The following is a 456987-nucleotide window of genomic DNA, read 5'->3' on the forward strand; positions in this document are numbered from 1 at the left end:
AATAGAAACTCTTTATTAGCTGCCCAGCAACTATACTTGGTGTTTGGAATCCCAGTATAGCACTGAGCCTTTCTCAGGGTGAGCTTTTAAGCACAAAAACCATGTTTTGGGTTAACATACTTCAGTCAACAAGAACAGTTAGCCAGAAGCCGAACTACAGAAGTCAAAAAAAGCAAGGTTAGTACCCTTAGAGACTTTCCCAGAACTATAGACTTTAAAAGATTAGGTCTTTGTTTTCATTTTGGCAGATGGTACCGTCTACATGCTGAGTTTTACAACCTGAATGGTACTTCCATCCTGGAGTCTGTTGTGCTGAGGTCTGGGGCCCTGTTACAGAACTGTCAAAGAATTAATTTTTAAAATAAATAAAAATTTGAGATAAAATCAGTTATTCCTGTCATCTGTCTTATTTTCATCTGGAAAAACTAGAGATCAATCCAAAGAAACTGGAGGCAGAAGACCCAAGTAGATGCACTCTAAACGCATGGCTGACAGCTTGAAAGTATCTCTTCCCTTGTCAATTTCACTCCTTTGGATGAACGATGTCATGATGAGACTCAAAATCCCTGACTCCAGAGATATGTTAGTGTAACACCACTTATGTTTTACAGGGAGACCATAACCTCAGAAAGCAGACATGATCAGAAAAAACAACATTGCCACACAGCAGCAGAATGGTGTGTCACGCTTCAAATGTCTAAGTGGTAAACCAACTGTGTATTTGAGAAATAGGAAGACAGACACCAAAGGATGGTGAAGTATCTCTTTAACAAAATGCTTCCCTGGCATTTGTGAGGATCTGGGTTCAGTCTTCAGCACAGACAATAAATAAACAGAATCTAGAAGTCATAACAGGTTGCTTCGTGCACTGAAGTCAATGTTTGAGAAAATATCTTGAGATCATTATTACTTCTGTGAGGACCAGCCTCCAGCAGCTCAGGATTTGAGGGGGAGCCTATGGAAGACTATCCCTCAACTTGACTTTTCTATCTGAGGGAGTAGAACTTAATTCTCAGGGGCTGGTGAGGGGGACTAAACTTAACTCTCTGGGGCCAGTGAAAAAGGGAAAAGACACATACACACACTCTTAGGGTCTTTCTCTGGTCTCTCTCGGTGTTCTTTATTTCTTTTCCTACCTCTACCAAGATGTATCCCTTCTATCTCTCCTGATGTCTTCCTTATAACTTTTCCTTGATGTCTTCCTTCTACATTTTTCGTGGTGTTTTCCTTCTCTTGTGTCTTTATTTTTTTTTCCCTTACAGCTTATAAATCCCAGTAGAATCTTCCAAGCAATATAAAAATTACAATGTGGTTACAGTCTCCTTTTCAAGTGAATGATTACAATAAATACAAGCTTAAAAAAAAGCATGTTTTCCACATGCCTTACATGATTAAACATTTTATGTATTACAGGTGAAAAACAAGTTGTTCCAAGAACTCACATTCATTACCAAACAACTTATTATAGATTAACGGAGTATAAGCAAGCAAGGTTTTTTTTTTTTAATCCATTTGTTTTACTGGCAGGCTGCATTTTGCAGTTACAAAGAAAAGACCAATTACTTTACTAGTTATCTTAAAAGGTAATCTTCTAAGGAATCTTAAAAGAATCACAAACCTAAACTTTTATGTATGAAAAACAATCAGTCAGCTCTACTTTAAATCCTCAGGGTGCATACCCATTCATCAACAGTTTTTTATATCAGGCACAAGGAATTAATCATCATCCCAACATAGCAAGAAAGGTACATCAGCCATCGATAGGCAGGTTGGCATTGTTCTTGTTTCTTGACCTCAATGAGTCCCTCACTCATCTATGAAAAGTATGCCTTTAAATTGTTTTCCTCCGGGCAGTGGTGGTGCACACCTTTAATCTCAGCACTCGGAGGCAGAGGCAAGTGGATCTCTGTGAGTTTGAGGCCAGCCTGGTCTACAGAGTGAATTCCAGGACAGGTTCCAAAGCTATACAGAGAAACCCTGCCTCAGGCTGGAGAGATGGCTCAGAGGTTAAGGTCACTGACTGTTCTTCCAGTGGTCCTGAGTTCAATTCCCAGCACCCACATGGTGGCTCACAACCATCTGTAATGAGATCTGGTGCCCTCTTTGGTGTACATAGTAAATAAATAAATTTAAAAAAAAAGAAAGAAAAGAAAAAGAAAAAGAAACCCTGTCTCAAAAAACCAAAAAATAAAAATAAAATAAAAATAAATAGTTTTCTAAGATTTTTTTCTCAAAGCCATTAATAAAAACATCATAACCTAAACTTAAGTCATATTTAAAGCTTTGTTTTAGCTATGATGCACACCAAAACCTGTGAACACATCTCTAAACATTAAAATTAAAAGAACTTGAGCTAACTTAGCTTCTGGGACACAATTGTTTTTCTTAATCATTAACCTAAGTCGCAGTCTATGGCCCCTCAATAGAAACTCATGTGTTCTAGCTGTGTGACACTTCCTTGTTTTATTTTTTTATCCTCTGCAGCCTCTGCTTTATCAGAGGCAGGGGCAATATTTTATCCTACCTTTATCTATGTTAATTTTTCCACTAAACTAATTCTCAATCATCAAAATCCTATTTAAACTAACACTATTATTGTATAAAATCATTGCTTCAGTTAAACAGTACATCTTAGGAGGAAATCATCGTCATAATAATCCATAGGTAAAATACCCAGTAGAATGAGATCTTTCCATGAGATAATCATACTACATTAAAGGCAGAGGGGATCCCCCACATCCATTCACATCATGCCAGATACCAGAAAAGAAAATGGCAGCAGCAAACACGTAAAGGCACAGCAGTAGCAAGAGACATTCTGGGGCCAAGGCTCTCAGGGCCTTTCCTGTCTGAGATTCACCCAGCAGAGCTTTGCTTCCTAGTGGACTGATCACCTAAAGTCAGTTGCTACCTGCTGCTCCTCTGACATGGCCACTGACAGATAGATCATCTACAAACTCATCGAAAAAGTATGCCTACTTTCATATGTACAAATGCCAAGCTAGTCAATCAATGAAGCAAATGATTTTTGTATTGCAGTGTTATTAATAAGAACTTAGTCTCAATATAAGAAAGCAGTGAGGGCCAGTGACCTGGCTCAGATGGTAAAGGTGCTTGCCACTAAGCCTGATGATCTGAGTTCAATCCCTAGACCGATATGATGGAAAGAGAAAACCAACTTCCACAAGCTGTTCTCTGCCATCTCCAAGCATACTGTGACATGCGAGGAGCACACATGTACCTGCACAGCACACACACACACACAAACACACACACACACACACGCACGCACGCACGCACGCACACACGCACATAAATTATTAGTGTTTTTTAAATTTTTTTAAGAAAATAAATGAGTTAAGTCAGCTGGTCACAGGAGTATATGCCTATTTTCCCAGCTCTTGGGAATCAAGTAGGAGGAATCAAGTAGGAGGATCACTACTATGTGTGTAAGGTCAGCCTGGACCATACAATGAGACTTTGTCTCAAAAAAAAAAAAAAAAGAAAGAAAGAAAGAAAAGAAGGGGGAAAAGGAAGGAAGTCTAAAATACCACTTCATCTCCCACAGCTCCTTCCTTCTTCTTCCTTTATTCCACCCACTTTAAGATAATTTACATTCATCTAAAAGAACTATAATAATATATACTAAATATGGAGGGTTGGTGGATCACTTGATGTCCTGCAGTATTTGACCACCAAGGAAGCTTTGCTTCAGCAACCTCACATCTTAGTGAAGCAACCCCATTACCTGAATTTGAGAGAAAAAAGGTACAATTTCTAGAGTTTATTAACAGATACTTGATTTTGTCACCAGCTAGCTGTGTGTCCTTGGGCAGATTAGCTGGGGGGGGGGTTGTTTGTTTGTTTGTTTGTTTGTTTTATTTTTCTGAGTCTTGGTTGCTTTATACACTAAGTATTAATGCCACTGTTAAGAGCCACTTGAGTGAAATAACTAATATTCAGTATCTAAAATATTGATGACATTTAGTAAGTGGTGGCTGTCTTAGGGTTTCTACTGCACTGAAGAGACATCATGACTAAGGAAAACATTTCATTGGGGCTGGCTTATAATTTCGGAGGTTTAGTCCATTATCATCATGCAGAACATGGCAACATGCAGGCAGACATAGTGCTGGAAAAGGAGCTGAGAGTCCTACATCTTGATGAGCAGGCAACAAGAAGTGAACTGAGACACTGAGCACATCTTGAGCACAGAAGACCTCAAAGCCCACCCTGACAGTGACACACTTCCTCCAGCAAGGCCATAACTACTCCAACAAAGCCACACTTCCTAACAGTGCCATTCCTATGAGCTTATGGGGGCCAATTACATTCAAGCTACCACATTCCACTCCCTGGCCCCCATAAGCTTGTTACAATAAGATAATGCAAAATACATTTAATCCAACTTCAAAAGTCCCCATACTCTATCATAGTCTCAATGATGTTATAAAGTCCAAAGTTCAAAGTGTCTTCTAAGATTCATGCAATCTCTTAACTCTAATACTCTCTAAAATCAAGATCAAGAAACAAATCACATACTTACAGTATATAATGGCACAGGGTATACATTACCATTCTAAAACATAGGAAAGAGAGCATAGTGAGGAAATACTGGACCAAAGCAAGACTGAAAACCTCTTGAGCCAAGCCCCCACAGTTCAAATCTCCTATGTTGCTACTAGTATGGCACATTAAACAGTGCTTAAAGCATTGCACTGCTTTCCTTACCCAAAGTAGCCAAGTTCAATTCTTTCAAACAAAATCATGGTCAGGCCTATCACAACAATACCACAGTCCCTGGTACCAACTTCTGTCATAGTTAGGGTTTCTATTGCTATGAAGAGACACCATGACCATGGCAACTCTTATAAAGGAAAACATTTAACTGAGTGGCTATAGTAATTTGAATGTAACTGGCCCCCGTAAACCCAAAGGAAGTGGCACTATTCAAAGGTGTGGCCTTGTTGAAGTGGTGTGGCCTTCTTGGCAGAAGTGTGTCACTGTAGGAGCGGGCTTTGAGGTCTCTTTTGCTCAAGCATCCCTTAGTATGACTTTCAGACCATTTTCTGTTGCTGCAAGATGTAGGACTTTTTGGCTACTTCACCAGCACCATATCTGCCTACACATTGCCAAGTCTTGGGGGATGGTAGGAAGAGGGAAGAGAGGGGGATCTGTGGTTGGTATGTAAAATGAATAAAAAATAAAAAATTAATTTAAAAAATAACAAAATAAGTGCAATAAGAAGGCACAAATTAGGACATTTTAAAATCTTTTACCCAGTTTTTTTTTTTAAGAAAAAGAACAACAAATGCTGGCAAGAATGGAGGAAAAGAGGAACCCTTACTCACTGCTGATGGGGATGGAGGGTCCTGAAAGTACTAATCATAGAACTACCATTATGGCCCAGCTATCTTACTGCCAACCATGTCTAATTACTGCTGTGTTTACAATTTCCAGGAAATATGGCCAGACTGTCTCAAGAAAACAAAAGCAAACAAAACTACTGGCAAAGAGACAGTAAAAAGAGAGCCCTTGTTCACTGGGAATGTAAATGAACACAGCATTGTAGAAAACAGAATTGAGATTCTTAAAATAAATAAATAAATAAATAATAAATAAATAATAAATAATAATAAATAAATAAACTGAAATAAGTTTTGGGTGTGTATCCAAAGGAAACTAAATCAGCATCCCAAGGAGGTATGTGCAGCACTGTTCACAGTAGCCAAGATGCTGAATTAGCCAAAAAGTTCAACAGCAGAAGGGATAGAGAAGTTGCGTGGGGGATCAAGACGTGGCTCAGTTGATAGAGTGCTTGCCTAGCATGAAGGAGGCTCTGGGTTTGATCCCCAGCATAGTATAAACTGTATTTTGTGGTAGACATCCCTAATATCATTTCTCCTAAAAGAGGCTGGAGGATCAGTTGAGGCTCATCTTCAGCTACAGAGGGAGTTTAAGGACATCCCTGGGATTCATGAGACAAGAAAAAGAAAGATGGAGAGGGGTGTTGAGAGATGGCTCAGCAGTTAAGGGCACTTGTTGCTGTTGCAGAGGACCCAGGTTCAGTTTTCAGTACCCACATGGTAGTTTACAACTATCCATAAGTCCAGTTCCAAGACATCTGATACACTCTTCAGATCTCAGTAGGCACCAGGCACACACATGGCACACATACATATATGCAGGCAAAACACTCACACGTAAAATGAGTAAATTTAACAATTTTTTTAAAGAAAAGAAGGAAAGGGGGCAGAGAGATGGCTCACTGCTTAAGAGCACATTGTGCTCTACATAGAGGACCCAGGTTTAGTTCCCAGTGCTCACATGGCAGCTCACAAACTGTCTTAGTTAGGGTTTCTATTGCTGTATAGAGACACCATGACCACAGGAACTCTTATAAAGGAAAACATTTAATTGGAGTGGCTTGCTTACATTTCAGAGGTTCCGTCCATATCACCATGGTAGAACATGGCGAAATACAAGTAGACATGGTGCTGGAGCTAGAGCTGAGAGTTCTATGTCTTGCAGGAAAAAAGAAGTGGTCTCAGACATTGGGCAGTATCCTGAGCATAAGAAACCTCAAAGCCCGCCCCCACATTGACACACTTCCTCCAATAAGGCCATACCCACCCCAACAAAGCCACACTTCATAATAATACCACTCCCTATGATATTATACAGGCCAATTACATTCAAACTACCACACAAACACAGCGTTCAAACATAACCCTAGTTCTAGGACATCCAGTGCCCTCTTCTGACCTCCATGGGCACCAATCACTCACATAGCATACATAGAAATATGCAGACAAAACACTCCTATATAAAAAATATAATAGCCAGGCATGGTGGCTCACATCTTTAATCCCAGCACTCTGGAGGCAGAGGCAGGAAGATCTCTGTGAGTTCAAAACCACCTTGGTCTACAGAACAAGTTCCAGGACAACCAGGGCTACACAGAGAAACCCTTGTTTTTGTGTTTGTTTGTTTGTTATTTAGTTTTTTTGTTTAGGGTTTTTTTTTCACTCTTTACTCTTTGGGGAGCAACCACCCAGCTCCCAAATTAATACAGGAAGACTTATTCTTTCTTATGAACTCCTGGTCTTAGCTTGACTTGTTTCTAGCCAGATTTTCTTAACTTAAATTATCCCATCTACCTTTTGCCTCTGGGCTTTTACTTTTCTCTATTTTATTTACCTTTCTTTACTTCTTACTCTGTAGCTGGCAGAGTAGCTGGGTGGCTGGGTGGCTGTCCCCTGGAGGACTCCTCTCTTCTCCTTTTCTTGCTCCTCCCTCTTCTCTCTTCTCCTACTTATTCTCTTCGCCTGGTAGCCCTGCCTAGCCCTCTCCTGTCTAGCTATTAGACCATTACATGTTTCAGACAGGCAAAGTTACACAGCTTTACAAAGTTAAACAAATGAATGCAACACATCTTTGCATCATTAAACAAATATTTCACAGCATAAAAAATTGTAACACATCTTAAAATAATATTCTATAACATCTCAAACCTGATCCCTCTTGCTCCCATCACCCACTGTCCCCAGTGCACCCAAAAAAAAATCTATTCTAGTTCCATTCCCAGGAATATCCATGCATCCCCCCCCCCAAAAAAAAAACCCTTTGTTATTTAACCTCTCTGGGTCTGAATTGTAGCGTGATTATCCTTTGTAGCTGGAGTTTTCCTGTGTACACCCGTCTCCTGCAGCCACTCAGACCCAAGTAAACACACAGAGACTTACATTACTTATAAACTGTATGGCCATGGCAAGCTTCTTGTTAGCTAGATCTTACATCTTAAATTAACCCATTTCTATTAATCTATAAGTTGCCATGTGGCTTGTGGCTTACCAGTACTTTTACATCTTGCTTCCTCTGTGTCCGGCTGACAACTCCTGACTCAGCCTTCCTGTTCCCAGAATTCTCCTCTCTGCTTGTCCCGCCTATACTATACTTCCTGCCTGGCTACTGGCCAATCAACATTTTATTTATCAACCAAATCAGAGCAACACATTCACAGTATATAGAGCAATACCCACAACAATCCTTTACTTAACAGTTAATATCCACTTATAAATGAGTACATACCATGTTTGTCTTTTTGGGTCTCAGTTTGATTTTTTCTAGTTCCATCCATTTGCCTGCAAATTTCATGACGCCATTGTTTTTAACAGTTCAGTTATGCTCCATTGTGTAAATGTACCACATTTCCTTTATCAATTCTTCAGTTGAAGAACATCTAGGTTGTTTCTAGTTTTGGCCTATTATGAATAAAGCTGCAAAGAACACTGTTAAACAAGTGTCCTTGTGGTAGGAGGAATCATCCTTTGGGTATATGCACAAGATTGACATAGCTGGGTCTTGAGGTAGATCGATTCCCAGTTTTCTGAGGAACTGCCATATTGATTTCCATAGTGACTGTACAAGTCTGCATTCCCACCAGCAATGAAGGAGTATTCCCCTTGCTCCACATCCTCTCCTGCATAAGCTGTTATTTGGGGTTTTGATCTTAGCCTTCTGACTGGTGTAAGATGGTATCTCAAAGGAGTTTTATTTGCATTTTTCTGCATGTTGAAGAATGTTGAACATTTCTTTAAGTGTTTCTCAGCCACTTCAGATTCCTCTGTTGAGAATTCTCTGTTTAGATCTGTACCCATTCTTTAATTAGATTATTTGGTTTGTTTAAGTCTGGTTTCTTGAGTTCTTTATATATTTTTTGATATTAGCCCTCTGTTGGATATGGAGCTGGTGAAAATATTTTCCCATTTTTGTCCTATTGACTGTGTCCTTTGCCTTACAGAAGCTTTTTAATCTGATGAGGTCCCATTTATTGATTGTTGTTCTTACTGCCCATACTGTTATTATGCTGTTCAGGAAGCAACTGCTTTGTTTTTATAAAGAACTAGAAGAAAGGGTTCAGAAGTTCCCAACACAAAATAATGCTGGAGTTTCAGAGAGGAAAACCTGCTCTGACCATTACACATTTTATGCATGTATGGTATTGACACTATTCCCCATAAATATGTAAAATTATGCATCAGCTAAAAAATACAGGGACTGGCTCAGCCAATAAGAGTACTTATTGTACTTGGAGAGGACCAGAGTTCAATTCCCATCACCCACATTAGGCAACTCATAAACATTTGTAACTCCATCTCTAGAGCATCCAATACCTCTGGTTTTGAGGACACCTGAACTCCTATGCACATGCCCCCACATACAGACACAAAAAAAACACATAATTTAAAATAATTTTAAAATATTTAAAAATACAATATGGGACAATGTAGCTAAAGTTTTCCTGCCTGGCCCACAGTCAGAACAAATCTCTCTCACTTGCCAGTCCCACAGCCACTCAAACCCGACCAAGTAAACACAGAGACTTATATTGGTTACAAACTGTATAGCCGTGGCAGGCTTCTTGCTAACTGTTCTTACAGCTTAAATTAATCCATTTCCATTAATCTATACCTTGCCACATGGCTCGTGGCTTACCGGCATCTTCACATGCTGTTTCTCATCATGGCGGCTGGCAGTGTCTCTCTGACTCAGCCTTCCACTTCCCAGCTTTATTCTCCTCCTTGTCCTGCCTATACTTCCTGCCTAGCCACTGGCCAATCAGTGATTTATTTATTGACCAATCAGCAACACACTTGACATACAGACCATCCCACAGCAGGACAACATGATAGCTCAAAGCTGCTATGGCCAAGCCTGACAAGCTGAACTTACTCACACAGTAGGAGGGGAGAGCTGACCCCCACAAATCTATTCTGACCTTCATACATACTCAACAACACATATACCACCTCAGAAGATAAGTGTAATAATAAAAATATTAATACAATACAGATATCTATAAAGCACGGCTCTGTACCATTTCCCAGTTCCCATGGCATAAATGCTGCTACTGACTCAGTTCCAAGTTCTAAACCCTGCACATAGAGCTTGTGAGAGATGTGTAACCACAGAGCATGCCTACTACAGACAAGACTAAAAAAGACAATAAAATAACTGAGAGTGGTGAGTGGTGAACAGTATTGCATTTGTTTAAGGTGCCTTACTTAATTAAAATATATTTTAATTGCAAACTGGCACTTTAATTTCTACATTGTCTTGGCATGATGGCTGGCTCACACCTGTAATTCCAGACTCAGGAGGCTGAGGCAGAAGCATTACCATGAGTTTAAGGCCAGTCTAGACTACAGAGTGAAACTCTGCCGCAGCCGCAACAAATATTAATAGAGCCATCCAAGACTATTTTAAACTGGAGGTTGCTGAATTTACTCAACCAACCTGAATTTCTGGAAGGGAGGGGTTGTTGTTTTGTTTGGGATTTTGTTCTTGTTTGTTTTCTCTCGGTATTTAGAGAAGTGGGGAGAAGGGAGGAAGATTGGTCCCACTATTGAAAATCAATCGAAGTGTCGATACACTTCTGAGTGAATGTGGGAGAATGCAGTAAAACACAACACAACAAAGAAGAGGATCACAGAAATGGAAGCTCATCTAAACTGGTTACATTGCTCTTTACAATTCACTTTCCAAATGTGTAGAAATTATTCTTGCCTGCTGCCAAAACAAGAAGTAATGAGGACCTGGGAGGTAGAGTTCTCACTGGGGAAATGTTTCAGGGTGGAACTCCCAAGAGGCAGAGGGTTTGGTTTTGTTGGTTTTTTTTTTTTTTCTCAAATCTCTTGATGGTGTTTTCTAATCAAAGAGATCCAGCTAATAACTAACCACCTTTAGGACGGAGCAGAGAAGCCACATTGTATAAAGAGCCTCCCGGAACAGACCTCATAAGCCTTAAGTCGGCCATTGTCTGCCCCTGGAAGGTTTTAATTGCCTTCCAAAGCAAGGGCTAGCTGGCACACTGAGGCATTTTCCTCAAGGCCACCCAACCTGGGGAAGAGACCAAGGTCCTCCAAGACTGTGCATCTGAGGAAAAGGTGTTCTTAATACCGGAACAGCTCACAATAGTAGCAAATTCATTCCAGGACATAGATTTTTTTAGCAATTCGATCAAAAACAATATTTACTTTTTAAAAAATCTTCCTCAGTCTATCTGAAGTTAATACATTAGGCATATTGATTTTACATTAAAGTGGCCTTTTCCAGATTCAGGAACTTTTTCTACTTATTGTTTGTCTCTTTAGAAGATGATAAAGCAGTAGATGATTCCAGATTCCACTTCACTATGTGAGCACAGTAAGAGGTAAGGTCCTTAACCTTCTCTTTCCAGTGTTGAGACACTTAGTCTACTTCAAGCCAAAAGTGTCTTGTTTCAGGTGCCCTTCCTAAAGAATATTCTTTTCCTTTTAACTTAGAATCCAAGGACACTGATAGAATAATCAGATTGAAATAATGTGGCTTCTGTCTCCCCACACTGGGCAAACTCTCCTCAGTCTCCTTCCTCTACCTCTCATCTCAAGCTGCTAATGGCCTGAAAGGGCTGTCGTCTGAAAGTGGCTTTAAAAGCAGACCTGAGCTAGAACTCCATGCTTCATTCCAAGTCTTAAGTGATTCATATCTGCTCATACAAAAGTGTCCTACGCAAAATCAGCCTTGGTGCAGACAAGCTGAAGAGGCCAAGCTCAGTGCATAAGTACAAAAAAAAAAAAAAAAAAAAAAAAAAAAAAAAAAAAAAAAGCCAACTGCCTTTGCTAAATCTGATGTTGTGAAAGGCAGGAAGAGATACCACACAAAGAGTTCAAAGAAAATCAGCTTCCCAGTGAAGAGTCATATCAAATGGTCCAGCCTATGATTCAGAGGGTTTTGCCCACATTAGGGGAAAATGAAGACAGAGAGTAATGGAATGATAATCTAATTGTGATATCTTATTAAATGACTACTCATATAATAACTACTCATTGTTGTAGTCATATAATAACAGTGAATCATATTGTAGTCATATAAAAACTGTGTAGTCTTAGTCTATGGGAACTGAAGAGCGAAAGCAAACTTGAACTCATCCCTTAAAAGTTTTGATTTGGGGGAAAAGAGGATGTGCTTTGACTTATACTACTAACCTGAACCACATTGCTTATTGTTTTAAATGTTGATTGCCATCTTATTTGTTTTGATCTTATGTTTTTAATATTAAATTATAGCTATTGTATAAGATGACATTAAATAAACTAAACATTATGTAAAACAAGAAATTTTAGAATGTATATTTTAGCCAAGATATGTAAACTTTTAATGCATACTACTATACTTCATGTCATATACTTTAATCCATCTAGAATATACTAGTATTATTATTTCATTTGTGCATGTGCTATGTATGTTCATGTGGATGTGTGTATGTAGAGACTAGAGGCCAATGCTGACTTTTCCAACAGCTTCCCACATATTTTTTCAATTTATTAATTTATTGTATGTGTATTGGTGTTTTACATGCATTTATGTCTGTGCATGACAGACAGAATGTCTGGTACCCAGAATGTCTGGCAGCCAGTGCTCTTAACTGCTGAGCCAACTCTCCAGCCCCTCACCATATTACATTTTGAAACAAGGTCTCTTGCTGAACTTGAGCTCATCAATTGGCTATGCAGGCTGATCAATGAGTTCTGGGGGCCCTCCTCACCTCCACCCTACCTGCACCCAACCCAGTGCTAGAGTTACAAATATGTGCCAGTTTGTGCAGCTTTTATATGAGTGCTGGGAATCCAAGCACAAGTTCTTATGTTTGCACCACAGGCACTTTACCAACTAAACTGTCTGCCTCTCCCCGATATTTAAATCTTTTCAGTGATGAGTCCAAGCTTGCTTTCACTCTTCAGTTCCCACAGACTAAGACTACATAGTTTCAAACAATCAGTAGTCATATAATAAAATATCACAGGTTAACATTCAATTACTCTTGGTTTTCTTCTTTTGTCTATAAAAAACAATTAAGACTCCACCCACTCCTAAAACTGATCTCTCTTGAGGACCCCATCCTGCACCACACTCTCTCCAGGTAGAACACAGCCACTTCCAGGAACCCTCTCCCCGTTACCTCCCTGGTCAACCTTTTTCTGGGACCCCGGAGCACACACCCAACTCAAAACCTCCATTTTGTGCTATTTTTACCCAGAAAAGGAGCCTGTCCCTTGGGCCCACCACACAGTAAGCACCCTCCATTTCCCTACCATCTGAGTTTCTCAGGGCCAGACAACGAGGAAAGGGTTAGAAGGATCCCTCTCCCCGCAAAGCACTTGGGAAAGTACACTAGAGTTTCCTGTCTCAGGTTGAAGAAACACATGTTTTATTGTACACAAGGATTCCTAACACATTTAATACCCAAGCAACTCATATTTCTTATAAGAATTATATAATTGTAGTATGGCCGAGTTATCACAAAATATTTAGAACACTTCATTTCTAAATGTGCTGAGACTGCACCATCTCTTGCTCTTTCTCTTCCAGCCAAATGAAGAGCCACCCATCCTTCCAAAGGAAATTAAGGGACCCTCTCCTAAAGATAAGGTAATTGAAATCTAACTTAATCTCTTTGTGGACAAACCCTGAAATTAGCACTTCTGTGAACCCTATAAAGTAGGCTACATTCATCATTAATAATTATTAAAATGTTACTGTATACACTAATCCTTTTTCAGTAATAGTATGGATAAAATGTGTTTGAGATTTGTGTTTATAAAGAAGAATGTTCTAATGGCATCTCTATGGTCCCATCTGTTAATGCTAGAATCTCCATATAATTAATTCTTTGTTTGTTCATTTGTTTGTTTGGTTTTGGTTTGGGTTTTAGATAGGGTCTCTGTATTAAGTAGCTCTGACTGTCCTGGAACTTGCTATATACACCAGCCTGGCTTTGAACTCCCAGAGATCCACCTGCCTCTGCCTCTCAAGTGCTGGGATTAAAGACATATACCACCATGCCAAGCTTATAATTAACTCTTATTAGTTTAATTTTTGTCATATCTTAAAGTACAGAAATATAGAAGTCAGTAGACTTGTAGGATGCACAATTCTAGAACTTGGTGGTTATTCCTGATTGTGTTCACTTCAACAATGTGTGTAGATGTGAACTGTTCTCTCTGCAGGAAAGGACAACTGTGTGGGGTAATGGGCATATTAACTTACTGGAGTACAGTGATCATTGTGCCTCATAAAATCATATTGTATACCTGAAATATACTGCAGGGGGCTGTGGGAATGTACAGCAGTGACAACGGATGTTTAACAGGTTGGCCCACCAGATGCATGATGCCCTGTTGGGGGGCCCCAATTGGCAAAGCTGTGGGGTTATTGACAGTAAATGACTGGTTGTTTTCTGTCTGTAACTTTCTCGGGGACCACTGCTATGCCTCCCTAATAAGAACAGCTATGGGATTCTTTCCACAACCCTTCCATGACATGTTTTACACTTATTGGGCACACAGATAGCTGTGGATGTTCAGGAAGATGATTTCTGTTTAGGCTGTATAATTTGAATGTATAGAAATAATAGGCTATTTTACATTACTCAGACTGACATAGGATTCTCAGTCACAAAGACAGCCCTTTACACAGACAGCTAATTTTGGACTTCAGAGCAGATTCAGAACAGACTAGCTGCCCCTGTAGAAAGTACGCAAAGACTAATTCCCAGGTGTTGTTTATTGCTAAAGCAAGGCCAGACTGTTTACATTGAAACACAGCTCCCTGCAGTAGTTCTCTTTCTGCACATACCCTGACTGCTCAAGGTTCAGCCAATTGTTTACGGTCTGGGATCTCTCACCAATTTAGAGCTACGTGCATGGGTCAATGTCACATTACTAGCCTAAGAGAAACTATGCGACTTATCTTGTGTTATGAAAATGGGTACGGCCCTGAAAATGTAACTTAACAATTGTCCAGAGTTTGGCTGACAGGCAACAGCAGCAGTACAGAGAGAGACAGCTATGTAGAGCTGTGTGAACAAAGTATGTGTGTGTGCTGAGTGAGAGATGAGGGCAGCGGCAGTACGGAGAAGGAAGCTATACAGAGTGTGAGTGAAGTGTATTTGTGCTGAGTGAGAGACAAAGAAGAAGAAGTGTTAGGGAAGGTGAGAGAATTAATGAGGGCAAATGATGGGAAGGAATGGTCTAAGAGCTGGGCAGAGGGTAAGAGTGAACGTGTGAGTGTGTGTAGGTGTGCACGCTAAGTAAGAGATGTAGCTGACTGGGCAGAGAGAAAATGTAACATATAACTGTCCAACGTTGGGCAGAGAAGAAGTGTGAGAGTAAGATGAGAGAATGAATGAATGAATGAATGAATGAATGAATGAATGAATGAAAGGATGAGTGAGTAAAGAGTGAATAAATGGTGTAATAATATATGAAGGAATGTAACAAAATAGATAGAAGAAATATGTAGATGTAACTGAGCAAAAGAGGTACGTGGCTATGTAGAAAATTTGTGGAGAATATAACAGTGTGAAATGTAACTTGGCTGTATGGAGAATGTAACAATGTGGAATGTATTTATGTGAAGATAGAGAGATTTCCAGAGAGAGAGATTTTTCTAGATGAAGTAAAAGAGTAAGTGGCCATCAGAAAGCATGTGTGTTTGCTTATGTTACCCCTCAGATAGGCAGAAACTTATTTCTAAATACCCTCAGATAGAAAAAGTCTAGCCTCTAGATAGAAAAGAAAGTGTTCCTAATCCCTAGCTACTCTGAGGTCTTCTATTCATAACCCTGGAGCAGTTCGGGGGAGGTAGCCTCCCCTGATCTGCAATAATATACAAAATAAATTATTTATTAGTTAGGTGTGCTGATCCATGCCTGTAATCACAACACTTGGAAGACTAAGGCAAGACAATCACAAGTTCCAGATGAGTCTGGGCTAGATAATGGGACTCAGTCTCAAAGAACCAAAAATTACTTAAAACACTATCATGACCAAAAAGAAAGAAAAAAACCTCTTCACCAAGAAAATGTGGGCACACACCATAAATAACTCCAAAGATTTTATTAAAAAAAATTTTTTGTTGTTGCAAGTAGTAACAGGGCATGGTGACATATTCCTGTAGCCCCAGCTATTCCAGAGACCAAACTAGGAAAACAACTTGAGCCCAGGAGTTTGGGACCACCTTTGGCACTATAACAAGACCACCACCCCCTCCAAAAGGCAGAGGGGTCCAGGGGTACAGCTCAGTGGTAAAGCTCTTGCTGGACACTTGCCTAATTTCAAAGCCCTGGGCCCAATATACAGCACCACAAATGTGAAATAAAGAAACAGAGAGTGGAAGTGAAAGAGGAAGGAGGGGAAGAAGAAGGAAGGAGGGACAAATGGACAGAAAGGCAAACTATAATGGTTACCTTAATTGTCGGCCCAATGAAACCTAGGATAATCCAGGCACACCTGTGAAGGATTGTCTTTTTATTATTACTATTATTCGTTTTACATAGCCTAAAGAAGGTGGCAGCCAATGTGAATATTGAGGAATGAAGATGTGTTAGAAGGGATCCAAGTACTCATGGGGCCAAAAGGAAGTTGAGCATGATGCTCTGAGAACCCTGAAGAAGTCTAGAAATACCCAGGACCACATCACAAAAGTCCTGGTAGAGTCCTCACTGAAGAGACATTGTCTTAGCAGAGTTTCTATTGCTGCAACGAAACACCATGACCAAAAGCAAGTTGGGGAGGAAAATGGTTCATTTGACTTACACTTCTGTATCATCAACCAGCATTGAAGGAAATCAGGACAAGAACTCAAACAGGACTGGAATCTGGAGGCAGCAGCTGATGCAGAGGCCATGGAGGGGTGCTGCTTACTGGTCTGCTTCTCGTGGCTTGCTCAACCTACTTTCTTATGGAACCCAGGACCACCAGCCTAGGGATGGCACTGCCCACAATGGGCTGGGCCCTCCCCTATCAACCATTAGTTAAGAAAATGCCCTACAGGCTTGCCCACAGTCGGATCTCATGGAGGCATTTTCTCAATTGAAGCTCCATCCTCTCTTATGTCTCTAATTTGTATCAAGTTGACACAAAACTAGCCAGGTAGACACTGTGAAGCAATTAATCAGAAATGAATAAGACAGATGGAAATTGTGGAGTGATTGCTCCACACTACTCCAAACGACTCAAATTCACCTCTCTCTGGTTCCTATTTGGGACACAGTCCCATTGTATGGTTTTATCAGATTATTGAAGTATTCTGTTACTTCATTTCCAATATTCTATGTAGCATCTCCCACCAATGAAACAAGTCTTGGGGTGTTGTCTTGCAAATTAGTTTTAACTATCAGCTTGACACAATCTCGAATCACCTGAAAAAGAATTTCAACTGAGTTGTTGTCTAGATCAGGTTGGCCTGGGCATGTCCGAAGGAGATTATCTTGATAGCGAATTGTATAGGAATACCCAACCCACTGTGAGAGGCACAATTCCCTACAGGGCCATGAACTGTATAAAAGTGAAGCAAGCTAGCACAATGGGTGCATTTGTTTCCCTGAACTTGACAGCATATGTGATGTGTCTAGCTGCTTGAGTTCCCACCTTGACTTTCTCAAAATGATTGACTGTAACCCGAAATTGTAAATCGAAAGAAGCCCTTGTCCCCTACTTGCTTGTTGCCAGGGTGTTTGACAAAGTAACAGAAATTAAATTAGGCAAATGCTTTCCTTCAAATTATACAAGGTCTCTGTTTAACTCCTAACCTCCCATCCCAGATATAAGCATTGTCTTACTTCCTCCCCCTATTGCATTCTCCTTGTCTAACTTCATGATTTGTCTTAACAGACTAAGACATGAGGAGAAATAGAAACACATCGCTGGACACTGTGGTGACAGATTTCATTCTCCTCGGCTTGGCTCACCCCCCAAGTCTAAGAACCTTCCTCTTCCTGGTCTTCTTCCTCATTTACATCCTGACACAGCTGGGTAACCTGCTCATCCTGCTCACTGTGTGGGCTGACCCCAAGTTGCATGCCCGTCCTATGTACATTCTTCTAGGTGTGCTCTCATTCCTGGACATGTGGCTCTCCTCGGTTATTGTTCCTCGAATTATATTAAATTTCACTCCTGCCAGCAAGGTGATCCCATTTGGTGGCTGTGTAGCTCAGCTGTATTTTTTCCACTTCCTAGGCAGCACTCAGTGCTTCCTCTACACTTTGATGGCCTATGACAGGTACCTGGCAATATGCCAGCCTCTTCGCTACCCTGTGCTCATGAATGGAAAGTTATGTACAATCTTAGTGGCTGGAGCTTGGGTAGCTGGCTCCATCCATGGGTCTATTCAAACCACTCTGACTTTCCGATTGCCCTACTGTGGACCCAAGCAAGTAGATTACTTCTTCTGTGACATTCCTGCAGTGTTGAGACTGGCCTGTGCTGACACAACAGCCAATGAACTTGTGACCTTTGTGGACATTGGGGTGGTGGCCGCCAGTTGCTTCATGCTGATCCTGCTCTCCTATGCCAATATAGTTCACGCCATCTTGAAGATCCGCACTGCTGACGGCAGGCGGCGTGCCTTCTCCACCTGTGGCTCCCATCTCACTGTGGTCACGGTCTACTATGTCCCCTGTATCTTCATCTACCTTCGGGCAGGCTCCAAGAGTCCCTTGGATGGAGCAGTTGCTGTATTTTACACGGTCGTCACTCCGCTACTGAACCCCCTCATCTACACCCTGAGAAACCAGGAAGTGAAGTCTGCTCTGAAGAGGCTAAGGTCAGGGAGAGGGAATGTGGATGGAGACAAGTAGCCACTGGCTCAGGGACCCCACACATCATCATCACTGCTCTACTTTAGCTACTGTTCATGTGACAAATATTTAATACACAGATAATACTTCAGGATGAACTAAATACAATTCTACTATAACAAATGCTCCTGATGCTCTACAAAATCTCAATAATTTGCCCAGTTGTTTTACATGTTTCTGACCCATTCCTCAGAAGAACATGTATTTTACACAAATGTTGATGGGAGAGAGTGAATATCTAAGCAGGTTTGGGGAAACATTGTAATAGAACTCCATTTCCTGCCATCCATTTGCTGCAACCTTAACTCCCTGAGCTCTCAGCATTCAGGGTCACTTTGGGTAAGTGGAGACAAATGTATCCTCTCAGGCATTCACTTGGAAACTCTTCAGAGCCTTCAAGTGTCCATCCAGTCTCTTCTTCTTCCCCAAATAGTAATTCACCAAGTTCTGTCCACTCTGCCCCCAGGAAGGTCCCTCAGACTCCTCATCACTCCATCCTTCACCATAGCACTGCAAGAAGTTATTTTCTGGAATTGAAGGCTAAATACTTCATGTTTCTCCTTCTGAATATTCACGGCTTCCCACTGGATAAGACAAAGATGAGCTTTTGGAGTAGAATTCAAAGTCCTGCACATCCAATCCCACCGTTCTTCACCTCTCACAATATCTCTACCACCTCACCTCGCTCATCCCCATGAATTTGCCTGCCAGTCCCTAAACATTCTCTTTGCTTTCCCACATCTGAGACTTTGCTTTAGTCCCATATCTAAATATGCTTCCTCCTCCATGTTGGTTAGTTGATGTTTTATCCTTCATTCAAGACCTGGAGAAAAATCTCTAATCCTAAAGAAGTTTTTTCTAACTCTCCTGGCCATAAACTCTATCTTCTTCTCAGTATGACTACAGTTCTTTGAACACTAAAACAGCACTTTTCCTTAGTAACCTATATTATCACTTAGGTAGGAACCCTGAAGAACAGAAAGCATGCTTCAAGGCTGTTTGTGCTACAGCTTTACCAAATAGCTTTTCTATATGCAAATGACAAAAACACTGGGAAACAATGGCCATCCTACCAAAAGCAATCTGCAAATTCAGTGCAATCCCCATTAAAATTCCAACACAATTCTTCATAGAAATTGAAAAACCATTTTCAACTTCATATGGAAACACAAAACCAGAATAGCTAAAAACAATCCTGAATAATAAAAGAACTGCTGGCGGTATCACTATCCCCTTTCTCAAACTATCTACAGTTATGGGAATAGAAACCGCATGGTACTGGCACAAAAACAGACACATTAATTAATGGGATCAAATTGAAGACCCAAACATGAATCCACAGACCTATAGATACCTGATTCTTTTCTAAGAAAACTGGAAATACACATGAAAAAAAGAAAGCATCTTCAACAAACGGTGCTGGTCTAGCTGGATGTCTTCATGTAGAAGATTGCAAATAGACCCACACTTGTCAGCCTACACAAAACTCAACTCCAGATGGATCAAGGACTTCAGCATAAGGGCAGATACACTGAACCTAATAGGAGATAAAGTAGAGGTTAACCTTGAAATCATTGGCACAGAATAAGAATTTCTGATCCGAACACTGTTAGCATAGGCACTAAGATCAACAATTAATAAACTCACGACACTGAGTTTCTGCATGGCAAAGAATACTGCCATTCAGATAAAGTGGCAGCCTACAGAATGGAAAAGATTTTTTACCAACTGCACATCTGATAGAGGACTAATATCCAAAATATATAAAGAACTCAAAAAACTAGACATCAAGAAAGCAAGTAACACAATTTAAAATTGGGGTACAGATCTAAACAGAGAATTCTCAAAAGAGGAAACTCAAATGGCTGAGAAACACTTAAATGTTCAATATCCTTAGCAATCAGAGAAAAGCAAATCAAAATTTCTTTGAGATTTCATCTTATACGTGTCAGAATGGCTAAGATCAATAAAACAAGCAACAGTTCATGCTGGCAATGATAGAGAGCAAGGGAAACACTCCTCCATTGCTGGTGGAACTGTAAATGTGCACAGCCACTACAAAAATCAGTGTGGTAGTTCCTCAGGAAGATGAGAATCAATTTACCTCAAGATTTAGATATACCACTCTTGGACATACACCCAAAAGATGCTTTATCCTACCACAGAGACATTTGGTCAACCATGTTCATTGATGCCCTATTCATAATAGCCAGAAATTGAAAACAGCCCAGATGTCCCTCAGCCGAAGAATAGACAAAAAACTGTGGTATATTTACACAATGGAGTGTTACTCAGCCATTAAAAAAATGAAATCATGAAATTTGCAGGTAAATGCATAGAACTAGAAAATATCATCCTGAGTGAGGTAATCCAGACCCAGAAAGACAAATACAATAAGTATTCACTTATATATGGATATTAGTTGTTAAAAAAATAACCAAGCTACAATCTGAGAATCACAGAGGTTAGGTATAGAGTAAGGGACTAGATGGTACAACTAGATCTCCTTAGGAAACAGAGATAGAATAGATAGTTATGTATGAATGGTGGGGGCAGAATGGGAAGATCAAGTGGAGAGGGGAAGAGGAGAGTAGGACTGGGGAGGGAATACAGGGAGAAACAGCTTAAATTAAGGACCATTTGAGGGGTAGTGTGGAAACCTAATACAGTAGAAGCTTCCTAAAATATATACATATATGAAGGAGATCTAAATGAAATCACCAAATAATGGGGGAGTCAGAGTTCCAAATGGCCTTCTCTTGTCACCAATGAAGCCTCTGGTGGGAGGGGTTTCATCTAATTGACTTATTAGCCAAAGGAATCCTGTGGGAATCCCCAAGCAGCCCAGGTTATTGCCAAGACTATAAGTTGCTCTCCACAAACAGATGGCAAATCCCCATTGCTGAAGAAAACACCTGCACAACTTATTGAACATGGAGAAATCAAACTGGTGCCTACAAAGAGCCTTCACCCCTATGTTCTAGCATCTTTGGCACAGGAAGCTACTCTGAATGCTACCAAAAGGAAACATAAACACCAAGCCAGCCACAAGCCCATTATTTACAATGATGTCCTTCCTGAAAGATATGCTAGGGCAATGGTGTTACAGAGCTTATGGGAGTAACCAATTAATATCTAGATTTGACTTAAGGGCACTCCATGAGATAGAACCCATATCTGACACTGCTTGAGTGACCAAGAACCTAAGACTAGATACCCCAGGGACTTAGGATAAAACCTAATAACACTGGTCTAAAAAAAGGAAAATAAAATATAGTGATAAAATGACTCCTAATGATATTCTGCTATACTCATAGATCAGTGCCTTACTAAGCCATCATCAGGGAAGCTTCCTCCTGCAACAGATAGGAACAAATACAGAGACCCACAACCAGACATTATACAAAGAGTGAGAGATCTTGGAACACTCAGCCCTAAATGGAATGTCTCTATCAAACCCTCCCCTCGGAGCTCAGAGAACCCCATGGAAGAGGAGGAAGAAAGAGAGCAAGAGCCAGAGGGATGGAAGACACCAAGGAAACAGTGTCTTCCAGACACGACAGGACTGGTGCACATATGAGCTCGAGACTGGGGCAGCATATACGGGGCCTGCACAGATCTATGTAAGATGGGGTCTCAGAGCTGAGAGGGGAAGCGGACACAAGCTGCCATCCCTAACCTAGACCCTGTCTCTTACTGAAAACTGCTCACAAAAGAAAAATAGTTTCCTCCAACCTAGTCTCACTGGGTAAACAAACCACACTAGATATTTACCCAAAGGACTTGAAGTCAGCATATTACAGAGACACTTGAGCATCAATATTTATTCCAAAACAATTCATGGCAACTAAGTCAAGGGGTAGATGATAAAGAAGCCATAGTATGGGTAAACTGTAGTTGAAAGTTTCCTGTCCCAACCACCTGCTCCCAAATAACCATCAGCCACTTCCCAAATAACTGACTCAGAGACTTACTATAAATTATGCTCAGCCAATAGCTCAGGCTTGTTACTACCTAACTCTTAGATTTAAATTAACCCGTATTTTTGTTCTATGCCTTGCCACATGGCTCATGGCTTGTTGCCTCATCTTCTACACTTCCTGCTTCCTCAGCTGCTGGCTGGTGTCTCCTCTGACTCTACCCTTCTTCATCTTATCATTCTTAGTTTGGCTTCCCCACCTAACTTTATGCTGTTCAGCCAGTCAACTTGTTTATTAAACCAATCATCGTGACATATATTTACACAGTGTACAGAAAGATTATTCCACAGCAGTAAACAATGAAATTTACAGTCATAAAGAAGAAAGTTACATCAAATGTAAGAAAGTGGATGAGACTATAAATCATCACATTAAAAGAATTAAGCCAGTCTCAGGAAGACAAATATGTTATGTTTTTTCTTATTTATGGTTCCTTGGTTGCATAAAGATACAATGTGTGAGCTAGACAGTAGTGATACATGCCTTTAATCCCTGCACTTGGGAGGCAGAAGCAGGTGGATCTCTGTGAGTTTGAGGCCAGCTCTGGTCTACACAGTGAGTTCCAGGACAGTCAGGGTTACACAGAGAAACCCTATCTTGGAAAAAAACAAAACAAAACAAAAACAAAAGCAAGAAAGATAACAATGCATGAACTCAAGGAGATTAAACAGCTCATTACTGAAGGATGAATGGATCAAAAGAAGAAATCAAGAAAGAAATAAAAAAGTTACTGAAACTAAATGATAATGAAAAAATAATACAACAAAACCTCTGGGACAAATTAAAAGAAGGTCTACCAAGGAAATTTATAGCTCAAGTGTCTATATTTAAAAATTGCTGCAAGCATAACAGAGCTGACTGTAGAGACCCACAGAGGTTTCCTAGTGAGATCTGAGCTTGCTTTACCCAGCAGGGCTGCATTTGATAATGACTTGGCCATGTGCATGGTTACTAGGTGAAGCACTTGGCTGTGCTAGGGGGAGGTCTTTTGCTCTGCCCCTTGGGGTTCCTATATAATAGCCCTTTAGAAGAGACAGAAGGGCCAGTGGATATTGATCCAAGCCCTCCCAAAGCTATCCTGTGCTTCTGTCTGCCTTCTCTCCCCACTCTCTTTCTACCTAATAATTCTTATCCCTCTCTCTTCAAGAGTACCCTGGGTAAAAGTAGGAGCTGACCTCCCACAGCTGACCCTATTGTCAGGGGTGCAAGTGGGCCAGCCCTGAAGGCATAAGAGCAGAACAACTGACCCCACCCTCCCCCTTGTATGCCACCTACAGTAATTAGGAGAGAGGACCCTGCACCTTGTCTGGGCAAAACAGTAGAGCTGGCCCTGTCGATATGAGTGAGGGGGACCCAGATCTAAGGGCCCAACAGGAGGAGAACTGGCCCTGCTCCTTGCCATAGGCTGCATTGGGTGAGTTAGCCAAGGCAGTGCTGGAGAGCTCTCCCAGGTACTGATGAGAAAAGGCTAATGAGCTGACCAACCCAGCTACCATCTAGGCCCAGAACCAGAACTATGAGTTGCCCCATCCCAACATCCCAACATCCCACCTCGTCTGTGAACTGTTGGAGCGTGTGAAGGGGACAAACCTACAGATCCAAAACAGCAGGATCTCCAGGACACAGGACGACACAGGATATCTAAGAGGAGCCCCACTGAGAGCCCATTATTGTGGTGTAGCAGAAACCAGAGGTCTTGAATCAGACCAATGACTCACAGCAATGAACACTTGCAAGTAAAGATGAATGGACTAAAGGGCAGACTGTGAGACTCAGTGGGCCACACCACAGCTTCCACAACAAGATTCTTCTTTGTTTCTGTTTTTGTTTTTAATTTTGTTTTTGTTTGATTTGGTTTTTGGTTTTGTTTTGTTTTTGTTTTTTTAATTTGGTTTTGATTTAGGGGGAGGTCACAAGGGCAGAGGGCAGATTCAGGGAGACAGGGAGATGGGAATTCATGATGTAAAATCCACAAAGAAGCAATAAAAGGAGAAATAAAAATAAAAATTGCTGCAAGCACCTTCCTGAACCCTCCAGATCTAGCCAGGTCCCACATCCAGGACCCAGCCTAGACTGGCCACACCTGCATATGCTACAGCCTTCCTCTAGGATCCCACCAGGACCCACTCTACCCAACACACAGGCCCCTCCACACCACATTAACCTCTACTCAGCCAGATCCTCCACATCCTTCTCCAGGGTCTAGCCTAGAAATGAATGGAACTAGGAAAGACTGTATTGAGTAAGGTAACACAAGCCCAGAAAGACAAAAATCACATGTTCTCTTTCATCAGGAGTGCTTAGCTCCAAATCCTCAGAAGTGAATACATATCCTGAAGTAACTAAACAAATCAAGGAAGTAGAAAGGGACCATTATTGGGATGGGAGAATGGGGAAACAATAGAGAGGGGAATGACAGGGTACAATTGTCTGATCAGGGAAGTAGAAAGGAAGGGCTCTAGTTAGGGAGTGGGGATAACTACAAGAAAGAGGAGAGAGGATGGTAAGATAACAGTGGGGATCTCCGATAAGTCATAGGAATCATACTATTAACTATCTACCTTTAAAAGTTATAATAAATATAACTCTGTATATAAATGTAAATGTACATTCATAGTTTAAATAAAATTTTATCAACTGGGCTGACAATGTTCCCTCCAAGAGCCATAGACTATCTAACAAAAACCCCAACACCAGATATGAGAAGTCCTCTTTTGAGTTGTTGGTCAGAGATGTCCAAGAGACTTTCAGAACATTACAGGTGATTGCTGTTACCCTTTGTTGTCACTAGATGTGGAAGATAAGTCCCTATTGCTGAAGACAACCATGCATATTGGACACAGGACCCATAGGTCCCTGAGCTAGAAGGTGCCACGCAAGCTTCCAAATGAAGGAGGAAGCCAACAGTCCTATCCAGCTATGAATTCTATAAACTACAACAATGACCAGCATGACACCATGACCTTAAGCATGCAGTAGTAGTGCACATACCTTGGCAGTACCAACAAAGAACTATAGGCAGCTAAGGAATGCTGAGAACTGGAGAAAAAGTCTTTCCCAAGAAAGAACATACCAAATGTTTATCCAAAATACCAAATGGTTAGCCCTGAAAACATCACACAAATAGCATTGTACAGACTGAGCCGGTTCTATCTAGGAATGTGGTAGAGATGGTGGTGGTGGTGGTGGGTGGTGGTGGTGGTGGTGGGTGGTGGTGGTGGTGGTGGTGGTGGTTGGTGGTGGTGGTGGTGGTGGTGGTGGTGGTGGTGGGTGATGGTGGTGGTGATGGTGGTGGTTGTTGGTGGTGGTGGTGGTGGTTTAAATAGGAATGACCCCATAGGCTCATAGATTTGAATGCTTGGTCATTAGGAAATAGTGCTACTTGACAGGGATTAGGAGGTGTGGCCTTGGAGGAAGTATGTTGCTGGGGGTGGCTTTGGGGTTTCAAAAGCGCAAGTCAGGACCAGTGTCTCTCTTCTTCTTCCTGCTGCCTGTGGATCTGGATATAGAACTCCTCCAGCACCATGTCTGCCTCATGCCACCATGCTTCCTGCCATGCTGATAATGGTCTAAGCTTCTGAAACTGAAAGCAAGCCTCAGTTAAATGTTTTCCTTTATAAGAGTTGCCATGGTTATAGTGTCTCTTCACAGCAATAGAACATTGACTAAAACAGAACGCAACAATTAATGAAAAAAGAAGTCACAAATTTGAAAGAGAACCAGGAAGGAGGGGGGCATGTATGGGAGGGTTTGGAGGGAAGAAAGGAAAGAAGGAAATGATGTCATTACATTATAATCTCAAAAAGTAAACAAATATTGTTTTTCATATTATAAAAGTGTTTAAAAAAGAAAGACGGGCCAGGTGTGGTGGCATACGTTTTTAGTCTCAGCACTCAGGAGGCAGAGGCAAATGGAACTCTGTGAGTGTGAGGCCAGCCTGGTCTACAGAGCAAGTTCCAGTACAGCCAGGGATACACAGAGAAACCCTGTCTCAAAAGAAATAAAAATAAAAAAGAAAGAGAAGAAAAGAAAAGAAAAACAAAGGACACAAAGTTGGGAGGGCAGGGAGGAAGGACAGATCTGGGAAGAGCCGGGGAAGCAAGGTGAATGTGATCAAAACAAATTGTACAAAACTAGAAACCCTCAAATAACTAATAAAAATAAATTTAATAAACTAATAAGTATTAAATAAAAATATTGTGCGTGTGAATAGTAGAAGTAAATTTGTCTAGAAGACAAAAGAAATTTTTGAAAGTGGGAATCAGGAAAGGGAGGTTAGAAGATGTGCGGAAATGTGTTCAAATTTCTGTATACTTGCAAAAAACTGAATAGATAAATACATTTAATGAAATAAACAAAGATAGTGAATCTCATAGATCGAAATATTGTACATAGGGCCAGCAAGATAGCTTAGGCAGTAATGGCACTTGCCACCAAGTCTAATAACCTGACTTTGTTTCCTAGAACCCACTGTGTAGAAGGAGAAAATCCACTCCCAGAAGCTGTCCTCTGAACTAAACAGGAACATCTAAATATCTGCTCCATACCATACATGTACACAGACATAAAGTAAATATATGTAAAAATGTGTAAATACATTTCACATGATAGATGAATCAGAGGACTTATAACAATGCCGGGGTGGTGACCACAACTATAAGCCTGGCTACCTGGGAGGTAGAGGCAGGAGGATCAGGAGTTCAAAATTAGTTTCAACTACATGAGACCCAGTAGCAAAGACAAAATAAACTATAAAATAAATATCTTAAATAGCCTGGCGACCCTGAGAGTCAGGTCATGTTTCTCTTGGTCTATGAAGATCTACCATAGTACCTTAGTCATTCAAAGAAAGCTTAATTATGGTATGTGAATGTGCTAATGAAAACATTCTTCACCTTTAATAGCCGTACCCCTCTCTCCTTGGCCTCTTCCTCTTCCCCCTTCCTCTTCCCCCTTCCTTGGCCTCCACCTACTCCCACTCCTCACCACCTCCTCCTTCCCCTATTCTTCCTCCACCTTCAAAATCTGTTCTGAAAGCAGAAGGAAATAGAAGTTTCTGCACCCCATAAGCCTCTCAACCGACACAGCAATCCAAATCAGACCAAATCAAACGCTCCCAGATGATTTTCTACCCATCTCAGAAAGCCTGCCAAACATGGCTACTCCCTCAGAGATGCTCAAGACCACTCCCACAGGGTATTTAAACTGTCCCCCAGAAAACAGACATTTTTTTTTTTTTTTTTTTTTTTTTTTTTTGGTCTCTGGGAGCATCTCTGGGGTAGGAGCCATGTTTGGCCAGATTTCTGAGATGAGACAGGGTTTGAGGAGAGAAATATGGGGGAGGGGATTGAGGTGGAGTTGCCACCAGAACATTCCAGACTCTTTGGGTACATGGATGCTGGGGGGGTGGGAGGCAGCGCCCTGAGGTGGAGCTTCCATCAGAAGAGAAACCATTGATATGAAGTCATCAAGTCCTGATAAAGCCCACAGACCTTGTTCCACCTGGTATTACCACACTGGAGAAAGCTAGAAAGGAAGGAAGTCTCCCAGGAGACAGATTACAGACAGGAAGCTGCCTTCTCACTGGGGTGCTGTTACAACAGTCCCCACACTAAAGATCTCACACACATGAGTGCCTCTGGGGGAAAACAAAGCAAAAACAGACCACAGCTGGAACCACCTTCAGTAACAGCCTCAATCTTCCCCAGTCCACAAGGAAATAGGAGGAGAAGATCCACAAAAAATAAATAATTAGAGTTTCAGTCAGGCAATCCATTATTTTGATCCAGCCAGAACCAAGTCTTCTCCCATCAGCTCCTTACACTAGCTAGTGCTGACCCTGTGGGATGTAGAATTCTCCCCAGCAAGAGTGTATCCCATCTCTCAGACTGCAAAAGGACCTTCTTCAGTGGATGCTGGCACCTCCTGATGAGTCCCTCACCCTTCCACCTCAGCACGGTATGAGTTGCATCTTCCAGAGTCATCTGGAGGCTTGATGGCTAATGCAGAGGGGTGCTAAAGAGACAGGACAATGTACCCAGATACCTAAGTTCCAGATACAGGCGAAGGTTGGGACAGAGCCATAAGGCATGTCTCCACTCTGTCACCTCTCAGTTTGTTCTGCAGTTATTGGGCATAATTTTATTTCTGCTCTCCAACAGTGTTTCCTTCTATTCTGTTAAATCATGTGACACTACCTCTCCAGGTGTTCACTGCTACATCTTTCTTTAAAGCAACAGTTCACTGACTGCCTTTAGTGTGAGCTAGGGAGGTTGAGAATGTTTTGGTGTCAGTATGGTTTCTACCTGTGATCCTGTGTAGTCCTCTAGTCACTTCCCCCAGCTCTAAGACAAGTTCTCTACCCAGAATTTGAAAGTTAGATTAAGCAAGTTGGAATCTGGTGGTTGTGTTAGTGAATATTTTAAAGGGACCATCCAAACTTTTACTAAAGGCTTCATATTCTTCTTTTCTTGTTTTGTTTGTTTGTTGTTGTTGCTATTGTTTGTTTTGGTTTTTGGTTTTTTAATTGAGTGTCTCACTATATATCCCTACCTGACTTGTAACTCATTCTGTAGACCAGGCTGGCCTCAGAATCATAGAGATCCACCTGCCTCTGCCTCCTGAGAGCTGGGGTTAAAGGCCTGCACCACCACAACCAGCCCTCAGCTTGTTATTCTTCTTGGAATTTGTTAGTCTCTTGTCTCAGATTTCATTACAACACTTTCTCATTATACACACACACACACACACACACACACACACACACACACACTACATTTTAATGTAGTTCACCTTCAGATTATTTTTTGTTTAAAAGCTTTATTGTAAAATTCAGAAAAAGGACAAGAGATGAGACATGTAAGTAGAGTTAGGAACAAATAAAAGAAATCCTTGCAAATTAAAGATGATAAAACATACAAACCAAATGTAAAACTGCATCAATGGTATTTGCTAGTGAGAGGGATTCAAATTTGCCACTCCAAAATATGTAACTCTGAATCTATGAATGGCAACAGGCATGTGTAATCCCAGTGCCTGCTCCCAAGAGACAGGTGAACAGAAGCTCAAGGCTAGACAAGGCTACATGTGACCCTGTCTCAAAAAAAAAAAATTAAAACAAACAATTAATGTCACTTTGGCACAAAGATTATTTTGAGTCGAGGGCAATTAAGACACCACAGGTTTAAAATGAGCTCTCTCCTTTCTCCTTTCCTCCAAAAGTACAGCTTAAGTTTTCCCTCGTAACTGTAACACAAACCAGTATGTAAACATTAAATTGCCATGAAAGTTTTCCCACATGTGGCTATTTCTATTTCCCTGACCAAGAAGAGAAGACAGCTCATCACTGTAAGCAACATCAACTGGAGTCTGCAGAGGTTACACAGTTGCTGCGAAGTTCCCGTTCCATTAGACTCCCCCATGTTCTTGTCTTCTGTCAGTTCCCCTAAAAGCCCAAACTCCTTTCCTTTATTTAATCACTTTTCTACCACTGCCTTTTGTGGTAGAAATGATATATATATATATTCCCAGACCAAACCTTCTTTGGCACTTCCTTTTTTTCTGTGAAGTCTCATTGTCAAATAAACATACTCTCTATTTTAATAAATAAATGATAATGAAGGAAACACTGATGATAAAACAATAGGTGATGAAAAAGTATGGGTAATTTTGTAGATTCACAGCAATGAACCTTGACTCTTAGATGACTGTACATCTTGCACATAAGTTGAGGGTGTGGCTCGGTTGGTAGAGGGACCTGGTGGGTTTCCCACACTATGTACACCGGGCAGGATAGCAATACACTTATAGTGTGAGCACACAGGTGGAGGTGGGAAGATCAGAGGCTCAGCCCTCACCAGACACATGAGCCCAAGACCAACCTAGACTACAAGACACACCTCAAAAGGGGGCATTTCGAGGCTGGAGAGATGGCTCAGTGGTTAAGAGCACTGACTGCTCTTCCAGAGGACCTGGATTCAATTCCTAGCATCCACATGGCAGCTTCAACTGTTTGTAACTCCAGTTCTAGGGGACCCAACATCCTCACACAGACATACAGGCAGGCAAAACACTAACATAAAATAAAATGAAATAAAAAAAATTTAGAAGATGCATTACACTACATCTAGGTGTGTTTTGTATTTGGAGATTTTGTCTTTTTTTTTGCGTGCGTGCGTGTGTGTGTGTGTGTGTGTGTGTGTGTGTGTGTGTGTGTGTGCGCGTGTTTTGGCAATCTTCTCTTCTCACCTTCAGCCATGCTCTGTACTCCAGGTAGCTCCTCAGGAGCTTCTGGGCCATTCTCTTATCTCCTGCCCCCAACTCACCACTCTTACCCCTGCCTCCCCTCTCACCAGTCGAGGAAAGCTGAGGTTACAACTATGCACCAGCTTGTCAGGCTTTTTGACTTGGTTTCTGGGAAATGAACTCAGGTCATCAGGCCACATGAATACCAGTTCTGTCCATGGAGTCATCTAGGTTTTGAAACAGGATACTAACACCAAGGTAGATTCGTTGACTCTTTAAACACAATATGCAAACTGATGCTTTACTAAATTGTTTCAGATTGGTATTTGTGTAAAATACCAGTAAAACAGAAAACTTCCGGACAGGCAACCACAAGACATGGTTGGAAGTCACACGTCATTATTCAGCTATGAGGGTTCTCTGTCATTTAACCTCTGGGGATCACGAGAACCCTACCTGGATGCAAATGACATTATTACACTATAAACTGTTTCATTTTGCTTTGTTTTTATTTTATTTTATTTTATTTTCAACACTAAAATATTTGCCCATTCCTCTCTCACCTCTCCAGCCATTCCCATGACCTCCCTAAAATGCATGGCCTCTTGTTCTTAAATTCTTCTTACATACGTAAGCATATAAAACTCTAGTCTCTGATTTTTACTACGGTACTCCAGGGAGGGAGAGGCCACAGTGTCGGCCCTGTCTCCGTGCTGCGCTGAAGCCAGTGTATTGCATATGCTCCTGTCCAGTGCTCTCCATGGAGCTCATCTCCACCCAAATGAGGTTTCACCAGTTCTAGGTTTCCTTCCCTTTCGGCCATGCTTCTTCCTTCCTCTCTCTCCTCGAGGCTCCAGTCTTTCCTCCTTCATCTCCCCATCTCTGTCCTTGGAAGGCATTGTCTCAGAGCCATGTCTGTGGATATTAATAAATCAAAACTACGTCATAGAGAGTGGTTGTTCTGTAGATACCAACCTTCAGGCTTAAAAAAAAATCTATAACAATGGCCATGACCCAGAGGGAACGGTGTTGACAGTCAGAGGGGAGGGGAAGTCTACCTATTCACACTTATAATGAACTGAGAGGAAAAGAAAATGACAGGAAAGTTTTGCACCTAGAATGACTTCACATCAAATAGACATTCGGTGTTACAAACAGGACTGTGTCCTCCATTCCTCCTACTAAAAGGCCCTGCATCCAAGGACGGGCTGAGGAAATGCTGTTCTTTCCAGCTCAGACTGGGTGGACTGCAATTCACACTGCGAATGACTGCAACCCACTAGCAATAGGAACTTCTGCAAAAGAAGTCACTCTTGCTGGCTAGTAATTAGAGAACATTTGAGCTGGGGGGAAGCTCAGTGTAGACACTTGCTTTCAATACCCTAGGGCCTTGATTCAATTCTCAGTGCTGGGGTTAGAAGGAGGAAGAGGGGAAGAGGATAGGGAGGAGGGGGAAGATCAAGAAAAGGTAGAAGAGGAGGAAAAGAAGAAGTGGAGGAGGCAAAGGAAGAAGAGGAAGAAAATAACATTCCTTAATATATACAACAAAATAGTATGAAAAGTAAGAATTTAGGGAAATATGTAGCAGGAGAGTGAAGGCAGTCTACTCTGAGAGAGACACAGGCTCGGGAAGAAAATGGAATGAAACCCCATCAATATATCCTCACTACTACCTAAAGGTAAAGACCGTGCATCTGAAGTGAGCATGGAAGTGTCCCTTGGATAAAGATCCTCAGAATTGGAACAGCCCAGGTTAAATATGCTGTGTCAAATTCCCTTTGCTCCCCAGCCAGGCCATAGTGGCACACACCTTTAACCACAGAACTCGGGAGGCAGAGGCAGGCAGATCTCTGTGAGTTCGAGGCCAGCCAGGGCTACAGAGTGAGTTCCAAGACAGTCAAAGCTGCAACACAGAGAAACCCTGTCTCTAAAAGACAAAACAAAAAAAATCCCTTTGTTCCCATTCAAAATGAAGAAATATACATACAGTTCCTAATTTGATTTCTAATAATGACCAAGTAAGTGCTCTGGAAGTAGACTCGCCATCTCAACCATCGGAATATGCTATCTTACCATGAACTGATAAACTGTTTCTTTGGTTTATCATTCTCTTGAGTTCTTGAATGGTATCAAATGATTTACCAGTCTTAAACAGGGGAAGACATGACTAAGTCTTCTAGTGGTAAACACATAAACACTATGATTCAGGAGCCCCAGAAAGCTAGAAGACCAGTGACACCCAGACCAGAGCTGTCACCTGAGCACACTTAGCCAAACTGTGCTGAAGGCCTAATCAGGAATGTGCCACAGAACTCAGACAGGAGCATAGGCCATGCTTGGCTCTTAGAGGTTGGAGAGCAAGTGGAGGGGCCAGAATCTGTAACTCACATCTGGAACGGCAAGGTGTTCCCTTTCTGAAGTACAGCTGCCACTGTTTACCTGTGTTCGTTGGCTGGCTTTCTTTTCTTTTTTTCTCAGATAGCTCAGGCTAGCTCAGACTCATTATGTGCCTGAGGATGATCTTCAACTCCTCATCCTCCTGCCTCTACCATTCAAGTGCTGGAAATAAAGGTAAACATGAACTATCACTCCTGGCTTTTAAATGTTTTTAGATGTGTGTGGCTTTTTAATAAAGATTCACTGCCACCATTTGTTCACTGGAAGAGAACAAAATGAAAATAAAGATATAGTTCAGCAGTAATGTGATTGCTGGCATGCGTGAGTACTCAATATTGTAAAAGGAGAGAGAGTGAGCACAGCTCTGTGCCCAGGAGCTTCTGGTTACAACACTCCTAGCAGAGAACACAGGCCCTCCATGTGGATCACATCTCCACAGAACTTCCCCACCACCGCCCCAGGCTCCCATAGTCTCCTTCCTCAGTCCCCTTCACTTTCATGTCGTCTATGCTAACCCCTGCTTGTCCATTCCCTAGGTAACATATCTCCCTAAGATGGAAAGACTCAACTACACACTCTTGACTGAGTTCATCCTGACAGGAGTTCCCCACCCTCCCAGGCTAAGGACCTTCCTCTTTGTGTTCTTTTTGCTAATCTACATCCTGACTCAGCTGGGGAACCTGCTCATCCTGATCACTGTCTGTGCAGACACACAGCTCCATGCACGCCCCATGTACATCTTCCTTGGTGCTCTCTCCATCATCGACATGGGCATCTCCACCATTATTGTCCCCCGCCTCATGATGAACTTCACTCCAGGTGTGAAGCCCATCCCATTTGGGGGCTGTGTGGCTCAGCTTTATTTCTATCACTTTTTAGGAAGCTCCCAGTGTTTCCTCTACACCACAATGGCCTATGACAGGTACCTGGCAATATGTCAACCTCTGCGTTACCCAGTACTCATGTCTGCTAAGCTGAGTACCTTGCTGGTGGCTGGGGCTTGGGTGGCTGGCTCAATCCATGGAGCAATCCAGGCCATTCTAACCTTCCGTTTGCCCTACTGTGGTCCCAACCAGGTAGATTACTTCTTCTGTGACATCCCTGCAGTTCTGAAGCTAGCCTGTGCAGATACCACAGTCAATGAGTTGGTGACCTTTGTAGACATTGGAGTGGTGGTTGCCAGTTGTTTCTCCCTGATCCTCCTCTCCTACATCTATATCATTCGGGCCATCCTGAGAATCCGCACAGCTGATGGGCGGCGAAGGGCCTTTTCCACATGTGGAGCCCATGTGACTATTGTTACCGTGTACTATGTGCCCTGTGCCTTCATCTACCTGAGACCTGACAGCCACAGCGTCCTGGATGGGGCAGCTGCTCTCTTCCCCACAGCCATCACTCCTTTCCTCAATCCCCTCATCTACACTCTGAGGAACCAGGAGGTGAAGTCGGCCTTGAGGAGAATGATAGGAGGCCAGAGGGCTAAGAGTAAGGTGTGAAGACCCCTCCTCTACTGAGGAGACACCCAGGTTTCAGCCTAGTCTTGTGTTTGGGTTTTATGAGGCTTCCTTCTTGGGTTTTCTCATCTGTGTATACACACAGATTCACACAATGAGATGGAACATGGATGAAGGGAAAACACATTTCTAGCAGTTTCTTAGTTTCCCCTCCAGATGAACAGATGTCACAGTAGATGGTAACACTGAATCACCCAACCAGGTTGGCACACTTGGCATTCTAAAAGCATCCAGTGAGCCTTTCGTGTCCCGGCCATCATCGGTCAAGCCCCTCTATAATAGCCACCACCTCGTGTTAGACACGGAACTATGGATGCCTGCTGGGTTCCTAACAGGCCAGACTGGGGATCCCTATGGGCACCCCAGGTAGGTGAATAGGTGAAGAGGGATTGTTGTTTGCTAAAGGAATAAACTTTATCTTAAAATGGTGGTGGTTTTTTTTTTTTCAGATTAAACAATCAAGAAAAAAGAGTACAATGTGGTCTTCTCAAATATTTCAAGAATTCTCACAGGGCAGCACTCGGAAGGTAGAGGCAGGCAGATCTCTGAGTTCAAGGCCAACCTGGTCTACAGAGGGAGTTCTAGGACACCCAGGGCTACACAGATCAACTTTGCCTTGAAAAACCAAGTGGGTGTGTGTGTGTGTGTGTGTGTGTGTGTGTGTGTGTGTGTGTGTGTGTGTATTTCAATGATATATTTCTTTTTTTTTTTTTTTTTTTTTTTTTTTTTTTTTTTTTTTTTTTTTTTGGTTTTTCGAGACAGGGTTTCTCTGTGTAGCTTTGCGCCTTTCCTGGAATTCGCTTTGGAGACCAGGCTGGCCTTGAACTCACAGAGATCCGCCTGGCTCTGCCTCCCGAGTGCTGGGATTAAAGGCGTGCGCCACCACCGCCCGGCTGATATATTTCTTGATGCCCAAAGGTAAAGCACATTGTGAAATTTTACATGGAAAGAAAACTAGGAAGTGGACCAGAGCACCAGCGTAATTAGTCCAAAGGAGCACTTCCTGGTCTGTGTTTGTGAGATGAACAAGCTTTCACTGAGCTGCCAGGGCCTAAAAGTGTGAGCAAATTTCATGGGACCTTTGACTTGGGCCCATTAGCTCCTCTGTTTTCTGCTGTGTTTCTGCTTTGTCCTCCAGCATTTCAAGGTGGATAGTCCCTCTATCCGCATGGTGAAGTCTCGGCGCCTATGCTGCCACGTCTCTCAGTCAAGCTTGGTCCTGTGAATGTTCATCCCCAAGAGACTCCTCACTAGTTCATCTAACTCTGCAAAGAGACAGAAACCACCCTTCCCCCTGGATGAAGGTGGCCCTCGGTGTTTTCCTCAGCAAACAGGCAGTCCACCAAGCATCAGAGTCCTCTCACCATAACGTCCCTTCTGATGTCTCCTTTAATGTCTCTTTAAATCTTTACGATAATGGCTGAACAATAAATTATAAAAATAAGTTTAAGTTTGTAGTTAGTAAGACAAAAATTTATCCAAAAAATGAAAATTGTCCCTCTTTTTCCTCTTTTCCGACCAGTCAACTTAACTGCTATTGTCACTGTGACTTTAACAATTAATAAATCATCATTACAATGATCCATAGACCTGTAATACAATACACATCAAAATCTGCAGATCTTCACCACACTGCTCCTCCAAATTTAATCCCCCCTTGTCTTAGTTTGGATTTTTATTGCTGTGAAGAGACACCATGACCATGACAACTCCTACAAAGAAAACATTTAATTGGGGTGAGTCGCTTACAGTTTCGGAGGTTCAGTCCATTATCATCATGATGAGGAAGCATGGCTTACAGGCAGATGTGGTGCTGGAACTAAGAATCCTACATCTTTCAGGCAACAGGAAGTGAACTAACTGTCACACTGAGGGAAACTTGAGCAAAAGAGACCTCAAAGCCTGCCCCCACAGTGACATACTTCCTTCATCAAGGCCACATCTCCTAATAGTGCCACTTCCTATGGGGGCCATTTTCTTTCACTTTTTTTTTAAGATTTATTTATGTATACAGTGTTCTATCTGTGTTGCTGGAGTTTTCCTGCCTGGCCCACAGTCAGGATAAATCTCTCTCACCTGCCAGTCCCACAGCCGCTCAGACCTGACCAAGTAAACACAGAGACTTATACTGCTTACAAACTGTATGGCCGTGGCAGGCTTCTTGCTAACTGTTCTTACAGCTTAAATTAATCCATTTCCATTCATCTATACCTTGCCACATGGCTCATGGCTTACCGGCATCTTCACATGCTGTTTCTCATCGTGGTGGCTGGCAGTGTCTCTCTGACTCAGCCTTCCACTTCCCAGCTTTATTCTCCTCCTTGTCCTGCCTACACTTCCTGCCTAGCCAATGGCCAATCAGTGTTTTATTTATTGACTAATTAGCAACACATTTGCCATACAGAACATCCCACAGCATTTCCCCCTTTTTTTTTCAAAAAGGAAGGTTTTAACCTTAACAAAGTAAAATTACATATAATTTGGGACTTTGGGCGTAGCTTCTCTTACTACTTCCTGCTGGAGGGGGGCGCTGTATCTTATGGGGAAACAAAGAAAATTTTAGGATTATGGAATAGTCCATGAGGCTGTATCGTCTGAGCCAGATGCCTTCAAACCGTTCTGGATGTTGGATCATCTGGGCCATGGTGTCATCGGAAACCTTTCAGGGGGTCTTGGCTGGTCAAACCTGATGTATCTTAATCTTGAACAAATCCATAGCCTCTGACTTTCTGTGGAAACAAAAGAGACTCTTTTCCAAAGCAACATATCCTTATATCCAAATTTTGAAGTCAAGGTATCTTTAAAATATACATTTTGGCATAACTCAACAGCTTTTACAATCAAATGTTTTTCTGCAGTTAAAAATCCCAAAGACAACACAATCCAGATTCTCTGTGTAATATTCATCTTCACGTGGCTTACTTTTTATATTAATTTTACTGTCTCTTTAAAGACTTTATTTTTTAAAACTATGTATTTGTTTCTGTAACTGTATATATCACCTTTTTTGTCTCTTTCAAGCCTACGTATATTTTACACACATTGTAAACTATTACATCTGAATCTGTCTTATTGTGAATCTATTGCTTTAAACTGCAGCAGCTGTGGCTGCTGGCTCCGCCCACCTCAGCTTCCCAACATGGCTATGTTTACCACCAGCTCTGGGAGCTATCGTGGGTCTATGCTTTTATCCAAGCAGTGTGTAGTCCAGAAACCTCTTTTTTTGTTTTGTACCAGCAAAGGCTAAATCCACCATGCAGCTTAATGTGCCACTTGCAGAGGCCTCATTCCCGCCAAACTGCAGGTCGAGCGCGCACACCAGAAACCCACAAAGAGCTCAAACCAGCAGCTGCCGCTCATTTGAGAGAGACAATTAGGAACTGTTTTTAGCTCCGTTTTAGAATCTTTTTTCTCAGTTTTTAGGTGGAAACTCTTGCCACCACGTTGGACGCCATTTGTTGCTGGAGTTTTCCTGCCTGGCCCACAGTCAGGATAAATCTCTCTCACCTGCCAGTCCCACAGCCGCTCAGACCCGACCAAGTAAACACAGAGACTTATACTGCTTACAAACTGTATGGCCGTGGCAGGCTTCTTGCTAACTTTTCAGTGGAGACCCTAAAAGCTAGAAGAGCCTGACAGATGTGCTGCAGGCTCTGAGAGACAACAGATGCCAGGCCAGACTACTATATCCAGCAAAACTTTCAGTTACAATAGATAGAGAAAATAAGATATTCCGTTATGAAACCAAATTTAAAAAATTATCTACAAATCCAGCCCTACAGAAGGTGCTAGAATATAAACTCCAACCTAAAGATGTTTTGGTGGTTTGAATGAAAATGGCCTTCATAAGCCCATAGGGAGGGGCACTATTGGGAAGTTTGGCCTTGTTGGAATAGGTGTGGACTTTTTGGAGGAAGTGTGTCACTATGGGTGAGATTTGAGGTTTCAGATGCTCAAGACATGCCCAGTGTCACTCTTTTCCTGCTGCCTGTCCATCCAAATATAGAACTTTCAGCTACTTCTACAGCATCATGTCTACCTGCATGCCTCCATGTTTCTCACCATGACAATAATGGACTAACCCTCTGAACTGTAAGCCAGCCCCATCATAAGTCTAAGCTTTATAAGAGTTGCTGTGGTCAGAGCTGGAGAGATGGCTCAGCAGTTAAGAGCACTGACTGCTCTCCCAAAGGCCCTGAATTCAATTCCCAGCAACCATGTGGTGGCTCACAACTATCTATAATGGGATCTGACATTTTCTTCTGGAAGGCAGGTATACGTGCAGACAGGGCACTCATACATAAAAAAATAAATAAATAAATAATACTTCAAAAAGTTGCTGTGATCATGGTGTCTCTTTTCAGCAATGGAAATCCTAAAATAGGTTAACTACATACAAGAAAAGTCGGGGAATAAATAATCCCAGACCAGCAAATCAAAAGAGAAGAAACATATACAATAACAACAAAATAATAGGAATCAACAAACACTGTTCATTTATATCTCTCAGTATCAATGATCTCAATTCCCCCAATAAAAAGACACAGACTAACAGACAGGATAGAAAAACAGGATCCATCTTTCTGCTGCATCTAACAGACACACATTAACATCAAGGATGGGCAACACCTCAGGGTAAAAGGATGGAAAAAGATATTCCAAGCAATTTTCCTAAGAAGCAAGCTGGTGTAGCCATTTTAATATTTGACAAAATAGACTTCAAACCAAAATGAATCAGAAGAGATGGGGAGGACACTACATACTCAACAAAGGAATACTTCACTAAGAGGACATTGCGATTCATAATATCTATGCACCAAATACAAGGGCACTAAAGTTCATAAAAGAAGCACTAATATAGATAAAATCACATATTGACCCTCACATACTGACAGTGGGAAACTTCAATATCCCACTTTCAACCAACAGACAGGTCATCCAGACAAAAACGAAACAGAAATCCTGGAGCTAACTGGCGTTATAGTCCAAATGGACCTAACAGATATTTACAGAACATTCCACCCAAACACAAAGATTATACCTTTTTCTTGGCACCTCATGGAACTTTCTCCAAAAATAACCACATACTCAGATGCAACGCAAGTCTCAACAGGTATAAGAAAATTGAAATAACACCCTGTATCCTATTGAACACCATGCATTAAAACTAGATATCAGGGGGCTGGAGAGGTGGCTCAGAGGTTAAGAGCACTGCTTGCTCTTCCAAAGGTCCTGAGTTCAATTCCCAGCAACCACATGGTGGCTCACAACCATCTGTAATGAGATCTGGTGCCCTCTTCTGGCCTGCAGAGATATGTGCAGACAGAATACTGTATACATAATAAATAAATAAATCTTAAAAAAAAAAAAAACTAGATATCAACAACAATGGAAACAACAAAAAAACGAAAAACTCATGGAAACTGAACAACTCATTATTGAACAGAAAATGGGTCAAGAAGAACTGAATAAAAATGAATGCAGAGCATGCCCAAACTTATGGGACACAATGAACATGGTTCTAAGAGGCAAGTTCATAACACAAACTGCCTACATAAAAAAAATTAGAGCGATTGCACACTAGTAACTGAACAGTGCACATGAAAGCCCTAGAACAAAAAGAAGAACTCACACACAAAAGGAATAGATGGTAAGAAACAAGCCCCAGACTGAAATCAATATGACAGAAACAATGACAACAACAAGAAATACAAAGAATTAATGAAATGGAGTTGATTCTTTAAGAAAATCAACAAAATAAACAAACTCTTATCCAAATTAACTAGAAGACTGAGAGAGAAGATTCAAATTAACAAAATTAGAAATGAAAAGGGGGACATAACAACAGACACCAAGGAAATCCAGAGACTCCTAAGGACATGCTTTAAAAAACCATACTCTACCAAATTGAAAAACCTTAAAAAAAAGATAATTTCTCCATACACACCACTTACCAAAGTTAAATTAAGACCAAATAAGCAATTTAAACATAAATATAAACCCCAGTGAATTAGAAGCAGTTACTAAGTCTTCCAACCAAAAAAAAAATCTCAGGGTCAGATGGTTTTAGCACAGAATTCTACCAGACTTTCAAAGAAGAGTTAATGCTAATATTCCTCAAATTATTTCACAAAATAGAAACAAAAGAAACACTTCCCAATTCATTTTATGAGACCACAGTTACCCTGATACCCAAACCACATAAAGACCCAATAATGAAAAAGAATTCAGAACAATTTCCCTTATGAACATATATGCAAAAATTCTCAATAAAATACTTGTGAACAAAATCCAATAACATATCAAAAAGATCACCAACCATGATCAGGTTGTTTCATCCCAGAGATAGAAGAATGGTTCAACATACATAATTTGGTAAATGTAGTCTACTAAACAAATGTAGTCTACTAAACAAACTGAAAGACAAATCTACATGATCATCTCATTAGATGCAGAAATGACCTTTGACACAGTCCAACGCCCCTTTATAATAAACATTCTGGAGAGACTAGGGATACAAGGGACATACCTCAACTTACTAGAGGCAATTTACAGCAAGAATACAGACATCAACCTAAACTGAGAGAAACCAAAACATTTCCACTATAATCAGGAACAAGACAAGAATGTCTACTCTCTCCATAGTACTTGAAGTCTTAACTTGAGCAATTGGACAACTGAAGGAGATCAAGGGCCTACAAATAGGAAAGATGTAAAAATATCTATATTTGAAGATGAGATGATATCATACATAAATGACCCTAAAAACTACACCAAGAAACTTCTACAGCCATTAAACAATTTCAGTAAAATAGCCAGATACAAAATTAACATGCAAAAATCAGTAACCTTCTTATATACAAATGACAAACACACCAAGAAATAAACCATGGAAACAATACCTTTCACAATAGCCTCTTTCACCACAAATAAATAAAAGAAAAGAAAGTATCTTAGGGTAATTCTAACAGAGCAAGTGAATAAGACATGTATAATGAAAACTTGAAGACACTGAAGAAAATATCAGAAGATGCTCATGGATTGGTAGGATTAATAGTAAAAATGGCCATCCTAGCAAAATCAATCTACAAATTAAATGCAATCCCCATTAAAATTCCAACACAAGACCGGGCAGTGGTGGTGCACGCCTTTAATCCCAGCACTCAGGAAGCAGAGCCAGGCGGATCTCTGTGAGTTCGAGGCCAGCCTGGGCTACCAAGTGAGTCCCAGGAAAGGCGCAAAACTACACAGAGAAACCCTGTCTCGAAAAACCAAAAAAAAAAAAAAAATTCCAACACAATTCTTCACAGAAACTGAAAGAACAATTTTCAACTTTATATGGAAACTAAATAGCTAAAACAATCCTGAATAATAAAAGAACTACTTGAGATACCTATCCCAATTTCAAGTTGAATAATAAAAGAACTACTGGAGATACACTATCCCAATTTCAAGTTGTACTACAGAGCTAAAGTAATAGAAACTGCATGATATTGGCACAAAAACAGACACATTGATCAATGGAATAAAACTGAAGACCCAGACATGTTGCATTTATCTAATTATTCTTTATCAATAAAAAATCGGGAGTCAGATATCAGGGTAAGAACACGAATGATCAGAGAAGTGGAAGAGAAGCAGTAACCTATTTCTTCTGTTCCTTCATCCAAAAGAACTGAGATCCTCTCTAAGCCCCACCCTACTACTTCCTGCCTCTCTGTCCTCAGTCCTCCAAAACCTCTATGGTTAATGTTGGTCAGCTAGTAGCTAGCTCCACCCTCTGATTCAAAGCAAGCTTTATTGTCAGAATGCCATCAAATATCACACAATACAGACATGAATCCACACACTTACAGACACCTGATTTTTAATAAAGAAGCGAGAAACACGGTTGGGGAGGGGGGACGGGGATGAGTGCAGCACAGCATCTTCAACAAATGGTGCCGATCAAACTGAGTGACTGCATGTAGAAGAATGTAAATAGATCCATACTTATCATCCTGTACAAAACTCAACTCCAAGATCAAAGACCCCATCATAAGGGCAGATACACTAAACCTCATAGAAGAGAAATGGGGACTAGCCTTAAATCATTGGCACAGGAAAAGACTTCCTGATCAGAACACTGTTAGTACATGCACTAAGATCAAAAATTAATTAATGGAACCTCAGGACATTGAGAAGTTTCTGCTTGGCAGAGGGGAAAAGTGGCAGTCTACAGAATGGGAAAAGATTTTTGCCAACTGCACTTCTGATAGAGGACTAATATCCAAAATATATAAAGAACTCCAAAAACTAGATAGCAAGAAAACAAATAACCCAATTTAAAATGGGGGTACAGACACTTAAAGAAATGTTCAACATCCTTAGCCATCAGGGAGATGCAAATCAAAACTCCTTTGAGATTTCATTTTATACCTGTCAGAAAGGCTAAGATCAATAAAACAAGTGACAGCTCATGCTGGCAAGATGTAGAGCAAGAGGAGCACTCCTCCATTGCTGGTGGAACTGCAAATGTGCACAGCCACTACAAAATCAGTGTGGTAGTTGTTAAAAAAAAATAACCAAGCTACAATCTGAGAATCACAAAGGTTAGGTATAGAGTAAGGGACTAGGTGGTACAACTAGATCTCCTTAGGAAATAGAGATAGAATAGTTATGGATGGATGGTGGGGGCAGAATGGGAGAGGGAAAATGGAGAGGGAGACAGAGGAGAGACTATGGGAAGAGATGGCTAAAATTAAGGGCCATTTGAGAGGTAGTGTGGAAACCAATACAGTGGAAGCTTCCTAAAACATATACACATATGAAGGAGATCTAAATGAAATCACCAAATATTGAGGAGACAGTCCAAACTGTCCATTTCTGGTCACCAGTGAAGCTTCCAGTACCATGACTAGGGTATATTTAATTGAGTTGTTGGCCAAAGGGGTCCAGGAGGAATTCCCAAACAAACCAAGGATATTGCCAAGACTATAAGTTGCTCCCCACAAATTGATGGCAAGGATCCGTTGCTGAAGACAGCACCTGCACAACTTATTGAACATGGAGAAGTCAAGCTGGTGCCTACAAAGAGCCTTCACCCCTATGTTCTAGCATCTTTGGCACAGGAAGCTACTCTGAATGCTACCAAAAAAAGAAACATAAACACCAAGCCAGCCACAAACCCATTATTTACAGTGGTGTCCTTAATGGTGTTGTAAAGCTTATGGGAGTAACCAACCAATATCAAGATTTGACACGGCCCACTCTACAAGATGAAACCCATCTCTGACACTGCTTCGGTGACCAAAAACCTAAGATTAGATAGCCCAGGGACCTAGCATAAATCCAAATAATGCTTGTCTAAAAAGAAGAGAGATGTAGTGATAAAATGACTCCTAATGACATTCTGTTACATTCATAGATCAGTGTCTTGCTCAGTAATCATCAAAGAAGCATCCTTCTGCTGCAAATGGGAACATCCCGAGACCCACAGTCAGACATCATACAGAGTGAGAGACCTTGGAACACTCAGCCCTAAATGGGATGACTCTATCAAATCAAATTTGAACACTCAGGGCTCAAAAAACCCCATGGAAGAGGAGACAGAGTATCAGAGCCAGAGGGGATGGAGAACACCAAGAAAACAAGGTCCTCCTAGTCAACATGATCAAAGCACAAATGAACTCACAAAGACTGAGGCAGTGTGTGCAGGGCCTGAATGGGTCTGCATCGGGTCCTCTGTGTATATACTATAGCTTCTAGTTTTATATTATCATGGAACTCCTGTAAGCAAGTAGATCTCTGACTCTTGTGCCTACACTTGGGTCTTCCCTTCTGTTTGTCTTGTCCAACTCCAATGTGTTCATTTTTAGTTTATCTTATATTTTATTTTAATATATTATATTTAATTTTATTATTATCCATTAAAGCCCTTTTGTTTTATAATGACAGACAGGGAGTAGGTACAGATAGAAGAGGAGGTAGAGAAGAATTTGAAGGAGTAGAGAGAGGAGAAACTGTAATCAGGATATATTATGTAAGGAAAAAAGGCTATTTCCAAAAAAGGGGGGAAAGAATTTGGAAAAACAAAAACAAACCAATGCCAAACCCAGTAGATGACAATAAATAATGAAAATTAAAGCAGAAATTAATGAAATAAAAAAAAGGAATCAGTGACTCTGGTTCTTTGAGAAGATAAACAAGATCGACTGACTTTTGGCTCAACCAACAAAAAGAAAAAAAGAGGTAACCCAAATTAATAGAAATGAACAGGGAACTTTTCCTTTCCGATCCTCCATCTGTGGTGGAACCGCCGCCAAGATGCAGATTTTCACGAAGACCCTTACGGGGGAAAACGATCACGCTCGAGGTTGAACCCTCGGACACTATGGAAAATGTAAAGGCCAAGATCCAGGACAAGGAAGGAATTCCTCCTGATCAGCAGAGGCTGATCTTCGCTGGTAAGCAGCTGGAAGATGGCGGTCCTTTGTCTGAATACAATATTCAAAAGGAGTCCACCCTTCATCTTGTGTTGAGACTTCGTGGTGGTGCTAAGGAAAGGAAGAAGTCTTACACCACTCCCAAGAAGAATAAGCATCAGAGGAAGAAGGTTAAGTTGGCTGTACTAAAGTACTATAAGGTGGATGAAAATGGCAAAATTAGTCGTCTTCGTTGAGAGTGTCCTTCTGATGAGTGTGGTGCTGAAGTTTTCATAGCTAGCCACTTGGACAGACATTACTGTGGCAAGTGTTGTCTGACTTACTGCTTCAACAAACCAGAAGACAAGTAGTTGTGTATGGATAAATAAAAAGACAGGAACTGGAAAAAAAAAAAAAGAAATGAACAGGAAAACATATGGCCAACACCAAAGAAACACAGAATAATATAAGGAAATACTTTAAAAACCTGAACTACAATAAGCTAGGAAATATAAAGGAAATGAATGAATTCTTCAATTCATCCAAACTACCAAAGTGAAACCAAAAAGAAATCAACAACCTAAACAGGCACCTAACAAAGGAGGAGACTGAAACAATAATAAAAATGCTGAGGCCCAAATGTACTCACAGCAGAATTCTGTCAGACTTGAAAAGAAGACCTGTAACCAATACAACTTAAATTATTTAAAAAAAAAAAAAAAAAAAAAAAAAACAGAAAGACAAAGAGAGCTCCCTAGTTCATTCTATGAGGCCAGTATTACTTTAATACCCAAGCCAGGTAAAAACACACACACACACAAACACACACAAAAACTACACACCAATACTCCTGATGAACATAGATGCAAAATTCCTTAATAATGTACTTTCAAACCAAATATAGATCATCCACCACAATCAAGTAGACTCTATCCTGGAGATTCAAGGATGGTTCAACCTATCTTAGGGTCTTAGGGTTTCTATTGTTGTGAAGAGACACTATGACCACAGGAACTCTTATAAAGGAAAACATTTAATTGTGACCTGTAGCTAAAGTTTTCCTGCCTGGCCCATAGTCAGAACAAATCTCTATCTCCTGCCAGTCCCACAGCCGCTCAAACCCGACCAAGTAAACACAGAGACTTATATTGGTTACAAACTGTATGGCTGTGGCAGGCTTCTTGCTAACTGTTCTTACAGCTTAAATTAATCCATTTCCATTAATCTATACCTTGCCACATGGCTCGTGGCTTACCAGCATCTTCACATGCTGTTTCTCATCATGGCGGCTGGCAATGTCTCTCTGCCTCAGCCTTCCACTTCCCAGCTCTATTCTCCTCCTTGTCCCGCCTATACTTTCTGCCTAGCCAATGGCCAATCAGTGTTTTATTTATTGACCAATCAGCAACACATTTGCCATACAGAACATCCCACAGCAGTGACCACAGCAACTCTTACAAAGGAAAACATTTAATTGTGGCTTACACTTCAGAAGTTCAGTCCATTACCGTCATGGTGGCACATGGAGGCGTGAAGGTAGACATCATGCTGAAGAGGAAACTGAGAATTCTTACATTTTGACTCACAGGCAACAGGAAGTGGTCTATCTTACTAGGCGTGGCTTGAGCATACATGAGAATTCAAAGCCCACCTCCATACTGACACACTTCCTCCAACAAGATCACACCTACTCCAACAAGGCCACACCTCCTAACAGGGCCACTCCTTCTAGGATCCATTTTCTTTCAAACTACAACACCATGTAAATCATATAAAAGGACTTAAAAACAAAAATCACATGATCATCTCAGTACATACAGAAAAGGCCTTTGACAAAACCAACATGGTCGTGATAAAAGCCCTTAGATAAAGTAGGACTGGAGGGAATATACCTAAACATATTAAAAGTTATATATGACAAGCCCACAGCCAACATCGCCATAAATGGAGAAAAATTCGAAGCAATCCTATTAAAATCAGATACAAAGCAAGGCTGCCCACTACCTAGCTTCTTTTCAATACAGTGCTGTAAATACTAGCTGGAGCAATAAGTCAAGATAAGGAAATTAAAGTGATATAAATGGGGAAAGAATGAGTCAAATTATCCCTATTTGAAAATAAGTAGATATTATATGTAGGAGATTCCAAAAATTCTACCAGAAAACTTCTAGAAACAATCAACAATTTCAGCAAAGTGGCAGAATGCAAAATCAACTTAGAAAGTGCAGTAACCTTTCTATGCACCAACAAACACACTGAGCAGGAGATCATGGACACACTCCCATTTACAATAGCATCAAAGATAATAAAATGTCTTGGAATAAACCTATCCAAACAAGTGTCATACTTCTACAATGAAATTTTCAAATCTGAAAAAAGAGATTGAGAAAGACACTAGAAAATGGAAAAACATCCCATGTTCATGGATTGGTAGAACTAATATTGTGAAAATGATCATCTTACTAAAAACAATTTACAGATTCAACACAATCCTAATCAAAATATAACAACATTCTTCACAAAAATAAGGGGAGGGGGAGAAATTATCCTAAAATTCATGTAGAATCAGAAAAGATCTCAGATAACCAATGCAATCCTGGACTAAAAGAATAATACTAGGGCGGTGGTGGCGCACGCCTTTAATCCCAGCACTCAGGAGGTAGAGGCAGGCATATCTCTGTGAGTTCGAGGCCAGCCTGGTCTACAGATCAAGTTCCAGGACAGGCTCCAAAGCTACACAGAGAGAAACCCTGTCTCGGAAAATAATAATAATAATAATAATAATACTAGAAAGATTGCCATGTAAGACTTTAGATATATAATAAAGTCAGGCACAGTGGTACAAGCTTTTAATCCTAGCATTCCAGAGGCAAAGATGAATAAGATCTCTTCTAAGTATGAGGTCATCCTTGTCTATATAGTGAGTTCCAAGCCAGCCAAGGCTATTTAGTGAGACTGTCTCAAAAAAGCAAAACACTGGCCCTGCTCCTCATTTGCCGTGTAGTGGTGTGGGGGAGGGAGAGATGTCCTCCCCACCACATCCCCCACCTACAGCAGGTGGGAGAGCTGGTCTTGCCCCTCATTAGCTGCAGCACTAGGGAGAGCGGGCCCTGTTGGTGGGGGTACAGATGAGCTGGCCCTCACCCCTCCCCCTTGTCTGCCATGTGGTGATGTGGGTGAGGGAAAGATGCCTTCCCCCTACCACCACCTCCAGCAGGTGAGAAAACTGGCCTTGGGAGCATGAGAGCAGAAGAGCTGGTTCTGCCCCTCACCAGCTGCAGCACCTGGGAGAGTGGGCCCTGCACCTTGCCTGGGCAGCACAGTAGAGCTGGCCCTGGTGATATGGGCGCAGGAGAGCCAGACCAAGGACATGACAGCAGGAGAACTGACCCCACCCCTTGCTGCCTGTAGCATTGGGTGAGCTAGTCAGGGCAGTGCTGGAGAGTTTGCCCTGGTGGTGAGGATGTGGGAGAACTGGCAAGCTGACCAACTCAGCTACCACCCAGGTCCAAGGCTATGAGTTGGCCCACTCCAACATCTACCCCATCTATGAACTGATGGGGAGCACCTGAAAGGGGTGGTCTTGTTGGTCCAAAGCTACAGGATCTCTATGACACAGGGCAACAGCAGGATATCCAAGAGGAGTCCCAGTGAAGATCCAGTATTGATAGTGTAGCAGAAGCCAGAGGCCTTGAACCAGACTAATGACTCATTGCAATGAACATTTGCAAGTAAAGATGTATGGACTAAAGAGTGTACTGTGTAACTCACTGTGTCACACTACAGCTTCCACAATGAGATTTTTTTGTCCTTGTTTGTAGATGTAACAGTCTTATTAAATAAGAAACACAGAGCCAAATGCTGGTTAAGCTTTTAGGCTTTTGAGCAGCACAGTTCAGCTGAGATCCATTTGGATGAGGACTCAGAAGCTTCCAGTCTGAGGAAACAAGATCAGTTGGGGAACTGGCAAGGTGAGGTGACCGTGGCTTGTTCTGCTTCTCTGATCTTCCAGCATTCACCCCAATACCCAACCTGGATTTGTTTTTATTAATAAGACCTGTTAAGATTCGTGCTACTATTGTTTTTAATCTTTTTTTTATTTTACTTTATTTGGGGGGGGAGTTTGCGAGGGCAGAGGGCTGATAGGAAGGGATGAGGAGATGAGTGGGATTGGGGTACATGATATGAAGTCCACAAAGAATCAATAAAAAGTTTTTTAAAAAAAAAAAAAAGCAAACCAAAAACAATGTGGTACTGTTGTAAAAATGGATGAAGAGCAATGGAATTAAACAGGAGACTCAAACATGGGTACCTAAAACAGCAATCATCTGATTTTTAACAAAGAGGCTAAAACATACAATGAAAAGACAGCATCTTCAACAAATAATGCTGTGAGACTTGCATAATTTGGAAGAATGAAATTAGACCCTTATTATCTCTCTGCACAAAAAGTAGCTCCAAGTGGATTGAAGACTTTAATTTGAAACATGAAATACTAGAACTTCTAGAAAACACAGGCAATACCATACAAGATACATGTATAGGAAAGGACTCACTAAACTGGACTATACTTGCCTGGGAATTAAGGCCAACAACTTGCTCACCCTACTCATAATAGCTAGGAAATGAAAACGATCCAAATGCCCTTCAGCAGAAGAATGGACAATGATAATGTGGTACATACACACTATGGAATACTATTCAACTTAAAGAAAAATGAAACTTTCAGCTAAATAGTTTGACCTAGAAAAGATCCTATTGAGTGAGGACACTCAAACCCAGAAAGACAAACACAGCCACACTTTCTCTCTCATCTGCAGTTCCTAGCTCCAAATCTGCAGATTCAGGTATAAAACATAAAGTAACAGCAAAAACCAGGGAAGTAAAAAGTGGTCATAGGAGTGGGAATTAAGGGGAGAATAGCAGGATATAGGTGATAGCAAGGGATAAACAGAAAAAAAAAAATGGAAGGGAAGCGCCATCTGGAGAGAGGAAGGGGAGGTCAATACAGAAGGAGAAGGAGAGTAGACAAATACCACCAAAACTGTTTGATAAAGCTTCAAGGAATCATATTATTTTATATTTACCTTAAAAATATATACAATGCTCATAAGTATATGTATATATGAATGGACATATCTTAAAGTTATGCCACTTGGTCTGACAACACTCCCCACAAGAACCATGGACTAATAAAAACCACAGTACTAGTCACTTGAAAGAAACCCTCTTTCACGGTGTTTATCAGGGTAGGTCAAGTGACTCCCAAAACAATATAAACTATGGCTGTTTCCCTTGGCTGCCTCTCAGAGGTTGAAGGTAAGCTCCTATTGCTGAAGACACTAAATACATAGGATACAAGATTATAACTTGTGTACAAGTTATTCCAGCTGCACCTACCTTGAAAGCTTCCTTCCCGTAGTCTAGCTTCCAAAGTGCCAGAAAGTACTATAAAAGCTGCCAAAGGAGGGAAGCAATTAATAGTCCTACCCAGCTGTGACACCTATGAGCCACAGCAATGACCAATATGGCAAGATATCCAGAAAGTGCAGTAAGAGGCACTAAAACGATGGTGATAACCAACGCTGTCTAGTTGGAGACAGGAGGGAAATCATGCCTGCTACTGAGAACCTAGCCAACTTTCCAGGAATAGTGAGGTCAAGGACCTTAAAAAAGAATCTACTACCCCCACTTCGCTAGACCAACGTAATTCCTAACCTCATTCTAAATCTTATCCTTTTACCCAAAGGAAATTGTAGCTACCACCCCTCATCCAAGAAACCTCTCTCTACAGCAAATGGAGACCATCACAGAAAACCACAACTGGACACAATGCAAAGATCGATGGATTGTGGGGAGCTCAGCCCCCATGGATACATATGCAACACAGTTCCGGCATCTATGCATCCGGCAACACTACAGGAAAGGGGGCAAAAAGATTGTAAGAGCCAGAATACCAGAGAGTCTGCTGTGAGACTGTCTCCCTTAAAAAGGGAGACCTGAACAATGTGAACAATGACAATATCAACAGACATGCTAACTCTGAGGGGAGAACATCTCAAGGGATCCCCACCCTTAGACAAAGAACTACAGGCAAAAATGACTGCTGAGAGAGAGAGAATTAGCATCTCCGAGGGCTGGGACCCAGATAGGTTATCCACTACCAAGTGGTCAGCCCTCAAACTATTTGCATACAAACAACAGAAATGGACTCAGCACGTTGTATTTATACATTTGTCCATATGTGTATGTGTGTGTGTGTGTGTGTGTGTGTGTGTGTGTGTGTGTGTGTGTGTGTGTGTGATATGTATGTAGCAGTAATAATCAGAGAAAAAGAGGCTATTGATTTGAAAGTGGGGTTGGGAGGGAACATGGAGAGGGTTGACGGTGGAAAAGGGAAAGCAAGTGATGTAATTATATTTTAATTAAAACTATAAAAATAATTAATAAATCAACAAAAATGAAATGCCTTGAATAACCTGGTGACACAAAGTCAGGCATGCTGGTTTGAATGGGAATGGCCTCCATAGGCTCATATGTTTGAATACTTGGTCCCCTGTTAGTGGAACTGTTTGGGGAGGTTTAGAAAATGTGGCCTTGTTGGAGGAGGTTTGTCACTGGGGGTGAATCTCGAGGTTTCAGAAGACTCAGGCCATTCCCAGTTTTCTCTCTCTGCCTCATGGCTGCATCTCAAGATGTGAGCTCTCAGCTGAGGCTCCAGTGCAATGACTGCATGCCTGTCGCCATTTTCCCAACGTGGTGGTCATGGTGTCTACCATAGAAAAGTTACAAAGAAAGAATATTCTGGTTACACAAAGTCAGGTTTATGTTTCTCTTAGTCTATGAGGATCTACCTTAGCATGGTAGTGAATCAAAGAAAGTTTAATTTTTTTAATATATGAGTGTGTGACAATAAAAAAAATTAAAAGCAAAAAATCTCTTGAAGCCAGACATAGTGGCACACAACATTTAGTCCAACGCTAGGGAGGTGAAGGTAGGTGGATCTCTGAGTTTGAGATCAGCCTGGTCTACACAGTTAGTTCCAGGACAACCAGGGCTACACAGAGAAACCCTGTCTCGAAAATTCGCATAAAATTTTTTAAAGTTATTCTTTACATTCAATAACTATGCTTCTGTCTCCTCCTCTTTGTTCTTCTCATCATCATTCTCATCCTCTTCCTCCTCATCCTCCTCACCCTTTGCCTTATCCTTCCTGTCCATCTTCTTCTACCAAATCTGTTTTGAGAGCAAAAAGGAACAACAGAAATGGTGTCATCAAGTCCTGATAAAGCCCACAGACCTTGTTCCACCTGGTATTACCACACTGGAGAAAGCTAGAAAGGAAGGAAGTCTCCCAGGAGACAGATTACAGACATGAAGCTGCCTTCTCACTGGGGTGCTGTTACAACAGTCCCCACACTAAAGATCTCACACACATGAGTGCCTCTGGGGGAAAACAAAGCAAAAACAGACCACAGCTGGGACCACCTTCAGTAACAGCCTCAATCTTCCCCAGTCCACAAGGAAATAGGAGGAGAAGATCCACAAAAAATAAATAATTAGAGTTTCAGTCAGGCAATCCATTATTTTGATCCAGCCAGAACCAAGTCTTCTCCCATCAGCTCCTTACACTAGCTAGTGCAGACCCTGTGGGATGTAGAACTCTCCCCAGCAAGAGTGTATCCCATCTCTCAGACTGCAAAAGGACCTTCTTCAGTGGATACTGGCACCTCCTGATGAGTCCCTCACCCTTCCACCTCAGCACGGTATGAGTCCCATCTTCCAGAGTCATCTGGAGGCTTGATGGCTAATGCAGAGGGGTGCTAAAGAGACAGGACAATGTTCCCAGATACCTAAGTTCCAGATACAGGCGAAGGTTGGGACAGAGCCATAAGGCATGTCTCCACTCTGTCACCTCTCAGTTTGTTCTGCAATTATTGGGCATAATTTTATTTCTGCTCTCCAACAGTGTTTTCTTCTATTCTGTTAAATCATGTGACACTACCTCTCCAGGTGTTCACTGCTACATCTTTCTCCAAAGCAACAGTTCACTGACTGCCTTTAGTGTGAGCTAGCGAAGGTGAGAGTGTCTTGGTGTCAGTATGGTTTCTACCTGTGATCCTGTGTGGTCCTCTAGTCACTTCCCCCAGCTCTAAGAAGAGTTCTCTACCCAGAGTTCAAAGGTTAGATTAAGCAAGTTGGAGTGTGGTTGTGTTAGTGAATATTTTAAAGGGACCATCCAAACTCATTACTAAGGGTTTCATATTTTTGTTTTAGACTTATTTTATGTATGCATGTTTTCTTTGAAAATATGTCTGTGTACCACATGAATGAATGTCTGGTGTCCAAGGAAGTCAGAAGGCTTTGAATCCCTGGGAACTAGACTTAAGAACTGTTGTGAGTTGCCATATGGGTGCTGGGAATCGAAATGGAGACCTCCAAAAGAACAAGTGCTCTTAACCATTGAGCTACCTCTCCAGCCCCCAGGGCTTCATATATTCTTATGGAAACTCCTAGTCTCATGTATCAGATTTCATTACACATTTTCTGTTTATATATTTATGTATTCACTTTACTGTAGTTCATCTTTAGATTATTTTCAGTTTAAAGGCCTTATAAAATTCAGAAAATGACAAAAAGATTATACTAGTCTTGTAAATATAAAGAAAAAAGAAGTGCTTTGAGTTGATTTTCAGAAAATGGACTTTTTAAAAGTTTTCTTCATTTAAGCCAGGCGTGGCATCACATGCCTTTGATCCTAGAACTTGGGAAGCAGAGGCAGGTGGATGTCTGTGTGTTTGAGTGTAGCCTGGTCTACAGAAAGAATTCTAGGCAGTCAGGGCTACACAGAGAAACCCTGTCTCAAAAAAAAAGTATTCTTCCTTTGAGAGATAAATGACTAACTAGAGTTAGCAACGCAGTTTGAGTCAGGAAATAGACAAAAAAAACACCTGCCAAAATGCTTGTGTGTCTTTTACCTCTGTAGAAAGCATCTTATGCCCTTGACACTACTAATGTGTGTGTGTGTGTGTGTGTGTGTGTCAGAGAGAGAAAGAGAGAGAGAGAGAGAGAGAGAGAGAGAGAGAGAGAGAGAGAGAGAGAGAGAGAGAGAGAGAATCTGTATATATTTTGGGTTTGTTTTGTTTTTTGTTTTTCCATGGGAGAAACTCTAGGGCCTTGAACCTGCCAAGCCTGCTCCCTACCACTGAGCTGCATCCCCAGCCTACTTTAATCACCAAAACCATAGATCTACATTTTAGCTCATGGGACAGGAATGAGTCTCATTCTTTTCCAATGTGCTTTTGCTACATGACCTTTCTTAGTATTTTCTATCAGATCAGAATTCAAAACCACACTGCACGCACACCTCACAATCCACATGTGTGAGTGGTAACACGGCAAGACCCAGACCTTTCCAAGAAGTACTCGGTCCCACGGACTCTGGGACCCACCCCTCCCATCCTAGGCTTGGAGACTTGCTGGTGCATCACCTTGTGGTCGAGCAAGGTATGGCGACAGCTCATGCAGAGACTGGTCTCTGGGCCCCTGCCATGCACTTTGTCTGGGAAGTGAGCGCCAGTATTGGCAATACGTGATGTCTTGGTGTATCATATTATTTTACCTATTCAAAGAATGCAGTTTCTCTTCTACATCCCACACCCAGCCTTCTAATAATGAGGAAGTAGGGTTGGTTGGGCCATCTAGACTTGGCTCCTCAGTTCACTATACAGAACAAGAGTTCTTTCTCCCGTCTTTAAGATTTAATTTTTATTTTTGCCGAGCATAATGGCACATGCCTTTAGTCCCAAAACTTGGGAAACAGAAGCAGGTGGATCTCTGTGAGTTCAAGGCCAGCCTTGTAGACACAGTACATTCCAGGACAGCCAGTGCTACAAAGTGGGACCCTGTCTTGAAGAAAAAAAATATTTTGTATTTTTTTTTCATTATGAATGGGTGTGTGTGTGTGTGTGTGTGTGTGTGTGTGTGTGTGTGTGTGTGTGTGTGTGTGTACCACAGTGTACGCTCATGAGGAAGTCAGAGGATAGCTTTCAGGAGTCAGTTCTTGCCCTTCCACCCTGTTGAGGTGCTGTGCTATGTCCTGACCCTGAAGCTTTTAGGCAATTCTCCTGAGAAGTGCTGCAAACACAAATGCACAGTACTGCACCAGGCTTCTGAATGTGGCTTCTGGGAATAGTACTCAGGTCCCCAGGATTGTGCAGGTAGTGCTTTAATCCAATAAGTCATCTCACTGAACTGCACATCTAGGTTTAAGACAGGATAGTAACACCAACTTGGACTCTTTGAGAGCTGAGAGTCAGCCCAGCGGCTAGAGATCAGCCTCCATATCACATACTCTACTAAGTTACTTAGGGTTGTTATTTGTGGAAAGGGAAGATGGGTAAAACAGAAAACTGCTGGACAGGAAACCATGAGGCACGGTTAGAAGCCACATCCCAACATTCAAAGGAGAAGCCGCATGTGCTGGAACAATACTGATAGTTTTACAAGTTATTGAAAGTTTCCAGCGTACAAAGCCTTGATTACAAACTTCTTCTAAACGTCAGGAAAGTCAACAGTGTAGATTTTGCAGGACATAGCAACTCCTTTTGACTACCGCCATAGTATCAAAGTAGCTGCAGAAGAGTGAGTGAGGACAGCTTTGTGCCCAGGAGCTTCTGGTTACAACACTCCTAGCAGAGAACACAGGCCCTCCATGTGGATCACATCTCCACAGAACTTCCCCACCACCGCCCCAGGCTCCCATAGTCTCCTTCCTCAGTCCCCTTCACTTTCATGTCATCTATGCTAACCCCTGCTTGTCCATTCCCTAGGTAACATATCTCCCTAAGATGGAAAGACTCAACTACACACACTTGAATGAGTTCATCCTGACAGGAGTTCCCCACCCTCCCAGGCTAAGGACCTTCCTCTTTGTGTTCTTTTTGCTAATCTACATCCTGACTCAGCTGGGGAACCTGCTCATCCTGATCACTGTCTGTGCAGACACACAGCTCCATGCACGCCCCATGTACATCTTCCTTGGGACTCTCTCCATCATCGACATGGGCATCTCCACCATTATCGTCCCCCGCCTCATGATGAACTTCACTCCAGGTGTGAAGCCCATCCCATTTGGGGGCTGTGTGGCTCAGCTTTATTTCTATCACTTTTTGGGCAGTACTGTCTGTTATCTCTACACCACAATGGCCTATGACAGGTACCTGGCAATATGTCAACCTCTGCGTTACCCAGTACTCATGTCTGCTAAGCTGAGTACCTTGCTGGTGGCTGGAGCTTGGGTGGCTGGTTTAATCCATGGAGCAATCCAGGCCATTCTAACTTTCCACTTGCCCTACTGTGGTCCCAACCAGGTAGATTACTTCTTCTGTGACATCCCTGCAGTTCTGAAGCTAGCCTGTGCAGATACCACAGTCAATGAGTTGGTGACCTTTGTAGACATTGGAGTGGTGGTTGCCAGTTGTTTCTCCCTGATCCTCCTCTCCTACATCTATATCATTCGGGCCATTCTGAGAATCCGCACAGCTGATGGGCGGCGAAGGGCCTTCTCCACATGTGGAGCCCATGTAACCATGGTTACCGTGTACTATGTGCCCTGTGCCTTCATCTACCTGAGACCTGACAGCCACAGCGTCCTGGATGGGGCAGCTGCTCTCTTCCCCACAGCCATCACTCCTTTCCTCAATCCCCTCATCTACACTCTGAGGAACCAGGAGGTGAAGTCGGCCTTGAGGAGAATGATAGGAGGCCAGAGGGCTAAGAGTGAGGTGTGAAGACCCCTCTTCTACTGAGGAGACACCCAGGTTTCAGCTTATTCTTGTGTTTGGGTTTCATGAGGCTTCCTTCTTGGGATTTCTCATCTATGTATACACAGATTCACACAATGAGATGGAACATGGATGAAGGGAAAACACATTTCTAGCAGTTTCTTAGTTTCCCCTCCAGATGAACAGATGTCACAGTAGATGGTAACACTGAATCACCCAACCAGGTTGGCACACTTGGCATTCTAAAAGCATTCAATGAGCCTTTCATGTCCTGGTCATCATCGGTCAAGCCCCTCTACAATAGTCTACAGTTCCCAGTTCAATATATACCTCAACACCTCATGTTAGACAAGGAACTATGGATGCTTGCTGGGTTCCTAGCAGACCTGACTTGGGACTCCCTAAGACCACCCCAGGTAAGTGAAGAGGAACTCTTGCCTGATAAAGGAATAAACCTTTTCTTAAAACAGTACTTTTTCAAATTAAATGACCCAGAAGAAAGAGTACAATATGGTCTTTTCAAATATTTCAAGAATATATTTCCCAATGCCCAAAGGTAAAGCACAATGTGAAATTTTACATGGAAAGAAAACTAGGAAGTGGACCAGAGCACCAGCATAATTAGTCCAAAGGAGCACTTCCTGGTCTGTATTTGTGAGATGAACAAGCTTTCACTGAGCTGCCAGGGCCTAAAAGTGTGAGCAAATTTCATGGGACCTTTGACTTGGGCCCATTAGCTCCTCCGTTTTCTGCTGTGTTTCTGCTTTGTCCTCCAGCGTTTCAAGGTGGATAGTCCCTCTATCCGCATGGTGAAGTCTCGGCGCCTATGCTGCCACGTCTCTCAGTCAAGCTTGGTCCTGTGAATGTTCATCCCCAAGGGACTCCTCACTAGTTCATCTAACTCTGCAAAGAGACAGAAACCACCCTTCCCCCTGGATGAAGGTGGCCCTCGGTGTTTTCCTCAGAAAACAGGCGGTCCACCAAGCATCAGAGTCCTCTCTGCTATGGGATAATGCTCTTGTACACTGTAAAGATTTGTCACTCCAATTGGTTTAATAAAATGCTGATTGGTGCCTTTAATCCCAGCACTCGGGAGGCAGAGCCAGGCGGATCTCTGTGAGTTCGAGGCCAGCCTGGGCTACCAAGTGAGTTCCAGGAAAGGCGCAAAGCTACACAGAGAAACCCTGTCTCAAAAACCAAAAAAAAAAAAAAAAAAAAAAAGAAGAAGAAAAAATGCTGATTGGCCAGTAAGTAGCCAGGCAGGAAGTATAGGCAGGGCAACCAGACTAGAAGAATTCTGAGAAGAGGAAGGGAGAAGAAGGAGTTGCCAGACAGATGCAGAGGAAGCAAGATGAGAATGTTGTATTCAGAAAAGATACCAAGCCATGTGGCTAAACATAGATAAGAATTATGGGTTAATTCAAATGTAAGAGCTAGTCAGTAATAAGCCTGAGCTACTGGCCGAGAACTTAAAAGTAATATTAAGCCTCCAAGTCAATTATTTGGGAAGCAGCTGCTGGGTATTTGGGAACAGACAGGTGGGAGAAAACTTCCACTAATACTTCTCACCATAATGTCCCTTATATAGTCTCCTTTAAATATTTACTTTAATGGTTGAATAATTAATTATAAAAGCAAGTTTAAGTTTGTAGTTAACCCAAAAGTTTATCCAAAGAATGAAAATTATACCTATTTTTCCTCTTTTCTGACTGGTCAGCATAACTGCTATTGTCACTGTGACTTTAACAACTAATAAATCATCATTACAATGATCCATAGACCTGTAATAAAATACACATCAAAATGGAATGATTCTGAAGACATTGTCAGTGCTTGGAATATAGTTCAGTTGTATCATATTTGTTTAATATGCTGTAAGCCCTGGGTTTGATCCACCAATATCACAAAAAAGCTGGAAAACAACATGTTCTGTCAAATATGTAAAGAACTGGACCACATGCACAGTGTTGTTGAGAATGTACAATGGTGCATTATAGAAAACAATATGGAGGTTCTTCAGAGAACTGAAAAATAGATTTGAAATATAACTCATGATTTTCATTCCTGCATACCAACTCAAGATGACTGAACAAATGATCTCTAAGATATATATAGATATATAGATATATATATATATAGATAGATAGATAGATAGATAGATATATATAATCACAGGAACATTATTCAGAAGTACCAAAAGATGGAAGCAAGCCAAGTTCCTTAGATAAATGAGCATAAGTGGGCAATCAAAATGCAGTATATCCATTCTGTTGTGGGATATCTGTACACTGTGTGAAGATGTATTGCTGTGATTGGTGTGATAAAAAGCTGAATGGCCAATAGCTAGGCAGGAGGTGTAAGTGGGACTTCTGGGCAAAGAGAGAACTCTGGGAAGAATAAAGGTGAAGTTGCCAGCCAGACATGGAGAGGTGCAAAATGGAAGAGAAGTAATGCCATGTGGCAGAATGTAAATTAATATGAATGGGTTAATTTAAGTTATAAGAGCTAATTGAGACAAGCCTAAGCTAAAGGCTAAAGTTTCATAATTAATAATAAATCTCCATGTTGTTATTTATGGGCTGGCAGTCCCAATGAAAAAGTACTACTGCACCATATAGTGAAATATTACTCATTCTCAAAAAGTAGGAGCTTCTTCACACACACTACACTAAATACTATTAATTTAATACTAAATTAAAGGAGCCAGGAGTGTTGGCTCATACCTTTAATCTCATCACTTACAGAATGTGGATAAGAAAGTGGGCATGATAGAGTATGCTTATTATCCCAGCACTCTGGAAGCCTAGGCAGGAGCATTGTCACAAGTTCAAGAATAGCTTAGACAGCAAATCCCTCTTGGAGAGAGAAAGAGGAGAGTCTTAATAGAGATAAAAAGACCAGTCATATTATATTCATGAAAATGGGTTAATAAACAGTGCTGCGGAACAATCCTTTTCTATACTATGAATATGTATTATTCTCATTGGTTACTAAAAAACTGATAGGCCATAGCTAGGCAGGAAGTTAGGCAGGAAAGCCAAATTGAGAATGATGGGAAGAAGGACAGAGTCAGGGAAGATATCAGCCAGTGGCTCAGGAAGCAAGACATGCTAGAAGACAGGTACAGCCACAGGCCATGTGGCAATATATAGGTTAATAGAAATGAGTTAATTTAAATGTAAGAGTTAGCTAGTAACAAGCCTAAGCTATTGGCCAATCATTTGCAATTAATATAAGCTTCTGTGTGTTTATTTGGGACAGGGCAGTTGGGACAGGAAACTCTTGCTTACAAAACAGAACTCATAGCCTCGCAGTGATGGCCCACACCTTTAATCCCAGCACTCGGGAAACAGAGGAGGCAGATCTCTGTGAGTTCAAGGTCAGCCTGGTCTACAGAGTGAGTTCCAGGATAGCCAAGGTTACACAGAGAAACCCTGTCTCAAAACAAAAACAAAAACAAAAACACTCACTTTACAATTCACTCATGTAGTCTTGAAATTTTCCATAATGCAGTGTTTGTTGTTGTTGTTGTTGTTGTTGTTGTTGTTGCTATTGTTTCTAAGATATAGCTATAAAATTCCCAGGGATAAAGCTTTCACACCTCCAAAACAAGTACCACATGAATAGCAGTGACAGTATGGCTGCCAGCTTAGAATGGACCTGACCCATTGGACCACAGTTGCATCAGCTTTTGTATGCAATTCATTTCTAAGATCAAAAAACCCTTAGGTTTTCATTCACAAGTTGTAGCTTGAGCTGGGTGGAGTCTTGCCCTGATGCCACCTTTCCCAATGTTCCATTCAGTGAAGAGCAGAAAGTTTCTAATTCATGATGCTAACATCTTTTTACAAATACAACCTCTTTTTCAGCATATGACTTTACTGCAGTCTTAAGCTTTCTAGTGCTCTCTTCCTCTCTAAATTACTCATTTTTTTAAAGACAGGGTTTCTCTGTGTAGCCCTAGCTGACCTGGAACTCATTCTATAGATCAGGCTGGCCTCAAACTCACAGTGATCTGCCTGCTTCTACCTCCCGAGTGCTGAGATTAAAGGCTTGTGCCACCACCATCTTACTAAATTACATTTTTTTATTTCTTTCTGTACTATTTGTTGCTGTTTCATCATAGGTATATAAGAGAGCAATCATCCATAATGACCACTCCACAAGCTCAAGGCTCTGCCTGCTCTCTTGAAATCTCCTTCAAAGAAATTGATTCATTGCTTTTTCTTTAGCCTCAGGCAAGCTCTCAGGACAGAGGCAGAAAGTAGCCATATTCTTTACCAAAATATCACATGAATATCTTCTATCTCCATTGCTAATAGAGTCCTTATCCCATCTGAAACCTCACAAGCCAGGTCCCCACTATCCACATTACTCTCAGCATCACTGTCTTCCAGACTCCATCTAGAATGGCCCATTCAAGTTCAAACTTCCCAACTCTTCCAAATTTTTCTAAAATAATAACATCGCCAGAATCACAATAACCCCATTTTGTGATACCAATTTCTGTCTTAGTTACTATAGGTTCAAATCTGACCCCAGATATATCAGTGCTGGTAACAATGTCCTAAACAGAAGGACTCTGATTGGGTAAACAGAAGAATTGTTATTGAGTGAACCAAGGCCTAAACTGAGCATTCTTCAGGAATCTCTGAAAGCAGGTTTCTCTTTACCAGGAAAGCCACTACTTCCCTTACCCACCCCAATGATCAACTATCTCAGGCAAAGGCGTCTAGTTCCCAAACAGCCTGCTCTGGATCAAAGGCCCTCATACTAAACCCTGGGCTGCTCTGGCTTGCATCTCTCCTCCCACAGCTACCTGTCCCCTTAAAACTGATGATGCTTTTCCCATCACCCACTGTTCTCTGCACCCTGAGAGACAGCCCAGCAATTTGTCTTTCTACCCATGGAGTGGTTTAGTGTACTGATTACACTGTGCCTTGCTTACAGTTTCTTTTTGTTCCTGTGATAAAATACCATGACCAGGCTGGGCATGGTGGCACATGCTTTTAATCCCAGCACTCAGGAGGCAGAGGTAGGCAGGTCTTTGCAAGTTCAAGGCCAGCCTGGTCTACAAAGTGAGTTCCAGGACAGCCAGGGCTACACAAAGAAACCCTGTCTCAAAAAAAAAAAAAAAATGACAGAAAGCAACTTGAGGTAGAGATTTTTGGCTTATAGTTCCAGAGGGCTGGAGCCCATAATGGCAGGGGAGGCATGACAGCCAAAGCAGGAAGCTGAGAGAACATCTCAACTGCACATAGAAGCCGGGAGAGCAAACTAGAGGTGGGGCAGGACTATAAACACTCAGAGCCCACCACCAATGAGTGACCTACTTCTCACCAGCAAGGCTCCATATTCTAAGGGTTTTATCAGTTCTACAGACACCAACAACAACCAGGGACCAAGTATCCAAACACATGAGCCTTTAGAAAACGTTTTTGATTCAAACCACTACAATGTGTTTGAAAGGAGACTAGTTAGAAGACAGGACCTGAGGAACAGACAGATGGTCATGTTGCAGGTACAGGCAAGGGTCAGATTGTGTAACACCTCAGAAACTACATGCAATGCTTTCGCTTATTTTAACATGATAGGCCGTGTCTTTGTTTTCTGTTCTTGCCTCACAAACTACTACAGATTCAGCTGTTTATCATAGCAAATATTTGTTAGTTCACCGTTGTACAGGTCAAGCCAAGCATGACTTGGTTCTCTGCACAGAGCCTTACAAGGCTGAAATCAAGACCTCTCCAAGCTACACTCACATCTGGACCAGAGCATCCTTCCCAAGCTCACACAGTTATGGTGGAATTCAGTTCTTTCAATGGTATTGCAATATGCCCCTGCTCTCCTACCAGCTGTCAACTCTGAGCCATTCAATTCCTGCTTCAGTCTCACACACACACACACCCTCCTCAGAACAAGTGTCACATCACACACACACACACACACACACACACACACACACACACAAATGTATGTATGTATGTGTGTGTGTGTATATGTAGGATCTGTTTCTCAGCCCTAACACCGCTCTCAAAAACACTTGAGTTATCTGAGCAATAGGAATGGCAGAAGCATTTTTTGTTCAAATAACTGATCTTCAGCACTGCTTTTGATCCCCAGCATCACATTAAAAAATAAGGTGTGGTGGCAGACACCTGTAATCCCATCACTCATGAGGTGGAGGCAGGAGGATCAGAGAACAAAGTCATGCTCGGCTACTGTCTTAGTTAGGGTTTCTATTGCTGTGAAGAGACACCATGACCATGGCAACTCTTAAAAAGAAAATGTTTAATTGGGGTGGCTTGCTTTCCGTTTCAGAGGTTAAATCCATTATCAAGATGGCAGGGCACAGGTCGGCATGCAGGCAGACATGGTGCTGCTACATCTCGGCTTGCAGGGAACAGGAAGTCAACAGACACTGGGCGGTATCCTAAGCATAGGAAACCTCAAAACTCATCCTCACAGTGACACACTTCCTCCAACAAGGCCATACAATCTCCAACAAGGCCACACTTCCTAATAGTGCCACTCCCTCTGAGATTATGGAAGCCAATAACATTCAAACTGCCACAGCTACATACTGAGTTTAAGACCAGCCTGTTAAACTATTATTATATATATAGTATATAATAATAACAAAATAAAACAAGGGGCTGGAGAGATGGCTCAGTGCTTAAGAGCACTGGCTGCTCTTCCAGAGGTCCTAAATTCAATCCCCAGCAACCACATGGTGACTCACAACCATCTGTAATGAGATCTGGTGCCCTCTTCCAGTGTGCAGGCATACATGCAGGCAGAACACTGTATACATAATAAATAAATCTTAAAAAATAAAATAAATAATGAAACAAATACATGTCTGAAGCTAGGCATGGAGGCTCATACCTGTAACCCCAGCAATCAAGAGGGAAGAGGATCATCATGTATTTGAGGGCAGCCTAGATCCTTTCTCAAAGAAAAAAAAATCCGTACACACAGGCCAGTGAGATGGCTCAGAAGGTGAAGACACTTGCCGTCAAGCTTGACAACTGAAGTTTGAACACTGAGACACACATGGAAAGAGAAAACAAATTCCCATAAGTTGTCCTCTGGCCTCCGTATTGGCAACTTAGAAGTTTAATGAGTATTTCAAAGAAATTAAGGAAGCTACATATGTGCACCATGACTCAGGCACACACACACACACACACACACACACACACACACACATACACACACACACACACACACACACACACGTGCACGCACACACACACATGCGCACACACGCACATGCACACACTAAACAAATGTAATGCAAACAAATTAACAAAGAAAAGTATGTGTCACCTCAGCTTTGAAATTTTTTATAATATCCTTGACCATTTCTTCCCTTCTGTGGCCTTTGTTCTCCCTAAAACACCTATTAATCAAATATTGGATTTAGAGATTCAGACTCGGGATCTATTTTTTTATTGTACATGATATTTTTTTTCTTTTCTTTTTTGCGTTTTGTTTTATTTTGTTTTGTTGAGACAGGGTCTCTCTATGTAGCCATGGCTAGACTGGAATTTCCTATGTAGACTAGGCTGGTATTGAACTCACAGAGACCCACCTGCCTCTTCCTCTGCCTCCTCTGCCTCTGCCTTCTCTGCCTCTGCCTCCTCTGCCTCTGCCTTCTCTGCCTCTGCCTCCTCTTCCTCTGCCTCTGCCTCTGCCCCTGCCCCTGCCCCTGCCCCTGCCCCTGCCCCTGCCTCTGCCTCTGCCTCTGCTTCTGCCTCCCAGGTGCTAGGATTAACACCGTGGTGTCACCACACCTGACCCATCTTTGATTTATTTTATTCTGTGTCCTAGAATATTTATTTGCGTTCATCTTTCTTCTCTGTTGAAATTTTCATTTCAGCAATCTCTTGGCCCTCCCAGCTTTTCACCACATGGTGGCTCACAACCATCTGTAATAAGATCTGCTGCCCTCTCCTGGCCTGCAGGCATACATGCAGGCAGAACACTGTATACACAACAAATAAATAAATCTTTTTTAAAAAAAGAGAGAAAGACGTGCAATATTTGTTTTTGTGAGTCTTTATTTTGTCTAACAATGATCTCCAGTTTCATCCATTTTCCTGCAAATGTCATAATTTCATTTTTTCATTATAGCTGAATAAAATTCCATTGTATATATCTACCACATGTTTGTTTGTTTGTTTGTTTGTTTGTTGAAACAGGATCTCTTTATGTAGGTCTGGCTGTCCTGGAACTCACTATGTAGACTAGACTGGCCTTGAACTCACAGAGATCCACCTGCCTCTGCTTCTCGGGTGCTGGGATGCAAGGCGTGCGCCACCACAGCCAGCTCTCCACTTTCTTTATCCGTTCTTCTGTGGATGGATACCTAGGCTGGTTCCATATCATAGATACTGTGAACAATGCAGCACCAGCTCTATCTGCACTTTTTATTTTTAATCAGGTTTCTCATTAAGTTGCTGATTGGCCTTGACTCACTATGCAGCACAGGCTGGCCTCGGACTTACAACCTCCTGCCTTAACCTCTCTAATAGTTGTTATTATAGACCTGTGCCACAAGGCCATATACTCATTTTTCTAATACCTCAGAATAGCTGGGCATGGAGGCAGAAACAGGTGGATCTCTGTGAGTTCAAGGTCAGCCTGTGCTATATAGTGAGTTGCACTATAGCCACAAAATAAAATAAAATAAATACAACAGCATAGATTTTTGTAATTTGTTAGTCATTCATCTTCGATGGATATCTAGTCTATTTGCAGTTTATTCCTGAGCCCTGGGGCAGGGATGTCCAGATGTTAGATGTCTTGCTTGTGTCTGAGTACTACACAGTCATTTATCCTCCGGACATCGATAACTTGTGAGTTTCTCCATTAGTCACTGTTCACCACACAAAGAAACTTCCCTGATGAGGTCTGCGAGCTGCACTAATCTATGAGTACAGACTAGTGTACTGATACAAATTTAGAGGGCAGTTTGATACTGTGTCTATTTAGCAAAATAATAGTAGTATTTCACCCCTGCAGCCTACGAGCTTCCAACCACAGGTTCTGAGCCAGATTTGAAGTCCCAGATAAGCGTGTTTCCTTTTTCACGATTTATGGAGTCCTAAATTGTCTTGTAACATTTTTATGGTTTGGTTTGGTTTATTTATGTCTTTATGCCATTTGAAATTTACTTTTTTTTTTTTTTAACCAGTGATCAAGTCAATTTATTTAGTTGACTTAGGCATCCTCAATAGTGATTTCAACCTCTACTCCTGGCTCAATACTGATGGAAGTAATCTGTTTAACAATCTCGGAAGGACTGTGTAAGTCAATGAGTCGCTTGTGGATTCTCATTTGGAAACGATCCCACGTCTTGGAACCTTCACCACAAGGTGTTTTTCTTGTAGTGATTCTCAGTGTCTTGGTAGGCATGCGCACCGGTCCTTTCACCTTCAGATTCTTTTCCTTTGCGCCTCTGATCAAGTCGGCACACACCTTCTCCAGCGACTTCACGTTGCGGCTGGTGAGCGTGATTCGAATTCGGTGAATCGCCACCTCGGGCTCCACGGGCGTCTTTCCGGTATCTTTAAAAGCCATGGCTGCTGCGGCGCAGCTTCCTGACCGACTTGTTCCTCAGCAGGAGCGAACAGCAGTGAGTCAGGACGGGAGCAGGCCGGACGGAGCTCCGCGGCACTCATCACCACGCCTCCGAAATTTACTTTTTAAGATTTTTTTTTTAATTTTATATGTATATGTGTATGCCTGCATACATATAGGTGCACCAGAAGCATGCAGCAGCCCACAGAAGTCAGAGGAGTCATTGGCTCCCCTAGAACTGGAGTTGCAGGTAATTGTATGCTGTCACATAGATGCTGGGAATCAAAGCCCAGGTCTTCTAAGAACACTAAGTGATTTTTAACCACTAAACCATCTTAAAAGCAGAGGCCAGGCATGGTGGTACAGCCTTTAATACCAGCACTTGGGAGGCAGAGGCAGGTGGATCTCCGAGTTCAAGGCCAGCCTGGTTTTACAGAGCGAGTTCCAGGACAGCCAAAGATACACAGAGAAACCCTGTCTTAAAGCCTCAGTTTCTCCTCTAATATGAATGACTATCTCGTAGGAGTGACAACATGGATACAATGAATACGCACACTGTAAAGACCAGCATGAGAGGTTGCGGGGAGAACAGTAAACTCTGGAGGAGACTGAGATCGGAAAGCTGCTAGACATGAGGAGGTGGAGCAGTAGGAACTGCTAGAGCAGTAGGAACTGCTGTGACATCAAGGGAAGCAGGGTCCAGAGGGCGCAGTGAGAGGTCAGGTCCTTTAGTAAGGGGACAGCCAAAGGAATAAGAGGCCTCAGGAACTCAGGACAGGTTTATCTGAATGGAGCGGCAATTGTGGGTCACTGGAAGGTCTAGAATCAAAAGAGCATAGTTAATAAACAGTTGGTAGAGGGCTAAGGACATAGCTCCGTGAATGGACTATGTGCATGACACCATGAATTTGATTCATCATGTAACATTTGATGTGGTGGCACGCGCCTGGCAGCACTTGGGAGGTGGAGGCAGGAAGGTCCCACAGTTCAAGACCAGCCTCAGCTAGATAGAGTTGGCGGTCAGCCTGAGCTACATAAGACCCTATCTCAAATTAATTTATTTAAATAAATAGGTATTTGATAGAAGCTGAGAGTATAGTTCATTGACAAAGGGCATTCACATGTATAAGGCCCTGAGTTCCAATCCCCAGCACCAGAAAAGGGGAAAAACAGTTATTTGTAGGTTACAGACAGAATGAAGGTGTGCAAGGTAGTGTGGCTGTAAGAAAATAAGAGTCAGGGGTCTGGGAAGACATCTCAGTGTTTTAAGTAGCAAATGGAGTTCATGAATCATCTGGAATTCCAGTGCTCAGAAGGCAGACACAGGAGAAGCCAGACTGCCCTTATTGGAGAGTTCCAGGTTCAACTGAGAGACCCTCCCTCTGTGAATAAGATGGAGTGTGATGAAGGAAAACTTCTGGGTGCAGTGGTTAAGAGCACTTATTGCTCATGCAGAAGACCCAGGTTCAATTCCCAGCACCCATACGGTGGCTTACAACCATCCATAACTCCAGTTCCAGGGGATGCAACATCTTCTGGCCTCCAAGGCACTGCATGCATGTGGTGCACAGCCAGACATGCACACAAAACACCACCCACATACAAAATAATAAAATTTTTAAAAAGGAAGACTTCTGACATTGGTCTCTGGCCTCTATGTCCATACACACACAAATACCTGCACACACATGCAACCATACATGTGAACATGCATACATTCATGAAACCACACACATATGAACATGCATACATGCATGCAACCATAACACAGAGAAAGAGAGAGAGAGAGAGAGAGAGAGAGAGAGAGAGAGAGAGAGAGAGATGGGTGGGGGGAGAAGGGTGGTTGTGTGATATTTTGTTTGTGTTTCAACAAATAAAGCTCTTGCTTGGAGTCAGAGGGCAGAGCTAGCCACTAGTTAACCATAGAGGTCTGGAGATCTGTACAGAGAGGAAACAGGAAGTGATAAGATGGGACACAGAGAGAATCTAGGCCCTTTTGGTCAGAGGAACCAAAGAAGTAGGAAGTGACTGTGGCTGCTCCTCTGCTTATCTGATCTTTCTGGTTTTTATCCCAATATCTGACTCCTGATTTTTATTGATAAGATTAATTAGATTTCTGTATTGTCTGGTATCCCATGTTGGGCACCATACCAAGATAAGATAGATAATTAATTGTTTTCTCTAATTTTGCCAAATGCAAATGGATTGGATATTGTTACTCTAATTCTTAATAACTGTTCTGTTTTATATATATATATATGATTTTACTATATTAAAAACAAAACCTTCGATTGGAAAGATGGCTCAGAGGTTAAGAGCACTGGCTGCTCGTCCAGAGGTCCTGAGTTCAATTCTCAACAACCACATGGTGGCTCACAACCATCTATAAAAAGATCTGGTGCCCTCTTCTGTCATGCAGGCATACATGCAGGCAGAGCACTGTGTACACAATAAATAAATAAATCTAAAAAAAACAAAAACAAAAAACAAAACAAAAACAAGCTGGGTGTTAGTGGCACACGCCTTTAATCCCAGCACTCAGGAGGCAGAGCCAAGTGGATCTCTGTGAGTTCAAGACCAGCCTGGTCTACAGAGTGAGATCCAGGACAGGCACCAAAACTACACAGAGAAACCCTGTCTCAAAAAAATCTTCCTTTTTAATTATACAATAAGGGTTGTGAAATAATCCTTCTGTACACTGTGAATATGTATTGCTCTCATTGGATAATAAAAAGCTGACAGGCAGGAAGTATAGGCAGGACAGCCAGACACAGAGAACTCTGGGAGGAGGAAGGGCAGAGTCAGAGAAGTCATGAGGGAGAAGCAGAGGGAGCAGGAAATGAACATGCCATGCTAATAAAGGTACCGCTACATGACAGAGCGTAAATAAGGAATATGGGTTAACTTAAAATGTAAGAGCTAGTTAGTAATAAGCTTAAGCTATTGGCCAAGCATTTATTTATTTATTTATTCATTCATTCATTCATTTATTTATTTATTTATTTACTTATTTTAGTTTTACGAAACAGGGTTTCTCTGTGCAGCTTTGGTGCCTGTCCTGGATCTTGCTCTGTAGACCAGGCTGACCTCGAACTCACAGAGATCTGCCTGGCTCTGCCTCCCGAGTGCTGGGATTAAAGGCATGTGCCACCACCACCTGGCACCTTTTATAATTTATATTAAGCCTCTGAGTGATTCTTTGGGAGCAGGTTGTCGGGAAACATCTGTTTACAGGTGGTTCTAACTTATCCTCAGGGTGAAGTGGCAAAATTCTAATGTGGAGAACATCATGAAAGGAGAGGCAGAAAGACTGTAAGAGGCAGAGGACCAGGAAGACGGCTGTGAAACAGTCTCCCCTAGAAATGGCAGCATAAGCAAGACAGGAATGATGGCAATATCGATAGACATGTGCTAATATAGAAGGAGGACATCTTTTCCAAGTCCCACTCCTAGACAGAGAACTATAGCCATCTAGTGACTGCTGGGAGAGAGGAAATTAACCTCTCCCTGGGATAAGCCCCCTCATTAGTTATCCAGTACGAAGTGGTCAGCCCTGGAACCGTATACACAGAAACAACGAAAACAACTCAGCAGGCTGTATTTACACATTTGTGCATACATATGCATGCATACAAACCAATAATAATCAAAGAAAACAAGGCTATCGATTTGAAAATGGGGGGTAGAAGCCATGGGAGGGTTAGAGGACAGAGGGAGGAGCTAAGGAGGAAAAAGAAGGGAAAAGTGATGTAATTCTATTTTCTTTTAAATAAATTAAAAATATTATAAATGTTTTACAACTCAAAAAAATAAATTTGTGTTGAGGCTGGTACCCTCCACGACAGGGAGTCTGATACTAAGGCTAGGAGTGAGACATCAAGCCCTCTGAGATCTCCTGGATGCAAGGACCAGCACTTTGCTGATGGAGAAAAGGTATAAGTAAAACAGATTCTGTGTTGATCTTACTAACTCACGATCACAGTAAAATAACTCTAGGAGATGTGGCTGTTAGTCAATCAGCTCCTACAGGGGCCAGCAAGCTTTCAGCTCTCACTGATGCAGGATGAGATTAAGGAGCTCCCTTGAGAATCGAGGGCCTTGGTCACTCCACTGTCAATCAGCAGCAGGAGTGCCCACGGGGACATTCCTTTTTGTGAAGACCTAAGACTTGAGTTTCCTTCCCTTAAACAGTGAAAGGGAAAACTCAGGTGAGGGCTGGAGAGATGGCTCAGAGGTTAAAAGCACTGACTGCTCTTCCAGAGGTCCTGAGTTCAATTCCCAGCAACCACATGGTGGCTCACAACCATCTGTAATGAGATCTGGTGCCCTCTTCTGGACTGCTGTCAAACATGCTGTATACATAATAAATAAATAAATCTTTAAAAAAAAAAACAACCTCAGGTGAGCTAGGACTTGATTTTGTTTGTTTGTGAGATCAGTGTTGGATGTTGAACTCATGACCTCAAGCATTCTAGGCACTCCATCCCTGGCCATCGAACTTGAATGTGTACCTCTTCTACACTATTAAGTCCTTCCTGAAGTTTTCTAACTTAACAGTACAGAACATCTGTTGCGGCTCCCCTGGCGTGCTTGCCTGGGTAGGCTGAGGAGAAAGACTCACCTTTCCGTGTCCTCTTCGCTCCTGCCAAAAGATAAGCTACCTGTGGCAATGACTGTAGCTGGGGGGATTGAAGACACAGTAACCCACTGCAGCAAAAAAATTCAACCCTGGAGGAACCAAAGAAACTACATCAAAAAGGCATCTTTCATCTGCACACTGGCAAAGGCTGCTTCCCAAAGAGAAGTGGAGGGAAGACAGACCGTGCTGCATGGCTCTTGGGTCTCACTGCATTTGTGACAGCAAGACATTCAGATAGGCGATTCTGATGTAATGGGGGTACAGCTCAGTGATAGTATAGCTCTATGAGAGTGCGTGCTCTGCAAACATAAGGCTCTTGGTGGGATCCCCAGCATTACTACACACCCCCAAAAAGATCACCCCATTTTTGGATTAGAAAAGAAGTCATCGGGCCAGGCAGTGGTGGTCCATACCTTTAATCCCAGTACTTAGGAGGCTGAGGCAGGTGGATCTCTGTGAGTTCGAGGCCAGCCTGGTCTGCAGAGTGAGTTCCAGGACAGCCAGGAATGTTACATAGAGAAACCCTGTCTCAAAAAAAAAAAAAAAGAGTCATCGATATATTTTCATTGTATGCTTGTGTGTGCGCTTGTAAAGGTATGTGCGTTAGTGGAGGTGCCCATGGAAGCCAGAGGCTTTAGATCTCCAGAAGCTGAGGGTGCTCGGAGCAGAATTCAGGTCCTCTGCAAGAGCTCATCATCTTAACCTCGAAGTCATCTCTCCAGCCCTTAATACAATGTTTAAATCCTAGAATAATTTATGCTGAGGAGAATGGGTTAAATGTATCAGCTTCTCTTTCCTAGGAGAGATCTTAGCACTAATTAGGTCTTCTCTGGGTGGTAGTTTGACATTTTTACCACCAGGTGGCAGTGTCTCACTGCCTTCCATCTACTCACTGGGAATTCCGGAGAAGTCTGGTTAGCCCCTTCTAAATACACATGAACACTCGGTCAAAAGTGAAAAATAATGCGGAGCAAACTTAAGAAATCAAGCAGTGCGCCGGGCGTTGATGGCGCACGCCTTTAATCCCAGCTCTTGGGAGGCAGAGGCAAGACGGGTCTCAGTGAGTTCGAGGTCAGCCTGGTCTACAAATCAAGTTCCAGGACAGCCACACAGAGAAACCCTGTCTCGAAAAACCAAAAAAGGAAGGAGGGGAGGGAGGGAGGGAGGGAGGGAGGGAGGGAGGGAGGGAGGGAGGGAGGGAGGGAGGGAGGGAGGGAGGGAGGGAGGGAGAGAGAGAGAGAGAGAGAGAGAGAGAGAGAGAGAGAGAGAGAGAGAGAGATCAGCAGCAACTCAGAATCCTGTTGTGCTCCTCCCGGCTTCTGAGCAACAGCAGAAATAGCAATCGTTGAAAACTGGAGAGAATGGTAAATTTGAACCGACACAGAAGGCGTAGTGGGGAGGGCTGCACTGCACAGAGAGCTGTAATAATGCTCTTTAGAAGGCGCGGGGGGGGGGGGGGCGGCGCAGGGGACGACACTTATTTTTTGGCTTAATTTTGTTGGGGGTTGGTTCAATTGTTCAGATTTTTTTTTTTTTTTTTTTTTTTTTTTTTTTTTTTTTTTGGAATAGTTTTGGTCTTTTGCTCTCATGGCCAGCCACTAAAGTACCTAGTAAGGAAGAGACTCTTGGTCAATGGTAAATTTCATCTTTTGAAACAGAATAGGAAGAACATTTTATCGGGTACACTCGGGGTTTCGGAGTACGTATAGAGCTTTCGGGGCTGGAGAGAGGGCTCAGAGGTTAAGAGCGCTGACTGCTCTTCCAGGGGTCCTGAGTTCAACTCGTGGCCCATGGAGGACAGCAAAGTGAGGTTAAGCTATCACACGCAGTGAATCTGGAAAACTGCCAGGCACTAGGCCGAAGGCTTTCCCTGAATTCTGCTAAATCACCACCACAGTCCTAATAGCCTGAGTTTGCATAGGAAGAAACTAAGGCCCTAAGGAGTGAGATAAAATGCCTAAGGTCATGCAGGGGGTAAGTGGAGGCAATTTAAATTTAAATCTAAACCAAGCTGCAGAATATTCATTGTATCTAGAGGAGACCTAGTTGTAAATAAATGTGTTAGAGTTTCAGTTCCATAATTTATGGCTTAGTACTATAGGCCAATGTATATAGGAGGATGGTGAATATCTGTAGAGATAAAGATAAGCAATGGGGTAAAACAAAACAAAACTTCTCTTGAATAACATACCTATTTTCCCAGGGTCCTTTCTTCATCCTCTTTCAGACTTGAACTAATTCACACACGCACACGCACACACACACATACACACACACACACACAACATAACATATTCAACCAAAAAATGGTGAAAGTAATTGACCAAGATGGGGGGGGGGTGCTAAACCTCATAGACACATAATCAGGTCATTGACTCCCTCCCATGTCATGTCCAGTCTCTGCTCCAAAATTCACTGCCCTCTCCTCACCTCTGTCTACTTCCCCATGTACCAGCCACCCTGTCCACAAGTGCTATCAAAGCCAGGCCTGTTGGCTCACTCCAGTAATCCCAGCACTTAAGAAACTGAGGCAGGGAGATTGCTGTTTGGTTCAAGACCAACCTGGGCTACACTGTGAGTTCCAGGCCAGCCTGGGTTAAAGAGTCATCCAGGTCCTTATAAAGCACTCTTCTACCAACTGCCACTGCCTCCAGAATTTCTATGGTGTCACCCACTCCCTTCTTGTCTTGCCCGTTGTGATACCTCAAAAAGTATTTTATACCTGCTTACAAGGCCGGTACCCCTGGTTTCTCAGAAGTATATATGCAAATATCACTGAGAAAGTGCTGGTGGTTGGGCTGGAGAGATGCCTCAGAGGTTAAGAGCACTGACTGCTCTTCCAGAGGTCCTGAGTTCAATTCTCAGCAGCCACATGGTGATTCACAGACATCTGTAATGAGATCTGGTGCCCTCTTCTGGTGTGCAGGCATACATGCAGGCAGAACACTGTATAACAGATAGATAGATAGATAGATAGATAGATAGATAGATAGATAGATAAACTGAAGTCTGAACAATTACAAAATAGTTACATAAGGCTAGGAGAGAAGCTCAATGGTAGAGTATATAATACCAACACTGAGGAAAAAGTTAGAAATGTTTAAAAACTACACAATAGTCAAAAGAACAAAACCTGTTTTATATTGTTATGTATTTACTAGTTACCACTATCAAAAAAACAAAACCCTTCATCCATGTTCCTTAAGTACCCTAATTAAACTCACTGGGACACACTCACACACACACTCACACATCAGAAAGTCGGACTATTTGGGAAGAGGAAGGAGATCAGCAGGAAGGGAGGGCACAAGAAAGGGTAGGGGATATGTGATGGTGATTCTCGGTTGTCAACTTGACTACATCTGGAATTCACTAAAACCCAAGCAGCCGGGTATACCTGTGAGGGCTTTTGCTTGATTGAATCATTTGAAGTGGGAAGAGCCATGCTAAATCTGTATCTTTTGAAGCAGAAAGATCCACCTTAAATCTGGACCACATCTTCTGGCAGCAGACTATAAAAAGGACAAGGAGAGAAGGGAGTCACTGCTCTTGGCCTGCTTGCCCTCACTCTCCCTGTAAAATCCATTCCTTCACTATGTTAGAGCCTACTTCTTCAGGATTCCAGAATTACTGAAGACCAGCTGAGACATCCATCCTCAAGGACCAAACAGCTATTGGATTCTTAGATTTAGGAGACAGCCATTGTTGGAATAGAGTGGCTTACAACAGCCTGTAAGCCACTCTAATATATCCCATGTATATATTAGATATCATCAAAATATTCTCAGTACCTAGGAACTGGGGCATACTTCAGTGGTAGAATGTGGGCTTAGCAGGTAACTAAAGCCTCAATCTAAAGCACAAAAAGAGAAGGGGATTTTTTTTTTTAGTACTTAAATAGTCACCAAGGGCTTCCTTTCCTAGGAGTGGTCTCTAAAATGGAATGAATTATTATCTGACAGTTTAATGAATGAACAATGGCTTAACTAATCAGCTGCTGAGATGTTACTATTACCCCCACAATGTTGAAGAAAAAGGGCAAATTCTAGAAAGCACCAAGAAATTACGTTACGACCTGCTTTGCTTTCTACTTGTTCCTGTTTCTGGGGTGTATGTGGGGCGGGGTGTGTTTTGCGTAAGTATATGTTTATGTGCCTGTAGAAGCTAGAGGTTAGCATGGAGTATTTTCTCAGTTCACTCCATCTTATTTTTAACATTTTAATTATATGTATATGTGTATATCTGTGTGTGGGTATGTGCATAGGAATGGCCCTCGGAAGCCAGAAGAGGGATCAGGTCTCCTGGAAATGGAGTTGCAGGTAGTTATCCTATGTAGGTGCTGGGAACTGAACACAGTCCTCTGCAAGAGCAGTTAGTGCTCTTTAACAGCTGAGCCACCTCTCCAGCCCCTCCGTCTGATGGGAGCTCTCCAAATGGCTAGACTAGCTGGCCATCAAGGCTCCCAGTATCTGCCTATCTTGGCCTCTCAGCTCTGGGACCATAGGCAAGGTTTTTTTATATTGGTTCTCATGTTTACACAGCAAACATTTCACACACTGAACATCTCCCCCATTTCCTTGCCTTGTTTCTGCTCTGGGTTGTAGTAAAGTGGGAAGAAGTTGTTCCTAAGATAAACCCCGCTTCCTGGAAGTCTCTTAAGAAAGTCATTTAATCTCCATGGGTTCCAGTTTCCTCATCTGAAAAGTTCAATTTAGAGATGGTCTCTAAGACCCTTTCTAGCTCCAAATCCTGGAACCACATTTCTAAATTAAAATGACTCATCATCGTTTCTTTTTTTTTTTCTTTTTTTTTTATAATTTCTTTATTTTTATTTTATGTGCATTGGTGGTTTTGCCTGAATGCATGTCTCTGTATGAGGGTGCGGTATCTTGGAGTTACAGACAGTTGTGAGCTGCCGTGTGGGTGCTGGGCATTGAACCCTGTTCCTCTGGAAGAACAGTCAGTGCTCTTAACCACTGAACCTTCTCTCCAGCCCCTCTTTTCTTTTCTTTTCTTTTTTTAAAGACAGGGTTTCTCTATATAGCCCTGGCTCTCCTAAAACCCAAACAGTAGACCAGGCTGGCCTCAAACTCAGCGATCTGCCTGCCTCTGCTGGGATTAAAGGCGTGTGCCACCACATCCAGGTGAAATGACGCATAATTTCTAACATTCTGCAGTATATGTCCTAGTTGCTCCAAAAACTTGCCTCTGAAACTTGACCCTTCTTTGTCTTTCTGGTTCGTTCGTTCTCTGTTCTGAAGGCTTTGTTAGGGGCTTGGGTTTCTCACAGCCCTCTTGTTCCTGTTTCTTACTAATGGGCAACCTTAGGATCCCCGGAACTTTAACAAACAGTTCTTATAATTTCACACACACACACACACACACACACACACACACACACACACACACACACACACACACACTCTGCACTCTCATCCTAACCTTCTCAGCCCTTCCCCCACACCCTCCCTTTCCTGTCCCATTACCTTTCTCCTCTTTACAAACTCCAGTTTCTCTGGTATTTAAAGGAAAGCCAAGAGTGAGCCCTGTCCTCCCTCTCTGGAATGTTTAAATTCCTGCCATCCCTAAGGGAATGCACTCTGAAAAGGAATACCAGCCCAGACTCTGAATGACCCTCCTTGCTCTTCACTCCCTCCCTCTTCCCCTGAAGCACCATGGCAACTGCCACCTGAAAGAGAGGCTAGGGCAGCCATCTAGCCAGACTGTTTGCAGAGGCTCTTCTCCTCCAGCAGCTCTCCCGGGGCACTCCCCTCCCCTCCGCTCGGCACTGCTGTGTCCTTTTGCTAACAGGACAACCAACAGGACAGTACACATAATGCTAAGAGCCAGGGTGCCCTGTACACATTTCCTCATAGATGTTCAATATCTATTTGTTTTGTTTTTCCAGACAGGGTTTCCCTTGTGTAATCCTGGCTGTCCTGGAACTGGCTCTGTAGACCAGGCTGGTCTCAAACTCGGAGATCCACCTGCCTCCGTCTCCCGAGTACTGAGATTAAAGGTGTGCGCTTCCACTACCAGGTTCAATATCTGTTTTTTGTTGTTTTGTTTTGTTTTAATCTTGAAGTTCAAGCCATTTTTCAGTTCTGTAGCAAGAAAGTGGGGCTCATGAATTAGGCAGAAATCAGCAGGACTGCAGGCAACAGTGTCGCGCTGGGGTAAAGAAAAAGCTGTCCAGTCAAGCACTGCTAACACTCCTTTCCAGCTCTCCAGTGACCAGCTTGGAGACTTTGAGCAGGAAGCTGTTTTCCCTCTCTACCACCCAGTTTCCCTACTTATGTACCAAGATGTGCTGCATGAGCAAGGAAAGCAAAATGCATGAGGCCTACCTTTTATGAGATGAGATTCTGCAACTAAATCTACGTATATCATACACCCTTTGAAAAGCTACTTTAATGCTAAAATAAGATAATGCACTCAAAGGCCCCAAAGTGAAGATTATTGTCACAAGTAGAAATCTCACATGTATTTCCGGATTCCTGATTCAGTCCCCTCCCGACTAAGTCAAGTCATAGAGCCGTAATATTCCAGGTCTTCAGAAGGTAGAAAAACGGCTCCGATAAAATGCCTGTGTTTCTGTGAGCAAACTAGAAAAAGAACAGAGCTGTGTCCTGAGAAAAGAGTCCTCAAATGAAATGCCAAAAGGTTTCTTGGACCTCCAGGTGACTATAATTTTACTTTTAGGACAAATCCCTCTTTGAGTTTGATATCACAATTAGATGGCTAAAGGCGCGTACATCTTAACACCACTGACAAGCGCTGGTCAAGAGTTGTATGTACACTTGAGAAGCATGTTATCCACTCGTCGAGGAGGGTGCTTGATCACTCATCTGCATGCCTCCACCTGTCTGCAGGCTGGGGGTCAGAAGCCAGCCATCAAGGGAGTGTCTCAAACTTCACTCTGCGAAAACCATCTAAGAGACTGTTTAAACTTGGAGTTTTACCTCCATCGATTCTGATCGAGTACTGGGGCAGAGTGCAGGCATGTGAACTCTCCATAAATTCTTCATGCGATTGCAATACTTGGGAATCACCAAATGGCTTCTCATTTTTCTCCTCTTAGAGTCTCATCCTGGTCACCTTCTCCTTTCTCTCACTGTTCTGGCGTCTGTAACAGTGATGTTCTACTCAAATGACATCGTCGCATGCAAGAAGGAAAACCTCTGGCTTCGGGGTGGCCGCAGACACCCACATTCATGCGCACACATACACACTTACATCAATAAATATACACAAAACACATCCTTAAAAAGCAATTTGCATCTAGGCACTCTGCATATACGTTAGCCGTTACACGTGTGTTATATGTAAGGCATGGTCCTCTTGTGGGACTCTTAACAGTGGGAGCAGGGGATGTCTCTTTTATGGGCTTTTGGGACCCTACTCCTCATCCTGGGTCACCTTGCCCAGCCTTAATACAAGGGGAGGTGCTTAGTCTTACTGCAACTTGATATGCCATGTTTTGTTGATACTCAAAGGAAACCTGCCCGCCCTTTCCTAAACAGAAACAGAGGAGGAGTGAATTGGGAGGTGGGGACAGAAGAGGTGGGGGGGGAGGGACTGGGAGGAGAGGGAGGGGAAACTGCAGCCTGGATGTAAAATAAATAATAAATAAATTTATTAAAAATTAAAATTAAGCTGGGCCGTGGTGGCACATGCCTTTAATCCCAGCACTCGGGAGGCAGAGGCAGGGGGATCTCTGTGAGTTCAAGGCCAGCCTGGTCTAACAAGGGAGTTCCAAGATAGGCTCCAAAGTTACACAGTGAAACCCTGCCTCAAAAAATTTTTTAAAAATTTTAAAAATTTTAAAAAAAAAAATTTTTTAAGCGATTTACCCAGCCTGGTCTACAAATTGAGTTCCAGGACAGCTAGGGCTATTCCACAGAGAAACCTTATCTCAAAAAACCAAAAAATAAAAAATAAAAACAGCAATTTGCTGGGGTTGGAGAGATAGCCCAGTAGTTGAGAGCACCAGCTGCTCTTCCAAAGACCCCGGGTTCAATTCCCAGCACTCACATGGCAGCTCCAACCGTCTGTAACTCCAGTTCCAGAGGTTCTGGCACCCTCAGAGAGATATATATGCAGGCAAAAAAAAAAAAAAAAAAAAAAAAAAATCAATGCATGTAAAAATAATTTTTTTTTTTTAAAGGCAAGCCTAGAACTCCTTATATAGTCCAGAATGGTCTCCAATTCACTATCCTCCTGCCTCATCTTTCTTTCTTTTTATTTTTTATTATTTATTTATTTATTTATTTATTTATTTATTTTTTGGTTTTTCGAGACAGGGTTCCTCTGTGTAGCTTTGGAGCCTTTCTTGGAACTCACTTGGTAACCCAGGCTGGCCTTGAATTAACAGAGATCCGCCTGGCTCTGCCTCCCAAGTGCTGGAATTAAAGGCGTGCGCCGCCGCCGCCGCCGCCGCCGCCGCCGCCGCCGCCGCCGCCGCCGCCGCCACCGCCACCACCCGGCCCTGTCTCAGCTTTCTAAGTACAGTGTTCACAAGTGTGAGCTACTTATCCTAGCCTTAAAATGAGTTAGTTTTGACACCAAATTAGCTTCATGCTCATGTTTTGGTTTTATTTTATTTTATTTTAGTCTTTTGAGACAAGATCTCACTATTATGTAGACCAGGCTGTCCTGGGATTCACAGAGATCTGCCTGCCTCCGTCTCCCAAGTGCTGGGATTAAAGGTGTGCCCTACCATGCCTGGCTCCTTTTTTTTTAAAAAAAAAAAGATTTATTTCTATTATTTTTAATTGGGGGTTGGGGGGAGGCACTGTGCAGATGAGTACAAGTGTTTGATCCCGTGGAACTGAAGTTACATATGTCTGTGAGATACCTGCCGTGGGTGCTGAGAACCAAACTTGTACCCTCTGGGAGAGCAACAAGTGTTCCAAACAGCTGAGCCACCACATCAGGTCAATCAGCCCTTTGTTTTAGTTTTATTGTGGTACTGGGGCTAGAACCTAGGGTCTTACAGAACCTGAGCAGGGGCAGGTCCTGTACAGCTGAGACCCCTCCACTTCCTCTAGGTTTTTGTTTTCTTCCATCTCTTTTTTTTTTCCCTTTAAATATTTATTTATTTATTATGTACACAGAAGAGGGCACCAGATCTCATTACAGATGGTTGTGAGCCACCATGTAGGTGCTGGGAATTGAACTCAGGACCTCTGGAAGAGTAGTCGGTGCTCTTAACCACTGAGCCATCTCTCCAGCCCCCTTCTTCCATTTCTTTTTTTTTTTTTTTTTTTTTTGGTTTTTCGAGACAGGGTTTCTCTGTGTAGCTTTGCGCCTTTCCTGGAACTCACTTGGTAGCCCAGGCTGGCCTCGAACTCACAGAGATCCGCCGGCCTCTGCCTCCCGAGTGCTGGGATTAAAGGCGTGCGCCACCACCGCCCGGCCCATTTCTTGATATACAGTCTCATCCAACTCGGACTGGCCTCAGATTTGCTACGTCACCAAGGATGACCTAAAACTCATGATCCTCCTGCCTCTACCCCTCAAATACTAGGATAATAGACATGGGGCACCACACCTGATTGATTTTATGTCGTGCTGGGATCAAACCTAGCGCCTCCCGCATACGAGGCAAGCGCTCTACCAACCGACCTACTATGTCCCCAGCCGATCGGTATTTTAATGACCACATTTAAGAAGAAAATGAGCCGGGCGGTGGTGGCACACACCTTTAATCCTAGCACTTGGGAGGCAGAACCAGGTTCGAGGCCAGCCTGATCTACAAAGCGAGTTCCAGGAAAGGCGCAAAGCTACACAGAGAAACCCTGTCTCGAAAAAAACCAAAAAAAAAAGAAGAGGAAAATGAGCTACACCAGGCATAGTGACTCATACCTGTAGCTTGAGTTTTTTTGCCTGGCCCACAGTCAGGACAAATCTCTCTCACCCGCCAGTCCCAAGCCGCTCAAACCTGATCAAGTAAACACAGAGACTTATACTGGTTACAAACTGTATGGCCGTGGCAGGCTTCTTGTTAACTGTTCTTACAGCTTAAATTAATCCATTTCTATTAATCTATACCTTGCCACGTGGCTTGTGGCTTACCGGTACTTTACATGTGGCTTGTCATCATGGCGGCTGGCAATGTCTCTCTGACTCAGCCTTCCACTTCCCCGCTCTATTCTCCTCCTTGTCCCGCCTATACTTTCTGCCTGGCCACGGGCCAACCAGTGATTTATTTCTTGACCAATCAGCAACACATTTGACATACAGACCATCCCACAGCACTTCCCCTTTTCTTTTCTTTTTTTTTTTTTTTGGTTTTTCGAGACAGGGTTTCTCTGTGTAGCTTTACGCCTTTCCTGGATCTCGCTCTGTAGACCAGGCTGGCCTCGAACTCACAAAGATCCGCCTGCCTCTGCCTCCCGAGTGCTGGGATTAAAGGCGTGCGCCACCACCGCCCGGCCCCCTTTTCTTTTCTTAAAAAGGAAGGTTTTAACCTTTACACATCTCCAAAGTCAGCTTGGTATATTTGGGAATTTGGGCGTAGCTTCTCTTACTACTTCCTGCTGGAGGGGGGCGCTGTATCTTCTGGGGAAACAAAGAGAATTTTAGGATCATGGAGTAGTCCGTGAGGCTGTATCATCTGAGCCAGTTGCCTTGAAACGGTTCTGGATGTTGGATCATCTGGGCCATGGTGTCATTGGAGACCTTTCAGGTGGTCTTGGCTGGTCAAACCTGATGTGTCTTAATCTGGAACAAATCCATAGCCTCTGGCTTTCTGTGGAAACAAAAGCAGAGTCTCCTTTCCAAAGTAACATATCCTTATATCCAAATTTTGAAGTCAAGGTACCTTTAAAATATGCATATTGGTTTAACTTAGTTTCCTTTACAATCAAATATCTCTCTGTAGTTAAGAATCCCAAAGACAACACAATCCAGATTCTCTGTGTGATATCCATCTTTACGGGGCTTATTTTTTATATTAATTTTACTGTCTCTTTAAAGACTTTATTTTTTTAAAACTATGTATTTGTTTCTATACTGTATATATCACCTTTTTTTTCTTTTAAGCCTACGTATATTTTACATACATTCTAAACTATTACATCTGAATCTGTCTTATTGTGAGTCTATTGCTTTAAGCTGCAGCAGCTGTGGCTGCTGGCTCCGCCCACCTCAGCTTCCCAACATGGCGGCGGTATGCTTACCGCCAGCTCTGGGAGCTATCGTGGGTCTATGCTTTTATCCAAGCAGCATGTAGCCCAGAAACCTCTTTTTTTGTTTTGTACTAGCAAAGGCTAAATCCACCAAGCAGCTTAATGTGCCACTTGCAGAGGCCTCATTCCCGCCATACCGCAGGTCAAGCGCGCATGATAGGAACTCACCAGTAGCTCAAACCAGCAGCTGCCGCTCATTTGAGAGAGACAATTAGGAACTGTTTTTAGCTCCGTTTTAGAATCTTTTTTCTCAGTTTTTAGGTGGAAACTCTTGCCACCACATTGGGCGCCATTTGTAGCTTGAGTTTTCCTGCCTGGCCCACAGTCAGGACAAATCTCTCTCACCCGCCAGTCCCAAGCCGCTCAAACCCCACCAAGTAAACACAGAGACTTATATTGGTTACAAACTGTATGGCCGTGGCAGGCTTCTTGTTAACTGTTCTTACAGCTTAAATTAATCCATTTCCATTAATCTATACCTTGCCACATGGCTCGTGGCTTACCGGCATCTTCACATGCTGTTTGTCATCATGGCGGCTGGCAGTGTCTCTCTGACTCAGCCTTCCACTTCCCCGCTCTATTCTCCTCCTTGTCCCGCCTACACTTCCTGCCTGGCCACGGGCCAATCAGTGATTTATTTCTTGACCAATCAGCAACACATTTGACATACAGACCATCCCACAGCACATACCTTTAACCCAGCACTTAGGAGGTAGAGGCATGCTGATCTCTGTGAGTTCGAGGCCAGCCTGGTCTACATAGTGAGTTCCAGGACAGCCAAGAAGACATAGTGAGACCCAGTGTAAAAACAACAACAACAAACAAACAAAAACAAAGGAAGGAGGGGGGAGGGTAAAGAGATTTGGAGACTCTGGGAAACTAAAATGGTCTGGAAATCATGATGCGGGTTCTCCATGTTCAGATCAGCCTGGAAAAGGCAAGATCAGCCGGCAGGAATGTCTGGTTGCCAGGAAGCAACAGGGGATTTAGTCTGCGTAGTTTCAGAAAAGAGGACTGTGGAAGAAGTGACAAGTAAGCACAATGCTCCACAAAGAAGGGGCCAGACCCACTTTGCTATTATTCCTTATGTTTGCGTGTCTGTCTGTGTGTATGACGTATAAGTGTATTGTGTATACATGTGTGTTTGGGGGGGCGGGGGTGTGCCTGATGTGTGTGTACTGTGATGAGTGTATTGGTGTATATGTATATGTGCTTGTGTGTGAACATATGTGCTTGTGTGTGTATATGTATGATATATGAGTGAGTGTGAGTGGGTGCCACAGCATGCATGTGAAGGTAAGAACAACATATGAGAGTCAGCTCTCTCCTACTATCGGTCCCAGGGACTGAACTCGGGTCCTTAGACTTACACGACACGTGTGTTTTACTCTATGAACTATTTTTCTGGCCCCTTAGCATACATTTGAGCAAAGCCAGAAACAACCTCTCTACCCAAATGAGGGAATTGGCTGACGCCCACGTGGTCTGGCTTTGTGAACTAAAGACTTTAACGACACTACAAGTCATTCGTAGGACTTATTAGACCAATGGGCGGTAAGGAAACCCAAGCTGGAGATACTGATAAACATTAGAAAACACCATAAAGAATCTCAAAGTCACCAGCTTTTCCATCTAGACTATTCCCCCAGAGCCTCGGGCTCTCAGTAGGGATGGAGCAGTGATGATGATGAAGGAAATAAGTCCCCTTTTCCTGTTGTATCATCTCCAGTGTCCTTTGGGTCTTGAGAACTAAGTCCTTAGTTAATTTTCCAAGAATTAGATCACAGATGGGGGGGGTGCTACTTTCATATTTTCTTGTCACGGGGGGGGGGGGGGTGTCTCTTCCCTTTGCATTTCTGTCTCCCCTTTTCACTCTCTTAGCCTTCTCTCCTGTCCTGTCCTTTTTTTGTCCCCTTCTCCCTCCCTCTCTCTCCTTCCCCTCCCCTCTCCACTTCACCACACACAGAAATCCCTTTTGAAAGGGGCTTTTTTTCCAATTCAGTGAAGTAAAGTCTTTGCCCCTTTGTGGGGAAGGCTCATTAACATTCCCACAGCAGCATCCCTTCAAGGATTCTACTTTTGTAACTCCATAGGGAGGTCAAGAGGCCACAATGCAGAGGTAAAAAGAAAAAAAAAAGTGTGGTAAAGAGGAGGAGGTGGAAGAATGGAGAGGAGGGAAAGAGCCCTTCCTTTCATAATAAGGCCAGTCAGAAGAGGGAAAAATAGGAAAAAATGAAGATGGCCAAGACTCAGAAAAAAGGCAAATATGGGTCCCCAAGTCTGCCCCCTTACAGGTTGCACAGCTATCTGAGAAAAAGGAGAGTGCTGTGTTCCTGTTCTTCTTTCTCTTCCTCACAGAGGAAATAAAGGGTGGGAAGAGGGAAACAGGACACAGTCCGCTGCACTGAAGAAACAGAACCTTTCCTGCCTCAGTGTCCCCATTTCTCATACATCAGTCTAGTGACAATTGATAATCATTAAAATATGCATTGAACTGTGAGGTGCAGGAGTTTCAAAAATAGAGGATGAGACGGCCACTCGGGATCCTGACCCCAAACATCTGGTAAAATGGTAGAGATTCTGGGAAGTCCAAAAGCCACGAAGAACGGCTTGCCAAAGCTCTCCACAAGCTGTGCCTTCCTTGCCCTCCCCAGCGTCCCTTCTATCTATTGTCTTCTTTCCAAACGAGCCAGGACTTGTCAAGACAAGAGTGCAAAACCTCGAGCCAGGCTTTGCTGCTCCGAAGACCTTGCCCACAGAGCTTTGCATCACTAAGCACAAAAGGAAATAATGCTTTTCCAGTTGATGGTGTTTCAGACACTCCCCTGCCTGAGTCCGAAAAGTAAAGGCACACAAGGTTAAAAGAAGGGAATTCAGACATATGACTAGAAGATAGGACAGGGCTGGGATATTCTAGACCCAATATTACTCACTCGGGTAGGACACCATCATTAGAAGTCAAAGAACAACATAGTAGATGACTAGAGACATATTCATCTTTTTGAAAATTAGGGTGTGGGGGGTTATGCCTATAATCCCAGTACTCTAATGGCTGAGGCAGGAGGACTGCTATGAGTTCCAGGTCAGTCTGGACTATATGGTGAGTTTTAGGCTAGCCTGGACTATAGAGTAAAAATAAATAGATAATAAATAAGCAAATAAATAAATAAATAGTGTTGCTTTTTTTTTTTTCTGACTAACCATTTCTATGTGCAGCCCGTGTTGGCCCTAAACTTATGATAATCCTGTCTCAGTTTCCTGAGTATTTGGAATGCAGGTAGGTAGCAGCATGCCCAGCTGGATAAATGTCTTTTGTGTTTTCCCCCCCCTTGGTGATGGGGATTAAACCAGAGCCATTCACCATCCTAGGCAAGTGCCCTGCTAGTAAACTGCTGCACATCCCACCTGCTAAATTATTAGAGGTCTAATTTGACACTCACAATAAAGTCCTTTACACAGAATCCCTCACAGTTATTTTCTTCTTTTTTTGCGGGGGCGAGGGGTTGGGGAGGTGGGATTCGAGACAGGGTTTCTCTGTGTAGCCCTGACTTTCCTAGTACTAGCTCTGTAGACCAGGCTGGCCTGGAACTCACAGATACCTCTGCCTCCTGACTGCTGGGATTAAAGGTGTGAGCCACCACTGCCCAGCCAGTTATTTTGTACCTGGGAACACATTACGGAAAACTCACAGATTCGCTAGAGTCTCCTTACAGTTTTTACTCTGAAGTGCAGAAGGAAATCTGTGGTCTTCTCAGAGCATCCCTTCCACTGAGAGACCTCGACAGGACTAGGAGAGGCAGCCACCAGTGTTTGCTATTTTAAATAAAATTCCTTCAGATGTGTCACTTTTTTTTGTTCATACTAGCTGTCTGGTGGCACACTGCATTGTTCCCAACATAAAATATGCCCTGGGCTTCTTGTATAATCTTGGGCAAATTACCTAACTTCCACACACCTTCTGATTGATCTGTAATCAGGATCTCCTGTATATAGTAGCATTATAAAACCTGATGTGGCCGGGCGGTGGTGGCACACGCCTTTAATCCCAGCACTCGGGAGGCAGAGCCAGGCGGATCTCTGTGAGTTCGAGGCCAGCCTGGTCTCCAAAGCGAGTTCCAGGAAAGGCACAAAGCTACACAGAGAAACCCTGTCTCGAAAAACCCAAAAAAAAAAAAAACCTGATGTGAATGTAGTGTGTGGTGGCACATGCCTGCAATCCTGGCACTTAGGAGGCAGGGGCAGGCAGATCGCCTTAAGTTTGAGGCCATCCTGTCTACACAGTGAGTTCCAGGCCAGCCAGAGATACAATGTAAGGTGTGTGGGGGGGGGGGGAGACAATAAAAACGGCTGTAGGATGACACAATGGTTCAGCCCTTGCTGGTCAAGTCTGAGTTACTGGTCAAGCAGAGCTGGATTCCCCAAATCCACATACAGGTGTAAGGAGAAAACTGACTCCACAAAGTTGTCCTTTGATCTCTACATCCATGCCATATCAGGGATGATCATACATACATGTATCATGTACACATACACAATAATTTTTTTTTCAAAACAGGATTTCTCTTTGTAACAGCCCTGGCTGTCCTGAAACACTCTTTGTAGACCAGACTGGCCTTGAACTCACAGAGATCTGCCTGCCTCTGCCTCCCAAGTGCTGGGATTAAAGGCATGCACTGCCACCATCGGGCTCAATAATAACTTTTTAATTAAAAATTTAAAAAGAAAATCCACTGAGATAATCTCAAGAGTTGTAACACTAAAACACATCATATAAATGAAGATCTGTATAAATTACCAAAGCTACATCTACACGATTATTATAATGTCTATTTTTACCCAGTCTACCAATCTTTTATATTCCCATTTTCACCTGGCAGTCACTGACTTCTTGACCTAAAAATCAAAATATATGAGAAAGTTTGTGTTGAAGTTTATAACCCAGAAGCTGAGCATCACCAAACACAGGGGCACAGTTATGGGGAAATCAAAAAGCCCTTGAAAAGATCTTGGGAGAAAAGTTAGAAAAACAAGCCAGGGGCAGCCCCAGTGAGGCCGGCAGAGTCCTGGCAGGGAGGAGAGGGTTAAATCCTTTCCTCCGCAGTACAAAAGAAAAGAGTGTGCGGAAAGATTAGGATTTTTGCTTTTACAATAGGAGCTGCAGGAGCGTTGAGAAGAAGCCGAAGGGGAAAAGAGGGGGCGTCTCTTCTTTAAAGACTTGAGAGATTGAGAGAGAAAGGGAGTCGGGAAGGAGTCTCACTGGTCGGCCGGTCTCTGGGAAGGGAGAATTCCTCTGCTTCACAGTGGGTTTGCACTGGGGGACAGACAGTCGTTGGCCTCAGACCAGAGAGGGTGATCCGACCAGGTCACCCAGTTAAAACTCAGTGCTTGGTGTTCTTCCTCTTCTATCGCTCCCTACTCGGGAATGTCTCGGCGAAAGCAGCGGAGACCCCAACAGTTAATCTCGGACTGCGAAGGTCCCAGCGCATCTGAGAACGGTGGGTGCTGGGGGCGGAGGGGGGCATGGGGGTGGTGAGTCAAAACCTGCATGGTCCAGGCTAGGGCAATGGAGGGCACCTCGGCCATGAGCCAAACCTGAGCAGGATTTGGTCACTGGGGATGTGAAGGACTGCAGACCTCAGGATGTGAGGAGATGACTTGTACAAGGCAGGTGCCCCCCTTGGTATCCGTTTGTGTTTTCCTTGCTTTTCTCTGGATGAAATGGAGTTTTCAAACTGGCTCTGTCTCCCTACCCAAGAGTTTTCTCTCCAAGTCCTTCTTTGCTCACTGGTCTTTGTGCCGTTGCTAAGTAACGTCCTCAGACCTGAAGACCCGTCTCTTAGGGATGGGATTTCCCCTCTTCTTTCTGGAGAGTTGGGTTGCAAGAGAATGAATTGGATAAACGTGAAGGTTCCCCTGAGGGAGAAGAGAATAAAGTTTCTCATTGTTGGGCCGAGCTGAGAACAGACCACAGCTCCCAGAGGGAGAAAGCTAATGTCGGTCAGAATGCAGGCTAGCTAGAGGGTGTGCTCCTCCTCATCCGGAGGGGAGAATGGAACACAGCCCCGGACTCAGGTTTGTGTTTTAAGGGAAGCAAAGATAATACATATTTGCAAGTTAGCATACCTGTTAGTATATGATCACTGTATAAGGATCTTGCTATTTACTACTTTTGATTTTTGAGATGATCTCCTCATATAGCTCAGACTAGCCCTGAAGTCACTATAGAGAGGCCAGGCTGGCCTGGAACTTTAGGCAATTCTCCTGAACAAATGTGTACCATCATGCTAAATCGATGTTTTGTTTTGTTTTTTAAACCAACAAATTTCCTCTGGGAGAAGAGAACCAGTTAGATAGCCAAGCTAGCCTTAAACTCCTGAGCCTCCTGCCTCTGCCTTCTGTGTGCTGATTAAAGGCGTGCACTAGCACAGCTGGATGGAAAAGTCTGTTTACTCTTAAAATACTCCAGCATGTGGAAGGCCACGGTAGAACAAGGATGTATTAGGAACTGATTGTTCAGTGTCTCCCAGACAACCAAAGTCAGAGTCAGCACAAAACCTTAGTTATCCAGGGACTTGACCTTACCTAAGGCTGGTGGTACTCACTCTCTAGGGCAGAACTAGGTCTAAGAACAGGTGTCTGCGTCCAGGTGATGGTTAGACTCAAGCCAGTTTTGAACTAAATAGTATGGCTATACGTGCTCACAAGATGGAAGTCTGAAAGTTTAACTTCTGGGGCCAATCATTTGCTTAGCAAACATTTGATGTGCCCAAAAAACGTATGCTAAGATTAGTCATAAGGGTTCTGAAGCTGTATTTTTTAGGACAAACCTTGATCCCCACCCCCCCTTTGGCTACCTATGCAAGTTTGGTTGGCTTACTTTGCTTCTCTATGCCTCAGTTTCCTTATCTGTTAAACAGAGTATAATAGTTACCTTATTGACTTGTATAAGCCCTTTGGGGGAAGTAAGTGGCATAAATAGTGTTTCTTAGTGACATATTTACCTAAGTACTTAATGGGAAGGAATATCACTATTATCATATGTGAGGGCAGTGACCACTCAGGAAGGAACCACTGGGCAACATTAGTATTTCTTTATGAGACATGAGAGGCTTGAGGACAATGTATTTGTAGTGACTAGAACTAATCACGGATTGAACTTGTCTTTCCACTTGTACAAAAATGACTAAGTCAAGTCAGCACCACGTACAATGAAACTTAACAAACAAGTTAAGTTTGGGGAAGGACACATCTTCCCCAAGCCATTGCTTGGCTAAGATCCCACTGTGCCCATATTTAGAGGTTCTTTGGTGATGGCATCCTTCCCTCCTGAGACACATTAAGCCTCCTTAATGCTGCTATAGGCCGGATGTTTCCTCCTTGTGCTCTATGGGAGATTTCCCCTAGAGCCTCAGAGTTGCCTCACAGTCCCGCTTCCCTGCTGGTTCAATTGTGGAACTCTGCTGAACACCACCCCCAACCCTCAAGAGGCATTTTCTTCTCTTCTTCTTCCCATCTGCTCACCCATTCCCCACACCATGACTGAGGGGAAGGTTTTTCTGCAAGAGTCAAAAGATATCTATAGCTGCTGAGAAGGGAGGATTCTCAAGCCTTTTAGGGTACTTGGGGCTCTGAATACCTGGAAGTGTAGTGATATTGCTGTAAGTCTGTTCCTATAGAAACCATAAAGGTTTACACCCAGTAGAAGCAAGAAAGTTTAGGTAAACTTTGCATTTGAGTTATGAAAGGCAAAAACTAATAGGTCTCAGAAAGCATTAAGTGGGAGGAGAGCCCTGACTTCACCACACTCTCCATTGACAGTGGTTATCAACCTTCCTAATGCTGTGACCCTTCAATATCGTTCCTTATGTTGTGGTGACCCCAACCATACAATTTTTTTTTTTTTTTTTTTTTTTTTTTTTGGTTTTTCGAGACAGGGTTTCTCTGTATAGCTTTGTGCCTTTCCTGGAACTCACTTGGTAGCCCAGGCTGGCCTCGAACTCACAGAGATCCTCCTGGCTCTGCCTCCCGAGTGCTGGGATTAAAGGCATGCGCCACCACTGCCCGGCTATACAATTATTTTTGTTGCTACTTCATAACTGTGATTTTTCTAGTGTTACAAATCATAATGTAAATATGTGTTTTCTAATGGTATTAAGTGGTCCTTTGAGAGGTCACGACTCACAGGTTGAGAACTACTGGTCCATGGCATGGATGCACACACAAATACTACTAATAATATTAATACTAATAGTAAATAAATAAAGTTTTCGGTTTTAAGATTTGCTTTAATGGGGCTGGAGAGATGACTCAGAGGTTAAGAGCACTGACATCTTTTCCAGAGGTCCCGAGTTCAATTCCCATCAACCACATGGTGGCTCACAACCATCTGTAATGAGATCTAGTGCCCTCTTCTGGCCTACAGTCATACATGCTGTATACATAATAAATAAATAAATCTTTAAAAAAAAAAAAAGATTTGCTTTAATGCATAAGAACACTAATTGCTCTCCCAGAGGACCCAGATTAGACTCACAGTCCCAATATGTCAGCTCACAGCCATCTGCAATTCTAGTGCCAGGGGACCCAATGCCCTCTTCTGGCTTCCATGGCCACCAGGCAAAAAAGTGGTGCATATAAATAGATGCAGGCAAACCACATCTATATATAAAATACAAATAAAAAAAAATCTTTAAAAAAAAATCTGGGTTGGGGATTTAGCTCAGTGGTAGAGAGCTTGCCTAGCAAGTGCAAGGCCCTGGGTTCAATCCTCAGCTTAAAAAAAAAAAAAAATCTATCTTAAGAATTCCTAAAGGGCTGGCCATGATGGTACTCAACTTTAATCTCAGCACTCAGGAGGTAGAGACAGGCAGATCTCTGTGAGTTTGAGACCATCCAGGGCTACATAGGGAGACTTTGTCTCAACAACAACAAAAGATGACAGAAAGGAACTCCTAAGGGTTTTCATATCAGAACTCCTTAGACGCTTTCTCATTTTGTCTACTTCCGTGACCTGAACGGAGGTTTGTTGGGTCTTGCCTGCAGTTTGACATGGCTAGCTGAAATTCTCTCCTGCTCTTATCTATTCTCCACTTTCTTCTTGTATAGTTCCCTGACTAGGAACACCAAAACCTAACAGAATACTTACTGCACATAACTGATGGGCAGGAAATAGTCGATTTACTTAAAAACTCTAGAGAAAGAAAAAAAAAAATCTTCCCCTACAGAGTCTAGATCTCTGAATTAGAGAACATAAGGGATGTTAACTGGTCCATCTGGGAAATGAAGGAAATGATCAGAAGCCCAGATATTTAGTGAGGAGAAACCAGGACAACAGCCAAGCCGACCTGGAGGGAGAGAAGGGATTGGCAGACAGCAAGAACAGCAAAGAAGGCAAAACCAGGTCACCCCACACGAGGAAGTGCAGAGTAACCCCTGAGGCTTCAGTTTAGGTGCCCACAGAGGCGGGGGTGGGGGTGGGTGGAGTGGGGAGAGATCAGCAAAAATGTATCTCTAAGTGAACAGAAGGTAATTTAGAAGTCTGTATTGTGGCTGAAGCAGGATGACCATGAGTTCAACACCGGCCTGAGCAACTCTAGACTGTCAAAGAATGGGTGTGGGGGTGGCACAGTGGTGAGGCAGAGACAGACTGACTGACTGACTGACTGACTGAGGATTGGCTACAGCATGAGATAAGGAAGAAGAAAACCTGGTTTTCTTTCTTTCTTTTTTTTCGTTTTTTCTTTCTTTTTTTGTTTTTTTCTTTTTGTTTTTTTTTGTTTTGTTTTGTTTTGTTTTTGTTTTTTTTTGTTTTCCGAGACAAGGTTTCTCTGTTAAACAGTCCTGGCTGTCCTGGAACTCGCTCTGTAGACCACGTTACATGACTTTGTAACCCTGGACAAATCCTTTACTTCCTAAGGTTTCAAGGTAGAGAAACCTCCCCCTTGTCTTGTTTTGTGTTTTGGTTGTTTTGTTTTGGTGACAGCATCATGTGGCTCAAACTAGCTAATGCTTGAATTTCTAATCCTTCTGCCTCAACCTCCCCAGCCCTGGGATCAGAGGTCTGTCTGTTCCACCATCCCCACCTAGATCTCAGCTTTTGGCTGTGACGTAGCCAGGTGCTGCACTTGCCCATTCTTGCACTTGTTACCTTTCATTCCTCCTAACTCCTCTATCATTACCTCCCTTGTCTTTGTTTATTTATTTACTTTTTTTTTTTTTTCTGAGACAGGGTCTTAGTATGTAGCCCTGGCTAGTCTTGAACTCACAGATATCTGTCTGCCTCTGCCACCCAAATGCTGGCATGAAAGATGTGCACTACCACATCCAGCTGCCGCCTTCATTTCGCTATTACTATTATTAGACATGTATTTATTTTATTTATGTGTATGGGTGTTTTGTCTGCACGTATGTCAGTGTACCGTGTGTGTGCTTGGTGCTCATAGACACCAGAAGAGGATGTCAGATCCTGTAGAACTGGAGTTACAGACAGTTGTGAGCTGTATGGGAATGCTGGAAACCAAACCCTGGTTCTCTGCAAGAACAGCAAGTGCTCTTGTCTGATGAGCCATCACTATAGCCCCGGTACTCCTTACTTTCATTTTCAAAAAAAAGAGAAGTCACAGCCTTAGATGAAGAGGCTTTTCCCAAGCCAGGTGAGGTGGTGCATGCCTTTCATCCCAGCACTCAGGACACAGAGGCAGCCTGGTCTACAGAGCTAGTTCCAGGACAGCCAGGGCTACTCAGAAACCTTGTCTCAAAAGAAAAGGAAAAAAGAAAAAGAAAGAAAGCAGCTTTAATCCCTGCACTCAGGAGAAAAGAGCAAGGGGATCTCTGTGAATTCCAGGGTAGCCTATTCTTCATAGTGAGTTTCAGGCCAGCCAGGGCTACATAGTGAGACCCTGTTTCAAGACAGAAAGAAATTCTCCTCAAATTGAAAAGAGGAGAAAGAGCCGGGTGGTGGTGGCACACGCCTTTACTCCCAGTACTCGGGAGGCAGAGGCAAGAGGATCTCTGTGAGTTCAAGTCCAGCCTGGTCTATAGAACCAGTTCTAGGACAGCCAAAGCTACACAGAGAATCCCTGTCTCAACACCCCTCCCCCTCCAAAAAAAGAATAGAAAGACCAAATCTGGGACTTTAATTATTTGTGCTCAGTGAAGGGTCAGATCTATAAAATGCCTTTGAGCTCCAAAATAGTGTTTGGATTCCATATTGTGTTGTATTCTTTGATTTCAGAAAAGTGTCCATTGATACTTGTTTGGAGTTTTGATGATGTTCATGTTGTGATACAAATGTGTTTCTCACTTGGTACTTAGTGTCTAAGTCTATCTTGCCTCCGTCTACCATTTGGAACAGGCCATGGGTGCATCTGTAGGTTTCAGTATAGTAGTTTAGTTTAGCAAAGAATTACGTATATGAGCTTAATAGAGAAGACTGAGAAAGAGAAGATGGGACATTCTCTAAAAAGTGATCTTTTTAGTGAAACAGTTTCAAAATCTATTTATATTTCTGAAGGCTGCCAATTAGTAATGATTTAATCCAAGCAAGATTTGTGAGGAATAGTGGTAACGTTTGAAGCGAAGGACAGTCCTCTCCAGCTCTATTATTGGAGTACTTGTCTTTTGTTGTGTGTTGTGGGCAGGGATTATATGTGCATGCTGGAGACTGAACACAAGGCCTGTGGGCTGATAATGCTCTGCCACCGAACATCATCATCATCAGACCTTAGTTTCAACATACAATTTTGTATCTATAATGTATAGCAAGGTCTCACTATGTAGTGCAGAAATTAGATAGTGGTATGGCCAAATGCTGGAATGATGGGCATATGCCAAAATGCCCACTTTGTGTGTGTGTGTGTGTGTGTGTGTGTGTACACGCGCACACATGCATGTGTTCGCTGGGACTAAACCTAGAGCCTCAATTTGTGATAGGTAAGTGTTCTACCACTGAAAGCTACATTTCCAACCTGTTGCTGAACAGTGGAATAAGTGAGGTGCTTCATAAAAATACTAATACTTAAACTGGGCATCGTGGTGCACACCTTTAATCTCAGCACCTAGGAAGTCAGAACAGACTGATTTCTGTGAGTTTGAGGCCAGTCTGGCCTACATAGCAAGTTCCAGACCAGCCAGAGTTACATAGTGAGACTCTGTATCAAAATAATAATGATAATAGCGATAATAGGACCCTACCCTTAGAGATTTTGAATTTATTTTATTTTAGCCTTGAGATTGCTTTCCTTTTTCTTTTTTCCAGTTGTTTGTGATTAAACTCAGGGTCTCATGAGGTCTAGGTATGTGCTCTACTATTGAGTTATAGCCCCAGCCCAAGACATTAGTACATCCTAAAGCTCTAAAGGTAATCCTAATATTAGTAAAGGCTGAGAGCCACTGTTTAGATACACCACCCTGCTGCTCAGGCCCTATGTGGTTTTGGCTGTGTTCTTCCCAGCCATTCTCTCCCAAGCCTGAAGCAGTTTATCAGGGCACCAGGATTTTTGTTTATTTTTCCTATGGTGTCTTTTATAGTTCAGGCTAGCCATCAACTTGTGATGGGGTCAATGAAGATATCTTGCTAGGATTACAGGTGTGTGCTTGGTTTATGCTGGGGATTGAACTCAGGGTTTTGTGCCTGAAGTACACTTACCTGCCAACTGAAGTACACCTCCAGTCCCTAGGCACTAGGTTTAAATGAAAAGCTATCTGGTCTTTTGTTGTTGTTTGCTTTGTTTTATTTTGTGGGTTTATTTTTACTTATTTATTTTCAAATTTTTTTTTTTAAGATTTATTTATTATGTATACAGCATGTATGCCCACAGGCCAGAAGAGGGCACCAGATCTCGTTACAGATAGTTGTGAGCCACCATGTGGTTGCTGGGAATTGAACTCAGGACCTCTGGAAGAGCAGTCAGTGCTCTTAACCTCTGAGCCATCTCTCCAACTCCCTATTTTCAAATTTTATTTTATTTATTTTTGGGTTTTTTAGAGACCAGGTTTCTCTGTGAAGCCCTGGCTATCCTGGAACTCATTCAACAGACCAGGGTGGCCTCAAACTCAGATATCTGCCTGCCTCTGCCTCCCAAGTGCTGGGATTAGAGGGATGCACCACATCCAGCACTGATTTTATTTATTTATTTATTTATTTATTTATTTGTCATTTAAGCTCTTTGTAAATTTGAACAAGCATGTGCAGGTCTATACCCATCACAGACTATGCCTGTGATCTAGGACAGCTGATTTCACATTTTCTGCCATCCAGGTATATCGTTACCAGCTCAGCATGTTCCTGTGTTTTGTGACTTTAGCTTTGTTTGCATAAGAATCTTGCTCCCTTTTTCAGGCTAGGCATCAAGTGTAAAAGGCACTGAGAAGCAGATAGTTCCTCTTACAGGTGGCTGCTGATACATCACCTTTCACCAGGGACTAAATTTACCTTAAAGAGCGCAGATCAAATGACACATCAGAAAGCACATTTCATTAAAAAGCAAGAAAGGGGACACTGTTTCCCAGGAGGAGAAGAAAAGAAAAGGATTTCTTTTCTTGTCCAAGGACTTGACAGGACAGCAACTGGATATCAAATGTTCAGTGCTAATTAACAAATGCTAGGTAGAAAGTCTCCACCTGATTCCTTCTCTCTGACCTGAGGGCAAAGAACAAATGGCAGGGAGGAGCCACCCAGGCCTCTTTCTCTAGCGTTAGGATGTGCTTAGGGAGCCAATGTGCTTGGGGAGCCCTGGCCAGGAGCCAAAGGCCTGAATGCTGCTCCGCTGAATTACTCTGTGAACTTGGAAACGTCACTTAACCTCTGGGAGCTTCAGTTTCCTTATCTGTAAAACTAAAGCATTCTGCACTTACCTGTGTCTAGGACTAACTGAAACAGACTCCTTCTCCATTTGCAAAGGCCAGGTCTAAAAAGAACAGAGCCCATCCCCATCCGTTCCAGTGCTCTGCTTCACAAGGCTAAAATCATTGAGATTATCTAAAGTTTTAAAACATAACACTGTAAGTTGTTTTCAATGTATAAAGATAGTAGTTTTGTTTTGTTTTGTTTTTAGACAGGGTCTCACTGTATAACCCCAGCTGGTCTGGAGCTCCCTATGTAGACCAGGTTGGCCTCTAACAGAGATCAGTCTGCTTCTGCCTCTTGAGTGCTGAGGTTAAAGGTGTGCACCAGCGTTGTCAACTATTTACTGAAATTTTGACTAGACTGGGTCACCTGACCCTCCCACCCCTACCTCACCCCCGAAAAAGACTCTATCCTAGACATGTCAATGATATTGCAGAGAAATTAACAAGATTGAGGGATGAGGGGTAAGGATGTAGCTCAGTGGTAGAGCTGTTGCCTAGCATTCATGGGGTCCTGGGTTCAAGTCCCACAATGGTGCAGGAGTGCAGTGGGACAAAGCCAGCCTTAGCTACAAGAGACCCTATGTAAAAAAACCAACCAACCAACCAACAAAAAGATGTTATTATAGCGTGTGTTTATTTTAGGTTATCTTATTATTAAAAATGTAAATTCTCTATTCCATAATATTTTTTTTTTTTTTTTTTTTTTTTTGGTTTTTCGAGACAGGGTTTCTCTGTGTAGCTTTGCGCCTTTCCTGGAACTCACTTGGTAGTCCAGGCTGGCCTCGAACTCACAGAGATCCGCCTGGCTCTGCCTCCCGAGTGCTGGGATTAAAGGCGTGCGCCACCACCGCCCGGCTTATTCCATAATATTTAAGGCTCTTCAAATTTAAGTTTCTCGTTTATATTCTTTTTTGGGGGGAAAGTCCCACATATGTTAATACTACTTTCTAGCATTTTCTAGTGGGCATACAGCTCAGTGGTGGGACACTTGGTACAAGGTTTGTCTCCAGTACCACAAAAAGAGAGAGAAAAAAAAAAAGACAACAACAAAAAACGGTTTTCAAATTTTCAAAATATTTCTCTGATAAAGATAGTGTATGTAAAATAGTGCATCTTTATAAAAAGGGAGATGGTGGCATCTTTGGTGGCTCACGCCTTTAACCTCAGCACTTAGTGCTAGGGAGCGGCTGGGCATTTGAGGAAGAGACAGGAAGGCTGGGAGCTTACTACTAGACTGGGCTACACAGCCAGCCTGGGAGAGGTGAGAGCAGGTCTCAAAAACAAACAATAATGAGAAAGCCAGTCACGGGGAAGGTGGGGAGCACGTACTTATAGGCCTACTGTTTGGGAAGCTGAAATGAGGAGGGGGAGTTGCTGAGTTCAAAGTCAGCCTGAGCAACATAGGAGGATCTCGTTTCAAAAAGTTTAAAATAAATAAAAGGACAATATGAGTTTATTGATGACCACCACCAAACCACAAATCCGAGACCTGAGATCACTTTTTAACACGTAAAAATAAAGGATTTTAGGAAGTGAAAAGCCCCTTAAATCTCATTTCGAGGAAGAAAAGGAATGCAGAGTACCTGGTTTGAGGCACCGTATCCCCACTTTCTCTTACTAGAAGGCAGGCCCCGGTGGAGGTGAGCAGGTGTCAGTCTTGTCTAGGAATTCAGATCTGGTTGGGGCTGTTAGGGGCTTTGGACTCTGAGCCGAAGACTGTGAAAGCCCATTCGGCATCTTCCCATTGTTTCAGGAGGAGCTCCCCTCCCCCAAGGTTGGAGCTGGGAGGACCTCCTTAGGCCTTTGAAAGCTAATGTCTTTAATTGTCCGTATTAGGAACAGTGGGGGGCGGGGGAGTGGGCAGTAGCGAAGCGGGTACCAAGCAGGAGAGGGGTTTCTTTTAAGGACGAACTCTACGCATTTGGTATAGGGCCGGTAGCCTCTAGACTAGCTTGTGTTGAGCTGTTGTTCTTGGTGACGGGCTTAGTGTTCCTCAAGAAGGGGTCCTCAAATGACTTTCTTGGGAATTCTATCTTGCAATCGCCCCCCCTGAGAAACTTCTTTTATGAAGAAGGATGAGGGTAGGATGGGAGTACCGGTGAAGACAAAACTTGAGATCATTCTGTGATGTGCGAGCTGGTAAGGGGGTGGGTGTTTGGGGTGGCTCCTCCCACTCTTGTCCTCCGACCTCGGAGGCGGGCAGACCACCCTTTGGAATCCACATTTTCCAAGCTCAGCAGATCCTTTATCCGAAGAAAAATTACTGAAGCCTATCGCCTTAATCTATTGAGCGGGCCATGTTTCCCACTGAGCGCTTGGGGCTGACCTGGTGGGAGCAGCTAGGATAAAGACATCTAGGGTGGGGAGCTGGCAGAGGATAGGGCACAGTGGGCCCCCAAGGTGCCTCACCGCACCTGCCCCAGAGCCAGGGTAAAGCTTCCTAGGCTTGCCCCCCGCACGCACTCTCCGTTCTTGCCTCCTCAAGCTTTCGTCTCCCTCCCTGGCAGCTCCTTCCCCACCCTCTCCTCCTCCCCCCCATCTCCCCTCTACCAGCTTTCGCGCTCCGGCTCCTCCCCTCCTCCGCGCCTTCTCGCTCCCCTCCCCCTCCGCCGCTATTCCCTGCCCCCGCCACCGCCGATCTCCTCCGCAGTCTGGGCCGCTGGGTGCAGAGACTGCCGCAGCGCCGGCGGCCACCGACGCCTCCCCAGACCGGATACCCATTGTGTCCTACCCCATCCCGCCTTCCACTTCCCCACGGCCATGGCGCAGGAAACCGGGAGCAGCTCTCGACTCGGGGGGCCCTGCGGGGAGCCTGCGGAGCGCGGAGGTGCGGTAGGGCCAGGCTTGGGCAGAGATGGGGGCAGAGGGGACGCTCGCGGAGAAGGACTTTAAGCGGACGGATAAAATGTGTGATTCTACACATAGGCCCCAGCTCTCACATCCATTCCCACTCTTCCTGGGCCAGAGGAGGGGGAGGGGTGCCGGAGGAGGCTCCGAGTGTGCGTGCCCTGTCCCCCTCCTCCTTTTGCTGGGTATCCGGGAGCCACGCGGGTCGCGTCCGGTGTGAGCACTAGCTAGCTTCATGCAGGATCTGACTGTAACCGTATCTTCCCACCCCAACCCGCGGTCCCTGGGTTGCCTGTTCTTTAGAGCTTCCGTTACCCAACAAAACCGCATTACCCACACTCTCTCCTTGTCTTCTCCCCAGGTGATGCTAGCGAGGAGGACCACCCCCAAGTCTGTGCCAAATGCTGCGCACAATTCTCTGACCCGACCGAATTCCTCGCTCACCAGAACGCATGTTGTACTGACCCACCCGTAATGGTGATAATTGGGGGCCAGGAGAACCCCAGCAACTCTTCAGCCTCCTCTGCACCCCGGCCAGAGGGCCACAGTAGGCCCCAGGTCATGGATACAGATCACAGCAATCCCCCAGATTCTGGGTCTTCTGGGCCCCCTGATCCTACCTGGGGGGCAGAGCGGAGAGGAGAGGAGTCTTCAGGGCATTTCCTGGTCGCTGCCACAGGTACAGCGGCTGGGGGAGGCGGGGGCCTGATCTTGGCCAGTCCCAAGCTGGGAGCAACCCCATTACCTCCAGAATCTACCCCTGCACCCCCTCCTCCACCACCTCCCCCTCCACCCCCAGGTGTAGGTAGTGGCCACTTGAACATTCCTCTGATCTTGGAAGAGCTGCGGGTGCTGCAGCAGCGCCAGATCCACCAGATGCAGATGACTGAGCAAATCTGCCGCCAGGTGCTGCTCCTTGGCTCCTTAGGGCAGACGGTGGGTGCCCCTGCCAGTCCCTCAGAGCTACCTGGGACAGGGACAGCCTCCTCCTCCTCCAAGCCCCTACTGCCTCTCTTCAGTCCCATCAAGCCTGTCCAAACTGGCAAGACGCTGGCACCATCCTCTTCCTCCTCTTCCTCCTCCTCAGGGGCAGAACCGCCCAAGCAGGCTTTCTTCCATCTCTACCACCCACTGGGATCGCAGCATCCCTTCTCTGTTGGAGGGGTTGGGCGAAGCCACAAACCCACTCCTGCCCCCTCCCCGGCCCTGCCAGGCAGCACAGATCAGCTGATTGCCTCCCCTCATCTGGCATTCCCAGGCACCACAGGACTCCTGGCAGCTCAGTGTCTTGGGGCAGCAAGGGGCCTTGAGGCTGCTGCCTCCCCAGGGCTCCTGAAGCCAAAGAATGGAAGCGGCGAGCTGGGCTATGGGGAAGTGATCAGTTCCTTGGAAAAGCCTGGTGGAAGGCACAAATGCCGCTTTTGTGCCAAAGTCTTTGGCAGTGACAGCGCTCTGCAGATCCACCTTCGTTCCCACACCGGTGAGAGACCCTATAAGTGTAACGTCTGTGGTAACCGCTTCACTACTCGGGGCAACCTCAAAGTACATTTCCACCGGCATCGCGAGAAGTACCCACACGTGCAAATGAATCCACACCCAGTACCAGAGCACCTAGACTACGTCATCACCAGCAGTGGGCTGCCCTATGGAATGTCTGTGCCGCCGGAGAAAGCGGAAGAGGAGGCAGCCACACCGGGTGGAGGTGTTGAACGCAAACCTCTAGTGGCCTCCACCACAGCACTCAGTGCCACAGAGAGCCTGACACTACTCTCCACTGGTACAAGTACAGCCGTGGCTCCTGGTCTCCCTGCTTTCAACAAGTTTGTGCTCATGAAAGCCGTGGAGCCCAAGAGTAAAGCTGATGAAAATACTCCCCCGGGGAGTGAGGGATCAGCCATTACTGGAGTAGCGGACAGTGGCGCAGCAACCCGAATGCAGCTAAGTAAGCTGGTGACGTCCCTGCCGAGTTGGGCACTGCTTACTAATCACTTGAAGTCAACTGGAAGTTTCCCCTTCCCCTATGTGCTAGAACCCTTGGGGGCCTCACCTTCTGAGACCTCAAAGCTACAGCAGCTGGTAGAAAAGATTGACCGTCAAGGAGCTGTGGCAGTGGCCTCTACTGCCTCAGGAGCTCCCACCACATCTGCCCCTGCACCTTCATCCTCCTCCTCCTCGGGACCTAACCAGTGTGTCATCTGTCTCCGGGTGCTGAGCTGCCCTCGGGCTCTACGCCTGCATTATGGCCAACACGGAGGTGAGCGGCCCTTCAAGTGTAAAGTGTGTGGCAGAGCTTTCTCCACCAGGGGCAATTTGCGTGCACATTTTGTGGGCCACAAGACCAGTCCAGCTGCCCGGGCCCAGAACTCCTGCCCCATCTGCCAGAAGAAGTTCACTAACGCTGTCACTCTGCAGCAACATGTTCGGATGCACCTGGGGGGCCAAATCCCCAATGGTGGTTCCACGCTCCCTGAAGGTGGGGGAACTGCCCAGGAGAATAGCTCTGAGCAATCTACAGTCTCTGGACCAGGGAGCTTCCCCCAGCAGCCATCCCAGCAGCCATCACCGGAAGAGGAGTTGTCTGAGGAAGAGGATGAGGATGAGGAAGAGGAAGATGTGACAGATGAAGATTCCCTAGCAGGAAGAGGCTCAGAGAGCGGGGGTGAGAAGGCCATATCAGTGCGAGGTGACTCAGAAGAGGTGTCTGGGGCAGAGGAGGAAGTGGGAACAGTGGTCACAGCACCCACCGTTGGGAAGGAGACTGATAGTAATGAGAAAGCCACTCAGCCATCTTCTCTGCCACCACCTCCACCTGACAACCTGGATCACCCCCAACCCATGGAGCAGGGAATCAGTGATGTTTCTGGAGGCGCAGAAGAAGAGGCCAAACTGGAGGGGACCTCAAGCCCCATTGCAGCACTCACCCAAGAAGGGGAGGGCACCAGCACCCCTTTGGTGGAGGAGCTGAACTTACCGGAAGCCGTGAAGAAGGAGCCAGGAGAGGGCAGCAGCAGAAATGCCTGTGAAGTGTGTGGCCAGACCTTTCCTACCCAAACAGCTCTGGAAGAGCATCAGAAGACCCATCCTAAGGAAGGGCCACTCTTCACTTGTGTTTTCTGCAGGCAGGGCTTCCTTGACCGTCCTACCCTCAAGAAGCACATGCTGTTGGCTCACCACCAGGTACCACCCTTTGCACCCCATGGCCCTCAGAATATTGCTACTCTTTCCTTGGTCCCTGGCTGTCCTTCCATCACTTCTCCAGGGCTCTCCCCATTCCCACGGAAAGATGATCCCGCCATCCCATGAGCCTGTTTTCTGTACCCAGTCCCCTATGACCATATGCTCCATAGGAGGACCTTCAAGATTTACTCAACCTTCTCAAGTTTTGACATGATGTTTCTAGTGGCTTCTATCTAGACCCTGAGCTTAAAAGTTGCATTTAAAAGGGAATGCCCTCTAAGAAATTTGTATCACCTTTTTGTTCTTTGTAACTAAGGAAAACAGATTCTCTAGCTTTCACATTCTCAAGGGGAGCCCTCTCCTCTTCTCCCTTTCCCGTTGACAGGTACACCAGAACCCCCATCTTTGGAAATGGCAGCCTTGCTCAAAGGGGCTGGCAGCTGTCTGTGGAGGGAGGGCCCTGTGCTACTCCTTGGTGACCTTGACCAAGTCACCCTGCAAGACTTCTTGTGCCAGGACCTTCTTGAGAAGCTTGTGCTGGGTGGGTTTCTTACCTTTCTGCAAGCAGTACAGTTTTTCCTGTCAGGTGGCCTCGTCCCCAAGCCCTGGAGCTCTAGACCCACCTGTGTTGCCACTTCAACCCTCACACCATCATTGCTATTCAGCCCGGGAACTGTGCTTGAGGTGACTCCAACAACATGATCCAGAGAGGCAGAGGACATAGCCTCTCTCCTATTTCTGCCTCCTGTATCCAAGCTGGTACCTACCAAGCACACCAGAGAAAAGAAGTAACAAACTACAGCTTCTTTCTCCTCCCCCACCGCCCCACCCCCGCTCCAGAAGGTGCAGGCAATGAAGATACTCTAGTATTGGTGGCTCGACCCTAGAAGGTAGGGAAGAATGAAGGATTGGGGTGCTTTTTCAGTATGTCCCTTGACTTGTTACATCAAGGCAAAGATATTGACTGGTCAAGGTGCAAGGACTCCTTCAACTTCTCATTTATCATGGCCTCCTAACTAAGAAGCAAATTTCTTGCCAAGAGGTCTCCCATGGGATATTTTAGGAAGTATGAAGTCTATAACTTTAAAGAGCCTTATTGGTGAGGGTGGTTAATGAAGTAAGGATGAATTGAGCGTTGCTAAAACAGGGATTTCTGGGAACCTATTTGATGAAGAATGGGGTGTGATGTAAGAGAGAGGAACTTCAGCTCTTGTGAATATGAACATTCTCGTGGATGTTCCTTTGGGCTAATGGTGATATGGCGTTGCAGCACCAGGGGTCAGGGGGACTTCCTGGCACTAGAATGCTTTTAGTTTTAGATGACTCCCTGTTTTATTCCCTTTCCCCTTATATATCCCTCATCTTCTTCTCAAAGCCCCCTTTCCTCCCCAATTTTGCCTGATCATGGACCAGAGCTTATGTCTTAATTTTTTTGTCTGCTTCTAAGAGTCCCAGACATTGAGAGACAAGCTTCAAGTGGTTCCTCCCTGTCTCTGTCTTGTAGTGAGATGTAGTATTTACTCTTAACATAGGATCCTGGGAACCAGGAGTTCTGAGGAGGAGACTGGATTTTGCTGTTAGTTGATGTCAATGATGATTCTAAAGTAGTGGCTCCAGAGCTCCCTAACACAGTGAAATGTGTAAGAGCAGAGAGGGGAGATATTAGTGTCTTTCCCTTCCTCATTAAAAGTGTTTTGGCCAAGTATTTGTGTGTTTCTCCTTATTTTGTGACTAAATAGCCAGATGGGGTGTGATATTGGCATTCCCTAGAATGGAGACTCCCTCCCACCTTCTTCTCCTGCCAAAGCTGAACATATGGCATAGAAAGCCTTAACTTACTCAGCTTTGTCCTAAAACAACCTCCAGTGAGTGGGATTTCACTGTGGGGGAAAAAGCTTTTTTAATGGAGATTCTATCTTCTGAATGTCTAGGTTTTTCCCTTTAGGAGTTTCTACGAAACCACAACTTTGTGTTGTTTTGTTTGAGTTATGAAGCTGTTCACCAGTCTTCCCCAATTCTCAAGCAGCCCGCTGGCATCAGTGAATCTACAGAACACGATAACTGACATTTTATGATTTTTGAGATCCAATATTGCAATCAGAAAGGGAGAAATTCTACTAATAAAGGAAGTTCTTATAATTAAGACTGCAGACAAAGGGCCTGGAGAGATAGGTCAGCAGCTAAGAGCATTGGCTCACTGGCTGCGCTTCCAAAGGACCCAGGTTCAATTCCCAATACCTACATAGTTACTCATAACTACGTTAACTCCGGTTCCAGAAGATCTGACACCCTCTTCTGGCCTCTTCAGGTACCAGGCACACATGTGGTGCAAATACACATATGCAAGCAAAACACTCAAACACATGAAATAAAATAATTTTTTAAAACCATAACTTGGGGCTGGAGAGATGGCTCAGAGGTTAGGAGCACTGGCTGTTCTTCCAGAGGTCCTGAGTTCGATTCCTAGCAACCACATGGTGGCTCACAACCATCTGTAATGAGATCTGGTGCCCTCTTCTGGCCTGCAGGCATACACACAGGCAGATCATTGCATACGTAATAAATAAATAAATCTTAAAAAGAAAATAGATTCTTTAAAAAAAATAAATAAATAACTCAAGCCAGCTGGTAGTGGTGCACACCTTTTATCCCAGGCAGAAGCAGGTGGATCTCTGAGTTTGAGGCCAGCTTGGTCTACAAGGGCTAGTTCCAGGATAGCCAGAGCTACATAAAGAAACACCACCCGCCCCCGTCTAGAAATAAATAAATGATGACAAAGTGAAAGAGCTAGGAGTGTAGCTCAGTTGGTAGAGCTTGCTTAGTATGCATGAAACAAGTTAGCATCATTCTCAACTACACAGTGAGACTAACCTTGGATACATGAGAACCTTGTGTTTTTTAATATTTGAGATGGGGTTCTCAGCCAGGCGGCGGCGGTGGTGGCTCACGCCTTTAATCCCAGCACTCGGGAGGCAGAGCCAGGCGGATCTCTGTGAGTTCAAGGACAGCCTGGGCTACAGAGTGAGTTTCAGGAAAGGCACAAAGCTACACAGAGAAACCCTGTCTCGAAAAACCAGAAAAAAAAAAAAAATGGGGTTCTCTACATAGCTTTGGCTGTCTTGGAACTCACTGTGTAGACTAAACTGGCCTCAAACTCACAAAAATCTGCCTGCCTCTGCCTCCCAAGTGCTAGGATTAAAGTCCTGCTACATACCCAGCAAAAACATTGTGTGTGTATGTATGTGTGTGTGTATATATATATATGTGTGTGTGTGTGTGTGTGTGTGTGTGTGTGTATATATATATATATATATATATATACACATACACACACACATTATGGCAGATGGCATGAAGTGAGCATGTATTATAATTTCTTTTTTAACTTTGTGTTTCCACAACATAGTAAAGTTCAGAATTTTCTCTTAAGACTTGGCTTTTCCTAAAGAATTGACTTCCTAGAAATGAAGGTGTAGCTCACCAGTACAGCATATGGGAAGCCCAGAATTCAAGTCCAGGAATCCTTCCCACCTGCCCCAACCACCACCACCACACACACACACACAAACAAAAACCCCTTAATTCTCCAGATTTTTTCCCCTTATAAGATGATAATGTCACTAAACCTTCATGCTGAAGGAATGATTCAGACAGACACACTGGCACACTTGTGATCCTAGCACTTGGGGCACAAGTTGGAGGCTCAAGAATCTAAGGTCATCCTTGGCTGTATAGGGGGTTAATGACCAATCCTGGGCTGTATGAGACTATCTCAAAACAACAACCCCAAAAGAAATGAAGCAACTTAAAGAACCAGGTCCCGTAGGGTGGGGTGATGGAGAACTGTAATCCTGATACAGGTGTGTGTGTGCAGGAGTATCGCAAGTGGAAGGCTAGCCTGGAATACATAATACTCTTTTAAAAAAAAAAGAAAAAGAAAGGAAGGAAGGAAGGAAAAGAAAAGAAAAACTAGGTGGGAGATTCCCAGTCTAGTGCTACTTTCAGGGGCCAGATGCTGGCTTCCTGCTACATTGACACTACTGTGACAGCAGACTCCCTGCAAGACAGAGGTGAGTAAATCTATTCTTCACTCTGCTTAGAATAAAGAACTATTTGATTCTGGAGGTCCCTACCAGAGCAGTGGAGGAGGCCCTCTTTAACACCTGGGAAGTTGGGGGGTTAAGGAGGGAGAAACAGCTCCTTTGTTTTGAATTCCTGGAAGCTTTGTAAATGCGTTTTCCCAGCTTTCAGCCTGTGGAGGAAGGCAAGTGACTGATTCTCCCATTCCTTTAACCTCCTTCATCCCCACTGGACAGAGATAATGCCGTTTCCCTAATTACACCAGACTGGCCTGCTAGTCCCGTGTCGGTTCTCATTATGGGAACAGCTGTCAGGGAGGTTTCTTTGACACAAAGCCTGCCTCTCTACACTCTTTCCTCCGGGCTCTTTTCCATCTCCTTCTCGTCCTTTTCCTGTTTCTACTTCTCTTGATTTCGTGTTTGCTTTCTCTTCACTGCTAATTCCTTTTTCTGGGTGCCGTTGATTTCCTCCTCCTTGGCAGAACCCCATCCTTGCCCTCCTTCTCCACTAGATCTCTCTTTTGGAAGCTGAGTGAATGTTAACCTGCTAGAATGAGTAGGTGTAAATGCAGCTTGCAGAACATGGACTTGACACAAACAAGAGACTCGAGTCCAGACCTGGAGGAATAAATGTACGGATGAGAAGCGCGAGCGAGCTGCTTTTCTCGCTTCCTTTCTGAGGGCTTACTTCATTCATTTCATAGGCCAAGCGCTCCTTCGGTGAGAACGTAAATAAAGACACAGCAGCACTTCATCAGCCTATTCTAGGAGGGAGAATTATGGAAACAGATTCTTTTATATGGTGATAGGTAAGAAAAATGTCCTGTGGGATCCTAGAGATAACAAACTCAAATCCAACACTAGAAATGGGGCATGCCTATAAAATAACCATTCTTAAACACAGTAACTGATTCAATCCACTCAACAATCTAGATGCCATTTTACAAACCTGTATATGATCCGTCAAACTCCCCTTGGCATCCAGAGGTGTTGCTTTTGGGCTGCCCCTGTAAGAACGGCAATCATCAAGGAGTCCGGTGAAGTAACAACCTTTGACTCTCTGATTCTTCTACCTCTGGCCAAAAACTGAAGAAATACAAGATACAAAGTAGCACCCAGGCCTCTAATGAGTAGTCCGCTCTGGGAGCCTCCATGGCAAAGGGGGAGCCTTAGACCTGCATCTTTCTCCTTCCTTCAGCTCTTAGCATGTGCTTCTCGGAGAATTCTACCAGTCACCCACATTCTTTTTTTCCTTCTTAGTGTCAAGCCTCACTGACAAAGACAAGGTTTCTCTGAGTAGCCCTTGTAGACCAGGCTGGCCTCCAACTCAGAGATCCACCTCCCTCTGCCTACCTAGTGCTAGGATTAAAGACGTGCCCCATCCCTTTCACCTCATCCCTCCCCCCTTACCTCTGGGCCATTGGCATGTTTTTATCGCTCACAAACTCTTGTATCTGGGGCATTAGTTACCATTCCTAGCACTTAACTAATAAACAATACCTTCTGATTCCCAAATCATTGCACGAGTCCCATTCCCAGTGAGGCCCAACTTTGACCTCCCTTTACTTCTGCTTGTCTTTTCACACCTTTCATAACAGTAAACTGATAAATCCTAGTGGACATTTAGGTTTTGGTCAAGTAGTAAGGAGGTGACTAGGCTGGCTAGTGGCAGGGGGCTGTAATCTCAGCTCCTGGAGAGTTGGAAAGGATGACTGTAAGCTCAAGACATGCCTGGGTTACAGAGTAAGTTCAAAGACTGCCCAAGAACAGAAAAAGGCTGAGGATACTGCTCAAAATGTGAGAGATGGGGGCTGGAGAGATGGCTCAGAGGTTAAGAGCACTGACTGCTCTTCCAGAGGTCCTGAGTTCAATTCCCAGCAACCACATGGTGGCTCACAGCCATCTGCAATGAGATCTGGTGCCCTCTTCTGGCCTGCAGTCATACATGCTGTATACATAATAAGTACATAAATCTTAAAAAAAAAAAAAAATGTGAGAGATGAGGGTATATGAGGCCCTGGTCAACCCCTAGTGCCACAAAAGGAGAAAATAAAAGTATGAGTAGGACTTAAATACCAAAATTGGTGGGTGGAGCTGAAGTTTTCTCCAGTCCTGCCCAGCACCATGGACCCTGCAACCGCTTATAAAATAATCACTCAGAAGCTTATATTAATTAAACTGCGCGGCCATTAGCTCAGGCCTACACTGACTAGCTCTTACACTTAAACTCAGCCCATTTCTGTTAATCTATATGTCGCCACATGTTCCGTGGCTTTACCTGCTGCCTTTACATGCTGCTCCCTGGACGGCAGTCTCCTGACTCAGCCTTCCTGTTCCTAGAATTCTCTTCTCTGCTTGTCCTGCCTGTACGTCCTGCCTGGCGACTGGCCAATCAGCATTTTATTTATACAGAGCGATATCCACAGCAGGTGGGTTCTGTGAGTGTTGTAGTAAATTGATAGGAAGAATAGAAAAGTCATATATCCCACATAAAAACATGAACTGGAGATGTGCCAACTGTGGAACCGACTCCCACCGTGCAGGAGGCTGAGTGTGAGGAGTGCAATGTCTCTGCTCATAATTGGGCTCACACTCTGATTTTGCTCTGCTGCCCTGGAGTTTCTGGCTTTGCGCATGCTGGGTACCTGCTCCAGTACTGAACTGTAGATAAGACCTTGCATGTTTAATACAGCCTGTTACCTCTGCACCAATGAAAAACAGTAGTTTCACATTTTTAGAACAATATGTTTGTAAATTGCTATACAATTGTATACTACCAAATTAACCCAGTAAACTGTGACACTTTTACCACAGTTGACAGCACAGCTAAAGCTCAACAGTTCAAATTATAGCCAGATGTGGTGACATACACTTTTAATATCAGCACTTGGAGGGCAGAGCAGGTGGCTCTCTGTGAATCTGAGGGTTTCAGGCCAGTCAACGCTACATATCTCAAAACAACAAATTCAAATTGTGTGTGTGGGTACATACATAATATGTGTGTGTGTACCAATTATAGCATATGCTATATGTCAATAGCAACAACAGATTTTCCAGGAAGTGAGGAAGGTTGCATCCAGTTATGGATGGTGAGCCACCATTCAGGTGCTAGGAACTGAACCTGGGTGCTCTGGAAGAATAGCAAGTACTATAGAGACATCTCTCCAGCTCCTAAGGACTACTGTCTTTAAGACGGAATCCAAATCTCTCATCTTCTACCGTACTGCAAGACTCTATCTAGTACTGTGGTTCTTGGACTGGATAGCCCAGCGGTAGAGCATTTTCACAGCATGCACAAGGCCAGGGCATGCAGGGAAGTGCTGTCATGCCTCATCTCTATCACCACACACAACATACATTTTACATAAAAAAATATTTAACTATAATTTATATATTTCACAAGGTCCACATGTTAAGGACCTTAAAAGAGCAGTGATCTCTGAGCTGCGGGATACGGCTTAGTGGTAGAGTACCTGCTTAGCATTCCTGAGGCCCGAGGTTCAACCTCCAGCATCATGAACACAAACAAGTGATGTTATAAACAGAAGAAGGTACGTTTGTGAATGATTAGCTTCAGCAGTGCTCTCATACCCCAACAAGGGAGATCTTTTGCTTTCGCTCCTGTTTCTGGCTACGTTTGCCAGCCAGCCAGCCCCAGGGATCTACTGGTCTCCACCTTTCCAACACTGAGATTACAGCTACCTAACAACAGGCTGAAGAGATGGTTCAGGGGGCTGGAGAGATGGTTCAGAGGTTCATGGCTGCTCTTCCAGAGATCCTGAGTTCAATTCCCAGCAACCACCTAGTGGCTCACAACCATCTACAATGAGATCTGGTGCCCTCTTCTGGCCTGAAGGGATATATGCAGGCAGAACACTGCACATGAGAGAGAGGGAGATGGGAGAGGGGAGAGGGGAGAAGGGAGAGGGGAGAGGGGAGAGGGAGAGAGATGGTTCATCAGCTAAGAGCACAGGCTGCTCTTTTGGAGGACCCAGGTTCAATTCCCAGGGCCCACATCACAGATCACAATTGTCTGTAACTCCAGTTCACAAAGATGACTCCCTCTTCTGGTCTTCAAGGGCACTAGGCACACATGTGGTATACATACATGCAAGCAAACACTCATACACAAAAAGTAAGTCTTTTTCAAAAGTAAACTTTAAAAAAAAAAAGTCTGCCATTACACACAGCTCTTCCTTGAATTTCTATGGGTTCTGGGAATCTCAGAACCTCATGCTTGCACAGCAGGCATTTTACTGAGCTATCTCCACATTTCCTGTACATTTTTAAAAGACTATGTTTCTCCATGCTGCAAAGATGGCTCTCTATTAAGCTGTTTGTCTTAGAACATGCCTGAAATCCCAGAACTCAGGATATTGAGGCAGGAGGATTGCTAGTTCAAGACTGGGTAGAGAGTCACATAGTGAAACTCATGTCTTTCCACATATATAAAAGGAAAGAAGAAACCAATAATAACCTTTAATTTAGAAAATCTGGGTGACTGGAGAATTGGCTCAGTAGTGAAGAGCACTTGTTCTTGTGAAGGACCTGGGTTCAATTCCCAAGTTCCCACATGGAGGCTCACCACCTCAGGTACTAGGTATGTATCTGGTGCACAGAGAGACATTCAGGCAAAGCACTCATATGAATAAGACAAATCTAAAAAAAAAAAAAATTAAAAAAAAAAAAAAGATCAACACCCAATCTCTACCATAAACCAAGGCTGATTTGAGTTTTTGCCAGATCTCTGTGAGTTCAAGGCCAGTCTGGTCTATAAAGTGAGCTACAGAACTGTTACACAGGGAAACCCTGTCTTGAAAAACCAAGAAGAAAAAAAAAAAGAAAGAAAGAAAGAAAAAAAATGAAAAAGAAAATCCGGGGCCTGAAGGGTACAAATCTGTGGTATACTGATTGCTAGCATGTGCAAGCACCTGGGTTTACAATCAACTAGACTAACAATCTGTGCACCCCATCCCGCCCATCTATCTCTCAACCAATAACATCCATCCGTCACCCACCCACGCGTGTTCTATTCCCGCTAATTTAATGTGTGATCAGTAAGGGAGGACTGAAAGAATCAATATGGCCGCTCTGCCAGCAACCGACATGGCAAACACAGCCTCACTGCTCCCGGAAGCACGAGAGAGAACAGTCGTAAGGATTACATCCGCTGTTTCGCCAACACCTAAAGCTTGCGCTCGCGAAACCGGAAGTGGCTTTTCATCTTGGCTCTTTATCCGGCTGGCCTTCAGGCGTCCGCGTGAGAATTGGATGTGTCGTCGTTCTAGGCTTGGGAGGTGCTAGTTCGCCTCGCCTGATTCGAGCGGGGTCGGTGCTGGGAACTAGGATGTCGGACACGTGGAGCTCTATCCAGGCCCATAAGAAACAGCTGGATTCGCTTCGTGAGCGGCTGCAGCGGAGGCGGAAGCAGGACTCTGGGCACTTGGGTGAGGTGCGGGGTGGCTGGGGCGGGCCGTGGAGGGGCGAGCGACCCCAGGAGAGAAAGACAGCTCGGGCTCTGCGCCCTTTCCGCAGTGACCATTTATTGGACGCCTCGAACGTTGGTAGCCCGCCTTTCCCCCTGAGTAGCGGAAACCTATGTCCACCTGCAGGAAGCCTGTGCCGCCTCCCCTGGGAAGCCTCTCAGTACCCTATTCTGAGGGGCAGCAAGGCCCTTTTTGTTGTTCTTGGTTGTAGCGATTGCTCAGTCACTGTGTCATTTCTTTAACACTGTGGGCAGGGATTACACCTGTATGTCCCCAGTTTATCAGCCACAACAAGGTCCTCACTAGGTGGTGCAAAAGGAGTAGGGAAAAGTGTTTACAAAATTTAGGGAGAATCTGAAAACACCTGGGTTTGGTCTTTAAACATTTTTTCCCCCTCTCCCTTGTATGACAAACTCGGAAAACTTGGAGGAACTTTAAAAGATTTTGAGTCCTACCCTAACATTCTTCCCCAGCACAAGGTCAATTATTTAAGGTAAATCAGTAGTTGCAAAGCTCTGCAAGAATACTGAATCCATACCACGTGCGTGGCTAGCTTGTGACAATGCTTGTTAGTATTCTCAACTCCCCCATCAGCAGATCTTGACGAAATTAAGTTCATGTGCTCATTTTCCGGACCTGGATGCTCAGGCAAGATTCTCACCATAACTAGTAAGCATTTGTTGCATATCTACACGATTCATGAGTCGTGACAAAAATAAAACATTGTTCTTACCTTAAAGGAGCTTAAAATCTAGGAAGTTAGGAGAAAAGGCCCGGGAGAAAGCCTGGCATGGTGGTGCATGCCTTAATCCCAGCATTCTGGAGACAGAGACAGGAGGATATCTATTAGTTTGAGGTCAGCCTGGTCTTCACAGGGAGTTGTGAGTTCCAGGACAGCCAGGACTAGTTAGAGACAGACCCTGGTCTCAAAAAGCAGTAGGAAATAGTAAATAAATAAATAGATCCACAGTCAATAGAATGATGAACAAGAATTGGCGTCCTCGGTGGGGTCCTCCTGCTGGAGTTGCCACTTGAATTGGCCCTGATTTTTAAATCTTTTTTTTTTTTTTTTTAATTTATTTTGTGTACATTGGTGTGAAGGTGTCAGATCCTCTGGAACAGGAGTTACAGACAGTTTCGAGCTGCCATGTGGGTGCTAGGAATTGAACCTGGGTCCTCTGTAAGAGCAGCCAGTGCTCTTAACCCCTGAGCCATCTCTCCAGCCCTGGCCTTGATTTTTAAATTTTATTAGCCAATGTAAAATTTGTCAGATTACACCACTTTTAAAAACAAGGCAGTATGGTAAACAAAGTGCAAAACCTAGGAATCAGGGAATAATTAGGAAACAAGATTTGGAGAATTTTTTTCCCCCTCACCATTCAAACTAACCTCTCTGCCTGGTAAGTTTGGTTTTCTTATTTTTCCCGTTTATGTTTTATGTGTATGGTGTATGTGTATTTTGCCTGTATGTATGCCTGTGATGTCTGTGTACCATGAATGTGTACCATGCATGTGGTGCCCATGGGGACCAGAAAAGGATTCCCTCCACCCTTCCATTCCCCTGCAACTGGGTTGTGAGCCACCATATGGGTGGTAGAAATCTAGGCTTGAACTAGGTCCTCTGCAAGTACAGTCAGTGTTCTTAACTGCTGAGCCATTTCTCCAGCTGCTGCTGCTTTTGGTATATCAATTTTATGTAGGAAACATAATTACATATCTATCATAGACAGATGACTAAACTGGCTTTTTCTTTCTTTCTTTCTTTCTTTTTTTCTAGACAGGGTTTCTCTGTGTAGCTTTGCACCTTTCCTGGAACTCACTCTGTAGCCCAGGCTGGCCTTGAACTCACAGAGATCCGCCTGCCTCTGCCTCCCGAGTGCTGGGATTAAAGGCGTGCACGACCACCGCCCGGCTAAAACTGGTTTTTAACCAACTTACCAAAGACTCCAGTTCCTGGACTTAAGTGTCTTTATTACCTTTTATTACCTTTTTGAAAACAGTCATTTAGGGGATGTGCATTTGCTGCACAGGCTTGAGGGCCAGAGTTCAAATCCCCAGCATGGTCTTGTAACCCCGAACACTGTCAGCAGCTGAGATGAGGAAGGGAATAAGGCAGAGAGAGAGTTACAGAGGCTGCCACTTGCAACACACACACAAGTGCAAAAACATGTATTTATATGGGTGTTTCTGAAAAATCTCAATTTATGTAAAAATATTGAAAATTGTAGATCTAGCTGAGTGTGGTAGCATACACCTATAATCTTGAACTTGAAAGACAAGAGGATTTTGAGTTCAGGGTCATCCTCAGGGATATAGCTATCCACGGCCTCCTCATGTGTACAGTTGGTGGGTAAGAACATACAGTGGAAATGTGCTGTAACCCTCATTTGCTGACCAGGCCTTCAGCCAAGTATTCCAAAGGCCTAATGTTTTTAAGTGTGAAACACATTCTTGATGGCCATTGGCCTTGATTCACTAAAAATTCAAAATCTGACAGGCGGTGGTGGCACACACCTTTAATCCCAACACTCTGAGTTTGAAGCCAGACTGGTCTACAAAGTTCCAGAACAGCCAGGGCTTACACAGAGAAACCATGTCTTGAAAAAAAAAATTCAAAATCCATCCCTGGAAGATATCTGATTCTCAGTTTTGATTATTAAAAAATATACATTTATTTTAAATTAAAATATGGGTTGATTGTATCATTAAGAGAAGAAAAGAGTGGCAGAGCCCTGTAAGTGTACCATGCTGTTTTACTTCTTTTGAGGCAGTGAGGACAGAGAATTAGGAAAAAACTTCCCAACAGAGAAAACATGCGTAGTTCTCAGTAAAATCCAGGATTATTTTGGCAAAACAGCAAATGCTTCTGTGTATCTGAAAGGTGATCCATTGCTAATGCTGGTCGGAGAACTTGCTTGAAATGAACGATGTGTGTGCTAGGAATGCTGGAGAGTTTGGCCTTGAGGAATGTCAAGATTACCAGCATTGACTCTCTTCACTTTATTTTTCTCTTTTAGATTTAAGGAATCCAGAAGCAGCACTGTCCCCAACCTTCCGTAGTGATAGCCCAGTGCCAACTGCACCTCCCTCTAGTGGCCCTAAGCCCAGCACCACTTCTGTGGTTCCTGAGTTAGCTACAGACCCTGAGTTGGAGAAGAAGTTGCTCCACCACCTCTCAGATCTGGCCTTAACCTTGCCCACTGATGCTGTTTCCATCCGTCTTGCCATCTCTACGGTAATAACCTGATAAAATTAGAATTGATCACATATTTGCTGTCGGTCGTGGTAGTGTCTCATGCTCATCCCCTTTCTCTAGCCAGATGCACCTGCCACTCAAGATGGGGTCGAAAGCCTTCTACAGAAATTTGCAGCTCAGGAGTTGATTGAGGTAAAGCGAGGTCTCCTACAAGATGATGCACATCCCACTCTTGTAACTTACGCTGACCACTCCAAGCTCTCTGCCATGATGGGTGCTGTGGCAGACAAGAAAGGCCTTGGAGAAGCAGCAGGGTCTATCACAGGGCAGAAACGGCGTGCAGAACAGGACTCGACTACTGTGGCTGCCTTTGCCAGCTCTTTAGCATCTGGTTTGACCTCTTCAGCATCAGAACCAGCTAAGGAGCCGCCTAAGAAATCAAGGAAACATGCTGCCTCAGATGTTGACCTGGAGATAGAAAGTCTTTTGAACCAACAGTCTACTAAAGAACAACAGAGCAAGAAGGTAGGGGTCATATGGAAATGCTCACATTATGCTTTGAATTACAGTTTTGATGTGTTACCTTTTGACAAGAAGTATTTCTCAGAATTAAGACATGGAGCAGTGGTTTTCAGCTGGAGGTGGTTTTCCTCTACCTTCACCTCCACCGGAAGTTTGTCCGTGTCCGGCTACATTGTTGTCACAGCACCAGAGAGTGCTGTTGGCATTGAGTAGATACAGGATCTAGAAGGTGGGGGCCAAAATTTGCTAACCATGCTACAGTGCATCGTAGGACACCTCCCCCACAATAAAACTGTCTAGCCCAAAATATCAGTAATCACATTGTTAGGAAGTCCTGATTTACTGAATCTATTTGGAAGAATCCTCAGAAGAGGATTCAGAGAAAAGAAAAATTCAAATAAATATAGGGAGACCGGAGTACTAAATGATATTCATTTCGACCAGGTTATGGAAATCAATGAAATTATCAATGGTTCTGATTAGAACTACATTGAATTCTCATCTGTTTATGACTTCTAGTTTAGTTTTAAAAAGTTAGAGCCGGGCGGTGGTGGCGCACGCCTTTAATCCCAGCACTCGGGAGGCAGAGCCAGGCGGATCTCTGTGAGTTCGAGGCCAGCCTGGGCTACCAAGTGAGTTCCAGGAAAAGGCGCAAAGCTACACAGAGAAACCCTGTCTCGAAAAAACAAAAAACAAAAAACAACAAAAAAAAAAAGTTAGTTTGGGGGCTGGAGAGATGGCTCAGTGGTTAAGAGCACTGGCTGCTCTCTCAGAGGTCCTGGGTTCAATTCCCAGCAACCACATGGTGGTTCACAACCATCTGTAATGAGATCTGGTGCTCTTTTCTGGTGTGCAGGCATACATGCAGGCAGAACACTGCATACATAATAAATAAATCTTTAAAAAACAAAAAAGTTAGTTTGGCTTTCTATGAGGATAACCAGTGTTTTCCCTTATTGAGTTATTGAATATACTGAGGTAAGCAACAGAATACTAGCATTGTGCCTTTCTCAGTACCATATCAATGCAGATTGGCCTGAGGGAAGCTATACTCCTAGGGAGGCAAGATGAGCTTAATGTTCAGTTGTAGAAACCAGGCTTTTTGTATTTTACTTCCTTTCTAAAGCCATTCTCCTATACTGTTAGCTCATTGATCTCTTATCAGACATTACTGTGAGGTAGACTTGTGGAGGTGGTTTAAGGGCTAATTGATCTACAAACTCTTAAGACCAAGGCTACTTCTGTCACAGGTCAGTCAGGAGATCCTAGAGCTATTAAATACCACAACAGCCAAGGAACAATCCATTGTTGAAAAGTTCCGCTCTCGAGGTCGGGCCCAGGTGCAAGAATTTTGTGACTATGGGACCAAGGAAGAGTGCATGAAAGCCAGTGATGCTGACCGTCCTTGTCGCAAGCTGCACTTCAGGTCTCTTGGGAGGGAATGAGGTGGGGAGGGTCTTCCAGAAACAGTAATTCCTTTTCAGCATATTCCATCTGTCTTTGGGATGGCCAATGTATGAGAAAGAATATAGGTCCACTTGTAAATAAAAGGAACTAAACTCTAGTCAGGCATCTGTATCTCTGACCAATAATGAAAGTTAAAGTTCTCTGGAAAGGAGGATAGTCCTAGAGAAACTACCTGGGCTTAGGCCAGTGTTTTATTCTGATGTAACGGCCAGGGTCTTTCCTATAGTAAGAGGAGAAAGTCTGTATTTTGATGTTTTTGAGACACAGGTTTTGTAGCTCAGGCTGGCCATGATGAAGATGACCTTTCTAACCTTAGGGCTCTACCTACCAGTACTGATATTATAGGCCTAAGCCACTGCACCCAGATCAAGTCTTTATTCAAGAGAACGAGTTCTTAAGTTTAACAATACAGAAAATTGGGGGAGAATAAGAAATCTTGCATTTGAATGTATGTATGATCTACTTCTGAAGTACCATCTTGATTCTGATCCCCCTTTTTTATTTTCCCAGACGAATTATCAATAAGCACACTGATGAGTCTTTAGGTGACTGCTCCTTCCTTAACACATGTTTCCACATGGATACCTGCAAATATGTTCACTATGAAATTGATGCTTGCATGGATTCGGAGGGTCCTAGCAGCAAGGAGCATACGCCAAGCCAGGAGCTTGCTCTTACGCAGAGTGTTGGTGGCGACTCCAGTGCAGATCGACTCTTTCCACCTCAGGTACCTACATGTCTGGAGAGCCTGGGAAAACCCCTTTCAACCTATAGACTTAAACTGAATGGGGTATCTGTACATGTAGAAAAATAGGGAATAATTAAGCAATCTGGCTCACTGATGGGAATGGAATGGGATAGAAATACTTGAGTTAGAGGGTTTGGGACCATGAATCTGTGAAGGAAGGAAAGATGACCAAATACTACCTCATGCAGTGGATCTGTTGTGATATCCGCTACCTGGACGTCAGTATCTTGGGCAAATTTGCAGTTGTGATGGCTGACCCACCTTGGGATATTCACATGGAGCTACCATATGGGACCTTAACAGATGATGAGATGCGCAGGCTCAATATACCAGTACTGCAGGATGATGGCTTTCTTTTCCTCTGGGTCACAGGCAGGTAATATAATCCACAGATATGTAGGTATGGGCAAATATAGTACAGAGTGAAAACTGGGTGGGAAATAAAATCCTGGGTTTTCTTAGGCATTCGATTAAATGTGTTACTGATTAAGGATTCCGCCCCTTCCCATGGGGCTGGGGTTTCTCAGACCTGTGATTAAAAGTGTCACTGATTTAGGATGCCAACCCCCTTCCATGAGACTTACTATTTATAGCACAAATACTTGGGATTCTTGATTTTAGAAAAATAGTCATTAAGATTAGATGCTGTTTCATCTTTTCATTCTTAGATTTACTCGGTTGCCTCGATGGTGTTTTCCATGTAAATGTTTCTAAGACATGAGATATTTTGAAGGGAAAAATACGGGCAAATTGTTTAACCTTTACTTCTTTCTAGGGCCATGGAATTGGGCAGAGAGTGTCTGAACCTCTGGGGGTAAGTAGAAATTGTGTTGCATTTTTTTTTTAAAGATTTATTTGTTATGTATACAGTGTTCATTCTGCCTGCATATTTTGCCTGCCCACCAGAAGAGGGCACCAGATCTCATTGCAGATGGTTGTGAGCCACCATGTGGTTGCTGGGAATTGAACTCAGGACCTCTGGAAGAGCAGTCAGTGCTTTTAACCTCTGAGCCATCTCTCCAGCCCCAAGTGTTGCATTTTTTGAGGGAGATTTAGTTGTAAGAGGTGCACGTCCCCTTCTCTGAGTATCCCCATGAGCCTGTGCCTCTGTGTCTAACACTGTGTCTCAACCGTGAAGCTGAGGTTGTAGTTCGTTCTCTCATGCTCCATAGCTATGAACGGGTGGATGAGATCATCTGGGTGAAGACTAATCAACTGCAGCGCATCATCAGGACAGGCCGCACAGGCCACTGGCTGAACCACGGAAAGGAACACTGCTTGGTGAGTAACAATAGGCCCAACTTAGGAGGAGGAACTATGTAAAAGTCCAAAAGCTATGGTTTATAAAGTAACAGTGTTCTCTGTGATGAGCAGGTTGGTGTCAAAGGAAATCCCCAAGGCTTCAACCAGGGTCTGGATTGTGATGTGATTGTAGCTGAGGTATGTGCTCCCCCAGTCATCTAAAGCTTTCATATTTTCAATACAATTTCTCTTGTCAGGTATAGTTTCCAACTTTTTATTCATTTGGATAACTTAACAGACAGGGCTAGAATTGCAATCTTGAGAAAAACTTTTTAAAAAAATTTATTTTTACTTCATGTGCATTGGTGTTTTGCCTGCATATAATTCTTTGTGAAGGTGTTGGATCCCTTGGAACTGGAGTCACAGATACTTCTGAGCTGCCATGTGGGTCCTGGGAGTTGAACCAGGGTCCTCTGGAAGAGCAGTCAGTGATCTTAACTGCTGAGCCATCTCTCCAGCCCTGCAATCTTGAATAACTTTAAGTAGCTTGGTTTTTATTTTCTAGGTTCGTTCCACCAGTCATAAACCAGATGAAATATATGGCATGATTGAGAGATTGTCCCCTGGGACCCGCAAGATTGAGTTATTTGGACGACCACACAATGTGCAACCCAACTGGTAACTTTACTAGAGAACAGGGCAAAACTTTATAGCTAAGGACAGAAGTCAATGAGTTGTACATATCCTGGTAGTCTACAGATAGGCTTTAAAGAGCTCAGATGCCAGATGGCTTAAGCTTATGTTTAAATCATTTTATTGGAATCTACAACATTCACTAGAATCCAAAGGGCTGGTCTCAAAGTTATAATAGCCTAAGGATCCTCACCTATTCTGTGGGATATATTAATGCCCCCTAGTGGCTACTAAGCATTTATTTAATCTGTCAATTTTAATGCTTTAACTCCTATGGCTGGCATTTTAATATCAAAAGATTATTCATTGGCAATGACTATGAATGAAATAGGCCTGGCTAACATCAGTTACTAATCCTTAGCTATATAGATCAAGCTGGATCCTGTGACATGAGTCTGAGGCAGAAGGATTATAAGCTTAAGGCTTCCCTAGGCTACATAACAAAATTAATTTAGTGAGAGCTGTATCAAAAGGGAGGGGGGCTGTTGACTGATGTAGCTCAGTGTTAGAGCATACATGCAAGACCCCTATATGAAATCCCCAGTACCACCACCACCACTACCAAAGAAATAAAAATGCAGACAGTTTTAATATCTGCACCTATATCAGCTCCTAAGTGATCAACTGCCATATACTTTATTCTGATCTTTTTAAAATCTGACATGGGCTGGGCATAGTGGAGCACACCTTTAGCCCCAGCAGAAGGCAGCAGGCAGATCTGTATGAGTTCAAGGTTAGTATGGTCTACATAGAGAGTTTCAGGACAGCCTGAGACCTAAAGAAACAAAACCTTAGCAGTGCTAAGCCCTTACAGGACTTTTTGGTTTGTCTCCTTTTCCCCTTGTTTTAGGATTACTCTCGGAAACCAACTGGATGGGATACACCTACTAGACCCAGATGTGGTTGCCCGGTTTAAGCAAAGGTATCCGGATGGTATCATCTCTAAACCTAAGAATTTATAGAAGCACTTCCTTATGAAGCTAACCATGCATAGCCATGGCTCTATTGACCACACCTTAAGAGTGTTTATATAGTAGTGCTCCCCACCCCGTATTTAAATAAAAGTTTGTATTGTAGTTAGAATTTCTGAAGTGAAATTCTGACTTTGCCACTCAGCATGTGTTCTTGTGCAACTCTTTTCTCAGTATAAGTCATGGAATGTTAGCTACCTACTTCATTAGCTGTAAATGTTCAAATTAAATGGATACATGGAATAGCATTAATATGTTGATCATTTTAAAACAGGACTATACAGGTTCACAGCGCTTAGCAATTAGTATACCATGAATAGGGTTAATTTGAATTTCACTTAGTTTTACCAGGCATATGTTTTGCTTATTCTATGTGGTTTTGCTGGTTTATTATTCTGTAGCTTATTTGTAAGAAAAATAGATCATCTTCAGTTAAAGAAGAACCTAGAATGTGAAAGGATTGGTTTATAAATCATGTAAATGAAAGCACATTTAAAAGATATTTCATCAAACACAACTTCTTTACTTTGTAAAACCTCTCATTAAGGGTATAGAGTTCTGCCTCTTACATGCAAAACTGGTAATCAAGTTAGGTAAAGAAAGTTTTGACTGCAGAAATACTTGTAGGGAAAAAATGATAGTCCTGAATGATGTCATTTCCCCTCCAGCCCAATGTGCTGAGAGAGAGGTGTGTGTGTCAGGAATGGGGAGGGGACCTTAAGACAGGATCTCACTATGTAACCCTAGCTAGCTTCAAACTCAGAGATCCAACCTGCCCCTACCTCCCAAGAGCTAGGATTAAAGGAGAGTGCCACCATACCCAGCCTTTGTTTTTTGAACAAGGTCTATGTAGGTTCAGATTGGCTTTTAACTCGTAGAAAACTCTCCTCTGTCCACCTCCAAAATACTGGGATTAAAGTCATGGGCCACCATGCTCTGCAAAACCTTTGTTCTACCTTTGCCTCATGTAGCCTAGCTTGGCCTCAAACTCACTGGTGGCCAGTTATGACCTTGAACTCCTGACCTTTCTGCCTGGGTACTGAACTCAGAGCTTTGTTAGTGCTAGGCCATAACCCTAGCCACACAAACCTTCGTTCTTAAAGCACTGTGTAGATTAATAGTAGTTCCCTTTTTAAAGGGTGTTTTCACTTTACCACTGAGCTGTAACCCCAAGCCTCCTATCTCAGTGCTGTTTCCTCCTAGGAGCAGAGCTAAGCACTTTCCCAATAACATTTTAGGCAAGGCCTCTGACAATTTTTGACACATTTCTTCAAATAACCCCCTATGATTTGTTTCCATATTCCCTTCACCCTTCCCTGTGCTATTAACCTGGTAATTTTGCTTGTAGTTAGAGTGAAAAGCAATTCCAAACGACAGTAAATTCACTGGCCTGCTAAAGAAAGAAAAGGTGGGGGTATGAAGGGCTGGGTGTAAAGGTCAGGCACTACCAGAAGAAGCCCAGCTTGTCTTTCAAAAACAGGCTTGTGTTTTGTCTCCTGGACTTGTGTCCGGCAGATAAATCTTCAAGGCTTGAAGAAGAAAGGCTACTTCACAAACACCACAGAATTTGGATTTCTAGAGGCTACCCAGGCCAAGAATACATCCCTAAGAGAAGGAAAGATAACACAAACTTATTATAGCCTGGAGATGAATATATATATATTCTTGAACTATCTTTTATCTTTTCAATAAAAAACATACCCAAATAATTCCCTATATCTCCAAAATATAACATTATCATCTTAGTAAATATAGGAACAAAGGAACCTAAAAGTCAGAAGTAGTGACAGTGCTGATCTATCTCTTAGCGGTCTGGGGCTAGAACACATGTGCTCTGTTTCCATGGATACAGGTAATTCCCTGGAATATTTTGGTAGAAGGGCAAAGCTTTCACTTGCTACTTGCCCCTTACCTATCCCTCACCAATTTCTTTGGCACTGGTAACTTAATCAGGCCCTTACTCATGCCAGGCCAGCTATCTTCAATTGAGCTACAGCCCATCCCTAAGCGACTGAACCAAGCTTTTTTTCTAGTAGCATCCCTAATCAGATATATCCATCTACCTATCTACCTAGGTCAAGCTGCTCTACCTAAGGTAATCTGATTATTTCCCAACAGTCCGCCTGACTACCACTTCAGTCTGCAGAACTACTGCGCTCACCTGCAGTGCTTCACCACACACTCACTGCTGCAGTACTCGTTGTCCCAGTCCTTACTGATAACAGGAGGGTTCTCACAACCAGACCTCACACATCGAGGCTGAGGTGACAGTGTTACAGGAGATCCGCTCACCAATTCAACATCCATCTGAGAAGGAGACTCCACCTTAGAACAGGGAGCAAACAAGGATGGATTAGAGTGCTACCTACCTAGTCAAAACATCTCACATTCCAGTAGAGAAATAGGTACCATACCCCTGCATAGAAGGAGTTTCAGAAAAAGGTAAGTTCTTGGTCTTCTCCTTTATAACCAAGCTTTAGAGTTCTGCTAAGCAGGATGACATGTAGATTCCAACTAAGAATTTTATTTTAAAGTAAGTTGTTATAAATTAAAACTGGCATGCAGAGGCAGGAGAATCAGATTCAAGGCTATCTTTGGCTACAGTGAGTCTATGTATGCTGCCTACATGAGACCGTATCTCAAACAAACAAAAAACTGGCAGAATTGGGTTTTTTTAAGGAAACAATACAGGCTTACCTCAGGAACTACATCCGTGATCATTTCACAGATTGTCTCAGGAGAGGTTGCCTCTGCTGGGTGGGCCTCAGGGCTGCAGTTCAGAGGCTGCTCAGGGCTGCTTTCTACAGCTGGAGGGATCAGGGCAGTCTGCATTTTCAGAGTGGGTGGAGGCACAACCTTGCTCTGCAGCGGTGGTGGCTGCTGTTGTAAATTGATTCTGACTTTCTGAGGTGGAGGCTGTTGCATGGCCTGAAGAGGAGGAGGCTGCTGCAGAATGGTGACTTGCTGTTGAGTTGGGGGCTGAGGCATCTGTTGCAATGGAGGAGGCTGTAGTCGGGGTGGAGGCAGTTGCATAGAAGCAGCAGCTGCTGCTGCTGCCTGCAACACTGACCGAGTGACAATCTGGGCCTGCTGGCTGGGCTGAATAGTAGCTGTACTTGTTTGGCCTAATTGGAGCCCACGGGAGGTAACCACTGTGGCTGGGATAACAGTAACCATTCCTCCTTGAGACATGGTAATAGAAGAGGGCAACATCTGTTTGGTAATAATCAACTTGGTAATATTGGGCTGACCTCCAGCCCCTGAGGCTGCCTGGTTTGTCACATAAGATGAGAGCGTGGAATTAACTACAATGCAAGGGGACAAAGCAGGCGACTCCGTTGAGGCTGGTGCTGGAGATGCAGGGTCAGCAGTAGTCACAGGAGGTGGTGAAGGAGTCTGCGACTGTGGGACAGGATCTAATTCCACTGTTTCCACAGTAGCCTAAAAGAAGACCAAAATAAAAAAGCAACAAGTAGTTTACTCTCCACTGCAGCACACATTCTTTCTCATTACATTTCAAGAAAAGATATGTAATAGATAGAAAAATAAATACTTTCTTAAGTAAACACTGAAAATAATGGATAAACTCAAAGACTACTTTGCAAGGCTTATGAAATACTTGGGAAGCCTTAAATCAATTTTAACATTATGTAATAATAGGTTCCACAGGGTTTTTTTTTTTTCATTTTTATGCGTATGTGTGTCTATCTGCACATACGTGCACAATATATGCATGCTTTGGGAGGTCAGAAGAGTGCACTGGATCTTCAGAAACTGGAGTTACACATGGTCCTAAGCCACCATGTCAGTGCTGGGAACTCAGGTCCTTTGCAAGTACAGCCAGTACTCTAACATGTGCCCCTCCATTTTTGAGAGGGTGTGTGTGTGTGTGTATATGAGAGAGATTTACCTATAACAAAATGAATTTTAAAAAATGAATTGGTTTGAGATACCCATTTGTTGTCATCTTACCTGACACTCCTGGTTGTCTTTATAAGCAGCTAGCGCCTTGAGATACTCTTTCTTAGCAGCTTCAGTTTTCCGCTTATACACCTATGAGAAAGACACTGTTTCAAATGAACCATACCCCTAGGAGAAACTGACAATCTATTATAGTCCATCAAGAACTCAGTCCAACCTCAGACCACTCCTTTCAGTGAAACCATTTTTGAGCAAGCAATAACGACAACCTTTATGGCAAATTCACTCTACTGTCTTACTAAGAGTATCTACACTTCTAAAGTGAATAGCAATCCATGTTCATTGCTGTATCAAAAACAAAACCACCTCCAAATTGTAAGGTCAGTAGTCTACATAGTGCTTAAAACATGAGAAGCTACATGAAGGAGCAACAACATACCAACTAAGAGATGGTAGTAGCTGCCAGCCACAGCCACCATAGCCTACCATATTGTTACAACAGTAAGAAATCCAGGCAAGAACAGCAGAAACACCAAACTAATCCATGAGGATGAGAATTAAAGCAGCAATAAGTAACTAAAATAAATTATAATAAATTCAGCCTTTTGTTTTAGATACCGAGGATTTGCTTTGACAGGCATGTGGGGTAATGATAGTTACAGCTATCTTCAGTTTACAGGTGATGATTAATATCCCTCCACCCACACTTCCTGCAGCACACACCTTCTTCAAGCTAGCCTTTGAAATCCATGATCCTCTGCCTCTACCTCCTAAGTGCTGGAAGTACATACCACTATTACCAATTGATTTTTTTTTTAAATTCAGTTTAAATTTAGGGAGATTAACTATGGTTTTTCAAGTTTACATTTCATGAGAAGACTGTTAATGAAACTGTACCTGAAGAGGGATAGTTTTAACATGCAACTTAACAAGAAAGAGCTTAACTTTACAAATAGGAAAATATGAGGCTTTAGGAAGTTTACCTAAAAACTAAACAGCTGAAGACACAGAGGGATTAGGCACTATTAGTGGATGTCATATGGAATGTTGAAATAAGGAAACTAGACTATCCTAACCTTATCATTTAGAAGCTGTATGACCTTAACTGGGCAGTGAACCTCAGAGTCCCATCTTTAGTTTTTTTGGGACAAGATTTCTCTGTGTAACCCTGGCTGTCCTGGAACTCACTTTGTAGACCAGGCTGGCCTTGAACTCACAGAGATCCACCTGCCTCTGCCTCCCCAGTGCTGGGAGTAAAGGCATGTACCACCACACCTGGTAGAGTCCATCTTTAGTAAAGAGAGGATGGTTATTTAACAGTTTAGGAAGGATGCAGTGTTTTTATAATGAATTTTTATCAATTGCATGTGTGTACATGTGTATGTTTCTGGAAATGTGTGTAGAGATTAGAGGTCAGCTTGTTCTTCCCTTCCACCATGAGGGATGTGGGGCTCAAACCCAATGAGCCATCTTGCAGTCCTACTTATAGTTTGGCAATGAATTTTCTGGGCTAGAGATTTAGCTCAGTAAGAAAGCATACATGTATAAAATAGGACAGCTGAGGCATATATAAAGCCTTGGGTTTGCTATCCAGTCACAAAAATAAATTAAAATGATTTTTTCTGTAACTTCTAAGATAAAGGATGTGCGACTGCCATTAACAAGTAAAGACCTGTGGTGGTGTGAGTAAGAATGGTCCCCATAGGTTCACATATTTGAGTGCTTAGTCATTAGGAGTGTCACTGTTTGAGAAGGATTAGGGGTGTGGCCTTGTTGGAGGGAGTGTCACTAGAGGTGGGCTTTGAGGTTTCAAAAGCCCAAGCCAGGCCCAGTATTGCCCTCTTTCTGCTGCCTGCAGATCTTGATGTAGAACTCTCAGCTACTTCTCCAGCACCATGTCTACCCATGTGCTGCCATGCTCCCCACCATGATGAATGGACTAAACCTCTGAAACTGTAAGCAAGCCCCAATTAAATGCTTTCCTTGTAAGAGTTTCTGTGGTCATGGTGTCTATTCACAGCAATAGAACACTAAGATTCTGTCCAATTAAAACCTTAGAAAATGTTTACTACCCACTATTCACCTGTTTTTGCTCTTCTCCAAGACTGTCCCACATGGAAGCCACTATCTTCGAAACCTCACCAAAGGTAGCATTGGGGTTCTGTCCCTTGATGGCAGCCTGAGTATCACGAAAGAATAATGCATATGCAGAGACTGGCTTCTGAGGTTCATTAGGGTCTTTCTTTTTTCTCTTCTTGGGAGCCTTTTGCTTTTTCCCTGTTTCTACCACCACTGTCTTCTGGCTGGGAAGTTGCTGTCAGGGAGAAAAACAGAATTAAGAGAGGGTTTGATAGGAACAAAACTAGGCAGGAGAGATGGCTCAGCAGGTAAGGAGGGAAAGCAGCCACAGCCATGGCATTTAAGCTAAAAACAGAAGCAATGGTTTGGAAACCACATGTGAGGATCACTAAGAACAGAGATTGAGGAGAGCATTGTAACAAAATGAAGAGGTAGGAACCCACACCCAGAACCAAGTAAAGATGATTAAGCTTTATATGACAAGCATTTTACCCTAGAATAGCAGTAGAATTAATTTTGGCAGGGAATGCCTCACCCTCCGGAAATCATCAACACCATCCTCATGAAGTGAATTGGTAGGTGAAGGAGTAGTTGAAAGACGATCCTCAGGTGACTGGGCAGGTGGCAAGATGGTGCTACCTCCTAAGCTCAAACCAAGTTGAGAACTCAGTTCTGACTGATCAATAGTGGTCAACTGGCTATGTCCCATTAAGCCAGATGTCATGTCTGTCATTGGTACATCAATTGTAACAGGTGGATTGGCACTATACTGAGTTCCTATAGAATGGTCCAGGTCCTGAGAGAAGCAGAAGGACTAATTAAAACACTAAACATTAAAATACCATGTCCCCCTCCTTATAAATCCCTGGCTTATATAGACTATCATCATTTAAATCCTACAGAACATCAGATAATTTGTCTACATAAAAAACATGTTGGGAGGCCAGACATGGTGGCACCTGCCCTTAATTCCAACACTCAGGAGATAAAAGGAAGGGGGTGAAATCTCTGTCAGTTTAAGGCCAGCCTGATCTCCTTATCTGAGTTCTAAATCAGTCAGGGCTTTATAGTGAGACCCTATCTCAAAAACAAACAGAAAAGGACAAATAATTCATTTAGTATAATCTGTGGGTAATGACAATATACAAGCTAAACCCACTAGTATCTCCCGGAATAATAGTATTTAAAGTTGTAATACACAGGCAATGAGAGCGGAGAAGCTGAAGTGGAGACAGATGCCTGTCATCAAACACATGAGATGGAGATGTGATACTAATGATATGCTTGGAAATGCTAAACACTTATAACATCTGAGTCTATAATTAGCACTTTATTTGGTTCAGCCCATTTTTTAAATAAATCACTCAAATATACATTTGAATTCCAGAATAGGAAAGCTATTACAAAAAACCCTTTTAAAAAATATGAATCATTTTCATTTCAAAATGTCCAAGTTAACATTGGCTATTTTACAACTTAAAATTATTTTTTAAGACAATCTCATTTATTCAGGTAAAATAAAGTTTTTGTTGTTGAGTCTTAAGCTTATATAAGAATAAGAAACCAGTACTAGCCATGTTTAATATGGACTAGAGATTAACTTTTGTCCTTCTAAACCCATTCCTATGAGCTTGGGTGAACCCGCCGTGTGTCACTCCTTACCATAGTCAAGCCCCCACTCAGGAGCCCCCCGCCCTGCTCCATCAAGCCATGGGTCATGCCCACAGGCATGTCCAATGTCTGAACTCCATACTGAGCTGCAAAGCTGCCATCCTGTGAAGAAGAGGGGTCTGCCAGGTCATCAAAGTGGCCGACCACATCTGAGACAGCCAAGGAGGGATCGGAATCCAAGGAGATAGGTGGGATTTCAAATTCCTCATCACCCAAGCTTGGTGTATGGAATGTCTGTATGGGAAAGGAGGAAAAATTAGTAAGAAGAGGAAAAACGGCATATCGCCTGTTCTAATAAGTCTTTAAACACAAGTAAATAAGGAAACAGCCGATGATGCTAAACATCCCACTACAGATACTAATATACACCAGTTATCTCACAATATTATACTTGAATTTTCAGACCACAAAAATGAACTGTTCACCAGCCAATCACACTTTGTTGTTTCGGGTTCCTCTGGATCAAATCCTAAAAAATATTGCCATAGAAAACTTACCTACCTCCTTTGCACTTAACGAGTTTCTTAAGGCATCTTAAGTATACATGGTGGCACACACCTTTAATCCCGGCACTCGGGAGGCAGAGGCAGTGGGATCTCTGTGAGTTCAAGGCCAGCTAGTCTATATAGCAAGTTCCAGGACAGCCAGAGCTACACAGAGAAACCCTGTCTCGAGAGAAAAAAAAAAAAAAAAATCCTCATGGTTTTCTGTTTTAGAAATTCCATTTTCCATTTTAGAAATTTCAGTGTTAGCAAATAAGATTCTCACTTGTATAGGATTTGGGGGCCCAAGAAAAAGGATAATAGCTACAAAGTAAATTTGAGGCTGGCCTCCTTACATAGCAAAGCTTGTCTAAAAAATAAAAAGTAAACAAAAGGAGAAAAGATTAGAGCACCTGGCTCAGTCATCCCCTCTTAAGTCTGATTAATAATAATCAGTCTTCTGGTCTGTTTTGGGTCTTTCCCCCCACTTTCTTTCCTTCCTTCAAGACCTAGTCTCAAATGGCAAGCCTCCTGGCCACTGTAATTAAAAGCGTGTACCAGCACACTCAACTTCACTCCTATTTGGAATGGGACCACTCACACAGAACTAACAGCAATGTCTAACTAAGGTGTGTCTGACAGTTTCCTTGTGGCACTAAAAACTAAAACAGAAGGATTTGTAGCAATAAAGTAATACAAGTAATAAGCAAGTGGCTTTGTAGTAGGCTCATCTATGGCTCATCTCAGCTCATGACCTTGGGCAGGTTTTCCTTATCTATAAAAACAGAGATTATAGCCTGGCACAGTGGTACACACTTGTAATCCCAGCATGCAAGAGACTGAGCCAGGAAGATTACCATGAGTATCAGACCAGGCTGGGCTATATAGTTAGTACCAGGCCATCTAGTAAAAGACCCTATCTCAAGAAAACAAAAATAAGCTGCATGTGGCAACATATACCTTTAATCCTAGCATTCCATAGGCAGAGAAAATTCACTCAGTCTAAACTGTTCCCAAGCTCTGGGCTTTTTAAAAAATTTTTTTTGAGGGAAAGATCAGTTTGGGGGTTATGTTTATAAGAAGGATGCTCAGGAGCTAGTGAGATGGCTCAGTGGGTAAATAAAGGTGCATGCTACCAAGTCTGACTAACAACTTGAGTTCAATCCCTGGGCTCCACACGGTAGAGAGAAAACCTATTCCCCACCACCAACCCCCTTTAGGGGGTACAAGCACATGAGAGAGAGAGAGAGAGAGAGAGAGAGAGAGAGAGAGAGAGAGAGAGAGAAAATGAGAATACACATAGTAAATAGATGTAATGCAATTAAAATATGGGGGGAGGGGCTGGAGAGATGGCTCTGAGGTTAAGAGCACTGACTGCTCTTCCAAAGGACTCAGGTTCAATTCTCAGCACCCACACGGCAGTTCACAACTGTCTGTAATTTCAGTTCCAGGGGATCTGACACCCTCACACAGACATGCATGCAGGCTAAACACCAATGAACAAAAAATAAATAAGAACCACTGACTTAAAAGCCAAACAATGCAACTGAAAAGAAAAATCTGATAGAACGAATTTTAGACAGGACCTCATTATGTAGTCCCAGCTGGTCTGGAACTTGGAGAACTGCCGCCTCTGCCTCCTGAGTGCTGGGATTGAAGTTGTGGTCAAACACAAAACACCATGTACCAGCCAACTCACTGAGAGAAATAGAAGACTGAATCCTCACATCACACAGCTTCCTACCTGAAGCAGTGCAATAATACTGCACCTTCCTCTCTGACACTCATTCTTTTAAATGGCAAATTTTTCATATACCTCGTGGCAATTTGGATGGACTCTTTGTTAACTGACGGTTTAAAACTTCTGTTCATTTTCAAACTGTATTAGTACTTGGTATATTCTAAATATGAGTTACATGTGTGTATTATAAATAGCTTCTCTTCTTGAGTTCCTATTTGTTAATGCTATCATTTTAAATTTTTTCAGAATTTCATAAATGAAATTCTGTACATGTATGTACAATGTATTTGTAAATACAAATTTCATACATGTATTTACAATTATGTCTTTTTGTTTTTTTGTTTTTCCCCCTCAAGACAAAGTTTCTCTGTGTAACAGTCCTGGAACTCATTTTGTAGACCAGGCTGGCCTTGAACTCACAGAGATCTGCCTGGCTCTGCCTCCCAAGTGCTGGGATTAAAGCCGTGCGCCATCACACCTTTTAAGATTTATATGTATGAGTATTTTGCCTGCATGTATGTATCAGCACCACATGCGTGCCTAGCGCTCACAGAGGCTAGAAAAGGAATCAGAACCCCTGGACCTGAAGTTATGGATGGTTGTGAGCCACCACATGTATGCTGGAAATTAAACCTGGGTCCTCTGCAAGAACAACAAATGCTTTAAATCTCTAAGACATCTCTCTAGCCTCAATGTCTTTAAAAAAAAACAACAACAACAACAACTTATTTTTACTTATATGTATGAATGTTTTGCTGGCATGTATGCCTGTGTTATTGTGTGTGCAGTGCCTATAGGCCAGAAGAGGGTGTGGAAACTAGAGTTACAGGCCCTTGTGACCTGTCCTGTGGGTGCTGGGAACTGAATCCAGGTCCTCTGCAACTGCAGTCAGTGCTCTTAACCACTGATTCATCTCTGCAGCCCTTATAGTGATGTCTTTTGATATAAAGAAGTTCCTAACTTGAACATAGTCTAATTTTCCAGTTATTTTATGGTTAGTATTCTATATAGACAGCTATTGTGGACTTTCTCAAGACCCTTCAGATTATAACATCACATAGCATTATGGGAACTGAAACAAAAAATAAACAAACAAAAACTTGAAAAAAGGGTTGCTTAAAAAAAAAGTCGGGCCGGGCGGTGGTGGCGCACGCCTTTAATCCCAGCACTCGGGAGGCAGAGCCAGGTGGATCTCTGTGAGTTCGAGGCCAGCCTGGGCTACCAAGCGAGTCCCAGGAAAGGCGCAAAGCTACACAGAGAAACCCTGTCTCGAAAAACGGGGGGGGGGGGGGGGGGGGAGTCACCCACTTTACGTTATCTGTGAGGTTCAAAATAAGACTGAAGACAACAAAACTCATACACCAATTAACATAAAGATTAAAAGCCAGGCATGGCAGTACACACACACTTTTAATCTCAGCACTCAGGGATCAGAGGCAGATGAAAGCCAGCCTGGTCATATAGCAAGTTTGCCTCCAGCCAAGACTGCATAGTGAAACTATCCCCCAAAAACAAAAACCATAAAGGTTAAAAATTCACCACCAAGAGGGGAAGAAATAAGGAGGTGTGAAGGTTGTAAATAACAGGCCAGGCAGTGTTTGCACACATCTTTAATCCCAGCACTCTGGAGGCAGAGGCAGGCAGATCTCCGTGAGTTCGAGGCCAGCCTGAACTACAGAATGAGTTCCAGGAAATGAGCAAAGCTACACAGAGAAACCCTGTCTCGAAACCCCCCCCCCCAAAAAAAAAGAATGGTCACTACTTCCAAGTGGAGGCTGCAGGTACAGTAGCAAAAAAAAAAAAATTTAGCTGTGTCCCCTCTTCTCACTAAAAATATCATAAGCCATAAAAAGGAAAAAGAAGGGCAGATGCAAGCCTGGAAACTTTTTTTTTCTGTCAGTTCTGGAAATCAAGGGTCTGGAATCTGCAGGCAAGAGCTCCATTACCATAGTCCCTGGATGTAAAAGGTGCCTTCTCTCATGGAACCACCTTTTCATTGTTCAACTTCATAAAAGGGGCTGGTGGGATAAATTTGAAAACTATTTGTATTTACTTTTTTTTTAGACCTCAAAACTAAAGGCCAGCCTGGTCTACATGGTGAGTTCCAGGACAGCCAGGGCTACTCAGAGAAACCCGTCTCAGAAAACATACAAAAAAACAACGCCCCTCCCCCCCCAAAAAAAAACTAGCAGCAGGGCGTTGTGGCATATGCCTTTAATCCCAGCACTCTGAAAGGGAAAGGTAGAGGCAGGCAGCTCTGTAAATTCAAGGACAGCCAGGGCTACATAGAGAGACTCTTAAAACAAAAACAAAAAACTAGCAACTACTCACTGTCAATCTCAACCATGAAAATGTTAGTATTTATTATAGGATAAACCCACAAAACAACAATCGACAACATTTGGTGCAAAAAAAAAAAAAAAAAAAAGAAAAAGAAATGCAAATGATTCACATCGCTGGGGGTGGGAGGGAGTATATAATCCTCAAAAGGAGGTCCAAGGTTCAAGTTCTCAAAAAAGGGAAATTAGCACACACTGCATCTTGTACTTTGGTTTTGCCTAAAGAAGTGTTATAGTAGTAAAATCTGTCAACCACGTTTTCTGGAATATCTTAGAGCAGTGGTTCTCAACCTTCCTAATGCTGCCACTCTTTAATACAGTTCCTCATGCTGTGGTGACCCCCCCACCACAAAATTATTTTATTGCTACTTTATAACTATAATTCTGCTACTGTTATGAATCATAATGTAAATATCTGACATGCGACTCCCAAGGGGTCGCGACCCGCGGGTTGAAAATCGCTGTCTTAGCCGGGCGGTGGTGGCGCACTTTAATGCCAGCACTTGGGAGGCAGAGCCAGGCGGATCTCTGTGAGTTCCAGGACAGGCTCCAAAGCTACACAGAGAAACCCTGTCTCGAAAAACCAAAAAAAAAAAAAGGAAAAAGAAAAGAAAATCGCTGTCTTACAGGCTCCAACAACCATTGTTTCTACTTCACACCATATTTAAAAAGCAAAACAAAACTAACAAACCCTATTGTTATAGTTTTTTGACAACTGTGATCCAAAAGTGAAGTCATCTGGTCAAAGTTTATAATCACTGGCAAACAGGTGTACTCCACTCCTTTTATGTTCTCTAGCAGCCATTTCCTTCCTCTGTCCTTCCTTAGCAAAGCAAGCAGAAACCACGTTGGTAAAATTAACCACTTCTATCAGAAATTTCAAAGAATTAACACCTGTCCGAGGTTAACCCTTGCTAGATAAACGACTTTCTTATCTCGATTTCTTTACTGAAAAAAAAAACAAAACAAAACAACTTCTTCCTTGCTATCTTGTTGCAACTATTTCACCCTGATCAATGCAGACAACCCCTTCGTTCTCCACACTCAGAACCGGACTCCTTCCTTAAACAGGCAGTCTCCTCAACATCCTGGTTTTCGGATGACAGCGGCTTCCCGACCGTCAGTCCTCAGAGGCTCTCGAAGCCTCGGCCACTGTCCTCCCCAGCTCCCGTCCGCCCCCGCGCTCTCCCCCACCGTCCTGCCCCAACCGCTGCCTGGGCCCTCCCGCGCCCCAGCGTCGGCAGCTTTTGCTCACCTCGGCCCCCGACAGGAAGGGATGCGAGGGCCCAGTGATCGTCAGGTAATTGTCATTTCCTCCGGGAAACTGTAAACCAAAAAAAGCCACGGGGATAAGTGAGGGGAGCAGGGGTGCGCTGAAACCCCGGCGGCCCCCAGCACTCCCGAGCCCCCCTCGCTCCTCCCTGGCCCGGCTTCCAGTTTCTGCTTCCACCTAGTCGGCCGCGCTGCTCGCCAACCCTCCAGACCCAGCGCCTACCTCCATCTTCACAGCACCCCTACCAGCCTCTCCGCGTCCGCATCGCTCCCACCGGCCCCACTGGGTTCCGAACGCGTCACTTCCTCAAGGAGGAGCGTCGCTCTCCGCTGATTGGACGGGGTCCTGGCCGAACGAGTCGCGATCCGAGCTGCCCGAAGGCTCGCTGTCGCCCCCTGGAGCTTGGTGGGATGATGGCATGTAGAAGAGCGCGGGGCGGCCCTAGAGGCGGCGTCGGGTACTCAGGATCCAGCGAGAATTTCTGGGGAGAGCAATAGAGACGCGGCCTGAGCTAGAAGGGCTGGAGCGGAGGCAAATAAGGAGATCGGTAGTTTGGGTGGCTAGAGAGGTCGGAGGTACGTGGCTGTAGAAATCAAGCGGACCCGGAACACAGGCGCCTCGGGACCATGACTTATGCTTATCTCTTCAAGTACATCATCATCGGAGACACAGGTAAGCCGCCGGTGGACCGCCTGCGGGGCTGGGGCGGGGATCCCACCTCCAAAATCGGGCCTGGGGGCGGGGCGGGGCGAGTGGGCCGGGCGAGCGGAGTTGAGCGGAGGGGGCGGGGCGAGCTCCGGGGGCGGGGCTCTGTTCTTCCCGTGCACCCTGTGCCCCGCCGGGGAGCCCGCGGCTTCCCGGGTGGCGTGTCTAGTGCACACCGTCCTTTTTCAGGTGTGGGGAAGTCATGTCTCCTCCTGCAGTTCACCGATAAGCGGTTCCAGCCTGTGCACGACCTCACAATAGGTAAGCACACCCCCTCGTTCTAGAACAGATAAAAAGCTGGCAGGCTGAACTGCTGAAGGAGAAAGTTAACAGTCTCAGTATTCTAAGTAAAAAGTTACGCCTCCCCACCTTAGTCCGATTCCATGGTATATGAAAAAATGATAAAAGCTGGTTAAATAGAGGGTAAATATTTGAAAGGTAACTTTAGAGATGGATGTGAGAGAAACGCTAGTTGCCATAGGAATTTTTTCTTCAAATGCAACTTGTATGTTTATGGAAAATCCCACGGAAACACAACCGCGTACTCAAAAACTCATCTGTAGTTTGTGGTTCACTACCAACCTCACATGTTTTTCGAAGTAAACACCGACATACGATTCTTTTTGTGTTGGAGAGGAAAAAGCCAATTTCAGAGCCACCCCAGTCCTTCCTCCTCCTCTTCCTCCTCTTCACTTCTCATTCTCTTCCTTTTTGAGACGAGTTCTGGCTATGTAGTCCAGGCTAGCCTCAGATTCACTCTGTAATCCACACTGGCCATGAATTCGCAGAGATCCTCCTTCCTCAACCTCCAAGTGCTGTGATTACAGCCATACACCAGACTGGCTTTGAACTCCATGTGTAACCTGAAGACATCTTGATCTTACTGCCTCCACCACAGAGGAAAACTCCAGCTACATCCACCTCCTAAATGCTGAGATTAGATGTGCTCAGCCTGGTTGTTTTTTTTATTTTGTTGTTCTTGTTTTAGTTTCTTGCTCATTGAATTTACATTCTTAACTGTTCTGAAAGAAAGAAAAAAATTAACAGTGAGGTTTTTTTTTCTCCCAAAAAGTACCATTTGACTTTTGTTGAGGTAACAGGTGGAAGTAATTTTATATCTTTCTTATAGACTGTAGCACCTTAAAGCAGAAATAATCTATATATAGAGAGGATATCTACATAGAATGACTGAATTGGTATTATAGCATTCCTGAAGGTAAACTAAATTTAATAATCTTGAAAATCTGAGTTCCTTGTGCTATGTCCAAACTACTGCATGAAAATAGAAAGGGAATTGTCTGACTTACAATGCAATGTTTGTAACATGACTGTTTTTGAAATATTGCCCTTGAGATGAATTTTGCCTTGAAATAGAAGAATGCCAAAAGCCTTATCAGTTTGCTAGTTTCCATACTGCTTTGAGAGAGGATATTTCTGGTGAACTCTGGGAATTACTGGTGGTTGAAGATATTTTGTCCTTGAAGACCTGTTTCTTAGGCAGTTTTCTTTCTTCTTTCCTCCCTTCCTTCCTTTCTTTTTTCTTTCTTTCTTTTCTTTTCTTTTTTTTGTGTTTTTTTTTAAGACTAGATTTCTCTTTGAGGTCCCAGAACTTGCCCTGTAGACCAGACTGTCCTTGAACTCACAGAGATCCTGCCTCTAGGCAACTTTCTTAATTGCAAATGAAAATAATTTCAGAATTGCAGTAAAGAAGTGCTGCTTCATCACAGAACTATGAAGACACTGTCAAATTCTTTCCAGGGTCTGGAGAGATGACTCAGCACTTAAGAACACTGGCTGCTCTTCCAGAGGACCAGAGTTCAGTTGCCATCACCTGCATGGCAGCTCATAACCATCTGTCACTCTAGTCCCAGAGGACCCACTGCCCTCTTGTGGTCTCCACGAGTACTAAGCACACATACAGCATATATACTTACATGCAGGCAAAACACTTATACGAATAAAAATTTAAAAGCCTGAAAAAGAAAAAAAAAGAAAGAAATGCTTTCAGTTTAGAAAATTTAGAATTAGAATTTAGTTGAGAAATTACAGAATTAAATATTATCTAGTCAGATTTTAATATAAGCTACCATTCCTAGGAATTTATCCACTTCTTGGGGGCACAACCATTTATAATGAGATGTACCTGCATGCATGTCTCTGTGAGGGTGTCCAGTCCTCTGGAACTGGAGTTTCAGACAGTTGTGAACTGCACATGGGTGCAAAGAATTGAGTCCCAGTCCCCTGAAAGAGCAGCCAGTGCTCTTCACCGCTGAGCCGTCTCTCCAGCCTCAAATCAACCTTTAAAAAAAAAAAAGGAAGAAAAAAAATTTATCTACTCTTAGTTTTATTTTTCCTAGAGTTGTAAATTTTTTAGATTTTTTTCTATGAATTGTAGCTTTACAGCTTTACAATTCATTTAATGGGAACTGGTTATCACAAAACTTTGTACAGTGGCTACACATTCTCTCTTGTTTTTCAACGAGATGGGGTTTTTCTGTGTAGCCCTAGCCGTCCTGGAACTTGCTTTGTAGTGGGTACAGGTTCTTCAGACATTAGTTGTAAATTGTTACAGTAACTGCTCTGGGTTTTTTGTTTGTTTGTTTGTTTGTTACTTTTTTTTGTTTTTTGAAACAGAGTTTCTCTGTGTAGCCCTGGCTTTCCTGCTCTGTAGACCAGTCTGGCCTCAGTGCTGGGATTATAGGCATGTGCCACCATCTGTCACTTTTCTTAAAGACTAACAAAAGATAATCTAAAATCTTAGTCATTGTAAGGTCTTATAATAAATCAATTGTCTAATTGATTTGTCTAATAAACCAAGCCTGGTTTATTACCAGAATTTGTAGAACTAGCCCTGGGGACACATACGTGGTCTTTTTTTCCTCTTTCAGATTTTTTTTTTTTTTTAGTTTTTATTTGTATGTATATGCCTGTCTATTTGAACATGTGTGTACAAGTGTCTGCAGGGTCCAGAAATTGTTGAGTGCCCTGGAGCTGGAGTTACAGGTGGTTGTGAGCTACCAGACATGGGTGTTGGGAACCAAACTGGTCGTCTCTATGAGCAACAAGTGCTCTTAACCACTGAGTCATATCTCCAACCCCCAGGGTCTTTTTTTTTTTTTTTTAAAGATTTACTTATTTATTTTATATGCATTGGTGTTTTGCCTGCATGTGTGTCTGTGTGAGGGTGTCGGATCCCCTGGAAGTGGAGTTACAGACAGTTGTGAGCTGGGAGTTGAACCCGGGTCATCTGAAACAGCAGCCAGTGCTCTTAACCATTGACCTATCTCTCCAGCCCTGCTCACCCCCCAGGGTTTTATTTTTATTTTTTTAATTAATTAATTTGTTTATTATGTATACAGTGTTCCGTCTGAATATATGCCTGCAGGCCAGAAGAGGGCGCCAGATCTCATTACAGATGGTTGTGAGCCACCATGTGGTTGCTGGGAATTGAATTCAGGACCTCTGGAAGAGCCTCTAATACTCTTAGCCAGTGAGCCATCTCTCCAGCCACCCCCGCCCCCCAGGGTTTTAATAGAGTAAATTTTGTCCTGATTTTAAAATCAGAACAGTGAGAATATTTTTATTTATTTGATTTTAATTAGCTTTATTCCCTTATCTACATTTGGATATATTATCACTTAGAATCCACTTATTTATTTTTGGTGCAAGGGATTAAACCAAGAGACTTGTGTCTTTTGCAGTTGCACTATCGCAGAGTTATATATCCAGCGGTAGGATATGATTTTTATTTGACCTGTGTGGCCTCAGGTCAGCCTTGCATTGGCTATATAAAAAGTGATGGTGACCTTTCACTTCTGAGCCTCATGCTCCTGCCTCCACCTCTCGAGAGCTGGGATCACAGGCGTGCACTGTCATGCCCAGTGAAGGGGTTTTGCGGGGAGTGTGTGTGTACACCGTGCGCAAGTTCAAGTGAGCATGCAGATGTCCATGAGTTACAGGCAGTTATAAGCTATCTGATGAGGGTGTTGGAAACCAAATTCTGGTCCTCTACAAGAGCAGCACATGCTTTGCCTTTACTGCTGAGCCATCTCTCCAACCCCATGCTCAATTTTATTTGGCTCTAGGAATTGAATCCAGGGCCTCATGTATGCTAGGCAAGTACTTTATCAAGTGAGCTACAGCCCCCAGTCCATGGGTTTTTAATTCTAGGAAAGAAACCAAAAGGAGCACAAATTTAATTGAGCCATAAGCAGCAGTAATGAACTGAATGTCAGTGAGTGATGACAAAGGATTCATTATAACACTTTGGGGAAAAGTATGAGCCTCCAGATCAACATGTATGTGTTCGTGACAGTCACATCCATTCTCTTGGCCTTCACTGACAGGTGTGGAGTTTGGAGCCCGGATGGTCAACATTGATGGGAAACAAATCAAACTGCAAATCTGGGATACGGTAAGAGAGGGCAAAATGGTTTCACACCAGACCAAAACCCAGTTATAACAATGAAAGCTAATGTAGCCGTGTGTAGATGAGGCAAGAAGCGGAAGAAAGGTCAAGCCAGGAGGGGTTACATACTGAGATACTCAGGTCAAAAAAAGTCATACCTTTTTATTTTAAATGACTCAGTTTTGTGGGGCAGTGGTGGTGCGTGCATTTAATCCCAAATGGCAGAGGCAGGTGGATCTCTGTGAATTCGAGGCCAGCCTCGTCTACAGAGCAAGTTCCAGGACAGCCAGGGCTACACAGAGAAACCCTGTCTTGAAAAACCAATTCACCCCCGCAAAAAAAAAAAAAAAAAAAAGAGAGAGAGAGAGACTCAACTAATATAGCAAAAATAAATAAATAAATGAAAATAAACGTAGCAAAAAGTGAATGTCCCTTTATATCAGACCCTTTTCTATCTCACATTGTTGTCATTCTGCCAGAGGAGTGCAGTGTTAATGATCCAGTGTATATGATTTCAGACCATTTAAACTATAAATAATAGACATTTTGTGTTGGAGGCCAGACCGACCTACATAATGAGTTCTCGGCCAGCCAGGTACAGAGCGGGACCTGTCTAAATAAAACAAATAAATACATATAAATAAGTAAGTACAAGGATATGGTGGAGGTTTTTTTTGAAGACTTTTAAAAACTTCTTTAGTGTATGTGTGTGTGTGTGTGTGTGTGTGTGTGTGTGTGTGTGTGTGTGTGTGTGGCAGTGTGTGGCAGTGTGTGCATGCAACCTGGTGCGTGTGGGAATGACACGACTGTTTTGTGCAGAGCTTCTCTTCCACCTTCTCAGGGGCTCCAGGGACCAAACTCGAGTTGTCAGGCTTGCATGCCAAGAGCTTCGCCCGCCGAGCCATCTCACCAGCCCGAGATGTTGGTTTGCGTTGGTCTTTACGTGTAGAGGAGTGTGACAAGAGCAGGCAGAGCTGTGCTTTTTGTACAGTGGTTTCCATAATTCCCCAGACTCTTCCATATCAGTAAATACAGGTCTGCCTCACTTCTTTTCACAGTTGCATAGTCACAGAAGTGTGTATGCACTGATGGGTGTTTCGGTTGTTTCTCGTTTTCAACCATTGCATAGCTTCATTTAAACGTTCTTATTTATTACAATTTTAGGCAAATATTTGAGAATTTCTGTGGGCTGTCTTCCCAGAAATGAAATTTCTAAGGCAAAAGTTGCTTATATTTTAAAATGTAGTCAATGAAGTTTTATCAAAGTTTGACTTGATTTAACATAATTTTGCCTTAATTTAGAGAAATTACTTTTGTGTTCAATATTTCACTTATGCTATTCTTTCCCCAAAGGAAAATATTGTAGTCTCTATTCTAGTTAAAGAGAACTAGAAAATAGTTCATAATATTTAGCTAAAATCTCTTCTTGTTTTTGTTTAGTTCTCATTATTTGATCATTTTTTCTCAGCACTAAGAGCCAAAACCATCATATCTACAAGGCATGCACAGGTTATTTTCACTTTCTCTTTTTCTCCTATTTTATTCTTTCTTCTCTGTTGCAACTCCTGCCAACCTGATCACATCCAGCTGTCCCTGGGCCACTTGGGGCAGAGCCCTTTTCTAGCAGTCTTCCAATTTATTGCTACTTTTGGATGCATTATTAATCAGGTGCTTTAAACTTCGTATTCTGTATGTCTGTTGGCTGTTTCCTTTGATTGGAGGTTGTATTTCCTTCTGATCAGATTTTTTTTTTTTTTTTTTGGTTTTTCGAGACAGGGTTTCTCTGTGTAGCTTTGCGCCTTTCCTGGAACTCACTTGGTAGTCCAGGCTGGCCTCGAACTCACAGAGATCCGCCTGGCTCTGCCTCCCGAGTGCTGGGATTAAAGGCGTGCGCCACCACCGCCCGGCTCTGATCAGATTTTTTATCTCACCCTTTTGGGTTGCCCTAATTGTAAGACTATGAATCACTTCATCTCTTTTAACAATGCCTAACTCCAGACGGGTAGCTATGACTTTAAGACTTGCCTGGTTTGGCCAGTGTTTGTTTTTAACACCCTACCCCCATAAAGCCTAAGAAATGTTACTTTATTGTCCAGGTTCACTCCCTGTGTTTCAGGCAGTTGCCACATACTCCCTTCTTTCACTGTTTTGAGTTCATTGTCATTATTTACCCCAACTAGATATTGCAATTCAGGTTTTATTATCTTTTAATTTTTATATTTCCAATAACAGGAATCCCCCCCCCCCATACACAAGAGGTCAAGATATAAATTCTTACAAACTAGCAAAGGGTGAAGCCAGTGGGTATAAAGACCAGTATAAGTTAACTTCTACCTCTTTGACTTAAATCAGTGTCATTTAATTTTTTCTTTTTAAAGACAGGACTTCAGATAACCCAGGTAGCTATGTAGCTAAGGATGACCTTGACTCCTTATCCTCCTGCCTCCAATCCCAAATCTTGGGATTACAGATGTGTGCTGCCATATCTGTATTTAAAAAACAAATAGATGTTTTAGTGCCAAGAATAAAATCTAGCAGATGCCAGTTTGTCATATGGTCAGGGCCATGTGCTTGCCTTGGCCTTGAACTCTCATAGATCCACCTGCCTCTGCCTCCCTAAAGGGCTTTTTTTTTTTTTTTTTTTTTTTTTTTTTCTTAAATGCTGACATGAGAAATGGTTGGGTCATGAAGAAAGTTTAGAGCCACAATTGTATGTTATGTGGATGGGATCTTTAAGAACTATATGGCAGGGCTGGAGAGATGGCTCAGTGGTTAAGGACAAGAGTTTAATTCCAAAGGACAAGGGTTTAATTCCCAGCACTCGCATGGCAGCTCACAACTGTCTGTAACTGTAGTTCCAGGGGATCTGGCACACTCAAATAGACATCTATGCAGGCAAAACACTAATACACATAAAATAAAAAGAAATAAATCATTGAAAATAAAAAAAAAAAAAAGAATTGCATGACAAGCTTGGCATGGTGATGCATGCCATTCCACACTCAGGAGACAGAGGTAGGTGGGTTCCTGAAAATTCAAGGCCAGCATGGTCTACATAGAGTTCCAACTAACCAACACAGTGAGATAAAAAAACAAAAATAAGAACAAAAAACCCCAACAACAAAACAAAACAAAAGCCAGCATTGGACTTATGGCTGATATTTCAAATTCTATATCTTGCCTCACTTGGGAGAAATTAAAAAGCTGTAGATTCTCTTCATCAAAGATCCACTTTCCACTTGATGTGATAGCTTACCTACACCTATGTCTTAATTATTGTTCTATTGCTGTGAGAAGACATCATGACCAAGACATTTCTTTTAAAGAAAGTATTTAGTTGGGGGCTTGCTCACAGTTGTGGAGGGTTATTCAATGATCATCATAGTGGAGAGCAAAGAGGCCAGGCACTGGAGTAGTAGCTGAGAGCTTTACATCCTTATCTGCAGGCATCCGTCAGAGGGAGAAACACTGAGCTTGGCCTGGGCTTTTGAAACCTCAAAGCCCACCCCCAGTGACACACCTCCTTCAAGAAGGCCATGCCTCCTAATCCTTCCCAAGCAGTTCTACTAACTGGGGACCAAACATTCAAGCATAGGAGCCTATGGGGGCCATTCTCATTCAAACAAGCACCTTGAATTCAAGGCTTGCTGAGCTACATCATGAGTTGTAGGCTAGTCAAGGCTACAGAGTGAGACTCAGTTTCACAAAATAAAACCCAGAACAAGAAAACTCCATGTTAGTTGTTTGCTGCTTCAGCCGTTTTTTAGCTGAGCATGGACAAGGATATTTGAAACTGATACAGACCCACCTAAGTTGAACTACATAGTCTTTCCAGCATCCTGGCTCCAAAGTTGCTGAACTTGACTGAGATGAAAAGTAGGGGTTTGATGTTAAGAAGTTTCCTGGTTGTCCACGGGAAGTCAGACTATAACTGTCTTCTTTCTCTGTGTCATTCACTCCTCCACCCACCTTGCTGTTTTGAAGCAGGCTCTCACTGTGGAGCTTAGGCTGGGTAGGCATTCTCGTTTTTCCTCTCTCCTCCTCCTATGTGTGTGCCAGCTCCCCTGTAAGGAATAAGGAGGAAGATTTTCAAGTAGAGTAGAAGAAAACAAGAGGTAAGAGAAGAGCCGAGCGTGCTGGTGCACGCCTTTAATTCCAGCACTTGGGAGGCAGAGCCAGGCAGATCTTTGTGAGTTTGAGGTCAGCCTAAGCTACAAAGTAAGTTATGGGACAGTCAAGGCTATATTTATACAGAGAAATCCTGTCTTGAAAAACAAAAAAACAAAAACAAAAACAAAAAAACAACAAAAAAGAGCAAAACAGGACCCCAAAAGAGCTAGGGCATACTATGACAGAATAAATAAATAAATATAAAATTCTGCGGAATTACTAGTAAAAAGCTAAGGAATTGTATGATGCTTACAGAGGTTGTGATCTGAGGAGACAATCACTATAAGTTAGCAGACTCTCTCTTCTCACCCAATTTAGATTGTAATGCTTCTGTACTCTGGAGTGCTACTGCTCTGTGTTTATATTACAGCACTGCTGTGTGGTTTTTGGCCCGTTCTTTAACTTGCCCCTCTGAGCTTTATTTTCCCTATTTTCAAAGGAGAATAATGGCAGTCTGCTTTAGGGGTACTAGGAGAATTATATGAGATGACGTATGTGGTTGTCTCTTATGGTTTCTGATACACTGCTAGGCAAAAAAAAAAAAAAGTTTAAAATGTTATTGTAGGGGCTGGAGAGATGATTCAGTGGTAAGAGCACTTGTTGCTCTTGCAAAGGACTTGGGTTCAATTCCCAGGACCATATGGTAGCTCATAACCATCCATTGCTTCAGGTCCAGGGGATCTAGTGCCTTCTTCTGACCACCATAGGTACCAGACAGGCACATGGTGTACATACATACATGCAGGCAAAACACTCATACACATAAAATTAAATAAATTTCAAAGAAAAACTTTAATGTTATTGTAGTATCACTACTATTACCAGTTGGTGTTATACCATAAAAACCCATTTATGTTCCCATGTTTCCATCATAGTTTTCTAGTGATAGAATATGGATAATAACTCTTATTTCCTGGGTTTTATAAGGAGAAATTATTCCAAAAATGTGAAAACTTTTCTAACAGGATTGATTCAACACAACAGATATTTTGTGTAGTTGGTTTGTTTTGTTTTTTGAGACAGGGTCTTACTGTGTAGTCCAGTCTGGCCTCATACTCAGGGTTCTTTTGCTTCAGTCTCCTGAGTCCTAAGATACAGGATGAGTACTAATGTTAGAAGCAGATACCAGCACACCAGGCTGCTTCTATTTATGGGTGTATATGAGCACATATGTGTTATGTGCTCACACAGGCCAGAAAGGGGTACTGGATCCTTTGGAACTGGAGTTACAGGTGTTTGTGAGCTGCTCAGTGTGGGTTCTGGGGTCTGAACTTCCATCCTCTTACAGAGCAGTAAGCACTCTTAATCACTGAGCCATCTCACCAGCCCAGTGTTTTTATTCAAAGTCAAATAAAGGAACTATTAGGTTAAGAAAGCAAAAGTATCTAGAGTGTGGGAGGAATTAATTGCTCAGTTATGAATAAGGCAATATTTTGGTCCCATCAGAAATGAGATAAGATTGTGAACAGGATTCTTTTTGTTTGTTTGTGTTTTTCAAGACAGGGTTTTTCTCTGTGTAGCCCTGGCTGTCCTGGAACCTGCTCTGTAGACCAGGCTGGCCTTGAACTCACAAAGATCCACCTGCTTCTGCCTCCAAGTGCTGGAATTAAAGGCATGTGCCACCACCACCCAGCTGGCTGAACAAGATTCTTTGAAGGAAAACTGTCCTAGGTCCTGGACATCATTCTCTAATCCTTATTCCTATTTTCTACCACAGAATCTTAGCAAAGAACTTCCCGGTAGTCTGGCTGTTATGAGGGAAACCGAAGGGCTACTTAGCATAAACTCAGTTGCTCATATCTGACTTTCTGCATTGTTGCATTGGTATATGCCTCCCATTGGGCAGGGTGTTGACATTCTAAGGTAATTTTCCTTTTTTACAGATAAGTTAATAAGAACAGAAAAAGTAAAGTAGCGTGTTCAACATCACATTTGGGATTGAGTCTCCAGCCCTATTTCCAGTTTTACTGTAGGGGATATTGGGAAACATATATGAAGGTTGTTGGTGTCATGCTATTGGCATTGAGTTCTGAGGCCTAAGGATTAGAATACCTTGTAGTTTGATGGACAGTCTCACAAGGAGTAGTAACTGACCTACCTGAAATCTCAATCACACTTTTATTGAAAAATAGCTCACCTGTGCTCCTGCCTGGACAGGCACATTTCTTTTCCCTAATTTATTATTATTTTTAATCTAGCACAGATTCTTTCTTTAGTTAAATTCTTTGTTTTAGGGTGGCATGTGAGCAAGTCACTTTCTCTGGAAATAACCTAGTTTTACTGGGATTTTTTGTTGCCATGTTGATGGTAAAGGCTGGGCAAGAGTCCTTCCGTTCTATCACCCGTTCCTACTACAGGGGAGCAGCTGGAGCACTGCTGGTGTATGACATCACAAGGTGAGTGAGCCGGCTGGAGTAGGATTGGGGGGGCTTGCCTGAATTCCCTGAAGCTGTCCTCTGTCCCTGGCTTCTACCAAAGACTCGGGGTCGGCATGGCTGCTTTTTTGCACACATGTAACTTCCCTTCTCATGAATTCGGAGCAACTTTGGCTTTTTGAAACAGGCTCCTGACCACCATTCTAAATTGTTCTGCTGTAGACGTGAAACCTTCAACCACCTGACCTCATGGTTAGAGGATGCCCGCCAGCACTCGAGCTCGAACATGGTGATAATGCTGATTGGAAATAAGAGGTAAAAATTTTATCTTACAAATACTAGTTACCAGGAGGATCAAACTTCCTCTATGGATATTGGATTTCTTTGTGTTCTGTTTTGTTTTGTTTTGATTTAGAGACAGGGTCTCTCTGAAGTAGCACTGGATGGCCTAGAACTCACTTGGTAGCCCAGACTAGCCTAAAACCCTCCTGCCTTTACCTCTCAAAGGCTGGGACTGTAGGCATGTGCCATCTGACATTGAATTTCTTGATACCCAGACTTTCTTAATATATCATCTTAGTAAGACAATGTTGGCCGGGCGGTGGTGGCGCACGCCTTTAATCCCAGCACTTGGGAGGCAGAGCCAGGCGGATCTCTGTGAGTTCGAGGACAGCCTGGGCTACCAAGTGAGTTCCAGGAAAGGCGCAAAGCTACACAGAGAAACCCTGTCTCGAAAAACCAAAAAAAAAAAAAAAAGACAATGTTACTGTGGTAAGATATACATGAATTTACCATTTTAACTACTTCTAGGAGTATTCTGTAGTCCTAAACATATTAGAATTGTTCTGCGAACCTCACCATTATCCAGCTTCAAGACTGTCATTTTCTCAGACTTTGGAACCACTGAATTCTGCCACCTGCCTTGCCCTGAGTGGTTTCCTCACCGTCTGGCAACCACCATTCTACATTTTGCTGGTGTTGTTGTTGTTGAAGAAACGGGGCCTGTGTTGCTTAGGCTGGCCTCAGTCTCACTCGATAGCCTAGACCTGACTGCTGGGGTTACAGGAGTGTGCCATCACACCGACCCTCTGCATTCTTTCTTTATAAATACAAGTACTTGGGATGGAGATGCATGATGTGCAAGACAGAAACAATAAATAAATACATACATACAAGTACTCTGGGCAACTCATAAATAGAATTGCATAATACTTGTGCTTTTTTAAATTTTTTAATTTATTTATTTATTTTTTTTAAATTTGTTTTTGTTTTTGGTGTTTCTAGACTGGGTTTCTCTGTGTAGCTTTGCGCCTTTCCTGGAACTCACTTGGTAGCCCAGGCTGGCCTCGAACTCATAGAGATCCTCCTGGCTCTGCCTCCCGAGTGCTGGGATTAAAGGCGTGCACCACCACCACCACCACCACCACCACCACCACTTGGACAATACTTGTGCTTTTATAAGTGGCTTATTTTATCTAGCATAATGTCCTCAAGTGCTGTCCATATTTTAGCATGTTTCAGAACTTCCTTTTTCAGGAGTGTAGTATTTATTATTGCCACATTTCATTTACTATCTTTCTGCGGACACTTGGGCTGCTGCCACTTTTGGGCTATGGTGACTGATGTTGTCATGAACATGGGAAAAAGATGTATCTTTTCAAATTCCTACTTTGAGTTCTTTTGGCTACATAACCAGTAAGATTGCTGAATCATATGGTATTTCTGTGTTAATATTTGAGGAACTACCACTATAACAGCACCATTTTGCATTCCTACCAGCAATTCACAAGGGTTCTAATTTACATTTTTTGGCGAGACTTTGTATTCCCAGTTTAAATTTTTAAAAAATTTAAAAATTTTTTAGTTTTAAAATACAGTTAAAAAAAATTGTATCCATAGGCCAAAAGAAATACCTGGCTGAGTTAGATCTAAGCCAGGTGTAATGGTCCATATCTATTTGCACTGTGAGACAGAGGCAGGAAATTCACAAGTTTGGGACCAGTCTGGGCTATATAGCAAGTTCTAGGCCAGCCTGACCTTTATATCATAATCCTGTCTCAAAAATTAGATCAGGGTCAGTGAGATGGTTTGGTGGGTGGAGGTGCCTGCCACCAACCATGACAACCTGAGTTCAGTTCCTGGGCCCCATATGGTAAAATTAGATTCCTGACTGCTGTGGGTTGTTCTGTTGCTTTCATGTGTACACAGTTTGAGTGTACACACATACAGACATACAAACACATAAATAAATTGATAAATTAATAAATAAATGTAGTAAAAAAAAATCAAAGCCAGACAACAATAGAGTACACCTTTAATTCCAGGAGGCACAGGCAGGCACGGATCTCTGAGTTCGAGGCCGGCCTGGTCTACAGAGTTAAGTTCCAGGACAGCCAAGGGTATATAGAGAAACCCCTGTGTCAAACAAAACAAAACAAACAAAAGGCATAGAGTACCTGGAGTGACTGAGCTTTGCTCACTTCTTTGTAACAGAGAACAGTGTTATCTTCAGCCATGCTGAAACCGTTACAAAAGTCAATATGCCTGTACAGGATTATTTTGTAGGATTTACACCTTTCAAGCATTGTAAAAATTGGCAGTTTTAAACTATGGTGGGATCCTTTTAGCACTGTGGATACCCACTTCTCTTCACTCTTTAAAGTTTTCTCCCTAATTAATGTCTTGCAGTGATCTAGAATCCCGAAGGGATGTGAAAAGAGAGGAAGGAGAGGCCTTTGCTCGGGAGCATGGCCTTATATTCATGGAAACGTCAGCCAAGACAGCCTGCAATGTTGAAGAGGTATCACTACAGAGAAGTGGGGACAGAGGCTCGGAGGTTGTACTGTTGTTGGATTCGTCAGCATCCTCTTCTCCAGGGGACATGAGTAAACAAAGAGTGTATTGTGTCAGAGTGACCGGATGTCTCCTTCCAGGGGAATTGTCCTGTTTTCTTTCACCCTGATTCCTAAGGTTTTACTTTTGCCTTGGATAACATTGTTGGTACATGAAGATTAGATACCACTGTTATTTATAAATCACTTCAGTTGGGAATCTGACAGACACTGTCCTCATTATGATGCCAGGTGGTGACTGTATTCCTCGCTGAGCGTATTTGTTTTATTTGCACTGACTGCTAACCTCTCACCTAGGAGCATCAGTACCTGAATACAGTAGGATCAACTGTGCTTAAATGTGTTTTGTTGTGGCCATGCTTTTGCTTCTTTTTTGTTTTGTTTTTTGTTTTTCTAGACAGGGTTTCTCTGGGTAACAGTCCTCACTATCCTGGAACTCACTCTGTAGATCAAGCTGGCCTCAAACTCACAGAGATCCGCCTGCCTCAGCCTCCCGGGTGCTGGGATTAGAGGTGTACGCCACCGCCACCCGGCAGTACTTTTATTTCTTTAGATATGGTTATGCTATATAGCCCAAACTACCCCAAAACTTGCTGTGTAGCTCAGGCTGGCCTCAAATTTGCAATCTTCCTGCTTTAGTCCCTGTAGTATTGGGATGACAGGTGTGCATTACCATATCTAGTCAATGGCTTTTACAAGGACATTTTTGGAGAATATTTTTTATTTGTTTGTTTTTGAGACAGGGTTTCTCTGTGTGGCCCTGGTTATCCTGGAACTCATTCAGTAGGCCAGGCTAGCCTTGAACTCAGAGATATGCCTGCCTCTGCCTCTGCCTCCTGAGTGCTGGGAGCAAAGGTGTGCGCCACCATTGCCTGGCTAAGATTGTTTGTTTTGTGTTTTGAGACAGGATCTATGTAACCTTGGCTGGCCTAGAACTTCATATGTAGACCAGGCTGGCCTCAAAATCATAGAGATCCACCTACCTTCTGCCTCCATAGTGCTGGGATTAAAGGTGTATACCACCGCCATGCTTAGCTGAAATTTTCTGTATTACTCCTTTCTACTGTTTCTCAATTATTCTCTGGGTAGCTCTGGCTGATCTGGAACTTACTGTGTAGACCAGGCTAGCCTCAGACTTGTGTGATCTTCTTACCTCTGTCTCCTCAGTGATGAGGTTACAGCTCAGATTCTTAATTCACCTAAAGAATTCAGATAAGGATATTTGTATTTCTCTCATCTCTTTACTTAAATTTAAGACTGATAAATGATTTATGTCTCCCTCAGGCCTTCATTAACACAGCCAAAGAAATATATAGGAAGATCCAGCAGGGTTTATTTGACGTCCACAATGAGGTGAGAAAGGTTGGGGCTGGAATGGGCAGTCACCTTGATAGAAGCTCCCTGGAATGTCTGCATCCCTGCCCGGCGATGGCACCCTAACCACAGCTGTCCACCCAAGCTTTTTTTTTTTTTTTCTCGAGACAGGGTGTCTCTGTGTAGCTTTGGTGCCTGTCCTGGATCTTGCTCTGTAGCCCAGGCTGGCCTCGAACTCACAGATATCAGCCTGCCTCTGCCTCCTGGAGTGCTGGGATTAAAGATGTACGCCACCACCACCCAGCCAATCCAAGCTTTTTTTGTTTTTAAGTGCAGATGTCTTAGAACCCATCTTCAGTTTCTGTTTTCTCTTAAATCTGAGCCCCATAATGCTGAAAGAGATACATTGGTGGTCTACAGACTTACATAATAAGCATTTTTTTCTTCTTAACTTCAGTTTCTACCTATCTCAAAATATGAGAGAGAGATAATTTTTTTTTAAAGATTTATTTATTTATTATGTACACAGTGCTCTATCTGCACGTATGCCTGCAGGCCAGAAGAGGGCACCAGATCTCATCACAGATGGTTGTGAGCCACCATGTGGTTGCTGGGAATTGAACTCAGGACCTCTGGAAGAACAAGCAGTGCTCTTAACCGCTGAGCCATCTCTTCAGCCTGAGAAAGATAATTCTTAATTGCTTAGGAGGGAAAGCTCTGGGAGAATAAAAGGGAATCGTATGCAGACACAGCCCTTCTACTCCTTCGCTTCACTTACTCTTTAAAAAAAGTGGTTTTGGTATACGTGTGTGTATGTGGTGTGCACGTGTATATATATATGCATGTTCACATGTGTGTAGGCAAAAGTGTGGGTGTTCATGTGGAGGCCTAAGGTTGACAACAGGTACCCTCACCATCGCTGTTCACCTTACGTATTGAGGCAGGGTCTCTCACGGAACCCAGAGCTCTATATTTAGACTAGGCTGGCTAGCCAGTTGGCTCTGGGGATTCCATAGCTCTGCCTCCTGAGAACTGGGATTGAAGGTGTGCTGGCATGCCCATCTGGCCCTTATGGTTTCTAAGGATCTACACGTTTACACGGCAGTACCTTCCCCGCTCAGCTGTGTCTTTGGCCCCCTTAGTTCTCCTGTTCTCACCCAATCACATTTTAATTCTCCACATAGCTATGAAATTTGTGCAGCAGTGCACCTTGAAAACAGGGACAAAGCCACCCTAGTCACCGCCCATCCCCAGTCATTCTTCCACAACCATTTGGCTGGAGAACGTGATTCTTAGAATTTAGCTGAAGACGTCTCCCTTCTTCCTGTCCTTTCTCTCATTCACCTCAGCACTGATGTAGGAAATGTTGCCTTTTTTCTTTTGCAGGCAAATGGCATCAAGATTGGGCCCCAACAGTCAATTCCAGTATCAGCGGGACCAAATTCTTCTCCACGGAACTCTTGTGACGTAGGGTCTGATTCTGGCTGCTGCTGAACATCTGGCCCGAACTCTTTTTTTTTCCCCCCTCCTGGAACAGCTTCAGATCATTCAGCTTAAAGAAAGATCTTTCTTGCTTTGGCTGAGAGCAGCCTCTTTTCAATGTGTGATGTTTCACCCTTCGCTTAAAACACCAGGAGACAGTGGGGCCCTTACTAACCTGTCCTCCGTTAGGGACATGAGTATTCCATATAGATCACGGCTCCTTTTATCCTCTGGTGTTAGGATCAAAGTTGATTGTCACAGTAGTTAAAGAAATAAACAACTTACTAAATACCTACATCTGTTTGCTAGGTGTGGTGGCACATACCTATAATTCTAGCACTCAGGATTTTTGGCAGGAGGATTGCCAGGAGCTTTGAAATCAGTCTGGGCTACATAAGTATTACCAGGCTGTCCATGGCTACATAGTACAATCCTGTCTCAGAAAGCCAAAAAGAAAAAAGAGAGAAAGGAAAAAAATACATATGCTGTTCCTCACCTAACTTGTAGTAGCTTGGGTGAAGGATATTCTGATTGAACATTTAGGACTTAGGATCTGGATAACTTGGATGACACCTCTGTACATAATAATTTCACTGAGTTTCTTACCTTGCCTTGGAAACCTGCTTGTTTTTCATAGGAGTTCCTATAGAAGCTGGGTGCCTCTGTGCGATTTCATTCCGAGTTTTTTTTATTTATTGTATGCCTACACAACCTTAAATATCATTCCTCAGGAGCCCACCACATTGGTTTTTAAGACAGCATCTCTTACAGGAACATGGCACTCCATGGTTAGTTGAGGTTAGCTGGCCTTTCTCATAGCTAGTTCCTGTTTCTTAACTACAGAACTTCGAGAGTAGCAGAGTTGGTACTGGACCTGTGGCCACATCGTTTACCTAAGAAAATGTTAATTTTTCATTTTGTTTAGGGAACCAGTTCTAGCATTACAGTTTCTTTCACCAAATTGATCTCTACTGTCTCATCATTTTTTCTTTCGCCTCATTTTTTTGTTTTGGCGTGTGTGTGTGTGTGTGTGTGTGTGTGTGTGTGTGTGTGTGTGTGTGTGTGTGTTTGGGGGTGTGTGCTAGAGATCAAATGCAGGTTCTTAAACATGCTAGATAAGTGCTGTATCACTGAGCTATGCCCTCAGGAGCCTTCTCTTTTACTTTTTGTTTGGAAGCAAGTTGCCTAGGCTAGTCTTGAATTTGCAGGCCTTAAACTTGGGATCCCGATGCCTCAGATTTCCAGGTAGCTGAGCATACTCCTAACCAGATCTATTAGACTTTTACTCTAATCAAGCTAATTGGCTTACTGAATATGACATATTTATTCCAACTTCTATACCTTTGCACATCCTCTACTAACATCATACTGACTTTTTTCCTTTAGGAAACCCTCAGTGACTGACCTAGGGAGTTCTAAGAAATTATTAACACAGTATCTCTTAGCATTCCTATCTTGGTTATTCATATGTGTATTTGTATGTATTTTACTTTGTAAATACGTTTTGTAGTTTTTTTTGGGGGGGGCGGGGAGGAGGTTCTGTCTCATATAGGATGTAAGCTCTATGAGAGCAGGGTCCATGTCATTCCCAATCCATCACACCATTCTTTACTGTACCCTGCACAAGTCATGATCTTGAATTTGAGTGACATACTTTAAAACTTAAGGCTTTAGACTTTAGAAGAAACAAAAGGCCTTAGAATTGTATCTTTATAATTGTGTCTCAGCTTTCCCCATCTGCTTATCCTGGGTTCTCTATTGCTCTTCTCTCCTGCCCCACTGTAACTTACTGCCCTCATTCTGTGCAGCATACAGTATGAATGCCTGCTACCAAGACTCAGATAAGTAGATACTTCTTCGCCTGCTCCTTAGAGTGGATAGTACCAGTTTGCCTCCGCTTCCCATGTCATGCCACCTCCTGGGATAGTTGCTCTTTTTTACTTGTCTCATTTTCTTTCACAGCACTGAGGTCTTATCAAATTTTCTAATTTTTATTGTTAATGACTGTTTTACTATTAAATATATGCATGATCCAAGCTGCTTCTATTTCATGTGTCATTTCTGATTATACCCTAAGTGTAAGTAGATAATATCCTCCTAGAGTATTGCATCAAAGATACCTTCTTCTTAGAATTGGTTTATACTGAATTCTACCCCTGGTAGTAGCAGTAAAGTCAACATTACATCATAGGAACTTAGAAGACATGTGGGCATTGAAGTAATTATGCTTTTGGTGTTTTGTTTTTTAACCTTATTTATTCGAAAAAGGTTTGTCCGTTGTTAAATTTGCATTTAGCCTGTTTCCTTACCAGGCACAAAACTAAAGTATATAATGTAATACTTTTCTTTTTTCCTTCTTCTCTCCCTCTCTTCTTTTCTTTCTTCCTTTCTTTTTAAGTCAGACTACGTAGCCCAGGCTGTCCTAGAACTCCTGATCCTCCGGTAATAGCCTTCTGAGTGCTGAATGTGCCAGCACATCCATCAATTTGTAGTTTCTATTAAAAAGTTTTCTTTACTGTTCAAAATTTTTTTTTAGCAATTCACAAGGATTAGAGAATTGGCTGAAGACAGTGTTTTGCCTACAGCTGTTATTCTCAGTGTGATGAAAGGGAACCTTTCTGATATTATTGATGCATTAGAAAGGGGGGGCGAACCTAATTCCAACATCCAATTCTATTTTATTTTATAACCTTCTATGCTAAGTATTTTTGCCATTTTGAAAGGAAACAGAAAAAGTGTGGCTATAAATTCATGGCCTGAGTCAAGTGGTCATGAATGAATACAGAAACATCTCCCACCCCCATGTACTGAATGGTAATTATGAGACATTCTGGGTGTTAATTGGCTTTTGAAACCATGAACACTAGAAATCATGTAATTTATAGCAACAAATCAGTCTAATTAGTAGAAATCATTGAATCAGACACTTTCTCCCTTTCTATGATGCTTATAATGACTTCCTTTGTTGGTGGGTCTTGTATTCTGTACCAGAAAATAACTAGATGGGTAATAGGCTCTTATTATAGAAACCATATAATTAAGATTATACCTCTTGCCGGGCGGTGGTGGCGCACGCCTTTAATCCCAGCACTTGGGAGGCAGAGGCAGGCAGATCTCTGTGAGTTCTAGGCCAGCCTGGTCTACAAAGTGAGTTCTGGGAAAGGCACAAAGCTACACAGAGAAACCCTGTCTTGGAAAAAAAAACAAAAACCAAAAAACCCCAAACAAACAAACAAGATTATACCTCTTTGCATTTGCACAAACACTATTATACAAACATTATTCTCATAAATCCTAATACCTCAAATTTATACAGTGTTATTTAGATCTAGGAAAGAATTTGACAAACATTCAGTATACAAGGAAAATTAATGATCAAGTCTTATTTTCTTATAAAATATTACATGATTTTTTTTTCAAGACAGGGTTTCTCTGTATAGTTTTGGCTGCCCTAGAACTTGATCTGTAGCCCAGCCTGGCCTTGAACTCAGAGATCCGCCTGTCTCTGCCTCCCAAGTGATGGGATTAAAGGCGTTGCTCTATCATTGCCCAGCTTGATATGATTTCTTAACTGTATGACCCTGCAACTATGTTAATGTTTGGAAAATTCCTTTAATAATTTAAAAGACTCCACCATGACTCCTGAAAAAAATATAAAGATTTTTGAGGGACTAGAGAGATGGCTCAGCTGTTGAGCATGTACTCTTTCAAAGGACTAGAGTTCAGGTCTTTGTCATGTGAGCTTTCCAATACTGGTATTTACACAAGCCCATGGAAATGTAGTCGGCAAAACTTTAGAAAACACAGGAACACCTTTCTCAGTTCAGTTTCACCTATGATGAAATTTTGCTGCTTTGCAGTAAAATGACTGTCAATGGTCCCTCTACTAAGACTTAGTTGGCCTGTGTGTATTCTTGAATAGTTTGGAACTATTAGTGAACTTAATTAAGGTCTTTGGGGTTTTGGTGTGTGTTTGTTTCGTTTTTTGAGACAGTGTTTCTCTTTGTAGCCTGGAACTCACTTTGTTAACCAGGCTGGCCTCAAACTCACAGAGATCTATCTGCTTCTGCCTCCCAAGTGTTGGGATTAAAGGCATGCACCACCACTGCCTTGTTTAGGTCTTTTGTTTTCTAAGTGAAATTTCGCACTCCTATTATTACTAAATGACTCAGTATTTTGAGTTGCTAAAATCAGAACAGGGGGCTGGGTGGTGGTGGCACATGTCTTAAATTCCAGTACTCAGCAGGAAGAGGCAGGCAGATCTCTGGTTTTGAGGCCAGCCTAGTCTACATAGCGAGTTCCAGACCAGCCAGGGCCGTACTCTGAGACCCTGTCTCAAAAAAAACAACACTGGAAAATCTGTAATAGATGCAATAGATAAGCTTGTAGAATGGCTATATAACCTGTGTCTATTGTGTGTTGATAATCCTGCTTATAAAGGATTATCCCAGGAACTGGTCACAGATGGGTTATTCGAAAAACTTGGTTGTTGACTTCTCTAATATAGCACCATCATTCCTACATTTAAGTGAGGATAGTGGGGCTTGCTTCCAATCACGTTCAACATTATTCCCAGACTTCCTCACCCTGACCAATAGGTGTCCTGAGTATGTGAAGGGACAGTTATGTTGGGGCTGGACCGAAACGGACCAACAGACTCCCAAAAGGGCTTCAAATTCCTGTAAGTAATAGTAGATGTTCACCGAGCCAGCATGTCCTTCTGTGACAGGTAGCAGGTGGTGTACTGGTTTGGAGCGCCCCCAGTGGTTGGGGTCAGAGGCCGGTCCTGCCAGCCCGCGGCCAGTTTCTATTTCCAATCAGGCATATCTGCGGTTGCCTACGTACCCTTCTCAGCCTCAGGACCTCCCACCCTTCAGAGACTTCCTGGATGGCACCCCGTTCCGGCCTTCCCATTGGTGGGTGGAGGACAGTGGGCGGGCCCAGGGGCATGGAGGACTAGCAAGCTTGCTTGCAGCGAGGGCTGGCCGAGCTCCGCCGGAAGGCGCCTTGTTCTCCCGGACGGTGGGTTGCAACTCCGCCGGGGAAAGGAAGCTGCAGGACTAACTCAGGTGAGCCTGCGGCATGCGCGCCTCCACCAAGCCTCGGCGCAGCCTGGGCCGGGAGTGGGTGGGGTAACACGTCCACGCACGCACCCAGGCGGGTGCACTTGTGAGCGATCAGGTGCGGGGATGCTGGGGACTGAACCACTCTCCTTTGTGAGAGGCCGGCGCTGGGGACAGTGCGGGCCGCGGGGACGTGCTGGGACGGGCCGCGAGGGAGCTGCTGGGGCCATCGTGGCGTTTCGGAGCTTGTCATTGCCCTGCTGGGCGAGGCGCACATTCGAGGCAGCTGCCTTGTTCTCCTTCCTCCTTCACAGGAAGAAAAACTCCCCTGCTCGGTTTGGTTACTCCATACTTTGGACTCAGAAGTGTGAGACCAAGGTTTTATTTTGTTTGGCTGTTTTTTTCCCCCCCCCCCTCCCATCTTTTCTGTATTTTAGTAAATGTAGATAGAAAAGCATGGGGTGAGCGTGTGCAGATCTGTTATGTACCCAGTTACTGTGGGGGCTGTTGCAAAGTGGAGATGATGGGGAAACAGCCCAAGTCTTGGGTCTTCCGTGACAGGTCTGCAGGTTTTCTGACACATTATGTAAACTCTTCACTGAGAAGACCTTCTCCTCCTGTCTCTTAGCGTATACAGTTTTTTGTTTGTTTGGTTTTTGTTTTTGTTTTTTTAATTTACCTGTCTCTGATGTCTCAAAAAAGTGTGCCTGCCATTTGCTGCAGCTGTGCATACGCAGCAGCGCCTCTTTTAGGGGCAGTCGTTAAAGGCTTCCCAGAAGAGGTACGTAGTGGACCAGTCTTTGCAGTGAGTGAGCAAAGTGAGCCAGAACTCAGCTCGTGATTTTCTTTTAAAGGACAGACGTAATGGGACAGCTCAGGTACAAGCGAGGAGGCTGCTCTATCATTGTCCGCTGTCATGACATCGCTGGCCACCTGATCTCTGCTCTGAGTTTGTAAACTCAGAGAGTCTCTCACTGGCTTATCCTCGTGGCAGCAGACACAAAGAAGGTGAACTTGTAATTTGGATGTTTCCTCCGCCCCCTTTTAAAACAGAATTTCCGGCTGTCCTGGAACTGGTTTTGTAGACCAGGCTGGCCGCGAACTCACAAAGATCATGCTGCCTCTGCCTTCCCAGTGCAGGATCAAAGGTGTGCGCCACCGGACATGACTGGGATATTGTCTTTTTTTAAAAAAAAAAAAAAAAAAAACCATTTTTATGTTGGCTATGTAATTGGCAACTTTTTTTTTCTTTTTTTTTTTGAGACAGGGTTTCTGTGTGTAGTTTTGGTGCCTGTCCTGGATCTCGCTCTATAGACCAGGCTGCCCTTGAACTCACAGAGATCCGCCTGGCTCTGCCTCCTGAATGCTAGGATAAAAGGTGTGCGCCACCACGGCCCGGCTATAATTGGCAACTTTTTATAATTTATTTTTATTTTATTGCATTGGGTTTTTTTTTTTTTTTTTTTTTTTTTTTTTTTTTTTTGGCCTTCTTGTATGTCTGTGTGAGGGTTTCTGATCCTCTGAAACTGGAGTCACAAACAGTTGTAGCTGCCATGTGGGTGCTAGGAATTGAATCTGGGTCCTCTGGAAGAGCAGTCAGTGTTCTTAACCGCTGAGCCACCTCTCCAGCCTCAGTATTGTCTTCTTAATTACAGAAAAACTTCTGCCTAGAGTTTCTTTTTGTGGTCACCCAACAGAGTCCACAACAAGAAGTGGGCAACCTCTTTTTTGTTAGTTTTGCCTGTCCTGAATCTCCCTCTGTAGCCCAGGCTGGCCTCGAACTCACAGAGATCCGCCTGCCTCTGCCTCCCGAGTGCTGGGATTAAAGGCGTGCGGCCACCACCAACGGCTTTATTTTTGTTTTTGTATTTCAAGACAGAGTTTTTCTGTGTGTCACTCTGGCTGACCTGGAACTCACTCTGTAGACCAGGCTGGCCTCAAACTCACAGAGATCCACCTGCTTCTGCCTCCCGAGTGCTGGGATTAAAGGTGTGCGCCACCACCGCCCCTCATTTTATTTATTTTGATTTTTGAGACAGTCTCATGTATCCCAGGTTGGCATCCAACTCACTGTTTGTGGAGAATGACCTTGAAGTCTTGGTCCTTCTGCCTCTACTTCCCAAGCTCTTGGATTATACAAAATTCACTACTACCAAAATCTTGAAAGTAGGAAACATTCTTTAAACTATTTTAGAGTTATTCCAACTGTTAATAAAAATTGTGATGCAGTATAATTCTACTTAAGACCTGTTGCAAGTGGGAGTGGGGTATGGCAAAGACTCTGTGTGTGTGTGTGTGTGTGTGTGTGTGTGTGTGTGCGTGCGCGCGCGCGCGCGCGCGCGTGTATGTACAGGAGTAGGGGCAAGCTGGGATGTAGCTTTATAGTAGAGCCAGTACCTAGCATGCAGTATTTAGCTTGTGCAGGGCCCTGGCTTCAGTCCTCAGCACCATCCCCACACCAAATAAAGAGAGAGAGAGAGAGAGAGAAAGATAGGCTCGGGAAGATTTAAAACTAAAATAACAAAAGAGTAGGAATAAAGGATTTGGTGGAGGAATGTATAGGTTCTCGAATAGTCCGAATCTTCTCTGTGTTTGATCTGTCATATGCGTCTGGCCTTTTGATTTTTTTCAATTCTCAAACTGGCCACATCCTTTTAGGTGTGGATGGAGAATATATCTGCTAAGCTGATTTTGTATTACCAGGAAACATGAATCTAGTATTTCCTTTTTTGTAGGACTCCTGGATTCCACCAGGGCAGAATTTTTGTGGTAAAAATGACATTTTGTGTGAGACAGCAGCTTCTGTTAGTAAGGGGGTACTGAGGGTGTTCTTTGAAGGAAATCTTTACATATGTCACCTCTGAAAAGAGAATTTTTAGCTGGATGGTGGTGGCACATGCCTTTAATCCCAGCACTTCGGGAGGCAGAGATAGTTGGATCTCTGTGAGTTCGAGGCCAGCCTGGTCTACAGAGTGAGTTCCAGGACAGCTAAGGCTACACAGAGAAACCTTGTCTCACCCTCCTCCCACCAAAAAAAGAAAAGAGAATTCCTTGAAGCAGTACTGTGACTGAAGATTACCCATGAAGAACTACAACATCCACATGAATGTTAAATGGTTTTGTGAAATTATTTATCCACAGCCCTGAAATCTATTTTCTGAGCTTAAATTCAGCCTAATACTTGGGAGAAAAACTTAAACTTTCCCTGAAACCGCTAGCCCACCAGTAGAAGTCACTACTTCTCTGCTTGCCTTTTAGATCTTGACTCTGACCTCAGGTCCTCGAATGACCTCCCCCAGCACTTCTGTGCCTGTTCTGGCATTTACTGCCTATTTCTTTGGCATTTGATTCATTGCTAGGTGCTCGTGTTTCCTGTGTCACACAGTTATGTGTTACCTCTCCTCCAGAGTGAATTTTGTAGCATTGATGGTCTTCTTATTAGGATTTTATTCACTTTACCTTTTGTCTTAATACATTGATCCTGTGATTTGATGGATGGCCAGTACCTAAGTGACAGCTGTATTTTTTTTTTTTAAGATTGATTTATTATGTGTACAGTGTTCTGCCTGCATGTTTGCCTGCAGGCCAGAAGAGGGCACCAGATCTCATTACAGATGGCTGTGAGCCACCATGTGGTTGCTGGGAATTGAACTCAGAACCTCCGGAAGAACAGTCAATGCTCTTAAACACTGAGCCATCTCTCCAACCCCCAGACAGCTGAATTTTTATGTTACAAACTGCAGCTGTTTTTCTAGTGCCTAAAATGTTTATCTCACTATTTACTACATTCTAGATGTTGTCCTAGATAACACCCCTCCCCTTTTTAACCTCACAGTTTTGTTTTATGTGTGTGTTTATGAAGTCTCTTTGTAGATGTAACCAACCGTCTTATTAAATAAGAAACACAGAGCCGATTCAGAGAAGAAAGCCAAGAGATCAGAGCTAAGAGCCTTACCCTTCCTGCTTCAGCCAAGAGAGCTCTCCCAAAGGGACCTACTTCCTGTGTGTATGTCTTTTTATAGTCTTTCTGTTCTGCCTTCTCATTGGTTGTAAACCCAAACACGTGACTGCCTCGTCAGTGCCTGTATGTACAGCCCTCTAGGTCCTCTATGGTATTGAGATTAAAGGCGTGTGTCTCCAGTGTTGGCTGTATCCTTGAACACACAGAGATCTACCTAGCTCTGTCTACCAAGTGCTGGGAATAAGGCGTGCGCCACCACCGCCATGCTCTTGCTATGGCTCTAATAGCTCTGACCCCCGGGCAACTTTATTTATTAACATACAATTAAAATCACATTTCAGTACAAATAAAATACCACCATGTCTCTTTTTGGGTTTTCTTGCTGCACTTTATATTTTAAATTTTTCATTGTAAGAAGTGAAGGATATAACTTGGTAGAGTGCTTGCCGAGCATGTACACAACTATGGCTTAAATTTCCAGTATGCCTACCTCCTTGCAATTATGAATGTTTACATTTAGGCCACAGACCATATTAGTACCTAATGTTTCTTTTTAAGCTATTCTGTAGGTAATTTTTTTTCTCTTTCTCTCTTTTAATTTTGTTTTTAATAATTTCATACATGAACACTGTTTATATAATTTCCATCCTTCTCGCCCAGTTCTTTCCATGACCCCCTTGCTCTCTCACATTATTGACCTCCTCTTTTTTTTTTTTTTTTTTTTTTTTTTTTGGTTTTTCGAGACAGGGTTTCTCTGTGCAGCTTTGCGCCTTTCCTGGAACTCACTTGGTAGCCCAGGCTGGCCTCGAACTCACAGAGATCCACCGGCCTCTGCCTCCCGAGTGCTGGGATTAAAGGCGTGCGCCACCACCGCCCGGCTATTGACCTCCTCTTTAATTATTATTGTTGTGTGTACATGTGTGTGCTCACGCATTTAAAAACTACTGAGTCCATCCAGCGTTGCCTGTATGTATATGGACTTAGGACCGACCTTTTAGGATTGGCTGACCTATGGAGGGCCCATCTTTAGACAGGACTGATTCTTACTCATTTAACAACCATTAATTGCCTATAACTCTTCATCAAGGAGTAGTGGGGTCTTGACTTTGGTAGAGGTTTTGATTTTTGTTGTTTGTTTTTTTGTTTTGAGACAAGTCTCATGTAGGTTAGGCTGGCCTTGAACTCCTAATCTATCTTCCTGAATGTCCTCAAATGTTGGCAGAACAGGTCTATACAACCATACCCAGCCCGCCTTTTCTTTTTCTTACTTTTTTGTATTTTCTATTACTTTCTATCCTTCAGTGGGATCCCTGGGTTGTTGAATGTCACACTTAAATTACCTTATATTTTGCCTTCAGATTGTAGCAAGTCTTAAAAAAAAAAAACAAAAAAAAAAACTTGAAACACTTAAATTCTGTTCACTTATGATATGTTACACAGTTACCAAAGGTCCAGTAAGAGGGACTTGAATGTAACACTTGCCTAGTATATACAAGGTCCTGAGTCCTGTCTACAGCACCACCAAAAATTTTTTTCTTTGAAAATCAGAAAACTCAGTAGGCATAGATAGCCATGAACCTGGCATGGGTAACCCCTTCACGTTCATCTCAGGCAGGAATAGATCTGAGCCTAGAACAGTTTAGGGGACTTAGAATTCTGCCCTCCTCAAATTTCAGTTATCATTGTATAGTTTATTTGAAAATATTTCCAAACATAATTATTTATTAGTTCTCTTTATTGTTGAAAGATTTATTTGAAAATATTTCCAAACATAATTATTTATTAGTTCTCTTTATTGTTGAAAGAATAAGTATTCTTGATTTTATTTCTTCTGCATATCTCCAGAGAAATTTGTATATAAGCTCATTTTATTTCAAAATGATAGTTCAGTGGCCCTCTCCTGAAATTACTTGACAGTAATTTCCAGAATTGTATCCTCCCCATATGTCAGCACCTAACATGTGGTAGTGATGAAATTTTGTTAATTCCTTAACAGTCTAGTGAAATAATTCCAAAGTGACCTTTTGTTCTGAGAATCTATAACTTATTTTTTTAAACTTTCATTTTTGTAACGATTTTATTTTATTATCATTTGTTTTGTTTTGTTTTGAGACAGAGTCTCTCTACATAGTTGTTTTTTTAACTCACTATGTAAACCAGGCTGTCCTTGAACCCACAAAGATCACTTGCCCCTGCCTCCTGCGTGCTGGGATTTAAGGCCTGCGCCACTGTGCATGGCATGGCTAGGGTTTTTTGTTTTTGTTTTTGTTTTCTGCTGCAAGCCGCAAAAATACACAAAGTAGGATTTCAGCTGATTATGACAAAGCTAATACCTGAAAGTAGCCAAGGGCCTTCCAGAGGTCAAGCTAAGGTTCAAGGAGCCTTGGTGATATTTGGCTTTTGATTGTTAGCTGTTTCCTGCTATGAGTTTCTTGTGTGCTATTGTAGCTTTTCCATCATTTATTGGGCACATTATCCCCTCTACTAAAGAAATATTTAGATAACCTGCGCTGACAGCTATGCACAGCCAGAACCCCAGTTCAAGCCTCCCTGTAATTATTGTCATTGGCAGCATCTGGCCACGTCCATTCCCAGATGGAGGGAAGTACCTTATCAGAGATACCTCTGTACTCTCTAAGAACAGACTTAAGCATCCAGGCTACCTGTTTGAGTCGCCTGGCGGTTGTGCCAATTAAGCTTTACTTCCTTCTTTCCCAAACCTTACCTCTAGTTCCAGATCTCCCTTTAACTATCACCAGAGGCATCTAGCTGTACACAAGTTGCCTAGCGACCGAGCATACCTACCCCGACTCTGCAGAAAAAACAGCAGATAGCTGGGACAGATAGGAGCCACAGGAAAAAAGAAGACAGTTTTATTTTCTCCCATTGACCTAGCAACTTATAGATTCTTAATCTTTTCTACCAATCATGTTTAAGACTATAATTGAGCACATAAGATCCCTCTTCTTAGATATTACCCAAATTTAGCTTTAGTTAATTCATTTCCCCATTGGTCACTTCCCTTTGGGGTTGCAAATGGTAATTAACAGTTATTGCCCCTCTGTGTGATTCTTATCACGCCTCCATTTGACCTTGGAAGCCTGGCTTTGCACTGCCAAGGGATTACTCCTTGTAAGTGTATATATACCAGGACTTCCAGGGCACGAGAGGACAGAGAAGAGAAAAGAGAATGGAAGAACTAGATGGGTAAGAACTTGAGAGGAACAAACTGAGATGAGGGGAGAGAAGGAGATGGGAGAGGAGATGATATGGGAAAGAACAAGATGGATAAGAACCTAGAAGGGGCAGAACTAGATGAAGGAATTAAGATAGAACCTAGAGGGGACCGCAGGTAAGTGTAGAGAGAAATCAGACAAGAAAGGAGCTAAATATGAGAGCAGAATATAAGCTTGTAACTGACACAGAATAATAAAGTATATGGACTAAGGAGTTTCGTGTACATAGATTCATTTCTTTTCATCATCAGATTAATTATCAGCTGGTTGTAGATTCTTCCCGAACCCTGGGAGGGGACTATCGAGGGGCTGGACCCCCGTAGTCCCCGATAGTTTTCAGTAGGGTCTAACAAACTACATGAAAACAGAATTTCAGTGTTTTATTCTTGTTTCTCTCCTATACTAATCCTTTTTTTTTTCTTAAAAGATTTATTTTAACTTATGTGTGTGTAGGTGTGTACACAGAGTGCAGGTGTCTAAAGAAGCCAGTCGTTACATCCTTTGAAGATGGAGTTATAGATGGTTCTGAGCCATCCCTTATGCATGCTGGGAACCAATCTTCCTTGCTTGCTTTTTTTTTTTTTTTTTTTTTTTTGAGACAGGGTTTCTCTTTGTAGCCTTCGCTGTCCTGGAACTCACCCTGTAGACCAGGCTGGCCTCGAACTCAGAGATCCTCCTGCCTCTACCTCCCAAGTGCTGGGATTAAAGGCATGCACCACCACTGCCCAGCGCAGTTTATGTTCTTAAACTGCTGAACCATCTCTTCAGCCCCCTAATCTTTTTTTTTTAAATAATTTATTCTTATTTTTTTGTGCATTGGTGTTTTACCAGCATGTATGTCTATGTGAGGGTTTCAGATCTTAGAGTTACAAACAGCTGTGAGCTGCCATGTTTGTGCTGAGAATTGAACCCAGATCCTCTGAAAGACCAGTCAGTGCTCTTAACTGCTGAGCCATCTCTCCAGCCCCCTAGCCCCCTAATCCTTAAGAAAAAAAATTTAAGACCCCTTCTTTCTAGTGGGACATATCAGGTCAGCTCTTTATTTACACATGGGTTCTGTAAAATGCAGAATTTTTACCTCTTTTGTATCCTGTTAGGGAACTTTTTTGTTTTGTTTTTCAAGACAGGGTTTCACTGTTTTATGTAGCCCTGGCTGTCTTGGATCTCTCTCTGTAGCAGGCTAGCCTTGAACTCACAGAGATCTCCTGAGTGCTGGGATTAAAGGTGTTTGCCACCACCGCCCCACTAGGGAACTTTTTTAAACCAGGCATTTAAATATCTGTACAGGGTTTGGTCATTTCCTTTCACTTCTCTCATGAAAGTTGGCAGAGGCTAAGTCTGCTGGAGATGGGCCTGAGAATAACCAAGGAAAAGCCTAATCAATTGAGGAATTATAAGTTCCCACAGAAGGTTTTGTGAAGTAAATGGAAGAGTTACAGAACAGGTGCTGGGATATTCCTGTAGACGTTTGAAATGATGAGTTGAACTCCTTCCTCATCGTTGCCCTAGATACTAGTGCTAGCTGAGATTTGTTGAGGGCTGCACTGCTCCTTCTGCATATTAATGCCAGAGTCCCTCGGCCCTGCTGCTCCAGCTGTGAAACCCATTTGTGTATTTCTGTTTCCCATCTTTCTGCTTAGCAGATCAGCTTTGTTAAGTCTCTAATGAGTAATTTTGTCTGAGATAAACTTTTAGTGGTGCTGTTTTAAAACATTGGCTAAGGAATAAATTCCTCTTTATTTGCCTACTATGTGTCAATCATTACATACTATCTTTTACTCTTTAGGATTACTTTGAAATGCATGGGCTATTAGCTTTATAGCATGTAGTTAAGTAAACATTTACATTTTCTCTCAGAGCAAATGTATGAAAATGGCTTACTTAAAACAGGGAAAGCTAGGTTGCATGGAGGTGGAGACCAGGACTGTTACCTAAATAGAGTACATTGTTGTTTACATTGTATGCCCAAAGGTAGTAAGTAGTATCAGTAGCTATATTGGTCAAGCTAGATTTCTCCTCTGGAACTCACGTAATAGTTGTTTGGGTTTGTTTGTTTGTTTGTTTGTTTGTTTTGTTCATCATCATTATTATTGTGTGAGTGTTTATATCATGGGTATGTGTGCCTATGCACGTGTCTGATGTGTATAGCAGGCAGCAGACACCCTTGTGGAGTCAGTTCTCTCCTTCCTTCTGTACATGTGTTCCAGGACTTGAACTCAAATTTTTATCCTGGAGTGGTAATCTCCCTTTCCTACTGAGCATCAAACCTGCCCTCGGCATATTATTTTTCCCTTCTATAACCATGAACCAGTGATGATCTTCAGATTCAGCCTGAGTAACTTTAAGGGCAAGGGTCTTTAAAAACTTAAAGATTGCACTTTTATTTTCTGTCTTCAGGCTTAGGCCAAAACACTATAGAGTTTTAACTGTAGTTAAAAAAACAAAAACAAAAACCTCTGCAATGAGGTTGACTTAAAAAGGAATCCACACCCTGTGTTCTGAGTCCTATGTGTGTATAGACTGCCATCCATTTGCTTTTTGCCACCACCTTAAATTATCACCACTGAGGAGTCATTATTCTAAACCTAAAAGGGGTCACTGAAATTTCATTTCTGCCAATAGTGATTATACCGTGTAGAAAAATCTTTTGTATGTATATATGCCCCCCCCCTTTGTTTTTAATTGTATGTGTATGGGTTTTGCCTGCATGTATGTCTGCACCATTTGCCTGTTTAGTGCTTATGAAGGTCAGAAAAGGGTGTTGGATCCCCTGGAACTAGAGTTACAGATGGTTGTGAGCTGCCATGTGTATGTTGAGAATTGAACATGGTTTCTCTGGAAAGCAGCCATGCTCTTAACTCCTGAGCTATCTCTCTCTAGTCCTATATGGCTTCTTTTGCTCTATGTAAAATTGTGTCTGCAATTAATTCTGAAAAGTGAAGATGATTTTGATTTTATGATGCCTCTTCTGAATGTTCCTGGAGGGAAGCATGTCCCTGCTCATTTGTTGTTAGTGTTCAGTAAGGAAAGACATTGCCCTCTGCTTAGAAACCTCCCCATTACTCTTTGAAGCTTCACTCATACACGCCTTTGGCTGTAGGTTTAATACATTCAACAAAAGTACATTGAATGCCCATTACCACCAAGACAGGCTATAAATAGTCTTTGCCCTTGAGGAACTTACATTCTAACAGGGGAGGGAAAGACATAAAAAACTATGTAATTGCTTATCCAGTCTCCATTTAAAAGGAGGAAGTATTGGCTGTTAAAGAGACTTTATTGATTATTAGTTTGTTTTTGATTTTTTGAGATAGGGTCTTCCTCCATAACCCTGATTTGTCTGGAACTCCACTTGTGGCCCAGGCTAGCCTTAGACTCATAAATGATCATCCCATCCACCAGAGTGCTAGGATTATATCCATGAACTATCATGCCTGGCTGAGAGAATCTATAGTAGGGTTATATACCTTAAGATATAGTATAGTAGGGTAGTTGAAGTTATATTGCCTGAATTTGAATCTGACACTGCTTTTTACTAGCTGTAGGATATTGGACAAGTTAATGATCTCTCTATGCCTCATTTTCCTCAAGATAAGTATTTCAGGCTTGTTAAGAAAATTAGGGTTGGGTAGAGTTCAGTAGTAGAGCAGTCCCTAGGTTCAATTCCTTAATACCATATGAAGTTGGAGGGGAGCAAACGAAAAGAAAAGGATTAAATAGATAAGAAAAGAATCAGTTGTAAGACAATCACAGTAGCCCAGTTGTAGTCTGAGCCAATAGAGCAAAAGTAGATGATACATTTGAGGACATTTAGAAGATGGGATTTTTTTTTTTTTTTTTTTTTTTTGGTTTTTTGAGACAGGGTTTCTCTGTGCAGTTTTGGTACCTGTCCTGGATCTCGCTCTGTAGACCAGGCTGGCCTCAAACTCACAGAGATCCACCTGGCTCTGCCTTCCGAGTGCTGGGATTAAAGGCGTGTGCCACCTCCGCCTGACTAGAAGATGTGATTTTTAAATGTTGAATGTGGGAGGTAAAGAAGAGGATGTCTGTTTCTGGCAGTGATTGGACAGGAGGTTACTGGAAGGTGGTCATGTGTGGTGGTGGAAGACTGGAGAGGCCACCAAGAAGGAATGTTGAGCAAGCCGGTAGCTAGAGCAGCAGGTTCAGAGGTGATACCTTGCTCAGAGGTAGAAATGAAAGACATGAGGGCATGTAGATCATTCATTGGAGAAAAGAATGAGTAGTAATTGAGGCTGTATATTTGAGTTAGACATCCTTGAGAAGAAAGTATAGCATGAAAAGAAAAGAGCTGGGGAGCCTAAGGGAAACTCAGTATCCCAGGATCAGCAGAGCAGAGAAAATAGCAGAGAAGTGGCTACAGAGACTGTGAAAACCCAACTATGGAGCCTTGAAGATGGGGAAGATGTGTAAGGACAGGGTGGTTTTCTGCAGTCACATGTGTGCCTGGTACCTTCAGGGGCCAAAAGAAGGCATCGAATCCCCTGGAACTAGAATTGGATAGTTGTGAGCTGCCACGTGGGTGCTGGGAACTGAGTGTTTTTGACTACTGTGCCCTCTCTCCATCCCCTCCAGTAGATATTTTTCCTTTGATTTAATTGACTGTCCTTCATCCTACATATCTCTGCTGTCCTTGCTTCTGTGACATTATGCTGGCTTCCTTATCTCTAGCTCTGTTTTTTAAGTTGACATAGCTCATTCTGTTCCTTGAATTCTAATGTCCCTCCCCCTTTTCTTGTTTGTTTGTTTGTGTTTTTCGAGACAGGGTTTCACTGTGTAGCCCAGGCTGGCCTGGAACTCACTTTGAAGACCAGGCTGACCTGGAACTCAGAGATCCACCTGCCTCTGCTGGAATTAAAGGCATGCACCACCACTGCCCAGCCTAACGTCCTCTTTTTATTAGCTCTTGCCTTCTATTCCAAGCTGCTTTTGGCCTCCAGCTAACTGTTTTGTTTAGTCTGCTTACTATTAAATTAGTTGTCTACAGTTAAAGGTAGAGATTTTACATACAACTCTACATTTCTAACTTTGGAGAAATCAAAATTTCTATCTTCATCTTGGATATATATTTCTTATAGTAGCTACTTTGTTTAAAATGGACCTAGGGGGCTGGAGAGATGGCTCAGAGGTTAAGAGCACCAACTGCTCTTCCAGAGGTCCTGAGTTCAATTCCTAGCACCCACATGGTGGCTCACAACCATCTGTAATGAGATCTGGCACCCTCTTCTGTGTACATAATAAATAAATAAATCTTTAAAAAAAAAATGGACCTAGGGAGGCCAGGTGTGGTGGACTTTTTTAATCCCTGATCCACAGTTTTAACTCCTGAGGCAGAGGCAGGTGAATCTCTGTGAGTTCCAGGCTAGCCAGGACTACGTAGTGAAATCCTGGTTTCTCCAATTCCTCACAGACACCAACATCTTCTAGTCTCTCAAGGATATTAGAGTAGATTTTCTTATACTTGGCCTATTGCTCACATTTCATAGTCTCCACTTTTAAACCAACCACCTAGTTATGAAAATTCTCTCAATCTGTCACCAAAGTACACTTTTGTACAGCCAGTCGATTGAATGTCACAAATTAACATGCTGTAAACAACTCATTCAGTATAGCTAAATTCCATATTCTACTGATTTTTATCTCGTATATTTGTGGGTCCTGTTCCTTCCTCCCATCATATTTTGAATCATATTGCTATAGTTCAGACTTTAATTATCTTGTTAGGTAGGATTCAGAAAGGGAATTTATTGGAAGGTTACCAGATGGCTCACAAAATTAAGGTTTAAAAGATGGTCTGAAAGCAAGAGAGGCATGCCCCCAGAGACCAGAGTCATAATGCTGAGTAGTGGGGCTCTGTGGCTAGAGTTTACCATTCAAGGTCTCCTGCATAATTATCTCATAGTATATATGCCTTTGATTGCTGAACAGAAAAAACACATTAGTCAATCTCCAGTATCTACCTCTTTTCCGGACCCAGGCACCCTCCTGACTGACCCCGTCTTCTGTTCTTCCATCCCTCGAAGCCAGTTCTAAAGTTAGTTCTGATCATGTCATTCCATGTGTTTCTGTAGATTGCTATCTACCTGTAAGAAAATGGCTCTCGAATGTCTGACCCTTGCCTACCCTTCAGATTTACCTGTCCAGTTTCCTGTGACTTATATGTTGGTAGGATTGCACCACAGAATTATGTGTCACATACTGCTTTTCTTTTTCATGCTTCTGTTTTTGCCTTCCCTCTTGCTGTCTCTGCAGCTTGAATATTCCTTTCTTTTTTTTTTTTTTTTTTTTTTTGGTTTTTCGAGACAGGGTTTCTCTGTGTAGCTTTGCGCCTTTCCTGGAACTCACTTGGTAGTCCAGGCTGGCCTCGAACTCACAGAGATCCGCCTGGCTCTGCCTCCCGAGTGCTGGGATTAAAGGCGTGCGCCACCACCGCCCGGCTGAATATTCCTTTCTTAACCTATCTCCTAGCATTTAAGAAACTACTTCCTGGTGTTTTTTCCTCCTAAATTAATTACCTTCTCCTTATGTCCCTGTAATGACCCCTGCTGGTTGTACTACTCCCACCTTGTGTTACCATCTTGCATTATAACTGTTTATACTTGCCCACTTGTTAGTTTTCTCATGGTGCCCACTGTTTACCTTTTCCCCACATATACACACATCTAATAGGAGTAGGGATTATATCTTTCTCTCTCTCCTGCCCTCTGTCTTGTTTTTTGTTGTTTGTTTTTGTTTTTGTTTAAACAGGGTCCCATTTAACTCAAGCTGGCCTTGAATTCGTGATCTTCCTGTCTCCACCTTTCAAGTGCTAGAATCACAGGCATAGACTATCGTGCCTGGTGGGTAGGGTTATTTTATTTTTTTTTTGGGGGGGGAACCTCCTAATATTATCAAATTACTTAGTAGTATACTGTCTGCTCCGTAAATGTTCAGATAACTGGGCATGATAATCCTGAAATATGGCTGTCCAGCACTGAGGAAACTGAGGCAGGAGAATCACCATGAATTTGTGGCAAGCTTGGGCTACATAGTGAGTTCCAAGGCAATCTGGACTATGTATTGTGAGACCTTGTCTCAGACAACAAGAATTGAAGTAATGAATGAAGAAATGTAGATCTTAGAACATAAGATTTTGAATCAAGGGTAGTATACAATTTGAATGCAGCAGTATTGACTAGACCAAATCTGAGAAAAAATATAGCAATAGTAACTTGACTTTTAGCATGTAAATGTTTATGCCAAATAATGGTGGAAACTAGTACAAATAGGGCAAGGCATGCTAATAAATTTTGTTTTCGCCTGCCTTAGCCTCCTGAGTGCTGAGGTTGCAGACATGCCCTACACAGTTACAAGAGTAACAGGATGTCTTTGAAAGTTCTTAGGCATGAAGTTCATTTGGTTACATTATATATTAGAATATTAATGTGTAGCAGGATGAATTAGGAGGGACAAAAAGATCACTTATGAGACTTTTACTAACAACTGCATAAGTAAGCGAGACGGCAACAGAGTTACAAGTCCTGACTTTGCTACTTAGTTTCTTAGTTGAATTCTTCAGCCGCGCCATTTTCTCATCTATACAAAGTGGTTGACTTAGCGCAATGCGGGCTCTGAAGTCTGTTCTAATACATTGCAGTAGTGTCAGTAGGACTTGGCAGTTAATTGGATGCTAAGTACGGAGGAGGTTTCAGAGCCAGCGTGAATAGGAAGCCTTAATAATACTACAATCTAACTGGGTGTTCCTGGCCTGTCTAGTGGTAGGTAACACTGAAGTCTTTAAAAGTAGGAAGTCTAAGTTCAAGTTGATATTTTTTTTCCTGTTCTGAGCCCAGAGTACAAAAAAATAAGATTTCCGTGTTAAGGATATTTTTCAGAGTAAACAGTGGTCCTGAGTAAAACAGCTGTTTGCAGTTTTACTTTGGGGGGACTCAAGCTTGCATACCCTCACTATGGCGCTAGACTGCTCAGGGACACTGGGAATAGACAGTGACGTGACAGCTAAGTCAAATGGACTGTTTGGAGAGAAAGAGGATGGGGGCCGAGCCTGGGGGTAGGGTTGGGTGTGTATTTTGGAGGGCACCGGGTCACAGAATTGTTAGAGGCGCCTAAGTTAACTTTGTGGAAGCCTAAGTGTCAAGCATGCAAGCCAGTTAGCTTCCTGGGTTGTAGCATGGAATATTTTATCTTGGAAGAGCGAAAGACTGTGTGCCCAGCAACTGTTCTGCCTCCTGGTATCTCCTGGGCACCTTGTGGTGGGGAGTGGGAGGGAGTGACAGAGCTGCCGGAAGGCAGGGGTTCCAGAGGGAGGCGGAGCTGGCCTAGTGCAGAACACCTTCCCAGAGCTCCACTCGGCTGTGTGAGCGGTGTGGGTGCTAAGAATCAACCCTCAGGATTGCTCTCCCGCACCTTCGTTTTCAAGCAAGCTGCAGGCTTGGTCTTGGCCCTAGAAACCGGATAGGCCTCGCTGTGTACTCTCAACCTAACCTGCGGGGGAAGGGAGCTGTCTCTAGTCCCGCCCTTGCGCTGTTTTGCGTCTCTGCGCCTTTGTTTGAGTGGCAGTGGGATTCAGCCAATGAGAGTGTGGGGCGGGCAAGCGCATCAAGTTAGGTTGCGCAGAAGGAGGGGAACTGGTGCTGGAGAGACAGCGAGAAGCGAACCGGCCCCACGGCCACCGCAGGTAAAGCCACCTTTGCCTCCCATCGGGGTGAGGTGCAGGGCCTTTTCTCCCTCGGGGCTTGCTAGGCCTCTCAGCCTGCAGCTTGCGTCCTAACGTTGCTTCTTCCCTAGGCATCACACCCCCACCCCCACCCCCCCGCATCTTCCTATCTTGACCATCCCCACCTCGGAGGGTGCCCCGGATAGCTCCTTTGCTCAAGTGCATGTACTTCAACTCCATTTGGGGGATCTAGTTGCCTGAAGTCTCCCGCCCGTGCCTGTGCCTGCCTCTGCCGTATGGGCCTTACTGGCACCAACCCCGGCAGTAAGAGCAGGTAATGTACCCGACCCCCCTTCCTACCCCCACTTCCAGTAGCGTTTTCCTCTCCATCAATTCTACTTCCTTCCCTTTCCCCGTATGAGTAACATTAATTTCTATAGTTTCCCTCTTGGCCTCTGAAAAATACATGCCTTTAGGTTTCATGGTTGGCTATTTAGCTTTCCCTGTTTTTAACGAAGTGCTCTCTGTTACCAGCCATATTTGCCCCCAAATGTCTACACCCTTAAAATTTTGGGTATTTTTTTTCCTACAGTGATTAGAAAACAGAAACAGAGTTGCCACTCATTTGACAGAATGATGAAGACAGAGAATATGGCCTAGGCTCTCGATTTATTTGAGGAAGCCTGAGTGGCTCCAAGTTATTAGCTTCATTTCTTGTGTTCTGTGTCCTTCCATCCTTATCATTCTCTGACCCCCAGCTTGTGATTTCTTTCACTTTGGATGTCTATTTCTCGTTTATCTTTAAGGTTTGAGACTCTCTGGTCTCACACATGTTTCTATAACATAGTTTCTTAGTGCTCCCTTACTATAAATTATATTGGGCTTTTTGTTTTGTTTCTTTTTTAACTTTCATAATTATTTTATTTTCAAGGTATTTCTTGTTTAAATTAAACTTCACTTATTCATCCTGTGTCTTAATATCTGGAGTTCATGCCTGTCTCTAGCTCATCCTCCGGAAAATGATACAATTTCCAACAAGGCTTATACTTTGAAGTAAAAAAGTTTATTTTCGCTGGGCGGTGGTGGCGCATGCTTTTAATCCCAGCACTCGGGAGGCAGAGCCAGGTGGATCTCTGTGAGTTCGAGGCCAACCTGGTCTACAGAGTGAGATCCAGGACAGGCACCAAAACAATAGAGAGAAACCCTGTCTCAAACAAAACAAAACAAAACAAAAAAAGTTTATTTTCTGAATCTTTGAGCATAGAGGTTAGGTGGGCATGAGCAGTACTCTCTAAAACTATACTACAGAAAAGGATCAGTATTGCTCAATATGGCTTTTGTTCATTGTCCTTTAAGGATGTATAGTATAGAGAAATCTATAAATGGAGAATCCATGTCTGTAGTTCAGTTTATATAACTTCATCTTTTAGATGATGAAATGATGTCTTTGTAGTATTTCTCTTTCAATGTAAATGATAAACTATGATAAATGCCCTTTGGGAATAATGTGAGAACTCTTACCCCAGCCCAGAGATACTAGTAACTTTTTTCATGCTGTTTTCTTTCTACTGACATCAGCTCCCTGGCCCATTGTTTTTTACTGGCACTTGTACTGACAATAATAGGAAGTGTAAAACTACAAATACAGAACCGTAATGCTGGTGCACATTTAAAAACTACACTCCCCACCCTGTCCTAAGCCATAAGCCTTTTCTCAGCATACATACCTTCCATCCATTTGTAGTCACTGTTTTGTTGAAAGGCATGAAGACTTTAGGGTAGATGAATGCAATAGATTAAATCTATTTAATAAGACACACAAGTAATAGAAATGAGCAAGGTTGAGGCAAAACACGAGGATCGGAGAGTTGGAGCACTGAGACACCCCCCCCCCCCCAAGTAGAGGAACTGTGTCAGAAGTGGTGAGGCTGTAGAACACCAATTTGGATTGACTTCTGAGAAGACAACAGATGATACTTTTATGGCAATATCTTTTTTATTTAGAGCTTGTAGATAGGTGACCTTGAATTTCAACTACACTTCTGTTTTGTTTTTTTCTTCTCCACTTTCAACCCTCAGGATTTGTGTCATGAGTCTGTATATTTATTTTGATTATGGAAAGTGATTAAGTACAGCCACTAAATCCTGACTTTCCTTTAGGGTATATGCATGTGCTTATCTTTGGGGCAGTGGTAGGTCAAGACTGCATTTTCACTCTTAGTAAGACAAAAGTCTGATATCACTTTATTATCTAGATTGTTGCTTTACCTTAAACCCAGCAGACCATCCATTCATTTGTTTGACCAGGGTTTGAGCTGTAGACAGAGACTTGATGAAACATCTAAGCTGGTAAACTAAGCTGTATATTGATGCAGGCAGGATGGTCCACGGCAGTAAAGGAATGGAGCAATGAAGAAAGGTAGAGGTTGGGGAGGTTTGAACCTGTAAAAATCCAGGAGGTTTAAATTGGGAGTCAGAGAATCTGGAGCTTAGGTTAAAACCTCTCAGAAGGGCAGTTGAGTACAGGTTAAGGATTGAGAAGTAATAATACTCTATATTGTGGGATCAAGTTAGTTGCAAGGGTTGGATGGAGGCAGGGTTATTTTGAGACAGTCTTGCTATGTAGTCTTGGCTGCCCTGATACTCCCTCTGTAGTTCAGGCTGTCCTCAAACTCATAGCAGTCCTTCTGCCTCAGCCTCTCAAATTCTGGGGTTGCAGTGTGAGCCACCACACCTGGGAAGGCTTTTGAGTTATGGAACCCAGACTGACAAGTAGAAAGCAGAAATGTGGTCAAAGAGCCAGGTAAGAGCTCATGCTTACAATCTGAGCACTCAGGAAGCTGAGGCAGGTGAATTGTTGCAAATTTGTGGCCACTCTGGGCTACAAAGACCCTGGTTTTTTAAAAAAAAAAAAAGAAAGAAAGAAAAGTAAGACTAGGTATGGTGGTACACCTGGTGTTTCACACCTTTAAACCCAGCACTGATAGGCAGAGGTAGACAGATGTCTGAGTTTGCCGTCAGCCCACCCTGTCTACAAAGAAACAAAAAGTAACTATCTCAAGGAAGCCCACACCTGGTTTTCGAGGGTGCTTGACTGGGTCTTTTTGTCTTAACTCTCATGCTTCAGCCCACACCAATACATCTGTATTTGGCCAAAAAGAAATTTGGGAAGCAAGGACCAAGAGAGAATGCACTGATTTTTAAAGATTAATAATTGAGTCACATGTAGTGAACTTTTTCAGGGGGAAAAAGATTAGTTACTGTTTCTCATTAAAATATAACATCTTTGCTTCAGTCTGGTAGTGCAGACCTGTAAACACAGGTCCTTTGAAGGCTGGTGTAGGAAGACCACAAGTGCAGAGCCTGCTCAGTCTACAGACTAATTTCAAGGCCAGACTATGCAACTTAGTGAGACACTGTCTAAATAAAAGGTAAATTGAGGGGCTGCAGAGATGGCTGCATGGGTAAGAGCTCTTCCAGGGGACCTGGGTTTATTTCCCAGGTCCCACGTGGGAGCTCACAACTGTTGGTAACTCCAGTTCCAGAAGACCTGATGCCCCTTTCTGACCTCTGCAGGCAGCACAGGCATGCATGTAAACAAAATATACATACAAAGAATTTAAAGAGATATATATATATATATACATATATATATATATGTATATATATATATATATATTTTTTTTTTCCTGAGACAGGGTTTCTCCATGTAGTTTTGGTGCCTATCCTGGATCTTGCTCTGTAGACCAGGCTGGCCTTGAACTCACAGAGATCTACCTGGCTCTGCCTCCTGAGTGCTGGGATTAAAGGCACACACCACCGCCACTCGACTAGAAATATATATTTTTGAGACAGGTCTCTCTATGTAGCCTTGGCTGTCATGGAATTTGCTATGCAGACCAAGCTGGCCTTGAAATTACAAATATCCCCCTGCCTCTGCTTCTCAAGTGCTGGGATTAAAAGTATGCCACCATGCTGGGCCCAAAATATAAATTTAAATTTAAAAAATAGAAAAGGTAAAATTAACTCTGTGGTGATGTTCTTGTTTGGCATCCTCAAAGCCCTCGGTTCATTACTACAAGGTGAAAAAAGAAATTTCTGGACAAAATGACACATGCTTATAATCTTAGTTTTTCAGAGACTGATGCAGAGAGGATTGCCAAACCCAGAGCTAGTTTAGACAACATGGAAAACTATCTTATAAATATTTTTTTAAAGATCTTTGCTTGAGTTTTACCCCTTATTCAGTGCAGTGGGACTAGAATGAATAAATAACAAGGTATTATAAAGTATAAATACATCTATAAGTTATTGTCAGTTTAAACTTGTAGTTAGTATAAATTTTCATTGTAGTGATGTTTATGCTGGGACTACAGGCATGAACTACCACACTGTCCTTGCTTTTACTTCTGTATGATATTTAGCTACAGATGTTTAGTATAACTTCTCTGACTGTAAATAGAAGATGAAAGATCATAGATGGCAAAATGGGGCATAATTAGTTTAAAAAAAAGTTGATGAGACTTAAGGAAATACATAAACTTATTGAATAGATAGATTTTTCATTAAATCAAAAAATATGCTTAACTGTGCTGACTGCCATTTTGAGTAATTTGTGGGCAAATATTAGAAGTTGGAATAAGCTGCTTGGAATAGTTTGGCCCCAAATAGGAATTGATACACATCTTGAGACTTGAAAAGTATACAGTTATTGAAGCCAGAAAGAGATCCTGACCTACATTATATTGTTTTCTAAGGATGACTAGAAGCTGAGCCCACTGGTAGCACATACCTGTTACCCCAACACTTGGGAGGGTTGTGAGTCTGAGGTAATTCTGGGATAACCCCTGTTACATACTGAGACCTTATCTGAAAAACAAAAACAAGAGTACCTCAGCCCCCACCTCCATTACACAGGACCATGCTCACACGTGCACACACAGAGCTTGAACATCCTATGAGAAAGTCTTTTTTTGTCAGATCTACGTTATATTTCTGACAGATTTCTTATTTGATGTCTTCAGATACCTATCAAGTAAGGCTTTCCTGGATTGCCATGACATTATATACTCTTTTAAAATGTTTTATAAGGTTTATTATAATTATGGATGTGGATGTGCATGCTGTGGTGGATGTGTGGAGGTCAGAGGATAACTTTGTGGGATCAGTTCTTTTCCTCTACCTTTCATGGGTTTGGGGATTGAATGCACTCAGGTCACTAGGCCTGTGTAGCAAGCACCATCATCCATTGAGCCATCTCACTAGCCCAAGAACAAACATCTTTTTCGTGTGTATGTGTGTGTGTGTGTGTGTGTGTGTGTGTGTGTGTGTGTGTGTGTATTTCATTTATTTTCTGTGTATGGGTGTTTTGTGTGCATGTATGTCTGTGTACCATGTGTAGGCCTCATGCCCACAAAGACCAGAAGAGGACATTGGATACCCTCGGGCTGGAGTTAGGGTGATTGTGAGCCTCCGTGGCTGCTGAGAACCTTGGTCCTCTGGCAAAGCAGTCAGTGCTCTGAGTTGCTGAGCCGTCCTCCTTTTCTCCTCTTTCATGTACTTGCATTATGTGCTTCTTTAATTTCCTTTGTCTCACCCTAGCATTTTCATGAACTTAAAGCCATAGATGTGGGAGTTATCAGCATATCATTTATGAGAAAATTTTCAGGATAAGGAGGCTTTCGAACTGTCTTATGTTAGCATCAAGGAATACATTGTGATTTCTGTGAAGACTGAATAGCTCATTCCAGTAATGTGAGCAAGTATTATCTTTAACTATTCATTGGATGGCTTCTGTGTGTGCTGTCCTGCAGATTTCTTGAGGATCCACAGGGAAGTAAGGCAGTTCCCACCATCAAGGATTTCTCAGGAGCTGGGTCATAGTACATTGTTCTGGAGATTAAACCCTGAATAAGATCCATAATTGTTCACTTTTATGCACTTACAACAATTTTCTCGGACATATTAGACAAGCATCCTGAGATTCTGGTAGTTTCTATAACTTGCACAAAGGAATGGTTTGGGCCTTCACAGGATATGGATAAGAAACTAAAATCATGCATGCCTCAATAAGATATAATGCTGTGGGTAGTTAAAGCAAATAGACCATCAATTCATCACAAATTGCTGGTTAAAGAGCCTTAGGTCGGGTAGTATCTTTGCTGGAAGGGATGTGTGGAGTAGGGTAAAGGCCTGGATGAAGCTATGTTCCATGTATATGCTACAGTATTATAGGCACAAGGACTCATCAAGTGAGCTGTGCCATGTGGGAATGTAGGATATGTATAGGTAATGGTAGGAGGGAAAAGTTGGGCATATAAGTTAGAATTGAAATGCTAAGTCTCTTGCAAAGAAAATTTTTTGTTGTTTTGTTTTGTTTTTTTGAGACAAGGTTTCTCTGTGTAACAGTCCTGGCTGTCCTAGAATTCGCTTTGTAGACCAGGCTTGCCTTGAACTCACAGAGATCCACCTGCCTCTGCCTCCTGAGTGCTGGGATTAAAGGCATGCACCACCACATCCAGCAAATGTTTTTGATCTTAAATATAAGAAAGGCATTGAAGAAGACATCACAAAATGCTGTGTATAATTGCTCATTGGAATACTGGTGGAGAAACTACACTGGACTCAGTTCACATTGTATTATGAGCTTGGTTACAGGTGGCTTGCTTTTGCCAGTCATAGGTAGAAGTATCTGGAATGAAAGATTTATAACAATGTATCCAGAAACTTTAATCTACCTTTATAGATGTTCTTGCTACATTTTAGAGTTGTGCCAATTTAACAGTGAGTGAATATAAATTTCCTTATCATTATCTTAAAAAGCTAACTGTATAAAGAAATGGACAGAAACAAGCTTAATGTTTTTTGGGGTATTATTTGTTTGTTTTTGTTTCTTTGGCTTTTGGAGACAGGGTCTTACTGTGTAACTCTGGCTAGCTGGCCTGGAACTCATAGAGACCCTTCTGCCTCAGACTCCCAAGTTCGGGGATCAAAGTATGTATCACCACACCCAACAAGCTGAATATTCTTGGTAGAAACTTCAAGGTGTGGAGATATAAGAGCCTAAAGGGGTTTGTTTCTTCTTCTTTTTTAGTTTTGAGACAGAAATGTGGGTATTCTTTTTACCGTGTGTCCATCTAAAAGTTCCTCATATTGTCCTCTTATTATTTTAATGGAAATGGCTATTAAGATGGTACCTTAGAACTTTTCATTGAAATCACCAACTTTGCTAATTTTTGTTTATATTTATATTCCATCACAGGAGTTCCATCTTTTCCTCTGAAGACTTGACTATCTTGCTCCATGAAGGTCAGGACAATCTGACATGCACTTGTTTCTTGTCTCTTCACTTGAAGAATAGTTTTCGTCCACTGTGTACATTATTTTCTTAATAGGGAAGGGGAGGGGAGAACTATTTCCCCCCCTCCCCTTCCCTCCCCAGACCTTCAACAAATACCCTTCATTACTTTACCAAGATGGCAGACCCCATCATGGATCTGTTTGATGACCCAAATTTATTTGGCCTGGACTCTCTGACTGATGACAGCTTTAATCAGGTCACTCAAGACCCTATTGAAGAAGCTCTTGGACTGCCAAGCTCTCTGGACTCCTTGGATCAGATGAACCAAGATGGTGGAGGTGGTGATGTGGGAAATTCATCAGCAAGTGACCTGGTTCCCCCACCAGAGGAAACAGCTCCCCCTGAACTTCCCAAAGAATCCACAGCTCCAGCTCCAGAATCCTTAACCTTGCATGATTATACCACTCAGCCCGCCAGCCAGGAGCAGCCAGCCCAACCTGTCTTACAGACATCAACGCCAACATCGGGACTCTTGCAGGTCTCCAAGAGCCAAGAGATCCTGAGCCAAGGGAATCCTTTCATGGGTGTCTCTGCCACAGCTGTCTCTCCCAGTAATACTGGAGGACAACCATCTCAGTCAGCCCCGAAGATTGTTATCCTTAAAGCCCCACCAAACTCCTCAGTCACAGGTGCCCATGTGGCACAAATTCAGGCACAAGGTATCACCAGTACAGCTCAGCCCCTAGTGGCTGGCACAGCCAATGGTGGGAAAGTCACTTTTACCAAAGTGCTAACTGGTACACCCCTTCGACCAGGTGTTTCCATTGTCTCTGGTAATACAGTGTTGGCAACCAAGGTCCCTGGGAACCAGGCTGCTGTTCAGCGCATTGTCCAGCCGAGCCGACCAGTGAAGCAGCTAGTCCTCCAGCCAGTTAAGGGTTCAGCTCCTGCTGGAAACCCTGGGGCTACAGGGCCCCCACTGAAGCCTGCAGTTACACTGACTTCTACACCTACCCAGGTGACTTGAGTGAAAGGGGAGATGAATTGTGGTTTCATAGAGCACTTAGGAACAATGAGGGTGGAGGGAGAGAGAACACAGGTATATAAGAACTGTTTATAGGAAAGTCTGTTTAGCTCCATCTTGTAGCCTGTGCACTTTTTTGGAACAAAGTCACTCTAACTAGGGCTAGTCTCAAGCTCATGGTATTCTTCCTGCTTTGGTCTCCAAATGTTGGGATTATAAGCACTAACCACCATGCATAACTGTCTTTTTTTTTTTTTTTTTTTTTTTTGGTTCTTTCAAGACAAGGTTTCTCTGTATAGCCCTGTCTGTCTTGGAACTTACTCTGTAGACCAGGCTGGTCTTGAACTCAGTGATCTACCTGCCTCTGCCTTCCAAGTCCTGGGATTAAAGGCATGTGCCACTACTGCCTAGCTGTCTTTGCTTTTCAGCATAAGCTTTGACAGCTCTTACTACATGCTGCAATGTACCTACCCAGTGCTGAATACAGTGAACAGTCTCTGTCCTTCCAGAACTCAGTCTGCAGGGAAATATGGACATTAAACAAAAATTCACAGTAAATGTATGCTATAAGTTGTCATTGAATATAGAGGATGTTCTGGGAACATATTTGCAAGACTTGTTAAGTGCTCCTTTTATCGATCTATTTATTTGTTGAGACAGATTCTTGCTGTGTAGCCCAGGCTGGCCTGGGATTCTATATAGCCAAGGAAGGCTGGCCTCAAACTTGAGATCGACTTTCCTCCACCTTCTTACTGCTGGGATTAGAGGTGTGTGCCATCATACCAGTTTTGGGGGTTTTTGTTTGTTTTTGAGAGGTTCTCACTATGTAGTCCATCCAGGCTGTCCTCCATCTCCGCCTCCTGAAGCTGGGGTTACACACATGTGCCGCTATACCTGCCTCTCCTGTTGTCACTCCTGCTTCTGTCCTCTTCCTCCTCTTTATCATACAGAGGCAGAGCTCTGAATAAAGGACCAGCAATGTTGGGAGCATTTGTAGGCATTAAAGCTAATGGAACAGGTGTGGAGGCATGGCTCATTTTACTCTTAAGAATTTTTGTCCTAATTTCTAAACATTAAATGCCTGCCTTAGAAGATAGCTATTAAAAGGTGTGTGTGTGTGTGTGTGTGTGTGTGTATGTGTGTGTGTGTGTGTGTGTGTGAGATAGACTTGATACCCACTGGGTAGAGGTGTTACAGAAAAGATGCTCTAGAGACATATTGGACAGTAAACAAAAATGGATTCTCCTCTGACACTCAGTTTTATGAGTCTCAAATGAAGAATGCTGGTGTAAATATTTCTGTATATAATGTTCTTTAATGTCCCTCTTCTGTGATTTCCTTTTTCCATTGTAGGGTGAATCGAAACGCATCACCTTGGTCCTCCAACAGCCACAATCCGGAGGTCCGCAAGGACATCGGCATGTTGTGTTAGGGAGTCTACCAGGCAAGATAGTGTTACAGGGCAACCAGCTGGCAGCCTTGACTCAAGCCAAGAATGCCCAGGGGCAGCCTGCCAAAGTAGTAACCATTCAGCTGCAGGTGCAACAGCCACAGCAGAAAATCCAGATTGTACCACAGCCTCCGTCATCACAACCACAACCACAGCCGCCCCCTGCAGCCCAGCCATTGACACTTTCCTCTGTACAGCAGGCTCAGATCATGGGACCAGGACAAAGCCCAGGACAAAGACTCTCAGTACCACTCAAGATGGTGCTGCAGCCACAGGTGAGTGACTCGGAGAGGAAAGGAAAGGAAACATCCCCTTAGACTCCACTGCCTTCATTCAGTAGCTATTGTTGCTAACTGTGAGGAATTCTAATTTATGCTTTGGAACTGAGGTGCAAATTTTTATTTCACCCATTGAAGCCTTGTTTTTATTCAGTCATACAAAGATTAAGAATTATTGTTGGGGCTGGAGAGATGGCTCAGAGGTTAAGAGCACCGACTGCTCTTCAAGAGGTCCAGAGGTCCTGAGTTCAATTCCCAGCACCCACATGGTGGCTCACAGCCATCTGTAATGAGATCTGGCAGCCCTCTTCTGTATACATAATAAATAAATCTTAAAAAAAAAAAAAAAAAAAAGAATTATTGTTGAAGCTGGGCAGTGGTGGCACACACCTTTAATCCCAGCACTTGGGAGGCAGAGGCAGGCAGATCTCTGTGAGTTCGAGGCCAGCCTGGTCTACAGAGCGAGATCCAGAACAGGCTCCAAAGCTACACAGAGAAACCCTGTCTTGAAAAAAACTCAAAAAAAAAAAAAAAAAAAAGAATTATTGTTGAGTTTGAGGAGATGATTTCTATAATATTTGTCTTTAAACTGTAGTCTTTCCTTATTATAGTATTATGGGTGGGGAAAAAGAAAAATTGGGCCTGGGCTGTACTGCATAGCAGACTGTTTCCACACACACTCCCCAAAAGAGCCAGGCATAGTGGCACTCACCTTTAATCCTAGCACTCGGGGGAGGCAGAGGCAGGGGCATGTCTGTGAGTTTAGGCCACCCTGGTCTACATAGCGAATTCCAGGACAGCCAGAGCTACATAATAGACAAACCCTGACTCAAACAAAGAGATAGATAAAAATTTAAGGGAAGAATGGTTTGAAATTATGATGCAGTTGTTGGCATGAGTAGGAAGATCTGAGTGTGGATCCCAAGCACCCGTGTGAAAACCAGCCATACCGGCATGCCTGTGATCCCAGCACTGACGGTGGGGACAGGAGGGTCCCTAGGGTTTTCTAGCCAGCTAGCTAAGCCAGAGCAGTGAGGCCCCCAGTTCTGTGAGAGACCCTGTCTTAAGTGTGGTGATTCACACCTTTAATCCCAGTAGCTGTGAGGCAAAGGCAGGTGGAGCTCTGAGAGTTCAAGGCCATCCTGGTCTTCACATTGAACTCCAGACCAGCTAGGACTACATAGTGAGAACATCTCTTTAAAAAAAAAAAAGTGGAAAGCAATTGAGGGAGACACAGAAAAGAAAATTGTCCTTTGGTCCCCCACATGCATGTGCACACCCCCAACATGTGCATACACATATAGCGCACTCAAAATAAATATTTAAAAATGGCGCTGAGGAGACGGCTTTATGGATAAGAATATAAGCATGGGGACCTGAGTTCAAATCCCAGCATCTATATTAAAAAGGTGGGTGTGGCAGATATATAGCCATGTAACCCTACTCCTGCAGGGGGACAAAAGAGGACCTTTGGGATTGTTGGTCACTAGCTTAGAATATCCATCATATTCCTAGCTTATACTACTTATACACAAATTACTATTATTATTATATTATTATTTCCATGAAATTGTGTCTCGTTTGGCAAAGAAATAGTTCATGAATTTGGTAAGATGACTCAGTGATTAAGAGTACTCCTGCTCACGCAGTGGTGGCACACGCCTTTAATCCCAGCACTCGGGAGGCAGAGCCAGGCGGATCTCTGTGAGTTTGAGGCCAGCCTGGGCTACAAAGCGAGTTCTAGGAAAGGCGCAAAACTACACAGAGAAACCCTGTCTCGAAAAACAAAAAACAGCAAAAAAGAGTACTCCTGCTCTTTCAGAGAACTTGAGTTCTGTTCCCAGAACCCACAGCAGGTGGCTCATAATTGCCTGTAACTCCAGCTCCAATGCCTGGGGCTCCTGAGGACTCCTGCACACTCATGCATATGTCTACACTCATACATACACACCAGGGTGATAAAGGTAACCCAAGGGAATGATTCAAACTTTTTAATGTTTAGGACAAAGATCAGTATTGGTTGCGCAGGTTGTAATTTTTCTAAAATACTGACTAAAAGCATGGCAAAAGAATATGTAAAGTTTGAGCCAGGTGGTGGTGGCGCAGGCCTTTAATTCCAGCACTCGGGCGGCAGAGGCAAGCGAATCTCTGTGAGTTTGAGGCCAGCCTGGGCTATAGAGCGAGTTCTGGGACAGCCAGGGCTACACAGAGAAACCCTATCTCAAATTCCCCCATCCCCCCAATAAAAAAGAATATGTAAAGTTTAATTTTCTAGAATTCTTTTCTCATCAGAAACCACATTTATTTTTCAGATGGATCTAGGTTCAGTGAGTCTTAACTCTGAGTCTGATTTTTTAAGGCATTAGTAAGTACCTAGTTTGTGTTTTGTTTGTATGGTGTGTGTGCTTGTGTGTTAAGACAGGGTCTCGTTATGTAACCCTTTGCTGGCCTGGAACTTAACTATGTAGGCCAGGTTGACCTTGACCTACTGGGCAATCAATTTTATTTCCTCTGCCTCACAAGTGCTAGAATTACAGGCCTATGCTCCCATGTCTGGCTGAGTATACCTGGTTTTTTTTAGGTCATTTAAATTGCAAACGTATTGAAATTGTAGTGTCCTTGTCTCTCCAGGCTGGTTCTTCTCAGGGAGCCTCTTCTGGGCTCTCTGTGGTAAAAGTTCTAAGTGCCAGTGAAGTGGCAGCCCTGTCAACACCAGCAAGTTGTGCTCCCCATCCTGGGGGAAAGACTGGAATGGAGGAGAACCGCAGGCTGGAGCACCAGAAAAAGCAAGAGAAAGCAAATCGGATTGTAGCAGAGGCCATCGCCAGGGCCCGGGCCCGGGGCGAGCAAAACATACCTCGAGTCCTGAATGAGGATGAGCTGCCTAGTGTCCGGCCAGAGGAGGAAGGTGAAAAGAAACGCAGGAAAAAGGGCAGTGGAGAAAGACTGAAGGAGGAAAAGCCAAAGAAGAGCAAAACCTCCGGTGCCTCCAAAACGAAGGGCAAGAGTAAGCTCAAGTGAGTGCTCTTTGCTGCCCATGGCATGTTGGAGGCAGCGCACTGCTGTGAAAATTCTTGGGGAGGAGCTGTGTATAGCGGCTACCCACTGGACCTGTCCGAAGATTCGACCTTTTGTTTCTCTGTCCTAGTGCTTATATGGTTAACTGAAATGTTTAAATAGGTGTATTTTCAAAAGGACATATGAATCGTGGTTCAGGCAGCTATGACTGCACGTTCCTGACATTTACATCACTGTCGTGTAGAAGAGATTTCTCAGTACCTCTACCATCTACTCATAAGAGAGCTACTGGACACAGCTTACCTGCCCTTAAACCTCAGCCACTGTCAATCTTAGACCTTGTTGAGGGAGTGTGGCTTGCTATGGTTCTTGTTGCAATCTTGTGTCCTTTTTCTTTTATTTCTTGTAGCTGCTTTTTTATTAGCTTCTACTCTCTGCATGTTCTTCAAACTGTGTAGCTGTATAGACTTTTTCACCTTGTAAAAAAGCAGGTTTTGGGGGGCTGGAGATGGTTCAGCAGTGAAGAGTGCTTGTTGCTCTTGCAGATGACCAGAGTTCAGTTCCCACGCACCACCTGGCAGCTTACAATCATCTATAACTCCAGTTTAGATCTTACAACATTCTTCTGAGTTCTGCAGGCACCAGGCACGCAGCTGGCACACCTACATATATGTAGACAAAACACTTCTTCCACATAAAATAAATTCATCTCAAAAAAAAAAAAAAAAAAAAGAATAAATTTCATTCTGTTATTTGGTCCTCAGCAAAGTGTCTTTCAGGACAGGGTTACCCTTACAAGCCCGGGTGCCGTCTTTTTCAGACGCTCTACTCGGCAGTATTTGTACCGTAGACTGGAGTGTCTGGAAGTTTAGTGTGTGATATGGAAGTTTGTATTAGTGTGCTCTACCTCATGAAGTATGCTTGCCTTCATTTCCTGTTTAGCACCATCACTCCAGTAGTGGGCAAGAAGAGGAAACGCAACACGTCTTCTGACAACTCTGATGTGGAAGTCATGCCTGCGCAGTCTCCCCGGGAGGATGAGGAGAGCAGCATCCAGGTAAGGGACTGCTCTGGACATCTGAACTAGAAATAGTCCATGTAGTCCAGGCTAGCCTAGAGATGGTTATGTAGCCTAGCCAGGCCTTGTCATTGGTGATTCATTCCCCTGCCTCTTTGAACTTCCCCGTTTCTGAGATTATAGGTATGCATCATCAACACATCCAGCTTTCAGTCTAAAACTGTTTTGTGTGTATGTACTTGTGTAAATCTGTGTGCACCATATGCATGCAGTGCCTGCAGCGGCCAGAAGGGGCATCAGATTCCTTGGAACTGGAGATAGAGACAGCTGTGAGCCACTACATGGGTGCCGGGACCTGAGCCCAGGTCCTCTGCAAGAGCAGTGTGTGGTCTTAACATCTGAGTCAAAATTTTCCCTCCAGCCCTAAAGTCTGAAAATGTTTTGTGCCAATGTGACACAAGTGAGAAAAAAATTTCATGCTTCACCTTGTACAAACGATGTATAAAACTACTTTCAGCCATTGTAAAAGTGTCATATGATCACAGCATTGAGTATATGCACACTCGTTTTTGTTGTTGTTGTTTGTTTTGGTGTTAGTCATGGAAGCTAAGGCTAGACAAATGTTCTGCCACTGAGCCAGCCCTATTTTTGTTTTGAAGCAAAACAGAATCGCCCAGGCTGACCTTGTCCTCACTGTGTAGCCCAAGCTAGGCTTGAATTTTCAGTCTTTCTGCCTCAGCCTCCCAAGTAACTAGGACTATGGGTCTGAACTACCGGGCCTTGCCGTGCATTTGCAAATATTCTAAAACTGAAAAAGCTCAAATCTGGACTGCTTTTAGTCCTGAGCATTTTGTGTAAGGGGTAGTCCACCTGTAGGAAACAACATGTTTAATTGCAACTAATAAGCCAGAACCAAAAATATACCCAAAAAGAGCCTGGACTTAGTCGGTGTATTCTAAATTTCTGTCTTTTTAGGCAAACAACCTATTAGTGGCATTCAGGTAAAGGACCTTAAAGAACTTAGTAAAATGTACACATTCTGGCTCCGGATATTTGAAATAAAAACAGTCACTATTAAAATGTCGATACTCGTTTCCCCAAATTCCTTTGTTTCAAGAACTGAGCAAACCATGTAAGCTCATGATGCAATATAGATGGTTGTGGTGGCTAACACTTTTCCTCTCCAGTAGACCTGTTCAGCTAGTCCCTTTCTTTCACCTTTTCTATGCTTGAGGTTTCTGACGAGAACTCTGGGGTAGTTAGGCACAAAATTTGGGTTGCTTTTTTTTCTTGCAAGCTTGGTATTTCCTGAGGCTTGTTTCCTTGAGTTGTAGCTGCCTACCTTCTTGTTGGGGCCCCACATGGTCTTTCCTCCACTAGCCCTGGTGTGTTTGTGTCTAAATTTCATGTTCATCTATTGGAGGGTTGGGAAAACATTCTGTATCCCTGTCTGACTTGGACATACTGAGTGCTGGGATTACAGGTATGAACCAACACTGTGGTCACAATTCCTTTTCTCACAAGAACACAAGGCCAAGTGTGATGTCATATGTCTGTAAGACTTGAACCCGGGAGGCCAGTCTGGGTATCATATTAAGAAAAATTATTTAAAAGGAGAAAGGAAATGAGAAGGGAGAAAAGGTCAGTGAGGGGAACAGGGAGGAGAAGAAAAGGAAAGGGAAGAAAATATCATAAAGCAGGAAAAGGATCAACAGCCTTGAATTAAGGTTCAGATAATGAATAAGCTTTATTAAGTCAATAAAAATTGACTTTAGGGGTTAGGGATTTAGCTCCGTGGTACAGCGCTTCCAGCTCCGGAAAAAGAAAAAAGAAAAAAAAAAGAATTGACTTTAATTAAGTGAATCATGATTATTCTTTTTGCCCTTTGGGACTGTGGTGCTTTTTGTTTGTTTGTTTAATATTTAACCATTAGCCTTTTTTTTTTTTTTTTTTTTTTTTTGTTAGTTAAGAAATTTAGGGCTAGGATGTGGCTTCATTGGGAGAGTGCTTTCCTTGTGTGCCCTGAGTGCCATCCTGTGCGTGATGGTACACACCTGTAATCCTAGCACTTGGGAGGTAAAGGGAGAGAGGGGGATCAAGGCCATTCTCATGTACATAATAAATTTGAAGCTAGTCTGGGATACACAGCACATTGTCTCACAAAGAAAATTACACATGTATACACACACATAATTGAGACCTGGACATGGTAGAGAACTCTGTATCTCTAGCTTCCAGGGAGGTTAAGGCAAGAGATCACTTGAAACTGTCTTCAATAGAATACACATAGAGATCTGAGGAAAACTTTAGCAGTGCTAAATTTGTAAACTATGAAATTCTGTCCCAAGCCAAGTGGCAAAACTTGGGAAATTGAGGTAGAATGGTCGCTGTGAGTTCAAGAATAACCTGGGATACTGAGTGAGATCCTGTATCAAAAACACAAAGCAAGGGACTGGGAGATGGTTCCATGGCTGAGCTGGTAAATCGTTTGCCCCAGAGCATTAGAACCTGAGTACAGATTCCCCAAAACTAGTGTAAAAGGCTGTGTGTGGGTGTGGGTGTGTGGCACTTAAGTGCCGGGGGAGGGGCAGCTCTTTGTCCAGCAAACCTAGCCAAATCCATTAACTTCAGGTTCATTGTGAAACACTAAAAAAATAAAGGTGGTGGGGGAGCATACTTCAGTCCTAGCACTTGGAAGGTGGGGTGTGTCATCTCTAAATTCAAGGTTGCCAGAGCTACATAGTGAAACTCTGTTTCAATAAAGGAATAAAGTAGGGGGCAGTTGAAGAAAGACACCCATTTGTCACAATGTGTACTATACAAGGCCAAAAAAAAAAAAAAAAAAAAAAAAACCTCCAAACCCAAATGAACAAAAATGTTCCATTCCAAACACCAGACCCCCAGTTCTCTCCAAGAACCAGTTTTGTTTATTTGGGTGAGGGTGCAGGGGTGCACTTACACCCTTCCAGAAATATTGTTTGTTTTTATGGAATGCTACTGCCACTTAATACTAGTATCTTTTTTTTTTTTTTTTTTTTTTTGGTTTTTTCGAGACAAGGTTTCTCTGTGTAAGCTTTGCGCCTTTCCTGGAGCTCACTCTGTAGCCCAGGCTGGCCTCGAACTCACGGAGATCCGCCTGCCTCTGCCTCCCGAGTGCTGGGATTAAAGGTGTGCGCCACCACCACCCGGCAATACTAGTATCTTAATACTAGTATTCTATACCTACTTCCTATGCTGCTTTTTTTTTAATTATGAAATTTTTCAAATATACTCAAAGGGAGAGATTATTTAATGAAGTCCCATGTTTCCATTCTCCTACTTCAGTATTTACCAAGAGATGGCCATTGCCCCTCTCTGGTTTATTTTAAAGTAAATCCAAGTAATCTTTCTTTTCATTTTTAAACTTTCTTTAAATAAAAAAAAAAAAAGCTATTTTAAGCCAAGTGTGGTGGCACATATCTTTAATCCTAGCACCAGGGAGGCAGAGGTACAAGCAGGTGAGTCTCTGTGAGCTCAAAGCCAGCTTGATCTACATAGTGAGTTCTAGGCCAGCCAAGGCTATAGAAAGAGACCCTGTCTCGAACAAATTAATAGTGAGATTCTGTCTCTTAATTAATCAACATAGAAATGTTATCTTAAGAATGCTACACAATAACTATAAAAGCAAGTAATATGAAAGGTAAAAAGTAGGGAGTATCTATAATCCTTTTTTAGTAACCAGACTTTCCTTAGTAATGTAGGATAAAATATGGGTTGTATCAGTCAGTCAGTTTTCAGTTCATGATAACATACTGTCATGTGTTACTGGTATGTTTCAACAAAAGGAGGTTTATTTTGGTTCATGGTTCTTTTTTTTTTTCTTCGTAGTTGTTTGTTTTTTTCCCTTGAGACAGGGATTCTCTGTGTAGCTCTGACTGTCCTGGAAGTCACTTTGTAGACCAGCCTGGCCTGGAACTCAGAGATCTGCCTGCCTCTGTCTCCCCAGTGTTGGGTTTAAAGGCGTGAGCCACCACCACCCAGCCATTCATAGTTCTTTAGGCCGAGTGGATAGCCTTCATGTGGTCACTTTGTTGACCAAGTACCTAGGTGATTCAGGAAGGGTACAACAGGATACAGAGAGTCACATGTGTACGTTACATCTGTGGTCTGGTCGCTGTTGTACTGTAGTCCAGTATGACCTTCAGCTCACCAGGTAGCCCTGAGAGTTGCCTCTAAGGAGCCTTCTGCCTCCACCTGGGTTGTGAAATTACAAGTGAAAACGGCTATGTCTGGCTTTTTTTTTTTTTTTTTTTTTTTAAATTAATGGTCCTTGGAGTTGATCTAGGATCTCATTTCTTTCAGATGTTTTGAGGTTATCAGTTGCCAAGCAGAGATGGCATTCGCCTTTAAACCCAACACTCAAGAGGCAGAGGCAGGTGGGTCTCTGTGAGTTTGAGGCCAGCCTGGTCTACAGAGCTAGTTCCAGGACAGCCAAGGACACAGAGAAACCCTGTCTCAAGAACACACACACACACACACACACACACACACACACACAACCAACAACAGAAAAAGAGATTGTCAGTGATGAATATATCAATTGTTACTTCTTTTTCTGATTTAAATATAGATATGAGTATAATTTGTGTATCTATTTTCCTGTTGATGGACATTTGAGTTGTATAGTTTGTGATTGTTAATGAGCAAGGATTGAATGAGAAATTTTAGTACGAAGTATTTTTTGGACAGATTTTCATGTCTTCTGACTAAATCCTTAGAAATTAAACTAATAGATTATAGGGCAAGCATATAACTGGCTAAAATCTGTCTTACAAAATGATGTGCCATTTTATACTCTTACTCATAATCAAGGTTTCTATTGTTATACAGTTTTAACTTTGGTATTTCCCATCTGTCTCATCTGTTTAATAATTCTGTGCTGTTTTATTTTAAGGCTGTGACATAATTTAACTAGTACTCTGTCGATAGTCTTTTTTTTTCTGGTATTTTACTACAGTTAATTCTACAGAGATTTGTGTATATATGCAAATATATAAAACAGCATTTTGAAGTGTATCACTGTCAAAGGATAAAGCCAAAGTTTTTTCCACTGAGATCATGCCAGTTGGTACCCCCAACCATATCTTGAGTTCCTGATTTTTCTTTTCCCTTCTGTTTTGGACTTCAAATTTAGATCTTGAGCACGTTAGACAAATATTTCCACTCAAGTATTTTCCTAGCCTATGTTTAAAATATTTTCCTCAAATATTCTGAATTTTTGCCAGTCTGCTAGGTGGAGAGGGAAAAAGAAAAAACACAAAAACACTCAGTATAGGGATTGGAGAGAAAGCTCAGCAGTCAACTCTGAGCTCCAGACCCAGGAGGTCAGATGCCCTCTTTTGACCCCTGTGGGCACTGGACACACATAGTGCACAAACGTATAAGCAAAACACAGGTGTAAAATAATTTTTTTTAAATCTTAAAAATGAAAGAAGAATGTTACAGGTAAGCATTATAGCATATAATTGTAATCCCAGCACTTGGGAGGTAGAAGCAGGAAAATCAGAAGTTCAAGGTCATCATCCATTACATAGAAAGTTTGATGGTAGCCTGTGTTACAGAAGCCCTTATCTCAAAAATTTTCTGTGAATTGTTTCCATGTCATTTTCTTTATCTCTGTTCTGCTATTTATCCCTTTTTGTTGTTGTTGCTCAAACTTCTTACGCTTAGTAAGTATGTATATAGCATTTTTTCTTTGTTTTCTCTAGCTTTGTTTATATGGGATTATATTTTGCATATAACCTTAAGTTAGTAAATACTGTCAAATTTGTCAATTTGTTAGAGTAATTTTGCCTACTCAAATTATTTTAGAAGTTCTTTAGATTTTCTTACTATATTTAACATCTTTCCTTTGGAAGTGTTTCTTGGATCCTCTATGCCTGGCCAGCAATCTCTGGTCTCAGTTACTGAGCATGACCCTCATTGGCTTTGCTCAGAAGTACCAAGCTTATTGTGGTCTAAAGCCCAATAAGTGTTTCAGTCCACTTGGGCGCTTTCAACCCTGTTAGGGGGACAAGTTAAGAAATGTGAAAAGGTCTACTATACTTGTTCCTACTTTTTCTCTTTATTGTTTGATGTTTATTTATTGTTTTAAAAAGTGTTTATTCCATGTACAGAATGATGGTTTTACCATATTTTCTTTTTTTAAATTACTTATTTTTATTTTATATGCATTGGTGTTTTGCCTGCATGTATGTCTGTATGAGGATGTTGGATCCCTTGGAACTAGAGTTACAGACAGTTGTGAGCTGCCATGTAGGTGCTGGGAATTGAGCCTGGGTCCTCTAGAAGGGCAGCCAGTGCTCTTGACCACTGGGCCATCTCTCTAGCCCCAGTTTTACTGTATTTTCTTTCATGTATATTGTGTAGTTTGCTCAGACTTACTCCTTGTATTAATTACTGTCTGCTATAACAAGACGTCAGACAGGGTTTGCGGGTGTGCTCTGTAGACACAGTGCGAGGGCAGCTCTGGTGGTGGTGGCGGCAGGCAGGAATTTGAGTCAACTGGTCCCCATTTTGTCTGCAGTCCGGAAAAAGAGAGAGAAATGATGGCATTCAGCTCTTTCTTCTTTTTCCACTTTACTCAGTCTTGGACCCAGGCTTACAGGGATGCTGCCACCTGCATTAGGGTGGGTTTTCCCTTCTCAGTTGATGCTCTCTAGAAGTGTTTTTACAGAAATGCTTGGGGTGTGTCTCCTAGGTGATTCTAAGTCTAGCCTACTTGACAGTGAGTGTTAGGCGTCACAGCTCTCTAGTACTCTCTCATTTCCTTCCCTTCATCTAGTCCCTTTTACTTCCCTTCTTTTTTGTTTTGTTTTTAATTTATTGAAACCGTCTCATTAGTGAGATGGGTCTTGAGCGCATTGTTCTTCCTCTGACTACCAAGTGCTACACCCAGCTCTACTCTCATGTCTTATATGCATATATTTTTTAAGTCTGGATTCTGCATATGAGAGAAAATAAGCTATGTTTGTCTTTCTCAGTCTGCCCTATTTTAGTTGATATGATGATCTCCAGTTCTATCCATTTCCTGCAGGTGGCATAATTTCATTCTTCCCTGTGGGTGAATCTATCTCCATTGTGTGTATATACCACATTTTCTTTATTCACTCATCAGTTGCTGGCACAATTCCATAACTTGGCTGTTATAAATAGTGCCACAGGAAACAGATGTGCAGGTATCCTGTGGTCTGCTGACCTCAATACCTTCTGGAAGATACATACTTAGGTGTGATATAACCAAACCATGTGATAGTTTTTTAGTGTGTAAGGAACCTCCATACTGATTTCCATAGTTGTTGGACTAATTAAAACTCATGCCAGTTTTACCCCACTTCCTTGCCCACACTTGTTTTCTTGCTTATAATGTGACTGAAATGGAATCTTGATGTAGTTGTTATTTGCATTTCTCTGATGGCTAAGGATATTGAACATTGTTGTTAGCAGTGTTTTAAAGACCCTGTCTGTGTAGCCCAGAATAGCCTCTTTTTTCCTTTAACTTTTTGAAGTGAGGGGGTGCAGGTTGCAGTTAGAGGGACAACGTCCAAGAGTCAGTTTCTCTTCCCACCACGTGGGACCTAGGGATCAAACCCAGGCCCTCAGCATTGGTGGCAAGTACCTGTATTCATTGAGCTGTCTCACTGACCCCCAAGCTAATCTTAAAGTCCTGGTCTTCAAAAGTTTAGTGGCCATTTTTAGTTCTTTAGAGAGCTGTTTGTTTAATAATTCATTTGCCATTTGTTGATTGGATGACTTATATTTTGGGTGCTTAATAATTTTTAATTCTTTAAAATAAATGTTTACATTTATTTATTTGTGTGTGTATGTATGTTAAAGGACCAACGTGCTAAGATGCTAATGTCCAAATCAAAAGGCAACTTGCAGGGATTGGTTCTCTCCATCATGTGGGTTCAAGGATTGAACTCAGTTTGTCAGACTTGCTACCAAGCACATGTACCCACTGAGTCATCTTTTCCAACCTTAAATTCTTTATATAGCCTAGATATTATTCCTTGTCCAATGCACAGTAAGTAAATTTTCTTTCCGTTCTATGGATTTTTCTTTTCCCAGTGGTAATCATTTCCTTTGCTGTGGAGGTGCTCTTTATTTGAGAAAGCCCTGAATTCTGTTTAATTGGTATGGATATCTAGACACCATGCTGATTTTGTGGCTATGGCTCTGTGGTATAATATGAAACTAGATATTGTGATAACTCCAACATTGTTCTTTGGCTCAATTATTTTAGATACTTGGGGTCTTTTGTGCTTCCATACTAAATTTTGGGGTTTTTTTTTCTATTGCTGAAAAAAAAATTGTGGTAATTTTAATAGGCATTATATTGAGCCTGTATTATATGTAGCCTCTTTCTCAGCATAACTTTATTTCTCTGTACTTTAGGATCAGCTTATCTAATTAAAAACATTTTTTAATCAGATTTATCTACCCATTTACCAAAGTTTGTCTTTATAACCTATAATTTTTTTATTTTTCTTCATATGAATGATTTTATATCTTAAGAGATTTAATCATCTAGCTAATCATTATTTTATAAATGGTATCTTTTCTTCATTGTATTCTGTCCTACTCTGAATAGGAATATTATTACTAATTCATTTATTTATGTATTTGCTGTGCTGAGGGATTATACCCAAGACTGTATATGTGCTAGCCAAGTGCTACCACTGGGCCATCTCCTAACCCCTAGGAATATTGATTTTTACAAATTAGTTTTAAATTATGCAAGTTTGCTCAATTCTGTTATTTCTGTCATTTGATTCTTTTCCATTTTCTGGGGATATATCATGCTGAAAAATAATTTCTCCATTTTTGTATCATGAACTACAAGTATTAAACTATTGTAAAAATGATTTATTTAGCCACTTGAAAGAATAAAATAGACCTAAATATACATATATTTATAGATATATAAATATTTATAAATTTATGTATCTATAAATATAAATTTATACATGTATATATATTTATATGGTGTATGTTACATGATTATAAATGTAACATAAATTTGTATTATATTTATTGGATTTTGGAGACAGGGTTTCTCTGGGTAGCCCTGGATATCCTGCAAATTAGCTTTGTAGACCAGGCTGGCCTTGAAATCAGATCCACCTGCCTCTGCCTCCTGAGTGCTGGGGCTAATGGTGTGCACCACTATGCCCAACTGACCTAAAATACGTTAAGAAAACTGTCTTGGGGCTGGAGAGGTGGCTCTACGGTTAAGAGGACTGGCTGCTCTTTCAGAGGACCTAGGTTTGATTCTTAGCACCCACATGGCAGCTTACAGCCATCTGTAACTCCATTCTAGGGGATCCCACATCCTCTTCTGGCCTTTGTGTGTACCAGGTGTAAAAGTGGTGGACAGACATACATGCATGCAAAAACACCCATTCACTAAAATAAAAATAAAAATAAAAGAGGAAAGAAAACTGTCTCAAAGAAACATTGTTAACTAAGCTTGAAGGTGTGGTGGCACACACCCCTAATCCCAGAACTCAGGAGGCAGAAACAGGTAGATCTCTGTGACTTCAAGACCACCATGATCTATATAGTGAGTTCTAGGACAGCTGGAACTATGCAGAGAGACCTGCCTTTAAAAAAAAAAAAAGAGCTAGGCGTTAGCTGGTGGTGCACACCTTTAATCCCAGTACTCGGGAGGCAGAGGCAGGCAGATACCTGAGTTCAAGGTCAGCCTGGTCTACAGAGTGAGTTCTAGGACAGGCACTAAAACTACACAGAAAAACCCTGTCTCAAAAAATATATATATATATATATGAAATGATTATTTTGTCAAAACGTCAGAGGCCGATGGAAGTGGTTCATAGGCCATACAGGCTTGACTACCTGAGTTTGATCCCTGAACCCATGGTAGAAGGGGAAAGAATTGACCCAAAAAAGTTGTCCTCTGACACCTGAACTTACACACACACAATACAATAGTAAGTTTTGTTTTGGTTTGTTTTTTCATGAGAACTTTGGAATAAAATGTACATCTATTAGCATAGGCAAATACTTTAAAAAGTCTTCCTTTTTAAAGCTGGCGTAGATGTAATACCAGTACATGGGATAGAGGCAAGATGTTTGAGAGTTCAGGGCCAACCTGGAACACAGATACATAAGTCACTGCCTCTTTAAAAAAAGTTCTCACTTTGAGAGTTCTAAGCAATTAACTGTATTTCCTCTACAGAAGAGACGTTCAAACCGCCAAGTTAAACGAAAAAAATATACAGAGGACCTGGATATAAAGATAACAGATGATGAAGAAGAGGAAGAGGTCGATGTAACCGGTCCAATAAAACCCGAGCCCATCCTCCCAGAACCAGTGCAAGAACCTGATGGAGAGACTCTGCCTTCCATGCAGTTCTTTGTAGTAAGCTAACACCAGCCATTTGAGAGTTGTTCTCCTCACCCCCCTCATGGGTGTGTGTGTGTGTGTGTGTGTGTGTGTGTGTGTGTGTGTGTGTGTGTGTGTTTTACTGTCTGCTGTTGTTGTTTTGAGATCGGGTTTTATTCTGCAGCCAGGCAGCAATCCTCTGGCCTGCGTCTCAGCCTTTGGAGTGCAGGGGTTACTGGTGTGAACTACCACGCCCAGTTTTATTCTTTCAACCATTAGTTGACTGACAACATCTTTCACTACAGGAGAATCCCAGTGAAGAAGATGCTGCTATTGTGGACAAAGTGCTTTCCATGCGAGTTGTGAAGAAAGAGGTGAGGCCCTGTCTTTGATGTCTGTCATTTTATAGCATCTTTAATGCTGCATTCATAGATATATGGGGTTTACTTTTAGAGAATTATCTATTGTTCCTATGATGGGGATTCTCTACCACTGATCTGCACTCCCACTTCACAACTTTTATTTAATGAGTACCTTTGAATGACAGAATATATTGTTAGGATGTAGTTTTTAAGAGATGGTATATGAAAGCTAGGTAGAAAACAAGTTTGTCTTACCATCTCTTCTTTCACTATTTTTTTTTACAATGGATAAAAGATTTCCATTTTCAGCTCTCAGGACTCTAGTGCTAGATTGGTTCCTTGATCAATGAAATATTCAGGAGACATTAGAATGAAGTTTTGCCATGTGTAGATGAAATTAAAAGATCTGTCTTTGATAAATAAGTGACTATAATTTCTGTATTTCTTCTCAGCTTCCTTCTGGACAATACACTGAGGCTGAGGAATTCTTTGTCAAGTATAAGAACTAGTAAGTTAAGTGCACTCAGAGCTGCTCAACCTAAATCCATAGGCTGTGGAAAGGCCTCCCGTGGACACTCCTGCTCACCCCATAGACTGTGCAAGGGCCTCTCATGGACACTACTCACCATAAACTCCATAGACTGTGGAAGGGTCTCTCATTACTGCTTACCCTAAATCCACAGGCTGTGAAAGAATCTCCCATGGAGACTTATGTGGTTGGGAATATGCCTTACGCCCCTCCTTTTTATTGTTGTCTTTGTAACTTTTTCCAAAAACTAATCAGAAATTTCAGGAATTGAAATGATTGTTTCTTTTCAGGAAATTGGAGTAAGAGCAGTCTCTGATACAATCCCTTGTAGTGTTCTCTGCCTTATTTAAGGCTTTATTACTCTAAACTGTAGTTTGTGAACCAACAAAATTAGCATTACTTGGGTGCTGGTAGGAAGTGTGGGTGTCTAGGTGTACCCCAGAACAGGTGGTTTGTGTGCACAAGTTTTAGGAACACTGACCTAAGCTATCTCCTGTTAAAGCACACATTGTCCCACCTGTTGCTAGCTAGTCCCCAGCTTCCCAGTGCTGGAGTCCCAGACTCCATTCTCACAACATGACTGGCTATCTCCACCTACTGCAGCTCCTATCTGCACTGTGAATGGGCAACTATCTCCCAGCTGGAGAAGGATAAGAGGATCCATCAGAAATTAAAGCGGTTCAAAACCAAAATGGCTCAGATGAGACACTTCTTCCATGAGGTAAGTAGGAATCAGTAATGACGATGATTTCTTTTTAATCTTTTTGCTTTTTTAGTTGAGAAAGCAGGATCTTGTTGTATAATTCAGGTTGCCCTCAGACCCCCTCTTCCTGCCTTTACCTCTCAAGTGCTGGTATTACAGAGCTGTACCATCACACAGCCTTCCCTTTCTTTCCTAGCTCAAATTAGTTACCAGGCTATCAAATGCTTGGTTTGTGTATATAAGCATAGACTTTTAATTTTGATTATTTAGTTGGTGCTGTGCCATTGTTTTCCTGGGTGTAGTTACGGTTTGTTAGATAGCTATAAAATTTGGAACTATGAGAATGTGATAAGTCAGTGTAGATGGAGGGTTTTCAGGAAGACAGTACAGTAGCCTGATCCACACTCAGTCATCTTCTCTCCAGTACTGCTCTTTAACTGTCAACTGTCTCTTTAGCTACAAACAACTCTCTCACTAAGAGGAAACTGGGTGTTTTTGAGACAGTCTTATGTGGCCCAGACTGACTCACTGTGTAACTCTACCTTAAACTTGTGGTCCTCTGTCCTCTGGTCTTGCCTTTACCTCTAAGTGCTAGAACCGTAGGCCTTACACCACCACACATACTTTATATGTGCTGGGATGTAACTCATGGCTTCCTGTGTACTGAACAAGCTCTCTACCAACTCAACTACTTCTCCAGTCTGGGAAAACTTGTAAAAATCAAATTTCTAATCGAGTATCAGTAGAAATAGTAATAAAAGAACTTTAATTTCTTATATCTCGGGTTACTACCAATTAAACATTGAAGCTACATAAGGAAAGAAATGTGTCTATAATATTTAACAATGTTGAAGTTATTCATGACCTCGACTTTTAATTGTATTATGCAAGCAGAAGGGAGAGTGAAAAGAGATGAAGAAATGGAGGTGGCATCTGTATGAAACACTTGGGAAAGCTTAATGAAGCAGAGCAGAAAAACAGTTTCAGAGTGATAGTCAAGAAGAGGTATTCATTTGCTTTATGAAATATAATAGAGCAAGTTTATATGTTTCAGTGACTGGTTCAACAGACAGAGAATACTCAGAAGAGCAGAAAGAATCCAGAACATGTATGGAGACAGTAGCCTGTTAGGGAGAAGGGATTCTGTGTCTGGTAACAGGTGAAAAAAATAGAGTTATAGATTTTGTTCATTTGTTTTTTAAGACAGGGTTTCTGTGTTAGTCTTGGCTGTTCTAGAACTCACTCTGTAAACCAGGCTGGCCTCAAACTCACAGAGATCCACCTGCCTCTGCTACATGAGTAAGGTTTATAGATTTTAATGCTATGAAAATACACAGTTCCCATTAATATATTTTTTAATCTTGTAAAGATGAAGTAGAAAGGTATAGGTAGGTTTACTGGACAGTGATTTTCTTGCCTTATTGTTTGGTTTCATAACTCACCTAGGATGAAGAACCCTTCAATCCAGACTACGTAGAGGTGGATAGGATATTGGACGAGTCTCACAGTGTTGACAAGGATAATGGTGAGGTGAGTTGGGCGTGGAGAAACATGAAAAGCCTTCTGCAAATTTCTCCTGGTTTGCTTGCCAATCCTTTATTTTTCAGATGTGGCTGAAAAATCCCTTGGACTGAAAAGGTATTTCTGAATTTCTTTTGTGGGCTTCTTAGAAATATAGTGGGAAGGTGAAGGAGCAGAAGAGCTGGAGGTGTCTGTATGGAAAGCTCCTCACCATGGCCTGTCTCCCTCTCCTGCAGACTGTGTGGGAGACTGTGCACACTAATCCCCAATCAATGAGTATAAGAACACTTGCACAGGTTTCTGGCTTTCTATATTTCCTGAACTCACCATTAGTTCAGTACTTTTCATTTGTCATTTTGGATCCCTGCCCACAGTTCCCATAATAGAAGTTTAGGCTGAGGCTACAAGATTCTTATTTTCAAGTTGGTTTTCTGGGAATTTTTCTTTCATAAACTGGTCTGGGAATCACTGTAATAATACTTCTACAGATTGGGGAACATATTCTGTTTATGCTCAAATACTTGAAGTTTTACAGATTTCCTGTTTGATCCTACAAAGAGTCACACTAGGTCTAAGGCAAAAACGAACTCACCCCTGTCTTAAATTATATATAGATATCACACTGCCATTTCTTCTGAAATGCTTCACGTTCTCTTTGCTTCAAGCTGTTGCTGGCTCAGCTTCACAAAGTTTTTATGGCTCGTGACAATGACCAAGAGAAAACAGGTTTCTGTTTAGACATTAGTGCTAAGTGGTAAGCTAGGCTTACCAGCTATGAGATTCATTCCCACATGTCGCTCCACCAGGATCTGTGAGTCAGAGTCTTCCTTCTGTAACACTGTAAAGTTGACCTTGTTTTCTCAGACTTCAGAGTAACTCAGATTGTACCTTAGATACACAGGGCCTATTAATATTTTAATGTCTGCAGAGTCTACTAAATATAATATATATAATATATATTCTCCTCTTGGGTTGAGGGTCCATGGTGTTACCTGTTTGTTTCTGGGAGTGAATGGAGGATAGCTGGACCATCTGGAAGTTGGCTGCTGTCCTTAAATTCTCTTCATTTCAGGATCTCAGCCTTTCCTACCTTGGCAATCTTATATTTCCTATCACCATAAGTAACTGGCCTTATGTTTGAACCCTTCGAATTGTGCAACTGGTGTCATGCTAAAAATGTTCTAGCCTGGCCGGGCGGTGGTGGCGCACGCCTTTAATCCCAGCACTCGGGAGGCAGAGGCAGGCGGATCTCTGTGAGTTCGAGGCCAGCCTGGACTACCAAGTGAGTTCCAGGAAAGGCGCAAAGCTACACAGAGAAACCCTGTCTCGAAAAACCAAAAAAAAAAAAAAAAATGTTCTAGCTTTTTGATATTATAGTTAATGTTCTTAATATTTGACAATAATATTCTGTGTATCCATTTCCCCCTCTCCAAAGTAGGTTCGATTTTCATCTATTTTTCATTAGCTAACAATGGAAATAAGCATATTATTTAGAAAAATAAGTTAATAAGCTGGAAATATGACTTGTACCAAAGGTTTTAGATAAGGAATGATACAAGTCCCTACAGGAAAGAGCCATTGGATCATTTCTAGGGATCCTTGATCTGTGCCTGTGGAAGCTCTTTCACACTTTATAGTAGCTGTTTCAAGGGAGAATCTGTGAAGTCATAGTTAAAGATTCCTGTGAGTGCACTACACCTAATGTTTTTGTTTTGGTTTGTTGTTGGTGTTTTTGTTCGTTTGTTTGTTTGTTTGGTTTTTTTTTTTGTTTTTTTTTTGGTTTTTCAAGACAGGGTTTCTCTGTGTAGCTTTGCGCCTTTCCTGGAACTCACTTGGTAGCCCAGGCTGGCCTCGAACTCACAGAGATCCACCTGCCTCTGCCTCCTGAGTGCTGGGATTAAAGGCGCGCGCCACCACCGCCCGGCTTTTTTTTTTTTGGTTTTTTTGAGACAGGATTTCTCTGTGTAACAGTCCTGGCTGTCCTAGAACTCACTCTGTAGACCAGGTTGGCCTCAAACTCACTGAGATCTGCCTGCCTCTGCCTCCCAAAAGCTGGGATTAAAGGCATGTGCCACCATCACCCTGATTGTTTTGTTTTTTGAGACAGGGTTGCTTTGTGTACCCTTGCCTGTGCAGCACCTACCTCTGGCTGGCCTCAAACTCAGATAGGTCCTGTGTGCTGAGATTAAAGGCGTGGGCCACCATGCTTGGCTATGCCTGTTCTTTCTAATTGTACTTGCTTTATATAAGCTTGTAGTGGAAGTGCTATCACAGGAGTGAATGATCATCTTTTTCATTTTATTTTTGTGGTTCCCAGGCAAACCCAGGGCCAGTACTCCAGCCCATCAATGACTATCCTAACTTACAAAAACGGTGGTATTGCCTCCCTCTCCTGCAGTGGATGCCTATAGAACAGGACTGTAGTTGGAGCTTCAGCATTTCTTCCTTGAGCCTGTGGTTGCTGGATTCAGTCTGGCGCTTTCAGCACCCGTGGAGCTGATACTCTGAAATCCGGTATTAGAGTCAAGTCCTTACCCTTTAATCACCACTGCTTCGGCTCTCTTCTCTCCTAGCCTGTCATCTACTACCTGGTAAAGTGGTGCTCTCTGCCCTACGAGGACAGCACGTGGGAGCTAAAAGAGGACGTTGATGAGGGCAAGATTCGGGAATTTAAGCGGATCCAGTCAAGGCACCCAGAACTCAAAAGGGTGGTAGGTACATTTGGATGTAGAAGATAAATGTAGTAGTGTAAAGGACTATTATATCAAGGCTTTTTTTTTCTCCCACTGGCAGAAGTTTTTGTTATAAGTTTAGCTTTCTACTGTGGAAATTCTCTAACATGTAAAGAAGGGTTGACTAAATGATATTATGTACCCATCATCACTAAGGCAAAAATTACTAATACATGTTCAATTATGTGTCTTACTTTAAATCAAATTACACATTCCTTCATTTCATTTGTAATTATTTCACCATTTATTTAAAAGGTAAATATTATCTTTCTTAATCAAGTACCAGTCATATATACATATCTCTGTTTGTCGTCTTTTTTTGTTTTGTTTTGTTTTTTGTTTTTTCGAGGCAAGGTTTCTGTGTAGTCCTGCCTGTCCTGGAACTCGCTCTGTAGACCAGGCTGGCCTCAAGCTCAGATCCACCTGCCTCTGCCTCCTGAGTGCTGGGATTGAAGGTGTGTGCACCACACCTGGCTACTAAGAAAAGATTCTTTTTTTTTTTTTTTTTTTTTTTTTTTTTTGTTTTTCGAGACAGGGTTTCTCTGTGTAGCTTTGCACCTTTCCTGGAACTCGCTTTGGAGACCAGACTGGCCTCGAACTCACAGAGATCCGCCTGCCTCTGCCTCCCGAGTGCTGGAAGTAAAGGCGTGCACCACCACCGCCCGGCAAGAAAAGATTCTTTTTTTTTTTTAAGATGTTTATTTATTTATTATGTATACAGAAGAGGGCGCCAGATCTCATTACAGATGGTTGTAAGCCACCATGCGGTTGCTGAGAATTGAACTCAGGACCTCTGGAAGAGCAGTCGGTGCTCTTAACCTCTGAGCCATCTCTCCAGCCCAAGAAAAGATTCTTAAAGGCTTAGAAACCCAAGGTCCCTTTGAGGGCTGGGGTAACAAACATGTAGTGTTGCACCAATTTTTCTTTAAGGATGTCAGTCTAACTTTCTCTCTCTCTCTCTCTCTCTTTTCCTTAAGATTTATTTATTTTATGTGTATGTGTGCTTTGTCTGTACACCAGAACATGGCATTCACTCCCATGGTTCTATGGTTGTATACAGTTGTGAGCCTCCATGTGGATGCTGAGATTGAGCTCAGGACCTCTGGAAGAGTGGCCAGTGTTCTTTACTCTGGAGCTATCTCTCCAGCCCTCTAAATTTCTTTAAAGTAGTTTCCTGGCATCTTCCTGAAGTAGCCAGTAGGCAATCTTTCTTTTAAAAATAACATGCATTCATAAATTTAAATGTATTTCATAGATTATAATCCAAGCAATGTTTTTCATTTGATTAAACTACTAGAATCAGTAATTTTATTAGTGTCACTGTACCAATAATTCACATTTTTTACTTTTTAGAATCGCCCACAGGCAAATGCCTGGAAGAAACTGGAGCTGTCACATGAATATAAAAACAGGAACCAATTACGGGAATATCAGTTAGAAGGGGTCAACTGGCTCCTCTTTAATTGGTATAACAGGTAAAGAAAAGTGAGCTTAGAACATGTAAACTTAGTCTGGGAATTTTTTTTATACATAATTTTTTCATAAGTAGATTCTTTTTATTAAGATAAAAATTTTTGGCATATTCTTCTCCCCTACCCCGAAATCTACAGGCAGAACTGCATCCTGGCTGATGAAATGGGATTAGGCAAAACCATTCAGTCAATTGCCTTCTTGCAGGAGGTATATAACGTAGGCATCCATGGGCCCTTTTTGGTCATTGCTCCACTGTCCACCATTACCAACTGGGAGCGAGAATTCAATACATGGACAGAGATGAACACTATTGTGTACCATGGCAGCCTGGCCAGCCGGCAGATGATTCAGCAGTATGAAATGTACTGTAAAGATTCACGGGTGAGGAATATGTCTTGGGAATGCTATGTGTATGCAAGTAGGCCAAGGTACCTAGTGTTGCAGGGGCTACTTATGAGTTAAAGACATTCATTGAGGCTCTCTGTGATTTAAGGGTTTCTTTTATGGAATAGTGTGATTTGACTTAGCTGTTTCTACCCAGTAGACACCATGAGCCACCAACCGTTCTGATTTAACGTATGAATACATCATGTTAATGGATTGGTTGGCTTGTTTGAGTCGCTCTTATGCTGCAACCTAGCCTGGCTCCTTGAATACTGAGATGGTAGTTATGCACCGCCATACCCAGCTGATACATGTAATTTAAATAGAATTTTTAATAGCACTGATTAGTTTTAAAGTATTTTTCAGAGTGATAAACTTACAAGTGGTAATAAACTTAAATGTGCATTTGCCTTTTTTTTTTTTAAAAATGAGTCAAATTTTAATAAAATATGCTTTTTCGTAAGGGAAAATATTTTGAATCACCCATTTTGTATAAATACCAGATTTAGCCGGGCGGTGGTGGCGCACGCCTTTAATCCCAGCACTCGGGAGGCAGAGCCAGGCGGATCTCTGTAAGTTCGAGGCCAGCCTGGTCTCCAAAGCGAGTTCCAGGAAAGGCGCAAAGCTACACAGAGAAACCCTGTCTCGAAAAACCAAAAAAAAAAAATAAATAAAAATAAAAATAAATAAATAAATAGCAGATTTATTAATTATTTACTGCTGTTTCTTTTATGATTTTTATCTCTAAGCCAAATTGTCTCATGTTATGGTTCTTAATTTTGTTGAAATTATTTGATATTTGGCAGACTTTAGAAAGGGTCCAACATTAACATGTTCCATATTGGCTATTGCCACTTCTATTTTTATTTATTTTCGTATTTTTGAGATAAGGGCTCAATATGTAGCCCAGGTTAGCCTCAAACTTGTGTTCCTGTCGTCTTGGCTTCCGAAGTCATTTGGCTACACGAAGTTACCTGGCTTGGCTTCCACTCTTTTCCTGTAGTATGTTTCAGCATTGTTCAACATTTTGTGGATCCCATTGTTAACTAGGGAATGATCTTAGAAAGATTTATATCAGCTGAGCATACAACAGTCAGAAATGTCTAGCTCCACTCAATGTGCTAGGCCTGTTATTTTCCCAAGAAGCTGAATCCGTTGAGAAAAGTATGTATCACGTTCAGTGATTTGGCACTGACTCTTGGGGCTATAAACAGTGACGGAAGTTGGTGGTAGTGCAGTTGTTCTTTGTTAATCTTCCTTAAATATAGCAAGGACATTCAGAACTCGGCAGGTGGGCATGTGTTTAGGAGGCGCCTCTTCTGACTGCACCCATTTCGTGACTAGGGTCGCCTCATCCCAGGTGCATATAAGTTTGATGCCTTGATCACCACTTTTGAGATGATTTTGTCAGACTGTCCTGAGCTTCGTGAAATTGAGTGGCGTTGTGTCATCATTGATGAAGCCCATCGGTTGAAGAACCGTAATTGCAAGCTACTTGATAGTCTCAAGCACATGGACCTGGTGAGTTCTCCAGAGTGACTTGTAGACACAGACATCTGAAATTTAATCTAATTTTCCTGTGAAATGAAAATTGCCCTAACTTAGCAGAGAAAAATAGAATGAAAACCTATGTTTAGGGGCCTCTGAAAATCATGTAACGGTTATAACTTTTAGATTTGGAAATTACTTGTAAATGAGTGCTTCTTAATCATGAGGAACAATGGGAAGGTACCTTAGGCACCTAGCCCAAAGATTGATATTTAAAACAACAACTGTGTTTTTCATGATTCTCTGGTTGAGCCACTTGGGCCACATTCAGCTAACACGTTTTTCTGGTGATCTTCCCTGGGTCTCTAATGGTGCTGCAGCGGACAGTCGATACTAGTTATTCATTGGAACACTTAGATTATCTTACATGTGGCCTCTGTTTTTCTAACGGGCCAGATTGGGTGGGCTTCCTTACAAAGTGATCTCAGGACAGTATTGAAAAGGGTCCAATAGAGAGCTGTGGAGCACATGAACTCTGAGACTCACAGTGTCGGAGCCAGTCACAGGGAAGCCTGGATTCCAGGGGTGAGCCTTAGTGGGAGAGAGTACAGAGAGCAAACAACTGTATTAGTCCACCACAGAAACATTCCACAGAGGGGCAGGTTAGGATTTCTGTGGGTGGTTAATGTGGAGAGACGTGAATTTGGAAATACGTAAATCTAAGTACTTTATTTGGTTAAAGTCAGTATTTACTTAGTTTCAGTACGTTAGATAAGGGCATTTCCTAAATGGTTTTTGTTACTGAGTAAGCAAGTCAAAGAAAAGTTAAGACAGTAATCTAGCCCATTATCAACATAGTGTAGATAAACTAAAACTAAACTAACTATATACTTGATGGGATCTATGCAAATCCTTTTGTCTTCTCACTACAGGAGCATAAAGTGTTACTCACAGGAACACCATTGCAAAATACTGTAGAGGAACTATTCAGCCTACTTCATTTCTTGGAACCTTCACAATTCCCTTCAGAATCAGAGTTCCTTAAGGATTTTGGAGATCTCAAGACAGAGGAGCAGGTAAGAAAACTGTCTGGTGAGGTATTAACTCAGGACCTGAGGTCTTACTGAAGTTCTGCCCATAACACCTCTAGCATTATCTATAGTCTTCAGATAGTGGAGAGCAAATTTTCTGTGTTTCCGTGTAATCTTATTTGTTTCTTTTTCTGTTTATATTGCAATGAAATGCTATTTGTTTTTTTTTCTCTTTGTGATATAATGTAATGTAATGTAATGTTGTTTCTTTTTCCCTTTACGATATAATGTAATATTAGTGGTTTCTTTTTCTCTTTATAATGAACCACAGGTTCAAAAGCTACAGGCCATTCTCAAGCCAATGATGCTGAGAAGACTCAAAGAGGATGTTGAAAAAAATCTGGCTCCCAAACAGGAAACTATTATTGAAGTAGAGCTTACCAACATCCAGAAGAAATACTACCGAGCTATTTTAGAAAAGAATTTCTCCTTCCTTTCCAAAGGAGCAGGCCATACCAACATGCCTAATCTACTGAACACAATGATGGAGTTACGCAAGTGCTGCAACCACCCATACCTCATCAATGGTGAGGGCATTAAAGACTTAAAAAGAACGGTGCATTGACTCTGTAACTGGGTTATAGGCTGTGGCTTGGGAAAAGATTCTCCTTTTAAAAACAAGATTCTGAAGTATATTATCTCTTCCTAAATATTTATGAATATTTCATATCTTAACTATTGTGTGTGTGTGTGTGTGTGTATGATGGGGATTGGGACTTGAGTGCAACAGCACACATGCGGAGGTCAGAGGACAACATTATGGAGTCTGTTCGCGCCTTTCACCTTCATGTGGGTTATGGGGCTCAGACTGAGGGTGCCAGGCTTGCAGGGCAAGCACCTTTATCTAGGGAGCAATCTTACTGACCACTCTGATGACTACAGTTCCTTGGTTTTATATAATCTCCCAAACTAAATAGGATTTCCTATGTAGAATTTCATGAATAATAACTCAGGTTATTCTGCGTTCTGGATAAATGTTCTTACTGGTACTTCATAATGAATTTTTGGGGGGGAGGTGGCTGTATGTTAATAATGAGTCTGTTCTGATTTAGTCCTTGTCCATGTTATTTACATGTTTGTTTGTTGGTTTGTTTTAACTCAGTTTATTCAGGAGACACCTGCCTTAATTGGCATGTTTTATATAGCAGGATAAAAGATTAGTTTGGATATTTTGTTGCTGAACTTTTTGTGAGAAATGCTAATATTAGTGCTAAAGGAGACGGATAAGAGCATTTGCTACATAAACATGAGGACATGAATTTGAATTCCCAGAACCCGTATAAAACACTGGGCATAGCCACACACCCCAGTGACTTAAATGCCGTGGGGGGAGAAACAAGAGGATCGTTGGGCATGTCAACTGGTGGCCTCTGAGTGCACTTGGTCATGCTCCTGGACACAAATTCGTGCGTGCATGTATGTGTGTGTGTGTGTGTGTGTAGAGGGAGGAAGGAAGGGTCAAAGATGACACTGCTTTTTACTCTGCTTCCTTATCTCAAGCCTGCATGTTAAAAAAGACTTTATATGTTTTCACTTAGTCACAATATCTACTTTGACTATTTTATTTGTAGGTGCAGAAGAAAAAATCCTGATGGAATTTCGGGAAGCTTGCCATATTATACCTCAAGATTTCCACCTGCAGGCCATGGTTCGGTCAGCTGGCAAGTTGGTTCTTATTGACAAGTTACTTCCAAAGCTTAAAGCTGGTGGCCATAAAGTTCTGATCTTCTCCCAGATGGTACGATGTCTAGATATCCTGGAGGATTATCTAATCCAGAGGAGGTAAGAAATGAGTCATTCTAAAATGTCTTGTTATTATATCTTCATAAAGCTTTAAGGATAGTTGTTGTATAGCTCAGTGGTAGAATGTTTGCTTGGCACATGCAAGACCTTGATTTCTTTTGCTCAGCCACTTTTGCCCCCTTGTGATATCCGTCCCTCCTTACCAGGTACTTATACGAACGGATTGATGGGCGAGTTAGAGGCAACCTTCGACAAGCTGCTATCGACCGCTTTAGCAAGCCTGACTCAGACCGCTTTGTCTTCCTGCTGTGCACCCGTGCTGGTGGACTTGGTATTAATCTTACAGCTGCTGATACCTGTATTATCTTTGATTCAGACTGGAATCCACAGAATGACCTGCAGGTAAAGGAAATTATTTTTTTAAAAACTACCTACCTAATCCAAGAGGTTTTTAATAAATCATCGTCTCTTAGATACCTCTTTCAAAGAAGAGGAAATTGTTTCCTTAGAGGTGGCAGCTAGGTCAGGAGTCCTCTAACATCCTGTACAGAACTTAATACTAAATGTAGTAGGCTTAGGAGTCTATAGTTTGTGTTTCTTTCTTTTTTTTGTTTTTTGTTTTTTGGTTTTTCGAGACAGGGTTTCTCTGTGTAGCTTTGCGCCTTTCCTGGAATTAACTCTGTAGCCCAGGCTGGCCTTGAACTCACAGACATCCGCCTGGCTCTGCCTCCCCGAGTGCACCACCATTGCCTGTCTATAGTTTGTGTTTCAACTAGTCACTTGTACTCCTGTGGCACAGAAGCAACCGTGGATAACATGTAAATGAATGGGTCTGTATTTGAATCAGATTTCATTTACAGAAAAGATAAACACACAAACTAGTTTGTTGAGCTGGGCATGGTGGCGCACACCTTTAATCCCAGGCAGAGGCAAGCAATCTCTGAGTTCAAGGCCAGTTTGCTTGGTCTACAGAGCGAGTTCCAGGACAGCCAGGGCGTAGTGAAACCCTTTCTCCAAAAACAAAACAAACAAACAAACAAAAACAAACAAGTTTGCTGACCCCAGTTTTTTTGATTTGGAGTTGCTTTCATGGCTTGATATTATGTATCTTTGTTCTCTTTTTAACCAGGCCCAGGCACGGTGTCATCGAATTGGACAGAGCAAAGCTGTGAAGGTTTACCGACTCATCACTCGTAATTCCTATGAGAGAGAGATGTTTGATAAAGCTAGCCTCAAGTTGGGATTGGATAAGGCTGTGCTTCAGTCCATGAGTGGTCGGGATGGCAACATCACTGGAGTGAGTCTGTAGATAAGTTTTTGGTGGGTCATAGTAATAAAGGGAGCTAAAATGTGATCATTTTAGAGGATGTGTGTATGTGTGCATATGTGCATGTGCATATAGAAGTCGGAGGACAGCCTGTGGAGTCAGTTCTCCTTCCACCGTTATGTGGGTTCTGGAAGTCAAGTGCAAGTCACCAGGAACTGTATTGATGATAGTTTTACAGTACAATTATATGTCAAGACTATCCTTTTTGTAGGATGTTTATCTTTGTCTTGTTTTTTTCAGATTCAACAGTTCTCCAAGAAAGAGATTGAAGATCTCTTAAGGAAAGGTGCATATGCTGCCATAATGGAGGAAGACGATGAGGGGTCTAAGTTTTGTGAAGAGGACATAGATCAGATCTTGCTGAGGCGGACTACAACCATTACTATTGAGTCTGAAGGGAAAGGGTCTACCTTTGCTAAGGCACGTTCTGTCTGTGGCAGATCCTAGTGGGCAGACATAGCTGGAGACAGCAACCTCCAGCATTTAAGTGTTTTTAAATACTTGTTCATTTCCCTTTGTGTATAAAAGCATTGCAGTTAACTTTATTCTGCCTTTGTTTCTCCCTAGGCAAGCTTTGTTGCTTCTGAAAATAGGACAGATATTTCCCTGGATGATCCAAACTTTTGGCAAAAATGGGCCAAAAAGGCAGACCTAGACATGGATCTGCTGAATAGCAAGGTGAGCTCACTTCTCCTTTGCGGGGGGGGGGGGGGGGGGGGGGGGGGGGGGGGGGTGGGGGGGGTGGGAGTGGGGGGGGGGAGGGGGGGGGGGGGGGGGGAGGGGGTGGGGTGTTTACTGCAGAAGACAAAGTACTCCCACTCTTTAGTAGTCCAACTCTTTAATGCTAGTTGAAGCTTATGGTAGAATATTATATACAAAGGTTATAGAAACTTTCTCTGCCCAGGATACCCTCTAGAAATATGTAGATGTTGTTTCGGTCATTGCTCTATCGCTGTGAAGAGATACCATGACCATGGTAACTCTTACAAAGGAAAGCATTTGATTGGTGCTTGCTTATAGTTTCAGAGGTTTAGTCCATTATTGTCATGGCAGGAAGCATGGTGGTACACATGCAGACGTGGTAGCTCAGAGTCCTTCATCTAAGATCCAAAGTCAGCAGGAAGAAAGAGGCACCGGGCCTGGCTTGAGCTTTTGAAACCTTAAAGCCCACTCCAAGTGACACACATCCTCCAGCAAGGCCACACCTATTCCAGCAAGGCCACATATTCTGATCCTTCTAATAGTGCCACTCCCTGGTGACCAAACATTCGAATCTATGAGCCTATGGGGCCATTCATATTTAAACCACTATAGATGTCGACCACCTTTCTCTTCCTGAGCCTTGTAGATTGTTTTTGTGTTTTTGATTTTTTTTGTGTGGTTTTTTTTTTGTTTTTTGTTTGTTCTTTTTTTTGAGACAGGGTTTCTCTGTGTAGTTTTTTGGTGTCTGTCCTGGATCTCGCTCTGTAGACCATGCTGGCCTCAAACTCACCTGGCTCTGCCTCCCGAGTGCTGGAATTAAAGGCATGTGCCACCACTTCCTGGCACCTTGTAGATTGTTTTACATGCTCTAAAATCTGAGTACTTTCATTCAAGATTATATCAGTCCTTAGGTGTCTTCACTCTTCCTGTGAGCAGATCATAGAACTATCTCTTGTTCTCTGTATAGAATAACTTGGTGATTGACACACCTCGAGTGCGGAAACAGACTCGACACTTCAGCACTCTGAAAGATGATGACCTGGTTGAGTTTTCTGATTTGGAAAGTGAGGATGATGAACGGCCGCGCTCCCGGAGACATGACCGACATCACACCTATGGGCGCACTGACTGCTTTCGGGTGGAAAAACATCTCCTAGTATATGGGTAAGAATGCAACTTGTCATGAGTAGTAGAACACCTGTGAGCTGAATGACTCCTGACTCCCTGTTGCCTTTCAGATTAGAGTATGTGGCCAAGAAGCATCACATGGAAACACTACCTTTGAGGGAGTTTCTGTTTGTTTTCAACTTTTGGGGGAGATGGCAATTCTGGGAGCCAGAGGAATATTGCTAAATTTGAATCTTTCCAAAAATAATTGTGTTGTTGCCTTTCCTGTTTTGTTAGTTGGGGACGTTGGCGAGATATTTTGTCTCATGGACGCTTTAAGCGACGTATGACTGAAAGAGATGTGGAGACAATATGCCGTGCCATCCTCGTATACTGTCTTCTACACTATCGTGGGGATGAAAATATCAAAAGCTTCATTTGGGACTTGATTAGCCCTGCTGAAAATGGCAAGACAAAAGAATTGCAGAATCATTCAGGTAATTACCAACTCCTACCCTTTCATCTTTCTACAGGGTATCTAGTCCTTTTCAGGTGTAAGGGTTTTTCTCAATCCAAGTCTTTGATGTCTCCCCTTTCCCAGGTCTGTCTATCCCTGTGCCCCGTGGGCGTAAGGGGAAAAAAGTAAAGTCACAAAGTACTTTTGACATTCATAAGGCAGACTGGATCCGGAAATATAACCCTGATACTCTGTTCCAAGATGAGAGTTATAAGAAGCACTTGAAACATCAGTGTAACAAGTAAGAGTGCTATTCAGATAAGTCCGCAGGGAGGCTTGCTACATTGTTGCTAAAGTGTCTCTTTCTCCCTTCTAGGGTACTGTTGAGAGTCCGGATGCTCTACTACCTAAGGCAGGAAGTTATTGGAGACCAAGCAGAGAAGGTGTTAGGGGGTGCCATTGCGAGGTAAAGTTCCTTTATTTAGCATTTATTCGTCTGTCTGTCTATCAATATCTACCTCTCTCCCTACCTACCTGTTATTTTGTGTTGTACGGAGGACAGGGACATGCCATGACATGCTTGTGGCACGAAGAAGACAAGTTGCTAGTGTAGCTCCTCTCCTGTGTGGGTTCCAGGGATTGAACTCAGGTCTTGGTAGCAAGCACCTTCACCTACTGAGCCACCTTGCCAGCCTCTCTTTTTATTTATTCATTCTTTTATTTTATTTCCTTTCTTACTCCAGGAGTGACTGGTTTGCTTACTTCTTTCTAGAATAGTCTAGAGATACAGTCTTTGAGATATCTGATAATTAAAAATCTCTATAATCAGGCCTTTAATCCTGTATTTAGCACAAGTTCATAGAAATATGGCCAGAAGCATAAGCATTTAAAGTAGCGGGTAAAGCAAGCAACCTATAATAATCTTTCAAAGAATTACCACTTCTGTTTCTAACATTGCTTTACTGACTTATACATTTAGTGAGATTGACATATGGTTCCCAGTAGTGGATCAGCTGGAGGTTCCAACAACATGGTGGGATAGTGAAGCTGACAAATCCCTGCTCATTGGCGTTTTTAAGCATGGTAGGTACTGTCTCCGATACTGCTTTTCTATGAAAGATGTGTGTCAAGAGATAATACATTTAGTGCTTGCGGTAATTCATCACCAGAAATTTTATGTTTGAGTAAGAAATAGTTCAGTAAGTAATATATGTCAAGTTCTGTTAATAATAACAGTACTTAATTAATATCAGTGACTTTTCTTTTTTTTTAAAAAAAGAGTAATTTATTCATTATATATACAGTGTTCTGCCTGCATGTATGACTGCAGGCCAGAAGAGGGCACCAGATCCCATTACAGATGGTTGTGAGCCACCTTGTGGTTGCTGGGAATTGAACTCAGGACCTCTGGAAGAGCAGCCAGTGCTCTTAACCTCTGAGCCATCTCTCCAGCCCATCAGTGACTTTTTTTATGGCATGCTCAAATGAACCTATTTATCTAAATATCTGAGATAGCAGTTTTTGCCTAATAAGAAATTCTAGGCATTGGAATCAGTAAACATTAGCTTTATCCTTTGATGTATTGGAATGTACTTTTTAAACATACTCTTCCTGTTTACTTCCTAAAATAAAGGTACTTAATGTACATGTTTTTGAGAACTGTAACAGTCTAAGAAAAGTTGTGAGCAAGCCAGGCATGGTAGTGCACCCTTTTAATCCCAGCACTTGGAATGCAAAGACAGGCAGATCTTGTGTGTACCAGGCCAGCCAGGGCTACACAAAGAGATCCTATCTCAAAAGAAAAAGGAAGGGAGGGAGGGAGGGAGGGAGGGAGGGAGGGAGGGAGGGAGGGAGGGAGGGAGGGAGGAAGGGAAAGAAAAGGAAGAAAGAAGGAAAATAAGTGGGCATTTGATTTACTAGTAAGACACAGAGGTTTAGAGTTCGGTATAAGTACTCACTGAGTATCTTTTTACTTTCAGGTATGTTTCTTGTTCTTCATTTGAGAATGTGTGACAAAATCCATAAATTATTAGGCTACTTTCTTCATTTCTGTACTAAGAATAGTAATCTAAAGATTACCAGTTAAATGACTCTATAAATCAGCCACCTTAAGATGTTATTTCTTAAATTATAGTCAATCACTAGATGAAAACTAGAAAAAATTATAAATACAGTGGTATTAATACCTGTCCAGGTTTGTTTATATTTTTTATTCTGAGTGAAGCAGCCCATGTATTCTAATGATTCTAACAGTATATAAATAGAGACAAGTGAATCTTTGAATTTCTTCAATCTGTGGTCCTTGTTCTTCTAGGCTATGAAAAATACAATACCATGAGGGCAGACCCAGCCTTGTGCTTCTTGGAAAAGGCTGGCAGGCCGGATGACAAAGCCATTGCAGCGGAACACAGAGTGCTCGATAACTTCTCCGACCTGGTGGAAGGGTGAGCACTGGTGTTGCCCTTTCTCACTTCCGTATCTCTCTGTGTTGCTTGTACTGATAGTACCTAACTCTGCCTTGACTGAATTAAGTAGGATTCCTTTTTGTTTTGCTTCTTTTTTTTTTTTTTTTGAGACAGGGTCTCACAGAGTTTCAGGTCTCTCTGGCTGCATGTAGACCAGGCTCATCTCAAATTCAAAGATTCACCTGCCCCTCCCTCCCGAGTGCCTGGGAGTAAAAGTGTGCACCACCATACCCAGTGCATCACTGGGATTCTTAATGGTGGTTATGCTCATGTGTGATAAGTTCTTAGTAAGAATAGGACCAGCAGTTTGGCCTCGACACTGGCCTTAATCACACATTACTGTAACTACAAGTGTAACATCTGTGTTCTTCCCAGAGGCTTACACAATGATCTCAGTATAGCTGTAATAACTGGGAAGATTAACTAAGTCTATTGAAAAATAATAGGCAGTTCTCATAGGTTACTTATGTGGCAGAGGTTTAGACAGTTTTAACCCTGACTTGTCATTCCCCAAGGTATCTGACACATTTTTGCCTGGGGACATGTCCCGATGATGAGTTGCCATGCTAATACTGAGTCACCAGGTAGGGCAGTGTTGCCCTGGTTTGGGTGCCAGTGAGTTTAACAAAACTTCTCATGTGGAGACCTGAGGGACATTTAGCAATGATGGGTTTTGTTAAGGGCTGCCTAAAATTTCTGCATGACCAAGACTGTTGATGGCCACATCTGCACTTTGGTTGGCATAGGACCAACAAAAAAAATGTGTTCATTGTGAATCATTCAGTCACCTTCTGCTCAAGAGCAAAGTAGTAAAAATTAATCCATTTTTAAAATATGAACAGTGTGTGGAGAGGTGGAGACATGGAGTCTTAGTGGGGTTACTGTTGCTGTGATGAAACACCATGACCAAGAGCTACTTAGGGAGGAAAGGGTTTATTTCACTCACAGTTCCATATAACAGTTCATCCTCAAAAGCAGTGAGGGCAGGAACTCAAGCAGAGCAGGATCCTGGAGACAGTCCACTCACAATGGACTGGGCTCTCCCCCATCAATTACTAATTTAAAAAATTAGTGACTTGCCCACAGCCCAATCTTATATAGACATTTTCTCAATTGAGGTTCTCTCCTCTCAGGTGACCCTAGCTTGTGTCAAGTTGACATAAAACTAGCCAACACCGGTGCTCTGTACTTAAGAGCTCTTTCAGGGGGTGCAGTTTTAGTTTCCAGTACTCACATGGCAGCTCACAATTGCCTGAAGCTTCAATTCTAAAGAATTCAACATCCATCCCAACAACAGGCGTGCACATAGTGCACAAACATACATTCTTCAGGCACTCACACATACCCATAAAATAAATAAAAAACAAAACAAAACCACAAACCATGCAAAATTAATAAATGGTAAATAGTTGTGAAGGAGGGGAGAAAGTAATTAAATAATAAAAAGGAGTAAAGAAAAAGGAAGTGTGGATCAAAGTATTTGACTTGCTGCTAGTTATGATGGCAGGTAGGCTGGAGGCTGGAAGCAGAAAGATTGTTTGAGTCTGACAGTTTAAGACTAGCCTGAGCAACAGTTTAGCAAGCTTTTCCCAAAAAGTTAGGACTAGAAAGACAGAGAGGTGGTGGCTCAGCAGTCAAAACCACTAGCTGCTCTTCTAGAGGTCCCAGGTTCAGTTCCCAGTACCCTGTGGAGGCTCACCACCTTCTATAACTCAATCCTGTGTGCACCAGGTACACCTCACATAATGCACAGGCATGCATGCAGTTAAAACACCATACACATAAAAAAATTATTTAAAAAAATGGATAAAAGTGTTTTGTTTTTCAAAGTCAGGCAGTTTTGATATGTACTTTGTTAACTTAAAATTATTTGTTCCCTCAGACCATTTCTTAACATAGCCACAGCTTGGAGCCTGACCCCCATTCCCAAAAGCTTGAGATCAAAGAGTAGTCTTTGCCAGCTTACTTGTTCAGCCAGATCTCTTAGTGATAAAATATATATTATTATCTTTTCTTCTTTGTTTCTGGATAATTCTAGGATTGACTTCGATAAGGATTGTGAAGATCCTGAATATAAACCACTCCAGGGTCCCCCAAAAGACCCAGATGATGAGGTAAGAAATTCTTTTGAGTCTAGCTTTTATCTATTAGTAAATCTTTTCATCTTATCTCATTCTCTGAACTTTGAAGTATATTATTCTAATTATACTTGAAGTGTGCTATACTAATTTGTGTGTGTGTAGAAAATAAACTATAAGAATGTAAACCACAAGGGCTGGAGAGATGGTGCAATGGGTAAAGAGCTCTGACTGCTCTTTAGGGACCCAGGTTTGATTCCCAGCACCCACATGGAGACTCCCAACTGTCTGTAACTCCAGTTCCAGAGGATGTGATGCCCTTTCCTGGTCTGCACAGGCACCAGGCACATACATGGTGCACAGACAACATGCAAGCAAAACACACATACACGTATAATAAAAATGAATTAACCTCAGAATAAAGGAATGTAAACTGTTAATGCCAAGGATGACAATGCCAGCTTAAGTCATGCTGCAGATGCTTTTGTAGAGGAGTGGGATCCAAACTGGGTGGGTGTTGGTAGACGTTATTGAACAAATTCCCAAGTCCCGGAATCTCACTGTTACTAAGAACTAACTGCTCAGCTTCTACTTGTTCTTTTCTTTGGTTGCTTCCAAATTTCTGTGAGAGTTCCTTTCATTAGAAATTTTTCTTATCCCTTGGTGACCCGGAAGGACATTTACAAGAAAGTGATTTCAGAGTGCCAACTTCTCCCCTTTCACTCCCTCTCCATCCTGTGGGGTGGATCTCCTTCTCTAGGGTGATCCTTTGATGATGATGGATGAGGAGATCTCAGTCATTGATGGAGATGAAGGTAAATTCTAGATCAAACAGTCTGTTTTTGTAAGGGTTAGGTTGGGGGATTATTGACTAACTTCTGTTTTATCTGGGATATCTAAAAGCTTTACCCTTTTGTGGTAGAAATACAAGTATCATTTCTCCTCTTCTTTCTGTACTTTATTCACTCTGCTTTGTTTCCCACAGCCCAGGTGACTCAACAGCCAGGGCATTTATTCTGGCCTCCCGGCTCGGCCCTAACCGCTAGGCTTCGCCGCCTAGTAACAGCCTATCAGCGCAGCTACAAGAGAGAACAAATGAAGATAGAGGCTGCAGAACGTGGGGACCGGAGACGCCGACGCTGTGAAGCGGCCTTTAAGCTCAAAGAAATCGCACGGCGGGAAAAACAGCAACGGTACAGTAGAGCTCGGGATGTGGGCTGAGCTCTAAGTGTGTCGTCAGCTACCGCCCTGTACTCAGAGCGTTGGGAAGGACTTATTTGAAATTCCTAAGAGCAGGATCATCCTTTCTGCCTTTATCTCTACCTAGTACTTAGGAATTTTGCTATGGGCTGGGGATATAGCCCTTACCTTCCATGTACAGGGTCTTAGGTTCAGAAATCCCTATTACTGACATTTTAAAAGAAAATCAATTCACTTAGGTTTAACAACCAAAATGATAGGAAGATGTCCTGTGTACTTGTTCTTTAAGATCTTTATTATTATTATTTTTTATATGTCTTTGTGAGTGAATGCCACTTGTTTGTAGCTATCCATGGAGGCCAGAAGAGGATATTAGTTGCCCTGGAACAGGGGTTTCAGGCAGCAGTGAGCCACTCCATAAAGGTGCTGGGAACTGAACTCAGGTCCTCTGCGAGAACAGCAAGAACTCTTAACCACTGAGCTATCTCTCCAGCACCCCCCCTTTTTTTTTTGAGGTGAGAATGTGGCCCTAGCTGGAACTTACCATGTAGACCAGGCTGGCTTTGAGCTCACAGAGGTCTACTTGCCTCTGCTTCCTGAGTGCTGGGATTAAAGGTTTTATCACCATGCCCAGGAAAAAACATTTTTAAAATTTTATTATACTTGTAGAAATGATTGTTTTGCCTGCATGTATGTGTGACGTGTGTGCCTGGTGCCCGACAAGGTCAGAAGGGGTGGCAGATCTCCTGAAACTGGAATTATGGATGGTTGTTAACTGCCATGTGAGTGCTGGGAACCAAACCCAGGTCCTCTGCAAAAGCATCAAGTACTCTTAACCACTAAGCCATCTCTCCAGCCTTTTTTTCTTTATTTTATTAATGAGGATGAAATTCATTATGAAAAGGTTTTAATATAGATGTAAACACAGTGACTGAGCGAGAAAAAGATGGACAGAGACATGATAACGAAGGGACCAATGTATGTACCCAGTGGTTGGCCTCCACTTCACAAGAGAGGTTTGCCTAATGTACTCATTGTATTTGCCTACATCATTTTTCCTGTGTTCTGATCAATGTTGTTTTACTCTTCCTGTCATAGATGGACAAGGCGTGAGCAGACCGATTTCTATCGAGTAGTGTCTACCTTTGGTGTAGAGTACGACCCTGACAACATGCAGTTTCACTGGGATCGCTTCCGCACTTTTGCTCGACTGGACAAGAAAACAGATGAAAGTCTTACCAAGTACTTCCATGGCTTTGTGGCCATGTGTCGACAAGTGTGCCGCCTCCCCCCAGCGGCTGGCGATGGTGAGATTGTAGAGTCTAGGGTAAATGGGCCTGTGTTGCTAACAGATCAGCCTTTGGTTAATTTCTTTTTTCACCTTTGTCTCTTGCAGAACCTCCAGACCCTAATCTGTTCATTGAGCCCATCACGGAAGAGAGAGCCTCTCGGACCCTCTACCGTATTGAATTGCTTCGGCGCTTACGGGAACAAGTTTTATGCCACCCCCTTTTAGAAGATCGGCTGGCATTGTGTCAGCCTCCAGGTCTTGAATTGCCCAAATGGTGGGAGCCTGTCCGTCATGATGGGGAGCTTCTACGAGGGGCAGCCCGCCATGGGGTGAGCCAAACAGACTGCAACATCATGCAGGACCCAGACTTCTCTTTTCTGGCTGCCCGTATGAATTACATGCAGAACCACCAGGCAGGAGCGTCGGCTGCATCCCTGTCCCGATGCTCTACTCCACTGCTGCACCAGCAGTGTACCTCACGCACTGCCTCGCCATCGCCCCTGCGCCCAGGTGCTCCTGTTGAAAAGTCACCTGAGGAGACTGCTGTCCAGGTCCCCAGTCTGGAGAGTCTGACTTTAAAGCTAGAGAATGAGGTGGTGGCTAGGAGCCGACTCACCCCACAAGACTATGAAATGCGTGTAGCCTCTTCGGACACAGCCCCTCTGCCCCGGAGTGTTCCACCAGTCAAACTGGAGGATGAGGATGAGTCAGACTCTGAGCTGGACTTGAGCAAGTTGTCACCATCATCCTCTTCATCTTCATCCTCATCCAGCTCCAGCTCCAGCACTGATGAGAGTGAGGACGAGAAGGAAGAGAAGTTAAGTGAGTGCATGTAACGGGCTGTAGGCTCCGCCTCCCTATTGCCGCTCTTCTGCTCCTTCCTTTCTAAAACGCATCCTCTAAAGAGAGATTTGAGTCTTTACTTGATAAAATGTCAGAGTACATCTATTATTTGTTGGCCCTAGTCCACATAATACCATTCCAATTTAACATTATTCTGTCATCTTTGCTCACACATGCTGTGTGATCTCTAGCTGCTGACCGGTCCCGCCCAAAGCTCTATGATGAAGAGAGCCTTCTGTCCCTCACTATGTCCCAAGATGGGTTTCCAAATGAAGACGGAGAACAGATGACCCCTGAGCTGCTGCTGCTGCAGGAGCGACAAAGAGCTTCTGAATGGCCCAAGGTACCATCTACACGTCTCCTGTCTACACATGCAGAGTCCAGGGGCAGCTGCAGTGCTGTCTGAGGGAATGAGAGGTGGTGGTGCTACGCTTGTTTCTCCTTTGTTTAGCGTTGCCTAGGAGTTTTTGAAATGCTATACTTTATTTAAGGATAATTACCTCCTTTCTGGCTTTTCATTGTACCTGGTAGAATAGTGATGGCATGATAGTGTAGATGAGGGTTGCATAGTATTCAGACTCTTCAAATGTTATATTCTTTTCTGCTATTCAGGATCGTGTTCTGATCAACCGCATTGACCTCGTCTGCCAGGCTGTACTCTCAGGGAAATGGCCTTCTAACCGCCGGAGCCAGGAAGTGACAGCAGGAGTTTTGGGGCCAGGCAACCATTTATTAGACAGTCCCTCTTTGACCCCAGGAGAATATGGGGACTCTCCAGTCCGCACGCCACGAAGTAGCAGTGCAGCTTCCATGGTAGAGGAAGAAGCATCTGCAGTCACCACAGCAGCCGCCCAGTTTACCAAACTTCGCCGAGGCATGGATGAGAAAGAGTTTACAGTTCAGATCAAAGATGTAAGCTCAGCACTGAGAAGTGGGGGAGGACATGGGAATTGTTAACTAATGTTATCAATAAGATGTAGCACTTGGAAGGCAGGGGCAAGTGGATTACTATGAATTCAAGGCTAGCCTGGTCTACATGGTGTGTTCTATCCTACATAGTGAGACCCTGTCTCAAAAAAAAGTCACTAAACACATTTTTGTTAGCTAACTTTGAAAATCAGAGTAAACTTAAGAAAAATCTTTGGCATGAAGGAAGGATGAACCTCTATAAATGAAATTAAAAGAAATCATAGGTTGTTTAATTAGAAATCATAATTTGGCAGGGGGACTATACACAAAGCTTTTAGAAGGCTAAATTCTAGATCTGAGCCTAATTGTTTAAAAATGAAAACAGATTATGACAATGCTGTTCAAATGACACCTGAGTATTTGAGACATTAAAACAAAAAGAAGCCGGGTGGTGGCGCACGCCTTTAATCCCAGCACTGGGAGGCAGAGGCAGGTGGATCTCTGTGGGTTCAAGGCCAGCCTGGTTTACAAAGCGAGTTCCAGGAAAGGCGCAAAGCTACACAAAGAAACCCTGTCTCAAAAAACCAAAAACCAAACAAACAAACAAAAAAAAAACCAAAAAGAAATTATTCCTACTAAAATTGTTTTTTATCTTATATATGTAGATGTCCAATTCTCCTGGTTACCTATTCTTATGAACCTTACTCAAAGGGAAAAAAAAAGTGTATTAATTAGTATGTAGTAAGAATAGTAGGCTTATACCCCATAATGACTTATCATGCTGATACTGGACAACAGTTTCATCAAAGTTTTAAAACTTACATTAGTTATTGTGATCAGCTCAGGGAAGAAGGGTAGAGCTAAGTCCCAGCTGATAGATCTACAAGGAATTGAGCCAATTTTAAGAGCCATGGGAACTGTTCCCTGAGATTGTATCTCCTAGGAATGTCTGAAGCTACACCTAGCTGGGCATGGTGATACACACCTTTAATCTCAGCACTTAAGAGGCAGAGGCAAGAGGATCTCTGTGAGTTCAAGGCCACCCTGGTCCACACAGTAAGCTCCAGGAAAGCCAGGACTATATAGAGCAGCAGTTTTTAACTGTGAGTCATGACCCCTCCGAGGGGTCGAACGACCCTTTCACAGGGGTTGCCTAAGACCATTGGAAAACACAGATACTTATATTACAATGCATAACAGTAGCAAAATTACAGTTACAAAGTAACAATGAAAATAATATTATGGTTGGGGGGGTCAGTACAATGTGAGGAACTGTATTAAAGGATCACAGCATTAGGAAAGTTGAAAACCGCTGATATAGAGAGACCCTGTCTCAAATAAAAGAAAGAAAAAGAAGCTACACCATAATGTCTCACCACCGTGACTGACTAAACATGAGCCAAATAGCAAACAGACATGCTAACACGAGAGAAGGAACTCTCCCAAGGCCTCAGCCCTAGACAAAGGAACTGCAGACAACAAAGACTGCTGAGAATGGGGATGTCAGCCCTCCCTATCTAGCTGCAAGGTGACTGTTATCCAGTACCAAGTGGTGAGCCCTGAGAAGCACAGGAACAGCATGCGTGCGGGTAACAACAGTTAATGAAACATGAGGCCATGAATTTGAAAGAGAGTAAGGAAAGGAATCCAGCACAGGTGGAAGGAGGAAAGGAGAGGGGAAATGATGTGAATATATTATAATCTGAAACAAGTAATTTTTAAAAAAAGAACAAAAATTGCATGGGGGCTATTAGTTGAAGATAGGAAATCCTTCTAAGGAAAAGGTTTCACTGTATATCTGATTTCTATTCTTTGGTCAAACAGCCTTCCTTCTCATCATTGAACCATAGGATAACCATTAGCCAGTTTATTATAAGAACATTTCATATGATGTCGTGGGTGGGTGCTTGTCTTCATAGGAAGAAGGGTTGAAGTTAACATTCCAGAAGCACAGATTGATGGCTAATGGTGTAATGGGAGATGGACATCCACTGTTCCATAAGAAGAAGGGGAACAGGAAAAAGCTAGTAGAGGTAAGTGGTAGGGACTGATTACCTTATGATTAAATTACCTTGTGACTAGATAAGGTCTTTTTATCATCAGTAATTGATGGCATTTGGAACTGATGTAGCAAAAGATTTAAGTTTCTTAATGACTACCATTGGCCCTGATTCCCTTCCCTCCCCACTCCAAAGAAGTGTATGTGCTCATGGGGGTGGATTCTGGGTTTGCAGCTGGAGGTGGAATGCATGGAAGAGCCTAATCACCTTGATCCGGACCTGGAGACCCGGATCCCTGTCATCAATAAGGTGGATGGTACTTTGCTGGTGGGTGAGGAGGCCCCTCGCCGGGCGGAACTGGAGATGTGGTTACAGGGTCATCCAGAGTTTGCTGTTGATCCCCGATTTCTAGCGGTGAGTGGCAGTTCCATCCAGCTAGGTTTAAAGTTTCTTGGTATTTAGGTGTATGAGATCAAGAAAGCATGCCATATTTTATACCACTGTTTCTGCATCTGCAAAATAAAGAATGGTAACACCTAGTGTTATTTCCTAGAATCATTCTGAGATTCAAAACACTATAATATCCAGGGACTTCTTAAACTAAATGTTTAGAAAGTGTTACTGTCAAACTATGATATAGACCACCCACCCCTCAATTTGGGGGAATAGAACCCTCTAATGGCAGTTTTCCACTATGACTAATCTTGAGTTACAGACTACAGGTTGATTGTCAAACAAAAGACAGAGTTTCCTCTAAGCTAACCGATTCTTTTCTATTGCAGTATATGGAGGAACGTAGAAAACAGAAGTGGCAGAGATGTAAAAAAAGCAATAAGACAGAATTGAACTGTTTGGGAATGGAACCAGTACAGCCAGCCAACTCTAGAAATGGGAAAAAGGTGAGACTCCAGCACTTTCTCATGCTTTCTGACAGACTCTCAGAGGCTCGATGGTGACTCCTCCCACTGTATGTTTGGAGTAAAACTGCCTTGCGTTCCCCAGGGTGCTTTGATTGGTATTTCCAGCTGTAGTACTTTTGGTGTTAAAAGAAATATCAAGGCTTATCCTTCCCTTCTACATAACTAAGGAATTTTTTGCAAGTCCTTTATATCTTTAAAAGCTGAGTGTTTTAAGTCCAGAATAGTGGTGCATACCTTTAATCCCAGCATTTCCCCAGGTGAATCTCTGTGAGTTTCAGGCCAGTCTGATCTATACAGAGTTCCAGACTAGTCAGAGCCACATAGTGAGACCCTGTCTCAAAAAAAGTGTATGTTTTAGAGTAAATACTAAAGATTAAACCCAGTACCTTAAACTTGCTAGATAAAATACTTTATTGCTGAGTTACATCATCAGCTATATAATCTTCAAAGTTTTACAACTCCATATACTATAGGATTAATTGGCTGGAGTGAATGCTACTAAGAAAAATAGTTACAGGATTTCTTTTTTTTTTTTTGGTTTTTCAAGACAGGGTTTCTCTGTGTAGCTTTGCGCCTTTCCTGGAACTCGCTTTGGAGACCAGGCTGGCCTCGAACTCACAGAGATCCGCCTGGCTCTGCCTCCCGAGTGCTGGGATTAAAGGCGTGCGCCACCACCGCCCGGCAGGATTTCTTAACATACAGGAGATTCAGAACCATTAATAATATGTCAGTAACAGAAATAGCACAATAAACCACATTTTATAACTGCTTGTCTTCATGTATGTCTGTGTACCATGTGCATGCCTGCTGCCCTCAAAGGTCAGAAGGGCATCAGATTCCCTGGGACTAGAATTATATAGATCATTGTGAGCTATGTGGATGCTGAGAATCCAACCTCAGTCCTGGAAGAACAGCCAGTGCTCTTAACCACTGAGCCATCTCTCTAGCCCCCAAAACATATTTTTCAAATTAATACAAATTTTAGTCAACTAGACTATTTCATAACAAGCTTATAGACCATTTGGTAGATTAAGTGTGCATTGTTTTTTTCTACCAAAATATAACTCTGTAAATTCCTCTTTATCATACTTATGTTAATCTATATAGTTTATATATGTATATAATACATAGTATCTATTACTATGCATTGTGTGTGATTTTATGTTATATATTGTCATGTATAGTAATATATACTATATAGTAGTTTGTAATACATATATTATTACAGTAATTTTCAAATATAAAGGAATTAACTTTAACCATGTTCATTCAGTTTAACCTATCAACACTTTGGGCTGATGGTAAAAGTGCTTGCTGCTAAGCTAAGCCTGCCAACCTCTTCAATCCTCAGAGCACAGATAACAGTGGAAGGAGAGAACAATCCATAAAATTGTCCTCTGACCTCCATATGCATGCTCTGAGAAACTCTCATGCCCATATACATCATAAATGTATACAATAATAATTAACATCTAAAAGGTTGTAGGGTACCATAGGAAGTCATTTTATGATTAGTACAAAATTTTCTTTTTTTCTTTTCTTCCTTTTCTTTCTTTAGAAGTAGATCTTACTATGTTGTCCAGGCTCTCTCCAAACTCCTAGGCCACAGTAACCCTCCTCCCTCTAGCTCCCCAGTAGCTGGGACTATAGACCTATGCCTCCTTGCCAGGTATAATTCTTAGTTCCAAAGTTCTTATCTCTTAGGTAAAACTGCCAGTGATTCTAATGTTACATTATTACTGAGGCCTCTAAGAGTCTAGGCATTATTGTAATCATATTTTGAAAACCCATGCCATAAGTGTTAAATGTTTGCTTTTCTGGGTCAAAAGGTGTTTTCCATGTCAGCTGAACATTTAAAATTAAGCAGATATAAGATTTATTTTTTTTGTAGAGGTTTATTTGTGTATGCTTCTTGTTCTCTCCTTTGTTTTTGAGATAGAGTCTCACTCAGTAGCCCAAGCTGGCTTAGAAATAACTGTTTTCCAAGCCATCCTTGAACTCTTGGCAATTCTCCTGCCTTGCCCTCCAAAGGGCATGAGCCACCACACCCAAAGATAATATGTTTTTAATCAATGGGGGAAATTTTTATTAAATTTGATGAGAAGTTTCCCATAATCATCTTGGAATCTTAAACTGACCCTGCTCCTATGTGATAATAGAGGATAATTGTTAATGTCTATGTCGTTGTGCTGTGTTTCACATAAGATCATGTCAAGAAGCTGCTGTCAGTCTAACTCAAGTACATTTTTCTGTGCATGTACTGATTCATTCACTGTCTTACTCAGACCCCTTGTTGTTGGCTAAGGAAAAAACATTTGTGAAATGGTTCCCTGCGATAAAGGTATGATGTCATGTGAAGGGGGGAAAACCTGGATTCACATGGCTGTCAGTACCAAATTATTGATTTCACCTTCTATCAGAATGCTTCAGTCAGTTAAGTACAGCATTTCCTTCCCCCCATTACCACCAGTGAAACCAAATCTGACCATTGAGCAAGCATTTCTAAGCTAGCTAGGTTTCTGGGTGGAGTCCTATCTTCCTTACCCTCCTACCTCCATTTTTTTTTTCCAAGAGAGGGTTTCTCTGTGTAGACCTAGGTGTCCTGGAACTCACTCTGTAGACCAGGCTGGCTTTGAACTCACAGATCTGAGCCTCTGCCTACTAAGTGCTGGGATTAAAGGCATGCGCCACCACCACCTGGCTTAACCCCCACCTTTTTATTGTCTTGTGGCTTAACCCCCACCTTTTTATTGTCTTCTTTTGTTCCTACCTCACAGGGTCACTATGCTGAAACTGCATTCAACCGGGTTTTGCCAGGGCCTATTGCACCAGAGAACAGCAAGAAACGTGTCCGTAGGACAAGACCAGACCTTTCTAAGATGATGGCCCTAATGCAGGGTGGAAGCACTGGGTCGCTATCTCTGCATAACACCTTTCAGCACGGCAGTAGTAACCTACAGTCTGTGTCATCTCTGGGTCACAGCAGTGCCACGGCTGCATCTTTGCCTTTTATGCCGTTTGTGATGGGTGGTGCAGCAGCATCCCCTCATGTAGACTCCAACACCATGCTTCATCATCACCACCACCATCCCCACCCCCACCATCACCACCATCACCATCCAGGCTTGAGAACCACTGGCTACCCTTCTTCACCAGCTACTACCACCTCTGGTACTTCCTTGCGGTTACCAACACTGCAACATGAGGACGATGATGAAGAGGAGGAGGAAGAGGATGATTTATCTCAGGGCTACGATAGCTCAGAAAGGGACTTCTCACTCATCGATGATCCTATGATGCCAGCCAACTCAGACTCCAGTGACGATGCTGATGACTGAAGACCCCGCAGAGTCCCCATTGCTGGGTGGCTGCTGGATTCTCTTCCTCTGGCCCTTGGACTTTCGAAATGTGGGAGGGGCAGGGAACAATATGGGGAAACCCAAGACTTCAGGAGGTGAAAAGGAAAAGAAAAAAAAAAAAAAAAAACACTTGTACCCGATTGCTCCCGATTTTGAGAGGATTGGGTGGGCAGGGGAACTCCTAAAAATAATAAATGACCACTTCCTCATTTCTGGGGAAGCAAAGGAGCCTAGAGCAGCTGGTGTGCTCGCCCCTCCCCAGACACCTCCATTAACCACAGACTATGTAGCGCTGGCCCTAGCCTCTGGCAGAGCCTGTTCCTGGCCAAACTGTGGATGCAGCTGGAGGGTCAGGAACTGTTACCTTCCTTCCCCTTGGCATTAATAAATTTAAGTTAATCCTTTTCCATTCTTCCCATGTTCTGTTTGCTCAAACACAATATAAGTACTGATTTTAAGCATGTTGGATAATTTAAACATCACTCTCCTACAATTCAGTAGTTACCACGAATAGAAAAATCATTTGTACTCTGAAGGTATATTATAATCGTGGATTGTCCCGTTTGATAAAGCTAGGAAAATGATCCAAGGTAAAGAGGTAAATGTTTTGAGTTGGGCTCCACATTCACAAACGAGGATGAATTTCAAGAATCACCTTTTTTTTAGTTGGCTGGAACAACCATGCTTGGGGAAAGCCAAAGAATGGTGTTGCTTTTTTATGAAATACAGCAAAGGTACGGGCTGATAGAAAGAGTGCTGTCATAACTTGGGTCTCCAGGGCACTGGCAAAAACTAGAGTTCACCCCTCAAACCATTTCTTTCCTTCCATCCTACTACTCAATCTCTCTTTTTTTTCTTTTTTTTCTTTTTTTTTTTTTGAGACAGGTTTCTCTGTGTAGTTTTGGTGCCTTTCCTGGATCTCGCTCTGTAGACCAGGCTGGCCACTCAATCTCTTAAAAGGAGCCTGAATAGTTTTCCTACGCTGCCCTCCACGTAGCTTATTCGCGAAGGTGGGCTCCGTTTCTCTGGTTTGCAGTGTTTTGGGTTAGAGCGCCTTCCCTTGTCATTCACAGGCCGGCCCTAGGGCTCCCTGGCGCCGGGTCGCACGCGGGTCCCGCTCTTTCTGCTCCCCTCCCACCTCCTCCCGCCGCCTGGAGCGCAGAGAGCGCTGAAAGTGGGCGGGTCACGTGACGGCAGCCCCTGGCGGCGGCGGGGAGACGTCCCAGCCCCCCCCACTGCCCCGCCGCGAACCGACTCCGCACAGTGCGTTCTGTTGACTGCTCCACTTCGCCGACTTTCTCAGTTCCCCTTCCACCCCACCGAGCGAGGGACTTTTTTTTTTTTTTAAAGTCTTCGACGCTATTGGGACCCGGAAGCGGAAGGGAGTATCGTGCGGTCGGTACTTCCGGGTCACAGAGAGTGCGGGATTCCGGGCCGAGCGCGGGTGGCGGAGCTGGGACCTCGCGTGATTCTCGGAGCCCGACGGGAAGCGGCGTCCAGGGCTATGGCTGTGACTCTGGACAAAGACGCGTACTACCGGCGAGTTAAGAGACTGTACAGTAACTGGCGGGTAAGGAGCCCGGCGTCCCCGGGAGCCCCACATCCCATAATAGCCTGCTTCCCGGCGCCCTTTTCCCCTCGGCCAGGAATCTCCGGCTCCGCCGCGCTCCCGCCCGCCCCGGCAGCGTCCCGCTCGCCGCGCCGCGTCGCGCCTGCGGGGTCCGCACGCGCCTGGCCCGCCCCGCAGCCACACCGGCCCGCCCAGGTCCCGCCAGAATTACCGTCTGCGGGAAGGAGGGGCGCGAAGGATGTGCCTGGAGCTCTTGGCGCTCTCCGCTTGTGGGCCTCTGCTGGAGTTGAGAAATGGGTGCTCCCGCGCTCCGCGGCTTCGCGTTAGGCCCCGCGTGGGTAATAGACCCAGCGCTGGAAACCTGCGGGCTCTCATAATTATAAGAATAAAATTACTGGGATGCCTCAAACCTGGTTTCCCATGTCGGCAGCCTACCCGGGGCACGTGTTCAGGAAAGGGCTGGGGAAGTTCCTGGGCTTCATCAAAGATTGGGCAGTTTTCCTGTTTATCATCGCGCATAATTAAAAACTTCTTATTATCTTTTTGCTAGTAACTTGTTAACAAATGTTTGATTGATTGCCTGTTGTGATACTGTCTGAATGGTATAACATAGGTCTGGGCTCCGAACCTTGTGAGTGAGGGGAAAATACAACCGATAAAAAGAAACCCGAAAAGCTGAAAACTCTAGTTTGAGCTTTGTCGACTGTCTTACTGATTGATCCTCTGCAGTCTGAGCTCACGCCTGTAATCCCAGGATTTTGGAGGCTGAGGCAGGAAAATCACCAGTTTCAGGCCAGCCTGAGCTTCATAGTGAGTCTGTATCAGCTAGTCACTAAGTAATTAGATTGATCCTCTACTGAAGTTGGTTGTTACCTGCCTCTGATTTGAAAAATGTCTGTGTATCTTTTAAGCAAGATGCATTACATACTGAAAGTAAAATAGATTCCCTGTCACTTTACTAGAAGCCTTACTAGATAAATGGTCTCTATGGCAAAATAATATTTGATCAAAAAGAATTTGGGGTGCTGAGAATTGGTCCTACCACCTCGTGCTTTACAGCAAGCACTATTCAGCTATATCCCCTATCCAGAAAATATTTTCTCTGATATTTTCTAGTGGTCATTGCGCCCTGGTGTGCTACCCTGATAATCAGAAGTTCTTGTTTCCACCATCAACCCTGAGATAATATACTTTTTTAAGTTTGTTTTTTATGCGTTTGAGTGTTTTGCCTTCATGTATGTTTGTGTACCCCGTGCATGCATTGCCCGAAAAGGCCAGAAGAGGGCGTCGGATACCCTGGAACTGAAGTCAACAGAAGGTTATTTGCTGCTGCGTGGGTCCATGTAAACCCTGGTCCTCTAGAAGAGCAAGCAGTGCTCTTAACCACTGAGCATCTCTCCAGCCCTTGGTGGTGGTGGTGGGGACTATTGATGTTTTCTGTAGTCTCAGAGTTCATCAAGGTATTTCATTTTAAAGCTATTATAAAGAACATTTCTTAATTATAATTTTTGTAGCATGACCTAAATCAAGCACAGCATCTCACTTTTGAGTAGAAATGCCTAACACATTAAACCTTTGTCAGAAAGTCATTCTTTTTGGTGGTATCCTGGGGCTTTGTTGTAGGAAGCCCTCCCACTTCAAGCATGGTACATAAGTCTTTAAATGGTAAATTATTTGCATACAATTTATGCATCTGCTGATATAAGTCATCAGAATACCTACTACAATGTCAATGATATGAATATGGTTATTATCTTGAATAGTTTTAATGATGTTCAGAGTAGATGTGATCCTTTTTTTCCTCTCAAATATTTTCAATCTGAATTAAGTTGAATCTACAGGATACAGAAGGCTGATTCTGATGTCATTTTGGAGATCAGAAAATAGGCTCTGCCAGAGATTAGGGGTATAGTTCAGTGGCAGAGAATGCTTACCTAATGTGTGGGGTACTGGGTTGAACCCTCAACACCGTGAAGTTTTCTAAAAAAAGAAAGAAATCAAGCAGGAGACCTTCATAATGCCTAGACCTTACTATTATCATTTAAAAAAAAAGTGTATGGGTATGGATGACACTGCTTACATGTAGAGGTCAGAGGATAAACTTTGTCGAACTGTTTCTCTTTATCCGCCTTTATTTGGGTTCTGGAGATTGAACTGAGTTTGCCAGGCTTGCATAGCAAGCACCTTTATCTACTGAGCAATCTCACCAGCCCATTTTTCATGATTGTTAAAACATTTGAATCTAGTCCAGTCTTACCTTTTCTATTCTCAACATTAGAGCTGCTAAGAATAAAATGTGTTTACAATATCTGTCTTGTTTTTGCTTTAGGAAACCATAGGTGGTAATGATAGATCATGAAAGTGGGCTACAGGTTTGTCCAGTGGCTTTTCTGTTTACTGGGTACCTACTCAAAGATTTCAAGCCTATTCGTTGTTGTTATTGTTTTTAATCATTAACATGATTTATACTGCTTGGGACAGGGGCAGAAATCCTTCCTAGATTTGTGGCTGTTTTGAGGAGTAGGGGCACTGGTCAAGCATCTACTAATAACTGGAGAATTGTTTTATTAGAACATCCTGTGAGTTGACCTTGACTCCCCTCATCAGCCTTTTGTCCTGAAGAAGTACATGAAGTTCCAGACTTGTAGCTGTTTTCAAAAGAAACACTGATTCAATGCATTTGTTCATGTAGTCATTTGCCAGCTGTCATGCTTGGGGTAATGGTAGCTGTGACCCCAAAAAGAAAGGCTGCTGTAGTGAGAATGGGTCTGCCATCTTATCAGATCTTTTGTGCTTCCTACCTGTTGCTGAGATTCCATTATGGCTGTTTTTTCTTTTTCTGGATTTTCTCTGAGAGTAGTCAGCTATTTTCATGGTTTGAAAAGGTTATTTTGGGAGGGAGGGGGGGTGTAGAGAGTTCCTGTATTACTTCCAGCAAAGCACTGAGTTACTTTGATTTATCCCTCCCCCCCCCATTTGTTTTCTGTTAGGGTTCTATGGCCTGACAGGATAAGAAAACAATACACCATCCAGGTGGTAGCACATGCTTTTAACCCCAGCATGCAGAAGGCAGATGGGCAAATCTCTGTGAGTTCGAGGCCAGCCTGATCTACAAAGAGAGTTCCAAGACAGTCAGAGCTGATACACAGGAAAACCTCCTTGGGGCCAGGGGAGGGGCTCTCATGTACCTCCCCCTCCCGGAGTCCCGGAATGTGGGATTAAAGCACCACTCCTGGCACCAACAGGTTTCTTTATCAGTCTTTTATTCTAGAATTCTCAAAACTCTGTTTTACTCATTTACTTTTTTAAGCCTTGCTCCCTTTTCATGCTGTTTCCTCAGCACAGGTTGCTCTTTGGGCCTGTTGAATCGTATGGTGTTACAATGCTGGGTTACCTCTATTCTTTTTTTAGTCCTTGTTTTTGTATTTATGGGTGTTTTGCATGCACATGTGTCTGTCTGCATATGCCCACTGTGTGCATGCAGTGTCCATGGTGCCCAGAAAGAGGCACTAGATGTTCTGGAACTGGAGTTGCAGACAAATTGTAAGCTACCATGTGTGTCCTCTGCAAGAGCAACAAGTGCCCTTTTTGGCAGGAGGGGTAAGTAAAAGCTTATGATTTTATTGTCTTAATAACAAGATCAGCTGAGAACTGGACTGCTTGGCCCTTTTCTCTCCTTGTTTCCTCTCAATTCAAAATGTTTGCATGTCTTTCCAGCCAGCATTCCTTAGATCTGTACTTGGGCTCAGCACACTCAAATCTCAGCACAATCTTCCTTATAGTTTTAGCCTTTTTTGTGGAAAATAAGCTTAATCTGCCCGCTGTGGCCACTCCACTCCCTGTCATTATGCCACATGTAGCCCTGGGCATACAGAGAACCCTTGCCCTTCTTTCACTCTGTCACTTCGTGGGGCTGGTGCTTGCTCCATTTCTTGCAGCACGTCTAGCAGATCTTAGGAATGTTTGTCATGTTTTGTGAGTTGTATTGGCACAGAAAGTACAACAGCCACTAAGCCATCTCTCCAGCTCCCTGACCCCTGGGTTTGGTTTTTGTTTTGAGAACATTTTCTCCAAAAGTTTTTAAAGAAGGGTAAGTAGAATAAATTTCTCAAGTCTTTTATATTTTCAAAATGTTTTATTTTATGTGATAGATAGCTTTCTACCACTCTTAACAAAAACAAGCTAAGATAACTTTTTTTTGTTGTTTGTCTTTGGTTTTTTTTTCGAGACAGGGTTTCTCTGTGTAGTTTTAGTGCCTATCCTGGATCTCACTCTGTAGCCCAGGCTGGCCTCAAACTCACAGAGCTCCTCCTGGCTCTGCCTCCCGAGTGCTGGGATTAAAGGCATGTGCCACCACCGCCCGGCTCTGAGATAACTTCTAATGAGAAAAGCTCATGTTTTCAGAGGTCTAGTCCATTGTTAATGTGGTCTCATTCCTTTTGACATTATGACAACTGAGTGTACAACACATGACCAAAGAGGCCTTTCATCTCATAGCACCCTGAAAATGAAGAAAAGGGGGGATCGAGGTTATAGTATCTGCTTCAACGGCACCCCTTACCTAACCTCCTTCCACTAGACCCACCTCCCAAAGTGTATATGTGAGTGTCTACATGTGTATTGTGTACCACTTGCATGCCTGGTACTCACAGAAGACAGAAGAGAAAGTCAGATCTTCTGAAACTGGAGTACAAATGGTTATGAGCCATCAAATGGCTGCTGGGAATTGGACTGTGTTCTCTGGAAGAGCTGCCATTGCTCTTATTTGCTAAGCCATCTCTCCAGGCCACTTTGGATTAATGGCTCAGTGGGTTAGAGCATTCACTTTGCCAAGGTTAAGCTGGTTCCCCACCAATCCTAACTGAGAGCCCTATAGCTAGTCAGGGCCTGAAGAAAATGATCCAAAGTTCAAAAAACTGTTGAGGAAGCTGTGCAGAATGTTTCAGTGACCACTGAAGTGTGGATGTGGTGGTCTTATGTTGGAGAGATCATAGGCAAGCAAGACATTGTTAGCAATAACATTTGAAGTCCTTCCAGACTTTTAACATCTGATTAATATTTGATGTGTTATTTGAATATTCATAGATCTGTCCAGAGAAAAAGAATTTAATAGATAAAATGCCTAGGTTGAACAGGGTGTGGTGGGGTCATGCTTTAATCCCAGAATTTAGGAGAGGCAGATGCAGGCACATCTCCATGAGTTCCAGGCCAGCCAGGGCTGCATAGTGAACTTTCTCTCTCTTTTTTTTTTTAAGGTTGAAAATAATTTTCTGCTCAAGATTTTGGAGGTACCATTTTGTTATTCAGGCTTTCAGTATTCCTTTTGGAGAAAGCCTGGTAATCTGTTTTGAAATTTTGTAATAGTGTGTGTTTGAATGTTTGAATAGTGTTTTGTCCAGTAATTTTATACATTTGGGTTAAAACTGGCATTTTGTCTTTTATTTTTACTTATCTGTCTTCTACTTCCAGGAACTATATATTAACTTGATTTTTCCATCTTCAATGAGTTGCTTTTTGCTTATGCTATTTATTTCTAGCAGCTCTTGCCCTTATTCATAACTTGTGTTTACCACACCCTCCTGTACTTATAACAGCTTATCAGTCTTGGACTGCAATTTAGTGTTGTTCAAAGAGAATAGAGCTGAAAATCCTATCAGTCGCATTGTAGCTTTTGATGAGATGCAGCACACTGCTTACATGGTTTTACATGTTTGTGGTGATTAAAAAAAAATCTACTGGGCAGCAGTGGCACATGCCTTTCATCCCAGCTCTCGGGAGACAGAGGCAGGTGGATCTCTTGCGTTCAAGGCTAGCCTGGTCTACACAAACAGCCAGGGCTACACAGAGAAACCTTGCCTCAAAATACATAAATAAATAAATAAACAAACAAATAAATAAATCCTTATGTGCTACTAGTTCTGTGAAGTGTAGCGCATGCAATAGTGTTTAGTAGAAGACACTTGATGGTTGGTGATAATGTTACTGGTGATGATGTATTTGTTACACTATGTTTTTAGCATTGTTTTGGTGTTTGGGGTAGGGGCAGGGACTCCTGGAACTCACAGCCATCCTCCTGCCTCTGTCTCCCAGAATGATGGAGTTATATAAGCATGCACTACCCCACCCATGACAGCTCTCAACCAACTGCAAGTCAAATTCCAAGGGATCCATTGCCCTCTTCTTGACCTTTACGAGCACCAGACACAAGCGTTGTGTGCAAAAAGAAGCAAACAAAGCACCCATAGGTGTTTTTGTTGTTGTTTTTTTTAAGTCTTGGAGACATGGTATCCCACATTTGTGACCACAGGTCTTGGGAAGTGGAAACAACATTAGTTCAAAGTCATCTTTGATTACATAGGAAAGTTTGAGGCTGCCTTGAGCTGCATAAGATCCTGTCTAGGAGAGAAAAAGGAAAAAAAAAAAAAGCCTCTGTAAAACAGTGTGTTTGTGTGCCTTATTTTATTTGTGTGGGTGTTTTACCTGCATGTATGTCTGTGTACCATGTGCATACCTGGTGCCTCAGGAAACCAGAAAAGAACATTGGCTCCCCCAGAACTGGAGTTACAGATAGTTGTGGGTGTTTGGAATTGAACCTTGTCCTTGAAAAAGCAACTACCATTCCTAATCACTGAGCCTTCTCTCTGGCGCCACCACACTTCTTTTTGGTTTTTCGAGACAAGGTTTCTCTCTCTAGCCCTGGCTGTCCTGGAACTCACTCAGTAGACCAGGCTGGCCATGAACTCAGATCCACCTGCCTCTGTCTCCCAAGTGCTGGGATTAAAGACATGCACCACCACTGCCTGGTACTGCCACACTACTTAATCGTAGCAAGAGTCTATGTTCAGTGTTTGACTTGTACCATCTCTGTACTAACTAGCTTTGGGAGAACATACTGTGATGTTCATAAACAGTGATATCACCTAGTGCTCGTCTCTCATCAGTTGTACCTCTACTTGATTTCTTCCTCTTATGGAGTCTTTTAATGAAAGAGTTTCAGGTTTGTCTTGTGTGCTTCCTGTATGCATACCTATATGGTATCTCACAAGTTTGGGAGATCTAAGGAACCAAAATGAAAGTCAAGCACATTCGTGCATACCTATAATCCAGCACTTGGGAAGCTGAGTATGAGGGTCTCGTGCCACATAGGCTACATAACGAGACCTTATTTCAAAGAAAAAAATAAATAAATAGGAGTCTGTCTCTTCACATTAACAAGAAGTTGTTAAGGCACTGAAAGCTGTGTGAAAGGGACCTCTCTGCAGAGTGGATTGGCTGTGTTTATTCCATAGAGAACCACCAGATGTCAGTATTTAAGTGTTTTGTTTGCTTTTTTCCAGATCAGTAAGGTTCAAAGTTGAGCATTTCTTATTTTGGCTCATCTTTTTTTTTTTTGTTTTGTTTTTTGTTTTTTTTTGTTTTTTTTTTGAGACAGGGTTTCTCTGTGTAGCTTTGCGCCTTTTCCTGGATCTTGCTCTGTAGCCCAGGCTGGCCTTGAACTCACAAAGATCCACCTGCCTCTGCCTCCCGAGTGCTGGGATTAAAGGCGTGCGCCACCACCACCCGGCTATTTTGGCTCATCTTGTTACTTGTTTACAAGTATTGTTATATAGAATGCAGAATTTTTATTTAACTTTCTGATAATTTAGAACATCTCTTCTACTGGGTCTAGTATCTGAGTTGAGCACTTTCACGTACACTTAATGCTTCAGTAGGTGGTTTCTAATGAAAATTAAATTATTTTACAAAGGGATTAGATCAGGGCTCCTGAGAATTGGAGATGTGTCTGAACCCTGTCAGCCCTGCTCTTATCTACAGACCCCAACGCCCGTCTGTCATACTTAGTGTCTCCTGAGATTCTGTGAGACCTCTTACCAATTTCTTCCCATTGGAGTGCTTGCTCGTCATTCACTACAGGTGTACCTAAGCTCTATGCACTCTTACTACTGCTCTTCTGAAAAACTATTGAACTCTTTGCATTGTTTAAATGATGCTGTGCATCAGTATAAACAGAAAAGCATGTCACTTGTCGAAAATAGAAGTAACGTAAGTGCCACTGTTTTAACAAATTGTTGCAAATGTTAGGGACCAGCGCAAACATGTACATTCTTAGTCTGACCAAGATTAAAAGAAAACTGAAAACTATGTAACTTTTACTCTGGGTTTGAATATTTGAAGTAATACCATTTTCTTTTGAGCTGCACAGGTTTTCAGAACCAGGTTCACTGTATTTTTGCTGGTTATGTATGATGACTAATCTTGATAGCAGTAACATTACCTTTCTGCTTTGCACTGAGAGTTTTAGTTAAGAGCCATTTTAGTCTTTCAGAGACATAGATACTGATATAATGATTCCTGTGAGCTAAACAGTATTACAAGCACATTAACTTTTGTAACTCTCAGGACAACACTGCAGAAGATAAGGATTGTTTAGCTTGTTTCAGGAAGTTTAGGTCAAAACTAAGTGGGGTTGTGGTTTAAAACCCAACAGTCTGATCTTAGGAGTATTTGTTCAGTACACATACTGTTTCTCTAAAGGTAGAATATACACCAGCAACTTAATACCCATTACTTGGAATTGCTGAAAGAAATTATTCAGGCTGCTGAGGTAGAAGGAGCATAAATTTAAGACCAATTTTAGTTACATAGTGAAATCTTGTCTTGAAATAAAATAAATCAGCAATACTAATATCCTATCTGATAAAGCTTGTCAGAGACTCTTAAGTCTTCTGGTTAAAAACCAGAAACTTCCCAATAAAGATTTCCAAATAAGTTTTTAATAAAACTTAGTATGTGTGCTTTTATTAGATTTTAACAGTTTACTAGTCATCAGGAAAATGCACATTGAAGCCCTGTTCCAGTTAGGATGCAATTATCAAAAATGCAGCATACCAGCAACAATGGGAGGAACAGGAGTCTCAGATACCATTGGTGGGACTAAATTAATGTGGCCATTATGCAGAATGGTGCCGAAGATCTGCCACATGATACTGCTATCCCTCCTCTCGATGTGTCTAAAGGAAAGTAAAGCCATGTATCAGGAAGACACCTGCACTCATGTTTGCTGCAGTACTGCTCACAACAGCCGGATATGCAGTCAGCCTACTTGTCTATCCAAGGGTGAATGCATAAGAACAGTACGGTACATAAACAAATGGAATGTTACTCAAGACAGAGAATAAGCTAGGTATGGCCCCACACACCGTAACAGTTGCCAGAGGCAGGAAGATAGTAAGTTCAAGTCTAGCTTGAGCTACACAGCATGAGTGTGTCTTTAAAAGAAAATCGAGGGCTAGAGAGATGGCTTGGTGATTAAGATTGCTTGCTGCTATTTCAGAGAATTTGAGTTTGCTTTCCAGCACCCAAATCAGACAGCTTACAACTACCTGTAACTAACTCCGGGAGATCTAAATGTTTTAAAAGAAAATAATTAAATTCTGCCACAGAATTATTTGATTTAACATTATGGTAAATGAAATAAGCCATACACAGATAACATACATACTACATATCCTCTCATACGGAGGCTTAAAGGTCCACCTGAATGATGAATAGTGGTAACTTTTGGTTCAGAAAGGCAGAGGGATAAGGACAAAGGGAGGGTGGATAACAGGTACCAAAACACAGGAGGAATATGGTCTGGTGCCCTACAGTACGGTGGGACGTTAGTCAGAATACCGGTTCATATTTTAGGAAGATAAAGGAGAAGAGGTTGAAAGCTCTTTGGGGAAGCCATCATTGTCATTCTTTTGTTACTGTGGAGCTTTCTAAGAGTGGATAGTAGTCAGAAGACTCGTGCATCTCAATGTCAAACTACAAAGCTATACAGTTCGATGTGATGCTGGACAAGAGAGCACAATTCAGTGAGCAACTGAACACACAGACATGTGCCGAGAGTTCAGTCGGGGGTGGAAAGATGGCTCCATGATTTAGAGAACTGGCTTCTCTGGCAGAAGACCTGCATTCAGTTCCTAACAACATGGCAGCTCACAACAGCCTGCAACTCCAGTTTAGGGGACCTGATAACCTTCTTTTCCTGCCTTCCGTGGGCACCTGGTCACACCTGGTTCATGTACATAAATTCATTCAGTCATACAAACATTCATAAATCTTTTTAAAAACATTTCAGAGTAAATCACGTCTAAATGTAAAAACCAAAATTAAATGGGAAAAGTTTGAAATTTACTTTTATTTTTATGTGGGGGCAAGGGTGGTGTGCATGTGTGGAGGTCAAAGGACAATTTGTGAGTACTGGGTACACACATTGTACACACACGTGCATGCAAGCAAAACACTAATATACACAAATCTAAAAATCAAATATAATTCAGTAACATTATAAATTGTGTAACAGCCGTGTGGCGGTTGCACATGCCTTTAATCACAGCACTCGGGAGGCAGAGCCAGGCAGATATCTGTGAGTTCGAGGCCAGCCTGGTCTTCGGAGCAAGATCCAGGACAGGCACCAAAACTACACAGAGAAACCTTGTCTCGAAAAACCAAAAACAATAAATAAATTGTGTAACAATCTAAATAGGCCTTTCACCCAAAAAAGGTACAGTTACAAGATACATGTCATTAACTACCGGGGAAAATCAAATCAACAACAGTAAGATACTAATTTATACTTAACAAAAAGATAATGTGGGCCACAGAGAAGGCTCAGTAAAGGTGCTCACCACCAAGCCTAACAACCTGAGTTCCATCCTTAGAGCCTATGCACTAGAAGGAGAGAACCCTTATACAGTCTAGTAAAAAACATAAAATAATACAGTTACTAGAAAGCCGTCTGGTAGTTCCTTGGAGAGTTAGAGGTGGAGTTACCATATGACCAAGCAATTCCTCTCCTAAACATTTACTCAAGATAGCTGTATGCAAACAAAACCTTGTACATAAGTGGTTGTGGTAACATTATTTATACTAGCTCAAAAGTGGAAACAGTATGCAGAATGGCTCATCAGGTAAAGGTACTCAGTCTGGAGTTCTGAGTTCAGTTCCTGAATCGAATAGTGGACCACTCCTAAAAGTTGTCCTAGTTCACATGCATCCCATATGCACTCCAGCCCACACTTGTCACACACCCAGTGACTAAAAAAATTAAATCAGGAATTACCAAAATGTTAAAGCAACTAACTGCTGGTTGGTTTAATAAACTGAAGTATATCCACATAATGAAATAATTTGGCTCTATTCATTAAGTGTTTTCTGTGCAAGCCTGAGACCTAAGTTCAGATCCTTAGCACCCAGGTAAAAGCCAGTGCATCAGTGTGTCTCTGTATCCCAGTGCTGAGAACAGAGAGTTTAGAAAGATAGCCAGCCTGGCTGAATCAGTGAGCTCCAGGTTCAGAGAGACCATAGCTCTCTGGGCACACGAGGGAGGGAGAAGTAGAAGGATATCTGTAAGTTTGAGACCAGCCTAGTGCACAAACTTGCAGGCCGTCTTTAAAATAGACTAAGGTTGAAAGCAGTTCAGGAAGACACTCAACACCTCAACCTCTGGCTTCCACGTGTGCCCATACACAGTGAAATACTGATAATATTAAAACAGATGAACCGTGAAAGCATGTTAAGTGAAAAAAATCACACACAAACACTACATACTAATGATAGTACTATATGAAATGTCCAGAGAAGGCAAATCATTAGAAACAGATTAGTAATTTCCAGAAGTTGGAGAGGAAGCAAAGAGAAGTGAAAATGATTGCTAATGAGTAAAATCTCTTTTGGAGGAGATGAAGGTGTTCTGAAGTTTGATAGTGGTGATGTTTCCATATCTGAGTATGTGCTGAAAAAGGGTGGCTTTTATTTTGTGTGAATGTATTTCAAAGCTAAGTTTTTAAAGAGGTAACTTAATAGTTGTTAGCAAGCAAGCATGCATGTCAAATTTCTGGCTGTTAGGAAAAATTGTACGTTAGGCAGTACAATAGTGAAATCTGTATTTCTGTTACTGGTATGTAAAAAATAATAAGGTTCTGGGAAGATGTACTTTTCCTGCAGGCATGAGGACCTGACTTCAAATCCTCAGCACCCACATAAAAAGGTCATCATAGACACACATGCCTTTAACTTTAGCATTGGGGCACAGAGATAGATCGATGCCAACAGCTCAACACATGGCCAGCCTAGTTAAATTGCAAATTTCTGGTTTAGTGAGAGACCCTGTTTCAAAACAATAAGACAAATGGATAGAAGACACCCCATATCCTGCTCTAGTCTTCAGGAACACATACACAAAGAAAGTAATTAAATTATCCTCTCTTTTCAGAAAGGAGAAGATGAGTATGCCAGTATTGATGCCATTGTTGTATCTGTGGGTGTTGATGAAGAAATTGTGTATGCCAAGTCAACTGCCTTACAGGTAAGAGGCTTACAGCGTTTAGTTCCTGGGTCTAGTATGTAGCTCAGTATTAAAAGATGTGCTTAATATTTGGGAAGCTCTGTACTTGATCTCCAGCATTATCAGTCCCATCACCTGTGTTGAGGTTCTCAGTGGTACTAACTTATACATCAGAGTCGATGTAGAATGTCTTCATCATCACATAAATTTCATTGACTTTAGCACTGAGTAGAATCTAAGGAAAAAAGGAGTATGTGAATCAAATGTATTTAATTGCATGTAACAGTTTCCTGCTATTCCATTTTGGTCATGATATGAAGTAGCTGCTAGAACTTTGGTCATTCTTTCTTTACTCTGAGCAGAAATACAGAGAAAGGAAAACTAACAACCTTCCTGTTTTAAAATGGCTTACTTGGAGTCTGACATGACATGTGTACTTATTTCTTATTCACCAAGATATAATCTAGTAGCCAGCCATACTTACTGGCAGAAAGGGTCAGAAGTAGAGTCTTGCTGTGCATTCTGCCTTGACTTTAAATGAATGAAGAAAGACATGAATAGTTGTAGTCAGCTGCAGTCTCCAAGAAGATAAAATGCTCACTTTACTGGATGTGTGCCTGCCTCTTATGCTATGTGTTTGTGTTCTGAGCAGTGACAGGTAGCTCCCATAGCATAAGCTCTCTGGAGCTTAGCATTCATAAGGCTCTAGACACCCTTCATTGCCAGGGAAAAGTAAATGAAACACAAATTGTCCAAATGATTTGATATTTTTTACAGTAATTTTTTTTGTTTTGTTTTGGGTTCTTTGTTTGTTTGTTTGTTTATTTCAGAGAGACAAGGTTTTTCGGTATAGCCCTGGCTATCCTGAATCTCGCTCTGTAGACCAGACTGGGCTTGAACTCACAGATAACTGCCTGCCTCTGCCTCTCGATGATTTGATGTTTTTAACTATGAAATATTTTAAGCACATAAAAGCAGATGGAATCATATGTCTCGCGCACGCGAGCGTACACACACACACACACACACACACACACACACACACCCATCTAACCGTTCAGCACCTATTATTCAACCCCTGATCCAGATATTTGTATCCACATCAAAGCTGCTCCATCCCAGATTTTAAAGTTAACGTGGATATCTTATTTTATCAATAATATGTTTATCTATAATACTTTTGTTACTTTTGTTTTTCCCATAGACATGGCTCTTTGGTTATGAACTAACTGATACAATCATGGTCTTCTGTGATGACAAAATCATCTTCATGGCCAGCAAAAAAAAGGTGGAGTTTTTGAAACAGATTGCCAATACTAAAGGAAATGAGAATGCTAATGGAGCCCCTGCCATAACACTGCTCATCAGAGAGAAGGTTAGCACCAATAAATGTTGTTACAAATGTGGGATAGAGTGTTAAGCGTTGAACACAAACAAGTGCGTTGGGGACTTTTAAAAAGCATGAAAGAAGGCCAGACATGGTGGAACACACCTCTAGTCCCAACACTTGGGAGACAGAGACAGGCAAAACAAACAAAAGATGAGAAAAGCTGTAGCGCTAATCACAGAGCTGTGCCTTCAGTTGGGTAAGAAGAAAAGAGCTCTGGAACTGCTAGCTTGGCAGCAGTGGAATGAGCTGTGGAGTCTAGTGAGCAATGCTAACTTGATTGACCATTTTTTGAGGATGCTGTTTGTTTCCATGGCAATAACTAATTAGAGCTCATAACCTAAAAATCCTTAAGAAAGCTTAGATGTACTCATTTCTCAGAATTTTCTGAGTATTTGAGTTTTCAGTCTTTTTCTAAAGCAAGAGAATAGTCTTGTCAAAATACCCAAAGAAAATGTCTGTCAGCATTGGCTATGTGAAAATCTGCTCTGAAGAAATAGGTGTGGCTCAGAAAACATCCTTTCCACGGTTTAGATTATTACTCTCTGCGTGTTGCTAGGTAGAAAATAGAAGTCTAATTCTTTAATTAACATTTCCTTTCCTGTGGCATTGATAGAATGAAAGTAATAAAAGCAGCTTTGACAAAATGATTGAAGCCATTAAAGAAAGCAAGAATGGCAAGAAAATTGGAGTGTTCAGCAAAGACAAGTTCCCTGGAGAGTTCATGAAGAGCTGGAGTGACTGTCTCAACAAGGAGGGCTTTGACAAAGTAAGGGTTCTTCGGGAGTAGCACATTGAAAGGGAGACAGGAGGTGGAATGGGCTTCCCTCACTGCTGAGGGTTTCCATTTGGGAAAGCCCATGTTCATTCACATTTCTGTTTTCCATGTCCTTTGGCTAAGTACTATTCCAGTTTAATTTTCATTCAGAAAATAAGGCATTCAGAAGCAGTGCAGCCACATTAGGTAACTCATATTAGATAGTTGAGAAAAATTTCTTATCCAGAAACGGTTTTGGGGTCATCTTTTCCCTGCCTTCCTGCCTTTCTTCCTTCGGCATTTACAATCACCTTTAGAAGGATAAATTTATGTTTTAAGTGGTACATTAGGTAAATGTCTCATAGAATATACGTGTGTTCTAAGAGGGATTTGTTAAGTGTTTAGTCATTTCTGGAAGAGACTGAGCATTCTGAATAGATGGCATTGCTGCAGTTGTGTTGAGCAGCCAGGTTTGCATTAGAGCTTCATACTTTGCCTGCAGGTAGATATCAGTGCCGTTGTGGCGTACACCATTGCTGTGAAGGAGGATGGTGAGCTCACCTTGATGAAGAAAGCAGCCAGCATCACCTCTGAGGTCTTCAACAAATTCTTCAAGGAAAGGGTCATGGAAATAGTGGATGCAGATGAGGTAATGAAAATTGTATTGATGAAGCAGTACCAAGTCACTGCTCAGCTTGTAGCACATTTTCAGTTTTTGTTTTGTTTTTTACTTCTTTTGAAGTTAGTAAGTATGCTATCTCTCCTTCAAAGAAAGTAAACATGTACTGTGGTTTATTGAAGCTGTTATTTTGCTGGAGAAACTTAGAAAGCTATGAATTCCATGTAAGCTCCACATTTCTTCTTCTTTTTTTTTTTTTGGTTTTTCAAGACAGGGTTTCTCTGTGAAACAGTCCTGACTGTCCTGGAACTCACTCTGTAGACCAGGCTGGCCTCAAACTCACAGAGATCCACCTGCCTCTGCCTCTGCCTTCTGAGTGCTGGGATTAAAGGCATGCGCCACCACTGCCCATGCCTTCAGATAACACATTAAAAATCATGCACTTCTGAAGCATGCTACCCTCCAGTGAGTGTTACTGTATTTCTGCATACTTTAGAAAGTTCGACATAGCAAATTGGCGGAGTCTGTGGAAAAGGCCATCGAAGAGAAAAAGTACCTAGCCGGGGCAGACCCTTCTACTGTGGAAATGTGTTACCCTCCTATCATTCAGAGTGGTGGCAACTATAATCTCAAATTCAGTGTAGTGAGGTAAGTATGGAAACTTCATAATATAATGACCAGAGCATTGTAACCTGTTGTTTACTTTTCCAAAAAGTCAAAAGAGACAGAATAACTAATCTGCTTTACATTTAATCTTACCATGTATATGTGTATTTCATTACTTCTTACAGTAGCATTTGATAATAAACATTTTTTGTCCTAATTATTAAATATGCTAGAAAAGGGGGCTGGAGAGATAGTTCAGTAGTTAAGAGCACGTATTGCTGCTCTGTCTTGAGGACAGAGTTGAAATACCACCACCCACATCAGACAGCTCACAAACACCTCTATCAGCTCCAAAGCTCAGGGGCCTCCTTCCTCCTGGCCTCCTTGACACATACATATAACTAAAATGTTTTTAAATGCTAGAAAAGTCAAATGTGGCATAAGCCTTTAATCCTAGCCCTTGAGAGGCAGAGGCAAATAGATCTCTTGAGTTCAAGGCCAGCCAGAGTTACAGAGAGAGAGACGCTGGTGGGTGGTGCTAGAAAATGCAAAATAAACGGAAAGAAATTAAAAGGTTAGGTATACCATTGAGTAATTCTTTTTTAATATTTTTGTTTTTGTTTTTTTTCAAAACAAGGTTTCTCTGTGTAGCTTTGAAGCCTGTCCTGAACTCACTCTGTAGACCAGGCTGGCCTCAAATTCACAGAGATCCACCTGCCTCTGCCTCCCAAGTGCTGGTATTAAAGGCATGTGCCACCACTGCCCAGCGCTTTTTTAAGACATACTATAAGAGCCAATAAGGGTCTGGCTGGGACTGTAACTCAGCAATAGAACACTGGCTTAGGGATGTCCAAAGGCCTGAAATTTGAGTCCCAACACCACCAAACACAAACATACACAGAGACAAAAATTATAACTCAACAGTTCGTGGAGGACCAGAATGTAAGTAACTTCCTAACGCCCATAAATTGTACTGTCTTCCCATTTTTATAATGCGGTTATCATCTCTCTCTGAATTTTTATCCTAAAAGTTTTGCTCACTTATCTTTAAGTGGTGTGTTTAGGAGTGGGGGGAGTTTACATCTTTATTCCTTTGGAATTTGGGGTGTATCAAGGACAAGCAGTGATTGTGGATGTCATGTGCCAGTGATACTTTGCTGGATTTGGTGATAAAATGCTTTCTTTCTTTGGTCTCTAGTGATAAAAATCATATGCATTTTGGGGCCATTACGTGTGCCATGGGCATTCGCTTCAAATCTTACTGCTCCAATCTTGTTCGCACCTTGATGGTTGACCCTACTCAGGAAGTTCAAGAAAATTACAACTTTTTACTCCAGCTTCAAGAGGAGTTGCTAAAGGAGTTAAGACATGGTAAGATTCCAAAGAAAAGAAGGTTTGGGTCCTGATACTGGTGTGTCATGGTCCCCCTGGGTTAGTGATTCTGAGAGATGATTTTCAGGGCTGACGATGTAGCTTGGGGATCAAGAGCACTTGCCTAGCACTTGCAGGGCCTGGATTTCATTCCTAGTACCGCCTAAGAGACCAGCTGTAGTCCCCAGTACCACAGAAGAAACAAATGGTTGGTTATGTGCTTTCTTTTTTAAAAAAATTCACATTCCTAATTTCCTTCATGGCAGATACTCCTCTTTTCACACTTTGAGAAACGCTACTTTAAGGGATGTTTAGGTAAAAGCAGCTTAATTACATGATGTCATTTTGTGGTTGTCGTCCTCTGAAAAATACTTGATGTCTCTTTTCTATCTTACTAGGTGTGAAGATATGTGATGTGTATAACTCTGTCATGGATGTGGTTAAGAAACAGAAGCCAGAACTGCTGAACAAAATTACGAAAAACCTAGGGTGTGTTGCAGTGTGTTGTGTCTGTTGACTCAGTTTCATGACTAGCATGCAGTCTGTATTATTTTACTGGTTTCGCCAATATTTGGGAGTGTTTCATTTTTTTTGTTGTTGTTTTGAGATGAGGTTTCCTGCAATAACTCAGGCTGACCTCCCAACTCCCTGTGTAGCCCACACTGACCTTGAATTTCAGACCCTCCTGCCAGCCTGAGTTACACAAAACTTCTCATGTACTGGGATTGCAGGCATGTGCCATCACAATTGTCTCGCCAGTATTTTGCACTAATGTGTTTATGTGTGCCAAACAAATGTTACCAGAGAGAGAAAGCAATTAATGGCTCTAGGATGTCCTGCTGTATTTATCTTGAACTTAATACAATGTTTGTCAAAAAATGTATTTTACCATTGAATGATGAGTCAGAAATGCTGGATAAAATGTTACAGAGAGCTCATAGGGAACAAGTTCTAGGTACTCTCCTCACTATGTGGTTTTGTTCTGGACTTAGGATCATAAGAAGTCCTATTATTTTTGTTAGCAATATTCTACTGAAAAACAGCCTCTCGGTTCAGTCTCTTCTATATTATTTATAGAAAAACTCCCAATTTGATTTCATGGTATATTAAATTTTAATTTTACTTTAAAAGCTAAAAATAGGGCTGGAGAGATGGCTCAGAGGTTAAGAGCACTGGCTGCTCTTCCAGAGGTCCTGAGTTCAATTCCCAGCAACCACATGGTGACTCACAACCATCTATAATGAGATCTGGTGCCCTCTTCTGGCATTCAGGCATTCGTGCAGGCAGAACACTGTATATGTAATTAAATAAATAAATCTTTAAAAAAAAAAAAAAAAAAAAAAAAAAAGCTAAAAATACTAGTATATGTTTTTGGTTTTTTTGGTTTTTTGGAGTCAGGGTTTCTTTGTGTAGCTTTGTGCCTTTCCTGGAACTACTTGGTAGCCCAGGCTAGCCTCGAACTCACAGAGATCCACCTGGCTCTACCTTCCGAGTGCTGGGATTAAAGGCGTGCGCTACCACCGCCTGGCTACTAGTGTATGTTAATATTAAATCTTTATAAATGTTGCATGAAGTGATTGGGGAACTTTTGAAATTTTCTTTCACATTTATTTGTGTGTTGTGGAGGGGAATGTGGGTGTGCAGTGGTGTGCATGTGGAGGTCAGAGGACAAATCTTGAAGCAGTTCTTTTCCTCTGCCGTGGATGCACACTTACCCAATAAACCATCCCACTGGGCCTGGGAGTTATTTTTTAATATGGGATCATATAACATTTAAAGGCCTAAAACATTTCTTTGTATTTTTTTTTCTTTTTTGCTTTGTTTTATTAGACAAATCTGTAGCCCAGACTAACCTTGAAACCATGGTGATTGATGTTCCTACCTTAGCTTCCTGTTTTGACCATGAGCCATGACCCACACACACACACTTCTTTTTGATAGATCATGAAGGACAAATCACTTCCCTATGTTGGCCTGCTTTATCTGAAAGTTGTAATCACAGTTGGGCTCTATTACTTATGTTTTAACATGCTGCTTGTATTTCTCTTTCTTTGTTTTCAGATTTGGGATGGGAATTGAATTCCGTGAAGGCTCTCTAGTAATCAATAGTAAAAATCAGTATAAGCTAAAGAAAGGTAATTTTTATATGCATACAGTAAGAAAATAATTTTTTGAGTAATGCCCTGTCATTCCTTTTCTGCACCCTTCTGTAGCCACTGACTGGTCGCCATTTTATTATTTTAGGAATGGTTTTCAGCATCAACCTGGGATTTTCAGACCTGACCAACAAAGATGGGAAAAAACCAGAAGAGAAGACCTATGCCCTGTTCATTGGTGACACCGTGCTTGTAGATGAGGTGTGCTATCTCTTTAATTTTCAGTGTTGGTGAACTAATCTTTGAAGTCTATTGTGGACTCTGGTGCTTGTGGTCTTTATTAATGGTTGCTAACTAGTGAAGTCCATTACCTAGACTTGATAGAACAGTTAGGAATAAAGACTTTCTCTGGCCAGGCCATGAGTACTTTAAATCAGGAACTAATTCTGATATTTCATGTTCATTTGTATGTGTGTATGTGACTTTGAATGTTTGCATATATGTGTGTACAAATGGACACACAGAGACCAGAAAGGGGCATTGGGTATCCTTACCATTCCCTGTGTATTCCTTTGGGGCAGTGTTTCTCCCTGAATCTAGAACTCCAGTTTTGGTGGTGAGGCTTAGTAACAAAAATTCCCTGGAATCCTCCTGTCTCACTCAGTGCTGGGGTTACAGCTATGTATGATCACACCCAGCTTTTTTGTGAATTCTTCATTAGTAAGTGTTCTCCTCCCGTGGCTAGCCATCTCCTCGATCCCAGAATTGATTTTTGGTTTGTTTGTTTTTCAAGTGTGTGTGTGTGTGTGTATGAGTGCCTTTGGAGGCCAGAGGCCTTTGAAGCCCTGAAGCGGGAGTTGCAAGCAGTTGTGGGTTGCCCAGCATGTGTGCTGAGAACTGAGTTCAGGTCTTTCCTGTGCAATAGCAATATGCACTTAGCCACTGAGCCGACTCTCCAGTCCAGAATTGGTTTTAGTGCTGATAGTTTGTTCCATTGTTCGTACTAGAAGCTAAGAACCTATGTGTATTATCACATCTTTTGATCTTTATAATATCTGTATAAAGAAGGCAGTTTTATTATTCCCATATACAAATAAAGAGGCTTAAAAAAAGAAAACACAAATGCTACAGGGCTAGGTAAAGCCAGATTTCAAATAAACCATTGCTCAAATTGTATGTTCTAAAGAGAAACTGGGAGAGTAAAAACAATTTTTTTTTTAAGCATTTTAGAATCTGGAAAGTTCATGATATTGCCCAGATATGTGGTAAGTTAAAAGCAAATGTTCACTTCAAGTTGAAGGTCTAAATTCTCTTTTTGTTCTAGGATGGCCCAGCCACTGTTCTTACTTCTGTAAAAAAGAAAGTAAAGAATGTGGGGATTTTCCTAAAGGTGAGAAAGCTCTAAGTGCTTGTTACAGGAATCTAAGTACAGTAGAAAAGTTAAGCAACTTTGGTTTTTTAAAAAAACAGTAAACGGTGTTATTTACTTTATTCCCACAGAATGAGGATGATGAAGAGGAGGAGGAAGAGAAAGATGAGGCAGAGGACCTTTTGGGAAGAGGCTCTAGGGCAGCGTTACTGACAGAAAGAACCCGGGTAAGTTGACTGCTGGGAATCAGATGGGCCATTCCATGCTAATTAATCTGTAATCCCAACACTCAAGAGGCTGAGGCAGAGAAGGACCAGTTTCATTCCTGCTAGGGCCCCATAATGCTAACCACAGAGGCGTCAGGAGACTGACAAAACAGTGATGTCCTGTCACGTGCTGCACGTGTCCTGTGACTTGATTCTCACTTTGCTAGAATGAAATGACTGCAGAAGAGAAGCGGAGAGCACATCAGAAGGAACTGGCAGCCCAGCTCAACGAGGAAGCCAAGAGGAGGCTGACAGAGCAGAAAGGGGAACAGCAGATTCAGAAGTAGGAATCCACACTGAGTGAGACTGTTGTCTAGAGATCTGTGACTGTAGAGATTTCTCAGTTATCTTTTTCATTTTGTTTTTTATAACACCACTCCAGAGCTCGCAAATCTAATGTGTCCTACAAAAACCCATCTCTGATGCCTAAGGAACCACATATTCGGGAAATGAAGATCTACATTGATAAAAAATATGAGACTGTGATAATGCCCGTATTTGGCATTGCCACACCCTTCCATATTGCCACAATCAAGGTACCAGTACTCCCGGGTCAGGTGTCACCTGTCAAGTTTTTAAGATTCCAGTTGTATTTACTTTACTAATTTCTGCTCTTCTCCCATTCTGAATTTCATCCTACACTTCAATGGGCTGCTTTCTGCCTCTCCTTTATCTCCTGCTCTTTTTCCATTCCAGTTTTCAATTGGTAGGAAATTCAATTAGTCTAGAAAGATAATTTGCCAGTTATTTGGTTTTTTTAATTTGTTTGTGTTGTATATGTGTATGTTTTGTGGGGGGCATATAGGTGCATGTGCCATAGGTAAGTGTCAAGGGTCTTAACTGCATAGCTCTCTCTACCTTATGGTTTGAGACAGTCTTTCATTGAGCTCTAAGCTGAGTGATTGGCTGAAGTAGCTGGCCACCAAGCTCTGGAAACCCACCTGTCTCTGCCTGCCCTTAGCCCTAGGATTATAGCTGTCCATAGCACACTTGGATTGTATGTGGATGCTGGGGATCCAAACCTGGGTCATCGTGTTTGTGCGGCAAGCACTTAACTCCTGAGCATCTCCTGTAGCCCCTAGAATTTGTGTGTTTCTTTGATTTGTAACCATTGTTTAACATTAAAGTGGATCCCTGTCATAAGATACTTTTATAATTAGGTTATTTATTTACTTACCTACTTATTTATTTTTGAGAGGCAGTCACTTAATCATGTAAAAAACACTGCTTAATGTGCCTATCTCAATTTTGGTTCTGTTTCATAGGTTTAACTCAAAGAGCAGCAAAATTCAGACTTTTTCTTCTGCAGCTAGGAATTGAACCAGGACCATGTACACTTTAGATAAACGCTCTGCCATTGAGCTTCATTCTCAACCCCTTGTACTCTTAGCTGCTAATGTCATTTTAACCTCCATAGTCTGGTAACAAACCTAACTTTTCTCTCTTTCTTTGAACAGAACATAAGTATGTCTGTGGAAGGAGATTACACTTACTTGCGAATCAACTTCTATTGTCCAGGCAGTGCTCTGGGCAGGAATGAGGGCAACATCTTTCCTAACCCTGAAGCCACTTTTGTCAAGGAAATGTGAGTCCCCAAGATACAACTGTCCCCAACCCTTGCCAGTGGAGCAGTGTTCTCAGGTGTTCATTGTTTGCCGCATCTTTCCTAAGAAGCCACTGCAAGACCTGGTGGTACTTGTTTAGGTTTGCATGATGACTTTGTAATAGTTTAAGTATCCTAGTTTAGAATCCTTGTAAGCAATTTTATATTCACGGTACACATTTTGCAGTGAATCCTCAGGTAAAAAATATGTGTGGGCCAACTATGGTGCCCAGGTACAGCTTGAAATCCACATTCAAGAGGACCTGTCTCACAAAAAAAACAAAAAAAAATAAACAAACAAACAAAAAAACCCATGAAAGAGGAAGAAAGAAAGTGTGCTACATTAAATTCTGTTTTCTGTTCCTTCGTGGAGTGGGATGGAATATTAGGAGATACTATGTCAAATGTGAAAAAAATATCAGTGTGATTTCCCTTCTCCAGTGGATTAGCTATTGATATTTTCCATTTTAAAGACTTTTTTTTTCCTGATTTCCAACCATTCCCATATTTAGTGGTAGTTTTTTTGTTGTTGTTGTTTTTTATAAAAAAAAAAAACATTAAGCCATCTGGGCATGGTGGGAGCAGGGAGGTGTGCAGCTGGAGGATCAGGACTTCAAGGCCAGCCTTTGAACAAAGCAAGGTCAAAGCCAGCTTGGGCTATGTGAAATTGTCTTTTAAAAGATAGTCTTAGAAAGAGAGAGTCGGTAGAGTGGTTGTCATGCAAGCATAAGGACCTAAGTTCAGATCTCGCCGGACCCACGTACTAAACACCAAAAGAACAGGTGCAGCGGCTTGCGTCTGTAGTTCCAGGTAAAGACAATGGGGACCTCTGATCTTGCTAACCAGCCCATCTATAGGGATCTGTGAAAGAGCCTCTCAAAAAAGGTAGAGAGAGATTAAGAAGGACATTCAGTGTTGACCTCTGGCCTCCACACAAGCACACACATCAGCATGTACACACAACAGAAAGATTAACCACTTACAAATTATAGTAATGGGCTCAGGTCGCCTATCCTAATATCTATAAAAATGGTCGTCCTTCTGTAGTACATACCGAGCTTCAAATATGAAAGCACCTGGAGAACAGACTGTACCAGCCTTAAATCTTCAGAACGCTTTCCGAATTATAAAAGAAGTACAAAAACGTTACAAGACCCGAGAAGCTGAAGAGAAAGAAAAAGAGGTGAGTCTGAACACAAGCACCTACGTGCAGGTGTTTGGGAGTCCATGTGAGGATACATACACACTCACAGACTGTTCTGTAACACTTAGGGAATTGTGAAACAAGATTCACTGGTGATCAATCTAAACCGGAGTAACCCAAAACTGAAAGATCTGTACATTCGTCCAAACATTGCTCAGAAGAGAATGCAAGGCTCACTGGAGGCTCATGTCAATGGTATGTATGAATGACCTCTCGTGTGCCAGGACTGTAGCTTCAAGAGAAGTGCTGGGAGGAACCCACATTACAAGACAGCCAGGATGAATGGGAACTTGATATGTGGTGCTTCCTCTGACCCTGTTCAACTAAGTTCCCTGTCTTTGGCCTAACCTACGATACTACTTGACACGTGGTGACCTCGTTCTTTGTCCCAGGTTTCCGCTTCACGTCTGTTCGAGGAGACAAAGTGGATATTCTGTACAATAATATTAAGCACGCTTTGTTCCAGCCCTGTGACGGGGAGATGATTATTGTCTTGCACTTTCACCTCAAGGTACACTCTTCTACCTAAGCTAGCTGTGATTAAAGCTCTCAGCAAAAGCTTAATATTCTTTTTTGTTGTTGTTGTTTTTTGTTTTTTCGAGACAGGGTTTCTCTGTGTAGCTTTGCGCCTCTCCTGGAACTCACTTTGGAGACCAGGCTGGCCTCGAACTCACAGAGATCTGCCTGCCTCTGCCTCCCGAGTGCTGGGATTAAAGGCGTGTGCCACCACCGCCTGGCTTAATATTCTTTTATTACATAAAATCATAATCATTAAAGAGGTTTTAATAACCAGCAGGAGTGAGCATGCCTGTAATCCCACTACTCAGGAGGCAGAGGCAGGTAGATCTCTGTGAGTTCAAGGCCAGCCTGGTCTACAAAGTGAGCTCTAGACAGCCAGGGCTATTACACAGAGAAACAGTGTCTCAAATCAAAAGGAGGAGGGAGGGCTTTAATAATATGTTTATAAAGTACAGTGGCCCGGTGACTTTGATTAGGGTTGCCTGCAGGAGTGTAGTTGAAGTTATTTACAGGAATCTGGGCACCTCTTAAGTGACTACTGAAGAAAATGTCTCTCCCTTCGCAACCCAGGTTCTTTCTCTGTACAATAGGGTGTTGACAGATAACCACTGCTGTGACGTCATGAGTACAGTGGTTAGATCATTCCCAGAGGACTATTCTGCCCCATCTGACGTTGTTTCTCCCTTTCCTCTACAATGTTCCTCAGCCATGAAGGGAATGATGGGAGTCCTATTTATGCATGAGCATGCAACAGTCATTTGGTCTTAGTACTTTGACCAGTTACAAGTTTCTGTAGTTAGCACTGCACAATGCAAAAAGAAGCTTCTCTGACCAAAGATGAGATGACAGCAGAACTAATCTGTAGGGATTAACATAATTATTTAGAAGGTAATTTGATAGGTGTATCTTATCCATTTAGCAAAACAGCAGCTGTGGTTTCCCCCCTGGGAAGTCTGACCTGCCACCTCATGGCTTTTGAGTAGGTTTCCAGTGACAGGTGACTTCTCTCCTGTGAGGTGGGCCTCAGTTCCAGTCAGGGGTTGGTTGCCCTGTGATGGGTTTGCCGCTGTTGCACCAAGGACACCTCTGACCATTCAGTCAGTAGTGTCGTACATAGTGTGTTTTTAGGTTTGAAGTATTTGGGGCTTGGGGAAGTTTGTTTGTTTGTTTGTTTTGTTTTTTGAGACAGAATTTCTCTGTGTAACAACCCTGGCTATCCTGGAACTTGCTTTGTAGAACAGGCTGGCCTCAAACTCAGAGAGAGTTTCTCTGCCTCCCAAGTGCTGGGATTAGAGGTGTGCACCTCCATGCCTGACTGTGTTTTGTTTCTTAAAGCATCTTGTCTTTTTGTAGATTGGGTGGCCTAAGTCTTCTAATTTTCCTGTTCTCTCTGGTTTATCATTAGAATGCTATCATGTTTGGGAAGAAACGACACACAGATGTACAGTTCTACACAGAAGTTGGAGAGATCACCACGGATTTGGGGAAACATCAACACATGCATGATCGAGATGACCTCTATGCCGAGCAGGTCTGAGGAATTCAGAATGGTATTTACAGAGTAGTAAGAGTAGGGTTAAGTATGAGCTGAGGGATGTATTTTATGCTCCTAAATAGGTACCAAATAACTTCAGTAGCTGCTCTGGTGAGTCAGTGTAATGACTTATGAACTAAGCATAGGCTAGACAGTCAGCTCTATAGTTTATGGTTTGAGCCTTAAACACAATCAGGTGTCAGAGTAAGGAAAATTAAAACTACGAAAGAATTCTGAACTTTTTGAGGGGAAATACTGTTAACAAGTCATATGATGACTGTGAATAATACTCTTTTCCTCCACAGATGGAACGAGAAATGAGACACAAACTGAAAACAGCCTTTAAGAATTTCATTGAAAAAGTGGAGGCTCTAACAAAGGAGGAGCTGGAGTTTGAAGTACCGTTTAGGGACCTGGGGTAATATACTTCCTCTTCCTCTTGTCTTATCCTGAAAGCTCATGGGTCTAGGTTTTAGGGAATGGGTTATTGTTTCTTTAATAATTTAACATCACATATACTCTTTCTTCCAATAACTGATAATCATTGAGATAACAACTCAAAGATTGTAAGGATTTGGGGCTAGAGAGGTGGTTCCAGGAGGACCTGGGGCCTCTGGCCTCTGAGCACCTGCATTCACTCACACATGTCCACATGCGAGCACACATGTACAAGGAATTTTTTTAAAAAGTAGATACATATATTTTTTAAATCTTTTTTTGTTTCTTTGTTTTTGTTTTTTGAGACAGGGTTTCTCTGTAGCTTTGGTGCCTGTCCTGGAACTCGCTCTGTAGACCAGGCTGGACTCCAACTCACAGAGATCTGCCTGCCTCTGCCTCCCGAGTGCTAGGATTAAAGGTGTGCGCCACCACTGTCCAGCTCATTTTTAAAATCTTAAGGGTTTACATGAGTGATTTCTTTGGGAGCTGTTTGGCCAAGGGAAGATGCTTGTTTTATGCCAACAGCAGTCTCTGGTGTAGTAAGTGGACTGTTTTCTTACTCTCTTTCAGGTTTAATGGGGCTCCCTACAGGAGTACCTGTCTCCTTCAGCCCACTAGTAGTGCACTGGTAAATGCTACAGAGTGGGTGAGTATTCTTGCATCCCTTTATTGTTGCTTTTAATTTTCTGGTCCTTTCCTTTTCACTTTTCTTCCCATCCCACTGTTCAGAGATTAAACCCACAGTCTGCTGCTTGCTGAGGACATGCTGTACTGCTGAGTAACACCTACATCCTTCTTGCTTACTCTTAGTAACAGAATTGTTAGAAAGGGGAAGGAGCCAGGGGTGGTGGCGCATGCCTTTCATCTCAGCACTTGGGAGGCAGAGGCAGGCAAATGTCTGTGAGTTCCAGGACAGCCTGGTCTACAGAGCAGGTCCAGGACAGCCAGGACTACATGGAGAAACCTGTCTCAAAAACCAAAGCGGGTGGGAGAGCGGGGAGAGGGATTCCTTTTGATCCTAATTATTGTGATTTTCATCTTGTGATGCCTAGCTCAGATTTAAAATTTATTAAGCAAATGATTCTTCTAAAGCGTCTGTAGTAGTTAAAAAGCTTCTTTGAGGATTCCCTGAATTTATTCTCCTTGAGAGAAGCACTAAAAGTTCTTAGTATGTGCTTTTATCTTTAAAAACAACAACAAGCTGGGAGGTGGTGGAGCACGCCTTTAATCCCAGCAGGGAGGCAGAGACAGGTGGATCTCTGAGTTCAAGGCCAGCCTGGTCTACAGAGGAAGATCCAGGAAAGGCACAAAGCTACACAAAGAAACCCAGTCTCAAAACAAAAACAAAACAAAACAAAAAAAACAAACACCAACAACAAATTTAAAAAAAACAAAACAGTTTTCCTTTGTGTGGTGATTTAGATTCTGTAATCGTTTGAAAAATGCTTGGAGGGAAGTTTACATTATAATGATGCAACTCCTGTTTTGACAGCCACCTTTTGTGGTGACATTGGATGAAGTGGAGCTGATCCATTTTGAGAGGGTCCAGTTTCACCTGAAGAACTTTGATATGGTGATTGTCTACAAGGATTACAGCAAGAAAGTCACAATGATCAATGCCATTCCTGTCGCCTCTCTAGACCCCATCAAGGAGTGGCTGAAGTAAGTAAACCTGCTGGCCACTTTCCATTTGCCCTGTATTATAAAATGCTATGTTTGTTACACCATGGTGTGTGCCTGTAGTCCCAGCTACTCAGGCGCCTGAGACAGAAGAACTACCTGAGCCCAGAAATTGGGGTCCAGCCCAAGTAATACATGAGAATCTTGTCTCTGGGGTGTGTGTATATTAGGTGATACAGTATACACCCTCTCTTCTCTTTAATCGTCTTCATTCACCTAAACAGTTGACTTCTACTCTGATTAATCTATACTTGTATGAATTTATGTGACTATAAATCTAGGAACCCCAACTGAGAGAAAACATACAATACTTACTTTCTGAGACTGCCTCAGTTCTCTTATATGCTGCCTACAGTTGCATTGACATTTATGTATATCAGGTCCTTATCCATTCTTATACACCTGAGTTGGTTCCATAGCTTAGCTTCTGTGAACAGGACTGCAGTAAACATTGATATGCAAATACCTCTGTGACATATTGGCTTGGCGTGCAAAGGTGGATTGGATTTCTAGTCTTTTGAGAAAGCTTCATATTGATTACCACAGAGATTGAATAAGTGTATAAGGATTCTCTTGTCCACTGTCATTTGTTTTTTTCTTGGTGACATATTCTGACTAAAGTAAGATGAAATAATCTTGTAGTTTTGATCTTTGTTTCTCTGATGGCCAGTGAAGCTTAACATTTTTTTCATATTTTCATTAACAATTACATTTCTTTTATGAATCTGTGTACCTGTGTGTATGGATCTGTACTATATGTGTGCAAGAACCCATGGAAGCCAGAAGAGAAGTAGATATTGGAAACTGAACCAGGGTCCTCTACAAGAGCAGTAAGCACTCTTAACCTCTGAGCCATCCCTCCGGCCCCAGATGTTCTACGTTTATTTATTTGTTGGCCAGGGCATGCAGCATCATGCCACAACTCACATGTGGAGTCAGTTCTTTCTTCTACCATGTGGGTTCAAGGGATGAAACTTAGGTCATCAGGTTAGCAGGTGCCCTTACCCGATGAGTCTTTTCACTGAGATTTTGTTGTTCTTAAGACAGAGTCTCATAAAAGCAAGGCTGACCTCAACTCAATATGTACCACCAAGGGTAACCTTGAACTTCTATCATGCCTCGACCTCCTGAGTGCTAGGATTGCTGGTTGTGTGCCCCCACACAGTTTATGCAGTTTTAGAGATCAAACCCAGGGCTCTGCATACTAGGCAAGAACTCTACCAACTGAGCTACATCCCCAGGCTCCTGTCTGTTCATTAACCTATTTATTGTTAGTTTGTTTTGATTTCTTGTTAAGTTTTGAGTTCCTAGTATTTTTTCATTTTTATGTATAGATGTTTTGCCTACATGTATGTCTGTGCATTACTTGCATGCCTGGTGCCCACGGAGACCAGAAGATGGCATCTTATCCCTTGGAACTGGAGTTATATATGGTTGTAAGCACCCATGTGCTTCTAGAAAAACAACCTTTGTCTTTATTCTAGACATTAATCCTCTGTCAGATAACTGGCAGAGATTTTCCTCCCATTCTGTAGGCTGTCTTCACTCAGTTAACTTTGGCTATATGGCTTTTAAATTTTATGAAGTCCTATTTGTCGTTTGTTTGTTTTTCTTTTCTTTTTTTTTTTTTTTGGTTTTTCGAGACAGGGTTTCTCTGTGTAGCTTTGCGCCTTTCCTGGATCTTGCGCTGTAGACCAGGCTGGCCTCGAACTCACAGAGATCCGCCTGCCTCTGCCTCCCGAGTGCTGGGATTAAAGGCGTGCGCCACCACCGCCCGGCTGTTTGTTTTTCAATACAGGGTTTCTCCTAGCTATCTGCAACTCACTCTGTAGACCAAGCTGGCCTCGAACTCCCAGAGATCCACTGCCCAGCCCATTTGTTATTTGTTGTTGTTGAGGGGCGTGCAAGTATGTGTTCAGTGTGAGATAAGGATCTAGTTCCATTCTTTTACAAGTGCATATTCTTTTTATAATATCTCTTTGTTAACTAATGAGGCTAACTTCTCCGATGTATATTTTTGCCATCTTTGTCAAAAATCATGTGACTATCACTATGTCTACTAGATCTTCTGTTCTGTTCCTTTGATCTGTGGTCTGTTTTGTGTAAGTACAATGCTATTGTTGTTACTGTGGCTATAATACAACTTGAAATCAAGAATGATAGTATGTACATTTTACTTTCTTGCTCAAGATTGCTTTGGGTAACTGAGTTCATATGTGCTTCCAATTTTAAGGATTTTTTTTTTCCATTCGATTGTTTGTTTTACATTTTTGTGAAGAATGCATTGGAATTTTGATTGGACTTACATTGAATCTATAGATTGCTTTTGGTAAGATAGCCATTTTCACACTATTAGTTTTTCCAGTCCATTAGCATGGAAGATATTTCATTATAGAGGTCTTTTACACCTTTGGGTTTATTCCAAGGTTTTGACATGTGGATGGGGGTATTGGTTTGGGTTTGGATTTTTGTTTTGTTTCTGTTTTTTCGTTTTGAGACAGGGTTTCTATGTATAGCCCTGGCTGTCCTAGAACTCACTCTATTGACCAGGCTGGCCTCAAACTCACAGATATACCCCTGCTTCTGCCTCCCTAGTGCTGGGATTAAAGATGAGTGCCACCACTGTCCGACTTAATTGATCTTACAACGTTTGGTGTTTTCTTATTCCCATCTCACTTAGTATTATCATACTGTGTTTTCTTATCTGTGACTTCAAGAATGTGGTTTTTTTTTCTTCCGTTTGAAGGATTCCTTCTGGTATCCGATTTCAGTTTGGTTTTCTTCAATGTTTTTCTCTGTATGGACTTCCTCTTTCATAGCTTATATTATCTTTTTTTTAATTTAACTTTATTTTCTGTGCATTGGTGTGAAGGTGTCAGATTCCCCTGGAACAGGAGTTACAGACAATTGTGAGCTGCCATGTGGGTGCTGGGAATTGAATCTGGATCCTCTGGAAGAACAGCCAGTGCTCTTAACCACTGAGCCATCTCTCTTGCCCCATGGCTTATATTTTCATAGCTTATATTCTCTTATTTCCTTCAGCAATAGTGTTCTTTTGGAATTTGTTTAGGAGTTTAAGTGGTCTTTGCTTTCTGTGTTCTTTTTCTGAAATTTCATCTAATCCACTCACTACAGGCCATAAGGGTTGATGATTTGGGGAGGAGTGATGTCACCTGCTTGTATATTACTGCTCCTTGGTTGGATTTGTTTCCCTCCCCCACCCACTACCTTATTGTTTCAGGTTACAGTCTTGTTTTCCCCAGCTAGACTAATAGCCAAGTCACCAGGCACAACCTTTAGTCTTACCTTGCTATTAAAATATCGTCTACAAAATTAATCACTATCAAAGGGTAATCTATAATGAAAGTACAGTAACACCAGATAAGAAATTACTTACGCTTTTAAGCGTCAAACACTAGGAAGTGAAGGGTTACTTACAGTAGTGCTTTATATACTGAATACATTTGTTTCTTTGGGTGTGAATGGAAAGATGAGAAACGATCTCAGTGACACTAGTCACTCGTACTGTGTTCACAGAACAAGAGGGCAGTGTATCTAGCAAAGGGAATGGGAGGGGGGAGGGTCAGGGAGGCTGAAGTCATGCAGTCAATAACATGAGCCATTCCCAGCTCTTGGCCAGCAGAGGACAACAGAAAAAGAATGTTGGGGTGGAGAGAACATGGTGGTATTGAGTATGAAAGCGATCTAGTGTTGCTTGATTTCCTGTATTCTGCCTTGAGTTGCCCCAGTTAGAACTAAAGCAGATCTGAGACAAAACCTTGTTTGTGTTCATCTCCCAAAGAACTGGACTGCACTCTTGCTACTTTCTTCCATTGTCTAGAAACTGTTCTTCCATGTGGCCTTCTAGTTCCATATGGAAAGGACTGTACTCCATACTTATCTTACTACTAAAAGAAAAGGAGTGTCTAGAGAGATGGTTTAGCAGATATGAGCTCTTGCAGAGGACCTAGGCTAATTAATTAAATTGACTAATTAATTTTTAATAAATTAAATTTATAAGCCGGGTGGTGGTGGTGCATGCCTTTAATACCAGCACTCGGGAGGCAGAGGCAAGTGGATCTCTATGAGTTCGAGGCCAGCCTGGTCTACAGAGCAAGATCCAGGACAGGCAACAAAGCTACACAGAGAAACCTTGTCTCCAAAAAAAAAAAAAAATTATATAATTGAATTTATAAAATTATTCCTCACAGTTTCTTAGTGTTTAGGATAGAAATTTTAGAAAATTTAGAAATTATTAAATTTATGAGCTCTTGCAGAGGACCTAGGTTAATAAGATTCAGAAAGTAGAAATTTTCGTGTAGGTAACATTGCTACACTTGATCTTAGCCAAAAGGCCGAGAAGCGATTAGGTAACATTGCTTAAAGCAGATTCTGTTAGTAGGTCTCAGACAGACATTTATTTTTATCCTTACTGTAGTTACTTTTTCTATATCCTTTTTAAGATTTATTTTATTTTTTTAAATTTCTACTTTATGTGCATTGGTGTTTTGCCTTCATGTATATCTGTGTGAGGGTGTCAGGTCTCCTAGAACATGAAGTTGTTTGTGAGCCACCATGTGGGAATTGAACTCAGGACCTCTGAAAGGGCAGTCAGTGCTTTTAACCATTGAGCCACCTCTCCAACCCCTTAAGATTAATTTTATGATTATGATGCTTTACCTGCATGAATGTATATGCACTACATGTGTACCTGGTACGCATGGAGTTTAAAGAGAGAATTTGATCCCCTAGAGCTCGAGTTGTAGGCGGTTGTGAGCCGCCAAGTGGGTGATGGAAACTAAACATGGGTCCTCTGCAAGAGTTCATAACTGCTGGGCCATCTCTCTAGACCTCCTTTTCTCCTCTCAGTCATCACTCTAACGTAACAGTCCATAACACAAGTTAGTAAAAAGTCATGTAAGCACCTTAGAAATTGAAAGCATTTTACATACTTAGAAAGATATGCCCATCTTCAGAGAGTGCCTTTGTCAAATGAAAACACATAGGAAAACAGGAATGTTGTGGGGAAGGGCCAGGGGAAACTACCCTTATTTCTTCATTACGGGTGAATGAATGAAGTTAAGGTGGCATCAGCAAGGGGTAGGGAAGCCTGGGTGAGTCATACAAAGACAGATGAAGAACAGAATCACTGGGGGAAAGGAATAACTCAGAATTGTTTTGAGAAACAAAGCTTGTATGGGTTGGAATGCTTTTCTGCCATGAGTGTCAGTGCTCTGGGAATTCAAATACCAGCCATTTGAGGCATGCCCAGTGAAAGCTAAAAGTCATAATGACAGTTGACATTGTCAGAAAATACAGTTTGATTCTGATTTTGTAATGTCATTTTAGTTCCTGTGACCTAAAGTACACAGAAGGAGTACAATCCCTCAACTGGACTAAAATCATGAAGACCATTGTTGATGACCCTGAGGGCTTCTTCGAACAAGGTGGCTGGTCATTCCTGGAACCTGAGGGTGAGGTGCGTGAGTGTGGGGTTTCTTGTTTTATTTTTGTATGCAGTGTTGCCTGAGGTCGGTTAGGCACTTAAGAGAATGACACGGAGAAGTAGCACATAAAGGACCTGACCAGCAGAGAGAAGCTAAAATCATAACTCAGTATTAATGTTTCTTTAGGTTAGTTTTACAGGTAAATGATTAATTCACTGGGGATTGGTAGTCATTGCCCACATTTCTTTGAATTTATAAAATTATTCCTCACAGAGTTTCTAGTGTTTGGAGGAGATGGAATTGAGGCTTATTATAAAAAGTATTTTAAAAATAGTCCTCCCGAGACTGAAGAGAAGTTAAGAGCACTGCCTGCTCCTCCAGAGGACCCAAGTTAAATTTCTAGCAACCACATGGCAGTCCATGACCATCAGACTCCAGTTCCAGGAGATTCGAGGCGACCGTACTGCCACACCCAGTTTATAGACATACATGCAAGCAAGATTCCTATACACGTCAAATATAAAGAAATGAATCTTTAAAACATAAATAATAAAGAAATAGTCACCAGGTGTGGTGATGCACACCTTTAATTTCTGCACTCAGAAGGCAGAGGCAAGCAGGTAGGTCTCTGTGAGTTCAAGACCAGCCTAGTCTATATGCGAGTGCCAGATGAGGACTACACAGTGAGACCCTGTCTCAAAAATTTTTTTTTAATTAAAAACTTGTTTTAAATAGAGCCCTCCTTGGCATAGTGCATTAATATAAAGTGTGTTTCTGTCATTAATTTCCACAGATGAATTGGCTGTTTCAGAGTCTAATAAGTATACCTTAATAAATTAATTTTAAGACAAGTCCTTTATCTCTCTTGGTCATTTGAGTTTCTTATGTTTTGTTTTTATATATGAAATGCTAGTGTACTAAGTACATTCAATCAATTTGTTAATAAGGCAAATATGATAAAAGTCGTAAATGGGTCTTATTCTTTCTGTACTTCACCAGGGAAGTGATGCTGAGGAAGGAGACTCTGAGTCTGAGATTGAGGATGAGACTTTTAATCCTTCTGAGGATGACTATGAAGAGGAAGAAGAGGACAGTGATGAAGATTATTCATCAGAAGCAGAAGAATCAGGTTAGAGAGTATTTGTTGGACTAGAGAAATGACTCAGTGTGTGTAACAGCACTTGCTGTTACAGATCCTGAGCTCGGATCCTCTGCATGTACGTAGAAAGCCAGCCACAAACTCCCTTGTAATAGCACCAGGGAATGATGGGGGGCAGAGACAAGAGAACCACGGGGACTTGTAGGCCACCAGCCTGGCCAAAATCAAAAGCAAACAAACAGGAGCTCCAGGCTCTCTGAGAGGCCCTGTTGGAAGGAAATAAGGTGAAGAAGAGGGCATTAAACACCTTCCTCTGTACATGCACAGGCCAATGCACCTGCACACAGAGAAAATACATTTTAAAGTCGAAAACACGCCGGGCACACGCCTTTAATCTCAGCACTTGGGGGAGGCAGAGGCAGGCGGATCTCTGTGAGTTCAAGGCCAACCTGCTACAGAATGAGAGCCAGGACAGGAACCAAAACTACACGGAGAAACCCTGTCTCGAAAAAGCGAGAGAGAGAGAGCGCTTCCTCATCTGATACCACTCCTAGAGATTGCTTTTTAAAAAGGAAAATATTCTACATTCTGTTATATTTCTACATGATTAATGTGCAATCAATATTTTTCCAGACTATTCCAAGGAATCTCTGGGCAGTGAAGAAGAAAGCGGGAAGGACTGGGATGAGCTAGAAGAAGAAGCTCGAAAAGGTTATTTTAAGATTTGTTGTTTTGGGTGATTTATTCATTTAATTTATGTGCAAATTTCTAACACCATTCTTTGTCTTGAGGTGTTAATGTTAGGAGCCAGTGAGAACTGGAAAAGAACTCTATAGAATTGTTTGGGTGGGAGGTGGGGAGATGGCTCAGCTGGTAAAGTGATTGCCATTCAAGTTTAAGAACCTGAATTCGGGTTCCTAGAGCCCTTACACAAAAACTGGACACAGCAGTGTATGCCTGTAATCCCAGCGCTGGGGTGGCAAAGATAGGAGGATCCTTGGGGGTTAATGGCTGACCCATCTACCCCATTAGTGGACTCTTAAGTTCAGTCCCAGACCCTGTCTCTTAAGATGGAGAGCGGTTGAGGAAGACAGCTAATTTCAACCTCTGCCCTGTGTGCTCCCCCAAACACACAGACACACAAAATACATAAATATATATAAAACAAAATCTCAGCCACGGGTAGAACTTGACCAGAGGGAGAGGTAAGATCTAGAATGTGTCCATAGGCTCCAGGTGGACTTGATTCCATCTCTTCAATCTTTTCAGTGTGCACAGAAGTGTGATTCCCATAGTCAGAAAGTTACAGTTAGGAATATTGTATAGTTGGTGTTACTACTCTAAAGCCAAGCCCCAAATAGAAATTATTAAAAATTAAAATCAATGTGTTAGCTGCTGTATCCCTAACGTTGTGGTAAGTGCTTTGGGCAGGTAGCCTTTTAATTCTCCTTGTAAATAAACTCAGGCTCCGAAAGATTGAGCACTTGTCTAGGCCACATAACCAGTAACTGACTAAATGAAGATTAACACTCACATTGACATACTGGCTCATGCTATCCATTAATAGTAGGTATGTTAAGCTAACGAATTACTCTGCCTTCTGCTTAGCGGACCGTGAAAGCCGTTATGAGGAAGAAGAAGAACAGAGTCGAAGTATGAGCCGGAAGAGGAAGGCATCTGTACATAGTTCAGGCCGTGGCTCAAACCGTGGTTCCAGACACAGCTCTGCACCCCCCAAGAAAAAGAGAAAGTAATATGAACCTTGGTCCTATGCTCCATTCTCTCTGCAGACAACTGCTAAAAATCCGACATGACTTAGAAACTGTTTTTCCTTTTGATTTTGTTGACGTTTTGCCGTATGTGTTTATGGGTTTAGGGGCCATTTGTGTGGACCAAGCTACTCGGGGAATTGCAGGCCCACCAGGACACGTGCCAGCGGCCCCGTTCCGATGGCTGGCAAGGGAGGCCATGTTGAAGGGCAGAGGCTCCTCCCACCCTTGATACCGTTTGTTCTCTTCTGACAAGCTATCTCTGGTGTTCACAGCTGAATTACCAGGACAGTGGTATAAACTGACCACTAACTATTTCTACTATGGTTCTTTTTTCTTTGCATTTTTATTTTTCATGGCTTTTTGAGACAGTCTCGCTATGTAGCCATGGCTAACCTTGAAGTCACTGTAAACCAGGCTGGCCTCAGACTTGTAATCCCTCTGGCTCTGCCTCCCAAGTGCTGGTGGGATTACAGCCCTGAGCCACCATACTTAGCTGAAGCATGGTTCTGGCCCCGCAGGTTCAGTCCTCCTTCGGTCCCTTTAAGTTCCAGATCTGAAGTTCTCAAGAAAGGTTCTTGGGCTTTGCTAAGGATCATGGTATACCATGGCTGAGCTAAAGGCAGAGTGGCTGGCTGATGGCTCGTCTCAAGTTTTCCTGGTTTCTTGCCTCATGCACTTTTGGGGCATTTCTGCTGCCTCAGAAGACATAAGCACTGGCACTCCGTGGCTGGGCTTTTCTCCCTTCAAGTCCACTTGTGGTACAGTGCTCGAAGGCAGAGTCACCACTGTCTCTTCTGAGACATCTAAGGAAGAATGGCCGTGCTGTATACTCTGCAGGTGGAATCTAGAGGGAGGCTCAAAGGACTCTACACAGATCTGAAAGAGAGTAAGGCATGTTGGCCTAACGTATCTTGACAAGAAGAGACGCTGGAAGGAGGCACACCCACAAGGCTGGACTCTGCTGCTCCTGCCTTTACTTTCTCTGCGGCACCCTGTGTTGGTCACTTCTGATGATCAGCTCTGAAGTACTGGGGACTTTCTCTTGCTGCCCTCCCTGCAGGCTCTGCATCCACCTGTCCCACTTCGCCTCCTCTGCTGTGACTAAGAGAAGGGGCTTCTCAGATTTTATGTTTGTTTGTTTTCTCTCCTTAGCAGTAGGACTTGATATTTTGAATTTTGGAAGAACTAAAAGATAAATAAACTGGGATTTTTTTTGTTTTGTTTTTTTGTAAATTTGTCTTTTATGGCCATTTCTTTGCAGTTCCTGAAATGAAGTCTTGCCTACTAAAGTGTTATGGTGTTAGAACATAATGCCTTTATCCAACTAGTACCACAGAAGTTCACTGGTGGCAGTAAGCCTCACCATTAGTTTGAGAAACAGCAGATAGCACAGGAGACCAGATTTATGGCATAGCATGTTACTTTATAAGAGACTCTCCCTGTGATTCCCTCAAATCTTAAGAGTGGAGTAGTTCTTTCATGAAAACAAATCTTCAGTCATCTCCTTGTAAATGCTATGGAGGGCAGCAGCTGCTCGAAGGGAGACCTTCAGCCTTCCAATTTGGATGGCCTGGTCCCCGGGGCTCACAACTGTGGAATAGGATGAAGATGTTAGACAGTAGCATGTTCCAGTCACACACGTTGTTTGTTTGTTTGTTTGAGACAGGGTCTCTCTGTGTAGCTTTGATGCCTTTCCTGGAACTCACTTGGTAGCCCAGGCTGGCCTCAAACTCAGAGAGATCCGCCTGGCTCTGCCTCCCAAGTGCTGGGATTATAGGCGTGCGCCACCACCGCCCGGCTCCAATTATAGGAGTTACCTGCCTCATTTCATAGGAAAGTGAAACCATTATAATGTGATGTACACACATGAGGAAAAGGTTAAGGTGCTTTGGAGACCTAAGGAGCACATAAGCCAGAATAGAGAAGAAAGGGTTTTTAGGGCTGGCCAGACAGCAGGTCAATCCTCAGAACCTACATAGTGGCAGGCAAGAAACTGACTCCTACAGATTGTCCCCTGAGATTCACACCTGTGTACACATACATAATAAACGTTGAAAACAAAATAGACCTTTTTTCTCCACTTACGGGGATTGAGTCTAGACAAGCATAGACATGTTCCAGAATGAAATACATACAGCTGTTGGGGAAAGACTTCAAAAGCATTTGTCCACCAACTTTACAGATAATGATGTCAACAGGTTAAAGTTACACATGAGTGGGTATTTTCCCTGAGCGAATGGAACTAAGAAGTATAGAACTGTATTACTAACTCTCTAGTTCTTGCTCCAGGACATCTCTTCCAGTTTCAAGTATCTGCCACAGTTCAAGGTACGCATAGCCGACATCTTGACACTCTTTCTTTTCTTCATCCAGAGGATCACTTACCACTGTAAATTTTAAACTGAAAACAAATGAAGAAGAATCCATTTAATTCAGCCTGTTTTCAAACTAAGATACCGTTAAAGTTACAAACACGTGTAATCCCACTCCGGAGCAGAGGCAGGCAGATCTCTGAGTTCAAGGCCAGCCTAGTTTACAAAGTGAACCCCCTCCCCCCCCCAAAAAAAAAAGTAATCATGGAGTTTGGAGAGGTGGCTAAGGGAATAAAGCATTGGCTATTCTTCCAGAGGACCTGGGTTTGACTCCCAGCACCCACCCACCTGCCTCACAATCATCACTCTAGTCCCACCTGCTGCCTCACAATCATTTAACCCTCCAGCAGATCTGATAGCCTCTGTGGGCACTCCACGTGGCACACAGACACGGGCTGAATACCCATACACATAAAACAAAAATGGAGAGGTAATCACAAATAATAGTGTTTTCCCTGAATCTGAATCCCATTCCCTGCCTCCCTCCTTTCGAAGGAGCCAGAAGTCAGGACTCATTTTGGGGAAGGGTTAGGCATCCGTAGAAGTCTGGACAACCTTTGGGAGTTGGTTCTCTATTTCCACCATGTGTATCCTGGGGATTGAACTCAAGCCATCAGATTTGGAAGCAAGCACTTTTACCCATTAACCTGCCTCAGCCTTTTTGAGACAATCTCATGAAGCCCAGGCTGGCCTGCAACTCACTACATAGCTATCCAAGACTGGCCTCCTGACTCCACCTCCCAAGTGCTATGGTTGCAAGTCTGCTGTCCCTCCTGGCTCTTACATTCATCTTCGAAAAACAAGTGCTGCTAATTGTGATGAGACAGCAGGAATGGGGCTGAAAACTCAAGTTCTGAAAGATCATGCCCCTACCTGAAGCAGAGCAGCACACTGGCCATGAGCTGAAGGAGTATACTGACTTCAGACCCCAAGTCTACAGAAAGCCAGGGTACTGGCATTATTGTGGGCTAGGGACAAGATCAAGTGCTGTGGATAACTTCTGTCACTCTTCAACGAGCATTCAAGCAACACAGCAAAGACCACAGAGTCAGAAGTGGGAGCTGAGATTCAAAAGCTGCTCTGACACAAGGTGCTGTCTGCTGTACCATACTGGTCCAGACACCACAGGCAAAGTCAACTGAAATCCAACAGCAAGTAGAAGAGAGTAAAGAAAAGCAAGGTTTTTTAACAGCCAAAGGAAGAGGTAAACAGACAGGCAGACAAACGCCCATACACATAAGTAAAAAGTTTATAAAACTTGGTGTTTGTGCACCACATACATGCATGGTGCCTGTGAGAGGCCAGAAGAGGGCTTTGGATCCCCTGAAATAGAGGTATAGATGGTTGTGAACTGTGGTGTGAATACTAGGAATCAAACCTGGGTCCTCTGAAAGGGCAACCCAGTGCTCTTAACTGCTGAGTCATCACTCCAACCCCACACATACAATTTTTAAAGTATTTTTTTAAATACAAGTATAAACCGGGCAGTGGTGGTTCACACCTTTAATCCCAGCACTCAGGAGACAGAGGCAGGCGGATCTCTGTGAATTTGAGGCAAGCCTGATCTACAAAGCAAGTTCCAAGACAGCTAGGCCTGTTAGAGAAACCATCTCAAAAAAAAAAAGGTATAAGATGGGTATTAGAATGGCACAGTATTGGTGTGCACACAGTACTTCTGTGTATGTGAGAAGTTCGTTAAATGACCTTAGAATATCCAAATGTTCTGTCTGCCCCATGTAGGACACTATCAGGATTCCTATCATTGCTGTGTATGTGAGAAGTTCGTTAAATGACCTTAGAATATCCAAATGTTCTGTCTGCCCCATGTAGGACACTATCAGGATTCCTATCATTGCTGTCACCCCCACACAAGTCCCTGCCACAGGTGAAATACAAACTAAACCTAAAATAACTGAATGGGCAGTCAGATACATAAAGTTGACTCAAGTAGATAGGAGATTCATCAAGAGAAAAATTATTACAGTATTAGCATTAGCGCAAAACTAACCTCAAACTTTGTAAATCCTATCTGAATATCTGCACTGTCAATGTGAAATGGCTTACCATCCCGCATCAGGATCTTGAGCATGCAGCATGGCAAACAGAAACTGTCTTCTGCCTTGTTGTTCCACTGGGTCCAGGTCTATCACTGATAGGTAAAAGAAAACCAAAGAGTAGAGGGATGAGTCTGTAGCTCATAGTACAGTGTTTGCCTAGTGTACAAGAGGCCCTAGACGGGGAAAGGCTATTGTATTGCTATTTGCATACAGGACTCATGACTGATAAATCCTACAGTGATACAAAGCAAACAGGCAAAGGAGGCCTACAGGTTGGCTCCCTGTTTCATAAGATTTTACTGCAAATAGCTAAAATCGAGCTGGTCATAGTGGTGCACGCCTTTAATCCCAGCACTGGGGAGGCTGATCTCTGAGTTCAAGGCCAGGCTGGTCTACAAAAGCAAGTTCCAGGACAGCCAGGACTGTTACACAGAGAAATGCTGTCTTAAAAAAAGAAAATAGCGCCGGGCGGTGGTGGCGCACGCCTTTAATCCCAGCACTCGGGAGGCAGAGCCAGGCGGATCTCTGTGAGTTCGAGGCCAGCCTGGTCTCCAAAGCGAGTACCAGGAAAGGCGCAAAGCTACACAGAGAAACCCTGTCTCGAAAAACCAAAAAAAAAAAAAAAAAAAAGAAAAGAAAATAGCTAAAATTGGAGCTGGAGAAGTGGCTCAGAGGTGAAGAGCATTGAGGTTCCAGGTTCAATTCCCAGCACCCACATGGTGACTAACTACTATCTGTAACTCTTTCCAAGGGATTCCAACACCCTGTCCTGACCTCTGCAGGAACTGCATGCATGTGATGAACAGACATACATGTGGGAAGAATACCCAGGTGTGAAATAAAAATAAATCTAAATAAAATGTTAAAAGAAAATAGCTAAAATCATCTGTGTGCATACAATCTGTGGCTCCCTGCACATGTGTGTGTGTGTGTGTGTGTGTGTGTGTGTGAAATATCAAATATATTGGGCTATGTATCAATCAAATAGGAAGGTAGAAAAATGGATATCATGCCTGACTTTCTCCAAAAATATTTACTTCTAATATTCCTTCCTGTGAAAGCTACTGAGAAACATCTATTAAAATAAAAAACCACACCAGGCATGGCAGTGTTTGCTTTAATCCCAGTACTCTAGAGGCAGAGGCAGGCAACAAATGTCACAGGAAGGAAAGCTAACGCAGAGGAAGGGACATAGCACTGCAAGAGTTAATATCTATTCTAGAATAACAGAAATAATAAAAGTTATGATCCAGTTGTGTGGGAGTGAAGAACATGGATGTAGAGTAGCATAGCTTAAAATTTTTATCTGAGATAGGAATATCTACAATTAGTTTATCATAGAATTACAGTGCAAATAGTATTTAGATAGATTAGTAAATTTAAAAAATAGCCAAAAAAGTTAAAAAGCCATTACAGAGAGTTCAGTCATGGGGTAGGAGTAGAAAGAGTGATTTGTAGAGACACTGTAGAATAAATGACTGCTTAATTAAAATCTGTTTTTCAGGCTTACTTGATATTTTTTAAGCCATATGCATAGACTTCTTTGGTAAATACGATAACTAGGGGAAATGAGTGGATTCACCTCCATCTTGGAAACCCAGAGTAGCTCCGATCCCAACAAATGTCTGGTTGCCTCCTGTGCCCACTCACCATGCAGGGGAGCTCACCCTTGCTAAAGTGGAAGTGGATTTCTTCTCCTGCCCTCGGCTTCCTCAGGGACATCGGAGTCTCTGTCTCAGACAGAGGTAGATCATAGAACTTGTATTCCACATACACCTGCTGTATATTCTCGTCAGACATGACTTCAGCCTCTGGGCAGAAGGCCAGGGAGACAATCTCAATGCACATCTTCTCTGAATCCTGAGATGGAAATATTGATTTCCTAAAGGTTAATGGGGCTGCAGTGTTAACACGATACCCTCTAGAAACTCATCATGGCACACTATAGGACGTCATTTACTGGCAATTCACAGGCAGAGCAGTTACCAACAGATAACGTGACAAAACTGCCAGAGTCACTGGGAAGTTTGTAAAGAGACTCCTGTTTCTATCTCCCACCGAGTCGTTACTCCAAGCCAGCCTTTCCTGGCTCTCTCCACAAAGAATGAAGAAGCTGGGGGTGAAGGTTCACTGGGGAAGCCCAGGCAGGAAGATCCTGACTGGGCTGTGTAATGAGATCTTATCTTTCACACACACACACACACACACACACACACACACACACACACACACACACACTAGGCTGGGCTTGGTGGCACACGCCTTTAATCCCAGCATCTAGGAGGCACAGACAGGTGGATCTCAGATCTTGGCCAGCCTGGTCTACAGAGCAAGTTCTAGGACAGCCAAGGCTACACAAAGAAACCCTGTCTGAAAAAAAAAAATTAAAATTAAAACACACACACACGCACACACATACAAAGGATAAAGAAAAGTGATTTCTGAAAAGATGGATTTTTTGCTTTCTCAATGAAGCCCACACCAGCATTTTTCCGTGAGTTAACAGCAGCTTCAGTCACTAAAGAGCTCAACTTAGACACGTGCCAAAGAGGAGGCCACCAGGCCACACCACAGCATCTGCTCTGCCTCAGCTCCATTTCAAAATCACTGTCACACCATCCTCTCTTTTCATTGTTCTTTGTCTACAGTGGCACAAGAGCTGTCGGTTAGAAGATTGGCATATGTCTAGTTTCCAAAAGCAGACAAATGAACACAAGCCCCTCCTGCAGTGTGGCAGCCAGCCAACATCAAGCCCTGGTACCCTTCCACCGGGGAGGGTCTGTAAGCCCAAGCACCAGCCCCTACCCTGCCGATTCTTTCCAGAAGCAAGTGAAGCTTCTGCGTCTTTAGAGAAATGTAGCGGGGGGCGCAGCCTCCCAACAAGTCTGCATCCCGGTCACGTGGGCTGCCTCTTCAAAACGACGTGTTTGCCGTTTTCTTCTCAGTGACTCACACAAGGTAACCATTGGCTTCTTTCTTCCTCACTACCACTTTTCAAAATGAAAGACTACGCTAAGGGAGATTAGAGGGGAGGCGAGATGGCTCTGAGGTCAAGATCAACTGGCTGCTCTTCCAGAGGCCTCAGTTTCAATTCCCAGCCGCCACATGAGGGCTCAGAGCTGCCCGTAACCACAGGTTCCAGGGCACCTGACTCCCACTTCAAGCCTCCAATGGCGCCAGACATGCATGTGGTACACAGACATACATGCAGGTAAAGAACCTTCACACATAAAATAAAAGTAAATCTAAAAAAAAAAAAAGGAAAGACAAAGCATTAAAGATAAAACGCAACAGAGAAGGACACAACAGACTAGACCACGGCGGTTGAGACTGGCCTGTGTCTCACTCTGAGTTTCTCCACGTTGTGTAAAACAGTGGTTTTTCAGGTAGGCCCCGGCCCTGAGAGACTCCATTTTTGAGGCTGAAAGACAACTGTGCACCTTCGTGGACACGTGACTGGCACCATCTGTCCAGTACTACCCACGTGGCACAGACTGATAAGGGATAGAAAGGAAGCCACCCTATATATAAATTTATCAGGGAAAACTGACTCTCTAGGAGCACATGAGCACATTAAAAGCAGGTCATGAAACCAGGCCCGAGGATTTATCAGAAATGCCAGACTGAGGAAACGTAGCCCTCGCATCTGAGCCCCATAAAGGAAGGACAAGTCCCACCCGTCCTCTGACATCTGACAGCCTGATGTAAATGTCAGGGGACTGGCAGGCTACGAATTCCCGAATTCCCGAAGACTGTCCTAGGGGCTTCTGCTTGGCTTGGTCCCTGCTGTGTGAGGCGACCAATCTATTTCAGTTGCTGTCAGCCTGTCACCCTCCTGAACCTGTCAGCCATGCATCTGCCTGTCCTTCACCTCACTGCTGTAGCTCAACCCCACAGTGCGGCCTGACTCCACAGCAGCAGCCAGGGCACTTGTCAGAGACGCCCAGGAGCTTTGTCACCTTACAGCCACAGAGGCTCCATCGGTGTCGTTTACCAGCTTCTCTGCTCTGAAACGTCTTGAATTTTGCTGTGGCCTCTTGACCCTTTACAATCTTTAAAGTAATTCATAATGTGTGGTTTGAGAGTTAATATCAATGATCGACACTGGAATAAAAGAACCTCTGCTCTCCCCCACAAGGCTGTCAAGGAAAGTATGACTGTCTGGGAAATTGTTTCTATTGAAACTGATGCCTGGTGTGAATTTGTTATTCAGTGATATTCTGAGCCGGGAGGTGGGTGTCGCACACCTTTGATCCCAGCACTTGGGAGGCAGAGGCAGGTGGGCCTCTGTGAGTTCAAGGCCAGCTTGGTCTACAAAGCAAGTTCTAAGATAGCCAGGGCTACACAGAGAAACCCTGTCTGGGGGCGGGGGGGAGGCACCTGCTTGTGACTCTTCTGAGAAGCCTACACCCATGTTCTGTTTTATTCCTTTCCTGAGTCCCTTTCTCCTTCAACAAACTTCAGTCAGCTTCATATTCTTTGCTGTGCTGAAGCCACTGATCCTGATTTTGCCTACATGAGGTCTGTGCCATAGCTCCTCAGGCTGCTGCTGCTGCTGCTGCTGCTGCTGCTGCTGCTGCTGCAGTAAGACTTAGACATTACTACAGGTAGTATTCTCCTTCCTGCGCAGTCTGACACTTCTTGTATTGTATTCCATCAACCTGTGTTCTTAACAACAACAACAACAAAAAGGGGCGGGGGGAGGGGACAGTGACATGGCTCAGCAGGTAAAGGAGGGCGCTAGCTGCCCAGCCTGGCTACCTGAGTTCAATCCCCGGGACACACATGGTAGAGAAGGACCACACCCCCAACGCCTGCAGGTTGTACTCTCATACCCACACACATGTAGTGGCACACACGCTCAGGTGCGCACAATGAATAAATAAATGTCATTTAAATTTTTATTTAATATTTACACATCTCTCCAGCCTTGTACTCAAATCACTTATTTGACTTCCTTACCTTTAGTACAAAGGCCATCATTTCCTTTTAGCCCAGGCTGGCCTTGAATTCTTTGTGGAGTGGAGATAACCTTGAACCTCAGTTCCTTCTGCCTCCATCTTTCAAGTGCGACGATCACAGGCATGAACCACCACCAGGACTTCATGCATTCTGGATAAGGAGTCTATCAACTAAGATGGACTTCCTGTCCCTTCATTTCTCCTTGAATGTCTACTGCCTGTTTTCTGTAGCCCTGCCTCTAACTGTCCTCCTCCTTCCCCTCTCCCATCTAGCTCAGAAAGCAGTGGAAATTTTTGAAGGCAAGTGTTGAAGGACTAGGAGGTACACATATCCTTAGGGCAGATAGATGGGGGAGGAGCCACAGCAAGATAGAAAAAATGTCAGACTTCCAAGACGGCAAGCATGTAGCTTCTTCCTCACCCTCCTCTCCTGAGTCAAAGGCCTAGCAGCAAGGCAGCAGAACTTGGCCGTTTCCGCCGTGTAGTTCTGGATTTAGAGTCAAGAAGGATAAAGGAAGGGGGCTATGGACTCTTCCACCACGGCTAAGGAAAGCTGCTGAGGCCAGGCCTGTGTCAGGGGAGTCCCTGTACCCAAGTCTAGAGAGGCCACTGTGTGAAGCTGTCAAGGTGAAGCCTGGATTCTCCTGGAGACCCCAGGATGCTGGAGATGCCACAGCCATAGCACAGCTGAGCCAAGAAGAGCGGCAGACAGGGTGTGGAGCCAGCCCGAGGAAGAAACGGTGCTGCTGTCAACAAAACTGGAAAGAGTGGGAGGTATGAAGAGCCATCTAAGAAGCCCTTTGGCATCAGGCATAAAGATACAGAACATGGAGCTTGCCCTGCAGGTCTGCTGTCTTGCTTTGGTCCAGTCTTTCCATACTGTACCCCATCCCTCCCTTGGTAGTGACAATCTATATACTACGCGATTGTATGCTGAAAATACGTAATTTGTTTTTTTACTTTTATAGGGGCCATAGTTAGAGGTTTCCTTAAGTCTCAGAAGGGACCTTCGACTTTGGACTTTGAAATTGTTGAGACAAGATAGAGTATCGGGACTTTTGAAGCTGTACTAAATGCATTTTTGCGTTATGATACGGCTCCAAGCCTATGGGGGCCAGGGGGTGGGATGGGGCGGTTTGAATGAGAACGGCACCCATAGGCTCCTATGTTTGAATGCTTGGTCCCCAGTTTGGGAATGTTTAGGAAGAATGACCTTATTGGAAGAGATGTGTCACTGGGGGTGGGCTTATAGATTTCAAAAGCCTCTCTCTCTCTCTGCCTGCAACCCAGGGATCAGGTGTAAGCCCTCAGCTGCTTCTCCAACACCATGCCTGCCAGCCCACTGCCATACCCCACCATGATGTTCATGTACTAACCCTCTGAAAGTGTAAGCAAGCTCCCAGTTAAATGCTTCTATTAAAAAAAAAAAAAGAAAAGAAAAGAAAGAAAGAAAAAAGAAAAGCCTACCAGCTTAAAATGAAGGCCTGGTGGGCTTTTTCTCCCCCTAGCAGGAGCTTTCTGCTGATAGCCCACCAGGCAAGTTCAAGGCTAGATCATGGCATGCTTAGCTCAAAACTCTGGACCCATCAGCCTCCCTGTCTTTGTTCAAACTGACCAACCCTAAACTAAGGGCAGGAGATGAAGAAAATGGGCCACAGACATGTCCACAGGCCAATCTGATGGAAGAAATTATTGAGGTGAGGTTCCCTCATTGCAGACAACTCTATTTTGTGTCAAGTTGACAAAACTTACCCAGTACAGGGAGTCAAACAAGTATGGGTAGCTCATGCCTGTAATCCCAGAACTCAGGAGGCTTAGGCCAGGCTGCCACACAAAAGTTTGAAGCAAGCCCAGGCTTTGGTGTGAGCTTAATGATAGGAATTCCAGCCTCGCCCCCATGATCGCCCATGCCCCAGCCGGACACTCAGTCATTTCCACCTAGTCCTTTCCAGGATATATATCCTACATAACCCATGCGCTGCGCGGTCCCGTAAATTGTGTGCGGCATGACCACGTGATCTATGCGCATGCGTAGAGTAGCCACGTGGGCTGTGTGGGCATGCTGGGGTGGTCCTTAGAAGGGAGATCCCATGTCCCCTCCCCCTGTTCTTCACATGACCTTTCAGCAGGCCTGAACACATTTGTCCCTTTCTCCTTTCCTTAATAAAACTCCTGTTAGTGGGCTTTGTTGTGTTCCGTGACTTTTCTTCGCAGGGTAAGAGCACTGCTAAAATCAACACTTCTGTCTCAAAGAAAACAAGGAAAGGGACCGAGCCGCCCCTAAGAGGAGCATCCCATAATCACTTGGAAAAAGAATGAGCAACTGCGAGGATTTTTGTGAGGTAATGAAATCCAGCATGAAAGTTCCATCAACAGTACCCAGTAGACTGCTGTCTAAATTAAAGGTGATGTACCACTCTAATTGGATATTGATTATCAGTTAGGAGGAAGGAATGAGCTGGGCATGGTGGCGCACACCTTTAGTCCACTCAGGAGGCAGAGCAGGAGCATCTCTGAGTTCCCAGGCCAGGCGTGGCTACATAGTGAGACTGTCTTAGTTTGTCACTCTTCTATTGCTGTGAAGAGACACCATGGACCAAGGCAACTCTTATAAGAAAAAGCATTTAGCCGGGCGGTGGTGGCGCACGCCTTTAATCCCAGCACTCGGGAGGCAGAGGCAGGCGGATCTCTGTGAGTTCGAGGCCAGCCTGGTCTCCAAAGCGAGTACCAGGAAAGGCGCAAAGCTACACAGAGAAACCCTGTCTCGAAAAACCAAAAAAAAAAAAAAAAAAGCATTTAATTAGGGGCTTGCTTACAGTTTCAGAGGCTTAGTTCGTTATCGTTATGGCAGAGAGCCTGGCAACAGACAGGTGTGGGGCTGAAGAAGTAGTAGAGAGCTACATCCTGATCCGCAAAAGGAGAGAGTGGGCCTGGCATGAGCTTTTGAAACCTCAAGGCCCACCCCCAGTGACACACTTCCTCCAACAAGGCCACACCCCCTAATCCTTGTAATCCTTTCAGACAGTTCATTCCCTGGTGACCAGGCACTCAAATATATGAGCCTATGGGGGGGCCGTTCTTATTCAAACCACCACAGAGAACCTGTCAGAAGGAGGAGGAAGAGGAGGAAGAGAAGGAGGAGGAGGAGGAAGGAAGGAAGGAAGGAGGGGGGTAGGGTCAAAAACTGCAGAAACTAAAGCATTTCTCTGAGCCTTTCACGAAGAATCCCTTCCTTTCCTGCGGTCTCCATCTCCTACAGGAAGTCTGCTCACCTGAAGAACGGCCTCAACTGATCTGGGTGTGAACAAGGCCACAGTGAAGGACATGAGTGGCCAGGGATCCAAACAGGACAGAGAAGCGCTGCACTCGGTTGCCCTTTACATCAAGATAAGAAAACACTTCCATCGCTGTAGCAACAGACTCCCTGTTCACCAGGTAACGCTTTTCACGCAACTTGCATTCCTCAACGGGCTTTTTGAACCTGGATTTGAATCTCGCATGTGTAGCCACTAAGCACTCTGCTACTAGCGACCCTTCTCTAACAGGCCAGGGTCACCCCAGGTACTTACAGCTTTAGGACACATCTGAGATTGGGGTGTCACTATGACGTCATCACTGTCGGGGGTTTGTGTTTCGCTGGCTTCAGAAGCTTGTCCAGAGGATGCTTGGTCTGCCAGAGGAGAGGCTACATTGCAGAACACTTTCAAAACACCTCCTCCACTCCACACCAAGTCAGTGCCCACACCAGTTCCCACCTGATCGCGTTTACTTCAGAATCAAACTCAGCACTTCGAAGGTTCACTCACTCAGAAGTCTGTTGTCACAGGGTACATTTCGGGGGGCAGGGGGTGGGGGTGGGGAGAAAAGGATGACCGGAAAAAAGGAGAGAAAAGGGCAGTGGAGGGAAAGGGGGAGAAGGGAAGAGAAAGGAAGGTATAGGCTGGAGAGATGGTTCAGTTACAAGCACCGGCTCCTCTTCCAGAAGACCTGAGTTCAATTCCCAGTGCTGGCAGGGCAGCTCTCAACCATCTGTAACTCCAGCTCTAGGAAGGCCTAACACCCTCTTCTGATTTTTGTGGCCAGCTCGTATCATGTGGTACATAGACATACATACACATACATACATACATACATACATACATACATACATACATACACATAAAATAAAAATTAAAAAATTAAAATGTATATAAAAATGAAAGAAAGTAGGCAGGCAGGCTAATCTCTTTAGGGGTTTGAAGAAAACAACACCACGAAGGAAAAGCAAGCAATGTGGTGTGTGCGTGGTGTGCGCATCTTTATGCGTCTGTGTGTGCGCGCGTGCGCGTCTGTGTGTGCATGTGGTGTGTGCATATGTATTGCCACCCTCTGCTCATCTCACATGTGACTGCCACACTCTTCTCAGGAATGAATGTGCCCTTCTGCTGCAGTAGATCTTTGTGACTCCTTCAACTAAAACTATAGTAGAGAAAGAGACATGATGGTGTGTGACTGTAATCTCAGCCCTTAAGAAGTAAAAGCAGGGAAATCAGGAGTTCAGGGCTATCCTAAACTACATAGTAAGTTCAAGGCCAGTGTGGGCTACATGGGGCTTTCTCTTTTAAAAAAATGCACATGTAGGAAAGGCGCAAAGCTACACAGAGAAACCCTGTCTCCAAAAACCAAAAAAAAAAAAAAAAAAAAAAATGCACATGTGGCCGAGCGGTAGTGGCGCACGCCTTTAATCCCAGCACTCGGGAGGCAGAGCCAGGCGGATCTCTGTGAGTTCGAGGCCAGCCTGGGCTACCAAGTGAGTTCCAGGAAAAGGTGCAAAGCTACACAGAGAAACCCTGTCTCGAAAAAAAACATGCACATGTGATTTTGTTTTGTTTTTTGTTTTTTTTTTGTTTTTCAAGACAGGGTTTCTTTGTATAACTTTGGAGCCTGTCCTGGAACTCATTCTGTAGACTAGGCTGGCCTTGAACTCACAGAGATTCGCCTGCCTCTGCCTCCCTAGTGCTGGGATTAAAGGCATGCGCCACCACCGCCTGGCTGCTTTATTTGTTTTGGTTTTTTTTTGTGATTTTTAATGTTAATTGTCAACAGACAGAATCACCTGAGAGATGGACATTTGGTCTTCTCTGTGGGGAATTATCCTGATTGACATGGGAAGACTTCCCCTCCCCTAGTGTTTTAGTTTGGGTTTTTTTTTAGAAACTCTGTAACCCTGGCTGGCCTGGAACTCATCATATAGACCAGGCTGGACTAGAACTCACAGAAAGCCACTTGCCTATGCCTCCTTCTTGAGTGTAGGTATTAAAGGTGTGCACCATCATCCACAGCCTAGGCTAAAATTTACGTTAAATGTGGATAATACCAGTCCCTGAGCTGGGGATCCCACTTTAATTACTCCATATAACATTTTTTAAAGGATTTATTTATTTATTTATTTATTTGGAATTGGTTCTCTACTTCCATCTTGTTTTTGATGCAGGGTCTCACACAAGAGAAAATTAAGGGGCTAGAGAGATGGCTCAGCAGTTAAGAGCACATGTTGCTCTTGCAGAGGACCTGGGTTTAATTCCTTGCACCCATATGGCAGCTCACAACTACCTGTAACTACAGTTCCAAGAGACCTGACTCCCTCTTTTGACTTCTGAGGCATGCATGAGGCACATAGACATATGTGAAAACACATTTGCATGCATAAAATATGAGAAATAAAATGTTATGCTATGCATGTGGATGTAATCTTCCATATATGTCTGCATACTATGTGAATGAATGTCTGGTGTCCACAGAGGCCAGAAAGGAATATGCAGTTCTCTGGAACTGAAATTCCAGATGGTTGTGAATGGTGAGAGTCAACACAGAGTCCTCTGGAAGAGCAGCCGGGACTCTTAACTATGAGCCGTCTCTCCAGCCCAGCCTGGCTCTAGGTTAGATGAATCGCAACCTCACAAATGAACCAGTAACAACCCTCCAATGTCTTTGCAGACATTATTTACTGAGCTCTAGGGAAACTTAACATATTACAAGTACTAGGAAACTAAGCTTGCTTGCTAGCAGGCTAGCTATAAACGTATAGAAAGGTAATTTCCTTTGAGAATTCAAGCCTGAATTGGCCTAATTTCTCACACTTGTAACATAAGAAAGAGGAACTGAAACACTAATTTTCCATTAACTGTTTATCACTGTCTGGTGGTTTGAATGAGAATGGTCCCTACAGGCTCATAGGTTTGGATGACTGGTCCCCAGTTGGTGACACCATTTTGGAAAGATTAGGAGGTATGGAATTGTTGGAGGAGGTGTGTCACTGGGGACAACTTGGAGGTTTCAAAAGACTCAGGCCATTCCCAGTGTTTCTCTCTGCCTCATGACCGTGTCTCAAGATGTGAGCTCTCAGCTACTGCTCCAGCACCATCCCTGCCTGCCTGATGCCATGCTCCCCACCATGATGGTCATGGACTCACCCCAAACAAACTTTTTTTTTGGTAAGTTGCCTAGGTCAGCCAGGCATAGTGGCACACGCCTTTAATCCCAGCACTTGAGAACAAAGGCAGGCGGATCTCTGTGAGCTCAAGGCCAGCCTGGGCTACCAAGTGAGTTCCAGGACAGCCAGGGCTGTTATACAGAGAAACCCTGCCTTGGAAAACAAACAAACAAACAAAACAAAACAAAAAGTTGCCCAGGTCATAGTGTCTTATCACAGCAATAGGAAAGTAACTAAGATACACCATAACATAAAAATCAGTAAATAATTTTAGAAAATAATTCAGGAGCTGGGGGGATGGCCCAGTGGTTAGGAACACTCATTCTTCTAGAGGTCCTGAGTTTAGTTCCCAGCACCCATATCAGGAGGCTTCAGAGGATTCCACGCTTCTGGCTTCCACAGGCACCTGTACTCGGGATTCACAAGCACATACCCACCAGCAGACACATACACTGACACATAATTTTTTTTTTTTTCCGAGACAGGGTTTCTCTGTGTAGCTTTGCGCCTTTCCTGGAACTCGCTTTGGCGACCAGGCTGGCCTCGAACTCACAGAGATCTGCCTGCCTCTGCCTCCCGAGTGCTGGGATTAAAGGTGTGCGCCACCACCACCCAGCCACTGACACATAATTAAAAGTAATAAAAATAAATACTATAAAAAGAAAATAATTAAATTGTGAAATAGAAAAATTAGATCTTAGAAAGACAATACCATTTACAGGATACGAGGGATCCTCCTGTCTCAGTGCTGAATGGGATAACGGCACTTTCACTTTCTTGACCTGATTTTTAAAGCCATCATCCTCAGACGTCTTGAGCCCTGAGAACTTCCACTCAGTGTAGTGCACCTGCTTCAGAGCAAGGACAGTAGTGTTACGTGAGTGGCATAACATCTTACCTTTCTTTCTCAATGCTAGCCTTTCTGAACTTTAAAAATTCAGGCCCTTTTAAAGAAATGCTTAGCGTAGTGTCAGTGTTCTAAGCCTCAGTTACAGTGTGCATAGCATTAAAGTGCTGGGTTAAGTTACACTGACAGAAGGCAAACATCGGGGCTTTAGAAACGCATGTGGAAGCAGCTTGGAGGCCCTGTGGCCTTCCGGCCTTCCCTGCTCCTCCCCTCTGATGGCCGCATGTGCTCTGCTCTCCGGAGTCTCTGGGGGCTTACCTGCAGCGTGTTCCCATTCAAGATATTACGGCTCAGATATTCCATTCGGTTCTTGCCTTGGACATTTGTTCTTTTGCTGTGTTTTTTTCTTGAGTAGCATGCAATCTGACGTTCTTTTTCCCTCCTTTCTGCTGTTGGAGAGGATTTTCCCTTCACTTGATAATGACCATCCTCGGTGGGAATCTCTGTAGATGCCATCTGGTCCTGAGTAGATGAATCAGAGACAGACAGCCTTCAACGACAGCAGCTCAACAGCTGGTTTGCCTTCTCCCCTGCCCTTGCCCCTCGACACAGGAAAGCCTGATGATCTGCTCCATCAGGAGCTTCTAGATTATATGTGATTACACATGGTACTCATAGAAGGAATTTCCTTTACTCCAGCCCTGAGACTATTCTCTCCAATTGGCTTCGCAGCATGTGTAGAGAGGTCCGCTGTCCAGGGAGTTCTAAGAAGTCAGTTACCTGGGGAAGGTGAGGGGCCTGTTCTTCTGTGCTTGAGGCCTCCAAGTCGTCTTTGGTATCCTTCTCCTCTGTCTCATCTTCCGGTTCCAGGACCTCTGGGGGCAGGTAGTCAGACTCCCAGTCTAGGTGCACTTTGATAGATCCGTTGGACTTCTCCGAAGAGTCCGTGAGATTAAAATCACCTTAGAGACACAGAGAAACTGGTCACACCTGGTCTCATGAGACAGGCCAGTGATTATTTATGAGCATTATTTCTATTTCTTCCCACTTAAAAATTCATTGCATTTGTTAGTCATTTATTCACATACATTAAAATTCATAACATATACAAAATGAACACCAAACAACAGTGTAGCAAGAGTATCACAGGGGAAGACAGGCATGCCCCAGTTTCAGAAAGAGATGCTCAGAATGTGCATGGAGAGGAATGCAGTTTGCCTGTCATGGTGACTGTGATGGAATCATCTTCACTGTCCCTGAGTACTTATTATGCTGTGGCCGTCTCCAGAAAACTACCACCTATGCAAGTGGTACCAAGAAAAGAAGCAAAGTGGCTTTTTCCTGAATGATAGGCGCTTAGTAGGTGGCTTGCCTCTCCTCTCAGGCAGAGGTGTCCGATCTTGTTTTGTAAAGAACTATGATACTGGCCAGAGAGAGGCCTCACACACTCCCAAGGGCACTCAGAATCTTGTTAAATACGGTCGACACCGCTTATCCTGACTATACTGCCTAGTGAAAGTCTAGAAATCACTGCCTCAACTCTCTCCGGACAGAAGCCAGACTAAGCCTCTCCTAGGTGTACCCCCACAACCGCGAGTAAGCAAATAAGGAAGGTAGAACAGAGCTCAGCTCAGGACCACTGAAGTCTGCCTTTGCTGTCATCTCCCATGGTCACCTCTAATGTTTTAATAGCAATCAGATTACAAGGGAGTGTTGAGTTTTGCTTAGATCTCTCGTCATGAACTGGGAAACAAGTCTTTAAACAAAGGCAAGTACTAGGGAGCATAGAAGATTTTTTTGTTTGTTTTCCGGTGTTTTGTTTTGTTTTGTTTTGTTTTGTTTTGTGAGACAAGGTCTTACCACACAGCCCTGAGTGGCCTGGAACACACTATGTACCTCAGTCTGTGCTCTGCCTCCCAAGTCCTGGGATTCAAGGCAGAAGACACCATGTTTAGAATAAGGTTTTCAGAGACAGAGGTATGGGATGTGGGCTGCGGGTTGAAGCTCCTTGGAAATTTTGACTGTGCAGCTGCTCAGAGCTGAAGCTCATGTTCTCACAAACAAGGCAGGTACTCTTTGTTCTGTTGCTCTTGATAATATCCCAGAGTCCTTTCAGAGTTTAGGAGAGATTGTTCCAGGCCGACACGTCTCAGCAGGAAGAGGTGCTTACCACCCAAGTCTAAGGACTTCAATGCAATCTCCCGAACTCACAGAAAGATGGAAGGAGAGAACGGACTCCGCAAAGTGGCATGTTCCCTCACAGACTCACTGCACGCATGCACATGCATAATAAAAAGGATGTTTTTTAAATGGAAGAGTGACTATTCTAAGCAAGTAAGCAAAGAAAGTTGAGTAAGGGTCTGAAGAGATGGCTCAGAGGTTAAGAACACTGGCTGCTCTCCCAGAGGTCCTGAGTTCAATTCCCAGCACCCACATGGTGGCTCACAACCACCTGTAATGAGATGCACGCAGGCAGAACACTGTATACATACTAAATAAATCTTTAAAGGACAGGGAGGTGACACTGGGGAGAGCACCCAAAGGTGCAGCGCCCACCTTTGATAGATTTATTTTGTGCAAGAGGCAGCAGGGGCACGTGAGCTCGACCAAGATAGAAGCCAGGCTCCGAGTCTTCATCATCAAAAACATATATAGACAGGGCCTCCCGCCTCAGATACTGGTCCAGCTCAGAGGTCGCAAGCACTGGGAAAAGAGCCTGGTCTTTAAAGTATGGATTGTTGCTGGCTGGGATGATGGTGGTGCCGTGGTCAGGAAAGGTGAAGAAGCGATACATGACATACGGGCTGGGTTGAGTTCCCAGCCATCGACTCCGGAGGCCGCAGCACCTGGTGATCTCAATCCGCAGTTTGTTCCGAGGTGTCCACGTCTCGGATCTGGACTGGAAAGATGTTGATCTTGGACTCAGGGCAACCTGAGACGCTGTCATAGGGCAGCCCACGGAGGGGAGAAGGATCATGACCTAGAAACCTATTCTGCCAGGTCATGAGGAAAAGCCCGATGGCCATCGTCTGCCTGTCCCTGGCTCTGGTGGCTGCAGGGGCAAGCTCATCCTCAGGCTTACCCTACTGAATGACAGAGAGAATGAAGCTAGCTTTGATCCCAGTTCCCCCATGGTAGGAGAAGAGAAAGGACTCCTACATGTTGTCCTATGACCTCACCAAGCTCGTTAAGATGGACACAGCCGGAGGGAACTGCCAGGCCAGACGCCCAGTAACAGTGTGACGAGTGCGACTTGACTTTGAGAGAAGCGTGGAGTGGGAGCTCTGGGGGTTGGAACTGATTCTGAGTTTCCCTTGTTGGGGAATTGCGACAAACCTGCCCGACTCCAGTACCTGAAGGCGTAGCCCTCCACAGACCGCCTCATATCAGTGCCAATCACTGATTGTGATAAAAATTACAATTACAAAAAGAGAATGATAGAGAAAAGCTGATGTGTTCACAACAACGAGAAGTATCTAGCCCTGGGCATGAATTCATTTCTGCTCAAGTTTAACCACGGGAAGAATCTGGACTGGCCTTCATGTAGCAGTTTTTCACATTCTCGAATACTCATAGGGGATGGGAAAGCAAGTCCTTTTTGGGGGCCACCTGGCTGATGACATGAGACACATGAGTACATCTTTTTTCTCACCTCATCATCCTTCAGGGCCTTCCAAGCTCCAAGCACATTGACTGACAGGTAGGCCTGGGCTTTCTTTCGCTTATTGCTTGCCTGGAAGCTGGATTTTAGGGGCAAGCACAGTCTCATCCAGTACTCTAACACCCCCAAGTCTTCTCCACCAGCTCCTGAATAGCAAAAAGCATGAACGGCATGGAGAATAGAGTGTCGTGAAAGTCAAGAATAGAACAGAAGCCAGGCTGGTGAAATGCCTGACATCCCAGCACTCCAGAGGCTGAAGCAGGAGGATTGCCATGAGTCCAGGGCCAGGCTGGGGGCAGAGGATGGAAAAGGGGAACTACCAGGGAGCAGCTCCAGGATTTGGCAATTTCTTTGTTTTCCCGAAGCCTCTAGTCCTAAGCACTACAAGAAGCCAAAAGCACTTACCAGTAAGTGTGGCCAAGCCATGGACTTTCTCCACGGTCTCTAGCACCTTGTCAAATGAAATCCATCCAGTTGCAAGGATATGATGCTCACTAGTCACGGCCTGATGGAGATCAAGCCGGACTGAAGTTCCTTGAAGGTAGTGCAAGAAAAGGGAATCTGTCTGCACCACAAACTGGGAGGTGAAATCATAGAGGGGCTGTGGCCCAGTGGAGAGGGGGGTGCAGTGGGTTTCGAAATCATAGAAGGAGTAAGTGCAGAAAGTCGTAGGCTGTGTGTCCCCAGCCTGCACAAGAGCAGCAGGGGTCAGGAAGGCCTGGTGGATGTGCACTTCCAAAAGATTCTCATTTCGATGCAGCAGAGAAAGGTCCACTCCGTCCTCGCCTCTGTGGGCTGGCCGTGGCTCCAGACACATGGACGGCTGCCGAGTGCCATAAGCAACGTCCTTGAGCTGCTCTACAGGGGAAAGAAGGCTGCCTATGCGTTAAAAGGTAGAGAGCTCGTCCTCGGGGTATGGAGGGGAAACGGGAGGAAACTAAGTCGTGCAAGTCCAAGCCGAGATCATTTCAAGAGACCGTATGATTCAAGGAGGAAAGGAACACAGTGACAACCAGAAGCTTCGAATTCTAAAGGCCAAATGACCACTGCCTGCCTCATGGGAAAGGCAAAGTGAGGGCCTGAGAAGTGACCACTGCAAGCCATTTTCACAAATGACATCGACTCACATCACGGTCCTATGGATGTGCAGGCTACTCTAAAAGAGAAGCATCGGAAACATAAACCGTGTTTCCGAAAGATTGCTGTGTCAGCCTTGGAGAGAGTAAGAAGTGACAGACAGCGTTTTTCACAGCATCCTTGGCCACCTGGAAAGCCTGCCTAGGTAGAGCCAGCCAGCTCAGTTAGAAGAGGGCACCTTGTTCTCTGGTCAGACGTTGATTTCATTACAAGAGATCAAGAAATCCACTTTGAATCAAAGGGTGATGAGTTCAAATGTAAGAAAGGAAACTTACAGGAAAGAGGTTCAAAATGCTGCCCATGGGATACAAGACTTGGAGACAGACCTGAATCCACATATCGTTGTCAAGGCCAGTCAGTCAGAAACCTTTTCAGATGTAGGCTACTTCACACTGGGAACATCTGAATCCCTACAGTGTGAATACCTTACTTGAAGAGTTAAATCTAGCCTGGTGGCGGTGGCATTCGCCTTTAATCCCAGCACTTGGAGGCAGAGGCAGGCAGATCTCTGAGTTCAAGGCCAGCCTGGTCTACAGAATGAGTTCCAGGACAGCTAAGGCTACACAGAGAAATCCTATCTCAGAACAAAAAAAAAAAAAAAACAAAGAAAAAAGAAAAAAAAAGAAAAAGAAAATTAAATCTGTAGAATAAAAATGTTCTGGGCATATCAGAATGTTGATTTATTTATTACTGATTCATTTGTTTATTCATTTGTTTGTTTGCTGCTCTTCCAGAGTACCTGAGTTCAGGCTTCCACGTCAGGTGGCTCACAACTGCCTGTAACTCCAGCTCCAGGGCATCCAACATTCTCTTCTGGCCTCTGTGGGCACCGGCACACATGTGCATATATTTCCACACAGACATACAAGCATATATGTAAGTAAAACTTAAAACTAAAGTTTTTAAAAAGTTTTACTAAAAGTAAAACTAAAAATAAAAAACTTAAAATGTTTAACACAATGGGATGTGGTGGTGGCTGGAGAGACGGACCAGGGGATAAGAACACTGGTTGCTCTTCCTAAGGAACTGAGTCTGGTTCCCAGTACCTGCAAGGCAGCCAGTTCATAACTGTCTGAAACTCCAGTTCTATTGGACTCACACCCTCTTCTTCAGATCTTTGCAGGCACAAACATGGTACACAGACATACATGCAGGCAAAACACCTATATAAATAACAAATGTTTAAGATTTTTTTTTTTTTTGCTTTTTATGCCCTGCCAGCATATATGTATATGTACCACATGTGCCCATAAGGACAGAGGAGGTTGCTGGATCCTCTGGAACTGGAGTTACAGATAGTTGCTGGCATCCATGTGAGTTCTGGGAACTGAAGCCAGGTCCTCTGCAAGAGAAACAACTGCTCTTAACTGCTGAGCCATCTCTAAGCCCCCCAACAATGTCTTCATGTTTAAAGGTGGGCAGGGGTGAGGCGGTCAAGATGGCACAGGAGGTAAGTGTGCTTACTGCCAAGCCCAAGGACCTGAGTTCGATTCTGTAGAGCCTGCATGATGGAAAGAGAGAACCAGTTCCTGCAGGTCGTCCTCTAAGCCCCATAAGTGTGCCACGTCACATACACAAACACAGACACACACACACACAGACACACACACACACACAGACACACACACACACACACACACACACACACACACACACACACACACACGAGGAGAGAGAGAAAGTAAATAAATGCCTTTAAAAAGAAAAATAAATGTGGTGGTGAATGCCTGTACTCTCAGTATTCAGGAAACAGGCAGGAGGATTGCAAGTTTGAGACCGGCCTAGATTACATAGCAAAAGTCTCAGGATCAGTGGCACACACCTTTAATCCCAGCACTCATGCAGGAGGCAGGTGGATCTCTGTGAGTGTGAGGCCAACCTGGTCTACAGAGAGAATTCTGGGACAGCCAGGGCTACACAGAGAAACGCTGTCTCGAAAAAAATCAAAAAGAGAAAAAAAGAAAGAAAAAAAATACAAAAAGATGTAATACAGAAATTGACTAAATTAGCTGGGCAGTGGTGGTGCATGCCTTTAATCCCAGCACTCAGGAGGCAGAGCCAGGCGGATCTCTGTGAGTTTGAGGACAGCCTGGTCTACAGAGCAAGTTCTAGGGCAGGTTCCAAAGCTACACAAACCTTGTCTCAAAAAGTCAAAAGATAGATAGATAGATAGATAGATAGATAGATAGATAGATAGATAGATAGATAGATAGATATTTGATATAACTAAATATAATATGTTTAAACTGACATTACACAACGCAAAGCTAATAGCCTTAACATACAAAGGAAGTAAGTACAAATCGGCTGGACGGTGGTGGCTCATGCCTTTAATTCCAGCACTCGGGAGGCAGGTGGATCTTTGTGAGTTCAAGATCAGCCTGGTCTACAGAGTGAGTTCCAGGATAGCTAGAGCTACACAGAGAAACCCTATCTCAGGAGAGAGAGAGAGAGAGAGAGAGAGAGAGAGAGAGAGAGAGAGAGAGAGAGAGAGAGAGAGAGAGAGAAAGGAAGGAAGAAAGGAAGAAGGAAATTAAACAACTAAGTGGTATACATGGAAAAACTATTCTGCCTTGGCAGGGGTCAATTAAGTGAAAGTGGACAGCCTTCAGACGGAGGTAAGGGTGTTTACCATGAGATAGACCTTGAGTCTGAGCCAGGACTCAATCCAAGGGAGGCCTGCCTTTTTATTTGGCAGCAGCCTCACCAAAGTCACCCTGGTGTTGTAAGCCCCACCCACCTCCCGGTCCTGGAGTTCTATGCTCAGGAGAGAACCTGCTTGTGACTGACTCTCTTGCCCGGAGAATCCACTCCACAGTGGCTCCTTGTAAGCGACTTCTGTTCTGCTTTAAATATCCGACTGTGGTGAGCTGGGTGTGGGTTAAGTCATCTCTCCCCACACTGAGCTATTACAACGCCTGCTTCTGGACACTCAGGGGCGAGACCAGTCCCTGTTCCAAAGTGACTGACTATACTACGTAGGAAGAACCTGAATAGGAAATGCATTGGGTGACACCTCTCTACCTCTGCTAACATCCTTAAATCACAACAGAGATTTTTAGAGAGAAAGAAAGACAGGAAAGGAGTGACAGAGATCTGCCACCCGGCGAGAACCATCTTAGAAGCTGACAGGACTGAGTTGAAGAAGTGGCAGAGAGGGAAGAAGGGAGTCACCCTTAGTGACACTCTCCCAACCTGCCCGGAAGCACCACTGGCCCTGTGGAAATTCTCCAGAAAAAAATCAGAGACTCACACTGACCAGATGAAGAAAAGGAAGTCACAAGCCATGTATCAAAACCACCGAGACGAGAGGAAGAAAGCAGGAGAGAGAGTCAGGCGGGTCACTGTTAGTCATGTGACATCACCCAAGATGAAAACAAAGTGCTAAGACTTGCCAGATGTTGGAAGGCCGTGGCTTCTTAAAATACCTTCCAGCTGCTTTATGCGGCTGTTCTTGAGGTCTAGGAGGTGATTCAGCATCTCCAGTTTCTCTTGGTGGTCCCTGCTTTCGTTATCAGCCTTTGTCATCATTGCCTCCAGCTCGTCCTGCAACAAAATTAAAGCTGAACCTTTCCTTTCAGCGGCACCGAACCGAAGAGCCCTGGCTTTAAAACTGGACCTTGCTGGGTGGGGAGGAGACCGCCACCTCCTCAGCAGGGTGAGTGTGACCCAGGAAGAAAGCTAAGGTTTTCCTGAGAACCTTCACGCCCAGTTACACTTGCGGCACCCAAAGGTGATTGTTTCCCTAGGACTTTGGGGAGAAATGAACCCAGAACCTTAGCACTTGCCATTTCATGAGCTGCCCCTTAGCTGACCTCTAAGGCCAGGGTGCCTGGGCATGTGTGGGCGAGCCCTCAGGTTCTTCCACCTAGGCCTTGCCTGTTTCCCGGTGTGTGGGGGTGGCTCCCATATGCCCAGCCTCCTGTTCCTTTCCTAAGCCACCTTTCCTTGCACCTGATAACACACGTTGATTTTGCGCTGCAGAAGGAGCATGTCTCTGGTCTTTTCTAGTTCCAGTGTGGTCTCTGCATGCGACACTTGCAACTCGCTTAGCATCTGGGACAGGTTGTTCTCAGCCTGAGCGTCTGGGTCATTGGACTACAGAGCGAAAACAAGAATAAACATGACGGGTATGGGTGGCGACCGGCGCTCTAAAGCAGCTGTTGAGAGCTGTTAAAAGGCCGGCAGCAAATTTCCTCCAGAAGGAACGTACAAGGGCTCTCTCCTCCCCACCCGGGGCCTCAGTCAGTGTGTTAGTGAGTCATAGGGCAGTTTGGAGGCTGGTGAGCCAGCTCCGGGGGATAAAGCACTCGCTGTGCAAGTCTGATGACTTGAAAGTGGAAGGGGAGAAGCAGCTCCACAAGGCTGTCCCCCTGACCTCCACACACACCGTGGCACATGTGCTCACACAAACTTGTCCGACGCACACATGGAGCTATAATGAAGGAAACCAACATGGCAGTTTGCTCTTCGGTAGATCATTTCAAGTTCGAGTATAAAGAGTCTAGGGACAGGAGACACGGCTCAGTGGTTAAGAGCACTGCCTGCTTTTTTGCAGAGGACCCGGGTTCAACTCCCAGAACCCACATGGCAGCTCACAACTGTCTGAAACTCCAGTTTCAGGGATTCAATGTCCTCTTCTGACCTCCGCAGGCACCACACACGTGTGGTACACATGCATACATGCAAGCAAAGTACTCTTATGCATAAAGTAGAAATAAATCTTTAAAAACTAAACAAAAGGACTGGATAGATGCTCAGTGATTAAGAGCACTTACTGCTCCTGCAGCGGGCCAGGGTTTGGTTCCCAGGACCTACCTGGTAGTTCACAATCATCCATAACACTCCAGTTCTGGGGAATCTAACGCCTTCTTCCGACCACCCTGGGCCCCGGTACACACATGGTGCACAGACACACACGCAAACACAATACCCACATACTAAATAAAATAAATAAATCTTGTTTGAAATGCTAACGAACCATAATGGAGCATCTACCTCTTCTGAGCTGTAAGGCATAGGGGTACTGGGTGGGGCTCACAAAACTCTACCTCCTGTCAGCCTCCTCAGAGTCCTGTCCCTTTAGTTTTTCCCTGCCCGGAACCTTCCCGGGGAGTCACTTGTTTACCTCTCTCTCATCTATGTGTTGGGACAGAGTGGGCAGAGTAGCCAGTCCAGACAGCTCTTCTGGAGACGGAGACCGGGGCATGGTGGTTATTGACTCTGCTTCCTGTTCATCCTGGTAACAGATGTTGGTGATTTCAAGCTTCAGCTCTTCACCTTGAGCTGCTGACAACAGGAATCCAGAGACATGAAATCAGTTACTGACAAACCATGGAGTTGAATCGAGTGTGACATGGTGAAATCATGCTCTGCTCCAAGGCTTCATTTCAGACAGAAAAGCAATTCCCTCTTGCTGACACAAAAGGACCTCGAGCCTACGGACTCCGTTCTCTTGAGGTGGCACTTGTACTTCTAAGGTAAAATCAAGAAGGTAGACGACACCCAAGGAATTGTGGGATGGAGAGGGAAACGAGAACACCACGACAGTCACTCGACTGCCTGGGACAGGCCAACTGTACTTTTGGGAAGGGCTAGGGAGCTGGGGGAGGGGCAGGTAATGCACATGATGAAGACCAGGGTCTTATGCATTCAAAGGCACTCTACCAACTGAGCTACATTCCCCCACTAAACATTACTTTTTTGATAGCACAATCCAAGCCAGTCTCTCACCAACTTCATTCCACTGTGACTTCTGGCCATTTGCTCTCTGTATCCCCATCTCCATACCCACCCTGACTGGAGGGAGGTTGGGAGTTATGTGTATGTCTCAGGAAAGGGAGGCCACTGACGTTCAGAGTGCAGAGCACTCAGGGAACATCAGAGAAGTCACATGAGAATTCCTCAGACCTTATAAGACTCAGTTTGTACTTTATGCATACTGCCAGGTGCTTGGCGTTATGTTCCAAAGCTTTCTTATTTTACGGCTTCTGCATGAAGGCTCTTTTTTTTCTTTTTTCTTTTTTGCTCTGTTTGTTTGAGACAGGGTTCCTCTGTGTAGCCCTGGCTGTCCTAGAACTCATTCTGTAAACCAGGCTGGCCTCGAACTCAGAGATCCAAAAGGTGTGCACCATCCCTACCCGACATGAAGGCTCCTTCTTGTCCCTTTGTTTTGTCTGAGACAGACAGAGTCTCCCTATGTAGCCCAGGCTAGCTTCAACTCTCGATCCTCCTGCTATGTCCTGGAAGGCAAAGGTGGGGCCCCTTTTGTCCTTGTGTTGTGTTTCTTTGCCTGTACTTTCTCATTTGAATATACTAGGATCTAAAGAAAAATTGGAAAAATTATCCAGCAGGAACTGAGACCATATGAAGAGGACAGTCTTCCTGACATTGTTTAAAAGCTTTTTAAACAACTATCTCCTAGCTGAGCAGTGGTGGCACACACCTTTAATCCTAGCACTCAGGAGGCAGAGGCAGGAGGATCTCTGTGAGTTCGAGGCCAGCCTGGTCTACAGAGCGAGATCCAGGGCAGGCACCAAAACTACATAGAGAAACCCTGTCTCGAAAAACAAAAAAACAAAACAAAACAAAAAAAAACTATCTCCTGTGACACAAGAGTGAAGACCAGCTAGGCTGGGCGTGGTGGTATATGTATGCCTATAATCCATATGGAATTCGGGGGCAAAAAGACTGAGAGTTCCAGGCCAGATTGAGCCACAGTGACATTTTGTCTCAAAAAAAAGGTGAGTGGTTAGTGGCAGGAGCGGGTGACAGAGCCTGTGGCAGATCACTGGCCTAACGTGTGTGAGGCCCTCCGTTACATCCCCAGCACCAAACCAATCGGGAAAAGAGACAGGAACTAAAATGGTAGTAGAAACCCAGAAATCTATCAAGAGTATAATTCGATCCTCAATTTTAGACATCAAAACAAAATAAAAAACAATGAGTGATTTTTTCCCACTCATCTCAGAAATGACCAAATTCAAAACAAACAAGCAAAAACCAGAGAAATGTGCTCTCGCTCTCTCTCTCTCTCTCTCTCTCTCTCTCTCTCTCTCTCTCTCTCTCTCTCTCTCTCCTTTTGGTATTTTGAGACAGGGTCTCACTAAGTAGCCCTGGCTGTCCTGGAACTCACAGAGATCTGCCTGCCTCTGCTTCTTGAGTGTTGGGATTAAAGGCATGTGTCATCACCATACTGGGTGAGAAATTTGTTTTTAGCACGATCAATAAAGTAAATGTTTAAAAACAATAAAGTTAGAAGTTGACATCATTCCAAATGGGAAGAGATGTGTGTAGTTATCATGTCTTCCTGGCTAAAGAAGACCTCATTGCCCACGTTTTAATTCTAGTTACTGATGACCCACAAAATACAGGGTCATGTGGGGACAGGAGATGTAAAGGCCCAAGTTCCCATCTCCCAAGCCGGACGCAGAGGGCACTGCCCTTGAGAAAGCTCTTTCAGGCCTGACTCACCTTTCACGTTGGTTGCCTGGAGGAAGATTTTTGTTCCCTCCAGCCCGGCAGCGCCCAGTGAACAGGCTTGCTGTGGTAGCGGCTCCCTGGCGAGCTCACTGCTCCAGTGAGGCGGCTGACTGCTATCCAGCATGCTGAAAAGTGGAGGCACGGTGTCAGGTGATCCCTCAAAGGGGTATGCCAAGGCGTCTTTGTTACACAGTTTCAGCATCTCTGGGACCTAGTTGATCATTCCTTTCTCCACATGGTTTTCCTGCCCCGGCTTTATTTGTAACTGTCATTTGCCAACTGCTTTGGAACTTTTGGGTGGCATTGAGGAGTTGCTCAGTGTCTCTTCTACTTAAGTCTCCAGGGTTCCACTATGCTGGCGCCCCAATCATTCAGCTCTCAAGGAACTTCTCCAACATGATGGCTTTCTTTAGGCACCCCATGTGTTACTAAGGCATGCTGAGGCTTCCTGAGTTAGAACTGAGAAACAGGAGCTTTCTTTTCTCACCTCGTCCCCTTGTCTGCCTTTGCCACTGGCTGCTTTAGAGAGCATGTGCCTTTAAATGAGACTACCTTTTTAAATGACTTACTGTACTCAAGGACAAACACAAGCTTTTCAACACCTGTCCCTCTACCCTACGGCGTGTCGCTGTTAGGCTTGCCTTGAGTGGAAAACACCTATTTGTAACTTATACATTACCTGACATTAAAAACAAAAAACAAAAACCATGTTCCAGCAAGCGTGGCACACACCTTTAATCCCAGCACTTGGGGGAGAGGGGGATAGGGGCAGGTAGATCTCTGAGTTTAAGGTCAGCCTGGTCTACAGAGTGAGTTAGTTCCAAGACAGAGGAAACAGTCTCAAAAAAGCAAAAAAAAAAAAAAAAAAAAAAAGTTTCTGAATAAATGTCACATAAAGACAATTTACTTGGGTGGTGGTAATACATGCCTTTAATCCCAGCACCCTGTGCCCCCCCCCCAAAAAAAGTTTCTTGCCTAGCATACACAAGGTTCTGCATTCAGTCCTAAGCACTACACAGACCAAGTATGGTGGCATGCACCTGTAATCCCAGCATTCTGGAGGTGGAGGCAGGAAGAGCAGAAGTCCAAGGTCATACTTGGCTACACAGTAAGTGCAAAGCTGTGTTATATATCACCTGAAGACTCAAGAAGATAATAAATATTCTGAGTGATAAAGAGACCGGCAGCAGCTAATGCCACAGGAGAGCTTCACCATCACCTGACCCAGGTGCCACCGTGAGACCTCTCCTCCAGCCCCAATTGGTGGAAACTTTTGATTCTCCTGCCTCAGTCTCCTAAATCCTGGGATTACAGGTGCAGGACCACACACCCAGCTCCCTTTGTTGTCTTTAACCACGATAAAAGGCACTTTGATTTTTTAAAAAATTTTCTCTGCACTTTTTTTTAATGGTACTGGGGATTGCACCCTGGACCTCCCATGTGAGAAAATGCTCTACCACTAACGTCTCCAGCCCTCATTTTACTTTTATTTTGAGACAGAGTCCCACTGAGTTACCTAGGCTGTCTTCAAACTCATTCTGTAGCCCAGATAGGCTTTAAACTTATGATCTACTTGGCTCAGCTCCTGGAATAGCTGGAATTACAGGCCTGTGCCATGGAGCACAGCTAGGTCCTTTTAATTACAAAATTAATACGTGAGTATATGTTTATAGTGTAAAAATTAAAATGAAAAGCTGGAGAGATGACTCAATGGATAAGAACACTAGTTGCTCTTCCAGGGAACCTAGGTTCAGTTCCCAGTACCCACGTGATGGTTCATAACCATCTGTAACTCCAGTTCCAAGGGATCCAACACCCTCTTCTAGTCTCGAGAGGCAGACACCAGGCACATTTGTGGTGTATAGGCAACACACCCAGACACATAAAGTAAAAATAAGTTAAAAAAAATTTTTTTTTTTCAAGACAGGGTTTCTCTGTACATCCCTGGCTATCCTGAAAATCACTCTATAGACCAGACTAGCCTCTAACTTACAGAGATTGGCCTGCCTTTGCCTGTTGAATGCTGGGATTAAAGGCATGTGTCCCTACCACCCGGCAATTAAAAAAAAAAAATTAAAGAAAAGTGATAAAAAGACCTAAAGTGAAAGTGAAGGTGCCCTTTCACATCCATAGTCTCTGCATACCAAAAGGCACAAGCCAGGGTAGGGTTAGCGCGCCTGTCTACACCTTGCCTTTCCTTTGAACATTATTGTTATCTCGTTTTTGTTTTGTTCTTTGAGACAGACCTTCTCTATATACCCTTGGCTGTCCTGGAACAAATTCTGTAGACCAGGCTGGCCTGGCGGCCTCCATCTCTGCCTGCCTTTGCTCTGGAATGCTGGGATTAAAGGTGTGTAACACCATGCCTGTTCAGTCTGTTTAAGATTTGTAAAGTCCCATAATTCTCTTGTAGAAAACAGTGCTCTGGGACCATACTTTGTACTTACTTTTCCAAGAGTCTGTCATAACTGTCACTCAGCAATTTTCGTTCATTTTCCAAATCTTCAACTCTGACCTGAAACTAGTAACGACAGAATCCTTGAGACCATGCTGGTTTTGCTTTTCATTGCAGACCAGAGTTTGGGCATGGGCTCTTCTATACTGGTTCTACAAGGTGTCGTTTGAAAGACTGGCCTGGCAGTGGCACACACCTTAAATCTACTGCACAGAGGCAGTAGAATCTCTGAGTTCCCTGCCAGCCTAGTCTACAAGTAAGCATTGGGACCTCCAGGGCCACACAGTAAAAACCTTGTCTCAAAAAACAAAAACCAACAAAAGATTGGAGCCAGTTGAAAGGAGGCTGGGAATTTTCACTGGAATTAGTGAAAACTCTTTGAGCCAGTTTTCCTTACATCTGTGTTCCTACCATCAGAGAGATGACAAAGCATTGCAAAAGATAAAAATGTCAGTGAGATGGCTCAGCAGATAAGAGCGATTGCCACCAAGCCTGGTGACTTGAGTCTGATCTTTGGAACCCACAGGGTAGAAAGAGAAAACTAACTCAAAAGATGTCCTATGACCTCCGCACTTAAGCGTTGGTCTATGTACCTACACAATAAATAAACGTAAGGAAAAAAGACACAGCCAATCCTGGTGGTACCCAAGATTAACCTTGGCACTCAGGAGGCAGAGGCAGGAAGATCTCTGTGAGTTCGAGGCCAGCTGGTCTACAGAGTGCATTTCAGACTAGGCAGAGGTACACAGTGAGACCCTGACTCAAAAAACAGCAAAAGAAAAAGAAAAAAAGACTCTAGAAAATGGACCAGTATAAATTCTCAAATGTTGCAATCATCTAAACTATGTGGTTTAATCACTTTGGAGGCTCACTGTTCTCATATGAAAAAATTAAGTGGCAAGGCTAGAGAGACAGGTTAGCAGCTAAGAACACTGGCTGCTCTTCCCAAGGACCTGGGTTTGATTCCCAGCACCCACATGATGGCTCACAAACATCTGTAACTCCATTTTCAGGGGATCTAATGCCTTCTTCTGACTCCAGCAAATACTAGACACTCACGTGGTGCATAGGCACACAGTCAAGCAAAGCACCGACAGACGTAAAACAGATGCTTTTCGTGGAAGAGCCATATTGTTGCTATGATGCTCATTTTCAACATCTTGAAGTTAGAATGCAGCAGTTTTTAATTAAAAAAAAAATGCCTTCCTCAGGGCCTCAGACTTGGTCCAGCACACACATTTGTTTTTGTTTTTTTGAAATTACTCAGCAGTTTATTCATAAGACATTGACAATCTGATGAATAGAAAACATTTTTTTAGTTACTAAAGTAGAGAAATTCAGTTGTCGGGAGGCCTGTTAAGGAAGGCAGGGCACACATTCATAGCAGTATTGAGGGCTTGATGGACGTTTAAGCTGTTTCTGGCCTTTTACAAATAGAAAGGACACTGCAAACAGCCTTGTCCATACACCTTTGTCCCACTGTCAGAGCAGTGCTGTAAGATACAACCCTAAGAAGGAAGCTGCAGAATTAATTAAAGGGGGTGTGCATTCAAAATATTCATGAAGACAACTAAATTTTTCCAAAGAAGTTCTATAGTAAATGAGAACACACACAAGGAACTGTGAATATTTATATAAGTAAATCTGATAGAGGAAAATGGTCTCTAGTCACTGACCAACTTTGTATTTTGTTGCTGATGAGTGAAGTTTATCCTTTTTTTAAATTTCCATCCGTCCTGAAATTATACCTTTTATATTATCTTAGAGCTCTTGCAGGGCAAACTTAAAATTACAAAAAAATCTGGTATAAAACACTTAATCCTTATAAATGTATTATAACTTAACCTAATATGGATCCACTGATTATACTCATGAGAGAACTTCTACGATTCAATTCAGCTGGAGGTTGAAGTCCTTTATCCCAATTTGCAGGCAGCACACACATTTGTTTGTTTGTTTATCATGTAGCCCAAGCTGGTCTCAAACTTACTGTACATCAAAAGAAGACCTTGAACATCTCACCATCTCGTTTCCATTTTGCTAGGATGACAGATGTGTGCCAACACATGTTTTGCTGAGTCAGTTTTCACCAGGACAGACTGAATTCTGAGATCCCCCTGCCTCTACCTCTCAAGTGCCCAGCATCGCACCTGCTTCAGGCAATGTTAAGGAACAAATCCAGGGCTTTGAATGTGCTAGGCAAGTACTCTCTAACTGAGCTGCTCCCGACCCTGGAATATAGCACATTTGATGACATCTCTTCACTACTATTATTTACCTCCTTCAGAGTTATCTGCAAGATAGACACATCTTCCAGTTGGGTCTTCAAGCTCATGGCCTTCTTGCTCTCCTCTGATAGCTCAGCCTTGAGCTCATTCACTTGGCTGAGGAAGGCATTGTGGGTTGCATTCAGTATTCCTTGATTCTGCAGACAAGGGGAATCCCTCTAGGAACGATCCCATGACTCAACAGGAATGGTCTCCAGACAGCAGCAACTCAAAGAATGACCATGTGGTAGTTTGGATAAGAATGGCCCCCACAAGCTGGGAAGTGGTGGCACACACCTTTAATCCCAGTACTTGGGAGGCAGAGGCATGAGTTCGAGGCCAGTCTGGGCTACAAAGTGAGTTCCAGGACAGCCAGGGCTGTTACACAAAGAAACCCAACCCTGTCTCAAAAAAAAAAAAAATTACCTTTTTTTTTGAAGACACACACCTTTAATCCCAACACTCAGAAGGCAGAGGCAAAGGGATCTCTGGAATTTGAGGCCAGTCTGGTCTACATAGTGAGTTTCAGGATATCCAGGGCTATATAGAAAGATTCTTGTTGAAGAATATTTGTTTATACTGTGAAGATGTATCTTTGCCAAAGCACCTTCTGATTGGTTTAATAAAGAGCTGAATGACCAATAGCAAAGCAGGAAGAGGTTAAGTGGGACTTCCAGGGACAGAGAGGACTCTGGGAAGAAGAAAGACAGAGTCACTATACAGACATGGACTATCAAAAAAAAAAAAAAATTCAAGACACGGAATAAAATCCGTCTCTTGTCTCCCAGAGCTCCCTGACATTAGGGCTAAAACTGGAGTATCTGGAGAGCAAGACTCCTGACCCCACAGGCAGAAGTTTCAGCTGTGGCGTTTAAGATGTACCATGGGAGAGATGAGAAAGCCCATGAACAGAATTGCCAAATGCTGGCACACGCTATCTGAGTAGCTGCATAAGGGCTTCCAGGTCCCTGTTTTAGAAGGCCAGGCAGGCTAGTGCGTGCCCTGCCAGGCCATCAATTGAGCCTTGTTCAAAGTGCCACCTAGAGAGATAACTGATCAGCTGACTGTCCCCATGCACACATTGGCATGGGGACATCAAACTAAGACCTCCTAGGCTTGGCCACAGGCTCACAAGGAACCCCGGACGCAGCAGTGGTGATCTGTTTCCTTCCTGTTGGACACTAAGCCACTTAATCAGTCCTGAGGGAGTTTGGGGTTCCACCTCTCCTCGTTTCCCCATTGTCGGGTTAGGGAGGACAGCCTTACCCACCTCACCAGATTTAATTGTGCTTTCAGGGTTACTTAATGGGAAAAGACTTTCCAACTAAGGTAGGCACTTTCATTTCATTGCTCCCTCCATGTGCCTCACTCCAGACTTGTCAGAAGCGCTTCTCCTCCTCATGCACAGGGACACAGACAGGGCCCTGCTCTCCGCCTTGTCCCTAATTCCAGAAGAATGAAGTCTCACCCCACAAGCTTTTCTCTTCCTGGTCCCCTCTTCTAATTAACTACTCAGCTAATTGTTACAGGATCGCCATAGATACCCAGGTGGTAACAGTTAAAAGGTATTTACACCCCCAGACCCAAAAGTGTCTGGGCTCTGCAAAAACAGACTTTAATATAAACATCTATTACTGTTAAATGCTCTCAACAATTGATCACCGGTGTCTCTTGGATGCTAAACTAATAAAGGAAACAGCTGCCTTAAAATAATCTATCTCTGATAAAGCTTATCTCAGGTAAAAATTAAAAATATGTTCCAATCTTTCTCCTCTGCTCTCCTCTCTCTCTCTCTCTCTCTCTCTCTCTCTCTCTCTCTCTCTCTCTCTCTCTCTCTCCTCTCTGCACGTGCTTCTTCCCCAGGCCTGGTTCTTTTGTCCATTCCCCCTCCTCCTAATAAAGCTCTAATATTGGGTTTTGTTGTGGCTTGTGCCTTATGACCTTTCTGCACAGTAACCAGCATCACTTAATATTTTTAAAACAACAGGAAGCAAGATGGACAGTATGGAGATGAGGTAACAAGCCTCCTGGAAAAATGTAGATTAAAAAAATATAGGTTAATTTAAGTTATAAGAAGTAGTTAGGCAGGCAGTGGTGGCACACACATTTAATCCTAGCACTCGGGAGGCAGAGGCAGGCAGATCTCTGTGAATTTGAGGGCCCCCTGGTCTACAGAGCTAGTTCCAGAACAACTAGGGCTGTTACACAGAGAAACCCTGTCTCAAAAAACCGAGAGAGAGAGAGAGAGAGAGAGAGAGAGAGAGAGAGAGAGAGAGAGAGAGAGAAGTAGTTAGAAACAAACCTAAGCTAAGACTAAGCTTTCAGGATTAATAATGTCTTGGCGTCATTATTTGCAAGCCAACAGCCCAAAGAAAAATCCAACTACATTTGACACCCAATGTGGGGCACATACACAGAGCCCATTGCTCACAGCACACAGAGGCAAGGTTTGTTTAAGAGGATGGTCTCATTTAAGAGGCCCTGCTAGGAGCAGCTGATGCACTACTCTGCAGCAGGAGACTAGGTACAAACATCTGCCACAGCAGCTTCCCAGAGCTGGGACAGTTAGGTGCAGCAGGGATGGTCAGTTAGGAGGACCCAAAGGGGGTGGAGCCAGATGCCAGTGCCACAAGCCAAAGTCACAGAGGGCCTAGCCAAACAGTTTAAGATTTCTCTCATGTGGTTAGAGAATGCTGCAGATTTGCAGTAGAGTCAGGTCCAGACCAAGAAGATCTCTAAACAGATATAGTATGCTTAAAAATGTGCTTAGATGCTGAAGAAAAGAAAATGGGTACATACAGTCATAGAAAAATAAATAAATAGTTTAAAAATAATAAATTAGCTGAGCTTTCATAATTAAGAAGAAGTCCCCAGGTCGTTATTTGTGGGCTGGGGGTCCTAACGAAAAAGTACTACTGTAAATCCTGTCTTAAAAAACAGCAAAAAAAATTACCTTCTGGAGCAAGTCTTCATATGCCTGGAAGAAACAATTAAGGATTATTTTCACCAATGCACCATTTTCACAATATATGTGACATCTCTCTAAGATAAATATAGTTGGGTGTGGTAGCCCATGCCATGAATCTTGGGAGGTAGAGGAAGGCAGATCTCTATGAGTTTGAGTCTGGCCTGGTCTACAGAGCAAGTTCCAAGCCAGCCAGGGCTACACAGTGAGACCTTATTTCAAAAAGAGAGAAGTGGGGCTGGAGAGATGGCTCAGAGGTTAAAAACATTGGCTGCTCTACCAACGGACTCCAGTTCAATTCCCAGCTCACAACCATCTGTAATGAGATCTGGTGCCCTCTTCTGGCATCCAGGCATACATGCAGACAGAACACTGTATACATAGTAAATTTATAAATAAATCTTAGAGAGAGAGAGAGAGAGAGAGAGAGAGAGAGAGAGAGAGAGAGAGAGAGAGAGAGAAAGAAAGATACACTGTGCCTCAGCAGAGCAGCCATGTCTTAGACAGTGCTGAATGCAGGAAGACCCAACCTCAGAGACTAACGCCACCACCATCTACTCACCTAAAGCAGGAATCCAGAAGCTACCCTTCATTTCTCCATTGACCTCACTCTCTCTCCTTTTGGGGACAGAGCCTGTGCTTCTGTGTCCTGGATTTATCAAAGTAAGATCCCTTTCTCTGCAATCTTCTCTCACCCTGGGTCCTCCTCTAGTCTCCCTGGTAATCCTGTCCTGGGCGTCTGTGGGATTTCTGTGTCTATACTCTGTATCGGCCATTCCAGCCTTACTCTGTTCTGCAATTTTGCATTTTTCTTTTTTAGATTTATTTTTTTTATTTTATGTACATCAGGGCTTTGCCTGCATGTATCTTTTTGTGAGGGTGTCTAAACCCCTGGAACTGGAGTTACAGACAGTTCTGAGCTGCCATGTGGGTGCTGGGAACTGAACTCGAGTCCTTTGGAAGAGCAGTCAGTCCTCTTACCCACTGGGCCATCTCTCTAGCCCCGAAATTTTCTTTTTAAATTTAGTTACTTTATGTGTATGTGTGTTTCGCCTGCATGTATGTATGTGCACCACATATGTGCCTGGTTCTTGCTGAAGTCAGAAGAGGGTATCAAATCCCCTGAACCTGGAGTTAGATAGAGACTGTTGAGAGCCTCTATGTGGATGCTAGGAATCAAACCTGGATCCTCTGCAAGAACAAGAAGTTGTTTTAAACTCTGAGCCATGTCTTCAGCCCCTTTTCCTGGTTTTAGTTTGTTTGTTTAGTTTTTGTTTGTTTGGTTTTTTTTTTTGAGACAGGATGTCACGTGGTCCAGGCTGGCCACAGACTTGCTGTGCTGTTGATGATCCTCTTGAGATACTGCAATTCTTGAGACCTTGAAGATTTCAGGACAATATAAAAAGTTTCCTACATCGCCTACATCCATTCCTACCCCCTGTAACTAGTAACTATTAGTACCGTGCAACCATTTTCCTAAAGACATTCTTTACGTACTAAAATGTATTTCAAATCTCATGCTTTTCAAAGGCTGTGAGATCTTTTGGAGGGAAGAAGCTGATCTTATGACCAGTTTGTCCAAAACCCATCTCCAGCTGCTCATTATCTACGTGCTGAAGCCTAAATGTCTGACAGACAGGCTCCAGGACCTAGACCTTCAGCGTGTTTACATTCACCTCCCTGGAAATTCTTCCCTTTTCTTGAACACTCGGTGCTGCACGATACTCTTCTGATATTTCAGAATTTAGCTCATGAACAGATTCCTTTATGAATCCTTCTTAGAATTTTTTTTTTTTTTTTTTTTTTTTTTTTTTTTTTTTTTTTTTTTTGGCTTTTCGAGACAGGGTTTCTCTGTGTAGCTTTGCGCCTTTCCTGGAACTCACTTGGTAGCCCAGGCTGGCCTCGAACTCACAGAGATCCACCTGGCTCTGCCTCCCGAGTGCTGGGATTAAAGGCATGCGCCACCACCGCCCGGCTCGTTCTTCTTAGAATGTTTTTAAACTTTAATTTCTACCGTCTGTGTGTGGGTGCTTTGCCGGCACGTGCGTCTCTGCACCACTGCATGCTTGGTACTTGCAGAGGCCAGAAGAGGGAGCTGGATCCCCAGGAGCCGGAGTTACCGACGGTTGTGAGCCACCGTGTGGGTGCTGGGAATTAAACCAAGGTCCTCTAGAAGAGCAGCTGGTGCTCCTAACCACTGAGCCACCGATCCAGTCCCCATTTATGAAGCCTTTTCTCTTTACACCGGCCACTTCCTTTTTTGATACCTGATCACTTCCTTTCTTGGTACCTCCCCTACCTCATCTAGAGTTGTTCTACGACCTTGCTGCACTCTCACTCCAGGAACGGCCTTGGAGACTAGAGCTGTGTGACTCCTCATTGTGGTCTTTAAGTCAGAAAACAACCAGGGAGGCACCATGGGTTGGAAAGAAACTACGCTGCCAGTGTCATCTTCCTTTCTCAGGGCTCTGCACAGATCTAATACTCTGTACATACTGGCTCCATAAAAGAATGGTGCCGAGGTCTCACTTAGACCTTGACATCACAATTCCATCATTTCTGCTGTAGTTTCTGACCTGATAATGGGGGAAGCCATGGTGCTAGCCCGAACCAAATCCTATTCTGCCTCTTACTCTTTTTACACCTCGATCCAGTTGCTTGTCTCCTCTGGGGTGTAGTTTCCTCACTGCTGTGTTTACCTCCATCAGTTCTGACGTATTAATTAAGAGGGCACATGCTATAAGCATCTAGGACTGAGTCTTCAGCAGATAGAAAGTGCTCACCAAAGGCTTGTCTCCTGCTCTCCCCTATGACGATTACAGAATTACATTCTGAGCCCTTTGGTTGGGACCCAAAACCTGACATGAGTTAACCCTGCCAAACTCCACCTTACCAGGCAAGAGCCCGAGTCTTTTCTGTAACAGAGAAATAATGAGAAATACTGAGAAAACAATAGACTGGCAAGGCTTGGCTCTGAATACCACTTGTAAATTATATGACCTTAGACAAGTAACTTAGTGTCTTTGAATTATGATCTCATGTATGCAAGACAGAAAAAAATCAGCTGAGTGTGGTGGACACACTGGACATCCCAGCATGGGGTGGGAGTGGGTGGGTAGAAAGGAGTGTGCAAGTTTGAGGCTAGCCTGAGGTACATAGTGAGTTTCAGTTGGCCTATATTACAGAATAAGGGCCCATCACAAAGAGGGGGGTGAGTACAAAGTGGAGGAAGAACAAGAAAAGGACAGGGAAAGAAGGAAGCGGAGGAATAGGTTCTTGTTTGTTTGTTTGGTTGGTTTTTGTTCTTGGGGTTTTTTTGTGGGGTTTTTTATTTGCTTTGTTTTGTTTTTCAAGACTGTGTTTCTCTGTGTAGCCTTGGCTGTCCTGGATCTCCCTCTGTAGACCAGGCTGGCCTGGAACTCACAGAGATGCACCTGCCTCTGCCTCCCAAGTGCTGGGATTAAAGGCACCCTTCACCACAGGTAGCTAGAGCTTTTTTGTGTTGTTTTGTTTTAAGTAACACCCCCTCCCATTTTTGCAGTACTAGGGATTGAACCTAGGGCTTCATGCAAGAACGAATTGGCTTTTCCCTCTCCAAAAGGCACAGCTGATTGTAGAACTCACCTCTTGAACTTGTGCTAACTGGGCTTCTGTGGCCGCCAGTGAGGCATTCTTTTCATATAAGAGCTTTTTAAGTCGAATCAGCTCCACGTTCTCCTTAATGGAGGCTCTGTAAATAGAAGGCACTAAACTGTTCCATCTGGGGCCCAGTACCTCCTGCTGGAGCCGGTTCTGTTTCCCCAGAACACATCAGAAGTAGAAACAGTCTGCAAAATACCCTTCCTCAGGGTTTGTTTTTAAGATTTACTTTTTATGTACACAGTGTTCTGCCTGCAGGCCAGAAGAGGGCGCCAGATCTCACTATAGCCGGTTGTGAGCCACCACGTGGTTGCTGGGAACTGAAGTCAGAACCTCTAGAAGAGGAGCCAGCGTTCTTAACCTCTGAGCCATCTCACCAGCCCCACTCCTCCTGTTTGTAATTACGACAGTTAAGATCTGAGGACCACTAACCTTAAGCCTTGATTAACTATTTTTTTAAATTATGGTTCTCACATTTTCTCAGAAATCTTACAGAGTCCAACTAAATATATGCCTTATTTCCTTAGAAACATAATTATAGAGACATAGGAAGGCTATTATTATTTCCAAACCTAGGGGATAATGTTTCTGGGTATTTGATTTAATTTATATTTTTGAGACATCTCACTATATAGCCCAAGTTGGCCCTTTTAAAAAAAAATGACTTAGCTGGGCATGGTGGTGCATACCTTTAATCCTAGCACTCTGGAACTCGGGAGGCAGAGGCAGGCAGATCTCTGAGTTCAAGGCCAGCTTAGTCTACAGAGAACGTTCTAGGACAGCCAGGGCTACACAAAGAAACCCTGTCTCAAAAAACAAAACAAAAACAAAAAAATTACTTGATAGCACACACTTTTAATCTCAACACTTGGGAGGCAGAGGCAGGCAGATACCTGTGAGTTCGAGGCCAGCCTCGTTTACACAGTGAGTTCCAGGGCAGCCAGAGCTATGTAGTAAAACTCTGTCTCAAAAATACATACATACATACATACATACATACATACATACATACATAAGAAAATGAAAGAAAAGTTTAAAAGATATTAGGAAGGATTTAGGCTCACTCTGTCCCAGCATCTCTCACTCTCTGTACTGGCTAGTTACAAACGAGATCTTTAAAATTTATTGTTACTTAGACTTTACCTCCAAGTAATTAAATATGGGGCTTAAGTGTTGAATGTTTAACGGGTCTCCACAGGCTGGGGGTTGTGGCTCAGTTGGTAGAGAGAAGCAGGACTTCCAGGCAAGCAGGAGGTCCTGAATTTGATCCCCAGCATGGTATAAAACAGATGTAGTGGTGAATGCCTGGAATCCCAGGGATCGGAAGGGGAAGGCAGAAGAAGTAGGAGGGTCAGAGGTTCAAGATTCTCCTCTGCTCCACAGTGAATTTGGGCCAGCCTGGGTTACATGAAACCCTGTCTCAAAAGGAAAAAAGTAAAATACAATGAAAACAAAGAAAAATCAATGGACTGTTTGTTATTCAGCCTGAGGCAACAGGGGTGGGGTGGAGGTGGGTTGCTTCACGTGACAGGAACCTGGTAGAGTCCTCAGTGCATGTGATTAAGTGAAAAGAGCGAACCTCAAAGCTGCATTTGTACAATCCGAGCTATCCAATACTGTGGGTGAAAGGAAAAGCTGTACATAGAGAGCAAAAGGCTCAACGGTCATCAGAGGTTGAGGAGAGAGACACAAACAGGCAGAGCACAGGCCATTTTCAGGGCAGTGGCTATCCCGTGATACAGAATGGTGGGTCCCTGTAACTACACACTTGCCCAAACTCCCAGCGTGCACAATAGCAAGAATGAACTTTTTTTTTCCTTTTTCTTTTTTCTTTTTTTCTTTTTTTTTTTTTTAATTTTCAAGACAGGGTTTCTCTGTGAAGCCCTGGCTGTCCTGGAACTCTCTCTGTAAACCAGACTGTCCTCAAACTCAGAGCTTTACCCATTACAGACTGGCCACGAACTCAGAGCTCTACCTATTACAGACTGGCCTCAAACTCAGAGCTCTACCTACCTCCGCCTCCAGAGTGCTGGGACTAAAGGCATTATGCCACCACACCTAAGTATGAACTTTAATATGAACTGCTGCCTCTGTGTCAATATTAGCTCATTTTGATGTCTTGTTTTATTTTTATTTTCATTGAGAAAGGGTTTTACTATGTAACCTTGGCTTGCCTGGAATTGCTTAATCCAGGATGGCCTTGAACTCATAAAGATTGGCCTGTCTCTGCCTCCCAAATGCTGGGATTAAAGGCATGTGCCTCCAGTTCTGACTGTTAGTTATTTTGTAACAAAGGCACCACTTTGGGTTCAGTGGTAAAGAGCATGTACTGCTCTTGGAAGGCAGAGATTCTAGTCTCAGGTTAAACCAGCAGTCAAGCCCAGTTCCAAGGGTCTGGCGCCCTCTTCTGGCCTCTTCTGGTACCAGGTGCACACAGTGCACTAACATATCTGTAGGCAAAACATTCCCTCATTAAATACACACACACACACACACACACACACACACACACACACACACACACACACACACCACACAAATCTGAAAAATAACGAGGAGCTGAAGAGTTGGCTTGGCTGTTAAGGGCACATGTTGCTCTTGCAGAGGACTGGGGTTCAATTCCCAGCATCTGCATGGTGGCTGGATGCAACCTCATAGTCTTCTGACCTTCACAGGCAGCAGGCACTCACATGGTGCACAGACACATGTGTAAGTAAACATTCATAAACATGAAACGAAAATAAATCTAAATAAAACATTTTAAATACAATATAAAGCGAAAAGGCTGTGGAGACAGGTGTATGTGGTCCTTCTTATTCAACTTGGCTATGAAACTAAAAGACTGATCTAAATAATGCTGTCCATTTTCCACATGGTGTGTGTGTATGCGTGTGTGTGTGCGTGTGTGTGTGTGTGTGTGTGTGTGTGCGCGTGTGCGCGTGTGCGTGTGCGTGCGCGCGCACCTGTATGTTCACACTCATGCTCATATACATACACGTGGAGGCCAGAGGTTGACACTGGGTCTCTTCCTCATTTGCGCTCCACTTTAGATGTTGAGACAAGGTCTCATACAGAGCCTAGCTAGGCAATGAGTTCCGAGGAGCCCCTTGTCTCCAATACCCTAGTGCAGAGATTGTAGACACATGCTGCCACACCCAGCTCTTCTGTGGCCGCTGAGGTTCCAAACCCTGGTCCTCATGCTTCTGTAACAAGCAGCTTACTGATTGCGCTAATATCCCTAGTCTTTTTTTTAATCAGTTTTGTTTGTTTGTTTGTTTGTTTTTGCCAGTAGAATGAGTCTTACCTTCAATTCCAGCACCCCAGAAGCAGAGGAAGCCATCTCAGCCCTTGAGCAAGGACTCTACCCTGAGCTAAATCCCCAATTCTTCGACCAGCGCATAAAAGCACTTGCTACAGAAGTCACACAATTTAAGTTCAATTCTTGGAACTTCTGGTGGAATAAAAGAACTAACTCCAGCCAGGCGGTGGTGGCGCATGACTTTAATCCCAGCACTCTGGACGGCAGAGGGAGGTGGATCTCTGTGAGTTTGGGGCCAGCCTGGTCTACAAATGGAGTCCCAGGACAGTCAGGACAGGACTGTTACACAGAGAAACCTTGTCTCAAAAAAAAAAAAAACCAAAAAAAAAAACCTCCAGAAAGTTGTCTCTGATCTGCCCATACATGGAAATCACATGTGTATGTCTGCATTTGAACACACACACACACACACACACACACACACACACACACACACACACACTAAAAAAAGTAAAATAAAGCCAGGTGGTGGTGCATGCCTTTAATGCCAGCACTTGGGAGGCAGAGGCAGGTAGATCTCTGAGTTCGAGGCTAGCCTGGTCTACAAAGTGAGTTCTAGGACAGCCAGGACTGTTACAGAGAAAACTTGTCTCAAAAAAAATCTAAATAAATAAATAAAAGTAAAATTAAAAAAAAAATTTTTGGAAAATATTTTTTAAAGGTGGGACAAGTTTATGCAGGATTTCCTTCCTTCATTCCTTTCTTTTTTCAGCTTGAGGACAATTTTATTAGAATTTAAAAGGGAAAAATGCTTCAGGGCAAGCAAGCCTTAAATCTCAGCAACTGCCCAAAGGAGAAGAATGGAGGAGAGAAGGAAAAAACACCATGCCAACTTGAGTTAAGAGGGCATGAAGGGGCTGGAGAGATGCTCGGTAGTTAAGAGCACTGGCCGCTCTTCCAGAGGACCTGGATTCAATTCTCAGCACCCACATGGCAGCTCACAACTGTCTGTAACTCCAGATCCACAGGATCCGACTCCCCTGGAAAAACACTCATACACATAAAATAAATAAATTAAATTAAATTTAAAAGAAGAGGTCATAGAGGTCAGCTACGTGATGGGGAGGAGGTGTTAGAGAAATAGTGATGCCCAGCATGTCAGGGCAAACATGCTTAGAAAATGATAGAAGGAAGAAAAGGAGAAGTTATGTGTGGGACTCTTTAAGAAACTGCCCTAAGAGGGGGAATGTGGGAAGGAAAAGTACGTTATCTCATTCAAAGGGATAAGTATTCTGCCTATCCCTTTTTATATTTTATTAACCCTTTTAATGTTATTTATTTGATTGTATTTATGTACATTGGCATCTGAGCCCCCTGGAGTTACAGACAGTTGTGAGCTTCCATGTGGTTGCTAGGAATTGAACCCGGGTCCTCTGGAAGAGCAGCCAGTGCTCTTAACCACTGAGTCATCTCTCCAGCCCCTAATTCTTTAAGAATTTCAGCCCAGGCAGTGGTGGCACAGGCCTTTAACCCCAGTACTCAAAAGGCAGAGACAAGCAGATCTCTGTGAATTTAAGGCTAGCCTGGTCTACAAAGCTAGCTAGGTCCAGGACAGCCAGGGCTACACGGAGAAATTCCTTCCCCCCCACCCACCCCCTCTCCTCTCACTTTAGAAGTAGTCTCATATGTCACCCTGGAATTCTCTGTGTAGACCAGGCTGGCCTCCATCAGAGATCCACCTGCCTATTCCTCCTGAGTGCTGGATTAAAGGCGTACAACACAATGCCTAGCTTCTTTATAAGCAGGATTGCTTAACTTATTAGATTCTCCAAGTCCATGTTTCAGATTGAATCTGTTCCTAAATAATCTCTTTTCCTCCAAGGTGAAGAAAAGCTGGAAAACAAAACAAACCAGACACCACCTTGACTTTTTCTGCTCGGTATGGTTTGAGGTATGGAATGTTCGCTCTCACCGAAGCTCTGCAGCCTTCCGAACACACTCCAGTGAGCTCCTCCACGTGAGCTGTTCATCTCTGGGCATTTTCTTAGGAGACCTGGGTAGCTCTTCCACTTGTGTAGAATTAGTGGTCATGATGCGAGCACTGTTAAGCATACATAGACGATCGAATTTAGCCCGAATCAGGACACGGCTGATAAAAAGTATACTTCTATAATTAGAGGAAGATTAAACACAAAAGGGAGAAGCAGAAACTTTTATAAGGCTTAGAACTGAGCTGTTCACTTACCAAAAAAAGTTAGAAAATCGGTTACCTTAGTGATAAAGAGGGTAATCTTATAAAATCCAGCCTGCACATGCCAACATAGGAGATAAAAACTAAAAGGAAAGGGGAATACTTTAGGTTGTTAGAAAGGAAGTTAACCTGTAAGTCCCACCTGCCCTAGGACAGGTAACCTCCTGGGATTCTGGGAGTTGTAGTTCTTAAAAATAAATAAACAAACAAACAAATAAATAACAAAACCTCATGGGAAAGTATGGTGGCCTATGGGTTTTGTCACTGTAAGTTCCTCCAACAAGTGTCTTGGAGACACTTACCTGGAAAGTTTCCAGGTAATGGTCCTAACCAAATTCCATCGTGGTCAGAATTTATAATTTTAATGAAAGCCTGCTTAAATTCGGCCAAAATGGTGGAACTGGTTTTTCTGGCGAATTTCAGGATTAACATTATGAAAAGGACTTATACTTTTTCCTCAATGAACAGAGAAATGCTTGTTTTATAGATACACAAAAGAATGTCATAAATTTTGACAGGGCCTCATTGTGAAGACCAGGCTGGCCTGGAACTCACAGAGATCCCCCTGTCTCTGTGCAGGTATGCTGGGACTAAGGAATGCTCATCCTGTTGGTTCTTGTTTTTTTTTTTTTGAGACAGGGTTTCTCTGTGTAGTTTTGTGCCTTTCCTGGAACTCACTCTGTAGACCAGGCCGGCCTCGAACTCACAGAGATCCGCCTGGCTCTGCCTCCTGAGTGCTGGGATTAAAGGCGTGCGCCACCACCGCCTGGTGTTTGTTTTGTATTTTTAAACAAAGAAGTTGGGGGCTGGAGAGATGGCTCAGTGGTTAAGAGCACTGGCAGCTCTTCCAGATTGGACCCAGGTTCAGTTCCCAGCAACTACATGGCAGCTCACAACTGTCTGTAGTTCCAGGGGACCATGTTCTAGGGGTCCAGTTTCAGGGGACCCCTAGTAAAACACCAATGCACATAAAAAAATAAAAGTAAATACTTTTTTAAAAAAAGAGAAAGCTGACACTGACTTACAGCTGCCTTTTGATTTCTCTGATTATCCTGGAAATCAGCAACACTCACTGATCCTTCAATGACATATTTCCAACTAGAACTTTTTTAGTAACAACACAGGACTCGAAAGAGGAACTCACAGTTGCCGGGGTTCACTGGTTATTTCGATTCTGTTGTTCTCATCTCTCACATATCCCTTCAAGGTGGGAGGGGCTGTACAGCTGCGCCTGTCTTTTGGCCCTGAAAATTTAGGCAGAGAAAGATGTGAGATGTAGCCACACTACCTTCTAGAACACCACATAACAAAACCTGGGTGTCATATGCTGGCCACTATGAGCCTTGAGGCTGGGCAGGGAAGGGGGGGAGGGCTTATGTGACAATTAGTCCTAAAGGTGTTTCCTTCCTCCTTACGTAGAATCAGAACTGCAAATACCTTCAGCCAAGGATACTGACTCAGTGGGGCTGGAGAGATGGCCCAGTGGCTAAGAGCACTGGCTGCTCTTCCAGAGGTCCTGAGTTCAATTCCCAGCAACCACGTGGTGACTCACAACCATCTGTAATGAGATCTGGCGCCCTATTCTGGCGTCCAGGCGTATATGCATACAACAGAATACTGTATACATAATAAAATACTGTATTTATTAATAATAATAATCATAAAAAGAACACTTTCGGCCAGGCGGTAGTGGCGCACACTTTTAATCCCAGCACTCAGCAGGCAGAGCCAGGCGGATCTCTGTGAGTTCCAGGCCAGTCTGGGCTACAGAGTGAGATCCAGGACAGGCACCAAAACTACACAGAGAAACCCTGTCTCGAAAAACCAAAAAAAAAAAAAAAAAAAAGATAGTACAAGCCAGAGCCTGATACATAACAGGTACAGTCATGCTTAAATGTCCTCATTTATTTTATTGTTTGTTTTGGTTTCTCGGTGTAGCCCTGGCTCTCCTCGAACTCACCATGTAAACCAGGCTGGCCTTGAACACAGAAATCTGCCTGCTTCTGCCTGGATCTGTGCTGGAATTAAAGGCTTACTTCACCATTCCAGGGTTTGTTTGTTGTTTTTGTTTTGTTTTGTTTTTGTTTTTGAGGCAGGGTCCCACTCTGAAGTCCAGGTCAGCCTGCAGCTGGTAGCAATTCTTCCTCAGCCTCCTGGGGGCTGACATTACAAACGTAATGCTTGACTCAGGACAGAAATTTAGACTCCTGTTTTTTCAGCTGCTTTTTGCAAACGCTTGCTTAGCTGGAATAGAGGACTTGAAAGCATAGAACCATATTACACAAAACGAGTGAGGATTTGGGGGAGTGAAAGTGCCGCACGACTTTAGTTCCAGCACTCAAGAGGCAGAAGCAGACAGATCTCTGAGTTCGAGTCCAGGCTGGTCTACAGAGTGAGTTCCAGGACAGCCGGCACTACACAGAGCAACCTTGTCTTGAAAAAAACCAAAAACCAAACAGACAAAAAACCCAAATGAGTATTTAAGCAATAAGATAAGAGTGTCTAAATCAAATATTGTTTGTAGACTTGCTTTGCCCAGGCTCTCCTCACTAACTTAGGCCTTGAGAACAGACTGTCTTCTGGAGGCTGCCGCTGAGGGTCCAAGACAGACCTCAGGCTCAGCCAGTTAGAGCACAGGAAGAGGAAGTACAACCGGTGCTGACCCTTTGCCGCGGGGCTCAGGACCTCAGCCAGGGCCGCGCTCAGGGAAACGCTGAGCCTACAGAATCATGTGTAGTTTGTGTGTATGCCCAGTTTTCTTGGGAGAAGGGCCTTAAATATGGCCCTGGTTTCAAAGGAGTCCTGTTCTCCAAACCCGGAGCACAGAGGCACAGTTGTCCTGCAAGCCCTGGCTTCCCAGCCACATGTCTGGCTTTCAGACCCTCACTCCTAAGCATAGTCCCCGTGCTCAGGGTGCCTCCTTCCTAGACTGCTGTGGACTCCACCAGCAAAACTGTTTCCACAGTCTGCTTATGTTGGGCAAAATCCTTCGGAAACTGAATTGTTTGTTCAGGTTTTTTTTTTTTTTTTTTTTTTTTTTTTGAGACAGGGGTCTCACTGTGGATTCCTGGCTGGCTTGGAACTTGCTATGTAGGGCAGGATGACCCGAATTATCAGAGACCCTGCAGCCTCTTAACTCTGGAGAGAGAGTGGGGATTATCACAACCAGCTGTTGATTTTGAAGGTTTGTTTGTTTGTTTCGTTTTTCGAGACAGGGTTTCTCTGTGTAGCTTTGCGCCTTTTCTGGAACTCACTCTGTAGCCCAGGCTGGCAGAAATCCTCCTGGCTCTGCCTCCCAAGTGCTGGGATTAAAGACGTGCACCACCACCGCCCGCCCGGCCCGAATCTTTTAATGTTTAATTTTTTGATTACCATACAAAATGATGGGTTTCTCTGCAATTGTACATAGGTACCACCGCTTTGTGTCTCCTCCTTTGCCTCCCCCACGCCCTTCCCTGGTGGGTTCCCTTCCTTCCCCCAGATAATCTTCCCTTCTGATTCCTTACCACTGTTACCCTTTCTTTACCCCCTCCCCTTAGTGTTGTTTAGTTCTGTTTTTGTTGTTGTTGCTGTTTTATTTATTTTTTGGAGGTCCAGGAGATTAACCTACAGTATCAATCATGTTAACCAAGCCCTTAGCCACCGAGCCACATGCAAGCGGTGAATTCAGAAATTTGTACCCAACTACCACGGGTGGGGGTGGGGGGCGGCAGGGCAGGCTTTTAGAAAGGCGGAAAGGTGAGATAACAATAATGAGTTAATGAGTAGACTAAAGCAGGGAATGCTGGGTGATCATGGCGTGCGCCTTTAATCCCAGCATCTGGGAGGCGGAGGCAGGCGGATCTCTGTGAGTTCGAGGCCAGCCTGGTCTACAGAGTGAGTTCCAGGACAGCCAGGGTTACACAGAGAAACCCTGTCTCAGAAAACAAAACAAACTAAAGAAGAAGAAAGCAGGAAAGGAACATGATTGGTGATTCAGTCCCCTCCTGGGGCGTAGTTCCAGCCTCACTCTGCTTGGGTTTCTGCTGCAGTTACATACCAGGCGTGCGGGACAGTCTTCGTCCCGCGTGGACTCGAGGCTGTGCACCGCCTGGCGCGCTGGAGGGACACAGGCGCTGTGGATGCGCTTTTCTCCTGGGAACCGAGGGGCGTGGGGGCGCCGAGGGGCGTGGGGGCGCCGAGGGGCGTGGCCGCCTCGCAGGCTCCTTGAGCGCAGCAAGTGCCAGCAGGTCCCGTTGGGTAGTGGTGGATTGCTGCGTGGTACTCCTCCGCCTATGGCAAAACAGATCACGTGGGTTTCCCCACTCACCAACCCTCGCTGGGTTGAAGTCGGGGCTTGATTCTAGCTGGGCAAGCCTCAGAGCTATTCTAGCTGGGTAAGCCTCGGAGCTTTGGTGTCTTAGTTAGGGTTAACTGTTGCTTGAATGAAACAGCATCACCAAAAAAATAATTTGGGGAAAAAGGGTTTATTTGGCTTATGTTTCCACATTGTAGTCCATCACCGAAGGAAGTCAGGATAAGAACTCTCACTCGGGCCGGAACCTGGAGGCAGGAGCAGGTGTAGAGCCTGTGGAGGAGGGCTGCTTACTGGCTTGCTTCCCTCGGCTCATTCAGCCTGATTTCTTATAGAACCCAAGACAACCATCCCAGGGATGGTACCACCAGCAATGGGCTGGACCCTCCTGAGCCCTCCTCCATCAATCTCTAAGAAAATGCCCTAAGGCTAGATCTTTGTTGTTTTGTTTTGTTTTGTTTTTGTTTTTTGAGACAGGGTTTCTCTGTGTAGCCCTGGCTGTCCTGGAACGTTCTCTGTAGACCAGGCTGGCCCTCGCACTCAGAGATTTATTTGCCTCTGCTTCCCAGTGCTGGGACTAAAAGCATGGACTATGATGCCTGGTAAGAAACAAACGAGTTTTAAGAGAAGTAATAAATGTAAGTAAAGTTTTTACTTCTATGCAATTGTTAAGTCTCAGGCAGTCCATATGTCCAGATATGACAGTCTTGGCTCAATTCAAGCTGGACTATAAAACGATTTGTGGCAGTTAGATAAAAGCCAGCATTCCTCAGGAACTTGTGAAACCCATTCCCATCTGCCAAAAGGAGTCACTTCCCTTGCCTCTCACAGAAGGGACACATGGGTCTTCATTGACATATACCTGAGGTTGCGTATCAAAGCCCAAGCTGGTCTGGAGGCTCCCTCAGTACTGTTATACATCTCAAAATCTCCATGCTAGCACCCCCAGGCCTGCTCTAGCTGACTGACTTCTCGCCCCACAGCTACTCATTCTCTTTATAATCCAAGTGATTTCTCTGCTCTGAGCTCTCTTGCTTCTCTAGAAGATAGCCAGCCCTGGCCATGTCCATTCTACTTCATTTTTTCTCTGCTCTAGACTCTTCTAGATGCCTCTAGATATGTTCTCTCTTATTTACAATAAAAACCTCCCCACTTAAGCGGGGCAGTGGTGGCGCACACCTATAATCCCAGCATTCGGGAGGCAGAGCCAGGCGGATCTCTGTGAGTTCGAGGCCAGCCTGGGCTACCAAGTGAGTTCCAGGAAAAGGCGCAAAGCTACACAGAGAAACCCTGTCTCGAAAAACCAAAAAAAAAAACCTCCCCACTTGAACCAGGCGATGGGGGCGGGGCACTCCTTTAATCCCTGCACTCAGGAGGTAGAGACAGGTGGATCTCTGAGTCTGAGGCTATCTGGTCTACAAAGCAAATTCCAGGACAGCCAGGACTGTTACACAGAGAAACCCTGTCTCAAAACACCCCCCCCCAAAAGATTAATCTCTGACTCAGGCTTGGTGATGTAAGCCTATAATCCCAGCACTGGATTGAACAGCTGTTCAGCACCAAGGTTGTTTAGGAAACATTACCACATGAGACAAAGCAAGACTACTGTAGTGTGACATCTACCCATAATCCTAGCCTTGGGCACACAGGCAGGGGGACTGTTCCAAGTTCCAGGCCAGCCAGACCTACATAACTTGACACTGTCTCAAAATAAAAATCATAAAAAGGGGGCTGGAGAGATGGCTCAGTGGTTAAGAGCGCCGACTGCTCTTCCAGAGGTCCTGAGTTCAATTCCCAGCAACCACATGGTGGCTTACAACCACTTGTAATGAGATCTGGTGCCCTCTTCTGGCCTGAAGGGATACATGCAGGCAGAATACTGTATACATAATAAATAAATAAATCTTTAAAAAAAAAATCATAAAAAGGGGTTGGGTGTGTTGGCACACTCCTGCCTAGGTACACCCAGAGATCCACAATCGGAAGCCCACAGTCTAAGATCACTGAGTATGGAACACTTTGGAGTTAAGGGCTTTAGCTCTGCCGCTTACTAGGTATGATCATGGGCTCTTCAGGTTTCTTTCTCCTCCTAATAATACTCTGCCTTCACACTATCTCATGCTTTGAAAGCAAATGGCCTCCAAAGGGCATGGCACGATTAGGAGTTGTGGCCTTGTTGGAGGAGGTGTAGTCTTGTTGGAGGAAGTGTGTCACTGTGGAGATGGGCTTCGAAGTCTCATATACGTTCAGGCCATGCCCAGTGAGACAGACCATTTCCTGTTGCAAAATGTCGACCTCTCAGCCACCTCTCCAGTACCACATCTGCCTGTATGTTGAATGTCTCACCACGATGATAACAGACTGAAAATGTAAGCCACCTCAATTAAATGTTTTCCTTTATAAGAGTTGCCGTGGTCATGGTGTCTCTTCCCAGTAATAGAAACCTTAACTAAGACACACTAGTAAATGAGTCAACAGATTTAATAGTAAATCAGTTTATGTGTGTACAGAACACACAATATGCCTGCACGCAGTAAAGAGTCAACTGATCTTTACTTTTCAAAAGAAAACTTCCTTTTCACACTCCTAACGCCCTTGTTCTGCCAAGATTTTACCATCCACCCTGTCTCCATTCCCTCCCTTACAGCCAGACAGGAGCCTGCGGAGTCGCTTGCTCTGTGCGTTGGTATACCATCACCAGGCTACGTGGGCTGCTCTGTGCTGTGTTCAATTCTGAGGTGTGTGGTAGAAAAACAAGAAAGCAATAATGTTCGCAAAAAATTTTTTGAGCCCGACATCCTTGATGTTTGAGTAATTTTTTGGTACAGACATCTGAGGAAAATAGAATCCTTTCAGTTTATATGGAGCCAATTTGCCTCAGATGCAGCTTCTGAAAGCATAAGAACTCTGGGTACCTTTTGCTTTTATCTCGTTGCTTCAGAGAAAGTTCCTTCACCAGCATGGGCTCTTTCTGAAGATGAAAGAGTCTGTAGTCCAGGTCCTCCTGGCTCATCTTGCCCATGTGTGACTGAGCCTTCACGCTCTTACCTGAAGCCCCTGAAGAGAGCAGTTGGAGAAAATTTTTACATGTTGTCTTGTTTGTTTATTCTATTTTATTTTGTTTGTTTGTTTTTCAAGACAAGGATTTTCTGTGTGGCCTTGGCTATCCTGTCTGTAGACCAGACTGGCCTCAAACTCAGAGGCCTTTGCCTCCTGAGTGCTAGAATTAAAGGCGTGCACCACCTTTAATTATTTAGACCTTTATTTACTTGTTACCTTTTTAAGAGTCTTGCCAGGTGGGGGCTGGAGAGACGGCTCAGGGCACTGGCTGCCCTTCCACAGGACCTGAGTTCTGTTACCAGAACCTATGTTGGGCCGCTCACAACAGCCTATAACTCTGAAGCTAGGGATGGAGCTCAGTTGGCAAGCTTTGTGGCGAGTGCCGTTGTCTGCTGAGATCTCGATGGCCCTGTTTATTGTTTTTTTTTTTTTTTTTTGAGATAAGGTCTCACTCTGTAACACAAGCTAGCCTTGAACTTGTAATTCTCCAGTGTCTGTCTCTAAAGTACTGATGTAGCAAGAGAATAGAAACTTTAGGGCTGGAGAGAGATGGCTCAAGAGGTTAAGAACACTGGCTGTTTCTTCCAGAGGTCCTGAGTTCAATTCCCAGCAACCACATGGTGGCTCACAACCATCTGTAATGAGATCTGGCACCCTCTTCTGGCTAGCAGGGACTCATGTAGACAGAACACTGTATACATAATAAATAAATAAATACATAAATAAATAAATCTTTAAAAAAAAAGAAAAAGAAACATTAAAAAGCTACATCAAGATGATATGGTGGGGCCAGGTGTTGGTGGTGGTACACGCCTTTAATCCTAGCGCTCAGGAGACAGAGGCAGGCAGATTCTGTGAGTTCTAGGCCAGGCCAGCCATGGTAACACAGTGAGACCTTTTCTCAAAAAATAAATGAAGAAATAGATTAATGTATAAAAGAAGTTAGGGACAGAGACTGGAAGCCCTTGCCCAGCTGGCTGCATACAACAAACACAGCATACTTGAGAAGAGCTCCTCTTTCTTTTTTTCTGCCTGCAGCAGAGAGAGCTTTAGTGTGGCCCAGCCATTTCCTTTTAGATTGTGCATCTCTGCTGCTTGGGCCTGAAACACGCACTAGTCCATTACCAGCTTTCATAGTGTCTAGGGCAGAGATAGTTAGCTTAACTTCCCCAACCTCATGATAGAATCTTTATTGTAAGAGGCCCAGGGGCACTCTGTCTCAGAGTACACGTCCAGCCCTTTGTCTCCAGGCTCCTCTTGAACTGGAGGCTGATGCATCCAGGACCACAAGGACAGAAGGGCTTGGTTGACTTCATTTACTAATAAAATTGTTTAACTTTTAAATTAATTAAAAGCAAAAAACGGCCGGGCGGTGGTGGCGCACGCCTTTAATCCCAGCACTCGGGAGGCAGAGGCAGGTGGATCTCTGTGAGTTCGAGGCCAGCCTGGTCTCCAAAGCGAGTACCAGGAAAGGTGCAAAGCTACACAGAGAAACCCTGTCTTGAAAAAAACCAAAAAAATAAAAAAATTAAAAAAAAAAAAAGCAAAACAAAACAAAACTTCAATGGCTGAGAAGATGCTTCAGTCAGTAAAGTACACGTCTCCCAACCATGAGGATCAGAGTTTAGATCTCCAGAACCCGCATAAAAGGTCAGTCATGGTGGCCTGTGATCCCAGCAAAGGCAAGCTGGGTGGTCAAGACAGATGGATAGCCAAAGGCTCCCAGACAAGCTTCCGAGCTTACATAGTCAGGTCTTGTAGTAGGACAGGACCATAGGGTTGAGGAAATTGGCTCAGACCAGTTGCTAAGGCATGCACATAGCATACTCCTTACGAGCCAACCTGGAGTCTGCCTGAGGGCCTAGGAACAGGAACTGTTAGAGTGTCTGGTCACTGTCAGGGTTCCTAGTTGATGTCAGAGTTTCTGATCATGCCCAGCCAGTGAGGGACAACCACACAGACTGGGTGCTGGGAGAAGAGTCTATAAGGCCTTCCCTGTTATTGAATAAAGGAGTTTGTTATTTGCCTTCAAAAGGGCTCCCCATTGATGCTGTGCCTTCTCACCCCTCCCCTGAGGGAGCCATTAGGATCCAAGCAACAAGGTCCCAAGCCAATAAGGGAGTGTCTCAAAACAAAAGGTGGAAGGTACCAACACCCAAGATTGTCCTTCGACCTCTAGTGTGTACTCCCCAAATGCGCACACAAACATACACACACAGAATCAGAATAAAATATTAAGAAAATCTAAGAAGGCTCAGAAGTGATTCAGTAGTTAAGGGTACTTATTGCTCTTGCAGAGGACCCAAGTTCAGTACCCAGCATCCACATGGTAATTCACAACCACCTGCCTGTTTGAGGGGATCTGATGAACACAGCACTGCACGTGCATGCACATGATGCACACATATACTCAGGTACACACACATACACATACCCATATAATTAAATAAATAAATATTTTTTAAAAAAAGAAAATTTAAGAAAGGGACTGAAAGAAAACAGTTGCCATTGTGAAGACTGTCAGGACTGTCTCCCCCGACCCCCTTGACAGACTGGGGATTATCTCAGCCAGTGGTGAAGACATCCATATCTAGGCACAGGATTTATCTACCTTCCAACAGATGCATTGAGTCATCTGTGTCTCTAACTGGTATATCCTCTGGTATATGGTCCAGTAGATGTATCATCACCTCGATTATCAGGCTGTAAGAGATCCTGGAAGACACTAAATAAAGGAAAAGTTTTGTTATTTTGTCTTTTTTTTTTTCCAGAGCTGAGGACCGAACCCAGGGCCTTGCGCTTGCTAGGCAAGCGCTCTACCACTGAGCTAAATCCCCAACCCCAAGTTTTTACGATATTATAACTTTAGACTGTCTTCTGCAGGATCTCCCTAAATTGTGTAGGAATTTCCCAGTACTTTTGTGGTAGCATTGGACGCATCATAGTTATTTTTGTTGTGGTGGTGTTGTGGACAACAATAAGGCCATGCACTCAGTAATCATGATATTATTTACTCAAAGTTAAAATTAATTTTCTGATCGTCAGATTGATACCATTTTTGATTAATTTTAAGTATCTGCTCCTCCTGGTAGAAAATGACCAACCTTTGTCTCTGGGAAATGGGCTTCTAAATCTTCTTTCCTCTCCATTTACAGGGGCTGACTCTCTTACCAGTTTATATTCTATGACCTAGCTACTGTGATGGGATCAGACACAGAATACTAACCCCAGTTCAATTAATCATGTACTATCTCCTAGAGAGCTGGAAAAAGGCAGAGAAAGTTAAATTAAGCTAGATATGGTAGTATATTCCTGTAACCCCATCACTTAAGAGGCCAAGGCAAGAGGATTCAAAGTTTGAAGCCTGTCTGGGCTACTTAGTTAGACATTGTTTAAAAAAAAAAAAGAGCCTAGTGTCAGGAGGCAGAGGCAGGCAGATCTCTGGGAGTTCAAGGCCAGCCTAATCTCCAGAGTGAGTTCCAGGACAGGCTCCAAAGCTAAACAGAGAAACCCTGTCTAAAATAAAACAAAACAAAACAAAACAAAAACCAAAGAAAGAAAGAAAAAGAGGAGTTGGGACTTAGCTCAGTGGTAGAGCACTTACCTAGCAAGCACAAGGCCCTGGGCTCAGTCCTCAGCTCTGGGAAAAAAAAGAAAAAGAAAAAGAGAGGGTCTGGAGAGGTGGCTCAGAGGTTAAGAACACTGGCTGCTCTTCCAGAGGTTCTGCGTTCAATTCCCAACAACCACATGGTGGCTCACAACCCTTTATACAGATGGCACCCTCTTCTGGTGTGCAGGCATACATGCATACATAGTAAATAATCATACACACATACATAATAAATCTTGGGCTGGAAAGATGGCTCAGTGGTTAAGAGCACTGACTGCTCTTCCAAAGAACTCGGGGTTCAAATCCCAGCACCCGCATGGCAGCTAACAACTGTCTATAACTCAAAGATCTGACCTGCAAGCAAAACACCAATGCACATAAAATAAAAGTAAATAAATTTTTAAAAAATCTTTAAAAAAGAAAGGAAGAAAAAGAGAGGATCTAGAGAGATGGCTCAGAGGTTAAGAGCATTTACTGCTCTTGCAGAGGACCTGTGTCCTGTTCCCAACACCCACATGTAGGCTCGTAAGTGTTTTTGACTCCAGTTCCAGGGAATCTGATGCCTCTTCAACCTCCACAGGCTCCTGGATGCATGTGGTACATAGACATACATGCAGGCACACATGCGTATACGTAAAATCAAGTAAAATCAATGTAAAAAGTGGGGGGAGGAGTGGGAGCAACAGGGAGGCAGGAGTTCAAACTAGTCTCTGTGAATGGGAGTTCAGGACAGCCACGTTCTTTCTTTTCTGTCCTGAATGATAGAGAAATCCTGTCTGTAAAATGTCTCACACCTTGGTCAACACTCTTCTCTTGTTTTAGATACTGAGTACAGACATATCACTGCATCCAAAGTTATCCCTGCAGCCTCCACCCTCACATACCACTGCATCCAAAGTTATCCCTGCAGCCTCCACCCTCACCTACCACTGCATCCAAAGCTATCCCTGCAGCCTCCACCCTCACCTACCACTGCATCCAAAGTCATCCCTGCAGCCTCCACCCTCCCATGACACTTGATGTCTTTCAAGCCTCTTAACTTGCATAGCTCCTGGATATCTCAAACTCAACCTGTCAAGCAGAACTCTCATTTCTCCGATCTCCATTCCCGTCTCTGTGTGCCATTGGCATCCTAGCTGTCCCAAAGCCTTGATACCTCCCTTTCCCTCAGCCAGTAGCATGTGCTCCGGTTTCTTCCTCAAGTAATAGCTCACATTCTCCAACACTGCAAACTCAGGCATCTGTGTGCCTTTCCTCAACTGCCATGTTTTCCTAATGCTCTCCGTTTCCCTCTCTAACCTCTACCAGTTCTCCTTAAAACATTCACAGCGACTTTATAAAGTAACCCACATGCATAATGCTTAGAAGTTCCCAGGGGGTTTTCAGTACCTTCAAATGAAATCTAAACTTTCTGCCAAAGCCCACAGGCCCTGTACAAAGTGGTGCCTTTTTCACAATGCCCCACCTTCAGTCAGGCTCTGTGCCTCTTATGTTCAGCTTACCATACTGCTCAACCTTTGGTCCTCTCTGTGACTCCGGTCATCATGCTCCTGCTAGGCTCCATGGCTCTCGAACTTTACTGGACTGCTTTTTCTCTTGCTCTTTTACTATTATTGGTTGATTGACTGATTGATTTTTGAGACACGGTCTCTCTACACAGCTCTGGCTGTCATGAAACTTGCTCTATAGATCCGACCGGCCTCAAACTTACAGAGATCTACCTGCCTCTGATTCCCCAGTGCTGGGATTAAAAGCCTGTACCACCACACTGGGGTCAACCTCTCTGTCACATTCCTTTTTTTTTTCTCCAAGACAGGGTTTCACTGTATAACCCTGGCTGTCCTGGAACTCACTTGGTAGACCATGATGACCTCGAACCCACAAAGATAGGCCTGCCTCTGCCTCCCAAGTACTGGGATCAAAAGCATGGGCCACCACTGCCAGTCTCCTGTCTCATTGTTAATACTCAGATATCATTGTCATTTATTTATACTTTTTTTTATTGTCTGTCCCTCCATCTAAGATATAAGGATTTTGAAGGAAGAGAATGAATGCAACTTGTTACATTTGCATATACTATAGACTTTCTGAAATGGTTCCTAGAAAACAACAGGAACCTAAAAAAGCATATACCAAATAAACGAAAGAGAGGGGCTGCCACGAGGGGGCCAAGTCAAAGCTCTTGACTTTTTCCGCCTCCGCTTCTTTTTTAACTGTGTTTGTTTCTTGAAACAGAGTCTCATCATGTATCCCTGGCTGGCCTAGAACTTTCTCTGTAGACCAGCCAGGTCTGGAACTCATCTCTCTTTGCCTCTGGAGTGCTGGGATTAAGGACTCGTACCAACATGCCCAGCTATCGTCTTTGTGAAATCTGGTCTGTCTGTGCCCTACGTGAGTGCCTCTTCAAAAACCCAAGAATGGAGATGGCTGCCGTGCTTGGGGTTGGAGGGAATTTAGAAAGAGGCATCTCCTCATCCTTATTAGAGGCAGGAGGATAATAAGTTTGAGGCCAGTCTGGGCTACATGGTGAGACACTGCTTCAAAAAGTGACAATTTAGCAGAGTATGGTGGTAACATGCCTTTAATCTCAGCACAGGGAGAGAGAAGCAAACAGATTTCTAGGAGTTTGAGGCCAATCAGGTCTACACAGTGAGTTCCAGACAGTCAGAACTATTTGGAGAGACTCTGTCTAAAAAACAAACAAAACCAACAAAAAAACCCGACAACAACAAGCCAGGAATCCCTCTCCTTCCAGCAAGACAGCAATAGACGTAAAAATGTGGCATCTTGTGAAAATTAGTTATTAGTTAGTCGGGAAGAGTGGAGGGAAGCGCGGGTATGATGGCACATGCCTGTAAAGCCAGCACTGGGGAGGCCGAGATACGAAGATAGCTACAGATTCTAGGATAGCTTGTCTACAGTGAAGTTCACGACAGCCAGGGTGTAGAGCAAGACCTGTCTCAAAGAGTAAGAAACCAGCCACTAATGAGCATGGAGGAGAGAACGGTGCTAGGAAGCCATTGCCCTTGTTCAGCAAAACGCTGGGAAGCGGGGAGGTCCAGGGACAGAAGGGTGGCATGGATCATCACCCACCAAAGCTCTTGGATGTGGAACAGACCTAAGAGTGACAGGATTGAAGATCCTTTGGTGCATACCTCCAAGGCTGGTGAAATGATACAGAAGGAATACACTTATTTTGCTCTTCTCCCAAGGATCCAGGGTAAAATATGAAAGATTATAAATGCACATTAGAGGGCTGGAGAGATGGCTCAGTGGTTGAGAGCACCGACTGCTCTTCCAGAGGACCCCGGTTCAATTCCCAGCACCCACATGGCAGCTAATAACTGTAACTCCAAGCAAGATCTGACACTCTCATACAGACACACATGCAGGCAAAGCACCAATGCACATAAAATAAAAAATAAATAAGATTATAATTAATAAATAAATAAATACACATTAGATATAAACTTACAATCCTGACTTCCTCCAGAGAGTTCTGTGCAGTTCTTTCCGCTGGATTTTCTGCTGTCTCTAATACTCTTGCTTCCAATCCTCTTGTCCTCCTGCTGGCCCAAGGAGACACTAATCCAGGCCTTTTAGCTGTTAACTCTTTGTAGGTCTGTTTTTAGCTTTCTTTCTAGTGAAGACTGTACTTTTTCTTCACGTGTGTTGACCTTGGAGAGACAGCATTGAAACCATTCCTTAACACATGAACTTCTCCACTAAAACTACAGCTAGAAAATACATGTTTGACTCAGGGGTAATAAAAATGAGTTGGTAAGCACTCGGGAGGCAGAGCCAGGCGGATCTCTGTGAGTTCGAGGCCAGCCTGGACTACCAAGTGAGTCCCAGGAAAGGCGCAAAGCTACACAGAGAAACCCTGTCTCGAAAAACCAAAAAAAAAAAAAAATGAGTTGGTACTGGGGAAGTGACTTTTACATCTGTTGTTGAAGGGCCAGGTGTAGGAGCCCTGTCTGCAATCCCTGGACTCGGAGAGGCTGAGGCATGAATGCTCTGAGTTGGAGGTCAACAGGGTTACATAGTGCGTCTGTGGTTAGCCTGGGCTACGCAGCAAGATATTGTCTTAAAAAAAAAAAAGAATTAGTCACTTGAGGCCAAGACAATGGGAAAGGTGTGAGCCCTGAGATCTCTTTGAGGCAAAATGACTCTGTGGGATCAAGTGTTTCTGGCTTAATCCACGGGACCCAGAGCCTTTTCAAGTAAGAGATGAAGTCAGGTAATTTACTATTTCCCACTAGGGTTTACGGTATTCTGCTTACTCCATCTCTTGGCCTTTCTTCCTTTGTTTTTGAGACAGGGTTTCCCTAGGCCACCCTGGCTGCCCAGAACCCATTGTGTAAACTAGGCTGAGTGAACTCACAAATATTCCAAGTGCAGGGATTAATAATGGTGTGCAACAACACCTGGCTCACCTGGCTGGTTTGTTTGTTTGTTTGTTTGTTTTTGAGACAGGGTTTCTCTACATAGCTCTGACTGTCCTGGAACTCACTATATAGTTCCAGGCTAGCCCACAGACTTGCTGATAGTCCAGCTTGATAGAGGCATTTTCTTAAGTGAGGTTCCCTTTTCCCAGATGACCCAGTTTGTGTCAAGTTAAAAAAAAAAAAAAAAAACTAGCCAGCCCAAAGTACAAACAGGAATGATAAGAAGGCAGTGATGTTCAGGCAGGGCATCAGTAACAAAAGATACAAGGGGCTAGAGAGATGGCTTGCTTGTTAAAAGCACTGACTGCTCTTCCAGAAGACCCGGGTTCAATTCCCAGCTCCCACATGGCAGTTCACAACTGCCTGTAATTCCAGCTCCAGGTGATCTGACACCCATGGCAAAAGCACCCTAAAAAAATACATAAATGGGCCTGGAGAGATGGCTCAGAGGTTAAAAGCACTGGCTGCTCTTCCAGAGGTCCTGAGTTCAATTCCCAGCAACCACATGGTGGCTCACAACCATCTGTAATGGGATCTGGTGCCCTCTTCTGGCCTGCAGTCATACATGCTGTGTACATAATAACTACATCTTAAAAAAAATACATATAAAAAATAAAAAAAATTTAAAAAATACATAAGTAAAACCTCTGCTCTACACTGGTATTTAAAAAAAAAGATACAAGTCTTTGGATTAGAAATAAACCCAATGTTACAGGCATGGGTCTGAGTGGGAATGAGGGTAGAGAGGTGAGAAGTGACAGCTCACAACTGTCTGTAACTCCAGGCCCAGAGGATCCAACACCCTCACCCAGACATACATGCACATGCAATAGATAATAAATAAATAATTAATTAAAAAAAAAGAAAACGAAGAGCTGGGAGGAGACACGGGTACTGAGTGATGCTGGAGCGCAGGCCTGCACCTTCTGTGATATGTTAATAGGCACCTCAATGAGTCATTTGACCATCATCTGGGATTCCAACTAACACTCTTTGTTTTCCCAAAGCTGCACACGATGGTGGGAGATGCTAGGAAGACCCCATGATACAGTTCCATGAGGTCATCCCCACGGTGGGATGGGACTTTGTGGTGAGGGCGCTGTTTGGGGTCCCTCACCCTCCTTCTCTGTAAGCCAGCTCAGGAAGATTCAGGGTCACCAAGATGGACTTGGGTGGAACTGGAATTATTAGTTTCCACTTCACTAAGAGAAGGTGAGACATCTAAACCTTCCACTCTACCCCCTCAAAATCCTGTGTGTGAATTTTCTAATGGCAAGCTATAATTTTACATTTCAAAGATAGGACACTCCCCTCTCCTAAATGTTATATTTTCTATAACATTTAGATGTTTGCTCAAAAGTCAGCCTGTGCTATTATAGTAAAGCACTTATAATGACATGTAAATTTTATGACTAAAAAAGCATTTTGCAGTCCGTACAAAGATTAGTTGCAAAAAAAATGGTCAGAGGATGAAATCTTGTGTTTCAGAGCCAGAAGAACAGATGGCAATGTGCTAAAGAAGGCTTAATCTATAAGAAGCCAGATTTGGGTCATTGCTGGGATGAAAGAGAAGAGCAGAGGAGACAAAAGAAACATTGGAGAAAAACTTTTAACATAAAAAGAAAAAAAATACAGCTGGAGAGATGGCTCAGTTGTATGCTAGTGCTCAGATGCTCAGATGGCCCCCAGCAGAAAGGGCCATAGTTGATCCAGGATTCACATGAAAGCCTGGCATCATGGCATGTCCCTGTAATCACAGCACTGGTGTTAAAAAAAAAAGCCCCCCGTCCTCCAAGATAGGGTTTCTCTGTCCTGGAACTCACTCTGTAGACCAGGCTGGCCTTGAATTCACAGAGATCAGCCTGCCTCTGCCTCTGGAATGCTGGGATTAAAGTCCTGCACCACCACCACCCAGCTAAAAAAATTTTTTTTTTTTTTTTTTGGTTTTTCGAGACAGGGTTTCTCTGTGTAGCTTTGTGCCTTTTCCTGGAACTCACTTGGTAGCCCAGGCTGGCCTCGAACTCACAGAGATCCGCCTGGCTCTGCCTCCCGAGTGCTGGGATTAAAGGCATGCACCACCAACACCCGGCTTAAAAAAAATTTTTTTTTTTAATTAAAAATAGCTAGCATACTGGGCGGTGGTGTCTTATGCCTTTAATCCCAGCACTAGGGAGGCAGAGGCAGGTGAATCTCTGTGAGTTTGAGGCCAGCCTGGTCTACAAAGCGAGTTCCAGGACAGCTAGGACTGTTACACTGAGAAACCCTGTCTTGAAAAAACAAAAAACAAAAAACAGCAGCTAGCCTTAGCTGGTGTGGTGGCCCAAGCCTTTAATCCCAGCACTAGAGGAAGAGCAGGAGAATCTCTGAATTTGAGGGTAGCCTAGTCTAGAGTTCCAGGAAACCCTGTCTCAAAAAACAAAAATAAATAAATAAATAAATAAATAAATAAACAAACGAATATACACATACATACTAGGAGCTAGCCCTTCAAGGGCCAAAATTCCATAAATTTCCCTCACTTTGTAAACATTAGGCCAATCTTTGAATCTCCCGCACCTGGTAAAACATTGGTTACAGGAAGCCTACCACCTTTGTATTCCAGAACCTGATGGCCTGAAGCGATCCTGCCTCCCCCCCTTCTCCTCCTTTCATTTTTCCCAATTCTTTTAAAACCAGCCTGTCTCGAAAGACTGTGAGGTCAGAACACAGCCAACAGGCAAAGACAGTCACCACCTGTGTCAGAATAAAAGCCCCCAGACCGGAAGTAGTAGCACATTCATTTTATCGCTGCACTCTGAGGGCAGAGGCAGGAAGAGCTCTGTGAGTTAGGTGCCCGCGTGGTCAACACAGAGGATTCGTGGTGACACCCTGCCTAAATATACAGAATAAAAACAAAGCCAACTTCCTGCTTGCTAGCCTGGTTTAGATTCAGGTACACCCTTCCTGCCCAAAGAAAACGGCCTCGTACAACTACTTTGTCTTTGTGCAAGGTGCTCCTTTGTCTAGCTGAGATTAGTGTTTATTTGTTTCTAATGCTGGGGAAGCAGAAACAGGACGATCCTGGGGTTCAAGGGCCAGCAAGCCTAACCAAATCTCACGGAGCCCCATTTCAGTGAGAGACCCTGACTCAAAAACACGGTGCAGAAGATTGAGGAGGACACCCACTGTCTGTTTCTGGCCTCTGATCTCAAGCTCTGGCGCAAACACACACACAACACCCTACAAGCGACGTCCATAAATAGGAGACTGATTTTTTTTTTAAATTAGATTGCAATATATTCTAGTGCAATGCTGCTGTTAATAAAGGTTAGAATCATGGTGGCTTATGCCTGTAATGCCACCACTCAGGAGGTTGAGGGCAGGGTGGTTCAGTGGGTAAAGGTGTTTGCTGTCTAAGCTTGATGGCCTGACTTTGATTGTGGAACCCATGTGACAGTGAAAGGAGAGAACCACTTCTGAAAAGCTGTCCTCTGGCACCATACTCCCACTGTTTGTATGTCTGGTCTCTCTCTCTTTCTCTGTCTCTGTCTGTCTGGTCTCCCCTGCTCCTCCCCAAATAATAAGAGCACTGCTGTTTTTCCAGAGGACCCAGGTTCAATTCCCAGACCTGTATGGGGACTAACAACTACCTGCGACTCCAGTTCAAGGGGATCAGATGCCCTCTTCTGGCCTTGGCAATTGAACCTAGGGATTTGTGCATCCTGAGCAAGGCACTCTACCAACCCAGCTTCATCCCCAGGAGATAGATATTGAGACCATTGCTCCCATAAGTAAGTTGCTGCTTTTCCATTCTATTCATCAGTGAAATTGGGAGGACATTACAAGGAGATGCCATTCTGTTAATTCCTCTAAACCACAAATGGTGGTGGATGCTGGTAATCACAGCCCTGGAGAAGTGGAGACAGGAGGATTATCAAGAGTTGAAGGCCAGCTTGAGCCACAAAGTGAGATCCCATCTCAAAAAACACAGAAATGAATTCACTTATGTACATACATACACTCTAAAAGGTAAAACTCCAAACTGAGCGGTGGTGGCGCATGCCTTTAATCTCTGTGAGTTCGAGGCCAGCCTGGTCTACAGAGTGAGTTCCAGGACAGGCACCAAAACTACACAGAGAAACTCTGTCTCGAAAAACCAAAACAAACAAACAAACAAAAACCAAAACAAATAGACAAACAAAACCACAGGAGAACAGCTGAGCATGGTAGTGCAGACTGAAAATTCCAACATTTGGGAGGCAGAAGCAGGAGGATTGACACAAGTTCAAGCCCAGGCTGGTCACACAGTGAGTTCTAAGTCAGCCAAGGCAGCACAACAAAACCACTTCAACATATCTTTTCCATACTTATTGTTTTGGGTTTCGAATTAGTTTGTAACAATACACGCACATGGCCAAAAAAAACCTCAACTATATAAAAAGGGATAATAATGAAAATGTGAAGGTTTCTCTCTCCCAAAGTAGCAGCTTCCTTGTTTCTGTAGAATTCAGAATTAATTCCAAACTATGCCTGAAACTGCCTTCACATCTACGTCAACAGATATGTCTACAAATACCATTACACGGCATAAATAGTGCTCTGTACCTTGTTTTTTATTTGTTTTTGAGACTGAATTCCTCTGTGTAGCCTTGGAATTGTAGACAAGGCTGGTCTAGAACTCAGAGATCTGCCTGCCTTTCTCCAATGCTGGGATTAAAGGCCTGTGCCACTACACCCAGCTTTGTGCCTTGCTTTAATAATAATACTAATAATGATAATAATAGATTTAGGGCTACTGAGACGGTTCAGTGCGAAGAGAAGCCTGTGGCCAAACCTGATGACTTGAGTTTAATCTTCAGGATTCACTTGGTGTAACTAGTGCATACATGATCCAAGGTGTGCCCTCCAATATAAACAAAGAAAATATAAAATAGGAGCCGGGCGTGGTGATTGACACATTTTATCCTAGCATTCAAGAGGCAGAGGCAGGTGGATCTCTTTGGGTTTAAGGCCAGCCTGGTCTACAAAGTGAATTCCAGGACACCCATGGCTACCCATGGGTGGGGTGGGAGGATAGGATCTTTCCCTAACAGCAGCACACAGAAATCTCCACTTTTTCTCCATTATTGTCTTTCTCTTACTTTATGGTACCGGGGATTGGACTCAGGACCTTGTGCACGTTAAGCAAGTACCCATCACTGAGCCCAGCACTAAACTTCTCTTTTTTTCCCCTCCAGACACAGTTTCTCTGTGTAGTTTTGGCGGCTTTCCTGGAACTCACACAGCCCAGGCTGGCCTCAAATACACAGAGATCCGCCTGTCTCTGCCTCTTGCGTGCTGGGATTAAAGGCGTGGCCACCACCGCCCGATTTAGTCTTTTTTTTTTTTTTTTTTTTTTGGTTTTTTGAGACAGGGTTTCTCTGTGTAGCTTTGCGCCTCTCCTGGAACTCACTTGGTAGCCCAGGCTGGCCTCGAACTCACAGAGATCCGCCTGGTTCTGCCTCCCGAGTGCTGGGATTAAAGGCGTGCACCACCACCGCCCAGCCTAGACTTGTCTTTTTAATTTAAAAAAAAAAAAAAAAAAGTTTTTGTGTGTATGCATGTTTTACCTGCAAGTGTGTTCGTGTATCATGTGTGCCAAGTGCCGTCGGGGGCCAGAAGAGGGTGTTGGAACCTCCTGGAACTGGAGTTACACGGTGAACTCCCTCGTGGGTGCTGTAAACTCAACCTGGGTCCCCTAGAAGTGCAGCAGATGCTCTTAGCTGCTGAGCCATCTTCAAGCACACCTTTAATCCCCCCAATTTTTTTTTTTAACTAAAATTTGGAGCACTTAAACTCACTTACACACATACACATAGAATAAATAAACCGCCGGGCGGTGGTGGTGCACACGCCTTTAATCCCAGCACTCGGGAGGCAGAGTCAGGCGTATCTCTGTGAGTTCAAGGCCAGCCTGGGCTACAGAGGGAGTTTCAGGACTGGCGCAAAGCTACACAGAGAAACCCTGACTCAAAAAAACAAAAACAAATAAATAAATAATAAATAAACCTCATGAAAATGCCACAGTTTCATTTATTTCCATTATTTTTTATTTTGTTTCCGAGACAAGGTTTCTCTGCGTAGCCCCGATGTTCTGAAACTCACTCTGTAGTCCAGGCCGGTGTCGAACTCAGACCCGCCTGCCTCTGCCTCAAGGGTGGTGGGATTAAAGGCGAGTGCCACCACTTGGCTCCCAAAAATAGAAAACTAAATCAGTCATTTCCTAGATCTGGTGTATGTATCTCCTTGGGGCAATATCTCCCTTTCTAAGTGGGCTGTATACATTTCGGTGTGTTCAGGGTTCCTACAGAATAACCAGAAATTTACTGCCAGGCCTGACTGAGGGGATTAAGTGGCAGTCGGGCTCTCGCAGGAGGCGGGAAATTGAGGTTTGCAGATTGTGTGATGACTTGGGACCAGGGAACCTGTTTGCAGGGGTCCAGGTAGCCGTTCCTACGGGAGAGGGCAGGTTGGGAAGGAGCCGTCTAGCCTGATAGGCTGAGTGGCCAGGTCCTCCAGGCAGCGTATAGAATGTGGAAATGAGAAAGGATCGGAATTAGAAAAAAAAACTCTGCAGCACAGTAGTCCCCTACACTCCAGGCGGCTAGGGATTACCCTCACGCTTACTTTGGCGCTTTCCTTTTTCTAGGCCTGGGGCTAGGGCAGGCCCTTTGCACCCGCCACCAGACTCCACCCAGACTTGCCCACCCCCGCGCCGCGGAAATGCGGGGATCCGGCCGGACCCAGGCACTCTAAGCAGCGGCGATTGGACGACGCGGCCGTCACTCAGCTCCACCCGATACCCGGATGAGAAGCTGTGCGCGATACAAAGGCGAACATTCCACCCAGCTTTCCGTCCGGTACAGTGACCAATAAGCATTCTCCAGACGCTAAGTGACAGGAAACGTCACCAATTACTAACTAGCCTCTGTTACGCAGGTGGAAATTCTCCCCATGAGGCCCACCCATTGCCGGTTGTGATTGGCCAGCGCTGTGAGGAGCGGTAGAGCCATCTAATGAGGAGCGGGAGCGAGAAAAGTCTCAGCCAATAGGAACGCCCCCGGGAGCGGGGCGGGGGCTGGACCTTCGCCTCGGCGGCCGAGGAGCTCGGGGGCCATTTTGTGAAGAGACGGCGAGCGAACGGTCGTGCGCTGCTTGCCCGCTGTAGCTTCGGCGTCTCGGCACGGAACCGCAGGAGGAGAGGCAGTCCCTTCTCTCTCTCCATCTTCTCGGTAAGCGGAGGGGCCGAGTGCAGGGGAGGCACCGGGTTCCTGGGCCCGGCGAGGGGGTGTGGGAGAGGAAACGGCCTCGCGGCAGAAACGGAGCCCGCGTTTGTTGCCGTGGTGCGGGGATTGGGGCTAAGGCGGGAGTCAGCAGGCCTCGGCCTTGGCGCCCGGTCAACCCGGTGACCTCCAGGCCACGGCCGGCGCGGAGAAGACCCCGTTGGCGCGCTCGTGTTTAACGGCTCCTTTTCATTTCCTACGACCATTATTCGGACTCCAGGAAGGGGAAGGCGGGGGGGGGGGGGGAGCGTGAAAACGAAGAACGGAATGCCTGTTCGTGTACTTGAAGTTTAATGTCCTAACTGATTCCGTTATTACCTTCTAAGTTAAACGCCGAGCGGGGGTGGGGGAGCGATACCGTGATGATGTATGTACTGGAAGCTTCTAAATTCCGGGCGGGCCACATGGCATCGGAACGGCGTTTTAACAATAGATGGAGTTTTCCTTACTTTTTCTTCCCCCGTAGGAATAAGTGGTAGGAGTCGGAGTGTTTTCTGTTTGCAAAAGGAAGTGCCGCAGATTAATTGTAATTGCAATAATTACAGCTTACTTTTTATCTGCAGGTTACAAATCACTTGAAATATATAAGTTAGTGGAACTTTGCTTGAGGTAGGTACTACTGTCTTTCTCAGAGAGAAATGATACGTAAAAGTGGCTGACAGTATCGTACTAAATTAGTAGTAGAGCAACTAAGATATTTTTAGGTAGGTCAAGTATTTTTACTGAGTTACTGGAATACTGTGTGCAAAAAAGACAGTTGAATTTTTAGGGGAAGCTGATACCGAAATTAAAGGTGACAGGAAATTTCCAAGCTTGTCTTGGGAACAATAATTAAAGACAAAATAATCTTTTCCGGATATTCCAATATTTTATCCATCTAAACTTGGGGCAGTAAGCAGTTTGCAGCTGGGTGTGGTAGTGCAGGCCTGTAATTCTTGCACTCTGGAGGCCATGAGACAGGATCCCTACATAGTAAAACCGTGTTTTCAAAAAGAAAAGAACAAAAAACATTAATTGCTCGCTTGTCGGTGTTGAGTTATTGTTAATGTAACCCAGTTGTAGTGCTTAGGATGCAAAGCACCCCCATACTCAGTCCTACTACCAATGATGTAGATTGTCACGTTAACTTATCTGGGAGTTAAAAATTTTTTTCCTGAGACAGGGTTTCTCTGTGCAGCTTTGGAGCCTGTCCTGGAACTCAAACCTGCCTCTGCCTCGTGAGTGCTAGGATTATAGGCACCAGCACTCCCAGCCTGAGTTAAATTTTTTGATTAGATAAGTTTATTATAAAACTAGTTTGTCTAATTCACAAATATTATGGTACTAAGCTTCGTTTAAACTAATACTATACAAATTTAATCCTTAAGCATACTTTGATACTCCTTTAATTGGAGCACTTGATAGAGATAGAAAGTGAGTTCAAGTTCAAGGCCAGCTTTGGTATATAGTAAGTTTTAAGTCCATCTTGAGCTACATGAGACCCTGTCTCAAGAAAAACAAAAGCAGAGATTTAAACAAAACAAAACAACGCTTTTTTGGTTTTTCAAGACAGGGTTTCTCTGTAACAACCCTTACTGTTATGGAGCTTGCTTTGTAGACCAGGCTGACCTTGAACTCACAGAGATCTACCTGCTGTCTCCCAGTGCTGGGATTAAAGGCATGTGTTATGCCTCCCAACCTTATATATAAGCATACACGTGCCTAAGAGTAGTTTTGCTTTGAAGTGAGAAATGAGTAAGAGAAATAGCTAGGAAGTCATTCATCAAAAATAAAAGTTAGTATGCAAGACTACCGGTAGTAGACGTTAGTAGAAAAACACCTGCCATTAAATGTTAGACATGTAAGCCAGGTGTGGCGGTGCACACCTTCAGTTCTAGCAGATCTGACTGATTTCTTATGACCTTGAAGCCAGCCTGGTCCACAAAGAGTTCCCAGGCTTGGTGAGAACCTGTCTCCTCCCGCTTTAGCCCTTCAGAAATGTTAGAAATGTGGCTTCATGAATACATCAAGATTTAAATTCCCAAGTTAATATCTGTTAGGAATTGAGATACAGAATATTTGAAATAGTTGTAGATGGTTTCTCAACTAGGTGAGCACTAAAGCATTTCTGATTTGACCATATAGGAGGAGGTTAAAGATGAAGTTGCAAGTTTTGGATCTTCTCATTTGCAATGGTCAAGCCATTTTCAGAACTGCTTGGTAGTGGTTACTCTTCTGTAGAGAAATAAAACATATGTTTGTAATTTGATCTCTAGAGGCTTGTGGTCTTGTTATGGATGGGAGTGACTGTTAGGAACAAGTAGTGAGTATATTCCCAAGTAGTATAATATAATTATAATCTTTTTTTTTTTTTCTGGAGCTGAGGACCGAACCCAGGGCCTTGCGCTTGCTAGGCAAGTGCTCTACCACTGAGCTAAATCCCCAACCCCAATATAATTATAATCTTATTTATTTATTTTTTTTGTTTTTCGAGACAGGGTTTCCTTGTGTAGCTTTGAACCTTTCCTGGATCTCGCTCTGTAGACCAGGCTAGCCTCTGTAGACCAGGCTAGCCTTGTACTCACAGATCCGGCTGCCTCTGCCTCGAGTGCTGGGATTAAAGGCGTGTGCCACCACCGCCCAGCAATTATAATCTTAAAGATATATTAAATGGTGAGTGTGGGTTATTAAATAGGGAGTGTAACACTTGAAATAATCTTGGCCTGAGTAAAAATTATGTTAAACTTAGCAGTAGCTAGTAATTTAGTTTTAAGCATCTTCATTTTCTAGCTGTAGAACAAGGGGACTTAAAGTACCTATTTTCATTTCTATACATAGGTGACAAATATGCACTGAGGTCTGCCCACCCCCAGTTTCCTAAATTATTACTGTCTGGTGGTGGTGATACACACCTAGCAGCACTTGGGAGGCAGAGGCAGGCAGATCTCTGAGTTGGAGGCCAGCCCGTGCTAACAGATAAGATCTGTGTGTGTATGTTGGATGCCACTTGTTAAGATCAACCCACATGAGTCTATTTAATGGGTAATAGGGATTTATTAAGATATAAATTGAGGAAATACATTCAGTGGATACAGAAACCAAGTAAACAGCTCTGTTCTGAGCAAATCTACCTGGTATTTGTGACCCTTCTCCCTTTTAAGAGGTCACATAGGACAACAGGAAGCACTGCCTCTTTAGGGGCCCTATACCTCAAGGTCATGGGCAGAGCAAATACCACTACATATACATACATATACATATGTATGTATATGTATGTATTAGTCATTGCTATTAACAACCTTCAAAACAGTATGCCTGTTAATGGTCAAGTAATCATAAATTAGTGTTTGTCCTTAGTATTATTTGCTTATTTATACTCCATACACTGAACTCTCATTGGAAGTTTTATGGTTTTGTATGAACTAGATTTACTGGAGAATTGGCTGGTGAAAAACAACCTCCAGATATAGCAAAACTGCAGGCGTTTTATTAGTACAGATTTTGAAAAACTGCAGTGGGTAGAGGTTCCTGGTTAAATCTTCTTCACAATTCTTAAAAGACAGAAACTGATAGAATGAGTAAAGGACTGCTGTGCTCTTTACTACCAGTTTCTAATTGAGTCATATGTCATATGGTTCCCTAGATTTTTTTTTTTTCCTTTCGAGACAGGGTTTCTTTGGGAAGCCCTGGCTGTCCTGGAACTAGCTCTGTAGATCAGGCTAGCTTTGAACTGTGATCCGCCTGCATCTGCCTCCCAAGTGCTGGGATTAAATTTGTGCACCACCACTGCCCAACTTATTAAGATTTTTGCTTTTTTTTTTTTTTTTTTTTTTTTTTTGGTTTTTCGAGACAGGGTTTCTCTGTGTAGCTTTGCACCTTTCCTGGAACTCACTTGGTAGTCCAGGCTGGCCTCGAACTCACAGAGATCCGCCTGGCTCTGCCTCCCGAGTGCTGGGATTAAAGGCGTGCGCCACCACCGCCCGGCTAAGATTTTTGCTTTTTTATTAAGTACCAGGTGATGATTCTTATCCTCTTGGTTGGCTTGACTCATTTAAAGCATCCTTTTAGAAGAGCTTATCTAAACCTTAATGGAATTTTTTTGGCAGTATAGCCTAGAAATACTTTTTAAAACTTGATTTCTGTATATGAATGCTTGCATGTATGAATGTGCACCCTGTTTGTGTATGCTGGACATGTAGGCCAAAAAGAAAGCATAGGATCTCCTGGGACAGGAATTACGATGTGAGCCACCCAATGGGGTGCTGAGAATCAAAGCTGGATCCTCTGTAAGAGCAAGTGCTCTTCATATGCTGAACCATTTTCCAGCCTCTCTATACATGCTCTTTATTGAAAAACATTTGCTTCTTAAAAAAATGGCATTAGTTCATTAGTTTGATAATTGGGTGAGAAAACATGTTGACATGAAACATGTAATGCTTTGCTTTTGGGGGTTGAGGAGGAGTGGTGAGGATAGGGATTGGTGGTTTTGTTTTTAGAGGGAATCACTATGTAGCTCTGACACTCTGGCTGTCCTGGAACTCACTGTGTAGACCAGGCTTGCCTCCAACTCAAAGAGATCACCTGCCTCTGCTTCCCTAGTGCTGGGAGTAAAGGTTTGTGCTACTCTGCTCAAATTACATTGCCTATGTCTCGTGTATGTACTAAGGATTTTCCTTTTTTGAACTATTGGGTTAACATCTTGAAGATTTGGTTACTGGGTTCAGGATAGTACCAAATAAAAAATTTTAATGAGAATTGCTTCCAAAATACAGATGACTTTCAAATGTTACTGTTCTACCAGGAAACTTACTATATACAGTTTTTATGTTTGTATGAGCTTGTCTATTTGAAATTGATCCTTAGTCTTAAAGAGTTAACACTATTTGTTCTGTTTGTAGTTTTTGATGTTTCAAAATAAGAATTTAGCTTGATAAATAAATACTTTTTAAAGGTTCAGTTTAAAATTTTAACTTAGGAAACATTGGTAAGGGAGAATAAAGCCTCCCTCATGTCTAAATGAAATGGGAATGTAACAAGTCTTGTTTTACAATGAGTAGATTACTAACTGCATTTCTTTTTTTAGCTGATGAAACAACCAGTTTGTGTCATGTACATTATTTCAGTTTTACATTCTGTGTCAGATTCTTCATCCCTTGGGATTTAGGAACACTAGATGATAAAAAAAATGGAACACATCCATTAAGGACACTATCTTTATCACCTGTTTCATGACATAAAGTGTTCATGGACCCTTCTTCCATTTGTATGGCTTTTCACTGTCAGTGATGATGAATAAAAAGGGCTGGCTCCTTTTTAAGAACATCTTTTCACCCTGACTGTAAAACCTTATCAAAGTCTTGTGGTCTTTCACTCTTTGGCTTTGAGAATAGATGAGTCCCTTTTAGTGTATGTCTTCATGGTAGATAGACCATTCACCTTCAGTCTGTGTTAATCACAGGAAAAAACATGGCCTCAGGTTTGAAACCCATGAATCTGTTTGATTTTTATTCACTTCATCTCCATTTGTTGACCTGGTTTTTCTGTATTTCCTTCATTGCCCAAACTTCTGATCACAAAGCAAACATTCAAATGTATACTCTTACCAATCCCCTTAAAGGGGATACAGACTTGAATTTAGTTAACTTCAGTCACATATTGACTATGAAGAATTGTAAAAACAGTCACTAAATAGAAGTGATGATTCTCTAAAGGCTCTCTCCATCCCAGTGAAATGTTAATGCTTTACCAAAATGTGTTAGATGCAACAGACAGATTTCTGTCTTGGGTTTAGGGCACATTTCTGAGGAACTATGACTCAATCTGTCCCTTCTCCTTTCACAGGGCAGCAAGGCGAACCCCATCCTTACTCACTGGAGCTCAGCTTTGATTTTTAACTTCCCTTCCCCACCCTTCCAGAACACACACATTCCCATTACAAAATTGATTTTATAAAGACATTTTAAACATAATGATGCAACTTGGTGTGCACTACAGCAAATATACAGGTGTTTTTTTTAAAATTATTTCCAAAACAGACACAAAAAAACGGGACCTGGATTTAAGATGTAATTTTTAAAATTTCTATTTCTATTTTTTCTGCAGCAGTTGGGTTAGAGGAGGAGCCTTTTAGCCTCATAAACTGACCTCTCTACTTCCTCGTGTATTTTTAAGATTAATTGATGATGTGGAAAGGGCTTTGCTTGTCTGCTATTTGAGAACATTACCCTTGGCGGTTTTTGTGGAAACTGCTTTTGGAAAAGAAAAGAAATGAACTTTACTGACTTGACATTTTTACACCTCCCGTTTTTCTAATCTGGGCTATTTTTATTTTTGTTTTTTTACAGTGAGATTTTTTTGATCTTCAGCTACAGTAAGTTATTACAATTTTTTTTTTACATTTTTCCTGACTTTCGCTGGTTTCCTTTTTATTGTTGTTACTTACTAGTTATTTATTATTACTATACTTATTATAATGGTGATGATGATGATGATAATGATGATTTTTAACCGGATTAAAGTGGAGTTTTTCTGAATGTTAAGATTTCTTCAGCCTCCTGATTGACTTTGGAGTTTTCCATCTTGGGAGAGAAAGTGAAAGTGTTAGCATTTTTATAGTAGTTTGATCACATAAACCTTTTCTCTCCCAACCCCACCCTCGCCCTCAACCCCTTCCCCACACTGGAAATAATTTTACTGGCTGTTAAGTCTTTGACCTTATTTTTCCTGATCTTTAACTTAACTGTTTTAGAGCATCTCTGGACGTCTGTATTTTTAATTTTTTTTATTTTTATTTTTTTTCTTTTTAATCTTTCATTTGTTAAATTTTTAAACTGTGCTGCAATAAAATGTGTGTGGTACTATTTAACACCTATAATGGTGATGGCATTTTCCCAAAAAGCCATCTTCCTACTGTTTCCCTTGAAATCCCATCCTGCTTTTCCTGTACACTACCCCTCACAAACCACAAGCCGCAGCAACATGGATGCCCAGCCTGGAGCAGCATCAGCCAGGATGACCTGGAGCCAGGGGGGCCTTCGGAACAGATGTACACCCTTCCTGGGTGATGGTAAGAGGTGTGAGGTCCACTTGGTTTCATTGCAAAGACTAGGAAATAGACTCATTTAAGTTTAGATGATGCTTAAGTCAGAGCCCCTGGAAATGCCTCTAATTAGACCTTTCTCAGGTTATCTTTGAGCTGTTCAGAGTAATCTTTGGGATCTGGGTGTATGTATTGCTTAGTTGACAGAATGCCTACTGTATATGAGGCTCTTGAGTTTGACTCTTGGCACTCACTCCATGACCTGGGCCTGGTGACAGGCACACCTATGATCCATTCAGAAGTATAAAAAGTTGAAGTTTTTGGGGTTACATAGTTTGAGGCCTACATGGACTACATGAAACATTGCCTCAAAACAAAAAATACAATTTAGATTACATTTGTACGTTTTAGATTATATTTATCTTAACACAAGTTGAGGGGGCTGGAGAGGTGGCTCATTAACTAAGAACAGCCTTGGCAGCTCTTCCAGATGTCCTGAGTTCAATTCCCAGCAACCACATGGTGGCTCACAGCCATCTATAATGGGATCTGATGCCCTCTTCTGGCAATGCAGGTGTACATGCAGATAGAGCACTGTATATATAAAATAGATAAATATTTTAAAAAAATGTCTGGTGGTAGTGGCACATGTCTTTATTTAATCCCAGCACTTTTGGGAGGCAGAGGTAGGCAGAACTCTTGAGTTTGAGGCCCGCCTGGTCTACAGAGCGAGATCCAGTACAGGCACCAAAACAAAACCCCATGGATCCAATCACAAGAAATAGTAATACATATAGTATTAAAATGCTGTGTCACAGAAGGGTTTTTTAAGGGGAGGATAGACTTTAATTTCTACGTCTGTAGCAGTGGGGATTGTATAGCGATGACATGAAGCCCCAGTTAGCTATTCCTACCTTCAGTGGTGTAAAGGAATGAAGCTATAATAATATAGTAATGCAGTGGTTATTGAGGGCATAGGTAGCTGGAGTTAGGAATATTACTGGCTTGAAGCCCTCCCCCCCAGGGTTTCTCTGTGCAGTTTTTGGTGCCTGTCCTGGATCTCGCTCTGTGGACCAGGCTGGCCTTGAACTCTGTGGACCTGGCTCTGCCTCCTGAGTGCTAGGATTAAAGGTGTGTGCCACCAATGCCCGGCCTGGAAGCCAATTTTTTTATTAACTTTTATTTTTTACATTTTTTTTTTTTTTTTTTTTTTTTTTTTTTTGGTTTTTTCGAGACAGGGTTTCTCTGTGTAGCTTTGCGCCTTTCCTGGGACTCACTTGGTAGCCCAGGCTGGCCTCGAACTCAAAGAGATCCACCTGGCTCTGCCTCCCGAGTGCTGGGATTAAAGGTATGTGCCACCACTACCTGGCTACATTTTTTTTTGGGAGAAGGTTGCTACATAGGCCTGGTTGTCCTGAAATTCACTATGTATACCAGGCTAGCTATTCTCAAATTCCGATCTACCTGTCTCGGCTTCCCAAGTGTTGGGATTAAAGGAAAGCACCACATTTGGTAACTGCTGTTAATGTAGTAAGTTTCAACATGGAAAAAGAATGCTGTGACATGTGGGTATATCATGTGCCCTCTTAACTTGGACAAAATAAAATGTAGGTCAAATGAACACCAAAGATAGCATCAAAGAATAATGGAACATTAAAGCAGAAGCTCCTGACGTCTGGGAAAGAAGTGAAATCTTTCTACCTTTTCTGTATTGTGATGCAGCTGTTCATTATAGGGTCAGTTTATTTCTTGTCCTACAAGTTTATTATTTAAGGTTATGCTTTTCTTGTTTGGGAGGTCAAAGATCTTGTGAGGAGAACCTCTCAGCCTACTTGTGATAGATGGAGTAAGAAATTATAACCTGTGATGAGATGCACAGATCTGTAGATGAATGCAAAAGTGGGTGTTTGGCTAAATCAGGAGGCCAGTGACTTCTTTTAAAAGGAAGTGAACTGAATCTTAGAGTAAGGCCAGATAAGAAATTTGTACTATGTTAAAGAGTATGGTGTATGTCGTGTCCTCCCTGCCCCCCAGGGTTTCTGTATGTGTAGCCCTGGCCATCCTGTAACTTGATCTATATAGACAAAGCTGGCTTCGCGCTCAGAGATCCCCCTGCCTCTGCCTCCCAAGTGCTGAGATTAAAGTCGTGAACCACCACTGCCCAATGAGTATTTTTTTTTTTTGTGAGCCAGTGAAGGGTAAAGAAAGAAGTGGCATGAAATTCTCATTTTTAGAAATTAAAAAAAAAATTAAATGAATGGGTTTTTGCCTGTGTGTACATGCCTGGTACCCTCAGGGACAAGGTATTGCATCAACCTAGAACTGCAGTTAATTTTAAGCTACCATGCAGGTAATTGAATATAGATCCTCTAGATGTGTTCTTAACTCTCCAGCCCAAGAAGCAAGCACTTTTAAAGTATTTTTTACTCGGAGAAAAAAGAAATAATGGTTGAAGTCTGTGTTACTAAATACAGTGATCTGTTTTTCAATTTTCATCTCATTTCACCTTTACCATTTAACCACCTATGCCTTTTTACTTGATTTCAGGTTGTTGCTGTTCCTTTAACTATTGGAGTTGTGTATGACTCCAGTCCTTCCTTGTTTTGTACCTATTTCATGAACTGTTATTTCAGTTCTATGAATATCATTCGTACCAACTTCAGAGTATGTTGACTCACTCGGGATGCAGGGCCAGAATTGCCACCTTGTTTTTTTGAAGGCCAAGTCCAGTGGCCTACAATGTGAGACCTTGTCTCAGAAAGGAAAACAGTTATTTCAAAAACAAGCTATATCTGGACTGTTTCTTAAAATTGGTTTGTTTTGACCTTGGTTTACAAACTACAGGTTTTGTGTCACTTAGGCCAAGGACTGGTTACTTTCTCTTTCCTATCATGTTATCAGCTTTTCATTTAAAACCGTTTACTGCACCTTTTTTTTTTGTCCATGTCAGTTCATTGTCTCTAGTGTATTGCAGTAGACATCCACTTCTACTTTGTCCTCTACACTAGTCTATTCTCAAAAGTGTCAGCTGCACTGATTCTGCTAAAATGTAATGTTTGAAAGTTGAGCTTGGCTGTAGAGATGGCACTGACTGCTCTTCCAGAGGATGCAGTTTGAATTTTCAGCACCCACATGGCAGCTAACAACTGTCTGTAACTCCCAAGATCTGACACCCTTACATAGACATACATGCAGGCAAAAGAACCAACACAAATAGAATAAAGATAAATTATTTTAAAAAAAAAAAAGTTGGGCTTGGTGTCTTATACCTGTAATCCAGCACTTGGAAAGTACAGGCAGGATTAAAAAGGAGCTCAAGGGTACCTTAAGCTGTATAGAATTCAAAAGGATCTAGAGCTGAGTGAGACCTGCCTCAAGGGAAAAAAATTAAACAAGTGCTTGAAACTTAGTGGATTCTTATTTCAGAACTAAAGTTAAAATTATATTGATCTTTCCCCCTCTTCTTTACTGTTAACTACACTGTGTTCTGCTCATGTTAATGGTCTGTTTCCTTATGTGGTCCTTGCTGGCCTGGAATTCAGAGCAGTCTGCCTCCAGAGTGGTAGGATTAAAGTCTGTGCCACTACTCCTGGCACACTGGTCATCTTACTGTGTATTAAGTAACTGGCTAGGGACTGGACAGATGGCTCAGCAGTTAAGAATACTTGGTACTCTTGTTGGAGAATATCTGGATTCATTTACCAGCATGGATATGATGGTTCCAATCATCCAAGACTCTAGTTCTAATGAATTTGATGCCCTTTTGGCCTCTTAGTACTAGGCACTGAAATGTTACACATATATGCAGACAAAGCACATAAAATAGAGATTTTAAAAAAGTTGGCTAAATATGTTCTACTTCAAGGTCTTGACATTTTTCTTCATGTTAGATTCCTGTTTTTGTAGGTTTTTATTCAGCTACCATGTCAGTCACCTATCCCATATTTTTTTTTATTCATTTAAAATTCACTTTTGTATGTGTATTTGTATGCAGGCAAACTTGATCCTGTGCCCATTGAATCCAAAAGTGCATTGGATCTGTTGGAGCTGGAGCTTCATTACAAGCCACATTATATTGAAATTGGGTCTATGATAAAATAAGAGCACTTGTTCTTGCAGAAGATCTAGCTTTAGTTCTCAGTAATCTCATGGTGGCTAAATAACTAATTCCAGTTCCCAGAGGCTCTTCCACCCTCTTCTGGCCTCTGGCTTCTGTGGGTACTAAACATGCAGACATGGAGACAAAACACCAGTATCAGAATCAACTGGTAGGACGAGCTTCAGTCCCTGCACTTGGCAGGGAGGGGCAGGTGGATCTCAATTTCAGGCCAGCCTGGCCCATAGTGACAACCTGTCTTGGAGGGGGGATAAAAGCCCACTAGTGGGAGAAAGTGTTGCTGCTTCTAAGATTATAGTCTTAGAGTGGCTCTCAATCAACCAACCTTCCTATTTTTGTTGCTACTTTATTCATTTATTTTTTAGGCAGGGAAATCTTTTGCTTCAATTTAAGTCATGGAAAAATTTTCTTTCCTTTTCTTTTTTTTTTCCGAGACAGGGTTTCTCTGTGTAGCTTTGTGCCTTTCCTGGAACTCACTCCATATCCCAGGCTGGCCTGAAACTCACAGAGATCTGCCTATCTCTGATTCTGCCTCTAGAGAGTGCTGGGATTAAAGCGGTGCACCACCACCGCCTGGCAAAAATTTTTCAAGAGGGTGTCAGTAGGTGGAGTTACAAGCATTTGTAAACTGCCTTATAATGGGTGCTGAGAATTAAACTCAGATCCTTCAGAAGAGCACTAAGTACTCTTACTGAGCAGTCTCTAGCTCTGACTTGCTTTTTCTTACTATGTGCACATGTGAGTGCTGGGATTAAAAGCAAGTGCTACCTTACCTAATTATTTTTTTAAGATTTCATTTTTTATTTCATGTGTGTAGGTGTTTTTTCTGCATGTGAGCTTGGTCTCTGTGGAAGCCAAAAGAAGGGTGTCAGATCACCTGGGACAAGAGTGGTGGTGAACACCTTTATCCCAGAGCTTGGGAGTCAGAGAGGCAGGCGGATCTTTGTGAGTTCCAGGCCAGCCTGATAACAAAGTGGGTTACAGGACATCCAAGGCTACACAGAGAAACCCTGTCTCCAAAAAAAAGGGGGGCGGGTGGCCACCATGTGGGTGCTGGGAATCAAACCTAGATCTTCTGGAAGAGCGTCGAATGCTCTTAACCATCTTCCCAGAATCAAAGTTTAATTCTTGATTGACAGTAACTACAAATACATTAAGGAATGTGATTTTGCAGTTCGCGGTAGTTAATAATTAAATCAATTTCCTCTAACCTTTGTGCGTGAGTACAGACCTAGGGGTCTTATGTGTGCTAGGCAAGTGTACTACTGAGGATACACTTGTTGTCCTTCAATATTTTAAAGTTGTTTTCACTATAATGTTAATTATGTGATTGTATATGTAATGTATTTTATTTTCATCCCTCATTACCTACGGTCTTGTGCCCTACACCTTTCCTGATTCCCTTCCTCTTAGCTAGTCTCCCCTTCTACTTCCATTTCTTTGTGTGTGATCCATTTACTCACAGCAGCATAGGAAACTTTGCAGTGACTGTACCTATGAAGAAAATGTCTCTCCCTTCCCAGCAACATCAGTTGCCTGTAGATCCTTGGGGAAGAGTGGTTCTTCATTCGTCATACCCCTTTTTGCACATGTTGACTGGCCCGTTCATGTGTAGTCCTTGTAAAGATAATCAAAACTGCTTTGACTTACATCAGGCTGGGTAATGCTTGGAAAAGAGCATCTTTTCTGAAACACTCAAACTTCATTTTTTGATATTTCTTGAGGATTCATGAGTTTTATTCTCACTTGCCTATAACTTCCCCAGTCTGGCCATTTTGAGACTTAACATTAGAGAAGGATTTTTTTTTTTTAAAGCCATGTTATTGTGCCTATAATGTATAATGTCCATCAGTCTTGGTTCCTTGTGTAATGGTTGTTTTGACACAAAGACTTGCCATGTCAGAGTAAGGTTATCCTGTTTTCCTGGGTGGAAAGCCAGGATAGTAAAGAGACAAAAAGGAACTGGTAACCAAAGACTGGGTTGTACAGGAAAGGGCCACTGGGGGAGAAAAGCCCAGCCACTGGGTTTAGGACAGGGGGTATGGTATGCCAACCTGTACTCATTAACAGGGACTGAGGGATATTGGGAGAACCTGTCGGCCAGGTCTGCTTTGATTATGCTAATAGGCACCTCAGGCTTTTGGATTTTTGAGACTTAACATTAGAGAAGGATTTTTTTTTTAAGCCATGTTATTGTGCCTATAATGTATAATGTCCATCAATCTTGGTTCCTTGTGTAATGGTTGTTTTGACAAAGACTTGCCATGTAAGAGTAAGGTTAACCTGTTTTTTGTTTTTTTTCCTTTGTTTAATTAAAAAGATTTAGTAACTTTCTGCACCTGGCTAATTTCAAAACCTTACTTCATGGTTACAATGTGTTTTATGTTTTTTTGTTTTTAATTTTTAAAATCAGTATTTTTGGTATTTGGTCATATGGTATGTGTTTGTGTGAGTGTGTGTACATGTGAATAGGTTCCTGCTTAGGCCATAAAATTGTTGGTTCCCTGGAGCTGGAGTCATCTGGAAAAGCAGTATACACACTGCATACTCTATCTCTAGCTCCTAAACCTGTATTTCTTCTCTGGACTGTTTTGTAGCTTTGTCAGTTACACAGAGCTAAGGAGAACCTTAAATTTCTGATCATTCAGCCTTGTCTTTGGAATGTTGAAACAACAGTCATATGGTAACATGCCCAGTTTATGAAAAATTGGGGGTGGTCCAAGGAATTTGTGCCTGCTAGGCAAGCACTCTACAATCACCTATGTCCATGTCCCCAGCTGAAGAAAATTGATTGTGTATGTTTATCATGTGTGAGTACATGCACATATGTGTAGAGGCAAATTGACATTGTTTGCCTTAATTGTTTTAAAATTTTACTTCCTGACTCAGGGCCTAGCTAGTTCTTACCAAATTGCAACTAGTCAAGCTAGCCACATCCCCCTGGGCAACCTGTGTGTCTGCCTTCTGAATACTGGATTGACTATACCTCTGCAGCTTTGTGGATTCTTGGGAACCTGTATTTGAGACAGGGTTTCTCTGTGTAGCTCTAGCTGCCCTGGAACTCACTCTGTAGAATATGCTGTCATCTAACTCAGAGTTCTGGGGTCTTTCTGACTCTGCCTCTCCTGAGTGCTAGGATTAAAGATATGTACCACCACCACCACCACCGAGGTTTTTAAAGGTTTTTAAATTTTAACTATTTGCTTTTTCTCCCTCTCTCATATATAACCTTCATAGGCCTGAGGATATCTCACCTCTGACATTAAAGGTGTGTGTTCACACAGGCCAATAAAAATGAGGCTTGTAATTAAATTAAATTGACTCTTAAGCTGGGCAGTGGTGGCACAAACCTTTAATCTCAGCACTCAAGGCACAGGCAGTAAGATCTCTTGAGTACAAGGCAAGCCTGGTCTACAGAATGAGTTCTAGGACCGCTAGACCTACACAGCTAATCCCCGTCTCAGTACCAGAAAACAAAACCTGACTCACAGCATACAAGGCAGCTCATTAACCTCTGAGAAGAACAGAAGCAGACCGTAATGATAGAAAAAGGCTGCATAGGGGGTAAAATTCAAAGAAAACAGAGTAATGTGAGATAAATGGGAAGGGTCATTAAAGGAAAAAGGACATAGCGAAATAGGTCAAACATTAAATCAGATTATGATGCTGCCAGTATACAGATGTGCTTACATTCAAGAGTATTGGAAAACGAGTTTGTGGAAGAATATAAACTTGCCTAAAATTAATCTTCATAAAATTTGACTCATTGATGCAATCTAGTGTCACTTAGTAACTGCTGGATAAATAGCTGCAGGAGTGCGGGAGGGAGGTCTACAGAAGATTCAGGTTTGATTCCTAGTACCCATGTATGTAACGCCAGTTCCAGGCAAATTGGATGCAGCCTGACCTCAGGCACAAAGGTGAACATACATACATGCAGGTAATCATACCCATTAATAAAAACAAGAATTACCTATATACTTGAGGTTTTTGAGGCCAAAACTGCCCTGTATAGAGAATTACGTGGCAGCTAGTGTTGCATGGTAAAGATCCTGTCTTAGTACATGATAGTAAAAGAGTTCCATTTGATTTTTTTATGTAGGCTGATTTGAATGTAGGCTAGTTTTAAGTTTTAAGTAATATGATTGATCTCTATCCCTAATGAATATACACTGATTAACCTATGTGATCAAAAGGAGGACTGTATCAAATGTCCAGAAGAAAATGCCTTTTTATATTTTATTTTCATTTTATCATATGTATTGCTACATACATAAGCTGCAAAGGCTTTTTTTTAATGTGGACCATGCTGACTTGGAACTCTGATCTACCACCCTTTGCCTCCCGAGTGTTGGTATAAAGGCTTGCACCAACAGCTACACTTTATGCCTAGGGAAACATTCTTGAGTGACACTGGAACCTGTTAAGTCTCATCAATTTCGTTTTATTTATTTGTTTGTTTATTGCTATTTCCTAATACATTATTAAGAACTTAAATACTTGAAAACTGGACTTCAAACCTAAGGCTTTGAGGTTTGGGTCAAGACTTATCTAATCTTTTTTTTTTTTTCTTCCGTTTTTCGAGACAGGGTTTCTCTGTGTAGCTTTGCGCCTTTCCTGGAACTCACTTGGTAGCCCAGGCTGGCCTCGAACTCACAGAGATCCACCTGGCTCTGCCTCCCGAGTGCTGGGATTAAAGGCGTGCGCCACCACCGCCCGGCAAGACTTATCTAATCTTGAAGATGATTTTTCCTGATCCCTTATCTTTAAGACAGTGTCTCTTTTCCACTCTTCACTGGAAATCACCCTGTAGCCCAGGCTAACATCAAACTCTGGCAGTAACTCTGTTTGATTCCCCCAGAAGAGGGTTGAGTTGTCAACCTAGCACTATTTCCTGGGGGTGGAGGTAGTGCCAGCAGGGTTTCAGATCTAGGAACTTTTGCTTTCTCTTCCAAAGGATCTGGGTTCAATTCCTAGTACCTACATGGAAGCTCATAACTGTCTTTAACTCTAGTTCAGGTCCTTTAACACCCTTAAATATACATGAGACATACCCTCAGGCCTGAGTTAAATATATATGTTTTTTTTATGATTTAAAGATTAATCAGTATTGAGTTGTATTTCTAGTACAAGGCCTTTCTGAGATTAAAGGCATTCACCACCACCACCTGACAATTTTTTTTTTTATTAATGTGAATATTGGAGATTGAACTCTAGATAGTCTTGATGGGTTCTGGTGCTTCCATGGCAAATATTTCACTGAACTCTATTGTCATCAGGTGTATAATTTTTGTGAACCTTATGTATATCTTGATAACTTTTTCTGTATTGGTGGATCTTTACTGTTGAGCAGTAAAATAAACCAAGAGCTTTGATTTTGCTAGGGATATCTTCCATTGCTTACATTTCCAGCACATAGTTACGTATTGCTTTAAAACATGTTTTGACATTTTTTCTTTTTTTGGGTGGTGAGGGTTGAGACAGGGTTTCGGGGTGTAAGTCTGGCTGTTCCAACTCACAGAGATGCACCTGCCTTGTCCTGGAATTCACAGAGATCCGTCTGCCTCTGCCTCCTGAGTACTAGGATTAAAGGTGTGCTCCTCCACTGCCTGGCTTAATTTTATCTATTGATGGTGTTGTTATTATTTTGAGATAGTCTGTACATAGCCCTGGCTGTCCTGGAACTCACTATGTAGTCCAAGCTGGCCTGAGACTCAGAACCAACTGTCTCTGCCTCTACCCTTCCTGGTGATGCCACCCTTTTTTGTTTGTTTGTTTTTTGTTTTTTTGAGACAGGGTTTCTCTGTTTTGGTGCCTGTCCTGTATATCTCTCTGTAGACCAGGCTGGCCTTGAACTCAAAGATCCGCCTGCCTCTGCCTCCCTAGTGCTGGGATTAAAGGCATGCGCCACCACCACCCAGCGATACCACCATTCTTAACATCATTTTTTTTTCCCCGTAATTTTTTGAAGACTGCCATGGTTGGAGATTTGTATGAGTGATACTAAAAAATAGAAAATTTTAGGTGGCAGACTGAGTAATACTTTTAAATGCTAAGGGATCAGAAACTTTAGCATGCTACAGGAGTCCTCTAACAATGAGCCCTTTTTAAGTTTGAATTGGGAATGGGGGTTCAAGATAGGGTTCTCAGTATATCTCTGGCTGTCCTGGAACTCACTCTGTAGACCAGGCTAGTCTCAAAACTTAGAGATCTTCTTTCCCTTTTCTCTCAAGTGCTGGGATTAAAGGTATGTGCAACTACAGCCCACCTTTAGGTTTTTTTTTTAACCCCCTCATTTTAAGGATGAACCTCGGTTACTTTTGGAAACTACAGGTAAAATAACCTAGGTCCTTGAACAGGTAAATAGAGGATTTATCATTAGCAAAGATGGCACTCCCACAGACTTAGTTTAGTACTCGGAGATAGGTCCGTGAATTTGATGCAGGCCTTGTCAAAGAAAGGATTGGTGGGTGCATGAGAGAACCTTAGAGAACATACCAAGCATTTTACTAGACAAATTTCCTAGGGACAATGTTTAGGTGACAGTTACTTTTTAAGAATGCTTAGTTGCTTCCTTTTACACCTCTTCTATTCAGTAATTTGTACCATTCCTGACTTTTGGTGGTAGTGATGACCGCCTGATATTGAGACTTTATTTATTTTGTATGCATCGTAGGGTATGGATCATATTCCTTATTTAATAAATTTGACCTGTCATTTATTTACCTTATACTAAACTAAGTAAGGTGTAGGGGGAAACAAGATGGTTTAGTGGATAAGGTGCTTTCTGCCAAAACTGACAACTTCAGTTTGTTTCCTCACCATATGGTGGAGAGTTGTCCTTTAACTTCTACATGTGAGCAACCTTGCACACACATGTGCACATGCTGTAATGGGGCCTGAAATCTTTTGACTGCTCTAAAACTATTGAACTCTACGGTTAAAATTAAATAGCAGGAGACTTATCTTATATTTTGTATTAGTAAAACAGAAAAACTTCTGCTGAGAATTAGTTTGTCATGGTTCACCTAAGGATAGGAAGGATGAAAAATACTAGGCCCAGCTTAAATATTTTTTAGTTATTTTTCAAAAGGATGGGGGCCCTATAAATTATTTAAACTCTGATGTTAGGATTTACATTGCTAGCAGGCAGCAAACAAAGGATTGTGAAATAGAATTTATCTTAAAAAGGGTGTCAGTGGGTATTTTTTTCTTTTTGTAAGACTGACTCCATTATCATTTTAAGAGTTTGGTTGTTAACAAATAGTTTTAATAGACTAGAACCAGAGCTGTGTGGTGACTCAAACATAAAATTCCAGGATTCTGAAGTATTCAGAATTCCAGTATTCAGGCCATCTTTGCTAGAGTAGATCTGTCTGAAAAGAAAAAACTGAATGTTGTATTTTCTTATTTGTTCTGTGTCTTACACTGGCTAGTTTATCATCATCACCATCCATTATTAATATTCCAGGTGTAAAGAGTGGTTTTAGAGTAATTGTACCTAATGAAAAGATGGCTTGTAGCATATGCTAAATCAAATCTGCGTGAATATTTGACCAGTCGGAAATACTTGCCTTTGTATAAGTATACTGGAAAGATAAAAATTAAATATTTTTACTTGAAAGATATTTGAAGTTGGTCTGTTTTGAGAAAACTGAGACAATATGCTAGACAGAGCTAATTGTAGGATTCTAACAACCAGGAATGCAGAAAAGGCCGAAAACTGATAGTAAAGATTTTAGGGAGTTATAATTTGCTTAAGGACTTCAACTTTCAGAAGGATCACTTGGAATTAATATAAAGGAAGATTGTGTTGCCAGTATATGAGGGATAAAATCATTATTGTATTAATATAATGTATATCTGTTAACCTGAATGCTTCTCTTTTGTTCCAATTTTCAGCTTTGTGAGAGACCTTGTAATCAAAGGAGATGGCTAGCAATGTTACCAACAAAACAGACCCTCGATCCATGAATTCCCGTGTATTCATTGGGAATCTCAATACACTTGTGGTCAAGAAGTCTGATGTGGAGGCAATCTTTTCAAAGTATGGCAAAATTGTGGGTTGCTCTGTGCATAAGGGCTTTGCCTTCGTCCAGTATGTTAACGAAAGAAATGCTCGAGCTGCTGTAGCTGGAGAGGATGGCAGAATGATTGCTGGCCAGGTTTTAGGTGAGTTTTATAGTTTATAAAATTCAAGCTTGAATTGTTTTGTTTTACTTTCTCTTTTTTTAAGGCAAGTATACAAAGTGTTGGATTTCATTATGGCATATTTGTACATACATATTACACTTCGTTTTTTTTTTTTGTTTGTTTGTTTCTTTGAGATAGGGTTTCTCTGTATAGCTTTGGAGCCTCTCCTGGAACTCTTTTTGTAGACCACACTGGCCTTGAACTCACAGAGATCAGTCTTCCTCTACATCCTGAGTGCTGGGATTGAAGGAGTGTGCCACTACTGCCCAACAATTGTACATTTCTTCGCACACTAAAATAATAAAATTTATGACACTTTGTTGGAGTTTTTAAATTTTCTACTTTGTGGTGGCTTGTTTCTTTAGTCATTTAAAGTGGTCCTTTTTGTCCTTTTGTAATTCTGGCAGATCTAGTGTAGTGCTGCTTACTAGAAATGTGCTGTGGACTGTAGTTTCTTGGTTCATTTTTTTTTTAAACTTTTAAAGGAAAAGTAAGTTTGTTTTATCTTTAATTACTCGATACTGAAGTTAAAATGCTGACCAATTTGCAAGGCTGGAACTGTTAACCCACTGCTGATAGGGAGCAGCTATGAACATTGCTGGAGGTTTTCACAAAAATTACCACAGACAAGTGCAAGCTGTACTATTGTTAGGCTTAGAACCGGAGTATTCTATCTCCTACTGCAGATAATTGTGTTTATATCTTTATTACTGCTATATTCCCAGTAGTAAAGAAATGGAACCAGCCTAGAAATTTTCATATGTATGTGATGTAATATATATGCATACACAGTGAAAACTTATTCAGCTATAAAGAAAAACAAATGGGCTGGATAGATGGCTAGTAGGTTAAGAGCACTGGCTCCTCTTCCAGAAGACCTAAGATCATTCTTGGCACTCACATGGCAGCTCACAATTGTCTGTAACCAATGCACATATAAAAAAAGGAAGAGACACAAATGTAAAAATTGTAGGAAAATGGGTAAATAAGTACTGAAGTGAAAAGACAAAGTGTTCTTTCCTTTGTAGAACCTTCCTTGTAATGTATGCACATTTGTGTATAAATAGGTATATTGTGGGTAAAGAGCCAGAAAGGAGACCAAGAGGGTGTTCAGTAAGGCAGGGAGAAGGAAGTACAAACTGCAGATTTTGGAAACTGCTAAAACACTGTTTGAAAATGCACTGGCATCTACTACTACTATGCTAATTAGGATATAATTGCATTTCTCTTTTGCTTGATTTGTTTCAGTTTCTCAGTGCCTCTAAGGAAAATAACTAAATTCAACATTGTATTTGAGGATTTAAAATTATTTCTTTGCATTCCATTGGGGATGTTGAATAAATATAGTGATGTTACTTGAAGGAATTCTTAGTTATAATCAACTTGATAGTTTGGTTCTGTTTGCATTTTACTATGTATAATGGATTACTTTTATAAAAATGAACATACATGGTTTGGAATTAAAGACTAGGAAAGCAAGGTTATGTAAATGAGTTCCACTAAGAATTCAATGACAGTGCATCTACTGGTGCTCATCTGAAATTATCACTTGTGAAACTTGTTCTAGCCAGCTTTGGTCTAGTGTTTCTTCATCCCCCCCCCCCCCCCCCCCCCCCCCCCCCCCCCCCAAATTTAGGCTTAATTTGTTAGAACTAGTGAGAAAATCTTTATATAGACAGTGAGTGACAAAGTAAATCTTTGTTTTAGTCCCTAAAAACTAGGTTGTATTTTAAAACATTTTCTTTGGTGGGTATTTTGGGAATCACCAGAGGACAATTTGCTAGAATCCTCTATTATCTGGGTCCTTAAATTTGGAGGAAAATTGTTTTGTAAACACACGTCCATGTCCTAACTTAGGATTTTCCCTCCTCCAATGTGGGTAGTGGGCATGGAGCTAAGGTTGCCAGACTAGGAGACAGGTGCTTTACCCAGTGTGCAATCTTGGCAGCTCTGTATGCTTTGAAATTCAGATGTTGTTTATTTTTATAGGTGTGTATGTCTCGAGGTTGTTTATTCATTGTCTGAATATTAGTTTGCTAGGGTATTTTTTGTGTGGAGTTTAGCTGCTAGGAATGGCAATAAGAAATGTCCTTTGGGCTGGTCAGTGGTGGCTCACGCCTTTAATCCCAGCACTTGGGAGGCAGAGCCAGGCAGGTCTTTATGAGTGAGATCCAGGACAGGCACCAAAAGTACACAGAGTAAAACCAAAAAAAAAAAGGTCCTTTGGACGTGACTTGAGGGTGTGACCCTAAAATTGCCATGTTTATCTTTGCAGTTATGCACATGTTCTTTTTTTGTGACATTTAAATAGAAACATTACTGGGGAAATGACCTGTCACTAGCTACTGATTTTGTCACATTCTTTAACTGTGTTAGTGTATGAGTAAACAGTTTTGAAAGATGAATCGAGTTTACAAATGGGAACTTAGAGTGGGGGTAGATAACAAAGAACAACGAATGCTGCGTCAGGACCGTTTCTGTGTCAAAACAGTACAGAAATGGAAGGCTAGGTCTGTAAAAACTTAACCTTGTTGTGAGAAGGGAAGTTAATGTTGCACATTAGATAACTGCAGTCTCAATATACGGGTTTGTTTGCTTTGCTGGGTGACATAACTCAATCTCTTTGCCTTGAAGTTTTTGTTATTTTTAAACCCCCCCCCCCCACTTTGTCTTTTTTTCCAGATATTAATCTGGCTGCAGAGCCAAAAGTGAACCGAGGAAAAGCAGGTGTGAAACGATCTGCAGCGGAGATGTACGGGTCAGTACCAGAACACCCTTCTCCGTCCCCTCTACTCAGGTCCGGAACTTTATTATTTATAACTGCATTGTGTCCATCAATGGGCATCTTCTCTGTGTTTTCTGGATGTGGGGAGGGTTAGTGCAATGTGTTTTATGTGCAAAAGTTTAATGCTTATTAACTTTGTGTTAACATAATTCCCTTTTGCCCATATTTCCTAGCTCTGAGATTTTTGCTGGTTAAGAATAATTTTAAATGTATAGCATAAATTCAAGAGGAATTTGTTAGGTACTAGGAAGCTGGGGAATAAGAAAGGGAAAGGGGATTGTGGTTTAACAACTATTGTATTCTTTCAGTGTTCTTGGTTTGGCTCATAAGTTATATTGTTGAAATTTTCACCTGAATTAGTAATTTGATCACTGCATGTCCAGTGGTCTAAGATAACATGGAGGAAAAATGATTTGTTTGAATTAATGGGGATTATTCGTTGCTAATCTTACTACTGATCTATTTGTTGTGGTTTCGTTTGGCCTGTTTTCACCCCATCTGCCTTTTGAAGTAACAACAGCAGCTCCAAAATAATCTTTTTTTGGTATTTATTTTTCAGTTCCTCATTTGATTTGGACTATGACTTTCAACGGGATTATTATGACAGGTAAGTATGGGGTTTTATTCTTTTTGGATGTTAATTAAAAAGCTTGAGATGCTCTCTTTTTCCTTTTTAAATAATATGTTTCAAATGCTACTTTTCACTGAAAATTAAAACCTCTAGTAGGATGCTTGGAAATTCAGCTTAAAAAAAAATAACAAGCCCTACCTCAACTCTTTATGTGTATGGGTTTGGGTGAATGTCTGAGCCATGTGTTGGATGTCTACAATCCCCAGAAGAGGGCTTTTCAGATGAACTATTGTTCCCAGGCAGGTGTGAGGTACCCAGCATTGGTACTGAGATCAGAACCTGGGTCCTCTGGGAGTGCTTATTCATTTCATGAGCCATCTTCAATCCCATAACATGGCATTTTTATTGATTTAAAAGTATTTTTCTTATAATAGGAATGTAATAGAGACCTAATGTTTAAAATCCTATAGTCAGCCGGGCGGTGGTGACGCACGCCTTTAATCCCCAGCACTCGGGAGGCAGAGCCAGGCGGATCTCTGTGAGTTCGAGGCCAGCCTGGTCTCCAAAGTGAGTTCCAAGAAAGGCGCAAAGCTACACAGAGAAACCCTGTCTCGGGGAAAAAAAAATTTGCACAAAATCAAATTTGTCTTGTTCTTGTGTACTCTCTCTCCAATCAGAGTGATAAGTGTCCTATCTTCAATGAAATTTATCAGATGATCATGCACAATGTGTATAAATACCACAGCAGGAAAGACAGACTCAGTTTATTTTATTACAGGAAGTATTGCATTAGCAGCTTTACATAACATGGATCACAAAGCTCTATTTGTGATGGTTATTTTGGTTATTTTTTGTTCATGTCCCTTCCCAACCAGTGGAATTAGGTTTATCAAGTTAGAAAATACACTGCTTAGTTTTTAACTATATTAGTAATGTTTTCTATAGGTGCAAACTGAAATGCCAGCATTCAGGAGGCTGAGGCAAGGAGGATCTTTGGTAGACCTGTGCTACATGAAGCTGCCCAAACCAACATCAAATAAAGCAAGTCAAAACAAAATACATACACACAGCCAGGATTTTAGAAGCCTTGCAAAATAACAGTGATTTAAACATATGTACTCCAAAGATTCAACATGACAGGCTCTATATATGCAAGATCAGTGGTGCCAAATGATTTGTTTGGCAGATCCATCTGAATCTACTTTTCTTGGTTTTTCCAAGGTTAAACATGAAAAGCTTGTATAACAAAATGGTCGTGATCAATTAACATTAATGATGTTTTTAAAAGTCTCCCTGAAAGACTTCCAAGGCAAAACTAATCTATTTTATATATAATAGATGTTTTCACTCTAGTACCCTGGCTTTTCGGCTGTTGACTGAGTCCAGGCACTAAGAATTTTAGCTATTCACGTCAGTTTGCACCACCACACTTGGCTTGTGTTTTCTTCACACAATGTGTATCATAATATATTTAGTTTCCCAAAGCATTTCATGTTGAAATATTTTTGTTTAGAGATAATATCTTGGCATGATTGGTTCTAAGTTCCCTGTGGCTGCTGAAGCCCATTATAAGAGATGATGTATATGCATAAACTCCTGAGGATTCCAGCCCTATTTTACATACCTTTAGCTCTCCGTTACTATGTTACGTATAAGGAACACTGTTAGAGTAGTGTTAATTAGCTGTATTGCTTAGCACATGACTTCAAACATAAGTCATTCAAATTGAGGTGACTGGAATTGAATGAAATAGCAGAAACGACAGTGGTGGGTTCACATGTAATCCCAGCAGTCAGCTGACAAAGGATGTCAAATTGATGTTCACATCTCCCATATAATGAAAGAAACAAAAGCAAACCACAACAAAATAATGGAAGAAAAAGTTTCTTGAAGGGTTTCTTTCTAGTTGTTTTGCCTCCCCCCCCCCCCCCCCCCCCCAGACAGGATTTCTTTGTGTGGCTCTGGTTTCTTTGTAGTGCTGGGATTAAAGGTGTGAGCCACCACATCCTGACTATTGAACAGTTTCTAATTTGTAGCAGATCTACAGAACATGCTACTTCTAAAACATCACTCTTGTTACCTTTGCAGAAAAGGACCTTACAATTTTTGTTTATCCTTGGTCTGTTTGCACTAAAGAGTTCTGTAGTTTTTTTCTTTTCTTTTTTCTACACGAGTAGACCTATATTAAAAGTGTATTTGAACTAGCAAATTTAGAAAATGAAAACATGATTTCTAGATAAGAAATTAAGCAATTTCATTCTGAATTCAGGAAAACTCAGGTAAAAGTTTTTCGTGACTGATGTTACCTGTTTTTGTTTGGTTTGGTATTTTGAGGCAAGGTCTCACTGTGTGTAGTGCTTCCTGTCCTGGGATTCACGATGTAGTCCAGGCTAGTAGTCTAGAGATCCACTTGCCTCTGCCAGTATTAATGGCGTGTGCCACCCCAAGTATGTTTCTTAAATTATTATTCAGAGAATGTTAAGATCCAAGTTTCAGGGATTCGCAGGCATCCTAAAACCCAACAGAAGTAGCTATAGTAAACGTTTCCCAAAGAAGTTGAAATTAAATGAGACTACTATTGGTTAAAGATAGTGGAGCTGGAGAAAGTAATGTGACACTTACCTTTCAAATCAACAAATATAACTAGTGTTGATTCCATCAAGCTGTCTCAGCTGACCTCAAGTATGGTGTGGCATTCATACCTATGTGCACACATTAAATAATTGTAGTAAGCTATCTCCACAATTTTGGTGGGGAATCATGTGCCATTGTATATATAGAGGTCAGAGGACAACATTTGGGTTTCTCTATCACCCAAATTCCAAAGATCAAATGGCAGAAAATGCCTTTATGTGCTGCTGTCTCACCTATCCTATGATAGGTTTTTTTTTCAAGTAGATGAAAAAAAATTGTATTGGCAGGACTTTAACTAGTAGCAGTGTTTATGTTTGAGTGATCAGAGACTTAATTAAAAATGAATACCTGTTTGCAGACTCAATGAATTTCAGTACTTTGTGAGTGTTATATTTGACTTTGTGGATTGTTTAAGTATAAGATGAGACGCAATTCATTATAAGTAATATGTTGAAAGTTCCACATAGCGAAAACAAACCAGTCAAGTCCATGATTTGGTGTTTCCCCTTGGAGACACTGCAGTGTTATTTCATCAGAGTGGAGTTTTGAATCATACCAAGTTAGTAAAAAGAAATAACTGAAACAAATAATTCTATTGTAAGACTCTTATCTTTTTATTCAATAGGATGTACAGTTACCCAGCACGTGTTCCTCCTCCTCCTCCGATTGCCCGAGCTGTGGTGCCTTCTAAACGCCAGCGCGTTTCTGGAAACACCTCTCGAAGGGGGAAAAGTGGATTCAATTCGAAGAGTGGACAACGGGGATCTTCATCTAAGTCTGGAAAGTGTAAGTGTTATTTCATTTTTATTATGGTGTGTTTTTGTGCAATGCCTCCCACCTCCCATTCTGTTTTTATTTAAGTATATGTGTATGTGGGGGAGATTATCAATGTCAGAGAGGGTGTTGACTCCCGTGGAGCTGGAGTTGTAGGTGTGAATACTTATCATGGGTTCTGGGAACTGACCAAACTTCACCATTTCTCCAGCCTTTAAAAATTAGAGATATTACTAGAGTTGACATAACTAATGTATGAGTGTGAACTTGAATAGTACAAGTGGGGAAATGCTCAGGTGGTAAAGTTACTGCACTGCAAGGGGTGAAGACCTGAGTTTGGATACCAAGTATACACACATAGAAAGCAGAGTACCTTACTTAACTCAGTTCTAACTCTGGGGTGGCTGAGAGGTGCACAGCCCTGGACTTGCAGGCCACCTAACCTTGCAAAATGAGTTTAATTGAGAGATCCTGTTCTCAAAAATAATTATGGAAACAGTGTTAATGATAGCTTTAGTCCCCACATTAGGGAGGCAGGGTCAGGCACGTAGTGAGACCCTGTTCTCTCTTAAAAGGGGTGCTGGTAGCATATGCCTTTAATCCTAGCACTTAGAAGGCAGAGGCAGGAGGACCTCCCAGTTCTATCAAGGCCAACCTGGTCTAAAGAGCAATTCCAGGAGAGGCTTCAAAGATACACAGAGAAAAACCCTCTTGAAAAACAAAAAAAAAAAAAAAAAAGAAAAAGAAATTTCACCTCCAGAATAGAGTGCAATAGTAGGTGACACTTGATGTTGACCTCTGATTTACCCATGAACACAAAAACAAGGGAAAAAGAGAAGAGAGCATTAAGAATTTCAGATTGAGTACCAGTGGTGGTGGTGCTGCACGCTTTTGATCCCAGCACTTGGGAGGAAGAGGCAGATAAATCTCTGAGGTCAAGGCCAGCCTGGTTTTGACTGGAGAATATGTTACAGTAGTATTATAACATTTTAATCATTTACCAACTGAAGATAGACTTCTTTACTTAGCTGAGTGGAGGGAATATGTTACAGTAGTACTATAACATACTTTAATCATTTACCAACTGAAGATAGACTACTTAGCTGGGTGGAGGGATGGCACGTTCCTTTAATCCAAGCACTTGGGATACAGAGGGAGGCAGATCTCCAAGTTGGAGTCCAGCCAGGGGTACTCAGAAATGCTGTCTCACAAAACCAAAAAAGAAAAAAGAAGGTCTCCGTAACTTACTGTTGTAGTTGTTACCTCTTCCATCCTTTAGGTTTGTTTTTTTGGTAGCTGTTAAAATAACAATTTGCCGTTCAGTGGTAGAGCACGCCTTTAATCCCAGCACTCGGAAGGCAGAGGCAGGCAGATCTAGGCCAGCCTGGTCTACAGAGCGAGATCCAGGAAAGGCACAAAGCTACACAGAAAACAAAACAAAACAAAAAAACAATTTCTCCCTGTGTACTGAGAATCAACTCACAAGCCCAGCCCCTAGAAAGAACATTTTCAACAGCTTGTAAATTATATTTTATTCAAGTCTAACATTGTATTTGTTACAGTGAAAGGTGATGACCTTCAGGCCATCAAGAAGGAGCTGACTCAGATAAAGCAAAAAGTGGATTCTCTGCTGGAAAGCCTGGAAAAAATTGAAAAGGAACAAAGCAAGCAAGCAGGTAATGGTCTTACTGCTTGTTTCAAGTAAAATTGGGTTATCTTCTTAAGGTAGTTTAACATGTTTGCAAATTGGGGTGTTTGGGAGGGGCATTAATTTGTTTGGAAAACTATTTGTTCTTTGATTAATCAGTGTTGTCTATATCCTTTGGGCAACACTTGCCCCTGGACAGACTTGTCCTTCTCATCCCCAGTAGAGATGAAGAATGAAAAGTCTGAAGAAGAGCAGAGCAGTGCCTCTGTGAAAAAAGATGAGACTAATGTGAAGATGGAGTCTGAGGCCGGTGCAGATGACTCTGCTGAGGAGGGTGACCTGCTGGATGATGATGACAATGAAGATCGGGGGGATGACCAGGTGATTACCTTGTGAAAGGAAGGAAAGTTGGGGGATCGGGATCCAGGGATACAAGGGGTAACCTCTAATTCCACCTTATTTGTCTATTTCTCACAGCTGGAGTTGATCAAGGATGATGAAAAAGAGGCTGAGGAAGGAGAGGATGACAGAGACAGCGCCAATGGAGAGGATGACTCTTAAGCACATAGTGGAGTTTAGAAATCATTATTCATTTACCTAGGCGCTTGTGAGAGATCAAAGTAACAGCAGATCCTCTCCCCTAGAACTTCAGCACATTCTCACTGTTCACCCTCTCCTTATCCTTCCTGTTTCATTGATTCATAATTGCCCTGCGCCTAGTTCCATTTTCACTTCCTTTGATGCTCCTTAGTAGTTTTGTTAAGTCTTACCTTGTAAGTTTTGCTTTTAATTTTGATACCTCTTTGACTTAACAATAAAAAGATGTATGGTTTTTATCAACTGTCTCCAAAATAATCTCTTGTTATGCAGGGAGTACAGTTCTTCCCATTCCTATGATTTTGGTAGTTGCTTCCCTAATTGCAGAGGCATCTCATTTACTTGTAACCCTGAGAGCAGCTTTGCATTATAGGTGTGTGTTTCCCTCACATGAGTGGGGCTGTTCAACACGAATGTAACCATGTATTTTTGTGAATGAGAGTTGGCATGTCAAATGCATCTTACAGGAAAATAGTGTAATAGTCTTAATATTTGTTTTCTAAAGTTAATACCATGGGTTATTTTTGTGAACAGCCTGATGTTTGGGATCTTTTTCTCAAAATAAACAATTCCTTATTAAACCAGGAATTTGAAGGAAAAAGATTTTTTTATTACAGTTATTTGCTTTTTTTTTTTTTTTAAATCGACCACAAATCTTAGGTTTTATTGAATACAATTTTCTTGGGCATCATAATCATGCATACCAATATATACAAATAAAAATCCTTTCGATATGAGTGTTAATTTTAAATAATTTTGACATGGAGTGGTTTCAGTTACTATTTAGAAGCCTGACTTATTTTTTATTGGATTCCTGGCCTGTGCCTCAGTTACTGAAAATAGAAAAGTATTTATCTTCACTCCTTTATATTAGCATTTGCTTTCCAGAGAACTGAGAATATAATGAGGGCTATAATTATCCATACGAGGTACTCTTAGCTTTTACCCCCTTGGTAGATTAGACTAAGGCTAAAGGTAGGAACAGGCTTGGAGGCTTGTGTTACATGTTTGGTCCTGACACCCAGTTTATTTGTGATTTTTACTCTTGTTATTTTTCTGCATAGGTCTAAGAAAAATCTGGTTCTTTTATGAACACAGACTTTGTATTTCCCAAAAAGATGTCATTCTGTATAACAGACAGTGCAAGCTTGTGTTTTCATCCTGTGCACTGTGGACAAACGTTTCTCCCTTTTATGTAACAAATGATAAAAACTTAGTAGAAAGTGGAGGCTGAGCTAGGGTCTACCCTTATATCCCAGTGCACATAATACACAATGGCTTTTATTTATCGGTCTCCCTCCAATAATCTTGGCATGGTCTTGGGTTTTAATATGAACTCTTTATACATTTAACTATTCTGAGTAATCAGCTAGGTGTTTAGAAGGTATCAGGCCCAAGGTGGTAATAAATAAAAATGTTTAAATGTGCTGTTAGCTGTCTTATTAGTTAGTAGTTATTAGTTTATATTTCTGGTACTGGTTATTGTATTTTCAGGTGATTGTATAATTCCCCCAAGAATGCACGTAGAAAATCTGAGATGTAATAGAGTGGGCCTACTCTTCATTTATCACTAGCAGTATCAGTGTATATCCCTCCCTAATCTTAATAGGAACATTGCATATGCTAGGCCTCAGCAACCTAGATAGACTGTTTGGCGTTCAAGAGTCCTAGGCCTAGCATAGTAAACATGAATCTGATTAAATGAACCTGGGTTATTTGTACACGCATGTGCAGTACAGGTGGCTTACGGAGGCCAGAAGAGGGCGTCATCCCCATAGAGTTCCAGTGGTTGTGTGGCACCCAGCAGTACTCTACAGGAGTGCTCTCCTAGCCCTCACCCTGAGTCAAGTCCTCTCACTAGCCTAGTTCGTTTGAAGGAGGTAAATGGTATTAAGACTTGGATCAGATGGCAGGTTTATTTTAATTTAAAAACTTTTATGTGCATTGGGTGTTGGATCGCATGGAACTGGAATTTTAGATAGTTTTGAGCCACTATGTTGGTGCTAGGAATAGAACCAGGTTCCTCTGGAAGACCAGCCAATGCTCTTAACTGCTGAGCCATCTCCGGCTCCTCTAGGTCCATTTTTCAACCTGGACCTTAGAAAGGCATGTGGCAGACCAGTGGGCATGATGGTGTCAGGGCAGGGGTTGGAGCTTGAATCGCATAATTAAAGGGAATTTGGGATAATTTTAACATCAGGATTAAAACAATGTAGTCCAAGCCATGCCTTGATTCACCATGTCATTTGAGGATGACTTCAATCTTCTTGCTTTTACATACCAAGTATTGGGATGTGATGGTATTGTGTTCCCCAAAATATTGTGCACCCTAATAAACTAATCTGGGGTCAGAGAACAGAACAGTCACTAGATATAGAGGCCAGAAAATGGTGGCATACACGCCTTTAATCCTATCACTTGGGAGTCAGAGATCCATCTGGATCTTTGTGAGTTTAAAGCCACACTAGAAACAACCAGGCATGGTGACTCATGCCTTTAATCCCAGGGAGTGATGGCAGAAAGTAGAAAGGTTTGTAAATAAGGCTTGGAGACCAGAAACTAGCAGCTTTTGGCTGGTTAAGCTTTTAGGCTTTTGAGCAGCACAGTTCAGCTGAGAGGCATCCAGTCTGAGGAAACAGGATTAGCTGAAGAATTGGCAAGGTGCGGTTACTGTAGCTTGTTCTGCTTCTCTGATCATTCAGCGTTCACCCCAGTACCTGACTCAGGTTTGATTTTATTAAGAATTTTTAAGATTCTTGCTACATTGGGGTTATAGAAGTCTATCATTAAGTTAGGCAAAATAGAAAAGAGTTTCTTGTACCTTAAGACTTTAACCAAGGGCTTCATGCCTGCCACTTGCACACTGGCACTAAGCTGCTGTCAAATTGCTGATAATGCATAGTTTTATATTTTGGAGACCATTCTTTGGACCTGTTGGTTATGGATACTTGACTACTGGTATCAGTGAAATGAGAAGACTGAAATTTGTCAAGTTAAAATGCTCAAAAGGTGGTTATCACTAGATTTCCATTTGGAGAACATCATGAGACTAAAAGTTCTAAGATTTTGTTCATTTCTGTCTCATTTTCAGTTTTTACAGAGAACTGGATAAGTTAAAATGATTGTGAACTGGAAAGGATATAATGGAAGGAGAATTATTAGGAATTGTTAAGTGAGCCATGGCATAAAAAAGACCACTGTTGATAACAGTAGTGAGGTCAAGCTATGCTTAAAGTACTAGTGTTGTGTTTGGAATTTTGTTTACTGGTGAGTGGCATGTTTGAGCATTTGGCAATCATGGGAGAATTACTGAAGTGAGTTCTCCATCAGTTCTACAGATTGAACTCAGTTTTATCAGGCATTTATTGCAAGCACTTTTTCCTACATTTAACCATCTTCCTGGCCCTGATGTTAGGATTTCTTAAAAAATATGTATTTGTTTAGCTAGTTGAACTATAGAGAAATAAAATTTAACAAAGTCAGTTAAAGGCTGGTAAAAGCATAGTATATTAGTCTGCCTCGTAGTCAGTAAATATTTAATACAGTATAGAAAGCAATCACTTGATTTTTCAAGACATGGTTTCTCTGTGTAGCCTTGGCTGTCCTGGAAGTCACTCTGTAGACCAGGTTGGCCTTGAACTCAGAGATCTGCCTGGCTCTGCTAGGACTAAAGGTGTGTGCCACCACTGCCTGGCCTGCTCAACACTCCCACCCCCACCCCCGAGATAGGGTTTCTCTGTAGTTTTGATGCCTGTCCTAGATCTCACACTGTAGGCCAGGCTGGCCTCGAACTCACGAGATCCACCTGGCTCTGCCTCCCGCGTGCTGGGATTAAATGTGTGCGCCTCCACCACCTGGCTCGCTCACTTCTCTTGAGACCTGAAGGAATATTGTGACAGTGGAACAAATGAATTTTGAAATGTGTTAGTGTGACTGAATCAGTTTTTAAGTTGTGTATATTTACTTCATGGTAACAGTAACTACTGTGATGTTCCTGGACAAGTGTTGGTTAATCCAGACAGTGCAAACATGGTATCTCCAAAGATAACTTCGTGACTCTAGTTTGTGATAGTTTCCTAGGCCCTGAACCCTAGAAGAGTGCGTCTGGGGACAGGTGCATCTGCAGCATGAGATGTCCCGTGCTGCTCACACCTTTAAGTATGCCATGTCTTTTACAGAATAGGCCTATACTATTTAGTTTTTGTTCTTGGACTATTTCTTATATTGACCACTTTTCGACCTGCCACTTACCATAGACCTTATGCAGCTAGCTATCCCTGAAGCAACGGGGGAAACAGTGCTAACTAAGCAACTCAATTTCAAAGTTGCAGATAAATTAGACACTTTGTTCAAAGTCTCAGAGTTGATTAAGTCGAAGTCAGAATTTTAATCTATGGTCTGACTTGCTCGTGGGTGTTACCCTGTGTGTCGTAGGAACTTGGATACACCAGTGCTCGATTTTGGGTTTTTGAGACAGGGTTTCTCTATGTAACAGCCCTGGCTGTCCTGGTACTCACTCTGTAGACCAAGGTGGTCTTAAACTCACAGAGATCTAATTGCCTTTGCCTCCTCAGGGCTGTGATTAAAGTATGCATCACCACCGCCCAGCCCATGCTGGCATTTTAAAAAGGCATTCTCCACCATGCCTGAGTGCCCATGAATTTTTCAGCTTTAAAAGAAAAAATGGTGTCTGAATGCAATGGTTTTCCGACTATAACTGAAGCCTCCAGGAAACATCCACATCTTTCTCTCTACCTCAGGATTATGATTATTTCATGGACCCAGTATGTTACTGGGAAATGCTGGTTTTAAGAGCTAAATTCGCTCGGTGGTGGTTAATCCCAGCACTTGGGAAGCAGAGGCAGGCGATCTCTGCTTTCAAGGCCAGCCAGGTCTACACAGTGATTTCCAGGATAGCCATGGCTGTCTTCAAAAACAGGAAAATTCTATAATATAGTAGGTTTTGCTTCAGGAATAAAAGAACAGTATCTCTTACCTTCCATCACCTTTCTTAAAACTATTTCTGTATTGGTTATTATACTTAACTTTCTGCTAGTCCTTGATACCGGCATAGCCTTGATGAACTTCCTGCATGTCACTGGTGTAATCTGAAAAACATGTCCCAAAACACTTGCCCTGCACACCTGATGGCCTGAGTTTGATTCCTGGGACCTATATAAAGGTGCAAGGAGAGAGCTGACTGGAGTTGTCTTCTCACCTCTTTATGTGCGCCATGGTACATGCACTCATCCACATACATCACACAAAGTGATGTGTTGTTGCTGGACAGGTGTGTGTGTGTGCAGAGGTGTGGAGTCAACATAAAAGGCAGACTCGTTTATTCAGTAATGGGGAAAGCCTTATATACCCTCATCCCAGCACCCAGGCTGTTTCTGATACAGTGGCTCCAGGTTGACTCATAAGGAAGTGAGTGCTTTGGAAACTGGTTTCAGCCTTACTTCCTTGTAGATGTAACCAACCGTCTTATTAAATAAGAAACACAGAACCAATGCAAAGAAGAAAGCCAAGTAATCAGAGCTAAGAGCCTTACCACCTGCTGCAGCTAGCCTCTTCAGCCAAGAGACCTCTCCGAAAGAGAGCTACTTCCTGTGTGTTTGTCTTTATATAGTCTTTCTGTTCTGCCTTCTCATTGGTTGTAAAACCAAACACATGACTGCCTCGTCACTGCCTGTCTGTAGAGACTTCCAGGTCTTCTATGGTTGGTATTGAGATTAAAGGTGTGTGTCTCCAATGCTTGCTGTATCCTTGAACACACAGAGATCCGCCTGGCTCTGCCTACCAAGTGCTGGGATTAAAGGCGTGCGCCACCACCGCCCAACTTTCCTATGGCTTGCTAATAGCTCTGATCCCCGGGCAACTTTATTAACATACAATTAAAATCATATTTCAGTACAAATAAAATACCACCATACTTCCTGCAGTGTGTCTTCAAAGGCACCTACTAATGTGATGGCTCACCAACAGAATGTCGTCTACAAGCCTACACAAGGCACAAATGAGCCACATCAGCTTTCCACTTCCCTATTCCCTCAAGATGGCAAACCTGTGAATCTGCTTGTCAGATTTAATGACTCAATGCCATCTATTTCTGTGTTACTTACTACTTGGTTAAAAGCTTTAAATGTTCCCATCAAAGCTTAGGAATCTATGGACTATGAAGTCTGACATGTCTGTGCAATTTGTTCATGCAATAAAGGCATACGTATCAGTGTACCAAAGCTTTCTTGACTGTCTTAGACTGTCTCAACCAGAGGGCTTATTTGCATCAGGTGGCATAACTAGTCAGCCGGACCCAACTGCCAGTCTGTCTTACCCAGGCCTTAGTGTTAGCATTAGAGTCTGTGACTGGATGTTCACCCTGCAGGCTTCAGGAGGGTTTGGGTACCTGAACACTTGCTGCCTTTTTTTTTTTTTTTTTTTTTTTTCCTTATTTTACGTACATTAGTGTTTTGCCTACAAGTATGTCTGGGGGAGTGGGTCAGATCTTGGAGTTACAGTTTTAGTTGACATGTGGGTGCTGGGAGTTGAACCCAGGTCCTCTGGAAGAGCAGTCGGTGCTCCCAACCACTAAGCCATCTCTCCAGCCCATAGGAGCCTCCCCCCTTTCCCCCCACAGGATTTTTCTGTGTAGCTTTGGTGCCTGTCCTGTATCTTCTGTAACCCAGGCTGGCCTCGAACTCAGAGATCCACTTGGCTCTGCCTCCCAAATGCTGGGACTAAAGGCATGCGCCACTACCGCCTGGCCTAAAAATCTAATATGGTTCTCTCCCCGCCGCCTCCACCCCCAGACAGGGTTTCTCTGTGTAGTTTTGGTGCCTGCCCTGTGTCTCACTCTGTAACCCAGGCTGGCCTTGAACTCAGAGATCTGCATGGCTCTGCCTCCTGAGTGCTGGGAACAAAGGCATGCGCCACCACCACCCCACTTGCTGCTTTTATGTTGCAGAAGCAGCTCTGCCTTATCAGACCTCCCGTCTTGGACTAGTTTCGGTTTTTTGTGTAGTGCTTTGCCTTTAGCTCCAGGAGGTACAACCCTTGGTAGACTCTCTTTCATCAGGGGAGATCTAGCAGCATCCCCATGTCTAGAACACCCTCACTGCTCTTCTGTTCCATCTGGGAATAGTCTTCCTACTTCTCTCCCTCAGAGTGTGACTCAGGCATGAACTCAGTGAATTTCCTGGTGCTTTCTGGGTTTTGTTTTTTGTTTTTTTGTTATTGTTACATTTATTCATTGTATGTGTGTGTGTGTGTGTGTGCACATGGGTGCATGTGCACATGTTCCATAGCTTCATGTGGAGGTCAGAGGACAATTTGTGCTGGCCTTTGTTTCCACCATGTGAGTCCCAGGAGTTGAACTCGTATCATTAGACATCATGGCAAGCACCTGTACTGAGTCATCTCGCCCTAACTTCTGTTCCATTAACTATTCTTCATCTGAGTCCTAACTTTGTCCTGAGGAGCCTGCAGTCTTCATGTAAACCACAGCTTATTTTGCCCTCTATCTCCATAGGTCTTGGGGAACAGCATCCTACCTGCAATTCGCCAGGGAGTCTATCAGACTCTTTAGTATCACTCCTCATTGGCACTTCCATACCCTCGTTTCTCCCATTTTTCTTAGCACTTACGGCAATTCTCAGTTCTCTTCTTGGTCAATAGTTGATTTTTAGCAGCTTCAGAATAGTTTTTATAGGGACAAGGGGCTGGCTAAAGAAACCCACCCTGACCCTGGAGCCCAGAACTAGGGAAAGATGGCTCAAATCAAGGCAAAAAGAAAGTTTGGCTCAGTCAGATCAGAGCCATCTCTGCCCCTGGCCAACTGACTTGTGGAACCAACCAATCACAGAGCAGGACAGTAGAACCCTGGGCCCCAAGTCAACCCCTGGTTGAATCCACCCCCAAGACATCCTGTGTAAACTGCCCTGCCTGGTCAGTTAAAAAAAAAATGTTCTCCCTACCCAGTTACTCTCCTGGACTCCTTCCCAAATAAATCTCTTTCTCAAAAGAGTTTAGAGTGTGAAGATCTTCATTCACTGGCATAGAGAAGATCTTTACTGAGATGTCCCTCAGTGGACAAAACAAGGGAGAGCTGAAAGAGCAGAGCAAGGAGTAGCTGAACATCTTTGCTAAGACGTCCCTCAGGGGACAGAGCAAGAGAGAGCTGAAAAAGTAACACTTTCCTCCTGAGCCAGAGGAGATTCCTACGTTTCTGCAGGGGCTTCCCCTTTTGCAGAGTGAAGCCAAAGAAGCAACATCTTAGGCTGGAGAAGCAGAGCTTTGCTAAGAAGCCCCCTTAAGTGGGGGCTGAGCAAAGTTCAGCTGTAGCAGCTCTCCAGGAGAGGAGACCATCTCCCATCACACCAGGTATATCCTGACTTTGCTAAGCAGTCAGGATACCCTTTCCTGCTGAAGCAGTTCCAGGCCTGACTTTCCCAAGAAGTCAGAAAAATTTCCCTTCCAGAGTTGAGCTGTTTCTTTGTAGTTCCAGCCATCAGAGCTGTGCTAAACAGCTCCAGGTGTCCGGGACACCTTCAGGGCAGAGCTGTTGTTCTGAGCAGCTCGCGGTGTCCAGGATACCTCACCTTCTAGCGCTGAATTGTCTCCTTGCAGTTTCAGCCATTAGAGCTGTCCTAAGCAGCTCAAGGTATTGTCCAACTCCCTAGGTAGTCAGGACATCTTTCCCCAGAATTGTTGCAACAAATTTACTTACATTGTGGATGTTGAAACCCTGGACCAAACCCACAGAATTGCAACCATTTACTTACAGTTTTAGCATAAGTCATACACACATATGGTTACAAAACTTATATCTCTTTTTTTTCCCTTTCGGGTCCCCCCCCACACAGGGTTTCTCTGTGTAGCTTTGCGCCTTTCCTGGAACTCACTCTGTAGCTCAGGCTGGCCTTGAACTCATAGAGATCTGCCTGCCTCTGCCTCCCGAGTCCTGGGATTAAAGGCCACCACTGCCCGGCTTCTTGTTTGTTTTTTTGAGACACAGTTTTTCTGTGTAATGGTCCTGGCTTTCCTGGAACTTGCTTTGGAAACCAGGCTGACTTTGACCTGTCTCTTGAACTTAGAGATCCTCCTTCCTCTGCCTCCCAAGGGCTGAGATTAAAGGTGTGTCCCACTACTGCCTGGATCTTTTCTCATTAGCTAGGCAAACAGTAATAGCTAAGGTCAGTACAATGTCTTTCTGTGTCTATGTCTAATAACATAGACCAGAACATTTGCTTTGATCTGAGATTGACACATTGTATTATAGCTCCTGGTTCATTACCTTCTCTCCATCTTTTGCCATCACTGTTGTCAAAGCTACCACACTACCTTGCTTCTGGCATGCCTACTCATAGGCACTTGGCTCCTTTATAATTATGTTCAGACAATGTCTGTATCAGTCTTCAAAACATAATCACAGAAGTTCTTTAAAACCACTCTGGCTCTACTTTTAGGATAGTAACAAAACAGCCCACACAGCCAGGATTGGTGTTGTCCTGGTTGTCTGTCCAACCTCTACCAAATGCTCCTTGCCTTTTCCTGTACCCTTTACACTAGACTCCTTCTTCTCTCTTGTCCTGCGCTTCCCTTGTTCATGCACCTTTGGTTCCTCTTCTGTTTGTGATCTGTATTTCAATTTTCCAGGGAGTCTATTCTTTTTCATCCTTGGCTGTCCTAGAACTTGCTCGGTAGACCAGGCTGACCTTGAACTCAGAGATCTACCTGCCTCTGCCTCCGGAGTGCTGGGATTAAAGGAGTGCACCAGGGAGCCTGTATTCTTAATGAGGGCCAATTAGACTTATTTTATGTGTATGTGTGAGTACTAGTATGTATGTATGTATGTATGTATGTATGTATGTATGTATGTATGCATGCATGTGTACCATGTGCATCCCTAGTACCAAGGGAGGCCAAGAGACTACCAGATATCCTGGAGTTGCAGGTTGCTGTGAGCCACCTGGTGAGTTCTGGGTCCTTGGCAAGAGTAACAAATACTCTTAACCATTGAGCCATCTCTCCAGCCCCGTCTTTTTCCTAATCCACATTATTATGTTTTGTTCTTGTTTATTATGCCTTCCCACACACTCTAAACTAGAAGAGGTGTATAGAGATGAGTTTTACAGCTCTTGCTTTCATGATAATAGTTCGTGATATTAATACCAGCTTCCAAGAAAATCCTCAGTAATGCGTGCCACATTTTAATGCCAGAAATCTTTTTTTTTTTTTAAGACAGGGTAACAGTCCTGGCTGTCCTGAAACTCACTTTGTAGACCAGACTGGCCTTGAACTCATTGAGATCTGCCTGCCTCTTCCTCCTAAGTGCTGGGATTAAAAGCATGCGCCACCACTGCCTGGCACCACATTTTAAAAAATATTTTATGTATGAGTGCTCCACATGTACACCTGCGTGCCAGAAGAGGGCACCAAATTCTATTATGGATGGTTGTGAGTCACCATGTGGTTGACTGGGAATTGAACTCAGAACCTCTGGAACAGCAGCCAGTGCTCTTAACCGCTGAGCCATCTTTCCAGCCCTTCATGCCACATCTTAAGGATGGCAAGGAAGGGGTATTGACTAAGAAAGATTGGATGTGCTCAATGCAGTTAACCTGCCAGTACCTTTAAAGCTCACTTTCAAAGCCCAATCTTCTTTTGGGCAGCTTTAAAATTAAAATATACCTACATAGTATAAAATTGGCATGTCTTAAAATTACAGCTTGAATGAACATGGCTGTTTAAATACCTCTCTGATAAGGAAGTGAGACATTGTCCTAGAAACCTCCCCATGCCCCAACTTCATTATTTCCATTGAGTTGCTACTTTTCTGACTGTCACCATAAATGGTTATGCACATCTTCAAGCTATATGTAAATGAAATAGAGAAGCCCAGACTTTAATACGATACTATTTGAGCCTGGCTGCTTTGATTCAACAATATCTGTACAGTTCATTTGCGTTGTTGTGTGTTACAGTTTGTTCATGCTACTGTTCATAGGATAGCATTGTGTAAATTCATTCTGCTAATTAGCATTTGAACTATTATTATAAAGCCATGAGCATTCTAGAGTTGTGTAGTTGAACATGTATATTTCCACTGCAGATAAAACAAGATGAAATTATAGAGACATAGAGTATTGCTTCATCTTATCTCCATGGATTCTCTCAGCCATGCTGTCAAGTTTGTGATAATATATTACATTTAAAAAATCTTAACAAACTCACCCAGGAGGAATAATCAAATTGAGGGCTGAAATCAGTGAAATAGAAACCAAGAGAACAATACAAAGAATCAATGAAACAAAGAGTTGGTTCTTTGAAAAAATCAACAAGATAGACAAACCCCTAGCCAAATTAACTAAAAAATCTTTGTTTTTGCCAAGTGTCGTGTGATAATGTATACCATTATTCCCAGTGCTTGGGAGGCAGAAGTAGTCAGATCTATGTGAGTTTGAGGCTGGCCTGGTCTATATAGAGAGCCCTGGACCAGCCACAACACTGTACTGAGATGCTGCTTCAAAACAACAAAACAGACTTTGCTTTGAAAAGTGTTTCTAATTATGTGTACCTGTGTATGAGTATGTCAGAAGAGGGCTTTGGACTCACTGGAGCTGATGTTAGAGGCAGTTGTGAGCAGACTGAATTGGGTGCTAGATCTGAACTTGTGTCCTCTGGAAGAGCAGTATATGCTATTAATGGCAGAGCCAACTTTCCAGCCTGGCCCTTTTCTAAAAGATAGATACCTTTTATTTGGAATAATGGTGGATTTACAGAGAAGTTGGGGAGATGGTATGAAAAAATTCCTTATATGTCATTTGTCCCACTTCTTCTAGTGCTGATATCTAATTCTGTGTGATGAAGTTGTCCAGATAAAGAAGTCAGTCCTTCACCTTTGCACCTGCAGGTCATAGCCAGGCTTCATCAGCTTTTACAAGCACTCATGAATGTGTGTGGCTGTGAACATTTTACATGTGCAGGTTCATGCATAGTGAATACCTATTCTATCTATGACCTTGAAGCACCACCCCTCGAGATGTAGCAGGTAACTGTCCTACCTAACTATGACCTTGAAGTATCTGCCCCTGGGGCATGGCTCAGGGCCACCCTTAAGACCTGAGACACATGTATGCCACTCTCTTTGCTCCCTCATGGGCTTTGGATGCTGAGATGGACCCAGGCAGAAGAACAGTTTTGGACTGTGTCTTGGACTTCCAGGACCCTATGATAAATCTCCTGTGCTATAGTGAGTCTTCCTCCCTAACAAATTCCTTTACCTTTAAGCAGAGTCTGTGGATTGCACAAGTTATTCATGTGCCACCTCCACAGTCAGCATTGGGAATGTTGCAGGGCCACACAGAAATGCACATGATCCCATGTATTTTCACACACACTCCGCTCTCTACCCCATAACCCTGGAATCCACCAAGAACCTTATCATTGTTATTTTGCTATAATGGGGCTATGTACATAAGTTGTTACATGTCTCAATAGTTGTTTGTTACTTTGGGTTGTTTGATGGCTAATCTTGGTTGTCCACTTGACTACACCTGGAGTCAACTAAAACCCAAGCTGCTGGACACTCCTGTGAGGGATTTTCTTTTTTCTTTCTTTTTTTTTTCAGACCTGAGGACTGAACCCAGGGCCTTGTGCTTGCTAGGCAAGCGCTCTACCTCTGAGCTAAATCCCCAACACGTGAGGGATTTTCTTAATCAGAATATCTGAATCAGGAAGACCTGCCCTAAATCTAGCCTACAGCTGGTAGCAGTCATCATAAAAGACCACAAGAAGAAAACTCTCCTCTTGGCCTGTTTACCTTACTCTCCCTCACAAATTTGCCTATCCTCTTGCTGCAGCTAATATAAAATCCAACTTCTTGGGAATTCCTTTGTAGGCTGAAGACCAGGAGCTCCCAAGAACTCCAGCAGCAGATTGGAACTGCTGAGACATCCAGCTTCACAGACGGAACTATCAGATTTGCAGCGTTTCTGTTGTGAGTCAGCCATTGTTGGACTACCCAGACTATGTTCTGTAAGCCAGTCTAATGCATTTATTTTGTCAGCTCTGTTCCTTTAGAGAGCGCTGACTAGTACAGGCTGCTGTAAATGTAATTAAACATCTGCTAAACTATTTAAGAAGTCATGAATTTAGTACAAATGACACCGCTAGGAAGACTTACAAGTATTTAGGGCTGTGAGTTCCCAGTTCTCTGGGGGTAAATGTGGACCGTGATTGGCTGGTAGCATAGCAAATACATAAGAAGCAGCCAAACAATTTTCCAAGTTGCTATATCATTTTATACATCCCAACCACAGTTTCTGCTCCCTCCACTCCTCCCGGTGCTCCTACACACATACCTCTCCTTTCCCCCGGAATCCACTGCTCCTCCGTTTCCCTTCAGAAAAGAGCAGGCCTCCCAGTGATATCAACTGAACATGGCATAACAAGATGCAATAAGCCTAGGCACAAACCCTCATATCAAGGCTGACCAACCCAGGAGGAGGAAAAGGGTCCCAAGAGCAGGCAAAAGAGTCAGAGACACCCCCACTCCCACTGTGAGGAGTCCCACAAAATCCCCAAGCTAAATAACCATAACACAAATACAGAGGACCTAGTGCAGATCCGTGTAGGCTCCATGATTGATGCTTCAGTCTCTGTGAGCCCCTATGAGCCCTGCTTAGTTGATTCAATGGACTCTGCTCTCCTGGTGTCCTTGAGCATTCTGGCTCCTACAATCCTTCCTCTCCATCTTCCACAGGGCTCCCTGAGCTCAACCTAATGTTTGGCTGTGGATCTCTGCATCTGTGATGACCATTGGGCTGGGCACTGATCTATGAGTATAGCAGAATATTGTTAGGAATCATTTTGTTGCTGGCTTTTCTTTCTTTCTTCCTTCCTTCCTTTCTTTCTTTCTTTCTTTCTTTCTTTCTTTCTTTCTTTCTTTCTTTCTTTCTTTCTTTTCTTTTCTTTTCTTTTCTTTTTCTTTTGCAGTTATGTTTGGTTCTACCTTATGTCTCTGGGATATCCAGCTTCCAGTCTCCAGCCATCCAGGCAGTGTCAGGCATAGGATCCCTCTTATGGCATGGGTCTCAAATTAGACCAGTCATTGGTTGACCACTCCCACAAGCTCTGAGTCACCAGTGCATCTTGCAGGGAGGATAGCTTGTAGGTCAAAGGTTTTATGGTTGGATTGATGCCCAGTCCCACCACAGAAAATGTTTCTTTCAGGCTCCATATCCTCCAGTACTAGGAATCCTCACTAGGGTCACCCTCATAGATTCCAGGAAGTTACCACTTCACTAGGTTTCTGCATCCCTCACTCCCCAGATGCCCAACAATTCGAGGCATCTCTCCAGATACTCTCTTCCTCCATACCTCCCTCTCAACCTGATCCCTCCTGTTTCCATCCCTACCCACCCCAGTCCACCCATGACATTTATTCTATTTCCCCTTCCCATGGAGATACACATACACACAGTCCTCCTTGTTACTTCGCCTCCAGGATTTGTGTGGATTATCCTTTACTTTACAGCTGTTATCGCCTTATAAGTGAGTACATACCATGTTTGTCTTTCTGAGTCTTGGTTACCTCATATTCTGGATGATTTTTTTCTAGTTCCATCCATTTGCCTGCAAATTTCATGATGTCATTGCTTTTTTGTAGCTGAGTAGTACTCCATTGTGTAAATGTAATACATTTTCTTTATTCATTCTTCTGTTGAGGGACATCTAGGTTGTTTCCAGTTTCTGGCTATTATGAATAAAGCCCCTATGAACATAGTTGAGCATGAGTCCTTGTGGTAGGATGGAGTGTCCTTTGGGTATATGTTCAAGAGTGGTATAGCTGGATCTTGAGGTAGATTGATTCCCAATTTCTGAGGAATTGCCATATTGATTTCCATTATGGCTGTAAGAGTTTGCACTCCCACTAGAAATGGAGGAGTGTTCCCCTTGCTCCACATCCTTGCTAGCATGAGCTGTCACTGTGTTATTGACCTTAGCCATTGTGACAGGTGCAAGATGGAATCTTTTTTTTTTTTTTTTTTTTTGGTTTTTCGAGACAGGGTTTCTCTGTGAAGCTTTGCGCCTTTTCCTGGAACTCACTCGGTAGCCCAGGCTGGCCTTGAACTCACAGAGATCCGCCTGGCTCTGCCTCCCGAGTGCTGGGATTAAAGGCGTGCGCCACCACCGCCCGGCCGAGATGGAATCTTAAAGTAATTCTGATTTGCATTTCCCTGATGGCTATGAATATTGAGCATTTCTTTTAGTGTTTCTCAGACATTTGAGTTTCCGCTATAGAGAATCCTTTGTTTAGTTTTGTGTCATATTTTTTTTTTTTTTTTTTTTTTTTTTTTTTTTTTTGGTTTTTCGAGACAGGGTTTCTCTGTGTAGCTTTGCGCCTTTCCTGGAACTCACTTGGTAGTCCAGGCTGGCCTCGAACTCACAGAGATCCGCCTGGCTCTGCCTCCCGAGTGCTGGGATTAAAGGCGTGCGCCACCACCGCCCGGCGTGTCATATTTTTTAAATTGGTTTGTCTGGTTTGTTGATATCACAGAGACTTATTATTAATTATAAAAGATTGGCCATAGCTTGGGCTTGTTATTAACTAGGTCTTACAACTTAAATTAACCCATTTCTTTTTTTGTTTTTGTTTTTGTTTTGTTTTTTTTTTTGAGATAGAGTTTCTCTGTGTATCTTTGGAGTCTTTCCTGGAACTCACTCTGTAGTGCAGGCTGGCCTCAAATTCACAGAGATCCACCTGCCTATGCCTCCCGAGTGCTGGGATTAAAGGCATGCACCACCACCACCTGGCTAAATTAACCCATTTCTATTAATCTTTTTTTGCCACATGGCTCATGGCTTCACTTGTCCTCCAGCATGTCTTGCTCCCTCTGTGTCTCCCGGTGATCCCACCTTTTTTCTTTCCAGTATCCTTTGTGTTCTGCCTATACCTCCTGCCTAGCTAATGGCTCTTTAGCTTTTTATTAAACCAGTAAGAAGGCACCTTGGCAAAGACACATCTTCACAGTGTACAAAAAGATTATTCCACAACAGGTTGGGGAAGGTCAGGTTCCAGAAAACAGAAAGCAATTCAACTGTCCCAGTAAATAAAACATATTTTTAAAAATACAGCATGATGGCTTCTGCCTTCAAAATGGAGTCAGGCAGGTTCCTCATCTCCATTCGGCAAGGGTCCTGACCACACAGTGACTGTGATGCAGGCACAGCTATAATCACCAGCACCTCACTCAGATAAACTGGTATTTTTGGTTTTGTTGCAGAAAACAGTTCCAGGACAAGCCAGCATGAAGATTACAATATAAATTTTAGCAAAAGGTGCATGTATGAGTGTGTGTATGGGTATCTCCAATGAGCTTTTCATCTTTTCTCCGTAGGCGTAAATAGTACTTTTGTGGCTGTTAAGTCACATCTCTGAAAGTTGCTAAGATTTCCCCCTACCCATTTATTTTCTGTTCATCAAAGAGTACGCTTTACACTAAAAGGTTATAAATGAGTTGTGTGATCAAAACTGATAGTTGGGAGTGGAGAGATAGGTCAGTGATTAAGAACCCTGGTTGCTCTTCCAAAGGACCTGGGTTTAATTCCCAGCACTTGCATGGTAGCTCATAACTGTCTGTAACTCCAGTTCCAAGGGGATCCGATGTAGTCAGAAGTTTTCCTGCGTCCTGCCTGGTCCTGCAACCACTCAGCCCCAATAAACACACACACGCACACGCACACACACACACACACACACACACACACACACACACAGGCTAATATTATTTTTAAACTATGGCCATGGCAGGCTTCTTGTTATCTAGTTCTTATATCTTAAATTAACCCATTACTATAAATCTATACTTTGCCACATGGCTCGTGGCTTACCAGTATCTGTACATCTCATGGCAGCTGCTGGCAGCATCTCCTCCGCTCTGTCTTTCTCCTCTCTCTCTCTAGTTAGAATGTCCTACCTAAGCTTATTCTGCCTCACCATTGGCCAGACAGCTTTATTTATCAACCAATCAGAACAACACATATTCACAGCATACAGAAAGACATTTCCATCGATCTGATACCTTCTTCTGTTCTCCATGGCCACCAGGCACACATGTGGTGCACAAACATACATGCAGACAAAACAGTCATACACATAAAATAAGTAGATTAAAAATTTAAAACTTAGCCGGGCGGTGGTGGCGCACGCCTTTAATCCCAGCACTCGGGAGGCAGAGCCAGGCGGATCTCTGTGAGTTCAAGGCCAGCCTAGGCTACCAAGTGAGTTCCAGGAAAGGCACAAAGCTACACAGAGAAACCCTGTCTCGAAAAACAAAAAACAAAAAACAAACAAAAAAAAATTTAAAACTTGGGGCTGGAGAGATGTCTCAGAGTTTAAGAGACATCTGGCTACTCTGGCTGCTCTTCCAGAGGTCCTGAGTTCAATTCCCAGCAACCACATGATAGCTCACAACCATCTATAATGAGATCTGGTGCCCTCTTCTGGTGTGCAGGCATACATGCAGGCAGAACATTGTGTACATAATAAAAAGTAAATCTTTAAAAAAATTTAGAACTTGGTGATTGAGAGAAATATGTTAAAACTTGGAGGTTCCGGTCATCATAGGTAGACACGGATTGCTTTAGTAATCTAGGAGATAACCTGGAGCTTCCATGACATCTCTGTAGGCAATTTTCCTTACAAGTGGCATTTAAAGACTCCTGGATTTGAAGGTGTCAGCAGAAGAGGCAACCTAGATTCCAGGCTGAATTCCAGGGCTTTTTTTTCTTATTAATTAATTAGGCAATGAGTGTATGTACGTATGCGGTGTATGTGTATGTGCTTAAGGGTACACTTGCCTGTGTGGGCATATGTGGAGGCCAGAGGTAGAAACTGGTTGTAATTTTTGTTTTTCCACCTTATTTTTCTTTTTTGTTATGTAAATGAACTCATTTGTTAGAGGCTAGGTGGTCTCAAACAGCAGTACTTCTGGTCTCTCAGTTCCTTCAGTTTTCTGATGGAGACTTCACTGTGACCTCAGAGGTAGTGTTGCAGGTTCAGGACCCGCCAGCCACTGTTTTCATGCAGGAACCACCAGTGTCAGATGCCAACAGGTCTTGCCACAGAAGGAGAAGGTGTACTTGGTGTGCTGGCTGATTCCAATTTTCATCACCATTTTCCAGAGGGAGGCACCATAGCAGTCTCCATATTTCCCTGCGACCCCGACCTTCTTGGTGCATTTAGCTGTGTAGCCGGAACCTAAGCCCAGAGAGTCCACCTTATTTTTCAAAACAGTTTTATTACATTTATTTATTTATTTGTGTGTGTGTGTGTGTGTGTGTGTGTGTGTGTGTGTGTGTGTGTAGTGGTGGTGGTGGTGGAAAATATGAGAGAACTAAAGTTAAATGTTGGAGGCTATTTGTAGATGAATCTTAAAAGATCTTATTAATAAAAACAAACCCAGAGCCAGGTATTGGGGTGAATGCTGGAAGATCAGAGAAGCAGAACAAGCCACAGCTGACCTCACCTGGCCAACTTCTCAGCTGATCCTGTTTCCTCAGACTGGAAGCCTCTGAGTTCTCATCCGAATGGATCTCAGCTGAACTGCTGCTAAAAGCCTAAAAGTTTAAAAAGACCTCTAGTTCCCGGTTCTCATGCCATATACCTTTCTGCTTCCTGCCATCACTTCCTGGGATTAAAGGCATGTGTTTTTCCCAAGCAAGACATGAAATCTCAAATCCTGGGATTAAAGATGTGTGCCACCATGCTTGGCTTCTATGTCTGTCTAGTGGCTGTTCTGTTCTCTGACCCCAGATAAGTTTATTAGGGTGCACAATATATTGGGGGACACGATATCACCACAGCTATTTATGTTTTCACTCTCCTAAACAAGTTTGTTGGACCCGTTTGCACTGGATGTGCTTGATCACATGTGGGCGGGAGGTTCACAGGCAGGAACTACATCAGGATATATGCCTGCCCCTGATTGGTTGTAGGTGGGGGAATACATAGGCAGGAAATACATCAGGATATATACCTACCCCTGATTGGACCTGATGGGAAATATGGTAGCCTTGTGGGGTTTCCTTTTTAAGTCTCTGCAAGGCAGGTGTGACTCCCATTTCTTGGGAACACAGAGATGGACCTGGTCAGAGACAACCCTCCTGGCCAGAATTTAATTAAAGCTTGGTAGTGATCTTATTCCCAACTGGTGGGATTACCAGAATATGTACATGTGGGTGTCAGAGGACAACACTGGGAGTTGGTTCTCTTCTTCCTACGTGTGGTGCTGGATATCACGTGACCAGCCTGTCTGGCAGGAATGAGTATATTCTAAAGAGGCTTCTACTCTCTCTTTGACTATCAGGCTATTGAAACAATGGACCTCAAGAAGTTAGAATTACCTGAGGAATCTCCCACTGGGAGAGGAAATAGGTGAAGGGGCTGGGGGTGTCAGTCAGAGGTGGAACTTGTCTCCTGGTGAAAGATTTAGAACTTGTCAGATGACCTTGCTGAAGAAACCTGGAGCTGAGGCTGAGGCAATGGTGGGTGTCGTCCAGGGCTTGCTGGACTGCTTGGTCACGCATCTCTCTTGCTTTCTATTGAAACCCTACCCACATGTCAGGACCCTGGCAATGGATTTCGGCGGTGGGTCACTGGACCTTTTTGTTCCTCATCTCAGTGTTACCATGTTGAATAAATCTCTCTCTCTCTCTCCTCCTCTCTCTCTGTCACTCTCTCTCTCTCTCTCTCTCTTTTTTTTTTTTTTTTTTTTTTTTTTTTTTTTTTTGCTTTTCACTATTAATTTGGCTCTTTTAATTAGCTTAGTAAGGACAAGTGGCTGAACATGGCTTGTTGGGGCACAGTCTGTGACCTTTAATTCCAGTAACAATCAAACTCAGGTTGTCAAGTTTGGTGGCAAGTGCCTTTGTTGAATGAGCTATCTTGCTGGCCATTTTACTCTTTGATACACAATTTCTCCCTGAATCTGGACCTCAGCCTTGGGGAGTAGAAATCCGTGTTGTTGAACCCAAGCATGACCTTCATCCTTGCCACCATAATCAATTGTTCATGGTCCTGTTGGGCAATGACAAGGATGTCTGGGGGGTGGGTGTGAAGGTTGACTGCTATCCACAGAAAAGATTGTCCTATCTACTTGATGATGGAAGTCCTTCTCTGCTGGCATTACCTGTGGGTGAGCATTTAATGGAACATGGTATCTTCATACTCTCTGTCCATTTGGAGAGGTATGTCCCCAAATTGTCTTTCTCACCCATGTCCAGTCATCATCCTCTCAAGCCACTGGCTGCAGACTATGATCTTGGTAAACTGGGTCACTCAGGATGACTGAAGAGAGGCACTTGAGGATGCAATAAAGCCTTGAAGGAGTAGGGGGGACAGCCTCAAGGGACTGAACCCCAAGCAACCTTTCACAAGCTTATTTACTGGCTATTACACAAAAGCTATTTTTAGAGTGAGCTAAATTCCTCATACCAGAATCCCTGATCTAATCTGCAATCTCAGCCTCTGCAATCATCACCTCTGCAATCGCAGCCTTTATTACGCACTGTTTGCAGTACTCAGTAATGCAAAACTTCCTCGTTTGTCAAGACCATCTTGTGACTAAGATCATGCAAAGGCTGTAAAACTCCTTCAGAAAAGGAACTCTATACATCACAGAAACAATCGCCATTTTTTTCACAACAATTTCTTCAAAACCTAAGTACATGTAAAACAATTATTTCATTCTGATGTTTATAATAGATAGAATGATCCTACTAAATATCCCACTACACCATGAACCACTATGTAATCACACATTTGGCCATTTTTTCCTTCTAAGAAAAACATGTGACTGTGTATTTTGCCCAAAGTTCTTTCCACTACAAAGATATCCCTTCACCACTGTTCTTTAGGGTTGACCCAGAAAAAGGCTGTAGTGCTGCATCTGTCCCATACACCATGCAGAATCATCTGTAAGCTAGGCCCTACTCTTCTCTTCCATAGTCAACCAGTCATAGGTCACACCCCATGAAGCCACAGGTGCATACTAGGAGACTGTGGTAGTTTGAAGGTAATTGGCCCCATAATCACACAGGGAGTGGGACTATTAAGAGATAAGGCCTTGTTGGAGTAGCTGTTGTTATGCCCAGATTGCAGGGATCCCCTAAAAGGCCACCACAGAGACCAAATCCCATATGTAAAAGCAAAGAGCCTTTATTACCTTCAAGCTCTGGGGCTTGGTCTCTCTGTCCAACACAGCAGTGAGAGCAGAGAGCCCTGAGCTCAGGTCAGGTGGGTTTATTTTATTTTATTTATTTATTTATTTTTAATCATAGCAGAGGTTGGGGTGAGGGGATTTCCTGGGTTCAGGACCCTGATTGACTGACATTTTTCTAGGGTATAGGGAATGTTTGGAATGTCAGGTATTTCCCCTTAGATGCAAGGCCCTCCCTGGGTGGGGTCAGCTGATGGCTTTTCCTGGGTCCAGGTGTTGCCTGCCAGAAGCAGTGTCTGGGCCTCTAAGCCTGTTATGGCAGCTGTGTGGTCAAGCTGTTTTGGGGTCCCTCCACACTGTAGTCTTATTGGACAAAGTGTCTCTGTGGAAGTGGGCTTTGAGGTCTCATATATGCTCAAGATACCACCCAGTGTCTCAGACCACTTCCTGTTGTCTACAAGATGTAGAACTCTCAGCTACTTCTCCAGCACCATGTCTGCCTGCATGCCGCATGTCCCACCATTATGATAATGGATTGAACCTCTGAAGTGTAAGCAATCCACGACAATTACATCTTTTTCTCTTTATATGAGTTGCAGTGGTCATGGTGTCTCTTCACAGCAATAGAAATCCTAACTAAGATAGAAGTTTGTACCAGGGACTGGGGTATTGCTGTGATAGGCTTGATCATGCTTTTGGTCCTTTAGGTTAGGAAATCAGTAGAATGCTTTAAGCCCTGCCTAATGGGCCATACTAGCAGAAGCATGGAAGACAGTGAGGCTGAGTATGAGTTGATGAACTGTGGGAGCCTGTTGTGGGATATTTGTACACTGTGTGAAGATGTATTGCTGTGATTGATGTAATAAAGAGCTAATGACTGATAGCCAGGCAGGAGATGATAGGTTGGATTTCTGAGGAGAGAGAGGAAGAGGAGGAGGAATCTAGGTGCTCAGATTACAGCAGTGAGACACTGAAGAGGTCAAACATATGATACAGAGTAGAGAGGTAACTAAGCCATGTGAAAGAATGTAGATTAATAAAAGCAGGTTAATTTAAGTTATAAGAGTTAGAGGGGACAAGCCTAAGCTAATGGCCAAGCTTTCATAATTAATAATAAGTCTCCATGTCATTATTTGTGGGATGACTGTCCCCATGAAAAAGTATTGTTACAGGAGCCTTTCTCAAGAAGTTAGAGGAGAAGAATATTAATATGTGATCTAGAGATCATTCTTGTGATATTTTGGTAAAGAATGTGGTTGCTTTTTGTCCTCATTCAAAGAGTCTACCTGAAGGTAAAATCTCAAAACAGCCTAGTATAGACTCTACTGTGTTATTAGTGCTAACTCTAATGAAGGTTTATAATGAAAAGGAGCAAGCTGAGCAAATAAAAATGCAAAATATACAGATTGAGAAGAGGGGGACCAGGAAGTAGAATGCAGCTAAATCCTGTGTTCAAGGAGATAAATGGATTAAGAAATGGAATAAAGGGAGTGGTGACCCCAGGGCACAATCCCACCCACCTAAGTTTCCAACTTGTGAAAAGGAATTAGAGAAAAGCTTAGAACCAAGTTTGGTGGGGCACACCTTTAATCCTAGCATGGAAAGCAGAGGCTGGTGGACCTCTGAGTTTGAGGTCAGCCTGATCTACAAAGCTAGTTACAGGACAGCCAAGCTTAGGCAGTAGAGGTAACAATCAAAATCAGGAAATTGGTGAAGATGTAATTGAAAGAGGGGCTGTGTTTTAGCCCCAGCTAGCAGTAGAACTTGGCAGCTTTGGCCACGTGGTTCTGATTTTAGAGGTAAGGATGGAAGAAACAGGTTATGGAATGGCCACTGAAGTCAGGCACATGTCAAGGGTGTAACCACATGGAGGCCTAGGGAAGCCATTGAGTGAAGCTCTGTGAAGTTGAAGCCTGAGTTGCCTTGGAGACCCTGAGATGTTAGAGATGCCTGAGTCATGGGATACCTGCTAAGGAAAGCTGTTAACAGGGAGTGGGAACAGCCCAAGAGAGAGAAGTATGTTGCAGTCAACAAAGCTGAATGGAGCTGGTGATCTGAAGAGTACTTTAACATCAGACATAGAGATGCAGGGTTTGGAGTTTGTCCATATGATTTTTGGTTTTTCTTTGGTCCAGCATTTCCTCACTATGCTCCCTTCCCTGTATATCCTGTATATCCTTTTTGATTTTGATTTTACAGGTAATTATAGTTAAGAGAGTACATGAATTTCAGAAGAGACTTTGAATGTTAGATATTTAAATAAGTTTGGGACTATTATAGACAACGGGAACGTTTGAAGTTGAACTAAATGCATTTTGTGCTATGATATTGTTACAAGCTTATGGGGGCCAGGGATTGAAATATGGTAGTTTGTATGTAATTGGTCCCCATAATCTCATAGAGAGTGGCACTATTAAGAGGTATGGCCTTATTGGAGTAGGTGTGGTCTTGTTGGAGGAAGTATGTCACTATGGAGGCAGGCTTTGAGGTCTTATATATGCTCAAGATACTACCCAGTATCTCAGACCACTTCCTATTGTCTGCAAGATGTAGAACTCTCAGCTACTTCTCCAGCACCATGTCTGCCTGCACACCACCTTGTCCCACCATGATGATTGTGGTGGTTTGAAAGAAAATGGCCCCCAAAGGGAGTAGCTCTATTAGGAGGTGTGGCTTTGTTGGAGTGGGTGTGGCCTTGTTGGAGGAAATGTGTCACTGTGGAGGTGAACTTTGAGGTCTCAGACCACTTCCTGTTGCCTTCAAGTCAACATGTAGCAGCTTCTTCTCCAGCACCATGTCTGCCTGCATGCCACCATGCTTCTTGCCATGATGATAAGAGACTGCACTTCTGAAACTGTAAGCTGCCACCTCAATTAAATGTTTTTCCTTTATAAGAGTTGCCATGGTCATGGTGTTTCTTCACAGCAATGGAAACCCTAAGACAGGGATAGAAGACATTGTAGCAGGAATAGAAATCTGAGCATTTGGCTCAGCTTTTCATGTATTTGTGCCTTCGGACCTACTTGAGCCTGATCATGTATACACTGTTTCCATACCACATCTTCATGCTTGAGTGGCAAGCACTTTACCAAGTGAGACATCTCCCCAGCTCCTGTTCTTTACCTTTCTTCGATATGCAGTTACCTTGGTAAATGGCCGTATGTCCCTTGAGGAAAGGATGAAAGAAAGATCAACAGTAAAACCTTTGGTAGTTTACCAGTGCCCTTCTTCAGGAGGACCCAGACTTCCCTTCATTTGAGTCCGGGATTATAAACCAGCTCAAGTCTATACATGGGTTGAGGGGCCATAATACCTGTCGTTGTCAGCTGACATAGTCTTCCCTTCGCATGCTCTGGAATTTTCCGATTATACAGAACAAGCAAGAATTTAGTAACAGGGACTGGCATGGCCTAAGAAAGTTCCCAAACAAGCCACTCTTTTATGGCCAACCTTTGTCTTTGGCACACAAGTTTTCCCTGTGGAACACTCAACAGGAAGGAAAGCTTTTGGGAAAAGGAGAGGTCCATCAAATAACCCTTTTGGACTATATCCCTGTCTTTCCTAAAAGACAGGGCTCTTAGGAGTTTGTGGAACTGAAACAGGATCCCAGACCTTAGTAGGCCCTGAGACTTTAGCACAACTGACTCCATGATGGAAGTATCATTCAGGCCATAAAAGTTAGCACGTAGACAGTACCACCTGCCAAAATGAAAACAAAGACCTAACCCATCAAAGTCCATAGTTCTGGGAAAGTCTCTAAATGTACTAACCTTACTTTTTGGCTTTTGTAGTTCTGCTCCTGGCTAACTGTTCTTGTTAACTGAGGTATGTCAACCCAGGATATGGCTTGTATGCCTAAAAGCTTACCCGGAGAAAGGCTGGGGACTACATTGGGATTCTGAATACCCAGTGTAGCCACTGGCTGACTAACAAAGGCTTTCTGTTGACTTAAACCCATGTCTGAGGACTGAATACCCCACAACAGAAGAAATGTCTATGTACCTTTACCCATAACTGGAAAGGTACCTGTACTCTTGCCTTTATATCCCCAACTGTCTCCCTCACGATGCCTACCATAATAGGAGCAAAACAAGCTGTCCAACTTGTCTCTAGTCTTGAAACTCTGGGCATCCTTGGAATGGGAATAGCAGGGCTGGAGGAGTGTTTACATCAATTCTCAGAAGCATTGAAGAAAATTCAGATCAACTTGATACCTTTCACGATCAACTCAATTCTTGTTTTGTTTTGTTTTTCAAGACAGGGTTTCTCTGTGTAGCACTGGCTGTCATGGAACTCACTCTGTAGACCAGGCTGGCCTTGAACTCACAGAGATCAACCTCTGCCTCCCAAGTGCAGAATTAAAGGCTTGCGCCAGCACCATCAGTCTGATCAACTCAATTCTTTAGCCATCATGGTATTCCAAAATGGAAGAGACCTCTGGACTGCACACCACAAAGGGATCCACACCCTCCTCCAGGAACAATCCTGCTTCTACAAAAAAAAAAGGTCCAAAGAGTTTAAGGTGGGGCCAAAGACTTTCAGATCAGGCACAGAAAATTCAGCATCAAGCCTCCTTCTCTGGATGGGCTCTGGATTCCCTCCGTCTTGGCCCCTCCCTTCACTCCCCCCTTCCCTCTGTAGTACCCTCACACTCGTTTACTCTGTCTTTTAAACTTTTTTCTTTTTTTTGGTTTTTCGAGACAGGGCTTCTCTGTGTAGTTTTGCGCCTGTCCTGGAACTCACTTTGTAGACCAGGCTGGCCTCGAACTCACAGAGATCCGCCTGGCTCTGCCTCCCGAGTGCTGGGACTAAAGGCGTGCGCCACCACCACCCAGCTGTTTTTTATTTTTTTTTAATTGTGGGGAACAGCCATAATACTTTAGAGAATTAAAGATGCATAGCAGAATATTTCTATAGTTTAGGAGGTGGGTCAGCTATTGGAAAAGTTCTCAGTTCCCCCAGGCCCTGGGAACTTGAACTTTATTTCACCCTACAGGTAGAATGGAGTCTGAAGTCAAAATGGCAGTACTTAGGACAAGGTGCTTTTGCCTGCTTCCAACACCGCCTCTAAACTGATAAGAGTCTGCTCTTGCCACTGAGGTTGAACTGAGTCTTTATTTTTTTTTTTTTTCATTTTCCTCTGCTGGCTTCCTTTTACAAAGTTTGGTACCCATTGGTACCTGCTGTGTCTGATAGATATTCCTACCCGCTGGGTCTGTCATGGCCGCCTGCTGGGTCTAAAATTGCTACCTGCTGTATCTGATCTTTTCTCTGCTTTTTAAATTCTTTAATTTTTGGACCTGACCAAAACCCCTAGACAGTAACCTATTTTTTTAGAAGTCTCCTTCAGTCAGTATAAACCAAACAAACCATAAAAAGGTAAGAGGGGAATGACTGAGCTGCAGCACCCCTCCCTCAGCCTGGAACGGATGACTTCCATCGCCAGGCCATAGGTGTGGTGGAAGTACCAGGCGAGTGGTTTTTTTTTCTTTTTCTCTTTAACAAGGAAGATTCCCTTACACGATTTTACTTGTAACTCTAAAGTCTTTTTTTTTTTGTTATTTTTTTTCAAAACAGGGTTTCTCTGTGTAACAGCCCTAGCTGTCCTGGATCTCACTCTGTAGACCAGGCTGGCCTCCAACTCACAGAAGATCCACCTGCCTCTGCCTCCAAAGTGCTGAGATTAAAGGCGTGTGCCACCACCGCCCCGGCAGCTCTAAAGTCTTTGTGTCAGAGGGCAAAGAAGTGGTTTCAGAGGGTTCTTGGGGTAAGATCCATGACTTTAAGGACTTAATCACTGCAGCTGGCTCCAGGGAGACTTCATAACATTTACTCCAGGAGAGACATAACTTCACTTTTTTACCTGATCAGCACACACTTCTCTGATATCAACAGGATTCTGTCAGCTTTCTGCTCTCTACTTACCTCCCTTGCCTGAATCAAAATGAAATGGGCCATGAAGCCAGGCGGAGTGACACACACCTTTAATCCCAGCATTCTGACAGCAGAGGCAGGGGGATATCTGTGAGTTCCAAATCTTCCAAAGCTACATAGAGAGACCCTGTCTCAAAAACAACAAAACAAAACAGAAAGGGATCATTAACTAGTAATTAAGAGTGCGCAAAAGTTTGTTAGGTAAGTTAAAGCATTTGGTACCCAAGTTTTGTGAACAGAGATTAAAACTGCCCTATTACCCTAAGGCCTGGCCCTCACAGCAGTGTCCTCTTCCTTTGTCAGGGTGGAGTGTTGGAGGGACATTCTTAAGGGAGCTATGAGAAGTTACTATTTTGTTTTGTTTTATTGTTTTGTTTGAGACAGGGTCACATCATGTATTTTTGACTGGCCTGTAACTTGCTATGTAGACCAGGCTGGCCTACAACTCACAGAGGTTTACCTGCCTCAGCCTGCTGAGGGCTGGGACTAAAGATGTGCCCCACCACGGCTGGATTAAAGTTACTATTCTAAAGTGCCTGTGTCTCCTGTCCTTCTGTCTCTCTGCAACCCTGAAAGAGAGACATGCCCGCTTCTGCTTTAACCTAGACACTGAAGGATGTTTAACTTTCTTCTCTCTCTCCCTAAAATCCATCTGAAAGGGATCTCACACTGATTCTAGCCACTGTAACAGTTATATATGGACTGTGCTTTCTTATCCTGAGACTACAGAATTCCTTCATCTGATTCTTTACTTTGCTATTTGGGGTTCATCAACAATAGCCTCAAAAAATACCTAAAAATAAAACTAATCAAGGAGGTCAGGTGGTGGTGGCGCCCATCTTTAATCCCAGCACTCAGGAGACAGAGGCAAGCAGATCTCTGAGTTTTAAGGCCATTCTGATCTACAAAGCAAGATCCAGAGCTATTACACAGAGAAACCCTGTCTTACAAAAAAAAACAAAAAACAAAAAACAAGAAAAAAGATCAAAAACAAACAAACAAAAACAAAGATGTGAAGATGTCTACAATGGAAACTATAAACAGTAAAGACATAGAAGAGAAAAAGTTTGCAGATGAGCATCGTCAGAATTAATGTGAAAAAGGACAAATCACAAAAGTACTCTACAGAGTCAATGCAATCCACATCAAAATTCCAGTGATATAGGAAACTCAAAACTTAAAGAAATCAGGGGAAAAGTTCTAAAATTTATATGGAAGCAAAATGACTTTAAATGGCCAACGCAAGCCTGAGCAAAATGAACAAGGCTGGAGGAATTAAAATACCCAATCTCAAAATTATTATAGAGGTATAGTCTCCAAAACAGAAGGGCACAAAAACAAAAGTATAAATCAATAAACTAGAGTGCCAAACCAATAAACCCATACAGTTACACTGACCTAATTTTTGATAATACCAAGTGTCAAAACCACACACTGGAGAAAAGACATTTCAAAGAAGTTTAGCTGGGGAAGTCGGGTTCTCGCATGCAGAAGACAGAACTAGATTCCTGTCTCTCAGTATGTTCAAATATCAGTTCAAAGAAGTAAGTGAAAGGCTTGAAACTCTGAAGCTGGTAGAGAGAAGGACAGAAAAACATTTTAACATATGCACATAAAGGCAAGTAAGAGGATAAGCTGGCTCCTGTGCAAGGGTGCTGGCCTCCAACTCTGGTGCCCCAAGTTCAAATCCCGGAAACCACACAGTGGATGGAGAGAAGTAACTAAGAAAGCTGTCTTCTGATCTCTGTGCACACATCTTGGCATTCACCGCTGACACATACAAAATAAGTAAAAGTAATAAGAGTTCACATAACTCTACATAATCTCTTCAAGAAAATACGAAGACAGAAAACTTCTGTATGCTGCCAATATTCTAAAGATCCCAACCAAAAGATCTAGACAGCATTAAAAAAATTCCTCATGAATCCAGACAGGAAAATTTCAACAAAATGTTACCAAATCTTATCCAGCCATGTACAGAAATACTTGCATGAACAATAAATGGATTTGATTTTGACAGTGCGAGACTGGTCCAATATTTGGGAAGTGCTTCGGTTTCAATTCTGTTGGTGTGACTAAATATACCAACAAAAGCAACATAGGAGACTGGACTGGTTAGTTGTGGTGGGGTTCTTGTTTGTTTGTTTGTTTTGTTTTTGTTTTTTGGTTTTTCGAGACAGGGTTTCTCTGTGTAGCTTTACGCCTTTCCGGGATCTCGCTCTGTAGACCAGGCTGGCCTCGAACTCACAAAGATCAACCTGCCTCTGCCTCCCGAGTGCTGGGATTAAAGGTGTGCGCCACCACCGCCTGGCTTTGTTTGTTTGTTTGTTATTTTTTTATTTTTTGTCTTGTTTCACTTTGCTTTGTCAGCTTGATACAAGCCTGGATCATCTGGGAAGAGAAAACTTCCATGGAGAAAATGTCTCCATCAGATTGGCTTATAAGCAAGTCTACGGGGGGCATTTTCCTGATTAATGACTGTGGGAGGGCCCAGTCTACAGTGGGTGGTGCCGTCCATGGGCAGGTGGTCCTAGGTAGTATAAGAAAGCAGGCTGAGTAAGCTATGAGGAGCTAGCCAGCCAGTAAGCAGGTCCTCCATGGCATCTGCTTCAGCTCCTGCCTCCAGGTTCCTGCCCTGACTTCTTTTCCTAGTGAACTATCCAACCATGAGTTAATATAAACCCTCTTGTCTCCAGGTAGCTTTTGGTCATGGTGTTCTATCACCGTAAGAGGAACCACAACTAAAACAGGGAGAGGACATTCCTTTCATTTAACTCACAATTCCAAACTAGCATCCATCCTTTCAGGGAAAGGGTGCTAGGAGCTTGAAAGCTGGTCACACTGTGGCCATCTATGAGTCTTCATTGGGTTCATTTTTTTCTCTGCTGATTAAAGAAAGAGTTAAGCCAGGTATGGCTGCGCATGCCTTTAATCCCAGCTCTCTGGAGGCGGAGGCAGGTGTATCTCTGTGAGTTCGAGTCCAGTCTGGTCTACAGAGAGTTCTAGCCAGGGCTGTTACACAAGGAAACTCTTTCTGGTGGGGGGAGGGGGCGGGGAGAAAGAAAGAAAGAATTAAAGGCAGGAAAAGTGTCAGACATAGAAGCCAGTAACAGGTAACAAACTTTATTCAAAGTGAATAGGCGCTGCTCTTTTCTGAAGGGAAATGGAGGAGGAGAGAATGGGGGGGGGGGGGAGAGGGGAGGTGGGAGGGAGGAACTGGGAGGAATGGAGGGAGGGGAGACTGAAGTCGGGATGTAATATGAGAGAAGAATTTAAAAAAAGTGAATAGGAACACGCACAGTGGACATGAGTGCCCCCCAACATACACCACAGACACACACACACACACACACACACACACACACACACACACACACACACACACACAAAACACCCATGCAAACATACACAGATATACACACATGCACACACACACTTTAAAACTTTTCTTCCTGTCTCCTTGTATTGCCTCTCCTCTTCCTTCCTCCCTCCCTCCCTCCCTCCCTCTCTCCCTCCCTCCCTCCCTCCCTGCCTTCCTTCCTTCCCCCTTCTCTCTTTCTAAAACAGTATCTCATGTAATGTATGCCGATTGTCCCTGGGGCTTAGGTAAGCTTGGTCCTCTTAGTCTTGATGTGGCCTACTTAACTACCATCTGTCCGTCCATCTGCTCACCCATTTGGACCTGAGTGCACCATTCTTCTTTCCATGTCAGACCTGGGCGATGGAAGGAAAAATCGGCAGTTTCAGAAAATCATGATCAGCTTCAGAATGAAAAACTAAAACTTGATTTATCCTGCTCCTTCCCTGGCAAGATGTAATGATAATCTTGGCTCACTGCTGTCTGCCTGCTAGAGAAGGAACTGAAGCCATCAGACACCAAGACACAAACCCCAGATGAGAAAGACCTCAGCTGTGAGGTTCATGGGAACAAGCAGAACATTCTCTTACCTGCATAATAGAGCGTAGTCTCGGTGTGCTCTCTGATTGAATGTTAATTATAGCATATGCTCTTTCTGTTTCTTGTTTATTGTTCAAGGTAATTACTGATTGAATGTTATTGTTCATGACTCATTCTGTTTGTCTGACAGCCTGTGTCTATGGTGATTGCTGATTGTATGTGTGTATATACGTATGTGCGTATGTGTGTGTGTGTGTGTGTGTGTGTGTGTGTGTGTGTGTGTGTGTGTACGTGTACAAGCATCCCTAAGACTACAACATAGAGAGCCGGGCGGTGGTGGCACACGCCTTTAATCCCAGAGCCAGGTGGATCTCTGTGAGTTCGAGGCCAGCCTGGGCTACCAAGTGAGTTCCAGGAGAGGCACAAAGCTACACAGAGAAACCCTGTCTCGAAAAACCAAAAAAAAAAAAAAAAAAAGACTACAACATAGAGGCTTTTTTTTCCCAGTCTATTCTTTTCTCTTTTTCTGTTGCTACTTCTCTCTTTCTTTTTAATAGTTTATCTTTATTTTATGTGCATTGGTGTTTTGCCTACATGTATGTCTACATGAGGGTGCCAGATCCCCTGGAACCGGAGTTATAGACAATTGTGAGCTGCCATGTGGGTGATGGAAATTGAACCCGGGTACTCTAGAAAAGCAACCTAAAAAAACACATTAGTTAAAATTATTTCAAGCCAGTCGTAGCTGAAATACAGATAATTAGCAGATAATGCTAATTATAAAACTGGCTTGAGATTAAGAAAAAGGTGTTCGGAAGATTTTTATTATTATTATTATTGTGTGTGTATGTATGTGTGTGCGTGCATGTGCATGCATCAACTAAATGCATAGGGAGGTCAGAGGAGATACTTATTCCATTAGTTCTCTCCCACCTTTACGTGTGTTCTAGGGGTCAAACTTGGGTCACCAGGCTTGCAAGGCAAGTTCATTTATCCACTGCAATATCTTACTATCCCTAAGACTTTTTTTTTTTTTTTTTTTTTTTTTAGCTAGGGTATCACACCATCTTAACTTAACCTGGAACATACAGAGTTGCCCAGGCTGGCCTTGAACTCTCATCCTCCTGCATTAGTCCTCCAAGTCTTAACATTATAGGCATGTGCCATTGTGTCTGGCTAAAGGAGACAGTTTAAAATCCAAGTAGAGCTGGGTATGGTAGTACATGCTGGAAACCAGGAGAAGCCAGAACAGAGGTTTTTTTTTTCTTTTCTGAGACAAGGTTTCTCTATGTAGCCCTGACTATCCTGGAACTCACTCTGTAGACCAGGCTGGCCTCAAACTCAGAGATCTGCCTGCCTCTGCCTCCCCAGTGCTGGGGTTAAGGGCACAAGTGTGCCATTACTGCCTGGATCTACAGAGGAGATTTTTAAATGTCCAACTCAAAATTCACCAGAATCTCTTTAAGGGCTCAAAAGAGCCTCCATCTATTGGCTTCTGCTCACCCCAGACCCACCCTTTGGTCTCTATGGTTGTTGTCTGGAGTGATGACCCAGGATCTGCTTTCAGGCCCTTTGACAGCTGTGGGGGTGGGGTGGGGTGTGAGAGGCTATAATCAGTGTGAGATCTCTCCTAGATGGCTTCTGGATAGGGAGAGAAAAAGAACGTAGCCATCATTTAATTTTTAGGTTTCAACAGTAGTGGGCCTGACTCTCTTGGCTGTAGGTAGGTGCTGCAGAGAGCCAAAGTCCTAAACCTTATATCTGAACAGCATTTTTCTTATCTGGAAGAAAATCATTAGTGATGAATAGTTATCCAAACAGCATCTCATATGGGTTTAAGCTTAATGTCTAGGGAGTGTGAGCCTGTTGAGGAAACATACTCACCATTTTTGTCTTCGATTATACTTTCCTGTGTGTTTAAGACTATTAGTCAGGGTCCTCTAGAGTAACAAAACTTATAGAATTAATCTTTCTATGTATAGAGAAAGGGGATTTATTAGAATTTTTTGCAGGCTGTGGTCCAGCTAATCCAACAATAGCTGCCTATGAATGGAAGGTCCAAGTAAACCAGTAGTTGTTCAATCCACTAGGCTGAATGTCTCAGCTGGCCTTCACTATACACTGAGGTCTTGACAAAGTAGGCTCTGATGCCAGTGAAGAAATGGACTTGCTAGCAAGGCAAAAGCAAGCAGACAAAGAGCAAAAACTTCTTTCTTCCATGTCCTTATACAGATTTCCAGTAGGCGGCATGGCCCAGATTTGAGGCGGGACTTCCCACCTCAAAAATCTAGATTAAAGGTGTGTCTTCCCACCCGAAAGATCTGGATTAAAGGTTCCCTCAAAAATCCAGATTAGAACTGGATCTTCCCACTTCAAATTAAGCAAAAATCCCCCTATAGATGTGCCTCATTTCTGGGTTTTAGTTAATTCCAGATGTAGTCAAGTTGACAACTAGGAACAGCCACCATGAAGACAATGCAGGCAGCTGAAATTTATAGCTATATATATATATATATATATATATATATATATCAGTAAATAGATATTTATACATTATGTATATAATATATACTATGTAGGCCAGTTTAGGATCTGGTCCTTTGGGGTCACTTGGGCTTGAGAGGAACTTCTGGTTCCTCTAAATCTTTCTTTCACTAGTTGTTCCATCTATGTGAGGACAAGCCAAAATCTTGCTTGACTGTGGCCTTGCTTGAAAGCGTGGAGGAAATTTTCCTTCTGTGTTGACCCTCCTGTTTGTAGACTGAACACTAGTTAGAGTTCATCAGGGGTGGTGTGGTGGTCCTCTATGTCCTCCATGAACAAGAGAAGAAGACTACCCACACTTACAGGACATTTTGAGAGATGCCCCACAGTCCTCTGGGACCCAGTTAACTTTGGAGGACAAGGGGAAAATATTCTTCTTTATTAATTCCATGAAACACATTAGTATAGGTCTCTAAGCATGTTTGTTGAACACTCAGGTCAGTTAACCAGTGTGGTACTTTTAACTACTGTGTGATATTTAGGTAAAGTTGCTGTAAAAATCAAACTCTTTCAAATAAACTTTGGTTAGACATACTCCTGTCTTAGTCAGGGTTTTGTTTTTTTGTTTTTTGTTTTTTTTCCAAAACAGGGTTTCTCCGTGAACTTTTGGTGCCTGTCCTGGATCTCGATCTATAGACCTATCGAGATATGGATATTGATATAATATACACAAAGTCTCATCTTTTACATTCCTCTATGTAACTTGCTCAGACCTTTGTAGATTGCTTAGCTTTGTTCCATTTCTTATTTACATTCTGGAAAGACATCCAGCCATCTTAATCTCTATCAGTAATCAGGAAGCCCAGCTCAGCAGATGTGACTGTAATTGAGAAGGTGGCAGCTCTTTGGCTTAGAGGATAACACTTTGCAACACCACCTTAACAAGAGAAAGCTGAGTCGGGCGGTGGTGGCGCACACCTTTAATCCCAGCACTCAGGAGGCAGAGGCAGGTGGATCTCTGTGAGTTCGAGGCCAATCTGGTCTACAGAGCGAGATCGAGGACAGACATAAAACAACACAAAGAAATCCTGTCTCAATTCCCCACCCCCCAAAAAAAGAGAGAAGAGAAAGCTGAATCCAGAATACATACATAGGATGATGTAATAAATTAATATCACCTAAGGGGGTTGGAGATTTAGCTCAGTGGTAGAGTGTTTGCCTAGCAAGCACAAGGCCCTGGGTTCGATTCTCAGCTCCAAAAAAAAAAAAAAAAATCACCTAAGTACATACTGTCAAGCTATGGGGCTTTTTAAGTTCTCTGGTAAATTTTATAGGGAACACAGACAGTTTTTTTTCTCTCTGTGTTTTATACAGTCCACAGAATGATCTGTAACTGTGATTTTTATTTTGAATGAGTGTAAGAAGTGGACAGAGAGAAGCAGCAACACACAGTACAACATCATCACACCAGTGTTCACAACACCCAGCAGAGCTCAGCTATGGATGGACACCCTGTTAAAACGATGACCCTGAAGTCAAAAGGCGCTGGATCCGCCCACCCTTTTCCCCTAGTTAAAACAAAATCAAGGGTACCCAGGGCTCCAGGGGGTAGAAACAGAAGCAGAGGACAAATGTGGAGCAAAGGAGTTTCAAGAAGGGAAATAATATTCATCTAGACAAAAACAGTCTTGGAAGTTCCAGGTAGAAAAAGAGAGCATTAAGACCCAGCAGAGCCCACATCTCCAGCCTCCCGTCAAGCAGGCGGATTTCTCTTTGTCTCCAGCTCTGGGAGCTGCCCTGGGTGGGTGAGGAGACAGCTTGTCCAGCATCTGTCATCCATTCTCTGGTCCAGCTGGGATTTCTGCTTTCCCAATTTTCCCTGGGCTGGTGTAAATTCGCCCAAGCTTTCCATGTCAGTGTTGTTATGGCATCGAAAACTGGGCGCTGACACCAAGATGTTGCAAGGTAAACATTTATTTCTGGCCAGGCCAAATTTTGAGACTCCCGTGGGAGGAGAATGAAGCAGCCGAAATTAAAGGCAGAGCAGCCTCTTTAGAGCAGGTGAACAAGCGATCGCCGAAGTGGAATTTTGCAGTTATTTTTATGATCCTGGGGAAGGCGCATGTTACAGGCTTATGGTCAGATAGTTATCAGAACGAAACGTCTTCCGGTCAGTCAGTTCTCAGAACATATCATGAAACAATGGAAACAATTTATGACATGAAAATCACAAGGTTACAGAGGAAGAACCAATCAAAAAGACAAGTTTGACCTTCAGCTTGGGACATGATTAGAGGCTGACATTTGCATTAAACTAGAAAAAGAAGAGCCCTTTGGTAGCTAGTGCTGGAGTCACGTGGTTGGGGGAACTCTTAAGTCCCCCTTACAATCCAGTAAATATGTCATGCAAAACAGCATGTCAAAATTAAAACAAAACAAAAAAGCTGCTGTGGAGGTCTGGTATTACCTCCTTAGTCTGATATAAAAAAGCATTGACCTTATCACTTGGTAATAGAGTCCATGTTGGAGTTCCCGTTGGATACAGAAGAAACTCAATTGATACCATTGATGTTATACAGGATTTACTAATCGATTTGCTTAGGCGACATTAAGTCACGCAAGTAGAATTCAGCTAAAGGAGCACTCACCCCACTCCATACCCTAAAGAAAAGTAGCATGCTAACTAGGCCTGTTAGAGACAAGGGAAATTTAGGATGATAGGACATAAATGTTCATTCACCAGGGTTGACCAGCCATTAGGCCCATCTCCAAAGACTTATCTCTAACAGGCAGGTCAGGCAGGGCAGTGTAGGTCACAACCATCATTAAGTCCTGGTCTGCCATTAAGTACCCTGTTCTCTTCTCAGGAAAATCATAATCCTGCCAGGTTTGCAAGACGACCCTGGCTAACAATTATTCGACAAACAAAACCCAACACTATTGTACTTACAATAATTCCGGCAATATATAATATCTTTGCTGTGTGAATCTCCAACCTACCTGAGAGGTCACAGCTGCCATCTCCTGTCTCTGTTTAAATTGTTTGGTGTGTAACCTGGGGCCGGGACCTGAAGAAGGCTTAAGGATGACAGTGTATGTAAAATCTATAAACTTAACGTGTATATAAACTAATGAAATCTTCTGTTGGGGGTCAATTCTTATTTGGGCCTAAGCCCCAGTTAGCTAAGCACTTGAGTACAGCTTTTCTTCTTTAATCTCTAAGTGTGCAGAGTGATTTCTCACTGGGGAGGCACATTACTTCTAGAACGTGATGAGTCTCCCATTTCCATGATCCCATTCGACATCCAGGAAAGTGAAAATCAAAAAGGGGAAAAAAAATGGGAGACTAGGTTTGGGATCTGTGATTAAATGCCTGTGGTGCAGGAAGTTGTAGGGGTGGGCCTGAGGGATCAGTGGGACTGGAAAGTTCTAGGGGTGTTGCCGTTCTGATCCATGCAATGTGGTTGCATTTACCAAGATGACAGTGAAGTCACATGACTGTCACCGTTCTGATGTCACTAACCAAGATGGAGGTCAAGTCATAGGGCTGTTGCCCTCTTGATGACATCACTTACTAATGGTGGCCAAGTCATACGACTGTTTCCATCTTGATGAGGTCATTAGCCAAGATGGCAGCAAAGCAACGTGGTTACTTTTTGCTTGTGGTGAGCTGAGCGCCATGACAAAATGAGCCCTTCCCCCATTGGCACACATGTCTCTGTGGGATCCATGCATCTCTGTAGAGGGCACGAGGTCTTTGTGCTTACAATAAGCATTAAGTGTTAAGATTCTCCACTCCTCCAGCTGCATGACTCCGCATGTGCAGTTCAGTAGCTAAGCAAGGGGTCTTACATATTACATCATCCACGTACTGAGTGATTGTGTAATGCATGCAGCGTGGTCACACAGTCTGCGCATGCCTGGCGTAGCTCCATAAGCCCACAGGCGCATGTGCAGGAGAATCCTTAAAAAGCGGGTCACAGACTTCTCTCTCTCCTCCCCCTTCTGCATGTGTCTTCCACAGGCCTGGTCACTCTCTTCTGTCCCCCCCCCCCCCCCCTCTAATAAAGCTCTGATACTGGGTTTTGTTGTGCCTCATGACCTTTCTTGCACCGTAACAGTGCTGCTTGTATAAAACCAACACTAAGGAAACCAGGACTGTTAAGCACGCAGGGTTGTCTCTTCAACAGAAGGGACATATACCTGTTCATGCCTGGAAAGCTGGGAAAGGATCTAGTTAATAGCCTGTTAATCTGTGCTATCCGGAGGGCCAGGCCACGCCTGAACCCCCAAGACTGTCATGTTTATTCCAGACTCTTCCTCCTAGACCTTTATCCTGAGCATTGTTTCTCAGTCAATAGAACCAATTCTTATGGAAAAGTGGAAAAGGTTACATATACGTTGCAAAAGTGTTTGGTTTTTTTTTTTTTTTTTTTTTTTGGCTTTTCAAGACAGAGTTTCTCTGTGTAGCTTTAGCTATCCTGGAGCTTGCTCTGCAGACCACCCTGGCCTCCAACTCAGAGATCCACCTGGCTCTGCCTCCCCAGTGCTGGGATGAAAGGCGTGTACTACTGCCACCCAGCTAGCAAAAGAGTTTTGATGTAGATGTGCATTAAGCATTATTGTGATGATTCACCAGGAAACTTTTTCCCAAAGTTGCACTTTACTTAAATATGTCTAAAATAAACTGCCCAGGTTTAGTCTCTTATTCCCCTAGGGTACTCTTGAACAGGGAGAAATGAGGAATTTGTAGATAGAAGTATAGAGGAGAGAGACAGAAAACACAGGATAGCCTTGGGAGGGCCTGGGTCCAAATCCACTAGTCCCTTCTGTCTCTACTAAAGGGCTTTTTATAGGAATGCCAAGGGGTGGAGCAAAAGACCTCCCCCTAGTACAGCAAGTGTAGACCATCCCAAACACCTGGTGACCATGCACGTGGTCAAGCCATCCCCTAATGCAGCCCTGCTGTGTAAAGCAAGCTCAGATCTCCCTAGGAAACTTTTGTGGGCTCCCATAAGTCTCCAGAAGTTTGAACCAACACCAAGTAAGTTGTGTTGAACTGGATTTCCTTCTTGCCTCATGTGTATCATTACTCTGCTGGCCCTGTTGCAGAGACATCTCACTGATTAAATGTGAATGGTAGCCCCCTTTTCTAAAAACAACCAACCAACCAAATACCTGAGTTGGTCTAATGTGGATACAGAAGACAATCCATGTAGCTTAGGCAGGTAGGCTACTGAAAAAAAAAGAAAAAAAATAGAAACAGAGGAAGAAATGGCATGGTCTCAATCCAAGAAAATGGAGTCCATATGCCTTACCACAAATTGTAACTGTGAACATTAAGCAATCTCATTTGGATCCCATTTTTACATCCCCTCAGCTTCAGAGTACAAGCTGTTGCTGGTGAAGGGAACCCACAAAATAACTGGAAGGAAAGGTATGCCCAATGCCCAGAGTTAACATGTGTTACATTTATTTATGCTGTGGAACATTTGTTTAATGATGCAAAGATGTGTTGCATTCCTTTATGTTGCATTTGTTTAACTCTGTGAGGCTGTGTTACTGGGCCTGTCTAAAACACCTGATGGTCTAATAAAGAGCTGAACAGCCAACAGCAAGGCAGGAGAAAGGATAGGTGGGGCTGGCAGGCAGAGAGAATCAAGAGAAGGAGAAATCTGGGAGGAGCAAGAAGAGAGATCAAGAAGAAAGAAAAGAAACGGTCAGCCACCCAGCCACCCAGCCAGCCACGGAGTAAGAGTGAAAAGTAAGATTATACAGAACAAAAGGAAAAAGCCCAGAGGCAAAAGGTAGATGCAATAATTTAAAGTCAAGAAAAGCTGGCAAGAAACAAGCTAAGCTAAGGCCGGGCATTTATAATTAAGAATAAGCCTCTGGGTGTGATTTATTTGGGAGCTGGGTGGCGGGCCCCCAAAAGGGTAAAAAACTAACAACAACCACCAGCAACAACAGATGCTGTTGTTCTGGGAGCACAGGAAACCACTGGGAAGGAGTGTCACCTTCGCTCCGTTTGTCACACCTGAACATGGCACAGGGAGAGTTCAGTCGGATCCTTGACCCTTGCTGTTGGCTGGTCTTTAAGGCTATTTGTTGTTGTTGTTTAGGATTTTTGTTTGTTTGTTTTGAGACAGACTTTCTCTGTGTAGCCCTGGCCATCCTGGAACTCACTCTGTAGCCCAGGCTGGCCTCAAACTCAGAGATCCTGCCTGCCTCTGCCTCCCAAGTGCTGGGATCAAAGGTGTGCAGTGTGCACCACCACTGACCCGGTAGTATTTAACGTTCTTAGAAACCAACTAGTTAAAAGTAGTTAATCATGTCAGCTGTGGTAAAACACACATTTTTGTCTCGGCACTCAGAGGAAGAGGCAGGCAGATTTCTGTGAGTTCCAGGCCAGCCTGGTCTACATAAGATCCACTCTCATACAAGCTAACACATGAATTAATCCTGGTTTAAAACATTATAAGCTTGTGTGGCACATTTAGCCCGTTAGAAAAGCAGCTGCCTGCGGTCTGTGCCAGTGTCAGATTTAATGACAGAAAATGGCGGTTCTCTCTTCCCTTAAACCTGGTCCAGAGTCCTCTGGGTTCTCTGACGGAACTGTGTAGAGAGGGAAAGAACGGACAATCTTATGCCCAGAGAGAGATGATAGGGAGTTAAACTTAGGTTTTCAATCTCCCTTTAGTTGAGGCAGGTAGAATGGGATGGAGGAGCATCTGGGCTGACCAAAGGAATCAGTTCTCCTGTCTAGAGGGCTCTGTCCCCTTAGAGCTCTTTGTACTTACACAGTTTCCCATCCTGGTTTCATAAAAGTTAACCTATCAGAGATTCGACTTCCCTTAATAAAATTTTCTTACACTTTTTTTTTTTTTTTTTTTTTTTTTTTTTTTTTTTTTTTTTGTTTTTCGAGACAGGGTTTCTCTGTGTAGCCCTGGCTGTCCTGTCCTGGAACTCACTCTGTAGCCCAGGCTGGCCTCGAACTCACAGAGATCCACCTGCCTCTGCCTCCTGAGTGCTGGGATTAAAGGCATGCGCCACCACCTCCCCTGTAATGGAGGCTGCTTGCACTCCAATTGTGGATGCTTTGTTTGACTCTGAATGATTCCCCCCCTGGGGCAGTGTTCTGTTAGGAACTCTTTAGCATTAGGCTTCTCAGAAGTCACCAAGGAAAACTAAGGTCCAGGACTCCACATTTACTTTGTGTTGGTGACATGTCTCATTCCTTCTCATCCAAGGTTACCGCCGCCTTGAGGACCAGCCTCCATCAGCACAGGGATCGATGGGGATCCACAGAATTGTCAAACTAAGACTTTTATTTGAGGGAGTAAAGAAAAAGACACACACACTCTTGATGGTTTCCTTCTGATTTTTTCTTTTCTTCTTCCTCCTCCTCTTCCTCCTCCTCTCCTTCCCTCCTTCTCCTCCTCCTCCTCCTTCTTCCTCTACATCTTTTCCTGGTGATTTCCTTTTCTCATTCTTGGTGTTTTCCTTCTAGCTCACTTTATTTTTTCCCTTACAGCTTATATACCCCAGCAAAATCTTTCAAGCAATATAAAAAGTACAATGTAGTTACATTCTACTTTTCAAGTGAATGATTACAATGAATACAAGTAAAAAAAATAGCATGTTTTCCATATACCTTACATGATTAAAACATTTTATGTGTTACAGGTGAAAAACAAGTTGTCGTAAGGACCCACATACATTCACAGCCAAGCAACTTGTAACAGATTAACAGACTGTGAGCAAGGTGTTTTTCTTAGCCAGTTCTTTTGCTGGCAGGCTATATTTCAAGGTTACAGAAAAAAAAGAATCATTTTATTTTTTATCTCAAAAGGTAATCTTATAAGAAAATTTTAAAAGAATCACAAATCTAAACTTTTATATATGAAAAAGAACCAGTCAGCTCTACTTTAAATCTTTAGGGTGCATACCCACTCATCATCAATAGTTTTTTTTTAATTTATTTATTTATTACACATACAGTGTTCTGCCTGCAGGTCAGAAGAGGGCTCCAGATCTCATTACAGGTGGTTATGAGCCACCATGTTATTGCTGGGAATTAAATTTAGGACCTCTGGAAGAACAGCCAGTGCTCTTAAATGTTACGCCATCTCTCCAGCTCCTCATCAGTAGTTTTTTATATCAGGAAGTTGAGGGCAGAAATGGGTACAAGGAATTAATCATCATCTTTGATCACCAACCAATCCTAGCATGAAAGGCACGTCAGCCAATAATAATTGGGCTGCTTTGTTTTTGATCCCTGACCTAATGAATCTATCACTCAGCTATGTGTCCTTGTGAACTTTTTAGATTGTCTTCTTGGGTTTTTCACCTCAAAGCTATTTGACAAAAACGTCTTTGTCTAACCTTAAGTCGTTTTCAAAGCTTTCTTTCAGCTATGATACACTCTAGAAACTGTGAACATATCTTCCAACATTAAGATTAAAATAATTTGAGCCAAACTGGCTCTTGGGACTCAGTTCTGTTTTCTTTAATCATTAGCCTAAGCCACAGTCTATACAGTTCTTCAATAGAAACTCATGGGTTCTAGCGGTGTGACACTTCCCTGTTTTATTTTTTATCCTCTGCAGCCTCTGCTTTATCAGAAGCAGGGACAACGTTTTGTTCTACATTTACCTATGTTAATTTTTCTTCTAAACTAACCTCTATCATAATTCCTAACTATATTAAAAACCCTCAATCATCAAAATCCTATTTAAACTAACACTATTATCATATAAAATCATTGCCTCAGTTAAACAGAACAGCTTATGGGGAAATCATCTTCATAATAATCCATAGGTAAAAATGCCCAGTAGAACGTGATATTTCCAAGAGATGATCACACTGCATGAAGAGCAGTGGGGATCTCCCCACACCCATTCATACCATGTCAGACACCAGAGAAAAATGGCATCAGCAAATATGCAAAGACACAGCAGTAGGAAGAGTAAAAAGTACAGAATAAGCAGGGTGGTGGTGGTGCACACCTTTAATCCCAGCACTCTGGAGGCAGAGGCAGGTGGATCTCTGAGTTCAAGTCCAGCTTGGTCTACAGGGTGAGTTCCATATCTAAAAAAAAAAAAAAAAAAGAACTTCCAGAGGTGTCACCATCCTGATTCAAGCTGTATTACAGAGCTATAGTAATGAAAACCAAATGGTATTGGCATTAAAACAGACACACTGCTCAATGGAATCAAATTGAAGACCCAGACATAAATCCACATACATATGGATACCCGATTTTTGGTAATGAAGCCAGAAAGACAGCATTTTCAACAAGTGGTGCTGGTCAGACTGGATGTCTGCATGTAGAAGAATGTGAATAGATACATACTTATCACCCTGCACAAAACTCAAGTACAAGTGGATCAAAGACCTCAACATAAAATCAGATATACTGAACCTGATAGAAGAGAAAGTGGGGAGTAGACTTGAACACATGGTACAAGAGACAACTTCCTCAACAGAACACCAATAGCACAGGCACTAAGATCAACAATTAATAAATGGGACCTCATGGAGTTGAAAAGCTTCTGTAAGGCAAAGGACACCATAATTCAGACAAAATGGCAGCCCACAGATTGGGAAAAGATTTTTATCAATTCCACATGTGATAGAGGACTAATATCCAAAATATATACAGAACTCAAGAAACTAGACATCAACAAACCAAATAATCCAATTAAAAAATGTGTCACAGATGTAAACAGAAAATTCTCTATAGAGGAAACTCAAGTGGCTGAGAAATAAAGAAATGTTCAACATCCTTAGCCATCAGGGCAATGCAAATCAAAACTACTTTGAGATTCCATCTTGCACCTGTCACAATGGCTAAGGTCAATAACACAACTGACAGCTCATGCTGGCAAGGGTGTGGAACAAGGGGAACACTCTTCCATTGCTGGAGGGAGTGCAAATTCTTACAGCCACTATGGAAATCAATATGACAGTTCCTCAGAATATTGGGAATCAATCCACTACTAAGATCCAGCTTGGGCATATACCACTCTTGGTATACCCAAAAGACACCCCATCTTACCATAAAGACATTTGCTTAGCCAAGTTCATTGTGGCTTTATTCATAATAGCCAGAAACTGGAAACAACCTATGTGGCAGGGTCCTGTGCTCTTGTTCCCTTTGGGGGAGGGGGCCAAGTAGGCACAGAGTCAATGACACAGACTCTGGGAGGATGTCAAAACAACAAGCTGTTTATTCAGGAAGAGGCAAGCCTTATATACCCTCCACCCCACTCTGGGAGAAGGTCTGATGAATATGCATCTGCTGTTGTGACATGGCTGCCTTTCATTGGTCCAGGTCATCTCCAGATCATGTCTTAGCTGCTGTTGCTAAGGCCCTTAGACAGACCCAGGTTGGCTCTCAGAAAGTATCTTATTACTGGTTTGGGCCGGCTGCCCCTCAGGCCTGTTAGTGATGAGTCATCCCACAAACCTAGATGTCCCTCAACAGAAGAATGGACAAAGAAACCATTGTACATTTACACAATGGAGTATTACTCAGTTTTTTACAAAAATGACATGAAATTTTCAGGCAAATGGATGAAACTAGAAAAAAAATCAACCCAGACCCAGAAAGATAAATACATATGCTGTTTATATATTTATATATAAAGATAAAAATGCTATATATTTGCTTATAAGTAGATATTAGCCATTAAGTAAATGATAACCAAGCTACAATCCCTAGACCTAGAAGGTTGGGTAAAGAGGATTAGTCTAGAGGAGATGCAAGGATCGTCCTGGTAGGAGGAAACAGAATAGATTTGAAGGGTGGACTGGGGCCTCCTGATGGGGATGGGGTGGGGTGGAGTAAATCAGGAGTAGGAGAGATGGTGTGGAAGGAGAGAGTGTGGAAAGAGACAGCTGTAATTGGGGGGCACTTGGGGATGGCATGGAAACCTAGTACAGTGGAAACATCTTGGAATGTATGAAGGTGATCCTAATGAGGATTTCTAGAAATGACAGATATGGAGCTTCAGTTGGCCATTTCCTGTCATCAGGCAAGGCTTTAGTGGTGGGACTGGGTTGCCTCAACTGGTCCCCTACCTAATTCCCCCTTGTGACAAGGGTAAATGCTCATTCTTTGCAAAGGACTCTATCACCACAGAAACAAAGCCTAGGGAAACATTTCAACAGGTCAGCATGAATTACCACTGAATCATCCTACTATTATTTTCCTACAGAGAATTTTTAAGCAATGGATTACCTTCTAATTGCACTTTATTCTATCTTTTACAGCATCATAATTTTCCCTTTCTCTTTTCTTTCCTTGAGGGAGTGGATTGTTTGTTTGAAAGATTTATTGTTACTATTATGTATTTATTTTATTTTATGAGTATGGGCATTTTGTCTGCATGTATGTCTGTGCACCATGTGCATGCCCAGTCCCCACAGAGGCCAGAAGAAGATATCAGATTCCCTGGAGTTGCAGATAGTTTTGAGCCATCCTGTGGGGGCTGAGAATTGAACCCAGGTCCCCAAACGAGCAACCAGTACTTTTAACCACTGAGCCATCTCTCCAGCCCTCTATTTTATTTTTGTGAATGGGCCTGAGTGTATCTATGTATGTGCACTACGCCTGTGCAGGTAGCTGTGGAGGCCAGAAGAGAGCTTTGGATATTCTGAAACTGGAGTTACAGGTGGTAGTGAGCCACCCAGTGTGAGCAACCCAGGTCCTCTGCATGAGCAGTAAGTGTTCTTAGCTGCTAAACCAGCTCTCCAGTCCTGAGCAGGCTAATTGGATGTGTCAGTAGTATTTCAATACACATTAGTTTCCTTGATCTTTGTAACTTTTTCCACAGTTGTTTTTCTTACCTCCTTGTGGTTTTCCTCTAGTAACAAACAGCAATTTTTAGAACGATTTTCAAACTGCCTCAAGGTCTCACAAGCTGCACTAGGATTGCCTGTTCACTCCGAAGGGGAAGAAACAACTCAGAGGTTTCTACTGTCTTCACTAAGAATGTTGATTGACATCCTCAATTAGCTGTTGTTTGAAGAAAAGCATGGTATCTTTTTTTTTCTAAGGTTTATTTATTTATTATGTATACAGTGTTCTGCCTCCATGTATGTCTGCAGGCCAGAAGAGGGTGCCAGATCTCATTACAGATGGCTGTGAGCCACCATGTGGTTGCTAGGAATTGAACTCAGGACCTCTGAAGAGCAGCCAGTGCTCTTAACCTCTAAGCCATCTCTCTAGCCCCCCAAAAGCATGGTATCTTAAAAACTCCAGTTTAGCCCAGCTGTGGTGGCACACACCTTTAACCCCAGTCTTTGGGAGGTAGAGTCAGACAGATCTCTGAGTTAGGGGCTAGCCTGGTCTACAGAGTATGTTCCAGAACAGCTAGGGCTATGCAGAGAAACCAGCAACAACAAAATACCAGCCTAGGGTCTGCAAAGGTGGCTCAGTGGTGGAGAGTATGAACTTCTCTTCCAGAGGACCAGAGTTTGTTTCACAGAACTCATGTCAGGGCAGCCAACAGTGGCTTGCAACACCAGCTCCTGGGATCCAGTACCTTCCTCTGGCCTCCTTTAGGACCTGCACACATTTGACACACATACATATAGACAACACACATACACACATATATATTTTTAAATTCCAGCTTCTCAGGAAACTAAGGCAGGGATATCATGAGTTCTAGCAACCTGGACAGCAAGTTCAAGGCCAACCTGGGCAACTTAATGATACCTTGTCTCAAAATAAAAAAATGAAAACACTTGGGTATAGCTCTGTGATACAGCCTTTGAGGAGGAAAAAAAAAGGAAAAAAAATACTTTCCTGAATTTGTAGAATTAGAGTTTCTTTGAATGCCATGTCACCTGAAAGGTAAGAATTCAGATGTCCTAACAATTTCTCCCTTTATGTCACCTCAGAATTTTTTTTAAAAGACAATGATTCACCAAGTATGGTCTGTTGTGAGTCTTTCTTGGTCCCACCTGCCAGCTCCCAAATAACCACACAGAGACTTCTTATTAATTATAAAAGCTCAGCCGATAGCAATAGGCTTGCTTTAGCTAGCTCTTATAACTTAAATTAGCCCATTTCTATTAATCTATGTGCTGCCCTGCTTTCCTGTTTCTTCTCCATCTGGCCAGTGACTCCTCATGAGTCCACTGTTGCTAGAGTTTTCCTGCCTGGCCCACAGTCAGGACAGATCTCTGCCACCAGCCAGTCCCACAACCGCGCAGACCCGACCAAGTAAACACAGAGACTTATATTGGTTTCAAACTGTATGGCCGTGGCAGGCTTCTTGCTAACTGTTCTTACAGCTTAAATTAATCCATTTCTTTAATCTATACCTTGCCACGTGGCTTGTGGCTTACCGGTACTTTACATCTTCCTTGTCCTGATGGTGGCTGGCAGTGTCTCCCTCACCGAGCTTCCTGTTCTCTCAATTCTCCTCTCTGTTAGTCCCGCCTATACTTCCTGCCTGGCCACTGCCAATCAGTGATTTATTCATTGACCAATCAGCAACACATTTGACATACAGACCATCCCACAGCAGTCCACCCTTCTTCCCAGTATCCTCTCTGCCCCCAAAATCCTGCCTAGTTATTGGCAATTTAGCTTTTTATTAAACCAATAAAAAGGCATCTTCGCAAAGACACATTTTCACAGTATACAGGAAGGTTATTCCACAACATTTCCCTCTTTTTTCTCTAAATAAAAAGGAAAAGGTTTAAGTGTAACACAGTAAAGATATATATAATAAGAACAATTATTAGGTAAGAATTACATTTCATTTGTATTTAGCAATGTTGGAGAAAATACTTTACTATTTATCTTGGTGAGTTCAAAGTTCTGTAACTAATCTATCTTCTATCATAACTAAGGAAAACTATAGCTATGACTATCTAGTCTTCAACTACATCAAAGATCCCAGAAGGATATAATGTTACCTTAGTAAACAGGAAGTGCAGAGCAAAGAAACTTCCAAAACTAAAAGAAAAGACAGAAACAGTTGCTGCCTAGACAATCACCCAAGGTTCCTCAGCAATGTTAGAACATCCATCTTCAGCCTACAGGCATACTATATCTGACACACTTTCCTGTGAAGCAGGAATTTCTGAAGGACTGTCTCACCTAGTCTTGGCAAAGTTCAGCAGTCATTTTCTTTTGTGTCCTGCTTGCCCAGTTTGGAAAGCATATTGTTAGTAGTTGAGGCAAGGCAGTTTCTTGCCCAAATGGTTAGCTTTGCCACATTAAAAGCAAACTCCATATGGAAATTCTTTGATGCCCATCATCCTTTTTTTGAAGTAGATTGGTGCTACCAGAAGCAGACATATCTCACTGTGCAGAAAAGCCTTTTTTACTAAATCATTTTAAATCCCACATTCTGTAGGTCTTTGAAGTGTTTGAAGATCATCTTATCTATATAAAATATATCTCTGTATGATCTTGAAAACATGCCTAACATGACTATAAGTTTGATTGTTATAGATGACTAACTACTAACCTGTAGTTTTTTTAATATCCTAAAGAGCTTTTAAAGACTAAAACTTTACATAACCTTTTTAAATGAGCTGCATAGGTACAATTCCTTAAACAAGAGCAGAAACATATGTACAGTATAACAAGAATAACCTTAAACTTGTATCAATATGTAAAAATCCATACCAATGTAAAGTGTTTGAGAGTAGTGGTTGTTCAAAAATAGACTCAACAATGCACTTTTTATTCCATCATTTCTAGACTATATTCTCATTTTTCTCTTTAGAAGGAGATCCTTGAATCTAATCTCCTTTGTTTAGCTTTTTTCCCTGACCATGACTAATAACAACTTGTAACCAATCCCCCTAAATGATGACAAACAACTATGACCCATCAAATGACCAAAGCCATCCACCCCACCTCTTGGGAATGTAGGTGTCATGTTCTCTAGACTGATTCTTGTTGTCTGGGGGTGCTGGCTCCTGTTGTCTTTAGAAGACTCTGGGAAAATTGGGATAATGGTCAAATCTTGAGAGAGTTAGCTGTATTATTTATTGTCCAGTGTCTGTGCAATGGGAAAATGCAAGACTTATCTGAAGTCCTGGCTGGAGTAGACTGTGAGGCTGGACTATTTCAGCTAGCAGCCTTGAAGCTGTCTGGATGCAGAGCTCTGTAGGCATAATTTCCTGTCCTGCCAGCCAGCCCCCAAATAACCACACAGAGATTTATTATTAATTATAAATGTTCAGCTGATAGCTTAGGATTGTTACTAACTAGCTCTTACAACTTAAATTAATCCATATTTCTTATCTATGTTCTACCACAAGTCTTGGCACCTTTCTTTATCACAGCACGTTCAACTTCCTTCTCCCCAAGTCTCCTGGCAACTCTACCCTCTCATCTCAGAGCTCTCTCCCTGTTGGCAAGTCCTGCCTAACTTCTTCCTGCCTAGTTATTGGCTATTTAGCTCTTTATTAAACCAATGAGAGCAACACATCTTTACAGCGTACAAAAAGACTATTCCACATCAGAACTCTGAGGAAACTGCAACAGAGGCACTTTGAGAGGCTGGATCACCTGGGCCACATGTTTTTAATGGTGTTTGGTCCCCTTGCTCTGAAAATACACAAACTTCCAAAGGTAACATGCATATTTGCATTAACACAAGTATGGAATTGTGGTGTGTACAAGTCAGTTAAAGATGCTTTTGTTGTTGTTGTTCAGCAGGTAAAAGGCATCTGTCAACTTTATAAGTCTATTTGGTCTGCATAACCAAACTGTAATATAAATGTCTATATATATGCCATGTGAAAGTCATGAGGACTCTGTAGCCAACAAGATTTATCATGTCTCATCTCGTCTCAGTGCTGTTCCCATGCAGAAGGATTAGCTTACATGTCACCTGTCCTGTTGTCTCTCTTGGCTTCCTTCCCTGTGTCTGTAGCCAAGATACTCAGGAGGTCTCCCCCAGTCAAATCTGATCTCTATTAACCTAGAAGGAATCCATAGCCTTTCATTCCCTATGGAAACAAAAGCATAGCCTCTTCCCCAACGTAATACATTTTTTTAACTTACGTTCTAAAATTAAGGCATTCTTAAAATAACTAGGCTGCTTTAATTCAGTAGTTCCTTCCATAATCCAATGTCTCCCAGCAGCTGTTGTCTGTTCATTAGATGCCCTGGGTATTTTCCATCCTTATGTGGCTTATTTATTTTTTATATTACTTTATTCTTTCTCTGAACACTTTACTATCATTTATAAACTATTTGCTTTTTTCTTTGACTGTCTATTCCAATTTTTTTGAAGCCTGTGCACGTTGTTAAACAGACTGTAACCCGTTTAGAGGGTTTTTTCCACTTGAATCTGTCTTTACTGAGCATCTGCAGCATTCTCTGATTGTGTGAGACAAATCTTAAATTTGTTATGTCAGGCGCAGCATAGCTCAGCTTAAGTGCATGGTGCTGGTGGCTGGCTCCAGTCCTCAGGCAGCTGCCAGGAGAAGCATCTCTGTACTGTGGTAGGCATGAGACTGCAAGACTAGGAAGCTGGGTTTGGCTCTGTATTTGTGTGTTTGGAAGTTTTTTTATTTTATTTTTTTAAGATTTATTTATTTATTATGTACACAGAAGAGGGTGCCAGATCTCATTACAGATGGTTGTGAGCCACCATGTGGGTGCTGGGAATTGAACTAAGGACCTCTGGAAGAGCAGTCAGTGCTCTTAACCTCTGAGCCATCTCTCCAGTCCTGGAAGTTTTTTTAAAGCTTTCTCAGGTTTTATGTGGAAATATATGCCCCCATGGTGGACGCCATTTATAGTTGGACCTTTTCATTGGGACCGCTAGCTCCCCAGTAATGACACGGAGACTTACTATTAATTATAAAAATTGGCCATAGCTTAGGCTTGTTACTAACTAGGTCATATAACTTAAATATACCCATTTCTATTAATCCAGGTACTGCCGTGTGACTCGTGGTTTTACCTGTCCTCCAGCGTGTCTTGTTCCCTCTGCATCTCCTGGCGACCTCACCTTTCTTCTTCCCAGTGTCCTCTGTGTCTGGCTATCCTACCTATATCCCCTGCCTAACTAATGGCCATTTAGCTTTTTATTAAACCAACAAGAAGGTGCCTTGGCAAAGACACATCTTCACAGTGTACAAAAAGATTATTCCACAACAGTGGTCCAAGACCCATGGCTATCAGCTAGCTTTTTTAAAATGGTAATTCTCAGGGCGGATAGATGGTTCACCATTTTTAAGATAAAGTACTGCTCTTCCAGGTTCAATTCCCAGAACTCAAATGGCAGCTCACAACCCCCTGTAATTCCAGTTCCAGGGGATCTGATGCTCTCTTCCAGCTTCTGAGGGCACCGGCCATGTGTGTGGTACACTTACACACCTGCAAGCAAAGCACTCAGACACATGAAATAAAGCAAAGTACAACTAATAAAGACAATTCAGGCTGGGGAGATGGCTCAGTGGGTGAAGTGGGTGAAGACTTGAAACCCTGGGTTTGGATCCCTAGGACCCTCGGAAGACTTGAGTGTAGCAGCTATAACCTGTACGGCCAGCACTGGGGTAGGAAGGAGAAGTGGTGAACCCCTGGGGCTCACTGCCCCCAGCATAGGCATATGGCAGACTCTAGGTTCAGTGAGCACCTTACCAGAGAAACTATAGTGGAGCGTGATAGAGGAGGACAGCTGGCATTGATCTCTTGCCACAAAATGTGTACACAAGGATAAGTATACTCCCATACACACACGTATATATATGCACATATATGAGCATACTCACACACAAATTCACACATACTATACACACCACACACACAAACACATGGGCACACATTGATGAGCATACTCGAATGAATGCACTCATACACTCATACACATACACATGTGCATACATGGATGAGTATACTCACATACACATAGGTCAAACACGCATACACATATGCACGTGTGTGTATGAATATACTCATACACACATATACATATGTGGACACATGGATAAGTACAGTCACACACAAGTAAGTGCACATATGGATGGACATACACACATACATCACACAAACAAGTACAAGTGAGCACACATGGATGAGTACACTCACACACACACACAAGTGACACATACATACACATGTGCACACATGAATGAATATATTCACAAGCACATACATCACACATACACATATGCACATACAGATAACTGAGTACACTTATACACACATCACAGGTACATGCATACATAATGCACATAAACACACAAGTGATAAGAATAAATTTACATGAAAATGCTTTATTGACTTTTGCAGTGCTGAGCATCAAACTCACCAATGTCACTTGGGCTATACTCCGCTAATAAAATCACGTCCCAAGGCCAGTACAGGTTTAAGTGGAGTGAAGAGAGAGTCCAGGCAGAATGGAAGGGGAAAACTGTGGAGCCTAGGAAGGAAAGGGAGCCCCTTATCCCAGAGTCTGGTTCAAGTCTCTCTGCAGCGGAGAAGCAAGAATTCCAGCACAATTAGCATGCGCTATGAAGGTTGCAAACAAGGATGACAGTTCTTTCGGACATGCTGTTTTATAATTGAAAAGCGGTGCCTCAAGCTTAAGGCCTGAACGTGTGCCACAAAGGGAATGGCACGTTTTTCTTGACTACATGACTCTGTAACTTAGAGGTTTACCTTTATCAGTTGTAGCCACAGGCTGTTCCTTATAAGGTTCCTTAACCTCGTCTAGATTCTTTTTTTTTTTTTTTTTTTTTGGTTTTTTCAAGACAGCGTTTCTCTGTGTAGTTTTGGTGCCTGTCCTGGATCTCACTCTGTAGACCAGGCTGGCCTCGAACTCACAGAGATCTGCCTGGCTCTGCCTCCCGAGTGTTGGGATTAAAGGCGTGCGCCACTGCCCCCCGGCTCCCATCTAGATTCTTAGCAGTGTTTTCAAGATAATAGTTTCAAAAACCACCCAAACCACCTAGTGTGGTAGCTTTTTAGTCTCAGCACTCAGGAGGCAGAGGCAGGTGGATCTCTGTGAGCTTGAGGCCAGCCTGGTTTATATAGTGAGTTCTAGGACAACCAGGGCTAAGTAGCCAGACCCTGTCTCAAAGAAACAAACAGCAACAAAATGAAATCACCCAAACCCCGTATATGACTGTGTAAAGAAAGTGAAGGGCAGCTCTTCTTTGAGAAGGCCACACCCATGCTGGCAGGGGCAGGCATGTGTCTTAATTCTCTCCGAGTGCCTCTCTTTCTCAGCCCTGTACTTAAGATCTCTATAAAACCACTTAAGTAACTTCTCTTTATCCTGTCTCACTGCACAATTATTTTCTGCATTAAAGCCCGAATCCTGGGTTTGCCTGAATGGAGGCCTCAACAAAACAAAATAACCCCCACAAACCAAAAAACTACTCAATAAAAACGGAATGAGTTGAATGAGCACATTGGGAAGACACAGCATGGGAGTAAAAAGATGAGAACTGAGCAGACTCATTTGTCACCTGACTTGGCTGGCTTTGTCTCTACAAGTAACTCTGACAATGTCACATTGACTTCTTTGGGGGAAAAAAAAATCCCAATTTGACAATTTTAATTATGTCAAATTTAAAGGTATTAGGAGAGGAGAGGAGAGGAGAGGAGAGGACAAGTACAAGACACTCACACTAAGACATTTCCATAATTGACCTCCTTGAAGGAAAAGCAATTGAAGAGAAGTCTTGCCCTTCTGTAGCCTGCCTGTAATAGACTTGCTATGCTATCTGGCTGTGTGAACACTGCTCCCGTGGAACATGGTCTACTCCCCCATGCCTTCTCCAGCTGGAGGAATGCAGTGGCCAGGTGCCTCCCCAACCACCAGCAAGACAGCTTAGCATGCTCACGGTCATTATGCAAACAGCTCCCATTAGGCCAGAGACCTTCTGTATGCTGAGAACGTCTGAGGAAAGGGATGAGAAACACTCTTGTGATTCAGCAAAGGCACTTTGGAGCAGCACACCTAGGTTCTGATGAATTCAGAATTCAACTTCAATTCCATCTCGATGGTCACTGTTGCGTCTCAATAGCACCGTGTTTAAATTTTTTCTTTTTTACATTTATTTATTTAGTGTGTTTTGTGAGTGTGTCACACGCATATGTAAAGGTCAAGGACAACACGTGAGAGTGATTTCCTTCTGCCACAATGTGGGCCCTAGGGACTAAATTCAGGTCTTCAAGCTTGGCAGCAAGTGCTCTCCTCGGTGAGCCATTTGCTGGCCTACAACTCAGGATTTTGAATCCTCTGAACACCGGCTACCTCTCTCAGAACCACCACCATTCCCTGAGCTGGAAGACAAAATCTGAGACACAGTTCCTCCTCATAAACCTGAGCTAGAGGGGACGTGGGTGCTTGGGTGTCTCCCTGATGTGGAACAGCAGTGTGGTGCTCTGGTAGACACCACCTCTTCCTGTGTCTCGAGAATTCTGATAAGGTGACTTTGAAGAAAGATGGAGCAGTTACAGCTTGGCTACTCCTCATAATCTGTATTTAATGTCCATTTTTAGCTTTCAACAAGAGCTAAATTCTGGTCTTGATCCAGTCAAAAGACCAGAATTTTGGGGTGATATGAACCAGTTAGTGCTATACAATCTTTTCCTGGAATATTCTGAAGATTTTACCTAAAAGTTATCAATAATTGCATGTTGTGGACATATCACAGACATGTCATTTTGTTTTCTCCTTTTTGAGTGTTCTGTCTCTGTTACATTGACAGAGCTATTCCATAGGGCCAGTGCAGACGATGAACTCTTGGTATGTAGAACAGTCCTCCTCTGGGTAAATGCCCTATAGCCTCATGAATTTCAAATTTGCATTCTGTATGTACTGCCCATGGGTATGTTTTCAAACACACAGTGCCACGGACTCCATGTTGCCGAGTTGTGTTTCAATGGTGACTGTGGAGCATCCGCTTTTGTGAGAAGCCTTTCCTTGGTTGACAATCAGCTTGTGATGACTTGATGAGCAACAAGGAACATCAGCCCTTTGCTGAGTTTGGGTCCTCCCTGGGTGTGTCTTCACCACAATTTAATGTAGATAAAGGTCTTCCCATTCTGCCAGAATTCTAAGGGGGCGGGGGTGACGGAGAGATGGTTCAGTGGTTAAGAGCACTGACTGCTCTTCCAGAGGACCCAGATTCAGTTCCCAGCACCCACATGGCAGCTTGCAACTGTCTGTAACTCCAGTTCCAGGGGACCTGAAACCCATGGCAAAACACTAATGCACATAAAATAAAGTTAAAAAACAAACAACAACAACAAAAAAGAATTCTAAGAGGACTCTTGATTCATGCCTCTTTGCTTTATTTTTATTTCTTTTTGGCAATCACAGCCATTTGGGGGAAATAGTCAGGAAGGTTTGCCTAAGTCTATTTGTATACTTACATATGAAGCCTTTTAAGCACTGTGTGCTCTGTTGACAAAAATATACACCAGCTCTTGAAAAAAAAATTTCTTTTCCAATCTGCTCTTTCAGTTGTGGAGTTGTCTGGGGCAGACTTAAGACCTTAATTTGCTAATTACCTAAAAAATGCCACCCCTTTCCTCTCCCCTGGCTGCTGTCAGCACAACACCAGGAGTCTTCAGAGACAGCCCCTCCCGCAATCGGAACTGCAAAGTGCAAGCATCCCCTAAAACAGCATGTGAACAGAGCTGGCACTTGGTGGATGGCTCGCTCTGCTGTTGAAACACTGTCTTTGAAGCGGGCTCCCCCTCGTGGTGCACAGTGGGATTTCTGAGCTGGAACTAAAGGACAGGAAGTGGTTTTCAGCGCATTCTGCGATTTTCGTGACTTCAGTCATATATGGCTATTATTTTTGTAAGACAAACAAAAACCAGAGGAAAGAAGGTCCAGTGCTCACAGAGCGACAAGAATAGTGGCAGTCGCCACCGCCGTGACTCAGAGGGAAGTGGGTAAAGGGGTCAGGAAGTTTTCTTCAGTCATGGTGAACGCTTACCCTCGGTTTGAGGCTTGCTGTGCCGAAGAAGCTATGAAAGACTCAAGAAGGTAGGACTCTTGCCAACAATCTCTCATTACATCCCAGGAGAGAAGAAGCAAAAATATCCACGTTCTGCCAGATTACAGTGGACAATATCTGGTGTCCCAAAAGATTATTAGGCATGTAACCAGACCGGAAATATGACCCATAAAGGGGAAAGAAGCAGTGATGCATGCCAGAGCTGACATGCTGAGAAGCACATGAAAACAGCTGTATTCAGTAAATACAAAAGTACAATAACCGAGCAGAGAAATGGAAACCAAAGGAAGATGCAATCAAAGTCTAGAGATAAAAATGACAAGCCGGGCGGTGGTGGCGCACGCCTTTAATCCCAGCACTCGGGAGGCAGAGCCAGGCGGATCTCTGTGAGTTCGAGGCCAGCCTGGACTACCAAGTGAGTCCCAGGAAAGGCGCAAAGCTACACAGAGAGACCCTGTCTCGAAAAACCAAAAAAAAAAAAAAAAAAAAAAAAAATGACAGGGTCCAAGTGAAAATATACGTTGGAAAGTGACAGATGAGATGCTACAAAAGAGCTGGGCGGTAGTGGCGCATGCCTTTAATCCCAGAGCTCAGGAGGCAGGAGGATCTCTGTGAGTTTGAGGCCAACCTGGACTACAGAGCTAGTTCCAGGACAGCCAAGGCTACACAAAGAAACCGGGTCTTGAAAAACCAAAAATAAAAAAATAGATACTGCAGAAGAAAAGATTAGTGAATTTGGGAGCATAGCAATAAAATGTACCTGGAGAGAAACCCAGAATGAATTAAACAAATAGACGCACTAAATGGAGCATCTTTCTCTTTGAATTTCAGACAGCTCTGTGTACAAGTAACTGCAAAACCTAGGACAAAGAGAGAAACATGAAAGTGTGTTTAAATAAGGAGTAACTTAAACATTTCAAAATGGACTAAAATAATACACCCACAGATTCAATAAATGAAACAAACCCCAATTCAAGAAACATGAAGAAATCCACACAGGTCATACCGCAATCAAACTGTTCAAAACTAGTGGCAAAGCAGCTAGAGAAAATGTCATGTTACGTAACGGAGAGCCAGAGACAACAGCCGACTTTTCACGGAGAGCGGTGTCAGCAAGAAGACAATGGATGCTCTGAAGGGGGAAAGCTGCCTCCAGAATTTTAAACTAAACTTGATAAACACCTTTCAAAAATACAAAATAATGTTTTTGGGTGCTCAGCGTGGAAATAATTCACTACTAGTCAATTGCCACTGTAACAAATGTTAAAGAAGTCACTCAGACAGAAGGAAAACAGTGAAAGAATTAAAAGTACTGAGGTGTTAACAGCATAGGTAATTATAAAAGGTTCCTCTACGTTTTAAATCTCTTTGAGGGGCTGGAGAGATGATGACTCAGAGGTTAAGAGTCCTGGCTGCTCTTCCAGAGGTCCTGAGTTCAATTCCCCACAACCGCATGGTGGCTCACAACCACCTGTAATGAGATCTGATGCCCTCTTCTGGCATGCAGACAGAATATTGTACATAATAATTTAATATTTTTTATTAAAAAATAAATACATCTCTTTGAAGTGAATTGATTATAAACATTATTTTAGAAATTATTGCAGTGTATTGTGGGTTTTAGGGCACAGGGAAAGATACATGTGTAGCAACACCATAGACTAGAAACAGAGAGGCAAAAGTCTACTGCTGGGAGGGCCCTGAGCCTGTGCCATTGAGGTTGGACTCTGATGATACAGATCTACATTCTAAACTCCAAATAAAATAATGAAACCACTACATACACAAAGCCAGAAAAGAATATAAAATGTAACAATATTTGAAAAGAAGAAGAAGAAGAAAAAGAGAGCAAGGGGGTCAAACATGAGACCACAGCATGACCACAACCTCAAACCCAAGTATGTCAAGTAAGAACCAATTGTATGGGCTTGGGGAATAGCCCAGGAGTTAAGATCACTAATTGCTCTTCCAGAAAACCCGGGTTCAATTCCCAGCACCCACATGGTTGTTCACAACTACCTGTAATAATTCCAGCTCCAGGGGACCTGATGCCATCTTCTGGCCTCCTCAGGCACCAGGCACACATGTGGTACACAGACATACATGCAGAAAAAAACACCCATACACATAAAAAGAACCTGTGTGGATTCCCATGAGTGATTTACTCTGGGTCAGCAATAATACATCATTGTGACATTAAGAAAAGAAATAAAAGCATTTCCCCTGGAGTAGTTTATTCAAGAGTGAGTCTAGATTTAAACTCTGTACTTCATGTTCCCAGTGTCTTCTGTCCTGACTATGTGATTGGGTGTGTCAGTATGAGCTGTTTGTATCTGTGTGTCTGTGAGTGGTATGACTGCCTGTTCCTCACGAAAGGCTTTGCTCTGTGTTTATTGAACAGCACAGAAGGCATTGCATGGGGAAGGAATGGGACACTTCACAGAAATCTTTAACAGAAGTTTACAAGGGATTAAGTCTCTGGCTCCCACTGACTCCAAGTGACCTAGATAACAAACATTGTTTACCAAACAATAAACGGACGCTTTTAACCTTTATGGAAGATTTTAGAAAGCTGCTTTCAAGTTCTGTATTTGCTGCTTTCAGCAAATGATACACATGCCTTGTTTTGAGTCAGGGCATGGAAGAGTACATAGTTTAAGACCGAGACTATGCGCTGGGCAGTGGTGGTGGCTCACACCTTTGATCCCAGCACTTGGGAGGCAGAGGCAGGCGGATCTCTGAGTTCAAGGCCAGCCTGGTCTGCAGATCAAGTTCCAGGACAGCCAGGGCTACTCAGAGAAACCCTGTCTCGAAAAACTGAAGGAATAAAAAAAAAAAAAAGATTGAAGTTCTACATTAGCTTAGATTGTAAAAGTTGATTCCTTGGGAAACCCAAGGCAAGGAAGGTTGCTTGTTAAACTGTTCTCTTAACCACAGGCTAAACAAAGAGTCTGAGAACACGTGGGATAGCATTCTTTTTTTTTTTTTTTTTTGGTTTTTCGAGACAGGGTTTCTCTGTGTAGCTTTGCGCCTCTCCTGGAACTCACTTGGTAGCCCAGACTGGCCTCGAACTCACAGAGATCCGCCTGGCTCTGCCTCCCGAGTGCTGGGATTAAAGGCGTGCGCCACCACCGCCCGGCGGGATAGCATTCTTAAGTGACTTGAAGGTGGCTGTGAGGTCCAGCAAAAGTTCCAATCTCTTAGAACGTCAGAGATATTTTCAGATTATTGCACTGCCACAAGAGCCGGGTATTTACTTTCCACCAGAAATACTTACACGATAAATATGTTAACAGTCCAACACTAAATGGATTTTAAAAGACATGAAGCATTAACACTAACCAAAATAAACCTGGTGTGATTATTCATAACAGACAAACTATGTTTCAAAATAAAAAATATCAACACACCTTTAATCCCAGCACTTGGGAGGTAGAGGCAAGTGGATCTCTGAGTTTGAGGCCAGCCTGATCTACAAAGTGAGTTTCAGGACAGCCAGGGATACACAGAAAAACCCTGTCTCAAAAAAACTAACAAAAACAAACAAACAAATCACAAGCACTTTTTTTTAAAAGATATGCTTTATTTTAATTATGTATATGTTTGTGAATATGAATGCTGGTGTCCATGGAGGTCAGAAGCATTAGGTCTCCCTGGAGCTAGAGAGTTATTTGGGTCCTCTGCAAGAGAAGCCTGTGTTTCTAACCTGAGATATCTCTGTAGCCTCAGCATACACTTTTGAGTCTAGATTTCTAAGTTTATCAAGAGGGAAGACCAATCTTAAGCATGCACCTGGTGACGAGACTTCAGGATACAGTAGACAAAAACTGAAATAAATCCATGATTCTCACGATGGTGGCACATGCCTTTAATCCTAACATTTAGGAGATAAAGTCAACTGTCTCTATGAGTTTGAGACCAACCTAGTCTACATAATATGTTCTGGACCAGCCAGGGCTATAGTGAGGTTCTGTGTCAAAAGAAAACATCCATTATTATAGAAATTTCAACCTACTACCTTTCAGCGACCAATAGAAGAGAGTGTGAAAACTGAATGACTGTATTTTGCTTAAACAATGCTATCAACCAACTTGACCTAATTGACGTTTGTAGAGTCCGCCACGACAAAGGAGAATACACTCTTTTCAAACGGACGTGGAACAGCCACCAACATAGGCTGTATTTTACTCAGTGAATTCAGAAACATTCAAGCCATACAATACTTGCCCTGAATAGATGCTATTAAACTAGAGACCAACAACCAAAGGCCCCTAAAATATTCCCAAATATTGGGAAACTAAGTAACCTAACTCTATTTTGTACTGTTAGCATGACTTTGAGGGGCAGAAGGTTTTTGTTCTTATCTAATTTGAAGCGCAGATGTCTACTGGTTAACTGACAGAAGGAGAACCAAGTCTGCTGGCACAGCGTATACACAGGAAACAATCTCTAGCACTAAGTTTAGAGTTAAGGTAAAGCATTTGTTTGGGGCGATGATCCCTACGTTGTCAGGGAATCTGGTGGGGTCCATTCCCCTCATCCCCAGTTTCTCTGTCACCTGACTTCTCACGGGCAGAGACTCTTGGAGATAACAAAGTCACAAACACTTTAATGGGTCTTTGTGGGACCAATTATTCTCCCTACCTCATCTGCCTCCTAAAATCCCATCATGAACACTTCCTAGTTGTGAGCTGCCCAGAGGGAAAGATGGCCCCAGGGAGTCTCTCGCCCACACAAGCCTGGTGGTGAGGGGTTCACAGAGAAGGGGGCTGCCTCACTCCTTATCCCGTGAGACCCCCAGATTTAGTCAATAGACACAAAGTCTGCCTTTGTCTTCATGGTCCTTTCACTGAAGGTCTGTGCTCAGAGTTCCAGAGCAAATCCAGTACCATCAAGTTGTGTGCTAGGAATCCGCTTACAGAACATCTCATCTGGTGTTGGATGACCACCGGGTAGCCCAGATGTCTGAGAACCTACTGGCATAGCTTCCGGAGGGAAGAGACCATTCAGGCCAACCATCCTACTGATATCCAGGACACAGAGAATTCCAGCAAGTTAGGAAAGGATTTGGGGCTCAAAAAGGTCTGTGTTCTCGTGTAGACACCCTATGGTCTCGAGATTCTTAAAGTTCAGAGACCACCTATTGTGAAATCACTGGAGTTGTTGGTTCATCTGTCTATCTATTGGATCAGATTTCCTGCAGTTGAAACCTGGGACCTGCACATATAGTAAGGTTCTCTATTGATCCCTGGGTAAGACACCTCACTGTTTAAAAATTGCCATTGCCTAAAGATCTTTAATATCTCTGGCTGTGTTGCTGCCCGGGGTCCTTCATATACTGCTTCACTGTTTTGTTACAGGCAGGAAATTGAGGAGTCAAGTATAAATAAGGTCCCTTCCAACTCCTTCACCTGCTAGGCATTCCACTCCTAATCTTTTATTTTTATTTTTTATTTCACGTGTACGGGTGTTTTGCCTGTGTGTATATCTATGCACCACTTTTGTGTCCAAGGAAGCCAGAAAAGGGCACTGGATCCACTGGAACTAGTTATAGATAGTTGTGGGCCACCACATACATTCTGGGAATGAAGCCTGGGTCCTCTGGAAGAGCAGCTAGTGTCCTTAACCACTGAGCAATCTTGCCAGCCCCTCTTCCTCCTTTTAAAATAATAAAACTCACTTCAAGTTTTCTTCCTCTAAGGTACAAACTGCCACCCACAGAACAGTGGTTATTTCAAAGCATACCAGATACCAATCTCTCTATAATCTGTTTTTTGACTAATTCTTTGTATTCTGCAGGATTTTTCATTTAGTGCAGATTGGAGAAGAGTGGTAAGCAATGAGTGAGGAGAGAGAGAGAGAGATAAGCTGTCCCACTTGGAGGGTCCTCTTCATCTGCCCAACCCAGGCACTGGGCACATTCCAAAGTTTGTTGTTGCTGTTTTCCTGGTTCTGTCTATTTTTCCAATCAGAGAAATACTGATAGGTTTGTTACCTAAACTAAAACAGGTTCCTGAGGAAAGAAGATTCCAAGTTGGATTTTGAGAAGTTCTACTCTACGCTTAAAGACCAGCTACTGACTTTCTTGAAGTTCTTGTAAGTTATTTCCTCCCCAGTCCTGTAATTCGCCTTTGAGTTAAGTTGACTTTTGAACCCAATGGGGTTGACGACGTGAACAGCTCAACTCTAGAACCCCACATCTGCAGTACTGGAGTTCATTGTAAAGTAGTTACTACTGGGATAAGGTAAGCGTCATGTTACATCCCAGCGACTTGAAATAAGTCAAGACACACTCTTCTCCATCTGCTCCAGAAGCTCTGTGTTCAAGTCTGCCCTCTGTTTTCAGTGCTTGCTCTACCAGAGCATGCTGTCTTTGGGCATTACCAAAAGTAGCTTCTATCATTATCATTATCATTATCATTATCATTATCATTATCATTATCTGCATGTGTGTGTTTCTACATGAGTGTATGCCACTTTTGTACATGGAAGTCAGAAGAGGGCATCAGATTCCCTGAAACTAGAGTTACAGGTGGTTGTGACCAATCTGAGGTGGGTGCTCAGAACCAAATCTGAATCCTCTGAAATTCAGCACCCTCAAACTTGGAGCCATCTCTCTAGCCCCCCCAAAATGCTTTTCTTACTATCACACACAGCCTTCCATTGACAGACATGGTCCCGTAGTTACTTACCCACAGCTAAGTTCAGTTTTTTATCTATCTAGAGTCTTCGGCCCTGGTACTGCCAAGATCCTGGAGAGTCTAGCAGTGGGATTAACCAACGTTTCTGTGTAATCAGTACAACTCTGGATGCTCCTGGATCCTCCCAACATCTTCCACAGATGCATTCCCTGCAGGACAGGGAGAGGAGCTCACATTTGCTGTTTTTGTCCTACCTAGTCATGCCTGCTGGCTTCAAAGCCTGAAAAATTGGGTCCTTGACAAAGCACTGGGTACTAAAACCATTCCAGGACCCAGAGGTAATTCTGGAATGTGACAGTGGAGGAGCCAATAGAGCAGGGAGAGGGTGATGTTTACAGGATCCACTCTCTAAATAGAAAAGACATTTTTACAGACTTCAGCCTTAGAGGGGGCCTGGTCCTTGTCTACCAATAGTCCCTGAATTCAGGGTGATTTTTGCTTACTGGAAGTGATGGGCACTTTCATAGGCATGAGTGGGAGTTTTCTCTTGTTGGATGATCCCTAGTCCACAAAATCAATTTGTTCATTATACCACCTCATTTTCCCATATCCTTAGTCTATCATCATCTTTAGCAACCATGGTAGCTAGAACCAGACTGTGCTGCATCCCTAGGGGTGGATGTCCAGCTGAGCTAGGGAACTACCTTTAGCTCCCCGGAAAGCCTGTTCAGTCGCTCTTACTAAGCATGTGTTCCTATCTAAACTATTGGGTGGTAGATTCCACGTTAAATTTTGTTATTGCTTTATCCGTTTATCCCATGTATTTATGCAATAGATCTGTTTTCCCTGTGAGAACAGTCATTGTAAGCATCCTTTGAATTTCCTCATTGTGCTGGTCTGTCTTCAAGTGATTTGTGTTTTGCTTTCTCAGTTTTCACAATATTTTAAGATAACTTCTGTTCTTACTCTACAGATGAGAAAACTGAAACTTGGAGACATTAAGTCTATCCCACAGGTAACATACATAAACAGCGATGAAGCCCCCATTCACTTGGTGCTTACAGAGAACATATTGCCTGTAGCCTATGAGCTCCCTGCCATCAGGCACTCTAGGCTTTGTTAGGAAGGATACACAGTTATGTGGATGGAAAACTAAATGTGGATTTGAAGAGTGAATGTCTCATTATTTAAATTTTTATGATCTCAAAAAGATTAATTTCATATAGTTGTTATATTTTCCATTGCTTTTCAAGTAATGCTTACTGATCAACCAGACAATCAAGTAGAGAAGGTCTTCTCCTATGGCAGTGCCGTCTATAAGGCCAGATCTCTTTGAAAGACCCTAATCTCCAGAAGGCTGTCCTTAAAATAGGAGCAAACTGTGAAAGCCTTGGGTTTCTGTCTGTCTACACCCCAGAGTACTGAACAAATATGGAAAGGACAAACCTGAGCCAAGAAATGGAGTTTGAACTCTTGGGCCTCACCAATGACCCCCAGCTTCAAAGACTACTCTTTGTAGTATTCCTGGCCATGTACTCCATCACTGTGCTAGGGAACCTAATCATGTTCTTTCTAATCCATGTGAGTGTCACTCTGCACACACCCATGTACTCCCTCCTCAAGAGCCTTTCATTCCTGGATTTCTGCTATTCTTCTACGGTGGTCCCCCAGACCCTGCTGAACTTCTTGGCTAAGAGAAAGGTGATCTCTTATCTTGGCTGCATGGCTCAGATGTTCTTTTATGCGGGCTTCGCCACCAGCGAGTGCTATCTCATTGCTGCCATGGCCTATGACCGCTATGTTGCTGTTTGTAATCCTCTGCTCTACCCAACCGTCATGTCTCCGAACGTCTGTGCCTCTCTGATCGTGGGCTCCTATAGTGCAGGGTTTCTCAATTCTCTTATCCACACAAGCTGTATCTTCAGTCTGAACTTCTGTGGTGCTCACGTGGTCACTCATTTTTTCTGTGATGGACCACCCATCCTGTCCCTGTCCTGTGTGGACACTTGGCTGTGTGAGGTCTTGCTCTTCATCTTTGCGGGTTTCAACCTTCTGAGCTGCACGCTCACCATCTTGATCTCCTACTTCTTAATCCTCATCGCCATCCTACAGATGAACTCAGCCCAAGGCAGGTTCAAGGCATTTTCCACCTGCACATCCCACCTCACTGCTGTGTGCTTCTTTTTTGGCACGACACTTTTTATGTACCTGCGCCCTAAGTCCAGCTACTCCTTGACCCAGGACCGCGTGGTTGCTGTCATCTACACAGTGGTGATCCCGATGTTGAATCCCTTAATCTACTCTTTGAGAAACAAGGATGTGAAGGAAGCTTTAAGGAAGGTTTGGGGCTGGAAATCAATGGAATGATCTTATTGACTCATGTGTCCTTAGAAAACCAAGAGAGCTTTACTTGATGTGGTGCCACCCCGAGCATGTTCCCAAGCACACCCTGTGAATCATGGGCATGAACTCTGGTCTGCAGGTGCTTCTGGAACTATCCACCAGAGCTGTTGGCTTCCTAGAGACTAAGAATCTAGAAAGAGCTTCTGCTCTTGCTTCATTGGACTCACTGGCTGAGGCTAACTATGGCTTTGTTCTAATACGTTATCCATAGTTTGAAATTTGTGAATACTTTATTTTCCTACTAGAAACAGACATTTTTGTTCTTCAGATTCCCACCTGGGCATAGTGACTCATACTTTTTATTCTAGCACTTGGGAAGGAATCATGTTCAAAGTCAGTCTCAGCTACTCAGTGAGACCCTGACGCAACTGGAGAGCATCAGATCAAGCAAAATAAGTCAGATGATGAGAAACAAATATTACATGCTTCCTTTCATTCATGGATCCCAGATTGTATGTAGATATATCAAATCACACACACACACACACACACACACACACACACACACACACACACGCACGAGCACACACACACTCGACGGGGACATGAACGGAGGGGAAACAGGGGTAAAGGAGGTGGAGAATGAACATGGTCAAAGCACATGACACTTGTGTCAAAACTATATACATCACTAGCCACAATGAATACAAGCCAATAAAATCTATATCAAGTAAAACCGCACACACAAATTTATTATTCTCTTAACTAATTTGAAAACCTTGGGGTTTTCTGAGGGGAATTCTTCTGGTTCTTTACAATTTCCTCCTCATAAAAGTCGGCTCTTTTACTAGGCTGTGGTGGTACACCTTTAATCCCAGCACTCGGGAGGCAGAGGCAGGCAGATCTCTGTGAGTTTGACACCCTGGTCTACAGAGAGAGTTCCAGGAAAGGCTCCAAAGCTACACAGAGAAACCCTGTCTCGAAAACCAAAAAAAAAAAACAAGTTGGCTCTTTTGTCAGGCAGTGGTGGCGCATGCCTTTGATTCCACTACTGGGGAAGCAGAGGCAGGCGGATCTCCAAATTCGAGGCCAGTCTGATCTCTAGAGCGAGTTCCAGGACTGAAAGGAAAAGAATTGGCTCAAGACCCCCAAGACCAAGTTCTCAGCACAAAGGGGATTTATGTGCCCAAGAGGGACAAAGGGAAGAATAAGGGACAAAAACAGGAGACAGAGGATGAGGGAGAAGGGGACAAGGGAGAGGGAGCAGGGGTATTTGTCCCAGAGAACAAAGGACTGCCTCTGGAGGGAGAGGAGACAGACATGACACATAGGAAAATGGCAACTTATAAAGGTAAAATGGGAAACCCCATGTTAGGATGAGGTGTTTAATTTTATTTGGGCATGTTAACGAGGTGAACCAAAGGGGGCTTCTGATTGCTGGCCCTGAGGCTGAAGAAGTGGCCAAATAAGGGAATAGACCTTGGTGGCTAGCTTCAGTAATGTAATCTAACAGTTTTTAGAAGGCAGAGGGATGGGGGAGAAGGGCAAGGCCTGCCAGAGCTACATACTTAAGTGGGCTAGTGTCCCTTCAAGGAAGACCATGGTGACACAGAGAAATCCTGTCTTGAAAAACAAAATAAACAAAACATCAACAACAAAAATCTTCATGCCGGGCAGTAGTGATGCACCCCTTTAATCCCAGCACTTGGAAGATAGAGGCAGGCGAATCTCCGAGTTTGAGGCCAGCTGAGTCTACAGAGTGAGTTCCAGGATAGTCAGGGCTACACAGAGAAGCCCTGTCTTGAAAAAAACAAAACAAAACAAAACAAACAAACACAACCCCCAAACAAAACAACAAAACAAACAAACATCAAAACAAACAAACAAACAAAACCCCAAAAGTTGGCTCTTTGACTTAAACACTTTTAAAAAATGACTTACTTAAGGCCACGTGGTGGTGGCCCATGCCTTTAATCCCAGCACTTGGGAGGCAGAGCCAGGAGGATCTCTATGAGTTTGGGGCCAGCCTGGTCTACAGAGCGAGATCCAGGACAGGCACCAAAACTACAGAGAAACCCTGTTTATAAAAACCATTAAAAAAAACCCAACACCAACCAACCAACCGAACAAACAAACAAAAATGACTTACTTGACTGGAACCACGGTTTTAGAAGTTCTTGAGTGGCCATGTCCTCAGCCTTCCTGTCCTCTCCTTGTTTGGACACTGCTCCCATCAGCCTCAGGCTATCTTCTTGAGATATTGGGCATTGTGCTTGAATTAGGCTTCAGAGTTCTAATGAGGAAATATTTGAAAATGATCAGGGACTCGTCAAACAATCTGTGACCATCAAGACCACGTTGGAAGATTTGGGAATGGATGTTTAAGGACATGGCTACCAGCTAACGTTAACCAAATGTCAGCGCAGCGATATTTTAAAAGGTAATTCCATGGGTGTGGTGGGATACACTAAAGTTTTCAGAATTGGGAGGTAGAGGAAAAAGCTACCTCACCTACATAACCAGTTCAAGGCCAGCCTGGGCTTTCCTCAAAACAGAACAGAACAGACCATTCCATGGTGCAACTGCCACAAAGATGGCTGGGATGATGGTGAGAAGAAAGGAATATTCAACCCCATGTGAAGCCAGGAATTCCTAAATATTGAGCAAGGACAACTTCTTAAAGTTTCTCTGGCTGCAAACTATTTACACATCTAGGATTTGCTGATGTGGCGTGCAGGACGGACACTGCCACTAAGATGAGGGGGAAGCCCTGGAAATAGAATGGCCTTACTGAAGAGGAGGAAGCCAGGCGCACAGAGAGCCATGCTGTGCTGGGATTGTTCAAAACACCAGCTGCACTGCTGTTTTATAACTGTTGCTGTCAGGCACAACAGGCTGGTGCAGCCCCAGTCAGTTGCCAGCATGACACGTCTCTATGCCAGGGCCAGGGCAGAGTCCACGCTGCTGCTCAACTGCTTCTCAAAGGAGCGACAGTTCCTTTTGCTTTTCAACAAAACTGAGCTATGCATCCTCATTGTTGTAAAATTGTGTGTGTGTGTGTGTGTGTGTGTGTGTTAGATTTCTTTTATGTGTATATATGCCTGACGCCTGAAGAGGTCAGAAAAGGACATCAGATCCCTTGGAACTGGAGTTGCAGATGGTTGTGAGCTGCCGTGTGGATGCTGGGAACTGAACCTGGGTCCTCTGTGACAGGAAGTGGTCTCAACTGCTGAGCTACCTCTCCAGCTCCCATTGTTCTGTTTTTTGAGACAAGGTCTCACTGTGTATCCTCAGCTCACCTCAAAACCACCATCCTCCTGCTTCAGCCTCCCGAGTGCTAGGATCACACATCTACCAGGACTGGCTTTCAGAGCTGGACACCCTTACTTAGTTGAATCTGAGGCCTTTTGAAAAAAAAATTTAACCTTTTTGGATTTAAATGTTATCTATAGATTCAGTTATTACACAGTGTGTAGTTTGGGTTGAAGAAATATAAATAGAACATTTGTTAGCTTCTCAATTTAAAAAGTAACTTCCAAAAAAGTCACTTGGCTATGACGTAGGGTTAGAGGTATTGAAATTTCCCAAGACCCACTTCTTAGAGAGGGCGATTATGCTGATGTACAAAGACAGTCTATATATGATGACCACACCTTGGCTCTATGCCATGCAGCAGCTTTGAATGCTTAGAACAGAGTTGAAGAAGTCAGAAAGAGAATGGAGTCATTTACTAAAGTTATACAGGGCCCAAAGGAAACCTTCACTGATTTCTTACAAAGATTGATTTCAGCTATAAATAGAATGATACCAAATCCAGAAGCTAGACAAATAATAATTGAATCTTTGGCTTTTGAAAATGCTAATTCACAATGCAAAAGGGTAAATAGGCCTTTAAAGGCAAGGTCAGCACCCACAGAGGAATGGATCTGAGATAAAGTCAACATTGAATCTCACAATCATGGTGATGCTTGGATAGGAGAGGTGATTTCCAAAGGTTTGAAGAAAAATCAAAATGTCAGATGTTTTAATTACAGTAAATAAGGTCACCTAAAAAGGGATTGTAGGCAGGGCATTCCAAGGAACAATGCTTTTTCTAGGAATAACCTAAACAGAAGGCCCTTGTCTTCTGGAGTATGCAGAAGATCAGGCAAAGGCCAACATTGGACCAATGAATGTAGATCAACAAGGGACAGACAAGGTAGCCCTTTGCCATCGGGAAATGACTTGGGGGGCCTCTTGCAGCATCTCCCCACATTCCCAAGAGGTGGAATGGGCGGCTTTTGGTTGTTCAGTGGGTTGTAGAGATTCGTCATTGTTTAGGGTGGTTAGTTACAAGTTGTTATTGGTAATGGTAAGGAAAAAAGCTGAACAAAGGAGATTAGATTCAGGGATCTTGTTCTGAAAAGAAAAAGGGGGGAATATAGAAATGACAGGATAAAAAGGGAGATTATTGAATCTACTTTTAAACCAAAAAAGGAACTACCAGTCTTAAATATTTTACATTGGTATGAATTTTTGTATATTGATACAAATGTAAGGTTATTTTGGTTAGAAAATACTGTACATATGTTTCTACTCTTGTTTGAGGTATTGTACCTATACATCTCATTTAACAATCTAGTGTAAATTTCTAGTTCTTAAAAGTTATTATTACAAACTATTTAGGATAATATAGAAATGCAGTTTAATAATTAGTCACCTATTACAATCAAACTTGTAGTCATATTAGGTATGTTTTCAAGGTCAAACAGAGATATATTTTAGATAGGTGGTCTTCAAACACTTCAGAGATCTACAAAATATGGTATTTAAAATGTTTCAATAACATAAGGTTCTTTTTTTTTTTTTTTTTTTTTTGGTTTTTCGAGACAGGGTTTCTCTGTGTAGCTTTGCGCCTTTCCTGGGACTCACTTGGTAGCCCAGGCTGGCCTTGAACTCACAGAGATCCGCCTGGCTCTGCCTCCCGAGTGCTGGGAGTAAAGGCGTGCGCCACCACCGCCCGGCCTTTTTTTTTTTTTTTTTTTAAATGACAATTAGACATGTCTGCTCCTGGCAGTACCCTTCTACTTCAGGGGAGATGATGGGTGTCAAAGAAACTCCATGGAGTTTACTTTCTTTGTGGCAAAAGTTAGCCACTGGGCAAGAAAATGCCCTTGCCTCAGCAGCTGATAGTATGCTGTCCAAATCGGACAAGCAGGACACAAAAGAAAGTGACTGCTGAACTTTGCAAAGACAAGGTGGGACAGTCCTTCAAAAATCCTGCTTCACAGAAAAGTCTGTCAGATATTCTAGGCCTGAAGGCTGAAGATGAATGCCCCAACATTACAGACGGACCTTGGGTGACTGTTCAGCCAGCCAGATGTTTCTGTCATTTCTTACTTTTGAAAGCTGTTTGCTCTGTACTTCCTGTTTACTCAGGTAATATTATATCCTTCTCAGGTCTCTGATGGAGTTGAAGACTAGATAGTCATAGTTATAATTTTCCTTGTTACCAAATTCAGAAAAAACACTCACAAAAGTGGTGTAAAGTGTCTAAGGTTGAGAGACATAAAAAGATAGTTTTGGGTTGGTAATGCAAGTTAGGATAGAAAGTGAATTATGTGCAACACTTTGGACTCACCAAGATAGGACAGATAATGGAGTACTTTCTCTGAATTTGTAAAATGCAAATGTATTGGACATTGTTAACGTAATTTTTGCCTGTATATATTTGTATAAAGTTATTGTACTTACTGTATATAGTTTTACTATATTAGTTAAAACCTTTGCTTTTTATTTAGACAAAAAAGGGGGAAATGTTTGTGATATTTTGATTGTGTTCTGACAAATAAAGCTTGCTTGGAGTCAGGGCAGGGCCAGCCACTAGCTGATCAAAACAAACTATAGAGATTTAGAGGACTGTAGAGAGAGGAGACAGGAAGTAGTAAGGCAGGGCAGAGAGAGGGTCTCGGGCCTTTTGGACCAAGGAATGGAAGAGGTAGGAAGCAAAGAGCGGCTGCTCTTGGTTCTCTGATCTTTCAAGTTCTTACCTCAATATTTGACTCCCGATTTTTTATTGATAAAAATTAATTAGATTAGCGCTTCATCATGTGATTCTGCAATTTAGTCTGATCTATTCATTCCAGAGTAACCTTCTCAATCATGCAGCTGACACTCTGTTCCCTTCTAACCATAGTCCACCCTTTCTATGTCATTCAGAACCAGGAGGCTAAGGATGGTGTAATACACAGGTAGAAAGACCACAATAAAACTGCACCTGGATTTTAACTGAAATTCATTTTCTATAGTTAAGCTCACTGTTGGCCTCTAGCGTTTGCGTTGATCATATTGAGGTATAGTGACTTCCGTTTAATTCTAGTCAGAGATTTTTATTAGAGGAGATTTAGTGTCACCGCCCTGTGTGGCACTAAAGCTGGGCCACCTTGGTTCAAGTCTGAGGTCTGTTATTTTCCACTTGAGTATAGCTATTTACCACTCTCAGCTTTAGTTTTCTCTTTTATATAACAAGAATAGGAACAACAATAACTGAGAACATTTTAGCTGCATGTAGTGGTGCACACCTTTAATCTCAGCTTTTGGAAGGCAGAGGCAAGCGGATCTCTGTGAGTTCCAGGTCAACCCTCGTCTACATCGAGAGTTCCAGGGCAACCGGAGCTACACAGAAGAACAAACAAACAAAAATACAAGAGAACTGTTTTATGAGAAATAAATCAGTTAACATGGGCAAGGCACTTAGGACAAGGCCTGGTGTGTAGCAAGCTCTTGGTGACATGTTGTTCTTATTGGATTTGATGCTGACTTTTTTTTTTTTTAAATAAAATTCCTATTCTTTCCTTTTAAAAAGTCTTCATTCTCTAAGAATTTTATACAATATATTTTGACCACATCTTCCCCTCTTCCAACTCCTCACAGATCCTCCCCCAATGCTTTTTCTTTCTAATTAATTTTTTAAGTTGACAAACAAAAGTAGTGGGTTTCATCATTCAAATGAAAAGACTGTCTAGGGACTGGAGAGATGGTTTGAGCCCACCCGGTGGCTCACGACCATCTGTAACTACAGTGCTAGGGGATCTGATGCCCTCTTCTGGCCTCTTGGACACTAGGCACACAAGTGGTGCACAGACTTTCATTTGAGCAAAACAGTCACACATATAAAATAAATAGATCTTTTTTCCTATGGGAAAATAAAAAGACTTAGAATATCTCAAGGAACTATGAAGAACAGAATTTTGAGTCCAGCACTACAAGATTTCCAAATTTGCTATAAAGCCACAGTAACTGAGTTAATGTCCTACCACTGTGAAAACAGTAAAGAGCAGGCATGGCAGTATGTACCTTTATTCTATCCTTCTCCTCATCCTCTTCTTCATCTTTAGACGAGGTCTGTGTAGCTCTGACTGGCCTGGAAGTAACGATATAGGCCAGGTTGCTTTAGAACTCACAGAGATCTGCTTGCCTCAAATAAATCTTTAAAAATAAATTTACATATATATGCAAATAGATCAATAGAACAGAGCCCAGAAATAGCCTCCAAATGTGTAGACACCTGATTTTACACAAAGTTACCAAATAATTCACTTGGAGTTGATTTATAGTCTGTAATCTCAGTATTCCAGAGTCTGAGGCAGGAGGATTGTGAATTCATGGCCAGTCTAGTCTACATAGTAAGACCACATTTTAAAAATAAAATAAAAAAAGCTGGGTGGTGTTGCTCACCTTTAATCCCAGCACTCCAGAGGCAGAGCCAGGTGGATCTCTGTGGGTTCGAGGCCAGCCTGGTCTACAGAGTGAGATCCAGGACAGGCACCAAAACAACACAGAGAAACCCTGTCTCGAAAAAACCATAAATAAATAAATAAATAAATAAATAAATAAATAAATAAATAAATAAATAAATAAACTTTGATTTACACATCCCATAATATGAAAGCAGTTATTAATAGATCTCAGACTCGACAATAGGTCTAAAACTGCACACATCTCCAGTTTACACATTATTGCTTCCTTTTTTATTCCTACAGCATTAGGGTCATCACTGTATTGATAATATTTTTGTAAAGTCAATCTGTTCTTAGCATTTTATTTAGGATTGGTACCATTAGTGTGTTGCCTACTCACTCATCTCATCACCTGCTACCTTCCCTGTGTGTGTGTGTGTGTGTGTGTGTGTGTGTGTGTGTGTGTGTGTGTGTGTAAATACCACCTGTTTATGTTTCCAGGACTGTATTTTGCTTCCTCCAGCCTTTGCACTCTGTTTCACAACGCACTCATTGCTGGTAACATTTTTTTCTTCTCCAAACTGCCTTATTTGAAGTTCCTACACGTTCTCCAAGCTTTCTGCCCACACATCGACATGCGCCTGCTTTGTTCAGTTAATGGTCTTTTTTTGTTGGAGACTAGGGTTTCCAACTTGGAATGTACATACATTGTAACTCCCTGAGTGCTGCTGTTGATGGTGGTGCTGAAGTCCACCACACAGCCTCTCCTGCAGGCTCTAAGTCGTGGTTCAGAGGTCTTAAAAACAGAGTCCGAAGATGCTTCCGTGGTGACACTTTCTTATTTTAAAAAGCATGTGGTGGGTGACAGTCCGACATCCACTTTACAGTGCAGACGACACTAATTGACACACTCAGGAGTGTGACCGGGGTGTGTCATTGTCACCTTGGTGAGAGTACATGGAAGTACAAGAGCACCCACTGCTACAGCTACGTGTCATGTTTCTCCTTCAGCTGTTTCCGGCGCACCACCCTGAGGCAAGCGAATTTTAAGTTCAAAGCCACCCTCTGACAAGAATCAATACTCTTACAAACCCCGTGAATATTACTCAAGCTTTGATCTCAATGTACAATATCAAACTATTATTTCTCACCTCCAGAAGAGGACAAGGGCATTTTCTTTCTTTGAAAAAACAATTCCCAGTATTTATGTTTATTTGTGTGTAGGAAGTGTGCATGTGGAGTTCGGAGGACAACTTGCAGGAGTCGGTTCTCTCCTTCCATCATGTACGTCCTGGGATTTAACTTAGGTCACCAGCTCTGACAGCAAGTACCTTTACCTGTCAAGTCATCTTGCCGGTCCAAGGGAAGTGTCTTTCACTCTTGTCTATAGCATATAACACCTTTTCTTTCTGTTTTACAGCATGCTCCTTGCCTATAATATTGGCCTGTAATTTGTCATGCTAATTATGATGGATTTTAGTACATGTTGCATTTCAGATCCCTTCCTGGGTTTATAATTATTACATCAAAATGGCAGCAAATCAGCCTCCTTAAATACTGCATAATTTAAGAGTCAAAATATTTCCATGCCAAGCCCCCCTTTCAGTAACTGTGTCTTCTAATAACCGCGGCAATCCACGCAGCGCCAGGACCTAGTGACAGGGGAGGGTGTCAGATTGGCTCCGGCCGCTGGAATCTTCTTATTAAACTGGTCTTGTAGAAAACTTGAGTAAGAGGACAGCTCGGGCTCCCGGAGTCAGCACAGCACACTGACCCTGTGAGAGACCCCTTCAGAAGTCAGAAGAAGTCTGGGGTGAACTGGAGTGTGTGGACAGGGTTCGGGGAAGATGTGAAGGAAGAAGCAGGGGGCAGTGAGGTGCTGGTAGAAATCAAAGGGGAGAACAGGCAGACAAAAGCTTCTTCTTCAATTTTTATTTATTAACTGACTTTGTGTGCTTTGCCTTCACACAGGTATAGGCACCATGTGCACGCCTGGTGTCCTCAACAGGTCCCCTGGAACGGGAGTGACTGATGGTTGTGAGCTGCCATGTGGGTGTGGGACTTGAACACAAGTGCTTTGCCTGTACAACAAGCGCTCTTATCCGCTGGGTCCTCTCTCCAGTCCCAAGAAAAGCTTTTTACAGTGCTCTCTCCTTTCTGCAAGTTTACTCTGGGATAGCGACTGCCTGCTCCTTCCCAGTGAAACCTACTGACAATTAATTCACTGAGATTTCATCATGAAAGGATGTTGATTTTTTTCCTATTACTTCTTCAGCATCTGGGAAGATGATCACATGGATTTTTGTCTTTCATTATGCTAATGTGGCACATGGTACATACTGATTTATGTATGTCCTTGCATTCCAGGAATAAATTCCACTTAATCATGGTGAATGACACTTTTAGTGTGCTAAGGAATTTAGTTTGCTAGTGTTTTGTTGGGGATGTATGCCTCTAACGTCACCAGGGATGTTAGCCTATAATTTTTTTTTGGGGGGGGTGTAGTGTCTTTGTTTGGCTTTGCTAACAGGGTAATGCTGGCTCCATAAAAAGAGCCTGAATCACGGAAAGGGAGGTAGAATGTAAAAGCCAGAGGGTGAGGAGCGCTGTGAAATGCTGTCCTCTGGAGGTAACACAGCTGTCACACTCATGAACTCACAACCACTGAGGTTACTCGAACAAGATCAAGCCAGCCAAAATTCTGGCACAGATTGAGAAGCTATTGGCAGTTGATAGCTGCTGGGAGAGGGAGAATCGTTCTTTTTTGAGGGTGTGGCCGCTGTTAGGTTTCCCACACTTCGTCGGATGGCCCCACACCATGGGCAGGACTAACTGGGCTTAGTGGGTGATCAAAAATAAAAAAGACGTAAAGCTAGGAAGATGTGTTGGGGGACATGGGGATGGGGTTGGAGGAGGGAAATGAAGGTTGGAAATATTTGATCATATTTTATTATGCATGTGTGTGAAATTCTCAAGAACAAGGAAAATTATTTAAAAATAAGTGAAATGAGTTCGAGAGTATTCTCTCCCCCTCAGTGTTGCTAGAAGAGCGCGTGGGATTTGTTTCCGTCCCCCTGTAAATGCTGAGTGGAATTCAGCAGCGAGGCCATGGCCCTTTAGGTGTGTAAACGGAAGACACTTGATGACCATGTCGGTCTTGTCTTAATTTGCTTTCAGTCGATGGGATGAAGCACCGTCACCAAAAGCAACTTGGCAAGGAAAGGGTTTATTCGGTTTACAAATCCTAATCACGGTCCATCACAAAGGGAAGCCAGCGCAGGGGCTTAAGGCAGAAACCTGGAGGCAAAAACTGAAGCACAGCCTGGCAGTGGTGGTGCACGCCTTTAATCTCGGCACTCAAGAGGCAGATGCAGGGCATCTCCGAGTTCGAGGCCAGCCTGGTCTAAAGATCCAGTTCTAGGACAGCCAGGGCTGCACGGAAAACCTTGTCTCAAAAAAGGAAAAACAAACAAACAAAAACCTGACAATGGAAGAAGAACACCCTTTCCTGACTTGCTCCTCACAGATTTCTCAGCTTCCTTTTATACAACCCAGGACTGCCTGTCCAGGCTTGGCACCACCCACCGCGGGCTGGGCCCACCCACCACGGGCTGGGCCCACCCACATCAGTCATTAATCGAGAAGGTGCTCCACAGGTTTGCACACCGGCCAATCTGATACAGACATTTTCTTAACGGAGGTTCTCTCTTCCTGGATGAACCCTGGCTTCTGACAAGTTAACAAAAAACTAACCAGCACAAATATCATAGTTCATTCTCGTACGTCACTATTAGTCTGTTTGTATTTTCTATTCCTTCACGTTTTTTAAAGATTTTTTTTTTTAATTTTTAATCGTGTGCATATGTGTGTGTGTCTGTGTGAGCATAAGCCACAGATGTGTGGTTGCCTGCAGAGGCCAGAAGTGTCAGATCCCCTGGAGCTAGAGTCACAGAAGAGCAGTGCACACTCTTAACCACTGAGCCACCTCTACAATCCTCTATTCCTTCATAATTTAATCTTGGTAGGTTGTACTTGTAAGAATTCATCCATTCTTTGTAGGTTATTGGATCTTTTCTTCCTCCCTTCCTTCCTTCCTCCCTCCCTCCCTTCCTTCCTTCCTTCCTTCCTTCCTTCCTTCCTTCCTTCCTTCCCTTTCCTTTCTTTCTTTCCTCTTTTGAGAGAGGGTCTCAAGTACCCCAGGCTGGCTCTAAATTCTCTATGTAGCCACAGATGGCCTCAAACACATGATTCTGCCTTTGCCACCCAAATGCTGGGGTTATAGGCATGAGCTCTAACTTCTGGCTCTCAAATCTCTTCTATAATTGCTCCTAACAGTCTAAAGACTCTATTTCTGTGGTAACACAGCCTTTACTACAACGAAGGGTGAGCTTTCAGCTCCTCATTTCTTCAGGGCTCTTACCATGAAGACAAGTTGAATTTTTAAAAACGTTTATTTATTTAATGTATGAGTGCTCTACCTGTATGTATGCCTTTACACCAGAAGAGGGCACCGGATCTCATTATAGATGGTTGTGAGCCACCATGTGGTTGCTGGGAATTGAACTCAAGACCTCTGGAAGAGCAGTCAGTGCTCTTAAACTCTGAGCCATCTCTCCAGCCCTGTGTCTATTTTCTTTTTTAATTTAAGATTTATTTTTATTTATGTGTCTCTGTGTCTTTTGGTTATGTTGTGTGTGACCAGAAAAGAGGTGTTCAGATCTCCTGGAGCAAGAGTTACAGATGCTTGTCAGTCACTGAACTGAACTTGGGTCCTCTGGAAGACCAGTATGTGCCCTTAACAGCTGAATCATCTTTCTAGCTAGAGATGTCGAGGTTTTTTGTTTTTTGTTTTTGTTTTTCCGAGACAGGGTTTCTCCGTGTAGTTTTGGTGCCTGTCCTGTAGTTTTGGTGCTCTGTAGACTAGGCTGGCCTCGAACTCACAGATAACCACCTGGCTCTGCCTCCCAAGTGCTGAGATCAAAGGCATGTGCCACCGCGCTCGGCCATTTACATTCTTTTTCCTGCTCCTTCATGATGCTCCCTGTGTCTTGAGTAAATTGATACAGACGTCCCATTTAAGGCTGAGCACTCAGCAATCACATAATTTCAGCACTCTGACCAGTTCTGTGTCTCTGCATTAACTACTGTCTACTACAGCTAGAAGCTTCTGGCCAAGGCTGAGAACAGCAGTGATCTATGGGTAAAAGCAGAAATATTTCGAAGGTAGCTTGACGACGTGTCAATTCAGTTAAACAACAGTAATTTTTGGAGGCGTTATGTTGTCTTGGGTTTTTATGTGTCTTAGATTACTGAGTTGGGAGTTATGCACCTGGTGTTTATTTCCTTGCTTGGTTCGTTTTTTTAAAATCATCTGTATTATTTCAGTCAAAGTATTTGCTGTGTTTACCTGGGTCCTGGATGTGGCTGAGTTGAGTGTGTAGTCCAGAAAATAATTCCTTAGTCCAGGAACTCTGGGTGCCTGGTGTAAGCTCTGTATTTTTCCCCGAGTAGATGTTAATTGAGAGAGCAACCACGGCTGCTGGATATTTCCACTACAAAAATGTTGTACTAACCAATTAGTAACAGTGGCCCCTTTGGTTGCAATAACTGCTGGAGGTTAAACACCTGAAGACAGCACGGAATATGTTCCCATTTAAGTTAATAAGAGTAAAGCAGGAGGGATAGAGGGTGGGTAAAGATAAGGATTAAGTATTATATTAATTTAGAAAAGAAAAAAGGGGGCTGGAGAGATGGCTCAGAGGTTAAGAGCACTGGCTGTTCTTCCAGAGGTCCTGAGTTCAATTCCCAGCAACCACATGGCTCACAACCATCTGTAACGAGATCTGGTGCCCTCTTCTGGCCTGCAGTCATACATGCTGTATACATAATAAATAAATAAATCTTTAAAAAAAATCATTAAAAAAAAAAGACATCCTGTGTCTTTTCTCAAAAAAAAAAAAAAAAAAGAAAAAAAATTAAGATAGCTAAAGTAGCTAGAAGGAGATTTTAGAGACTGTTAAAGCTATGGAAGGTCATAACTAAGAAGTAAAAAGAGCCAGGCATGGTGGCGCACGCCTTTAATCCCAGCACTTGGGAGGCAGAACCAGGCGGATCTCTGTGAGTTCGAGGCCAGCCTGGGCTACAGAGTGAGTTCCAGGACAGGCTCCAAAGCTACACAGAGAAACTCTGTCTCAAAAAACAAAAAACAAACAAACAAACAAAAAAAGAATTATGGCCCAGCAGTGGTGATGCACGCCTTTAGTTCCAGCAGAGGCAGGCGGATCTCTGTGAGTTCGAGGCCAGCCTGATCTATACAGAGTTAGTTTCAGGACAGCTAGGGGCTCTTACACAGAGATTTGTAAACCCCTGTCTCAGAGGGGGTGGGGTGGGGAGAATGGCTTGTTTAGACTGATTGAAGACACAGACACAGCATTCCTAAAACCTAACTGAGCAGCACACAGACAAAAGCTGAAGCATCCTGAGACATATGGGCAAGAGTGGAAATTAAAGAACTGAGCACAAGAAATTAAAAGACCACATATGGAGCGGGCTGCTGGTACAGCTGCCCAGAGTTGAAAGGTGACCTTCTCAGATCTCTTCGGCTCTACAAGGCTGCATGGCGCTGTGCCAGGGAGGGAGGAGCTGTTTCATGAAGTCTCTAGTTCCGGTGTGTTGGGAAAGGGAGTTCCCTGGAACTCCCTGCAGGGCACGGGACCTTTCCCACCTTTTCTGGTGCTTCAGGACAGGTGGGGTGTGTGGGAGGAGCAGCCAGCTCTCTCCAGGGCAGCTTTATTCATCAAGGGCTGGATTGCAGGTGTGCCCTGCTGTGTCCAACTCAGCCATCGGATTCTCGACAAAGGAGCCAAAAATATACATGGGGAAAAGGTCAACATCTTTAACAAATGATGCAGAAGAGACTGGATATTCACACACAAAAGAGGTGAAAATAGGTCCCTGTTGCCCTGTACAAAAACGAATTCAATACTTATCAAAGCCTTTAATGTAGGAACTGGGGCTTTGGAAGGCTAGAGGACAGCTTCAAGACTTAGGCATAGGCACGGTTGTGAATGGAGCTCCAGGAGCTTCCAAAACAATCAGCACCAGAATCGACTGAGGACAGTACATCAAACTTAAAAGTTTCTTGTAATGAAGAAAACCATTAAAGATGGAAGACAGCCTACTGAATGGGAGGAAATCTTTGTCAGCTCTCCCTTGGAAACTTTAAACACACACACACACACACACACACACACACACACACACACACACACACACACAAGCGAACAATCCAATCAATAAATGGGGCTGGAGAGATGGCTCAGAAGTTAAGAGCACTGACTGTTTTTCAAGAACTGAGTTCAATTCCCAGCAACCACATGGTGGCTCACAATCATCGTAATGAGATCTGGTGCCCTCTTCTGGTGTGCAAGTGTATGTGCAGGCACTGTATACATAATAAACCAGAAGAAGAAGAAGAAGGAGGAGGAGGAGGAGGAGGAGGAGGAGGAGGAGGAGGAGGAGGAGAAGGAGGAGGAGGAGGAGGAGGAGGAGGAGGAGGAGGAGGAGGAGGAGGAGAAGAAGAAGAAGAAGAAGAAGAAGAAGAAGAAGAAGAAGAAGAAGAAGAAGAAGAAGAAGAAGAAGGTGCAGCTGGGTGGCTGGGTGTGGTGGCACACATGTGTCGCTCCAGCACTAAGGACCCTCACTGCCTGGTCGACAAGCATGAAGAGCGGGACACCAGTCCAGGCGACAAGTAAACCCTATCTCAAAAACAACAAAAACAAAAACGAAAATGAAAGAAAAATAAGGAGGAGGGGAAGGAGGAGGAATCCCTCCCTACCAATACATTCATGAAGAAGCTGCTGCCTCCACCCACTGCTACTTTTGATATGCCCGTCAAAACTGTGCTGAGATTCCATCCCTCCCTAGCAAGGATGACGGACATCAAAAAAACAAGCAAGCAGTGGGGCTGGAGAGCTGGCTCACCCCTTAAGAGCATTCGCAGAGGACTCGGGTTCAATCCCCAGCACCCATGTGGTGGTTCACAACCATCTATATCTCCAGTTCCAGGAGATCTGGCGCCCTCTTTGGGCCACTTTGAGCACTGCATGTAAGCAAACACACATACACCTAAAAATTAACTAATTAAAAGAAAAAAACCAGCACCTGCTTAGGATGCACTAGGATGAACCTAGGATAGCACACACAAAAGATACAGGCAAAGAGGAACCGTTACATATGTTTCATGAGTCTGTTGGCTGTCTGTATGTCTTCCTCACAGAGTGTCTATTCAATCCTTTGTTCACTTTCAAATTGGATGGAAGACGCCTTTTTTTTTTTTTTTTTTTTGGTTTTTCCGAGACAGGGTTTCTCTGTGTAGCTTTGGGCCTTTCCTGGATCTTGCTCTGTAGCCCAGGCTGGCCTCGAACTTACAGAGATCCACCTGCCTCTGCCTCCTGAGTGCTGGGATCAAAGGCGTGCGCCACCACCGCCTGGCTGGAAGATGCTTTTTTTTTTTTTTTTTTTTTTTTAAGACTTATTTATTATGTATACAGGAGAGGGCACCAGATCTCATTACAGATGGTAGTGAGCCACCATGTGGGTGCTGGGAATTGAACTCAGGACCTCTGGAAGAGCAGCTAGTGCTCTTAACCTCTGAGCCATCTCTCCAGCCCCGGAAGATGCTTTTTTAAAATTAAAATCTTTTGGAATGTATGACATGTGTGCAAATAGGGCGTGTGTGTGTGTGTGTGTGTGTGTGTGTGTGTGTGTGTGTGTGTGTGTGTATGTGTGTGTGTGTGTGTGTGGCGGGTACATGCATACTGAGTGAATATGTGGAAACCAAAGAATGTCCTTGGGTGCTGGCCCACGCCTTCCACCTTGTTTAAGGTGGGATCGCTTTGTTGCTTTTCTGCTTCATGTACCAGGTTAGCTGCGTGCACCACATTAGCTCCATACCCCAGGTTAGACATAGACACTAGGCTAGACATAGGCACTAGGTTAGCATGCCCTTAAGTTTCTGGGGATTCTCCTATCTGCCTACTATTTCACAGGAGGGTACTAGGATTACACATTTGGGACCATGTAGCTAGAGTTTTCTTGCCTTGCCCACAGTCAGGACAAATCTCTGTCACTCGCCAGTCCCACAGCCGCTCAGACCCAACCAAGTAAACACAGAGACTTACATTGCTTACAAACTGTATGGCCGTGGCAGGCTTCTTGCTAACTGTTCTTACAGCTTAAATTAATCCATTTCTATAAATCTATACCTTGCCACGTGGCTCATGGCTTACCGGCATCTTCACATGCTGCTTGTCATGGTGGCGGCTGGCAGTGACTCCCTCCGCCTTCCTGTTCTTTCTTTTCTCCTCTCTGTTAGTCCTGCCTATACTTCCTGCCTAGCCACTGGCCAATCAATGTTTTATTTATTGACCAATCAGAGCAATTTGACATACAGACCATCCCACAGCAGGACCACATCCAGTTTTACTTGGGTCCTGGATATTGGAATTCCAGTCCTCATATTTATATATCAAATTAATTATCCACTGAGCCATCTGCCTACCTGCCTCCTTCTCCTCCTCATCCTTCAACATAAAAACACACATCTTACACTCTCATTTCATCCCAGTATAGTATTTTATTCTCTAAGTGTATTATACTATAAAAATAAATCTCTTGACTTCTAGATATTTAGCTTGCACTTTGATAACTTTAAAATTAATGATATAATTTACTTTTCAGTAAGTAACTCCACGTATGGGTTCAAGACTATTTCTGAGAAAAATTCCTAAAAAGCAGAATTGCTAGGTATAATATAGTAAGCCATGTGTGCGTGCTCTGTGTGCATATATGTATTCTAGTATGTATGTGCACACACGTGTGTATGAGTGTGGAGGTCAGAGGTGCATCATGTGCCTCCTTGAATTGGACTCCACCTCATTTTTTTTGTTTTGTTTTTGTTTTTTTTCCGGACAAGGCCTCTCTCTGAAACTGGAACTGACCAGTTTGGTGAGGCTGGCTGCTTAGGGTGTCTTAGTGATTTTTGTGTTTCTCCTTTCCAGCACTGGGATTGCTGGCTGCAGCCACCACCGTGTCCAGTCTTTTATGTGGGTGCTGGGAATCTGAACTCAAGTCCTCACTATTGTGTGGCAAGCACTTTGCCTACTGAGCTGTCTCCTCAGCCCCAGGTTTTGTTTCTGAGACAAGGTTTTGCTATGTAGCTAAGGCTGCCCTGTAATTCCCTATGTAACCTGGACTGGCCTCAAGCTCTATTGTTTCAGCTTCCCTAATGCTGGATTATAGGTTTGTACTTCCGTGCATAGGAGCTGAATATCTTTTTTTTTTTTTTGGTTTTTCGAGACAGGGTTTCTTTGTGTAGTTCCCAGGCTGGCCTCGAACTCACAGAGATCTGCCTGGCTCTGTCTCCTGAGTGCTAAGATTAAAGGCGTGCGCCACCACAGCCCAGCTCAGAATACATTTCTTAAACTGTAGACATATGTTGCTAGATTGCTTCTTATTATGGATGCACCCACTTGTCTTGCTAGAAGTATCAAAAAAAAAATACCCATTTCCTCGAATACTTATCAACAATGAATTTTGTGTGTTTGAAAGTGTGATAATCTGGCTAATATAAAATGGCATCTTATGGTTTTAAATTATACTTTACTGAATACTGTGAATATAAAATTTTCATACATTATTGGGCATTTAAATTTTTAATTTCTTTTTGATAAATTAGTTGTTCCTTTAAAATTTTTAAAATTTACTTTATGTATATGAGTGTTTTGCCCGCGTGTATGTGCCATATGAATGTCTGGTGCCAGCAGAGACCTGAAGAGGTTACTGGATTCCCTTGAACAGGAGCTATGAAAGGCTGTGAGCTAACAAGTGGGTGCTGGGAGTTAGACACAGGTCGTCTGTAAGAACAAGTGACCACAACCACTGAGCCATGTCTTCAGCTCCAGTTGCTTTTCTCATCAGCATTAAGATTAGCTATCTTATGCTAGCCTTTGCCATCCTGCTTCAAATCCTCTTCATGAGTCATAATCACTAGAGTATAGGGTAGGTTGTTTGTTTGCTATATTGTTGTCTTTTTTTTTTTTTAATGTCTCATTATGTAGCGTTGGCTAGCCTGGAGATTGTATTGACCAGGCTGGCCTTGAACTCATGTCGATCCTCCTGCCTCAGTCTCACAAGCGCAGAGATGGCAGGTATGTGCCACCGCCCTTGACCTTACTGGATTTTTTATTTGCATTTCATCTTTGTGGAATTCAATTATTTTGGTGCAGGGAATCAAATGAAAACTTTATTTACTTCCTTGCTTATTTTGAGACATGGGCTCAGTATGTTTCCCAGGTTGGTCATGAACTCAAAGGCCTCTTACGTCAGCCTCCCCAGAGCCTGGATTACAGGCTGGTGCCAGCATCTCTGGCGTCAAAGGAAAATGTTGGTGTGGACTCGCTCAGTCTTCCATCTGTCCGTCTTCACCACCACTGCTCGCCTTAGAAAGCTCTCATCTGCACCCAGAATGTTTTATCAACACTTTTTTTTTTTTTTTTTTTTTTTTGGTTTTTCGAGACAGGGTTTCTCTGTGCAGCTTTGCGCCTTTCCTGGGACTCACTTGGTAGCCCAGGCTGGCCTCGAACTCACAGAGATCCGCCTGGCTCTGCCTCCCGAGTGCTGGGATTAAAGGCGTGCGCCACCACCGCCCGGCTATCAACACTTCTTATGTCTTGTGGTTTTGATTTTTTTCATTTAAACATCTAGAACTTTCTAATTCAGGATTTGTTAGTGAGGCACAGCCTATCTGATTTATACCTGCGTATCTAGCTCTTCCCACATTACTTGTTACTTTTTAAATTGAGCCAATCATTAACTAATAGAAAATAGTTCCATCAAATGTACTGGAGCTCCCTGTTGGATTCTGGTCTTTCTCTTGTGGTTTGTTTTTTTTGTTGTTGTTGTTGTTTTTTCCAGCTTTTGAAATGGAGTTCTCACTATGCAGCTTTGGCTGGCATAGAACTTGTTATGTAAACCAGGTTGGCCTTGAACTCACAGATTCTCTCTCTCTCTCTCTCTCTCTCTCTCTCTCTCTTCTCTCTCTCTCTCTCTCTCTCTCTCTCTCTCTCTCTCTCTCTCTCTCTCACACACACACACACACACACACACACATACACACATGCTGCAGGCCACAGGAATATATTATAAGAACTCAGCTGGTTATGGCAAAGTCACTACCTAGAGGAATCAGGGAATTCCTCCAGAGGAAGCCAAATCCCAAGGAGTTTTTGGTGTTACTTGGCTTGTTATATATCAGCTGTCTTCTGTTATGAAAATCCTGTGTGCCTTCATAGTTTTCCCAATTGACTTTTCCCTAAGAAGGGCTAACAGTGTGGACTGATCACTCTCTGGACATACACATTCCAGGTATTTGGAGAACAGCCTCAGGAAAGGCTTTCTCTGGAATCAGATATCTCCCTTGGCCACTTTCAAGGACTAGCAGTAATAACAGTCCACATGCAAGTCTCCTGATTTAAGGTAAATTCCACAAGGAGACACCACCTAGGTCAGGTGGACGTTAAGTAATAGCTTTACACAATTCAGCTCGGACCCCCCCTTTCTTACAGCCTTACTAACTTTATAGACCGCTAACTCCTTACCTAACCACTTCTAGGAATATTTAGATAACCTCCTACACTGACAGCTATGCTCAGCCAGAACCCCAGTTCAAGCCTCCCTGTAATTATCATCATTAGCAGCATCTGGCCAGGACCATCCCCAGATGGAAGAGAATACTTTATCAGAGATACCTCTGTATTCTCTAAGAACAGACTTAACCATCCAGGCTACCTGTTTGAGAAGGCCTGGTGGATGTGCCAATTAAGCCTTACTTCCTTCTTTCCCAAACCTTACCTCCAGTTCCAGATCTCCCTTTAACTATCACCAGAGGCATCTAGCTGTACACAGGTTGCCCAGCGACTGAGCACACTTTCCCCCACCCTGCAGAAAAAACGGCAGATAGCTTGAACAGATAGGAGCCACAGGAAAAAAGAAGACAGTTTTATTTTCTCCCATTGATTGACCTAGCAACTTAACATTTTCTACCAATCACGTTTAAGATTATAGTTGAGCACATAAGAGCCCTCTTCTTAGATATTACCCGAATTTAGCCTTTAGTTAATTCATTTCCCCATTGGTCACTTCCCTTTGGGGTTACAAATGATAATTAATGGTTATTGGCTCCCTATGTGATTCTTATCACCCCTCCGTTTGACCCTGGAAGCCTGGCTTTATATACCAGGACTTCCAGGGCATGGAAAGACAGAGAAGAGAAAAGAGAATGGAAGAACTAGATGGGTAAGAACTTGAGAGGAACAAACTGAGATGGGGAAGAACTAGATTGAAGGGCTAAAAGAGAGGACTAGAGGAATGAGATGGAAGATGAGGAAGAGCCAGATGGGGAAAAACAAGATGAGGAAGAGCCAGATGAGAAAGAAGGAGATAGGAGAGGAGCTGATAGGGGAAAGAACTAGATAGATGAGAACCTAGAAGGGACAGAACTAGATGAAGGAATTAAGGTAGAACCTAGAGGGGACAGTAGATAAACATAGAGAAATCAGGCAAGAAAGGAGCTAGACATGAAAGCAGAATAGAAGCTGTGTAGAGAGAGAACTATCACAGGATAATAAAGTGTATGAACTAAGGAGTTTCATGTACATAGATTCATTTCTTCTTATCAAAGATTAATTATCAGCTGGTTGTAGATTCTCCCCGGACCCTGGGAGGGGACTATCGAGGGGCTGGACCCCCATAGTCCCCGATACACACACACACACACACACACACACACACACACACACACACACAAATGTATATTTGTGTATATTGAACCATATATATACATACATATATATATATATATGTATATATATACAAGTCCTATTCCTTCCGGTTTGTGCTGGCTAGTTTTTTGTTTTATTTTATTTTATTTGGTTTTGTTTTATTTTGTTGTTGTTGTTTTTTTCCCTTTGTTTTCTGTTTTTTGGTCAACTTGATGCAAGCTAGAGAGTCATTTGAGAGGAGGGGACCTCAACTGAGAAAACACCTCAATAAGACCTGTCTGTCGGCAAATCTGGGGGGCATTGTCCATTAATGATTATGTAGGAGGGTCCGGCTCACTGTGGGCGATGCCACCCCTAGAAAGGTGGTCCTGGATTATATAAGAAAGCAGGCTGAGGAAAGCATGGAGAGCAAGCCAGTGAACAGCATTCCTCCATGATCTCTGCTTCAGTTCCTGCCTCCAGGTTCCAGGTTCTTGCCTTGAGGTCCTTCCCTGACTTTCTTTCATGATGGGCTGCGATTGAGATGTTTAAGATGGAAATAAACCCCTTAGCTCCCAAGTTGCTTCTGGTCATGATGTTTTCATCACAGCGGTAGAGGCTAAGACACTGTTAGAGGGTTGCTTTATGTGATTCATTTGTTTTAGAATAACCGTCGAGACCAAGGTAAATCCAGGAGTGGGGGTTACAGAAATTGAGAGCGGCTAACATCCATGCCAGTGAGGCTTTCTGGTTCTGATCCAACCACCTCCTGCTCAAATATTTCTTTCCCCAGTGGTGTCACAACCACCAATATTCAGGCATTTACTTGATCACAGAATTATTATTATTATTATTATTATTATTATTATTATTATTATTTGGGTTTTCAAGACAGGGTTTCTTTGTGTAGTTTTGGTGCCTGTCCTGGAACTCGCTCTGTAGCCCAGGCTGGCCTCGAACTCACAGAGATCCTCCTGCCTCTGCCTCCCAAGTGCTGGGATTAAAGGCGTGTGCCACCATCGCCCAGCTTGATCACAGAATTTTACACAAGAATTTTTATTTGTTTTCCCTTTTGTTTTGTTGAGACAGGGTCTCTCTATGCCTTCCTGGCTGTCCTGGAACTCACTATGTAGACAAGGCTGGCCTCAAACTCACAGAGATCCACTTGCCTCTGCCTCCTTAGTCTGGGATTAAAGGAGTGTACCACAGTGCCTGGCAACAAGAATTTTCTAAGTTATATGTCCGAGTCTCTCTGAGGTTCTCTCTGAGTCTGTTTTGCAATAATAAAATACCCAATGCTGAGTAATTTACAAAGAACGGCGATTTATCTCTCAGTGTTCTGTAAGCTGGAGGATCCAAGATCAAGCAACCAGCCAGCTCAGTGTCTGGTGAGGGTCTCTCTGCTTCCAAAATGACATCCTTTTGGTGTGTTCTCCAGAGAAGATAAACATTGTGTCCTCACACGGCAGAAGCAGAAGCGAAGGGGAGAGGGCTGCAGAGGTAGCTCACTGGTTAGGCACCCCACATGGAGGCTCACAATCCTCTGTAACTCAGTCCAGGGAATCTGATGGCCTCTTCCGGCCTCTTTGGGCAGCAGGCACACACCTGGTACACTTACACACATGTGAACAAAGCACTCATACACACACAGTATTGCCATTGTTCTGGGTTATCCTCTAGAACGTGACATAAGACCCCATTGCTGAAGATACCACATACTGCAGTCCTTGCAGAGGAATCAAGCTGGTAGTGACCTGGAAGCTTCAGGAAAAAAGTAATCGTCAATCCTACCCAGATGTGAACCCTACACAATAATGGCTGGCCTTGGCAAAACATGCTCACTGGTGTGATAGCGGCATGAAGGTCAGGAGAGCAATCGTCCACTTTCTGATCAGATTTAGGTCCCATTCCGTAAGATGAAACCCATATCTGTCACCACTGTCAGGGCCAAGAGCCCATGGCTACACAGATCATATAGGCCTTAGGGGAGAACCTACTATATTATAGTGCTAAATGGACAAGTATTAAGCTGACTCCTAAGGACTTACCATTGCGCCCGTAAATGAATGCATCTCTCTTCCGAGACGCTTCTACTTGCAGTATACAGTGAGTCACACAGACACACAAGTGGCCAAGGTGCAGAGAACAGGAGACTGCAGAATCCTCAGCCCTAAATGGAATATATACACCTCACTTCCTCCTTCCAAGGCTCAGAGGTCATTGCAGGAGAAAGGACAGAAAGTGTAAAAGCCAGAGTCGGTGTCTAACTACAAGGAAACATTCTCTTCTCAACGCAGCAGGGCAGCTGCACATATAAAACACAGTGGTTTCGCCGGGCGGTGGTGGCGCACGCCTTTAATCCCAGGACTTGGGAGGCAGAGCCAGGCCGATCTCCGTGAGTTAGAGGCCAGCCTGGGCTACAGAGCGAGTTCCAGGAAAAGCACCAAAGCTACACAGAGAAACCCTGTCTCAAAAAAAAAAAAAAAACCAAAAAACAAAAACAAAAAAACAACAAAACAAAACACAGTGGTTTCAACAGATATACAAAAACCTGTGCAAGCTCAAGGTAAAACAAATCCCAGCATGAAGAAGGATAGCTGGGCACACAGTCTCACCCCAGCCATGGTGCTATTAGCAATGACTGGCTGCTGGGAGAGGGAGGGATAGTTTTCTCTAGCATAGAGTCCCTGGTAAGCTGGCCACTCTCCAGGAGAAGACCACGCATCCAAGACTATCTGTTCTGTACAAATTGGCAGTGCACTGTGGGTGCTGGGGATCAAACCGAGGTCCTCTGGAAGAGTATCAAGTGCTCTTAGTCACTGAACTGTCTCTCCATCCCTCTGGCCTTGAATGCTTAGCCAGGTGGTGGGAGCTCATCCCTTTAATCCCAGCACTGGGGAGGCAGAGGCAGGTGGATCTCTGTCAGTTCGAGGCCAGCCTGGGCTACAGCGTGAGTTCCCAGACAGCCAGGGCTACACAGAGAAACCTTGTTTCACATAACTAAAAATAAATAAAAATAAAATAAAAGGCAAACATAGTCAGTTCAGGTCAGCCTGAGCTACAGGGGAAGCTCCTGCCCAAAAACAAACAGGCAGGTTCTTTCTCTTAGTACATGATGGGTAATTTTAATAAATTGTAAGTTTAGAACTATATATGGGACACTAAGGGGATCCGAGCAGCATAATCATGGTGGTACAAAGGGCCAAGGGAGCTTCCCAGAGTGGATGGGGACTGAGCAGATGGAGTCTTGCAGGATAGAAACAGCAACTGCTAACTGGCTAGGACTGGATACAACAGCTTGAGTAAGACTTGGAAGTAAACATATATGCAAAGTGAGAATTTTTGAGTCAGCTATTTTGACATGATTTGACTTCCCACTAGTATTTTGTTTTAACATCTCTCTAATCTATGCGACAAACAGTCCTGACCCACCCGCCCCCCAGCCGGTGGCTGAGTCACTGCTGTCGTCCTCCTCAGTGGGCTAATCGGAAAGGGGTGGGGATAAGGCAGAGGCACTTGGCATGTCTATAAATAATTCTCAAGTATGTGTCCATTTGCGTGTTTGTGAGTAGGTCTGTACATGAGTGAGGGCAGGCGCCTACAGAAACCGCGGCAGACTGACAGATCCCCTGGAGCTGGAGTTACGTACGAGCCGTTGGGAGCTACCATTCAGATGCTGGGAACAGAGCATGGGTCTTCTGTAAGAGAATTACATGCTTGTAACCACTGAGCAATCTCTCCAGCTCCCAAATAAACTGAAAATGATTTAAGGTTCTACATCAATGCTACCTTCTTTAAACTGTGACATTCAAGGAAAGGAAGCTGTGTGGGAACCGGATGGGAAAGGTAGTGCCCCATTTTAAAGCGCTGGACTTGATCTTTCGGATGACAGAGAGGACTGAAGGGCTTTCACGTCACACTTGGTGACGTGAAAGATGCATTCGGGGAGGGCAAGCGCACAAGCATAGTAACGGGTTCAGAATTGTGATGCTGCTGGAGAGAAAAGGACTGTTTCTAGAGCGAGAGGACATGCTGTCGTGTTGTGCTTGGCTGTTGGAAAGGAAGGCAACGTGTGTAACATCCAGCAGTGTGACGACTAAGTTGCACCTCAAGGCAGAAAACTCTGGAGGGACTGGAGAGATGGTTCAGTGGTTAAGAGCATTTGCTGCTCTTGTCCAAGACCTGGGTTCGATTCCCAGCACCCACATGAAGGAAGGCTCACAATGGTCTATAACCACAGTAACAGGAGAACAGGGCCCTCTTCCAGCTTCTGAGGGCACAGGCTGGCATGCAGCGCAGACACATATATGTGGGCAAAAAAACAAACCACCTATACATATAAAATAAATAAATCTTGAGGTGGGGTGGGGTGGGGTGTGGTAGGGGGATGGGGACCTGGAGAGCAGTTAAGAAAACTCGCTGTTCTCCAATTCCCATCACCTACATGGCAGCTCACATGGTGCACTTTCTAACATGCAGGCAAAACACGCATACACATAAAAACAAATTAGAAATTTTAAATTAGCCAGACAGTGGTGGCGCACGCCTTTAATCCCAGCACTTGGGAAGCAGAGGCAGGCGGATCTCTGTGAGTTTGAGGCCAGCCTGGGCTACAGAGCGAGTTCCAGGACAGCCAGGGCTACACAGAGAAACCCTGTCTCTAAAAACAGAAACAAAACCTTCAATTAAAAACAGACAACAGCTCGAAAGGGGCGAAAGAGGCGGAGGAGGAACATCAGCAAGAGGGAGAGGAGACATGCAGACACCAGCACGCGCTCTTTCTTCTTGTAGGTCTCTGGGATGTCTCTTTAAACACGAGAATCTTGAGAATGTCAACATCTTTCTTATAGCCTTCTAGGACATTACATTCTCCCCCCCCCCCCCCCCCCCCCCCCCCCCCCCCCCGTTAGCTGAGGGCCGAACCCAGGACCTTGCGCTTGCTGGGCAAGCACTCTACCCCTGAGCTAAATGGCCAACCCCATAGGACATGACATTTCAAGACAGGGTAGAGTGGTTTTGCTCCTTTGGGCGCTAACTAGCAAAGTTTGAAAACATTTTTTGCTGTCATAGTAAGTGGGGAGGCCAAGTAGGTAGAGGTTGGTGATGAGGGCCAGCACAGAGCAGCCTTCCCCAACAAAAATCCCTGTGATGCCAACACAGCAATGCCAAAGTGAGAAACTGCTGTAGGAGTAGCAGCCGCCTACTTTTACAATTTTGCCCAGGGCCAGTCATGCAGACTGGAGAGTCTGGGTGCATCAACTAAAAAATACCGAACCGGGCTGGAGAGATGGCTCAGAGGTTAAGACCCCTGGCTGCTCTTCAGAGGTCCTGAGTTCAATTCCCAGCAACCACATGGTGGCTCACAACCATAGTAATGTGATCTGGTGCCCTCTTCTGGCATGCAGGCAGAACACTGTGTACATAATAAAGAAATAAATCTTAAAAAAAATAAATAATAAATACCAAACCGGAGAGATGACTCAGCAGTTAAGAGCACTTGTTGCTCTTGCAGAGGACCTGGCTTCAGTTCTCAGTAACCACATAGCAGTTCACAATTATCCACATAGCAGTTCACAATTATCCACATAGCAGTTCACAACCATCCATGATTCCAGTCCCAGGGTATCTGAAGCCTTCTTCTGACCTCCTCAGACACCATGCACACACGTGGTACACATACATCTACACATAGGCAAAACAGTCATAAGCATAAAACAAATAAATCTAAAAATTAAAAAAGTATAATATACAATAACAGGGGCTTAGAGACGGCTCAGAGGTTAAGAGTTCTTGCTGCTCTTGGAGAGGACCTGAGGCCTAGACAAATGGATATCTGTGAGTCTGAGGCCAGTTTGGTCTATATAGACAGTTCCAGGCCAGCCAGGATTACATAGTAGGACATCTTGGAAAAAAAAAATGACCAACTAACTATGATGGTGCACACTTGTAATTCCAGCACTCAGGAGACAGAGACAGGAGGATCACTGTGAGTTTGAGGGCAGCTTGGTCTTCAGAGTGAGTTCTGGGCCAGCCTGAGCAATGATACCCTTTCTTAAAAACTTAAAAAAAAAACAAAACTTAAACACTACTGAGAAACCAACAGAGCTTGAGTGTTGAAAGAGAAATGAATGACCATCTGATTCAGCTGGTGATGGTGACTACTGGCTTGAACAACCTGTCAGTGCAGGAGAAAGTGCAAGGTGTGAACCCAGGACAGCCATGTGTTAGGAGCCCAGTTTCAAAGCAAGCCCCTCTTCGGAAACTGGCTCCGTCTCCTACTTTTCTTTTCTTTTCTTTTCTTTTTTTTTTTTTTTTTAATTGAAAACTAGCCTCGCTTTAGAAAGCCACCATTGGTGGCAGTTTCACATCTCAGGTTTACGGAGGGCAATTTCTCTTCATAATTTGAGATTTATAAAGGCAAAAATCTTGTTTCTCTTATGCCACTACGCTTAGTCTTCTTACTCAAGCTTAGAGGAGGGCCCACTACACTGTACACAAAGGGGTGTGTGTGCATAATCAGGAAGCTGCACGGCAAATTATACCTTGGGATAAGAATCAACAGAGAAACGGTATTAAGGATGTACAGAGATAAGGTGGGGGTGGAATAGGAAAAGAGGGAAACAGAAGACCAGTAGATGACACCCATCTAATAGAGATGTTATTATTATTTTTTTTTTTTCGAGACAGGGTTTCTCTGTGTAGCTTTGTGCCTTTCCTGGAACTCTCTTTGGAGACCAGGCTGGCCTCGAACTCACAGAGATCCACCTGGCTCTGCCTCCCGAGTGCTGGGATTAAAGGCGTGCGCCACCACCGCCCGGCGAGATGTTATTTTTAATGTGCATGATCTTCTAAGTGTTGTTTTGTTTGGAGACAGACTTCCTCTGTATAGCGCTGGCTGTCCTGGAACTCTCTTCATAGACCAGGCTAGCCTCTAACTCAGAGATCCAAACTCAGAGATCTGCCTGCCTCTGCCTCTCCAGTGCTGGGATGAAAGGCGTGGGCCACCACCTTTCAGCTCCTGTATTATCAGATAGTGGGACAAAAAACGAAGGATTCATATAAATTATCTCCAGTTATGGCTACTCACTCCTTGCCGGGGGTGGGGGCATGGGGGTGGGGCTAGGAAATTACACCAGCAGGCCCTTTCCTCTCAATTATAAGGAGCAAGCAGGTTAAAACAGACATCCGAGCACACCCACCTTCTGTTTATATAGCCCAGCCTGGGTTTGAACTTAAGTTCTTCCTATGTGAGCCTCCTGAGTGATGGGATTTCAGGCCCCCACTGCCACACTTAGCTCTTCTTTTAGTAGAAGGCTGAGGTTGGGAATTATGAGGGATGGACAGTAAGAGGAGCCCATGGGAGATAGTTCTAAGCTGAATTTGTGTTAGTAACTTTTTTTTAAAGTTTTTCTTCTTTTTTTTTCTTCTCAGAGCTGAGGACTGAACCCAGGGCCTTGCGCTTGCTAGGCAAGCGCTCTACCACTGAGCTAAATCCCCAACCCCCTAAGCTTTTCATGTATTTATGTGTCTGTGAATGAGCCTGACTGAGTATGTACGTACCATGTGCATGGAGTGCCTGCAGATCCCCTGAAACCAAAGTTACAGGCAGTTGTGAGCCACCGCATGTGTGCTGGCAACTGCCATGAGCACTTCTTAATCACCGAATTCCTGGCTCCAGCCCCAGCAACTGGTGTTTTATGAATGCTGGTGTTTTAGATGCTATATGGATATTGTCGTGATTAAAACAGAAATAGCACCCACTGGACATGCTTCCCCACTTCCTCTCAGAAACTGAGTCATTGAATAATTGTCCCGCAGTCCAGCTCAGGGCAGTCTCCCGGACCCCGGGTAATAGACCTGAATCGCTAGTTTGCAGATCCGGTGGTATTAACTGGCACTATGGGACCACACCATGGCCATCCTGCTCAGCACATCAACAGAATGTCGACTCTGAAGTAGATGGGCCAGCCCAGATAAAGGACACGGGTATAGAGCAACAAAACGCAGGCCTAGACAAGGAAATGGCACCAGACACCACACGGGGGTGCTCTCACTGTGGTGAGGAGAATCCCAGTTCTAGGCGCATTAATGAGGCCAAACCGGCAGGTCTACCTTCCACTGCCGCTGGGCATCTGACCTTACCGATCTGGTGGCTCCTGGCCAGGAATGTACAGCAGACTGGAGGCCCAATAGGGTGCGGAGGACCAGAAGGTCTCGTGCCTCTTGTCCGGCCCCCTGTTGAGGTCAGGTTTCCCCCGCTGCCCAATGACTCATGAGGTGGGGGTGGGGAAGTCTGGTGAGGCTTCACAAAGTGGAGGGGAAATTCCTTGCCCAACTAAGCCACTTTCCAAGCGCCATTTCTAGAAGGAAGACACTTTTGCAACCCAGGCAACCAACAAGAGGCCACGAGATGGCAGCAGAGGACTCAACCTGAGACTTAAAACCCGAGCCAAAAAAATAGGTCGAGAAACGGAAAAGAATTCACTTGGGAAATATCGTCAGTTGTATTCAGTGTATTCAAAGTCAGGATCCACGACCGAATTTCAAAGAAAATGAGAGTCACATTCATCAGAATGGGTTCCCCCTACCCCAGCTCTCATAGGCTTACGATGCATACGAAGCCACCCGACATGAACTGTCTCTTCAATGGGTAAAGCCAAGAGAATGGGGCGGCGGCGGGCGGCGGGGGTCATGACCTTTAAAAACTGACGTCAGCAGGAGCCTTGTCACAATCTCTTTTTGTTAAGTTCTGATTCAGATAAAATGGGTGACCTCCATAGAGGCTGCCAGATTGGTGCGGACCG

The 456987-nt window shown here is 43.0% G+C and overlaps 13 protein-coding genes, 1 long non-coding RNA gene, 2 other non-coding genes and 3 pseudogenes across 33 annotated transcripts; 13 read left to right on the top strand and 6 right to left on the bottom strand.

The window, feature by feature from the left end:
• The first annotated feature begins 17725 nt into the window (after window positions 1–17725).
• LOC128107445 (olfactory receptor 10G2-like) lies at window positions 17726–18682 on the top strand. Its single transcript, XM_052733279.1, has one exon. The coding sequence runs from the start codon at window positions 17726–17728 to the stop codon at window positions 18680–18682; it is 957 nt and encodes a 318-aa protein (XP_052589239.1).
• Window positions 18683–33857: 15175 nt separating this feature from the next.
• On the top strand, window positions 33858–34799 carry LOC128107448 (olfactory receptor 10G3). Its single transcript, XM_052733282.1, has one exon. The coding sequence runs from the start codon at window positions 33858–33860 to the stop codon at window positions 34797–34799; it is 942 nt and encodes a 313-aa protein (XP_052589242.1).
• Window positions 34800–45122: 10323 nt separating this feature from the next.
• Window positions 45123–45596, top strand: LOC128107449 (ubiquitin-40S ribosomal protein S27a-like; annotated as a pseudogene).
• A 10474-nt stretch (window positions 45597–56070) lies between these two features.
• Window positions 56071–57012, top strand: LOC128107447 (olfactory receptor 10G3-like). The gene has a single exon (XM_052733281.1). It carries the CDS (start codon window positions 56071–56073, stop codon window positions 57010–57012), a length of 942 nt encoding a protein of 313 aa, XP_052589241.1.
• Window positions 57013–66219: 9207 nt separating this feature from the next.
• LOC128107450 (40S ribosomal protein S20-like) lies at window positions 66220–66689 on the bottom strand. Its single transcript, XM_052733283.1, has one exon. The coding sequence runs from the start codon at window positions 66592–66594 to the stop codon at window positions 66235–66237; it is 360 nt and encodes a 119-aa protein (XP_052589243.1). The 5' UTR covers window positions 66595–66689; the 3' UTR covers window positions 66220–66234.
• A 6115-nt stretch (window positions 66690–72804) lies between these two features.
• LOC128107451 (uncharacterized) lies at window positions 72805–79331 on the bottom strand. Its single transcript, XR_008217088.1, has 3 exons — window positions 76720–79331; window positions 74631–74745; window positions 72805–74179 (listed from the first exon to the last, which is right to left on the bottom strand). It is a non-coding gene; the product is annotated as an uncharacterized LOC128107451 (long non-coding RNA).
• A 7920-nt stretch (window positions 79332–87251) lies between these two features.
• Window positions 87252–103862, top strand: Sall2 (spalt like transcription factor 2). Of its 2 annotated transcripts, none has more exons than XM_052733276.1 (2): window positions 87252–87920; window positions 99482–103862. In XM_052733276.1, the coding sequence occupies exons 1-2, from the start codon at window positions 87848–87850 to the stop codon at window positions 102421–102423; spliced, it is 3015 nt and encodes a 1004-aa protein (XP_052589236.1). In that variant the 5' UTR covers window positions 87252–87847; the 3' UTR covers window positions 102424–103862. The 2 variants fall into 2 exon arrangements, with proteins under 2 accessions (XP_052589236.1, XP_052589237.1); XM_052733277.1 differs by lacking the exon at window positions 87252–87920 and adding an exon at window positions 98132–99100.
• Window positions 103863–111500: 7638 nt separating this feature from the next.
• On the top strand, window positions 111501–120949 carry Mettl3 (methyltransferase 3, N6-adenosine-methyltransferase complex catalytic subunit). The gene is made up of 11 exons (XM_052733286.1): window positions 111501–111823; window positions 114880–115097; window positions 115179–115583; window positions 116831–117006; window positions 117558–117774; window positions 117984–118171; window positions 118571–118609; window positions 118968–119076; window positions 119170–119235; window positions 119603–119715; window positions 120581–120949. The coding sequence occupies exons 1-11, from the start codon at window positions 111724–111726 to the stop codon at window positions 120690–120692; spliced, it is 1743 nt and encodes a 580-aa protein (XP_052589246.1). The 5' UTR covers window positions 111501–111723; the 3' UTR covers window positions 120693–120949.
• Window positions 120950–121203: 254 nt separating this feature from the next.
• Tox4 (TOX high mobility group box family member 4) lies at window positions 121204–134539 on the bottom strand. Its single transcript, XM_052733285.1, has 9 exons — window positions 134430–134539; window positions 134190–134258; window positions 128364–128606; window positions 127237–127497; window positions 126706–126936; window positions 124674–124754; window positions 123399–124142; window positions 122863–123026; window positions 121204–122306 (listed from the first exon to the last, which is right to left on the bottom strand). The coding sequence occupies exons 1-9, from the start codon at window positions 134433–134435 to the stop codon at window positions 122246–122248; spliced, it is 1860 nt and encodes a 619-aa protein (XP_052589245.1). The 5' UTR covers window positions 134436–134539; the 3' UTR covers window positions 121204–122245.
• Window positions 134540–134653: 114 nt separating this feature from the next.
• Window positions 134654–153549, top strand: Rab2b (RAB2B, member RAS oncogene family). 3 transcript variants are annotated; one of them, XM_052733287.1, is made up of 8 exons: window positions 134654–134879; window positions 135102–135173; window positions 139259–139326; window positions 145804–145886; window positions 146088–146180; window positions 148554–148665; window positions 150002–150070; window positions 151418–153549. In XM_052733287.1, the coding sequence occupies exons 1-8, from the start codon at window positions 134834–134836 to the stop codon at window positions 151523–151525; spliced, it is 651 nt and encodes a 216-aa protein (XP_052589247.1). In that variant the 5' UTR covers window positions 134654–134833; the 3' UTR covers window positions 151526–153549. The 3 variants fall into 3 exon arrangements, with proteins under 3 accessions (XP_052589247.1, XP_052589248.1, XP_052589249.1); XM_052733288.1 differs by lacking the exon at window positions 145804–145886 and having other exon boundaries at window positions 146053–146180; XM_052733289.1 differs by lacking the exon at window positions 134654–134879 and having other exon boundaries at window positions 135096–135173; window positions 145725–145886.
• Window positions 153550–156453: 2904 nt separating this feature from the next.
• On the top strand, window positions 156454–228010 carry Chd8 (chromodomain helicase DNA binding protein 8). 6 transcript variants are annotated; one of them, XM_052733296.1, is made up of 39 exons: window positions 156454–156582; window positions 179709–180466; window positions 180590–180765; window positions 182125–182496; window positions 185131–185516; window positions 186460–186574; window positions 196776–196958; window positions 197228–197296; window positions 197737–197792; window positions 198417–198534; window positions 199963–200046; window positions 202611–202748; window positions 204123–204244; window positions 204380–204623; window positions 205971–206147; window positions 207047–207190; window positions 207477–207732; window positions 208777–208987; window positions 209155–209350; window positions 210078–210245; window positions 210516–210695; window positions 210843–210953; window positions 211945–212141; window positions 212382–212581; window positions 212662–212842; window positions 212918–213007; window positions 213521–213624; window positions 214856–214985; window positions 217045–217120; window positions 217845–217899; window positions 218070–218277; window positions 219383–219591; window positions 219681–220397; window positions 220610–220761; window positions 221031–221330; window positions 223247–223360; window positions 223562–223741; window positions 224110–224226; window positions 227025–228010. In XM_052733296.1, the coding sequence occupies exons 2-39, from the start codon at window positions 179923–179925 to the stop codon at window positions 227583–227585; spliced, it is 7641 nt and encodes a 2546-aa protein (XP_052589256.1). In that variant the 5' UTR covers window positions 156454–156582; window positions 179709–179922; the 3' UTR covers window positions 227586–228010. The 6 variants fall into 6 exon arrangements, with proteins under 6 accessions (XP_052589256.1, XP_052589250.1, XP_052589255.1 ...); XM_052733290.1 differs by having other exon boundaries at window positions 179709–180765; XM_052733295.1 differs by having other exon boundaries at window positions 179709–180765; window positions 212686–212842.
• Window positions 215552–215661, top strand: LOC128108088 (small nucleolar RNA U6-53/MBII-28). The gene has a single exon (XR_008217304.1). It is a non-coding gene; the product is annotated as a small nucleolar RNA U6-53/MBII-28 (small nucleolar RNA).
• Window positions 228011–228999: 989 nt separating the features above from the next.
• Window positions 229000–266510, top strand: Supt16h (SPT16 homolog, facilitates chromatin remodeling subunit). Its single transcript, XM_052733298.1, has 26 exons — window positions 229000–229176; window positions 241439–241531; window positions 242715–242885; window positions 243514–243666; window positions 244157–244303; window positions 244770–244921; window positions 246078–246250; window positions 246649–246739; window positions 248312–248385; window positions 248495–248607; window positions 249671–249736; window positions 249847–249942; window positions 250149–250264; window positions 250364–250517; window positions 251439–251566; window positions 252632–252767; window positions 252857–252983; window positions 253181–253299; window positions 254713–254838; window positions 255147–255259; window positions 255850–255925; window positions 256772–256941; window positions 262309–262438; window positions 263406–263535; window positions 264139–264216; window positions 265114–266510. Exons 1-26 carry the CDS (start codon window positions 229111–229113, stop codon window positions 265257–265259), a joined length of 3144 nt encoding a protein of 1047 aa, XP_052589258.1. The 5' UTR covers window positions 229000–229110; the 3' UTR covers window positions 265260–266510.
• On the bottom strand, window positions 261185–261326 carry LOC128108123 (uncharacterized; annotated as a pseudogene).
• A 113-nt stretch (window positions 266511–266623) lies between the features above and the next one.
• Rpgrip1 (RPGR interacting protein 1) lies at window positions 266624–321143 on the bottom strand. The gene is made up of 24 exons (XM_052733297.1): window positions 321068–321143; window positions 318312–318453; window positions 315142–315374; window positions 312247–312346; window positions 310824–310952; window positions 305578–305683; window positions 301942–301965; window positions 299000–299146; window positions 296714–296787; window positions 294258–294391; window positions 291913–292073; window positions 290739–290882; window positions 290180–290330; window positions 286053–286505; window positions 285639–285793; window positions 284543–284885; window positions 282767–282948; window positions 282305–282508; window positions 281852–281990; window positions 278237–278337; window positions 271374–271566; window positions 269714–269798; window positions 267548–267678; window positions 266624–266867 (listed from the first exon to the last, which is right to left on the bottom strand). The coding sequence occupies exons 1-24, from the start codon at window positions 321141–321143 to the stop codon at window positions 266755–266757; spliced, it is 3720 nt and encodes a 1239-aa protein (XP_052589257.1). The 3' UTR covers window positions 266624–266754.
• A 12491-nt stretch (window positions 321144–333634) lies between these two features.
• On the top strand, window positions 333635–362391 carry Hnrnpc (heterogeneous nuclear ribonucleoprotein C). 10 transcript variants are annotated; one of them, XM_052733300.1, is made up of 10 exons: window positions 333635–333764; window positions 340139–340164; window positions 340763–340860; window positions 352853–353122; window positions 355826–355940; window positions 356488–356535; window positions 359759–359919; window positions 361470–361583; window positions 361755–361936; window positions 362033–362391. In XM_052733300.1, exons 4-10 carry the CDS (start codon window positions 352882–352884, stop codon window positions 362114–362116), a joined length of 945 nt encoding a protein of 314 aa, XP_052589260.1. In that variant the 5' UTR covers window positions 333635–333764; window positions 340139–340164; window positions 340763–340860; window positions 352853–352881; the 3' UTR covers window positions 362117–362391. The 10 variants fall into 10 exon arrangements, with proteins under 10 accessions (XP_052589260.1, XP_052589259.1, XP_052589265.1 ...); XM_052733302.1 differs by lacking the exon at window positions 340763–340860 and adding an exon at window positions 334379–334424 and having other exon boundaries at window positions 333649–333764; XM_052733299.1 differs by lacking the exon at window positions 340763–340860.
• Window positions 362392–380111: 17720 nt separating this feature from the next.
• Window positions 380112–387331, bottom strand: LOC128106950 (60S ribosomal protein L37a-like; annotated as a pseudogene).
• A 9545-nt stretch (window positions 387332–396876) lies between these two features.
• Trnaa-agc (transfer RNA alanine (anticodon AGC)) lies at window positions 396877–396949 on the top strand. Its single transcript has one exon. It is a non-coding gene; the product is annotated as a tRNA-Ala (tRNA).
• A 28505-nt stretch (window positions 396950–425454) lies between these two features.
• Window positions 425455–426874, top strand: LOC128107976 (olfactory receptor 5AU1). Its single transcript, XM_052734301.1, has one exon. The coding sequence runs from the start codon at window positions 425734–425736 to the stop codon at window positions 426667–426669; it is 936 nt and encodes a 311-aa protein (XP_052590261.1). The 5' UTR covers window positions 425455–425733; the 3' UTR covers window positions 426670–426874.
• The last annotated feature ends 30113 nt before the right edge of the window (window positions 426875–456987 follow it).

The sequence above is a fragment of the Peromyscus californicus genome, unplaced genomic scaffold, assembly GCF_007827085.1.
Source record: "Peromyscus californicus insignis strain IS unplaced genomic scaffold, ASM782708v3 Scaffold_12__1_contigs__length_115047231, whole genome shotgun sequence".
Taxonomy (NCBI): domain Eukaryota; kingdom Metazoa; phylum Chordata; class Mammalia; order Rodentia; family Cricetidae; genus Peromyscus; species Peromyscus californicus.

Coding starts and splice junctions, on each gene's coding strand:
- LOC128107445 (XM_052733279.1), top strand. CDS start 17,726: ATGAGGAGAAATAGAAACACATCGCTGGACACTGTGGTGACAGATTTC.
- LOC128107448 (XM_052733282.1), top strand. CDS start 33,858: ATGGAAAGACTCAACTACACACTCTTGACTGAGTTCATCCTGACAGGA.
- LOC128107447 (XM_052733281.1), top strand. CDS start 56,071: ATGGAAAGACTCAACTACACACACTTGAATGAGTTCATCCTGACAGGA.
- LOC128107450 (XM_052733283.1), bottom strand. CDS start 66,594: ATGGCTTTTAAAGATACCGGAAAGACGCCCGTGGAGCCCGAGGTGGCG.
- Sall2 (XM_052733276.1), top strand. CDS start 87,848: ATGTCTCGGCGAAAGCAGCGGAGACCCCAACAGTTAATCTCGGACTGC. Junction 87,921..99,481: donor TCCCAGCGCATCTGAGAACG/GTGGGTGCTGGG, acceptor TCTTCTCCCCAG/GTGATGCTAGCGAGGAGGAC.
- Mettl3 (XM_052733286.1), top strand. CDS start 111,724: ATGTCGGACACGTGGAGCTCTATCCAGGCCCATAAGAAACAGCTGGAT. Junction 115,584..116,830: donor AAGAACAACAGAGCAAGAAG/GTAGGGGTCATA, acceptor CTTCTGTCACAG/GTCAGTCAGGAGATCCTAGA. Junction 117,007..117,557: donor TGTCGCAAGCTGCACTTCAG/GTCTCTTGGGAG, acceptor TTATTTTCCCAG/ACGAATTATCAATAAGCACA.
- Tox4 (XM_052733285.1), bottom strand. Junction 128,607..134,189: donor CCTTCCTGTCGGGGGCCGAG/GTGAGCAAAAGC, acceptor TTTCCCATACAG/ACATTCCATACACCAAGCTT. Junction 126,937..127,236: donor GTGTTGATGATTTCCGGAGG/GTGAGGCATTCC, acceptor TCTCCCTGACAG/CAACTTCCCAGCCAGAAGAC.
- Rab2b (XM_052733287.1), top strand. CDS start 134,834: ATGACTTATGCTTATCTCTTCAAGTACATCATCATCGGAGACACAG. Junction 135,174..139,258: donor TGTGCACGACCTCACAATAG/GTAAGCACACCC, acceptor CTTCACTGACAG/GTGTGGAGTTTGGAGCCCGG. Junction 148,666..150,001: donor CAGCCTGCAATGTTGAAGAG/GTATCACTACAG, acceptor TGTCTCCCTCAG/GCCTTCATTAACACAGCCAA.
- Chd8 (XM_052733290.1), top strand. CDS start 179,923: ATGGCAGACCCCATCATGGATCTGTTTGATGACCCAAATTTATTTGGC. Junction 198,535..199,962: donor TGAGACACTTCTTCCATGAG/GTAAGTAGGAAT, acceptor TAACTCACCTAG/GATGAAGAACCCTTCAATCC. Junction 221,331..223,246: donor TTACAGTTCAGATCAAAGAT/GTAAGCTCAGCA, acceptor TTGTCTTCATAG/GAAGAAGGGTTGAAGTTAAC.
- Supt16h (XM_052733298.1), top strand. CDS start 229,111: ATGGCTGTGACTCTGGACAAAGACGCGTACTACCGGCGAGTTAAGAGA. Junction 248,608..249,670: donor ACACCGTGCTTGTAGATGAG/GTGTGCTATCTC, acceptor TTTTTGTTCTAG/GATGGCCCAGCCACTGTTCT. Junction 251,567..252,631: donor GCCACTTTTGTCAAGGAAAT/GTGAGTCCCCAA, acceptor GTCCTTCTGTAG/TACATACCGAGCTTCAAATA.
- Rpgrip1 (XM_052733297.1), bottom strand. CDS start 321,143: ATGATACATCTACTGGACCATATACCAGAGGATATACCAGTTAGAGAC. Junction 285,794..286,052: donor TGGCTTGGCCACACTTACTG/GTAAGTGCTTTT, acceptor TTTGCTATTCAG/GAGCTGGTGGAGAAGACTTG. Junction 271,567..278,236: donor CTCAGATGTGTCCTAAAGCT/GTAAGTACCTGG, acceptor TTTCCATCTCAG/GATTCAGAGAAGATGTGCAT.
- Hnrnpc (XM_052733300.1), top strand. CDS start 352,882: ATGGCTAGCAATGTTACCAACAAAACAGACCCTCGATCCATGAATTCC. Junction 355,941..356,487: donor TCTCCGTCCCCTCTACTCAG/GTCCGGAACTTT, acceptor TTTATTTTTCAG/TTCCTCATTTGATTTGGACT. Junction 359,920..361,469: donor TTCATCTAAGTCTGGAAAGT/GTAAGTGTTATT, acceptor TATTTGTTACAG/TGAAAGGTGATGACCTTCAG.
- LOC128107976 (XM_052734301.1), top strand. CDS start 425,734: ATGGAAAGGACAAACCTGAGCCAAGAAATGGAGTTTGAACTCTTGGGC.